Source organism: Schistocerca gregaria, chromosome 11 (assembly GCF_023897955.1).
Source record: "Schistocerca gregaria isolate iqSchGreg1 chromosome 11, iqSchGreg1.2, whole genome shotgun sequence".
Lineage (NCBI taxonomy): Eukaryota > Metazoa > Arthropoda > Insecta > Orthoptera > Acrididae > Schistocerca > Schistocerca gregaria.
In genome coordinates, this window is record NC_064930.1 from 142,640,967 (window position 1) to 143,217,682 (window position 576,716).

Sequence of the window (576,716 nt, forward strand, 5' to 3'; positions counted from 1 at the left end):
GATGCTGACCTACATAGGGCGAAATGATTACCACGATAAAATAAGGGAAATCGGAGCTCATACAGATAGATATAGGTGTTCATTCTTTCCACGCAGTATACAAGATTAGAATAATGAGAACTGTGAACTCTCTGCCAGGCACTTAAATGTGATTTGCAGAGCATCCATGTAGATGTACATGAAACAGTTTCTGCCCCTTTTGTTCTGTAACTTCCTCCCAATTCACATCTCCCACCCTCACTGCGCTCTGCTCTCTGCCGATGCCACTCTTCTCTTCCTGTCTGTGCTCCTCCCCTTTTCCACTCCTCGTTACGCCCACTCCCTCCCGACGCGGCGCCTGGCAGCCCTGTCCTGCCACCTCTAGTCCCTGCACGCTCCGTCAAGCAGTGCTGACTTCTCCCTTGCTCCCTCCCCCCCCCCCCCCCCACCTGTAGCCTACTATCCCTCCCACTTTCGTGCCCCACTCCAGATTTCTGCTCCTGTTTGGGCGAGTGGCCGGAGATAACAGTCGCACGTGCGTGAGTTGTGCTCGCTCGTGGGACTGTGTGGACATTTTTTCTTTCCTGAAGAAGGTTTCCGCTGAAGGCTCAAGTGTAACAGTCTTTTTGTTGTGCCTGTATGCAGCTCGACCTGTCATCTTTACGTCGAGTACAATCTGCCCTTTTCATAAGATCAGTGTTAGTGACTTGTTCATTTGAACTGTTACCGGTGACTGAGTCAAAAGAAACAGGCACGTGGTCTTCGGAACTGACTACATCGCTGCACAAATCACTAGAGTGACATATCCCTCTGGCATCAGAAAATGGTAGTGCGATCAGAGTCCCGTCGTCGTCTTCCGTCCACAAATGCTTATTCAGGCCAAAATAAGTGAGAAACACTTCACCGCAGTATCTACAAACGTGTAATGGTGGCTGTACACAATCAATGTGAACGAACACGTGCATTATGAGGCTGTATTTCGATGAAAACCTCTCTAGGCACGAACTACAGGTGAAGACAGAAAAGATATTGTCCACCATGCTCATATAAGCTGTGCTGCAGAAGGAATTATCCAGCTGTAAACCAATTCCTCGTGTTGGAGCACTACAACTGATGAAATGGATTGATTTTTCTTCATTCCTCACTAACTCACCACTGGACACGTTTTGAAGGTAGCTTTCTTCAAATGAAGGAATTTCAGTAGACCTGAAACATCAAGAAAATCAAACAAATAGAGATAAAGAGAAAAACTCAGTCCAGAGTTAGTTAGTTAATAATAATTTACTGCTGAAGAAACAGATTAGCATGAACATAAGAAATGATTTAGTTACTTCAACAAGCTACAGACATATGATTAAAATGGGATGGAAATTGGTAGGCGTGGAGTACACGTACAGTCAAGCAAACGATTACAGTTCCAGAATAACTGGACGATTTATTCAAGAGAAAGAGTTTCACACATTGAGCGAGTCAACGACACATTGGTCCACTGGCCTTTATTAAAGCAGTTATTTGGCTTGTCATCGATCGATAAGAGTTGCCGGATGTCCTCCTGTGGGATATTGAGCCAAATTCTGGCCAACCGATACGTCAGATCGTCTATCTCCCGGGCTGTTCAAAATGTTCTTAACTAGCGAGAGATCCGGCAAAGTTGCTGGCAGAGGTAGGATTTGGCCAGCACAAACACAAGCAGTAGAAACTCTCGGCGTGTGCAGGTGGCCCACTGTCTTCCTCAAATGTACGCCCAGGATGGCTCGCCATGAAGGGCAACAGAATGGGTAGTGGAATATCATCAGTGCACTGCTATACTGTAAGGGTTCTGTGGATGACAACCAAAGGGGTCCCGCTATGAAAACAACTGGGTGTCGAACTGTGTGGTAGGTGGCAGTCAGGTGGATATCCTACTGCTGTCCAGCGCGTCTCCAGACACATCACTAAACACAACTCTACTCTAGTGAATAAGATTCCAGTCCTAAGGATATCTGGATACACCCCAGACAGTGGTCGGACAGCAACCAGTCTTTCAACCACCGTACAGCCAGGCACCCAGAAGTGATGGTGTGGGGATACCATTTCTTTCCATAGCGAGACCCCTCTGGTTGTCATTTATCATACAGCAAAATAGTATGTTGACGACATTCTGTACCAGTTTTATTGCCCTTCTGCCAAGCTCATCCTCACATTACATTTTGGCAAGAAAATGCCTGCTATTACTTCTCTTTGTGCTTGCCAAACCCTACCTTGCCCAGCAAAGTCTTTCCCCAGCTGAATATGTTTGGAGCATTATGGGTAGAGCCCTCCAACCAGCTTGGGATTTCGACAGTCTAAGGTGCAAATTGACCAGAATTTGGCAAGATACCCCTCAGGAGAACACCCAACAATTCTGTAAATAAATGCCAAGCCAAATAACTGCTTGCATGAGAGCAAGAAGTGGTCAAACACATTACTGACTTGCTCATTTTGTGAAGATCTTTCTCTTGAACAAATCATCCAATTTTTCTGAAATTGTAATCATTTGCTTGTCTGTACACGTACACCACAGCTACCGATATCCATTCCATTCACAAATTTCTGTGAGGTATGAGTTCTTTTTTTTTTTTTTGGTGTTAGAGTGTATTATTGCAAGAGAGGTACTGGAACGAAATAAATTTAAATTTAGTACATAATAGTAGTTTAATTGGATAGACAAAACATCTACTCACTAAGCAGCAGCAGAACACACACATAAAAGAAGGTTTAATAGACAAGCTATAGGGGCCAGTGGCTCCTTCTTCAGTCAGAAGGGTTGAAGGGGAAGAAAGAGAGGTGACGGAAAAGGACTGGAGTGGTCTAGGAAAAGGGATAGATTTCGGGTAAGTCATCCAAAACCACAGATCAGAGGAGACATACCGGATGGGATGAGAAGGAAAGAGAGTGCATTTGGGCACAGAAGGTGTAAAGTTCTACATATGCCACTACTCTCTTGTAAGTGCAAAAACTCTTGTACAATCCTACTAGGGCACTGTTAATCCATCACTTTATTTCCACAGAAATGAATAACTAGGACCATCAAATGTCACTTTCTTTGATTGCATGTTGAGGTTTCCAAAAGCTTTCCACAGGCTATTTTTTAATAACTGTCTGTTTTCTAGACAAGATAAGAAAGCTTACAACTATCCAGCAATACCATAAGATATTGGCAGTAAACATACACCATCCTTCAAAAAAGTTCTGAGAATGATTTTATTCCCAAGTTATAAGCAAATTTTAATGCAGTTAATTACTATGGCTTCATGAACTAACAGCTGTAAACAAAACATTTGCAATCAGACTGTGAGTTGTTAGCATGCGGTGTTAAGCAGTGTATGTGCGGCTGTAGTCTGTCAAGGTGTTGTGTCACACTCTGTGCTGGAGGAACATCTCTAAATCGAGTGATCGAGACATTCTTGAGAATGTCCTGAAGAGGAGTAACCTATGTGTGAAGTCTGACCACCACACCTTGACTCTGTACAAAAATGGTGATGCATGGACATCTGTAAGATATAAACTGAATTGCAAAACACAGACAATTTGTTTCAGGGAAAAATCAGCATGGCAAGACTTGAAATTAGAAGAAAAAAACCACACACGTGTACGCACATGAATACAACTCACTCACACACACGACCACAGTCTCTGCCACCTGAAGCCACACACACACACACACACACACACACACACACACACACACACACACACACACACAAGGCTTGGCCTTTAAATATGTCTGCTTGTGTCTGTGTATGTGCGGATGGATATGTGTGTGTGTGTGTGTGTGTGTGTGTGTGTGTGTGTTTGCGCGCGAGTGTACACCTGTCCTTTTTTTCCCCTAAGGGAAGTCTTTCCGCTCCCGGGATTGGAATGACTCCTTACCCTCTCCCTTAAAACCCACATCCTTTCGTCTTTCCCTCTCCTTCTAGAAGAAGCAACCATCGGTTGCGAAAGCTAGTAATTCTGTGTGTGTGTTTGTGTGTTTTGTCATGTGTCTGTCTGCCGGCGCTTTCCCGCTTGGTAAGTCTATATATTAAAAACAAAGATTCCAAGACTTACCAAGCGGGAAAGCGCCGGCAGACAGGCACATGAACAAAACACACACACAGAATTACTAGCTTTCACAACCGATGGTTGCTTCTTCAGGAAGGAGAGGGAAAGACGAAAGGATGTGGGTTTTAAGGGAGAGGGTAAGGAGTCATTCCAATCCCGGGAGCGGAAAGACTTCCCTTAGGGGAAAAAAAGGACAGGTGTACACTCGCACACACATACACACACATATCCATCCGCACATACACAGACACAAGCAGACATATTTAAAGGCAAAGAGTAAGGGCAGAGATGTCAGTCGAGGCGGAAGTACAGTTTCATGAAATCCTCCCCACTCCACCAAGAGTGTCTTTCCGCCGTCCACCTAACCTTCGTAACCTCTTGGTTCATCCCTATGAAATCCCCAAACCACCTTCCCTACCCTCTGGCTCCTACCCTTGCAACCGCCCCCAGTGTAAAACCTGTCCTATGCACCCTCCCACCACCACCTACTCCAGTCCTGTAACCCGGAAGGTGTACACGATCAAAGTGAGAGCCACGTGTGAAAGCACCCACGTGATTTACCAACTGACCTGCCTGCACTGTGACACTTTCTATGTGGGAATGACCAGCAACAAACTGTCCATTCGCATGAATGAACACAGGCAGACAGTGTTTGTTGGTAATGAGGATCACCCTGTGGCTAAACATGCCTTGTTGCACGGCCAGCACATCTTGGCACAGTGTTACACCGTCCGAGTTATCTGGATACTTCCCACCAACACCAACCTATCCGAACTCCGGAGATGGGAACTCGCCCTTCAGTATATCCTCTCTTCTCGATACCCGCCAGGCCTCAACCTCCGCTAATTTCAAGTTGCCGCCGCTCATACCTCACCTGTCTTTCAACAACTTCTTTGCCTCTGTACTTCCGCCTCGACTGACATCTCTGCCCTTACTCTTTGCCTTTAAATATGTCTGCTTGTGTCTGTGTATGTGCGGATGGATATGTGTGTGTGTGCGAGTGTACACCTGTCCTTTTTTTCCCCTAAGGGAAGTCTTTCCGCTCCCGGGATTGGAATGACTCCTTACCCTCTCCCTTAAAACCCACATCCTTTCGTCTTTCCCTCTCCTTCCTGAAGAAGCAACCATCGGTTGCGAAAGCTAGTAATTCTGTGTGTGTGTGTTTGTGTGTTTTGTTCATGTGCCTGTCTGCACGCACACACACACACACACACACACACACACACACACACACAAACACACACACACACACACATATCCATCTGCACATACACAGACACAAGCAGGTGTGTGTGTGTGTGTGTGTGTGTGTGTGTGTGTGTGTGTGTGTTTTTGTCTAATTTCAAGTCTTGCCATGCTCCTTTTCTGGCAGGATTGAAGGGGAAGGAACAGGGATGAACGAAAAGGACTAGTGGGGATTATGTAGAAGGGCAGTATTTGTAAAAGTTGCCCAGAATTCCAGGTCAGGAGAGACTTACCAGATGGGATGTAAGGGAGAGCTACCAGAGAAATGACACGTTGTGTATCAGCTGTCAGGTGCACACTGTTTGACTTTTTACATCGACATGACCACCAACAAATTATCAGTTAGGATCAATCTGCATAGGTGGAGAATGTATAATGGCGACACACAATACCCTGTCACAGAACGTGCTCCACTACACGACATCGTGACCTCGGTGCCTGTTTCACGACACGTGCCATCTGGATTCTTCCCCCAGGCACCGGTTTCTCACAACTCCGCAGGGGAGAACTGACGCTACAACACATCCTCTGTTCTTGCCAATCTTCTGACATGAATTTACATTAATCTCTTCAGTCTCAGAACTTCTTCACGGTAACTATTCCTTTCTTCACTCCGATATAGTTTTCTACAACTTACATTTTCTGACCTGTCTATTTTTCGCTGTCCCAATCCCATCACTATCACATACAGTGCACTCAGCTTCTCACTCTTATTAACTCGTGCAAATCTCTGTGTTACAAGTTACCCTGGCTTCCACCTTTAAGTTCTCAGGTTTTCAAATCTCGTCTGGCGCAGTCCCCAACAATCAGTCTTTCCTTCTCATCCTGTCTGGTAAACCTCCCCCGCCTAGGAGTTCTGCGCAATTTTTCTGAATGTTCCACATTTCCTAAATCTCGCCAGTCATTTTCATTCACCTGTCTTCCTTCCCTTTCAACCATTCTGCCGGAAGGAAGTGCCATTGGCTCTGAAAGCTTGCAAACTGCCTACCTTTTGTACGTTTGTTCTCCTGCCGTGTCTTGTTGACTAGATTTGTTTATCCATCCAGTTACATTCAAGCCACTGTGAGACACGAGTTGAACAATGTCCAAAATGAGGACTTTTCTGACAGTGGCTCATGTTTGTATGAATGTTGTATATTGTGCTCAAGTGGGGGTGGAGGAGGGGGGGGGGGGGGGGGAGAAAGGGGGGAGGAACTACATAGAACACCACAACCTTAACTTTCTTTATTTTTTATTAATATTGGCCTGAAACTTTTTGGCAGGCATAAATAATTTGAATCACTCACAGATTAATAATAATGGGAGGTGACAGATGAAGTTCTGAGAACACGATGACCTCACCAGGTACTGACCTGTGCTCATCTCTGGCAAAGTGCAAGTTGGCAACAGAAACATCACCGGGCACTGCAGAGTTGGTCACCACCCCCGCATCCCTGTGAAATGGCTGCTCGTTGCACGGTCGCTGACAGTATTTGGCGTCCTTGAACGTGCCCTCGAACTGTGGGTCTGCAACCAAGAAACAAAATAATTTTATCAATTTACCTTCTATTAGGAATTTGGAATGCACTCAGTCACTGTGATTTGCCTTTCCAGATCCAGAGCAACAGTCAGCCGTACCCTTTCTAGCTTTATTAACCCTTTCCAGCCCAGTGATGCCACATGGCATCATCATATTTAACTTTTTCCCAAGGCCAAACTATTTGTCCAAAGATTATAAACAAGCATGCTGGGCTTTCTAAAGTTCATTGTTCATAGGTTGGGTAGCTTGAATTCGCTAAAACAGAGAGCACCAGGCTACAATGTCTTGACAAAGGTATTGTTGCATGGTGTCTACAGTACAGTCCACCCAGCTGGACTTTCAAAATATTATATCAAGGTAAAGGAAGCAAACTAATATAAAAGTTGCACTAATAAATTATTGTTGAAAGTGTAAATTAACTAGTAAACACTTTGAAAATAATGCTAGTTACGGTAATTTTCTGCTTGGAAGTCACAAACATGTGAGATTCTATTTGGCATCATTGGGCATTTGTTATGTTACCAAATGTAGTACATGCAATAACTTCGACTAAAGTTTGCCACAATGTGTAACTCTAATATTTTCAAGTTTCTTTTGAAGCTTTATTATACTAACTAATACTAATATGTTAAAATTTTTATTGATGTAATTTACCAGTTTTTTTTTTTTTTGCTGTTTTAGTAAAAAAATTCCTGGTTTGTTTACCAGATGATTCGCAATCATAAATCATTATCAGAAGAAGAAATATTGCTGCTTCTCGAAGGTGATTTATCTGATTTGGATCTTGATACGTCTCATGTGGAGGAAGAGATTGAAAATGCTCGGCAGCAGGACCCTACTACACTGGATATACAGTTTCTTCAAGGAATGGACCTTGATATGGTTGAAATTCTGGACCCTCAAGCCAATGATGAAGATGATGCTCCGTTAGCTTCAAGATTACTTGCTGAGCCAAACCTTGCACCAAGTCATTCAGCTCAGAAAATTCAGTGTGATACACACTGGGATATTTGGTAGAGAATGAAAAGACACTGAAGAAGTGGACACATCATGCAATGCAGTTTTTTCTGACCCTCCAGGAGATGAACTGACACCTATGCAGTATTTCAGAACAATGTGTAGTGATGACATTATCCAGAACCTAGTTGAGCAATCTAATCTATACTGCACACTGAAAACAGGTGCATCTTTAGATACAAATGTTTGTGAAATAGAAAAGTATATAGGGATAAACATCCTAACAGGTGTTGTGAAAATGCCTACTTACAGAATGTACTGGGCAGAGGCTACAAGATTTTCTCAATTAGCTGACTCTATGCGTAGAAATAGATTTGATAAGCTAAGAAATTATTAACATGTGAATGACAACACTAAAATGAAACAAAGAGAGGACCCTGATTATGACAAGCTGTTCAAGGTGAGACCATTTGTTGACAAAATCAAACAAGCACACACTATAACATTCACCATCATAAAACATAAAATCTTTTAAAACTTCCTGGCAGATTAAAACTGTGTGCCGGACGAAGACTCAAACTCGGGGTTCGCAGGAGAGCTACTGTAAAGTTTGGAAAGCAGGAGACGAGGTACTGGCAGAAGTAAAGCTGTGAGGACAGGGCGTGAGTCGTGCTTGGGTAGCTCAGTTGGTCGAGCACTTGCCAGAGAAAGGAAAAGGTGCCGAGTTCGAGTCTCGGTCCGGCACACAGTTTTAATCTGCCAGGAAGTTTCATATCAGCACACACTCTGCTGCAGACTGAAAATCTCATTCATAAAATCTTTTAGATTTATGAAACCTTTCTGTTTTTTTCTGCCAAACTGTAGTGTCACATTGTCTCATTACTTAGACAAGTTTCCTACAGTATTGAGCCTAGCTACAATGACTGCAGCAAATGTGTTTTCCCAATATTAAAATTTATCCCATTCAGTTGTAACCAGTTTTCCAAACTGTCTAATAGTTTTGTGACAGTTGAAGAAATTTGTTTGGGGTCACTGCCCTCAACAGGGGCAGAAGTATCATCAGTGAGTAAAACTCAGTGTGAATTTATGTTCAGGGGTAGATAATTTACTTTAAAAAAAAGAAGAAGAAGAAGAAGAAGAAGAAGAAGAAGAAAGAGAGAAAGAAAGAAAGAAAGAAAGAAAGAAAGGACTCAGAACTGAGCCTTGTGGAACACCTTCTGAAATAATCATCTATTCAGAGAAGGAATTTCCCTTACTTGATGGTATAACTACCCTTTGTTTTCTGTTCGTGAGGTATGACCTAAACCACTCTAAAGCCTTACTGTTGAAAAGAAGAATAGAAAAATACATTTCTCAAGGAAGAGGAATAATAAACTGGATAAACTATCAGTAGCTGCATTCATTTCTGAACATGTACAGTGCAGAGCTTTGTTCACCTGGGGTCTTGTGTTAAAAGGACAAATTCCATGTCAACTGAAATACAATAGCACATCGTAAGTGGTAATAAATGCTTCCACAACACAACATCTGTTTATTTTTCCTAATTGAAAGAAGTCCCAGTAAAAGTACAATAGTTTCTTTATTTTCCTTCAAAAAACCAAAAATCTGATTGATATTGCAGTGCCCGTGTTATTCTGAATCCCGATGCAAAGTTTCTACGGACACACACGCACATCCAAAGGAACAAGTACTGTGGCGACTACAGCCATTGTGAAATACACAAATGTATTTGCTATTCTGCATACGGACAACCGTCAGCTGTAGAATGGAATAACAACAATGAAAATTTGGCTCTCGTTGCACGAATCACCGGCAGACACAAACTTCCATATGTCTCTCCTGTAAGGGAATATACACAGTGGATGTACAAGTACAGGTCGTAGACACACCTTTAGTGATGTATGGAAGTTCGGGTCCGGCTCCGAGTCGTGTACGGAGAGCCAAACGGTACGCCAACTGCTCGCAATAAGTGGAAAATCCAGGTTCGATTCCCAGTTCGAGACAAATTTCCTTGTTGTCATTCCTTTCTAGATTTGGGTCCATCTGACTCCCTGGAGCTGGAACTAAACACCGAAATGGCCAAGACTCGAAGAGAGCTACTTTCCAATGGAAAAGCCTACTTCTCGGCATTACGCTGCCATAACCGACGACGTGTCGACGAGAGCTCAATTGAGAGACCGCAAGCAGTCGGCACCCGAGTCGGCCGACTCTTATCGGTAAGGGACTGCCCACAGTGATCTTGGGTTACCTCAAATAGCTGTTCTCCATGAAGAGATGTGGTGACCATCAATAACTCGTGACCAGATGTCGGCACAGTTTTGTGATGCAGCCAGTGACCTTCCGCTGATGCTTGTGAGGTACCTGGCACTCTGTAGCTTTCGGTGTGCCCCCTGCTGGTCTGAGGGCATACCTTAAAATCCCACGTGGCTGCTACGGACCGTCTTGGAATTGCTTTCTGTGACTCGTGCACTATAGCTGTCACATGTGTTACGGCTGAACTCCATATATTTAAGAAATTTCTGCACTCAAGGATTTAATACACAACTGAAATGTCAAATTCATAAAGTCATAATCAGCCCAGTTGTAGCCTACGGATGTGAAACATCAACGAGTGCTGAAGAGCAGCAGCTGAGGATATTTGCACATAGCATTCTGTGCAAGATATTCATGGCAACTCAGGATTGGGGATTTAGAACAAACACTGAGCTGGCTCACCTCGTATGAGAAGCTGACGTTGTAAGAACAGTAAAAAGTAGGAGAACAGCCTAATGTGGACATGTCCTTAGGATGGATACTGGACTAAGAACTAAAAAGGTTTCGGAATGGAGGCCCACTCGAAGAAGACAGAGAGGAAGGCCACAAAAGTGGCGGACAGATGACGCAGAAGAAGATACAAAATCTCTCGGAGTCAGAGGATAGCGGAGAACTGCGCCGGACGCGGCAGAATGGAGGAAACCTGTTGAAGAGGGTGAGACGCGTGCTTGTAATGCCCAAGTGTTGCACGTATGTCAGTTGACAACTTTTGATGGTTTTTCATCAAAACTGAGGAGGAAATTTAAAACCAGAATGTCAATCACCAATGACCGACCTAGCCTCAAAAAATCCTGGCATTAACACTATCGTTATTAGCAACTAAAAATTTAAATCACTGGTATTTTCGCATTTCACAATTTCTTGTGTCCCCAGTGACAAATGAGAAGCACTTCAGTTATTTTTTCAAACTGCATATAAGGACAGTATTGTCAATAGAATATCATTAATGAAATCAGAAACACATATGTTGCATGCCGCAGACATTACTCGATAAAACTTGACGCGTAGTTTGTCGAGGGTAGTTATTGTGATCCAAACCAAATGATTTTTATTTATTATCAAAAATCTCTAATGCAATAGCTGTGTAATTACTAATACTGTGAGTGAAGTAACAAAGTTAATCACATCTTTCAAGTATTATTAATTTTAATCAGCATAATTGATATACAGAGGGGTCACAAACATTGTGAGAAGTTGTAAGGGTGCTGCAGGGTAGGCTGTTCTGAGAAATAATTGTTAATAGGAAAATGCAATACACTGTGCCATTTCTCAGTTAATTGGCACTGAAGTTAGCCAATCAGGGAAATTCAAGTGGCCCATCACACGATATTAGTTGCAGTTGCTCCCATAGCATAGTTGATTACGCGCAAGACTGCTCGGACTTTAGCTCGGGTTCAATCTGTCCTACCGTCCTGTGTTCACATTATGCGTTGCTCCCTTGTTCTAAATTCAGATTGGAATGTATAATGCAGATACAGGCTGGACAGTGAAGGGGGAGGCGTGTTTATAGTGATAAGAAATGCCACAGTATCGAAGGAAATTGACGGAGATCTGAAATGTGAAATAATTTGGTTGAAGGTCACGGTTATAGCAGGTTCAGACATGGTAATTGGATATCTCAATAGGCCCCCGGGCTCAGCAGCTGTTGTGGCTGAGCACCTGAAGGATAATTTGCAAAATATTTCGAGTAGATTTCCCCACTACATTATAGTTCTGGGTGGAGATTTTAATTTGCCGGATATAGGTTGGGAGACTCAAACATTCATAACGGGTAACAGGGACAAAGAAGTGCTTTATCTGAAAACTACTTTGAGCATTTAAACAGGGAGCTGACTCATGCCGATAACATATTAGACCTTCTAGTGACAAACAGACCCGAACTATTTGAAACAGTTAATGCAGAACAGGGAATCGGCAATCATAAAGCGGTTACTGCATCGATGATTTCATCCGTAAATAGAAATATTAAAAAAGGTAGGAAGATTTTTCTGTTTAGCAAAAGTGACAAAAAGCAGATTACAGAGTACCTGACGGCTCAACACAAAAGTTTTGTCTCAAGTACAGATAGTGTAGAGGGTCAGTGGACAAAGTTCAAAACCATGGTACAATATGCGTTAGATGAGTATGTGCCAAGCAGGATCGTAAGAGATGGGAAACAGCCACCGTGGTACAACAACCGAGTTAGAAAACTGCTGCGGAAGCAAAGGGAACTTCACAGCAAACATAAACATAGCCAAAGCCTTGCAGACAAACAAAAATTACGCGAAGCGAAATGTAGTGTGAGAAGGGCTATGCGAGAGGCGTTCAATGAATTCGAAAGTAAAGTTCTATGTACTGACTTGGCAAAAAATCCTAAGAAATTTTGGTCCTATGTCAAAGCGGTAGGTGGATCAAAACAAAATGTCCAGACACTCTGTGACCAACATGGTACTGAAACAGAGGATGACAGACTAAAGGCCGAAATACTAAATGTCTTTTTCCAAAGCTGTTTCACAGAGGAAGGCTCCACTGTAGTTCCCTCTCTAGATTGTCACACAGATGACAAAATGGTAGATATCGAAATAGACGACACAGGGATAGAGAAACAATTAAAATCACTCAAACGAGGAAAGGCCGCTGTACCTGATGGGATACCAGTTCGATTTTACACAGAGTACGCAAAGGAACTTGCCCCCCTTCTTGCAGCGGTGTACTGTAGGTCTCTAGAAGAGCGTGATGTTCCAAAGGATTGGAAAAGGGCACAGGTCATCCCCGTTTTCAAGAAGGAACGTCGAACAGATGTGCAGAACTATAGACCTATATGTCTAACGTCTATCAGTTGTAGAATTTTGGAACACTTATTATGTTAGAGTATAATGACTTTTCTGGAGACTAGAAATCTACTCTGTAGGGTTGTGCGAAACCCAGCTCGTGCTATTCGTCCACGAGACTCAGAGTGTCATAGACATGGGTTCCCAGGTAGATGTCGTGTTTCTTGACTTCCGCAAGGCATTCGATAGAGTTCCCCACAGTCGTTTAATGAACAAGGTAAGAGGATATGGACTAACAGACCAATTGTGTGATTGGATTGAAGAGTTCCTAGATAACAGAACGCAGCATGTCATTCTGAATGGAGAGATGTCTGCGCAAGTAAGAGTAATTTCAGGTGTGCTGCAGGGGAGTGTCGTAGGACCGTTGCTATTCACAATATACGTAAATGACCTTGTGGATGACATCGGAAGTTCACTGAGGCTTTTTACGGATGATGCTGTGGTACATCGAGAGGTTCTAACAATGGAAAATTACACTGAAATGAAGGAGGATCTGCAGCGAATTGACGCACAGTGCAGGGAATGGCAATTGAATCTCAATGTTGACAAGTGTGTTGTGCTGCGAATACATAGAAAGAAAGATCCTTTATCATTTAGCTACAATATAGCAGGTCAGCAACTGGAAGCAGTTAATTCCACAAATTATCTGGGAGTACACATTAGGGGTGATTTAAAATGGAATGATCATATAAAGTTGGTCGATGGTAAAGCAATGCCAGACTGAGATTCATTGGAAGAGTCCTAAGGAAATGCAATCCGAAAACAAAGGAAGTAGGTTACAGTATGCTTGTTCGCCCACTGCTCGAATACTGCTCAGCAGTGTGGGATCTGTACCAGACTGGGTTGATAGAAGAGACAGAGAAGATCCAACAGAGGGCAGGGCGCTTCGTTACAGGATCATTCAGTAATTGCGAAAGCATTACGGAGATGATAGATAAACTCCAGTGGAAGACTCTGCAGGAGAGACGCTCAGTAGCTCGGTACGGGCTTTTGTTGAAGTTTCGAGAACATACCTTCACCGAAGAGTCAAGCAGTATATTGTCCCCTCCTACGTATATCTCGCGGAGAGTCCACCACACACCGTCCGGTGGCTTGCAGAGTATGGATGTAGATGTAGATGTAGAGTTTTAGGGAAGCAAACAGACAACACATTTGGCAACACTGCCTCTGGTGGGCTGCTCGAATTTCTGTTGCCTAAATTAAATGGTAATTAATTTGGAAATGGTGCCATGTATTTAATTTTTTTCTGATCTGTTATTTCTCAGAATAACTTACCCTGCAACACCTTTAAACAATTATCTGACTGTTGCTGAGCACCATGAGTATCTCTTCCAGAATTGAATTTATTTTTTATAGAGTAAGGAAAGTTTTTCTTTATACTGTAATGCTCTTAGATGATTTTTAATTACTTTATATGCAAGATTCATACAAAAATTATACCGGTTTTCAAAATATACTTTGCATACTTGCCTTCTTTCTATGGACTAAAACAACTAATTTTGAAATACTCACTGTCGTAATAAATAAACTGACCAGTCTATAATTATCATGCAAAATAACAATAATAATATTCATTTATACAGTAGAATATAACTAACTGACCTCTTCCACGTATCCTGTGAGTCACAGGCTGCTGCGCGCTGTATTGACTTGTTGATATTTTTTTAGTGAAGCCCAACAGTTGGCAGCATTCATATATGATAAAATGACTGGACATTCACAAATATGTACATAAGGATTCCACTGGGGAAAAGTATTTCTGTTGCAGCTACGAGATAGTAAAAGTAATATGCTATAAATTATAACTCGGCTACAACTGCAAATGTGGAAACATGTAAACATGAATTCCAACAATTGATTCCAACAACTGATAAAAAGTAACATAGCTACCAACTTACATACTAACATATGAAGCTAAACATGGCTTACTGGGGTACAGCTATAGTGTGATGACAAAGAAGTGCCTCCATTTGCTGCTGGAAAAACTCTCAATTTCGTACTTACTGAAACATGTTGTCCATGTAACACCATAAACATTGGCCTTCATAATAAATGAGAAAATTCTCCTTTACAAGTGAATGTGACACTGGTCCCTGACAGTTTCCAGCAAACAGGAGAAACCAAAGATCCTGAAGACTACAGTTGGCACATCAAATGAGTAGTATGTGTATGCCCGTATATATTTCTACACGGACCACGGATGATGTTCCAATGTCGTGTTACATTTAAACAAATGTCACTGCCCACTTCCCATTTACGAGAAGGAAATATGATCATGATCAAATAGTAAAGTAGTATTAAACAGGGATTAAGTCACCGAACGCATGCTATATGCGCTTGTTTTGTTTTACTTTCGTGCACAGTAGAACAGAGAGGTGTGAGATTTGAGTAATTAGCAAGTGCGATGGCAAGTAAATGTGCATAAGATGGCACCGGGTAAAAGTATACAAATTTCTGATCCCGCAGTTCTAACGAATTTTGACCGTAATAAGTGCAAAATATGTTCGAAAAGAATTATACGAGGTATTCTGTGTATTAACTGTAATTACTGGTATCACAAAAAATGCATCAAAGTTAACCTGAATTACTTTAACAGTGAAGAACAGTGGACATGCCACCAGTGCATCATACAAGCAACTGAATCCAAAGTAAACAATACACTAAAAATGCAGGATCACATAATTACGTCGTTGAAACAAGAAATAATGGACCTCAACCTGAAGCTTGAAAGCCTACTGGTGACGTATCATGAACTATTAGTGCACTGTAATGAACTTGAAGTGGCAGTAACCAACAAAACCACGAACAATGAACTCGTTATCCACACACCGAACGTAAATATCGGTAACAAAAACCGGCGTTTGACGGGACAACGTACTACGAGAAATGGTCAAGCCGTAAATCGTGCTCAGAATGCAATGCTCAGAAATCGTGTGTTGTCTAGCGCCACGTGTGATCGTAGCCCTGTAAAATCTGAATGTAAACAAACTGCAATGGAAATCAAAGCTAATGTGGGGGTACAGCTAGGTGATATGGATCCAGAAAGTGATTTTAAAAGTGTAACTACTGATAACTGACGGGTGCAAGATGCTAGCAAGGTCAATTTACAGTCTAACTTTGCTCAATATCTTACGCAAAAATTAACCCAAAGTAAACAATCCGCCACAAAGTGTATGAATAATCTGCCGACGAACATAATCTCTCAAGCACCAATATATGTGCAAGACAAAAAAGAAAGAAATTCCAGAACATTACATAGCAAGAAAATCTTGGAAAAAATGAAAGTACCAATATTAAGTGACGGTCATGGAAGAGACTGTGCCCAAATACTGCAAGACAAACTAGGGCCCTCATACCAGGTAAAAAGCATAGTAAAACCTGGCGCCCCACTAAAAGAAGTGATAAAAAACGCAGAATATTTGACAAGAAGCTTCGGTACAAGTGATACTTTGATTGTAATAGGGGGTTCTAACGACATAGACAAACCTCTCGATCTAATGTTGAAGCATGTGGTAGAACCATTGGAACCAATACGTGCTCTAAGTCACAAAATATCATTATCCATCCTGTACCCAGGAGATATGATGCTCAAAATTTAAATAGTAAAATTAATACTGCAAACCTCCACCTGATACAGGCTCTGAATTTACCTAAACATGCGTACAAAAAAAGAATTGCTGTGAACTTTAAAATAGAGAGACTAGCCAAAAACCACTTCACAACACGTGGCTTACACCTAAACAAATGTGGCAAGGAGATTATCTGCAATAGACTGGCCTTCCTGACAACTACGGGGGACAATAAGAAACCAAAAGTCAGAAACCATAAATAGACACTAATAAGCAATTGGATAAAGACAAACAAGATGGGAAATAAAAAGTGTAATAGTGGCCATACTGTGCAAACTACACTAGACAAATGGGTCACAAAGTCACAGAGACGAAACACAAACCCCTTGACCCCTCAAAAGGTCAGGAACCTGAAAGGATCAATAATGTGATGGTGAACATTATCGAGACATCCCTCCAAAGCGTCAATGTGATGCCTCAACAGTGTGAAGCGCATGTGGATACTTTTCATCCCACCTGGAAGATGAGATGGCTGCCAAGGACGGCCAACAGAACCAGTACAACTGCTCAGAAGTCAACATACCTGGAATACAGCACAATTTAAACTAAAGGTCAGTGACACAGTAAATATGACTTCGAGCCTCCTGAGTAAACCCCACTCAGACCTGAAAATCTATTATCACAATGTCCAATCCTTGAGCAACAAAACTGATGACTTAAGCATTTTGCTGACCAGTGAACTCAGTGATATCTCAGTAGTATGCCTAGCAGAGCATTGGCTCTGCACTGATGTGGTTAAGCTAATCTCACTACCCAACTTCAAATTGTGTGAACACTACTCCAGATCAAATGATGGACATGGTGGGGTTGCCATCTTCATCAAACAACACATTGAATATAGCCCACTTCCTACCCTAAAGGAAATAGGAACACATGAGATCTTTGAATGTGCAGCCATAAAGCTTACAGATCTAAATCTAATTGTAGCTACAATTTACCGCCCCCCCTCCATTAGTATTAATGATTTTCTGTTACAAATGGACTTGTTTCTATCCAAAATAAGTAAGAGGTTGTGATTATATGTGGTGACTTTAACATAGACTTTCCCACCCACAACAGAAACAGGGAAACATTGATTAACATTGCAAAAACTTATAATATGCATGACCTTGTAAACGAGCCCACTAGAATAACACCCACATCCAAGAGAGCTCTAGATCAAATTTTTGCAAATAGAAATAAACTTAACCCAACTCTAGAAGTATACAATGCAGGATTCAGCGACCACCTAGCTGTCATTCTAAAGGTCGATGTTAGCAAAGATACCTCAAACCCAGTCTCACCTAAAACTTTACGAAGGTTTTTCACCCAAGAGAGCTTGAACAAGCTAAATGCCCTCCTTAGTAAAGAAAAGTGGACAGAGATGTACACAGCCAATGATGTCAACATGAAATTCAACATATTTCTTGACAAAATGATCCACCACTTTGAAGAGGCCTTTCCGCAAAAACCAGTAAGAATAAATAATAATAATAATAATAATAATAGAAACAAGAGTTGGATTACACCAGCTATAAAAATCTCTTGCCAACGTAAAAGAATACTCCACATGTTATGTAAACAAAGCAGTGACTCCCCTCAACTAACAGAATACTATAAAAACTACACATGTATCCTAAGAAGAGTGACAAGACAAGTAAATAGGATGCAGAATGATGAGTACATTGACAAATCCAGCAATAAAGTAAAAGCAATGTGGAATATCATAAAAAGGGAAAGAGAGGAAATGAAAGCTTCACACACGAACATAGAAATCAAACCCAACAATGAATCTATATCTAATCCCGAAGTTGTGGTGAACTCATTCAACAATTTCTTTACAAGCATAGCTGAAAAGCTGGTCCAAAATAATCCTAACACAAATTGCCAACCAGCAAACCAAAAATATCACACAGGTGCAGAGTTAATTTTCATTACCAAAGTCACTGAAATTGATGTTGCAAAAGTCCTCAGAGAGTCAAAAAATTCATATTCAGCTGGAATTGAAGGTATCCCAGCAGCTGTGATTAAAAATTGTGAACACACAATTGCTGAACCATTAATTCACCTCTGTGACTGTTCTTTTCAGGCAGGTATCTTCCCTGAAGCTCTGAAATTTTGTAAACTAATTCCCGTCTTCAAAAAAGGTGATAATAAAGATATGAATAACTACAGGCCTATCTCAATCTCATCCTGCTTTTCTAAAGTTTTTGAAAAAATAATGTCCAAAAAAATGTTGGACATCATTTAAAAAAAAAAATTACTAAGTTTAGCTCAACATGGGTTCAGAAGCAACAAATCCACTGAAACTGCAGTATATGATTGCATAAATACACTTTTAGAACTGTTAGATAGAAAACAACCCATAACAGGCATATTTCTGGATCTGTCAAAGGCTTTTGACACTGTTGACCACAAAATATTACTGGAAAAATTAGAACACTACGGTATCAGAGGAATTGCAAACAACTGCATAGCTACATTCCTAACCAATCGGATGCAGAGAGTCAGCATGAAATATACTAATAGACAAAGCAACTCAATAACCGAAATACTATCAAGTAATAAAACTGTAAAGCAAGGTGTTCCACAATGTTGATGCGCACAAAACAATAATATTTGCTAATGACACAACTGTACTCCTTAAAGGGGTGAATACAGAGGCTGTGCAAAAAGCTGTGAACTTGGCTACTGATCAGCTGGGCAAAAATCAACACATTAACCATCAACACCGAAGAGACAGCTTCCATGAACTTCCACACAACACAAAATGCAAATTCCTCTCAGCCATCTGTCACTATAAATAACCAGTCAATAGATACCGACACTGTTTTCAAATTCCTAGGTCTGTGGGTTCAAGATAACCTGAAATGGAATACACATTCAGGAAAGCTAAATGCCAGGATTTGTACTGGCTGTTACGCACTGAGTGTACTGAAAACATGTGCTAGCCTGAAAACATTAACCAGCGCGTACTACAATTACATACGAGCCCACCTAAAATATGGTGTAACATTCTGGGGAAATTCTCCAACTGCTCTGAGCACGTTCAGAATCCAGGAGAGAGCAGTGAGGATAATTACTGGGAGCAAACCCAGAGACTCCTGCAAACCAATCTCCAGAAAGTTGCAAATCCTTACACTGCCTTGCCTCTACATTCTTGAGACTCTAAAATTCTTCAGAAAACACATAGTGCCAACTGACCCCAGAGTCGTAAAAAATAATGAAATACATAAAACACAACACCAGGAAAAACGCAAACCTGCATGTTATACGTACAAACACTCAACTGTGTAAAAAGGGAGTTTTCCACACGGGCTTCCGACTGTACAACAATCTTCCCACTAGTATTAAGTCCATCGAAGACAACATAAAATTTAGCAAAGCTGTGAAGTCATATTTGTTGTGTCACTGTTTTTACTCTGTAAAAGAATACATAGAACAGTAATCTTGCTGTTTGTGTTAAACTAAAAACATTGAGCAATATAATACATTAGGATACTATAGGCCTACGTTAATATATGTTAACAATGTTAAATGATATTTTCCGACATCTGCAACACATTGTGTACCATCAGATGACATGAAAGAAAAAAAAAAAGAAAAAGAAAAACACCTTCACCTGCTGTGGGCGGGGCCTCTTATGTTTTGATGTCACAGCCCAGTGGTATCTCGACTGTCAAGTTACAAAAGTAATGGTGATGTGTATACCCAGTGAAACAAATACAAGACAGATAATGATGAAATATTATGTCATTTCGTAATTAGAGTAAATATCGTTTTCCCTTCCACAATAGATGGGGCAAAGGAGAGGAGCTGACGTATTTCTAGGGCTACACGTGGTTCCACGGAGACACTGATTTGCAGGTCCTCCACATAAACAAGATAATTAACAGTGACTGAGTTACATTAAAGGTACATTAATGCACGAGAAGACAGGTGACAGCCCAAATGTGAATGTTCCGACTCAGCTCAAACATGTAAGAAAAGGGTACAAAAACATTTCACTAGCCATCAGCTACATTATGTAAGGGTATATAAGCAGACCACCAGCAGTCATTCCATTCGACAATGGCCAATGCGCACTCATTTGAAAGCTTGTGGTGTTTCAACAATTTGATTCCTGGAAGCCCCAGAAATTTTATATTTTTATCAGTGACGAGTTCCAGAAGACAGAACGAGGCGACGTCACATCTGGACGCCCCACCACTCACCGAGCACCCAGTAGTTGCCCTTCTCCTTTCTACCCTTCTGCAGCACTTTGACGAAGCACTTGTGGAGTGACAGGTTGTGGCGGATCGAGTTCTGCCACGCCTTCTTGCTGTGTTTGAAGTAAGGGAAGCGCCTCGTGATGTAGGCGTAGATCTCGGACAGCTTCGCCTTCCTGTCAGACAGACAACAGCGAATGGCTCAGAGTGCATCATCTGAAAGAGACACCGAGTTGGACTACTGGTGAAGGGCGATTCTTGCCACATTCGATACTGGTGTCTGACATGTCACTTTTAAATCGTATTTAAAAATACAAGGAAAAGACAGATTACATGTGGATTCTTGCAGAGAAGATAACAGTAACAAGCCATTTCTTATAATGTTATTTATTTGTATAAATAAGACTGTCACCGGTTTTGAACTGACAGGTTTATCATAAGAAAGCTTGTTCACATTAAAAATACATTTTTTACTGCTTTGTATCAGCTTTCACTTTTTAATCCCCCATATGATGAAATTTCCTCGGGCTTGTACACTGTACACTGTTGTAACATTTATTTATGTACATCTGTTCCTTATCACTGCAGTAATACTGTATAACAAACTGGCTGTGTTATTCATTTATCTTAATTTTAATCAGTTCTCTTTTAATATCAACAGTAAGCAATGGAATGTTTGTAGACTGTAAATTTCTACTGTCACATCAATGTACATAACAAAATATGTCTGAAACGGAAAGTCTTTGGTATTACCATGGTTGCAATATTGCCATCTTTGTATACATACTTCTAGGTGGCTAAACCTATAGGAGTGTGAGTGGTGCTTTAGATTATGTGTGTACATATACATAAAGAAAATGCTTCATATAGTGTTCGTCGGTGCACGATCAGAGGCAGTCAGTACTGGAACATAATGGCACAGAATTTTCGACACCACCACCACCACAAATTTCATCAGCTAGGGGATTAAAACGTGAAAGCTAATGTAAAGTAATGAAAAATGTGTCTTAAAAGAACAAGCTGTCTCATTATGAACCTGTTGCTTCGAATGCTGGAATGATGCTATTTATATAGATAAATAGCATTACAAAAGTGGTTGTTTGCGGTTATCTTCTCTGTAAGAGTAAGGCTGTATTTTGTACACAGCCACAAAGTCAGAATATCAGTTTTTGACAAAATAGTAAAAAAAAAAAAAAATATTTATTGCTACTCACTTTAAAAGTCACACAATGAGTTGCAGACAGACATAACAGAAAGACAGTTCCACATTAGCTTTTGGTCAAAACCTTCTTCAGGAGAAGAACCCCACATACATCCATTCGCACAAGCAAGCACACCACATGCACACATGACCACTATGTCCGGCATCTCTGGAAAAACTGCAGCTCTCACAGAGAACGGAAGCAGCAGTCTGGAGGGGGTGGGACAGTAGTGTACAGGGGGAGGAGAGAAATAAGTGCTGTCTGGTGGAGAGTGCAGGGACTAGAATGCCAACAGGAAGTTGTGGGGCAGGGAGGTGCGGATAAAAGGAGCGAAAAAGTGAGGGGTGGGGAAAGATGGGTGGGAGACGAGTATGGGGAGGAGGTGATAGGACAGGGAGGGTGGAAACCGTTGGATGGAGGGTGCGAGGACACTACGATATGACACGGTGGGGCCGCGATAATTACGGGAGCGGAGACTGAATTGTAAGAACAAATCCCAAATCCGCAGTTCAGAAAAGCTGGTGGTGGAGGGAAGGGTCCAGATGTTTCGGATAGTGAAGCAGCCATCGAATTCAAGTATATTGTGTTCAGCTTCATGTTGTGCCACAGGGAAGTCTACCTTGCTCTCGGCCGCAGTTCAGCGGTGGCTGTTCATCCTGGTAGACAGCTAGTCGGTAGTCGTACCAACACAAAGAGATGTGCAATGTACTTTTTGATCTGCATTCATACACTGGGGGTTTGTCAAACAACATTTTGAGTTCTGTTGGAAGCCTATTGAAAATGGTTACTGCCGAATAGTGCTCAACTTTTCGTACATAACTTAAGGGATTGTCATAGAAATGCGCAATTCTCCATTCAGTGTTCGACGAGTTGATATTATCGAAAAAAGTCCCGTGATGGGAGTATATACAGCACGTACAGAGGTGGCAGTGTTAGAATTCTTAGAATTCTCGACAAAGGTCTACACAAAGTTTGTGAATTGCCACTGCTAATTTGTGTGCCCGTCCTTTTCTGTTTGGGAATATTCTTGGTGAATGCACAGAGGTCCCCCAAACTATAACAAAATAAGAGATAATAGTGTGAGGCAAAGTAAAGAAGCCTTAGCATATCAGATGTTACGGAAGTGGAGATTATTTTTATAGTAAAAATAGCAGCGTTCGGTTTCTGCAAAAGATCTGGAATGTTGTACTTCCAAGAAAGCCATCCATTTACCCTGAGGTCTGAAAATTTAAAATGGTTGATTTCATGAACTGTTTGATCATCTGGGGACACAAAAGTTTTGTTTCTGCAAGAGTTCTCTGTCGGAAACAGTATGCTACGTGTTTCGTTATGTTGATACACATATGTTTTGTCTACCCCAAAGTAAATAGTTGGGCGAAGACAGATGTGGTGAGCTTGGTAGCCAGAGATATTTCCTAATTAGTCTGTCTCCCAGGACTTCATCTAAAAGTCATGGGAACTGAATTCGACAATGGAAGATCCAGAATGGAATATAACAGTATTATGAAAAAGAAAGTTGCCACTCACCATATAGCAGAGATGCTGAGTTGCACATAAGAAGACTGTCACAAATAAATATTTCACGTGTGTGTGTGTGTGTGTCGTCTATTTTTGATGACGGTCTTGTGGGCTGAAAGCTTTATTTGTGACAGTCTTCTTGTTGTGCCTATGTGCGACTCAGCATCTCTGTTGTATGGTTAGTGGCAACTTTCTTTTTCATAATATAGTCATAGCAACTGGTGTGCCATACGAGCATTGTCTTTTTGGAAATGTGAATGACGGGTCTCGTTTTCATTCAGCAGGACAATAAATGGATAAATTACCTGGGAACAGCAGTCAATGCAAGGGACACTAGTAGCAAAAATGATCGGCCCTATAATTAGTGCTCACATTATGGTAATCTACACTCTGATTTTCTCCATATAGAGTGCCATTTCCCTTAAGGCATATAGATTTTATTGTGACCAAATTCTTGCATTTATCGGATTAATGTAGGCAGATAGGTAAAACCGTGCCTTATCGGTGAAAAAGGTTCAATCTGAAACACTAACTCCGTACAGTTTAACAAATCGCTGAAACCACTCACAGTATGCTATTTTCTTTGCGGGGTCCAAGCAATGTAAATGTTGCACAGCAGAAATTTTACAGGGGATACATCCCCAGTTCTTTGGTTTCAGCCTTATGTGCTGTCGTACAAGAAACTTCAGCCTCTTGTAATGATCCCCTCACTGATTTTGTTGGGCTCCAGGAGGTGATACCCAAAATGCCATCAAAGTCCCATTCTGTTAAAATTTTGGGCCCCCCAGTTTGTGGTGCATCACAAACTGAACTTGTTGTCAGGAATTTGTGAATGAAACCACATACAGAGTCATGATGCGGTCACCTCAAAGCACGAAAACGCAAACTAAATTGCTGCCTCACAGGCTTCAAAAGTTTCCTCCTGCATGGGAAACATCTTCCACTAAAAACACTATCTCTGCAACAGTAAATGTTATCACTCTACTTACACAAGACCAAGTGTAACAACAATGACTCTGTACTATTGTACATATAAGTTACCCTTTTCATCTGATTTTACGATAAACTTGTGTAAAAGATGTTCTGACTTCCGTTCTTTTTTTTTTTTCATGCCATTATGCTAAGAAAACTATAAATAAGTTTCAATGTGAATATTAATGTTTATGACAAATGTCAAGTAATATTGTAATAGAACTGAAATGTAACAAATGTTGAAACTGTTGTAAGATGTTTAAAATTGTAACTGTGTATCTGGTCTATACATAGGCAATGTGTTAGGATATGTAGAATGCAAAACCTCAGGTGAATACCCGGTCTGTCAGGGAGCAGTAAAAGGTAGATGGCGGGCGAGCGCGGGAAAATGCGCGCAGGCACTGCACGGCACAACGGGCTCAGCAGCAGTTTGAGTTTGGCACTGGTTTGGGCAACACCTTCTGGAATGAAGTGGCTCTCCTGGAAGACGCAGCTTCATTGAGCCTCGAGTCTGCCGTTCCAACGCCCACACAGTGTGGCAAAATTCCGTAGGCACTAAATGGAAAAGTATTGCGATGCTAAGAAGAATTAAAGTGCCGATACATCAAGAGCCATAGCTGTGGTTGTACGTGTGCTCTGTGCCTCACCATCTTGCCGCCCCCCAACCGCCGCATCGATACCAACAGGTTGAAACTTTTAGTACTGTATACGTATGGTTCAGAGAGTGAACTGTGTTTGTTTGGTGCAATAATGACCTATATTTTACCAGAACTTTTCCGTCATTTAATTATCCTCACAACTAACCTAGACAGGGCCCTTTCCAAACGTTGTGCAATCTGAGTGTCCCGAAATGAAAATTAAAAATTGTGTTAATAATAATAATTATTTGCAGAACTAGCTATGTTAGAATGGTGTTTAAAGAAATGTTTTGTTAATGAACCAGTAAATGAACAGCAGAGGTCTAACGAAGTCGAAAGATAACTTTAGTATTGATATGGTAATGAAGGTTATTATTGATTTAAAGGCGTTTAAATGAGCAGTAAATAAGATGAAAAGAATAGTAACTTATATACTGGAAATCTTGAATGAATAATAAATTCAGTAATCATTTTTCTTAAATACAGCGATCACAACAGTTTCAGGGTCCCCCCCCCCCCCCCCATTCATTTAAATTCTGTAGTGTTCTAAATTGGTTTGACCAGCAAAAGTTAAAGTCAATATAAAAGTCAAAATAAATCAGTGTTTTGTCTTTATCAAAACTGACATTTTGTGTGCGACTTGAAAGTACAATTTCTAAGGTAACCTATGCCAGATTTTAATCAGATTAACAAACAGTATAAAGTTTTGTAGTAAACATTATAGTGTGGTGTTATGTATTCATGATTTTCCATATCAGTACAGAACGTGAAACTATCAATTCAATAGATTTTCTGGCTCTAAAATTCTACTATACTATGCAGTGTTACAACTTGTTGTTTTGCATGAATATATAAAAATTTGTACAGGGAAGAAACTCAGTTAATGCCTAATTAGGCTGGCAACCGTATTATTGCCACATTGGTAACATCTTCTGGTTTGCTCTTGTTCTGTCCTGACGTATGATTGCATTTCGAACTTACTTGACGTATCATTGTTATTACAGGGTGGATGTAAGACTGCTTTGCCACCATTCAGGTACACGCGGTCAATATCTATACGAAAATCCTTTCTCACAAGGTGAATCTCGCTCACTTACCACAGCACAGGCTTTAGCAAGTACTGTGTCACGGAGGTTACACTAGACAGTAACAAAACTAACAGCTGCTGTGCACATGAAACACGACTGCCCTTACTCCATCACTGCAGGGCCACAGAACGTGCAGTAAAGACTTGAATGTGCAGACAAAGACTTGAATGTGCTGTAAACCTGTAAGGCAAGACCCGTGATCCTCGCAGCTGAGTGGAGACTTTGCTGATACACGGTACTGTGGGTAGTGCTGAACTACGATAGCACATATCTAGGAAGATATAGTGTATTTTAGTGAAGACATTTAGCACTTTGTTCCAGTTCTACCAACCTGTGAGGTGACTGTGCTATGGCCATAGCAATGAGTGCCTTGTAGGAGAACGGCGGCCTCTTTTCGGCAGTGCTGTCCGAGTCAGTATTTCCCGTGTGCTGTTCCTCTCCCACTCCGGTGACAGCATCGCTCGCTGTGGTGCCACCACTGTTTATACCGGTGACGGTGTCGTCACCATTTGCAGTGCTGTCGGATCCGGAGGTCGAAGTAGCGGCCGTGCCTGCCGACACCATCTCATCCAGTGCCGGGGCGTAGCCCTCGCAGTTTCCGTCGTCAGTGCAGAACGATTTGGCGGCATCCTTGCCAGTGCCGTTAACACTGGAGACTGAAAGACTGGGTGTGGTCAGAGTGGTAGCGCTGTTTCAGAATAACAGAGATAGTATTCAATGGAATTGTAAGGTTCAGTAGATGCTGCCATGGAATATCTCAGCCCAGTCACTACAAATAACTACAATAATATAATATATAATAATAGTAGCTACAATAATAATGATCACCACAACACCAGCAGAAACAATGACAAGCATAAAATCATTAAATCAAACAATTCAAGCAGCTATGACAACGTGTCAACAAGGTCGATTAAACAGTGTAGTTCTGAGTTTAGTGACATTTTAAGTTATTTGTGTGACCTATTTTTTATTAGTGGAACATTTCCTGAATGGCTGAAATATGCTGAAGTTATGCCTTTGTGCAAGAAAGGAGATAAAGAAATACCATCATCAAACTTCTGTCCAGTTTCATTTTTGCCCACATTCTCAAGAATTTTAGAAAAGATAATCTACACTCATCCTCTTAAGGAAGGAAAAATTTTCTTTATGCGATAATGCTCTTAGGTGACATTTATTTTAATGACTTTAGATGTATTTTTAATGATTTATATAAATATTTCCACAATTATGCAAAGTAACAAAATAACGGTTACTGATCACCTACCGGGTGCTTAGCCTGGTGGCAGGCGGATAGGGACATGCTCACCAGATATGGTGGGTACCAGGAAAGTAAAATACCCCGGGTGGACCAAAACTGGTACAAAAGGGCATATCGGCTCCACATGTCAAAGGCGGTGCCCAACAATGTCAGATCCTGTCAACTGGCACATACCAGACAAAACTATAAATTACAAGTAAAATCACAGTTCGTTTACATAACAACAAAACTACCCTAGGTGGTAAAATCCACCCACCTAGTGAAAAGGTGGCAACCGGTTGTTCGGATTCTGGGGAGACTGGGCCTACACGATTTGTGAGTGAGTCGGAGCACTCTGGAAAACTTCCCAGACACAAAAACGAGAACAAAAATTATATTGGAACAATAAACATACAGACACTGGTACAACCAGGAAAATTACATACAGTAACAGAAGAATTAGAGACTGAAAATCCAAATCTTAGCAGTACAAGAGACAAGGTTCCCGGATGATCAAATCACTGATTGCAATAGCTTCAGAATCTTCAAATGCGGAACTGATAGGAAAATTGGCAGAGGGGAAAACATGCTCAGCACGGCCTTTATTGTTGAAAAATCTGCTGTTAAATCTATAAAGTCTGTAAGAACCATTAACGACAGACTAATGTTTCCTAGGTTTAAAAAGAAGAATAAAAACTACGCTCTAATTAATGTTCGTGCACCTTGCAACATGGAAAATAGGAAGAACCGAGAAGATGTAGATAAATTCTGGAAACAATTAGAATGACATAGAAGTACTTCTTGGAGATGTCAATGCACAGATTAGCAAAAGAAAAAGAAAATAAAATAAAAATTATAAAGACAGTTGGCCTACACCCAGTGCATGAGACTATTCCAACTCTGCCAACTGTTCAACATGAAAATCAGCTCAACGTCGTTCAAACAAGAAACCTAGTAAACAGAAAACATGGAGATCCCCTACAGGCCAACTTGCAGAATTTCAGATAGACCATGTAGCCATCTCTTATGACTTCCAAAAAGAGATCAGAGACATCCAATTTAAAAAAAAAATACGCAAATAATGACTCTGATCACCACCTCACCAGGGTTCGAGTATGGTTTACCCCAAGACAAAGAGCACCACAAATGCCACCAGTAATTCCAAAATTTGATCTACAAAAACCAACAGAATCAGAAACAATAGAAAAATGGTAAAATTCTCCTGCAAACAATTGGAAAAAATTCAAGACAAAAATCACAGAAATAGCCAAGAAACAAATACTGTTACTGAAGAAACCCAAACATCCTTGGTGGAAAATAGAATGTGAAAAGGCATTTGAACTATGCAGAAAATCCTTCACAAAATACACCTCAAATAAGAATTAGGATAGTTACCAAAACTTTTTAGAAACACAAAAGATTTTGAATAAAATTATCAGACAAGAGAAGAGAAAATATGTAATCCAGCAACTAGAGTCAGTAGAAACAGATTTTGAAAATTATAATACACATGGATTCTACAAGACCTTTGCAAACGAAATTAAAGGGTATAACCCTCAAAATGTTTGCTTCCAGAAACCAGATGGGAATTTAGCACTAAGTGATGAAGAAAATTGTGAAGTACTAGGCCGAATATTTTGAAAAACTACTAAACTGTCCTGAATTAACAGAAACCCTGCCAATATCCAACACCAAAGACCCCCTACAAATAGATTCTTCACTGCTAACAAAAGAAAAAATTAACAAACACAGAAAGAAACTCAAAAATAACAAAGCCTATGGGAGGATAGAATTGTAGCCGAATTTCTCAAAAGTCTAGGGCGTAATTCAAGAAAGAAGATAATAAGAATTATGCAAAATATATGAATCACTGAAGAAATCCCAGACGATTGGATTTGTGCCTTAATACACCCATTACATATAAAAGAGGACAAACATGATGTGAATAATTACAGAGTAATTTCTCTACTCCCTGTCACATATAAGATATTATCAGCTTGCATTCTTGAAGGAGCACAGCAAGTGCTGGAACCCAAAATCTCAGATTTCCAAACTCGTTGCAGGCCAAACAGATCATGCCCAGAGCAAATTTTAAACCTAAAATTAGTCACAAGAATAAGGAAGATGTGAGGTATGGCTACAAATATGTTTTTGTCGACTTCAAAAAGGCCTATCACTCAATCCACAGACCCACACTACTTAGGTTTCTTGGGGAAAAAAAAGGATCGGATCGGAAAATACAGCAAATCATTCAGCAGACATTAACAAATACAACATACAAAGTGAAATTTATGGGAAAACTTTCAAAACCATTCGAGACAAAAACTGGGGTAAGACAAGGTGATTGGTTATCGCCTTTGTTGTTCGATGTAGTTCTAGATAGAGTGATGGGAGAATGTGGAAGAATGGGAAAAGAAATTTGAAGAAGAAAATTGCTGGAAATCAATTTCACTAGAGAAAAAAACTACGATCCCCTACCTAGCCTTTGCAGACAATCTCACAATAATGGCAGATTCTTGTGAGATGGGTATAAAACAGAAACCCTAAACGATTGCGCAGATAAAGTCGGCCTGCAGACATCATTCAAAAAGACAGTGTTTACAACAACAAATTTAGAAATTTTCAAATTCAAACCAAATATGGAGAAATTAGCAGAGTATCACACTTTAAATATCTAGGAGAAATTATCTCTGAAAAATATGCACAACAGGAAAGAATACAAAAAGCTAATAAAGGTTTAGGATTAGTGCAAAACCTCTACAATAAAAATTGCTTATTTTTAAAAGCCAAAATTAGACATTACAAAACAGTGATTAAACCATCAATGTTATATGCCCGCGAAACCTTGGCACTATCTAAAGAAAGAAGAAAGCAAAATAATTAGGAAAATTTTGGAGCCAAGATGGACTGAGAATGGATATAGACTATAGAAAACATCCAAAATTTAAGAATATTCTAACATAGAGACAGCCACGAGGAAAAGACGCCTCAAATTCTATGGCCACATTATGAGGCTTCCCAAACACAGAATAACAAAAAAAATAGTGAAATACATAGATTGCCTCGCTAATGGAGGAGAATGGATCTAAAATGTTAAAAAAGACTTGGAAGTAGCCACAATCACCAAAGAAGAAATAGACTAAGGAACAATTTTAGAGTAAAAGTAGAAAAATGGGAGGTTAAACCAGAGACACAAGCCTGAAGGACCAGAACAAAATTGAGTGAAGAAAGAAGAGCCAAATCCTCACAAAGAATGGAAAACCTGGTGGGCAAATAAGAACCAGAAGAACGGAAAATGAACCATCTATACTTAGTGTCTTCAAATCTGGGAGCTTTGTGACTAATAATAATAGTAATATTCACTTATACAGTGCAGTATAACTAACCGACAACTTCCGTAAATTCTGGGGGTCACAAGTTGCTGCGCATTTCTGCATTCAGTTGTTGCTATTTTTACAGTGATCCTCACAAGGTGGGAGCACAATGAAAAGATTGAACATTCACAGATGCGTGCATCAGATTTCCGTGGAGGAAAATATTTCTGTTGCAGCTAACACACACTAAATATTACTATACATAATTACAACCAGGTCTGCATCTGTCAAACTAGTGGCAGTACAACATTCCACTGGCTGATCGAATCATGCAATATTCTGGTTTGTGAGAGGCTGCAATATAATGGTGGCATGAAGGCGAGCTGCATGGTTACTTTGGGGCAGGCACACTCATCGTCAAGATTCTGCTCGACCACATCTGACTGCCACATGGGACGATCGACTAATTGCACATAAAGCAAATCATAAACCCATGAAATCAGTGACAAGTAATAGACTCTGCCTACATTTTGTGCCATCGTGCACTGCTGGTTGAACACTAGGAGCAGCTGGAGCAAGGTATTACCATCCCACACACAGGCTGCTGTTTAACAACACAAACGGATGTGTGTGGAGTGGTACCTTAACTGCGAAGCAAGGACTGCTGACAAACAGCATCGCGCTGTGTTTAGAGACTGGTCACAGTTCTGAACTACACCAGATGACCATTATTGACAAATATGACTGCGAGCTGGCGAGACGTGCCATTCTTCCAACATTTTGGTGAGGAACAGCAGTGTTCCCTTCAGCACCACGGTGTGGTGAGCCAGCGGGTAGGACGTCAGGTCGAGGGCTGCAGTAATTGAGGGAAAATCGTGGCAAATCACGGAAATCCTGCATCCTCGTGTGTTAGCTCATATGCGAGAGTACCATGGTGACATTTTTCAACAGGACAACACTCATCTACAGAGGGCACGGGTCTCTACGAACTGGCCACGTAATTTTGAGATACCTCTCGGCCAGCTAGATTTCTAGATCTGTACCCGACTGAAGGTGTGTGAGAACAGTTAGGGTGTCTACCCCACCCCCCTGCCAGTGTCCAGTATATGAAGGAAAACGAACAACAGTTGTGGGCCACGCTGCCTCGGGAGAGGGTAAAACACCTTTAAGACACCCTTCCCAAGTGAATATGAGCGTGCTTTCGGGCCAGACAGACAGACACATCATAATGATAAGTGGGCTCGTGCTGCCAAGGTTTCTGTAAGTTTGACTCGATTTCGTAATTACCAAAATCCTCTCGAGCCATTAAGTTTTGTTTCATTTCCTCCTCCTGTTCTGAATGCTTCACTTTTCTTGTTAATCAGTGTAGCTGGCCCCTCAGTGAAAGGGTTGATAGCATTAGTATTAGTAGTAGAAGTAGCAGTAGCAGTAGTAATAGTAGGATTAGGAGTAGGAGTAGTGTACCAGGTATACCGGTATGAAATGAACATTTTTTTGTGAAAATGAAACACTAAGTTTGAATTGAAAAGTAAAAACATTTTATTCAATGTACTGATTATTGCTATCTATACATTTTGACCACCTTTCTGGCAATTTGTGGACACCACACCAATAGAAATGTTCGTCAGACACCCAATTTTCGACTTCTTTGTAAGGATCCAAGTGTTCCCCAGCCAATGTGTGTCCCATTGATGAAAACAAATGGTAGTCCGAAGGGACCGAGTCTGGTGAATACGGCGGGCGGGGTAGCAGCACCCAGCCGAGTGTTTTGATTTTATCCTCAACCAGTTTAGCTTTGTGTGCAGGTGCATTGTCGTATAAAAAAATTACTTTGCCATGTCTTCTGGCCCATCCTGGTCTTTTTTTGATCAATGCATAGTTCAAATTGATCATTTGTTGTCTGTAGCAATTAGTATTCACAGTTTCACCAGGTTTTGGAAGCTCGTGATACACCACACCTTTCTGATCCCACCAAACACAGAGCATTGTCTTCTTGTCGAATCGATCTGGTTTTGCAGTCGATGTTGACGGTTGTCCCAGATTAACCCATGATTTGTCCCTTTGAGGAGTCTTAAAATAAATCCATTTTTCATTGCCAGTAACAATTTGACGCAAAACTGATTTTCTTTCATGTCTTTGAAGCAAAATTTGACAAATGGTTTTTCGGTTTTCCATCTGTCTTTCATTCAATTCATGTGGCACCCATTTTCCACACTTTTGGATCTTTCCCATAGCTTTCAAACGGTCAGAAATTGTTTGTTGTCCAACATTCAGCATTGCTGCCATTTGCTTCTGACTCAAAGTGTCATCTTCATCCAATATTGCTTGCAATTTGGCGTCTTCAAACTTTTTTGGCGGTCTTCCACGTTCTTCATTTCTTACATCGGAATCATTATTTCTGAACCATTGAAACCACCTTTTGCACATTGCTTCTGATGGAGCACCATCACCGTATGCCTTGACAAGCATTCGATGTGACTCTGCACCACTTTTTTTTTCAAATGAAAACAAAAAATTAATACTTCCCGCAAATCATCACTTTCTGGTACAAAATTCGACATTGTTAACACAATGAATACATACGATTTTGTTTGTTCCGTGACTTGATGTATACTAAATATCTTTTACATGTGTCATACCAACCAAACAAAAAAAAGTTAAGGCTCGTTCACAACAAATCTTCCCTTCCGAGACATCTGTATCTTAACGCTCATTTCATACCGGTACACCTGGTAGTTAACCATTACTCATAAGCACATTTCTTCTCATCTACAATGTTTTCTATCTCTTCACTCCACCACGTGAATCTTTCTTATACTTTTCAGGTCCCATTTTTTCTCCAAACGCTTTAGTTTCAGTTTCATGTATGCTCACTTAAAGATTTTCACACATTTCATTTGACAGCTCATTTTTTATTTTGTCCAGTTTTGTAGTTAGTCTCAAACGAGTTAGGCGAGTATTACGGAAATGCTTTGTGACCTCCAACGAGAATACACACATAGAAGACACCATTTTCACGATGCACTGTTGCGGAAATTGTCAGAACTGGCATTTGAGCCTAACTGCAGAATGATTCTACCGCCACCAACAAACAATTTGCATAAGGACCACAAACATAAGAGAAATTAGGACTTGTACAGAGGATTTTGGACAGTCATTTCTTCCTCTCTCTTTCTGCGAATGGAACAGGAAAGGAGATGGCTACTAGTGATACACGGTACCCCCCCCCCCCCCCCCCACGCATTGTGCAATGGTTTGTGGAGTATATATGTAGATGCAGAGACTGCAGAAATTCACATGAAGGGTCAATGCTCTGATGACATAACCAACCAGTCAAGCCAATATATCAATGCAAATAATCAATTTAAAAAAAAAAAATAACATAATGGATAGATCGACAATTGACTCATAAAGAGGCAGCAGAAGAACAATACAAAAGGTACTGTAATCTGCAGGCTTTCAGAGGCAGTGGCTCCTTGTTCTGGCAGAAGGGTTGAAGGGGAAGGAAGAGGGGCAAAGGAAAAGGACTGGTAAGGTTTAAGTAAAAGGGCAGAATTCAGAAAACTTGCCCAGAATTGCAGGTCAGGGGAGACTTACCGAACGGGATGACAAGGGACAGCCAGCTGTGTAACGACACCAGCTGTCAGGTAACCCCGTTCGACCTTTTACATCAGCATACCACCACCCAGCTATCAGTGAGGATGAATGGGCATAGACAGAGAGTGTATAATGGCGGCACACAATACCCTGTCGCAGAACGTGCTCCACAACATGACAGCCATTACCTCGGTGCCTGTTTCACCACACGTGCCATCTGGATTCTTCCCCCAGGCACCGGTTTCTCACAACTCCGCACATGAGAACTAGCACTACAACACATCCTCTGTTCTTGCCACTCACCTGACATAAATTTACATTAACTTCTTCAGTCTCAGAACTTCTTCACAGTAACTATTCCTTTCTTCATTCCCTTTTAGTTTTCTACGACTTTCCTTTTCTGCCCTGTCTATTTTTTGCTGCCCCAATCCCATCACCATCACATACAGTGCACTTAGCTTCTCACTCTTATTAACTTGTGCAAATCTCTGTCTTGCAACTTACCCTGTCTTCCACCTTCAACTTCTCAGGTTTCCAAATCTCATGCGGTGCAATCCCTAACAGTCAGTCTTTCCTTCTTATCCTGTCTGGTAAATGTCTCCCGACTAGGAGTTCTGTGCGATTTATCTGAATGCTCCACATTTCCTAAATCTCGCCAATCATTTTCATTCACCCGTCTTCCTTCCATTTCAACCCTTCTGACAGAAGGAAGTGCCACTGACTCCAAAAGCTTGCAAACTGTACTACCTTTTGTACGTGTGGTCTCCTGCTGTGTCTTGTTGACTACATTTGTTTATCCATCCAATTACATTCGAGTCATTGTGAGACACGAGTTGAATGTCGTCTGAGAGGAGGACTTTTCTGACAGTGTCTCATGGCCGTATAAATGCTGTGTAGTGTGCTCAAGTGGGGGTGGAGGGGGGAGAGGGGGGAGGGGGGGACTACGTAGAACACGTGAAGCATTAAAGCCACCATCTCAACTAATCTCCCAGTTTTATTAATATGGGCCTGAAACTTTTTTGACTGGAGGGGTATAAAGAATTTGAATCATTCACAGATTAATAATAATAGGAGGTGACAGGTGAAGTTGTTGAGGACACGATGACCTCACGAGGTACTGACCTGTGCTCATCTCTGGCAAAATGCATGTCGGCAGCGGAAACGCCACCGGGCACTGCAGAGTTTGTCACCGCCCCCGCATCCCTGTGAAATGGCTGATTGTTGCACTGTCGCTGACAGTATTTGGCGTCCTTGAACGCTCCCTCAAACTGCGGGTCTGCAACGGGGGATAAAAAAAATAATTTTATCAAATTACCTTCCATTAGGAATGTGGACTGCACTCAGTGACTGTGATTTGCCTTTCCAGATGGAAAGCAGCAATCAGTCGTACCCTTTCTAGCTTTATTAAGGCAAATCCCAATTTCGGCTAGTAAATAGCCATTATCAATGCACTATGTCAGAGTTTTAATATATGCTCCAGTACATCAATCCCTGTTATTTGAGCTCCTGTAGAAGTTCATCCAAGACTCAATGAATGAAAATGACAGGAGGCTGAAAAACAGGGTTTGACGTACTAGGGCATGTAGTAACGCGCTGAAATAGTGCATTGATAATGGCTAGTTAATAGCCAATATCTGGATTTGCCTTAATAAAGCTACAAAGGGTACGACTGATTGTTGCTCTCGATCATTTTGAAAGTAATTCTACGATTAAGTGATCATCCGAGCACACACTAGGACATTCACCATCATAAAACATAAAATCTTTTAGGTTTATGAAACCTTTCTGTGTTTTCTGCCAAACTGTAGCGTCACACTGTCACAATATTTAGACAAGTTTCCTACTTGTCATCTCCAGTCAAAATACAATGAGATGGCGAAAGTCACGGGGTAGCAACATGCACGTATACAGATGGCAGCAGTACGCTTACACTAGGTATAAAAGAGCACTGCATTGGTGGAGCTGTCCTCTGTACTCAGCTGATTCACGTGAAAAGGTTTCCGACACGATTACTGCTGCTCGTCAGGAATTAACAGAATCTGAAGGCAGAATGGAGCTAAATGTGTCAGACATTTAATTTCAGAAATCATTAAGAAATTCAATATTCTGAAATCCACAGTGTTAAGAATCTGACAAGATGCCAAAGTTCAGGTATTACCTGTCACCCCGGGCAATGCAGTGGGTGACAGTGTTCACTTCACGACCGAGAGCAGTATACATTTGTCGGTGCTAACAGACAACCAACACGGCACGAAATAGCTGCAGAAATCGATTTGGGATATACGACAAACGTATTCATTAGAACAGTGCAACGAAATCTGGCATTAATGGGCTGTGGAAGCAGATGACTCGTGAGTGCCTTTGCTAACAGCACAAAATCCCCTGCCGCACCTTTCCTGGGCTCCTGACCACATTGGTTGGGGCCCGAGACAAATTCAGTACTGTGGCCTGACGAGATGAGTGACAGGGTGACACAGACTCCACAAACCTGTGGATTTGCGTACACAAAAGCCTGATTGCCTAAACTGAATGGTAATTAATTTGGAAATTGTGCCAAGTATTGAATTTTTTTATTATTTGTTATTTCTCAGAATAACTTACACTGCAACAGCTTTACACACTTATCTGACTGTTGCTGACCACCCTGACTAACTATTCCAGAGTGGAATTTTTGTTTCTCGAGTAAAAAAACTTTTTCTCTGCAATGCTCTTACATGATTTTTAGTCACTTTAGATGCAAGATTTATACAAAAATTGTGCCTGTTTAAAAACATGCTTTGTATTTTTGGCTTCTTTCTATGGACTAAAACAACTAATTTTGAAATACTCACTGTTGTAATAAAAAATGACCAGTCTATAATTATGATGCAAAATAACAATAATAATAATAATAATAATAATAATAATAATAATAATAATAGTAATCTGTACAGTAGAATATAACTAACTGACCTCTTCCACGTATTCTGCAATTCAAAAGCTGCTGTGCACTGTATCGACTTGTTGATATTTTTATAGTGAATCCCAACAGTTGGCAGCACTCGTATATGATAAAAAGATAGAACATTAACAAATATGTACATAAGGCTTTCACTGGGGAAAAATATTTCTATTGCAGCTAAGAGACAGTAAGGTTTAATGAACACAATTGTGGCCAGTGGGTCTGAATGGGATATGTGCACTTATTGATTTCCTACAAGATTTATTGTGCTTTTCCTTTCTGATAAAAACACATACAAGACTTACTGACTATTTCCTGCTGATGCAAGCATCTAATAAATTTATTCTTGTCATATTCCCGGATGGTCCTCTGCTTTGGGAATTTTTTGCAAATATTATTTCTTTTACATTGGCATTTACACTGTGGAGGTCTTGGATCCCAGAAACATGTGTGACTTGTATATTCTTCTATCAGCAACATTACATTCTCTTCAGAATGGTCTATTGCTTACACGACTCGCACCAAAAACAGAAGTGGGCAACACAGAGGAAAGATTTCTCCACTGCTAGGATGCAAACTTTCATAGACAGTTCTCTACAAGATAGACAACCAACGGAACAGGACCAGATACGAGCAAAGGCGAATGGGATGGGACTGAAGGCAGTCGGCTCACACTCGCCTACCATTTACACATTTTGCTGGTGTCTTCAGCAGTGTTTACCAGCGTTTACACAATCAATGTTGCAACTCCCCTGCTCGGATCTTCTTTGGCGTCTCCTGGTGTCCCCATGTGGCTGAACGTTGTCAGAAACCAGTGACACACGCGTTTGTAAAGGAGAGTCGTCCCTGACTAAATTGGAAGAAATGGAGTTGTAAAGAGAAGTCTTTCTGGCTTCTACAGGTGGGTCACTGTCATTGGATAGGTACTGATAACTGTGTAGTGTAACGTATCACTTTGATGAACTGATGTGCTGCACAAGGATTTTTCAAAACAACAAATGATGATTGCCATGATAATAAGTTTATTTTTGTAATGTATTAGATAATCTTCTGTTTGGACATACATTTTATGAGGGAGGTACGGAAAGTAACGCACAGTAATTTTTCTCTCCGTTGGTGTTGTAGCTGGAAAGTTGAAATTTCACAAAAATATAGTTTGAAGTTTGTGTTACAGAGAGTATGTACATATTTATTTATTTATTTTCTTTCTTCTTTTCCAGCTCTAGCGACAGAATCCTTAACTACAAAAGAAACACAGCACGGATGTTACTGTCCTGAACTTGTAAAGAGCAGTGAAATGTTGTTCGATATTTATGGGCCACAGGGCATAAACTGAGTGTTATTTACCGTTACATGCGGGGCATAGATGGGGACAATTGTATAGACTGTAGCAATGTCTGCAGATGTGTGTCTTCTTCTGGGAGGGCTGTGGCACCATAGCGATTCGCTACGCTCCGGGTGGCCGGTAACAGCTGCAACCCCACAGAACATTCGAGCCACCTAGGCAGCAGTTTTAAATGATCGGTACCTGCAGCTGCAAATGTTATCGCAGTAGTCCAATGTTTCCTACGGTCCAGTATACGATATTGTTCATGACGTGTCGAAATTTCGTAAAGTCAGTGCTCGCTGGGTACTTCAGAACCTGACAGACAACCACGAGGGCCAGCAAATGATGACAAGCTCGGATCACTTAAGCATTACATTGTAGAAGAGCTCAACATTCCGAAAGGAATCATGACTGGTGATGAGTCACGGGTGTACATAACAAAACATGTCCGAAACTGAGTAGTCCTCTATGGAACGGGAATACGCTGGTTCCTGAATGAGAAAAAAATTCAAAGTAGCTCTATCTGCTAGGAAAGTGCTCATAACTGTTCTGGGATACACACGGTGTGTTACTGTTGGACTTTGCTCAACACGGGATCATTGTTAATACTGCAGCCTACATTAAAACTTCAGTTAAGTTCTGTCACGCTCTCCGTGACAGATACCACAAAACTGACAGTGTCAAACGTCTTCGTGGCAATGCTCACCCCCTCGGTGCTGCTTCTGTTTGTGAGAAAATTTCCAAATCAGGGTTTGACAGGCTCCAGCATCCACCATAAAGAACCGACAGGCTTCCATCTGTTTGGTCCCATGAAGAAATGCATGGCCAGCCAACGTTTTGTGATCGATGTGGAAGTGAAACAAGCAGTCCGCAGGTGGCTACACTCCAACCAAGTACACTCCTGCGAACAGGGCATACGGAAACTGGCACCACAATGGGACAAATGTGCCGATGACGCTGGTGACTACGTGGAAAAGTGGGTAAAAGACTTAAGTTCATATGAGACTTTTTTTGCTTTATTATCTATTGAACTAGTTGGTAATAAAAATATTGGGCATTACTTTCTGATCTTCCCTCAATTCATGTGTACATATCACGAGATGGATGGACGCAATGTACTCGCAAACCAGGATGACAATAAACATTGTACCACATTCATGTTATTTCCTGGTCAGTCAGTTCGTTCTATGTTGTTGGTTCCTGCCTGGGAGATACGGTGTCCACCACAGAAGAACAGCAGCCACAGAAATGCCTATGATGCCTTGGGGTCAAGTGAACACTTGCTACATAGACACATTCAATTGAAATCTTTTAATGAAGAGAGAATGAATGAGATTTTCACTCTACAGCGGAGTTTATGCTGACATGAAACTTCCTGGCAGATTAAAAGTGTGTGCCGGGCCAAGACTCGAAATCGGGACCCTTGCCTTTCGCGGGCAAGTGCTCTGCCATCTGAGCTACCCGAGCATGGCTCATGCCCCGTCCTCACAGCTCTACTTCCTCCAGTAGCTCGCCTCCTACCTTCCAAACTTCACAGAAGCTCTCCTGCGAACCCTGCAGATGAGGTCGCTAAGTGTTTCTCGACGGGGTAATTATGACCACTCTGTGGCTACAAATTGAAACTCAGCTGCAACTGTGAATGTGGAAACATGTAAACATCAATTATAAAAATTGATTCCAACAACTGATAGAAAGTAACATATCTACTAACCAGCGTACTAACATACTATACCAAACAGGGGCTAATGGGGTACACCTTTAGTGTGAAGGCAACAAGGTGCTTCTGTTTTCTGCTGTAAAAACACACTAATTTTGCACTTAGTGAAACATATTGTCCATGTAACACCATAACCATTGGCCTTAAGAATAAATGTGAGAAAACTCCCTTTTACAGCTGAATGTGACGTTGGTCTTTCACATTTTCCAGGAAAGAGGAGAAACAAAGATGCTGACGACTAAAGCTGGCACATCAAATGAGTAGTATGTGTACGCCCCTATATATTGATACGTAGGGCACAGATGATGTTGCAGGGTAGTGTTACATTTAAACAAATGTCTTTGCCCACTTCCCATTTATGACGAGGAAATATGATCACGATAAAATAGTAAAGACGTATTAAACAGGGATTAAGTTAGCAAATGCATACTATACACAGTTGTTTTATTTCTCTTTTGTGCACAATAGAACAGAGAGGTGTGTGATTTGAATAATTGGCAAGTGCGACAGCAAGTAAACACCTTCATCTGCTGTGGGCGGAGCCTCTTATGTTTTGATGTCAGCTCAGTGGTGTCTAGACTGTCAATGAGCAGACAACCTTACCAATAACGTAAACAGCAATGAACAAAGGAAGATCTCAAATGAAATGTTAATTATTTCTGGTTGAGCCTCCATGGCGGATTTTGTATGTAATTTATATTGTATCCGTTATGAAGTAATGGTGATCAGTATACCCAGTGAAACAAATACAAGACAGACAATGATGAAATATGATGTCATTTCATAATTAGAGGAAATATAGTTTTCCCTCCCACAATTGATGGGGGCAAAGGATAGGTACTGAAGTCTTTCTAGGGCTTCACGTAGTTCCACGGAGACACTGATTTGCAGGTCCTTCACATAAACAAGATAATTAACAGTGACTGAGTTACATTAAAGGTACATTAATGCACGAGAAGATAGGTGACAGCCCAAATGTGAATGTTCCGACTCAGCTCAAACATGTAAGAAAAGGGTACAAAAACATTTCACTAGCCATCAGCTACATTATGTAAGGGTATATAAGCAGACCACCAGCAGTCATTCCATTTGACAATGGCCAATGCGCACTCATTTGAAAGCTTGTGGTGTTTCAACAATTTGATTCCTGAAAGCACCAGAAATTTTATATTTTTATCAGTGACGAGTTCCAGAAGACAGAACGAGGCGACGTCACATCTGGACGCCCCACCACTCACCGAGCACCCAGTAGTTGCCCTTCTCCTTTCTACCCTTCTGCAGCACTTTGACGAAGCACTTGTGGAGTGACAGGTTGTGGCGGATCGAGTTCTGCCAAACCTTCTTGTTGTGTTCGAAGTAAGGGAAGCGCCTCGTGATGTAGGCGTAGATCTCGGACAGCTTCGCCTTCCTGTCAGACAGACAACAGCGCACGGCTCAGAGCACATCATCTGAAAGAGACACCGAGTCTGAACTACTTGCAAAGGGCGATTCTTGCCACATTTGATATGGGCGTCTGACATGCCACTTTTAAATCATATTTAAAAATACAAGGAAAAGAAAGATTACATGCGGATTCTTGCAGAGAAGATAACAGTAACAAGCCATTTCTTATAATGTTATTTATTTGTATAAATAAGACTGTCACCGGTTTTGAACTGACAGGTTCATCATAAGAAAGCTTGTTCACATTAAAAATACATTTTTGATTACTTTGTATTAGCTTTCACTTTTTAATCCCCCATATGATGAAATTTCCTCGGACATGTCCACTGTACACTGTTGTAACATTTATTTATGTACATCTGTTCCTTATCACTGCAGTAATACTTTATAACAAACTGGCTGTGTTATTCATTTATCTTAATTTTAATCAGTTCTCTTTTAATATCACCAGTAAGCAATGGAAAGTTTGTAGACTGTAAATTTCTACTGTCACATCAATGTAAATATCAAAATATGTCTGAAACGGAAAGTCTTTGGTATTATCATGGTTGCGATATTGCCATCTTTGTATACATACTTCTATGTGGCCAAACCTATTGGCGTATGAGTGGTGCTTTAGATTATGTGTGTACATACACATAAAGAAAGTGCTTCATATAGTGTTAGTCGGTGCACGATCAGAGCCAGTCAGTACTGGAACATAATGGCACAGAATTTTCGACACCACCACCACCACAAATTTCATCAGCTAGGGGATTAAAACGTGAAAGCTAATGTAAAGTAATGAAAAATGTGTCTTAAAAGAACAAGCTGTCTCATTATGAACCTGTTGCTTCGAATGCTGTAATGATGCTATTTATATAGATAAATAGCATTACAAAAAGTGGTTGCGGTTATCTTCTCTGTAAGAGTAAGGCTGTATTTTGTACACAGCCACAAAGTCAGAATATCAGTTTTTGACAAAATAGTAAAAAAAAATATTTATTGCTACTCACTTTAAAAGTCACACAATGAGTTGCAGACAGACATGACAAAAAGACAGTTCCACATTAGCTTTTGGTCAAAACCTTCTTGAGGGGAGGAACGCCACATACATCCATTCGCACAAGCAAGCACACCACATGCACACATGACCACTATGTCCGGCATCTCTGGAAAAACTGCAGCTCTCACAGAGAACGGAAGCAGCAGTCTGGAGGGGGTGGGACAGTAGTGTACAGGGGGAGGAGAGAAATAAGTGGTGTCTGGTGGAGAGTGCAGGGACTAGAATGCCAACAGGAAGTTGTGGGGCAGGGAGGTGCGGATAAAAGGAGCGAAAAAGTGAGGGGTGGGGAAAGATGGGTGGGAGACGAGTATGGGGAGGAGGTGATAGGACAGGGAGGGTGGAAACCGTTGGATGGAGGGTGCGAGGACACTACAGTATCACAGGGTGGGGCCGCGATAATTATGGGAGCGGATAGTGTATTGTAAGAACAACTCCCAAATCCACAGTTCAGAAATGCTGGTGGTGGAGGGAAGGGTCCAGATGTTTCGGATAGTGAAGCAGCCATCGGCTTCAAGTATATTGTGTTCAGCTTCATGTTGCACCAAAGGGAAGTCTACCTTGCTCTCGGCCACAGTTCAGCAGTGGCTGTTCATCCTGGTACATGGCTGGTTTGTAAACACAAAAATATGTGAAATGATTGCACGGTAGAAGGGAAGAAATGTAGGAGAAGAAAGATTGGAGTAAGTTCAACAAACAATTTAGGAGATAAAAAAAACAAAAAACACCCTTGAACGAATACAGTTAAGACTTTGGCATTCACAGGTGATGTACATTAGTATGTTCTGTAGAAATGATTACCATTTGAACCACTTCAGTCCAGGGGTTCAAGATCAACATAGCTATCGCAGCGCAACAGCACCTACCAGTAAAAAACATGTGCAGCTCTCATTGTCACAATAAACAAAAGGTAATGGATCAGCGTGACTTGGGCAGACTTTCAGGATGTCTTGCAGACATGTGCGTGAAATGTACTGTCAAATCAAGAGTGTCTGAAACAGGTCACATTGTTGGCATAAGAGAATGTGATACATCCATCCAGAAAACTGTTGCACATAAGGGGGGAAAAGTGTTTCAGCAGTGCAATGTGTGTGTGTGTGTGTGTGCGCAGAATGGTTCATGGAAGGCCACAGAACATGACAAGATGGGTCAGACCGAACCACCCAGTCCAGTCCACCCCCTACCCCCTCACTGCTTCTGAGATCAATACGTCATCTAAATGGCACTGCAGGACAGATCGGCATCCTCCTCGGCTCTAGTGGAAGAGTGTAACACATTGTACACTATCAGGGGTGAAATACCATCATCATTCATTACGACACAGGTTACGTGCACTTTGGCCACTTCTCTGCCTACCTTTGATCAACATGCAGAAACACGCTACACAGCAGTGGTGTATGGAATGGCACTATTGGGGACAGGAATGGCATCAGATAGTGTTCTCGGCACATCCAGGTTCTGTCTGGAAATGACGGCCACATTTTGCTTCACCGGACGCAGGGGGAGAGGTATGACAGCGACTGCATTTGCAAAAGACATAAAGCACCATATCGAGGCCTTACGGTGTAAGGTGCTATAGGGTACTAACACAAATCACAGTGGGTGCGCGTCCAGTGCACTGTGGCCAATGTGAGCTTCGTGAATAATATCCTGCAAAACATCCCAGACCCCAGTTTTCAGCAAGGCAATGCTCGACCACGTGTTGCTGCACAAACATGTGCCTCCTCGGTGCCACAGAAAGTAAGCGTTTTCCTCTGGCCCCCCATATTCCTAGACTTTTCGCCAATCAAAAATGTATGGGACACAGTGAAACATTGATGTGCAGTGCTGTGTCCCACTCCCAACACCGCAGGTAAACTTTAGAGCCAGGTGACTGCAGCGTGGATGGCTATACCACACGACACCATTCACACATTATACACGTCAATGCCACCACATATGGAACGAGTTATCTGGGCCCATGTTGGTGCTTGAGCCTAGTAGGCAATAGGACAACATGCTGGCCTGAGGTGACTGAATTGATAATCATTTCTGCAGAACATACTATTGTAGGTGTTCTGTGAATACGAACGTCCTATCTCTAGTCGTGCAACGTGTTCTGTGTTTTTTTAACATGAGTGTACAGTTCATCAAACTGTCCCCTTAAACAATTCAGTTCCATTAAATATTTGGAACAATGAGTTTACCTTTGTAAGATGAAACCAGTTTACATTTCTGCATTCAGAGTTGATGAGATTTGGAATACATTCATTTCAGAGTGGTCCAACAGGGAGAGTTTTCAGCCGACTGAGACAAACAAGAATTTGGGGACTACAAAGTAGGTCACATGAAGTAATTCTGCTACCTCCGAATCAAAGTATCGCACGACGGATAAAGAATGACGGACATAAAAAAGCAGGCAAAAGGGTCATTCCTGACCAATGATAGTATCAAACGTAAGTTTTAATTTGAGGTAGAAATTTATGTGAATGCACATTTGAAACACAGCATGCATGGAAGTCAGTCATGAACAGTGAGGAAACTGGTACGGAAGAAGAGAACGGATGCATTTGAGAAGTGGAGCAACAGACAGATGCTGAAAATTAGGTGGACTGAGAGGATGAGAGATGAGGAGTTCCTGTGCAGAATCAGCGAGATACACTTGGAAAATGTTGACAAGAAGAAAGGACCGGACGATAAGTCGTATTAAGTGGAAAGGGGGTAACTCTGATGGTACTGGAGGCACTTGTGAATGGTTAGAACTAAATGGGAAGAAAGAAATTCAAATATTTCCATCAAACAATTGACAATGATGGGTGGACGTGATGCTCTGAAATGAAGAGGGTGGTACAGGAGAGGGACTAAAGAGGATCACATTTAACCAGTCAGACGACTGAACACAAAAAGGATCAACCCAAAATTATGGCTGATGATACAAACACCACTAACTTATATCTGCCATATGAGGATGATACACTGCACGTGCAAAGTTTCTCCACAGTGGGGAGCTCAACACATCTCACCTTGCAGAGTGTGTAAGATTGGTAGCACGTTTATACCTCTCTAAACTAGGGGCTGTGATTCACTGCCAGTGGCTGCAGTTATGTTGGGAGATTCAACATTATTACAATTAAAACAATAAAATTAATTAATTACATTGATTACAATTAAATACACTGTACGCACCAATATCACAGTAAGTGCTGCAAATGTTTTACTCTTTCTTGAAACCATAGTTTATCATGTTTAGATTTATTTGCGGATACCTTTATCAATGTTTCGTGTGTAACTGACTTCATACAATCAATTATCACTGTCTTCAGTTCACGTATTGTCTTTGGGTTAAATTGAGACTGAAACATTTCGCCCACTCCAGTGGAAATATTTGGACGGAGACAGATCTGGTGAGCACGGGAGCCAGAAATCTTTCAAAATTACTCTGTCTACAGGCACGTCATCTAAAACTCATAGGATCTAGTATGCCATGTGAGCAGTAGCATTGTCTTTTTGGAAAAATGAATCACTGGTTTCATTTTCATTCAGCAGGACAATAAATAGATATATTATCTGTGAACAGCAATCAATGGAAGGGACATTAGTATCAAAAATGATCGGCCTTATAATTAGTGCTCACATTATGGTAAGCCACACACTGATTTTCCCCACGTAGAGTGTATTTCTCTTAAGGCTTATGGATTTTACTGTAACCAAATTCGTCCATTTTTTGGAATTATGTAGCCATATAGGTGAAACCATGCCTTATCAGTGAAAACGGTTCAATCTGAAACACTAACTCCGTACAGTTTAACAAATATTCTTTGCACGGTTCAAGTAATGTAAATGTTGCGCAGCAGAAATTTTACACGGATAAATCCCCAGTTCTTTGGTTGCAGCCTTATGTGCTGTTGTACAAGAAACTTCAGCCTCTTGTAAGGATCCCCTCACTGATTATGTTGGACTCAACAACATGATGTCCAAAATGTTAAAATTTTGGGCCCACCAGTTCGTGGTGCATCACGAACTGAACTTGTTGTCGGGAATTTGTGAATGAAACCACATACAGTGTCACGATGCGGTCACCTCAAAGCAGGAAAATGCAAACTAAATTGCTGCCCCACAGGCTTCAAAAGTTTCCTCCTGCATGGGAAACATCTTCCACTAAAAACACTCTCTCTGTAATAGTAAACATTCTCACTACACTCAACTTATGCGAGACCTAGACAGTAACAAAACTAACAGCTGCTATGCACATGCAACATGACCGCCTCCACCCCACCAATACAGGGCCACGGAATGTGCAGTCGAGTCTCGAATGTGCTGGAAACCTTATGCTGCGTGGAGGCTTTGCTGATCTACGGTACCGTGGGTGTGCTGAACTACGGAATCACATATTAAGATAGATGAAGTGTATTTTAATGAAGTGATTTAGCACTACGTTGCAGTCCTACCAACCTGTGAGGTGACTGTGCTATGGCCATAGCAATGAGTGCCTTGTAGGAGAACGGCGGCTTCTTGTCGACACTGCTGGCCGACTCAGTGTCGCCCGTGTGCTGTTCCTCTCCCACTCCGCTGGCAGCACTGCTCGCTGTGGTGCCACCACTGTTTATAACAGTGCTGGCGCCGTCACTGTTGGTGGGGCCGTCAGTGCCAGAGGTCGAAGTAGCGGCCGTGCCCGCCGACACCGTCTCGTCCAGTGCCAGGGCGTAGCCCTCGATGTGGCCGCTGTCAGTGTGGAGCGAGTTGGCGGCATCCTTGCCAGTGCCGTCAACATTGGAGACTGACAGACTGGGTGTGGTCAGGGGGGCAGAGCTGTTTCAGAATAACAGAGATAGTGTTCAGCAGAGTTCTAAGGTTCAGAAGATGCTGCCCTGGAATATCTCAGGCCAGTCACTACAAATAACTACAATAATATAATATATAATAATAGTAGCTACAATAATAATGATCACCACAACTCCAGCAGAAACAATGACAAGCATAAAATCATTAAATCAAACAATTCAAGCAGCTATGACAACATGTCAACAAGGTTGATTAAACAGTGTAGCTCTGAGTTTAGTGACATTTTAAGTTATTTTTGTGACCTATTTTTTATTAGTGGAACATTTCCTGAATGGCTGAAATATGCTTAAGTTATGCCTTTGTACAAGAAAGGAGATAAAGAAATACCATCATCAAACTTCTGTCCAGTTTCATTTTTTCCGGCACTCTCCAGAATTTTAGAAAAGATAATATACAGTCATCTCTTCTTGACCACAAATTAAATATTACCAAGGTATATTTTGTGAACTGTCAAATAACAATATCCTTTTAAGCAAATTAGAATATTACAATGTCCCAGAAAAATTGCAAAATTGTTCAAATCCTGTATCTCTGACAGTAAACAAAGGGTATCAATAGGAAACAGACTTCTATTCAGCTGTCAGGCATCATCCAAATGGGAACCAATAATATGTGGTGTCCCCCAAGGTTCCATCTCAGGGCCCTTACATTTTCTTGCGTATATAAATGACATTTCATGATACTAGATGCCAATTTTTTTTTTTTTTTTTTTTTTTTTTTTTTTTTTTTTTTTTTTTTTTTTTTTTTTTTTGGAGATGATACAAACAGTGCAATAATAGTATAGAATAAGAAATACCGATTGATGAAATTTTTAAGGACATTAACAAATGGTTCCAAGCCAATTCAGTCACCAAACCTTGACAAAACATACCACATGCAGTTCAGAACTTCTATCAGGTTCCTGCCAGTATATGCCTGAAATGTGATGACAAGCAGATAGAAGATGTTGACAGTGTTAAATTCTTGGGATTAAAGCCTGATAAAAAATTTAATGGCTGAAGCGTGTTAAACAAATCTCTATTTGCTATGCGAATGTAGCTTTAAAAAAAAAACAGAGGGCTAGCATACCATGCTTTCTTTCATCCCATGTCATACAGGGTTATTTTCTGGGGCAACTCTTCAAGCCAGGCTAAGTTTTTTGAGCCCAAAAACATGCAACAGGAATTATTTGTGGTGTGAACTCAAGAATGTTCTGCAGAGGGCTGTTTAAGGAACTGGGGATACTAACTACTGCTTTCCAATACAGTGATATTTATTCCTTAATGAAATTATCCAAAAAAAAGTATATTTTTTTCAAACCAACAGCTCAGTTCATGGAATCAACACTAAAAATAAGAATAACTTTCACAAAAATTTAAAGTCACTTACCTGGGTTCATAAACGTGTCTAGTATTGAGCAATACACATTTTCAATAACATGGGAACAGTCATAAAAAGTTTAAGTACTAATAACACTCAGTCTGAGAAGAGAGTAAGGGATTTATCGATGGCCAACACATTCTACTCAATAGAGATATTTCTTAGCAGAACTGACTGATGTGTGTATGTTATTTTTAACATCACCGTAATATGAATGTTGCTTACAATATGATTTCTGTACAAATTTTGTGCACTAATGCGATCATCGAAAGTAAGTGCTGTAAAATGTTTTTAATTTTTTATTTTTTTTATTTGCTCATGCGTGACTACAATAGCCTAAAATTATCATATGCACCTAAGTGTAGTGAACATTAAATATTTGGTGACAAGTTTCATATACTTTTAAATGTTACAATGCCTAAGATTTTTTCTTTTCTTTTTTCTTTTTTACAATGGAAATTTCTTTCGGGGATCTGTGGAACGTACGTTAGCATATCTGTTCTTATTTTGTAAATAGTTAGTTATTGCATAGTCTGGTTTTCTGACGTTTTCCACATCCCAGAAGATCTCCTCACTACGGATCAGTTGGAACAAAAAGTAAATCTGATCTAAAGGTATAAGGGGCTCTATACTGGTTACAGGAAGATGTTCAAATGGAAGTATGAAGAATACTTGGAACTGAGGCCAAAATGAATGCGTTACTACAAGACTGTAAAATGACTGGGAAACTTCAGCAGGGGCAGGGGAAAATATGGTGTTCTCCCAAAATCATGGAGTGATTAAAAATTAGATTTTTTTCACCCACTGAGCAGAGTAATACATTACCTGACCAATTTGGGACCATATACCACATATCTGAAAAAAAAAAAAAACTGCAAGGCAAACGAATGAAACTTGCATTTGAAGCAGTGTGGGCACTCCGAAGTAAGACTCGACGGGTGATACGTCACTTTGAAGAAAGCGATGGGTTACTCCCTCCGTCTCTATCCGACGAAGGGCAGACGTGGCCTCGAGCATACGGTTTTGTTATTTACAAGTATGTGTTTGTTTTGTGCCACATATTGTGTGGGAAATTTTGTTTCCATTCTGCATGTCGTGAGAGCAAAAGCGCACGCAGCATATCTGCAAGGCCGGAGCAATGAGCACCTGGGTTCCTGCCGTACGGAGACACCCGATTGTGGGGACAGTTATTCCGTGAAAACGTCAACCCACTTCAGAGATCTGCTGTGTACCACAGCACCTTGACATGCAAAATAATGGTCACGATGCCACTTGCCAAGGGACACTCATAGCAGACGGACAGAGCAAAATGAAAAGGGCATATACGAGGGTTGGAACTTAAATAGTGACAACTATTTATTCACAACCCATACAAAAGAGTTACATATTTGCATCTGTTACTGTCCTCCAAAGTAGTCACCAGTGTTGTGTAGAACCCTTTGGCAGTGATGTGGAAGGCGTAGTATACCATTAGCACAGCCTGCTCTGTCGATGGTGCGAGTGGAACGGTCTAAAGTTATGGTGATTAAAGGAACAATCCTGACAATGCCTGTACCAATTTAGGGAAATCACGGAAAACCTAAATCTGCTTGGCCGGACACGGGTCCGAACTGTTGTCCTCCCGAATGTCTACTTTTGAGAGCCTGCCAATTCAGTTTCTTCAGAATCTGTGTAACACTCTCCCACGGATTAAACAAACCTGTGACAATTTGTGCTGCCCTTGTCTGTATATGTTCAATATCCCCCGTTAGTCGTACCTGGTACAACTCCTGCACATTTGAGCAATATTCTATACTGGGTTGCACAAGTGATTTGTAATCAGTCTCCTTTGTTGAATTATTGCACTTGCCCAGTATTCTACCAATAAACTGAATTCTACAACCTGCTTTACTCACGACTGAGCCTACGAAATGATTTCATTTTGTGTCCCAACGAAATGTTACTCCACGCTATTTGTACGAATTGGCCGGTTCCGACAGTGACTCATTGATATTGTAGTCGTAGGATACTATGTTTTTTCGTATTATGGAGCACACAATCTTTGCACTAGTTTGAAATCTTATCAATATATGACAGAACATTTATGCAGCTTCTCTCGGACAGTACTTCATTATAGATAACTGCATCATCTGCAGAAAGACTGAGGTTACTATTAATATGGTCTGCACGGTCATTAATAGACAGTATGAACAGTAAAGGTCCCAACACACTTGCCTGCTGTACACCCAAAGTTACTTCTACCCCGGCCGATGATTCTCGACCTGAGATAACACACTGTGTCCTCCCTACTGTGAAGTCTTCAATTCTGTCAAAAATTTGACCACTGCCCCATATCATCAATTTTTTACCATAAGGGTAGGTGTGCTACTGAGTCAAATGCTTTCTCAAAATTTCTTTGTTATAGTATTATGTTATTATGTATTTCACAGTATTGTTGCGATATTAGGACGCCCCCCGCCTTTTTTTTTTTTTTTTTTTTTTTTTTTTTTTTTTTTTTTTTTTTTTTTTTTTTTTTTTTTTTTTTGCAAATTTTCTGTGTACCACGCATAAACTTTTCATAATTCATGAAAATGTGAGTTGAAGGGCATATGGTAGTTTCCAGATAATAAGCATAAGCTCTAATAGTAAAGTCGCTTCTTCCACTGTTTTGGAGAGGCACCGTAGTGTCAGTCACCACGTCACGGTGAGGGAAACCGTCGGATGTGACTTCAGATCACTGCAGTGGATCTGTGACGGCCCAACATTGCATCATAGACATCCTGCATCCTCACACTTTACCTCTCGTGCCACAGTATCGGGATGCTGTTTTTCAACAGCACAATACTTCTACACACATGGCAAATGTCTGTATGAACTGCCTGCATGACGATGTACTACTGTGGCCAGCAAGAACCTCAGATCTGTTCCCAGAAGCAACACTGAGGATCAGTTACAGCGACTGAGGACCAGCTCGGCTCAGGGGAGGTACAATAGCTCCACGATACGATCCCCGAGTGAATCGGTACACACATCTGTGCCAGATGGCGGTCTCATACTGTCAAGTTCCTCACAAATTTGACTCAGTTTTTTATCGCCAAAATGATCTCACATACCCTCTCAACCCTTGTAGTTTTACATTTCTTCTTCCCTTCTGGGTTGTTCACTTATTGTGTCAGGCAATACAGTTGGGTAAAGGATTAGGGCTCAAAGGTAGTTTATCCTATAGAAAGACATTATCTCTATTTTTACATTTTTTATTCCTTTGTTGTAATATTCGGTTTTTCACAGTAATGTTACAGTATCAAGATTTTCTTTTTTTGTAATATTTGTAAGTAACATATCCTAACAATTAATATATTCACTCTTTATTGTATGTCAAATGCAAGTTGTATAAGGATTTGGAGTAATAGGCTGCAATTGTGAAGATCAAATGAATAAATAGATCTCCAGTAGTTTCAAAGGAAAATTCTATTTTCAAGTCAGAAGCTGAAGGCGCACTTGTTTTGGAAACAGTCAACTGTGGATATCGTAAAACAATTACCCGGGGGCATTTTTCTTTCACATACAGTTCTCCTCCCTATATTCTCTTAGTGTGCTTTCTTTTTGTTCCTGGGTCAAGATTCTAGCACATTTCCTCAGTTTTTGTTTAAGACCCATATAGTTTTTTTTTATTTTGGTTCTGAGTTATTCTGTTTTGAAAGCTGTCTCCAGTTATTTTCCTCTTTCCTAAGTCTTTATGAGTAATTGTGATTATTGTTATATTGGAAGAGTCTTTTAGTGGATACATTGCCATCCATTCTTTACACCTGTCCTCAGAAACTCAATAGTCTTCTCTGGATCTTGTGTGACAGTTCGGGGATTTATTTTAGACTCCTTTGTTCCTTCCTAATTTGTATTTGCCATTTTCATCTCTAGTGGGTTCCAGAGTTTTTTGAAGTATCCTTTCCTCTTTCTCTCTATTATTTGTACTTCTAATAAATTAAGTATGACTATGCATTGTGTGGCCTACAGCACTTTTACAGCTGTTTCATTTTGTCTAATTTTTACATTGAGGAAGAGTTTTTTCACTGAGAGTGTAAGTGAGGAGTCCATCTGCAATTGACGACTTCTGGAATAAGGCTTTGTTTGCTTCTCTCGTCAGTCCTTTGGTTCAACAGATTTTTTTTCTGAGACGTTTAAATATCAGAACTTTCCCAGAATATGTTTTCAATGATTTTGGGGCAGACACAACACTTGTCATTTATTTTGTATTGGATGTTGAGATTTGTTGGTCTGCTTTCTCTGATACGTGTTAAATCTTTTCCAAAGACTGCACGGTTATCTGCAAAGGCTACACATTTGATTGTTATTATTTATTTATACAGGGTGAACAAAATAAAACTGACTCGGAAAATATTTACAATACTGATAATGGAACTGACCCTCATTAAAGAGTAGGAGAAATGCCCATCACAAAAAATGTTCGAATTCGTGCATTCGAAGCACCGATCGACTGCCGTGGTGTGAAGTGTCGGGTGAGGAGAGGACAATCGGCAGAGGCAGTTCTATCTCCTGACCACATTGACTGCCTGATCTCTCAGTCTGATTTTTAACTATGGGGCAAACTGAAATGACAGGTGTACTCAAATAATACTCCAACATTGGAAGAACTAAACTGGAACACTAAAAACGTTACTACTTATACCTGTGAGGCAGAGCTGCTAATCATTTAATAAATCAGCACAGTACTGCAGTGACGTCAGAGCTGACCATTTCGAGGAACTTCTGTAGTGTTCATAAGCAACAGTCAATCCCACACGTTTTATGGCAAATACGCAGCCAGAAAAAAAGAGGACATCCTTTTAGAGGTTTCCAATTTGCTCAGAATTTATTGTTGCAACAGTGCATAGGGAGCACATGAAATTACTATGTTTACAGATCAGTGGCACAAGTAGTTCTGAGGATCAGGTATCGACCTATGCTGAAACACCCACAGTAATAGATGGTGTGCCCTCCATGTGCAGCAATGTAGGCACGGACGCTGGCATCCAGTCAGTTGTACAGATTGTGAACACTGTGCTGGGGTGTGTTCCACCACACCAGCTCAACACATTCACGTAGTACTGTAAGACTTATTGCTTGACGAGTTGCACGAATCACTTCTCATTTCGTTACATCCCACACGTGCACGACTGGAGAGAAGTCTGGAAATCGTGCTGGCCGTAGCAGTCGCTGTTTGTCTTATATAGAGTATGTGGTGTCACCGCCAGACACCACACTTGCTGGGTGGTAGCCTTTAAATCGGTCGCGGTCCGTTAATATACGTCGGACATGCGTGTCGCCACTATCAGTGATTGAAGACCGAGAGCCGCCACACGGCAGGTCTACTCTAGAGAGACTTCCTAGCACTCACCCCACTCGGACAGCCGACTTTGCTAGCGATGGTTCACTGACTACGTACGCTCTCATTTGCAGAGATGACAGTTTAGCATAGTCTTCAGCTACGTCATTTGCTACGACCTAGCAAGGCGCCATATTCAGTTACTATAATTCATATCTTCAAGAACGTATTCTGAACAGATAATATTGTGCATCACGTACCATCAAGAGTGACATTCATCATTAACAGATTAAAGTTAAGTATCAAACTAATTACATCCGCTTTCTGAATTCTCATTCCTTGTCATGTTCCAGACCTGACGTCAGTATAGTTCTTCCCTCTTCACGCCAGCCTGCGTGAGCTAGCACGTGTGCATTTTGGCCTCCACTCGTAACACGGTGTTGGCTCTTCTGCCACCACAAAAGAGTAGGTCGAGTTTCACGGGCAGCGTGCAGATGAAAATTATTCAGCTGGAACAACACATCACCTTCCCATTGCAACAGTAAAAAAAGACGGATCTAACAACATTTTGCAAGCACTTAGTGCCAGTTAGTGTCCCCTCCAAAAACATCAAAGATGAACGAGAGTTGTAGCTTATATGGTCTACGAGACGGCACTCAATAGGTCTACATTGTACGTGCAGACAACCATCACTTGTGTGCAGGTAGAATCTCCTCTCATCACTGAAGATCGTGGTACACCATTCCACCTTCCAAGTGACCATTTGGCGGTACCAGTCAAGCCGTGCCTGTCGATGCTGTGGTGTGAGAGGAAGTTGGGCCGGAGGTGTGGCCGCCCGTAGTTCCACTGCTAGTAACCGGTTCGCGACAGTTGGTGTTGACACGTCTGGGCTCGCAATCCCTATTATGTGTGCTGTGGCAGCTGTACGATGTACCACTAGTGCTCTTACTATATGAAGATCCTGGCAGGCGTCTGTGCTGCATCGGCACCCATAACGTCATCTACATCTACACGGATACTCTGCAAATCACATATAAGTGCCTGGCATCTTCACAATCCCCTATTATTCCAATCTCGTATAGTTTGCAGAAAGAATGAACGCCTATACCTCCGTGCGAGCTCTGATTTCCCTTATTTTATTGTGGTGATCGTTCCTCCCTATGTAGGTCAGTGTCATAATTATGCATTTGGAGGAAAAGTTGGTGATTGGAACTTCGTGAGAAGATTCCTTCGCAACGAAAAACGCCTTTCTTTTAATGATTTCCAGCCCAAATCCTGTATCATTTCTGTGACACTCTCTCCCATATTTCGTGACAATACAAAACGTGCTGCCTTTCTTTGAACTTTTTCGACGTACTCCGTCAGTCCTACCTGATAAGGATTCCACAGGTTTGAGAATGTTCGTGTGACCACTGGTACCAGAATTGTAGCAGAACTGACATAGCACGTCTAATCTGTGCGGCAATTCTCCAAAACGCCCATACTGCAACTCAGAATGGCAAATTTGACGAGTTTCAAACTCTCTCAGTTGGCTGTGGGAAGCACGAGCATTTCTCCGTGGCCCGGTTCTCTACTTGCTTCACACGTGTGTACCACACTTTGCCATCTGGCTGTGAGCATTCCCTATAAAAGGGTAGCGACATATGTCAGTGTAGTAACTGTGCTACCTGTTGGCAGACAATGCTAAACTATTATCAGTACATCTACTATCCCCCACGTGGCATATACCATCATCGGATCAAAATTGGTGGCGCCTTTCCAGGCGTACTAATTTTTTTCTGGCAGTGCTTTGCCTACGCTATACTAAGTTTTATCTTTTTGTGAATATTTTCATGGTGGCAGCCTGTTTGTTCGAGTGATTCAGAAACTAGTTAAAAAAAAAAAAAAAATGTTCATCAAAGTAGGGACTTAAAAATGTATAGTCGTAGGAAAGTCAACCAATAAATTGCTTCCACTCTAAGTGTATCTCACGAAGAGGCCACAAAAGTAAAAGCAGTGAGATTCAAGATCACAAGGGGACTTGCCAGCAATCGTTCGTCCCACACACTGTTCGTGACTGAAACATGAAATGCAGGGAGTGACAATCGTACACAAAACAGCCTCTGTCACACACTGCAACATGGCTTCTGGTACGTAGATGTAGATGTAGCTGTAGGTAGCTCAGTGTGGACCAGTCAGGTTTCTACCTCCTACACAGGTGAATGAAAAAATACTGTTTGATTACTTTTGTTTAGAAAACAGGTTAGTCCCATTGTTTCTACAGCACAGAATCCCCATCGGAGCCCAGCTTTTTTTTTCTATTACATACAGTATCATCAACACCTCCACCTACATTACACGAGCCACTATGTGGTGTAATACGTTTCCTTTAATTTACGTCTATGGTCACAATCTTTTCTGTTTAACAGATTACCAGTTTCGGTCTTTAATGACCATCATCAGATTTGTCTCATAAAATCAAAGTCCTAATGCACTGCAGCCAAAGTGGCATAGTCAGCTGTTAAATGCAGAATCAGCACCAGCATCGTCAAATACACATAAATCACGTCACATGCATGAGTCATGTCGCCACTAATCGAAATATCCATATCCAATACAACAAATATACAGAAGAAAACAGGAGAAAAAATTGAAAAACACATCCAACTGGCTGAGGAAGTCAAGGACATGTTTTACTGACAACATGACTTGTGCATGTGATGTGATGTGACATGATATATATGTATTTGATGACGCTGGTGCTGATTCCGCATTTAACAGCTGACTATGCCACTATGGCTGCAGTGCATTAGGACTTTGATTTTATGAGACAAATCTGATGATGGTCATTAAAGACCGAAACCGGTAATCTGTTAAACAGAAAAGATTGTGACCGTAGACGTTAATTAAAGGAAACTTATTAGATATACGGGTCACTGTGTTTTTTCGCGACGATGTTGCAGCTTGAGACACTGTATGGTGGGTCATAGTGGCTGCTTGTGCTACCACTACGTTTCATCCAATCCTCGTAATGTCGATATGATAGTTACCGTGAGCGAGAAAGGGAAAAACTTAAACACCAAAGTAGAGGAAGGCATCTATGAAATCTCTTCATAAGTTCTTACATTTGAAGGATACGGCCACTTGCTGGGTGAAAAAAATTTCATCAACTGACTGAAGCTTATCACAGGATGAGAGAGCTGATTATCAACACCAGCAAAGTCATGGTCCCCTTAATAACCAGGTGGAATAGAAGTTGCACTCATGGAGGTCACGAACAACTTTAAATAAACTGAATCTAATGTAAGTCACTAAAAAATTGATTTATTTTCCTAATCTCATTATTATTATTATTATTATTATTATTATCTTCTTTCCTTTCTCAGACGTTATGTCTGGTTAAAAATGGAAAGTGATGCGGACCGTGATCAAGCGTGACTTCCTTTTAACTGTGCGGTATATGTTACATTGCATTTAGGAACTTTCTGGTAATTGAACATGTATCAATAATTACAGATTTCTGTAGTTGTATATATACGTTTGGGTGTAGCTGTATTGTGATAATGTACTGGTGGATATTGTGTGATATGACTCCTGTAGTTGATAGTATAATTGGTATAATGTCAACTTTATCCTGATGCCACATGTCCTTGACTTCCTCAGCCAGTTGGATGTATTTTTCAATTTTTTTTCTCCTGTTTTCTTCTGTATATTTGTTGTATTGGGTATGGATATTTTGATTAGCTGTGTTAATTTATTCTTTTTACTGGTGAGTATGATGTCAGGTTTGTTGTGTGGTGTTGTTTTATCTGTTATAATGGTTCTGTTCCAGTATAATTTGTATTCATCATTCTCCAGTACATTTTGTGGTGCATACGTGTATGTGGGAACGTGTTGTTTTATTAGTTTATGTTGTATGGCAAGTTGTTGATGTATTATTTTTGCTACATTGTCATGTCTTCTGGTGTATTCTGTATTTGCTAGTATTGTACATCCGTTTGTGATGTGATTGTGATGTGATGTGATTCTATTTGTTATTTGCAAAGTCTGCATTTATCTGTTGTGGTATTGGGATCTTTAATAATATGCTTGCTGTAATATCTGGTGTTTATTGTTTGATCCTGTATTGCAATCACGAATCCTTCCGTCTCACAGTATATATTGCCTTTTCTTAGCCGTGTGTCGAATGCGTCTTGATCGATGTGTGGATGGATATGTGTGTGTGTGTGTGTGTGTGTGTGCGAGTGTACACCTGTCCTCTTTTCCCCCTAAGGTAAGTCTTTCCGCTCCTTGGATTGGAATGACTCCTTACCCTCTCCCTTAAAACCCACACCCTTTCGTCTTTCCCTCTCCTTCCCTCTTTCCTGAAGAAGCAACCGTTGGTTGCGAAAGTTAGAAATTCCGTGTGTGTGTGTTTTATTTATTGTGCCTGTCTACCGGCGCTTTCCCACTTGGTAAGTCTTGGAATCTTTGTTTTTAATATATTTTTCCCATGTGGAAGTTTCTTTCTATTTTATGTCCATAATGTAGGTTTTTTGTCGATAAATACCCTTCCTCCTTCCTATCTGCTTAATGTGAATCTGTCTGTTGCCGAATGTACATGATGTATTCAGTATTTGTGGCAGTGTGATCATGTAAGAGTATTGTGTGCTTCTAGTTCTGTGTTACTCCATTTCACTACTCCAAATGAATAGGTCAATATCGGTAGAGCATAAGTATTTATAGCTTTTGTCTTGTTTCTTGCTGTCAATTCTATTTTCAGTATTTTTGTTGCCTTTGTCTATATTTTTCTTTTAGTTCTTCTTTAATATTTGTGTTATCTATTCCTATTTTTTGCCTGTATCCTAGATATTTATAGGCATCTGTTTCTTCCATCACTTCTATGCAGTTATTATGATTATTATTATTATTATTACTATTATCGTTAATTCCCCATTAAGGAGGTGTTAAAACACAATCAATATTCACAATGACAATATGGCACATAAAATGGTACATTTCAAATTTATGGCACTTTTTTCTCTCTTTTTCTTTTGTCTTCCCAAAAACCTCTCATAAATTCACTGTGTTTCTTCTTCCTCTCTTCTGTCCACTTCTTTCCTGATTTCTTCTCTTTTGGTGTTTCTTCGAATTTGTGTTTGTTGATTTTTTTCTCTGTTTGATATTTCTTCTGTGGAGATGTTTACATTTTTGAGGTCTTCCATGGTTTCCTTTACCCAGTTAGTTTTCACCTTATTCGTCACCACTATGTTAAAAATCTTCTTGGTCAGCCTATTTTCATTCATCCTATGAATGTGGCCATAAAATTTTGCCCTTCTTTTTCTGATATTGTCTGTAATTGTCTCTGCCTGTTTGTACAATTCCTTTGTTGGTCTCTCTATCCAAATCCCCTGTCTCTGAACTGGCTCATAGATCTTTCTCAGAATTTTCCTCTCTTGCTTTTCCTTGATTTTAGTTCTTCCTCTGATTACTGTTGTTTCTGAGGCATACAAGGCCTCAGGTAAGACTACTGTTTTGTAATGTCTTAATTTGGCATTAATGGAAATATTTCTTTTATTGTAATGGTTCCATGTAAATCTGTATGCTTTTTGTAGTTTTGTAACCCTTTCTTCATTGGCTGTTGAATTCAGTCCTATTTTCCGTATAATCTCTCCCAGGTATTATTATTATTATTATTATTATTATTATTGTCTTCTGTTTGGTTTGATGTGGCCCTGCACAAGCTTCTCTTCAGGGCGAACCTCTTATTGTCACAGTAGCACTTCCAGCCCAATTACTTGCTGAATGTCTCTCAGTCTCTGCTTTCCCTTGCAGCGATGAATAAAATCTTCCACACTGGCTGTTAAAATACTTTTATTAAAAAGGCAGAGTTCGATTTTTGGGTGATCTGTATAAGAAATTGAAACCGTTAGAGAATTACAATGGTTTTAAAAACAGATCTACCATAAACTCCCATCTATCAATGAGAGCCAAGTACTTACAAGTTTATTCTTTTAAACAGTCATGGTGCAGTAAAGTAAAGAAAATAGTTCTGACTTATTTTGTCCCAAACAATAATGGCCTAAAATTCATTCATAGAGTAGACAAAATGTGAGATAACTTAAAATATATAGCCAGACAGGAAGAAGCTTTGAGGTCCGTTTTAGAGAATATAGGAACAACTTGGACTCGAGATCAACTTTAAGTGCCCATTCACGTGAAACAGATCATATGGTTACTAGCTTTCACTCAAATTTGCTTGTGCTGCACTGTGAAAATAAGTGTATTACACCCAACAACTCAGAGGAGGTTGAAAGTTATAGGTCACTAAAAAAGTTTCCCAAAACTACTCTTAACACCCAGACTAAGCTGTGCCCCAAGCCTGCTATTGAGTTTTAACTGTATAAGTAGATAACAATCAGCCCACCTAACTGTTACATCCCTACACGACACTGTTCTTCTTCATTCTGATTTTGTTTTCGTAAGACTTCATTTTATTTAGTTTTATAGTCATTTAATGTAACTGGCTTTTCAAAAAAAAAAAACACCATCTTTATGTGCCTTGCAATAATATGGATACACTAGATGCTTTGCTGGTTCTAAAAATAGTGCAATTTAGTATTCAAAAAGTTCATGTTATTAGGAAGGTTTTTTCCAGGGGCATATTAACTTGTGTTTTAACGTCTTTAACCATTTTTAAAAAAGAAGTTTGCAATGATAATGTAACTTGTAATGGCAATCCCCAGCTTTCTTGTCACAGACAGCACTAATTCAGTCTGAGGCTCGCACTAGCACCACCTCGCTTACGAGCCACAGGTACTGCTTATGCTGGTGCTGTGCACTCTTCTCTCATCTCTGTGACACAGTGAGGCATTAAAGATTCAATTATATCCCTCCGCCAGGGTTAACGTGTGCTAATGTGATGTTTTTAGTTAGTTCCCACAACTAGACAGGTGTCAAAAATTTAAATAATTTTATCTGATTTTCATCTAACTTATAGGTGGGGTGCAGTCCCAGTCATAAACAACTGCTTTTAGTGTGGTATCGGTTTAATATTGACAACGAATGATGTAACTTGGATCATAGCATTTACTTTGCTGCACTGTGACTGTTAAAAAAATAAACTTGTGAATACTCAGCTCTCACTGATATATGAACTTTTGTGGTATGACACATTTATTTTTAAAATCGTTGCAATTCTTTAACGTTTCAATTTCTTGTACAGATCACCTGAAGATTCATCCTTATTGATGCAAAACTAGTTACGACTTTTCAATAAAAGTGTGGAAGATTTTATCCGTCACGTACAACTTTAGCTGCGGTTCCCAGATCTCTAAAACAATATGTTCCCCTACATTTTTTACCCTTGTGCAGATTCGTCTAGCACCATAGGTGTTTTTGCATGATGTCTTAACACGAGTTCCATCAGTTAGTTGCTTCTCCATACCAGTGTTTTTCACACGTATTTCACTTCACCAGTTCTGTGAATAACTGCCTCATTTCTAATCTTATTGCTCACCTAATTTTTGACATCCTTCCCATTACAACCTCTCAAATACTTTGATTCTCATCTTCTCTGGATTTCCCCCAGTCCATAATTCGCTAACATGCAATGCTGATCTCTAAATGTACATTCGTGGCAATTTCTTCCTCAAATTGGGGTCTACATTTCATACTAGCAGACTTCCTTTTTCCGGGAATACCCTTTTTGGTGCCTTTTCATGGCCTTCCTTCAGATTTGGGCTCGAGAGTAGTTACAATGAGACAGTGTGTGGTGGAGATTCCGGGTACTTCACATTTACATCACTATGTCACGTTGCCTACACCACAAACAGGAGCAGGAATACAAATATTACATCATCCTAAGATTCGAAAATTTAGGAACCAGATTTCTTTCTTTCCTTCTTTCTTTCTTTAAGAGGAAGAAGAAAGCTGTAAGTCAGCTGTACATCAGACATCCATTTGTCTTTCCCAGAGACACCAGTGAGAATTGGAAAAAATTGCTGGAAGTATTTGACTGACTTGCTACTAATTTTATCTGGGCAGCAGAGCCCAGCAACAGTTTGAGAACAATTAGGAGAAGCTTGATCACTGGAACAGCTTCATGGTTGAAAAGAAGAAGAAGGCAACAATGAGCAATAAGTCCACGCAATAAAAAAACCAACTGAAGAACAGGACCAAACACCATGGGGAGACGACATTGCCTTATACACCAGATGTTTTCAGGCTATGACACATTGTAAGCCCAAATACAATGGCAGACATAAAAACTGTCCCCTCAAAAATTATTATGTAGAGAAATGAAAATACATTTGTCTAGGTAACATATTTAAGTGAGTAATATTCCAGAATCACAAGTTAATATAAGTGCGAAAAAAGCCATCAGAAATGTAAAATGCTGGTAGGTTAATAAGCAGTGTAACAATCACAATGTTGAATGCAAATGGGCAGGCATTGTGATGCACAGGTGCCGCATGTCAGTATGTGAGAGGGAGTTCCCTGCCTGTTGCACTTGGTTCGTCAATACAGGGACAATTAATGCTGCACATGAAACTTCCTGGCAGATTAAAACTGTGTGCCGGGCTGAGACTCGAACTCGGGACCTTTGCCTTTCGCGGGCAAGTGCTCTACCAACTAAGCTACCCAAGGTCCCGAGTGTGAGTCTCGGTCCGGCACACAGTTTTAATCTGCCAGGAAGTATCATATCAGTGCACACTAAGCTGCAGAGTGAAAATTTCATTCTAGAAATAACCCCCAGGCTGTGGCTAAGCCATGTCTCCGCAATATCCTTTCTTCCAGTAGTGCTAGTTCTACAAGTTTCACAGGAGAGCTTCTGTGAAGTTTGGAAGGTAGGAGACGAGGTACTGGCAGAAGTAAAGCTGTGAGGACAGGGTGTGAGTCGTGCTTGGGTTGCTCAGGTGGTAGAGCACTTGCCCGCGAAAGGCAAAGGTCCCGAGTTCGAGTCTCGGTCCAGTGCACAGTTTTAATCTGCCAGGAAGTTTCACATCAGTGCACACTCCGCTGCAGAGTGAAAATCTGATTCTGGAATGCTGCACTTGACTGACAGAGTTGTCATTCGATGACTTCCCGTATGTGCTCGATTGCAGAAAGATATGGTGATAGAGCAGGCTGAGGTAACTTGTAGATACTCTGCAGAGGATATCTTGTTACAACAGAGATGTGAGGGTGATCGTTATCCTGTTAGAAATCGCCAGCTGGAGTGCCGTTCATAATGGCAGCACAGCAGGTCGAATCACCAGGTTACCGTACAAATGTGCAGACAGGATATGTCGGATGACCACGAGAGTGCTCCTGCTGTTATACGACATCACACCTCCGACCGTAACTCCGTGTGTCGGTCCGGTGTGTCTAGCACACAGACAGGTCGGTGGCAGGTCCTAACGCGGCCTCCTGCTAACCAACACACAGCCACCACTGACACCGAGGCAGAACCAGCTCTCATTGGAAAAAACAACAGTCTTCCCCTCCAGCAAGCTCTAGCTCGACACCACTGAACTCACAAATGGCGGCAGTTCGGTGGCAGTGGAATGCACACTGGCTCAAAGCTGTCCTTGAAGTAACAGATTTGTAACAATTTGTAGTGTTGCTGGGGTGCCAACTGCTGCATAATTGCTACTGAAAATGCAGTATGGTGCACTAGAGCCATATGCTGAACATGACGGTCTTCCCTCTCACGAGTGAACCTCCCCATCGCACCCCCCTCAGATTTAGTTATAAGTTGGCACAGTGGATAGGCCTTGAAAACTGAACACAGATCAATAGAGAAAACGGGAAAAGTTGTGTGGAACTATGAAAAAAAATAAGCAAAATATACAAACTGATTAGTCCGTGTGCAAGATAGACAACGTCTAGGAGAGTGTGAGCTCAGGAGCACTGTGGTTAGCGTGAGCAGCTGCGTAATGAGAGGCCCTCGGTTCAAGTCTTCCCTCGAGTGAAAAGTTTAATTTTTTATTTTCAGACAGTTATTTTGCGAATCTGCACAGGTACATAGAGCAGTACTGATTATGTGATCGTGTGTAAATTATCAAAGTTCAGGCACTCACACATAATCAACTTCGCTCTCCAAAATTCCAGGACATGTACAGATTTGCTTGGACATATGCAGGATTTGACGGTCTACACACAGAAAAATTTGAGAACGTTAGAAACATATGTTTTGACAGAGCACAGGTAAAACTGCGTGACTGTGAAACTGTTGCATTCATTTGTTGCAGTTTATGTGACAAACTCTTATGTTTTCATCACTTTTTTGGGAGTGATTATCACATGCACAAAAAAACCTAAATCAGGCAAGGTAGAAGAATCTTTTTACCCTTTTGCCAAGTGTACAAGTTAGGTGGGTCGACAACATATTCCTGTCACGTGACGCACATGCCGTCACCAGTGTCATAGAATATATCAGACGTGTTTTCCTGTGGAGGAATCGGTTGACCTACGACCTTGCGATCAAATGTTTTCGGTTCCCATTGGAGAGGCACGTCCTTTCGTCTACTAATCGCACGGTTTTGCGGTGCGGTCGCAAAACACAGACACTAAACTTATTACAGTGAACAGAGACGTCAGTGAACGAACGGACAGATCATAACTTCGCGAAAATAAAGTAAGTAAACTTTTCACTCGAGGGAAGACTTGAACCGAGGACCTCTCGTTCCACAGCTGCTCACGCTAACCACAGGACGACGGCACTCCTGAGCTCACACTCTCCTGGACGTTGACTATCTTGCACACGGACTACTCGGTTTGTATATTTTGCTTATTTTTTTATAGTTCCACGAAACTTCTTCCTGTTTTCTCGATTGTTCTGTGTTCAGTTTTTCACGGCCTATCCACTGTGCCAACTTATAACTAAATCTGAGGGGGGTGCTATGGGGAGGTTCCCTCGTCAGTAGAGTCACGTGGCCCGTCCGGAGCCCGGTCTTCTTGCAGCCGTACATTCTCGTGTCGACAGCTTCCAGCAAATTATTACATACAGTGGCTACATTCGTGCCAAGTCTTTCTACAGTATTGCAGAACGGACGTCCAACTTCTCGTAGCCCTACTATACGACCTTGTTGAAACTCTGTGAGGTGTTGATAATTGCATCTTTGTCACCTCGAAGGCACTGTCGACTAACATCGAGTCGCCCTCTGTGATACCGAAGGTAACTAATGCTCACCACCATTACAGCGCGTTTTTAAAGCGAACCTCACAGCGCTGGTACTACCGCCACTCTTATGCGGCTGGTGTCAAATTATAGCAGGCACCGTCTTTAGGATGGAGAAACACATCTATCAACTTATATTCTGTCACTCGACTCCTCCTCGGTGTTGCGAGTCTTTTTGTCCGTTAGTGTATAACAGTAGCCGACAAAGTCACACACTTGGTGAAAGTAGTTGCACAAGACACGTACCGATCCCCTCTGGACCGAGCAACGTGGCACAGTGGTTAGCACACTGGACTCACATTCGGGAGGACGACAGTTCGATCCCGCATCCGGCCGACCCGATTTCGGTTTTCGTAATTTCCCTAAATCGCTCCAGGCAAATGCCGGGACGCTTCCTTTGAAAGAGTACGGCCGACTTCCTTCCCTGTCCTTTCCTAATCCGACGAGACCGATGACCTCGCTGTCTGATCTCCTTCCCCAATCAATCGACCCCAACCCCACCCTTCTGGTAAAGAATGCCACATCAATTAAGCAACTCATCAAATGTTGTCAGCATGTATAGGAAATTCTACAGAAAAAGGGTCAGAAATAGAAATATAACTGATTCCTGAATATGGTACCCAGGACAGTTGTGGAACAGCAGCATGTCCACAGCTGTCTCACACACCAGACAATGAGAGTCAAGATATAATATTTTATGGCCCCCAGAACTGTAAAAATGAGTAAATAGAAAATAATGATGAAAGGGGTCATGAGCAAAGAAACAGGCACTGGGAAAGTAATGGTAAAAGGTCTGATGGCAAGAATTTTGAAAACAGAAGGAACAGATTAGAAACTAAACTGTACCCCAGCCTGTCAGTTTGGGGTGAGACGAAATAGATACCAAAATCATGATAATAATTTTAGGAAAGGAAGAGGTAATTTTTAGAGATGGTGACACTGCAGAAATCTCAGCAGTTCACACCAGATAAATACAATAGAGTTTTGCATGGAATTTTGGGAAGCTATATTAAGAGAAATTAAAAAGGAATAAAACGGAAGTAGAGGGCTGAAGTTGATACTGATGACAAGGTCTTAAAACTTATTTCATGAATTTTCTAGCTGTAACAGAGTTTTTAATCAAGATAACTGTGATGAGTTTGGGATTGTGAGGTTAATTAATAGCAAAAACACAGAAAAGAGTGATAATCCTGTTTGTGTTGAGGTTGAATGTATTGAGACTGAAAATCATGTACCTGAGGGGGAAAAGATAGGGCAGATAGTGGTGGTGGTGGTGGTGGTAATGATGATCATCTGATGTTGAAAGTGATGATGATATTTTGCTTGGTGGGAAATTAGGTGGGGAAATTTGTGAGCTTAAAGAGGAAAGGTTGATGAAAGCTGACGGTAAGACTACAATTTTAGGTTTTGACGATGATTAGTGAAGAATAGGGAATGTGAGAGGTGTGGTAGGGAAGATGAGCAATCGATTTCGGTTTATTGGTAGAATCTTAGGAAAGAGTGGTTCACCTGTAAAGGAGACCGCATATAGGATGCTGGTGCAACCTATTCTCGAGTCCTGCTCAAATGTCTGGGATCCGCACCAGGTCGGATTGAAGGGAAACATTGAAGCAATTCAGAGGTGGACTGTTAGATTTGTTACTGGTAGGTTCAAACAAAATGTTTGGGAATCCCGGGGGGGAAGGCAACATTCTTTTCAAGAAACGCTATTGAGAAAATTTAGAGAACCGGCATCCGAAGCTGACTGCCGACCAATTCTTCTGCTACCAACATAAATTGCACGGAAGGACCACGAAGATAAGATACGAGAAATTAGGGCCCACACAGAGGCATATAGACAGTTGTTTTTCCCTCACTCTATTTGTGAGTGGAACAGGACAGGAAATGGCAAGTAGTGGTATAGGGTACCCACCACCACACACTGTACAGTGGTTAGTGGACTATGTATGTAGATGTACATGATGATCTACTTATACAAGTTAATGTCAGTGAAATAGAATCCATTTGTTCTGACATTAATAAGCAAAGTGAGTTGATTAGTGATGAGACTTTGAAAGCAGCTTGTGGTTACTTTGATAATGTTAGTAATGACAGTAAAAAACATGTTTTGGAGGGAATTTGGCAGTACATACATCTGAATTTTGAGCCTAAGGAAGACTCAGTAGATTACAATAAACTTTTGAATGCTTACAGGCTGTGGAAAATGGAGAATCTATAGAAAAAAGAAAAAGGTACAGGTTTGAGAGAGATAGAAGGGGATTTGTTATATGAAGATGAAAATATTGATAACTGTGATACACCGGGGAGTAATAATTGGAGAGGTAATTGCATGATTGACACTGTAAGTTCTGTTCATGGAATATCAAAAAGGTGAGATATAGAATAACAGATGAGGAGAATTTTGCTGAGTTTTCTAGTAACTACTGGAAAAAGCAGTAAAGTGATCACCTGACAAGTATTATTGTTTTTCAAAATAAATGATGTTTCTTTTGTGAAGGGATTTTTAATGATTGAGGATCTGAATAAAAGAGACGAGAGGAGTTTGCCTGACAGTGAGAAAATCCAAATCATTGCAAAAGTTTCTAAGCTTAAGTCTAGAGAGAGCTATTATCATTCTTTGATCTTGCAGGGTTCTACAGAAAACAGGTCAGACCTCAATCTTTAAATGCACCTTGCTTAAACAATCTATTGAAAATATGGGAGTTGTGTGAAGAGTATCAAATTGCCTTTTATGAGATAAAAGAACAACTTAGTAAGAGTGAAATTCTACATAGTACAGATCTTTCTTTGCCATTGTTTACTGACTGACAGCAATCATTCACATTCACATATTCACTTGTTTCAGGAAAATGTAGCAAACGGGGTTACAGAACACCATTCATTTGCATTCGCTAGCAGAACTTTACAGAGACTTAAGAAGAATTACATCGTCACAGAAATGGAACTTTTAGAAATAATGTGAGGCTTCAAAACTTCAGGAATTATTTACTTGGTCATAAAGTTAAAGTTTATTCAAACCAAAAAGCCCTGTGTTATATTCATGAATGTAAATTATACCATAGGAGGTCACCAGGTGGTCAGTTTATTTACAACAGGTTGCTTACACAGTAGAGTACACGAAAGGGAAATAGAATATTATTACCAATGCATCGTCTAGGTTACCAGTGGGAGCGGACAGGGTGGGGGTGATGAGTTACACCAAATAAAAGCTTATAAACAGTGACATTAAGAAGTTTTTGAGCTCCATATTTGACACTTCAGAAAATACACACCCAAATTTACATCTACCTCTACATCTATATTTTACAAACCACTGTGAGGAGCATGGAAGAGGGTACATCCCATTGTACCGATCATTATGGTTTCTTTCTGTTCCATTCACACATGGAGCACGGGAAGAATGACTGAATGAATGCCTCTGTCTGTGCAAAATTATTCTAATCTTATCCTCACAATGCCTATGTAATTGATACGTAAAGAGTTATTGTACACTCCTGGAAATGGAAAAAAGAACACATTGACACCGGTGTGTCAGACCCACCATACTTGCTCCGGACACTGCGAGAGGGCTGTACAAGCAATGATCACATGCACGGCACAGCGGACACACCAGGAACCGCAGTGTTGGCCGTCGAATGGCGCTAGATGCGCAGCATTTGTGCACCGCCGCCGTCAGTGTCAGCCAGTTTGCCGTGGCATACGGAGCTCCATCGCAGTCTTTAACACTGGTAGCATGCCGCGACAGCGTGGACGTGAACCGTATGTACAGTTGACGGACTTTGAGTGAGGGCGTATAGTGGGCATGTGGGAGGCCAGGTGGACGTACCGCCGAATTGCTCAACACGTGGGGCATGAGGTCTCCACAGTACATCGATGTTGTCGCCAGTGGTCGGCAGAAGGTGCACGTGCCCGTCGACCTGGGACCGGACCGCAGCGACGCACGGATGCACGCCAAGACTGTAGGATCCTACGCAGTGCCGTAGGGGACCGAACCGCCACTTCCCAGCAAATTAGGGACACTGTTGCTCCTGGGGTATCGGCGAGGACCATTCGCAACCGTCTCCATGAAGCTGGGCTACGGTCCCGCACACCGTTAGGCCGTCTTCCACTCACGCCCCAACATCGTGCAGCCCGCCTCCAGTGGTGTCGCGACAGGCGTGAATGGAGGGACGAATGGAGACGTGTCTTCTTCAGCGATGAGAGTCGCATCTGCCTTGGTGCCAATGATGGTCGTATGCATCTTTGGCGCCGTGCAGGTGAGCGCCACAATCAGGACTGCATACGACCGAGGCACACAGGGCCAACACTCGGCATCACGGTGTGGGGAGCAATCTCCTACACTGGCCGTACACCTCTGGTGATCGTCGAGGGGACACTGAATAGTGCACGGTACATCCAAACCGTCATCGAACCCATTGTTCTACCATTCCTAGACCGGCAAGGGAACTTGCTGTTCCAACAGCACAATGCACGTCCGCATGTATCCCGTGCCACCCAACGTGCTCTAGAAGGTATAAGTCAACTACCCTGGCCAGCAAGATCTCCGGATCTGTCCCCCATTGAGCATGTTTGGGACTGAATGAAGCGTCGTCTCACGCGGTCTGCACGTCCAGCACGAACGCTGGTCCAACTGAGGCGCCAGGTGGAAATGGCATGGCAAGCCGTTCCACAGGACTACATCCAGCATCTCTACGATCGTCTCCATGGGAGAATAGCAGCCTGCATTGCTGCGAAAGGTGGATATACACTGTACTAGTGCCGACATTGTGCATGCTCTGTTGCCTGTGTCTATGTGCCTGTGGTTCTGTCAGTGTGATCATGTGATGTATCTGACCCCAGGAATGTGTCAATAAAGTTTCCCCTTCCTGGGACAATGAATTCACGGTGTTCTTATTTCAATTTCCAGGAGTGTATATTCCTAAAGTAATCATTTAAACCTGGTTCTTGAAACTGTTAATAGACTTTCTCTGGGTAGTTTACTTTACCTTCAAGAGTACTCCAGTTCAGTTCCTTCAGTATCTCTGTGACACTCTCCCACAGATTAAACAAACCCGTGCCCATTCATGCTACCCTTCTCTATCCACACTCAATATTCCCTGTTAATCCTGTATCATACAGGTCCCGCACACTTGACCAATATTCAAGAACCAGTCACACAAGTGATTCGTAAGCAATCTCTTTTGTAGACTGACTGCACTTCCCCAGCCTTCTACCAATAAACCTTAGTCTACCACCTGCTATACCTACAGCTGAGACTATGTGATCATTCCACTTCATATCCCTACAAAATGTCACAGCCAGACATTTGTACGAATTGGCCAGTTCCAATAGTGACTCACTGATATTATAGTCATAGGATACTACATTTTTTCATTTTGTAATGTGCACAGTTTTAGATATTTCAACATTCAGAGCAAGTTGGCAATCTCTGCACCACTTTGAAATCTTATAACTGCATGGTCTGCCAAAAGCCTGGTTTTACTATTAATATTGTCTGCAAGATCATTAATATACAACACGAACAGCAAGTGTCCCAACACACTTTCCTGGGCAAACCTGAAGTTACTCCTCTTCCTGACCACGATTCTCCATCCAAGATAAAATGCTGTGGCCTTCCTACCAAAAATTCCTCAATCCAGTCACAAATTTTACTTGACGCCCAATACAATCGTACTTTTGACAATACGCGTAGGTGTGGTTCCGAGTCAAATGCTTTTAAAAAATCGAGAAATACAACATCTGCCCGATTGCCTTGATCCAAAGCTTTCAGTGCATCAAGCGAGAAAAGTGTGAGTTGGGTTTCACACAATCAATGTTTTCAAAATGCATACAGACTTATGTACCCAAAATCTAGGAAGCTTTATGGACTTAGCAATGACACAGTTGAAATAATAGACACATACAAACTGAATAAATGATTCAGATATACTAATTTGTTTACTTGAAATTTCACAACATACTACATTTTTTCAATCCCTTCAGGGGATTTTCACACATTTGTGCATCGTGCGTGTGGTGAACTTGAGGGCCCCAGCCAGGCATTTACTTCCACAGTAACACATTTCTGATGTGACATATTTTCTTGGGCCATCCTTTATCTCTAACTTACTAACCTCTGTACATACACTTGGCTATTTAATTAATACATTTTGATCTATGGCAGGCACATACTTGATAGAAGATGGAACTTTGATTGTGAAAATGTACATTTTCTCTCTCTCTCTCTCTCTCTCTCTCTCTCTCCCCCCCCCCCCCCCCCCCCCCCCCCACCCCACATACACATACTGCACTCATAAAATTTGTATTAGGAATAATTCTGCCATATTATGAGATGATTTGGCTTACACTGTATTATACACACATATATACATATCTTTTGTTTACCGAAAGTTTTTTTCCATTTGTGGACTAACTGTACTCTGTTGTGTGTCTGCAAACTACTTGATGCATCCATTAGAGACTTCAACACCTTTTTCCTTGATGGTACACTGTATTAGACCAGTAACCACGAACAGAGTCTTACTGCAATTGTCATGTGAAGCCTTGTGTTCCAAAATGAACTACATACACAGATAATTAAGTATTGTAACTACTTAAAGTTCAGCACCTATGGAGAGGATTCTACATACATACCTTGAGCACAAAGTTACTTACGAGTCGAAGTTTTATTTAGCTATGTTGAGCATGATGAGACACTGATGATAATGGGTATTGTTTATTACACTACACTACAGTACTCTCATTATGTGAAGGAGGAGGCGATGCTATGCATATTTGTTCAGAACGCTATTGCACTCAGCTCTTACACTGTCAAGGATGATAAAATTGAAAATATTTCAATATGTTTCAGGGAGTACGAATTATGGCTTATAGCATTAACACACAGGGGAACTACTGACGAAGTTGTGAATTACTCTGCTATAATTTGAGATCTGCAGTGTTGTGTGGAAGAGAAATTGTAACTGAACAACTGTGGAAATCTCTTAATAAGTCAGAACTGTAGCCGACTTCCTAATGGATTACAATGCAACACTGCTCACATTAACGTTTGGCTTAGTTTAAGCTGTAACAGACTATGCATTGTTTCATATTTCATTTATATAGATAGAGAAGGTAGATTCACGCTACTACCTGCCAATACAAGGATTCCAAATTTTTTGCACCATTATTGTGAAGGAATTGCTTCTTTTTTTGCAAGTTGCAGTATATGACTTAAACACACATGACAAATTGTAGTTATGTTATGTTAATTGTTTATTTTAACACTAGATCGCGTGTTAATGAAACTGATATAGACATTTGGACATTATTTTTATAACTATATATTCTGCACTTGCTAGTAACTTTGCTGAATTGATACACTTATAACCAGAAATGTGTACGGACATATCTGCCTTTATGAACTGCATTACTGGCTGTATATAGTATTGAGGAGGAGAGGTATCGATTATGCTGTGCTGAGAAACTTTTACATTAGGAGAATGGCACTATGATACACAACCAGATGTATAACACAGCAGTACTGACTCATTCTTAGATAAAGTTGACCACTCACATTACTGCCCTACTCTGTAATTGTCATTGCAAACTGATGATGCAGAAACATTGAGATAGGAAATGTAGGCTCTGTTTGTTCTACACCCACGCTGTCTAAAGTGTGTTTTGAGGAAGGGAGAGAAGGATAAGCTTACTTTTGGTTTATGTTCAGAGCTTGAGCTTTTATTGATTTTGTAACCAAGCAGCAACCACACTATTTTTTAGATGTAGTTTGCATCACTACATTTAGTAGTTGACAGAGTATCAAAAGATTTAAATGTAAGAGGTGTTAGATATGTATATATGTACTTGTACATGCTTGGCGTGTGGTACACATTAACACTAGTATGTCAATATACAGAGTTGTGCCTTGGGCTAGCAACATGAGATTTTTTGAATTCAGAATTATCATTTATATCTGCAGTGCATACTAACAACTGGTACGAACACTACCAATTTACTTACTTACCTTGTTTATAAAATTGACATTAGACTTTTATGTAATTATATCAAATGAGGGAACCTCTCTTTATTTTATGTTTACTTGTACACACTGGAATCATTCAAGATGAAACACATACACTACTGATGATTTGTTACATAACTGAGGGAGGGAGGGAGGGAGGGAGGGAGAGAGAGAGAGAGAGAGAGAGAGAGAGAGAGAGAGAGAGAGAGAGAGAGAGAGAGAGAGAATATTTTACTTGAACCTACTTGAAACATTCTGTAACAAGAAAAAAAAACTTAAAATGTTATGCTGTGAGACGAAAGATAATGTGTATTTGAAAATAAATGATCTGTGTTGGGTAAATATTGATAGCTGATTTATGTGCATTTAGCAATGAGAAGAAACTGATGGTTATTATAATGAGATTAGAGTAAACACAGACAAATCATATACTTTAAATTGATTACTTGTATAGGGACATCTTTGGGACTATCACAAAGTGTTACATTTGAAGTAAAAAACTGTGATGTAAGTTGTGCCTGTCTACTACAAAATTAACGTTAGGAAGTACACTATGTGATCGAAAGTATCCAGACACCTGGCTGAAAATGACACACAAGTTCATAATGCTGGAATTCAATATGGTATTGGCCCGCCGTTGGCGGGCATAGATTCAGTCAGGTGCTGGAAGGTTTCTTGGGGAATGGCAGCCCATTCTTCATGGAGTGCTGCACCAAGGAGAGGTATTGATGTCAGTTGGTGAGGACTGGCATGAAGTCGGCATTCCAAAACATCCCAAAGGTGTTCTATGGGATTCAGGTCAGGACTCTGTGCAGGCCAGTCTATTAAAGAGATGTTACTGTCGTGTAACCACTCCGCCATAGGCGGTGCATTATGAACAGGTGCTCGATCGTGTTGAAAGATGCAACTGCCATCCCTGAACCCTGAATTGCTGTTCAACAATGGGAAGCAAGAAGGTGCTTAAAATACCAATGTAGGCCTGTGCTGTGATAGTGCCATGGAAAACAACAAGGGGTGCAAGCCCCTTCCATGAAAACACCACCACACCATAACACCACAGCCTCCAAATTTTACTGTTGGCACTACACACGCTGGCAGATGACGTTTACTGGGCATTTGTCATACCCACACCCTACCATCGGATCGCCACACTGTGTACCATGATTCGTCACTCCACACAACGTTTTTCCACTGTTTACGCTTCTTACACCGAGCGAGGCGTCGTCTGGCACTTACCGGCATGATATATGACTTATGAGCAGCCGTTCAAACATGAAATCCAAGCTTTCTAACCTTCTGCCTAATTGTCATAGTACTTGCAGTGGATCCTGATGCAGTTTGGATTTCCTGTGCGACTGTCTGGATAGATGTCTGCCTGTTACACATTACAACCCTCTTCAACTGTCGGTGGTCTCTGTCAGCCAACAGATGAGGTGGGCATGCACACTTTTGTGCTGTACGTGTCGCTTCACGTTTCCACTTCACTATTACATCGGAAACACTGGACCTAGGTATGTTTAGGAGTTTGGACATCATGCATACAGACGTATGACACAAGTGATACCCAATCACCTGACAACATTTGAAGTTCGTGAGTTCCACGGAGCGCCCCATTCTTCTCTCTCACGATGTCTAATGACTACTGAGGTCGCGGGTATGGAGTATCTGGCAGTAGGTGGCAGAACAATGCACTTCATATGAAAAATGTATGTTTTTGGGGGTGTCCCTATACTTTCGATCACATAGTGTACGTTAGTTTTGTCTGCCTCATTCGAACACTATTGAAAAATGAGTTATGTTGTGAAGAAAGACTAATTTTGTAATTTGTAAGTTAAAGTTGAAAAAGTTTTGTTCTATACATAGTACTATGGTTTCACATGACAAACTGCTACTAGAGCTCTTCTTACTGTATTTATTATCATATGTACGAGTACTTAAGTTGTTGTACTTTTACTGTTGCTTCATGGGTTGCCTGCAAAAGTTTTGTCAACCCTGTGGTTGTACAACACTTTTCTTTTGAGGGCGGAGGGGGGTATTACTGAAATGTAACAGCTCATTGTTCATACAATTTTGAAGCCAATCTGTATTCCACAGTTAACTGTTATGTCATTAGGTAGAACCCATGTAAGTAATTTTGTCTTTTGAGATCTGTAATGTAATTTTCAACAACTTCCTGTCAAAGTACTCGCTAATATTACGGCCATCCATTGGTAGGAGCAAATATTGTCCATTTGTTCAGTTGCAACTAGCACCTTTCATTTATGAACAACAGAACAACAAAGCAGATGCCACGGAATGTACTGTAATTATAATGTTTCGAACCTGTAACAACTCTGTCATGCTTACTGTTCATAAGGTATTAGCTGACATAACATATAATTAGCTCACAGGTACTATAATTCATAAAACAAAAGCAGATCAATAATGTAACCAAAGGATTTATCACAGATACTGTATTATTTATTGAAATTCTGTCAAAAAAAAAAAAAAAAAAAAAAAAAAAAAAAAAAAAAAAAAAAAAAAACCAATATGCTCGTACTTGATACAGAAAACATGGTAGGAATACTTGGGATAATGCAGTTTGTGTAGTTAACAAAAATGTAATCAATATTGTTTATTTGTACCATTTCACTTATTTTTCTACGAAAACAAGAGCTATGTAATTGTCTTCAGATTACATTTGCTGCATTGCAATTGTAACCACTGGATGATAACTTTTTTTATAATCATCAACTGCTGCAATAGTAATCAGCAAATTTACTATACAAAACAATCTCTCAAATGTTTTGAAAATTATACCATAAGACCTGCAAGAAATCGTGTGTGTGAGGGGGGCCAGTACAATGTAAGATCTTGAGCAACCTATCAAACTATGTGATGTAATAAATTTTACACCTAAAACAATAACTGACTTTTGATGTCTTTTGAGAACCACTGTGTTCTCTGGCCATTCTTCACTTAAACTTCCAAAAAACATCAACTCCACCAAAGCAACGAAACGAAGCTAATTTTCAACGAACTGAGTAGCACTCAGCAAATTTCAGAAACATTTATTTCAGCTACCACTGGCGAAGTTAACACTATGTAATGATGTTTACTTCGAATTATTTTCTGCCGACATTTACTCCCAGCAAGGCAGTAACGCCGCCCCGGTGACTGCAGGTAACAGGTTCCGGAGCAGCTTTGAGGAACGAGTCGACCCGGTGCGCCTAGCAGGCACAGTATGAGGGGGAATTCAACCACAAGTCAGCTCGCCCACGTCCCGAGAATACAGCATGCCGTACAGGTGAACGAGAGAAAACTGGTATCGGCAACCACCGAATAAAACTATTTTTGAGACTGTCCGTCACACTGGTGCCAGTGATTACGGAATTGTGGATTTGAAGAAGTTGCAGCGAAAGTGGAATCTATTTATGCTGATCAAATGCTGCTGATGCCTGAGCAATCTAGCAGGTAACAGCTGTAGGGGAACCAACCTTCTGTAGTTTAGATGTACCCTAATAAATGAACAAAAATGGAAGTGTACCAATTTTATTCACACAGTCTGTAGAACAAATACCGGCATTAGTACAACACCTGAGGAAAGAGAGAAGCACTGAGAAGATACGGTCGGATGACAATGTCACGTAAAATATTTTGTCCATAAGGGGGGGCATTACGAGGGCTGCGACTGTCGATAAAACAGTTTCCGGTCAATTGTTTAGTTTGCCACTCCGCGTGGGTTTCGATAGTTCACACCGTCATCTTCAGACAGAGAATTTCTTATTTAAATGGCTGGTGTTGGTGAAGGGTAGTGACCAAGGGCAGTACAGATTGTTTTGCATCTTTTGCTAACGATAAAATTTGTTTATTTAGAAAAAGGCATTTTAGAGGTTAAAAAGCATGAACTTCTGGCAGTGAATTCCACTTGGGGGGATGGTGGAATTGTGAGGCTGATTAACTGACCCTCTTTTTTAGCAGGCAAGCTGCCCACCATAGATAATGGCGCAAATTGTGATTGTGATGGGGCAATCGGTTACTGTCACATGAGGTGTTGGCTTGAGAGAACATTCCACAAAGGTAGTGCAATTTCCTGGCCACCATGAGAGTCTGATCCTCCCCACGCGATATTTACCGTGGGGATGTAGAGGGGTGAGGTGTACTCAGATAATCGTAAGGCACTGGAAGAGCTGCAGCAGAACACTGAAAACACTACTGCCAATGGTCCCTCATGCAGACCTGCTACACGTGTCCCTCAGATGGACAAAACTGAGCGCACAGCTGCACTGACATGAACGGTGGCCATTTTTAGCATCTTATGTTGCGATCGTTAAGAAGGATCCGTGCCACGTCAGTCTTGCGGCAACTACTTTATGAGCGGTTTTTATTTCACCCTTACTGTATTTTCTGTGACAGTTTTACAAGGTTGTTGCAAGGTTTGAGGAGGACTGAAGGAAAAAGAAGTTCATCAACAAACAAAAAACACTGGACAGGACATTTAACTGCTGTCACCATATGATACAGTTCAGTCACATTAATGTAGCTACCGTCTGTGCCACACACACAGTAGATAGGAACACTAGCAGTGGAAAGTATACACGGTGTTACAAAAAGGTACAGTCAAACTTTCAGGAAACATTCCTCACACACAAATAAAGAAAAGATGTTATGTGGATATGTGTCCGGAAACGCTTAATTTCCATGTTAGGGCTCATTTTAGTTTTGTCAGTATGTACTGTATTTCCTTGATTCACTGACAATTGGCCCAAATGAAGGAAGGTAATGTTGACTTCGGTGCTTGTGTTGACATGCGACTCATTGCTCTACAGTACTAGCATCGAGCACATCAGTACGTAGCATCAACAGGTTAGTGTTCATCACGAACGTGGTTTTGCACTAAGTGCAATGTTTACAAATGCGGAGTTGGCAGATGCCCATTTGATGTACGGATTAGCACGGGGCAATAGCCGTGGCGCGGTACGTTTGTATCGAGACAGATTTCCAGAACGAAGGTGTCCCGACAGGAAGACGTTCGAAGCAATTGATCGGCGTCTTAGGGAGCACGGAACATTCCAGCCTGTGACTCGCGACTGGAGAAGACCTAGAACGACGAGGACACCTGCAATGGACGAGGCAATTCTTCGTGCAGTTGACGATAACCCTAATGTGAGCGTCAGAGAAGTTGCTGCTGTACAAGGTAACGCTGGCCATGTCACTGTACGGAGAGTGCTACGGGAGAACCAGTTGTTTCCGTACCGTGTACAGCGTGTGCAGGCACTATCAGCAGCTGATTGGCCTCCACGGGTACACTTCTGCGAATGGTGCATCCGACAATGTGTCAATCCTCATTTCAGTGCAAATGTTCTCTTTACGGATGAGGCTTCATTCCCACGTGATCAAATTGTGAATTTTCACAATCGACACGTGTGGGCTGATGAGAATCCGCACGCAATTGTGCAATCACATCATCGACACAGATTTTATGTGAACGTTTGGGCAGGCATTGTCGGTGATGTCTCGATTCGGCTCCACGTTCTTCCACCTGCGCTCAATGGAGCACATTATCACAATTTCATACGGGATACTCTACCTGTGCTGCTAGAACATGTGCCTTTACAAGTACGACACAACATGTGGGTGCACGATGGAGCTCCTGCACATTTCAGTCGAAGCGTTCGTACGCTTCTCGACAACAGATTCTGTGACGGACGGATTGGTAGAGGCGGACCAATTCCGTGGCCTCCACGCTCTCCTGACCTCAACCCTCTCGACTTTCATTTATGGGGGCATTTGAAAGCTCTCGTCTACGCAACCCCGGTACCAAATGTAGAGACTCTTCGTGCTCGTATTGTGGACGGCTGTGATACAATACGCCATTCTCCAGGGCTGCAACAGCGCATCAGGGGTTCCGTGCGATGGAGGGTGGATGCACGTATCCTCGCTAACGGAGGACATTTTGAACATTTCATGTAACAAAGTGTTTGAAGTCATGGTGGTACGTTCTGTTGCTGTGTGTTTCCATTCCACGATTAATGTGATTTGAAGAGAAGTAATAAAATGAGCTCTAACATGGAAAGTAAGCGTTCCCGGACACATGTCCACATAACATATTTTCTTTCTTTGTGTGTGAGGAATGTTTCCTGAAAGTTTGGCCGTACCTTTGTGTAACATCCTGTATAAAGCTCACTGGGGTCAGGAGAATGCGCAAAACAGTGTGGTTGTTGCCCTAATGCAGAAAAGGAGTGATTTATCTCGTGTCCAAAAGGGCACAATCACTGATTTTCAGGTAAAGCGTGGAACGTTTCTACCAAGCAGGGTAGCACTGTGGTTAGCGCACTGGACTCGCATTCGGGAGGATGACAGTCCAAACCTGTGTCCGACGGTTCCGATTTAGGTTTTCTGTGATTTCCCAACATTGCTTCAGGCAAATGCCAGGACGGTTCCTCCGACAAGGACACGGTCGCTTTCCTTACCTAATCCGAATTCGTACTCGGTCTCCAATGACCGCATTGTCGACAGGGAGCTAAACACTAATCTTCTCCTCATAATCTCCTCCTGGAACATTTCTGAAATGGCTAAGTTTATAAACTGTTCGCATACTGTCACGGTTAAAGTATACTGCGCATAGTGCAACGGTGCTGTCCGTTATGTATTATTAATTATTTATAATTAAAATTATTTTGGATAACATACAAAAAAATTACACAATTTTAACTGTGGAATTAAAAAAATTGTATCTGAAAGCAGTGGCTGAACCGGAATTATTGTAGTTCAGTAGTCTCAGAACATACAGTTTGTCCTTTAAAAATCTCATGGCAATGGCTACAGTGGTTCCTGAAACACAGGGAAGCCAAGTTGCTAAATTTAACATTGTCGGGATAGGGAGTTCCAACTCCCCTTAAAATCAGTGTATTTTGTCTATTCTTTTCACCTACAGCCCAAAACCCTTCACAGATTTCTTCTTTATCATTCAGGGCTGTTTTTACGAAACACTACTTTCCACAACATTCCTTACTGACTTCAAATTTCTTAGAACTGATGTTAGCAGTTTCAGACAAGACAACACCGTCCAGAATTTCTGTCCTTGCTCGCAACCTCTTTCTTCCATTTGCTTTGTCTGTATTTTACATTTCCCTCCACCTGTGTGGTTCCCATATTCACTGTATGTACCAGGTGTGTTTTCACAGTCACATGGCATTCTGTTTTAACAGTGTCCATAGATTCGAATGTGATGTTATTGAAAGCCAAATTCACATTAAGAGCACCCCATCATTAATACATAAATCTCAGCACAGTTCACAAGAAACACGGATTCGAGTGGTGTGGAAGTTAGTTGTCTACTGTCTACAGCATCTGTGGAACAACAATTTAGGCAGCGTAGCAGGCAAATGTTTCTAGAGAGCGTTGTGTCTATCAGGGGATAATTATATTTTGTCAGCAGAAGGGCCTGGTAGAACAGATTCAGCATTTGATGAAATTGGGGAAACGGCTTAACGGATTTACATCTGTTATTCCAGGGAGTGCCTCAGTTATGAGGGTAATTCCAAATGTAAGGTGTCTAAAGTGCACACAGGGGACTGCTTGTGTGGCTGTTTCCTCGCTTCCTCCACACACTACAGAAACCACCGGACGTCCGCTGGAGCTTTCGTTCTTGGCTCAACAGTCATCTACAATGGAGCTTCCGACATGACCAGCCATGACCAGCAGATGTGAAGCTTGTGCAGCTATTCGGTTTTTGAGTGTGGAAGATGTTAAACCGATCGACATTTGTTGACTGAAATGTATGGAGAGTTGTGTACAAATGTCAAAAGTGTCCACAAGTGGTGTAGAAGATTTGTGGATGGTTGAACTAAAATTCGTGACAAGGAAAGGAGGAGGCGGCCAACAGTTCTTAACGAGATAATCACAGAGATTGAACAGATCGTGGTTGGAGATTGACGGTTCACTCTTCGCGTGCTCTGCAATGTCGTTCTTGGGGTTTCTCAAAGCATCATTCATCAGACAGACTGAAATGTTGAAATTTTGGAAGGTGTGTGTGAGTGCGCAAGATGGGTCCCGAGAATGTTGACAGAAGACCACGAACGGCAGTGCATTGAAACTTCCCGAGAATTTATTCGATGTTGTGCAAATGACGAGGACAAGCTTTCAGAGCCGGCAGTCACAGGCAGTGAAACCTGGGCTTTCCACTTCATACCTGAGACCAAACAACAATCACACGAGTGGCAGCATTCTGATTCACCCGAGCCATGAAAATTCAAAAGTGGATATTGTTGGTTGACTTCGTGGTTTCTGGAACAACAAATGCTGACAGTTATTGTCAGATATTTAAAAAATTCAGATATGTGATTCAAAACAGAGGAAGAGAAATGTCGGGTAAGGGCAGAAGCCCTCTCCGTGGCTATGCCCGACCCCCCCCCCCCCCCCCCCAACCCTCCCCCATATTGCCCATTTAGTTGTGGATCTTCTGCAGCAGTTTGGATGCGACATCATGTCCTATCCTATGGACTTGGTGCCCAGTGACTACCACCTGTTTCCCAAGTTGAAAGAACACTTCAGTGACAATGATGAGGTGAAAGATGAAGTCCAAAACTTTTCCAGTGACATGGGCAGACAAAAACTGCTCGTAGCAGAGCAGGAGAGAAGTAAAAAGACAGGGTGCGTTGGTGGAATGAGGGCTTTATAGAATGGGAGCAGGGAAGGGGTTGGATGGGTCAGAAAAATGACTAACGAAGGTTGAGGCCAGGAGGGTTACGGCAATGAAGGATATATGGCAGGGAAAGTTCCCATCTGCACTGTTCACAAAAGCTGGTGTTGGTGGGAAGCATCCATATAGCATGGGCTGTGAAGCAGTCATTGAAATGAAGGATATCGTTTCGAGGAGCGTGCTCAGCAAAAGGCTGTTCCACTTGTTTCTCCGCCACAGTTTGTCGGTGGCCATTCGTGCAGACAGACAGCTTGTTGGAAGCATGTAGAATGTAGCACAGTGGCTCCAGCTTATCTTGTAGATCACATGATTGGTTTCACAGGTAGCCCTGCCTTTGATGGGACAGGTGATGTTAGTGACCGGACTGGAGTAGGTGATGGTAGGTGGACGTATGGGACAGGTCTTGCATCTAGGTCTGTTACAGGGGTATGAGCCACGAGGTAAGGGGTTGGGAGCTGCGGTCATGTAGGGATGGACATGTATACTGTGTAGGTTCGGTGGATGGTAGAATACCACAGTTGGAGGTGTGGGAAGGATAGTGGGCAGGACATTTCTCGTTTCAGGGCACGACGAGAGGTAGTTGAAACCCAGGCGGAGAAAGTATTTCAGTTGCTCCAGTCCTGGGTGGTACCGAGTTACGAGGAGAGTGCTCGTCTGTGGCCGGACAGTGAGACTTTGGGAGGTTGTGGGAGATTGGAAAGATAAGACACAGGAAATTTCTTTTTGCACAACAATGGGAGTATTATTATGGTCAGTGAAGGTCTCAGTGAAACTGTCGCTTTATTTCGAGAAGGACCACTCTGCACTGCATCTGCGACAACCGTAGGTGGCTTGACGGTATGGAAGGGACTTCTTGGTATGGGACAGGTGGCAGCTGTTGAAGTGGAGGTATTGCTGGTGGTTAGTAGGTTTGATATGGACAGAGGTATTGGTGTAGCCGTCTCTGAGTTGCAGGTCAACATCTAGGAAGGTGCTTTGTTGGGTTGAGTAGGACCAGGTGAAGCAAATGGGGGAGAAGGGTTGAGGTTCTGGAGGAATGAGGACAGAGTGCACTCACCATTGATCTAGATCGGAAAGATATCATTAATGAATCTGAACCAGGTGAGCGGTTTAAGATCCTTAGTGTTTAGGACGGATTCCTCTAGATGGTCCAGGAATTGATTGGCACAGGATGGTGTTATGAACTGCCCATAGCCATACTTCTGATTTGTTTGTAAGTACTGCCTTCATAGGAGAAGTAATTGTGGGTGAGGATATAGTTGGTCACGGCAACTAGGAAGAAGGTTGACAGTTTGGAATGTTTCGGGCACTGGGAAAGGTAGTGTTCAACAGCGGTAAGACCAAGGGCATTACGGATGATAGTGTAAAGGGATGTGGCATCAACAGTGACAAGAAGGGCACTGTGTGGGTAAAGGAACAACAACTGTGGGGAGTTGAGAAGGAAATGGTTGGAATCTTTTATACAGGAGGGTAGGTTCTGGGTAATAGGCTGAAGGCGTTGGTCTATAAGAGAAGATATACTCTCAGTAGGGGGCACAGCAATCGGCCACAGCGTCCTGGGTGGTCGGGTTCATGGACTTAAGGAAGTATGTAGAAGGCGGGAGTGCGGGGAGTAGTCGGGGTGAGAGAGGGATGGAATCCGGGGAGGGATTGTGGGATGGGCCTAAGGATTTGAGTAGTGACTGGAGATCCTGCTGGATTACTGGAACAGGGTCAATGTGGCAAGGTTTGTAGGTGGAGATATCTGCACCTGCCAGTGGAGTGATACAGCCTTTGTGTGCAGGTAGGACCATGAGGTAGGGATCAGTTTTTAGATGGTGGACTGCGGTGCTTTCTGCGGATGTAAGGCTAGTTTGCATGCTGAGGGATTTGGGGAATGATGGTGAGAATCTCCTCCCTTCTCTCCACCTCGTCCATGTGCACTCCCCAGCAGCACATCACTGCCCCCCCCCCCCCCTCAGCTATCCCTCCCCCTCCCTGCCCCAGCCTCCTCCTTACCGCCGTCCAGTTGCCACTTTCATGCCCTGTTGCTGTTGCTTGCAGTGTGGCTTCAGGTGTGTGTGTGTGTGTGTGTGTGTGTGTGTGTGTGTGTGTGTGTGCGCGCACGCGTGTGTGTGTGTTTTTTTTGTTTTGTTTTCGACAAAGGACTTGTTGGTTGAAATCTTGTGTTGCGACAGTCTTTTTGTTGTCCCTGTCTGCGACTCAGCAACTCTGCCATATGGTGAGTAGCAACTTTTCTTCTTATAATATTGTAGACAGAGGGATCTCCAAATATACTAGTGACTGAACGTATCACAAGGGAGTGTTATAGCACCATCAATTTTCACAATACAGATAAATGACCAAGTGGATAAAGGCAGAATGTCCAAGAAACTTCTCATTACACACCGAGGAGTCCAGAAACATGGTGATTAAAAATGTAATGACTACACAAAACCAACCACAGGTAAGGCAGATCCGAGACTTGAGATTTACTCAAAGAATCCTAGGAAATGTAGCCCACCCCCACAAAGGAGTTAGCTTACAAAATGCTCAACTGAACAATACTTCAATATCTACATCAATATCTACATCTACATCTAGATCCATACTCTGCAAGCCACCTGACGTTGTGTGGCGGAGGGTACCCTGAGTACCTCTAACGGTTGTCCCTTCTATTCCAATCTCGTATTGTTCGTGGAAAGAAGGATTGTTGGTATGCCTCTGTGTGGGCTCTAATCTCTCTGATTTTATCCTCGCAGTCTCTTCGCGAGATGTATGTAGGAGGGAGCAATATATTGCTTAACCCCTCGGTGAAGGTATGTTCTCGAAACTTTAACAAAAGCCCGTACCGAGCTGCTGAGCGTCTCTCTTGCAGAGTCTTCCACTAGAGTTTATACATCATCCCTGTAACGCTTTCAAGATTACTAAGTGATTCTGTAACGAAGTGCGTTTCTCTCCATAGGATCTTCTCTATCTCTTCTATCCACCCTATCTGTTACGGATGCCACAACGGTGAGCAGTGTTCAAGCAGTAGGCAAACAAGTGTAACTTACTTCCTTTGTTTTCGGACTGAATTTCCTTAGGATTCTTCCAATGAATCCCAGTCTGGCATCTGCTTTACCGACAATAAACTTTATATGATCATTCCATTTTAAATCGTTCCTAATATATTGGAGCTAAATGATAAAGGATCTTTCTTTCTATGTATTCGCGGCACATTACACTTGTCTACATTGAGATTCAATTGCCATTCCCTGCACCGTGCGTCAATTCGCTGCAGATCCTCCTGCATTTCAGTACAATTTTCCATTGTTACAACCTCTCGATAAACTACAGCATCTTCCGCAGAAAGACTCAGTGAACTTCCGATGTTGTCCACAAGGTCATTTATGTATATTGTGAATAGCAACGGTGCTACGACACTCCCCTGCGGCACACCTGAAATCACTCTTACTTCGGAAGACTTCTCTCCATTGAGAATGACATGCTGCGTTCTGTTGTCTAGGAACTGTTCAATCCAATCACACAACTGGTCCGATAGTCCACACGCTCTTACTTTGTTCATTAAACGACTGTGGGGAACTGCATCGAACACCTTGTGGAAGTCGAGAAACACGGCATCTACCTGGGAACCAGTGTCTATGGCCCTCTGAGTCTCGTGGACGAATAGCGCGAGCTGGGTTTCACACAACCGTCTTTTTCGAAACCCGTGCTGATTCCTACAGAGTAGATTTCAAGTCTCCAGAAAAGTCATTATATTCGAACAAAATACATGTTCCAAAATTCTACAACTGATCGACGTTAGAGATATAGGTCTATAGTTCTGCACATCTGTTCGACATCCCTTCTTGAAAACGAGGATGAACTGTTCCCTTTGGAACGCTACGCTCTTCTAGAGACCTACGGTACACCTCTGCAAGAAGGGGGGCAAGTTCCTTCGCGTACTCTGTGTAAAATAGAACTGGTATCCCATCAGGCCCAGCGGCCTTTCTTCTTTTGAGCAATTTTAATTGTTTATTTATGCCTCTGTCATCTATTTCGATATCTACCATTTTGTCATCTGTGTGACAATCTAGAGAAGGAACTACAGTGCAGTCTTCCTCTGTGAAACAGCTTTGGAAAAAGACGTTTAGTATTTTGGCCTTTAGTCTGTCATCCTCTGTTTCAGTACCATTTTGGTCACAGAGTGTCTGGACATCTTGTTTTGATCCACCTACCGCTTTGACATAAGACCAAAATTTCATAGGATTTTATTCCAAGTCAGTACACAGAATTTTACTTTCGAATTCATTGAACGCCTCTCGCATAGCCCTCCTCACACTACATTTCGCTTCGCGTAATTTTTGTTTGTCTGCAAGGCTTTGGCTATGTTTATGTTTGCTGTGAAGTTCCCTTTTGCATCCGCGGCAGTTTTCTAACTCGGTTGTTGTACCACGGTGGCTCTTTTCCATCTCTTAAGATCTTGCTTGGCACATACTCATCTAACGCATATTGCACGATGGTTTTGAACTTTCCACTGATCCTCAACACTATCTGTACTGGAGACAAAACTTTTGTTCTGCTCATCACTCTGAAATCTGTATCACATAGGATTGATAGAGGAAACTTACAAGATCCAAAAAATAGCACCACGTTCTGTGGCAAATTTGTACAGCAAGCATCACGATGGTGCTCAACAGAGTCCAGTGATGAACGCTAAGAAGAAGGCTTTGTGCATCACAGTGCAGTTTTCTACCAAAGTTCTGAAATTGTGTGTTCGTAGTAAAGTGAACTAATATATTAGTTCCTCTCTACTGAACTCCTAAAAGGGCGGTGAAGGTAAAATTAGAGAGCTTCTAGGTCACAAGGGTCCTTACCAGCAAATGTTCTTCCTACACACCATACGCGACCGAAACGTGAAATGTGGGACACGACTATTGTACACAAACTAGCCTCCAATAGACTCCACAATGTTGTTTGCAAAATGTGATACAGCAGGATAATATTTGTGAATGTAAAATGATAATGAATTTTTACACTGCTCTTCTTGCTTCTTGCTGTTAAAGATAAATGATTGAGGTTAAAGTTAACCACTGTTGCCTCCACTGGAGATACACTTCTGAGCCCCTACGTCCATTGGCATGAATAAAAGTTAAATAAAGCATGAAAAACACTGTCTGCAAGGCCTCCTAATGCATCATTAGACTTGAAAATATTGGCTACGACACTGTCCAGGGATCAACTGACGCATCCATCATATTAACCTAAAATGAAATCCGCCACAAGATAATAAATATGCAAGCAGGGATTTGTGGTGAAACAATGCTTACTTCTCACACCGATTTTTTCTTTTCAAAAACTGAGTTTATTGCATAAAAACAAATGGAATATCCTTTACACTTTTCACAATAGATTATTATTAACATATTCGTCAGTGCGAGAACCTAAGTAAGGTGACCGACATCACGTGTTTGCTCGACCTTTACAAAATCCACAAAAATTATTTAAGTTCTTCATCATACTTATAAGTTGAAGTACTGTGATCACAATTTAATGATATTTTAATTATAGGTGACAATAAAAATTAACTGCAGAACGGTTCATAAAAATTTATACAAAGTCGCCTAGTCCCAAGGATTGACACGTGTGACATATTTACATGTCCCAACCAACCTGCTGCTATGACGAAAACTTTTTTATCTCCACACAAGCTACAGATATTTCAGAGTTCCTAGCACACAAATGAAATTTTTACAAGCCCACAACCAAATTTCTAGAAAATATTTCTAACCCACACACAAGGTGATGTCCATCCAAACTCCGCTCCAAACCGATTGCCAAAATCCAAGTTCCCGTACGAAAATGGCCACCATTACTTACACCCTTGCACTGACACGATTAACATTCTCATATTCGCAACTTTGAAAAGCATACACAAACAACAACATTAATTATATAAACACATACATACATACATACATATTACACAGGAAATTGACACTAGTTTCACCAGCTTTTCAGTACTGCTCATAGTTCATGGGTAGCTTTAATGGTTATCTCTCAAATTTTGTTTTGTTAACATGGATGCTATGTTTCTTTGTTATATAATTAATAAATACAACCCAATTAGACCAATTACAGTCATACATATCTAATTACTCTATTTCCTAATGCTATAGCCACATTCACTATTTCATGTTTTAAAAGAAAATTCACTTTTTCATCAACAGTATGTGCGCGTAACTTGAAATACGTAATACTCACAGAAAATCTGTTACAACAGTTTGACAGTACTCACTGTGACCTAGCCACTGACACTATGTTTGTATGACTTGTCTAAAGTGTTAGTGGCCTATTAATTTTTAAAGGTCACTTTATATCCAAAACATTTAACATTTATATCTAAAAACAAAGTTGATGTGACTTACCACACAAAAGCGCTGGCAGGTCGATAGATACACAAACAAACGCAAACATACACACAAAATTCAAGATTTCGCAACCAACGATTGCTTCTTCAGGAAAGAGGGAAGGAGAGGGAAAGACGAAAGGATGTGGGTTTTAAGGGAGAGGGTAAGGAGTCATTCCAATCTTGGGAGCGGAAAGACTTCCCTTAAGGGGAAAAAAGGACAGGTATACACTCGTGCGCGCGCCCACACACACACACACACACACACACACACACACACACACACACACACAGACACAAGCAGACATTTTTGAAAACCCACATCCTTTCGTCTTTCCCTCTCCTTCCCTCTTTCCTGAAGCAGCAACTGTTGGTTGCGAAAGCTTGAATTTTGTGTGTATGTTTGTGTTTGTTTGTATCTATCGACCTGCCAGCACTTTTGTTTGGTAAGCCACATCAAGTCTAATTTTTGTGTTTAAAATCATGTGACTGGCTTTTCTGTCACTGGTTTGATTTAATTTTTTATTTAGAGTTTCCCTTATTTAATATTTCCTTTATACACGTAGTTCGGCCACAGCAACTACCCCCCGCTGTCCATTCAAATGATCGGGTTTTACCCGCCACACGGCCCGTGTCTCCATCTAGCCGAACAGCATTCGGCATTTCTCGCACTCTGAGCACTGCCCATCGTCACGTGCCAAATGTGCCGCTACCCCCTGACAGAGCTGCAGGGCTCGTCCGACTCGGCATTGCCCCTCCACAGTTGTCAAAACACGCTCTTTCTGCAGTCGTAACATTTGCCGATCGAGCTGCTAGCGGTACGACAGGACACGCGGTCGCGTCTCCCGTTAAAGTTTTTCGTAGCCGTTTCCAAAATGTACCGTCTCGGGAGTATAGCTGCAGATGTAACTACAGTTAACATAGTGGGGACTGGTCAGATTCCTACCTTCTACAAAGGGCGATGAAGAAATGTTTTCCGTTTACTGTTTGTTAGTAAATAATTTAGTTCCACAGTTTCTCGGGCACAGAATCCACACCTGACCTCAGTTTTTCATCTTTTTAAAGAATTTGAGTGGCTGTGGGCACCCATCCCACACATGTGGGCAGAGAAGCAGTCACCTGAAGATTTAAAAGAATTCCCGCGGCAGTGCATCGACGATGCAAGAACATCGAACAAAACTACACTCTGAACAGCTGTAGCAGCACTGAGACCAACCCCCATACAATTCATATTTGGCGGAATGATCAGTCTTCGTGAACTCGCAAGCAATATTAATCAAAATCTTAATGAGGGGGGGGGGGCTTCTGAATGACTGGCAGAAGTTCACCAGTGTTGTTTCCACAGATTTTTTCCTTGGAAATACTATAACTAATACTGCTATCAAAGCTTGTGTAGATAATGCAAATAATTTGGCTCATGCTCTATTAGAAGACTAATAATGCTGACTCCACTCAGATTTTAGACTGTCATATCCATCTAATGCTTTTAGAAATTGATGAAACTTTGGATGATTATCTGCTTAAAAGATATCAAGTGGTGTTAGACGAAGCTACAAAAAGGCACATAGTAATTGTATTTTTAATACAAGTTCTGAAACTATGGCTATCAAGAGGAGCTGACATGTTACTATTTTTTTTTCACACAACAATGTGTAAACAGAAAAACCAATATTGTATGTAACCACTGTTTAATAATAAAAGTAAGTAAAACAATTAGAAGATAAAGAAGACATGAGATGTCAATATACATAAATATTTTTCATTCAACAATGAGTAAAATGAAAAACCAATATTGTATGTAACCACTGTGTAATAATAAATGTATGTAAAACAACTAAACATAAATGAGTTACATGGACAGAATGACTTTCAAAACAGTTTATGTTGTTTCCACATCATCAGATGTATTTAAAATAGGTACAACGACTAATATTTCCTAAATACAGGCTGTTATATAAACAAAATATATGTGCTACGACATGAAGATCTTATGAAAAATAACCACAAACACTGTTAGATAGCTGCTGTAAAGTCACCATTTTTAATTACGTGTAAATTTTGCAAATTCTGTTCACTACTTATACGTAGATTCTACCATAGTTTCATTTTAAATCTGTAGCAAACACCTTTTTAACGAACATATTTTGATTAAACTGCAATGGATAGTTTTATTGTTAATTTCACTGTCATACAAAATATTTCCATGTCCACTTTTACTATGACAGACAACTTTTTGTATTCAAAAAACCAGTACTTTTACTCCTGAGTGTAACTGAAGAAGAACTTAAGGTACCACAAATTCATCATCAACAATAACTATAAAGGAAAGGTTTACCAAGTTATCGATGAATTACATATTTAAGGTCAGACCGGGCTTATTGTATGGGAATGAATCTTTAGTACTCCATCAGAAACACCATCAAAACCAAATGCGCTTTTATTTTTGAGAGAATGCATAAATATCTTAATTTCACAAGGGCAAGTTGGTGATATAACCACACAACTGAATTTTATGTCAGATGCTTTTTCAACATTTCTCTCTTTAAGTCTTTGCCCCAATACTTCCTACTATATTTAAGAAATAATTATTAAATACATCTGTTACCTGTCAATTACAGTCCTTGCAGTCAGTTTGACAGTGTTGTCGTATTGTTCTGTGGCTGGTTGTCCTGACTCATTTGTCTACATTCCATATAGCTATAAACCTGTTGTTGGAAGTATTGATTTCTGATACGTGCAAGTTCCTTGATTTTTTAACAAATTTTCTTAGTAATTTTTGTAGTGTGCAACTACTGCAGGATCCCTAATTGTTCTTGCCAGCAAATACATTTTCTCTTTCCTTTCACAGTGTACTTCAATCCCTCTAGTGGTCCTGTTTAATGACATTTCTGACTAGCTTATGCAGAAAGTTATTTTCAAATAGTAATACTAATTTATCACAGAATAGATTAAATTTTATGTTAGCATTTGGTTCATTATAAATTTAATCCCAGGTTCTCTTATAAACTATTCTTAAAAATATTTCTCCTGAAGTGATTAATCATTCTGACTGCTTTCTACTGAGCAGTATCCATACTGTAAGGCACTATCTCATTTATCCTAAATAACTTTGCATAAGATCAGAGGGAGCATTTGCTAGTACGTAAACAGTTATTTTATTTCTATGAGCTTCACAAAAGAAAACTTCATAAATCAGGGACCTACTGGCTTTGTCAACTGGTGATGGAAAGTTCATTACTGAGATCAAATTGTAGGATCCAAATAAGGTTTCGAGCTCATTTTTCCTATCAGAATAATTTACACTATTTTCACTAAAGTTACCACAAATGTCACTGCTTGCTGCTGTCTTTCAGATAGCTTAGTAAGGAATACAGATTCCTCCAACAGTTCAAAATTTCCCAGTGTGGATCTACACACACTTACAATTAAAGCTGAACTGTTTTTCATTATTAATTCACAAGCACACATTTCTACAAGCTGATCACTACAAAAAACCACTTGTCTCAATGTGTTAGAGCTTATGTTTTGTCTGAATATTCATAACAACTCCTCCTTTTCCCATATTACTTCTCCAGGGATAAGATGCTACAGTGTAATCTTTTACATGTCGCTCAGCTAAACATGTGATTATGTGGTACTCAGATAGGTATAGGATGCCCTTCTGGAGGTGGGTTGTCTTTTACAACCTTTAATTGGATATTTTTGGGGAAAGTCACTCCAAAATGACATGACACAAAGGGTTGCCATGAGTCTGATGTCGGTAGCATGTGGTCAAAGACATGCGTGGACTTGTCTTGCAATTATACAATTTAATCAGTAACCAATATGATGTATGAAGAAAGATGTACTTAGTACAAGAGAGGGTTGTATTTTTTTCTGTTGTTTGTCATTAATTCACTGTGTGACGAAATGTGATAAATATTACACAATGACAACTAATAAAAAAAAATGTTACAGCATACCTGAAAACTACACAATCATTACTTGTCAATAACATAGTACTCCTCTTTGACGTCAATGTAAGTAATGTCAACAGCTATGACTCAGAATGTTAGCAACATGTGCCTGAGGTGTTTGTGACAACTGCAATGCCCATATGAAGTGTCTGGCTGTTGCGAACAGTCCACATCGTCACATTTTCAGCAGTGATGTCAAATGCTGATTTAGCGAGCAGCACATATTTCTCATAGTCAAATCAAATAAAATATCCCATACTAATGATTTCTTGTGCACAGCACTTAATAAACAGCTCTCAGTTTACACTGCTGCTAAGAGGTAAGGACATGGGGGGTGAGGGGAGTTACTGTACAGTTTACTGAATTGGAAGCACAAAAATCTTGTACATTTTGTGGTTTGTATGGAAGTGGAAAGGATTATTGAACTGTATGACTTTAGAGCAACTACGTAACAGTGTTGATGGTTATTTTCAAAAGATCTGCAGTACTGTAGTCATTAATTTTGTCTACATAACAGCATGTATTTAGAAAAATTTTACTCATTGTATCTATTTTAAATACATGTCACAATGTGAAAACATCATAAATCGTTGAGAAAACAATCACGTTTATATAATTCAGTTATACTTTAAGTTGTTTGAGATACTATTATTATTTCATAGTGGTTACATACAATATTGTTTTTCAATTTATTCATTACTGTGTGTTGTGTGTGTGTGTGTGTGTGTGTGTGTGTGTGTGTGTGTGTGTGTGTGTGTGTGTCAGCTCCTCTTGATAGATTCAGCACTTGCATTAAAAACACAATTTTTTTTACTTGTTGTAGCTTCATCTAGCACAACTTAATATCTTTTAAGTAGATAATCATATAAAGTTTCACCAATTTCTAAAAGCATTAGATGGATATGGCAATCTAACATCTGAGTGGAGTCAGCATTATTAGTCTTCTAATAGAGCCTGAGCCAAACTATTTGCTTCATCCATACTAGCTTTGATAGCAGTATCAGTTATAGAGTTTCCAAGGAAAAAATCTGTGCCAACAATCCTTGTGTACTTTCGCCAGTCATTCAGAAGCCCCCCCCTCATTAAGATTTTGATTAATATTGCTTGCGAGTTCACGAAGACTGATCATTCCGCCAAATATGAATTGTATGGGGGTTGGTCTCAGTGCTGCTACAGCTGTTCAGAGTGTAGTTTTGTTCGATGTTCTTGCATCGTCGATGCACTGCCGCGGGAATTCTTTTAAATCTTCAGGTGACTGCTTCTCTGCCCACATGTGTGGGATGGGTGCCCACAGCCACTCAGATTCTTTAAAAAGATGAAAAACTGAGGTCAGGTGTGGATTCTGTGCCCGAGAAACTGTGGAACTAAATTATTTACTAACAAACAGTAAACGGAAAACATTTCTTCATCGCCCTTTGTAGAAGGTAGGAATCTGACCAGTCCCCACTATGTTAACTGTAGTTACATCTGCAGCTATACTCCCGAGACGGTACATTTTGGAAACGGCTACGAAAAACTTTAACGGGAGACGCGACCGCGTGTCCTGTCGTACCGCTAGCAGCTCGATCGGCAAATGTTACGACTGCAGAAAGAGCGTGTTTTGACAACTGTGGAGGGGCAATGCCGAGTCGGACGAGCCCTGCAGCTCTGTCAGTGAGTAGCGGCACATTTGGCACGTGACGATGGGCAGTGCTCAGAGTGCGAGAAATGCCGAATGCTGTTCGGCTAGATGGAGACACGGGCCGTGTGGCGGGAAAAACCCGATCATTTGAATGGACAGCTGGGGGTAGTTGCCGTGGCCGAACTACGTGTATAAAGAAAATATTAAATAAGGGAAACTCTAAATAAAAACTAAACCAAACCAGTGACAGAGAAGCCAGTCACATGATTTTAAACACAAAAATTAGATGTGTGTGCGTAGATGCGCCCTCATTTGAGATTTGGTTTACAAGTTATTAAATGTTAAATGTTTTGGATATAAAATGATCTTTAAAAATTGATAGCCCACTAACACTTTGTTGTTGTTGTGGTCTTCAGTCCTGAGACTGGTTTGATGCAGCTCTCCAAGCTACTCTATCCTGTGCAAGCTTCTTCATCTCCCAGTACCTACTGCAACCTACATCCTTCTGAATCTGCTTAGTGTATTCATCTCTTGGTCCCCCTTCTTCGATTTTTACCCTCCACACTGCCCTCCAATACTAAACTGGTGATCCCCTGATGCCTCAGAACATGTCCTACTAACCGGTCCCTTCTTCTTGTGAAGTTGTGCCACAAACTCCTCTTTTCCCAATCTTATTCAAAACCTCCTCATTACACTTTAAGCGAGTCATACAAACGTAGTGTCAGTAGATAGGTCTCAGTGAGTACTGTCGAACTGTTCTAATAGATTTTCTGCGAGTATTACGTATTTCAAATTACGCGCACATGCTGTGCGTGAAAAAGTGAATTTTCTTTTAAAACATGAAATAGTGAAAGTGGCTACAGCATTAGTAAATAGAGCATTTAGAGATGTAAGACTGTAACTGGTTAATATTTATTAGTGATACAATGACAAAAGATAGCATTCATATGAACAAAAACCTTATTTGTGAGAAAATCATTAAAGCTACAAGAAAACTTGTCCAAATTCCTGTGTTAGGTGTACATACATAAAATGAAATTTATTGTTTATGGATGCTTTTGACTGTCAGAAATATGAGAGTTTGACTCGCATCAGTTTGATGTGCAAGTGATAGTGTGCACGACTGATTTTGGCAGTCAAGAGCGACAAAAGATAGCATTCATATGAACAAAAACCTTATTTGTGAGAAAATCATTAAAGCTACAAGAAAACTTGTCCAAATTCCTGTGTTAGGTGTACATACATAAAATGAAATTTATTGTTTATGGATGCTTTTGACTGTCAGAAATATGAGAGTTTGACTCGCATCAGTTTGATGTGCAAGTGATAGTGCGCGCGACTGATTTTGGCAGTCAAGAGCGACTGTCTCTACAAAGAAAATATACGAAGAACACTGTATATTCGTAGCTGTAACTGTTCACCCTTTTCACCTGAAGGAAATTTATATTCCTGAGACAGTAGCTCCCACAAACTTTAACAAGAGGTGTGACCGTGAGCACGTGTCCAATTGTAACGCACTCATCTCAATCAGCAGCTTTTACGACATCCGAGAAAGTGTGTTTTACCAGCTGTGGAGGGCTCTGTCTGTAGGTGGTGGCATATTTGAGACGCGACAATTGGCAGAGCTCAAAGTATGAGAACTGACGACTGCAGGTCGGCCAGTCGGAAAAAATTCGTGCAAGGTATTGCAGTCGACATGAACACTTCCAGCACACGTTGCAAATATTCTGTCCATTCACCTCATGTATTCTACTGTTTGTGTATCCGTCACAGGCCATATAACACAGTCACAATGACACTCACCTCGACATCAAAGAGGCCGACTGTGTTGTCGGCAAGTAACAACTGCATACTTGTTGGGGATGTAATAACATTTTCTCTATTTATTACCATTGTGTAATGTGCACCACATTTCATCACAAACATTGTAAATTAACGACACACAACTGAAAAACAATAGAACACGCTCTTCTACTATGTACATCTTTCCCCATACGTCACCATAAGCCTGATTACGGATTAAACTGCATAATCGCAAGCAGCCCACGCACATCTCTGACTGCGTGCCACCAACAGTAGACCGTTACCAACCTTTGTGTGATGCTATTTTGGAGTCTCTATTCTCTGGAATATCCGATCAGAGGTCGTAAAAGGCAACTTTCCTTTATAAGGGTATTCTGTACCTTTCTGAACAGCGCATAACCACAGGGTTAGCTGAGTGACATATAAAAGATTACACTGTAACATCTGTCTCATGCAGAAGTAATACGGGAAAAGGAGGAATTGTTACATATATTAAAACTGACAGCAAATCCAGAAACAATGATACACATAGATTTTGTAGTGATTAGCGAACAGAAGTGTGTGCTTGTCAATTAATACTGAAAAATAGTTCACTTTTAATTGAAATTTTTTAAAATGAGGAATCGAAATTCATTGCTAAGCTATTCGTCAAACAGCAACAGGCAGTAAAAGTCTGTGATGGCTTCGGAGAAAAACTTCTAAAGGATTTTGACAGTAAAAATGAGGTGGAAACCTTATTTGGATCCTACAATTTGATCTCAATAATTAAGTTTACAACATAAGTGGACAAAGCCAATAGGATCCTAACTGATGACGTTTTCTTCCGTGATGCTCAAAGCATGAAAATAACTGTTTACCCAGTAATAAATGCTCTCTCTACTCATGATGCAGTTAGGTTAAGTTAAGATACTGCCTTACAGTGTGGATACTGCCCAGTGCAAAGCAGTCAGAATGATGAATTACTCCAGGACAAACGTTTTTAAGGACAGCTTACAAGAGGGAACCTGGGATGAAATTTATAATGAACCAAATGCTGGCATTAAATTTAATCTTATCCTACTGTAAGCTAATCAGAAAGGAAATCAAACAGTACTGCTAGAGGGATTAAAGTGTCATGAGAAAGGAAAAGGGAAACATACCTGTTGGGAAAAACAATTAGAGATCCTGCAGCAGTAGCACATTACAAAAATTGCTAAGAAAAGTTGTTAAAGAATCGAGGAAAACGTACATAATGTCAGAAATTGGCAATTTTGACAACAGACTTAAGGCCATATGGAACAAAGAGACAGGACAATAAGCTATGGAGTAGGGTAGCATCACTGATGAACTGAATGGATTATTAGGTGTCCATACTGATTACAATTTAAACTGGATTTTTGGAACTCTTCAAACATAGTTCAGCCACATACACACTTAGAATCAAGGCAAATCTTGGGGACAGACAAATCTGTAAATGTGACATAATTGCATAAAATATGCAAAATATGTCACTGGAATAACATTCTGGGATAACTCATCTTTAAGAAAGAAGGTCTTCACAGCTCAAAACCGCACTATAAGAATAACATCTGATGCTCACCCATGTTCATCTTGTAGACACCTATTTAAGGGGTTGAGCATAGTGACTACTGCTTCACAGTATGTTTATTCTCTCAGGCAATTTGTTGTAAATAATCCACTGCAGTCAAAACGTAACCACGGTGTACATCATTACAGTACCAGAAAGAAACGTTAAATTTATTACTCCACATTAAGGTTGCCTTTAGTAGAAAAAGGGGGGTGCTTAGTGCCACATTTGATATTTCTGATAACTTATCCACTAATATAAACAGAGACGAAAGTAAATTTTGAAAGCAGACTAAAACAGTTTTTCCCTGACAACTCTTCCTATTCTGTAGAAGAAATTCTATTATAGTAATGTGTAAAAGGTAGTGGGTAACAATTACTAACTCACTTGTGAATGTTAAAAAAAAATCTTATACTTGTTCAGCACGTAGCCGTTTTTACAAATTAATTTGCAGTGTGAAGTAAAATGACTCATTCCACACAATTACAATTTATTGTGCAAATGATCTGTCAAATATGAAACTAGCTAAAAGCAATGGCATTGTTGATGTATCAACTTAATTTTCACAGAAATGTTATACCACGGACTGTAAAATGTCACTTCTTTGTCTTCGTGTTGCAGTTTCCATTAGATTTCCACAGGTTGCTTTTTAATAACTTGTCTGCTCTAAAACAGAATTAAGGAAGCTTATGACTAACTAGTCACAGCATGAGATACTGGCTGGAAACGTACAAAATCCATCAAAAAAGTGCGGTAGCGTTCTCGCTTCCCACGCCCGGGTTCGATTCCTGGCGGGGTCAGGGATTTTCTCTGCCTCGTGATGACTGGGTGTTGTGTGCTGTGCTTAGGTTAGTTAGGTTTAAGTAGTCCTAAGTTCTAGGGGACTGATGACCATAGATGTTAACTCCCATAGCGCTCAGAGCCATTTAAACTTTTTTTTTTTTTTTTTTTTTTTTTTTTTTTTTTTTTTTTTTTTTTTTTTTTTTTTGAACCATCAAAGAAGTTCCAAGGCTGCTTTTTTTTCCCTGACATATAAAGCAAAATCAGGACAATAGCTACAGTGGTAGCTCTAACTAACAACTGCAAACAACCAATGTGAATTTGATTAGATGCTTGTGAGGATGCAGTGTTACACTGAGGATGTGCAGTCACGGTATACGAACACTGTTGTGTCAGAAATTGCAATGGAACATTATCTGCACATCATGTTTTTAAAACAATCACCAGAATGCTTTGCAGAAGAGAAAAAGAGTGTTCAAAGTTCATGCAGCACGCTTTAACTCCCCTGTGGGAGGGGACGGGGGCGACTGGGGCGGAAGGGTGTAAAATACAGGTTTGGAAACGGGGAGGGGAGACGATGGCAACAATAATGCCCTGACCCCTACAGCAACTTCAACTTCACTGAAATTGCAAACATGGACAATATGTCTCACGAGGGGGAGATTGGAAGGGGGGGGGGGGGGGGGGCTGTGGCTCACCAAGGTGACGAAATGGATTAGCAACGCGAATCTATTCCAAAACAGAAAGGTACAGAAATTCACAAGGAATTCAAGACTATGGTGATATAGCCAAACATTCAAGCAAATGTTACATACAAGTTGAACGCTATTCCAAAGGAGGACTTTTATGACAGTTTCACACAGAAGTACGAACATTCTGTGCATTATACTCTAGTAGAGTGAGGGGTGGGGAGCAGAGGAGGGGGAGAGGGGTGGGGGGAGAAGACTACGTAGGAAACCTGAGGCATAAAAACTGACATCTCAACTTTATTCTTTTTTTATTAATCCAGTCTCCATGCTCTTTGAAGCACTTGCGTATAAAGAACTTCAATAAAATGGAGGGTAATAACAATGTGAGGTGAGATCTGATATTTTTGACAATGTGGTCACTTGTCAAGGTGCTCAGCTGTTCTTGTACCTGGCACAGTGCGAGTCGGTGGTGCCCGACAGGTGGTCGCCGCCGCCGCCGCCGCCGCCGCCGCCCCCGTCTCCAGTATCGGTGGCGTCAGCAGTGTGGAGCACCTGGGAGCCGTGCCGAGGCCCGGTGGCAGTGCTCGGCAGCTGGCAGTGTTCCGACAGGCCGGAGTGCTGTTGCTGCTGTCGGGGCTGGTTAGTGCGGTTCCGGTGTCGAACGTGGTCCGCCACCTCGACCGCCGCCGACGGGCAACTGCCGAACGGCCAATTCGCGCGCTGACGGCGGCGGAATTTGCCGTTCTCGAACATGTCCTCGTACTGCGGGTCTGCAACCGACGGACGATAATTATTCGGTGGGCACGTCATCAAAGTACACACTGAGACACGCACTGCAACTGAACATGAAAAATAGTGTACACTGCTTTTGTGTGGGTATAGGGCGCACGACACAGTGGTCAATAGCGCCCAGACCGAGTTATGAATGCACTGCGAGGCACAACATTAAAACAGCAACTGAAAAGGACAACACTATAAAAGGCACATTAAAAGGCAAGGGATTAAAAGAAAACAGCATAATCAAAGGTCCCTAGACAGGTTTGTCAAGTGGATAAAACGAAGAACGCGAGCAGCAGCTCCTGGGTCATCCGATAAAATTTTATCCAGAGTACACGGCAGGCCGAGATCAGTGCACAGTGTATTAAAATCCGGACAGGACGTTAAAATGTGGCGGACCGTCAGCAATTGCCCACACGGGCAGAACGGCGCCTGCACAGCCGTCGGCAGATGGCAGCTTGGAACCGGCAGTGTCCAAATCGCAACCGGGCCAAAACGACCTCCTCCTGCCGAGACGGGCGCAAAGAGGTCGTCCGAGCCGTGGGGAGAGGTTTTGAGGCCCGAAGCTCATTTTCCGTAAGCGCAGACCGATCGGCGTGCCACAGCGATAAAATGCGCTGACAAATGACCCTGCTAAAATCGGACAAAGGCACATGACGAGAAGCTGTCCCAGGCTGGAGGACGGCAGCCTCGGCCACAGCATCTGCAGCTTCGTTCCCGGGGATACCGACACGGCCAGGAACCCACATAGAGGAAACCGGAGAACTGTCGTCTGCCAGTTGCCGAAGAGAGTGTCGGACCCGGGGCACGAAAGGGTGAACCGGATACGGATCACCGAGGCTCCGGAGGGCGCTCAGGGAATCAGAGCAGAGGACATTAGCAGAACATCGGTGGTGGCGGATGTAAAGAACAGCCTGACAGAGGGCAAATAGCTCACTGAAGAGTGTGCCGATACGAAACTTCCCAGCAGATTAAATCAGTGTGCCAGACTGAGACTCAAACTGGGACGTTTTGTCATTCCCGGGCAAGTGTTCCACTGACTGAGCCATCCGAGCACGGCACACGCCTCGTCGTGACTGCCCTAGTTCCACCCGTACCTCACATACTACCTCCCTTCGGAATTTCACAGACGTTTTCCTCCGTACATTACACTCCTGAAAGAATAGATTTTGTGGCGTCACAGCCTAGCCACAGCCCAGTTCGAGTCCCGGTTTGGCCCACAATTTTAATGTGGCAAATTTTCATATCAGTGCATACTCCACTGCAGAGTGAAAAGTTCATTCTGGAATTGTCCCCCAGGCTGTGACTAAGAAACAACTCCGCAATATCCTTCTTTTCGGGGATGCTAGTCTCGCAAGGTTCGCGTGAACTTTGGAAGGTAGGAGACGAGGTACTGGCAGAATTAAAGCTGTGCGGTCAGGTCGTGAGTCATGCTCGGGTAGCTCTGTCTACAGGACACTTGCCGACTAAAGGCAAACAGTCCCGAGTTCGAGTCTGAGTCTCGGTCTGGCACACAGTTTTAATCTGCCAGGAAGTTTCGATGAGCTAGTTGTTTGCCTCCGGAAAATGTGCCACATCCGATGGAGGGCAGAAATAGGTGGTGGAGGGCGTCCGTCACAAAGTCCCGGTCCTGTCTCTTTATTCCGCCCACTGCCTCTGCCGCTTTCGCACCCGAGCATTCCTAAACTGCGTTTGCCGATGCCACATCCTACGAAAAACTCAGTCAGAAACTACTGCCGAGGTTGACAAGATAGTATAGTGTATCGTTCAAATGTACAATGCCTGCTGAAAGCTAATATCTAAAATTATACAAAGGTCAATCAATAACAAGTATGCCAGAAAAGAAAACAAATAGTAATATTTTAAACTTTGATTTTATCAAACTTGACAATATGTTTTAAGTATTTTGTGCATAAAAATATGTTTTAAGTGTTTTGTGCATAAACGTTCCGTCTAGTGGAATAATTATCGTGAGAATTGCTGTACACTGTAGGTAACAGCATTTTAAAGACACGGTACCTTATCAAGTATTACGAACTTTTGATTTGAGCTGCTTCTCAAGAACATTATGGAAGTTACTATATGAAAGATATTTTTTGAATAATAAACAAAAGTTAATTTATCATACCTATGAGAAAATACGTCATTTGTAATGCACCGTTCTGCATTTTTATTGAGAACATAGTTGCAGATTACTAGAAAGTAATTTTGGTACTTCTTATTTAGTAGAACTAAGAAGAAAAGTTCTTATTCAAAAATCTAGGCAACACAGTCCAAGAAAAGATACAACAAATTGATTACAAAATGAAGTTTGAACAATTTTACCCTATTCGCAAAAGTAAAACTACTGCACAAGAAATTGGTAAGAAAATAAAAGAAACTTTACAGACACTTAAAGTATGTGGATCCTAAACATGACTCCTAGATCAACTGCAACGATTCTCATAACTTACGTCTAACCTTCTGAGATCAGTCACACCGTTTTATCATTGCCCAAACTGATTCCATAAAAGCACACAGTACAACTGCCACGTACTCTCACTTCCACTGCCTCTTTTGTGACCTAATTCCGGATCACACAAGTGGGGCACAGAACACTTGTCTCTTCAAAAACAAACATGTGCCCTTCACTGATGCTGCGCTCTACCACTGCAGACTCGAACAGGCAACCGTGATCTGCTGCATCAATGCGCTCTGGGATTCGCTCATTACATTCGAAGCGGAAATACGAGAAGATTACAATCTCGTGAATTGGAACACAGGATGTGGCATTAGCAGAAATACAACAGAAACACTCTGACATGTGAGTGGCGAGGACAGCTGACAGGATAGACAGCCAGACTGTCGGAACCCGTCAACCCTACAGGGGGGACTCCCAACACTACCTGCAGAAACATCTCTCCCTGAGGTACGCCTGTTGTGGGCAACTGGCTACACAGGAATGAACTGAACGTGAGGCCGACAGTTTGCCTGCACGTGACAAGTTGGAAACATTCCGAACAGTTGTGAGAACCTGACACCACGACCTACCTGGTAACTGGAGAAGATTTATCTACAAAAATTCAGCGATAAAACCTTCATTCCCATCCCGTACATTATTAGGACGCATAACGTTCAATGTCAATTTCTTCTTAAGCTCAGTTTACTCCAGAACAAATTGAAGAGAACTCTAGCAAATGAACGTATGCATACAATTCAGCAGTGTTCACTACTGTTCACTTGTATCTGCCAGTCTTCTAAACTAATATAGTGAGTAAACTAGTTCCGGAATTTGTATCTGAGATTACCAACAGGATGTGACTAATGAAAGAGACCCAATGAAGACAATTTGAACTGGTGTGTGTGTTGCACGCAAGAAAAGGGAGCAAAGGACAACATAAAAGACATCCCAACCGTGAATACGTACGGGCTAAGGCTCACGCACTCAGCTGTGCCCAGCCAACGAAAATGCACGAGACCTCTGTAAACAAACCATTCTATCTACTGAGACAAACACGAGATTTTTCCAGTGATGTTTCAAATTCTTCATGATATTTCCCTGATTTCCTCGACACATTTGAAATTCCCCGATTTCCAGAACTTGTGGTAGCCCTAGAGGAGCTCGCCAAGCACAGGACCTTTGCAGTCAAAGGAGATGGTCATCGTGTCCCTACAGGAACTTGTGTGAACAGTTTTGGATTTATTTGGCGGGAAAGATGCCAGATGTCTCCACTAGCAGCTTTGCCATTTGACCTCTGACTGTCAGATGGAATCATCCCGTTCCACGATACTGTCTGCCCCCACACTGACAACTGGACAAAGGCTACTCTTCACTGATTTGGTTCATACACACTGCAATATCCTCCGTACAGCCTGGACCTTTCACTGTGTGATTTTCACATCTTTGGTGACCTGAAGAAATACAAATGTGGAATTCTGTCAGAAGTGCAGGATTGGGTGCTCTCGTGAATCTGTCAACAGTCGAACACATTCTGTGGAAAGGGGAAGGATCATCTCTTCTCCCGCTGGGATACATGGCTTAACGTGTATGGTGATTACCTCTGAATCCGACCCTGCCATAATCTTGTTCTGCTGGGTGCTCAGTTTTCATTTGACTGTCTCTTATACCTTATTCATATTCTGTAGGAAATACTTTTCTTCTGTACTGAAAATAAGTGTGCAGAAGGATGAAAATTTAATTACAGGCATAGAAATATTGGAGTGCCAGCCTGATAGCATTCACTGAAGTTTCTCGTGGTATAAGAGCTTCCATTTCAGGAGGGCTGAGCAGAATAAGAGACATTTATGTGAGCAAAAATTTCCTGATAATCTTAGGTCAGAAACACAGGGACTACAGCCGTAAAACGACAGCCAATCAGTGAAGCCAAAATGTGCATATCAAACACTGAGTCAGCATATGCCCACATAACATATTACAACAGATACAAGAAAAGTCACAGCTAGCAGCTACAGTATGCAAGGGCACACCAGCATGCCATCGGCAATCATTACACTCGGCACTAGACAAAAGCCTGTGGCATTTTAACCATTCAATGTGGCTGGAAGCTTCAGAACATTTTATTTATTTATTTTTGTCAGAGATGAGTGTAGGAAAAGGCGAAGGAGGTGACGGTAAACTCACCAAGCGTCCAGTAGTAGCTGCTGCCGACGCCACTCTCCCGTGGCACTTTGACGAAGCACTCGTAGAGTGACAAGGTCCCACGGATCGTGTTTCTCCAGCCCTTCTTGTTGTGCTTGAAATAGGGGAAACGGCTTGTGATGTAGGCGTAGATCTCAGAAAGCGTTGCCCTCCTGCCAGAAAACAAAAGCACACAGCTCAGCCTGGACCGTGCAAAGGAGACCCCGAGTTGTAACTAGGAGCAATGGGCACTTTTCGGCTCCCTTAATACGACTGCCTGACAAGTCGTCTTAACACTTTTGATTGTGTGCAATTTCAGAAATATATAGTTCTTTTATAGTTTTTGGTGGTCTCAAGCTGACAAAAAGCTCTACTGTCCATTTTGGGTTGTCGTACTTTATTTGTTAATAAGACTGGGGACCACAGGTTTAAGACGTTCCGCTCCCTCGGGAGCAATACAACACACGACAAACTAAGCGAGGAGGGCATACAAAATGGATTCGCAAAGACAAAGAGGGCATTCTTGGGTAAGAGAAGCCTGCTAGCATCAAAAATTGGGCTTAATCTGAGGAAGAAACATCTGAGGATGTTCGTTTGGAGCACAGAATTTTACAGTAATGAATCACGGACTGTACGAAAACTAGAATAGAAGACAATCAAAACGTTTAGACGTGGTCAAATAGAGGATGCTGACAAATCAGATGGACTGATAAGGTAAGGAATCGGTGTTTTCCACAGAATTGGCAAAGAAAGGAACATATGGTAAGGACAGATAAGACGAAGGGACAGGATGACAGGACATTGTGTTAAGACATCAGAGCACAAGAGGGAGTTGTAGAGGGTGAAAACTGTAGCAGAAGACACACAGTACTCTGAGATGAGTAGACTGGCACAGGAGATGAATTCAGGATGGGCCAGCTAAAACCAGTCAGAAGACACAAGGAAAAAAGGGGGTGAGAGAGGAGAGAGGGGGCAAAGGGGGAGGGGGGGGGGGGAGACAAGAAAACAATTAAAGTCTGGCTGACCACATAAGCCACAGGTACTAGGCCACAGAACAAGTCAGTACATATATTACAGATAAGGTAATTTAGAAATAAAAAGTTAGTAACACATCAAAAAACTGTCAGAGAGTATAGGAATAAACAACAAATTACAGAGGACTAGTTCTCAACTACTGTGAGGAACTGTTGGACATAATGCAAGGAATGAGCCGCAAAGAAACCTTTCAAATTGGATTAGACAATAAGGGTTTACTGCCCAATCCACTGAGGGGACAAAAGTCATAGGATACATCCCAATATTGCATCAGACCGCCTTTCGCCCAGCGTACTGTAGCAACTCTACACGGCATGAGCTAAACAAGTCGTTTACTTAAGACATCCTCTAAAAAGTCAATGAGAAAGGGTGCCTAGTACAGAATAGAAAGAAATGTACAGGTTGAGTGGTTGGGAACATGTGACGACACGGGTCGTTGGTGGAAACTGCATTTGGTGGGGTGGTGAATGAAAAAAATTAACTGGGTAGGCCCAGATATGAGAACATAAGAGAGAAAGAAAGTAATGAAGAGTAGCAAATGTGAAAACTGTGTTAAATTTAACAACAAAGTTGGGGACCACAAAGCAGATGAAATGAAACAATTCATCTATCTTGGAAACAAAATAACATATGAGAGGCAAAAGAAAGAAGGCATAAAAGGCAGGCTAGCACAAGCAAGAAAGGTATTTCTGGCCAAAAGAAGTCTACCAGTATAAACTTTAATTTGAGGTAGAAACTTCTGAAAATGTACGTTTGGAGCACAGCAGGCACAGAAGTGATTCATGGACTGTTGTGAACCGGAACTGAAGTGAATGGAAACATTTGAGCTGTGGAGGTATAGAAGGATATCAAAAATGAGGTGGACTGATAAGAAGAGAAATGAAGTGTTCTATGAAGAATTGGCAAGGAGAGAAACGCGTGGAAAACATCTACGAGAAGAAGAGACAGGATTACAGGATGTGTGTTAATGTATCAGGGAATAACTTGCAGGGTACTGGAGGGAGCTTGCAGAGGGTGAACACTGTTCGGAAAGACACAGATAAGAATACATCCACAGATAACAGAGGACTCTGGGAAATTGTTGCTCCTCTAAGATGAAGAACACAGAAATATGTGAAAGCAAACTTATGGACGACGAAGGAACAATGCCAAGTCATACCTATCATGTGTGAAAGATGCCGCGGGTAGCACTAAACTGTAGTGGGACGTATTATGGATGGAGTAATACATTTTCGTGAAGGAGTTTACATTTCCCGGCAGCAGTGCTACCAACCTGTGTGGCGAATGCACTATGGCCATAGCACTGAGCTCCATGTAGCTGAACGGCGGCTTTGTGTCGGCGGCACACGTGGAGTGCTGCTCTCCGTCCAATCCACTGGCGGCAACGTCCGAGGCGGTTGCCCCGCTGTCGGTAGCGGTGCCACTGCTGCCGATGCCACCAGATGGGGAGGTCAGAGTAACGGGTTCTCCCGTCAACGTCACCGTGTCCGACGCTGGACGGTCATCCACACAGTGGCCACTGCTACGTTGGGGCGAGTCGGGGGCACTACCGCTAACCTCGGAGACCGACACACCGGCTGAACTCGGAGCGGCGGTGCTGTTTAAGTGGGAGAAATGCGGTGTTCTGACAACCTTACACAGTTTAGATGTACACTAATACATGAACATAAACATAAGTGTATAAATTTTCATCACAGAATTTGTAAAACCAACACTTGTGTTAGTATGCTGCCAGATAACAGAAGTTAAGTACCCAGATGACATGACTGAACATAAATGTAGCTTTGTATATGAACACACTGTTGGCAGGTATGTAAAAGATGTAGCCCCTTAACTTAAAACCCAGAGTTATCTCATTTTTATTGTTTTGACAGAAAATCCCGAGTATACTTGGGCAACCATTTATGTATTTGATTGCTAGAGAGCATCTGTTCCTACGTTTGTAGTGCGGCTGTTGCATTTTGGTTGCTGCTGTTGGCACTAGATATTGTCTGTACTGCGTGCAGCTTTGGATACAAGACAAGAAAACATGCACTTTCAGACTCTGTTCTACATTGTTGTTAAGGCATTGCTTTAAAAGAAAGATGGCTGAGTAATACAGAGTTTGACTTTGAATTTAGCTGCTCAGGAAGTGATGAAGAATGTGATGTTACTTCATAGGAGACTGTTAGTGACAACAGTTTGTCAGCTGAGTGACAAGTGCTCACCTGTAGTACGAGATAAATACATCCACTCTGCTTCAATCACCTCCTCTGAGATTCGTGTTCACAGGGAAACTTGAAACACGTAATTATTCTTGTAACAATATTATGAAAAGAAAGCTGCTACTCACCATATAGTCGCGAATAGGCGCAACAACAAGGCTGTCACAAATAAAGCTTTTGGCCAGCAAGGCCTTCATCAAGAATAGATGACAGACAGTCTCTCTCTCTCTCTCTCTCTCTCTCTCTCTCTCTCTCTCTCTGCGACTCAGCATCTCCGCTGTATGGTTATATTCTACTAATTATCCCTGCACAATTCTATGAGTGAATTACGTTTTCTACTTGACCGTCTATACACTCACAGAATCGATGCGAACAGTAGTACGTACTATTACTATTCCATGAGCGCATAATTCCTCTTTGTAATATTCTCTCTGGTGTGTGTTGAGAGGACTTCTAGGATTTTCTCCGTGCTGAATAGCCGCACTGAATAATTGTAATTTTTCTATCGAGATTACTGGAAGAAAGAGATTGGAAATATATTGTATGCTAATCAAGAGAATATATACTGAGCATTTACATCAGAGGTGTGTAACGAATTTCATTATATATGTATTCTCTAATTGGAAATTTGCACGGAGATGTCGTTTCGTCGGTAATCAGAAGGGAACGTCCGACGAATTGGAAACAAACCTGCAATTATTAGATCCAAGAGCTCCATTATTTCATCGGATAATTAAACTCTACCAAAGCAAACTTTCCACTCGACCTGAGGTATCCCCCACTGACTACGCAATGCAAGAGAACCAAGACATTTTATTTATTTACACAGGATTGCAGATTACTTCGAGCCATCGAGACTGCGGACAAGGAGAGTCATCGTCCGATTCCGATTAAACAAGTAAAGCTTAATTATAACTTTCTTGAGCGACTGTGATGACTGTGATATGGCTGCTTATGAATGAGATCATCAATAAAATGCTAATAACTAATTTCCTCCTCACCAGCAACCCGTATAAACACAATATTAATTAAAATTATATGGTGAAAAGCAACTTTCCTTTTCATAATATTGTTACATTCTCTTCTGGATTTTCCATTGTTTGACATGATTTGTCTTCACAGCTACACAGAAACCAAAAAATATCTTCCTGTTTCTGGATTTTTAATCAAAGCACGTAAAACTGTATTCATTATAGGATGGTTTTCATTAATAATAAAAAAAAAGATATTCTTTGGAACATAATTTGAAAAACTGTTGTTAAGTTAACAGGTTAGAGTTCCAATTGTCTGTGACAGGCAGCAAAGCCACTAGATTGCTGTAGTTTGCCTGGCAACTGAGTGATGATGTTAGGCAATTGTGGAAATACGACGGGCTGGTGTGAAATGGTCTTACCAGCACCTAACAGTTTGACAGCAGCCTCACTGTGGGTCCTCATTTGGCTGGCCAGACGAATCGCATAATATCCACACCTGTGAAGCAATTACATACGACAGTGACGCAATGTTGGCCTGCACGTTAACTTCAGTGCCAGTATATTCGTCGCCAATATTCCACATCCGATCGCCAGATGGGACAATTGCCGTACTGTCTACAGAACATATCGTAATCCCTTCACACGTCGGAGCCTGCCGTGTGTGGATGGCTAAAGGACCCCTCCTACATTTTTATCACCGTGCACCATCGGTGGGAGACTGGCAGCAACTGGAATAGAAAATTACTGTCTCACAAATATCCTGCTGTTAACAACATTACACAAATAGAATAATTTGGAGCAGAGTCCTAACTGGGAGGCACGGACTGCTGACGAACAGCACAGGATCGTCTCGAGCAACAAACCTCCATCCTCAACCGTCGCAGATTATCACCGTCAGTGAGTATGGTGGTGCCTCACAGATAGGTCCCGTTCTTCTATTACTTTTGAGCAGCACATAAGTGTTACGTCCAGTGTCACGGCGTATGAATCAATTACGTGAGTCTTCAGTCGGGACTGGTACAGTATGTTCACCGTAAGACTAAACATGATTTAAACAAACACAAACGCGATGATTGGGCAGAAACACAAATGCGATGATTGGTCAGAAGCCACAGCAGACGTATGCTGGTTTTGTTACACTCTTGGAAGTAGGTCCTACTTACGTATTAGATATCTTATTACTAAGTTAAGTTAAATGAAACATATTCTACCGTACTTACAGTCCTTAATGTTTTCCTTTCCTTAATCAGACTTTAGCTATGTGGTTTTTATTTCAAAAATCGTTTACAGCCACAGTCTCTGTATTGTTGTGCTCCAATTGTCGCGCTGTTTATGCGCAGTGTGAGAATAGTTGAGGCTGCTTGCTGCTCCGTAGCAAAATGTGTGTGGAACACGATTAAAAAATGCCGAGAAATAGGTGATTCTTCATGTAATTCATAAATTGACAGAAAAAATTGGCTTTCAAGTTTTCCAAAGTACTGTGTTTGAAACACCTGGGATACAAATACAGGTTGGATACATAGCAGAATATGCAGCAAACTAGATTAATAATCACCTGCAGTTCATGTATCGCTGGTTCAAGTCTCGCCTTGATCCTTTTTTTTTTCCCCCAAATATCTAAAAAATAACTCGTAATTGCAAAATTCTTCAACATTTTTTATGAATAATGTATGCCTTCTTGTTTCTGATTACACATTGCACGTGAAGTTTCTGTATTCATTTCGAATATAAAAATGGTTCAAATGGCTCTGAGCACTTCTGAGGTCATCAGTCACCTAGAACTTAGAAGCACTTAAACCTAACTAACCTAAGGACATCACACACATCCATGCCCTAGGCAGGATTCAAACCTGCGACCGTAGCGGTCACGCGGTTCCAGACTGAAGCGCCTAGAACTGCATGGCCACTCCGGGCGGCTTCGAATATAAATTAGACATTATCAGTATTCTATGAAATATTTTTAATAAAGGTTGCTTAAATTAACAATACATAATTTAATTTTTAGGTCAAAAATGAAACATCAAATACTCTTTTTTGGACTATGTAAACTGTTTTATACCACAGATGTAGTCACACACAAACAAGAGTGATAAGTGTCGTAGAAACGAAAAAACAATCCTGTCCACAGCATTGAGCAACCATACAAATGCTGCATTTTTACATTTGCCACATTACCATTACAATATGACCCAACAGAACTGGTCTGGAGCCATGTTAAGGATTTGTCACCAGAAATAAGCTTTTCATGTGTCATTGCCAAACACTGCTGGGAAATAGAATGGCACATCACAAAAAGAGGAGAAAATGCAGTGCCTGGGTGGCTTCGTGGATACTGTTGTGGATCAACTCATTATCAATGTATTATGCTTATCCATTATGGATATTTTAGTACCGTGACTGTATATTGAATGTAAATAAGTTATACACAACAGCAAGCAGTCACTTTTTTTGAATAATAATGTTTTATTACATGATCCGGTTTTCGAACCTTTTCAGGTTCATCTTCAGATGGTTTCGGGAGGATCCGGGAAGTTACATCATTACTGGTAGTAGCATAATGGTGGGTGCTGGTTTGCGACAGGATAGGCGGCTTTTTTCAGATCTGTCTGCCTCCATTTTGATGTCCAGAACACTTTCACACAAACTATAGTAGTTTACACTTTGACAGTGGCACTTTACCAGCATCCAGCATGCGCTTTACAACTGTGTAAACTAATGTAGTTTATGTGAAAGTGTTCTGGACATCAAAATGGAGGCAGACAGATCTGAAAAAAGCCGCCTATCCTGTCGCAAACCAGCACCCACCATTATGCTACTACCAGTAATGATGTAACTTCCCGGATCCTCCCGAAACCATCTGAAGATGAACCTGAAAAGGTTCGAAAACCGGATCATGTAATAAAGCATTATTATTCAAAAAAGGGACTGGTTGCAGTTGTGTATAACTTATTTAAATTATCAATGTAGCAGATGACAGTTTCAGAACTGAAATGTATTTAGATATTTGGACAATGTGGTTACAGATTAACAGTGATTAATATAAATTAAATTGGTATTTAGAAAACAGTCTAAATGGCATTTTATATTTATTTAGTGCCGACCAGTTTCAGCACATCGCAGGGGCCATCTTCAGGGTGAACATACCACTGGTCGAGTGCTGGTGGCATCACATCTACCAAGGTGTGGCAGGAGAATGTCCACACTGGTCGCAAATTGATATTTATACAGGAATCGACAGAAAATGTGAAGGTGTGAACTTTGGTGGCACATGTCAATATCTAGGCATAAAGTCTTTGTGAATTTATTCAGTGTACTCAGACAGTAACTATGCCTTGTGGATGGGGGTGTGAAAATGTATGCAAGTCAGCATCTGAGACAAGACATATACTTGGGCTCTGAGAATCCAGTTGGAGTAAGCAGCGAAATGCTCAACATTTGAGTAGGAGTGATGCTACTGTTCCAAGATGTTGACAGGAATGGGTGAACTGTGGGCAAACACAGTGTCATGAACGAAGCGGTCAACCTAGAGAGACAACAGAACATCAAGACAGAAGTAATCATCAGAGAGTCACCCAGGGTCCCAGATTCATCATCATCATCATCAATTTGACATGTAGCTGGTGCTTCAATGACCACAAGGATCATAAATAGGAGGCTCACACAAAGACAAGAGGACTAAGCTCAAGGCACTCCTTGCACAGACTACCATTGACCTCTCTACACCAACAAGATCTTTGCATTTGCGCTGGGCACATTTGGTCTGGAATCACACTGACTTGAATAGAATTGTCTTTGGTGATGATTCCTACTCCAAACTGAGCCCCAATGACCTGTGACGAAGTGTCTGGAGACACCCCAGACAGTAGCTGGATGTCAATCTGACTGTCGCCTGCCATATGGCTGTTTGTTTTCATAGCAGGAACACTTTTGTTGTCATCCGTGGCACTTTTACAGCACAGGTTTTCTGTGTCCCGATTCGTTGCCCTTCGTGGCAAGCCAGAGCAATCCTGGGCTTACATTTCAGCAAGATACTGCCCACCTTCACATGGTGACAGTTTTCACCGGTCGAGTTTGTGCTCGCCAAACCCTATTCCACCCAGCACAGCTGCCGGATCGCAACCGTATCGAGAACATTTAGAGCATTACGGGCAGTGCCCTCCAACTGGCTCAGGATTCTGATAATCTAATGTGTCGACCGGACAGAATTTGACACGATATCCCTCAGGAAGACATCCGACACTATTAATCAATCGATGCCGAGCTGAATAACTTGAAATTGATCTCATTTGTTTGCCTGCACCATGTGCATCATATTAAACAAATTTCACCCATTTGGATAATTCCTTCACGGTGCATCTTTCTTGTCTTAGAGCGTATGAACAGAAACTTACTAAAACTATTTACCCCTTAGCTCAGGATGTGTTTCGTTGGCAAGTACTAAATTCATTTCACTGAGGAGTCCATTTTCACTGTGCCAAAATTTATTTACCTCCTATCAAGAAAAGAAACCAATAACGATGAAGCCACATGCCATTGCCATTAGACTAAACAGAAAATGAAAAGGTTTTCTCTAACTCACGTCCAGAATGTTACTGAAATGAAATTAAAATTGTATAATACGCAATTCAACTGTATAGTGCACAACAAGGAATTTGCTATTCATTGAAGCTCTCCGACTGTGAAGACACTAACTTCTGTCAATGGTAGTACTGCCACTGAAGTCTGTGAGAGTGGTGAAATGTACCAAGTCTGATCACCTTGTGATGTTGCACTGCTTCATACAGTATATTGTAGTAGTTTTTTGGTTTTTTTTTATAATAATAATAATAATAATAATAATGGTGCACAACTTTCAGAAATTCATTCCAAGTCAGCTAGCTGATTTAAATGATAGCTTTCACAATTTTTGGAGTAATGTCTGTGACTTATGGTATAATGAAAATGGTATAGCTGATATATCGCTTAATTCATTATTTGTTCTCGGTGATTCTGGAAGTTAACTTTGCGCTAGAAGCATTTTCAGTTGAAATTATTGATACTTCATTGTATCTGAAGAAATGTAAAATAAAGAATGTATAAATTGAATAATACTTTTTTTGGCTGCTGTGATTTACCCTGAAGTCTGAAATCATATTTCTTTGGTAAAGCACTATCATAGATGGAAAAGTAACAATACAGGTAACATTTAAGATTTACCAGCTGGCAAGCACTCTACAAAATGATTGCAAATGACAATACTGGAAGTAAGTATGTAGTTACTTTTCTATTTCTTAACATTTGTGTGGCAAAGAGCAAGTCGTCACGCCAATATTATTAGATGTTTAAGACTCCTTCTTCCACAGTCAGTTGTGAGCGGACAGTGTGAAATAGTGGATGTATGACTGTATTGTGCTGAAGCTGGCGAAACACACAGCGAAGTGGGGCAAAAGCTATAAAGTGAATGTTCACGACATTCCTCAGAAAACATCTACGAGGTAAAATAGACAAAATGTTACATATATACAGCTAATATCAATGACGGAACAATGTGCATCTGGTAACAGTTATTCCAATTTCACACATGCATAGCTGAGATGGGTTTTGGGTCCAATGGCGGTCTGATCACAGACCCAAATCGATCGTTTCTAATAAATTAAAATATAACGTTACAGTTGCATATTGCATAATGCAGTCTTTAAAATTTTCCATCATGTTTAGAAGATAAAAGTGTACGGAAAGTTTGTCCTATTCACCTCGATTCCCAAACTGAAACCAATGATGCATGGATGCCTGTAGCAACTTGACTGAGATGCAAAATGCTGACAATCTTTAAAATACTGAAAAAAATCATCATAACGGTCAACATTGTGTTATCAATACAAACCTACCACAAAACAAAAAAGAGCAAAAATTTACTCGAGGGGTCAATGCTCTGAAGACATAATTGACATTCGAGCCAACATATGATACAAGAACAACATCACAAACAAGGACTTTTCACACAGGTCCATATGGTTGTACATTTGTTCTGCCCATTATAATTAAATGAGAAGGGGAGGGGGTGGGGGTTTACGACTATTTAGACCACCTGAAGTATTAAAACTGCCAGCATCATTTTTCATTTTTTATTAATCCTGGTCTTGAGGCTTTCTGGATTGGCCAGGTATAATGAAATTCAATCATTTGAAGATTACCAAAAATGTAACATAATATCCAAGATTTCTGATGATCTACATTACATGATTACTCTCAAATTCACAATTAAGTGCCTGGCAGAGGGTTCCTCGAACCACCTTTAAGTTACTTCTCTACCATTCCACCCGCGAACACGGCACAGGAAAAACGAACACTTAAATCTTTCTGTGCAAGCTCTAAATTCTCTTCTTTTATTACGATAATTATTTCTGCCTATTTACATGAGTGCTAACAAAATATTTTTATACGCTGAGGACAAATTTGGTGATTGAAATTTCACGAGAAGATCCTGTCGCATTCCTGTTTCATGTCAGTGGCACTCTCTCCCCTATTTCGGGACAATACAAAACGAGCTGCCTTTCTTTGAACTTTTTTGATGTCCTCCATCAATCCTATCTGATGTGGATTCCACACTGCACAGCAGTACTCCCCACAACATGATCTATGTGATCATTTTAATTTAATATTGTTATATTTCAATTCAATATTGTTACACTTCAATTTAGGTTATTCATAACTACAATCCCCAATAATTTATTTGAATATACACCCTTTAGATTTGTGTGATTTATCGTGTAACTGAAATTCAGCAGTTTATTTTTAGTGCTCATATGGATGGCTTCACACTTTCCATTATTTAGAATCAACTGCTGCTTTCTGCACCATTCAGATATCTTGCATAAATCATTTTGCAATTCGCTTTGATCATCTGATGGCTTTATATGATAGTAAATTACAGCATCATCTGCAAACAGTCTAAGATGTCTGCTCAGATTATCTCCTAAAACATTTACATAGATCAGGAACAACAAAGGGCCTCTGACACTTTCTCTGGGAATCCCAGATATTGCTTCTGTTTCACTATATGACTTTCCTTTCACTAATACAAACTGTGACCTTTCTGATAGGAAATTACAAAACAAGTCACACAACTGACATGATACTCCATAAGCACACAATTTGATAAGAAGCTGCTTGTGATGAGTGAGGAATGGTGTCAAAAGCCATCTGTGTAAAATAGGGGGGGGGGGGGGGGGGGGGGGATCAGTTTAAGGGGTGGTTTATTATCTTTTGGTTAAAAACATCGATTTTTTTAAAAATTGCATTTTTGGATCCATAAAAATGTTTAGAATCCATCCCTGACATGGTTTTTCCGAATACGCAACGGAAATGTTTGTTATTCGCAGTTGAACAGAAAAATGCGCCTGCCTAAAATCGGCCTTTTTCAAACACCAGCTTTCTTTTGGGAATTTCAACTGAGAAAAATTATTCTATGTGCTTGCCCATGACTTAAACTGATAAAAGTGATCAATTAGCTTATGACGTACTACTTCTTGGCAATGCAACGGCATTCCAATTCGGTGGAAAAGATGAAGAAGGCAATTTGGGCAACGTATTTCCACAAGTGTTCGACGGGTGACCACCCACAACACCAAAATTGTCGGGCTGGGGAAACTAGTTGGTGCAAGTGGCACATTGCAGAGGCTTCCGGACGTCTGGGCGAATATCATGACCAGCCAATCTCCAAAGAAGTTCAAAAAGTGATTCATCCGATCTACGAGGCCCTTTCAGAGGACGAGTTATTATACCGGTGCTTGGGGGGAAACACACAAAATTCAGATGAAAGTTTGAACGTGTGTGTTTGGAAGTTAGCCCCGAAGCATTTGCATTCTGGTGCAAAAACTGTGGAGACCTTCCTGGCAGTGAGCAGCTTCAGTGAAGCATATTCAGCAATTCTGAAGACCGTGACAATGATGGACGTCACCCTGGGACTCTATTCGACTCAGTTCGCCAAGCATTCGGATGACCACCGGATACAAGTGGCTGAAAACTGCTTGTCACCTGCTGTACGAGTGGCTCTGGAGCAGCGCAGGATGGCCCAGATCGAGCAGAACGCCCTCTGTGAGGAAGAGGATGGATTAGTTTATGGACCCGGAATAGCAGATTGAACACAAGTTGCACAATATTGCATTTATATGTAGTCAAAACTTCAAACGCGTTTTTCTCAAAATGACTTTTTTTTTTTTTATCGCATGGTATGGTAACTTCAAATCTAACTGAACTGATTGGCATGATTCTTTGCTTCTGACGAAGCTAACTAAATTGTCTAGGAGTTATACCACTTTTATTCCAATCCATCAACTATAAATATTTTTACTTGGCCGTCAAGTCGAAAAATCGATGAGAAAAACCCTATTTTTTTCAAATGGCTGCCATTTTGTTTCTGATTGTCCAAATAACTTAAGCGAGGTACAACTAGTAAAGAAACTTATATACTTTGCTAACGTCAATTCAATTTTGATTTCAGACGAGCCGGCTGACCCGTGACATACCACGCGTGGAGATCTACATCGAAATTTTGTTTCGTTCCGACGGCACTTCCGCCTTTGCTCTTCGAAATTTCCAGTCGAAACAATTCCAGATTTTAGAGGTAACATCAATACACATTTTGACCACATTTGAGATTGATATCTATAACACATCCCGAGAAAAAAATTCTCAAATAACATGCTTTTTTCGGGCCAGACACAGTAAATGCCCCCTTAACATCCCCTGTTGGTGGTACTCATTACTTTGTGGGAATAAGAGCTAGTTGTGCTTCACACGAAAGATATTTTCTGGGTCTTCTTGGCTATTTGTTAGTAAACTGTTTTCTTCAAACTGATTCGTAATGTACGAGCACAGTACGATCCAAAATCCTATGTCGGGTCACGTTACAACGTACTGCCCTGTGGCTGTACCTGGGACACTGCAGATTGTGAGAGGGTGGCACGGGATCATCACCGCCCGTGGTGACGGTGGCAGCCCGGAGTGCCAGCGGGCCGAGCGTCCACCCCTCACCGACAGCCGGCAGCTGGGAACGTGCCGAGAGGTCGCCGTGCCGCTGCCGGTACAGCCGCGCGTCAGGCGGCTGGCACGTGACGACGGCCGGGCCGTCGAGCTCCGCGAGGGCGGTCTTCGCCCCCGGGCCTCCGTAGCTCGACAGCAACATTCGGCAGTGGTTGCAGAAGTTGCCGTTCTTGAACGTGTCCTCGTACCGCGGATCTGCAATCGGTGAACGCAGTTTGTGAGCACACCCCGAAGGTAAAATCTCGCTGGCCGACGAAATATTTTCGGGTTACCCACCGAATCGTCACGTCGCACTGTCGTGACATTTAGACGAGTTTCCTAATAGTCGGCTCGAGACGGAGTTCCAGGTTCACAGCTGACAGTGGGAAGGTCGCTGGGCATCGGTCCACTGTTGCTGCCTAGTCTGCTGCTCCAACTGCTATTTTCTCATCTTATTGTTCCTATTGTGCTTTTGCTAAGGCCACTCACCCTGCAGACTTCAGCTGAAAACCGCTGTCCCAGCTGACAAGATTGTACTTTAGTCTTATGTCACTGCCTCAATGTCCCAGAATCCATACACACAGCACAGCACCTTTGTCTGTTCAAAAACCGACATGTGGCTCTTGTTGATGCTCTGCACTGCCACCACCAACTTGAACAGACAAAGGTGCTGTACTGCATAAATGATGTTCTCGGATTTGGTCGTCAAAGAGGCAGTGGAAAGACGGGCATCTGACTATCTTGCCAACCGGGATGGTCGATCCTATAGATTTCTGCAGGGAATGTGGTGTTAGGAGAAGGAAAAAAAAAGCATAACGAGTGCTCCGATGTGAAAGAGGTGGAGGCAGTAGGTGGAAAGCAGCAGTAATCAATGTGTAATCCATTTAAACAATGGAACATTGAGAATGGACTGTAACAAAGCTATGAAAAGGATAGTTGCTATTCACTATATAGCAGAGATGTTCAGTTGCAGACCGGCACAACAAAAAAATTTGTCACACGATAAGGTATTTGGCCAACAAGGCCTTTGTCAAACAAACACACACACACACACACACACACACACACACACACACACACACACACAAGTATGCACGCACGACCCCACACTCTGGCAGCTGGAGCCAGACTACAACGGGAGAGGCAACAAGTTGGGGTAAGAAAGAGGCTGAGGTGAGAAAGGGGAGGAATAATAGGTGAGGGACGGCGAAGTAATCCTGCAGAAGCAGGCAGAGGTGAGGTGGAGAGAGGGGAGGCCAGCTACACACAGTCGGGAGGTTAGACAGACGGCAGGGAGTAGCGGTAAAGGAGAGAAGTTAAAAGACTGGGTGTTGGGTGCACTGGTGGAATAGAGGGCTGTGTAGTGTTGTAATGGGAACAGGAAGGAGGCTGGATGGGTGAGGACAGTCACTAACAAAGGTTGAGGCCAGGAGGGTCACGGGAACATAGTATATATTGAAGGAAGAGTTCCCACCTGTGCAATTCAGAAAAGCTGGTGTTAGTGGGAAGGATCCCGATGGCACAGAATGTGAAGCAGTTCTTCAAATGAAGAATGTCGTGTTTGGCGGAGCGCTCAGCAACAGGGTGGTCCACTCGTTTCTCGGCCACAGTTTGTCGGTGGCTGTTCGTTCGAACAGACAGCTTGTCAGTTGTCATGCCTACATAGAATGCAGCACAGTGGTTGTGACGTAGCTTGTAGATCACATGACTGGTTTCACAGGTAGTCCTGCTTTTGATGGGATAGGTAATGTTTGTGATCGGACTGGAGTAGTTGGTGGTGGGAGGATGTATGGCACAGGTCTAGCATCTAGGTGTATTACAGGATATGAGCCGTAAGGCAGGGGTTGTGTACAGATGGACAAGGATATTGTGTAGGTTTAGTGGGCGGCACAATACTACTGTGGGGGGGGGGGGGGGCAGGGGGAGGGGGGGGGGGGGGGAAGGGGAGGAGGAGGATAGTATGCAGGACATTTCTCATTTCAGGGGATGATGAGAGGTAGTCAAAACTCAGGTGGAGAATGTAATTCAGTTGATCAGTCCTGCGTGGTACTAAGACATGAGGGGGAAGTTCCTCTGTGGCTGGACAGTGGGACTTTGGGAGGTGGTGTGTGACTGGAGAGATAAGCCAGAGGAGAACTGTTTTAGTACAATGTTAGGGGGTAATTACGGCCTGTAAGGGACTCAGTAAGACCTTTGATGAATTTTGAGAGGCACCACTCATCACTGCAGATGCGATGGCCGTGGGTGGCTAGGTTGCACGGAAGGGACTTGTTGGTAAGGAGCAGGTGGCAATTGTCAAAGTGAAGGTATTGCTGGTGGTCGGTAGGTTTGATATGGACAGAGGTACTGATGTAGCCATCTTAGAGGTGGAGTTAACATTGAGGAACGTGGCTTGTTGGGTTGGAAGCTAATAGTGGAGACGGTGTTGAGGTTCTGACGGAATGTCGGTAGGGTGTCATCACCCTCAATCCAGATCATGACAATGTCATCAATGAGCGTGAATCGGGTGAGGCGTTTAGGATTATGGGTGTTTAGGGAGGATTCCTCGAGATGGCCTATGAACAGGATGGCACAGGATGGTGCCATGCGGGTGCCCACAGCCATACCTCGGATTTGTTTGTTGACTGTAATTACCTCCCCCCTCCTCCAAAACTGTGGTACAAAATGGATCTCCCATGCCTTATCTTTCCACTCACATACCACCTCCAAAAGTCCCACCATCTCGCCAGAGATGAGCATTCCCCTCATGACTCAGTACAACTCAGGACTGGAGCAACAGGGTTTCAACTACCTCTCATCGTGCCCTGAAATGAGAAATATTCAATCCACAATCCCCCCCTTCTCCCCCACACACACAAATACACATTGGTATTCTGCCACCCACCAAATATACTCACCCATCCCCCTACACAACCCCTGACCTCAACCCCTCAATTCACGGCTCATATCCCTGTAACAGACCACTATGCAAGACCTGCCCCATACACCCTCCCACCAACACCTACTCCAATATGGTCATGAACATCACCTATCCCACCAAAGGCAGGGCCAGGTGAGAAACCAGTCACGTGATCTACAAGCTAAGCTGCAACCACTGTGTTGCGTTCTACGTGGGCATGACAACTGAGAAGCTGTCTGTCCATACGAATGGCTACTAACAAACTGTGACCTAGAAACAACTGGACCACCCTACTGTCGAGCACACCGCCCGACACAATGTTCCCAATTTCAATTACTGCTCCACTGGCTGTCCATTTGGATACTTGCCACTGTTGTTGTTGTTGCGGTCTTCAGTCCGGAGACTGGTTTGATGCAGCTCTCCATGCTACTCTATCCTGTGGAAGCTTCTTCATCTCCCAGTACCTACTTCAGCCTACATGATTCCGAATCTGCTTAGTGTAGTCATCTCTTGGTCTCCCTCTACGATTTTTACCCTCTATGCTGCCCTTCAATACTAAATTGGTGATCCCTTGATGCCTCAGAACATGTCCTACCAACTGATCCCTTCTTCTGGTCAACTTGTGCCACAAACTTCTCTTCTCCCCAATCCTATTCAATACTTCCTCATTAGTTATGTGATCTACCCATTTAATCTTCAGCATTCTTCTGTAGCGCCACATTTCACTATTTATCGTCCATGTTTCACTTCCATACATGGCTACACTCCATACAAATACTTTCAGAAACAACTTCCTGACACTTAAATCAATACTCGATGTTAACAAATTTCTCTTCTTCAGAAACGCTTTCCTTGCCATTGCCAGTCTACATTTTATATCCTCTCTACTTCGACCATCATAAGTTATTTTGCTCCCCAAATAGCAAAACTCCTTTACTACTTTAAGTGTCTCATTTCCTAATCTAATTCCCTCACCATCACCCGACTTAATTCGACTACATTCCATTATCGTCGTTTTGCTTTTGTTGATGTTCATCTTATATCCTCCTTTCAAGACACTACCCATTCTGTTCAACTGCTCTTCCAAGTCCTTTGCTGTCTCTGACAGACTTACGATGTCATCAGCGAACCTCAAAGTTTTTATTTCTTCTCCATGGATTTTAATACCTACTCCAAATTTTTCTTTTGTTTCCTTCACTGCTTGCTCAATATACAGATTGAATAACATTGGGGAGAGACTACAACCCTGTCTCACTCCCTTCCCAACCACTGCTTCCCTTTCGTGTCCCTCAACTCTTATAACTGCCATCTGGTTTCTGTACAAATTGTAAATAGCCTTTCGCTCTCTATATTTTACCCCTGCCACCTTTAGAATTTGAAAGAGAGTATTCCAGTCAACATTGTCAAAAGCTTTCTCTAAGTCTACAAATGCTAGAAACGTAGGTTTGCCCTTCCTTAATCTAGCTTCTCCAATAAGTCGTAGGGTCAGTATTGCCTCACGTGTTCCAACATTTCTAAGGAATCCAAACTGATCTTACCCCAAGGTTGGCTTCTACTAGTTTTCCCATTCGTCTGTAAAGAATTCGCGTTAGTATTTTGCAGCTGTGACTTATTAAACTGATAGTTCAGTAATTTTCACATCTGTCAACACCTGCTTTCTTTGGGATTGGAATTATTATATTCTTCTTGAAGTCTGAGGGTATTTTGCCTGTCTCATACATCTTGCTCACCAGATGGTAGAGTTTTGTCAGGACTGGCTCTCCCAAGGCCATCAGTAGTTCCAATGGAATGTTGACTACTCCGGGGGCCTTGTTTCGACTCAGGTCTTTCAGTGCTCTGTCAAACTCTTCACGCAGTGTCGTATCTCCCATTTCGTCTTCATCTACATCCTCTTCCATTTCCATAATATTGTCCTCAAGTACATCGCCCTTGTATAGACCCTCTATATACTCCTTCCACCTTTCTGCTTTCCCTTCTTTGCTTTTCCCTTCTAGCTCCCCCCATGATGCATGGACCTTGCCGTTTGTGGTGAGGCTTGCATGCCTCAGCGATACAGATAGCCGTACCATAGGTGCAACCACAACGGAGGGGTATCTGTTGAGAGGCCAGACAAACGTGTGGTTCCTGAAGAGGGGCAGCAGCCTTTTCAGTAGTTGCAGGGGCAACAGTCTGGATGATTGACTGATCTGGCCTTGCAACATTAACCAAAACGGCCTTGCTGTGCTGGTACTGCGAACGGCTGAAAGCAAGGGGAAACTACAGCCGTAATTTTTCCCGAGGACATGCAGCTTTACTGTATGATTAAATGATGATGGCATCCTCTTGGGTAAAATATTCCGGAGGTAAAATAGTCCCCCATTCGGATCTCCGGGCGGGGACTACTCAGGAGGATGTCCTTATCAGGAGGATGTCCTTATCAGGAGAAAGAAAACTGGCATTCTACGGATCGGAGCGTGGAATGTCAGATCCCTTAATCGGGCAGGTAGGTTAGAAAATTTAAAAAGGGAAATGGATAGGTTAAAGTTAGATATCGTGGGAATTAGTGAGGTTCGGTGGCAGGAGGAACAAGACTTCTGGTCAGGTGACTATAGGGTTATAAACACAAAATCAAATAGGGGTAATGCAGGAGTAGGTTTAATAATGAATAGGAAAATAGGAATGCGGGTAAGCTACTACAAACAGCATAGTGAACGCATTATTGTGGCCAAGATAGATACAAATCCCACACCTACTACAGTAGTACAAGTTTATATGCCAACTAGCTCTGCAGATGATGAAGAAATTGAAGAAATGTACGATGAAATAAAAGAAATTATTCAGATAGTGAAGGGAGACGAAAATTTAATAGTAATGGGTGACTGGAATTCGAGTGTAGGAAAAGGGAGAGAAGGAAACATAGTAGGTGAATATGGATTGGGGCTAAGAAACGAAAGAGGAAGCCGCCTAGTAGAATTTTGCACAGAGCACAACTTAATCATAGGTAACACTTGGTTTAACAATCATGAAAGATGGTTGTATTTTTGGAAGAATCCTGGAGATACTAAAAGGTATCAGAGAGATTATATAATGGTAAGACAGAGATTTAGGAATCAGGTTTTAAATTGTAGGCCATTTCCAGGGGCAGATGTGGACTCTGACCACAATCTGTTGGTTATCAACTGTAGATTAAAACTGAAGAAACTGCAAAAGGGTGGGAAATTAAGGAGATGGGACCTGGATAAACTGAAAGAACCAGAGGTTGTAAAGAGTTTCAGGGAGAGCATAAGGGAACAATTGACAGGAATAGGGGAAAGAAATACAGTAGAAGAAGAATGGGTACCTTTGAGGGATGAAGTTTGTGAAGGCAGCAGAGGATCAAGTAGGTAAAAAGACGAGGGCTAGTAGAAATCCTTGGGTAACAGAAGAAATATTGAATTTAATTGATGAAAGGAGAAAATATAAAAATGCAGTAAATGGAGCAGGCAAAAAGAAATACAAACGTCACAAAAATGAGATTGACAGAAAGTGCAAAATGGCCAAGCAGGGATGGCTAGAGGACAAATGTAAGGATGTAGAGGCTTATATCACTAGGGGTAAGATAGATACTGCCTACAGGAAAATTAAAGAGACCTTTGGAGATAAGAGAGCCACTTGTATGAACATCAAGAGCTCAGATGGAAACCTTGCCACTAACACCAGCTTTTCCGAATTGCACAGGTGGCAACTCTTCCCTCAATATATGCTGTGTTCCCGTAACCCTCCTGACGTCAACCTTCGTTAATCACTGTCCTTATCCATCTAGCCCCCTCCCTGTTCCCAACCCAACACTACAAGCCCTCTATTCCACCAACGCACGCAATCTTCTTACTTCTCTCCTTTTCCGCTATCCCCCAACCTTCATCTAACCTCCAGACTGCACGTACCTCCCCTACCCTCTTTCCATCTTGTCCCTAATGCTCTCACAGCAGCACTGTACCATGTGTTGTTGTTGTGGTCCTCTGTCCTGAGACTGGTTTGATGCAGCTCTCCATGCTACTCTATCCTGTGCAAGCTTTTTTATCTTCCAGTACCTACTGTAACCTAGATCCTTCTCAATCTGCTTTGTGTATTCATCTCTTGGTCTGCCTCTACGATTTTTACCCTCTACGCTGCCCTCCAATACTAAATTGGTGATCCCTTGATGCATCAGAACATGTCCTACCAACCGATCCCTTCTTCTAGTCAAGTTGTGCCACAAACTCCTCTTCTCCCCAATCCTATTCAATACCTCCTCATTAGTTATGCGATCTACCCATCTAATCTTCAGCATTCTTCTGTAGCACCACATTTCGAAAGCTTCTATTCTCTTCTTGCCCAAACTATTTATTGTCCATGTTTCACTTCCATACATGGCTACACTCCATACAAATACTTTCAGAAACGACTTCCTGACACTTAAATCTATACTCGATGTTAACAAATTTCTCTTCTTCAGAAAAGCTTTCCTTGCCGATGCCAGTCTACATTTTATATCCTCTCTACTTCGAACATCGTCAGTTATTTTGCTCCCCAAATATCAAAACTCCTTTACTGCTTTAAGTGTCTCATTTCCTAATCTAATTCCCTCAGCATCACCCGACTTAATTTGACTACATTCTATTATCCTCGTTTTGCTTTTGTCGATGTTCGTCTTATATCCTCCTTTCAAGAGACTGTCCATTCCGTTCAACTGCTCTTCCAAGTCCTTTGCTGTCTCTGACAGAATTACAATGTCATCAGCGAACCTTAAAGTTTTTATTACTTCTCCATGGATTTTAATACCTACTCCGAACTTTTATTTTGTTTCCTTTATGCTTGCTCAATATACAGATTGAATAACTGTACCATACCCCACCCTTATCCAGCTATCCCTCTTGCTCCCTGCCCCAGCCTCTTCCTTACACCCACCTGGTTGCCTCTCACATCATGCACTGCTGTTCGTAGACAGTGGACTCTCGCGCGAGCTGGCGTGTGTGTGTGTGTGTGTGTGTGTGTGTGTGTGTGTGTGTGTGTGTGTGTGTTTTTGGACAATGGCCTTATTGGCCGAAAGCTTACTTTGTGACAGCCTTTTTGTTGTGCCTACCTGCAACTGAGCATCTCCATATTATTTTCACGCAGCCACCTCACAACCGGCCACGAGACTCACCCAGCATCCAGTAGTTGGAGTATTTGCCGTTGCTGCCCACTGGCGCCACTTTCATGAAATACTTGCTGAACCACAGGTTGCTGGCGATTGCGTTGTGCCAGCCCTTCTTGCTGCACACGAAGTAGGGGAAGTGGTTTGTGACGAAGGCGTAGATCTCCGAGAGTGTCGCCCTCCTGCCAGAAAACAAAACCAAAACGGTTCAGTCTGAATCGTCCACAGGAGGCCCCGAGCTGGAACAGGGGGCAGGGGGGACGTTTTTTGGCAGCTTTCGACTGACAAGTCCCTCACTCGTCTCGACTTTGTACAACTGAAGAAGTTTATAGCTGTTTTACAGGTTCTGTTGCTTCGTAAACTGAAAAGGAGCACTGTTGTAAATATTGTATTGCCTTATTTTATTTATTAATACGATCGGGGACCACGAGGTTACAACATCCTGCTACCTTGAAATTGTACACAGAGGTGACAACAGTGACAAGATACCAATACACACGTATACAGAAGACGGTAGCGTTGTGTACACGAGGTATTAAAGGGCGGTACACAGGTGGAGCTGCAATTTGTACTCAAGTGTTTCTTATAAAAAGTTTCCCGATGTGACTGTGGCCGTACAGTGTGGAGGGGTAGTGGGAGCCAGACACACTGAAATCGTTACGGAGTTCAGTATTCCGGGATCCACAGTGCCGAGCGCATGCTGAGAATACTGAATTTCAGGCATTTCTTGAAAGGAGGATATAAGATGAACATCGACAAAAGCAAAACGAGGATAATGGAATGTAGTCAAATTAAGTCTGGTGATGCTGAGGGAATTAGATTAGGAAATGAGACACTTAAAATAGTAAAGGAATTTTGCTATTTGGGACCAAAATAACTGTTGATGGTCGAAGTAGAGAGGATATAAAATGTAGACTGGCGATGGCAAGGAAAGCATTTCTGAAGAAGAAAAATTTATTAACACCGAGTATAGATTTAAGTGTCAGGAAGTCATTTCTGAAAGTATTTGTATGGAGTGTAGCCATGTATGGAAGTGAAACATGGACGATAAATAGTTTGGACAAGAAGAGAATAGAAGCTTTTGAAATGTGGTGCTACAGAAGGATGCTGAAGATTAGATGGGTAGATCACACAACTAATGAGGAGGTATTGAATAGGATTGGGGAGAAGAGGAGTTTGTGGCACAACTTGACCAGAAGAAGGGATCGGTTGGTAGGACATGTTCTGAGGCGTCAAGGGCTCACCAATTTACTATTGGAGGGCAGCGTGGAGTGTAAAAATCGTAAAGGGAGACCTAGAGATGACTACACTAAGCAGATTCAGAAGGATGTAGGTTGCAGTAGGTACTGGGAGATGAAGGAGCTTGCACAGGATAGAGTAGCATGGAGAGCTGCATCAAACCAGTCTCAGGACTGAAGACCACAACAACAACAACAGCAACAACCTCTCACCATAGACAATGCAGTGGTGAATGGCTTTCACTTAATGAATGAGGGCAGTGGTGTTTGTGTATATTGTACACTGTGTGAAATAAATGCAGCAGCCAATGTGGGACGTATGACGAACGTATCCTTTAGGACAGAGGGGTGAAATTTGGCATTATCAGGCTGTGGCGACAGACGACCTAAGCGAGTGCCCTCGCCGACAGCATGACATCGCTTGCAGCATTTCTCCTCGGCTCGTGACCGTGTCGTCGGGACCCTAGACGACTGCAAAAGAATGGTCCGGTCAGGTGAGTACCAATTTAAGTTGGTAAGAGCTGCCGGTAGCGTTCCAGTTAGGCACAGACCCTACGGAGCCCTGGACCTGAGGGTTGTCGACGAGACACTGTGCGAGCTGCTGGTGGTTCCGTAATGTTGTGGGCTGTGTCTACACGCAATGGACTAGGTTGCCTGGTCCGACTTAGCTCTCAGACCACCTGTAGCCGTTCGTGGACTCCAAATTTTTACGGACGGCAATGCACTATGTCACCGGGCTGTAATCGTTCGCGACCGGTTTGAAGAACATTCTGGACAATTCGAGCGAACGATTTGGCCACCCGTCGATTCTGAAGTAACGTGTGACCCACAGTTATTTGGTCGTGGAACAGGTCAGTGCATATTTTACAGTATTATCAGAAAATTTACAGAGAAAGGAATTACAGAATTAATAAAAAATAAAAAATTGTTAAAGACTACAGGAATAAACTCAAATCAGAGAAAAGTTTTATACTACTGTGATGAACTCTTGTACAAAATATGAGTGCCATATGCCACAACAAAACCTGGATTTGTATATTTGGAGTTTACCACCCAATATTTTCAGTTCTGCTGGAAGCCTACTAAAAAGGAAACACGCTAAATAGTGCACACCGTGCTGTACAATGCTTAAGAAAGTTTTACCTAGGTGCACACCATTCGTCCATCCTTGTTCATTCTTCTGAATGAGTCAATATTGTCAACAACACACCCCACTGTGGAGTACATACGAACAGGGACAGTGGAGTTACAATTCTGAGAAAACACAACAACAGCCTACACAAAGTTTGCGAACTGACACTGCAGGTCTGTGTGACGGCCCTTTTCCAGGCTGAGAAAATTGTTTGTGAGTGCACGAGGTTGCCCCGAAATATCGAGATCGTACAAGATAACAGAGTGAAGCGAAGTAAAGAGACCTTCGGGCTTCGGCATCAAAGACAGTGAGGGTTATAATCAAGAGAGCAGAACTAATCTGGCGCAAACACCTAGTGTTTTGCGTAAATTAAGAGAGACAGCCTATTTTGGGAACATGAAGAGATGAATCAGGAAGGTACCCGACACCTGCAAAGAGTGCCAGAAGTAAAATCATCACACATCTCATTTAAGGTATCCCCATTCCAAATTATTCGAATACGACTTCATGAATTGACAGCAGAGGATATTTTTGGACTGCTACTGTGAACCACATGTAGATTCCACTATGTCTTTGTGGCTGTGGAATTATTCTTTAAATCCCTCTACTTTCATCCTGTCACTCTGCCCGACAGCAGAAACAGTCGTCAAAGCATTAACTAATCATTTTCTAATGGAAAAGTTCGTAGCGGGACTTTGAATTTCGCCACACTACACTCGTTCCCTCAGATATAAATTATACCGTCGCAGCTGTATGAGCGCTCGATGGCAGAAAAGGAAAGTACTAAAAATGTAACTTTTTTGTTTTCTATCTGTCTTTTGCCTCTAGAGAGCGAAGATTAATGCAGACGTAAAAAACTTATTAGCTAGTCTTGGTCAGATTAAGACGAAAAACAAGTTATTGATGTGCAGACGTATTGTGGAAATTTTGTATGAAATTCAGAGGATGGAATCAGCAACATAAAATACATTGCATTTAATCTCAAGACAATTTTGATTTGTACAAATTAGTGATTCCTGGACACTTGCAAGATTTCGGAACAGCGACTACTTTTCACACAGAAACGAAGTAGGAGATTTTTGAAGACCTGGTCGCCGCACGAAAGATGACATGTTAACATGGTAAAGGATGAACTCCTTTTTTTTCCCAAATAATTTTTGTGGTGGAAATTGGTCTGACTTTTGCTCAGAAACGCCACAAGGACCACCCCAACAATAGCTGTTTTTACTCACGATATGAAAGTAGCTAGGATGACTGCAGGTACTGGTAGATGGGAACAATGGCAGGAGGGTGTCCACAATGGGGAAATCAAAGAAAAACTGGGAATGAACTCTATAGATGTAGCAGTCAGGGCGAACAGGCTTACATGGTGGGGTCGTGTTACACGCATGGGAGAAGCAAGGTTATCCAAGAGACTCATGGGTTCAGCAGTAGAGGGTAGGAGGAGTCGGGGCAGACCAAGGAGAAGGTACCTGGATTCGGTTAAGAATGATTTTGAATAATAGGTTTAACATCAGAAGAGGCGCCAATGTTAGCACTGAATGGGGGATCATGGAGGAATTTTATAAGGGGGCTATGCTCCAGACTGAACGCTGAAAGGCATAATCAGTCTTAAATTATGATGATGATGATGATGATGATGATGATGATGATGATGATGATGACTCACGATTTCTTCCCACATTTTCAAACTTTTCTTTTCTTCTCTTTTTCTTTTTTATTAACCACTACAAGTTAAAACCATTTTTCTTTCTTAATATGCTAAACATGTTTTGTAATGAATAATTCACTGCTACCAAATACTAACTAATCAAAGGACTTTACTATTTTGTGGTTACAACTTCAAGCTGAAATGTACTATGTTGACTCAATGAATGACTATACCCACAAAATATAGAGAGACACTGCACTGAGCGATAATTACCACAATTATGACTATGAAGCAGAAATTAATGTTGTCTGAGGAGGGTGTTAAATGGAAATTAAGTAAGCGTTGTGGTAACTTGTATGAATATTTACCTACATTTTATTATTTATTTATACTTTAACTTTCTATGCAAAGACAAAAATGTAGTTAGGAGGGGAATCCATGCAGCGAAGGCAGTGAAAGTAATGAAATTTAGGAGAGTGGGGAAAATTACTTTAGAAACGCAAACCTGGTACCCGAATTATGAATTGTCATAATTAGACAAATATATGTCACTTTAAGTAAACTATAGACATTAATTTAGATAATTAAAGTAGCCCTAGAAACGAAATGAAAGTAACTGCTATGCTCAAGCATTTTACAAGGACATGCCACTGCTTATGTATATATTGGCATATGTAGGAGAAGCTTGCAATTTTAATTCCAATCGCAAACAATCTGTACATAAACTACTTAGTCATAAGATCATTTTTCTTTCTAGATATAATTACATCTGCACTGGACTATAAAACTGAGTATCTCATAGGAATGACTGATATTCATACCTGATAAATCTGTGCTGTATAAGCATGTACACACATATACAGGGTGTATAGAAAAGAATCACCCAATTAAAAAAAAAAAAAAAAATCATCTATTATGTTATTTGAGATACGTGCACGAACAATGTACTGTTGGAAAAAGCAAACTCTTGAGTTTTACACGGTTTCTGCTAGAATGGGTCACCGCCACACTGGCATCTGGAAGTGCAAGAAGTTTTAAACAAAAGGATTACTGAATGGTGCATTGGTCGCTCTGAACCAAATGATTCAAACTTACACTACTGGCCTCTAAGGTCACCAGATCTGACTGTATGTCATTATTTCTTGTGGGGGTTTATAAAAAGACTCTGTTTATATGCCTCTGTTACCAACAACAACGAATGAACTGAAACATTGCATAACAACAGCTATGGAAGCTGTAATTCATGACATGCTCACTGTAGTGTGGGAAAAATCTGAATGCTGCACTGACATATGCTGTGTATCTCAATGGGGGCGTATTGAACACACATGAAGAAAAAAAACTTCTTGAGTTTCCCATTCATCAAAAAACAAAATTCATTGTATATGTTTATTAGATTCAGAAATATAAACACATCTAATCTGATGATTCTTTTTGATAGAACCTGTATTTTTATCATTTTTCTCTTTTCCCTAAGAGCAAGTACAATTTGTATTTCACATTACACTGGCTCGCAATCATACAAGCAGCTGCATTTGCTAGTGTTACAATTGATTACCTCACTTGTAACTGATGAACTAAATTTGTTAGCCATTTGATTAGTTACTACACTTGTCACATATCTATCTGTATTGCTAACCTTCTGATTATTTATAATATTTGTCACTCATCAGCTACATTGGCAGCCTTAGTTTACACTGATCAGCCACATTGATAGCCATTCCCAATTACCCACTTTTTATCTGGTTTTCTAACCATCAATAATTTACACTTCTAGTCACTCAATTAAATTGCCTATTGAAAGATTATTTGTACTTTTTTTGCAAAATCAAACTGCAGTAGGAAAAGGCAGTTTGATTTGCAAAACAAGTATTTATATGCTTGTTGTGGAGGATGGCCACACAAACAAACTTGATTATTTGTATTTTATGTATGAATATTTACACAGATCTATGATGTTTCAAACACATATGTGGACTGTAATTGCCACATAAATATTACTATTCTACTGTTTCACTACCTTGTCATACGTATCACTGTGTTACGAACACACTTTGTACAAATTTTCTGAAGATTCATTTGCACTGATGCACGTACAGAAAGACTGCAAGACTGAGGAAAACATATATATTAAATATTATTATATGACAGAAACTCAGCCACGATTAATAAAGCTAGATTAATCCTTTCGTTTACTGGTGTTATTTGACATTTTACACCTGAGCACTAACTGCTTAATAAACATTGTTTTCAACTTATATACACTTGCGCTATGACTGGATTGTTTTGTAATGAGGGTCAAGATACAGAATGTACAGAAAAGGACTCCCTGATTTCAAAATTAAATATCTCGAAAACAAAGATCGATAGAGGAATGCAGTAAACGGTATGTTTGTTGTGAATGCTGTAAGACGTTTATACAGCAGTTTGAAATAATAGTTACAAAAGCTGCTAACAGATGGCGCTGTAATCGCCATACGTAATGCCTAGTATAAATAGTGATCCGAAGCCCAGAGCGATCAGTTCCACTATTGAAAAGTGAAAGGAGGTTAGCGTACCGAAGGAAGAGATTAAAACCATGTACTCCAATGAACAACGTGTTTTTCTGGTGCTAGAGTACCACAGGTTAGAAGAGAGTCCTATGGCAACAAGGCGAAGTTTTCAAGCACGATTTAATGTTCCAAAAGAACCCGATGCAAAAACCATTTGTACGCTCTTCGCAAAATTTCAACGAACAGGCAGCGTAACTGATTATCTAGTGGGGCATGTTGGCCGCATGCAAACCGCAGTTACGCCTGAAAATATCGCCACAGTTTCTGGAATTATTCAGCGAAATCCAATATCATCCGTCCGTAGAATTGCATCTGAGACTGGTTTGAAGCATTCCAGCATGCAGAAAATACTGAGAAAGAGCCTACACATGTTTCCATTCAAAATTCAAATGCACCAGGCCATACCCGTATGAGCTGTGCAACAAAGGGTTGCCTTCGCTAATCAGATGCTCACAATGATTGATAGTGAAGGATTTGATGTTGGCTGCATATGGTTTACAGATGAAGCACACTTCCACCTGAATGGATACGTGAATAAGCAGAACTGGTGATTTTGGGGTTCCGAAAAGCCATATTGGTGTGAAGCGAAACCCCTGTATTCTCCTAAAGTTGCTGTGTGGACTGCAGTATGCAGCAGAAGCATTATTGGCCCTTTTTCATTCGAGAAACGGTCACTGGTGCATGTTATGTTGCAATTTTGGAACAATTTGTCACCACACAGCAAGCGTTAGATGATCAACCAAGTACTGAATGGTTTATGCAAGATGGAGCCCGACCACATCGGACCGAACAAGTGTTTCGCTTTCTTGAGGAATACTTCGGAAATCCAGTCATTGCTTTGGAATATCCCAAATTTACTGGTGCAGGCACAGATTGGCCTCCATATTTGCCGGAGTTGACTCCCTGTGACATTTTTTTGTGGGGCACAGTGAAAGACACAGTCTACCCAAAGCATCCCGCCACACTGGACGAGCTTGAATCGGCAATCTCTGTGGCATGTGAATCAATTTCGGTTGAGACACTACGAAATGTGATGGCGAATGTCATTCTTCATTTGTGCCACCTCTTTAGTACCAATGGTGAACATTTTGAAAACATTGTGATGTGACTGTTTGAAAAGATTGTTTCCATACAATTATTTCACTTATGTATGCTGATATGAGCTGTACAGTGTACAGCGCCATCTGTTAGCAACTTTTGTAACTATTATGTCAAACTGGTGTATAAACTTCTTACAGCTTTCACAATAAACATACCGTTTACTGCATTCCTCTATCGGTCTTTGTTGTCGAGATATTTAATTTTGAAATCAGGGAGCCCTTTCCTGGACACGCTGTACATTTCAGGTACATCATGATGGCATGACCCATAAAATTAGATGGTCAGGTCAATGAAATGGTGACTTTCTGTATACATGCTATGGAAACAACTTTGAGACTGTGAGAGGAAAGACTAAGGAAAAAAAGAAAGTATCTGAAACATAAAAAGTATTATTTTGCCAATTTTCTCTATGAAATGATGTTAATGCTCATAAACAAACCTTTTATCTTGTTAAACACTTATGTACTACATAACAAAAGAGAGAAGTCTTTTTAAAGTTTGTAATACACTTCCTATTCCGCTCCACACATATCCTAATAGTGTTTTGAGTATAAATTTTATGTGCAATACTCGAGTGGATTGTGGGGAGGAGAGTGTTATGTAGTGTGACAGAATCAGATGACACAAACTGCATCTTATCATATCACACCATCCGGCAGCTGAATAGCCTGTACTTAAGTAGCAAAGAGCACTTTTCAGTACAAATACCTGTTATATCACGTGTTTATTAGTACCCTATTTCAATTCTAACTCACTTATATTTCGTGTTTAACTAGTTTTTCTATTACACAGTTAACATTTCTATGTAATAACTTTATTATAAAATATACTCCTTTCAGTCAATAAGGAAACATTTATAATACCAGATCTTAAAAGTTTCCGACAATAAAAATAATTTATTCTGTAAATTATATCTCGAATGAATATTCCATGTTATATTAAAATATTTCATACTGTAAACCAGCAATAATTCGAAAATTAGTTAGAAGGTATCACTGTCTGGAATAATGTAATTTTGTATGATTCATTTGTACAATTAGCTGAAAATTCTTTTGTAACAAGGAGACAATAAGTGAGCTGGGACAGCAGACGAAATCACGGTGGTCGCAACGAGCCAGTCAAAATAAGGATGATGAGAAAGAAACCTCGTCACTGACAACGTTAGGCAAAGCAATTATCCTGATACGATATCAGCTGACAAGTCAAACATCTGGAGAGAACCTTCAAAGCACCTTACGGCTGACCGAGCGACCACCAACTTATGCCTACCGAACATATAGCACACCACGGGTTTAGCCAAACTGTGGTGGCATAATTTGAGGACCGGGTAGTGAAGTTTCACAAAAGGATTTATCACATTTTAATGCCGCTACGAACCTTTCCGGCGAACGCAATATGGCCTTAGCAATGATCTCCACGTAGCAGGTCGGCTGCGTCGTGTCACCCGTGCCGTCGAGACGCCGCTCCTCACCCACCCGGTTGAAATCACTGCTCTCGGCGATACCCCCATTGTCGGCTGAGGCCAGAGCAGCAGTGTCGCCTGTCGATGACGCCGTGTCCGACGCTGTGGAGTCCTCACAGTGGCCGCCACCAGGGTGAGACGAATCGGGGACTGTCTGCCCGGTGCGGGCAGCCTCGAAGACCAAATGGCCGGTCGGTGTCAGGATGGCGGTGCTGTTTCAGTGGGACAGAGACAGTATTCAATGAGTAGAGATTCGTGGAGCTCTATAACAGTTAATGAGTACGAACAATACCTGGAACTCAGGCCGAAACAAAAACAGTTAATACAAAACGGGAGAAAGGTTTATTGAAAAAGGAAGAGACCTATATATGTGCTTCATCGATCTGGAAAAGGCATTTGACTGTGTGGTTTGGGACAAGCTGGCGACTATAATAAGGGAAAAGAGAGTGGCCTGGAAAACAAGAGGACTTATAAACTCATTTTATCTTAATCAAAAGATTCAGTTAAAGTGAGAGGAGAAAGTACAGACTGGATCAGACTAGAAAAAGCAGTAAGACAAAGATGTTGTCTATCACCTACTCTTTTCAACCTCTACTCGGAAAATATGATTGACCGATGCTCATTAGATGACAAAGGCGTAGAAATTGGAGGAAGAAGAGTAGGGTGTTTGACATTTGCTGATGACATGGTCCTTCTAGCCACAGGGGGAAAAGAATTACAGGATTTGGTGGACACCATTGCAACTAACGAAAAAAAATATGGAATGAAAATTAACTCAAATAAAACAAAAGTATTGGCACTAGGAGGAAATAAGGAAATAAAACTTATGCTGAATGGAGAAATACTAGAACAGGTGCAAAAATTTAAGTATGTTGGAAGCAGTATAGACTCCAACTGGAAGTGCACCACAGAAATTAAAACAAGGATAGCAAATGGCAAAAGAGGTGTTTTATAAGAAAGGGAGGATTTTCTGTAGCAGTCTGGACAGAGAACTCAGGAAGAGACTCATAAAATATTTTGTATGGAGTGTTCTTCTATATGGCGCCGAAACGTGCACTATGAGGAAAAAAGACAAGAGAAAGGCTGGAGGCTTTTGAGATCTGGACATGGTGGAAGATGGACAGAATAAGTTGGACGGACAGAGTAAAAAATGAAGAGATACTGAGAAGAGTGGGAGAGAAAAGACAGTTACTAGATGCAATAAAGAGAATAAAAATAAATTGGATTCAGCATATATTAAGAAAGAATGACGGACTGATAAAAACAGTTTTAGAAGGTTAAGGGAAAAGGAAGCGAGGAAGGAAGAGATTCCAAATACTGCACGAGATGATGGACGGTACTACATACAGCAGCCTTAAGAAGGAAGCAATAGATCGCAGAAAATGGAGAGGCTAAGGACCTGCTAATATAGCAGATAATTGATGATGATGATAAAACGGCATAACGAATGGGAAACATTGGCAGAACAGGGAGGGACTATGAGTGAGATTTTTTCACTCATCGAGGAGAATGATATAAGAAAAGTAATGAGACTGACATTACTGTGAGCGATCTGGCACTGCCGTGTTGTTCTACTGGTGCAGATCGGTGTGTTCACACCCTCCAAATGCTCAGTCCCAAGTTTCAGCCCCTCGCAGCCAACACATGATATTTGAGAGGGCTATCAGTGAAGTCGTGATGTCAGTGCGTGTTAAGAAGCTGGAAGAACGGAATTTAGAGCAATGTTACGCAATCGACTTTTGTGTTAGATCTGGGGAATCTGCAAGTGTGACCTGCGAAAAGTTGGAACGTGTCAACAGGGAACATTCCTCGTTAAAAGCAAAAGTTTTTCGCTGCCACAAATCATTTTCGGAAGGCCGAGAATGCGTTTAACCCATCAGTGCCGTGCGTTGCCATATGACAACGTTTGAAACACTTTTTTAAAATCATTGATTCCATGACATCAACGAAGCGAGAGTGTCAGTAGCACTGCATTCCGTTCCACAAGACTGTAAAGATCACTACAATGCAACAGTTTTAACAAGACATTAAAGTTCTGCGGCGTAAACAGTGTTGAAAGTTGTCGTTTGCTGAATGACAAAGAAAAATGGGGTATAAGTTTGAGTAAGTATGTTTTACACAATAACTTATATCATTTGGTTTTTTAGTATGGTTGTACTTTAAATACTCAAATATATATTCTTTGGAGGTTACTGCTTGCTGTGAAATATAGTACGTTCATTTAGGACGTTTGAACATTGGTGTTGCCATATGGCAACGCTAGGTGCTTGTACTCAGTAAAAGGGTGAATTTTTGTTGTAGAAGAGGTTTCTCGCTTGCTGAGGCGCTGGAGATTCTTTATAATGACGATACTGAAGGTGATGTGTTTGTTGATCCCCCAGATCCGAATGTAGACACAGATGAAGATTCAGGAAATGAACATGTTGGCAGGTAAGTATGCCTACCATTGGTTTGTAATTGTTTGTATACTGATGCCGACTCTATTATGATTTGCTATTTCATTTCTTATTTTTACAGATTATTGGACAACCTGTCCTCTCGTCAACTACGAGCTAATGCTGAAATAAGGATGCCAAATAACTAAAGGATCGGTGTTGGTTATGAGCACTGTAATCTACCGGCACCATCAATGCGTACTGCACAAGATCCAATTGTACCTGAAACAGCTACACAACATCCAAATATACCAGAGCCAACTGTATCTGAGGTAAGAAACCAAACTATTTCTCAGCTTGATTTCAAGAAAGAAGTAGCAACAGTGTACTTGCAACGACACCAAGCTTTACCAAAAGGAGCATCAACGACATGTTCCGACAGCTGCATATCAGATTCAATTAGGTTTGATAAGACTGACCACCTAGTCCAACACACAGAAGGAAAGAAGAAGAAAAGGTGTGCACACAAGGACTGTAAATCTATTGTGAGAACAATGTGTTCAAAGTGTAATGGGGGATTGTGTATTGACTGTTTTATTCCATTTTATTTAAAATAATGCTGAGTTCAAGGTTTGATTTTTGATTATTAATTGTACTGTGTTATAAAATATTAATTGTATGATGAAGACTGAATAATAAATTTGCACAAAACTTGTATATGTAATAAGAAATTTCAATAACCTACTTATTTTAGTTGAAGTTGTAATCCATATAAATTTAAGTGGTGAAAGCACCTAGCGTTGCCATATGGCAACATCAAATATTTCGCTAATAGCGGTAACGACTTTCATCGAAACAACTCTGTTGTGTAATTTATGCCTTTTACAAATGTAATAACCCAGTTTTTTAAAAAATATCACGAAAAAATTAATCCCGGCACTAATCGGTTAAGATGAACCTCACTCAGTGGGACCTCCAACTTCAAAAGCCAATGAAAATGTTGAATGTGTGTGCACTCTTGTGAGAACAGACCGATGTTTAAAATTAAGGATAACAGGTGACCCGTTAAACCAGGGTTCCCAAGTTTCTGAAAGTCAAAGTCCCTGATATCCAGACAAATTTTACCATTTTTCCCTGACAAATTTTAAGTTCTCAAGGGTAAGTTAAGACGTAAGTTGACAATCTGGCTGCAGCTACGGCACAAGAAACAATACCACAAACGAGAAAATATCTAAAAAAAAAAAAAAAAAATTTCCAGCAGATGGCATTTCCTGATGTTGGCAAAAGCTTAAGGAGACATTGTATGCGAAATTCGTTGAAATTTGACATTTTCTGTTTTCTACTCCATAATTTACTTTGGACTTTCCTGAACATTTTTTATATAATGCATTAAAATCAGACAATTGTGAGACCTTCAAATAATATTTTGAATGTTGACATGTGACTGTCAAATTTTGCGGCTATGCATATACTGTCGCAGTTGACCAGTCGTATCTTGGGAACTACACAGTTTAGAAGGCTGTGAATTGCTGTGTTTTGTGCCTACTACTACGTCTCAGAAGTTGGAATTAGAAATAAACCTAAAAACCAAGCTGGGTAATACAAAACTGTCTGATGCCTAGACAATAAAATGTGCTGGAAGACTAACAGACAAAGTAATCGATGAATTACAGGAATATTATGGGGAATCCATTAGAGAGAACTGTGACAATTTAGAGAAGATGAAAAGAGGTGTGTGAAGCACTTTCTTTCATTGAATATCAGCCGATGAAAAGCCTTGTCATGCTTTGTGTCCACCTCCACCAAACACTCGGTGTAAAGATCGACAAGCTGAATTTCCTGGCACCCTGCATGAATTTACAAGTAAACATTCGCTTCCTTTGGTAATAATGGAGGCAATCAAACTTATTTACAGAGATTTGGCAAATCCTGAGCTACTAAAGAAGTGTTTACCTTGGAAGACCCAGAATGTGAATGAGTCCTTCAATAATGTTGTGTGGTGTCGTGTGCTTAAAAATATATTTGTTGGCCTTATGATTCTAAAGTTAGCAATGTCTGATGCTGTAATAACTTTTAATGGTGGGAACTATGAAAGACTTAAGGTTCTGGAGAAGTTAGGGGTATGATTTGGACAGAACACAGCTAAAGGACTGCAGGAACTGTATGCACTTCGCGTACGTGAAGCAGAGTTAGCTGCTCAGCAAACGACAGAAGCGAGAAAGAAAAGGAGGAGGCAAGCACTGGGCTGTTGTCACACTGAAGAAGACACAGACTGTGGGCCAGGGCAATCCTAGTGCATCAAAGGCGCAGGAATGTACATCTGTATAAGAATTTGTAATAAAAAAGTTTTAAACCTCAGCATCTCTGAACTACACTTTTTGCCATAAATGACCCATTTCTAAAAAAGTACTGACGTTAGAGACAAATTTTCATAGCATGTCAACTGTGAGATTCAACACATACAGAACTAGAATAATTAAAAATACCCTGATTGGTTTTTTTATGTTCATTTATTTGCAAAATGTGGGTTTCGCGGGAGGGGTGCCAGAGATAAATCCCTGCAGTCATGCTATCCTCTGTGTCCTCGGTGGGTCAGATGGATAAAGTGTCTGCCAAGTAAGCAGGAGATCCATGGTTCGAGTCCCGGTCGGGGCACACATTTTCATCTGTCCCCGTTGACATATGTCAATGCCTGTAAGCAGCTAAGGGTGTTCATTGCATTGTAAAAATGAGATTTTCCAGTATTGTTGTTGTTATTGGTGGTGGTGGTGGTGTTTTTCTTTTTCTTTTTTTCAAATTTCCCTGATGGGTTTCAAATTCCCTGACATTCCCCGACTTCCAGAACCTGTTGCAACCCTGTAAACTCAAACATTTTCACCATACATGTAATTTTGACTCAAGATTCATACATGCAAATTGTTTTTTGCCAAAATGGTACTGAAAAACCTCACAGAAGGACAACTGAAGAAATGTGTGCATTGAGCTTTTCGAGAAGACTGCCAATGACCACGAACGGTTGCCTCGTGTCATCACAGGTGACGAATTCTGGATTTCTTAGTACAATCCCGAGGACATGGCAAAGTGAGGAGTGGCACACAGACATCACCTTGACAAAAAAAGAGGTTGAATTAGCAAATTTAGGATCAAAACAATGCTGATTTTTTGACAATAGGGTTACCGTGCATAAAGAATTTCTTCCTCCAGGACAGACCGGCCACCAAAAGATTTACAAATATGTCTTCGAAAGGCTCAGGAAAAGAGAGAATTGAATGAGACTGGATGTTGAAGACAAGTTGATGCCACATCACACAACCACTTCCTCGCGGAGGCATCCCTATGGCTCCGAAGTCATCCTACTCGCCTGAGCCGAGTCCTTGTGAATTTTTTTCTTTTCCCAAAATTGAAAAATATTTTAGAATGACATCATTTTGGGACTCTGGAGAAAGTTCAAAACGGTGTGACCAACATGTTAAAAGGCTCTGCCAGTCGAAGCATCTCAGCGCTGCTACCGAGAACGCAGACAATAACTCTGCCACTGTACAGCTGCTGTAGGGAACTATGATTTTATCCATACTGGACGAGAGGTCGTGGTTGTGAATGTCAATGTTAAAAAATATATCGGCTCAACCATCTGTTTATAGTGTAAAACACTAAGATTGACGCATTTCGGAAGTTAAGCTTCCATCATCAGAATAATAAAAAGTAAACAAACCTGTTACAACTCGCTAAAATGGAACATGCACCAGGCACAAAAAAATTGATAATCAGAACACACTGAATGAAGAGCTAACTGGTGATACAAATAACTTTTTCAAACATTTCACTGGTTTCTTTTAGTAACTACATTTTTAGCAATTGGCAGGATACCATCATTTCATGAGGTCCTTGGAACATGTATACATTATCTGTTTGTGTAGTCATCTCTGTGACTTCCTTGTTTACTTGCACGAGAGCTCAATCGCATTTCAAGTGTGGTGTTTGGCTACGTGGTGTGTGGTATCAACGAAGACACACGGGCGGTTTATGATGATAGAGGAGAGAGCCACGTGGTTAGATGTCGAACACCATAGGTGACACCATTTTAGAGTTTTTTATAGTTTGAGGACTATGTGGAGATGCACCTTGGAAGACACGGCCGCAACAAGGGAAGTAGCCACGATGTTTTACTTTTATTATCAATTTTATTGCGCCTGGTGCCTGTTCCATTTTAGTGAGTTTTAACAGGTTCTTTTACTTTTTATTATTCTGACGATGGAAGCCTGACTTCCGAAAAGCATCAATCTTAGTGTTTTACACTATAAACAAGTGGTTGAGCCGATATATTTTTTAACATTGTAGGGAACTACTCTTAAGGGGACAGTATTGGTGTTTGAGAAAAAAATATTAGCAGATTAAAAAAAATCAGTATCATTAATTTTCTCACACACCTCATACATTGGCCGAACAGTCAAGGACAGTATGTTACGTAGCCACAAAAAAACAGAAAACAGATGAATGACAGTTGTGCCTGGAGCAGTGTGAGCACACTGTGGGACTGTGTGCTCCACAGAGATGCAGCAGATAACTATCACCAGGCCCAAAGGAGTGCCGAGGGAAGAGTTGGTCCGGCGTGGCTGACGGTACTGCACCCGCAGTATGTAGGGAGACCGAGAAGGACTACACGAGGAATTCGACTGCACATCAGCACGCCAACATCCTGCAAAATGGAGTGCCATACGGGTGGACGACTGGCGACCAAGATCAGCAACAACTGAACAAAAGTGTTTTCGAAGCTGTCCGTTGCACAGGCGCAATTAATTACGGAAATGTAGCTTCACAGAAGTTACAGTGAATGGTGCAATAGGTTTCCACAGAAGAAACTCAGCTGAGGCCTGAGAAATTCTGCAGAATACAGTTGCTGACCAGGGTAGCAGCAGACACAACATTCTGCTGTTTTGATCTACATTAATACACCAATATAAACAGAGCTGTACCAATTTTACTCACAGAGACTGTAGTACTGACAGTAATGTTAGTACACTGCTCGATCAAAAAAGTTAAACACTGAGAAATCACAGTACGTGTACGCGTCTCCTGCAGGTAGTTAAATGATTCACAGATGTAATTCTTTCCGACAAATAGAATGGTTACCCGACTGCATTAGTGCTGTCAGTGCTCGGAGTTGTTACAAGGCGCGGTAGGATAAATAAGGGGTGTGAATAGCATCAGATGTCGAGTGATTGCATAGGTGATGTGGAGTCGTGTAAGGCATCATTATTAGCACCTGACAGAGCTTCGAAGGGCCTCACAGTGGGTTTGTATTTGGAAAGATAGCTGAATCGTGCAATATGACGGTGTAAAAAAGCTACACGATTTCAAATTGTTTACAAAACAACTCTGTCCCCCTTGAAATACTCTCCATTACAACTAATATATCTGCCCCACCGGTGCTTACACTGTTTGAAACATTTTTTGTAGCCATCTATAGAAATGGTTGACAGCTCCTCCTTTGTTTTTTTTTCTCGACTTCTCCAATGCTGTCAAATCGTCATCCTTCCATGTCATTTTTCATTCACGGAAATAACAAAAGATCGCAGGGAGCCAGGACAGGCAAGTTAGGGTGTGGAGCAGCTTCAAACTGTCATTTCAAAGCGTGAAATGTTTCAACTTGAAGTTTCTTTCAATTGTCAGTCAGAACCCGAGGAACAAACTTGGCAGCAACCCTTTTCATTCCAAAACCTTCCATTAAAATTCGCTGAACTGAGCTCCAAGATAGCTCACTAATATCTGACATTTGATGAATTGCCTGTTGATGGTCTGGAAGCACAAGCGCTCTAATCTTTTTCAATATTTTTGTCGATTCAGGCAGTCAACAGATGTCTGGAATGAGATTTGTCAAAAATCGACATGTCACCATTTTTAAATAGAGCAAACCACTCTTACACTCGAATTTTCCCATAATGTCATCATGGTAAGCCATTTTCAACATTAAAACAGTTTCAGCATAATTTTTACTGAGTAGAAAACAAAATTTCACAGCTCCACATTGTGCACTTAAACCTGCCATCTCAAGAAATGAAAAAAGAACAAAACAGCGTTGGCAGAAACAATCAATGCAGATGAACGGAGCAAGCCAGGTCGACAACACAGGCAGCACTGAACTGTCAATGATGATAATGGGTTTGTGGGGTGTTCAACTGCGTGGTCATCAGTGCCCGTACAAAGTCCCAATTTTTTAAACAGTCCAATCTTTTTTTTACACAGTCCAATCTTTTTTTTTACACAGTCCAATCTTTTTTTTACACAGTCCAATCTTTTTTTTACACAGTCCAATCTTTTTTTTACACAGTCCAATCTTTTTTTTACACAGTCCAATCTTTTTTTACACAGTCCAATCTTTTTTTACACAGTCCAATCTTTTTTTACACAGTCCAATCTTTTTTTTACACAGTCCAATCTTTTTTTTACACAGTCCAATCAAAACCCTGAGGGAAGTCACAGACCGAGTGGAGCTATCTATTAATAGATATCTGGGTTTGTATATTTCAACTGATATTTTGCAGTTGCTCACACACTGTCTTGAGGGAAAAATCTGTGCAAGTCACCCTCTGTGAATAAAATCGAGCTTTCTTGTTATTACATCAAAATCTAGTGTGTTACTGTTTGTGTGAGAATAATTTTATTAACTGGTAATCATGAAGTCAATACTAATGAACTTTATTTTATAGGATACGTTGTTGGCCCTGATAGCAATTTCTATTTTGAGAATCTGTGATAGAGGCATAGTTATATATTAAACAGGTACACCAAAGAATGAAACTAATCATAAGTGGTCTACAACAGTAACTGCTTTGGTTGCACTTAGTGACATTTTAAAGGATCCTAAGAAGGTTGGTATAAGATAGCTAATTACATGGAAGATATGAAAATTAGAGAGAAAAAGTGACTTAAGGCTTATTTGTAGCAAAATAAGATCATAGAGACTATTACTTACAGATATGTAACAGGGAAGGGGAAAAGCGGGAAGACAAATGACTCAGCTCCTGGGTGACTGCAAGGCAGCTTGCAAACATGGCAAACTGGAGGAGGAAGCAACGGATCACAAGAAATGGAGATAAGCTTGCTACGCAGAAAGTTAATTGTGGTTCTGGAATCTTTACCTTGACTGAATGTTTATTTTCTGAGCACAAAGTAAAGTTATATGGAAAATGAATCTCAAAATGAGGGCAGATAAGTGTTCAATGACCTCTTCACAACAATTGTCACTAGAATATAAGCACAAGTTTGAGTCGCAGACGTATGGGGAAGAAATGGGCCGCGTTCAGGAACCACCCCAGCAATCACCTCACTGTGACCTTGCAATCAGTGAGAATTTCTCTTAGACGATCTGGACAGATGTGGAAGAAAGCACGAAGGCTCCAACTCTGCCACATATGAGGGCTGCCAAGAAAGTAACGCACCGCATTTCTTTTCCTTCAACGATTCTTTATTGAACATAATGAGAATTACACGATGCTTTATCTACACACCCTATTTTTCCACGTAATCTCCATCCCATTCTACAGCCTTCCTCCAGCGTGAAACAAGGGCGTGTACACTCTGTCGGTACCAATCCTTCTACTGGAGATGGAGCCCGTGCTTCACTGAGTGAATCCCCTCCTCATCGTCCTCAAAAGGTCTTGCACGAATGGCATCCTTTAATGCCCAAACAAGTGGAACTCAGAGGGGGCCAGGTCAGGTGTAACAGCTGTGGACGGTTTCCCCAAACGCTGCAAATCGTGGAGCTCCACCGCACTGCCTTCTGACGACCTTACCCTCCGTGCCCAGCGACTAACTGCACTTCTGTGGACAGAAGATGTTCCACAGACTTTGCACAAGCGTTTGTGAATACACCCCACAGTCCAGAATGAGATTTTCACTCTGCAGTGGAGTGTGTGCCGATGTGAAACTTCCTGGTAGATTAAAACTGTGTGCCGGACCGAGTCTCGAACTCAGGACCTTTGCCTTTCGCGGGCAAGTGCTCTACCGACTGAGCTTCCAAAGCACGACTCACGCCCCGTCCCCACAGCTTTACTTCTGCCAGTACCTCGTCTCCTACCTTCCAAACTTTACAGAAGCTCTCCTGCGAAGGTTGCATTTGCCCGCGAAAGGTAAAGGTCCCAAGTTCGAGCCTCGGTCTGGTACACAGTTTTAATCTGCCAGGAACTTTCACACCCCACAGTTTCTTTCTACGCAATGAGAAATTCAACGACAGCACGTTGCTCGTAACGTCCATCACCTACAGATGCCATTTTGAAACTGTCCTACAGCTACGCTATCGGTCTCGAGTGACAGAAATTGGCGCGCTCATTGAGGAGACATCAAATAATACATACATAATGTTTCACATTCGTAGCACTGTTTTTGGCCGAGCAGAAAAAATGCGGTGCATTAATTTCTGGGCAACCATAGAAAAATAAAGGTGTCAATAAAATAATGAAACTCTTACTCTGTAATATCTGAAAAGGGTCCTTCGGTGGCTGCCTCCTGGAACAAAAGGAACTGGTTTCAGATAACAAATTCAGTGAGATTTTACAGCAAAAAAATAAAACTATACTTAAAGTTGTAGATTATTATTCTCCAAGATCCCTAGGTGGCACTAGGGATCAAAACAGAAAAGAATGTACAGTGGAATCTCATTAGTGCGTTCCTCACTACCACGTGTTCCCGCATAGTATGTCCATTTTCGGAAGCCTGAATTCCATCTGCATTAAACAATGTTAACACAACTTTTTTATACGTTTTCCCTCCCCACTAAGTGCGTTCAAATTTGGCGGTGCTTTTAGTGCTGGCAACTGTACACATCGTAAGTTACAGTAGAAATGACCAATTTGACGCGCAGAAGTACAATACAGTACTGTAGTTCGTATATGTTGGCAGTAGCTCAGACAACTTACGACATACTGAAAAGTGCCAATCGCAGATAGGTGCAATGTTGTTGTGGGCGAACATAAATGATAAACCACAGTCAATTCGGTGGCTGGTCTTTGTTTGCTAGTGTACCGTATAGTGGACTTCAGTGTTCGATTAACTCTCCTGCGAGATTTTTTTTTTTTCTTCTGTCGAACAGTGTACCGATACACCATGGATAATAAGATAGAGAGGTAGTAACTGGACACAAATCCATACACGAGGTGTGTTAAAAATAAAATTGACTCAAATTGAAATTAAATATTGATATGTAAGTCTTTTAGATCCAGTCCTAAAATATGGGTTCATATTCTGGAGCCTACAGGCTACGGTCTCACGTCAAATGACATTCCTGCATTCCGAGTGTGCAGCTTGGATATCACCAAAGTCAGTATATTTAAAATAGTTTTGCTTCTTGTATACTAATACACAATTTTGAATTTCTGCGTGTGATATTCCAAACATTTTCTCACAAAGGCATATTCACAATTATAATTTATTGATATAGCACGTCCGGATGTGTGACATTATGCGGTTGCATATTACCCCACACATGCTACCCTTAACTGTGCATTTTGACTGCTGAAAAAAAATTAAATCATTACCAAATTATGTATTTTTTGGCAATATGTTTTTCTGTTTATGACATTCCAAATCTGTGGTCCTTTCAAAAATGTATTAACAAGATTCCACTGTATATCGTAAACTGTTGAATTATGTAAACCACTCAGAATACAATACATCAACTGCTTATTATGTTAAGGGGGGTAGGACATCAAACAGGCCAACTTGGAGCAGGAGAGGCACCACAGGACATTTTAATTTACACGTCTATACTTTTACAAATAAATTCAGAAAACTTTGTCAGCATGACCAGGAAGGGTTCAGAATTCACACTTGTAGCAGTGGAAGTTCAAAAATACGAAAAAATAATATTTTTTAAATGTGAAATTTCACGATTTTTTTTTTTCCCGTTTGTTGTTATAGGTACACTTTTCTTCATAAGTAAGAGAGATTCCTCGATGAATTTTGCACAGCTTACGAACCATACTTACAGTTGTATGAAACTCTAGAATTTATTTAATCTGTGGAAAAATGAATGGGCTGTTACGTTTTAAACTTCATGTTTAGAGAAAACTCGAATTTTATAGTTAATTATCTGAATTTTTACCACAGTTTTTAACAGATTTGGGAAATTCTAGAGTTTCATACACCTGTAAGTATGGTTTGTAAGCTGTGCAAAATTCATCAAAGAATCTCTCTTACTTATGAAGAAAAGTGTACCTACAGCAACGAATGCAGCCAATACCAAGTGAAAAAATGATGAAATTTCACATGTAAAAAAAAAAAAAATTGTTCTGTTATGTTTCTGAACATACTCTGCTATGAGTGTGAATCCTGAATGCTTCCTGGTCATGCTGACCAAGTTTATGAATTTCTTTGTAAAAGTATAGACAGTGTAAATTAAAATGTCCTGTGGTGCCTCTCCTGCTCCAAGCTGGCCCGTTTCACGTCCTACCGCCCTTACCAGACTTCTTATCTCTTTTTAAACATTCTCAAAATGTCATGTCACATCACCACCACCACCACCACCACCACCACCACCAACAACAACAACAACAACAATTGTCATTTGCTAGTTGCCGACATTTCCTTAATGGAGAGGTGCACATTTCCATATCATTATCACTTCATTTGGTCTTTTTATTTCATTTTACAACATTCTTTGGCAATCCATACTACCCCATAGAGTGACATCATTCATGGTACAACTCTGACAAATACATGGAAAGTAAGACTCAAAGACACGGACGGACGGACGGACGGACGGACACGGACGTGGACGCACGCACGTACGTGCGCGCGCGCACACACACATGCACACACACCTCTGCAGCTTCAGCATGCTGGCTAAATACACAATGCAGGTAGACTAGGTGAGGGGTGAGTTTTGTCAGGTGAGGTGGGAGAAGAGTGAAAGAAAACGGGACAGAGAAAGGGAGGATAGGATCAGATCAGGGCAGCTGACAGCTCAGAGAAAGCCAACAAGTGTGAGAGACCAGAAAGCAGGAGAGATCCAGAAGGTGCACGGGACAGGAATGTGACACAGGACGAGTTTGTGCAGCACGTATCCCTTTTGACGTAAATTGGGAGGGGTTGATAGAAAAGACAAAGGGGAACTGTTGTGAAGAGAGTGTGGGTGCATGGGTTATAGGCGAAGCACAGGAATGTAGATTTGTTGCCATGATGCTTCCCCGTATATCACTCAGAAAAGATGGTGCTCCGGGGGAGGGGGATCCATCTGGCACAGGATGTGAAGCAGCCGTTCAAATTCAGCATGTTATGGTTAGCAGCATGTTCCACCACTGGACAACTCTGCCCTAGGCCACAGTTTGGCGGTGGCCATTCACTAGAGGGGACAGTTGGCCGGTGGTTGTGTAAAATTCTGTGCTGAAATTGCAGTAGTTCTGGTATATGACCCGGCTGCTTCCAAAGGTGAGAGAGACTCATGAGCTCAGATAAGCCTGTGATGGGATAGGAGGAGGTTCTGAGCGGTGGATTTCTCAGACAGGTATTGCACCTGGGTGTTCCACAGGGATATAATCCATGTGGCAATGGGTTGGCAACGGGTGTGGCTCAGGGATGGACCAGGATCGGGAAGGACTGCGAGGCAATGTCCCTCGTATCATTGCCCCTCGTATCCAGGCTCGATGATAGATAGCAGGAGTTCTCGCACGGTACACGGTTCAGTTGCTCCAGTCTGGGATGATACTGGGTGACGAGGAGGACTGTTCATTTGAGCTGATTGTTGGGAGTGCTGGGACATTTAGAGGCGTGTCAGGATACGGCACTGAAAATGTGTCCGAGGAGTAGAATTTGGAGAAAGTGCCTGTCTGTGAATGTATCGTCAAAGAACCTGAACCAGACACGGGGGCTGGGAGGCTAAAAGGGTTTCCTCTAAGTGGCCCACAAATTAACACTAAAGACGAAGCTTTAGCAGGTTATCTGGTATCTTCATTACTTATTGAAGGCACGAATATAGTGTGATTAATGAAAATTTGTGACAGGCTGGGACTCAAAAGCCCATTTCCTGCCTTTTACAATCAGTTGCCTCAAGCATTATGCTATCTGAGCACAGCTCCAGACCTGACGAAAACCACTGGTTTTAAATCTCACTTTATCTGCCCAGTAGTCAAATCCTCTGCAGACCGAGCAGGTCGTGTGGGCAGCTACCCCGCCATATGGACGTGCGTAAATGGCTGTCATCAAAACTGAGATATTTTCCCGGTGTGGCCTGGGCTGTTTACCGGCGAGTTCGACGTTGCCTCCACAGCATCTGGGGGCACGGACCTCACCGACAGGCAGCACGCCCGTCACAGTAGAGCGCGCTGTCGGCAGGGCTGTATTTTCCTACGCCAGGTCACATGGCCGCACAGCGGCTGCTAATATCCGTCTGCGCCTGCTGTTAAGGCCACCCCTAACCGTACATCAAGCCTCGAGTCGGCGGTACCGACAGTTCCGTCCAGCCGCATCGGCAGTACCTGTAGTTTCATCTCAGTGCTCCGCACCAGAAGACCCAGTCCAGTTCCTAGTTGTCTTCACCAGCTGTCATATGCCAAGCACCGGCCCATTAACATCTCAGGCCTTCGAGCCGCTGCTTACTACACCTCTGGGGATCGTTTTGGGACATCGAGGACAACATCGAAGGGGAGACATTTCTGTTGTATGCAGTTGTGTGGATATTGATCCGAGGACATTATAAGTGAGCTTCATTTTGTTAACAAACAGTTATATTTTAAAAGTGTTTTCGATCACTCCTCAGTATAAGGATGTTCCAAAATAGGGACACCAGAGTATCATATACAATACAGGACTCTGAGTTACTCTACCGTGTTGGAAATACAGAGTGTTTCAAAATGAATGTCCCAATTTCCAAATCCCACATTTGTTAATAAAAAAATACTTCCTACGTCGGATAAATTGCAAAATACTCACAAAATCTGAAATATTCTAGCTTTGCCATTACAAGTGCTCTGTGTGTCTACAGCAGCAGCAGCAGCACGAACAACATCTAGACCAGAGGTCTCCAAACTATGGCCCGTGAGGGCCGGCAAACCGGCCCACATTAGCTGGCCGGACATCCCCGGTATCCGGCCCCCCAAATATTTGAGGTGGTACCTATACTACCAACAATTGAGTTTCAAGGCCTATTGTGACCAATACACCGCAACATCAGCTCTGCTACTCGCTACAACACTACATAACTAAACTTATTGTTGCGCCACTTGAAATAACAATGCATTGACATACTCTATCTCTGTTACATCTTGCAGTAATAGTGTTGCTAAAAATTATTTTGATATTTCGTTAACTTTGCAGGACGCTTTCGTGAGGAATGTGCAGTGACATACTTTTTTGTTCTTGAAATTCGCCAGAATAAAATACGCCAGAATTTCGGGCAAATAAGTCCACGAATCAAAATTATGTAATTAAATAAAAATTGTAGTTCGTTTCAGTGCTAGCTATTCCCACAACCTTAGATTTTTGCGATTTCATCTCTCCTTTAGCCTTAGATTATGGTGATCATGGAGCGCTAGGGTGCTTTAATCCCACTAGCTAGATCTTGGCCCTTATGACTTCGTCGAGGAGTCAATGTGGCCCGCGGACTAAAAACTTTGGAGACACCTGATCTAGACAATAGCTACTTTTGTCATATATTTTACGCAATGTATCTGCTTTTAAAGAACTTAAAGTGGCTGTTACTCTGTTCTTCAAGAGGTAAAGGAGAGATGAATCAACATTTCTTTAAGAGAGAGAGAGAGAGAGAGAGAGAGAGAGAGAGAGAGAGAGAGAGACAGAGAAGAGAGAGAGAGAGAGAGAGAGAGAGAGAGAGAGAGAGAGAGAGAGAGAGAGAGAAGTATCACACGACGGGATGGGTCACACCTGGCGATCTTTGATGCTGAGAAAGCCGGACAGTGTCTCAGGAGTCCCGCGCACTCTATGCAACATTGAGGCAGCGAGTCATTGAGAAAATGATGTACAATGTTGTACCGGAGAGGTGGAGTTCTGTCCTGCTGGAAAATTATGTCATCAGAAAAGCCACTTCTGCAACAACTGGAGACAGCTCATTCCAGTCACTGAATTTTACTTCGAAAGGAAGGGACCTTACTACTTTCCGTGAGAAATGGCACAAAAATGTTCGCTTTACTTTACAGCTAACATGACATGTTGTTTCATTACTGAAAATTAATCATGGTAAAAATGTATTGTCTTCCATGTCCTCTAGCAGAGCATTGCTGAAGTCAATCCATTTCCCTTTATCACTAACCCAAAGAGCTCGCGTTAATTTCAGCCGTACGGTTTATAGTCTGTAAGGTTTATAGTCTGAACGACATCTTAACACTCTCCAGACTGTCGTACAGGGCACTGCCAGTTCTCTTCTCGCGTGGAGAGTAGACTTGTGTGGACGCTGCTCAAACGTTTGCCGAACTCTTTCCACCGTGTCACCAGAAGTGCGAGGCTGACCTGGACTCTTACGTTTGCACAAGCGTACAGTCTCTTCGAGTCAATGATACTGACGGTGAATGTCTTCGGATGCAGGCGGACGAATGCCAAAATATCGACAAAAAGCACGAGGGACCGAAATCACTAACTCACTCTTTGCAAACTGCACAACACAAAATGCCTTCTGTGGGACAGACACCATCTTACTTCTGACTGACTGCAAACAGAGAAGAAACACCGAGTGACATAACAGCGATTTTTTGAAACTCTAGGCCACAACCATTCAAACAATACACATTTCCTTCTTGCACATCCCTTTTTAGTAGTTATTACCATTCAAAATAAGGTCATTCCTTTTGAAACACCCAGTATATAAAATTAATTAAGTTCACTGATGGTGAATAAAGCTAATGGTGATGTAATCGACGAAGATGCGAGTACATTAAATCTAACTGATGTAACATTCAGAAAACACGGACAGTGTAATTTCGAGAGTCAGCTCTGGCAGCGTTCTCAGATAATCTGATGTTTACAGCAACCACTTGTGTAAAGCAGAAAAATCCCTGTTTGACACAAATCTTCACGCCTCACAACACTTTTATTACAACGGAGTTCCGCATTGTTAATCGATCCTCACTGGTATCACTTCATACTATTGTAACTTGATAGACTTTCCCCCTTATTACCCACACTCATTTCATATCAGTACAACTGTTTTGTGAAGGTCTGTTGATGAGTGACATGACAAAGAAATACGATGTTTCAGCATAAGACTGTTTAGCTCATAGAAAAACAGTGTGCAGATTTATGTCCAACATATTGAAAAATTATGTTTTCCTATTCACTGAAAGAATAATACCTCCTGCGTACTCATCTAAAAAATGAAGCCGTAAAGCAATCCACATGCTGTACGACAGGGACAGTACGGCTGAAACGTGCGCAGAGGGCACTTCCCCACTTCTGCAGAGTAGCACTGCTCACTCCACAACATAACAGATTACTTTCTTCAAGCTCTTCAGAAGTCTATGCCACTGATGCACCAACAGCAGGGTGAAACCTGAGCCAACATAATCCCATGAAATCTGGACCCTGTATCTACTTTCAATAACAGAAAGTCGGCTGATCACTGTTCAGTTTGCCTCACTAAATATATACAGTAAAACCTCATTCTTGGTTCAAGAATCATAAAAGAAGTTTGTATACATGGAAGAATCCGGGAGATACTGAAAGATATCAGATAGATTATATAATGGTAAGACAGAGATTTAGAAACCAGGTTTTAAATTGTAAGACATTACCAGCGGCAGATGTGGACTGACCACAATATATTGGTTATGAACTGTAGATTAAAACTGAAGAAACTGCAAAAAGGTGGTAATTTAAGGAGATGGGACCTGGATAAACTGAAAGAACCAGAGGTTGTACAGAGTTTCAGGGAGAGCGTAAGGGAACAATTGACAGGAATGGGGGAAAGAAATACAGCAGAAGAAGAATGGGTAGCTCTGAGGGATGAAGTAGTGAAGGCAGCAGAGGATCAAGTAGGTAAAAAGACGAGGGCTAGTAGAAATCCTTCGGTAACAGAAGAAAAATTGAATTTAATTGATGAAAGGAGAAAACATAAAAAATGCAGTAAATGAAGAAGGCAAAAAGGAATACAAACGTCTCAAAAATGAGATCAACAGGAAATGCAAAATGGCTAAGCACGGATGGCTAGATGACAAATGTAAGGATGTAGAGGCTTATCTCACTAGGCATAAGATAGATACTGGCTACAGGAAAATTAAAGAGACCTTTGGAGAAAAGAGAACCAATTGCATGAATATCAAGAGCTCAGATGGAAACCCAGTTCTAAGCAAATAAGGGAAAGCAGAAAGGTGGAAGGAGTATATAGAGGGTCTATGCAAGGGCGATGTACTTGAGGACAATATTATGGAAATGGAAGAGAATGTAGATGAAGATGAAGTGGGAGATACGATACTGCGTGAAGAGTTTGACAGAGCACTGAAAGACCTGAGTCGAAACAAGGTCCCCAGAGTAGACAACATTCCATTGGAACTACTGACGGCCTTTGGAGAACCAGTCCTGACAAGATGTATGAGACCAGCAAAATACCCTCAGACTTCAAGAAGAATATAATAATTCGAAACAAAAGAAAAATTCAGAGTAGGTATTAAAATCCATGGAAAATAAATAAAAACTTTGAAGTTTGCCGATGACATTGTAATTCTGCCAGAGACAGCAAAGGGCTTGGAAGAGCAGCTGAACGGAATGGACAGTGTCTTGAAAGGAGGACATAAGATGAACATCAACAAAAGCAAAACGAGGATAATGGAATGTAGTCGAATTAAGTTGGGTGATGCTGAGGGTATTAGATTAGGAAATGAGACGCTTAAAGTAGTAAAGGAGTTTTGCTATTTGGGGAGCAAAATAACTGATGATGGTCGAAGTAGAGAGGATATAAAATGTAGACTGGCAATGGCAAGAAAAGAGTTTCTGAAGAAGAGAAATTTGTTAACATCGAGTATAGAATTAAGTGTCACGAAGTCGTTTCTGAAAGTATTTGTATGAAGTGTAGCCATGTATGGAAGTGAAACATGGACGTTAAATAGTTTGGACAAGAAGGGAATAGAAGCTTTTGAAATGTGATGCTACAGAAGGAAGCTGAAGATTAGATAGGTAGATCACATAACTGTTGAGGAAGTATTAAATAGAATTGGAGAGAAGAGAAATTTGTGGCACAACTTGACTAGAAGAAGGGACCAGTTGGTAGGCAATGTTCTGAGGCATCAAGGGATCACCAATTTGGTATTGGAGGGAATGGTGGAGGATAATCGTAGAGGGAGACCAAGAGATGAATACACTAAGCAGATTCAGAAGGATGTAGACTGCAGTAGTTACTGGGAGATGAAGAGGCTTGCACAGGATAGAGTAGCATGGAGAGCTGCATCAAACCAGTCTCAGGACTGAAGACCACAACAACATCTTCTCACCATTCGTTCTTTTTGTAGTGTTCTTGACATTCATCAACCCTTCCCCAAACCATATTTCTCAGAGTTCTTTAAGGAAATCATCATATAATCACAGCAAGAAACAATGGCATTGCTCAAACTGAGTGTGTAATCTTCTATTTTACTGAGAATTCTTTCAGAAGCATTACAGGTTTTAGTGATAAATAAGTATTTCCACAAAAGGAACCCCATTCCTTAAATGTTTAACAGATTGAAGAGTTTCTGCAATATATGAGAGCAGTTTCTGTAAAACACTGACACCATCTTGATTGATTCCTGCTCTCTTTTAACAAGGAGAAAGCCATTCTGAGGAAGGTTGGTGAGTTTCGTTACTATCAGGCAGTCCGCTTTGGGCAGGTGCTCTAGTGGACTATCTCAAGCACAACTTTGTCGACTGGGTGCTATCACACAATACATGTATTAAATTGGGAATCTTCAGGACTTTAGAAATGAGGATCATCTTAGAGGTTGTTCACAAACCTCAGATTCGGTTCAACAGCCATCCAGCCCCTTGCAGTGTTGATCTTGTATGTACAAGCCTATACTATTTTAGTGTTTAAGAGAAAAAACACATTCCTTGCTAACACAGTATTCCACAGCTCCACATAGTTGCCATTGAGGCACGCCCAAAACTTAAAGTTGTTGAGGTTTAGTGGCTCCCAAAAGTTCACAGCTCCGAAGACCAAGTATTCGAAACATTTAATTGCCGAGCCTCTCCCATTTAATTGGCATGTTTGTCACTTTAAACTACCCTGGATGCAAGTGTATTACGAGATGCTATGCACACAGTAAACATTATCTCCACAACTACAATTCTACGAGGATTCTGGTACGAATGTGGAAACTTACCTTATTGTCAGTCGCATCTACTTCCAAATTGAAGTCTGGATCTTCTTTAATACAGACATTGCACCCTGAGACTTCTAATGGATCATCAAGAACCTGGAATAATGAAAAACATTCTTAACTGAAGCTACAAGCACACATTCCCTTATAGTATTAGACTCGGACTTCAAAGGATAAAGAAAGGAGCTATGGAGAAAAAAATATAAAGCCTGATTCACTTTTGAAAATGGGAAAATTTTGCATCTCCTATGAGCAGCCAGTTCCTTTGACTAAAACCTTTTTAATGCACTTAAGCCATCCTCAACTGGAATGTGGAAGGCAACTGGGTTTAGTGTAATACTGTTTATTAGTGAGAACGACCTAAGTTCCACTGAAGATGCTCATGCTGGTGAAAGATGATTCTGTCTTTTATACACATTTTATGTAGTGTGAAAAATCTATTGTGGGCACCCCAATCTGATCTGCACAGATGGTGGATACACAGTAACAAAACACAGTAGTGGCAAGGCGCGAAGTTGTGAGCACAGTTACACTTGCTGGAAATGGACAATTATTCCTAGACATTGGCCCTTGGAGGTGTCATGAACATCTCAGAGAAGACAGACATACTACAATGTAAACGATCGAGACAAATGTTGACTGTAAATCTTAGATCTTACAGTGAATTCAGTGTGGTCAGGCATACTGAATGATGTATTTGAAGTTATGCGTTGTTAATAATTGAATCTGTCATCACAACTGATGTAAACGGCTGAGAGAATGCAGCAGGTTATCGTTGAAGACATGTTCATCATTCAGTTCTTACCCTGGCTGGAGACAAAGCCGAGAAGTTTGCGCAGCTGTGGTATGGAGAATATAGACCGCGTGCAAATGAAAAGGTGACGGTATTTGAAGAGGTAGTGTAAAAGGTAACTTAGAGCCCATCAAACAGAGATCTGCCACGTAGTGTTCCCTACTCGTGGTGTTACTGAAAGTTGCCATGCATGCACACACAAAAAGGGGAACACCGTACAGGATATGAATTGGAACATGTTGTGTTATTTCACAATGGGACACTTGGTGATGTGAATTATTCACATGCATAACAAGCCAACAATTTTCTCAACGTACAGTGAACACTGAATGTCTAGATAGCATTCATTAATTTCTTTCAAAATTGACTGGTAATACTTCAGCTGCACATCAATGTGTGCTTGTTATATTTCTGAGACTTCATACAATGGAAAACACAGGGTGGAATAATGACAATATTATGAAGAGACAAGACTGCTAACCACCATATAGTTGAAACGATGGGTCTCAGGCAGACAACACAAAGACTGCTACACAATAAGCTATCAGCCAAAAAGCCTTCTGAATTAAGACTAAAAACACACACACATTATTATTATTATTTTCGATTATTCCCTTTTGAGAGAGCGACTGAACTTGAGTAGTCACGATTCCTTCTTCTTTCTTCGTTCTTCGCAAATTCTCTTCATACATTCACTGTGTTCTCTCTCGCGTTCTGCCGACCATCTCCTTCCCGTTCTTTTCGCCGTATGTTCTTGTTTAAGTGTGTGTTTCTGTATGATGTTTCTAAACTGTTCTCTATTGTACATGTTGTCTTGTGTGATCCTCAGTTCTTTATTGTCTTCTTCTGCTTCAGTGATCCACTTTGTCTTGTTTTTGCTCTTGTTTGCTATAAGGATTTGTCTTGTGAGCCTACTTTTATTCACCCTGCCGATATGTTCATAAAACTTCATCCTTCTCTTTCTAATGGTGTCTCTTATTGTGTCTACATCTTTGCAAATCTCTGTAGTTGGCCTCTTCATCCAAATTCCTTCCCGAAACACTGGTCCATATATTTTCCTCAGAATTTTTCTCTCCTGCTTTTCAGTCTCTCTGATATTCGTACGACCACGAATCACTGTAGTTTCTGCAGCATAAAGTGCTTCCGATAGGGCTACAGTGTCATAATGCCTCAGTTTCACAGAAGGAAAAAAAAAAGTACATGCGGCTGCGGAACCCTGCAGCAGATGTGGTCACCAAGGGACGTGGCATGCAACAATAAGTTGTGATGTCACGCGCGTCGCATGCCGCACGGCATGCCGGGAAGTCCGACTAGCGTGACAGCATGTGCAGGCACGGTTGGGCCGTTACGATAAGGACATTATAATGGCTGCCCGCACACAGCGTCTGGCCGCTTCAGCGGACAAAACCATTCCACAGTAAAACGAAGGGTAGCCAGGAGATTTTTAATTATCACGTCGAAAAAATATGTTACATTACCAATTTTTATTCCTTCACTGGTGCATGTCTGCAATCAAGTTACACATTGAAATCCCTGTGCTACAGTATTTATCTCCATGTACATCTATACGATTACTATGCAATCCACTTCCACACTAATTCTCTACCGAACCACTCTCTAACAGTGCGGGGGGAAAACGAACACCTGAATATTTTTGTGCGAGCTCTGATTTCTCTTATTTTCGTACGATGACCATTTCTCCCTACCATATACAGGCCAGCAGAATAAAATATTTTCAGATTTGGAGGAGAAAGTTGGAGAATCACATTTTGTGAAACGATCCAGTCAATGTAAACCGCCACCCCGACTTACGTATCGTATTGTGACACTCTCTCCCCCGTTTTGCAATAGTGCTAAACGAGCTGCCTGTCTTCAAACTTTTTAATACTTACTTTACTTTACATGTGGCAAGGGTCTTATCGACCATAGGCCTGCTCTATGAACCTCTCCCGCTTCTGCCTGTCCAATGCACTGTTTGTCCAGTTGCTGTTGCTGTTCATCCTAGTTGTGTCCTCCAGAGTATTATCCCACCATCTGATTCTGGGTCTCCCTCTTCCTCTATTCTTCCGTCTAATGTTCTGCTGAATGCCATTCTAGGTAGTCTATTCTCTGTCATTCTTGCTGTATGGCCTGCCCAATTCAACCTCCTCCTCTCGAACACTTCGACAATGTTACAGTGTTCGTACAGCCCTCTTAATTCTTCATTTCTTCCTATTCTCTATTCCGTGTTATTTTCGTCGTATACAGGTCCCAAAATTTTCCTCAGTACTTTTCTTTCGAATATTAACAGTTTTTCTTCATCTTTCTTCCTAAATATTAATGATTCACATCCATATAACATCACTACTTGATTGATATAAGCGGATTTTGAAGTTACTGCTACGTAATCTTTTTCTTAGGATTTTGATGAAACTAGACTTCCTAGGTACTTGAAGTGGTCAGCAGTGTTGAAATCGAATCCACCTACAGTCAGAGGTGCATCATTTCTGGTTTTCTTACTTATGGGCAGGTATTCTGTCTTTTATTCATTAACATGTGATCCTATTTTCTCAGCAATTTTATAGTAATTTTGCATCATTCTGATTAATTCTCTTTTGGAACTACTTATTAGTGCTACATCATCTGCATAGGCAACTCTTGTAATGTTCACATTCTGTAGCTGGATCCCTTGTGGACTAGTTTTAGAAAATTCTCTATCGATCTTCTCTAGGTCAAGGTTAAATAAAACAGGTGAAATGGCATCCCCATGTCTCAGTCCAGTGTAAGTCTTAAAATCTTCAGTTTCTCCTACCGGTGTCTTTATGTGTCCAAGTTTCATCTAGGTGGTGTAGTGGAGTAGGTGCTTGCGGGAAGAAGTGTGGGGCAGGTATTGCACCTAGGTCTATAGCACGGATACGAATTGTGAGGCAAGGAGTTTGATACTCCAGTAATTCACAACCTTTGATCATAGACATTCTTGTTGTTGTGGTCTTCAGTCCTGAGACTGGTTTGATGCAGCTCTCCATGCTACTCTATCCTGTGCAAGCTTCTTCGTCTCCCAGTACCTACTACAGCCTACATCCTTCCGAATCTGCTTAGTGTATTCATCTCTCACTCTCCCTCTACAATTTTTACCCTCCACGCTGCTCTCCAGTACTAAATTGGTGATCCCTTGATGCCTCAGAACATGTCTACATTCTTACAGAAGATATTTTTGAATGCATAATGAAATACTTAAGATCTCCACTTCTTATACACTTCCAGTAATGATAAACTATTAATCCACCCAGCTTACTGAATAAACAGACTTAATAGTTTTTCTGGCTTCACCATGTCAGGATTTAACGACCTAGCAACAAGAAGGTAACCGAGGTGGTAGAAGGGGAATCACTCACTGTACTTCTCCCAAACACAAATGTCAATGTTTTTCAAGCAGCAACTTGACCAAAGTCAAAATGAATAATGTCTTAAGAAAAATAAACTTGATTATCCCATCTTCCGCAAAGTGACAGGTAACACCTTAGCTTACCTGTTAATATTGTTTGCTTTACAATAAATGTAATCAGACTGATAATATTAACAATAAACACAAGACTCCACCATCCTCATCCAATTGCCATCAATATGGTATACAAGGTGGGGAGTGTCACAGACTGTTGTATTTAGGTGTGGCTGCATATATCAGCGTCTGTGGTTACATTAGAGAAAGAGCAGAAATATTAAAGCAAAAAATCGGTCTGTTAATGTTACATTGCTTTTTGTGCATCATCACTTCAAGGGGAGATTTTAATACTGACATCCCATAATATCTATTATTGTAATATCATCAATGATCAGATAATTTCCACAGTACTGATGTCCACTTATTTCACAAGAGACAAGCAAAGAATTAGGAGAACTTGGCATACAGCTGTTACATACCTCTTTCTTAACGATCTGTGGGTCACAAACGGAAAGTGGATCACCTTCCATTGGTGGATCATCAGTAAGTGCACCAATCTGTAACAAGCCAATGGGAAAAATTAAACAAAATTAATTGCAATCATTGTAATTCTAAAGGTAATGTACACGGTGATACCGCGAAACAGTGAAGTGAATAAATAATTAAGTATTGCTAAGGAAAAAAGTTTTTATGCCATTTAATAATTAAAGGATTGGATTGTTTGGGGGAAGAGACCAAACAGCGAGGTCATCAGTCTTATTGGATTAGGGTAGGAAGTCGGCCATGCCCTTTCAAAAGAACCATCCCAGCATTTGCCTGGAGCAATTTAGGGACATCATGGAAAACCTAAATCAGAATGGCCAGACGCGGGATTGAACCGTCATCCTCCCGAATGAGAGTCCAGTGTGCTACCACTGCGCCACCTCGCTCGGTTAATAATAAAAGATATGCCTTATAAGAATATATAAAGTAAATTTATTTGTTGGAGATGACATTTTACAGGTGAGCTCTATTTTTGTGCAAACATTCCTGTAGTCTCTAAGAGAAACTGAGCATGACTGAGTATTTTTGCAACTGCTTCTCAGATCTTTACTTTCAATTCTCCTGTTTTAGCACGTTGTCTACAATATGCTTTATTTTTAAGGTGACTTCACAAGAAGAAATTGCACAATGATGGTTTGTAGGAGCTGGAAAGCCATGGAATGTCACAGTTTCTTGAAATTATCCGATTGCCACACAATTGGCATACAACAGCCATCGATATATGTGCTTTTTGTAGCTTTGTTTTGTCTCACACAATCCAGCCATCTTCACAATTTGTGCAAATGTCCGTAGTTTCTGTGCACCAAAGGTTTAGAACAAAGTGACATATGCGACTGCAGTTGAAAAGCTATTCTTGTTCTTAATAATAATAATAATAATAATAATAATAATAGATATGGGAAGGGGAGGCTGGCAAAGCTTATATGTGACAGTGTAGTAGTGGGTGATGGGATCACTCATGGAGAAATTCCTGTAGTAGTTGGTGTTAGAGCTGCACCTTATTTAGACTAAAGTCAGCTGACAGGTATACCTGCTTAAAGGAAGTCCCTCTAAGAAATCACCTTGAGAGGAAATCACATTTCTAAGTAGAGAAGGGATTAGCATATTTCATCGAAATATAAACATAAAAGTTAATGAACTGCTAATATATGTTGACTCTGAAATTACTGGTATATTGGAGCACCACTTAAATAATTTGACAATTCAGAGGCTTCCTTTACCGGATACAGATTAGCTGGTTGTTTTGACAAGGAATTCCTTGCGGAGTGGAGGAGTGGCCACATACGTTAAAAAAAAATTAAAACCACCAGCCAGTATTCCATTTGAGTCCAAAAACGCATCATGGCACTGCACTGAACAGATATTTGAATGTTGTGCAGGCAGTTAGTAAAACTAAACTAATTGTTGTTTAAGGGTCCCCCAACTCTGCCTTCACAGCATTTCTGCTCAAGCTGTAGAGGTTACATGATTCACTTTATAGGAAGTATCAGAAATTAGTTATATGTGTTGACTTCAATATAAATTTTGTATATGATGGTGCAAGAAAAAGGATGTTGGTAGATTTCCTAAATGAATATGATCTGATGCAGACTTTGTATTTTCCAATTAGGGTGTAGGGGAACAGTAGCACAGCCACAGACAACGTTTTTTTTTTTTCTATTCTTTCTTACTAGATGGATATTCTGATAGTAAAAGGGTGAATGGCCTTTCAGACCATGATGCACAAATTTTAACACAAAAAGGCTTTTGTACTCAAACAAATGTCACATATAATTACAAACTATGTAGGAAAGTTAATCCAACAGTAATAGAGAGTTTTTTAAACCTTGTCAAGGAAACAGATTGGCAGGGTGTTTATAGTGCTGATAACATAGATGATAAATATAATGATTTCCTTAACACATTTCTCATGCACTCTGAGAGTTGCTTTCCATTGGAATATTCTAAATGGAGTACTAGCAGTAAAAGGCAGCCTTGGTGGCTGACTAGTGGGATAAGGATATCGTGTAAAACAAAGTGGGAATTATATCTAAATGTTAGAAGTAGTCACAATATAGCTACAGTAGCCCATTACAAAAAGAATGTAAGGTGCTTAAAAATGTTATTATGAAGGCAAAGAGTATGTGGAATGCAAACAGAATAGCAAATTCACAGGATAAAATTAAAACCACAGAGTCAGTTTGCAGGAAGTGTCTGCTCAGCACCACAAGCTCAACGACAAAGTCAATTCATAGTAAAAATATTTCTACGAGGGGGGACCCAAAAGAAACCGGACTCCGAGGGCGCTGCCACTCGTGGACATAGTGCAGGGTTCTCACGCTAGACGGTGTTAGTAGAGACCTTCATGAAACAGCTGAGCAGACGACATCAGTGTAGAACTGAACGTGCAAGTGTGCTATTGTGTTCCTCTGACTGTTGGCGTGTTACCTCTGCGATGTCGTTATGGCAACTTTAAAAGAACAAAGAGTGTGCGTGAAAGTTTGTTTCCTGCTTAAAAAAACTGCAATGGAGACACACCAAATGCTTCAGGAAGCTTTCCAGGAGGACACTATGAGCCGCACACAGGTTTTTGAGTGGTTTGGGCACTTTAAACATGGTGAGGTGTGTGTTTAAGACCGAGCTCGTTCTAGTCGCCCTTCAACATCACGGATTGAGGAGAACATTGAAAAGGTCCACCAAAAGATCGACGAGGATCGTCGCCAAACGATCGACCAAATTTCAGCAGAGACAGGAATCAGTTGGAGCTCGTGCCAGTGGATTTTGAGTGAGGATTTGCACACAAGATGTGTTGCTGCTAAATTTGTTCCGCGCCTTCTCACACGGGAGCAGAAAACCATCCGCACGAATGTGTGTCGGGACTTGAAAACAGAGATTGCACGTGATCCCACCTTCTTGAACAAAGTCATTACAGGGGATGAGAGTTGGTGTTACGGGTATGGCCCAGAAACCGAGCAAGCATCAAGCCAGTGGAGGACTCCCAACTCTGCCAGACCAAAAAAAGCAAGGCAAGTGAGGTCAAATGTGACGACGATGACCGTTGTCTTTTTTTATGTTCGTGGAATTGTGCATCGGGAATTTGTACCCCCTGGCCAGACTGTTAACTAGCACTTTTACTTGGATGTTTTAAGGGGTCTGCGAGAGGATGTGAGGACGAAACGCCCGGAAGTTTGGCGATCAGGTGACTGGTTTCTGCATCACGACAACACTCCAGCACACACGGCCTTTCGAATGACCCACTATTTGGCATCTCGGAGGTGGTCTGCCGTTCCCCACGCTCCGTATTCACCGGACCTAGCCCGATGCGACTTTTTCCAATTTCAATGAATGAAAAAAAAAAAAATGCTAAAAAGGGAGCGTTGTAACGATGTGGAGGTGGTAAAAACAGCTTTGCAAAGGGCACTGGACAATATCAAACCTGAAGAGTTCCAAACATGCTTCTAACAGTGGGAAAAGAGGCTTGATGAGTGCGTCGCATGTAATGGAGAGTATTTTGAAGGTGACTGAAGTAATGTTGTAAAAATGTTCATCAATAAATTTTTATGACAACAATCCGGTTTGTTTTCGGTCCCCCCTCGTATTACTGATGAATCAGTTATATGTATGCCATTTGACAATCATTTTCTGAGCATTGCTGGCGAATTAAACAAAAATTTAGTTTCTACACGTAATCATATAACTGTCTTAGCAAACACCGCTCCGAGCTTTATGTCCATAATACTCCTCTGTGATACAGACAAGGGGGAGATCGAGTCAATAATTAAATCGCTCAAGACTGAGGACTCGTGGATACAATGGAGTGCCTAGCAGAGTATTATAGTACCGTGCTGCACATGTTAGCCCTGTATTTAGAGGTATTTGTAGTTTTCCCTATAGGAATGGAATGATTGAAGTACTCAGTAGCAAAGCCGCTTTATAAAAAGGTAAAAAGGGATAAAGCAAACAATTTTAGACCTATTTCTATGCCATCACTGTTTGCTAAAGTTATTGAAAAGGCTGTGTAATTTAAGGATTACTGATCATTTTATATCACGTAATTTGCTAGCAAATGTACAGTTCGGCTCTAGAAGTCGTTTAACAACTGAAAATGCTACATTCTCTTTTCTCTGTGAGGTAATGGATGGGTTAAACAAAAGGTTTTCTACATTAGGCATATGTTTTGATTTAACTAAGGCGTTTGATTGTGTTGATCACAAAATATTGCTCCAGAAGTTGGACCATTACAGAATACGGGGAGTAGCTCACAATTGGTTCACCTCTTACTTCACCAACAGACAGCAAAAGGTCATTATTCACAGTGTTGAGAATGGCTGTAATGTGGGGTACAGTCAAGTGGGGGGTGCCCCAGTGTCCAGTGTTGGGGCTGCTCCTGTTCCTTATTTATATAAATGATGCCCTCTTTTATTACGGGTAACTCTAAAATATTTCTGATTGCTGGTGACACTATCTCGGAGGTAAAGGATGTTGTGTGCAACACTGGCTCGGTTTCAAATAGTGCAGTACATGACCTAAGTTCATGGCTTGTAGAAAATAAACTAACGCTAAATCACAGTGGGACTCAGTTTTTACAGTTTAACACACAATTCAAAAAAACGCGATGTTTTAATTCCACAGAATGGGCACGTGATTAGCGAAACTGAACAGTTCAAATTTCTGTGTGTTCAGATAGATAGTAAAATGTCATGGAAAGCACACATTCAGGGTCTTGTTCAGAGACTTAATGCTGCCATTTTGACTATTCGAGCTGTACCTGGAGCAAGTGATCGTTCGACACAAAAATTAGTCTACTTTTCTTATTTTCATTTGTCGTATGGTATTATATTCTGAGGTAACTCTTTCCATTCTAAAAGGATATTTTTGGCTAAGAAACGGGTGGTTTTGGCAATAAGCGGTGTTTAAGTTGGCAAACCTCCTGTCGATTCCCGTTCACTAGTCTGGGTGTTCCGACATTGGCCGCTCAATTTATGTATTCTTTTCTGTCGATTGTTGTTTACAATATCGGCTTATTCACAAGAATTAGCAGCTTTCACTGAGTTAATATTCGGCAGAAATCCTGCCTGCAATTGGGTTGTAGTTCTTTAACTCTTGTGCAGAAAGGTGTGCGGTACACAGCTACATCTATTTTCAATAAGCTACCACAAGAATTCAAAAATCTCAGCAGTAATCCATGCACTTTCAAATCGAAACTGAAGAGCTTCCTCATGGATCACTCCTTCTATTCTGTTGAAGAGTTTCTTGAAATATTAAGCTCATTCCTATGTTATATTATTGACTGTTCACTTAAACTTATGGCTTGACCTTTTTTTTGAGTTCATAAACATTTTATTTCCCCCTCCCCCATGAACCATGGACCATGGACCTTGCAGTTGGTGAGTAGGCTTGCGTGCCTCAGCGATACAGATAGCCGTACTGTAGGTACAACCACAACGGAGAGGTATATGTTGAGAGGCCAGACAAACACGTGGTTCCTGAAGAGGGGCAGCAGCCTTCTCAGTAGTTGCAAGGGCAACAGTCTGGATGATTGACTGATCTGGCCTTGTAACAATAACCAAAACGGCCTTGCTGTGCTGGTACTGCAAACGGCTTAAAGCAAGGGGAAACTACGGCCGTAATTTTTCCCCGAGGGTATGCAGTTTTACTTTATGGTTAAATGATGATGGCGTCCTCTTGGGTAAAATATTCCGGAAGTAAAATAGTCCCCCATTCGGATCTCCGGGCTCGGACTACTCGAGAGGATGTCGTTATCACGAGAAAGAAACCTGCCGTTCTACGGATCGGAGTGTGGAATGTCAGTACTCTTAATCGGGCCGGTAGGTTCGAAAATTTAAAAAGGGAAATGGATAGGTTAATGTTAGATATAGTCGGAATTAGTGAAGTTCGGTGGAAGGAGGAACAAGACTTCTGGTCAGGTGACTATAGGGTTCTAACACAAAATCAAATAGGGCTAATGCAGGAGTAGGTTTAATAATGAATAGGAAAATAGGAATGCGGGTAAGCTACTACAAACAGCATAGTGAACGCATTATTGTGGCCAAGATAGACACGAAGCCCACACCTACTACAGTAGTACAAGTTTTTATGCCAACTAGCTCTGCAGATGACGAAGAAATTGAAGAAATGTATGGTGAAATAAAAGAAATTATTCAGATAGTGAAGGGAGACGAAAATTTAATGCTCATGGGCACCTGGAATTCGAGTGTCGGAAAAGGGAGGGAAGGAAACATAGTAGTTGAATATGGATTGGCGCTAAGAAATGAAAGAGGAAGCCGCCTGGTAGAATTTTCCACAGAGCATAACTTAATCATAGCTAACCCTTGGTTCAAGAATCATAAAAGAAGGTTGTATACATGGAAGAACCCTGGAGATACTGACAGGTTTCAGATGGATTATATAATGGTAAGATAGAGAGGAGAGGAGGAGATTAGTGTTTTAACGTCCCATCGACAACGAGGTCATTAGAGATGGAGCGCGAGCTCGGGTGAGGAAAGGATGGGGAAGGAAATCAGCCGTGCCCTTTCAAAGGAGCCATCCTGGCATTTACCTGAAGCAATTTAGGGAAATCATGGCAAACCTAAATCAGGATGGCCGGAGACTGTATTGAACCGTCATCCTCCCGAATGCGAGTCCAGGGTGCTAACCACTGCGCCACCTCGCTCGGTGGTAAGACAGAGACTTAGGAACCAGGTTTTAAATTGGCAGACATTTCCAGGGGCAGATGTGGACTCTGACCACAATCTATTGGTTATGAACTGTAGATTAAAACTGAAGAAACTGCAAAAAGGTGGTAATTTAAGGAGATGGGACCTGGATAAACTGAAAGAACCAGAGGTTGTACAGAGTTTCAGGAAGAGCATAAGGGAACAAATGACAGGAATGGGGGAAAGAAATACAGTAGAAGAAGAATGGGTAGCTTTGAGGGATGTAGTAGTGAAGGCAGCAGAGGATAAAGTAGGTACAAAAACGAGGGCTGCTAGAAATCCTTGGGTAACAGAAGAAATATTGAATTTAATTGATGAAAGGAGAAAATATAAAGAATGCAGTAAATGAAGCAGGCAAAAAGGAATACAAACATCCCAAAAATGAGATCGACAGGAAATGCAAAATGGCTAAGCAGGGATGGCTAGAGGACAAATGTAAGGATTTAGAGGCTTATCTCACTAGGTGTAAGATAGATACTGGCTACAGGAAAATTAAAGAGACCTTTGGAGAAAAGAGAACCAATTGCATGAATATCAAGAGCTCAGATGGAAACCCAGTTCTAAGCAAATAAGGGAAAGCAGAAAGGTGGAAGGAGTATATAGAGGGTCTATACAAGGGCGATGTACTTGAGGACAATATTATGGAAATGGAAGAGAATGTAGATGAAGATGAAGTGGGAGATACGATACTGCGTGAAGAGTTTGACAGAGCACTGAAAGACCTGAGTCGAAACAAGGTCCCCAGAGTAGACAACATTCCATTGGAACTACTGACGGCCTTTGGAGAACCAGTCCTGACAAGATGTATGAGACCAGCAAAATACCCTCAGACTTCAAGAAGAATATAATAATTCGAAACAAAAGAAAAATTCAGAGTAGGTATTAAAATCCATGGAAAATAAATAAAAACTTTGAAGTTTGCCGATGACATTGTAATTCTGCCAGAGACAGCAAAGGGCTTGGAAGAGCAGCTGAACGGAATGGACAGTGTCTTGAAAGGAGGACATAAGATGAACATCAACAAAAGCAAAACGAGGATAATGGAATGTAGTCGAATTAAGTTGGGTGATGCTGAGGGTATTAGATTAGGAAATGAGACGCTTAAAGTAGTAAAGGAGTTTTGCTATTTGGGGAGCAAAATAACTGATGATGGTCGAAGTAGAGAGGATATAAAATGTAGACTGGCAATGGCAAGGAAAGAGTTTCTGAAGAAGAGAAATTTGTTAACATCGAGTATTGATTTAAGTGTCAGGAAGTTGTTTCTGAAAGTATTTGTATGGAATGTAGCAATGTATGGAAGTGAAACGTAGACAATAAATAGTTTAGACAAGAATAGAAGCTTTCGAAATGTGTTGCTACAGAAGAATGTTAAAGATTAGATGGGTAGATCACATAACGAATGAGGTGGTGTTGAATAGGATTGGGGAGAAGAGAAGTCTGTGGCACAACTTGACCAGAAGAAGGGATCGGTTGGTAGGACATGTTCTGAGGCATCAAGGGATCACAAATTTAGTATTGGAAGGCAGCGTGGAGGGTAAAAATCGTAGAGGGAGAGCAAGAGATGAATACACTAAGCAGATTCAGAAGGATGTAGGTTGCAGTAAGTACTGGGAGATGAAGAAGCTTGCACAGGACAGAGTAGCATGGAGAGCTGCATCAAACATGTCTCAGGACTGAAGACCACAACAACAACAAACATTTTATTTTTATGTGTTATTACTTTTATGTTGTAATTACATGTACTGGCACGTTTCATGACTTCAGAGATTTACTCTTCAATTTGGTCCTATGGAACTTGATGGAAATAATAAGAAAAAAGCACTATTATGCTATATGACGATACAGCACACCACAAGGCAATTTAATTCATGTGTAAAGGACATTAGTCTGGATGAGTAGGATTTTCTTGGGATGGGTAACGGATATTTTCTTTATTAATAAATCCATTAGATGGAAATAGGCTTGGTCAGACAGCATGTTAACAAACTCACTGCTATTTGTTATCTTTTCCCATATTAGTTCCAAAACCATTGTCGCATTATGTGATTGTTGGTACTTCTTTCCTGGGAATCTACAACCTGTAGTAATTGTAATGTTAAGTCCTTTACCAATAGTCGTCAAATACTCTAAGTGTGCTACTGTAAAGATGTTATGTGACAACGGATAGCATAGTTTGGGCTTCTTGTGCCACACCCCGAATTGCTTCGATATTGTCTGGAGTACGAATGGTTTGCACACGCCCCGGAGATTGCTTTCTCATTGCTGAACCTGTTCCTCAAAATATCCTCACATATTACACGCACGTGTTGACAGAGTGTAGTCGTGCCATCTTAAGCTGATGTGATGCAGAAATTCTTTACACGCAGCCTCCACAATGTCGATGTTTTTGTAAAAAGCTTTGATGGTTAAAGCACATTGCCCACCACTCGAAGTATCCCTGTCGACTAAGTGCAGGGTGTGTATGTGGACGAGGAAAAAAATTCCCGGATTTCCCAGTTAAAAATACACTTTCCTCCGGGTGAAAATACACTTTTTCCGTGTTAAGTGACAGTATCCTTTTCCTCGGAACTGTAAAACTTATCAGTTTATCGAGATTGCGGAGCACTTTTGTAAGCCAGTCACAGCTTGTGTCACGTGATGTCGCCTGCCGATACAGCGGATATTCGAAGCGTAGGACATTTCGTGCAGCCAGCCAATAGCATCATCACTGATAAGTAGCACGTACACACAAATAGGAAAACTTAATGGTTTAAATTAATATACATAGCGTTGCTACAAGAAAAGAAAAGCTTTCACACACAATATTGGTATCAACGACTAATAAGCTGCAAGAGAAGCTAAACTTTCACGTACAACGTTGATCTTCTTTGCGCATGTTACACTTTAAGACATTTTTAGCAACGACATCAATATCTGATCTTCTCGGCTCGAAATTTTTCTAAATGGTCATCCTTAAGGAGTTGATTGTTAAATAAGAGTCAAAAGCTCTGTGATTAAATAAATTCATTGCACATAGTTCATCTTGCGTAAAAGGAAATTTACTTTGAAAGTAACGTTTTTCAATCAATCATTCGCAATATTTTCCCGCGGCCTGTTGGAAAGAGGTTCATTTCAGCAGTTGGTAGAGAGCGCCAGGTATCAGGCGTCACAGTGCTTGCGCAGCTACGATGAGACAAGAAGTTTGTATGTTTGTCTTGGTGTACCAGTACTGTATTATTTGATTTTTGGTTCTTTATTGTGGCATTTGCCATACTTGCAAGACGACGAAAACATGCGCTTTTGAAATGCAGAGAACAGTTGAAACTTGCCAATAGTGCGGAATTAAACATTTCGTTACAAATACATTGACTGCATCAGCGGAAAAGATGAATAAAAACCACATTTCTTTACCAATCCGACAAAAATAACTTCACTGTTCTGCAAGGTGATTAATGCTCGGCTGAAATTGTCCCCCGGGGCACATACCCCGGTTCTGCTCACAGTGAATATGGCAGCTTGCACGCGACAGTAAAATTTTTCCGAGTAGCATCTTGCTGCTACTGCTTATACAGCTAACAGCCACACTTTTGTAGCCACAATCGGAAGAAGGTACTACACATGCGCCAGTCAACTGCGCATGCACATGGCCCTGCACGCAACTGCTCATACGAATCTAATGTAAACAGTTGTGACGTCACCCTCATTGGAGGCAATTTGTTGTTATAAAGCATTGCATAGTCTTCCTAAAGCCTTTGACACATTTTGCTGCTGGTAGATGCTTGTATGAGCACTGTGTTTTGTTATTGTACACGGGGCATTTCCTTTGCAATTTAAGTTTCATTTTAGTTTTTTTCTCTCGTTCATGTTTTATTGCTACAGTGTTATTTTGCAGTAGCGGGATACAGTAATATCCTTTGGTTGAATATTATTTCTTACCAGTCAAAATAACAAAAATTTAACTGAAAACAAAAACAGGAAATCCTGGGATTCTAAAAAATTCCCGGGTTTCTCCCAGTTTTCTCCCTGATGAAAAAATTCCCGGGTTTTTCCCGGATCTCCCGGGTCATATACACCCTGTAAATGGCAAGATGGCATGAACTGGTTTCCATTTCTTATTTGACACTAACAATCGCCCAGGCCTACATACACAAATGTCAGAATGTGCCATTTCATGAAACCACCCTGTGTATGCAGACACTACATTCATGACATGAAGATTGCCAATCTTTAAGAGAGGCTACCAATAATCACATGGAAAATTTTCTAAATATAGAAGTCTTATTTAGGCCTTTAAATGCAGTATTTCAGACATATTCAAACCCTGCATTAAGAAGATATATTTAACTTATCACATATTTATTTTTATATTTACATTAAAGTTAATTCATGATCATTTTGAATAAAGGTAACTTTGTCAGCCTGAGTGTCACTCACAATTCCGATGAATGTGATGGAGGAATTGGCAGTTGATGATCCACCTGCCACATCCATGTTTATTACTGACTGCTGTCTCCTGCATACATTCTTTCCTATCTCGTAGAAAGCATTGTACATCTCTTTCCTCTTTTTTTTCCACTCATGTAACTTGTTTCTGAAGTCAGATAACGAATCCTGTCGTCAAAGTAGTATTGAGACATGAGGGACTTCAATTTTTATCTACATCACTGCTGCTGATGGGAAGCAATGCAGAATTTTTTCAAGGGAGTCATATTTCAGTTTAATACTTTTACAACTATGATTTTAAATATTCCAGAGGTATTCCTCTGCCTCACAGAATGTGACAAATTGGTTAATTCTGCGTCTTGTCTCCAGGCAACAGTACAGCTGAGCAAAAACTAACACCAGTGCTGCGTAGTAGCATTTAGTGGTAGCAGATCGGGACCAACGTTCCTCTGATCTGTACCGACACAGCCGTGGAACAATGGCTTTGTGTTGTCAAAATGTCGACTACATATCGCAAACATTGGTAGTCCATTACTAGTCACCAACAACGTTACAAACAATGTTGCAGAACGTGCTTCAAACTCAGTGTAAACGCACATCTTGTGTGCCACAATGATGAATTCATTTCTAGGTATGTTTACTGCATACTCAGGAAGGAAATCGTTACAATCTATAAAACATTTTAGCAAGACAATATGATTACCAAAATGTAAACAATACCTTATTTGAATTATTTAAAAATATCATATTTTAAACGGTCTGTGTCTATAATTTTTAGTAGCTTACCGTAACCCTGTAATCCAGGTGATAAATCCATAACAATTACGGACAAACCGTAATAGTTGGCAGCAATGCAAAAATAAATAAATAAAAATGATTACTGATTATAACAGCACACACTGTGTGTGTGTGTGTGTGTGTGTGTGTGTGTGTGTGTGTGTGTGTGGGTGCGCGCACTCACCAAATTCTACAAATACTGGACTGCTCAGTTGTAATTCATTTTTACACTGTCCGCTACTGTGTGAAGAACAGAAACTAAAATTAGAGGTTTATCCTCGGATTCTAAAGACTTGCATGTAAAACTCATAAAGAAACTTTAATCTGTCTACACACTTTTTTTTTTCTTTTTTAAGTATGAAAACATGTCTGAGCAATGCATGAGCTTCTAAATAAAAATATTACTTTCTATGAAATGGAAATCTCACTTCCGACAACTGCAAACACTGTTAAAATTACAAACAGAAAGAAAGAATGAGCAGGTAACAGTATTATCCTGTGCTACCGTTTACATCACACAAAAAACACTGCTTAAGCATTACAGCCTTATAGAACTGGTATAACAAATCTGTCATTATCCACATTCAAGGTGTGCTAAATTCGCTGCCTGGCAAACAAAATAAACACAATGGCCCAGGGGAAACAAAATGAAACTTCATGGATCGACAGGGTATGCCATGTTATTCCAGCGATTACAAAATAGAGTCGAATTTAGGAGAAATTGGCAGTACGAGCCCTGTTATCAATGTGACATTGCAACCTCTCTGACCTGGGTACATGCCGCGATTCGGTTGAGAATGGAGTCATAAAATGGTTGCATCCTCTTCCGAGGTAAGTTGGTCCACCACTGTCGTAAGAGGCCTCCCAATATCCTGGATACTGACACAGGGACCAAGATGACATCAAATCTGGTCAACAAACACGTCCTATCAGGGAGGGGTAACAGTTCCAGTTGTCAATGCCCCAGGGTAAGTCTTCGAGAAGACACTCCGGACAGATCGACTTCCGTGCCGTCGACAATTGCGCCAGACCCCAGTCACTGCAGTGGCCCACAGACGCAGCCCTCCTGCGGACTCACTGCCAGGAACTGGCGCTAAACACCACCCTAGCCGAGTACGTCACATTCGGTGCGGCAGGGCCGTGCCCGGCACCTCCCGTGAGTTAGCTGGGAATCGTCACTCTTCACTCTGCCACCACTGGACTGAGAATGAGAGACCTCTGCCCTTTGCCCAACACTGGCAGGCAACACTGCACCATACAACTGCCTCTGCACTCTTCACCGACGATCCAGACTTCGACTCCGGACAACACCGGAACTGTGTCACGAGAACGACGTGACGTTCCGCATTAGAGAAGATGTGGTGGTCGCCCGTGACTGCAGCGTGGCCACACCCTGCCGGCTCAGCTCGTCTCGTGTACCGGAGACCCGGTGCAGTGTTCTGTCTCCCAAGCAACAAGTGCACACTGCCTGCTGTAGGCAACTACAGTGCCGGAATACTACGAGGGAACTCCAGACCACACCGGAGAGTGGAGCGCAATCAGAAGAATGTCTGATCTGTACGAATTAGTGAAGGACTGATAAAGAGTGGTCGTACCTGCATCTGGACTCACCTCTGTTGCTGTCCACATCCCCCATCTTCGACAGATGACCCGGCCCACACCCAGACAACCTACCTGTCACCTTTACAATACGGTTACACGAGAGGTAACACACGAGGATGCAGGATGTCTGTGATCTACAGGCTCCTCAAACTGTGAAACCAGGAGTAATAGCGCTCCGTGTGTCCAAAACAGTGTAAGGATGGGTCCTCTCTGCAGACTGCCACAGTGGTCATCAGGGATAGTGCAGAACCACAATTAATCACTCAACAAAATACAGCACAATTCATCAGCAGTCGATCGTTTACTATTGAGGCACCACTCCAGATGCAGCCATTTGTTTTGGTCTGTTAATGGCAGCCTACACTCGGTAAAATAATTCCCTGGTCCACTTTCCACCAGTGCCGGTTGACGCACAATGTTTCAGGGACTCCATTAACGGTCCTCACATGGCGGGCACATATGTGCTTGGTGCACAATATGCTGTTCCTCCCCTGTGATGGTCAGAAATGGTTGACTAGAACCTTAATAATGAGTATGTCTGACATCACATTCCCATGCAGTCCAACACTGACTATCACATCTGAATGCCCCACCAAATCCGGCCAATGCACGGTTCGAAGGCAAATGAAGGCCCACATGAAGCCCCTGTCAAAATCTGTCATTTGCCGATAACACCATCTCGCTCCAGTATGTGGCATCTGTGTCCTTCTCACCCCTCTTACACAGAAGTAACAAAGAGCAAGCAAAATCTCCTAATATCGTATCAGACCACCACCAGCAGGTGTTGTGCAGTAACTCGACATGGCGCAGTCTCGACAAGTCCTTTGAAGTGTCCCGCAGAAATATTCAGTCACATTGCCACCACACCTGTCCGTAATTGCAAATGTGTTGCCAGTGTAGAATTTTTTTGCACGAACTAACCTTTCAATTATGACCCGTAAAGGGCGATCGCATCGGCGAAATCGGTCGTCCGAACTCTCCCGAAAGTCCTGCGAACCGATCGCGAGCGACTGTGGCACGGTGACACGGCATATCGTCATCCGTAAAAAAGCCGTCGTTGGTTGGCTGCAAGAAGTCTGCGAGAAGCCAAACGAAACCATTTTCAGTTATTTCCACTCTTCGTCATTGTTTCTGTTTGATTTTGAGGAGAAGTTGGACTTGCAGTGCTGAATTATAAATAAACAGGAGTTAAGTTTTCCACAAATATCATCTTGTACGACCTAGTGATCTGCCCTCAAGTCACTGCAAAATACCCTTACTGAATCACTGCTCATGTTTCTTGTTATAAGCTATTTTCTTTATGCTGTCTGAACCTCACTGTTCAGCATTTTTATTGCTGACATTCGAACATTAGGGTCAGATAAACCACATTCACTCTTCACTGTTAAGTGTTTACAATGAGCAACTTACGTAAAGATTACTCTGCAGGGGAGAAAACTGTGAAAAATTAATAAATAAAAATACTTGTCTAATAACGACGACAACAACAACAACAACAACAACAACAACAACAACCATATGTCTCAGTACAATATCTACTGTCATTATTTTGATGCTGTTCCCTGACTCTACAATTTGCTGAAGGCTATTCAGTACCTATTAAATTGTCAGTTTTACAGAGGGGCAGCAATAACAGTGTGTATATGGGGGAGGGGAGCGGGATTTATCCCAGATTTTTTCCCAGATAAAAATTGACTTTTTCCTGGGTGAAAAATACACTTTCCTGGGTGAAAATATCCCTCGGAACTGTAAAACTTATGAGTTCCTTGAATTGTAGAAGTTTTATACACCACTTCCCAGCACTTTAGGAAACGAAACCTAGCAAAAAAATTATTCGTTTTGGAATGCTCTTTCATGTGCAGCAACAAGTACGCTGCATATTTTCGTATTACGGAAGTGTAAACACGAATTCCACCAAACACAGCACATTTGGTTCTGAAGCACTGAACTCCAGATTGTGACGTGCCTTTGTCAGCCAATCATAGCTCACATCACGTTATCTGCCCAGCAAATGAAATCAGATATTCAGAACACAGGACACCTGATGGAGTCAGCCAATAGCTACACCACTTAAGTAGAGCAGATACACAAATAGCAGAAGTTTATGGTTTAAATTAATATAGCTACAAGAAAAGCTAAGTCTTCACATACATATAATAGCACTTTTTTCTTCTTTTTTTGCAAGTGTTGCCCTTCAATATATAACAAACACAAACATGCCAGTAAAATTTTAAAAGCGCAAATTTCTTGTCTTCAGAGCCCGAAATTCTTCCAACAGAAGTGGCTGGTCATCAAAGTGTTAAGTTTTGAATGAGAGTCAATCGCTCTGTGATGTAAGAAATTCGTCACACTTTCTCACACGTAAAAAAAGGAAATTTACTTTGCAGCTAATGCTTCTCAAACAGCAATCATTCGGAATATTTTCCTGCGACCTGTTAGAAATGTAAACTTTTGTGATGTCATACTCACTGAAAGCACTTGTTCTTTGTCCCGAAGCCTTTGACACATTTTACTGTTGGCAAAAACTTACGTGTGCACTGTATTTTGTTGTAAGTTTTACACTGGTGTTTCTCTCTCTTTTATGTTTTACAGCCACAGTATTATTCTACTGTAGCAGGTTAAAGTAAAATTCTTTGTTAGAGTATCAATTCTTACCAGTTATAATTATAAAAAATTAGCTAGAAAGTACAACAATGAAAAATTCCCGGAATTCTAAAAAAATTCCCGTGTGTTTCCTGCTCGTCTCCCAGATCCAAACATTCATGGGTTTTTCCCAGTTGTCCCGGGGTGCATACACCCTGGATATTAAAGGGTCATTGCATGCGAAAGGCAAGACTCTGGGATTAAATCCTGCTCGTGCAAACAGTTTTTACCTGCCAGCACATTTTGGGTAAATTACAGCTTCAGCTACCCAGTTACCAAACAACAAATGCTTATCCACAGCAATGTAAGAAGAACAGAAAAGTGAAACTGCACTCACCTTTTGCTCGATGCTCAGGGGATCCTGTGCCGTATCAGGACCATCGGGCATCTCCCACTTGTGTAGAAACTGAAAAGGAGTAAATGGAGTTACTCTTGTTTGTGCATATACACACATAAGTCATACTCTGACCACCACTGAAATGTTTTGTCTATAATGTGCATCATGTTACACAATCTGTTCTATATAGTTCTTATAGAAGGCAGGATAATTCAAAGCACTAAACACAAAAATGTCTGCTTGTGTCTGTGTATGTGCGGATGGATATGTGTGTGTGTGTGCGAGTGTACACCTGTCCTTTTTTTCCCCTAGGGGAAGTCTTTCCGCTCCCGGGATTGGAATGACTCCTTACCCTCTCCCTTAAAACCCACATCCTTTCGTCTTTCCCTCTCCTTCCTGAAGAAGCAACCATCGGTTGTGAAAGCTAGTAATTCTGTGTGTGTGTTTTGTTCATGTGCCTGTCTGCCGGCGCTTTCCCACTTGGTAAGTCTTGGAATCTTTATTTTTAATATATTTTTCCCATGTGGAAGTTTCTTTCTGTTTTATTTACCTCTTTACAGTCAGGTTTATGTATTTCCTTTTTGCTGTACTGTGTTGTAATTGATGATGAAACATACTACTGTGAAAAACATTAAAGGAACTTTTTTCATTTTCCTTCTTCTTCCTCCAATTGACTGACCAATTACGAGGAACTACTAACTAGTTTTGAAAATTTCATCTCTTGCATCTTTGTCTCATCATAACAGAAAAAGGAGAAGACTAAGAGTACAAGTATCAATCTAGTACACAGCGGATTGATTCTGTCCTTACTTATCTTTCATCAGGTGTAGCAATGCGGCAATGCCTATTACGAGTGGTATTAGGTTTTGGTATGAGAGAACGAGTCAGTCTGATCCGAAACAGCATACAGACCACATAGCAGGAGAACGTTTTATACGAGGTGCGGCTAAAAATTTTATTTCAAAAATATACATATTTACTTGTCACCCTCAATACACTCTCATGCTTTATTCCTACAACCCTTCCTGTGAATTTTCCACTGTGAGCTCCTTGACGACACACATGACATTTTATTTCATTACTTCAGCACATTAAAATCTTGTTATGGAGATTTGAACTTGGGGGGAATAGATAAAAGCCATATGGTGCTGGGTCAGGTTAATAACGTGAGTGATCTAGGGACTCTGTACTTTGCTAGAAACCTCCGAGCAGACAATGAGGCAAGAGCCAGTGCGGTGTCTTGATGGAGAAACCACGACTTGTTCTTACACAATTTGGGTCTTTTTTCTTATTTTCTCAAGGAGTTCCCTTAGTCTTCAGAAAACCCCACAAAGATACACAAGCACATTAAAAAAGGGCAATTATCATCGCTTTGAGTCTTTACTCACTCATTCCAGATTTTTTGCTCACAGCGACGTTGGGTCCTTCAAATGTGTGATTTGAGACTTGGTTTCTGGATCATAAGTAAACATCCAAAATTCACCACATTATCACTTTTTTCCAGAAATTACGATAATTTTCAGTATTGCAAAATCGTTAAGGCTTTTGTGGCCACTTGTTGACACACTGCGTATTTGCTTCTTTCTTGGGTTTTTCAGCCGACGTCCGTCTGATGATTTTACTGATTTTTCGCCAGCATGAGCAGCTGGCCTTGTCAAAACTTCACCATTGCCAATGGTGAACTGGAGCCGAGTTCGTAGTCACAGACTGTATGTACCTGGCGGGCCAATGTCCAAAGGCTTCTCCGCGGTCATTTCCGGTGCAGTTCTCCTCTCGCTACCTGCGACGGTTGTTCGCTGCAGTACGGGAAGCCAGGATCCGTTTACCTCAAGGCTCTCCTTTTTATTGTTGAAGCTACTCCTGTGTTTGTGTATTTCTACAGCTTCTCCGAACAAGCAGGTGTGACAGTGCATTTCTACAGCCAGAACTTCCATGTCAGTGAATATTATTACGTAGTCGGTCTCACTCACTGCATGCTCTGCCATGGATGATTTCTCCACCTGTCCCAACCTGCAATGTCGCTATGTTCTTTAATCCTGGTGTCAATTGATTGTCCAGTCATTCCAACAAACTTTTCCGCTTGTGCATGGTAAGTAGTACATTCCTGATATTGCAAGTGGGTAAAAACAGTTAACAAACCAACAAGGAAGATCAAAGAATGTCTTAGATCAGCAAAGGATTAAAGGGACTCGCTTGCAATGTCGGGAATATACTGCTTAACATCCACATGTGGAAAGTTTATGTCGGAATGACTGGACGATCAATCAACATCAGGATGGAAGAACGTAAGCGATACTGCCGTTTGGGGCAGGTGGAGAAATTGGCCATGACAGAGCACGCAATGAGCGAGACCGACCAAGTAATAAAATTCACTGACAGGGAAGTTCTGGCTGTACAGAAGTGCTATCACACCCACTTGTTCAGAGAATCTGTAGAAATACTAAAACACGGGAACAGTTTCAACAAGAGGAAAGCCTTAAGGTAAACGGATCCTGGCTTCCTGTACTGCAACGAACGACCGTCACAGGTAGCAAGAGGAGAAAGGTACCGGAAATGACCGCGGAGAAGCCCTCGAACGTTGGCGTGCCAGGTACATACAGTCTGCGGCCGCGAGCTCGGCTCCAGTTCACCACCGACAATGGAGGATGAAGCTACAACAATGCCAGCCACACGTGCTGGCAAAACGTCAGTAAAATCATTAGATGAACGTCGGCCGAAGAACCTGAGACAGAAGCAAATAGGCAGTTTGTCATTTTCAGTACTCGTTCAGTAGTATTCAAAGTATGAGTACACACATTTTCACAATCTTCTTTTTGTTCAATCATAAGAGTTTTCAGCACCAGTCTCGCATACACATTCCTACAGTATCAGCAATCTACTGAACACTCAACAGTCAGTCATATCGAATCAGATTACCTACTTTTTTGATACTTTCATCCACTTTTGTCGATGAAGGGCATCCAGGGTGTGAGTCATCTGCAACATATTCTCAGTTATTTTGGAAACCTTGAATCACTCAAAAGCTCACGTATGTGATAAACAGTCTTCACCTTACAAATCTTTTAGTAGCAGGTATGTTTCATTAGCAGCTTTTCGAAGTTTCATGTGAAACTTTATGACAATTCGTTGCTCTATTATAACAATTTTCCAGCAAAACAAAATAACAGCTGTGACAAAGCAAGCTGGGACATTTTTACTTCCGCTCTTGTTTTGCCACCTGTCTCCTTAAAATTCATTCTTTTATTTTTAACTAATTACCACTAACATACGTGAATATAATCTGCATTTTCATACAAGGGAAAGGTCGGTCCTTAGTTTTACAGAATATAATACCAGATCTAATTTTGTGCTTAGTTTTATGTATGTATTTGATTTTCTACTTTATTTTGGCTATGCCTAGTTAGTATCTTGTTATAGGGTAAAATGAGTAATTGTTTCGTAATTTAAGTTCTACTGTTAACGAATAAACATACATAAATTCTGTATTAATTATAAGCATTTGGAAGAACAAGTAATAGCATTCTTAAAGGATCTATTTGGCTCTATTCGAAAACATGTCAGCACAGCCGGCTCTTAATTAATTCCAAAATAATTAACAGTTTTTTTCCAAAGTATTGTTTGTGTACTTATATTTGTTAATTTCATCATTTAAACAAATAATTAAGCATAAACCTTGTGGCAGAAGAAACTGTTAAAAGTAACAAATTTTCTGATGTATTCAGTTAATTTACTGAGTTAAGTTTTAATTGTAGTTTCTGTAAATTAACTTCGAACAGTATGTAGTTTCAGTACCTATTATTGTGAGGATATATAAAGACCCCAATTTTTGGTCCCGAGACAGTCAGTCCATGGTTGAGTTTCAGACGAAGAACCTGTACTGTTTATATCAACAACAATGCATCTGTGAAACAAGTGTAACTCAATTAGGCGGTGTGTAAAAACAATGACAGTGTCTGCTCCATACATACCTTTCTATTCTTCAATAACTGTGAATTTTGTGGTAAGGTCTTTACTGCTTGTAGATGTTCAATAGTAAACTAATGTAGCAGGAGGTTTGCCTGCAAACTATTAATGAGGCTTATGGAAAGTTAAACAATAGTGCACTGGCCATATATAGCTGTGTATTATTGGGGGGACTGAAGAGTGAAAGTAAACTAATGTGAAATGCAACTGCGCACCTGTCAACTACATCATTTAAAGTAGTCAGTGCTGTACTTTTGCACGCCATTTTTCAGCCAGTATCACAAGGCAGTATGACAACACTGCAGACAACAAACGAAGAAATAAAGAAGGCAAACCTTGACACAGCTCTTACGCAAACGAAGGCCACAGCCACACGGATATGTCTACAGATGCCAACTGAGGCTTCACAGCTATTTGTCTTTCACATTTGGTGCATGTGTAATTTGTGACTGAACGAGTCCAGTTATTTTATACACACATCTCATACATAACTGGGTGTAAAAGTGTATTAACTGAATATCAGGATTAACCCTGTGTTCAATGACATAATATTTGATAGTACAGTGGCTATATCTCATTCAAAGAGCGCTGGTTAACTCTGCAAAAACTGATGTGTATGTGTGATTGGAACTGTGATATGATTGTCGATTAAGTGACATACGAATATGTGACTTGAGGCAACAGAACAATAAATTTGGTGTTCATCTAAACTGTGAATGCTTCAACAAAAAACTTATCATTATTTCATTATTTTGGTGGGGGTCGATATACAAAAGTAGTAGGAGTTTCAAGACATGTGCTAGTTGGCACACGGTTAGGAATTTTAATAATAAGATGGTAGTACATTAGGTGTGAGCCTGTTCTCTGACGCTGTCATAAATTTTAAGTCTAATGCCAGTTAATGAAGGAATTAATCTAGAATTTGGCATTGTAATTTTGGGAAGGCACAGAAAATCTAAATACACGTGGATGAAAATTTCAATCTCTGTCCACACACATCTTAACCACTGCTCCACTCCACTCAATGCTCATATAAAGTAGATTCAGAAAAATCTGCATTTTTGTGCACACTGAAACAATTCCTGTGGCTCTACCACATATGATATGCTAGACACTTACGAATAATGGGTGCCACTTATGAGTAAAACAGCAAGAGGAGTGATTGATACCATATGAAGTACATTCCACTATGTTGTGCACACTAGTTTGCAGATAATATATCTACATGAAAAGACAGACGAATTTCAGTACTTACCGGAGTTTCTTCTTCAACAAACACGTACTCCATTTCCCGCTTTGGAGATCTGAGTTGGCCAGTTTCCACCTGAATGAAAGGAAATGAATAAGTACAGGCACAGCAAAAGCAACAAAGAAACTAGTCTACACAATATAAATGAATATGTTATGACAATTGAAAATCTGTGGCAGGGCCAGATTTCCTACTCATCTGTGAGCAGTTGCCTCCAGGCCTGACTCAAACTTGGACATACTTTCACACTTGCTCCTGTGATTTCACAACACTGCTAGCAGAGGTTCCCCTAGCACACAGTGTGCAGGGATAGATCAGACCAGCAGTGTTATGGGAAGAGAGTTTGTGCAAAGCTGTGGCTTGGTTACAGTCATGGACAACTTTTGGTGATCCACAGGTCTGATTCAATGTAACCGTTGATTTTGCACAAGATATAGTTGAAGTTTGTAGTGTGTCTCATAATTTTGTATGTGCAACAGAGGAATTCATTTTTGACACGACAGTTCGCTTAGAATTTCTTCTCCGGCTTTCTTTGCACGCACACGCACGCACACACACACACACACACACACACACACACACACACACACACACACACACACACACACCTGTATAATTTCATAATCATATATCGGTTTACAATAGATAATGTAAGATACCGTGGTTTCCTTTGTCAGCAACCACTTTAATCTGACCTGTGCCTATACTGTAACTGTTTCTTTCGTGATAGCAGTCTCTGAGGCAGCACCTGGGACTTTTCACTATGGATTCAGTAGTCTGGTCTTCATCTACCCTTCATGTTTAATGAAACCTGATTCAGGTTTAATGGAACCTGGCTTTGCAGATACTGCTTTAAAGTGGCTTGAGGACAGTTTAGAAAGCGATGTTTGATCAGATTGTGAAAATGGGATTGAAAGTGAACAGAATACAGTATAGGAACAGCATAAAAGTGAAGATGAATTTATTTTGCCACCTGTGAATTCCTTGAATGAAACAAGTAATCAAAGTGATGTAGACAGAAGTATGGAGACTTAATTCTTAGCTAGAGGTTCTGCTAGAATTACATTAGGTCAAAAGAAATACTGCTGCTTCTCAAGGCCTATTCCAACGATGGGCAATGGCGAGGAAGGAGAGGGGGGGGGGGGGGGGGGGTTATGGGCGCTCAACATCGAGGTCATCAGCATTGGGCAATGGCATTTTTTCGTATATCGGAAATAAGTGTGTCGGATGTGTTTGTTCTTCACAATTCCTACAAAGACAGTGCTCAGGTAAATCGTTTCAATCTTTGAAGACGCAAGTAAACTTGGTGGAAACACCACAGACAAAAAGCGCGTCAACATGTATCACATACCCCGTGAACTTCACACATCCTTCAGTGCATTTTCGGTGTAGCAGATCCGAGATTAGAAGTCGTCGTAGAACGATTGAAAATACGCAAAACCTGCTCCACCTGTGACCCAAGAAAGAATAGAATGACACCTTATATTTGCCACTGTTGCAAGGAGCCAATATGAAGCGAAACCTTAACAAACATTTCCAGTGCGTGCAAAGGAAACCAAACACCAAAAAAGTACTACCGTAATTTTCATTTTTTAATGTTTTGGAGCACTTTATGCTTTTATTATTTTATGTATAGTAAAAATATCAGAAAAAATAAAATGTAGATACCAAGGCATTTGAATTTTCAAAGCAGTAATATTATCATGTAGTATTATGTTCATTTTGTGTAGTTTTCTGTTTAAATGATTTTTTTCGTAAATATAAAATTTTAAAATGTATTTGAATATATATTTTTTGTGTGGTAATTTTTACATGAAATCTTAACTGTTCCCCTGAAATTTCTGAATGCAATTAAATATAGCGGCCACTGTAAGACTGCGCCTTGGACAGTGTGTGACCAAATAAGAATGCACAAAAGAGATGTATTTGGTGGGCACACTTTCTACGTATGCTTCTGTACATTACTTCAAAAGTATCATGAAAGTAGCGAATATAGAGAATAATTTGGGAATTATGGTAGCGAAAAACTTTTAAATTTTCTATAATACATCGAAGTAGACCCCAAAAAAGTCGCCAATCCCAAGCACGAATTTTAGTCGCTCTTTTGCTTCTCAAGTTCCCCATATTTAGCAGCTTTTCCCCTAAATTATCAACACCGATCGGCACCTTCGACGTCGTTATAATAACCAGTTTCCACTGTAGTAGCGTGGCTTTATTTTTTATAAGCAGATCAAAATCTCACAGTCTGTTGGGTATTTCAAAAATCTGAACAGTTCCTGTTACTTTGTGTTATATTTGAATTTAAAAAACTGCTGCGAGTATTTGTCAAAAATAACACAGATTGTAGAACAACTTTCATACATTTTGCTGCAGGTTTGACGTTTAGAACAGGTGGAAGAAGCTGAGGCTCTCTTGGGCGGTAACTGCAACGTAGAAAAATGAGTCAAGTGACGATTGGTTTCCTCAAGAATGAGGGAGTACACAATATTTCAGCTAACTGTTGTTTCTTCAGATCGTTGCCAGCGTAAGAGAGAAAGAATAAGTCGAGGATGCGCAAGAAAACGAAGAAACAGCCGTATCTGGTACGGCTCGGTTGTATTAAGTAAAACTAAAAAGAGGAGAAAAGGTGTCGATGACCCATGCACTAAATAGTTTGGTGCAAGTATTATGGATGCATACGATACATCGCTGTTTTAAGAACATTAGAAAGCGATGTTGGATTTAATTTCCCGTCGACATCCAAGTCATTAACTATCCGTTTGCCGCGCGGATGACACTCGTCATCCACATGACTTTCCCGCTCAATTTCGTCTGACAATGCTGGATTCAGTTTGCGCCATTTTCAGTGCCTTACTGTTAACTCTGCGGCTGTTAGCTCCAATCATTGTTGTCTTTCACTTACTAAAGATCCATTGTTTAAAGGCCGGTATTGCATTATCAAATTTCTTTGTCAAATATCTTTCTCAAAAATATTTTATGGTGTAATAGAGAACTTTGTCAAATGTCGTCCAATATTTGATCACATCCAGGGCCTCGCTGTAGATTTGATCAAAGAAGTCGCTTGTCTTCTGTTCACTACAATGTGACATGTTACCACATGGTGCGCTAGCATCGCTGCATTCTGTCGTCTGTAGTGTTTTTATAAACATTGCCGGTAAATACAATTGGTGTGTGCCGACAACTACAAAATTAAGAGAGATGTATGAAGCTGATGAGGTGCTTTACAAAGTGAGGCCCCCTGAATACAAAAATAGATTACGAAGACTGAAGACCTGACATAAGCTAACCTAACCCTCTCCTGTAGCAAGGAATCGGAGTGTTACAGTGAGCTTCACTTCTGCAGATGTAGCAGTTCTTAAGTGAATATTGTGCTTTGTGATATGAGGATACACTTCATTGAGCACATACAGAAATGTATGCTCATCCACTCTTAAGTAATTGATGTACGACTTGACGTCCTCCACTATAAACTCAACGTAACAAGTTTTGTTCAATGCTTTTATCGTGTCGTCGTAAGACCCACGGCTTCACCCAGGTATGTTTCCTCCTCCCCCCCCCCCCCCCCAGCCATCTTGAACTTTGAACTTTGACGAAAAATATGATGACAGTGTAATACCCCTTCTAGGACTACGTCAAAGATCTTTGTCAGAGATGTTTGACGGAATATTTGATCACATCTTTGATCAAATCTTTGACAAAAATTTGATAGTGTAATACCGGCCTAAGGCGCGTTTACACTGAGTTCGCAACATTGAAGTAATGGACTGCCGATGTTTCGCAACACAAAATCAGTGTTCCATGGCTGCATCGGTAGAGATCAAAGAAACATTGTTCGTGGCCTGGTACCACTAAATTCCGCTACGTAGCTCTAGTGTTCGTTTGCTCTGAGTGAGTGTTTTGGTGTTTGTTTTGCTGGAGTGTAGTGGTGCGTTTATGTCCCTTCATTTTTATTTAAGATGGAGTGGTCACGAGACAAAATTTTCCAATAGATATCGCTCTATGAGGCACAGGAGTGCCTCTGGAATGTACGTTGCGCAGGTTACAAAAATACTAAAATCAAACATGATTCATTACAAAAGTTGCTGCGGCGTTTGGCACCAGCAGCAGTGACGGAGGCAAAAAAATTAAATCTCTCTCGTCTCAGTACCGACGAGAGAAAAGTAAAACATCTGGATGTGGTATTGGCACTTTACAAAACGAAGCGGTTTGGATTGAAATATCTACGTTTCCTGGATGATACGGAACTACTTGAGATATGGCTGGTTTTGATAGTAGTCTCCTGATGCCAGAATACGAGTAACAGCAAGTCTTTAGTTCACAGGGATTGCTTTTCTGAAATTTGTGTCTTTCTTTGAAACAACTGGTCCTATAATATTCAACATTTCAAAATGTGACGCAAATTCAGCTCACAAAGCATGTCACTCCCGCCACGTCTTCTACAGTATGTTTTGGTCAACCAACGACGACTATATCGTTTTCTTCGTCTGTTTATTTCGTTAAATATTATTAATGCAGCACCAAATGTCATCAATTCTTCTTGCTCTTCACTTGACATGGGATATCTCTTGATGTGAATACACAAAGTAACCTTATCAGTTCACCGCAGCAGACTGTGCCAATACGTAGAAATGTTGGTCGCTAGTGTAAACGGGAATGCGCACAACGAACAAAGTTGCCAACATCATGAGGGAACAAGTTGCACAAAATGTTCCGAACAAAAACATGTTCTGAGTTCAATGTAAACGCGCCTTCATGAAACATTATTATACTCTGGAGGATACTTGTCACCCGCGCGAGCTCTGCTGCCACAATCTGAAACAAAGTAAGTCTGGATTACTTTATTGCTTTCTTAGATTCCATCGATCTTTGTTGTGCGTAAATTTAGACGTATTGAAACTGATTGCCGTTACGTTCCATGTTACCTAGTATTCTCTTTATTTTTAAATTGTAGAAGAAATGTCAAAGGCAAAAAACCCCAGACAGAGTTTAGTAGAGATCCTAAAGTATGGGGGGAATGGTTCAATGAGCTGAGTGATGGAGATGCTCACAGTGATAGCGCTGGCTCGGAGACTGAGGATTCTGGACATGAAAGCGGTCATGATTCAGTTACAGAACAAGAAGTGTCACAAAATGAATATGAATCACAGGAAGAAGTAACTCAAGAGGATGCATTTTTTAGGGAAAGATGGGATAACTTAACGGACGAAAAATAAATGTCGTACCAGTGTTAGAAGCAGATCTTGTAATTTTACAACGCATTTACCTGGACAAAAAAAATCAAGCTCGTATAAAAAAGACACAAATAGAAATTCTGAATTTGTTCTTGGATGAAAATATAAAAAGCATTTTCGCAAAAATCACTAATATATACATCAATTAAGTTCGTGGTAACTTCTCTAGGGAAAGGAACGCTAAAGAAACAGATGCGATAGAGATCACAGCTTTCATTGGTTTGTTGTATCTATGTGGACCTTTAGGATGTTCTAGGAAGAGTATATCGAAATTGTGGGATAACTTAAAGGGAAACGGACTTGAATAGTGTTATTTATGCTAGGTGAAAACCGATTCAGGTTTCTGTTGATATGTCATAAGTTTGATAACATCTGTGATAGAGGTTTGCGCAGAGAGAGATTGACAAGTTGGTTGCTATCAGAGAGGTATTTTAACTATTCACGAACAACTGCCAAAAATATTTTTCATCTAGTGAATATCTTACTGTTGACGAACAGCTTTTGGCATTTAGAGGAAACTGCCCGTTCAGGCAAAACATTCCTAGCAAACCAGCAAAGTATGGGTTAAAAGTGTTTGCTTTGGTTGATGTAAAAACAGCTTACACTTTGAATTTAGAACCGTAAGTCGGTAAGCAACCAGAGGGACCATGTAATGCCAGTAATTCAGCTGAAGATATTGTTCTTCGAATGGTCAAACTGTTTCAAACGTTAGAATATATTATACCAAACGTTAGAATATATTATACTGTGTACAAATATTAAATGTATTATATTTAGATTTAATAAAAACTCATAAAACCGGTCATAAAGAGCGTTCAAAGTATACGAATACACCGCTTGCTTTGTGAATGACACCAGTAATCTGTGCGAGTGAGACGATGTCACAAATTTTCGCGCTAGTGACAGAGGGTTAAGAGACGCAGCAAAAGCTCGGATTGCGTCAAGGATGGAGAAGGAAATCGGCTGTGCCCTTTCGAAGGAACCATTCATCTGATGCGATTTAGGGAAGCCATGAAAAACCTAAATCTGAATGCACGGACGGGGGTTGGAAACCATCGTTATCCCGAATACGAGTCCAGCGTGCTAACCACTGCACTATCTCGCTCGGCCAGAACATCAGAGTTTCTCGTTAGACATCGAGGTTAGCACCGATGTTTTGAATGGCGATGCATCGAAGACTAATGCCAGAAACATTGACATCGTTCAACAATGGATCATACATTCCATTCATTGACTGGTCCAGTCTCGTAATTTGGTTCAAATGGCTCTAGGAGACTGATGACCTCAGATGTTAAGTCCCATAGTGCTTAGACTTAGAACTACGTAAACCTAACTAACCCAAGGACATCACACACATCCGCCGAGGCAGGATTCGAACCTGCGACCGCAGCGGTCGCGCAGTTCCAGACTGTAGCGCCTAGAACCGCTCGGCCACCCCGGCCGGCAGTCTCGTAATTTGTGCAGTGCTACATTTATTGCTGTCCTCGCCATTTTTGTACTTTTGAATTAGTAGATATTTAAAATTTAAAGTTTACAATATAATTATTTACTTCAAATAGTCTCAACAGAATTATGCGCTGCAGTCACTGGGTATATGTGATTCTCCTTATCGATTGCCAAGACCGTGTATGCCCTAGAAATTTTATAATCATGGATAATAAATAGTTTTCCACTGTAGAAAGAAATGGATTCTGAAGTTAATAAAAGAGGTGTGTTTACTGTAAGAGGTGCCAAGACTAGAAACAATAAAAACTAGGATTGACGGTAACTATGGAGCACTGAGTGATCTGTTAAAACACACTTAACGAATGACGAATGACGGAAAGTCACGGTATATTGGTAACTTTTAGTTATGGACCGTCTGACAGCAACTGAATCAAACACAATTTTACTGCCATACGCGTTTCGCCTTTATTTTCTGCAAGGCATCATCAGTGGTCTGGAATATGTACATATGTTGGCTATTTAATTTACATTTTTGTCACTTTACTACTTAATTAGGAAATACCAACCACCAGAACTGTTTATAACCTATAGGCGCAGTGACAAAAACGTAAATTAAATAGCTAACATATATACATATTACAGGCCACTGATGATGCCTTGCAGAAAATAAAGGCGAAACGCGTATGGCACTAAAATTGTGTTTGATTCAGTTGCTGTCAGACGGTCTATAAGTAAAAATTATCTAGATACCGTGATATTACACGCAACTGAGGGAGACAGGACTACAAAAGTTGAAGATGTCAGTGCTGGAAACTGTTGCATTGCCGACGATATTTGGGCAGAAACAATGCAAAACAAATCAGCTGTGGACATTGATATTCACTATCTAGACAAGTCACAACTCATCACCGGAACATAAGGTATTTTTGAGTTGACAGAAACAGCGCTGTACATCACTGAAAAATTGACAGATTTTTCTCCGAGTGAAATTTTCAATTGAAAAAGTTTCAGCTATCATCAAAGTTATTGACAGCACTGTTACAAAGGTCAATCGGGACACTGCAACCTGGGAGGCCATGAAGTCACTTTTTCCAAAAAATGCAAAGGTGTATGTACCATCGTCGCCACATCTGACCCAAGCGAGAACTTTGGTTCTCGGAGGCAGGAGCAACCGTCCACCCCGGCAGGAAACAGACTTCTACGGACTGGATTATCCAAGCTTCTTTTTCCTATATTCTGTATCAGAGTTGTTATTATCAAAGAAATAAGTTTTTTGAATGATAAAAAAAAGAACTTTCTTTGCAAGATCTACTTTATTCAGTTTCGTAATCTGATTTAGACGAAGACAGTTAATGATAGCACCGGTCAGTATTATTGCACCCAATGTAAACTAACGTTGGGAAAGGTAGGTAGATGAAACTAGATTTACGAAGAAATAGATAACTATGTCTAGTTAGTTTGTGTTTCAAAATATCTCTGACCACATTTACATTCTTTTATTACACCACTTTAAACTAAAATCATTTCCGGTTGCTTGTTCTAAAATATATAGAAACATCGATGTATCGTTTTCTACAGCAATTTTATTAACGTCGCCGTTTTTCAAAGCGATCTTTATCAACATCGACGTTTTATGGTATGGACATCGATGTTTTGAGAGCGAAGCTCCAGCCCTAGCAGATATTCCGCAAAAGGAGTTGCGTGGGCGGCAACCAGAAGAGGGCGAGGACTTCGTGGTCTCCCCAAGGAGCGCAAAATGGACACTAAAATTAAAATATTGAGCGTCGTGCAAGGAGTTCAGTGCGAACCGCGATACGTTCAAAGAAATAGTAGTGCTCTTTCAGGACACTGGCCAGTTGGAAATAATCACTCTTCAGTGACATCCCAGCCTGTTTATGAGTTACGTGTCCAGCTGCAAGTGACACACATGGGCCAGAGACATCAGACACAGCTTTTTAAGAACTGTTCGAAATATTTCTAACATAAAATTTAATGTTATAGAGAGCAGTTATCAAATAAAAACTGATAACTACTTCTGTGTCTACGTTATAGTTACATCCAAAATTCTGAATATTACTGCAAACAACAAAAAATTAACTTCCAATTAGACAAGTAGTTTACCTTAATGTCAGGAACATTTTTTCTTCTGGCGAGATGGCTTTCCATAAAAAGGAATCATTTTTCTTCAGTTCATCGTCGAACGAACGTCCTGACATTCCAACGCAACTGTAAAATTTGTCCCTGTAATTTCTTAAATAATTGTCTAGTGTGTCCAGTAACACGTTTACATCGCGATCTGCAATTAATGGGTGTGCCAGGAACTTTGTTTCCTGCATAAGCACACACAGCACAGCTGCTAGCTCTCCTATGTCCATTTCGATACTGAGCGCAGACTGAAAAAATCCCCCTCGGGAGAGACTGGCGGCATATGACCCGCCACTACGTAGCGCCGCTAGCAAATACGCCACCAGAAGTGCAGTAGCGCTCTTTTAAGCACCCAGACCACCTGGGCCCGTGACGCGACAGCAGCGCTCCTAGCGTACGAAGTCTAAACTACAGCGTCTGTGTCGTTAATAGCACTACACACACGCACCAAACGACCGACCGACAATTTGGACGTGTGTTGGAGGTTGGGCCGGTAGTACACCATCAAATTTCTTTGTCAAAGATGTAGTCAAATATATTTGCCAAATATCTTTGACGTGTCGTCATATCTTTCGTCAACGTTCAAGATGACTGACAACAACTTATTAATCGCAGCACTTGCATATACCACAACTGCACTGTGTGCACATGCAGAAGAGAAGCGGGGGAAGGGGGGGGGGGGGGGTAAAAAAGAAAACGTACCTGGGTGAAGCCGTGGGTTTTACGACGACACGATAAAAGCATTCAACAAAACTTGTTACGTGAGCTTATAGTGGAGGACGTCAAGTCGTACATCAATTACTTAAGAATGGATGAGCATACATTTCTGTATGTGCTGAGGGATGTGTATCTTCAAATCACAAAGCACAATACTCACTTAAGAACTGCTTTACCTGCAGGAGACAGGCTCAGTGTGACACTCCGATTTCTCGCTACAGGAGAGGGTTACGTTAGGTCTCCAATCTCCTTAATCTATTTTTGTATTCGGGGGGCCTCACTTTGTACAGCACCTCATCAGCTTCATGCATCTCTATTAATTTTGTAGTTGTCGGTAGACACAATTGTATTTACTGGCAATGTTTATAAAAACGCTACAGATGACAGAACGCTGCAGCGATGCTAGCGCTCACGTGGTTACATGTCACACTGCAATGAACAGAAGACAAGAGACTTCTTTTATCATAACTACAGCGAGGCCCTAGATTTGATCAGATTTGTTTAACGACAGACGAGGTTTGACAAAGTTCCCTATTACACCATCAAATTTCTTTGACAAAGATATTGGACCGTAATGCGGGCCTTAGGCTGCCGCCACAGTGGCTCCGATATCGGTGGAATCCGCCGACGACCGACATCGGCTGGGGACGGCCGATCTTTTCCGGTCAGTACGCCACTAAGTGTGCGGTCACACTACAGCCGATCCTACTTCCCGAACGAAACGACTTCGGACGACAACCAGTGAAATTCAAATCAGTTTGTTTTCTTCGATCAAATCAACTGACGTTCTAGCACATGAAATACGGAGCGTGAGAAACTGGTAAGATAAGACCAAAACAGTGAGTTTGTGGCAACCTGGGGATGAAAATATCATAATCGGGAATATAGTTCGGAATCTATGGACTAAAATCGCAGGTTTATTCGAAACCTCAAACAGGCAATGTTTTTATTGGAAATTTCAGGCACAGATTCGCAATATCAGAGGGTGGCACACCTTATATCTACTGTACTCGATCATTTTTTGTTGTAGGTTGTCATTAGTTGTTTAGAAATTATTATTACTGCTTACTGGCGCATTTACTGGTGTATTTCCACTTTTAAGTGCTTCAGGTTTTCAGAGGGCCCTGTGCAGCACTTTATGCTTCTCTTTCATTAGTGTGCTAAGTGAGAGTCGCTGGAGGTTAACTGACATACGTCAGCACAACTTTAAATAAATACTGCGAAACAGAGTGCTTATAACTTACCTTGCAAGTTCACTACGCATGGGCGTACCCAGCGAAGGACAGAGGTGGGGGGGGGGGGCAGCTGCCCCCCCCCCCCCAGAAGATATTCGCAGTTTTTCACTAGTTTCTTTTTTTTAAAAGTAAGAAATGCTGCATGTTTTCTCGGATTGTACAAGTGCATTCTTGTATTTAAAATGTTTATTAAAAACAGTTTTTCACTGGTTTACTGTTTTATTTAATAAGAAGTGCTGTATGTTGTCTCGAGTCCTTGTTTCCTGAGACTAGTATTACCTGCCCTGCCCCCCAGTTTAGATCCTAAGTACGCCGTTGTCACTACGAATTAGCTACAATATGTGGCAGAACGATTCTCCCGTGATCTCTTATATTCGTAAAACTTGTCTGATTATTCCGATAACTGAGGACAGTGGGTATAGTGATCGCCCACTTTCTTTTCGAGGCGGGAAACGCCACTCACATGCATTAGGCGTCTCTTAATAGCAGAAGCCGCTATGCAGCTGTCGTATGCAAACACAGAGGCATCGTCGTATCTACACCACCCGACGTTAAAACCTAACCTATTTCATACATAGAATAGATTCTAACCTAACCACCTTGACCCTGCCAAAAACTGACGAAGAGATCACACACACTATGACCACGCTGTCGGCCGATCGTATCGGGCGACCTATCGCGATAGTGTCTGAAGACCATTGTCGGAGCTACTATGAACGCATAGGCTGAGCTACCAACAAACTTTCCTTGTCGGAACGTCAGGTGGTTAGAACTATCGCGAAGCCGATCTCGCCCCCCCCCCCCCCCCCCCCCTCTCCAACAACATTCCATTCCAGTAATTGTGCCGTATGTAGTTCTGTCGTGCCAACTGCGCGACAAAATTTCGTCTTTTGTCATTGAGAGCGAGATTAAACACTGCTCTCATCTACAGAACAGAATTAGAGACAGACGAAACATCGAGGACAGAGTTTCTGGAAAAATTTGAAGGCTGCAGATGTTTGTGGGACAAATCGTGCGAGAAATATACATTATATGATCAGAAGAATCCGAACTCCCACGAAAAACACACATTTTTCATATTAGGTGCATCGTGCTGCACCTACTGCCAGGTACTACGTGTCAGCGACCTCAGTAGTCATTAGACATCCTGAGAGAGCAGAACGGGGTGCTTCGCGGAACTCACGGACTTCGAACGTGGTCAGGTGATTGTATGTCACTAGTCTTAGGTGTGCAGGCGAGATTTCCATACTCCTAAACATCAAATGGTTCAAATGGCTCTGAGCACTATGGGACTTAACGTCTGAGGTCATCAGTCCCCTGAAACTTAGAACTTATTAAACCTAACTAATCTAAGGACATCACACACATCCATGCCCGCGGCAGGATTCGAACCTGCGATCGTAGATGTCGCGCAGTTCCAGACTGTAGCGCCTAGAACCGCTCGGCCATTCCGGCCGGCTCCTAAACATCCCTAGGCCCACTGTTACCGATGTGACAGTGAAGTGGAAACGTGAAGGGACACGTACAGCACAAAAGCGTACAAGCAGACCACTTTGTTGAGTGACAGAGATCGCCGACAGTTGAAAAGGGTCGCAATGTGTAATAGGCAGACATCTATCCAGACCACCACACAGGAATTCCAAACTGCATCAGGATCCACTGCAAGTGCTGCGACAGTTAAGCGGGAGGTTAAAAACGGATTTCATGCTCCAGCGGCTGCTCATAACCAACACATCACGCCCGTAAATGCCAAACGACGCCTCGCTTGGTGTAAGGAGCGTAAACATTGGACGATCGAACAGTGGAAAAACGTTGTGTGGAATGACGAATCACTGTACACGATGTGGCGATCCGATGGCAGGGTGTCTGTGTGGTGAATGCCCGGTGAACGTCATCTGCCAGTTTGTGTAGTGCCAACAGTGAAATTCGAAGGCGGTGGTGTTATGGTGTGGTCGTGTTTTTCATGGAGGGGGCTTGCACCCCTTGTTGTTTTGCATGGCACTATCACAGCACAGGCCTACACTGATGTTTTAAGCACCTCCTTGCTTCCCACTGTTGTAGAGCAATTCGAAGATGGCGATTGCATCTTCCGACACGATCGATCACCTGTTCATAGTGCACGGCCTGTGGCGGTGTGGTTACACGACAGTAACATCCCTGTAATGGACTGGCCTGCACAGAGTCCTGCCCTGAATCCTACAGAACAACTTTGGGATGTTTTGGGACGCCGATTTCGTGCCACGCCTCACCGACCGACATCGATACCTCTCGTCAGTGCAGCACTCTGTGAAGAATGGGCTGCCATTCCCTAACAAGGGAACCTCCCCATCGCAGCCCCATCAGATTTAGTCATAAGCTGGGACAGTGGATCGACCTTGAAATACTGGACACTGATCAATCGAGATAATAGGAAGAAGTTGTGTGGAACTATGAAAAAAATAAGCAAAATATACAAACTGAGTAGTCCATGAGCAAGATAGGCAACATCAAGGAGAGTGTGGGCTCGGCAGCGCCTTGGTCCCCTGGTTAGCGTGAGCAGCTGCAGATCGAGAGGTCCTGGGTTCAAGTCTTCCCTGGACGGAAAAGTTTACTTTCTTTATTTTCGCAAAGTTATGATCTGTCCGTTCGTCCACTGACGTATCTGTTCACTGCAATAAGTTTTGTGTCTGTGTTTGCGACCGCGCCGCAAAACCGCGCGATTAGTAGACGAAAAGAATACAACTATTGTATTTAATGCACTCTCGTCCAAAGTAGCTAACAGTCAACTGCCAGCCAGGGAGCCTCGTTTGAAGGAATACTCTCTCTTCCGTGCGCTGTAGTCGACTGACGACGTGTGTTTCGACGTTTGTTTAGGTGTAGCGTCCCATACTACGGCGCAGTTACCTCGCATCGGACGGACGGACAGATAATAATTGTCTGAAAATAAAAAAATAAACTTTTCACTCGAGGGAATATCACTTATAAACACACATGGGAGGTATTTTATTTTTTAAATACAGAGGGGTCCAAACAAATGTATCCGCTGTCTAGAAGTCCGTAACTTGCAAACTAATTGACGGAGCTGTCTCATCTTTGGTGAAAGTGTAGCTTAAAGCCCAACTTAAAGATATCACTGCAGGTGTTCGGAATGGTCACCATTAACAACCACACACAAACGATGCCGCCGAACTGCAGCAAGAAATACTGACTGCAACGTGTTCCGTTGGATATTTGCACGTGAGTGTACGACGGACTCTCTAAGTTCATCCAATGTGTGTGGCTTTTGTCGATAACGAGGTCCTTTAGTGTTACCCATATTCGGAAAATTGAAAAGTTTATAATGACATAAAAACCAGAAATCCCCTAAAGTGCAGACCCTCGGCCACTGCGCTGTCCGTGGTGAGAGCTTATGCCTGAAATTTGGTGCTCTCTGCACCCTCTTAACAGTGTGTAGCACAATATATTGAACTGAACAGAGGACAGTCCACTGGACCTGACGGGATACCAAGGGTTCCAAATGATTGGAAATGAGCACAGGTAGTTCCAGTTTTCCAGAAGGGTCGCCGAGCAGGTCAAAACGATAGGCATGTATCACTGACATCGATCTGTTGTAGAATTTTGGAACATGTTTTTCACTCGCGTATCACGTCATCTCTGGAAACCCAAAATCTACTCTGTAGGAATCAACATGGATTCCCTACACAGCGATTGTGTGAGACCCCACTCGCTTTATTTGTTCACGAGACCCAGAAAATATTAGATACAGGCTCGCAGGTAGATGTCATTTTCCTCGACTTCCGGAAGGCGTCGATACAGTTCCGCACTGTCGCCTGATAAACAAAGTAAGAGCCTACGGAATATCAGACCAGCTGTGTGGCTGGATTGAAGAGTTTTTAGCAAACAGAACATAGCATGTTGTTCTCATTGGAGAGACGTCTACGGACAAAGTAACCTCTCGCGTGCCACAGGGGAGTGTTATGGGACCATTGCTTTTCACAATATTTATAAATGACCTAGTAGATAGTGTCGGAAGTTCCATGCGGCTTTTCGCGGATGATGCTGTAGTATACAGAGAAGTTGCAGCATTAGAAAATTGTAGCGAAATGCAGGAAGATCTGCAGTGGATAGGCACTTGGTGTAGGGAGTGACAACTCACCCTCAACACAGACAAATGTAATGTATTGCGAATACATAGAAAGAAGGATCCTTTATTGTACGATTATATGATAGCGGAACAAACACTGGTAGCAGTTACTTCTGTAAAATATCTGGGAGTGTGCGTGCGGAACGATTTGAAGTGGAATGATTATATAAAATTGTCGGTAAGGCGGGTGCCAGGTTCAGATTCATGGGGAGAGTCCTTAGAAAATGTAGTCCATCAACAAAGGAGGTGGCTTACAAAAAACTCGTTCGACCTATACTTGAGTATTGCTGATTAGAGTGGGATCCGTACCAGGTCGGGTTGACGGAGGAGATGGAGAAGATCCAAAGAAGAGCGGCGCGTTTCGTCACATGGTTATTTGGTAAGCGTGACAGCGTTACGGAGATGCTTAGCAAACTCGAGTGTCAGACTCTGCAAGAGAGGCGATCTGCATCGCGGTGTAGTTCGCTGTCCAGGTTTCGAGAGGGCGCGTTTCTGGACAAGGTATCGAATATTTTGCTTCCCCCTATTTATATCTCCCTAGGAGATCACGAATGTAAAATTAGAGAGATTCGAGCGAGCACGGGGGCTTTCCGGCAGTCGTTCATCCCGCAAACCATACGCGACCGGAAGGGGATAGGGAGGTAATGACAGTGGCACGTAAAGTGCCCTCTGCCACACACCGTTGGGTTGACTGCGGAGTATAAATGTAGATGTAGTTTTCCGAAATGGAATGTGCCACGTGTGTGGCTCCAACTAGCATTCCGCGTTCAAAATGTGTTATTTCCGGTCTTGGGGCCACAAACCTTTTCACACCAATCACCTGAGTACAACCTTTTCACACCAATCACCTGAGTACAAACGGCAGCTCGCCAACGCACTGCCCTTTTACACCATGTGCACGCCATCTGCACGTGTAGATATAAATGTCCTGTCACAGCTGCAAAATACTAACTCGAATTCTTTACAGACGAATGGAAAAACTGTTAGAAGCCGACCTCGGGGAAGATCACTTTGGATTTCATAGAAATGTTGGAACACGTGAGGCAATGCTGACTCTACATCTTAGAATAAAGATCAAGGAAAGGCAAACCTACATTTTTAGCATTTGTAGACTTAGAGAAAGCTTTTGACAATGTTGACTGGAATACTCTCTTTCAAATTCTAAAGGTGGCAGGGGTAAAATACAGGGAGCGAAAGGCTACTTACAATTTGTACAGAAACCAGATGGCAGTTATAAGAGTCGATGGACATGAAAGGGCAGCAGTGGTTGGGAAGAGAGTGAGACAGGGTTGTAGCCTCCCCCGATGTTATTCAATCTCTATATTCCTAATTAGATTAGGAACTGAGATGCTTAAAGTAGTAAATGAGTTTTGCTATTTGGGGAGCAAAATAACTGATTATGGTCGAAGTAGAAAGGATATAAAATGTAGACTGGCAATGGCGAGGAAAGCGTTTCTGAAGAAGAGAAATTTTTTAACATCGAGTATTGATTTAAGTGTCAGGAAGTCCATTCAGAAAGTATGTGTATGGAGTGTAGCCATGTATGGAAGTGAAACGTGGACAACAAATAGTTTGGACAAGAAGAGAACAGAAACTTTCGAAATGTGGTGCTACAGAAGAATGCTGAAGATTAGATGGGTAGATCACATAACTAATGAGGAGGTATTGAATAGGATTGGGGAGGAGAGGAGCTTGTGGTACAACTTGACTACAAGAAGGGATCGGTTGATAGGACATGTTCTGAGGCATCAAGGGATCACGAATTTAGTACTGGAGGGCAGCGTGGAGAGTAAAAATCGTAGACTGAGACCAAGAGATGAATACACTGAGCATATTCAGAAGGATGTAGGCTGCAGTAGGTACTGGGAGATGAAGAATCTTGCACAGGATACAGTAGCATGGAGAGCTGCATCAAACCAGTCTCAGGACTGAAGACCACAACAACAACAACAACAACAACAACAACATGACTTGTCACCTCACTGTGTACTTTGGTCGTCGTGAATACCGTGAGTCAGTATTTCTAGCATCGACAATACGACACTATTCGGACGGTCGTTATATTCGCGTACTGATAGTAATATTGAACATACCAGGGGGGGAAAGCCCTTCCGTGTAACTTTCTGCTACTGTAAATAATGGGTAGTAATACTACGTCGCTGGCGTTGCAGGAAATGGCCGAAGCCGCTGGAACCCGAGGTAGCACAGCAGGCAACGCTCCCCGGGCGGACTACAGAGGACTCTCTCACACAAATTGAAGCCAATCATTGGCCCTATCCGGTGCGCAAGTCGGCACTTGCGCAACCGTGCCTTAGACTACGCAAGGGACACACTCTATCAAATAAATTAAATGAATTGGTTAATGGCGATGAAATCACTGCACCACATTTGAAACGTCCCTACTTTGACAGAATGACCGAGACTGACTGAACGCAAAATTTAGCCATTCCGGTTTAGTACGAGGGTCACCCCAAAAATAAGGTCTCCTATTTTATTTTAAGTTGTGGTGTCACAAGGCTTAGGCCTGTCCCACCCCTTATACGAAAAATTCTAAGAACAGTTATTATTATTAAGTTCTTTAAGTTTGTTTTCGGGTTTTCAGAAATACTGTGGGTAGAAAGTTTATTTATGTTGCAGATAATGTGGAAGACGTTGTCAGACGATCACCACGAAAGTTCAACGTAGCGGCAAGTGGGAGAGGAATAAAATGACTGCTGCAAACTTCCGCGAGGCGTGGTAGATCCCGGGCCGTGAGGGCGTCCAGCTTCCTAGGTCGTCATTGGACGACGTCAAAGGAAGAGATATTCTGCCTTCGCTTTGTAAACAGATCGATCGAGTCTCGAAAGGTTCATGTAAAACGTGTAGGCGGGTGACGCATTAGGTGGGACCCGATGCCTGTAATACTTCCACAGTTATTACAAAGGCGTTAAACGGCAAAACCAATAGTTCATCATTTATATAGATAAAAAGTAGTAAAGATATAGGAAAGGAACAGTTGCGGCGTCAGAACGAAACGTGATACATCGCTCAGCAATAACGAAGGACGTAAATTGCGGGCGTTACGTGGTGAAAAGAAATCAACTGATGAAACAGGAAGTCTGTAATTAAGCAAAAAGCCACGTAACACTGCAAAGTACATAGACCTGTTTATTTCTACAGTGGTTTACATCACTTTACAGCTTTGACATTTAGCTATTTTTCGACATAATCACATTTTTCTGTCGATGCATTTTTGTAGACACTGTGGCAGTTTTTGTATGCCCATGTCCTACCAGGTCGCCGCCATGCTGTTACGAACCTGTTCTTTCACCTCGTCGTTGGAGCTGAATCGCTGGGACCACAGTTAACGCTGACAGATACTGTGAGACTGGAAAAACTCAGGCGGACGATTCAGAACGGGAGAAGAGGAATGTTGAGCAAGGGCGTACACATTCTCCGTGACAACGCTCGCCCACACATCGGCTCTACAAACCGGTGCTCTCCTGCAACAGTTCCAGTAGGACATAATCACCCACCCACCCAATAGTCCAGACTTGGCGCCCAGTGACTATCACCTGTTCCCTAGGTTAAAAGAACATTTGGCCGGAAAGTGATTCAGCTTTGACGACGAGGTGAAAGAAGAGGTTCGTAACTTTCTGAACAGCATGGCGGCGAGCTGGTACGACATGGTGATACAAAAACTGCCACAGAGTCTACAAAAGGGCATCATCAGAAATAGTGACTATGTCGAAAAATAGCTAAATGTTCAAGCTGTAAACTTATATAAACTATTGTAGAAATAAACAGGTCTATGTATAACATTATGAATCACCTCGAAGGGAACGAGCTGCTGCTGCTGCTGTTGTTGTTGTTGTTGTTGTTGTTGTTGTTGTTGTTGTTGTCTTCAGTCCTGAGACTGGTTTGATGCAGCTCTCCATGCTACTCTATCCTGTGCAAGCTTCTTCATCTCGCAGTACCTACTGCAACCTACATCCTTCTGAATCTGCTTTGTGTATTTATCTCTTGGTCTCCCTCTACGATTTTTACCCTCCACGCTGCCCTCCAATGTGATCCCTTGATGCCTCAGAACATGCCCTACCAACCGATCCCTTCTTCTAGTCAAGTTGTGCCACAAACTTCTCTTCTCCCCAATCCTATTCAATACCTCCTCATTAGTTATGTGATCTACCCACCTAATCTTCAGCATTCTTCTGTAGCACCACATTTCGAATGCTTCTATTCTCTTCTTGTCCAAACTATTTATCGCCCATGATTCACTTCCATACATGGCTACACTCCATACAAATACTTTCAGAAACGACTTCCTCACACTTAAATCTATATTCAATGTTAACACATTTCTCTTCTTCAGAAACGCTTTCCTCGCCATTGCCAGTCTACATTTTATATCCTCTCTACTTCGACCATCATCAGTTATTTTGCTCCTCAAATAGCAAAACTCCTTTACTACTTTAAGTGTCTCACTTCCTAATCTAATTCCCTCAGCATCACCCGACTTAATTCGACTACATTTCATTATCCTCGTTTTGCTTTTGTTGATGATCATCTTATATCCTCCTTTCAACACACTATCCATTCCGTTCAACTGCTCTTCCAAGTCCTTTGCTGTCTCTGACAGAATTACGATGTCATCGGCGAACCTCAAAGTTTTTATTTCTTCTCCATGGACTTTAATACCTACTCCGAATTTTTCTTTTGTTTCCTTCACTGCTTGCTCAATATACAGATTAAATAACATCGGGGATAGACTACAACCCTGTCTCACTCCCTTCCCAACCACTGCTTCCCTTATTGACACGTAATCAGCACGGTTCCAGAAAACATTGTTCTTGTGCAACGCAGCTAGCTCTTTATTCGCACTAAGTAATGACCGCTATCGACAGGGGATCTCAAGTTGATCCCGTATTTCTGGATTTCCGGAAAGCTTTTGACACCGTTCCTCACAAGCGACTTCTAATCACGCTGCGGGCCTATGGGGTATCGTCTCAGTTGTGTGACTGGATTCGTGATTTCCTGTGAGGAAGATCGCAGTTCGTAGTAATAGACGGCAAATCATCGAGTAAAACTGAAGTGATATCAGGTGTTCCCCAGGGAAGCGTCCTGGGACCTCTGCTGTTCCTGATCTATATAAATGACCTGGGTGACAATCTGAGCAGTTCTCTTAGGTTGTTCGCAGATGATGCTGTAATTTACCGTCTAGTAAGGTCATCCGGAGACCAGTATCAGTTGCAAAGCGATTTAGAAAAGATTGCTGTACGGTGTGGCAGGTGGAAGTTGGCGCTAAATAACGAAAAGTGTGACGTGATCCACACGAGTTCCAAAAGAAATCCGTTGGAATTCGATTACTCGATAAGTAGTACAGTTCTCAAGGATGTCAATTCAATTAAGTACCTGGGTGTTAAAATCACGAAAAACTTCAGTTGGAAAGACCACATAGATAATATTGTGGGGAAGGCGAGCCGAACGTTGCGTTTCATTGGCAGGACACTTAGAAGATGCAACAAGTCCACTAAAGAGACAGCTTACACTACACTCGTTCGTCCTCTGTTAGAATATTGCTGCGCGGTGTGGGATCCTTACCAGGTGGGATTGACGGAGGGCATCGAAAGGGTGCAAAAAAGGGCAGCTCGTTTTGTATTATCACGTAATAGGGGAGAGAGTGTGGCAGATATGATACGCGAGTTGGGATGGAAGTAATTAACGCAAAGACGTTTTTCGTCGCGGCGAGATCTATTTACGACATTTCAGTCGTCAACTTTCTCTTCCGAATGCGAAAATATGTTGTTCAGCCCAACCTACATAGGTAGGAATGATTATCAAAATAAAATAAGAGAAATCAGAGCTCGAACATAAGGGTTTAGGTGTTCGTTTTTCCTGTGCGCTGTTCGGGAGTGGAATGGTAGAGAGATAGTATGATTGTGGTTCGATGAACCCTCTGCCAAGCACTTAAATGTGAATTGCAGAGTAATCATGTAGATGTAGATACTTATAAAAAAAATAGGAGACCTTACTTTTGGGATTGCCCTCGAAAAAAGAAAAATTGCATTTCAGTTACAATTATTCAAGGGCAGGAAGCTTAACATTCGTGTTTCTTATTCTTAAGGGTCGGTGCTCTGGTCTACTGCCGTACGCAGTCATTCCATTACTTGCAGAACGTCCTGAATTTTGTTATTTTGTGTGCATCCTGTGGGACTGGCAATTTCTGAATTGACGACTAGCAGTTTTTTTGTAGTTCTTGCATCTATTCGCATTTTCTTCGACATATGAGGTTTTGTATTTCGACATAAGTGTCAGCAAGGAGTGTGACTGAATGAAATTTAAAATGTTTATCTGACACTATAAACAGTCGTCAAGCCACAGTCACTAAAACAACCAAATCTTTAAAAGGTTACATTACTACGAGTGTTGGATATTAAATAGTGGCAACTATTTACTCACAACCGATACAAAAGACTTACATTCAGCCAGGCCGTGTCCGCTGCCACACGGCTCCTCTCAGCTTGCACGGCCATTGCGCTCCCATCATTCAAAAAAATTTTTAAAAAGATTTTTATATTGTAGGTACCGCTTTCACCAGATGACGGTATACTGGACGTGAATGGTGGGGAGTGGCTACAGGGCAATGTTCAACGTTACCGTGCTATAAATAGCGTATATTGCCTGAGGATGCACCGATAAGCGGTGCGAAACCGGTTGCAGATTTAATAAAAACTCATTGATACAGCCAGTGCGGAATTTTCTTTGGAATAATGTCGAAGTTTGGCTGGGGGTTGCCCGCCCTACAAAACGAAAGAGTTACATGTTTGCACCTGTTACTGTCCTTGCCGGCCGATGTGACCGAGCGGTTCTAGGCGCTTCAGTCTGGAGCCGCGCGATCGCTATGGTCGCAGGTTCGAATCCTGCCTCGGGCATGGATGTATGTGATGTCCTTAGGTTACTTAGGTTTAAGCAGTTCTAAGTTCTAGGCGACTGATGACCTCAGATGTTAAGTCCCATAGTGCTCAGAGCCATTTGAACCATTTTTAACTGTCCTTCAAAGTAGTCGCCACCGTTGTGTAGAACCCGTTGCCAGCGATATGGGAGGCGTGGGATACCGTTAGCCGAGACTATTCTGTTGATGGTGCTACTGTGATGTTATTGAAATACATGACGTTCCTCCACGGCAGACCGTCAATGCACGGTATTACTGCTCGTTTTTGGAGCATAACCTGCGACCAGCTCCGCGAAAAAAGCAGCGACTGTTTCCGTGCAACCCACCCACCATTTTGCACGACAATGCGCGGGCGCATACAGCGCAAGCCGTGGCTGCTCTGTTCGGTCGATGGGACTGGGAAGTACTGTGCCGTCCACCGCACTCCCCGGACCGGACTTAAGTCATGATGACTTTGATTTGATTCCGAAGATAAAGGGTCGGTGGGGTTGGCCGAGAGTTTCTAGGCGCTACAGTCTGGAACCGCGCGACCGCTGCGATCGCAGGTTCGAATCCTGCCACGGAGATGGATGTGTGTGGCGTCCTTAGGTTAGTTAGGTTTAGGTAGTTCTACGTTCTAGGGGACTGATGACCTCAGAAGTATCATAGTGCTGAGAACCATTTGCACCTTTTTTTTCTTTAAAGATGAAGGAACCACTTCGTGGCATTCGCTGAAGAACTGTTCCAGAGGTTTAACAGGCAGTAGACTATTCCATTTGCACCATCAACAGAACAGGCTCTGCTAACGGTATACTACGCCTTCCACATCGCTGGCAACGGGTTCAGCACAACGCTGGTGACTACTTTGAAGGACAGTAACAGGTGCAAACATGTAGCTCTTTTGTACCTTTTGTGAATAAATACGAGGGTTGGAACTATTTATTTGCAGCTCATACAAAATAGATTCGTGTTTCAAAGTTTTACTGACCGTCAAAGCAGTCACCAGCATTGTGAGTAACCCGGCGCCATCGACGTGGAAGTCGTAGGATACTCTTAGCAGTGACAGACCAGTTGTGTTGACAGTTCGAGTGGCGCGGTCTACTGCCCGACGAATTTGTAGCAGTTGTGAAGCGAATGACGTGAAGTGTCTCCTTCAATTTAGAAATCGAGTCGAACTCAGGGGCGAGGGCGTAAGTCACGGGAGTGCAGTTGGTGGTATAGCACTCAGCAGCCCCATCAGTCAAACAAATCAGTAACAGCTTGCACTGCACGTGCTTGAGCATTGTCCTGCAAAATCATGGTCAGGTCCTGCAGAAAGTGTCATCACTTCTGTCTCTATGCTGTTCATTTTTGAAACACAAACTACAACCAGCTGAGTGACTAAAGTGTTTACTTGGGAAGACCCAGAATGTGGATGAGTCCTTCAATAATGTTTTGTGGCGCCGTGTGCCTGAAACTGTATTTGTTGGCCTTATAATTCTTAAGTTAGCAGAGTCTGATGTCGTAATAACTTCTAATGGTGGTATCTATGAAAAACTAAAGGTTCTGGAGAAGTTAGGGGTAAGATTTGGACAGAACACAGCTAAAGGACGGCGGGATCTGGACGAGCTTCGTGTACGTGAAGCAGAGTTAGCTGCTCAGCAAACGACAGAAGAAGTGAGAAAGAAAAGGAGGAGGCAAGCACTGGGCTGTTGTGACACTGGAGAAGACACAGGCTGTGGGCCATGGCAAGTTCAGTGCATAAAAGATGCAGAAACGTAAGTCTGTGTAAAAATTTGTAATAAAAAGAGATTTAAACTTCAGTATCTCTTAACTACATTTTTTCAATAAATGACCCATTTTCTAAAATTATAACGATGGTAGAGACATGAAACTTGCACAGAATGCCAAGTGTGAGATTCAGCACATATGGAACTAGAATAATTAAAATATCCTGAGTTGTTTTGTTTCTATGTTCAGTTATTTACAAAATTCTGTAAAAAAATTGAGAGTTTGAAAATAAAAAGATACTTCCTACACAATAAAATTTTAGTAATAATTCTAGTTCAGTGTATTTAGAAAGGTGCATTCAATAATTTTGGAAAATTTTAAGTTGGTATCTTAAAAAGTTTCCTAGATAATGGGTCGCAAAATTCGATGATTTAACATTGGCGGCATAGGATATACAATGTCCACTCCAACAGCCCAACACATTAGCAGACCACTCTACCATTGCTTTTGTTATTTCTGCTGTGTGTACACAACAGCTGTTTCAAATACCAAAAATTACAGTGCTTACCTTAACGCGGCATCAGATGTGTAATTTTGAACCTTTTCTTGTTCTTGAATGTTTGCTCTAGTAGTACAACACATTTGACCTCTATAACTAACTTGTTTTGTTGATATACACTGAAGCGCCACAGAAACTGGTATCGGTATGCGTATTCAAATACAGAGAGATGTGAACAGGCAGAATACGGCACTGCGCTCGGCAACGCCTATGTAAGATAACAAGCGCCTAGTGCAGTTGTTAGATGGGTTACTGCTGCTACAATGGTAGCTTATCAAGATTTAAGTGCATTCAATGTGGTATTACAGTAGGCACACGAGCGATGGGGCACAGCATGTGGATGGAAGTGATCGGAAAGGATGCTTACGTACGTGTCACTTGTCAGAGTTGTATCTAGACCTGGGCATTGTAGCGTTTCTGGACGTGTGGGTTGTCGCATTGTCCTGCTGAAATTGTCAGAGTGGCTCCAGGAACACTCTTCCGAGTTTAAACACTTCAGCTGTCCACCAGACTCCTCAGACATCAACATATCTGGGATGCCTTGCGACGTGCTGTTCAGAAGAGATCTCCACTCCCTTGTACTCTTGCGGATTTATGGGCAGTCCTGCCGGGTTCGTGGTGTCAGTTCCCTGCAGCGCTCTTTCAGGCACTAGTTGAGTCCATGCCATGCGTGTTGCGGCACTTCAGTGTGCTCAGGGACCCTACACGATATTAGGCAGGTGTACCAGTTTCTTTGGCTCTTCAGTGTACTTCAAACAACCAAGAAGAGAAGGATGTGATGTGAAAAAGATGCTTTCGTAATGCATTTAATTCCACTTTTACTATATTTGTATCGGTAAAAAATGAAGCTGGAACGCCGAAACCTTGCGTTTTTGCTCACTGGTACTGCGTCTTGCTTGTTACACTGTCAGCTTTCATGCAGAACATTTTTAATGTTGACGTTTGCAAAAAGCTTACCTGTGTGTTCTTTGTTAACACATGAACGTGTGCAATGAGCAAAGAAGCAGGGCATGCTATTGTATCTTGTGCATGGCAACAAAGTTAACAACCCCAGTACTTCTTGAGAACTTTTCAATGTCAACAACGCTCACCAACAGCCATTTATTTTAAGATTTTTTACTTTATTCTGAGAGCAACCAGTTTCGGCAATTCATTTTGCCATCTTCAGGCCCCATACGCTTTTATCCAAATAAACGAACTTATCGTATAGCGCCATAAACCACTACATATCGTGAATTCCAATCATTATACAAATGCTTCATATGTAAATGTGACAGCAACATACGGCTGTTGGCGAAGGTTATTGACATTTAAAAGTACTGGGTGACACAGAATAACTGGAATGTTTGAAATGAGTAGTGGCAGCCGTGGGCAGGTGGCAGCACTGCGGGTTCGTGACAGTTAGCGAGTAAACAGTGCGCTATTTCAGTAATCATGGATCAGTGGAACAGACAACAGAGTGCGTTAGCCATAAAAATGTTTTATGAAACAATGATAGTTTGGTAGCGGCGCAGAGGGAGTTTCGACGTTTCTATAATTTAGGACGTGATGATGCCGTTTCATCGAAACACGTCACAAAATGTGAATTAATAACTCTGAAGAGACTGCGTCTGCCCTCAATAAGAAACCAACAGGATGACCAAGAAGTTTGCGTTCTCCAGCAAACATTGATGTAGTACGCGAGTCTGTCTTACGGAGCCCACAGCGTTCAATTCACAAGCAAGCAGCAGTGGTTAGAATGTCCCGGGAGTGTGTTTGCAGAATTCTTCGTCTCAATTTAAAATTTCATCCGTACAAACCAATTGAAGGACAACGATTAGCAGTTACAATAAGGATTCTGTCAGCAAATGATAACAAAAATAAACAATGATGATGAGTTTCTAAACAAGTTGTAGATGTCAGATGAGGCTCATTTTCATCTCACAGGTAAATGTAAATGTCGTGTGACTAGGGCCTCCCATTGGGTAGACCGTCCGCCACGTAGAAGTCCTTCAATTTGACGCCACTTTGGTGACTTGTGCGTCGACGGGGATGAAATGATGATGAATAGGACAACACAACTACCAGACCCTGAGCGGAGAAAGTCTCCTACGCAGCCGGTAATCGAACCCAACAAACAACCGTTACTGGACAAACAAATCCTAATGACCTTCATGAGCGCCCTTAACACGCTAGCAAAGTGACAGTACGGTGTGGTGTTTCATCACATGGGATTATTGGATCATATTTTTTATTTTATTTATTTATTTATTTATTGCGAATAAACAGGGTAACACAATACCTGTCAATGATCATTACATGGGGATGTTACGAACTTTCGTTACACCTGCATCGAACAACTTTCCAAACGTTCAGGCAGCCTGGTTTAAACAGGTCGGGGCGACACACACTGCACGGCAACCAATGGCATATGTGCAAGAATTGTTTGGCAACCGTGTGACCTCACGATTCGGTAACATTCCCAGCCCCCCCCCCCCCCCTCCCCTCTAGATTGCCAGATTTACCCGTTTGTGACTTTCTTGTGGGGCTACCTCAAGAGCAAAGTCTACACAACTCGACCGAGAACCCAGGATGAGTTAAAACAGAGAATTTGGGTTGCAATTCATAGCATCCCAGCTGAGATACTGCAGCTGTCATTGAGGTATCTCGCCATCAGATTTTATGAATCTATTGGTACAAGAGGATGCCAACTAAAAGACGTAGTTTTTTTAAAAAAAATGATAAATGCCATCAATGTTTTGTAAATGGTAAAGTTGTAAAGCTTCGATTACTATGAATGCAGTTTCTTTCCTTCATCTATTCTAGTTTTATTGGATTGAGGAAATGTTCCAGTTCTTCTGTGTCACGCTGTACTTACTAGCCGATGTCCCCTGGCAGTGATGGACCAACAGACAACTTCTTGAGGTCCACTGTTTGTGTTGCCTGCGGCGGCCGGCACAGTACATACACGTAATCTTATTCCACTCGCTCAAACAGACTAACTATTCAGTGCACAAGTTCTGGCCTCAATGTGTTCCGGAAGGGGTCCGCCACGTTTCGATTTCACTGGGTGTACCGGTATGAAATGAGCGTTAACATACAAATGTGTCGATACGGAACACTGTGAACAAGCCTTAATTGTTTTTTTGTTTGGTTGGTATGACATCTGTCAAAGATATTTGGTGTACATCAAGTCATGGAACAAACATCATCATATGTTTTCATTGTGTTAGAAAAGTCCGGAGTAGGTATTAAAATCCATGGAGAAGAAATAAAAACTTTGAGGTTCGTCGATGACATTGTAATTCTGTCAGAAACAGCAAAGGACTTGGAACAGCAGTTGAACGGAATGGACAGTGTCTTAAAAGGAGGGATGAACATCAACAAAAGCAAAATGAGGATAATGGAATGTAGTCGAATTAAGTCGGGTGATGCTGGGGGAATTAGATTAGGAAATGAGACACTTAAAGTAGTAAAGAAGTTCTGCTATTTGGGGAGCAAAATAGCTGATGATGGTCGAAGTAGAGAGGATATAAAATGTAGACTGGCAATGGCAAGGAAAGCGTTTCTGAAGAAGAGAAATTTCTTAACATCGAGTATAGATTTAAGTGTCAGGAAGTCATTTCTGAAAGTATTTGTATGGAGTGTAGGCATGTATGGAAGTGAAACATGGACGATAAATAGTTTGGACAAGAAGAGAATAGAAGCTTTTGAAATGTGGTGCTACAGAAGGATGCTGAAGATTAGATGGGTAGATCACAAAACTAATGAGGAGGTATTGAATAGAATAGGAGAGAAGAGAAATTTGTGGCACAACTTGACTAGGAGAAGGGATCGGTTGGTAGGACATGTTCTGAGGCATCAAGGGACCACCAATTTCGTATTGGAGGGCGGAGTGGAGGGTAAAAATCGTAGAGGGAGAGCAAGAGAAGAATATACTAAGCAGATTCAGAAGGATGTGGGTTGCAGTAGTTACTCGGAGATGAAGGGGCTTGCACAGGATAGAGTAGCATGGAGAGCTGCTCTATCATAAGCAACGTGCAAAAGATGGTTTCAATGGTTCAGAAATAATGATTTTAATGTAAGAAATGAAGAACGAGGAAGACCACAAAAAAAAATTAGAAGACGCCGAATTACAAGCAATATTGGATGAAGATGATATTTTTGAATCAGAAGCAAATGGCAGCAATGCTAAATGTTGCACAACAAACAATTTCTGACCGTTTGAAAGCTATGGGAAAGATCCAAAAGTGTGGAAAATGGGTGCCAAATGAATTGAATGAAAGAGATGGAAAACCAAAAAACCATTTGTCAAATTTTGCTTCAGAGACATGGAAGTAAATCAATTTTGCATCTAATTGTTACTGGCGATGAAAAATGGATTTATTTTAAGAATCCTGAACAGGAAGAATAGTGGGTTAATCTGGGACAACCATCAACATCAACTGAAAACCAGATCGATTCGGCAAGAAGACAATGCTATGTTTTTGGTGGGATCAGAAAGGTGTAGTGTTATCATGAGCTTCTAAAACCCAGTGAAACTGTGAATACTAATAGCTACAGACAACAAATGATCAATTTGAATCCACCTGCACACATCACAAAATTGGTTCAGGATACAATCAAAGCACTTGGCTGGGAGCTGCTGACCTCTCGTGGTGATTCCGAGAACTTTTCAAAGCATACTCATAATTTGCAAGATACACACTTTCTTCAAGTGGAAAGCACGTGCATATGTGTATTGCATTTGTCGCTTGGAATTGCAAGCAATGGAACGCCTTTCCATGTTACAACAGCATGAACCGCCACCGTTCGTGGATCGGACTATAAAAACAATGTTTAATCACACTGCATGCTGTAATTTGAGTGGTGGAGAGATGATAATTTCTGAAAATGTCTTCAAAGGAAACGGTTTAGCTCGTAGTTTGGACTCTTGTTCAAGTGGCAAGAGTAAGAATGAATTTTGGACATCTGAAAATGTAAAATCAACCTTTCTGAGACGAATGTCATATTTCTACAGACTACGATGCATCGGTAAAGGCCCTAGTGCTTGAGAAACTTTGTGTTCTCTTAGGAGTCTGCCGTGACCCCATCTAACGTTTCAAGATACAAAGATGCTCTTTAGGAAACAGTAAAAGTAATTGCGTAAGAATTAATGAAATCTGCAACAGTGGAAACGACTAAAGAAAATGATGGTAACGATGACATTTTGACAGCATTTGACGGATCGTGGCTGAAAAAGGGCCGTCGATCCAAAACTTCTTGTGCATCTACCACAAGTACTAATACCGGGAATGTGCAGTGTGCTTGATGTGTAAGTCATGTCAAACCACTGACATAGATGCACAAAACTTGGTACCAATAATGGAAAGAAACAATTGCAGGGACACACCTGTCACAAAACATATTAAGGATCCACTGTAGAAATGCATAAAGGCTCTGCTGTGAAGATCTTTCAGCTCTCTCAAGAACAATGTGGAGTTTTGCGATGTACTAAATTTATTACTGATGGTTATTCCAGTTCGTTCAAATCAATAACTGACAGCAGGTCCTATGATGACCTAACACTGCAGAGGTTAGAATGCGTCTGTCGTGCAGAAACAAATGGCACAAAACTTTGTAAACTGAGGCAGATCTTTACTAGCAAAAATCTTGAAGGTGGCAAGATTATTAGAGGCTGTCTGACTGATAAAACAATTAATCAGTTAAGTGAATATTACAGCCAAGCCGTTAAAAAGAATACAAACAACCTGGAAAGAATGGTAATTCCACAAGACGTCAAGTGACGAGAAGCCACACGTGTTCAATTGACAGGTGCAAACTGTATATACCCTTAGAAGCAACATCCCTGAAGCTGTTGCAGCACTAATAATACCAGTATATAGAGAACTAGTACAAACAGATCTTCTGAATAAATGCCTCAAAATCCAACGAGTCTTTCAACAATGTTGAACGAGTGAAGTTGCCCAAGAACGTATTTGTACACTTGAAAAGACTGAAGATTTGGCTCAGTGATGCTGTGATCATCTTCAATCATGGAAATGCAGGCAGAATAGAGGTTTCCAGGCAGTCTGGTCATAATATAGAAGCAATCCTAAAAGAACTGGACAGACCGTGAGTCTCCAAGACATAAATACAACAGAAGCATTAAGATGTCTCGGACACAAAAAGAGACTGCACATGTTTGATCATCATCAAGATAAAGATTACAAAGCTGGCGAGTTTTAGGCTGTCTCTTCATTCAATAGTGAATTTTCCTTTACTTCAGCTTTGAAGGGCAATTTCTGAGAAACTACTTTCTTTGCAAATTTTTCCCACTATCTCAGGAACATCTTCAGCTAAGGCTTTGAAATTTTTACCTCTTACTGGCAGCATTACTATGTTTATATTGATCTGCACTGGTCAAGATAGCATTATAAATATATATATATATATATATTTTAAAATGCTTAATGTTTGTGAGATCTTCCAAAAAATGCTTAATGTTTGTAAGTTCTTCATTTTTAACAAAGTTAGATACTGTATAGTACATCAGCGAATTTATAAGATGGCTCTATATCCTAGTGAAGATTTGTTTTATTCCTAAAATAGGCAGGATATAAATTAGTTAAGTTCAACATCATTGATACTCTCCTTCAAGTTTAAAAGTAGGACTCATTCGAAAGATGACAATGTCATCATCATTCAACAGTTCCAGTTTCCCGGGTACTGGTAATGAGCCTCCAAATACGCCTGTTCACAGAGAACGTCACCCACTGTCCATCCCCCGATCACTAGATCAGCCTTAATCGAGTCCATCCTTCGGGTTCGAGGCCTACCTCGAGGTCTTTTCCCGTCCACCTGTCTTTCCAAATATTTGTTTTGGCTGTTCTAGTTGACTCCATTCTCATCACATGCCCGTACCATCAAAGTCTCCATGTGCAAACTGGATCTAACAGGGATGTCTTTATTCTGGCTTCTTTCCTCATTCCTTAACTTGTCCATCTTGGTCTTCTGGATAGTGGATCTAAGAAATTTCATCTCTGATGCTTACAGCCAGGATGTTTCAATAACATAGGTGAATATTGGTATGAAATAGCTATTAAGCATCATCAGTTTGGCCAAATTTGGAATCAAGTCATCCTATAATAGTGACCTTACTTGTTGGTAGAATTCAGATCCTTTTTGCACTCGGTTGGTCATTTCCATTTCTGACCAAATTATCACTGGAGATTACACTCCCGAGGTAAGGAAGGAAATCTGTCCACACACACTGGGTGGTGGTCTCCTAATTTTACACTTCCTGGTTGTCCATCTCCGTTGACTGCCATCACCACTGTTTTGGTCTTGCTGATCACAATGTAACTTTTCAGAAATTAATTTCGTAAAATGAGATTATTATTTTTAATTTACCGTATTTACTCGAATCTAAGTCGCATTTTTCAGGTTTTTGTAATCCAAAAAACCACCTGCGGTTTAGAATCGAGTGCAAAGTAAGTGGAAGTTCTGAAAAATGTTGGTAGGTGCCGCCACAACTAACTTCTGCCGTCGAATATACGTAGTGCTACACAGGCATGCTTTGCAGGCACAAAGACAAATACTGGAGCCAAACCCTCTGTGTCAGTAAATAATTTTTTTTTTAAAAAGGTGGAAGACGAGCTTTTTTCTCTGCCTCGAGTTTCGACCACTGCATTTTCATACATTATCCAACGAAGTAAATACAAATTCCCTATTCTGCATCTTCAAATGTAGCAGCATTTCAATGTACTACGAAAATCCGACTGTCAAGACTGTGTGGGATGTTTTTCAATATGGCCAACTCTACGTCCTGAATTTTTTCCTACCTTTGAGAAGAGATGGTTGCTAATAGGAACTTCTATGAATTGTGAATTGCATGCAGTATTCTCTTCACCATAAGAATAATACAAATATAAAAATTTTGCCATGTATTCTTTCGTGTTTGCTGCTAACTCATTTAAATCCTGTCTGCCTAATAAACTACGAAACTAGAGTGAGACAACAGCAAACGCGGAAAAATATACGTATCGTCCCATGTTTATATTCGTATTGTTCTTGTGCCTAATAGTGGTACAGTCAAAAATGAAGTGCGGCAATTGACTAGATTTTTAAATCTAAGATGACTAATTTCAGTGCAGAATGTAATGTACTAATGAGGCGTCTGCAAAGATTTTCAAACGGAGAAAAGTTTTCGCTGAACTCTCGTTCAGAACATCTTCTATCATACGTTGTCTAATATTTGGTTCTTGTTGATCATTATCAAAGAAAGCAGCAGTGTGGGTAACAGCAAATAGCAGTCTCTTGCCATTTTTTTTTAAATTGTAAGCGACGGTAGCGCACACAAAAGCAAGCCATGCCGCGAATGGCGACAGGTCGTAAACACTCATTATCAGAATGCGACAAACAATGCATGACACAGTACAGTAATGTATTTTCAGCTTAGAGTGACATAACAAAGAGAACGGCACTTATCAGATCAAAGAAAAATAAGCAATCAATTCAAACCAGAAGAAGCACGTGAAAAAGGAAGGGTACCCGTACAAATAAGGACGGAGCGTCTGACACATAGCAGTGGCTACTTGGTAAAGCTTAACTGCTAAGCTTACGACTCGAACCAAACTACTGTAGCTGTATCTTCATCCATTCGACCTAAATTGTGTCTCATGTTACAATGGACATCTTTGTTTCGATTTGGAGGTGCGGTCTAAAACTTTTCTCTCCCCTTGAATTTCGAGTCTCAAATTCCAGGTGCGGCTTAGAATCGGGAAAATTTTTTTCCTTGATTTTGAGTCTCATTTTTCAGATACGGCTTAAATTCGAGTGCAGCTTAGATTCGAGTAAATACGGTATTATTTTATTCCACACTGCAAGAAAAAAATTTAGTAGGAGAGATCCGATGACGGCATATGCCACCTGGGGTGTAGTACATCTACTCATAATGGTTTAATCGCCGTTCACCAGCAGAAGAATAGGTGTGTAGCTACCAGAGCACCACCTGTGTCCACCCTTTTATAAGGAATGCTCACAGCCATAAGGATCAGTGCGGTGCAAATGTGTGATGCGAGTAAGCACCCATGACACAGAGACCAACTTGTGCATCCTACCACTAACAGAGAGAATTTGAAAGGGGTCAGATTGTGGCCTTCTGAGCATAGTGGTGGTCCTTTCGCAGAACTGCCACACAAGTAGGATGTGCCGTGTCAGTTGTGCAAAGATTCTGGTATCAGTGGTCACGTGAACATTCTACAGTAGTAGTTGAGGTTACGGACATCCACACAGCACAGACACCCACTACGATCGTCGTATTGTAAGGGCAGCACTGGCAGATCGTACAGCTACCACGGCACACGTAAAGTCCCGAGCGACTGGAAAAAAGTGCAGGTGACGCCTGTATATAAGAAGGGTAGAAGGACAGATCCTCAAAATTACAGACCAATATCCTTAACATCGGTTTGTTGCGGGATTCTCGAACATATTCTCAGTTCGAATATAATGAATTTCCTTGAGACAGAGAAGTTGCTGTCCATGCATCAGCACGGCTTTAGAAAGCATCGCTCCTGCGAAACGCAACTCGCCCTTTTTTCACATATCATCTTGCAAGCCGTTTATGAAGGGCATCAAACGGATGCCATATTCCTCGACTTCCGGAAAGCGTTTGACTCGGTGCCCCACTGCAGACTCCTAACTAAGGTACAAGCATATGGGATTGGTTCCCAAGTATGTGAGTGGCTCGAAGACTTCTCAAGTAATAGAACCCAGTACGTTGTCCTCGACGGTGAATGTTTGTCGGAGGTGAGGGTATCATCTGGAGTGCCCCAGGGAAGTGTGGTAGGATGGCTGTTGTTTTCTATCTACATAAATGATCTTGGACAGGGTGGATAGCAATGTGCGCCTGTTTGCTGATGATGCTGTGCTGTACGGGAAGGTGTCATCGTTGAGTGACTGTAGGAGGATACGAGATGACTTGGACAGGATTTGTGATTGGTGTAAAGAATGGCAGCTAACTCGAAATATAGATAAATGTAAATTAATGCAGATGAATAGGAAAAAGAATCCCGTAATGTTTGAATACTCCATTAGTAGGGTAGCGCCTGACACAGTCACGTCTATTAAATATTTGGCCGTAACATTGCAGAGCGATATGAAGTGGGGCCAGCATGTAATGGCAGTTGTGTTGAAGGTGGATAGTCGTCTTCGGTTCATTGGTAGAATTTTGGTATTATGTGGTTCATCTGTAAAGGAGACCGCTTATAAAACACTAATACGACCTATTTTCGAGTTGTGCTCGAGCGCTTGGGATCCCTATCAGGTCGGATTGAGGGAGGACACAGAAGCAATTCAGAGGCGAGCTGCTAGTTTTGTTACCGGTAGGTTTGATCATCACGCGAGTGTTACGAAAATGCTTCAGGAAATCGGGTGGGAGTCTCTAGAGGAAAGGAGACGTTCTTTTCGTGAATCACTACTAAGGAAATTAGAGAACCAGCATTTGAGGGTGACTGCAGTACAATTTTACTGCTGCCAACTTACATTTCGCGGAAAAACCACAAAGATAAAATAAGAGAGATTAGGGCTCGTACAGAGGCATATAGGCAGTCATTTTTCCCTCGTTCTGTTTGGGAGTGGAACAGGGAGGGAAGATGCTAGTTGTGGTATGAGGTACCCTCTGCCACGCACCGTATGGTGCATTGCAGAGTATGTATGTAGATGTAGAAGAGGGCTTGATAGACCAGACGTGTCAACACCAACTGCCACAAACAGGTTATCGGCAATGGGACTGAGGGCACACACACCTCTAGCCCGTCTTTCACTCACGCTCAGCATCGAAGTGCACGGCTCAACTGGTGCCATCAGAAGATCACTCGGAAGACATAATGGCGCGCCGTTATCTTCAGCTTGAAAGCACATTCTGCCTGCATGCAAGTGACGGTCATTTACATGTACGACAGATCTAATCAGTGCTGTCTCTCGGAGTGCAATTGTCCGATACACACTGGACAGCCTCACGGTCTAGAGTGTGATAAGCTACAACTCTCCTTCATTTTTGATGTTTCTGGACGGGATACTGACCAGCGCTCAGTACGTACATGATGTTAGACCCATTCGTGCAACAGGAAGGTAATGTGTTGTTTCAAACGGAACCAGCGAAAAGAAGAACTGGGATCCACTACCCTTCGGGCATTTTAATCTGATATGCTTTCCGTCTGTGCTTCCAAGGCAGATCGGAAACACCCAAAGTTCTAGAAATCCTTCTTCAGATTTCTTCCAAATGTCTGTCTTCCAAATATCTGTCGTAAGAGTAGGTAAGTACTTGGGTTGTAGAACAGTCCATATTGCCTCGCACACTTGTTTCACAATTTCTGAGACTGTTGAACGTCCTAACTGAAAAGAAAAAGCTATGGTCTGATGACTGTCCCGTGTAGTCAAGTATCTGGAAAAGATTAAAATAAATTATGGGGATAGAACGAATAGATCTGTTAATGACCAAAGATATGTTTGTTTAAATTCAATAACAATGTTGTGAATACAATGAAATGAAACAATCTGTTAAGTAGAAAGTTCTCTCTAGCGGGACATAAGGAACTAGATGTTACTATCGTTTGCTGTATTCGTAAACACTGCAGATAAATTTATCACTCCACTCGTAACTATGTTGTGGGATAGCACTTTCTTCCGCCGAACCTTTCATATGATACAGCAAAACTGAAATGGAATAAATTATATGACTTTTGTTTGAAGCACAAAGAGGCCACAAATGGTAAAACTTACCTCAAACAAATGGCTAGTCTGTGCCTTGTATCAATTGGCTTTCTCCAGTTCGCTGTGCACTTCTCGGTGCTACATTTTATCAGGCAATGCAGTTCCTCGAAACATTCTCGAGACACACAAAAATATTTGAAGAAGCTGACCTATCTTCGTCAGACTCTAGATCAACGACGATGGTATTCTCCTAAGCTTTCTCTCTTGTTATTAATGTCATGCACCCAACATCTCCTCTTCTCAATGCCATTTCGTATCACTAGTGCGAGCTACTCATTTCCTCGCACACAGGTAACGTGTCCCGCGTGAAGCTTCCAAATCGTCTAATGTCAAGACAATCGCGCTACATGTGCAAGCTTAACAATGGGGTTCGGCCGTTTCCACAGTGTTAACAGCTGACGCACCAAGAGTTGGTGCGGCCGTTACCTGTGTGGCGTCCCTGGCCCGGCCTCCGCTGCGCCGTCCGTCTCAACGGCAGGCCGGATTCTGTCTGGCCAGGCCTTAACCGCGTCACCAGGTGGAAAAGCAAACTACCACTTGATATCCCTGTAAAGGAAGAGCTAGCTCCAGGAAATGACTTGTCCTACCCTATTTGGTGATCGCTGAGTCGTTTTTGGGTGGGCGTTCCTCTTTGCAATACCAACTTGCAAAAATGGGGCATTCTTCCAGCTGACAGAGATACATCTTGCGAGTGCGGACAACAGGAGACACGGCCCACCTGCTAATTTGTCCTCAACTTCAACAACCCTGCACAACATAGGACCTGATCGAGGGAAACAACAAGGCCATCGGAGTTGCTACCTTCTGGAAATGCTGACTGGACATGGAAAAGAATGAATGAATGAATGAATGTCATCAGTGAGGGTTACACCTCAAGGAAGTACACAACACTGCTGCAGTTTTACCAGGTGAATAACATTATCTCTTTTGGATGCATGTGGGTCTTTCTATTGGAACCTGCTGCTGCTTGTTTTTGGCTCAACCATTCCTTTCTTTTCCTTATGTTAGCTTAAAGACAGCATTTTTCGTAACTACTAACAATACAAATGGATGGCGTTGTTTGTGGGTCAATTGATGATGAACAAACAAGAGACGTACATATGGTCACCCAGTGATTTTTGTGATTTTGGCTTACAGCACGTGGTTCCCACACAACCGATTTTTCAAGTCTTCCGCGCTGCACAGAAGTATCACACAAAGGTGGAACGATCACAGTTCATCATATTTACCACTTCTCAGGTACACTGACATGGATCACTGTGGATTAATGAGTTTAAATGATTTTCATCATATCTTGAAGGTCTTCCTGAACACGGGCAATCACTAATGTCAAAACAATCCTCCTTAAAATGAGAAAACTATTTTCTTGCCATGCTCTGTCCAGCAGCATTATCCCCAGACACGGCACACATTTCTGGCCGTGTCCATTGCTGTCACCCCTCTACTGAAATCAAAACAGAAAAATATGTCCGAAATGTTACAACTTCCCGAACTTGCCACTACCTTCTAGCATGCACAGCTCCACCCACTACATCTAACGACAAGATGACATTATGTGGATTCAAATAACCAGCCACATCCCACTCCAACGTGATATCAGCCCTGGCCTCAAAACGGCCCATCCAGTTACAGCAGTGCTCTGTGATTGAAAACCGTATTACATGATGAATCATGCTGTTTTCATTTTTTTCCCATTCTTATTATGCTTTGTTTCATTTAGGTGCTTTCACTGCTGCTGTTTAGCTTACTGATATCTCATCATTATTTTTTAGTTACTTTGTTTTGGGTGAACACTACGGCCACACTCAAAATTAATTTCTCAAAATTAATGTCTCAATTGTGAGGAATGCAGCTCTGAGTTTAAAAAGTAGAAAAGTTTTCAGAGTGACTTGAGAAGGTATCACAATTTCCTGCATTTTTTCAGTTTTGTAAATAAATTGTGGTAGACTGAAATGTCATACCACTATGCAGGAATTGAACTCCTACCTCACAGTTCAATGATGTGAAATTACAACTGGTTCACATTATTTTAAAATTTCTTGCACTTTCAGTATACAATTGGCACGAAAAAGAAAAGTAACGTGTTTGGTAAAGCATTTTAAAATAAGACAACAAAAAACTCACAGAATCAGTCTCAAATCAAACGCATTTCTGTCCGTGAAAGTTGAATAAGAACAGCTTGTACATTAATGAGTTTCATGCTACAGCACAAACTCTTGGCTACAATGTTTGTTCTGAAATATTTCTGAAAGATGGGTTCTCTGTACAGCCAACCGCTCCAATGCACACAGAGCACAATATTTCTTAGCCCGATTGATGTACGATGTGCAACAATAACGTAATGAGAGTGATTTTCTTTGCAAGATTTGCCAACCCTGCAGGCTTGCATAGGCACAATATCTTTTACCTCGGTCTATAAGCTGCTTCTAGTCTGAGCAGCACATCGATGCAACCCCTTAGTCGTGAGTTGTGCTGTAATAAGTTAACATGTGTTTGTGTCTCTCATCACGAAAATGGAATCGCCTAATATTGCGCTAAGGTATGCCATTTCTTTTTTCGTTAAACTGGGTGAAAACGTGACGACAACTTAAGGTAAGCTTCGTAAGGGTTTTGAGGGTGTGCAATCTAAAGGGAATTACTTTGAAGGTGACAACACTAAACTTGACCATAACAGTGAGCAACACCTTTTTTTCTTCCCCCGCATCGGCGCACATCGGCACGGCATGTCACGGACGGTAGTTGCCACTAGTAGAGTCCCGTCCACCAGAGGACACGCGAGAATTCGGACGCGACCTCTGCCGGCGTAACAAGAACAACAACAACAACAACAACAACTCAGGCAGCACGGGCCGTGCCCAGTCAGTTAACATCGGGCACGCCTACGACACAGTTCCGGTCTACACTAAGTGAAGTGCGACATAAACGTGAACAGTGTTACTACACAATTGGTGACGAGTAGGGTCGTTCTTTCACGTGTTGCATCGTTGTTCCCGTTTCGCAGCTTCTCCACGCTGTGGAGGATTTAGTGCGGGTTTTGGTTGAGCAACAAACGGAGCTCATGGCCACAATGAAACAAGTACTTCTGGCGTTGCTCTCCACGCAATCTGCTCCAGCACCGTTTCCTCCTCCCTTTCCCCCGTATGACGAGACGGCGGAGGAATGAGACGCATACGAACATCGCCTTCGGCAGCATTTCCAGGCATTTCACGTTGCCAATGCGGAGGTATGTCGTGCTCTCTTCTTGTCTCGGATATCTCCCTCGCTGTATCAAGTTTTTGCGGCAGCTAGCGCCATTACAGGAACTCTCGTCCTTGTCTTTTGACGCATTGTGTTCATTGCTGTCTTCATATTATCGCCGCCGCACGCATGTTGTGGTGGCTAGGGTCGAGTTCTATCAATGCGTGAAGCAGCCCCATCAGTCTTACCGGGCGTCGGCCGCTACCCTGCGCTGTCTTAGTCGCAAGTGTCATTTTGTCACGGAGCAGTCGCAAGAGTCGTGTGCCCACGTTATGGTGCGCGACGTCATTGTTCGTTCAGCCCCTGATAGGGAGATCCGGCTACGGGCGCTGCAGTTAGAAGAGCCTTCCCTTGAGGAATCCTGTCCATTGCTCAATCCTATGAAGTCTCTCACGCCGCAGGTCAACAGCTGGAAGCGGGGTGCGACGTCACGGCGATTCAGGGCGGCACATCCGCGTCCACTGCGTCCGGGGTGGACGACGTGTGAGCAGTACAATCCGGCCGTTACAGCCGCTCCCGCACGGCGCGTAAACATCATTCCGACCGCCGGCCCGTTGCCATCCTGTGCGTTGTGCTATATACATCACGATCGGTCGGAGTGCCCCCAGCGTTAGGCCATTTGTCGCAAATGTAATAAAAAAGGTCACATTGCTCAAGTTTCCCACTCAGCCTCAAAAGAATCGAAGGAAGCAGGTACAGAGGACACGGACATTGACATTCAGGAAGTTTCATCGGGCCAGGTTCCCGACGCATCGGCACGCAAACTCTTTATCGAAGTGTCAGTTCGGTCACTCCGATTACAACTGCAAGTAGATACGGGCGCGGCAGTTTCGTTGTTGAATGCACAAACTTATTCTGACCTTGGATCGCCCCCGTTGGCGCCAGTTTACCGGCGACTACGCAGTTATGGTAAGCGGTTCATTCCCCTACTGCATCAATTCACTACCGACATGACTTACAAATCAGTCAATCGGCCTATTACTTTTATTGTTGTCAGTAATGCGAGCTCCGCTAACCTTTTTGGCCTGGATGCCTTTCGAGCTTTCGGTTTTTCTATCGCTGACACCATACAGCTGGTCTCCGAAGACTTTCCCCATCAATTATTGGAATCTTTGATCTCAGACTTTCCAGATATCTTTGAGGAGGGCATGGGGCGTGTTTCAGATTTTGAGGCTCACTTAACATTGAAGGCATCGGCTCGCCCGTGTTTTCTAAGCGCGTGGCAGATCCCCTTGGCTCTCCGCCCTCAGGTAAAGGAAGAACTAGACCGGCTGACAGCCCTAGGGGTCGTTCTTCCCTTTCTTCTAGTGAGTGGGCTTCGCCCCTCGTTATTGTAAGGAAGCCCTCAGGAAAATTACATCTTTGTGGCGATTTCAAGGCCACCATTAATTCCCAATTGGTGGTGGACACCTATCCTTTGCCTCGTGCTGATGAATTGTTCTTCGCCGTGGCGGGAGGCCAATATTTTTCAAAAATTGATCGTTCAGAGGCTTATCATCAGATACCACTTGATGAGGACTCCAAACGGCTGGCGGTCGTCAACACCTCGTTTGGCCTTTACCAATACCAGCGGTTGGCCTTCGGAATATCCAGTGCCCCGGTGATATTCCAGCGTTATCTTCAGCACGTCATGTCGACATTCCCTCATTGTATTAATTACCTGGATGGCATAATTGTCACAGGCCGCAGCACGCAGGAACACTTGCATAACCTTTTCACCCTCTTTCTCAAATTCAGGTCTGTGGGCTTGCGTTGCAATCTGCGCAAGTCAAACTTCTTCCAACCGTCCATTGAGTATGTGGGCTACACCATCTCTCGGCACGGCGTCCAGCTACTAGGAAGTTTGGTCCGAGGTATCGTCGACCTTCCTCGGCCTACTTCACTGAAAGAGTTACAAGCTTTTTTAGACAAGATAGCCTATTACCACCGATTCATTCCCAGGGCTTCCACCATAGCCCGCCCCCTGCACTGGGTTCTGCGTAAGGGTGTTCCTTTTGATTGGTCACCTGCGTGCGAGTGAGCGTTCACCTCGTTGAAGGGCCTCCTCACGTCAGCCCCTTGTTTGGCTACCTTTGACCCCCATAAGCTGTTGGTCCTGGCTACAGATGCTTCGCAGTATGGGGTGGGGGCAGTCCTGGCCCATAGCAACGCAGACGGTTCCGAGCGACCCCTGGCGTTTGCGTCTAAAACTCTTAGTCGCGCGCAGGCCCATTACTCCCAGGTGGAAAAAGAGGCTTTGGCCATTGTCTACACTGTTACCAAGTTTCACCCTTTCTTGTATGGCACAAAGTTTCAGTTAATCACTGACCATAAGCCGTTAATATCGTTATTTGGCCCCACCTGTCAGATTCTGGATAGGGCGGCCCACAGACTCCAGCGCTGGGCCTTGTTCCTCTCTAAGTACCATTATGACATTCATTTTCGCCCTACCGGACAGCATGCCAACGCCAACACTCTTTCCCATCTTCCGGTGGGCCCGGATCCTACTTTCGATCAAGAGGAGATTATGTGTTTTCATTTTGATGTGGCATCCCGCCAAGCGGTTGATGGCTTCCCGATCACTAGTTTTCGAGTCGCCAGGGAAACGGCAGCTGACCCGGTTCTCCGGCAAGTAGTCCGCCTCATCCAGCAGGGATGATCATCCCACCCTCCAGGCCGGGCCTCGGACCCTCTTCGTAATTATTTTATTCTACGAGACCGCCTCTCGGTCTTAGAAGGAGTTCTCCTTCTGGCTACCGATGATACAGCTCCTCGGGTGGTTGTTCCTGCAAGTTTACGAAGGGAGATCCTCCCGTTATTACATGCAGGGCACTGGGGTGTTTCCCGTACTAAAACCTCGGCTCGCAGACACGTGTACTGGCCCGGTATTGACAGAGAAATTGAGCACTTGGTGGCCGCCTGTTTCCAGTGTGCAAGCCAACAAGCATCTCCCAGGGCAACGTTCTCTTCATGGCCGCCGGCAACCCAAGCATGGCTTTTGGCTCATTGTCATTGATGCTTATTCCCGATTCAGATATGTGGTTCGCTGCTCTTCTACCACTTCAGAAATTGCAATCCAGGCACTCGCAAAAATCTTTTCTGTGGAAGGTCTGCCAATCACCCTGGTCTCGGACAATGGACCGCAGCTTATTTCGCAGACCTTCCAGGATTTTTTTAGGCACTTCGGTATTCGGCACGTTTGCTCTCCCCCCTTCCATCCACAATCGAATGGGGAAGCCGAGCTCATGGTGCGCACACTTGAGACGCAGATGAGAAAGTATGTGCACGAATTTCCTGCGGAGGAGGCACTGTCGTTTTTCCTGACAGCATACCAGACCACACCACTGGGAGAACGCAGCCCCACAGAGCTCCTCCACGGGCACCAACCTAGGAGTCTGCTGCACCTCCTCCGGCCTGGTCCTCGCCAGTCTTCGCAAAATGGAGTACCTGGCTTTCCACTGGGTATGTCAGTCTGGGCACGTGGGTTTGGTCGCAATCCACGTTGGATACTGGCAATGGTCCTGCGCCGAAATGGCTGCCGGCTCTATACCTTGCAGGGAGGGGATCGGGTGATACGTAGTCACCAAAATCAGCTAAGTCCACATTGGGCCACCCACCCTCCGACATCTCGGATACCGGCTTCCCCATTGCCGGCACCCGTGTTGGTTTCTCAGGGGACGTTACCACCTCTCCCCGCTGTGACTCTGCCGCACTGCGACGGTTCTCAGCCTTGGCAGCCTCCAGTAACTCCAGCACCGGCATCGCCATCGTTAGCGATGCCCCAGCGAGAGCCGGTTTCTCAGGAGGCCAGTTCACCTGTGGTCGTCCCTTCCCCATCGTCCCCACCACTGGGTCTTCCCCCGCCCGAGGTGGAACAGGATCCGGATTTCAACGGCTTGTCGCCCATCCTATCCCGGGCTCCAGTGGTGGGACGTTGGGGGCCTCTTCGTGTGGGTCACTTCCAACCGTATTCGAAGGTTTCGGCTTGAGGGTTGGCAGATCCCCTCGACTCCAGCCTTCGAATGAATGTGGAGGTCATCGCTCCTGCCTGACGCTCCACCCTTCCGCCGCAGTGGATCACAGTGGCTCTTCACCCCCCCCCCCCCCCTCTCCCCGAAGGTTGAGGAGTGTGGTAGCCACCAGATAGATCGCGGCCGGCCGCCGCACATCAGCACGGCGCGTCACGGATGATAGTTGCCGCAAGTAGAGTCCCGTCCACCAGAGGGCACGTGAGAATTCGGACGCGACCTCTGCCGGCGTAACAACAACAACAACAACAACAACAACAACAGCAACAACTCAGGCAGTCAGTTAAAATCGGGCATGCCTAGGACACTGTCCCGCTCTACGCTAGGTGAAGTGTGACGTAAACGTGAACAGTTTTACTACAGTCTCATTACATTATGACATCTATTTCAGTGGCTTGTGACTTTCCCACAGTGTCAGACAAGCCCAATGTTGGAATTACAGTGTGTCTAATGACCCAAATTTAAGTTTCCAGTAAATTTTTAACTATACTTATGGCCAATTATAGAAATAATTCAGTGCTTATAAATGATAAATGACATTCAAAGTCCCTCACAAACTGCATGTTCTATTTGCACAAAAATTGTGTTTATGCGATTCTGATCAAACCAGGTTGAAAGTACATGGAAGAGCTAAAAAACATTCAAAAACAAATATCATTAGAAAAATGCCAAGAGAAAAATTAAACAATGTTACCACAATGATATATCAAACAATTCCTTTTGATCAGAGGGTTTAGAAACTGAATTTTGTCTAGGCAAACCATTTCATTGCTTCACGCACATAAATACAACTCACCATGAGAAATATTTACAGTGGCTCCCTGTTCCCTAGCGGTCAGTCACCACAAATGTTGAAAATATTAGTGAACCAGCAAATGCTGAACCAGTGAAGGCAGATCCAGATTTTGAAGTTACCATCACTTCTTCCTTCAATATCTGACAAATGTGCTAAATGACACAAAACAGGTGATTTTAAAAGAAAAGGCTCTGATTTGGGCTCCAAAGTATATCATTTAAATAACAGTCATTCCGGTTGCAAAACTGTCAATTTAGATGATTTGTCTCCTGCCCGAGAAATTCTAAACTACATAGCTTAGCAATGTAATGTATATTACAGGCACCTTTACGACACCAGTACAAAATCAGACTATCAGGTTGGTAAAACACACACACAATGATAAAATTTATTGTTTTCTTGCTGTAGACATTTTGATGCTTCAAGTGAGAAAAAATAAAATAAACAGTTACTGTTACAATGGTCCATTACTACCTACTCCAGTGTTTGTGTCAAGAGGTGAGGAAGTCCTCATTCCGAGGATCCCGATGATCCCAACCAGTATGCCGTTTGAGTTTAAAAAACTTTAATTTCTGATCTGTCTTGCATTCAAAATGACCATTAACAAATCACAAGGCCAATCCTTGAAAGTTTGTGGTTTAAATCTGGAATATCCACGTTTTTCACATGGTCAATTATATGTGGCATGTTCACGGGTCGGAAGACCATCTGCGTTGTTTATTCTTGCGCTTGATAATAAAACAAAAATTGTCGTGGTTCACAAGGTTCTTAACTGAAGTGTGGAGGCTATGCACCAAAAAACATAAAGAATAAAGAAACATTAAAATACTTATTTTTTATTTGTATTTCCTAATAAAAAATTGAACTTAACATCCAAAATCTGATTACTTACTGGCTTTAAGGAGGAACAGAGTTCGCCGGGTCAGCTAGTTAAATATATTTCACAAAGCAGTTCTTATCTGTAGCAATCAATTTGAAATAGTTCTAGGGGTCACAATCTATCTCGCAATCACGAAAAGAGTGATGCATTGAATAGAGTGGTATCACAGGTAGACACCCGTTTGAGATGACTAGGTAGGGAATTCATCATAACATTGTGGGAACAAGATGACAATATTAACTCAGCCGGTAATGTAGAAACTTTGAAGCAGTCGGGGAAAAGGTAATAATGTCATCTTTATTTGTAACCACAGATCAGCCCTAGTCAACCACCACTGTAAATACTGGGAAACCCGTCAGAAACTGGAAGCGGCAGATGTACTGCAGCGTATAAATGCCCACCAGCCACACAAACACGACACAACGTCTGACACAGGAGAGGCGAGCACTCACCGGTGGCAGATCGAAGGCTGACCTCTCTTCCAGCTCAGCAAGCCTGTCGGCACGGGACGACGGTGCCGGTGGGAGGCGCGTCCCCCGTCTGGCCGTCCCGCGGCCCCTGCCCCGACGTCGCCGCGCACTCATTTCCCGCAGTGCCGCCAACGCCTTCCGCTTCGTAGCCTCCTCCTCGTCGGGCGTCACAGTTGGGATGGCGGACACGACGCCTCCACTCCAACTGCCCTGCCGTGGGAAATCGAGCTGACCGTGCTCCACTCTGCTGTGTGCCGGTACTCCCCGTAGTTCACCAGAGCCGGTACCGCACTCTGAAAATATTACATCACATGTCTGAACAGTGTGCACTAAGAGACCTGAACAGACCCCGAGACAATCTTGAAAGATAGGTGCAGGAAAGACAAGCCTACATGTATTGCATTTGTAGACTTAGAGAATGCTTTTGTCAATGTTGACAGGAAAACTCTCTTAGAAATTCTGAAGATATCAGGGGTAAAATACAGGAAGCAAAAGACAATTTATAGCACACACGGAAGCCAGACGGCAGTTATAAGAGTCGCTGGGCGTGAAAGGGAGGCGGTTGTTGAAAAGGGAGTGAGACAGGGTTGTAGCCTATCCCCGAAGTTATTCACTCTGCGCACTGAATGAGCTGTAAATGAAACCGATAAAAAATTTGGAATAGGAATTAAAGTTCAGGAAGAAATAAACACTTTGATGTTTGCTGGTGACATTGTAATTCTGTCAGAGAAAGCAGATGACTTACAAGAGCAGATGAATGGAATGGGCAGTGTCCAGGAGGATATAAGATGAACACCACCAAAAGCAAACCAAAGATAATCGAATATAGTTCAATTGAATTAGGTGATGCTGAGGAAGTAAGGTTACAAAATGAGACAATGAAATTGGCAAATGAGTTTTGCCATTTGCGCGGCAGAATAACTGGTGGTGACCGAAGTAGAGAGGATATATAATGTACTCTGGCTATTACAAGAAAGGCATTTCTGAAGAAGATAAATTTGTTTGCATCAAATATAGATTTAAGTATTAGGAAGTCTCTTCTGAAAGTATTTGTTTGAAATGTAGCCATTTACAGAAGTGAAACCATGAAAAACAGTTTAGATGATGATGCTGCTGCTGCTGCTGCTGATGATGATGATGATGTCCGATACTCCGAGGAGAGTAGGGGACGATGCTGGAGACCTGCACCGCTGTACTAAGCAAGGTCCTAGTGGAGGTGGTTTGCCATTGCCTTCCTCCAACCGTAATGGGGATGGATAATGATGATGATGACGATGATAATGATGAAGAAGACACAACAACATCCAGTCACCTCAAGGCAGGAAAAAAATCCCTGACCGCGCTGGGAATCGAACCCGGGACACCGTGCGCAGGAAGCGAGAACGCAAGACCACGAGCTGCTGACAAATTTAGACAAGAAAAGAAAAGAAGATCAGATGGGTAGATCATGTAAGTAATGAGGAGGTAATGAACAGAATTAGGGAGACAACAAATTTGTGGCATAACTTACCAAAAAAAGGAATCAGTTGATAAGACATTCTGAGACGATAAGGGATCACCAATTTAGTACTGGAGGGAAGTTTGGGAGGCAAAAACTGTACAGCGAGACCAAGAGATGAATACAGTAGTAGCTTCAGAAGGATGTAGGTTGCAGTAATTATTGAGAGATGAAGAGGCTTGCACAGGATAGAGTGCATGTAGAGCTGCATCAAACCAGTCTTTGCACTGAAGAACACAACAACACTAAAAACAGACATTGGTGGATGGCAAGTTGCAGTGGATCCACTTGTTATAATTCCATTCCTAATTTTTTTCTGTTAACTATTCTACATGTAATGTATGTACCACAAATGCTTGAAATTGCTAAATTCTTAAGCGTATTTTATTGTGGTTAACTGCCGAAGCATTCGCAAAGAAGTGCCGAGTTTGAAGTGATCCTCAAAAGCAGTGAAGGTCTCTTAATACTTCATGCAGAATGCTGGTTGGAACGTGAAATTTGTAGCAGTGAGATTTTTGGGGAAAACTGAATGGGATATCAAAAGGATAGGCTAAAGGGAAATGCAGCTGGTGTATTTGTTGCAATTGACAAGAAACTCAAATCTGTCAACATAGAAATTGAAGCTGCATGCAACACTGATTGGGCTACACCCAGTATCTGGTGTGGGCATAAAACTGCAACTGGATCCTTCTGTTGCCCAACAGACTCATCTCCTGATGTAACTGAAAACTTCAGAGAAAACCTCAATTCATTTGTACGTAAGTTCCCCCAGTCTTACTGTAATCACTCATCCAACAATCTATCGGAAAAATTACAAATGAAATAACACAATTTTAGAGACTTTACTGGTCTCGTACAGATGCGATTTTATATACATAGACCGAAGCAGTGAGTGAAAATTTGTATCGAGGCTGGGAATGAAACCCCAGTCGACCACGCACTAGAGAGATATAGACATATATGAAGGCAGTAAGTGTTCTCGAGAGACCAGATACCTTTGATGACTGTGCAGGTTCTCCAGAATAAATGATAATTAATTGAAACCCTCAGCTGCAGACAGGTGGTGTCGATATACCTCGATGTGGACAACTGAAAATGTGTGCCCCGACCGGGACTCGAACCCGGGATCTGCTTACATTGCAGACGCTACATCCATCTGAGCCACCGAGGACACAGATGAATAGCGCAACTGCAGGGACAGTTGGGAATGTGGGTCTCACGGGAAGCGTGCAAGGGATAAGTCCCTGCAGTTGCGCTCTTCATCTGTGTCCTCGGTGGCTCTGATGGATGTAGCGTCTGCAATGTAAGCAGATCCCGGGTTCGAGTCCCGGTCGGGGCACACATTTTCAGTTGTCCCCATCGAGGTATATCGACAACACCTGTCTGCAACTGAGGGTTTCAATTAATTATCATTTGTTCTGGAGAACCTGCACAGTCATCAATGGTATCTGTTGTTTTGAGAAAAGTTACTATCTTCATATATAAATCAAACAATGGAAAATTCAGGATGGACTGTAACAATACGAGAGAAGGAAAGTTGCTACTCACCATACAGTGAGGATTCTGAGCCGCGATAGGTGCAATATCAAACCTACTAATCACCAGCAATACCTCCACTTCGACATCTGTCACACGTTTCATACCAAGAAGTCCCTTCCATACAGCCTACCAACCCACGGTCGTTGCATCTGCAGTGACGAGGAGTCCCTCTCTAAATATACCGAGGGTCTCATCAAAGCCTTCACTGACTGTAATATTCCACCCATCCTTGTACAAAAACAAATCTCCCGTGCCTTATCTTCCCAGTCTCCCACCACCTCCCAAAGCCCCACAGTCTGGCCACAGAGGAGCATTCCGCCCGTAACTCAGTACCGTCCGGAACTGGAGCAACTGAATTACATTCTCCGACAGGGTTCCGACTATCTCTCGTCGTGCCCTGAAATGAGAAATGTCCTACCTACTATCCTTCCCAGCACACCTACCACGGTGTTCTGCCGTCCACCGAATCTATACAATATACTCTTCCATTCTTACACAACCCCTGCTCCCAATCACTTACCTCATGGCTCATACCCCTGTAATAGACCTAGATGCAAGACCTGTCCCATACATCCTCCTACCACCACCTACTCCAGTCCAGTCACTAACATTACCAATCACATCAAAGGCAGGGCTACCTGTGAAACTAGTCATGTGATCTACAAGCTAAGCTGCCACCACTGTGCTGCATTCTATGCAGGCAGGACAACCAACAAACTGTGGCCAAAAAGCAAGTGGACCACCCTGTAGCTGAACACACTCCCAAACATGATTTCCCCTCATCTCTATGACTGCTTCACAGCTGTGCCATACGGACCCTTCCCACCACCACCAGCTTTTCTGCAGTACATCCTACGTTCCCGTAACCCTCCCGGCCTCGATCTCCGTCAGTCACTATCCTCACCCATCCAGATCCCTTCCTGTTCCCATTCCAGCACTCTACCACCTACATTCCACCACAGCAGCCGGTCTTTTAATTTTTTTGTTATTATTTTTCTCCTTTCCCCTACTTACCCCCTCCGCCCACCGCACCTTCTCTCCTACCCTCCGTCCAAACTGCAACACTTGACTGTCCGCCACCCCCACCATACTATCCCTCCCCCTCCCTGCCTCAGCCTCCTCCTCACCCCCGCCCAGTCGCCATTCCCATCGTGCACTTGTGCTGCTGCTCGCAGTGTAGTTTCAGCTCTCTGAGACTGCACATGTGTGTGTGTGCAAGTTGCGCTTGCGTGAGTGCGTGTGTGTGTGTGCGCGCGCGCGCATGTGTGTGTCTACTGCTGACAAAGGCCTCAATGGCCGAAAGCTATGATTGTGTGAATCTTTTTATTGTGCCTATCGCAGCTCGGCATCTCCGCTATATGGTGAGTAGCAACTTTCCTTCTCTCGTATTGTTATCTTCATATATAGATGAATGGCTATCCAGACACTGACCTTCGTCTGTGCGAATGCGCACAAGTTGCCCGAACTCTTACAGGAATCGTCATCTCAGTGTGCGCAAGAAATTAGTGGATGGGCAAATATCCATTAGGAACATTACGCACGTAGATTGTTGGCAGTTGGGAATTGTGCAAAGGATAAGTCCTTCCAGTCGCGGTATTCAAATGTGTCCTCCGTGGCACAGATGGATAGAGTGTCTGCCATGTAAGCAGGAGATCCCTGGTTTGATTCCCAGTCGGGGCACATATTTTCAGCTGTCCCCACCGAGGTATATCAACAACACCTGTCTGCAGCTGAGGGTTTCAATTAATTATCATCTATATAGACATATGTGTCCTGTATAACCATTCATAATGAGAGTGACCCTTCACAGTATACAGTCACTACAAAGAAACTTCTAAAGAAACAGAGAGCTGCATAACAGATGTAAAACGAGTAGCAGGACTACAGATACAGAGATGGTGAGTGAAATGTGTGTCGCTGTCAAGAGAGCAATGCATGTTGCCTTCAATGACTGACACAGCAAAATATTGTCAAATGATCTTCCATAAAACCCAAAGAAATTCTGGTTGTAATGATTGGCTGTTAGTGGCACCAAAGTTAGTGTCCAGTCTCTAGAGAATGAGACAGGGACTGAAATTAAGTGTAGCAAAGCAAAAGCTGAAAAGCTGAAATCTGTTTTCAAAAGTTCCTTTACAATGGAAAACCCAGGAGAACTCCCTCAATTAACTCTTTCTATCACTAGAAAGATCAGTGACTTAAGTGTAAGTATCAGAGGTGTAGAAAAACAGCTGCCATCATTGAAACTGAACAAATCTCCAGGACCAGACGGAATCACTGTCAGATTCTATACTGAATTTGCAGCTGAATTAGCCTCTCTTCTAACTACAATCTACCACAGATCCCTTGAACAAAAAGTCCTTGGAAAGAGACACAGGTCACACCCATCTACCAGAAGGATAGTAGAAGTGATCAACAGAACTAACATCCAATACCCCGGACATCAATTTGTAATAGAATTTTAGAAGATATTCTGAGCTCAAATATAATGAGGTATCTTGAACAGAATGACCTCCGCAATGTCAGTCGGCACGAATTCTGAAAACATTCACCACGTGAAACCCAACTTGCACTTTTCTCTGAAAGCTTTAGGTCAAAGCAGTCACAAAGATGCAGTTTTTTCAGTCTCTAGAAAGCAACTGTCTCATTACCACACCTAAACTTATTGTCAAAAGTGTGATCATATGGGGCATTAGGAGGAATTTGTGACTGGACTGTGGACTTCCTGGTAGGAAGGGCACCACATTTTATTTCGGATGGAGAGTCATTGTCAGATGAAGTAACTTCGAGTGTTCCTCAGGGAAGTGTATTGGGGACCTTGCTGCTCATGCTGAATACCAGGTACAGCAGTATGAAATGAGCGTTAAGATACAAATGTGTCGATAGGGAACATTTGTTGTGAACGAGCCTTAATTTTGTGTGTGTGTGTGTGTGTGTGTGTGTGTGTGTGTGTGTGACATCTGTCAAAGATATTTAGTTACATCAAGTCATGCAACAAACAACATCGTATGTTTTCACCGTTTTAACAATGTCAAATTTTGTACCAGAAAGTGATGATTTGCGGAAAGCATTAATTTTTTGTTTTCATTTGAAAAAAAAAGTGCTGCAGAGTTGCATCGAACGCTTGTCGAGGTAAATGGTGATCGTGCTCTATCAGAAGCAACGTGCAAAAGATGGTTTCAATGGTTCAGAAATAATGATTTTGATGTAAGAAATGAAGAATGTGGAAGACCACCAAAAAAGTTCAAAGACGCCGAATTGCAGGCAATATTGGATGAAGATGATACTTTGAGTCAGAAACAAATGGCTGCAATGCTAAATGTTGCACAACAAACAATTTCTGACCGTTTGAAAGCTATGGGAAAGATCCAAAAATGTGGAAAATGGGTGCCATATGAATTGAATGAAAGACAGATGGAAAACCGAAAAACCATTTGTCAAATTTAGCTTCAAAGACTTGAAAGAAAATCAATTTTGTATCGAATTGTTACTGGCGATGAAAAATGGATTTATTTTAAGAATCCAAAAAGGAAAAAATCATGTGTTAATCCGGGACAACAGTCAACATCGACTGCAAAACCAGATCGATTCGGCAAGAAGACAATGATCTGTGTTTCGTGGGATCAGAAAGGTGTGGTGTATCACAAGCTTCTAAAATCCGGTGAAACTGTGAATACTAATCGCTACAGACAACAAATGATCAATTTGAACTATACATTGATCGAAAAAAGACCAGAATAGGCGAGAAGACACGGCAAAGTAATTTTTTTACATGACAATGCAGCTGCTCACAAAGCAAAACTGGTTCAGGATAAAATCAAAACACTTGGCTGGGAGCTGCTAGTCCACCCGCCGTATTCACCAGACTTGGTCCCTTCCGACTACCATTTGTTTTCATCATTGGGACACGCATTGGCTGAGGAATGCTTCGATTCCTACGAAGAAGTCGAAAATTGGGTGTCTGATCGGTTTGCCTCAAAAGACGAACATTTCTATTGGCGTGGTGTCCACAAATTGCCAGAAAGGTGGTCAAATGTATAGAAAGCAATGGTCAGTACTTTGAATAAAATGTTTTTACTTTTCAATTGAAAACTAGTGTTTCATTTTCACAAAAAAAGGCTCATTTCATACCGGTACACTTGGTATTAATGACCATACACACAATATTGATAGGAACCCGAGACTTTTTGCAGATGATGCAGATATCTATGGTGAAATACTGTCTGAAAGAAGCTGCCTAAATATTCAGTATGATCTTGATATGATTTCAAAGTGGTCCAAACATTGGCAACTCGCATTAAATTTTCAAAAATGAAATATTGTGCACTTCACAACAAAAAAAAGTGGTATCCTATGAATATATCATCAATGAGTCACTGTTGGAATAAGCCAACTCTTACAAAAACCTGGATGTGACACTTTGTAGGGATATGAAATGAAATGATCATGTAGGTTCAGTCGTGGATAAAGCAGGTGGGAGAATACTGGGGAAGTGCAATCAGCCTACGAAGGAGATTACTTACAAATCACTTGTGCAACCCGTTCTAGAATCTTTCTTAAGAGTGTGGGACCCATACCAAATAGGACTTACAGGGAATATTGAATGTATATAGAGAATTGAGCACAAAATTATCTGAGAGATACTGGAGAAACTGAACTGGAACACTCTTTAAGATATACTCTCAAACGGGGTGATTTCGGATGGTTTTGTCATTAGTTTGATGCTAACTTTCGTATATATTGTTAGATTAAATTGATTTTTATGGAAGTGGTAGGGTATATGTGTAACAAATAAAATATCCCAGAACCAGAAAGTGTATGTGTAGGTATATTTATCTGAGGCAGTTAAATAAAGTGCCCGAAGTCACCCCATGGATTGGGGTGATTTTGGACACGTGTTCTTTAAATCTCTGTCCAAAGTTATAGTATATAGAGGGCGAATTCGGACAGTTACTGCTTTTCTTTTAAAATTCTACATGATTTTTATTTGATTTTTGTGCCATTTTACACATTTTAAGGCAGCCCTTTGTTACGAATAAGTGATATGTAATGATACAATGAATTTTATATATTACAGATAAGTTTTTATTTTGTAAGAATTTAAATAAACAGTCTCTTTGTTCACTTCTGCACGAGCTCATTTAATATTTTCGCTTAAGCGAATGGAAAGATCTTTTGACTGTCGTTCAAAGAATAAATGCACCCATTCTTCTCCTGGCAAATTATTACGAAATTTCTTTTCTTTTCGGCTAGATTTATTACAAGGTAGCTTTTAACTAAATATCTAATATCCAATTTAGTGAAGGGAAATCCCCAATGTGCAGCCCTCAAGATACCTTGCTTCAACATTTCATCTTTATTTAGCATTGGCTGTCCTCCCCCCCTTTTTTTTGTGTGTGTGCTTCCTGCACTTTATTTTGTAGGGTTGATTTAGGTATATCATACAAACCACACGCATTTCTGTACAATAATTTACCACTCTGAAAATAACGAACAACTTTATCTAAAAGTTCCAGGTCATAATTACAGCATACTGTAGCACCTCTCCTGCTCTTATACGTTCTTGGCATTGTCCAAATTCACCCCACACAGTACACAGTTTTACAAAAACCGTCGTTATTTTATAACCTTGGACAAGAAACTTGACAAACTTGTACAGAAATTGTCTCAATGCCGTTAGTTACTGAGCGCATCAACAATTTCGGTTACAATAACTTCCCGCTCGGCACAACAATAGAAAGTTTCCACTTTATGATAATGCACGGATCTTTACCACTGAGACTGTTCATCAATTATTCACCTAAGGAAACAATTGACGCAAAATAAAAGTTGTGGAAAGCGATAAATGCAATCTTGCGCTGGCACACGGATGTTAAAATAAGTAACTCTGTTTCTATGTGACAGCCAAATGGTCCAAATTCGCCCCGGTGTCCAGAATCACCCCGTCTGACGATACATAAACCATCCCGATAAAGTTTACTAACAAAGTTACAAGAACCAGCTCTAAATTATGACTTTAGGAATATACTAAAACTCCCTGAGTATTCCCCACACGGACCACGAGACTAATATTAGAATAATTACTGCACACACACACAGGGGCACTGAATCAATCATTCTTCCCACGCTTTATATGTGAATGGAACGGAAAGAAACCCTAGTAACTGATACAATCGGACGTACCGTCTGTCTTGCTCTTCACAGAGGTTTGCAGAGTACAGATGCAGATGTACATAAAAAATGAGAAAGTTTGTGTTATTTAAATACAAATTAACAATTTTCAAATTTTTTTCCTTTATTCGTTCTGCGAAACCTTACTACTCGTAAAATTTCACGATTGTAGGTCGACAGAAAGTGCCCTATACAGTTCCGACGAGTTAGTTTCCAAGCATCAAAATACGCACGATAAATGGCTGTATATTTTGATAGAAGGGACTTAGTTTTACTCTGCCAAAGGACTGTAGAAATCTGAACTCGATTTGTCGACCCATTGCTGAGAAAAAAGGTTATCAACAGTTGGACAAACAGAAAGATGGACAGACAACAAAGCGAGCCTGTACATGTCCCGTTTTTACAAGGTACAGAACAGTTGTTGTTGTTGTTGTTGTTGTTGTTGTTGTGGTAGTGGTGGTGGTGGTGGTGGTGGTGGTGGTCTTCAGTCCTGAGACTGGTTTGATGCAACTCTCCATGCTACTCTATCCTGTGCAAGCTCCATCATCTCCCAGTACCTACTGCAACCTACATCCCTCTGAATCTGCTTAGTGTATTCATCTCTTGGTCTCCCTCTACGATTTTTACCCTCCACACTGCCCTCCAATACGAAATTGGTGATCCCTCGATGCCTCAGAACATGTCCTACCAACCGATCCCTTCTTCTAGTCAAGTTGTGTCACAAACCCCAATTCTATTCAATACCTCCTCATTAGTTGTGTGATCTACCCATCTAATCTTCAGCATCCTTCTGTAGCACCACATTTCGAAAGCTTCTATTCTCTTCTTGTCCAAACTATTTATTGTCCATGTTTCACTTCCATACATGGCTACACTCCATACAAATACTTTCAGAAACGACTTCCTGACATTTGAATCTATACTTGATGTTAACAAATTTGTCTTTTTCAGAATCGCTTTCCTTGCCATTGCCAGTCTACATTTTATATCCTCTCTACTTCGGCCATCATCAGTTATTTTGCTCCCCAAATAGTAAAACTCCTTTACTACTTTAAGTGTCTCATTTCCTAATCTAATTCCCTCAGCATCACCCGACTTAATTCGACTACATTCCATTATCCTCGTTTTGCTTTTGTTGATGTTCATCTTATATCCTCCTTTTAAGACACTGTCCATTCCGTTCAACTGCTCTTTTAAGTCCTTTACTGTCTCTGACAGAATTACGATGTCATCGGCGAACCTCAAAGTTTTTATTCCAGTCAACATTGTCAAAAGCTTTCTCTAAGTAGAAGAGACTTAGAAGCTTAAAAGTTTTACTCTGCCAAAGGACCGTAGAAATCAGAACTCGATTTGTCGGCCCGTTCCTGAGAAAAAGTGTTGTTAACAGTCGGACAAACAAAGATGGACGGAAAACAAAGCGAGCCTGTACGTGTCCTGTTTTTACAAGGCACAGGGCAGTAAAAAGAGAAAATTGAAGGGTACATATTGAGTCGCGGGCCACCACAGGAAACTGTCGCTGTGAGGACGGAGCAGTTTAGGTGGCACCGGTTAACCTAAAAAACGAGGAGGATAACAGGAGTGACAGGAAGGGAGAGCTGCATCAAATCGACCTCTGGTGACACAAGCAACAAACCAAAAGGCAAGAAGGAGCGCAGGAGAGACACTCACCTCGATCCGAGTCTTCACTGCCGGACAGGCGGTCCGGGTTGTGACCGGGCTCCGCCTGCTTCGACTTCGAGGCCATGATCACGTTCAGGTGTGCGCTCACCATGTGCAGTTTGCGAGTGCTCTGCAGCTTGAACCTAAGACAGGTACAGTGAGTGCTGTTACTTTTTATTTGTTTGTTTAATTTGCACAGAGTTACCAAATTTATGGCTCCTGCAGATCGCTCAATTACTACTTAATATATTTATTACACTACAGTTTTTAAAGTACTGCTTCACACTGAAATGCAGCAGAAGGAGTATCATATAATACAACAGATTTCTGACTTAACATTCTATCAAAGAACATCTTAGTAAGGGACAATCACTGTTATTATTTATTATTTTTATTTTTATTTTTATTTTATTCCCTTTCTCAGGCGTTATGTCTGGTTAAAAGTGGAAAGTGACGTGGACCGTGACTTCCTTTTAACTGTACGGTATATGTTACATTGCATTTAGGAACTTTCGGGTAATTGAACATGTATCAATAATTACAGATTTCTGTAGTTGTATATATGCGTTTCGGTGTAGCTGTATTGCGTTAATGTACTGGTGGATATTGTGTGGTATGACTCCTGTAGTTGATAGTATAATTGGTATAATGTCAACTTTATCCTGCTGCCACATATCCTTGACTTCCTCAGCCAGTTGGATGTATTTTTCAATTTTTTTCTCCTGTTTTCTTCTGTATATTTGTTGTATTGGGTATGGATATTTCGATTAGTTGTGTTAATTTCTTCTTTTTATTGGTGAGTATGATGTCAGGTTTATTATGTGGTGGTGTTTTATCTGTTATAATGGTTTTGTTCCAGTACAATTTGTATTCATCATTCTCCAGTACATTTTATGGTGCATACTTAACATGGGAACGTGTTGTTTTATTAGTTTATGTTGTATGGCAAGTCGCTGATGTATTATTTTTGCTACATTGTCATGTCTTCTGGGGTATTCTGTATTTGCTAGTATTGTACATCCACTTGTGATGTGATCTACTGTTTCTATTTGCTGTTTGCAAAGTCTGCATTTATCTGTTGTGGTATTGGGATCTTTAATACTATGCTTGCTGTAATATCTGGTGTTTATTGTTTGATCCTGTATTGCAATCATGAATCCTTCCATCTCAGTGTATATATTGCCTTTTCTTAGCCATGTGTTGGATGCACTTTGATCGATGTGTGGCTGTGTTAGATGATATGGGTGCTTGCCATGTAGTGTTTTCTTTTTCCAATTTACTTTATTCATATCTGTTGATGTTATGTGATCTAAATGGTTGTAGAAGTGGTTATGAAATTGCAGTGGTGTAGCCGATGTATTTATATGAGTGAGTGCTTTGTGTATTTTGCTAGTTTCTGCTCGTTCTATAAAGAATTTTCTTAAATTGTCTACCTGTCCATAATGTAGGTTTCTTATGTCGATAAATTCCCTTCCTCCTTCCTTTCTGCTTAATGTGAATCTTTCTGTTGCTGAATGTATGTGATGTATTCTATATTTGTGGCATTGTGATCGTGTAAGTGTACTGAATGCTTCTAGTTCTGTGTTACTCCATTTCACTACTCCAAATGAGTAGGTCAATATTGGTATAGCATAATTATTTATAGCTTTTGTCTTGTTTCTTGCTGTCAATTCTGTCTTCAGTATTTTTGTTGGTCTTTGTCTATATTTTTTTCCTTTAGTTCTTCTTTAATATTTGTATTATCTATTCCTATTTTTTGCCTGTATCCTAGATATTTATAGGCATCTGTTTTTTCCACCGCTTCTATGCAGTCGCTGTGGTTATCCAATGTGTAATCATCTTGTTTAGTGTGTTTTTCCTTGACTATGCTATTTTTCTTACATTTGTCTGTTCCAGAAGCCATATTAAATCATTGCTGAATACTTCTGTTATCTTTAGTAATTGGCTGAGTTGTTGATTTGTTGCTGGCAGTAGTTTTAGATTATCCATGTATAGCAAATGTGTGATTTTGTAATAAATGTGTAATATTATATCCATAATTTGAATATAACAGAGGGAAACATTCCACGTGGGAAAAATATATCTAAAAACAAAGATGATGTGACTTACCAAACAGAAGCGCTGGCAGGTCGATAGACACACAAACAAACACAAACATACACACAAAATTCAAGTTTTCGCAACCGTTGGTTGTGTATGTATGGATGGATATGTGTGTGTGTGTGTGTGTGTGTGTGTGTGTGTGTGTGTGTGTGTGTGCGTGTGCGTGTGCGTGTGCGTGTGCGTGTGCGTGTGCGTGTGCGTGTGCGTGTGCGTGTGCGTGTGCGTGTGCGTGTGCGTGTGCGTGTGCGTGTGCGTGTGCGTGTGCGCGCGCGCTCGAGTATATACCTATCCTTTTTTCCCCCTAAGGTAAGTCTTTCCGCTCCCGGGATTGGAATGACTCCTTACCCTCTCCCTTAAAACCCACATCCTTTCGTCTTTCCCTCTCCTTCCTGAAGAAGCAACCATCGGTTGCGAAAGCTAGCAATTCTGTGTGTGTGTTTGTGTGTTTTGTTCATGTGCCTGTCTGCCGGCGCTTTCCCGCTTGGTAAGTCTTGGAATCTTTGTTTTTAATATATTTTTCCCATGTGGAAGTTTCTTTCTATTATATTATTTAGCATGTTGGATAGTGGGTTCAGAGCAAGGCAGAACCGGAAAGGACTTAATGAGTCTCCTTGGTATATTCCACGCTTAATCTTGGCTGTGATGTGATATTATTTGAATTTATTTCGATATTAAGTGTGGTTTTCCAATTTATCCATTACTATGTTTAGGAACTGTATTTAGGATCTAATTATTATTATTATTATTATTATTATTATTATTATTATTATTATTATTATCATTATTATTATTAAAATTATAATGAGCTTCTGATTTTCTGGGTGTGTATGTGACGAAGCAAGCTGGTATAATTTTAATTCCCCTCTTGTTTTGCCATCTGCCGCCGCCTTAAAATTCATTTTTGACTCATTACTGTTAACATACTTGGGTATAATCTGGATTTTCATCAAACAGAAAGGTTGGTTCTCAGTTTTAAAGAATATAACATTGCTCATTTTTATGTATGTAACTGATTTTATGATTTATTTTCACTATTCCTAGTTAGTATCTTCTGTTACAGGGTGAAATCAGTAATTGTTTTGTAACTTATTTTCTATTGTTGATGTACAAACAAATAGAATTTCTGTAGTAATTATAAACATTTGGAGGAACAACTAATAGTATTCTTAAAGGATCTAGTTGGATCTGTTCAAAAACATGTTAGCAAATTAATTCCAAAGTAATTTTCAGTTTCGTTAAAAGTATTGTTTGCATAACTATGTGTGTTAATCTCATCATTTAAACAAATAATTTGGCTTAACCCTTGTAGTAGAATAAACGGTTAGAAAGCCAATTTTTCGATGTATTTAGTTAATTCCACGAGTTAAGTTTTAATTGTAATTTTTGTACATTAAACAATGTGTAGTTTCAGTGCCTATTATTGTGAGGATATATAAAAGCCCAATTTCTGGGCTAGACACAGTCAGTCCATGGCCGAGTTTCAGACAAGAAACTGGTCTCTTTTAGAACAACAAAATTGCATCAACTTAACCGAGAAATTACTGTAACAAAAATAGGCCGTGTTTTAAAACAATGACAGAGTCTGCTAAATTTATTTGAATGACTTAACTGTGTGGTCGTAGCAGCATGTGGACATTTGTCTGCTTATCGAACGTCAAACAATAGTCCACTGGCCATATAACTGTGTATTATTGGGGGGTTGTAAACAGTGAAAGTAAAGAACTGTGAAACACAGTCGGCTACATCATTTAAAATAGTCAGTGTCGAATGTCAAACTCCATTTTTCAGCCGGTATAGCAACGCAATACGTCGACACAGAGGGCAATAGACGATGAAATAAAACAGGCGAACGTCACATGTACTGAGCAGTTCACAAATTATTTGTGCATAATTTGGCAACTTTTGGAAAAAGTTATATAAATAAATGATTTAGCAGACCGAGTGGACAGCAATCTGTGGTCGTCTGTTGATGAAGCTGTGGTATACAAGATGATGTTGAAGCTGGGACTGTTGGAGGATGTAAGATGATTCGGATGAAGTTTCAAGTTGCAAAGAATGGCAGGTAGCGCTAAATGTGAAAAACACATGTTAATGTGAGTTAGGGGGAAAAACAAACCCGTAATGTTCAGATACTGCATCAGTAGTGTACTGCTCGACACAGTCAAGTTGTGCAAATATCTGGCAGTAATGGTACAGAGTGGTACGAAATGGAACGAGCGTGTGAAAACTGTGATAGGGAAGGCGAACTGTCAACTGATTTATTGGGAAAATTTTAAAGAAGTGTGGTTCACCTGTAAAGGAGACCTCACACAGGATGCTAGTATGACCTATTCTCGTGTACTGCTCGAGTGTTTGGGATCTATACCGCGTCGCATTGAAGGAAGACGTGGAAGCAATTCAAAAGTGAGTTGCTAGATTTGGCCAGCTACGGTGGCCGAGCAGTTCTAGGCGCTTCAGTCCGGAACTGCGCTGCTGCTACGGTCGAAGGTTCGAATCCTGCCTCGGGCGTGGATGTGTGTGATGTACTTAGGTTAGTTAGGTTTATATAGTTCTAAGTTCTAGGGGACTGATGACCTCAGATGTTAGGTCCCATAGTGCTCAGAGCCATTTTGCTAGATCTGTTACCAGTACGTTCAAACGACACGTGTTACGGAGATGCTTCGGGAAATCAAATGGGAATCCCCAAAGTGAACGCAACATTCTTTTCGAGGAAAACTACTGAGAAAATTTAGAGAACCAGTATTTGAAGCTGGCTGCCGAACAATCCTACCGCCACCGACATACATTGCGTGTAAGGACCACGAAGGTAAAATGTCAAAAATTAGGGCTCATATTGAGGTACATAGATCGTCATTTCTCCCTCGCTCAATTTGTGAGTGGAACAGGAAAGGAAATGACTAGTTAGTGGTACGGGGTACCTTCTGCCACGTGCTGCATGGCTGCTTGCCGCTTGCAGGGTATGAATGTAGTTGTAGATGTAGAGGTAGAGGTAGAATGGAAAGTAGTATGTTAAAATTAGGAAGAATATTTTCATTTCGAATACACTACAGATCAAGTTTCACCACCAGAAGACAATGAACGCACCAGTTCCCATTCAGATATTCTAAAGTATTTTTCTGTTTCCCTCTTCATCTTCAGGTAAATGTGGCACTCGTCTTTGTAGCATGTGGAGTGTCAAATTTCAATTCACTTATTGGCGATGGCAAAAGAAACTGATTTAGGTTTTCTTCCGCGATGGTTCCCTGCAGTATTATTCGTGTCTTGATGAGAACTAGAAGCATATTGTCTAACATCACCAGGAGGAATACACTGCCGATCACTTTTTATCACTCGACAGTTCAATAATGTTGCAGCTTCTAAAATGTAGCATAAAAAACAGCGTCAACCTTTATCAAATTTCCTGTTGTTGCTAAGTCTCTGTCAGTTTGCGTGTCAGTTCTTGAAACATTATATGTCCATCTTCAGTTCATTCAGTATCTCTCATGAATTAAACAAACCTGTGAGGATTGCTGCTGTCCTCCTCTGCATACATTCAACATCTCCCGTTAGCCCTGTTTGCTACACGTCCCACACACTCGAGCAATATTCTAGAACCTGTCGCACAAGTCTTTTGTAAGCAATCTCCTTTCTAGACTGATTGCACTTCTTCCACATTCTACCATTAAGCGGGTATTACACAACAATCTGCCGTGAACGGTACTGGTCTAGCATGACAGCCGTCTAGGAAATTGCAGTGCATGCATCCACAACTACTTTTGAAATGGTGGGCTGTGCTATTCTGTGGCTAAAAGCAAGAATCTTAAAAGATTCCCTATTCGATAGGAAATGTAATGTTACAACCAGCCTGCAACATAACAGATTGTTTACTAGTTTTTATCAGTGGTCTAGGCAGGTATGATCACAAAACATATAAACATATGATTTAATTATTACTTTAGAGAATGAAAAATAGCCTCCCTCATGATTGTGTAGCACTTGCTAAATCCGTCTCCTATCATAAACAGCAGCTTCTCAAAACAGGCCACGTCCATCCTCACAAAGTTCCGAAATTCTTGCAGATCTTCAGGCCTCCATTTTTTCGTAAGCAGTGAATATAATCCCCTACCTTGGTTGCTTCTTTTCTCCCAGGGTCAAACTCAACAACGTGGACACGTCAGACAGTAGCAAAAAAGGAAGGAAGACTCAGTTTAACGTCCCGTCGCCATCGAGGTCGTAGGAGGCAGAGCGAGCGCAAGCTCGGATCGTGTCAGGGATGGGGAAGGAAATCGACTGGGCCCTTTCAAAGGAACCATTCCAGCATTTACCTGGAGCGGTTTACAGAACTCACTGGAAATCTAAAATGGGGTGGAAGGACAGGGGTTTGAACCGTCATCCTCCCGAATGCGAGTCCAGTATGCTAACCATCGCACCACCTCAATCTGTGGACAGTGACGAATCACAATGGTGTTGCAACCTGGAGATCACTATTGTCTGATGTGGGGGGTTGGAACGTGTGGTGATGCATTACCTGCCTCAGCTTGTGGCCTCGCCACGAGTTCTCCATTAGCAGCCTGCACAATTCTGATCCGGTAGGTGACAAGTGAGATTTCTTCCGACGAGTTATCCGGTTTCGACGCCACATTGCGGACCTCCGAATCGTGTGCCGGCTGCATCACTACGTCACACATCCGGAGAGCACGAGCGAAGACTCACAGCCTCGATTGGCGCGAGTGAAATTGGATTTGCGTCTGAGAAATCTGAAGTCAGTGACCCGGGATGGGGGGGGCGCCGGGGGGGGGTTGATTGTCCAGGATTTTTACAGAGCTGGTTAGGCTCGAGCCTGGAGGCCTTTGTGTGATACCTCTGGGAATAATAATTAGTGTAGTGTAATGTGGATTATTTGTGATAATGACCCACTGAGAATGCTCATGCCAGTGAAATGTGGTCGTGTCTTACGGATAGTTCATAAAATGGAAAAAAATCCACTGTGCACATCCCAACCTGTGATCTCTATAGATGTTGCGTATGCTGTATTGTAATAAAGCAGAGGCAACGTGTGGCACAGACATTTATACTTCTCTGATGCCCCCCAAACCTTTTGTGGACTCCTCAGAGAAAGCAGACATACTAGAATGTAAATACTTAAAACAAATTAAGATTGTAAGTCTCAGATCTTAATTCGAGTTCGATGTTATCGTATGTACTGATCGGTGTGTGTAAGATTATGAGTAACTGATATTTGGATCGTCTTCACAATGATTGTAAATAGTTTAAACCATACAGAAGGTTATAATTTAAGACTCGTTCGTCATTAAATATCTGGAAGCAGAGAAATACTGGAGATGAAGTCAAGAAGAATAAGTTCACACACGGGCACAGTACGGACTCACTGCACCACAAGAACAAAAACTGAAAGGTGAATGTTTTTGGAAGAACAACAATCAAAGATAATTTAGACTGCATAACACTGGCAGTTCCACCACACAATGTTCCCTGTTCGTGGTGTTGCAGCCGAGTCGCCGCAAACACAAGGGATGAAATGTGACACCGGTCAACAGAATGCGTATCTCTCAGAAGGAGAATGCGACACAGTCGAATTATTGGAGCAGTCAAAAGTGCCTGGTGATGCCCATCAGAGAAACAATTATCACTGTAATGAATCAACAGTGATTAGAAATGCCATCAAATGTTGCTTCATTTGGTGCAAATAAGTGTCCTAGTTCTCCGTTGTGTCACTGAAAGGTGAGTGTACCGAGGCCTGGAGTAAAGTGGCCTGATGCATTCAGAGTTTGTCGGCTCGAGGCTGAAGCTATTTCTGTAACAAGTCTATCTGTAGCTGCTGCCGTTGCATTAGCTGCTGCTGTTGCTCCAGCAGGTAAACAAATTTAGCATCCATCGAAAAATTTCCTTTCTCCTCATTTGCCAGTGCTGTTTCCACAAGTAACCGGATATTGGCACACGCATCAGAATCCGTGGGAGAAACAGCTGAAGTCCCCATGCTGAAGGGCTGTGTACGAAAGAAAATACAATACCGAGCGGTAGTCTAGCAAAACGAGGCTGACTGATGGTGAACAAGACACAGAGATTGATTGAGCCTGTAGTAACCTTTCAGCAGCATGGTGCACAGCAAAACTCTTCACCACAGCAATGTCGACAGGCCGAGAACAAGAGACAATCGAGTGCCAAGCGAGATCATTATCGAATAGGGTCATTATCGAATAGTCCGTAGTGGTTCGCTGACAGTAACAGACAATATTGGATGTGATTAAAGAACTTACTGATCATTCGCTGGGTAGCCGTTTTTGTACCAGCCACATGAAATGCTACTGGCCAATGTATTGACACGGTGACACTGGCGGCTTACTCGCTATGTGAGTGCGGCCCTGCAGTGAACTCTCTAACAGCCATCTAGGTCAATTTCCTCTGGCAGGCATTGAATCTCTGCGTAGTCCGATACCAGATTTTGGATTATCCTTCTTCGTCAGTTGCCTGTGTACTCTTTGGCCCATATTAAACCACATAATCTGAAGCTAATTGTATATATTTAAGCCTCAGGTGTATGTTGTGTTTGACAGGTGACTGAAATTTAAAACAAATAAATAAAAATGGTATCGAAAAGATTTTTGCGTTTAATGAGTTCCCACTGCAAAATCGAACAACATGGTAGCACATTAAATGAAAACAAACCACTGACAAATAGGCTTCCACCTCCCATCTTTAATTTTTTATTTTTGTAGAAAGTAGTTTCACTCTGTCCAGATGTTATAATCAGCTACAGCACTACACATATTTGCTTCATTCTTTGGACCACAAAAAATGAACCCATTTTGAACAATATATTGTTTAAATACATGTGATACATCACGAGGATTTAGTTCTTACAGAAATTAATAGCAAAAACAACTAAACAAGCAAAGCAAAAGCTAGAACAGATCCATTTCTCATTTTAGATTCTTTCACCATACATCTACCCACTTTTGAGTACAACCAGTGTTTCTTAATACTACAACTCGCAGCAACACAATATCGAAAACTTTTATTACTGGGTAAACAGTCCCTACGTGATTTGACAGCTGACATTTATAATTCACGCTCACGTCAGGAAATGCACCAATACAGGAATAGCAGCTTTTACATTATTGGTCAGAACGCAAGCAATTATGGCTGTCTCCGTAATTTTCGCACGAAGCCATATTTCCCGACAAAATACTCTTATTAGTCACTGTCATATATCTAGTCCCATAACAATACATAAAACTACATAAAATAACTACAATAAGGAGAATTAGTTCTAATGAGAGGAAGTAGTTTATATTTACCGGTGTTTCAACAATGACTACCAGGCAACTTTTAATTCACTGATTGTAATTTTATTTTAGTTAGCAGAAAGCAAATATGAACTAAACAAATAATTTATTTGAACAGTGTGTAATTCTCATACTTTTACTAGAGAAAGAAAGTTTCTAGGTCAGGGGATAGCGTTCAGCGAAATCTCTTAACTTTTTGCTGCATACGAAGCGTTGCGGTTTGGCAGCACGATGTCAGTGGGTTACGATGATGAGAGCAGGATACAGGCAGTTCCGCTGGTTAATCTTCTCCGGCGAAATGCAAATAAAGTTCCAGCACAGCTGTATCATTAACCCCGTGGTGATTAACACACCACAAGACGCCAGTATACGACCGTTGTTAACATGTCCTCTCTTTCAAAGTACATTACATAGACATTGCTCGTTTTTACACTTTGTGCACTGCCCGTGACGCTATCGTCCATAATTACACACTTCGTCACATTCATATAGCCTTAGCCACAAATACACAGTTCATAAAATTGTTCTTGTGTGTGAAGCACACCGTAAACAATGTCCACTCTGTTCTCGCATTTAAAACTTCAACAACGTCGTCAAGTCATTTATATTCCACAGTTAATTAAAGTATTCACTTTCACGGCTTGATAGAATGTAATAGCCAACAGTTCAACCACCCAAAACCAATAACAGCAAAGTTCATTCGCATAAAAGCTCTGTTCGTGTCGGCCACGACAAAGTATTGTCAGCGGCACTTTCACATTCCGGTTTATTTGCTCTTAAACTTCACTGGTAATGGCATTACATACCGCAGTGGTAAAGAGAATTAACGATCTGATAATTCAGCATCACTGCCCATACAATTACATATGCTTTTCATAAAACACAGTATTTTTCCGCGCACTCTTTTCAGACACACCATCCACTTTTTTTTCATATCACTCAATATAAGTTTTATTTGTCAAAAGGAAATTAGAATTTAACACAGTTCAGCCAAATTTGCTTAAACATGACAATTTGATGAATAATTGATATTCATTTCGTTGCACTATTTGGCAACAACACAGTGGACAATCATCACATTATAGCGCACCAGCCTGAACCGCCACTGTCGGCGGCCTTTTTCCCTGATACCACCAATTGTTTGGATTAAACTGATTCACATGATTGTCACGATCACTCCGAGACCCATAAGCATGGTAACCAGAAGGGTGACCTGGGCCGGTCATTTAATGATTTGAATTTAACTGGTTGGTGCTATTATCCCGAGCAGCTTTGTCCATTTTCCTAATCTCCTGCACTCCAATAATACGTCCTCATCCAAAAGTTGTAAAATAACTGGCGCCCAACGTGGGACAAATTGTCAGCTATCACACTGTTCGTGTCGGGCACAACAAAGTATTGTTAGCGGTACTTTCACAGTCTGGTTTATTTGCTCTTAAATTTGCTGGCGATGACATTACATTCCGCAGTGGTAAAGAGAATTAACAACTGATAGTTCGCTGTCCATACAATTACGTATGCTTTTCATAAAACACAGTACTATTTTTCCATGTACACTTCACAGACACACCATCCACCATACCCTCTACTACACAACAACCTTTCGACTATCGATATCACTATCGCTGTCCCCTGTCTATAGATGTTATATCGTTATCGTAAATTACACAACTCTTTATAAATGTTATTGACTGCATTTTTCACAATTAATAATATTCCAAAAGAGAACTTTACAAACTTTACCACAGGTACAAAGCAAAAAAACATTTATCCATTGGCAAACGAAATAATCACAATTACACCTTTTCATTTAAAAACCACAGTAGAATGTTATATAATCAGAATTAGAAATGCCCATATGAACAAAAGAAAAAGAATAGAAATCTAAAGAAAATCACGAAAAAAATAATAATTTATATGCGTAATTAGCAATGCCTTCAGACTCTGCACAGGAATTACTAGGCACATCCAGAAAATAAGATTCCACAATGTTATTTCCTTTAAAGTCGATGTATTTAGCTGGGACGATCGCACATGCATAACAGATCTCCGAGGTGACTATCTAGTGTCAGCCGGACGTGTCCAGCTCAGTGCCAGAAGTGCGGCAGCAGTGCCCCGAAATTCGTTCTCCCACCGCACGTGAGGTTCGGTCGATGATTAGGTTCCTCAATGCACAAACACAGCGCCCATCCAAATTTGTCGTCAGCTCTGTCAGATCTACGGGTAGAACACTGTGAGCAAACAGATGCTGTCACTTGTGTAGGCTTCTTTTTACCGAAGGTCATCAAAGTGGCCACGACGGAGAGTGTAGTGTGTGACCGTCCCTCACCAATGATCAACCGGTCGAACTGGTGGAGCAGCGCATTCTGGAGAACTGTCTCTTCACAATTACAGGGCTCAGCTGCCATTTTCTGCAAAAATATCGCGACCCTTGTTGCAAGAAATTTGTCGCTAGGCACCTGCTGCCCCAAGAAATTGGGTGCCAGGGACCCTATTCAAAATTGTTCATAGTGACGTCATTTTTGGTTCTTTATCTGAATTTCTTATTCCTTAAGCGTCTGAGACCTGTTACCAAATGGTCCTTCCACAGATTTTTCGACAACTGTACTGCGTGGTTTTCGATTTTGGTGTGGCCCTGTTGTTTGGTTAGCTGTGGTTTATTTACACCTATAATTTGTTATTTTAAACATATTGAGTGGTTTTAGCTTTGGATTTAGTGATTGTGTTACTAAAGAATCAGGTCGTGTCCATTGGAAAGTGAGTTCATAATAGACTATTTTCTTTTGTTAGAAATATGGTTAGGTTTGGTTGTTACTGTGAACTATTACAACATCCAAAAAAAAGTTTTTGGTCAATATTCTCTCAAAATACCTGTTATTTTATGGAATTATGAGTTTAAAGATCATTAAATATAAAGACATTGGCAATGCTTACTACATATATTACATGAGTGTTAGCTGCAATTAATAGTGACTTTGTACTTCTTTCCGCAAATGGTTTACCTATTAACTATCAAAAAGCATTTAAAACTTTTAAATAAGAATGCAAAAGAATTTTGTGAAGTCTGGTAGAGGAAATCTTCCAAAATTTCACGCACTTACAGCTTACGCCCACATCATTCGGCAACGAAGACAGTTTGTGTCTCTCACGAAAGAAACTACATAAAATAAAGTGCAACAGCATGCGAGTTGTTGTAGCGAAGTTGGTAAGGCGACAATCTGCCGTCGCAAAGGTCGTAGGTTCGAATACCGCTGGATGCGATAACATTTTTGTCTCCTCTTCGTGTTTGCAACACATTCTGAGACTTCATTAATCATAAAAGTTAAGCATTTCTCTGAAATATTCATTCTAATTTACATGTAAGAGCACGCTTTCTCTCTGATTGCACGACTTCCACATATTTAAGAAATGAAAGATGAAATAACTGTGCATGAAACAACTGACAGTAACATTTATACTTTTTCTTGTCACAAATAATTCACCTTTTTTTTTTTTTTTTTTTTTTTTTTCCATACTACATAGCGAATTCCGAGAGAGTGGTCAGACAGGAATCTAAGAGCACAAAGTTAATTACTGCGAATGAAACTAGCAGCAGTCATCTTTATACTCTAGCTTGCCACAGGTATTTATCTGTGATTGAATCCTTAACAACAGTAGACAGAGATGAAAGGTTCCTGCCACAATATTTTCAGAATATACCACCATATACGAAACATTTTTATTCATCTGATGCATATTAATAACTAACATGAACTTCTCTACCTGCACTCGCCACATGCTCTCGAAAAGGCAATTTTTTAAATTTTGGTTTTATGAACCAAATTGTTTATGTATAATATGGGGAAGTAGGCTGCTTCATCATTTGGATCTCTAGGAGCAAGCTACAACCACATTCTATACATCTTCTTATCCTTCGACACTATCTTAAACAATTTTTTGGGTTCGTGGAGATGAGTTCTGTCTATGGAAGTAACTGAAAGCAGTTTATTGCCACAACGTGTTTCACTTCTTTTATTTGTGAAGCATCATCACAAATTAAGGAAGCGAAACGCATATGGCAATAAACAAACTGCCTTCAACTAGTTGCATAGATGGAATGTACCTCCACGAATTTTGAAGCAACTAAGGAATGACGAATTTTTCGGGTGTTTCTATAGATGTATTTGTACAATGTGGTACTACACTCCATTACTAACCCATATTCCAAAACGTAATATCCAAAACGAGACGTCAATGTGAATGGGAATAAAATGACATAATGTGACATTTACGACAGTTTCCGGAACACAGTCAATATTCTATCATAATGATGCATTAATGGAAGCCTGTGGTCAGCGAAATTTGAACAGTATTATGTACTCAAACCACACTTTTTGTTACTGTGAAGAATAGCGTGCCTGTGTCCGCTGCTAGCCACTGTGGCACTGCAGCGCATATGCGTGGATCTGAGGCAGATTGCTTTTCATTGGTTGGTGCAATGAGAAGTGACAACAGCATTTCGTTTTGGTACGACTGTTCGACATCGCTTTTGAAATGATTACTGAATAATGTCGGGCCTCTCTTTCGAAAACAAGAGCGTTCGGTGCGCTAGCGTTCCGAACCAATCGGCGACATGGTGGAAAGATACACAAGAGTGCCCCAGGTGGGAGCCAAAAAACCTGACACCCGAGCACAAAACCAAACGCTTTGGAGTGGCACTCACATTTCTGCAGTGATATCACTGTGACAGCGACGCGTTCCTCCACAGGATAGTCACAGGCAACGAGACGTATATTTCTTACCAGACCTCAGAAACTGAGCAGCAGTCGACGCATTGGCGTCACAGCGGCTCTCGGGTCGAGACAAAATTCAAACTGACTGTGCCATTGCAGAAAGTGACGTGCACGATGTTCTGGAACAGGAAAAGTCTGATCATTGACTTGCTGCCCTGACACGAAAGAGTGAATGCTAATCATTACTGCGAAACTGTGTGGCAACTGCGACTCGTCATTCAGGACGAGAGGAACGGTTTGCTTACTGCAGGTGTGGCGCTGCCCCGTGACGCTCGGCCCCGTACGGCTTAGCGCACGGTGACTGTTTCGCAGAAGTTCGGCTGGGAGCTGTCCGTTCGTCCGGCATACAGTCCCGATCTTGCTCCCAGCGATTTCAATCTTTTCTTGCACGTCGAGAAATCTTGTCCCCCGGTCAGAGTTTTGACAGTGACAGAGTGCTGAAGACAACTCTCACACGCCGGTTTTCACAGCTGGCAGGTTTCTACGACACAAGAATGCGAAAGTTGATCCCACAATACAAAAAGTGTCTCAATTCTTTTGCTGACTGTTAGATATGGAAGTCTGTATCTGGCCACGAGTCACGCATATAGAACCAAAGCAGTTAAGGCAGCGACTTGTGTGCACTGGGAAATAGGATTTGAGTCCTGGTACGACACAATTTTTCATTGTTGTCATTCTCTTATGCAGCTGACGGTTGTTTGTATTCGAAACTGTGGATACTTTTCGTGTAACTGTTATTTACTTGGTTTGCTATCCCAGTTACCTCTGTTTCTGTACCAAAATGCACAACCCAGGAGAGAGACTAAAGCAACGACCCCCTGACCGATGAGAAAGTGGTGCGACATTGTGGGAACAGTCCTGCCTCTCTTCCACCACTGTAACAGTTCTGGTACTAAATGTAGCACTTCTGCTACTAAATGTAACTGCGTTTTCTCTTTTGATGCAAGTCCATTGTCAGGATGAGCATTCTAAAGCATTATGTCAGGGTGAAAATACTAGATAAATTAATTTTTCTCTCTTAACAACATGTGGGCAGGGTGGGTACTTCCTTGGCTCGGGTATGAGGTAGAATGAAACAGCTTTTTTACATAAGATAACCTTTATTGCAAGTTTCGTGCCACTGTTTTCTTACACAATGTTCTGGCTCGGAGAACGCAGCTGTGTCATTTGCGTAGCCTTCTGCTGCGTTTGATTACGCGTGGCAGTGTGTATCTCGTGACACCGTCTCGCCCAGCTGACTGGAGACGCACAGCGCGAGGTGGCCCGTTTAATTATTGAGAACGAAGTCGTGAATCGGACGGTGATACCTCGGATGTGGCGTCCCAGTGTTTCTCTTCTCTATGCGGCTGCATGTGTCAGTATTGTGCGTCGACCAGCGGAGCGGCGCGGAGGGGGTAAGGCCAGTGTCCCGGACTCGAACAACGGACTCCAGCTTGCCAGTCCTCGGCTGTCAGATCTTCATCACCAGCGCACAGGTGACTGCTGATGTGAGGCCTTCTCCTTCCCGTCCTCGCGAGTCACCCGGGTACCTAAAAATCAGATTTCAAATACCTTTTAACTTCTGTCTTCTGGCACCGAGGCTGCTGCTTGCTATTCCATTACAGTGGTGGACTTGGTGTGTGTGTGTGCATGATGTAGTCTCTTCTTGCACGACGGTCTTCAGCACTGAAACTGACTGAAAACTACTGCTACTCTTCTCTTCTTCCTTCGTCTCTCGTCTTCGTCTCTCGGGCCCACTGCGTCTCACTTATTTAGTCACTTCAGTTTACGGTCACCTGTCACGTTGAAAAGCTTCTCGAAGAATATTCTTAACGTCGGTCACTGGCTCTTGGAATGTAGGCGAGGGCCTTTGCTCACACGCGACAACTGAGAATCACGTGAGCCGGTCGGGCGATGCCCTGACGGCTGAATCGACAGCGCCCGCATATGTGGAACTTGCTGACTTCACGGTCATTGTCTCTTCTGCTCTGCTGTTCTGCCCGCTGTTTGCCAGTATGTATCTCTCTAAACTAAACCAAGTTTTTCATTTATATTCTAATTTCTACTTCACTTTGATTTCACTAATCTTTTACTTAAGTACCACTCAACACCACATTAAGTGAGCTTATACACTAGGATTGATCAATTCTCTGCTGGTAACTCATCTATACTGCTGTGTTAACACTGATAACTTTCAACTAACACGGCTGGAAAAACAAACTAGAGACAGAACGTCCCGAACGCAAGCACATAGGTTAACAGTAAAGCGGCCAATACTACAGGGTGATTCAAAAAGAATACCACAACTTTAAAAATGTGTATTTAATGAAAGAAACATAATATAACCTTCTGTTATACATCATTACAAAGAGTATTTAAAAAGGTTTTTTTTTTTTTTTTCACTCAAAAACAAGTTCAGAGATGTTCAATATGGCCCCCTCCAGACACTCGAGCAATATCAACCCGATACTCCAACTCGTTCCACACTCTCTGTAGCATATCAGACGTAACAGTTTGGATACCTGCTGTTATTTCTCGTTTCAAATCATCAATGGTGGCTGGGAGAGGTGGCCGAAACACCATATCCTTAACATACCCCCATAAGAAAAAATCGCAGGGGGTAAGATCAGGGCTTCTTGGAGGCCAGTGATGAAGTGCTCTGTCACGGGCTGCCTGGCGGCCGATCCATCACCTCGGGTAGTTGACGTTAAGGTAGTTACGGACAGATAACTGCCAATGTGGTGGCGCTCCATCCTGCTGAAATATGAATTGTTGTGCTTCTTGTTCAAGCTGAGGGAACAGCCAATTCTCTAACATCTCCAGATACTGTAGTCCAGTTACAGTAGCACCTTCGAAGAAAAAGGGACCAAAAACTTTATTGGCTGAAATGGCACAGAAAACGTTCACCTTAGGCGAGTCACGTTCATACTGAGTTGTTTCCTGCGGATTCTCAGTGCCCCATATACAGACATTGTGACGGTTGACTTTCCCGTTAGTGTGGAAAGTTGCTTCATCACTAAACACAATCTTTGAAATGAAAGATTCACCTGTTTCCATTTGAGCAAGGATAAAATCACAGAAATCGATTCTTTTAATCTTATCAGCTGCAGACAGTGCTTGAACCAATTTCAGACGATAAGGTTTCATAACTAACCTTTTTCGTAGGACTCTCCATACAGCTGATTGTGGAATTTGCAGCTCTCTGCTAGCTCTGCGAGTCGATTTTCCTGGGCTGCAAACAAATGCTTGCTAGATGCGTGCTACATTTTCATCACTCGTTCTCGGCCGTCCAGAACTTTTCCCTTTGCACAAACACCCATTCTCTGTAAACTGTTTATACCAACATTTAATACACCAACTATCAGGAGGTTTAACACCATACTTCGTTCGAAATGCACGCTGAACAACTGTCGTCGATTCACTTCTGCCGTACTCAATAACACAAAAAGCTTTCTGTTGAGCGGTCGCCATCTTAGCATCAACTGACACTGATGCCTAGTCAACAGCGCCTCAAGTGAACAAATGTACAGCTAAATGAAACTTTATAGCTCCCTTAATTCGCCGACAGATAGTGCTTAGCTCTGCCTTTTGTCGTTGCAGAGTTTTAAATTCCTAAAGTTGTGGTATTCTTTTTGAATCACCCTGTATAGTTAACCAGAAGTAATGCGAGTGAACAGAACGAGTCTGTTTACGAACATGATGCACAGACTGTACAGTTGACTTTTGCACTCTCGTGCAGATACGCTCGGTGCAATAAATGTGCGAAGATAAACTGTGTAAAAACCAGAAGACATGCATTTTCTCTGTAATGAGCCGCTGTAGATTGAGGTTCCCTTAAAGGAAAAGGCTTCAGTGTACAGTTCAGGCTCAAATATAGTTCTGACTGGCATCAGATGCAGGCGGAAAGCAGTAGCCCGATTAAACTTCCTTGACCGTGGACACTACAATGAAGTTGCCATCCTCCAATCAGAGCACACAATGTCAAGCCCGAACTGTCTGCCATCGCCAGATCGCCACAACAAATAGTCAGGTCACTTCCAATTTCACGGGGTTTTTAGACCTCGAATCCTACGTATAGCCCTTATTTCACATTTCATCATACTTGATAACCACACCAGAAACAACATACTCAAAATGATAGTAGCGAAATGTGCACATTTTGTAAACAGCACTTGCCAAATGCTTTGCACAAGATGTGATTCGGTGTCACATATTCAGTCATTACCACCAAAGAGATTCGCCCACAGATAAACTTCATATGGTGTCGAATGACGCCAAACTTTTTTAAGTCAACAAATCATCATTGCAACTGTTTGTATCCATACATACTATAAAATTGTGTGTGTGTGTGTGTGTGTGTGTGTGTGTGTGTGTGAGTGTGTGTGTGTGTTTTCTCCACACCACCTCCTAAACAACTAAGCCAATTTCAACGAAACTTGGTACACACAGCCCTTACTGCCAGGCATCAATCACTGTGGGGGTAAGAACCACCTACCTATCATACATTATGTGATCAGAAGTATCTGGACACCCCAAAAAACATACTTTTTCATATTAGGTGCATTGTGCTGCCACCTACTGCCAGGTGCTCCATATCAGCGACCTCAGTAGTCATTAGACATCGTGAGAGAGCAGAATGGGGTGCTCTGCGGAACTCACGGACTTCGAACGTTGTCAGGTGATTGGGTGTCACTTGTGTCATACGTCTGTACACAAGATTTCCACACTCCTAAACATCGCTAGGTCCACTGTTTTCGATGTGATGGTGAAGTGGAAACGTGAAGGGACACGTACAGCACAAAAACGTACAGGCCAACCTCGTCTGTTGACCGACAGAAACTGCAGACATTTGAAGAGGGTCGTAATATGTAATAGGCAGTCATCTATGCAGACCATCACACAGGAATTCCAAACTGTATCAGGATCCACTGCAAGTACTATGGCAGTTGGGCGGGAGGTGAGGAAACTTGGATTTCACGGTCGAGCGGCTGCTCATAAGCCGCACATCGCACCTCCCTTGGTGTAAGGAACGTAAACTCTGGACGATTGAACAGTAGAAAAATGTTGTGTGGAGTGACGAATTATGGTACACGATGTGGCAATACAATGGCAGGGCAGTGTGTGGGTTTGGTGAATGCCCAGTAAATGTCATCTGCTAGTGTGTGTAGTGCCAACAACAGTAAAATTCAGGGGTGGTGGTGTTTTTCATGGAGGGTCTTGCACCCCTTGTTGTTTTGCATGGCACTTTCACAGCACATGCCTACATTTATGTTTAAGCACCTTCTTGCTTCCCACTGTTGAAGAGAAATTCAGGCATGGCGACTGCATCTTTCAACACGATCAAGCACTTTTTCATACATAATGCACGGACTGGTTACACGACAGTAACATTCCTTTAAAGGACTGGCCTGGACAGAGTCCTGACCTGACTCCAATAGAACACCTTTGGGATGTTTTGGAACACCGAATTCATGCCAGGCCACACCAACCGGCATCGATACATCTCCTCAGTGCAGCACTCTGAAGAATGGGCTGCCATTCCCCAAAAAACCTTTCAGGCAGGTGTCTGTCTGCCTTTGATCTCACCGTGTAGATCAAATATATGTCCAACACTGAAATGTGTGAAAAACTACAACACGCATAAAATTTATTATTTCTTTCATGCTAACTTTATTTGCAACTTAGTTCGCAGACAGTATTCACCTGTCACGGAATGTACCTACAAAATTGTATCACTGTAGGGCACACAGGTCACAAGATAAGACATCAAACACTGAGATCCATAAAGAACTGCAGCTCCATGTGGGCAAGTATTAACACATTTCTTCTTTACTAATGACATTCACAGCAAAACAACTTAAGGGAATCCTTGATATCCATCAGTATTTTTGACACCTTTTAACTGTGTAGTGCAAACAGTTGAATGCAGAAACGATAGGCGTCTACAGACCTATGAAGAGGGGCGTTGCTACGGAGACGTTTACAAAACAGCATTGTAGACACATGAAGCCCCTGTACTTATATATTTGTACATTACGCATATTTCTTTGCATGACTGTTTCATAATTTCAAAGATGTTTTCACAAATACATGGAAAGAAAGTTGTTCAATACTCCACTACAAACACAGTTAATTTTTTGTTTATTTCTAATGGAAAATTGTCAAAATGAATTACCAAGTAATGCCAGGTTTGTCAGCTAGTAGAGGTATAAATATAACATCATAACATCACAACATGTAGAGATTATGAGAAGGAAAGTTGCTACTCACCATATAGTGGAGATGCTGAGTCGCAGATAGGAAGGAAACAAAAGAGAGAGAGAGAGAGAGAGAGAGAGAGAGAGAGGAGAAGAAGAAGAAGAAGTAGAAGAAGAAAGATTTTCACACTTAAGGCTTTAGGCCAATCGCCTCTGTCAATAATAGACATACGCTCACGCAACTCACACACATGACTGCAGTCTCAAAGAGAGAGAGAGACAGAGAGAGAGAGAGAGAGAGAGAGAATATAAATAAAATAAATATTTTTTGTATTTATTTAATTTTATTTTATTTCTTTCTCCGTATTTCTCTGTATGTCTCCTTTTCTGCTACCTCCCCCTCCTCCCCCCTCCCTACACCTCTCCCCTATCCGCCACCACCCCCACCATACTATCCCTCCCCCTCCCTGTCCCAGCCTTGTCCTTTCCCTCACCCAGTCGCCACTCCCATCATGCACTGGTGCTGCTGCTCGCAGTGTGGTTTTAGTTGCTTGAGACTGCAGTTGTGTGGGTGTGTTTTGACAAAGGCCATTGGCTGAAAGCTTCTTCGAGTGTGAAAATCTTTTTGTTGTATGTATCTGCGACTCAGCATCTCTGCTACATGGTGCATAACTATTCAGTCAGATCTTGATAAGATTTGGAACTGGTGCAATGATTGTAAATTGCTTTAAATGTTTGGAAACATTAATCTGTGCACTTCAAAAAATGAAGAAACATAGTATCCTATGACTATAACATCAATGAATCCCTGTTGGAATCAGCCATCTTGTACAAATATCAGGGTCTAACACTTTGTAGGGATGTTAAACAGATGGTCACACAGGCTCAACTGTCGGTAAAGTAGGTGGTAGACTTTGGTTGGTCGTTAGAATACTGGGGAATGTACATCAGTCTACAAAGGAGATTGCTTACAAATCATCCACGCGACCAGTTCTAGAATATTGCACGAGTGTGTGGGACCCTTGCCACATAGGTCTAACAGGAAATATTGAGAAGACCACAGGTTTGTTTGGTCAGTGGGAGAGGGCCACAGACATATTGGAGGAAGACGCTTTAAGACAGACGTAAACTACCATAAGAAAGTCTACTAACAAAATTTCAAGAACTGGCTTTAAATGATGATTCCAGGGATATACTAAAACCCCCTACGTACCTCTCATAGAGGGATCACGAGGATACGATTAGAATAATTACAGCATTCTCAGAGGCATTCAAACAATCATTCTTCCTGCACTCTGTACGTGAATGGAATGGGAAGAAACCATAATAATTGGTACAATGGGACGTACCCTCTGCCACTCACTTCACAGGGGTATACAGAGTATAGATGGAGATGTAGACGGTGGTTAGGTTAGGAACGAATGTACATTCAGGGCTACAAGACACGTCATCGGGCACGTAAAATCAACTGCAGCCAGAAAATCTTGCATTCGCACTGTACCCGAAGACAGCCACATCAAACACTGCTCCGCGTTACATAAAGAGCATTTCAAGACTTGTGAAATGAACCTCCGTGTTTGCGTGTCACCTTTAACCCCACTCACCAGCGGTGGCAGTAGAAGCAGGCGTAGTGGTGCAAGTGCGACTTGCGCGCGGTGCCCTCGGTCGTCCCCACCCGCTTCGAACTCAGCTCCCGCATCACCTGCTTGGCCAGTTCCGTGTCGTACACGGGTCGCGGGCGGCGTGCCGCCGGCGGAGCGGACGCCGAGGTGGGTGCGGGTCGGAGTGCCGTCTGCTCCTGCGGCCGGTTCGTCGGCGGTCGACCGAGGCGGGGAGAACCACTGCAACCACGATTCCACTCACGGCTCCTTCCTATAGCTCACACTTATGCAGAAAATACCAATACATCTACGTTCAGTTCCTATTTACCAAGTTACACTCAATGTGAATATCTCATCTAAACAGAGTTTTTAACTTGAGAACCATTTCTTCGTGAATCTAGCACATTCTCTTACTAAATTAATGAATACTTTCGTATTAGTCAGACAGTGCCACAGTTACTTCAACAGGATGTGCACATCGACAAGAAAAATATTATTACCAGCTTTTTCCCTGGATTCCCCAGTTAAAAACAAACTTTTTCCTGGGTTAAAATACACTGTACCCTAGGTGAAAGCACATTTCCTCTGTGTTAAGTGAAAATGTACATTACTCAGTCCTTTGAATGGTAAAGGTATTATACACCGGCACAGAAGTTCCCAGCTCTTTAGGAAATAAAACTGAGCAAAAACCAATGCACTTTGGAAATAATACCTTTGATGTGGGGCAACATCTACAATGCATATTTTCGTATTGCAAAAGTATAAGCAGAAATACCGTCAAATTCACCACGGTGGCTTCCAAAGCACTGAAATTGAGATTACGGTGCACTTTTGTCAGCCGTTCGTAGATAACGTAGGTGATCTCTCGAGCCAATGACAGCACACATTGAACAGGGAATGTGATGTAGTCAGCCAAGTAGCACAAACAGGAAATGTTAATGGCGTAAATTAACATACATACATACATACAATAAAGCTAAAAGAAAAGTTACTTCAACAGGATGTGCACATCGACAAGAAAAATATTATTACCAGCTTTTTCCCTGGATTCCCCAGTTAAAAACAAACTTTTTCCTGGGTTAAAATACACTGTACCCTAGGTGAAAGCACATTTCCTCTGTGTTAAGTGAAAATGTACATTACTCAGTCCTTTGAATGGTAAAGGTATTATACACCGGCACAGAAGTTCCCAGCTCTTTAGGAAATAAAACTGAGCAAAAACCAATGCACTTTGGAAATATACCTTTGATGTGGGGCAACATCTACAATGCATATTTTCGTATTGCAAAAGTATAAGCAGAAATACCGTCAAATTCACCACGGTGGCTTCCAAAGCACTGAAATTGAGATTACGGTGCACTTTTGTCAGCCGTTCGTAGATAACGTAGGTGATCTCTCGAGCCAATGACAGCACACATTGAACAGGGAATGTGATGTAGTCAGCCAAGTAGCACAAACAGGAAATGTTAATGGCGTAAATTAACATACATACATACATACAATAAAGCTAAAAGAAAAGCTCAGCTTTCACATGTGACACTAGTTATCAAAAAAATTTTGCTGCTGTTTTCTGACGGTCTGTTTAGGCAGGATTCCTGACAAGCACAATTATAAATTTCATTGTTGCCCACTGCACATTTCACGGACTCCATCAATCACTTCAGCTTTTCCATAGAAAAGTTAATTACGTGTGAAACTGTTTACAAACTCACCTTACATTTTTTTAATGGATAAGTATACTTTTCATCACCTTAACTGCATTATTTGTAATATATGAAACAACTAAAAAAAATATAAAAACCTGATCTTGACACTGTCTTTTTAAGCACTGTTACCCTTAAAGATATATCAAATACAAATGTGCCTGTAAAATTTTAAATAATAGCGTAACTGGCTGGACTTTTAGGCCCAAAATTTTCCTCTTTGGCTGGCCCTCGAAGTGTTAAGTTTTAAATGAGAGTAAAATGCTCTGCAATTTAAAAAATTCATTGCACATTCTCACGTGTAACATAATTCATCTCGTGTAATAGGAAATTTACTTTGAAAGTAACACTTCTCAAACCACCATTCGCAATATTTTCCTGCGAGTTCTTGGGAATGTGAACAGTTGTGATGTCAGGCACATCAAAAGCAGTTCGTTGTTACAATGTATTACACAGTCTTCACCCTCAATCCGTTGAAACATTTCAATGTCAGCAGACACTAGTGTGTGCACTGTGTTTTGTCATTGCAAATGGCGAATTTTCTTTTCAACTAATGTTTTATTTTAGTGTTATTCTAGTGCTTTTGTTTCATTGCTGCAATATTATTCTGCAGTAGTGGGCTAAAGTAAAATTCTTTGTTAGACTATCAGTTCTCACCAGTCAAAAGTATAAAAAATTAGCTGGATACTGAAACAATGAAAAAATATTGGAATTAAAAAAAAATCCGAATCTTCTCCAGATGAAAAAATTCCCACACTTTTCCCAGGTTTACCGTGATGTATACACCCTGTTCAAAGCAGTATCACAGTAGTACTGCAGGTCACACGCATTGCAATATGAAGGGATTTTCCGAAAAGAGGAGAAGAGTGCCGACAAAATGCTACACAGTGTAGCTTCGGTCTATGTCAGGTTGGCAAAAATAATTTGGCTGCAAATTGGCACAGCTATTGAGTGCTTGCGTGAAGAAACTGTCAGCTGCAGCTACTGACTAGCTTGAGTGGCGATTTTGGTCGTATACTATATACTCGAGCTGAAGAAGCTATCCTCTCATATCTTGGAATATAATATTATTAAAAGTGCGAGGTTGTGCACTTCTCTGATAGAAGGGAAAGCAGAATGCATACCAAAAGCAGAATTCTTAAAACTGAAAACGTTGACACACAGTCACATAACTCACTTTGTCTTCGATAAATTTATTACTGCGTTAGAATCACTAATGTTCACATTACCGAGTTCGGTGTATTATTGCACAGACAGATATGCAATGAAAAATGTTTTGTGCAATGCTAAAGAAAATAACTGTGTTCACTGATGCTGACAACGATCAGCATAATTTTCTAAAACAGAAGTATCTTTCACTGCCCAGTAAGATTGCATTGCTGAGAGAAATGCGCTGTTACTTATGCAAGAACAGCCGACTTGTGTACGGAGCTACTTCTTCAGCTACAGATGAAACTTAATACTGCTACAACAGCTACTAATGGCAATAGAATATGAAACTGAAGTGATTCTGTTGTAATAAATAGCTATTGTCAATTAAAAATTTAATCTGCTCGAAATACTTATCCAATGCATAAAAAACAACACATATGAGGTGTGATAAAACAGTAAAGGGAATTTTTTAATTTCACCAGCTTTATATATCTGGTTTTCAATTTATTTATTTTTTTATCTTGTTCATACACATGTTCCTGATGTACGTTTGCAATCTTGTTCATACACATGTTCCTGATGTACGTTTGCAGTTTTATCTGCTTCGAATTTCTATTGTCGGCAGTCTAAAATGTTACACGCATTTTTTATTGCTAGGTGAATTTTTACATTTGAGAAAGATAATTTACAATAAATTTTGCTTGAAAAATAGAATAAAGCGCAGGACCACATTCGAAATGTTGACTGTGGCTTTTGGTGAATCTACTATGAGTAAGACACCAATTTACAAGTTTCAAAAAAGATCAAGAAGATTTTGAAGACTTAGATCGCCCTCGATGCCCTAGCACAGCAATTAGTGACGACAGTGGAAAAAGTGAAGAAGAAGAGGAGTGGAGATGTTTGTACGGGTGCACGACAGCAAACTGTGTAAGTAACCGCACAGAAGCGCAGAACGAAGTATTGTGTCAATATTAAAATGTTAATTACACAGGTTGAAAGTGGTATAAGGAGCTAAAACAACAGAGCAGATGGATGTGGCTGGCTGACCGCAAGAAGAAAAAAGGAGGAGCCACTGACTCGGCAACACTCTAAAACCTCTGGCCTAAAAGTTTAGGCCACAGTCCAGACACATCACAAAACTTTAAAACCTTAGTCACACTCATATCATCAGCTAAAATATTTGCTTCTGCCCCTGCATCACAGTATAAAATGCACTCTGTTAAAATATGGTGGACAGAGAAGTGCACACCAAAAGCATCACAAAACGGGGGATCCTCTTGCCAGAGTACTAAACTGTGTGAGAGGGCAGTGCCCAATTCTAAGACAGGTGAAAGTCACTTCATTCTGCCTGAGCAACTTGCAGGAGGAATGCCACAGCCAGGTTGTCGACTTCGCCAACCGCAGCTCATTGGCTTTCACCGCCAGCCACTCATCATCCCACAACTGCATGCTCTTACGATGTAGTGAAGAAATGACAGCCTTCAAGGGAATAGGACACTGTACCACATGCTGTCCCAATCTTTTCATTTCCTCATATCCCTACACGACCTGGCATCCAGCGGAATGACACCCGCTTATCTTGCCACTGGAGCGTGTACAGTTGGTGCATCAGCCGGACCAACTCCTCAACTAGACACTGGTTCTGTAACAATTGTAAGGCACTATGGGAATCTGAGCAGATGAGAAGCCATTTGCCCCAAATACGAGGTGAAATCCATAATTTTCGGGACTGATGCTGTCATTTGGAAAGTAGGAGTAGTAGATCTTCGCACTGCTAGGTGGTGAGAGCTGCATATTTGACGAATCAGTGTGCGGAGTGGCAATCAGCTGGGAGGACGAGTTGCATGTCCACAGTGGTTTCCGTAATACTCTGGTGTGTGGCAATTTTACGATGGATCTGGGAACAGAACAGCACGTGTGTATCAAATTCTGTGCGAAATCTCAGAAAAGTGCTACGGAGAACCTTGCAATGATTCAACAAGTGTTTGGGGGACAGAGCACGAGCCGTACGCGTGTGAGTGGTACACTCGGTTCAGGGCCGGCCGTACAGATGTCTAAGACGATGCTCGAATTGGAAGGCCCATTAGCCGCACAACACCAGACACTGTTGCCGAACTTCAACAATTGGTTCCTGTGGATTGACGTCGAACCATACGAGACCTTGCAGATGAAGTAGGTATTGGTTACGGGACATGTCAACGAATGTTGACTGACTAATTAGGCACGCATCGTGTCGCCGTAAAATTTGTGCCGAGGATCTCGACTGCTGATCAGAAGGCACAGTGTGCTGAAGTGTGCACAGACCTTCGTCAGACCGCATCTGATGGGCCGACCTACTTGTCACGGGTTATCACCGGTGACGAGAGCTACTGTGATGTTTTGTGACGGCTCTGTGAAAATGAGCGGTGACAAAGGCCCGAATTTTGACGTCAAGGGAACTGGCTGCCGAGTCACGACAATGTGCCCTGTCACACATCCTAGCTCACCGGGACCTTTTTGGCAAAAAAAACCTCACGGTGTTGTACCCCACCCACCGTACTCGCCATATTTGGCACCTTGCGACTTTGCACTATTCCCAAAACTGAAACTCGAGTCGACAGGCCGTCGGTTCGACACTCTAGAGAGGATTCGAGAAGCATTGCTGGCGGTGATAAACACCCTCAAAGAACAGGACTTCAAGAAAACGTTTGACCGGTGTGTACGTGCGGACGGGAACTACGGGGTGTAAAGTTAGTTCGCCTCCACGTGGTGCACCCTGGGTAACGCTAAATGAACTGACACAACTGGCGGCAGAGCGAACGAAGAATTCCTGCCCCACATCACAGTGAAACAGAACGACAGACAAAGCGCTATGCGAGATACATACAACGGTCCCTCTAGGGACCAACTGATTAAGGATCTCGGACCATGCATCTGAATCTGCCATTTCAACATTGAGGGTGTAAGCAGAGCAAAATGTCAAGTATTGCAGAAAATTTTACACGATAACGACATTGACCTGGTAGCCATACAGGAAACTCGTGCTGAAAATAGAGTCCAACTTGAAGCTAGAGGACGGATACTGGGATATGATCTACTTGGAGCCACGTATGATAGACACTATGGTGTTGCAACATGTACGTATGGGGACGTTGAGGATGCCTGCCTAGTTGAAGCCTCCATTGCAAATGATATCCATGAAGTTGTCATCAAAATAGCAGAAGTTACAGTAACTAACATCTATAAACCTCCTGCTAATGCATGGGCTGCCGAAGTGATAAAGATCTACCCACACCCAAGCGTATACGTTGGGGACTATAATAGTCATTACAAAATGTGGAAATACAGTACGAATGATAGCAATGGAGACATGCTGGTCGATTGGTCCGAGGAACAAAATGCATATCTGGTCTTTGATGCCAAGGACCGAGGGACATTCAGATCAGCCACATGGAACTGCGACTATAACCCGGATCTGTGCTTTGTTTCGAGGGATACAAATGATAAACCACTGACAGCCTCTAGAAGAGTCCTGACAGACTTCCCTCATAGCCAGCACTGCCCTGTGCTTACTAATATCGGTATATCCATCCCGATAATAAGGTCTTACCCTCGACCAAGGTGTAATTTTACAAAAGCTGACTGGACAAAATTCTCCGAACAACTTGATTATACCTTGAGCTGGATGCCTCCAATGAGCAAGAGCTATGAGAGGTTTGTGGAAGCAGTCATTAGCTCCGCAAAAACAGCGATCCCAAGAGGGTACCGCAAAAAATACATTCCCGGTTGGACTGGGATATGACCTGTACACGGAGTTCCTCAAGAACGGGGACTGGGAAATAGCAGATGAACTATTACATAACATCGACTTGTTTAGACTGCAAAAATGGGAGAATACTGCTGAAAATATAGACTTTTCAAAGTCAAGCTGACAAGCCTGGTCCCTACTGTGTAAACTTGGAGGCGCAAATCCATCTGAACATAGAAAGGACGAAATATCTCCAACAAGTTTGCATCCCGCATAGTTTCTGCATCTAGAGCCCCACGAGATAGAAAGCACACAACAAAAGTGAAGAAGGACCTAAAAACACTAAAAAGGACCCATGCAATGGACTCAGAATATTCATCAGATATTCGTATCGAGGAGGTTACCAATGCCCTGAAGAAGGTTAAACTAGGCAAAGCTCCGGGTTTCGATGGTATCCACCCTGAGTTCCTCATACATGTCGGGGCCTACACAAAACAATGGCTGGCTAAGTTCTTTACGGACATTCTCCAAGTGGGTAACATTCGTCCCTCAAACGAGCAAAGATCATCGCAGTCTTGAAACCTGGTAAACAAGGCGATAGACCACAGAGCTACCGCTCCATTGCCCTTCTCAGTATGGTCTATAAATTACTAGAAAGACTGCTCCTCAATAGAATAGGCCAAACTATACTAAAAAAAAATCCCTATCGAACAAGCAGGATTCCGTCCCTATCGCTGCTGTACAGATCAAGTCCTATCACTGACAACATATATAGAGGTGGGGTTGCAGAAGAAACATAAAGTAGCTGCAGCATTCATAGAACTAACAGCAACCTATGACACAGTTTGGAAACATGGACTCATGTACAAATTAATCTGTGCTGTCCCCTGCAAGAAGATAACCAACCTCATTGACGATATGTTGTCAAACAGAACCTTCCAAGTAATAATGGGGAATGAGAGAAGTAAACAGATGAAACTCAATAATATACTCCCACAAGGCTCTGCCCTTGCGCCCCTTCTTTTCAGCCTTTACATCGCTGACATGCCTGCAACCAAATCGCACAAATTTGGTTATGCTGACGACTGGGTTCTGGCAACAGCCCACAGAAATATAGAAACTGCCGAAGATATCCTAACGAGTGACTTAGGGGTTCTCAGCGAGTACTTTAGAAAATGGAGACTACAACCTAGTGTTACAAAGACTGAAGTATATGCCTTCCATTTGAGCAACAAAATGGCCAACAGGGAACTACATGTATATCTAGACGAGAAAATACTAAATCACAACAAACACCCAAAGTACCTTGGGGTTACCCTAGAAAGGACACTAACATTCAAAGAATACCTGACGAAATCTGCAGTGAAACTTAAAACACGCAACAACATATTGCAGAAGCTCTGTGGCACCACTTGGGGCTCCACAGAATCTACCTGAAGAACATCCGCACTTGGCTCGGTGTATCCAGTGGCAGAATAGTGTGGCTCAACAGCAAACACACACACACACACACACACACACACACACACACACACACACACACACACACACGCACGCGTGGTAGGTAGCCAACTAAATGCAACAATGTGCATTATATCAGGCACAATCAGGTCAACTCCTACAGTGTAGCTGCCCGTTCTCAGTAACATAGCCCCTCCTAACCAGCGCCGAGAACACGCTCTCGTTAGAGAATTTCAAAAAATCGTGACCAATCCTCAATTACAAATCTGTGAAGATACTCACAACATCTGAGGAAACCGACTCCAGTCTAGACATCCTCCACTGAAGACCACACAGGCGCTGCACCAAACCAACTTTAAAGTAAATGACCGATGGAAAGAGGAATGGGAGAGCAGAACAGCACTAAACTGCCACAGTATGCCATGCATCTTTAGTAAACCGAAAGGATTTGATTGCCCTCGCAAAGTCTGGCTAATTCTTAATCGCATCAGAACTGACTGTGGGAGATGTGCCGACTCCTTACACAGTCGGAGCTGAGAGACAGACGGTCAAACACGTCGTGCAGGAATGCCCACTAAGGGCATACGAGGGTGACCCACAGGATTTCCTAATGATGACCCAAGAGGCAATCGACTATATATTATCTAAGCTGGATGTACGTTTGTGATTGCTCTTCTGCGAGTTTAAATTTACAATTGGCGGTGTCCTAATATACAAACTGTTATTTATTGTTCTGTTTATACATATGTGATTTTTTTAATCGTGTTTTACTGTGATATTATGAGCCATACGCTAAATAAATAAATATATGGGAACTACTTCGAGACTGATGGTGCCCATTTGTCCAAAGGTCAGGTTTCAACAGATGGCAGCACCAGTCCCGAAAATTTTGGATAGCAACTCGTATGACCCATCTGCTCCAGTAGCTTCAGAATCACATGGAGCTCCACTGAGAAAACATTATACTCATCAGGAAGGCGAATCTCAGTGACACCGTCGGGGAATTCCCTTGTTTGGAGCCATCAGTGTACACCACAGTGTAACTGTGACACACATCTAAAAAAAGATTGAGATGTAAAATCTAGTCAAGTCTAAAGTAAGTTTGGGCCTCCACAGAAGCCAAAGAGAAAATCTGCTCAAACTACAATGTAAAACATGAAGATCAGCAACATCCATCTCTGTAGGCAATGCTGTGCACTAATCCCAAATGGCTTCATTACCTGTCACCGGTTACAAAAAAAAAGTCTTTCCAGTGGAGGCTGAGCAATGATACTATATGTGGGTGTATATGGTGTGGAAAATGTTTTATATTCCTGGAAAGGCTTAAGTCACAGTTTTTTCGCGTCCTTCAGATGTGAAAACCATATAAGCTTAGAGTCAAATATGAAGCCGAGAAACCACACTGTGTTTTTAAAAGTAAGGACAGAGTCCCTCATCCTCAACTCAGGAAAATTTAAGATGGAACGAGAACAGTTAGAAAGAACACATACAGACTTCTCTGTGGGAAACTTGAAAGAACTCTTCTGCGTCCATTCATCCAAATGTCAAAGAGGTAGTTGCAACTGACGTGTTGTCGTCGCAAGGCTCGAAGAGCAAAACATGGAGAAGTCGTCCACAAACAAAGAACACTGGAGAGGACTGTTCACAATGAACGTAATGCTATTAATAGCTACGCCAAAGACAGTCACATTTAAAATGCTATCTCGAGGGACGCCATTCTCCTGCTCAATGCGATCAGACGGGACTCCACCAGCTCGATATCTAAAATATCGTGGCGGGAGGAAGGGCTGAATGAAAATGGGAACACAAACACGAAAACCCCATTCGTGAAGCTGCTCGAGGATAAGATGCCTCCAACTAGAATTGTAGGCCTTCTCAATGTCAAAAAATATACCTGGAGGTGATACTGGCACAGGAAAGCCTATTGAATAGCTGCCTCCAGTAAGGTCAGGTTATTGAAGGGGGAGTGATACTTCCTGAATTATGGAAGTGACTAACGAGGCATCTGGAGTCTAAGATCAAGACAAGGCAGCAGTTTACCATCTGCTACAAAGTTTTTCCCTCACAGCTAATGAGGGCAACACTACGGTAACTACTCGGGGATGTGCGATCTTTCCCAGGTTTTAAGAGAGGAATTAAAATTGCCTCACGCCACGAGTCGGGAAAGTGACCCGACGCACTAATGGAGCTGAAAAGTGTGAGAAGGATGTCTCTGTTTAGCCTCGTGAGGTGCTGCAGCACACTATAAAGGATTCTGTCGTAACCAGGGGACGTGTCACGAGCCGTAGACAATGCAGAATCCAGCTCCCGCATGGAAAACGGGCAGCTGTGATCTTCATCAGCGGTCACTGGCAGTTGCAGTAACTGTGGCAAAATAGGCCGCTGTAGTCCGGGCAGTGCCATGTGGATTGGTTTGGAGAGTGCTGTTCCCCATTACAGAAGCCACGGGGCACCTCCCTCCTCTCCCAGAAATTCTCCTGATGTCTCCCATACAACAGAAAAGTTCGTGGAACAATGATTCTCTGTAGTTGGCCGACACAAACCTACGCAGGGCTGCACACCTAGTCCTGACCACCGAGGGACACGTTGCCTCTTCTGTTGTCCCATCGCCTGTGGAATGGATGCTGCAGCAGCACGGTGCAATACAATCCACTTGTGCCTGGACACTGGCACAGTGTTCAATCTGGGCCAACTGGCTATAAAGTGTCCAGTCTGCTCTACCGAGCACCCGTCACAGCGGTTTCCTTTCGGGTTCCACTCCATCTGGCAATTGAATCCAGATCGGGAAGTGATCACTTCTGTGCAAATCCCGACCACTTTCCATCGAGCAGTATGAGCAAGAGGTGGAGAGCAAGGTGAGAGATAAATGGCAGAGAACAACCCAGCTGCTGTACAGAAATGTGTGCCGTGTCCCGTATTCAGCAAGCATGCACACGACGACATGAGAAGCTTCTGAATTGCTCAACCCCTGGGGCATGTAGTTGCAGAGCTCCAAAGCACACTGTGTGCATTAAAATCACCGCAGAGGTTGAAGGGGCGGGGGAACTGTGTAATAAGGTCTGTTACAGTCTCTTCATCGAGCACATCACGTGCGGGCAAGTAAACGGAACAAATCGTCAAAGGATGACGCACGTGCACTGACACGGCAACTGCTCATAAAGTCGTCGTAGGGAGAGAAGTGAGGAATGGTAGTCGGCACTGACAAAAGTACCTTTGCCTCTGGAAAATTGTGAAATCACCATTAAGGAAGGTTGCTGATGGCGGCGAATCCTTTTGCTCACGTCAAGGAACTTTTTTGGATGTTTCGGGCACGAAATGAGTAGCAGCAAGATTTGTTCCGAAACTGTTGAATCTCAGCTCAAAACAAATTCAGACAGACATCAGCCAGGAATCGCTGAACGAATTCGACAATGATCCAAAACTTCTAAAGAATGTTGCAATAGGTGATGACACAAGTGTATACTGGACCGACATCCAAGCAGACACCCAATTAGCCAAATGGAAATTGCCTGAAGAGTCAGGATCGAAAAAAATTCGACACGTTCGATCACGTGTGAAGGTACTTCTCACTTTTTTTCCTTTGACTTCAATGGGATAGTGTATGAAGAGTTCCTGCCTTATGGTCATATGGTCAATAAGGAATACTCCTCGGAAGATACGCACTGCCTGCATAAAGCAATCCGAAGAAAACTACCACAATTGTGGCAAAACCACTCGTGGAAATTGCATCACAATAATGCTCCTGCTCACACCTGAAAGCTCATCCACGTTTTCTTTCTTTCTTTCTTTCTTTCTTTCTTTCTTTCTTTTTTTTTTTTTTTGCCTCCCCCCCCCCCATATTTGCTGGACATGGCTCCCTGTGTCTTCTCTTTATTTCTAAGGGTGGAGGGAACCGTAAAAGGACGTCGTTTTGCCACCACTGACGAGGTAAACTAGAACCACTGCAGGAGCTGAACACTGTAACAAAAAGTGAGTTCCAGAAGTGCTTCCAAGCTTGGAACAAGTGCTGGCTACCACGTATTATATCTGATGGGGATTACTTTGAAGGGGACAAAGCTGAATTCGATGAACAAATGAAGATTCTTTGAACAAAAACTCCCACAACTTTTTTGTCACAGCTCATTCTACTGTAACATACAAATTTGCACAACTTTAATCGTGTTGCTGATTGTGTCGGCACCAGAGAAGTGTGTACACACGGTGATTGACGCACTGCTCCACCTACCATGAGCCGCGTCCCCTCTCCAGCCGATTGACGAGACCTCGGTCCAACAGCCCACCAAAAGCAGTCGAGATGTGCGTCTTCAGTCCATCAGAGTCATTGCTGCAGCCCAGCGGAGCCATCGGTGTGGTGGAACTGGTGATCGGCACGCTGCAACACGGTCAGACTTACTTTGCTGTGAGGTATTATGGAAAAATTCACGTAACAACCTTACTCCCTTCAAAATACTCTCCATTACAGGTAGGGATACGGAAATTTGCAAAAGCGGAAATTTTTAAATACCTTGCTACATGGTTCAACAGGCAAAATAATTTAAAACAGGAAATAAACCAAAGTATTGTGAACAGGAGTAAAACTTATTTCAGTCTAAATCAGATAATGTCATCCAAAAATTTGTCAATTAAGACCAAACAAAGCATACAGTGCCGTGATAACGCCAGATTGTTGTATGGGACAGAAACCTTCAGCACAATTAAGTGTGACAAAAACTTGTTGATCTGCAAAAGAAAAATTATGAGCAGGATCTCTGGACCTTTCCAGGATGGGAGCTCACGGAGACGTAGAAAAAACCAAGAATTGTACGAGGTGATGAGGCAACCGAACATCGTTCAAGAACTGAAAGCACTGAGAATGAGCTCGGCAGGCCACATTGCTAGGAGACCAGACACCTCTCCGGCAAAAGCTGTACTGATGGTAGCCGTCCAATCTGAAGATGGGAGGACGAGCTACAGAAAGACCTCTGCCAATAAGGAGTCCGTGACAACTGGATCCAAAGCGCAGAAGATCACCGTCTACAGAGTAGCACTGTGAGGTCAGCGTACGATCTACAGGGTCCTCGATCGACGATCCGATTGATAACGGCTGACACATTTGTCCCACTGGAGCCACCACTGTTCATAACATTTCTTGCAGTAATCTTTATAAATGGCCGACAGCTCCTCCCACGACTTCTTCAATGTTAGCAAATTGTGTCCTTCCGTGCCCTTTTTCACACGTGGATATAAGAAATTGGTCTATGAGCCAGGTCAGGCAAGTAAGGTGCACGGAGTAGTGTAACCACGCCGTTTTTAGCCAAAAACTGTACAACAGATGGCTGTGTGTGCAGGTGCATTGCCACGGGGAAGAACCAGTCTGTCTGCCACAAATCTTCTGTCAAAATTGGCTGATCTGAGCTCCGAGGTGACCCACTAATCTCTGACAACTGATCAATTGTCTGCTGAAAGTTTGTCAACAGAAGCTCTCAAATTTTTCTAGCCCTACTGCCGGATGTCCAGAATGAAGCTTGTCGTCAACCGACATGCCGCCATTTTAAAATCGAGGAAACCACTCGTACACTCCAGTTTTTCCCATAGTGTCATTTTGGTAAGCTGTTTTAACATTAAAACAGTTTCAGCTGCATTTTTACTGAGCAGAAAACAAAATTTCACAGTTGCATGATGTTCATTTAAGCTTGCCACCATAAAAAAATGAAACAAGAACGAAAGAGCACAAGCAGAAACAATCACAAACAGGTCTCCAATGCAGGTGGCACTGAACTGGTAAGGAGCTGCACTGAACATGCCTAGCAGCAGAAATGCGTACCGCACAAGCTCTGACCACGGCAATGTTATTCCTCCTCCTCCTCTTTGGGTACCCCTTCATATATACATCAGAAAAAGGTGAATGGGAAGTAGAGGAAAGAGTTGCAGAGCTGAAGATGATAAAAGAACAACAGAGGGCAGTGAAACAGACAAAAGCCATACAAAATTTGAAACTTCCTGTCACATTAAAACCGAGACTCGAACACAGGACCGTTTCCTTTTGCAGGCACATGGTCTACCGACTGAGCTCCCCAAGCACAGCTCACGATCCGTCCTCACTTCACCCCCGTCAGGCACCTTGTCTCCTACCTTCCAAACTTCACAGAAGCTCTCTTGTGAAACTTGCGAGACTAGCACTCCTGGAAGGCTGTGGCTAGTGGTGTGGGCCGGGCAAATGGTCAGTGAGAAGGACATTTATAAACGGGCAACTGCCCAGGAATTTGCCCAAAGGAGCGTTAAATGCCAAAAATCAGGGCATTTATTAAAAAAGTACTTTTTGAAAGTTTTCACTGCTAATATTAGAAGCTAGTAAATGTTTAAATGTAAGCATATGTATGCCATTTATTGCCTTTATTACTTGAAAGAAAAGATAAGCAAGTTATTTTCACTAGCCTTGCAACTTACTATACCAAGGGAGAACATGTGTTACTGACACCTGCCTGTCATTTACAATGTCATCCTTATTTTTTACCAGTCCCATCTCTCTCTCTCTCTCTCTCTCTCTCTCTCTCTCACACACACACACACACACACACACACACACACACACACACACACTCACTTAGCAGATTTAGCAGCTGTGTAGTGATAAGCCGCTATAAAAAACCATTGTCCTTAGGTCACCGCGTTGTAATGTAACATAAGCTTTACAATGCATGTCAAGTGTCTAACAAAATTGTTACTGAATGTATTAAACAGCTGGCATGTGTTTCTTGATGATAAATGTATTCTTAAATTTGAAACTGTTTACAGCAAAAAAATGAAAGTAAATTCTTTATCATTAGGTGCAGTGACATGTGAGAAAGTATAGTTTTCTATTCTTCTCCTTTCTTTGTCTCGTTTCCTATGACGGCACTGCTGTGAAGAGGAAATTAGTACACTAACGTAAAAAAAGATTTAATAACAAAGAATCAATTTTGAAGACACTGGAATCATTCAATTTCGATACTAGTCAATTGCTAGAGAATCGGTGATTGTTTGACTCTTTGAATTGGCATGTGACTCGTCTCTAGTTAAAATCATTATGGACAAACATTTTTACTCTGTTTTTTGCAGTAGTATAGTACAAGCTGAAGATGAACAGATAGAGAAAGTGTATGAGGATATTGAAAGGGTAATGCAGTATGTAAAGGGGGACAAAAATCTAATAGTCATGGGCGACTGGAATGCAGTTGTAGGGGAAGGAGTAGAAGAAAAAGTTACAGGAGAATATGGGCTTGGGGCAAGGAATGAAAGAGGAGAAAGACTAATTGAGTTCTGTAACAAGTTTCAGCTAGTAATAGCGAATACCCTGTTCAAGAATCACAAGAGGAGGTGGTATACTTGGAAAATTCCGGGAGATACGGGAAGATTTCAATTAGATTACATAATGGTCAGACAGAGATTCTGAAATCAGATACTGGATTGTAAGGCATACCCAGGAGCAGATATAGACTCAGATCACAATATAGTAGTGATGAAGAGTAGGCTGAAGTTCAAGACATTAGTCAGGAAGAATCAATACGCTAAGAAGTGGGATACGGAAGTTCTAAGGAATGACGAGATACGTTTGAAGTTCTCTAACGCTATAGATACAGCAATAAGGAATAGTGCAGTAGGCAGCACAGTTGAAGAGGAATGGATGTCTCTAAAAAGGGCCATCACAGATGTTGGGAAGGAAAACATAGGTACAAAGAAGGTAGCTGCGAAGAAACCATGGGTAACAGAAGAAATACTTCAGTTGATTGATGAAAGGAGGAAGTACAAACATGTTCCGGGAAAATCAGGAATACAGAAATACAAGTCGCTGAGGAATGAAATAAATGGGAAGTGCAGGGAAGCTAAGACGAAATGGTGCAGGAAAAATGTGAAGACATCGAAAAAGATATGATTGTCGGAAGGACAGACTCAGCATACAGGAAAGTCAAAACAACCTGTGGTGACATTAAAAGCAACGGTGGTAACATTAAGAGTGCAACGGGAATTCCACTGTTACATGTAGAGGAGAGAGCAGATAGGTGGAAAGAATACATTGAAAGCCACTATGAGGGTGAAGATTTGTTTGATGTGATAGAAGAAAAAACAGGAGTCGATTTAGAAGAGATTGGGGATCCAGTATTAGAATCGGAATTTGGAGGACTTACGGTCAAATAAGGCACAAGGGATAGATAACATTCCATCAGAATTCCTAAAATCATTAGGGGACGTGGCAACAAAACGACTATTTACGTTGGTGTGTAGAATATATGAGTCTGGCGACATACCATCTGACTTTCGGAAAAGCATCATCCACACAATTCCTAAGACAGCAAGAGCTGACAAGTGCGAGAATTATCACACAATCAGCTTAACAGCTCATGCATCGAAGCTGCTTACAAGAATAATATACAGAAGAATGGAAAAGAAAATTGATAATGCGCTAGGTGACGATCAGTTTGGCTTTAGGAAAAGTAAAGGCACGAGAGAGGCAATTCTGATGTTACGGCTAATAATGGAAGCAAGGCTAAAGAAAAAATCAAGACACGTTCACAGAATTTGTCGACCTCGAAAAAGCGTTCGACAATATAAAATGGTGCAAGCTGTTCGAGATTCTGGAAAAAGTAGGGGTAAGCTATAGGGAGAGACAATATGTACAACAACCAAGAGCGAATAATAAGAGTGGACGATCAAGAACGAAGTGCTCGCATTAAGAAGGGAGTAAGACAAGGCTGTAGCCTTTAGCCCGTACTCTTCAATCTGTACATCGAGGAAGCAATGATGGAAATAAAAGAAAGGTTCAGGAGTGGAATTAAAATACAAGGTGAAAGGATATCAATGATACGATTCGCTGATGACATTGCTATCCTGAGTGAAAGTGAAGAAGAATTAAATGATCTGCTGAACGGAATGAACAGTCTAATGAGTACACAGTATGGTTGAGAGTAAATCGGAGAAAGACGAAGGTAATGAGAAGTAGTAGAAATGAGAACAGCGAGAAACCTATTATCAAGATTGATGGTCACAAAGTCAATGAAGTTTAGGAATCCTGCTACCTAGGCAGTAAAAAAACCAATGACTTCGGAGCAAGGAGGACATCAAAAACAGACTCGCTATGGCAAAAAAGGCATTTCTGGCCAAGAGAAGTCTACTAATATCAAATACCGGCCTTAATTTGAGGAAGAAATTTCTGAGGATGTACGTCTGGAGTACAGCATTGTATGGTAGTGAAACATGGACTGTGGGAAACCGGAACACAAGAGAATCGAAGCATTTGAGATGTGGTGCTATAGACGAATGTTGAAAATTAGGTAGACTGATAAGGTAAGGAATGAGGTGGTTCTACGCAGAATCGGAGAGGAAAGGAATATGTGGAAAACACTGATAAGGAGAAGGGACAGGATGATAGGACATCTGCTAAGACATGAGAGAATGACTTCCATAGTACTAGAGGGAACTGCAGAGGGCAAAAACTGTAGAGGAAGACAGAGATTGGAATACGTCAAGCAAATAATTGAGGACGTAGGTTGCAAGTGCTACTCTGAGATGAAGAGGTTAGCACAGGAAAGGAATTCGTGGTGGGCCGCATCAAACCAGTCAGTAGACTGGTAAGCAGTACAAGTAAAAATACTACCTACAGGCTACCTACTCCATACAAATTATACTTCATGTCAAGAACTACTTTTAAACCTGAGTTTCTTTTACTACCCCAAGAACTGACCTCACTAAAGATGTAAAAGTTATGTTTACGGTCCAATTCATTTCCCCTAATAATTCTTCCCTAGCTCTCAAGCAGCTTTTTCAACTCAGTTACACAACCACTACAGAAGAAGTGTCGAGGAACACCTTTTCCAACACAAAATATCAGTTTAAATTTTGTTTTTATCCCCCGCTTATCAATTAAAATGCACAAATTCCTGGGTATTTCTGAACTTTGGGCATCCGCCCCTCTTATAAATGCCCGAGCATTTTAAAACAATAGTTGTGGCTAAGCCACGTCTCTGCAATATTGTTTCTGCCAGGAGTGCTAGTTCTGCAAGTTCCACAGGGGAGCTTCAGTGAAGTTCGGAAGGCGGGAGACAAGGTAGTGGCGGAAGTAAAGCTGTGAGAGAGGTTGCAAGTTATGCTCGGGTAGCTCAACTGGTAGCACTTGTACTTTTCGAAAGATCTTTTACGTGTGGCGACATGTACACTGCATGTTTACATATTAAAAATGTGTAAACACACAGCACAGCAGCTTCTGAAACACCGAAATTGAGATTGTGAAGGGCTTTTGTCAGCCAATCGTAGCTCACATCGCGTGTTCTTGTCACCCAATTTCAGAAGATATTCAGAACACAGGACATGTGACATAGACAGCCAATAGCAACACCACTGTTATGCAACATGAACAAACAAATAGGAAAAGTTGAAGGTTTAAATTAAAACACACACACGCACACAGTACAGCTATAAGAAAAGCTAAGCTTTCACATATAATACTGGTCTTTTTTAGTGCACATTACCCTTAAAATATAAACATTTACATAAATGGCTTCCCCCCTCCCCCCCTGAAGTTTCTCCAGGTGGCTGGTCCTCATCCTCAAAGTTTTGAATGAGAGTTAAATGCCCCCAATTTAAGAAACTCAGCAAATTCTCACACGTAATGTAATTCATCTTGTGTAAAAGGAAATTTACTTTGAAAGTAACTTTCTCAAACCACCATTTGCTACATTTTCCCATTAGAAATGTAAACAGTTGTGACATTGTGCTCATCAGAAACAGTTTGTCATATGAAGCACTGCGTAGCCTTCGTCCTAAAGCCTATGACACACCTTGCAACCAGCTGACATTGTGTATGCACTGTATTTTGTTGATGAAAATGGTGCATTTTCTTTGGAACTGAAGTTTTATTTTCATGTTATTTTTCTTGTATATGTTTTATGGCTGCAGTATTACTCTGCAGTAATGGGCTAAAGTAAGATTCTTTGTTAGAATATCAGTTCTTATCAGTCAAAACCAGAAAAATTTAACTGAAAGCTAAACAATGAAAAATTCCCATATCTCTAAGGAATTCTCAGAATTTTCTTGGATGAAAAAATTCCCGTCTTTTTCCCCAGGGCACAGACACCCTGAATATCGGGTGACCACCCAAACCATTTTCTTAGGGACAGTCCCGATTGTTGTGTCTGTCCTGAATTTTTTCAAAGGTAATTCGGGACACCCGTTTGTTCCAAAATTAACAATCGTGACCCAATTTGTCCCAAATTAGACATCCATTTCACCTGTATCGGTATATTTTATTATTAGTTTTAGTTTCGGTGGGAAATCGTTTGACAAGAGGGTACAACAAATTGTCGAAACCATTATCAAACTGTTTCTACTGTGCAAACACGTGTCGGCCGCAGCTCGATCAGCTAACGGGCAATCAGAGACCACGGCAACTGGGAAAAAGTCGCACTCGAACGCATTCGTGCGGTCAAAACCATTCTAACTGTAACTCGAACAGAAGAAGGAAGAAATCTACATATTTTCTGATAGCCGTGGAAGAGGCGGAGGTGGTTTTATGGCAAAATTGCAGACGAAATACAAAGTAACTCGAACAGACGAACAGTAATATACGCTCTCGTTGACTTTGGCGTCGCCAATGCAGTTTATGCCGGTCTCTAGAATACTACCATTTCTCATCTGTGTGTGCCATATTATATCAGACTGAATTTTGTGTTACGTCGTGTAATGGTATATTACATTGCCCTGATCACACACATTCATCTTAGAAGGTATTAATAAAATGTAAATGTGCTTTTCTTTGTAACAAATTTAATTGATATTTTGTATTTATTACATTTAATTGAAACCTTCTTCTCATATAATAAATAAATAAATATAGCCTATTTAGCAAAATTTTTAATGTGTCCCAGATTTGGGCCTAGGAAATATGTTAATGTTCCGAATTTGAGTCAAGAAAATATCGTCACCTTACTGAATAGGCACCAAATAATTTTGAACCATCATCTATCAACACCTCAGTTCACTGTTACCATGTAGAGTGCAGCCATCCTTTTTTCAACATTTCCAGCCACATGCCACCCTTCAGTCTCCTGCCTGGTCTGATGCGACCCACCACTGCTTCCTCTCCTGTGCCAACCACCTAATCTCCGCCTCTCCCTACAGATCCCTCTTGTACCGTGGAAGTTACTCTCCGATATGTCAGTACACGTTCTGTCAACCTGTCCCTTTTCTGGTCAACATTTTCCACCCTCCTTTCCTCCCCTGAGATAATCTCCTCACTTCCATTCTTATCAATTCACTTAACTTTCATCATCATTCAGTAATACCATATACAAACACATCGATTCTCTTCTGTTCCATTTTTCCCCACTGCCCACAACTCATTTACCAGGCGGTTACAATTAAACTCACAGTGTTTAGAGTGCTGCAGTGTGGGCTGTATAAATTGCAGGATGCTGAAACATGATAGGTACCAGAATAAGATTTTCGCTCTGAAGCGGAGTGTGTGCTGATATAAAACTTCCTGGCATATTAAAACTGTGTGTCAGACCGAGACTCGAACTCGGGACCTTTGCCTTTCGCAGGCAAGTGCTCTACCATCTGAGCTACCCGAGCACGACTCTCACCCCATCCTCACAGCTTTACTTCTGCCAGTACCTCGTCTCCTACCTTGCAAACTTTACAGAAGCTCTCCTGCAAACCTTGCAGAACTAGCACTCCTGATGGAAGTTTCATATAGCACAAACTCTGCTGTTGAGTGAAAATCTCATTCTGGAAACATCCCCCAGGCTGTGGCTAAGCCATGTCTCCGCAATATCCTTTCTTTCAGGAGTGCTAGTTCTGCATGGTTCGCAGGAGAGCTTCTGTAAAGTTTGAAAGGTAGGAGACGAGGTACTCAAATGTTTACACTAGTATCTGTACTAGACTCCGAATGTTACAAAATGAAGCCCCAAGATAGGCTACAACACCGAGGCTTTGCCCTTCATTTTTTGGCACGCATACGGCCATTCTACTCTGCCGTACGTTGTGCAGGAACGTCCACTGCACTCTGCTTATGCGACTGTGTGGTGTGCTTTCACAAGATCCTTCGTTTCTCAGTCCATTTTCCTTTGAGGAGATGACACCTCTTTGACCTGTTAGGTGTAGTCACACCTGCAAGATATAAGGACCTCTTCATGCAACACACGATTCTAACTTTGCAAGAACACAACAGGCTGAGCACCATTATTTCTTGCAGGTTGGGGAGACACCACCCTTCGCTCCCCAGGTGGAAGACGTACTTCAAGAAACCTTCAGTAATGACAACATCGTCGCTAGTGTAACGCCCCAACGACCACCTTAAAGTCAGTTAACAAAGAACATGAAGTAGGGAAAGTTGTCTTGGCAGTTACGACATCTTTGCTGATGAGTTAACATGAAAGAGCTTTGTCAACAACTACATTGCACCACTGAGCATATTTGTTAGCGAAAGAGAAGGAAGAAACATCATATTTCAGCAAGGTACAAATATCCATGTGCAAATGTGAAATTAATATCTCAAAAGTTAAGTCCAAAGTAATGTCATCAGAGATAACCTTAATGTGGAAGAGAGTTGTAAGTGCAACAAAGAAATTCAATGTGCCTACAATGCTCTTCCGCGAAGAAGTCGCTTGCTAGAACTCATCCAGTGCAGACGTACGAGAGCAGTTCTGATCTGAATTATTGAGATTGCGAATCGTGACGAGATTGTTTTCGAGTTTAGAAGTGTTTGTTGCGTGACGGGATTCATGGCTTAAGAAACTGATTTTATGGACTGAGACAGGAACAGATAGACTCATTTAACCGTGCACTACGGGTTAATTGAAATCTAATAACGGAATTAGTGAACTTTGGACTTGACTTTAAATTAGTTGGACCTTAAGGAGAAGTGGACATTCTATGAAAGAATACACGCAATTAGTCTTGAGTAGGACCCAAGTGCACATAATCATGAAGATAAAACAATTACGCTAAAGTGTTGAGATGTTGTAATTGCCAAAAAAACTATAACTCAATCGGACTGACTTAACTAAACTATTCTGTGAGCCTGTGGTGCGGGAGTTTTAAGTATTTAGTGACAAAATAGCAATAAACTGTTCGTAACCAGTTAAATACCCAGTGTGGACTACATCATTAAATAGTTTGATAAATGACTAAATCAATGACTATTCATGAAAGACTATTTCATTGAAGAGCAAATATTCACATCATTAGTTGAGAAGTGAACTTTTAAAATATTATCATATTATGACGCAATCTTACAAAGACTGAATCAAAGATTATCTCTGGATCTCGCTGCATACCAGCATAACAATTCCATTGCAACGAGACAACGGCGTAAGAAAAAACTGTTAACTAAAATATTTCCTCGCAATCAGTGGTGTGTGCTATGCAAACAAGAGAAGAATTAATAACTACTGCAAATCTGGGCAATTAACAATACAATATTAATAATAAAAAGCATCAATTATACGAGTTCGCATAAGTGGAGACACTGTGGACTTGTAATTGAGATACGACGACTATGTGAGGAACGCCTTTTCAGAAGTTTTTCAGGTGTTTTCTCCCGTTAACCTACAGGGACTGATGTTATATCGCATCGTGTCTCTACTCTGCCGTGAGAGCTGTGGCAGTAGCAGCTCTACAGTGTCGACTACATCAGCACGCGGTTGGAGTCCGGGGGCACGCGCCACACTAGGCAGTTTCAACAGGGTGTGTGGCCTTCCACATCCTCCAACCGAAATCCGTGCAACTTCTGGTTGTGGAGATATCTGAAAGATGGTCTCCATTGGAGATGTATCCAGACTGCTCCTGATCTGAAGGATAGCATACGAGGACATACTGCTCTGTTCACACTAGATAACCTGCAAGCAACTGTCAAACGTGGTGTATTACGGATGCAGAAATGTGCCAAGTCGGGAGACCATATTGAACAAGTTTTAATTTGTGAACATATCCAAATGAATGTACCAGAACCACCATTATGCATTTGATCATTCCTCCCCTATTCCTGCACCCACACTACAGTCTCACTGCTTACAGCGCCATATTTGCACCTGGTGGCACAAAGTGGAACTTTTATTTGTTTTTTCAACATAATTCGCGAGCTCACCAGTTAATGAACATACCAACGACGTTTCAATGTACTGAATTGTACAGAGCCCCTGCTGCAGCATTTTGAATGCCACCAGTTTGATTATAACCAAAAGGTACATACGATGCTGTGTTCCAGATATACGAGGGTTGTCGGAAAAGTTCTCAGCCTCACCACAAAATCACAGCACTATCTGTGTGATTTCTCCCCCTCCACATGTCAGTGGACTCCATGTAAAACTGCAAGTCATTCCTGGCAGCAGCTGACTGTGCGCAACCTATTTAAACAGTTGTGGTGTTTGTGGTGTTGGCCATGGGAAAAAATGCAGTTATTAAACTCTACATAAAAGGAGGTTTAACACCAACCACAATTAATTTGCAGCTTGGTAGCTCTTCACCTTCATACAATGTAGGCTTTCACAGGCGGTGTTGTCTTCAGTTGAAACTTCAGGGCGGAAATTTTATACATCGACCACGGCCTCTCAGCCCGGAAGTTACAACTGAAGTCTTCACCTTCAATTTCCACTGTGAAGAATTGAGTGTCTGCGTTTAAGTGTGATTGTGAAAGCATCTGAGACGATACACGCAAAGGATGTTCAAATTGTGCAAGCACATTGGAACTCGACAAAGTGCGTAAGTGAAGATGGTATCTCTTCTAACGGAGATGTCCCAAAGAAATGATACCATTGATGACCACGCAGCTCTCTTAGAATGAAATGATGATTTAAATCAAGACACTAAGCTCTTGACAGGTGTCGATATACATCAACGGGGACAGTTGAAAATGTGTGCCCCGACCAGGACTCGAACCCGGGATCTCCCGCTTACACGGCAGACGCTCTAACCATCTGAACCGCCAAAGGCACAGAGAATAGAGCGACTGCAGGGATTTATCCCTTGCACGCTCCCCGTGAGACCCACATTCCCAATGGGCAGAGGCACTACGAATGTAGTGTGTGGACATTAAGTCGGGAATGTGGGTCTCACGGGGAGTGTGCAAGGGATAAATCCCTGCATTCGCTCTATCCTCTGTGCCCTCGGCGGCTCGGATGGTTAGAGCGTCCACCGTGTAAGCAGAAGATCCCGGGTTCGAGTCCCGGTTGGGGCACACATTTTCAACTGTCTTCATTGATGTAAATGAACGCCTGTTGACAGCTTAGGGTCTTGATTTAATTATCATTTCAAAGAGCATAAGATTTTGGAAAATCACTGTATAACAGTCCACAAAATTACTAATGCTCTAGGTGCATCAAAAGAATAAATTGGTCACACCTTGCACTAGGAACTGAAAACGAGAAAGCTCCGTGCAAGATTGGTGCCATGGGTGCTCACTGCAGATCACAAACACATTCAAATGGCACTTTCCAAAAAGTGCTTGGTGCATTTTAAGAAAAACAGAAGCAACTTTTTGTGCCAATATGTGACGTACATCAAATTTAGATTCACCACTACAGAGCCAACTCCAAACAGCAGTCTACGCATTGGACGGAAGCTGGTTCTGCAGCTCCAAAGAATGCGAGGACAGTGCCAGCAGCTGGAAAGATCACGGTGTCTGCGTTTTGGGATGCAAAAGGAATTCTGTCGACTGACTAACTCGAGATAGGTAAAACCGTAACTGCAAAATACTACTCTCAACTTTTAACAGAACTCAGCTGAAGCGTTTGTGGAAACAGAGCCAGCTTAAAGAAGAAATAATGTCATCTCGCATCAGGACCTGCAAATGCCCAAGAAAGTGTCTCGGCAAAGGGGACATTCTGGATTTCCAGTACGCAAATCTGGAACATCCGCCCCATTCCCCAGATTTGGCTCCCCCTCAGACTTCCAACTATTCTCAACACTGGAGAAATTCCTCTCCAGTTGGTACTTTCCGTCCGACAGAGAAGCCACTGCAGCTGTAGATGGACACTTTGCACCACTTCCGGAGGAACACTACACAGAGGGGAAATGGCAGTCTGACACTGCCGGGTCAAATGTATCAATATAAGAGCAGATTATGTTAAAAAATGAAACTTCTTTGAAAGCATGAAGTGTCATTTTCACAATTGGGCTGGGAACTTTTCGGACCACCTTCATAAATCCTCAAATTATGGGCTACATTTAGTATTAGCAGACCCCTATTAGTGAGGAACTCTTTCTTTGCCTGTGCTCATCTCATTTATGTCGTCCTTACTACATCTGCTGCAAATTATTTTGCTTCCAAGACGTACCATTCCTTCTAGTTACTACTTCGTGGGCCCAGTTTTGAAGTTAAGTTTGTCACTAATCTCATTTCCGGCTCTACTCAGTACTACTGTCCTTCCTCGATTCTCTCTTTGTCTGTATCCCGTGCTCATCCCAGTGGACAGCGGCATCGAGACTCTACATCTACATCTACATCTACATCCATGCTCAGCAAGCCACCTGACAGTGTGTGGTGGAGGGTACCTTGAGTACCTCTGTCAGTTCTCCCTTCTATTCCAGTCTCGCATTATTCATGGAAAGAAGGATTGTCGGTATGCCTCTGTGTGGGCTCTAATCTCTCTGATTTTGTCCGCACGGTCTCTTCACGAGATATACGTAGGAGGGAGGAATATACTGCTCGACTCTTCGGTGAAGGTGTGTTCTCGAAACTTCAACAAAAGCCCGTGCCGAGCTACTGAGCGTCTCTCCTGCAGAGTCTTCCCCTGGAGTTTATCTATCATCTCCGTAACGCTTTTGCGATTACTAAATTATCCTGTAACAAAGCGCGCTGCTCTCCGTTGGATCTTCCCTATCTCTTCTATCGACCCTATCTGGTACAGATCCCACACTGCTGAGCAGTATTCAGGCAGTGGGCGAACAAGCGTACTGTAAATTACTTCCTTTGTTTTCGGATTGCATTTCCTTAGGATTCTTCCAAGAAATCTCAGTCTGTCATCTGCTTTACCGATGATCAACTTTATATGATCAATCCATTTTAAATCACTCCTAATGCGTACTCCCAAATAATTTATGGAATTAGCTGCTTCCAGTTGCTCACCTGCTATATTGTAGCTAAATGATATGGAGTCTTTCTTTCTATGTATTTGCAGCACATTACACTTGCCTTCATTGACATTCAATTGCCATTCCCTGCACCGTGCGTCAATCCGTTGCAGATCTTCGTGCATTTCAGTACAAATTTCCATAGTTACAACCTCTCGATGTACTACAGCATCATTCGCAAAAAGCCTCAGTGAACTTCCGTTGTCATCCACAAGGTCGTTTATGTATACTGTGAATAGCAACAGACCTACGACACTCCGCTGCGGCACACCTGAAATAACTCTTACTTTGGAAGACTTCTCTCCATTGAGAATGACATGCTGCGATCTGTTATCTAGGAACTCTTCAATCCAAACACACAATTGGTCTGATAGTCCATATGCTCTTACTTTGTTCATTAAACGACTGTGGAGAACTGTATCGAACGCCTTGCAGAAGTCAAGAAACACGGCATCTACCTGGGAACCCGTGTTTATGGCCCTCCGAGTCTCGTGGACGAACAGAGCAAGCAGGGTTTCACACTATAGTCTTTTTCGAAATCCCACCCCAACAGAGTAGATTTCTAGTCTCCAGAACAGTAATTATACTCTAACATAATACGTGTTCCAAAATTCTGCAACTGCTCGACGTTAGAGATACAGGTCTACAGTTCTGCACATCTGTTTGACATCCCTTCTTGAACCTGTCCCCTTTTCCAATCCTTTAGAACGCTACGCTCTTCGAGAGACTCGACATAACACTTCGAGATTCTGTCAAACCTGGGCAGGTGTCCTTTCGCGATGTGTGCAGCCAGCGCGGTGTTCCCCGACAGCAGCACGTTGCAGTGAGGGCAGGTCACCTGCTTTCGCATCGAGTAGATGGCAGACATTTTCAGCGCCGGGGCTGCAGCGTCTGCACCGAAAGAGCTGCCGCCGCACTAGATGTCACCTGCCACCCGACGTAACCGCCAGGATGCTCGGTGGTCAGAGACCTCGACGACTGGGGCTTCGACTGTGTACAGAAACAGAGAAATTAAAGTGAGAAACACTGATTCTACGTCCTAAGAAATTGTAATGGAAGTGACAAATGCATGGACCAACCAGTGTAATATTATCACCACCACCTACGTGAAATGAGACAGGCGAAATACCCTCAGACATCAAGAACAATATAATAATTCCAATCCCAAAGGAAGCAGGTGTTGACAGATGTAAAAATTACCGAACAATCAGTTTAATAAGACACGGATGCAAAATACTAATGCGAACTCTCTACAGACGAATGGGAAAACTGGTAGAAGCCGACCTCGGGGAAGATCAGTTTGGATTCCGTAGAAATGTTGGAACACGTGAGGCAATACTGACCCTACGACTTCTCTTAGAGAATAGATTAAGGAAACACAAACCTACGTTTCTAGCATTTGTAGACTTAGAGAAAGCTTTTGACAATGTTGACTGGAATACTCTTTCAAATTCTGAAGGTGGCAGGGGTAAAATACAGGGAGCGAAAAGCTATTTACAACTTGTACAGAAACCAGATGGCAGTCATAAGAGTCGAGGGGCATGAAAGTGAAGCAGTGGTTGGGAAGGAAGTAAGACATGGTTGTAGCCTCTCCCCGATGCTATTCAATCTGTATATTGAGCAAGCAGTAAACGAAACAAAAGAAAAGTTCGGAGTAGGTATTAAAATCCACAGATAAGAAATAAAAACTTTGAGGTTCACCGATGACATTGTAATTCCGTCAGAGACAGCAAAGGACCTGAAAGAGCAGTTGAACGGAATGGACAGAGTCTTGAAAGGAGGATATAAGATGAATCATCAACAAAAGCAAAACGAGGATAATGGAATGTAGTCGAATTAAGTCGGGGGCTGCTGAGGGAATTAGATTAGGAAATGAGACACTTAAAGTAGTAAATGAGTTTTGCTATTTGGGGAGCAAAATAACTGATGATGGTCGAAGTAGAGAGGATATAAAATGTAGACTGGCAATGGCAAGGAAAGCGTTTCTGAAGAAGAGAAATTTGTTAACATCGAGTATTGATTTAAGTGTCAGGAAGTTGTTTCTGAAAGTATTTGTATGGAGTGTAGCCATGTATGGAAGTGAAACGTGGATGATAAATAGTTTGGACAAGAAGAAAATAAAAGCTTTCGAAATGTGATGGTACAGAAGAATGCTGAAGATTAGATGGGTAGATCACATAACTAATGAGGAAGTATTGAACAGAATTGGGGAGAAGAGGAGCTTGTGGCACAACTTGACTAGAAGAAGGGATCAGTTGGTAGGACATGTTCTGAGGCATCAAGGGATCACAAATTTAGCATTGGAGGGTAAAAATCGTAGAGGGAGACCAAGAGATGAATACACGAAGCAAATTCAGAAGGATGTCGGTTGCAGTAGGTACTGGGAGATGAAGAAGCTTGCGCAGGATAGAGTAGCATGGAGAGCTGCATCATGCCAGTCTTAGGACTGAAGACCACAACAACAACGTGGAATGTCAACATGCAATAACCACTCACAGACAGGAGGGGGCATCAGTAGCAGTGAAGGCTATATAAAGCACATCAGGGGAGACAGAAAACAGTGCAGTCATCATAATCTGGAAATGGAGTGATTTATCTGACTTCCAAAAGGGCACAATAATTGGCTTTTGGGCCAATGACGGAAGCATTTCTGAAACTGCTAAGTTTGTAAACTGTCTGTGTGATGGCTCGGGTCAATTGCACCGTGCATTGCAAAATGGTGCTATCCCAAACAGTGCCGAGCCAACTGGGGTGCAACACGGGCTGCAGATTCATTTTCTTTAGGGTGCTCAACTACTAGGTTATTAGCACTCAGTCACAAACATTAATGCACTAATAACGTAGATAAAACACAAAGGGGCAACACCAGAAAGTACTTACAAAGACACAGATAAACAAAATAAAAGAGTTAGATATTTTTGGACAAGTCCGTCAAAGTAATAAAATTAAGGTCACGAGTAGCTGCTCGAGCGTCATCAGCGAAAAGTTCCTGTAAGGTCGACGGCAGACACAGGACGACACGAGAGTGAATAAAACGGGGACAGGACAATAAGACGTGGCGCACCGTCAATGGATGACCACAGGGGCACTGCGGGCCAGACAACAGGTAGGGATGGCTAAATCGGCAATAACCAACTCGCAACATATGTCTGCTTGTGTCTGTGTATGTGCGGATGGATATGTGTGTGTATGTGTGTGCGAGTGTACACCTGTCCTTTTTTTCCCCTAAGGGAAGTCTTTCCGCTCCCGGGATTGGAATGACTCCTTACCCTCTCCCTTAAAACCCACATCCTTTCGTCTTTCCCTCTCCTTCCTGAAGAAGCAACCATCGGTTGCGAAAGCTAGTAATTCTGTGTGTGTGTTTGTGTGTTTTGTTAATGTGCCTGTCTGCCGGCGCTTTCCCGCTTGGTAAGTCTTGGAATCTTTGTTTTTAATAAATTCAATATTTCTTTTGTTACCCAAGGATTTCTACTAGCCCTCGTCTTTTTACCTACTTGATCCTCTGCTGCCTTCACTACTTCATCCCTCAAAGCTACCCATTCTTCTTCTACTGTATTTCTTTCCCCCATTCCTGTCAAGTGTTCCCTTATGCTCTCCCTGAAACTATGTACAACCTCTGGTTTAGTCAGTTTATCCAGGTCCCACCTTCTTAAATTCTCAACTTTTTGCAATTTCTTCAGTTTTAATCTACAGGTCATAACCAATAGATTGTGGTCAGAGTCCACATCTGCCCCTGGAAATGTCCTACAATTTAAAACCTGGTTCCTAAATCTCTATCTTACCATTATATAATCTATCTGAACTCTGCCAGTATCTCCAGGCTTCTTCCATGTATACAACCTTCTTTTATGATTCTTGAACCAAGTGTTAGCAATGATTAAGTTGTGCTCTGTGCAAAATTCTACCAGGCAGCTTCCTCTATCATTTCTTAGCCCCAATCCATATTCACAGATTACGTTTCCTTCTCACCCCTGACCATTCAATTTTCGTCTCCCTTCACTATATGAATAATTTCTTTTATTTCATCACACATTTCTTCAATTTCTTCATCTGCAGAGCTAGTTGGCATATAAACTTATACTACTACTGTAGTAGGTGTGGGCTTCGTATCTATCTTGGCCACAATAATGCGTTCACTATGCTGTTTGTAGTAGCTTACCCGCATTCCTATTTTCCTATTCATTATTAAACCTACTCCTGCATTACCCCTATTTGATTTTGTGTTTATAACCCTGTAGTCACCTGACCAGAAGTCTTGTTCCTCCTGCCACCAAACTTCACTAATTCCCACTATATCTAAATTTAACCTATCCATTTCCCTTTTTAAATTTTCTAACCTACCTGCCTGATTAAGGGATCTGACATTCCACGCTCCGATCCGTAGAACGCCAGTTTTCTTTCTCCTGATAACAACATCCTCTTGAGTAGTCCCCGCCCAGAGATCCGAATGGGGGACTATTTTATCTCCAGAATATTTTACCCAAGAGAACGCCATCATCATTTAATCATACAGTAAAGCTGCATGCCCTCAGGAAAAATTACGGCCATAGTTTCCCCTTGCTTTCAGCCGCTCGCAGTACCAACACAGCAAGGCCATTTTGGTTATTGTTACAAGGCCAGATCAGTCAATCATCCAGACTGTTGCCCTTGCAACTACTGAAAAGGCTCCTGCCGCTCTTCAAGAACTACACGTTTGTCTGGCCTCTCAACAGATACCCCTCCATTATGGTTGCACCTACGGTACGGCTATCTGTATCACTGAGGCACGCAAGCCTGCCCACCAACGTCAAGGTCCATGGGGGAGAAACTGTAACTAATAAACCAAAAGTACTGGAGACCTGGCAGATGTTTTGCATTAAAGCTCCCTCTTAGTGTGGCTACATTTAGTTGCCTTCCTTTCACTTACAAATTTAAGACAAAAATACGAAATTCAAGTCAATCTTTCCACTTCTTTTTTTTTCCCTTCCTAATTTGGAGTCACAGAATGCTATATTCTCCGTCACATTACCAGATACTACTGATGTAATTATAAACAGTACCTTCTCCTCTTCAACTATCTTTATTACGTAAATATTTATTACTAAAAATGTAAAAAATTGCATTTTTATGAGTTTTTACGAATTTTTTTGCTCAAAAAACCCCATCCTAAAACTTTATAGAGATTTACACAAAATATTGTTTGGTTAATATGTAAGTAGTCGGTGGAAAAACAGTGGGAAATATTTTTTAGTGTAAAGTGTTAAAATTTTCCAACATTCAACATATTTTCCTTCATTGAATTTCTAGTGCAAAATAAGAATGTTGACAACACTGTTTCCAACACTCTTCCATTAAAAACAAGTGAGAGTTTGCATATAAACCATTGTGCACCAAGTTTTGCGTTCAGTTTGAACTTTTTATTAGATGTCAGTGAGGAAATACAGCTGTGAAAGAGTGAGATGGGTGGATTACTGGTGGCAAAAAAAATTATATATATATATAAAAAGGTGGTGTTTAAGAAAAGTTGAAAACACTTCACAGTTGTTGGAAATCCATCAGAGGTATTGCAGAAACATATTGGTCCTCACGTAAAGGTATTGGCATCACATCTGTTGCGCAGGAATTGCTACACTCACTGCAAGAAGAAATTTAGTGACAACACACCTGAACAATCACCATCACCCGATTGTGAAACTGAAGTAGACTGTGCAGATATTTATATTCCTGGGTGCGAAGCTGCTGTTGCGTTGAGTGTTAGCATTTCTGTGGTAGCCCCTACTTTAATCTCCCCCCCCCCCCCCCCCTTTTCCAGGAAAGGCATGGCCGGAACTGGGATGGGTGACCATCTGGGCCGCCATGTGCTGTTGCCATTATTCGGGGTGCACTCAGCCTCGTGACGCCAATTGAGGAGCTACTCAACTGTCAGTAGCGGCTCCGGTCAAAGAAAACCATCACAATGACCAGGATAGTGGTGTGCTGACCACATGCCCCTCCTATCCACATCCTCACTTGAGGATGACACTGCGGTCGGGTGGTCGCGATAGGCCACTTGCGGCCTGAAGACCGAGTGTTGAATGCCCAGGAAAGGTAAGAAACACAAGAAGAAAACAGTATGTAAAAAGATAAGTGGAAGAATTTGAAACGAGTTTTACACAAGCAACATATTCAAAACTTTGTGAAGTGTATAATGTAGACGCACTTGGCACAGAACCTGAAGATAATATGTGCACAAAACATGATGTGTGGTTTAAAAATCTAAATACTGCTTTCTCAGTAGCCACCTACACTGAGAAGGTACAGTTACTAACACTGATATCAGGTAGCTACTCTAAGCAGCAGTTGTAGAAAGACACACCCACTTTCTCCCACTATTTGATTAGGTATTTGGGCATGCCCATATCCTTACTGTGGGCATCAGTGCAAGATGATATGCTTACTGTTGCTCTGGAATATTATCTAAGTGATGAGAAAGACTGCAGCAGGCAAAGTCCTAACCAAGGTGATGTTATTTCATTAGTGAAAATGTCGAAAAAGTTAAAACCATAAAAAAGATACAGGACAAGATCAATACGAGGAGCAAATCTCCTAATATCTACGAATTTAAAAACTGGTCTCTCAAAATTCTACTCTTTATGACCGAAACGGGTAAAATGCCAGGGGATAACTGAAGCGTCCGATTCCACCCCTCTTATTTGGCCAATGACGTCACCGATATGGCAGAAACGATCATTCACAACTCTCATACCACTCCTATGACATCAGGTAAACAGGACGAGAAACACGAAAATAGATCGAAAAACCACCTAACAGATATTCCTCCAAAAATATAATGAAACTAATGGGACAAGCGGTGGAAATTGGGAGCTTTTGGGTGGGGACAAACATAAACACACGCCACTATACCAAATGACTAAAAACACTAAAATAACAAGACCCCACAACCTTCCCAAATTCCGCTACACACAGAATCCATTGAAACAACCAATAGCACACTATAAAACTCAAAATTTTCACCACCACCACACTTAATCCTACCTATTTAAAAAACTAGAAAATCAAAATTGGAATCGAACACTTCCCTTGACCTGTTATCATTACGACATCTCCATATATAGCCATCCCGGGTCCGAGACACCGGAACTTTAGCAAGCCTCATTTCTTCACGACACACCAAACACTTCACAAATTCAGTTAACAGGCCGAATAGCTGAAGAAATTTTATTAGAGACAATGCACTGTCCCCCTCCGGAAACCTTAACTGTTGACCTTGTCAGTCATATCCATACCTACCAACGTCGACATAACAAAACCAAAATTGTTAACTCACAGAAAAATATTCCGCTGAAAGTACAGCCACCACCGATACCACACAAGTGCAATGCTACCATTAAAATGAACCCCATACGTCACATAACACGATATCCATCAACACACCACCAGAGAGAACCATCGACCGCAACAACACGCCACCTATGAACACGCCACACACGCAAACTAAACCAAAAACATCACTTAACACACAACACACAAATACACCACCAGAGAGCACCACCAATCATATCAAAATGACACGAACACGACACTCCCACGAACTAAACTCCGCACCGTCGTGACGTTACACACCACAACAGCCTTAAGTCACGGGTCAACGCCGACAGGTGGAATCGGACGCTTCCTTTGACCCAATGCCGCCCAGTGAAGGAAGTATGCACATGTATTTACTACACACATTTGAAACTTATTTGTTCTGCCACAAGCAGTGTCACAGGAAAGAAGGACACAGAGATGGGCCTAATGCTTTTGTGTATATGTCAAGAACCACAAGATAAACGTTGGCTGTAGGGGTGTGCAATGTGTCCCAGTGCTGAAGTAACGACTGTTGAAGCATTGTACCTTCAGGATATGGACAATGAAGGAACTTATGCATTGTGTGAGGGAGGAGAGTTGGTGCAGAAGGCAGTAGAGTCAAAGAAGTTTCTTTGAGAGGTTAGGCATTGGATCATGACAGGAATAGCTCGCCATCATGTCTGTAGGATTCAGAGACAGGCCACAGCAGAAGTAAAATCAGCCACATCCCAGAATACTGACACAGTAGTTCCTCATCTGAACTTTGCTGAGAACTGTTCTGTTACTTTGCACAACAAAATTCAAAGTTACCACCAGCATACATCACATATCAATATTCAATATTCACAGTTTCGCTATTGTCAGTGGCGATCTCATTCGTGACAGTGCACACGCATCACGCATGCTATGCTGTCAGCACGATAATTAATGACACAGCATCTAGAAGCCATGCATTTCCTAAACATATGTATGTGACTGATGGTGCAGTATCTCATTTTAAAGCTTTATCAGCTTGTTCAACACCATAGTACAGGAATTAAGACAAAAAATGGATATTTTCAGCGACATATGGAAAAAGTGCATGTGATGGGGTAGTAGGTCTCTGTAAACATCTTGCAGCTCGATTTATTCTCCAGCATGAAGCTGTTGATGCTATAAGAGATACTATTCAATTTGCACACATCACATCAACATCAGTAACAAACATGAAACTCTTAATTCTAAATGAAAGTACCTTGACGGAATTCCATTTAAAAAAAGACAGAAGAATGGTCTCCTACGAAGCTCATGGTCGCCATTCAATCAAGTTGCTACTGGATTGCATCCTGGAGTGGCACATACATTGCAAGAACAGTTCTCCAGAAAATGTGTGTGAAATGCAGAGACCATGGCACACATTAGTAGACTTTGTAGTGAGCCACTTCATTTCTTGTGTGTACAACAATCAGTGGTGGGTGGGACAGATAATAAGGGTGTGTCATGAGCAGCAAGCTATAACTGTCCCATTTCTGACATCTCGTGCTCCTGCTGATTCTTTCAAACGATCATTATCAAAAGATCGGTGTGCAGTTCCCATATCCCAAGTAGTGCTCTTGTTGGGTCATCCTCATCTGTGTGCAAATTCAGCTCAGCTGTACAAGTTTTTTAAAAAAAAGAGTATGCGAAGAAAAAGAACTCTTTAACAGTGCATTGCTGATTGTTACATTGTAGACAATCTTAATTAATAGAAATCCGTGATGAAGTAAAATTATGACAGAAGGCAATATTAATTTCTGAATAATACCATAAAAAAAATGGATATAAATATCCCGTATCTTGTTTTTGTTATCAAATACTTTCGAACAAAATGATGATTTTTTTCCCCCCTCTCACTTGTAATGTTGTAAAGTAATTATTTTGATTCTGAAATAACAGACATTTACTTATATACTTACTGATAACTGATTTTAAGTGTCCAAGACTTTTTGACCTTCAGAGTAGAGCTAGGTCTACCTAAAAATTTTCTCACACTTTGTGTAGGTAAGCACTGTATTAAGAAATATGACCATTAAAGTGTACCATGAATTGTTTAGAGCATTTAGGATGGGGTTTTTGGAGAAAATAACTTCTAAATAACCAAAAAAATTCAGAATATTTCGTCTTTATGTACAAATATTTTGACAGTTTAAGAATTTCATGTATTCATTTCATATCTGACAGTTAGCAAACCAAAAAAATAATCACAAAATCTACGGGAATCAGATACTTCCCTTGACCTATAAAGGTAAATGGCAGCTGAATATACCAAAACAACAACGCCTACAGCAAAAACTATGGAAATTGGGATCAGACATTTCCCTTGACCACAGCTGACAGTACCAAAACATCTATATGTACAACCACGAAAAACAAAACCACACCACCTCAAAAATTAAAAATTTATACATCCCTATGCAAATTAAAACACATTCAATACACAAAACATTACAACGTGAGAAAAAAATAGAGACCCCCCCCCACACACACACAGTAATGACGGGGCACACCAAGACACCCTTACGTCATGGGTCAAAGCAGACAGATGGAATCTGAGGCTTTCGTTGACTTAGCAGTCGTTCCACTTTATCATTTCTGAAGACAGTTAGCATCCTGTGATTATTCGTATCTTCAAAATATAATTTTGAAATTCACAAAAAGTTACAAATTCTCAGGGTTACAAAAATGCTCAGAAGTATGTATGTATTTATTAATCCTGACACATAGCAATGAGAACGAAGTATTTATTGAAATTAATTCAGATCTCTTATCACTTTTGGTTTCCTTACTGCAATTTTCCCTTTTGTTATGGCATTTTCAGAAAGAATCTGGTTTAGAGAGGTTTGTAGCATTTTAACAAATCATCAGAAAATCAAAATATTGTATTTTTGGAGGTGTATCATGTGGAGCTTCAACATATATTTTTCTCAGGAAACTTTGAAATAGTGATGTCACACATTCACTCTTGACGCGTATCATCTGACATGAAATCGCCCAGGGATGCTTTATATGTAAATGGAATACTCAAAGATGCCAAATGAATAATTGTGCATCCAACCCTGAAAATACTGCAGCAAATGCAGTCACATTATGCGTGAATCTTTTGTGACATTATAGACAAATTTTGTATTTAGAAATTAACAACCTGGTATGACAATGATCAGTATGACATAGAATTGCGCTATCAATGCAAATGAACTCCAACAGATTAAAACAGACCTAAGCTGCAACATACAAACTAAATTCATGCTCAGAAGGACAAATAAAATATGTAGTCCTCTATTTTTTGCTCATAAGTTTGAAGATACAAATGAAAAATTGACCACAGCAACCGTTGTAGTTAGATGCAATGCATAACATCATACAGAAAAAAAGCATGGAAAAATTAATGTACATATCTCTCAAAAATTTTACTTGATGCTACATTTCACTTTACCACCATGCCAGTCATGTAAATGTAACCCAGTTGTTACATCAGTAAGACAAATTCTGCACTATAAAGGTTTGGCAATACCCTTTGAAAATAGTTGCTAACAAACAGTTTAAGTACTAGTTTGCAAATGCACATCATAGAAGAGTAACTACAGTCTGAAATGACATAAATCATTCAACATTCATAACATTATAAAATGTGACAATGACTATTTCTAACAGCTGGAAATCTAATGCCACCACGTAACTTTTACACTGACAAATAGTAAACCTACAAAATAAATTAAAAGGAAATACAGTTCAAACAATTAAATTTATATCTGCATAATCTTATCAGTCAGTATGAAAACATGCTCTAGTAACGACAACTCTTGAATGGCAGTGTCTATTATGTATGTCACTGAGCGTTGCTTGGTACCAATCTCTGGCAACAGGTGGATATATTTTGTGTTGGTCCGAAGTAATCCGACTTCTACCAATTCCTTCATTCCTAGATATGGGCCATGTAGTGCTGTGCGCACACTATTGGGTGACTCATTGGAAATACATTAAAAAGACAAAGACCTGGGAGGCATCATTGTTAAATCACACTTTTCGGTAAAACTTAATAATTTTAATATGGACAATTCCTGGAAAATTGTCCCAAATGTTTAGTACGTTAGGCAGTTATCAACAAATCGTATCAAATGTATGTAATTACAAGACCTCTTCCTATGGGAGAACAACTTGCAAAGAATTTGCTTGTAAACAAAGTAGATTAACTTTTTTTTTGGTATGTCACTGAGCGTGTGTGCTAGTGAAAGTTACTTATCTAGTACCTAATCGTTAGCATTACTTTGTATTTTTAGTTATATGGCCTGTGCAGTAAAAAATATCGAAAATTTGAATCTAACGACGACACAGCAATGAACCATCAAGATGCAAATAGACTCTTAAGGCACTCGTTTGATGATTTTGGAATAATGAATAATGCTTGAGAGGCAGATGAAAGGCGTCAATTACTTCAAAACATGGACAATTCCTCCAATCTGTACGTAGGTTCTTTGCTCTGAGAGTTATAGGAGCTAAATTAGTTCTGTATCACGTCAGAAAAGCTGTTTATATTCACGTCAGACGTTATGATGTGGAATGTCCTAACTGAACAAAACATTGCTGAGAGAATTATACACAGCGACAGGTCGGATGGAAGCTACATTACACAAGTTCTCACATGTACAACGAGATTATGGCTATGACATACAGACTATACTCACCGTACGCTAAATAGGCAGCCTGTGACACAAATCCTGAAGATGCAGAGTTGACTTATCTTCTTGCATAATCAGTCTCAACCAGCGTCCACATAATCTTCGAAAAAACCGGTGCGTTGTTCCAAGCTTCGTACAACAATTTACAATCTACAGTTGGTGCAAGTATTATCTACTCACGGCGTGACGAATAAATTACATACGAAAAAAAAAAAAAAAAAATGAACGGAGCTTACGATACCAACTCAAGGGTTAACACATAGAAGTAAACAAATACGCCATCTTGCTCATCGGTTGTCGCTGCGTTGTACGCTGATACGTTGGCAACCATGTTGGCAACAGGGTGCGTGTGAACAGTTGCCGGACGAAGCAATAATGTCACTCCAATCATTCAATCAGTGCGATCACTTTAAATTAAGCACACGACGACGACACGGTCAGTTCTCGGCGTCGGCAACGTCTTGGGTACTGCAAACCACATCTGCTGGGAATAACTGTTATTACGCTCTAAGCATAAACAAAATTATTGAAACTGCTTGCTGGTGTTCTCTGCAATTCACAAATTTGAACGAAAGCTTTTTGCATGCACTTTCTAATGTTAACTTAAAATACTCCTCATTATGAGAGATTCCTTGTACTACAAAGTCATGTACTTTTCGCAGTGGAATATTTGACACGATGAATCTCTTCCACCAATAAATTCCATTAGAAGACGTATACTGCAGATTTGCCTGGACTTCGGACGTGATGAAAACTTGGATGTTAAAATGATATTTCCCAACACACAGATGAATCCTTTTAACAGGAGATGCATTTTTTCGAAAGATGTTCACACATAAGTGGTTTTCTACTAACAACAACTGTTAGACACTGCATCATTACATTTGGCTAAATTGCGACTCCCTTGTAGGCTTTGCATCCGCACACAATATATACATATCTTAACAATGTACGGTCTTTGGTTTGTTTGTCCAATCACATTCACTGTTGTATAATGTAAAACTAATGATTACTACAAATTGTTTATACGATTTTAAAGACAATAAATGATGAATCATTCGGAATACATTTCTAAATATCGTTCTTTTGACTTTTACGTGTAAACTTAATTATGAAGTTAAATACGAATACCTATCAAAAAAAAAACATTAATTGCATCTTGATTTCACGCGCGATTTCATTCCCGGCATTAACTGAGGTACAGCACAATATTCCGAAACGGAATTTCAGATTAAAATTTTGTATGATAATTTCGTAGTATCAAAATGACTGAAAATCAATAGTCTTTACTTCAGAATATTGGAGAATCGTTAATGAAAAAGTTAATTGCAACTGATCTAATTGGTTTTTCGTTATTGACATGATACACGAAGTGCTCAAGTCACGTTAAGCACACCAGATGATTGACAAGTGTTCGAAAAGTTTGTTTTTAGGCAAATTGAAATTTACAAATTTTGTTAATTAATCAGTGGTTTAATTACAAATAGATATTTCTCCTAACACTACTGTGGGAATTTAATAGTGCAATGACGAGGATTAAATTACAAATCTCGCTGAAACTAAAGACAGTATGTTAATTCACAATATTAGGTTTTCTAATTAAAACTTTCTATTAATTAGGCTTAAATGATATGAAATAATGTTGATGATGTTGATTCGGTATATAAGTGAACCATAATCTGCTTACAGAAATTAACAAAAACCATAGTTTGTAACTTTTCCCATTATGTATTGTGGATAGGTAGTACACAATCTGCTAAGCTTTTAGTGGTATCGAAGCATTCATTAACTACCCTATAACTAGTCTTCTTCAAAAACTTCCTACCGCATAAATTCTTCAACTTTTTTTTTTTTTTTTTTTTTTTTTTTTTTTTTTTTTTTTGCCATAAGATCACTTTAATATTGTGCCAGACATTCACTGATACGTTATTTCATCTGTAGACCAATACAAATTGCATGGACATTATTAACTGTTGGTATAATGTTTTACTATTAATTTAGCTGTTCTTTTAAGTGGTCTTACAGTATATTATCTATAATAGTGGTGTATAGTGTTGCTTAAATCTATGTTACTTAAATGTATGTTACTTAAATGTATGAATTCATGAATAGTGAGTGCCTACGTATAGTTATTCTAAATATTCATTTTCAGTGTAATAGCCTTTACTTAGTAAATATGTTGGTAAAGGTATGGAGATCATTTACACCTTTAATTTCTTTTTGCAGCCTGCTGTACAGTTTTAGGACATTTTATTGCAACTTATTCTGTGTTTTTTACTTGTTTCTCCTGTTCAGGTATAATTAATGACTGAATCACATTTGTTGTCATGTATTGAGATGTTTGCAGTACACAGACGAATATCTTTTCGTATGTACATTGAAGATTAAAAATGTATTTATATATGCACAGTCAGAACTTCTAGGTTTTTGAATAAATTAGTATGATGGGCCCTATTGCTACTATTTGTTTTGTCCGTATAGCCCTTTCATCTGAACACAGTCAAAATGTTGCTAGTGATGGTTGTCCAAAACATAATTCCCTATCTAAGGATTAAATGTACATACCTAAAATAGGTCACTAGGTAATGGCCTTGCCGCAGTGGCTACACCGGTTCCCGTGAGATCACCGAAGTTAAGCGCTGTCGGGTGTTGCCGGCACTTGATGGGTCACTATCCAGTCGCCATGCGCTGTTGCCATTTTTTGGGGTGCATTCAGCCTTGTGATGCCAATTGAGGAGCTACTCGACCGAATAGTAGCGGCTCCGGTCAAAGAAAACCATCAAAACGACCGGGAGAGCGGTGTGCTGACCACACACCCCTCCTATCCGCATCCTCACCTGAGAATGAAACGGCGGCCGGATGGTCCCGATGGACCAGTTGTGGCCCGAAGACAGAGTGCTTTTAAAATAGGTCACTATGAGACATGAAATATTTCAGACTGGTCCAAGTGCTCTCAAAGAATAACATGCTGCAGTTAGTCTCTTTGCTAAAGCTACAACATGCTCTGTGCCATTTCAGCTGACAGTCTACCATCAACCCCAATAATTTGCTATCCATTACATATTTTAGTTGGTCATCATTAATTTTTAATCTAGGACCATTTTATTTTTTATTCAACTGGGAGTACATATAATTAGTCTTATTTATGTTTAGAGTTACTTTAGTTTTCAGTGACCAGCTGTGGAGCACTGTATTAGCCTTTTCCGTCAGCTGTGTTTGACTTTTAGCTGTGATCACTGTGTTGCTGTCATCAGTAAATAGTACTTTCTCTCCATACCTGACACCCAATGAGAAATCATTAACACAAATAAGAAAAATTACTGGACGTATACACTCCCCTTTGGGATGCCTATATTAATTTAATTTGGAACTGATAGGTGTTTTAATACAATGCTTTTGAAATATCTATGTGTGAGAAATTATATGTAAATCACGTAACTTGACACCTTTTTCATCTTCTCCTTTATCTTCTCTTCAGATATTAGGCAAGAACTGCCTATTACGCTACCCATCTCTGTCGTGGTCTTGCTCTGTCTCTTCTCCCGTGTCACTTATAATTTCTTGCCCTTAAGGTAAGTCTCTAACTCTCCAATCTTTGTAGGTGTTTGTTCCATTTTCTTCTGTAATCTCGAATTTTATTATTGAGGCTAAAGACTTGCAGTTCTTCTCTAATATCCTGTTTTATGCATCACAACAATAATATTACACTGATTAAAGACAATGGTACTGGTACGTAAATATCTTTCAGAAATAGTGAATATGTTTGACTTCCACAGAAATAACTAAAATCTTTGAGTGTGAAGTAAAAGTTTCGTAATGTTTTACTACATACTTGGTGCCAATTTTACACACCATTTTAATACCATGTTCCTATTGGCTGGAGAGGATAGGAAGGGGTTTTTATTACTTCTATGTATTTGCCTGGAGAGGGAATGGGATGGAGGCATCCTCCAGCTTCGTAACTCTTTACGGGTAGGCAGCATTGGTATGTGGCAGATTCTGGCTCGTTCTGTAGCCTCTTCTCTACAGCTCCAGTTGGCAGGAAGCCTTAGAATTGAGCGGTTGTGTTGTTACAGAATAAAGTATGGAACACTGTGCAGATAGTCAGTCAATGCGATTTAAGCAATGTGCAGTCATTGAATTCTTGACAGCAGATGGTGTCACCCCAAAGCAGATTCATAAGAGAATGAAAGCAGTTTATGGTGATTGTGCAGATGTGAGTACTGTGCATCGTTGGGCGAGTAAGTTTAAAGATGTTGAGGCGGTAACAACTGATATCCGTGACAAACAAAGAGTTGGACGTCCAGTGACAGCAGCCACCGAGTTTGAGAAGCAAAATGTTGACACATTGATTCAGGGAGGTCGTCGTGTCACTCAGAGAGAAACTGCAAGCACAATCGGCGTTTCACAAGAACGTGTGTGCCACATTATTGCTTTGCTTGGCTATCGGAAGATCTGTGCACGATGGGTACCCTGGATACTGACTCCTTAAATGAATGCGCTCAGACTTGAAATTTGCCAGGAACTCCTCTTGCATTGCGAGAATGAAGGTGACGCCTTTCTCCATTCAATCATGGGACATCATTATGCTTCTGATGAAGACGTTGAGACACTGGTTGCAAAAACAGAGTGTCGACTTCTTCCATGATGGCTTCCAGAAAACTTGTTCATCGTTGGCAGAAATGTATCCAATTGTCTGGTGATTATGTGGAAAAGTGAATATTGGTAACTAAAAATCATTTTCTAAGGATTATTTCTGCATATATTCTCATCCAAACCCAATTAACGAAGATGGAGGCATTACTTTCCATTCAACCCTCATACATAATTATTGCTGACGTCACAGAAATAATTGAACTTGACACCATTTTTTACATCTCATTTTAACACTTTGATGTGACTGGTGCGAAATAAGAGATGAAGACAAGGGAAATAATGTACAATTTCTCTAGTTCCACCATCTTGGCTTTTTTTTTAAATTTCCCACCAAGTTTCTCATCTGCAACACGTTCGTTTTTTTTTTTTTTTAATTTCCCACTTTCTTTTATATATCACCATCCGCCATGTCTGATTTTTAAATTTCCCATCACGCAGGACCATTCGCATGCTTTGAACTTCCCGCCAAATTCTGTACTTTGCACTACTTGTCATCTCGGATTTTTAAATTTCCCATGATTCCAGAGCCACGACTGTGACGCGAACTAGTGGCAGAAACTGGGATTATGCACTGGACAGTTGTATCTATGCTACCAATGTTATCAAGTACAATTCAGAAAAGAGCAACTGGAGCAAAAATGATGATATGCTTTATTAATGTAGTCTTACGACTGATTTCTTTCCCTGCCATAGTAACAAAACGATACCCCTACCAAAGATGACAGAACTGTAGTAAAACATGTTTGGTAAAAAAACAAAATTGTGTTCTAGCATGAAAATGGACTTACATGGTTGATCTGTTCTGTCACACTATAGATGTGAGAGTTAATTCAAGCAGCGAATGCGACTGCATTTGATTTGTTGTTTCTATGAACATGTTTGAGATGCAGATTAGAAACATGCATAAACCAAGTGCCATCTTCAGTTACACTGTAAGCTACGAATATTTGATGTCGCCCTTGTAATGGAACAAAGCCAGTGTTATATCATGAGTTCAGTAATATTTGTCAACATAAGCATTTCTTCTCTAGCTAATTCATACTGTACTATTTATGCTGTGGCCGACATTGTCCATATCAAGGGCCACATGATGACGTCTTGGGGAGGCAGACATCCTGCCTGGGGTGGGGAAATTGGTCTAATAGTTACAGTTGTTTGAGACATTTACTTCATCAGTTAATCTATCCCTTTTGTTGTTGCCACTCCTTGCACCGAGTGCCTATCCGCTGCAGATCTTCCTGCATTTCGCTGCAATTTTCTAATGCTGCAACTTCTCTGTATACTACAGCATCATCTGCGAAAAGCCGCACGGAACTTCCGACACTACCTACTAGGTCATTTATATATATTGTGAAAAACAATGGTCCCATAACACTCCCCTGTGGCACGCCAGAGGTTACTTTAACATCTGTAGACGTCTCTCCATTGAGAACAACATGGGGGTTCGAATGTCAGTTTCTCATCAGTGACGAAGGGAGGAACTGACAAATGGTGCAGTGAATAAAAACAAACAGTGAAGTGTGAGTAGTCAAAGTGATAATGTAAACAGGAAATAAAATATGAAATGTGTGTGAAGTGTACTTAGAGTTTTTGTTAATAAGTATTGTAAATATTTAGAAAATATTTTCAATAATTTTCTTACCTCTCAACTACCACACAATCTCGTATCAACTCCCTTAGCAAATGCCGGGTGCCCCAGCTAGTTACAAAAAATTTAATAAAAGTAAAATTCTGTGTGTCTTAATTACTTGAAACTGTTTTGTTCAATAAAACCATTATTATGGCTGAATAGTTATTCGCATGTGCTTCGAGAAGCAGATTTTACTTTCATTTCTGACTTTTATTTCTTTACAAGGAACATATGTAACATTACTTACAAAGGCAAAACGAAAAAAAGTAGGGCAGAAATGTAAATTTATATTTTAAATTGGGCTACTCCCGTAGTTCACGTGCCTAATCTTGGCGCTCTTTGGGGAGCTCTTGACAGAGAGTTAAAAGTTTTATTTAGAGATGAAACTTCTGGTACTGTTGCTATGGCCAGTTATTTTTTTTTCACGCAGTTGTTCGTATTCAGAACTAAAATATCGCTGTCGTTTTTAACCAGCCCCACTCTGCAGTAGCATGAGCCACGCTGGCAGTGTGAGCGGATGTGACGCCTTACATACGTAGCGCGCCCTGCATTATCGGCCTGTATCAGCCGCATCCGCTTCGTTAACGTGCCCTCGCGCCTATACGACGATTGAAAGTACTTGGCTGCGGGCGTCCGTCGCACGCCGCTGCAACGTCGCCACAGCTGCTGTCGGCTGCCATTCGGTTTTAAGCTACACACAAACACAGCCGTCTTTCTCAAGGCAGGGGCGGATGTTTAAAACATCAATATTCATCATCATCATCAGTTATATGCTATATTAGCAGCTCCTTTGCCTCTCCATTTTCTGCGATCCATTGCTTCCTTCTTAAGCCTGCTGTATGTCGTACCGTCCATCATGTCGTCCAGTATCTGGAATCTCTTCCTTCCTCGCTTTCTTTTCCCTTATACATAACCTTCTAAAACTGTTTTTATCTGTCCGTCATTCTTTCTTAATATATGCCCAATCTAATTTCTTTTTCTTCTTTTTATTAGATCCAGTAACTATCTTTTCTCTACCAGTCTTCTCAGTACCTCTTCATTTTTTACTCTGTCCATTCGACTTATTCTTTCCATCTTCTGCCATGTCCAGAACTCAAAAGCCTCCAGCCTTTCTCTGTCTTTTTTCCTCATAGTCCACGTTTCGGCGCCATGTAGAAGAGCACTCCATACAAGACATTTTATGAGTCTCTTCCTGAGTTCTCTGTCCAGACTGCTGCAGAAAATAAAACGCCTCTTTTGCCGTTGTTATCCTTGTTTTAGTGTCCGTGGTCCACTTCCAGTCGGTGTATATACTGCTTCCAACATACTTAAAATTTTGCACCTGTTCTAGTGTTTCTCCATTCAGCGTAATTTTTATTTCCTTGTTTCCTCCTAGTGCCAATACTTTTACTTGTGTTAATTTTCATTCCCTATTTTTTCCGTTAGTTGCAATGGTGTCCACCAAATCCTGTAATTCTTTTTCCCCTGTGGCTAGAAGGACCACATCATCAGCAAACCTCAAACACCCTACTCTTCTTCCTCCATTTCTACTCCCTTGTCATCTAATGAGCATCGGTCAATCATATTTTCCAAGTAGAGGTTGAAAAGAGTAGGTGATAAACATCATCCTTGTCTTACTCCTTTTCCTAGTCTGATCAAGTCTGTACTTTCTCCTCGCACTTTAACTGAAACTTTTTGATTAAGATATAATGAGTTCACAAGTGTTCTGGTTTTCCAGTCCACTATCTTTTCCCTCATTATAGTCGCCACCTTGTGACAAACCACACTGTCAAATGCGTTTTCTAGATCGATGAAGCACATATATAGGTCTCTTCCTTTTTCAATAAACCTTTCTCCCAAGATTTGTAGGAGCCCTATTGCATCTCTGGTGCCTGTATTCCGTCTGAACCCAAACTGCTCCTCGCCAAGATTCTCCTCCATTACTTTTCCAGGTCTTATATTAATTATTCTTAACATCACTTTGGCTGCATGTGAAATGAGGCTGATTGTCCTGTGCTCGCTGCGTTTCTTGGCTCCTTGTTTTTTCGGTAATGGAATCATTACTGTTGTCAGAGAGTCCTCAGACCATTCACCACTGTCATATATTTTATTACATAACCTCAATATTTCTCGTATTCCATCGTGGTTCAAGCATTTTTGTATTTCTCCGGTATTGTATTTATACCGACCGCTTTGCCATTTTTCATTGCAGCTATGGCAGACCTTACTTCTTCCATTATGATGGTTGGTGCTTTCTCGTCATCACATACACTGTTGTGTCATTCAGGTTCCAGAGTTTCTGGTTTGCTATTTGTGTCATATCGCTCTTTTACATATTCTTCCCATCTCTGGAGGACACCGTCACGATCTTTGCACACTACCTCTTCACCTTTATTCACCTTTACTCAAAATTTCCATAGTAGCACTTCCTGCTCTGTTTTGTTCCCATGTCGTAGTCTTTACTCTGTTGTATATATCGAGCGAGGTGGCACAGTGGTTAGACACTGGACTCGCATTCGGGAGGACGACGGTTCAATCCCGCGTCCGGCCATCCAGATTTAGGTTTTCCGTGATTTTCCTAAATCGCTGCAGGCAAATTCCGGGATGGTTCCTTTGAAAGGGCACGGCCGACTTCCTTCCCCGTCCTTTCCTAATCCAATGAGACCGATGACCTCGCTGTCTGGTCTCCTTCCCCGAAACAACCAAACAAATCTGTTGTATAGTAAATCGTATCTTCCCTTCCTGTCCACTTCTTCCATTTCATCACATTCCTCTTTTAGCCATTTTTTTCCTAGCCTGCTCTGTTTCTCTTCGCAGTTCATTATGTAATCTTCGGTACAGCTTTCTTGCATCTTCAGTGCTCTTGTTTTCCATCAATATTATTGCACCAATTTTTATAACAGACGTCGCCACAACCGACACACAAACATCAGTTTCTTTGGCCCATCCCTACAGGTGAAAAGTCTCGGGACTGAAACACGTCTTACATGAGTTGTGCCCATGAAATATTATACGTACCCTAAATACTCCAGGTAACAAGAGTGCATTTTCCATTCAATACCACTACAGTGATGTCTGTGATTTTTGTGCCGAGTCTACGTTACTTTTACAGTGCTTTAATATTTCTTGATCCAGGCACTCAGGGTTAAGGAGAGTACACATTCCGCCTCACAGTCGTTAATTTCCCCCATTCCAGCACTGTGCTGTCACCAAATGTGTTCGGTTTGCACCTCAGAGCTATCATTGTTATGGTAGAAATGACACACAGAAGGAACAAAGCCGCGCGGGATTAGCCGAGCGGTCTCAGGCGCTGCAGTCATGGACTGTGCAGCTGGTCCCGGCGGAGGTTCGAGTCCTCCCTCGGGCGTGGGTGTGTGTGTTTGTCCTTAGGATAATATAGGTTAAGTAGTGTGTAAGTTTAGGGACTGATGACCTTGGCAGTTAAGTCCCATAAGATTTCACACACATTTGAACATTTTCAAGGAACAAACTTTCGTGAATATGCAGTACGGATGCATTCATGTTCAAATCTGGTGCTCATGTTAGAACTAAATTAAAGCCCATTGTAAGGCATTTACTGTTAGACTGCAAAGCTGTGTAGTAGCTGGAACGGACGATTAATTTCTACATCTACATCTACATCCGTACTCCGCAAGCCACCTGACGGTGTGTGGCGGAGGGTACCCTGAGTACCTCTATCGGTTCTCCCTTCTATTCCAGTCTCGTATTGTACGTGGAAAGAAGGATTGTCGGTATGCTTCTGTGTGGGCTCTAATCTCTCTGATTTTATCCTCATGGTCTCTTCGCGAGATATACGTAGGAGGGAGCAATATACTGCTTGACTCTTCGGTGAAGGTATGTTCTCGAAACTTCAACAAAAGCCCGTACCGAGCTACTGAGCGTCTCTCCTGCAGAGTCTTCCACTGGAGTTTATCTATCATCTCCGTAACGCTTTCGCAATTACTAAATGATCCTGTAACGAAGCGCGCTGCTCTCCGTTGGATCTTCTCTATCTCTTCTATCAACCCTACCTGGTGCGGATCCCACACTGCTGAGCAGTATTCAAGCATTGGGCGAACAAGCGTACTGTAACCTACTTCCTTTGTTGTCGGATTGCATTTCCTTAGGATTCTTCCAATGAATCTCAGTCTGGCATCTGCTTTACCGACGATCAACTTTATATGATCATTCCATTTTAAATCACTCCTAATGCGTACTCCCAGATAATTTATGGAATTAACTGCTTCCAGTTGCTGACCTGCTATTTTGTAGCTAAATGATAAGGGACCTATCTTTCTATGTATTCGCATCACATTACACTTCGCTACATTGAGATTCAATTGCCATTCCGTGCACCATGCGTCAATTCGCTGCAGATCCTCCTGCATTTCAGTACAATTTTCCATTGTTGCAACCTCTCGATACACCACAGCATCATCTGCAAAAAGCCTCAGTGAACTTCCGATGTCATCCACCAGGTCATTTATGTATATTGTGAATAGCAACGGTCCTATGACACTCCCCTGCGGCACACCTGAAATCACTCTTACTTCGGAAGACTTCTCTCCATTGAGAATGACGTGCTGCGTTCTGTTATCTAGGAACTCCTCAATCCAATCACACAATTGATCTGATAGTCCGTATGCTCTTACTTTGTTCATTAAACGACTATGGGGAACTGTGTCAAACGCCTTGCGGAAGTCAAGAAACACGGCATCTACCTGTGAACCCGTGTCTAAGGCCCTCTGAGTCTCGTGGACGAATAGCGCGAGCTGGGTTTCACACGATCGTCTTTTTCGAAACCCATGCTGATTCCTACAGAGTAGATTTCTAGTCTCCAGAAAAGACATTATACTCGAACATAATACGTGTTCCAAAATTCTACAACTGATCGACGTTAGAGATATAGGTCTATAGTTCTGCACATCTGTTCGACGTCCCTTCTTGAGAACGGGGATGACCTGTGCCCTTTTCCAATCCTTTGGAACGCTTCGCTCTTCTAGAGACCTACGGTACACCGCTGCAAGAAGGGGGGCAAGTTCCTTCGCGTACTCTGTGTAAAATCGAACTGGTATCCCATCAGGACCAGCGGCCTTTCCTCTTTTGAGCGATTTTAATTGTTTCTCTATCCCTCTGTCGTCTACTTCGATATCTACCATTTTGTCAACTGTGCGACAATCTAGAGAAGGAAGCACAGTGCAGTCTTCCTCTGTGAAACAGCTTTGGAAGAAGACATTTAGTAATTCGGCCTTTAGTCTGTCATCCTCTGTTTCAGTACCATTTTGGTCACAGAGTGTCTGGACATTTTGTTTTGATCCACCTACCGCTTTGACATAGGACCAAAATTTCTTAGGAATTTCTGCCAAGTCAGTACATAGAACGTTACTTTCGAATTCATTGAAAGCCTCTCGCATAGCCCTCCTCACACTACATTTCGCTTCGCGTAATTTTTGTTTGTCTGCAAGGCTTTGGCTATGTTTATGTTTGCTGTGAAGTTCCCTTTGCTTCCGCAGCAGTTTTCTAACTCGGTTGTTGTACCACGGTGGCTCTTTTCCATCTCTTACGATCTTGCTTGGCACATACTCATCTAACGCATATTGTACCATGGTTTTGAACTTTGTCCACTGATCCTCAACACTATCTGCACTTGAGACAAAACTTTTGTGTTGAGCCGTCAGGTACTCTGTAATCTGCTTTTTGTCACTTTTGCTAAACAGAAAAATCTTCCTACCTTTTTTAATATTTCTATTTACGGCTGAAATCATCGACGCAGTAACCGCTTTATGATCGCTGATTCCCTGTTCTGCATTAACTGATTCAAATAGTTCGGGTCTGTTTGTCACCAGAAGGTCTAATATATTATCGCCACGAGTCGGTTTTCTGTTTAACTGCTCAAGGTAGTTTTCAGATAAAGCACTTAAAAATATTTCACTGGATTCTTTGTCCCTGCCACCCGTTATGAACGTTTGAGTCTCCCAGTCTATATCCGGCAAATTAAAATCTCCACCCAGAACTATAACATGGTGGGGAAGTCTACTCGAAATATTTTCCAAATTATTCTTCAGGTGCTGAGCCACAACAGCTGCTGAGCCCGGGGGCCTATAGAGACATCCAATTACCATGTCTGAGCCTGCTTTAACCGTGACCTTCACCCAAATCATTTCACAATTCGAATCTCCGTCAATTTCCTTCGATACTATTGCACTTCTTATCGCTATAAACACGCCTCCCCCTTCACTGTCCAGCCTATCTCTGCGGTATACATTCCAATCAGAGTTTAGGATTTCATTACTGTTTACGTCTGGTTTCAGCCAACTTTCTGTTCCTAGTACTATATGGGTGTTGTGACCGTTTATTAATGAGAGCAGTTCTGGGACCTTTCTATAGACGCTTCTGCAGTTTACTATTAGCACATTAATATTGTTATTCCTTGTTGCATTTTGCCTACTCCTGCCTTGCCGCGTCTCAGGAGGCGTCTTGTCGGGCCTAGGGAGGGAATTCTCTAACCTAAAAAAACCCCATGTGCACTCCACACGTACTCCGCTACCCTCGTAGCCGCTTCCGGCGTGTAGTGTACGCCTGACCTATTCAGGGGGACCCTACATTTCTCCACCCGATAGCGGAGGTCGAGAAATTTGCACCCCAGCTCTCCGCAGAATCGTCTGAGCCTCTGGTTTAAGCCTTCCACTCGGCTCCAAACCAGAGGACCGCGATCGGTTCTGGGAACGATACTACAAATAGTTAGCTCTGATTCCACCCCGCGAGCGAGGCTTTCCGCCTTCACCAACTCCGCCAACCGCCTGTACGAACTGAGGATGACCTCTGAACCCAGACGGCAGGAGTCATTGGTGCCGACACGAGCAACAATTTGCAGTCGGGTGCACCCAGTGCTCTCTATCGCCGCCGGTAGGGCCTCCTCCACATCTCGGATGAGACCCCCCGGCAAGCAGACAGAGTGAACACTGGCCTTCTTCCCCGACCTTTCCGCTATTTCCCTAAGGGGCTCCATCACCCGCCTAACGTTGGAGCTCCCAATAACTAATAAACCCCTCCCCCCGTGTGCCTGCTCGGACCTTGCTGAAGGAGCAGCCACATGTCCACTCACAGGCAGAGCGGGCGATGCCACACGGCCAGCCTCCACATTGACCCTCCGCGAACGCCGCTGAACCCGCCACTCCCCTTGGGGAGAGGGTGGCCCAACCGCGCCCGGTACCCGCGAAGATGTCTCGACAGCAGGGACAGTGGGTGAAGCATCTAACACCTGGGGTGCACCATGCGACGCACCAGACTCCCCACTGCCGCTACACTCCGAGGCAGCAGCCTGAAGACGGCTGACCGCGGCCATCAACACGCTCAGCTGTTCGCGAAGAGTGGCCAGCTCCTCCTGCGTCCGTACAAAGCAGCCACACTTCCTAGCCATCCTAAGAAATCAATTTACTATAGAGTGTTAATCAGCTTTTACCTAGACTGCTAATTCACTAAAGGCGGTTGATTATTGACTAAACTGTGATTGCTAACCACTTCTTGTAGAAACAAGGAAAATAGCACTACCTGTCTCTGGACGGTATTGAAAACAAACACTAGCACTACGAGCACTATGGCTGACTAAAGGGACTCTCTGACTGTATTCGAAACACACACGAGATCTATGGAACACTTAATAGCACTCTACTATTAAAGCTTCCTAAAAGCAAAAACACGCAGAAGAAGAAGTGACAAGTAAGAAAAATACAGATAATACTTAAATTAAGGTAGCTCGCTGCACAGCAGACGTGAAGCAGACGGCGGTTAGGGCGACACTGACACTACTGGCACTATGGCTGACTAAAGGGACTCTCTGACTGTATTCAAAACAAACACGAGATCTATGGAACACTTAATGGCACTCTACTATTAAAGCTTCCTAAAAGCAAAAACACGCAGAAGAAGAAGTGACAAGTAAGAAAAATACAGATAATACTTAAATTAAGGTAGCTCGCTGCACAGCAGACGTGAAGCAGACGGCGGTTAGGGCGACACTGCTGAGGAGAACTTAACTGCTTGTGAGTCAAGATAAGACAGACGATAAAAAATATCATTTTCGATATTCAATTGCTAATATCGATTAATCGATACGTCCTTAATTTACACACATATCAAAAAAGTTTTGCATCACCCCAGTTCCTAGAACTCCTGAAGACAGACGTTGACTCTGGATATTGTATCACAGTCACTGTCCCTTTGAGTGTTCAGAGATGTCACTAAACTAGCCCAAAGATATAAACAACCATGCATGAGCAGTGCCTATTAGACGGAGGGGGTCCGACAGCCGATCAGTTACAGTCATTCCACCAGCAAGGAGGTACACGGCTCGTGTTGTCTGGAGTTCAACCGTGCCTAGACGGTCAACACCGCGGTTCGATCGCGTCCGCATTGTTACTTTGTGGCAGGAAGGGCTCTCAACAAGGGAAGTGTCCAGGCGTCTCGGAGTGAACCAAAGCGATGTTGTTCGGACATGGGGGAGATACAGAGAGACAGGAACTGTCGGTGACATGCCTCGCTCAGGCCGCCCTAGGGCTACTACTGCAGTGGATGACCGATACCTAAAGATTATGGCTCGTAGGAACCCTGACAGCAACGCCACCGTGTCAAATAATGCTTTCCGTGCAGCCACAGGACGTCGTGTTACGACTCAAAACTGTGCGCAATAGGCTGCACGATGCGCAACTTCCCTCCCGACGTCCACGGCGAGGTCCACCTTTGCAACCACGACACCGTGCAGAGCTGTACAGATGGGCCCAGCCACATGCCGAATGGACCGCTCAGGACTGGCTTCACGTTCTCTTCGCCGATGAGTGTCGCATAGGCCTTCGACCAGACAATCGTCAGACGTGTTGGAGGCAACCTGGTCAGGCTGAACGCGTTAGACACACTGTCCAGCGAGTGCAGACAGTTGAAGGTTCCCTGGTGTTTTGGGGTGGCATTATGTGGGGCCGACGTACGCCGCTGGTGGTCACGGAAGGCGCCGTAACGGCTGTACGTGAATCCTATCCTCCGACCGATAGTGCAACCATATCAGCAGCACATTAGCGAGGCATTCGTCTTTGTGGATGACAATTCGCGCCCCTTTTGTGCACATCTTGTGAATGACTTCCTTCAGGATAACGACATCTCTCGACTAGAATGGCCAGCATGTTCTCCAGACATGAACCCTATCGAACACCCCTGGGATAGATTGAAAAGGGCTGTTTATGGACGACGTGACCCACCAACCACTCTGACGGATCAACGCCGAATTGCCATTGAGGAATGGAATAATCTGGACCAACAGTGCCTTGATGAACTTGTGGATAATGTGCCACGACGAATACAGGCGTGTATCAATGTAAGAGGACCTGCTACTGGGTATTAGAGGTACCGGTGTGTACAGCAACCTGGACCACCACCTCTGAAGGTATCACTGTATGATGGTACAACATGCAATGTGTGATATTCAAGAGCAATGAAAAGGGCGGAAATGCGGCTTATGTTGATCTCTATTCCAATTTTCCATACAGACTCTGGAACTCTCAGAACAGAGGTGTTGCAAAACCTTTTTTGATGTGTGTATATAGCATGTATAGTTTTTAACATGGATATCATTAGCGATACTGCTGTCGAACCGAGACAGCGTTTTATGCATGGTGATAATAACATAGTCGTTGCGATCATTTTCTTAATGGCTGGTCGATTATAAAACCATTATGTCTCTCTTCCTAAGATGCGCTGGTACTACTCGCAAGAAAAACAAACGGAGCGCGTCCATCCACTCCGAAATTTTCACTCGATACTGTTTGGTGTCACCAACGAAGTATCATACTAAGTTGGGGGTGCGTGATAAATTCGTTGTGAACATATAAAGTATATGTTGGGGTGTAAAGATACTGTGACGAGTGTTCCAACATATGCAAAGAAAATGACTATGTACGATCACAAGGGAGGTGTGGATTTGACGTGGGAAATTGCTATTTCAGCACACCTATAGCCGTAAGGGGGATGAAAGATTTTACATGGAAAATTATGTCTAGTCATTAGCGGTCGCTCGGCTCCAGACTGTAGCGCCTAGAACCGCTCGGCCACTCCGGCCGGCTCACATCCATTGAGCCAGTGCAAGATGATATTGAGGTCACTAATACGTCCAGTCCACTGTTTCTTTAAATTCTGAAAAGAAAAGAACCTCATTTTCTTAGTAGAGGAAAAATAATGAAAAAAAAACAAGAAAATAAAAAAAGAACAAGAAGAGAAATGTACCTTCAAAAAGTGATCATAGACGCTTACTTTACAGGCGTGGATTACGTTAACACATGCTGGAGCTCAGGAGAAAAGTACCGTGACACAAAGTACACTCATGCTCATAAATTAAGGATTACTTCAGAATGTGGTGCCATGTAACGTGGAACTACACAAAACTGGTGCTAATAGCATAGGCGCTTAGAGAACACACACGACAGAGATCTATAAATCTACTGTATTTGCGATAGGTTGAGAAAACCATCCGGAACACATGTACTACAAAACGCCACTGTTTCGCGCGCATGTACCCCGACATGAATGTGGGATATGATCACCGTGCACACGTACACAGGCTGCACAACAGGTTGTCATATTAAAACTGTGTGCCGGACCGAGACTCGAATTCAGGACCTTTGCCTTTCGCGGGCAAGTGCTCTACCAACTGAGCTACGCAAGCACGACTCACGCCCCGTCCTCACAGCTTTACTTCTCCCAGTACCTCGCCTCTATACCTTCCAAACTTTACAGAAGTTCTCCTGCGAACCTAGCAGAACTAGCACTCCTGAAAGACATGGCTTAGCCACAGCCTGGGGGATGTTTCTGGAATGAGATTTTCACTCTACAGCGGAGTGTGTGCTGATATGAAACTTCCTGGCAGATCAAAACTGTGTGCCGGACCGAGACCCGAACTCTGGTACGCAGGAGAGCTTCTGTAAAGTCTGGAAGGTAGGAGACGAGGTACTGGCAGAAATAAAGCTGTGAGGACGGGGCGTGAGTCGTGCTTCGGTAGCTTAGTTGGTAGAGCACTTACCCGCAAAAGGCAAAGGTCCCGAGTTGGAGTCTCGGTCCGGCACACACTTTTAATCTGCCAGGAAGTTTCATATCAGCGCACACTCCGCTGTAGAGTGAAAATTTCATTCTAGGTTGTCAATCTCTGGATCGGGTGGTTGAACAGCTGCTGGGGTATAGCCTCCCATTCTTGCACCAGTGCCTGTCGGAACTCCTGAAGTGTCGCAGAGGTTTGAAAACGTGCAGCGATACGTCGACCGAGAGCATCACAGACGTGCTCGATGGGGTTTAGGTCTGGAGAACAGGCAGCCACTCCATTCGTCTGATATCTTCTGTTTCGAGGTACTCCTCCACGATGGCAGCTCGGTGGGTCCGTGTTTTATCATCCATCAGGAGGAAGGTGGGACCCATTGAACCACTGAAAAGGCGGACATACTGGTGCAAAACGACGTCCCGATATACCTGACCTGTTACAGTTCCTCTGTCAAAGACATTCAGGGGTGTACGTGCACCAATCATAATCCCACCCCACACCATCAAACCACAACCCTTTCAAGTATATTAAGGTGTCAGTATCTGATTCCTGGTTCACGCTAGATGAAAACCTGGCGAGAATCACTGTTCAGACTACACCTGGACTCGTCCGTGAACACGATGTGGGACCACTCTTCCAATGACAATGTACTGTGTTCTTGACACCAGGCTTTACGGGCTCTCCTGTGACCAGGGGTCAATGGAATGCACCTTGCAGGTCTCCGGGTGAATAAACCATGTCAGTTCAGTCGTCTGAAAGCAACTGTTCCAGTGGCTGCGGTAAGGTCCCGAGCGAGGCTACCTGCAGTACTCCGTGGCCGTCTGCGGGCACTGATGGTGAGATATCGGTCTCCTTGTGGTGCTGTACACTGTGGACGTCCCGTACTGTAGCGCCTGGACACGTTCCCTGTCTGCTGGAGTCGTTGCCATAATCTTGGGATCACACTTTGTGGCAGACGGAGGGCCCGTGCTACGACCTGCTGTGTTCGGCCAGCCTCCAGCCGCCTCGTATTCTACCCCTCATGACGTCATCAGTATGTGTTCCTTGAGCCATTCTCAACACACAGTCACCATTAGCACGTCTGAAAACGTCTGCACACTTACTCGCTGCACCGTACTCTGACATGCACCAACACACCTCTGCGTGTGTGGACTGCTGCCAGCGCCACCGTGCGACGACCGCAGGTCAAATGCACAGCACGGTCATACCCCGAGGTGATTTAAACCCACTAACCGCCCACCAGAGCGTTGTTTCACCATATGTCAGCATTATCCTTCATTTATTAGCATGAGTGTATCTAAGAAATAAAAAAGCCATTAATCTAGAAGAAGTAGGAAAAATTGCACTCGACGAAAATGGGTACACTGTAAGGCATGAGGCCTACAGTTGTAGCGACTTTATTGTCAAAGGGCACTGAAGCGAGACCTACTACCCTGGCATGAGTGCAGTCCCCCTACAGAAAACCATTAGTTCCGAGCAACGTCTGTGCTTGCCTAGAGCTGAAAAGCAGTCATCAGTGTTCGCGCAGGTTTCACTTGTAGTCCGCGCCACTATGGGAGGGTTAAAAAACAATTCTTATGTAAAATTTGCATTGCGCGGAAATAATGTGTTGTTACATGGTTGTTATTGTGGTCCACAGTCCAGAGGCTGGTTAGATGCAGCTCTCCATGCTACTCTATCCTGTGTAAGCTTCTTCATCTCCCAGTACCTACTGCAACCTACATCCTTCTGAATCTGCTTAGTGTATTCATCTCTTGGTCTTCCTCTACCATTTTTACCCTCCACGCTGCCCTCCAATGCTAAATTTGTGATGCCTTGATGCCTCAGGACACGAACTACCAACCGATCCCTTCTTCTAGTCAAGTTGTGCCACAAATTTCTCTTCTCTCCAATTCTATTCAATACCTCCTCATTAGCTATGTGCTCTACCCATATAATCTTCAGCATTATTCTGTAGCACCACATTTCAAAAGCTTCGATTCTCTTTTTGTCTGAACTATTTATCGTCCACATTTCACTTCTATACATGACTACACTCCATACAAATACTTTCAGAAACGACTTCCTGACACTTAAATCTGCACTAGATGTTAATAAATTTCTCTTCTTCAGAAACGCTTTCCTTGCCATTTCCAGTCTACATTTTATATCCCCTCTACTTCGACCATCATCAGTTATTTTGCTCCCCAAATAGCAAAACTCCTTTACTACTTTAAGTGTCTCATTTCCTAATCTAATTCCCTCAGCATCACCCGACTTAATTCGACTACATTCCATTACCCTCGTTTTGCTTTTGTTGATGTTCATCTTATACCCTCCTTTCAAGACATGGTCCATTCCGTTCAGCTGCTCTTCCAAGTCCTTTGCTGCCTCTGACAGAATTACACTGTCATTGGCGAACCTTAAAGATTTTATTTCTTCTCCATGGATTTTAATTCCTACTCTGAATTCTTCTTTTGTTTCCTTTACAGCTTGCTCAATATACATATTGAATAGTACCGGGGAGAGGCTACAACCCTGTCTCACTCCATTCCCAACTACTGCTTCCCTTTCATGTCCCTCAATTCTAATAACTGCCATCTGGTTTCTGTGCAAATTGTAAATGGCCTTTCGCTTCCTGTATTTATAACATGGATTAATTTGCTTGCAGCCCTTGAAAACGGGCAAATTAATACCGAAAATATTTTCCGCCCTCAGTTTCCTTCCTTTAGCACTGACCATTCCTAACGCCCATAACCTGGCACGATCGTCGAGTACAAAATGATTTTTGAGCAGCGTTTCAAAAACTGAGAAACGACAGGAGATTACTGGTGATTTTCTTTTCTAGTATTCAGCCATTTATCACTTTTCCAGAAGAGAAGTCACCAATGGATGGACTAACTTGCCTGCTAGCTGATAATAAATCGTTTTGCTGGTGTTTTAGTTCCCTGTCTGTAGTTTTATACGTGTAATAACGGACAAAAAAATTGCAGCGGAAGACTTTTTCGTTCCTTTTCTTTATTTATGCGAACATCTTTCATAAGAAGTCTTTACATTAAATTACATTCTTATATACTACATTTGATTTTTGGTTGCGAGGTGCATACATGAGGGTGAGTCAAAGGAAATCCTTAAATATTATTTATTGTGCAGAAGTGGTACAAAGCTGCATCACTTTTCAACATAATCTCCCCCACGCTCAATGCAAGTTCTCCAGCACTTAAAAAGTGCATAAATTCCTTTAGAAAAAAAATTCTTTTGGTAGTCCGCACAGCCACTTATGCACCGCGTGGCGTACCTCTTCATCGTAACGGAACTTCTTTGATCCCATTCCATCTTTGAGTTGTCCAAACATATGGAAATCACTTGGGGCAATGTCTGGTGAGTATGGTGGATGAGCAAGACACTCAAAATGCAGGTCTGTGATTGCTGTGACTGTTGTACGGGCAGTGTGGGGCCTTGCATTGTCTTGTTGGAAAAGGACACCTGCTGACAGCAAGCCACGTCGCTCTGATTTGATTGCAGGCCGCAGATGATTTTTTAGGAGGTCTGTGTGTGATGCACTGGTGACAGTGGTCCCTCTAGGCACGTAATGCTCCAAAATGTCGCCTTTTTCGTCCCAAAAGAGAGAGAGCATAACCTTCTCTGGTGATGGTTCTGTTCGAAACTTCTTTGGTTTTGGTGATGAGATATGGCGCCATTCCTTGCTCGATCTCTTCGTTTCCGGTTGGTGGAAGTGAACCCAGGTTGCGTCTCCAGTAAAAATTCTTGCAAGGAAGCCATCACCTTCTCGTTCAAAGCGCCGAAGAAGTTCTTCACAAGCACCGACACGTCGTTCTCTCATTTCGGGAGTCAGCTGCCGTGGCACCCATCTTGCGGACACTTCGTGAAACTGGAGCACATCGTGCACAGTGTGGTGTGCTGACCCACGATTAATCTGTAAAGACGCTGAAAAGTCATTCAGTGTCACTCGGCGGTTTTCCTCCACTACGGCTTCAATTGCTGCAATGTTCTGTGGAGTCACAACTCGTTGTGCCTGGTCTGGACGAGGAGCATCTTCCACTGGAGTCACACCATTTGCGAACTTCCTACTCCACTCGTAGACTTGCTGCTGTGACAAACGTGCATCACCACACTGAACCTTCATTCGTCGATGAATTTCAGTAGCTTTCACACCTTGACTATGCAAAAACCAAAGAACAGAACGCTGTTCTTCCCTGGAACAATTTGCAATTGGGGCGGCCATCTTTATACTGATACTGCAACGGTATGTGTGCATCTGCACTACGCTGCCACCTACAGGCCATTCTGCGCGCTGTTTGTAGCTTGCTTACCAACTTCAAGGATAATGGCGAGAAATTCCGATTTGTTATTACAAATTTAAGGTTTTCTTTTGCCTCATCCTCGTATATATACTACTGGCCATTAAAATTGCTACACCAAGAATAAATGCAGATGATAAATGGGTATTCATTGGACTAACATATTATACTCGAACTGACATGTGATTACATTTTCACGCAATTTGGGTCCATAGATCCTGAGAAATCAGTACCCAGAACAACCACCTCTGGCCGTAATAACAGCCTCGATATTCCTGGGCATTGAGTCAAACAGAGCTTGGATGGCGTGTACAGGTACAGCTGCCCGTGCAGCTTCAACACGATACCACAGTTCATCGAGAGTAGTGACTGGCGTATTGTGACAAGCCAGTTGCTCGGCCACCATTGACCAGACGTTTTCAATTGGTGAGGGATCTGGACAATGTGCGCCCAGGGCAGCAGTCGAACATTTACTGTATCCAGAAAGGTCCGTACAGGACCTTCAACATGCGGTCGTGCATTATCCTGCGAAATATATGGTTTTGCAGGGATCGAATGAAGGGTAGAGCTACGGGTCGTAACACATCTAAAATGTAACGTACACTGTTCAAAGTGCCGTCGATACGAAGAAGAGGTGACCGAGACGTGTAACCAATGGCACCCCATACCATCACGTCGGGTGATACGCCAGTATGGCGATGACGAATACACGCTTCCATTGTGCGTTCACAGCGATAGCGCCAAACACGGATGTAACCGTCATGATACTGTAAACAGAACCTGGATTCATCCGAAAAAATAACGTTTTGCCATTCGTGCACCCAGGTTCGTCGTCGAGTACACCATCGCAGGCACTCCTGTCTGTGATGCAGCGTCAAGGGTAACCGCAGCCATGGTCTCCGAGTTGATAGTCCGTGCTGCTGGAAATGTCGTCGAACTGTTGGTGCAGATGGTTGTTGTCTCGCAAACGTCCCCATCTGTTGACTCAGGGAGCGAGACGTGGCTGCACGATCCGTTACAGCCGTGCGGATAAGATGCCTGTCATCTCGACTGCTAGTGATACGAGGCCGTCGGGATCCAGCACGGCGTTCCGTATGACCCTCCTGAACCCACCGATTCCAAATTCTGCTAACAGTCATTGGATATCGACCGACGCGAGCAGCAATGTCGCGATACGATAAACCGCAATTGCGATAGGCTACAATCCGACGTTTATCAAAGTCGGAAACGTGATGGTACGCATTTCTCCTCCTTACATGAGGCATCACAACCTTTCACCAGGCAATGACGGTCAACTGCTGTTTGCCTATGAGAAATCGGTTGGAAACTTTCCTCATGTCAACATATTGTAGGTGTCGCCACCGGCGCCAACCTCGTGTGAATGCTCTGAAGAGCTAATCATTTGCGTATCACAGCATCTTCTTCGTGTCGGTTAAATTTTGCGCCCGTAGCACTTCATCTTCGTAGCGTAGCAATTTTAATGGCCAGCAGTGTAATTCCCATCATGCCACGGGGCCAATCGTGCAGTTTGAACGACCTAACGGAAATCGTTCAGAAGTTATGACGACTTTATTTCATACAGTTCAATAATTGTCTCTCTGTGTTCATCAAGAAATACTGTTGAATGAATTAAAACGAGAGGTGTTTGCTTTCTTTTTATTAGGGTGCATTTCGTTAGTTCGACATTAAATTCGTGAATGTCTCGATTGCTTCACCTGGATTTTGCCGTTGTGTTTTCAAACGGATTAAATTATGACAGCCTATTTATCTCCTATTCTGCGATGTGTACAGTTACTGAATTGCCCATTAGCAACTTACTTGGTAAATCATTACTGCCCCTCAAAAACAAAAACAAAAAAATACTCGTTTCGAACGCAGTGGCTTATTGGGAAATTCCGAGCAAGTTCGAACGCGAGTATCAAACACCCATACCTTATAAAAATACAGACGCTGATATTCCACTGCTGTAACATCACGGCTGTTGGGCTTCATTGGAGGGTACTAACATTTGCCACACACCACCACTGCTTACTGAAGGGATGTGCTAAACTGCGATTTTCCGATATCAGTGATTCCTGTGAATGCTACTTTTCGGTAACTGCAGTTTCTGACTGCGATTTGTAGCAGTTAATGAATTCACAACTTGTACCCCTCCGCTATTTCTGCTATTTCTGTGTTTTTTTATACTCCTGTGATTTCTAAGACTTACGCGATGTTTGTGGCTTCTGCGATTTCTGTGCTTTCTGCGCTTTACGCGATTTCTGCGATTTATCACCGTAGATGTTACACTGTCATTAGTCACAAGTGAGAAGTGAAGTGTGTCAATGGAACCAGAAATATGCTCTGGCCTGTATAGGCAATTATTTGTGAGGGCCTAATGTAACGTTTCAGTAACCCAACTGACAAAACGTTACCTGAAATGGTATTATATATAATATTTCCAACGGTTGTTCCCCAGTTGTTACATGGTATACGAAAGATACACTTGCCCACAGACAAAATTTCGTCTCAACGAATCAGTCAGTATTAAGTATGTTTTACCTATGTTCTTCCTTTGGCTTCAGCTTAAAATAATGTAACAAGTGTGAAAATATTGATAGCGAAATGTTGAGAATAAAAACACAAATTACCACACATTACCAAAGGAGTTCATGTTTAGAATCGGATTCTAACCACGTTGTTTTCGTTCACCAGTTTCTGAGCCACATTAGCAGTCACTCGATATACCGGTAATTCTAAATATCAGTGACAGCAGAACTCGAAAACTTGCCACAGCGTCTTTATACCGTCTTCGCCAGAAATAAGGTAAGTTTCTAAGTTTCTGGATGAACATGGCGGCATTCATTTATGGAAAATGTGAAACCTCCCCTAACTCAAGTGCTTTCATTAGCAAAAGTATTAGCGGTTGTATAATGTGAATTATATTGGTGGTAATTAGTGGCAATATAAATGTTTAAAGTCCTTGTGACTTTCCAGATGCAGTTCCCATTTCGATTACCGGCTGCTCTATGTACCCATCCACATCTACAAGGGATAGTTGTGAAGATTCAAAACGACTCTTCAAAAATTCGCGACGTAAAACAGCCATAACTGATAACAATGAGTATTGGTACAGTGTGTCATTGAAGAACATTACGTGATTTGAAAGAGATGATATCTAAGTGTGAAGTGCGCTCTGAGAGAATAATGAAAATTCTAGTGGCGCCTCTCATCTCATATCCCAAAATTTTCTGCCGTATATTTAATGGTGAACACTTGGTAGAGTGAGATACTGATCCGGCTATCCGTCCCATCTTGAATGTCGCATGTGCTTACAGACTGACCTATAGTGCAGCCAAAGGTCAGGGTTAGGGTGAAGAGGTTGCGTGTTCTACGATTGATGGTGTGCCAGCGAAAACACTGGAAAGCACTGATCTTACACTTACAAGTAGACAGTGGGAATACTACTAATGCAATATTTTAAAATACAGACTAATGTTTAACTGGATATTGTACTGCCGCAAAAAATATCCTTCTCGTGAATACAGCTGTTTAACATATGGTAAAAGTTGCACAGCAGACACCAGATTGCATTTTTTGTAGTTTATGTACGATATATGTGTGTAATACGCATCAAATAACTCGTCAGAGACTTATCCGCTAGCTGCTTTTGAAATTACCCTGCAGTTTTATGATGAAGAGTAATGCTCGGTTTACACTAGCAAGTTATTGCAGCAATACGTGCGCGGAGGAACTTACTGCGCGATTTGCGAGTGTAAACATATCGCCAAGTCGACTTGCGACCGAAGCAATTTATTGCGGAAGTGACTTGCTGCACGTTTTCCGTTTCCAGTGTAAACACCACGCAGGAAGTATCTGCAAGTAACTTGCAGCTCTTAGGATTTATTTCTATTTCCTGCAAGTAGGAAGCGCAAGTTGTAGTAAGTATGTCGTCTGCATAATACTCATATTTAATATTTTACTTAATGTGGTGACTTAATTTTACGCAACCATCTTACGTATTATATGCAAACGAATTTCAGAAATGGAGGAGAAACGGTAATGGATGAAGCAGGATACAGAACATTTTATTGAAGCCGTGGAGAGCTACCCCAAATATGGAACGGGCATAACCGAGACTTTAAGGATACAGTGAAGAAGATGAGCGCATGAAATGAAATCTCGTCGATATTCGACACATCTGTGAAAGAAGTACAGAGAAAGTAGGATAACTTGAAGACACGAGCCCTTTGCGACCTGCATCCACTCGCCTGTTGTTTTTGGAGTCTAGAAAAAGACGATGTGTAACTATTACATGTTCTATTTAATTATCTTGTCACTTTCCGTTTTATGAGCATTAGAAAAAGAAACAATTTTATAAGCATATCATTCTGTAAAATGCAGTTTATTTCAATAAAATTTTAATTTCATTATTGTGTTTTCACATACCTTGAAACAATTTTCCTTTTCCAAGACGATAAAAATGGCTCTACATACATCAGGTACGATCAGAGAAATCGTGCTGACCGGAATATGAAACAAGCACATTAAGGGCTCGTATGAGTCTCCTACAAAGAAAATATTTAAAAAAACTTTACGTTCCTTTGCTGAAATAGCAGTACGGAAGTTTGTGTCTCGTTTTGATATGACGGGCGCTATTAACCACTATTTGTCATCAACAAATACTCCAGATGATTTGAGGACATTCTGCTCTCGATACTAAGTTCTAGCAAAAGATTATTATAGGCACCATTTTGCGATCTTCTCATTATCTACTCTCTAACCAAAATATTTTTCTTTTTCACGTTTTGCGTTACAAGAGCCGCCGCATGTCTCACCCGCCTACTTGTCATTTTACACTTCGGCTGACACTCGTAGTGGTACTGAAGGCATATGTAAACAGTATCAGCAAGTTGTTGACGCAAGTTTCTTGCCAAATAATTTGCGGAAGAATCTTGCTTAATTCTTGCGCTGCTGTGTAAAGACAGTTGCAGGCGCCTAGCAATAACTTGCAGCAAAAACTTCTGCAAGCGACTTGCCAGTGCAAACCCAGCTTAAGTTTAAACATGTGACGAAAATTCCAGAATGCGCTATAGACTTTCACATTACTCAGCTACACCAACTCTCAATCGAGTATAAAAATTTTCTCAGAGCAAATTAGCTTTTTGGTTCATTTCTTCGACCCTGAGCATGTGATACATCCATATCGCGCTGCTAGCGACTTGTCACTGTATCGCAGCCAGACAATGGGTTCACAGGAAGAAGTACAAAATGCTGCCAACAGAAGGCTCGGCTCACGGTCATGGATGTTAAAGCCTACTTGGGACTCCTAGTTGTGACTAAAAAAGCAATCAGACCTGTGGACTCTTAGCTCGAGATCTGTAACAGGTGCACTACTCGATATCCACTTACACTCCTCTGTTTGATACAGTTCTTACAAAGCGCGGTTCATATCGGTCCGCCAGACAACTATAATCCATGGATTATGCGATGTTGTCTTAAATAAAAAGCATGTTGCCAAGTTAGTTTCCTGGTGCGAAATACCTTCATCACAAATAATCAACAGAGATGAGCACTTCTAGCTGTTTTATTAACAAACTAGAAATAAGTATTTGATGTAGAAGAAATTTGTTATTTCCAACATTTTCTTGCTAAACTTCTTGATAAGAAATCAAATAAACGGCTTGTTGTGCAGTGTTGCGTCGAGAGATGTCAGCTCGAACGCTGCTGCTGCGTGAAAGAAAGAAGCGTTGTGTACGAGTATGAACGAAAGTCAGGAAGAGCAAACTGGCAGATTACAAGACAAGCTCGATTGTTTGCAATAAATGCAAGTTTGATGTGTTATCGTAATTTATGAGAGTTAAGATTCACCTAACAAAGACATGCGGTATATTAACTTGAACAAATCTGCGATAAGGATTACTGCGCAACGCTGACGTGAATTTCTTGGCGTGTCACTATACTTATGTATTTAGAGTAGGCCTAATTGGAAAGTATTAAAATATGTCATCTACTAACAGAGCTAACCAAACGGATTCTCGTTTTAGTTTGTAGTGTGCACATCTGAAGCACGCTGTTTTCATCTGTTTTAGTGTGTCATTACAAGAAACAAGGAATTAAAAAGAGACAATACGCCTATATAATGGAAATAGCTGGTCTACAGACGATTTTTTGATTTATCGGTATCTTCTATCTGTTTCTACACTGGCGCAGACAATCTCAACTACAAAAACTAGATACAATCTGTGTGTGTACACATTATCATCATGTATGAAACGTAATGATATAAGTGCGAAGGAAGGAATCTTCACTTTTTTTAATAACTTACTTTCGAGAAGTTACGTAAGTAGTATGTGATAGAGGTGAAACTGTCATATTGCATTACACAGTCATGTAATGCACCGCAAATTGGAATTAACTTTGCCCTATTTTTACCTGTTGTTTGATATGTGTCAAGAAAATAAAAGATACTGACAGAGAGAAAATTCCGAATACCTTTTTCTAGTATTGGCAAAGACTTGTATTACTAAATAAGTAAGTTGTTAAATAAAAAGCATCACATCTGTTGTAGTGGTATAAAAAAAAGTGGATCAGTCTTTCTTGCACATAGGATAGCTTTGACCCACCCAGTCATTTCTGCATGATAAATTGGCACTAGGGTGTTGGGACAAAGTAAACTCAATGAATATGTCTAGATTAAATATTCAGGAGCATAAGGAACAAATAAAACACCAATTTTCGAAGGTAAGTGCATGGAATAATGAACTTTAGTCAGAAAATGATACAGCATATATGTAAGTGTTGCACATTTCTTTTTCAATTAGATGATAATTGTTTGGAAATGGGATAGATCATATGTTAAGGGTAGTGTAATTTATAGACATGAGCCTTATTACACAAATCACTGAAACTCGGGTACTTGAAAATAGACACATTTTGTTTGTTGTTTTCGACTGATAATTGTTATCAAATCGTCCCAAGGGCAAAGCAGTTCATCTTTTCGATGTGACCATTTGCATTAAGACTTTGTCTTCCACTTTAGCACCCTCATCACTCACCTCAACCATAATGCTGGAATATCGTTGTTTGCTGTATCAAACTGTACCACGTCGGCCAACTGTTAATTTATCTTTCAATATTTTGTGGTGATGCACATCATGGTGCACATCGGATAAACTTTCAGAATCACTGTCATCTTCTAACACCACTTAATCTTCATTTTGCGGTTACCCCATGTTTCACAGTAATGTACACCATTTTACAAAAATGTTAAATAAATTACTTAAATCGAATTTCACACAAATGACGATTTCTCGTCTTATTACCTAATTCTTATACAATACAAAATTACACTCGCCATATTTTTAGCTCAACTGATGAGAACTGTTCAGGCGGAAGTCATTGGGGTGTAATAGCAGTTAAAATACTTATGATGAACCTTAAGTCCAGTGCTGCCAACACAATATTACTTTCCGGAACTCACAAGACTCTAGATCATTTTTCACACACTCTAAATGCATAATGCCTTGTTTACTACTTGCTAGTGACGTAATTATAGCAGAAACCACATTTAAAACTTTCTCCAAGAAGTGGGCCAAAATTACCCACCAAGGGCCAAGTTAAGCTCAGCTTATGATACATTGTGTATTAAGTTATCGTTATCAGTAAGGTGTACAATGGTTTTTTCTTCTACAGATAAAGATATTCATTACTTCTAAATATTGTTGTAATGGACAATAAAAATTGTTGCACCTTTAATGATACCAGTCATCAGATTAGCTAATACTAATTTTTATTCCCAACCACTATCATTTTGCTCCAGACCAATTTGAAACCAAGAGAGCTGGTGGGTTAGAAACCCAGTGCAGAACTAACCATTTCTTGTCACTGAAATCACCAGTAATGTGTAGGGGCCTCTGGTGAGAGCACACATGTTTCAAATATGTTGTGAGGAGACAGGTAACACGGAAAAATAATTTCTACAGCTTCAGTAACATTTAAATCCTGCTGCTTAATCATGAATGTCTGATACACTTCAGTAACAGTTCAGATTCGATGATTTAATCAATGGAATGTACGACATTTTGGGCCATCAGGCTGCTGGTCATAATGAATCAGTACACTGTGTGTAGGTACCGCTGTTAGCGAAAATTAACCAAAAAGTAATACGGATTGAGTGTCAAGTTTGTACGATTCTCCTGTGGGCCATTTGGGGAAGTACACCTTTCGTGGTGCACCTTATATCCGTTGTGTGGTTAGACCCCCTGCACCTTTGATTGTTATGGCTCTGGAATCCACCCACAATACAGCCCTTTGGCCGATGATACCTTAAGGTATACATCATCTACTTCTGTCACCCACTGTCCTCTTTTGCATCCATAACAATATTGGATTTCTCCACACCCAAACTCCAGCACAGTACCCAGTATTCCGTGGTTGGGCCGTCAGATACCTTATCGGTCATAGCCCCCTTACAACACAGGAATCCCACTGCTGATGCCTGAGCTGCGAACTGCCCACATACGCCACGGGTAGATCCCCGTCTCCTTGGGGCATCAGGACTCCCGGCAATGCCCGTGGGGAGGGCCTCTGATCGGAGTGGGTGGCGTCGGGGCGGATGAACCTCAATGAGGCAGACCAAGTCATCTCTTGCTGGTGACCGAATGGCGATAGCAGTCTCTAAGAAGGGGGAGGTAGATGATGACAGATATTACCTTAAATCGTTCGCCTCCCTTGCTACAACATGGGAGGAATGTAGGTCTGTGCAAAAGAGAGTGTCTTATTTACCAAGATACTTAGTCTGCAGCAGAACAGATGGGAGACTCCTTTCTGGTTATAAAGTCTCTCTTTTTTGTTAAACATTCTGGATGATAAGTTTGGGGGAGTGGCTGCACTGTCCAAAATGAGAAATAAATTACTCTTGATTCAGATAGCTTACAGAGCCCGGGCCTCGGGCATTGCTCGCCTGTGACAAGCTGGGCGATATTCCTGTTTGTGACAAGAGGCTCAACGTGGGCCAGGGAACTAGTTTCTATCGCAACCTTGTCTTGCAGTTCGACGACAAGCTACACTCCAATTTAGAACGGCAGGGTGTTCACTTCATCTAGCGCGTCTATAGGGGATCAAAAGATAATAGGATTTCCACCGGTGTCTTCATTTTGACCTTTGAGGGTGATACATTACCTGGCAAGGTCAAGGTGATCATATACTGATGTGACGTAAATCATATGCCCTCCCCCTATGCAGTGCTTGAAGTGCTGGTAATTGTGGCACATGTCTTCCTGCTGCAATTCCAGCAACACATTTAGAGACTGCACTGCATCCAAATATTGTATGTGCACCTCCTCCCACCTGTGTCAGTTGTGGAGAGGACCACTCCCTCATCTCACTGGACTGCACGGTACTCGAAAAGGAGTGGAAAACTATGGAGTACAAGACCACTGGACCAGCAGACTGCCAAGAGGCTAAACGGAAATATGATCGGTTGCAGCCCATTCGCTTGACATCTTCGTACGCTGTACCTACATCAATGTCACCCTCACTGGCGACCGTAGTTCCCACGTCTCTGCCTCTTACAGTCGCCTCTCGGGACCGCACGATTACATCCGGCCCCTTGGTGGTTGGGGCACCTCTCCTTCCATTGCTCCAAAAGCACCTACTTTGGGGGCAATACCCCCCTCCCACCTTAAACGCAAGGGACATCGGTCCCCTCCCTCCAGCCAAAGAAGCAACAGCCTCCTCCAGATCCTCTCGCAAGGAAGGGGTCCCTTTGTTGGACTCTCACCCCCAAGGTCACACTGAACAGTGCAAAAGTGGACAGTCGCTATTGGCTGAAAGAGCAACAACTTGTTGGACAAATTGCTTCGGCCTCTTCCTCCGTTCCTGGGGCTACTTCAGAGAAGTCCTCCCAGCGAGCCCCTAAAGAGAAGCAGTAGAGAAGGCATATGTAGAAGAAGTCTGCTAAGAAATAGGAAACTCCAGTGTCCCCAACACCATCACTCCCCACCAGTTCTGCGTCTGAGGACAACGTGGAGATTTCAGCGTCACCCGAGGACCTGGATCTCGCCGATGCCTCAGCTGCAGTAGAAATGGATACAAATACTAAACTGGTGGCAGAAGATGACCTTGAGGCACGGATTGCCCCCTTTGGTACCTTTGTGCCATCCCTGACTACAGGAAGCGTCATCCTCCAGTGGAAGTGCCATGGTATTCTCCTCCACCTGATTGTGTTATGACAACTTTCTAGCGTTGCAGGTGTTTTTTTGCATTGCGCTTCAGGAAACTTAGTTTCCAGCAATTCAGATCCATGGTCTTCATGGCTATCTGAGATCAGGCCTATTACAAAATCGCACTGACTGTAAAAGGATAAGGGATGGAGTCTGTATCTATGTCCATACTGCTGTATATAGTGCATCTGTGCCCCTTTATAAACATCTTTAGAAGCTACAGCAGTCAGTTTGAGGACAATGCAGAACATTACCAACTGCAGCATCTACGTTTCTTCAGATGAGAATTACCACACCCGGCATTGACTGCACTAATTTCCCAACTACCCTCACCTTTTCTACTTGTGGGTGATTTTAATGCCCATAACCCTTTGTTGGGCGGAACGAAGATTACTGGCCATGAGAAAGATGTCGAGAATTTACTAACCCAACTCAAACTTTGCCTCCTAGATACAGGTACCTCCACTTATTTCAGTGTGGCACATACTTGGCCATTGATCTCTCCATTTGCAGTCCTAGCCTTCTACCACCTGTCGACTGGAGATGTGTGTGGTAGTGACCAGCTTCCGTTCTTTCTACCTCCGCTCCAGCGCTACCACCTGGACGCTTGCCCAGACGGGCTCTTACCGTGGCCGACTGAGACGCTACGATTGTCGAATCTCCATTGTGTGGCAACACCGATGAAGTGATCCAGACCATCACTGCTACCATTGTTGCTGCAGCTGAATTGGCAATCCCTTGTTCCTCATGATACCCCGGCGGAAGTCACTGCTCGGTGGTCGTTGGAAACTGCTGCTTCCATTAGAGATCGTAGGCAGCCCTCCAACATCATATGCACCACACACCCCCTCGTTCCCTTCAAATAGCCTCATGCCCATGACCGTCAACTCATCAAATGACTGAAGCATGAGTGGTGGGAACGATACATCTCCACCATTCGAACACAAACTTCTCCATTCCAGGTTTTGACAAGGCTCAGAGGCCTTAACGGGTGTCAGACTCCTGCAGGTATACCTGGAATTTTCATACACAGTACTGTATATGCCGATCCGTACGTAATTGAGCGTTATACTCGCACCTCTGCATCTGAGAATTACCGCCCCACCTTTCGTCTCCTAAAACAGTGGCTGCAATGACAACACCTATCTTTTGCTCATGCCATCCTGAGCTGTATGATGTTCATGTTGTCTTCAGTCCCTCAACTGAGTGGGAATTTCTCACTGCCCTTGCCGATTGTCCTGACACACCGCGTGGACCAGACCACATCCATTCCTAAATGCATCTGTCCGTGGAATACCAGCGCCACCACCTTGCCATCTTCAACTGCATCTGGAGCGATGGCGAATTCCCTTCGCAGTGGCAAGAAAGTACCACTGCTCTGGTGCTGATACCTGGTAAGAATCCACTAGACATGGGTAGCTATCGTCCTGTCAGTCTCACCACAAAACTGTGCGAGCCGCTCAAATGTGTGGTGAGCCAGTGGTTGTGTTGGCTCTCTGAGTCCCGGGGCCTCCTGGCTCCTCACCATGGCGTTTTTCGCCACAGTCGATCCAGCACTGACCGAACGTGGTCTGCCTGGAGTCTGCCATCCAAACAGCCTTCTTCCTGCATCAACACCTTACTGCTGGCTTTTTCCACCTGACGAAAGCCTACGATACCACTTGGCGACGCCACATCCCTGATACTCTGCTTGAGTGGGGATTCCAGGGTCTGATCCCGATTTTTACACAAAACTTTTTGTCGCTTCATACTACAACGTTTGAGTCGGTGCTTCGACAGCTTTCCCCACATCCAAGAGAATGGGATCCCACAAGGGATTCGTACTCAGTGTCCCCCTCTTTTTTATTCCCATTAATGGTCTTGCAGTAGCAGTGGGCCCCTCAGTATCCCCTTCTTACATGCTGCCGATTTTTGTGTTTCTTTCTGCTCCTCTTCTATTGATGTGCCTGAATGTTGACTGCAGTGAGTGATACAAAAGGTTCAGTCATGGGCCCTCACACACGGCTTTCTGTTTTTCAGCCAAAAAGACTTGCATCATGCACATCTGTCGTCATCATACTGTCAACCCAAATCTGGAACTTTACCTCGATGACCAGCTACTTAATGTGGTGGAGCCTTACCGCTTTTTGGGACTGGTCTTTGACACTCACATAACTTGGCTTCCTCATCTTCGTCAGCTTAAGGAAAAGTGCTGGTGGTATCTTAATAATATTAAATGCTTGAGCCACACTGACTGGGGTGCTGATCGCCATACAATGCTGCAGCTTGTAACAAAACCTATTAAAGGCTTTACTTTAGCGAAGTATGCGATACCCACCAAATTCAACCAGTTTAACGAGTATTTATGATTAAAGAAAAGTTATTTTTTATGTTAACAGTGATTTCATAACATGTCTCCATAAACAGTCAACCCATTAAATTATACTGAATAACTGACCCACACAAAAGTTAATATCACTTGGTCACTGATACAGCAAATGTCATCATGTAAAAACACTAAGTTCGTCTTAAAGAATTAATATGAAGAACGAAAAATAGTGGCCAACTTATGTATTTTGGATCTCCTTAAATAAAAATCACCCAGTGAAACCTATTTGTTCACTAGGACCGTTTTCACTCAGTATTCACGTAAGCACTCCTATTTTAGACGAAAACCAATGTAATTCTTAATAATTCATGTTATTTACTTATTTATGCAAATTAGAGAAGTCAATTGACATACTTCTAAAAAACGGCCTTTTTTAACAAAGAATTATTCTGTCAAGCCAACAAATCTGTCTGTCATTTTAATAACCTGCTAAATTATGTCACTATAAATTAATAACTTTTCTGCACAAATTACGATAACAGATGTACATGTGACTTATAAACTATATCTCTTTTTAGTAGTTCTTTGACAAGGTTATAAATACAAGCAGCAAGAAGGGTCGGGAGGTAAGTATATGTGTGTTATTGTTCTAGGTGGATAAACATTGCAAAGAGCATATAAAAGAAGTGCCACTTTGCGTTGTGTCATTGTCTTTGGTGGGCAGTGGAATTAAGATGGCCAACAGAGTAATAAATATTTGATGTTTAAATATTTGTTGGTTTTGCTCATTATTTATCATCAAAAGCACATCAAAAACACGGGACCTCATCTTTTTACCCCTAGACAACCAGATTTAGAGCCAGCATTAGCATCGACACAGAGCAGCGATCCAGCAAGCAGCAACGATTATCACAATGCATTTTAATGGCGCCAACCTAACATCAAGTGCTAACAAGCTTCGAAAATGGGAGTGAAATAGTGCGATTATAGCAATATCTACGACTAGGCGACCATTATAAGCTGTGCAAAGCCCTTGTGCAGTACCATCTTGACAGTGGGATCCTGGTGTATGGTTCGGTGCCACGCTAGCATTGCGGTTGCTGGGCCGTATACTGCACTGTGGAGTTCGGCCCAGTGATCAGCCTCCTCGTGGATGCTGGCATTCCTCCATTGGGAATCTGGTGACAACAACTGCTTACAAATTATACCACCCACATTCATAGTTTCCCTCACCATCCAAATTACCGTCCCCTTCCCCTAACACAGCAATCCGTCTCCCACAATGGCTGCCCAGATTAGAGATTCCAAATGCAGTTCATGACCGGTCACTTCTTACTGAACTTGACACTTTCCCTCTACTACCTTTCCTGTGGGTCCACTCACATAAATCTCTGTGGTCCATGCCACGGCCACAGCTCGTCTGGACCTATCACAAGTCCCAAAACACTCAGTTCCACCTGAGCCCCTCCAACGGTAATTTTTCTCTATTGAGTTGCAGCGCTCAGAAATAGTCTACACTGATGGCTCAATGGTAGACGGTCACATTGGCTTCACTTGCGTTCACATCGGACATACTGAACACTGCTCCTTGCCGTATGGCTGCTGTGTTTTCAGTGAACTGTTGGTAGCCATATATCGCATTCTTGAGCACACATGCACAACATTTCGGTAATAATCCAGAAGATAAAAAAACTCGTTAATTATACAACGCAGTAAACAAGTAATCATTGTAAAAGTAAACCGGTGTGGTTTTTTAACCAGGTTGAGTGATTTGTGTTTAACTCATAGAATAGATTATTTCTTATTAGATATGAAATGCAGTACTGTAATTTTAATGCTATTCATGGTGTATCCAAATGCATGTCATTTCATATTGGAGTACATGATCTCTTCTAAGCCCTATTGACCACTATTGCTGCTCTTCATTGCATTTTTGCTGTTTGTAAATTTTAAGATCTTTTATTGCACTATGACTCAGTTAGTTCAGTGGCATTGTAAGTCAATAAAGATAAGTTTGCTGAGGGCCCTATACTCCTCCACAATCCTCCTACCTATTCTGGAGTATATTCATTGATGCTTCTTCCTACCACAACTTACTCATTGATTGTACATAATATTACGTGAAATACATATTATATACAGTTGTGATAATTTAATAACATCTTTCTGCACTATGAACAAATTTCACTTTCACCTTATTATGTGTTTTTGTAACACATGATAGACCTACATTAAGTCGCCCTTCCATATTTTAAGTTTGCCAATGCTAGAGATTGCTGGCTCCCATGTACATAAGGTGAGATCATTTTTACTGCTCCCACTGTATCCTTCTTGTCCTCCTTCCCTTCCCTTCAAACCCCATCAACACTTGTTCATACCACATGTATTAATGATGAACTTTTGTTTGAATGTGATCTTTTGCACCTTTATGATTCTTAGTTTTCATAAAGGAAAAAAACCTTTACCATTGTTTTCAGTTGCTTTATGGTTTTATAGTAGATTTTGTTAACAACAGTACATCAAAATTTGACACAAGATCCCAGTGCCCCTACAATCGCGCTTCCTGGTGGTATGTTACGATAGCTAATTTTGTAATGGAAAGGCCCCAGTGATACAATATATAGTACTTGACATTATATTCTAAAAGAATACTTCTATGTGATATCTAAACTTGTTTGTTGATGAACCCAAATGTCAGACATAATTTGTGCGTGTATGCCAACTGTAATTTTTTTTGATAGATATACTGAAGATGGGCATTGAAACTTGCAGCAAATTAAAACCGTGTGCCAGACCGAGACTCGAACTCGGGACCTTTGCCTTTTGCAGGCAAGTGCTCTACCATTTGAGCTATCCTGCAAGGAGAGCTTCTGTTAAGCTTGGAAGGTAGATGACAAGTTTCTGGCAGAATTGAAGTTGTGAGGACGGGGTGTGAGTCGTACTTGGGTAGCTCAGATGGTAGAGGACTTGCTTCCAGAGGCAAAGGTCCTGAGTTCGAGACCCCGTCCGGCACACAGTTTTAATCAGCCAGGAAGTTTCATATCAGCGGACACTCAGCTGTAGAGTGAAAATCTCATTCAAGATAGGCATTACCTAAAACGCTTTAACAAGAAAATTTAAATTACAATTGGACATCGTTAATAACGACTCAAAATGGTAATAGGAACATGCTCTGTTACTCATATAATCATTGTGGCTCTCTTGCGTGACTTCAGTTTGAAAATTTAACCAGACAGGGTTTAGAAACTGCAATAACTTGTCAGTCTTATCAGTATAATTAAATTTCTTCCATATCCAAAGAGCTGCTGTTTTCCAGTTACAATTTTTAGCTGTCATATTTAGCTGTACCTACACCAGTGTTGGTGATAAAAATTTTTACATTCCACCCCATTTCCTTGTGGGATTATGAAAGAAAGGAATAGTTAAAAATACTCTTAACTGGGAAATAACGGTACTTCTTTGTTGGAGAACCCATCTTTATTTGATCTGTTTTATGATCTTGTCATCGTTTCGGCTTTTACCATTTTTAAAAACTGAATCCTTTTACAATTTTTTGCTATCTTTCGTGTATTTAAAAATACATAGCAGATGATTCATACAAGCCACTGAAATACTAAGAAGCGTTTAGTCTAGGGTGTCCATTTCATTTTCATTGAAAAAGGGGACATTTAAAATAAATTAGAGAAAAACCTAGGACAATTAAGAAAAAAAATGATACAGATGATCCCAAATCACTTTCTGCATTTCTTCTGCCACACTATCACCATACTTTTCACTAATATGTACTTTATCAAGAAGTGCATTTTTGTTTGAAATTGTACCATAAAAGTCAATACACGAGACACCATTAAAGTGTGTTTTGACAATGAGCAAGGCCCTCACTGTTTCAACTTCCATTCTGTTTTTTTCGTCTGACCATAAACAGTTCACCAACGAAAACACACGTTCCACAGCAGCATTTGACCCAGGAATTGCCAGGCAAAACTCCACCAAATGAAGCATGTTTTTCATGTTAATGTTTTTACTTTTGAAATAAGCAAATATTTTACACCATGTTGCACTAACACTTTCTTTGTCTCCTTCTTCACTTTTTATGAAGCTGTGTGCACATGAAAATTCATTTGTCTTCATCAACAGGAAAATTTGGTACAATACTTTTAACAAAAACACAACAGTTCTGAATATCCTTCCACTATAGCTGCTCCTTTTCAGTATTAACCCAGTCAAATGTTTTAAAAAGTGTGAGAAATGATAAACACCATTCTTTAATATACTCAGTGCAAGAGTCATAGAAGATGTCAGCATAAATATGAAATTGTTCTACAGTAATTCCACCCTCTTCTTCCAGCTTCCTTAGAGTCTCATGTACAAAGGATGTGAGAAATCTATCAGATTTTCTACATTGTAATTTGCCCAATAATTTGTATATTTCTTGATAAACTTCCACTATTGTGATTTCTTGTTTCTCAATCCATTTAATTGTTGTGGAGAAAGATTTTAGCTAGCTAACAAAAAATGTAGAAGACCAATAGACACAGGGTTATCAAAGAATTGTTTAAGGATAACAGGACACTTATCAAGGGAAATGAAATACGATTTCAAAGCAGGAAATATCTCTACAATTCTTTCCAATGCTGGTAGCAGAGATAGCCACCTTGTCTTGCTGTGCCCATGTACAGTTTTGTATTCAGTTTCAGTAAACTTTCAGAATGACTTCAGAGATTCATCCCTTACTGTATATATGTGGAAATGGTGGTAGATTTTGTTTACTATTAATTGGTAGTAGTTGAGTAGGCAATCTAAGCCAGTTTGTAAGGAATTGAGCACCACACGTGCTGGATAGCCAACACCTACTATATTTTTCACTGCGTTCTGTTGCAGTTTATAGAACAAATTGTTTTTCCTTTCCTCTGCTTACCACCAAAATTGGTGTTAGTGTTGTCTGCAGAAACTGAAATCATCTTTCCCTCAAGCTCATATTTCTTTAAAACCTCCAGCACATATTTCTGAAATAAATCTGAAGTTTCTCCAGTTAAATTAACCAGTTCGAACAATTTCACCGTGCTGCCATTTTCAGGGTGAAAATATCTTATAAGGAGAAGAACCAACTTCAAATCCAGATGATGCGATGTATCAGTCGTTACAGAAATGAATCGAGCACTTTTCAGTTCATTTAAAACCTGCTAAGCTGCATATGGTGCAATAACATTTGAAATGATTGCATTATATTTTGTGTGCCCACATGTGAATTTAGGATTGAAAAGTTTTTTAACAATTGCTGTAGTACAGTCCATTGAGTTAAAGCCACAGTTATGCTTTGCACTGTGGTATGCAAACGTAGCTTCTTGTGCTTCCAAATCCCTATCCATTTCTGTTACTGATTTTAAGTTTACATAGTAGTCACTCACGCATTTATTTGCTCTTTTCGTTTGATCACTCATGCGATGTTTCTTCATCTTAATGTGATTCACAATGTCAGAACTTCCACCATGACCAATAGCTTATTTTGATCTGCACAACGTAAATTCTACAGTTTCGTCACTACCAGTGATGAAAGGAAACTCGCTTTTTATATTGCTGTTAAAATTACACCTTCGTTTTGGCATAATGAAACATTGATTGCACTGTGCAAAACATTAACAGTGTGGTGACGAAAGCCAGAGAGCAAGTATCAGTGGTGTAGAGTATCTCTGGAATGAAAGGACAGATTCAGTGGATCGCTTTAGAAGATAAGAATCTTCGTTGTTATTCGTAACCTATAGTGCATTTAAAATTAACTTGCGATTTTTGACAGTGCGGTACATGTTTCGGGTATGCTAAAAGTCATCACACATTTCCTAGCGTTAATAATTGCGCAGTTAATAGCAAGTCAAACAACTAGTAGCGTAAAATACTCTAGCCAAGCGGAATCATAAAAAATGGACATATGAGCGTCCCCAAGGGACAGCGGGACATTTTGGTAAAAAACGAGACTGTCCCGGGAAAAACGGGACGAATGGACACCCTAGTTTAGTGACAGCATTCCCAGAAATTCTGTGGAATGGGTTAATACTGCGGTTAAGATCACATTACAGAGAGCTCTCAAAACAATCACTTACACTCTACTGTTGCAGTTTATCACTGTATTTGGTGAGATGCAAGGACCTTTATACGATTCTGCCACCCAGAACATTTTTATTGAAAATGTATGTACAATATTATGCCAGTGTTTATTTAGGCAAATATATTATTGACTTAGCCTGAAAGTTCACTGGTTTCTAGAATACATGAGATTTGGAAATGTATTCAAATTATTAGACAAAATTTATTTCCTGTATTTGGTTTTCAAGTGGATCTTTACTTCAATTATACTTACTCTTTACTTTCATTTGGTTCTTTTATTTCACTGCCCCAGTTCACTTCCTTGTATTTTATTGTTTGGACAAATACCTGCCAAGTCGTCAGGCCTAACATATTTAACCTGTAAATAGTACGATGGGGTATTTTGGACTGCAGGGAATTTTGTTTTCTGTTTGTAACACTGTGGTACTGCAATCTCAGAGCCTTTCAGCCCTTCTGCTCTGAGTTGTCGAACAGATTGGTCATGTTTCCATCAGGAAAGTTTGTGACTACACCAATTTTTGTTTTATTTAGGATGAGACTGACACCGTCCTACTGCTTAAAAGACTTCTGTCCCACACTGAAGTGATGTTACATTCTCATAATTAAATGAAAGTAAGTGAACAGGTATGTTAATGTTGGGTGTTACATGAATTTATGAGGACCTGGAAGCTCACTGTTAGTTATGTTTCTACATACTAGAACTATTCTATGTGTGTGTCCATGTAGCATGAAATTGGTTACGGGTGGTGACAGACACATCACCAATATTATACATTTAAAACTGGCAAAAGACCAAAACTGGCCAGTAATGCAATAAAGGCATCTTGCATAATAAAACAGACAATCTACAGAAGCTTTTCAAAATGGTTTCGCCGTTTAGAAATGTGACAGTAGATAACTGGTTCTCTACAATAATTACACTCCTGGAAATTGAAATAAGAACACCGTGAATTCATTGTCCCAGGAAGGGGAAACTTTATTGACACATTCCTGGGGTCAGATACATCACATGATCACACTGACAGAACCACAGGCACATAGCCACAGGCAACAGAGCATGCACAATGTCGGCACTAGTACAGTGTATATCCACCTTTCGCAGCAATGCAGGCTGCTATTCTCCCATGGAGACGAACGTAGAGATGCTGGATGTAGTCCTGTGGAACGGCTTGCCATGCCATTTCCACCTGGCGCCTCAGTTGGACCAGCGTTCGTGCTGGACGTGCAGAACGCGTGAGACGACGCTGCATCCAGTCCCAAACATGCTCAATGGGGGACAGATCCGGAGATCTTGCTGGCCAGGGTAGTTGACTTACACCTTCTAGAGCACGTTGGGTGGCACGGGATACATGCGGATGTGCATTGTCCTGTTGGAACAGCAAGTTCCCTTGCCGGTCTAGGAATGGTAGAACGATGGGTTCGATGACGGTTTGGATGTACCGTGCACTATTCAGTGTCCCCTCGACGATCACCAGAGGTGTACGGCCAGTGTAGGAGATCGCTCCCCACACCATGATGCCGGGTGTTGGCCCTGTGTGCCTCGGTCGTATGCAGTCCTGATTGTGGCGCTCACCTGCACGGCGCCAAACACGCATACGACCATCATTGGCACTAAGGCAGAAGCGACTCTCATCGCTGAAGACGACACGTCTCCATTCGTCCCTCCATTCACGCCTGCCGCGACACCACTGGAGGCGGGCTGCACGATGTTGTGGCGTGAGCGGAAGACGGCCTAACGGTGTGCGGGACCGTAGCCCAGCTTCATGGAGACGGTTGCGAATGGTCCTCGCCGATACCCCAGGAGCAACAGTGTCCCTAATTTTCTGGGAAGTGGCGGTGCGGTCCCCTACGGCACTGCGTAGGATCCTACGGTCTTGGCGTGCATCCGTGCGTCGCTGCGGTCCGGTCCCAGGTCGACGGGCACGTGCACCTTCCGCCGACCACTGGCGACAACATCGATGTACTGTGGAGACCTCACGCCCCACGTGTTGAGCAATTCGGCGGTACGTCCACCCGGCCTCCCGCATGCCCACTATACGCCCTCGCTCAAAGTCCGTCAACTGCACATACGGTTCACGTCCACGCTGTCGCGGCATGCTACCAGTGTTAAAGACTGCGATGGAGCTCCGTATGCCACGGCAAACTGGCTGACACTGACGGCGGCGGTGCACAAATGCTGCGCAGCTAGCGCCATTCGACGGCCAACACCGCGGTTCCTGGTGTGTCCGCTGTGCCGTGCGTGTGATCATTGCTTGTACAGCCCTCTCGCAGTGTCCGGAGCAAGTATGGTGGGTCTGACACACCGGTGTCAATGTGTTCTTTTTTCTATTTCCAGAAGTGTATATTATTATTATTATGACAAGAACTTAAATCATCATCATCTAATACAAGGATCATTTTTCTGAATTCGTCAGTTCATTACAAATGCCCACACATATAGACATTTTGTACAACAAACTGTGATATAATAAGGCACAGTTCTACAAGTAATTTACTTATAGGTGATGCTTCATTTGAAGGAAGAGAGCATTTCACTTTAGCAACTAAGATCTGTAATATAAGGAAAAAATACATTACTTAACGAAAAGACACTTCACACCAGAGCCTTCTGTCTTTTTCTTTAAAAAAGAACACATTGTGAATTAATGAATATATGTGTGTGTTTTTCATTTTCTGAATAAGGCTTTGGCAGAAAGGTGGTGTTTAGAGTCTTTTTGTCTGTCTGCAACTGAATGTATCATCTTTATGGTAAACAGCAATCTGTCTTTCCCTTATATTGTAGATATTCCGACCTGGTGTTTCCATTGTTTGATTTCAACTGAGATCTATTTTAGATTAGTTATTTAATATATAAATTGAAACTAAAACTGGATGAAAACAGCATTCATACAAAATGATGCTAAATGTATATAATGAAGACTACACGAAATTGCCTTTATTCTGTGCAAAACAGAGATACTCGTCTACTGGCTAATGTGGGTTAACAATCAATATTTTTTCTAGTTTGGCTTTAAATTTTGTAGTGGGGAGTGATCTGACTGAACTGACAAACCCCAATCCTGCATATGGTAGGATTCTCTGATGAAGTGCAGTTTAGTATCTTATGAAATAAAACCGATCTATGTTTCTGCTATAGTGTTTGTTCAGGTCAGAGTTTACATTTAGATTAACTGCTCGAGGCAACACAATTATAGCCTGGTCAGCCAGAATATTATGATCACTGACCTGTTGTCAATATAAACCTGTCCGGGCAACAGCAGCGTCACCTAGTGAGGTATGACTGCTAGATTAGAGATTAGATTAGATTAATACTAGTTCCATGGATCATGAAAACGATATTTTGTAATGATGTGGACTGAGTCACATTTTCCAATACATGACATAATTAAGTTAATTTAACAACATAATTAAATTAATATAACAACTTTTTTATTTTTTGTTTTTTTTAATTTCTTTTTAATTTCTTTTTTATTTTTTGTTTGTTTCTTTTCTTAATTTATATCTAAAAATTCCTCTATGGAGTAGAAGGAGTTGTCATTCAGAAATTCTTTTAATTTCTTCTTAAATACTTGTTGGTTATCTGTCAGACGTTTGATACTATTTGGTAAGTGACCAAAGACATTAGTGGCAGTATAATTCACCCCTTTCTGTGCCAAAGTTAGATTTAATCTTGAATAGTAAAGATCATCCTTTCTCCTAGTATTGTAGTTATGCAACAGTGCTATTACTTTTGAATTGGGTTTGGTTGTTAATAACAAACTTCATAAGAGAGTATATATACTGTGAAGCTACTGTGAATATCCCTAGATCCTAAAATAAATGTCTGCAGGATGATCTTGGGTGGACTCCAGCTATTATTCTGATTACAAGCTTTTGTGCAATAAATACTTTATTCCTCAGTGACGAATTACCCCAAAATACGATGCTGTATGCAAGCAATGAGTGAAAATAGGCGTAGTAAGCTAATTTACTAAGATGTTTATCACCAAAATTTGCAATGACCATTATTGCATTAGTAGCTGAACTCAAACATTTCAGCAGATCATCAATGAGTTTCTTCCAATTTAATCTCTCATCAGTGGACACGCCTAAAAATTTTTAATATTCTACCTTAGCTATAAGCTTCTGATTAAGGCCTATATTTATTAATGGCGCCATACCATTTACTGTACATAACTGTATGTACTGTGTCTTATCAAAATTATGTGAGAGTCGGTTTACAAGGAACCACTTAGTAATTTTCTGAAAGACATTACTGGCATTTCATCAGTTAATTCTTGTTTGTCAGGTGTGATTACTATACTTGTATCATCAGCGAAGAGAACTAACTTTGCCTCTTCATGAATATAGAATGGCAAGTCATTAATATATATTAAGAACAACAAAGGACCCAAGACCGAAACTTGTGGAACCCCATTCTTGATAGTACCCCAGTTTGAGGAATGTGCTAATCTTTGCATATTATGAGAACTGCTTATTTCAACTTTCTGCACTCTTCCAGTTAGGTAAGAACTAAACCATTTGTGCACTGTCCCACTCACGCCACAATACTTGAGCTTGTCTAGCAGAATTTCATGATTTACACAATCAAAAGCCTTTGAGAGATCACAAAAAATCCCAATGGGTGGTGTTCGGTTATTCAGATCAGTCAAAATTTGATTGGTGAAAGCATATATGGCATTTTCTGTTGAAAAACCTTTCTGGAAACCAAACTGACATTTTGTTAGTACTTCATTTAGTCAATCACAAGCACAATGCACTGTAGTATCAGTGGGTGTGCTGTCCATGTGTAGAATGAGGAAAGCATATGACCTGTTTGATTTTGACTGAAGGCAGATTGTGATGTCCCGGAGGCTCAATACGAGTATTTCAGAAACTGCACGACTTGTTGGATGTACGAGGGCAAAATACAGAGAGCAAAAGGCTATTTACAATTTGTACAGAAACCAGATGGCAGTTATAAGAGTTGTGGGACATGAAAGGGAAGCAGTGGTTGGGAAGGGAGTGAGACAGGGTTGTAGCCTCTCCCCGATGTTATTCAATCTGTAAAGGAAAAAAATTCGGAGTAGGCATTAAAATCCATGGAGAAGAAATAAAAACTTTGAGGTTCGCCGATGACATTGTAATTCTGTCAGAGACAGCAAAGGACTTGGAAGAGCAGTTCAACGGAATGGACAGTGTCTTGAGAGGAGTATATTAGAGGAACATCAACAAAAGAAAAACGAGGATAATGGAATGTAGTAGAATTAAGTTGGGTGATGCTGAGGGAATTACATTAGGAAATGAGACACTTAAAGTAGTAGATGAGTTTTGCTATTTGGGGAGCAAAATAACTGATGATGGTCGAGGTAGAGAGGATATAAAATGTAGACTGGCAATACAAAGGAAGGCGTCTCTGAAGAAGAGTAACATCGAGTATAGATTTTTAAGTGTCAGGAAGTCGTTTTTGAAAGTATTTGAATGGAGTTTAGCCATGTATGGAAGTGAAACATGGACGATAAATAATTTGGACAAGAAGAGAATAGAATCTTTTGAAATGTGGTGCTACAGAAGAATGCTGAAGATTAGATGGGTAGATCACTTAACTAATGAGGAGGTATTGAATAGTATTGGGGAGAAGAGAAGTTTGTGGCACAACTTGACTAGAAGAAGGGATCGGTTGATAGGACATGTTCTGAGACATCGAGGGGTCATCAATTTAGTATTGGAGGGCAGTGTGGAGGGTAAAAATCGTAGAGGGAGACCAAGAGATGAATACACTAAGCAGATTCAGAAGGATGTAGGTTGCAGTACACACTGGGAGATGAAGAAGCTTGCACAGGATAGAGAAGCATGGAGAGCTGCATCAAACCAGTCTGTGGACTGAAGACCACAGCAACAAACAACCTTCCTCTTCTGTGTGGATGCACATATATTACCTGATCTCTTACGGGACTTGGTAGGAATGTCTTCCATGAGTAATGAGTATGTTGGGTAGGGACACTATGAACGTAATGTGTGGACATTATGATGAGAATCTGGGTCTTAGGAGAGGCGTGCGCGAGATATTACCTGCGTCACGCTATCCTCTGTGTCCTCGGTGGCTCAGCTGGATGGAGCGTGTGCCATGTAAGCAGGAAATCCCAGGTTCGTGTCCCGGTCGAGGCACACATTTTCACCTGTCCCTGTTGATATATATCAAAGCCCGTCAGCAGCTGAACGTATTAATATATAATTTTAATTTCGTTCTAGACAGCTGCAGGTCGTTCTTTCGGACATGTCAGAGAGAACTGACACCATATCTATATAAGTATTTATTTACAACAGTTTCCTCTAGATATACTTACAAAAGATTTACATACAAAAGATCAAACCAAACTGAACATATCTAGACTAACACTTAGTTAGTGTGTTACTCTTGATATGTTCAGTTTGGTTTGGGAGTTTGTATGTGACATAATCTTGAAGAAAGAAAATTGAAACAAGCAGAAATAGCGGTAGTTATAAGTATAGCTTTATCAGTAAAAGAAAAGATTTCCGTATTTTTACATACCAGGGAGCGCTTTTTGAAATTTTCTGACCTAAAACGTTATTTTAATGCTTTTTTATCAGATATGTTAGCACAGAATATCGTCACAAATCGAGCACTGGAGATAACACCAAAAGCAGTTGCTTGTTTTGGCATAATGGAGCCAGCAACTGTGCCAGCATTGCTTTGTCATCCCACAGCAATAAAAAAAGAAGATTAGTGTTTGACAATATTATAAAAACGATAGTACCTGCTCATCATACAGCAGGGATGCTGAGTCGCAGATGGGCATAACAAAAAGACTGTCAGACAAAGCTTTCAGCCAAACAGGCCTTCATTACAATTAAACGACAGCTCTAGCGCGCGCTCACACACACACACACACACACACAACTGCAACTCAGACACAAACGACCACAGTCTCTGCTCTGGGAAGACTGTGAGCAGCATGAGCTTCTGCCCGCCAGAGACTCTGCACGAGTGTGTGAATCATTCACCCATGCCTTACAAAAATACAGACTCTACCATTCCATTCCTGCAACATCAACACTCAACTGGCTTAGTTGGAGAATACTGCATCTTCTTCCCCTGATGCTGGAGTCATCTGTCGCCCTCCAAAAGTCGATTTGTGTTTTAAAGTGGAGACATGGTCTTTTGTTTATTTATTTATTGTGATTTCATTCTTCTGCCCCATATGGGCAGGAGAGGGCTGGCAGAAGCAGAAACACAATCCGCCACTCTTCAGCCGAGTGACATGACATTGAAATAAAAAGAGGAAAGTATACATAAAAAAGGGGAAAAAGAGGGACATAAAAACTTAATACATGGAGATAATGGGGGTTAACACGCCAAAGTTCTGTGTGGGACATTTATATACACTCCTTGAAATTGAAATAAGAACACCGTGGATTCATTGTCCCAGGAAGGGGAAACTTTATTGACACATTCCTGGGGTCAGATACATCACATGATCACACTGTCAGAACCATAGGCACATAGACACAGGCAACAGAGCATGCACAATGTCGGCACTAGTACAGTGTATATCCACCTTTCTCAGCAATGCAGGCTGCTATTCTCCCATGCAGACGATCGTAGAGATGCTGGATGTAGTCCTGTGGAACGGCTTGCCATGCCATTTCCACCTGGCGCCTCAGTTGGACCAGCGTTCGTGTTGGACGTGCAGACCGCGTGAGACGACGCTTCATCCAGTCCCAAACATGCCCAATGGGGGACAGATCCGGAGATCTTCCTGGCCAGGGTAGTTGACTTACACCTTCTAGAGCACGTTGGGTGGCACGGGATACATGCGGATGTGCATTGTCCTGTTGGAACAGCAAGTTCCCTTGTCGGTCTAGGAATGGTAGAACGATGGGTTCGATGACGGTTTGGATGTACCGTGCACTATTCAGTGTCCCCTCGACGATCACCAGAGGTGTACGGCCAGTGTAGGAGATCGCTCCCCCCACCGTGATGCCGGGTGTTGGCCCTGTGTGCCTCGGTCGTATGCAGTCCTGATTGTGGCGCTCACCTGCACGGCGCCAAACACGTATACGACCATCATTGGCACCGAGGCAGAAGCGACTCTCATCGCTGAAGACGACACGTCTCCATTCGTCCCTCCATTCACGCCTGTCGCGACACCACTGGAGGCGGGCTGCACGATGTTGGGGCGTGAGCGGAAGACGGCCTAACGGTGTGCGGGACCGTAGCCCAGCTTCATGGAGACGGTTGCGAATGGTCCTCGTCGATACCCCAGGCGCAACAGTGTCCCTAACTTGCTGGGAAGTGGTGGTGCGATCCCCTACGGCACTGCGTAGGATCCTACGGTCTTGGCGTGCATCCGTGCGTCGCTGCGGTCCGGTCCCAGGTCGACGGGCACGTGCACCTTCCGCCGACCACTGGCGACAACATCGATGTACTGTGAAGACCTCACGCCCCACGTGTTGAGCAATTCGGCGGTGCGTCCACCCGGCCTCCCGCATGCCCACTATATGCCCTCGCTCAAAGTCCGTCAACTGCACATACGGTTCACGTCCACGCTGTCGCGGCATGCTACCAGTGTTAAAGACTGCGATGGAGCTCCGTATGCCACGGCAAACTGGCTGACACTGACGGCGGCAGTGCACAAATGCTGCGCAGCTAGCGCCATTCGACGGCCAACACCGCGGTTCCTGGTGTGTCCGCTGTGCCGTGCGTGTGATCATTGCTTGTACAGCCCTCTCGCAGTGTCCGGAGCAAGTATTGTGGGTCTGACACACCGGTGTCAATGTGTTCTTTTTTCCATTTCCAGGAGTGTATAAAAAAAAATGAAGTAACATAGTTGGAGAGTCATGGAGCACAAATACTAAAATAAAGTTAAAGCCAGTGCGGTGGCTGATAGGACATGCAATACGCCCATTGACAATCACAGTTTTTCCCTTTATTGAATTTTTAAGTATGATTAGTATCACATACCCCCTCCTCCTCCTTCTTCTTCTGCTTCCTTTGAGTCTAGATTAATCAAGCGCGAATCTTACTAATCCACGCTCTACAAAAATTTCTAATATAAAAAGCACTACTAATGTACATACGCTGCATAAAGGAAGTTGCCTTTCATAAAAAGCATGTTGCCAAGATAATTTCCGGGTACGAAGCATCTTCTTCACAAATAATCAACAGAGATGAGCATTTACAGCTATTTTGTTAACAAACTTGAAATAAATATAAGATGTGGAAGATGTTTGTTATTTCCAACATTTTATTGCTAAACTCCTTTATGAGAAATCAAATAAACGGCTCGTGGTGCAGTTTTGCGTGTTGTGGCCGAGAGATGTCAGCTCGAACGCTGCTGCTGCTGCGTGAAGGAAGGAAGTATTGTGTACGTGTAGTCGTGTATGAAGTAGAGTTGTGGCGATTCGTGAATGAGTCGTTCATTTAAACGGCTCTAAATAAAGAATCGTAAGAATCGAATTGTGATACGGACGAATCGTCGTTTAAAAGAATGCGTGTTTCCGAGTCGTGACGATTCCAAGTTCCAACGATTCATCGATTCTCAGTACGCTATGCTTCGCAGGCAACTTCCGAATCATGCCGAGTCGAGCCGAATGATTACGACCGCCAGATGGCAGTCAAGTTGAGGATGCGCGTGATCAAAGGAAGCTCGAAACGAACACACGAAGATCGTGGATCACAATATTACTCGTGAAAACCAAGCTGACACTTGGCGGTGGCTGACGGGAACAAACGTAAAGGCGTCTCCCATTTACTAACGCTACCATCTGCCACCGCGCCGACGTCAGCTCAGTTTGCGCGAGTAATACACGAACTAGTGACGACAGAAACGATATACAGCGAGTACACAGCTACCAATATACACGATTAAAATCAAGAAATCCAAGTATGATGAATAAATACGTACCTCTTATTTGTTGCAGGTGCAATGTAAAACACACACACCTTCTTTACACACGAGCAATAGCACTTGGATTATGTATTATATTTCGCGTATCTCGAAAACGACTCTAACGATTTGAATGAAATTTTGTATTTAGAATGGTTTTTGGTTTTTGAGTTCACCTATATAGCTCCATTCTTTCGTAAAAAGTCAATTTTACAATACATATATCCTACATAGTTCCATTCGTAAAAACGCAATTTTATATTATAATAATAATGGCGTGTGACGAGGGCCCCCCGTGGGGCAGACCGCTCGCTTGGTGCAAGTCTTTCGATTCGACGCCACTTCGGCGACTTGCGCGTCGATGGGGATGAAATGATGACGATGATTAGGACAACACAACACCCAGTCTCTGAGCGGAGAAAATCTCCCACCCAGCCGGGAATCGAACCAGGGCCCTTAGGATTGCCAGTCCGTCGCGCTGACCATCAGCTACCGGGGGCGGACTTTATATTACAAAAACGCTATTTCACATGTTTTTATAACGCCATCTCGTAAAACTTTGTTAGTACGTATTGAATGTAGTTAAGGTTTTGGTTTTTATGTTTATTTGTATATAGGTGTCTTTCCTTACGCGATTTTACACAAAAGAATTCTTTAAATAAAAACGCGAATTTCGTATTTCTTGGGAACTGCTTTAACAGTTTGGATAAAATTTTATATTTAGAAACGGATTTTGATTTTTAAGTTTATTTATATTGGTGTGTTTCCTGAAAAAACTCGATTTTACACAGTAAATAATTTATATCGCAATTTCGTAAATCTTTGTTACTATTCGATGTTACAGTAGAGGTGTATCAAAATTTTGTGAGCTGGCAGTATAACATTACCCGAATACGAACACGTTGGACTTACCGTACATCCAATAGTAACAATCATCCTAGATATGTTTTAGGTTAGACATGGTTTCCTCCGATCGCTGGTATCTCGGGAAAGGAAATTTGTATTTAGTTAACTGTTTGCTTTGAACTTTATTTGAATAAGTAGCTTCTCCCAAAAAATACGATTTTTCAAAAAGAAACAGAGCTAAGCTCGCTGGCCGCGGTGGTCTCGCGGTTCTAGGCGCGCAGTCCGGAACCGTGCGACTGCTACGGTCGCAGGTTCGAATCCTGCCTCGGGCATGGATGTGTGTGATGTCCTTAGGTTAGTTAGGTTTAAGTAGTTCTAAGTTCTAGGGGACTAATGACCACAGCAGTTGAGTCACATAGTGCTCAGAGCCATTTTTTGAGCTAAGCTCGGTCTTCTACATATTATGGTAACAACAAGAGTAATATGCACATTACAGCATTAGATTACTAATTACTTGCATAACTGTATCAAAGTTTCTTGTCTGAACACGGTTCAAAGCAAGTATTGTCACTAACATACAGTTCAGGCTCAGTTCGCGAAAAAGTTCTACACACACACACACACACACACACACACACACACACACCGTTTATAAATTATAGTTCAAAAACATTATCTTTCTTAATTTCCTCTATGTTATACGTCGTCGTCTGTGAGAGTATTTCCAGCCCTTGAAAAAACACTCTCACAGGAAGCTGAGCTTCCCACCACACACAAGCTAGCTGGTACAGTCTCCGGTAGTATATCTTATGTTAACTCCTCCATCTAAAAGGGTCTGCCTCTCTTCCTAAAGGCTGAATGTCGATATACTTGTCGAATTGTGTTATTGTAGACGTCATGGGTGTAACAGTTTGACTAGAAGAACGTTGAACACTGGAGTCAAAATCTTCCCAAAATAAATCTTCCTCCGTGTCTGCTGATTGTTCCTGTTCTTTGCCTCATCATCGCTGGATGCTCTTAATACTGCAGCTTTTTGTATAACAGACTGTTTTGCTTTGTTGTACGAATTTGTTGACAGAAACGCTTGCTTTTTAAATCTGGGATCAAGCAAGGTAGCTTCGGCCAACATCGCTCTATCTCCAATATCTTTGAAACGTCTGTCAAGTTCGTTCTTGATCTTTCTAATAACAGATAATACCTGTCTAGGTTTGTTGACGGTATCGTATTTCTCAAAATGTTTTCTGAGGCACCGAGAAAATCGAATTAGTTTAGATACAGTTACTTGTTTCTCAGAATTCACATCCTCAGTGATATGTAAAAATGGCTTTAAAATTTTGCACATTTCTTCTAGCATTTCAAAGTCTTCCTTAGTAATTACTATTGCAGGATTCATTATTGCTAAAGTTGCAACAATAACATCCCTGCTCTTCACTACACTTTCAAACATTGCCAGGGTTGAATTCCACCTTGTTTGAATGTCTTGTTTCACAGTTTGCTCTGGAAGGCCCATTTGTTTTTGTACTTCCTTTAATTTTGAAAGTGCAAGGGGACTTTGTTTAAAATATTCCACTGCTGTTTTTACTTTTGTTGGCAGCTCTTTTATTTCAGCTATTGCATTTTGCACAACCAGATTTAGGGTGTGAACGAAACATGGAATACTTTGCCACTGCAAATATCTCGCAGCTGAAATCGTATTAGCGACATTGTCAGTCACAATTGCGACAATTTTATTGTCGATTTCCCTCTCTTGACAAACTCTCCTTATTTCGTGGGAGATATTTTCGGCAGTGTGTTTTTCACTGAACGCAAAACAATCAAGTAACGTGCTGCGTAATTTAGAGGTTTCATCTAAATGGCTCACAGTTATTGCGACATAATTTTCACCAGCAGCCGAAGTCCAACTGTCTGTAGTAACACAATACGCAACAGTTTGAGACATGTTTGCTTTTACTCTCTCTTTCATACTATTGTACGTTGAATCCAACAGTGCGTTCGAGAGAGTCTTTCTCGAAGGTAATACATAATTTATATTTAGATTGTGTATCACTTCTCTAAATTCTGGCTGTTTAACTATTCTGAGTGGGGATAACTGCTTCACAATTAATTTCAGAACAATTCCGTCCAAAATTTTGACCTTCGACACTGGTAGGGGTCTCGTGACGAAATCATTAATTGTGCTCTGTCCTGATCTTCTGTTTTTGTTGGTGGTTGAATAGGTTCTTTGGACGACGTCGAGGGTATAGAATACGATGTTGAGGGCACTATGGCAGGCGTTGAAAATAATAATGTTCTTGTTTCAGTAACACTCTCCACTTCTAACCAACTGAGGACCTTCGGGTGTGAGAACAGCAGTAGGATGCTGTGTTCTTAAGTGTCTTGCTACATTAGAAGTCGTTCCAGCTTCGAAGGAATAAATACTAGAACATATTTCGCATTTAGCACGACCAGGGTTAATTTCTGGAAAATATTTCCATATAACACTTTTTTTTCGCTTATCGCGATCCATTTTAGTGACAAATACTAACACTTTAACATGCACATATACAAAGAAGACGACAATCACTTCTGTTTACGACGTCGCAAGTAACTCAAGAGATGGAAGTATATAAACATACCTGTTTTCTGCCCTTTTCGGAAGAGCCTAAAAATGTAGAAAAATAAAGAACACGTAACTTATATTCACTTAGTCCTTAGGCAATCACTTTCTTTTTCAACGAATTATAGTTTGTTTACAGTAGTTTCCAAATATTTGAAACACTTCTAAAATCATGTATAATTTATTTGATCCAAGCCTAGAATAACTGTCGATTGTTATGAACTCAGTAAAGTTGTAACACCTTGCCATTAAATCATTACGCGTTTACGGAGTCACCAACCACTCGGCTTTTTCCGGACATGTTCGACTGTTTTGTTCCTTTTTTAATGTTCGGATGAGTTTTTGTTTTTTTAGGAATATCCTGCTTCGTGGAAACAAAGATGTAGTTAATCATGCAAAGAAGTTAAGTATAGCGTAATTGAACTGAGGTATAGATTGCTCTTGGCTGTACGTTTTTCACGAGATTCGCTACCAATGGTGTGACTGGATAAATCTTTCATTCATAGGCGAGGTTAAGATATCGCTATTTGAGATACTGTAATTGTCTAGCACTGTCTCGTTCACGCTCTTAAGGCCGTATTACACGATACGCCTATCGCGTTCACCTACGCACCAGGGAACTGCAGACCGGTTCACGTTGCTCGATCAGACAACACTCGGGTGACGGACCTTACGCGAATACGTGCATCCATACTAGATGACAATACCATGCGAAACTCTTACGGAACCATCTGATTTCTTGTGAGGCCATTCATTTTAATTAAATTTTCCGACAGCTTAAAGTTCATATTTATTAAGTAGTCGTCGTCGTTGTTGTTGTTGTTGTCTTCAGTCCTGAGACTGGTTTGATGCAGCTCTCCATGCTACTCTATCCCGTGCAAGCTTCTTCATCTCCCAGTACCTACTGCAACCCACATCCTTCTGAATCTGTTCAGTGTATCCATCTCTTGGTCGCCCTCCACGATTTTTACCCTCCACACTGCCCTCCAATACTAAATTGGTGATCCCTTGATGCCTCAGAACATGTCCTACCAACCGATCCCTTCTTCTGGTCAAGTTGTGCCACAAACTTCTCTTCTCCCCAATCCTATTCAATACCTCCTCATTAGTTACGTGCTCTATCCACCTTATCTTCAGTATTCTTCTGTAGCACTACATTTCAAAAGCTATTCTCTTCTTGTCCAAACTATTTATCGTCCATGTTTCACTTCCACACATGGCTACACTCCATAAAAATGCTTCCAGAAACGACTTCCTGATACATAAATCTATACTCGATGTTAACAAATTTCTTTTCTTCAGAAACGCTTTCCTTGCCATTGACAGTCTACATTTTATATCCTCTCTACTTCGACCATCATCAGTTATTTTGCTCCCCAAATAATAAAACTAATTCCCTCAGCATCACCCGATTTAATTCGACTACATTCCATTATCCTCGTTTTCCTTTCGTTGATGTTCATCTTATATCCTCATTTGAAGGCACTGTCCAATCCGTTCAACTGCTCTTCCAAGTCCTTTGCTGTGTCTGACAGAATTACAATGTCATCTCCAGACCTCAAAGTTTTTATTTCTTGTCGATGGATTTTTTAATACCTACTCCGAATTTTTCTTTTGTTTACTTCACTGCTTGCTCAATATACAGATTGAATAACATCGGGGAGAGGCTACAACCCTTTCTCACTCCCTTCCCAACCACTGCTTCCCTTTCATGCCCCTCGACTCTTATAACTGCCATCTGGTTTCTGTACAAATCGTAAATAGCCTTTCGCTCCCTGAATTTTACCCCTGCCACCTTCAGAATTTGAAAGAGAGTATTCCAGTCAACATTGTCAAAAGCTTTCTCCAAGTCTACAAATGCTAGAAACGTAGGTTTGCCTTTCCTTAATCTTTCTTCTAAGATAAGTCGTAGAGTCAGTATTTTCTTATTGTCATTTTTTATTGAGTAATTGTTCTCTCATATAGCTATCACCGAATTATGCTACAGTATTAGTGTTCTCACTTATGGTCGCAACTATTCGTATCATTTTATGGCATTTAAGTTGCACAAGCATATATTTATCTAAATTTACATTTATACAGCATTTCGCCCATGGGGGACGCATTGTTATTCGAGCTGCTGGCCTGTAACCCTAAAGATTAGGGCAGGATGACGACGACGAAAAGTCAGACGTTGTTGGGTAAAACCATGACTGGGAAGTAGAGACGAAGGCAGACGTGATGTGGCTCATGTCATACTATCAATGAAGAAGTTAAGTCCACACAGTTTATTCATTCGTTTCGTGATCGGACCATCTCACCGACTTCTGTCAGTTTCTCTTTCCTGGCGTACTAAAATAAAGCAAAGTACGCAATCAAATCAAGCGTGACCTTTCTTCAATTTTAAGACATTACCCATACAAATCGAAAATGACACTTGCAAAGTCATATGCACGATTACTCAGAAATAAACGATTGGTGCCGTATCTTATCACGATACAGTGGATCGTGATAGGAATACAAACACCTTTCCTCGAAATGTGGCTGAATTAAGACGATTAATGCTTGTTCGATTCATTCTACACTCCTGGAAATGGAAAAAAGAACACATTGACACCGGTGTGTCAGACCCACAATACTTGCTCCGGACACTGCGAGAGGGCTGTACAAGCAATGATCACACGCACGGCACAGCGGACACACCAGGAACCGCGGTGTTGGCCGTCGAATGGCGCTAGCTGCACAGCATTTGTGCACTGCCGCCGTCAGTGTCAGCCAGTTTGCCGTGGCATACGGAGCTCCATCGCAGTCTTTAACACTGGTAGCGTGCCGCGACAGCGTGGACGTGAACCGTATGTGCAGTTGACGGACTTTGAGCGAGGGCGTATAGTGGGCATGCGGGAGGCCGGGTGGACGTACCGCCGAATTGCTCAACACGTGGGGCGTGAGGTCTCCACAGTACATCGATGTTGTCGCCAGTGGTCGGCGGAAGGTGCACGTGCCCGTCGACCTGAGACCGGACCGCAGCGACGCACGGATGCACGCCAAGACCGTAGGATCCTACGCAGTGCCGTAGGGGACCGCACCGCCACTTCCCAGCAAATTAGGGACACTGTTGCTCCTGGGGTATCGGCGAGGACCATTCGCAACCGTCTCCATGAAGCTGGGCTACGGTCCCGCACACCGTTAGGCCGTCTTCCGCTCACGCCCCAACATCGTGCAGCCCGCCTCCAGTGGTGTCGCGACAGGAGTGAATGGAGGGACGAATGGAGACGTGTCGTCTTCAGCGATGAGAGTCGCTTCTGCCTCGGTGCCAATGATGGTCGTATACGTGTTTGGCGCCGTGCAGGTGAGCGCCACAATCAGGACTGCATACGACCGAGGCACACAGGGCCAACTCCCGGCATCATTGTGTGGGGAGCGATCTCCTACACTGGCCGTACACCTCTGGTGATCGTCGAGGGGACACTGAATAGTGCACGGTATATCCAAACCGTCATCGAACCCATCGTTCTACCATTCCTAGACCGACAAGGGAACTTGCTGTTCCAACAGGGCAATGCACGTCCGCATGTATCCCGTGCCATCCAACGTGCTCTAGAAGGTGTAAGTCAACTACCCTGGCCAGGAAGATCTCCGGATCTGTCCCCCATTGAGCACGTTTGGGACTGGATGAAGCGTCGTCTCACGCGGTCTGCACGTCCAGCACGAACGCTGGTCCAACTGAGGCGCCAGCTGGAAATGGCATGGCAAGCCGTTCCACAGAACTACATCCAGCATCTCTACGATCGTCTCCATGGGAGAATAGCAGCCTGCATTGCTGAGAAAGGTGGATATACACTGTACTAGTGCCGACATTGTGCATGCTCTGTTGCCTGTGACTATGTGTCTGTGGTTCTGTCAGTGTGATCATGTGATGTATCTGACCCCAGGAATGTGTCAATAAAGTTTCCCCTTCCTGGGACAATGAATTCACGGTGTTCTTATTTCAATTTCCAGGAGTGTATTTCTAGAATACGAAGTAATCAAAGTACAAAGAATCTGTTTCGAAAAGAGCTTGAGTAAAGAAAGTCTGCTGGGAAAAAAAAATGTTTAGTCGCTGTATTTATGAAAATTTGAAGAATGGACAAAATCTTCAATATAAAATCTTGAAGTTGGGATCTGGTCACAGCAGTTAATAGCAACCATAAACAAATAAGCAGAAAGCTGACTGTAGTACCCGCTGTGCGCATGCGCGAGTTACGCCTATATAGCGCACATACGTGGATTCGTATCATCCCACGTGTTTCTGTGCTCTTTCCAATTTCACAGCACCTTATATTTCATAATAAAGGAGCTGTCAGCCCTCACACACTGCAAATTTAGCTTAACTTTTGTTTCGACGTAATACAAAGCACAGGTATTTTGTTTTTAATACTTGCTACTGCCACTGCTATTTATGTGAGAAGACGACATACTTCCAAAGTGTAGGATACAACCGTACACAGCGACATTACTTCACTGCTACTTTGTTAATTCTGTTAGTTACACCAGTGCTGCCACTAAATGGCTGTCGCACTAGACCAATATTACAGAGCCTATATAGACTCAACATAGGTTCTCTAATCAATAACTTTCTTGGCGGATCGCCATGTAATACCGTCTTTAAACAAAAGCTTTTTAATTAATAATTTCAAGTTAGAGTTTTCGAATGTTATCGTGTTCAGATTCATATTAAATTTTAGTGTAGTTGTTGTTGTTGTGGTCTTCAGTCCAAAGCCTGGTTTGATGCAGCTCTCCATGCTACTCTATCCTGTGCAAGATTCTTCATCTCCCAGTACCTACTCCAGCCTACATCCTTCTGAATCTGCTTAGTGTATTCATCTCTCGGTCTCCCTCTAGGATTTTTACCCTCCACGCTGCCCTCCAATGCTAAACTTGTGATCCCTTGATGCCTCAGGACATGTCCTACCAACCGATCCCTTCTTCTGGTCAAGTTGTGCCACAAACTTCTCTTCTCCCCAATTCTATTCAACACCTCCTCATTAGTTATGTGGTCTATTCTATTTCAGAAGCTTCTATTCTCTTCTTGTACAAACTATTTATCGTCCACGTTTCACTTCCATACATGGCTACACTCCATAAAAATACTTTCAGAAACGACTCCCTGATACATAAATCTATACTCGATGTTAACAAATTTCTCTTCTTCAGAAACGCTTTCCTTGCCATTGCCAGTCTACATTTTATATCCTCTCTACTTCGACCGTCATCAGTTATTTTGCTCCCCAAATAGCAAAACTTCTTTACTACTTTAAGTGTTTCATTTCCTAATCTAATAACCTCAGCATCACCCGACTTAATTCGACTACATTCCATTATCCTCGTTTTCCTTTCGTTGATGTTCATCTTATACCCTCCTTTAAAGACACTGTCCATTCCGTTCAACTGCTCTTCCAAGTCCCTTGCTGTCTCTTACAGAATTACAATGTCATATCCGGACCTCAAAGTTTTTATTTCTTCTCCATGAATTTTAATACCTACTCCGAATTTTTCTTTTGTTTCCTTTACTGCTTGCTCAATATACAGATTGAATAACATCGGGGAGAGGATACAATCCTGCCTCACTCCTTTCCCAACCACTGCTTCCCTTTCATGCCCCTCGACTCTTATGACTGCCATCTGGTTTCTGTACAAATTGTAAATAGCCTTTCGCTCCCTGTACTTTACCCCTGCCACCTTCAGAATTTGAAAGAGAGTATTCCAGTCAACATTGTCAAAATCTTTCTCTAAGTCTACAAATGCCAGAAACGTAGGTTTGCCTTTTCTTAATCTTTCTTCTAAGATAAGTCGTAAGGTCAGTATTGCCTCACGTGTTCCAACATTTCGACGGAATCCAAACTGATCCTCCCCGAGGTCCGCATCTACCAGTTTTTCCATTCGTCTATAAAGAATTCGCGTTAGTATTTTGCAGCTGTGACTTATTAAACTGATAGTTCGGTAATTTTCACATCTGTCAACACCTGCTTTCTTTGGGATTGGAATTATTATATTCTTCTTGAACGCTGAGGGTATTTCGCCTGTCTCATACATCTTGCTCACCAGCTGGTAGAGTTTTGTCATGACTGGCTCTCCCAAGGCCGTCAGTAGTTCTAACGGAATGTTGTATACTCCCGGGGCCTTGTTTCGACTCAGGTCTTTCAGTGCTCTGTCAAACTCTTCACGCAGTAACTTATCTCCCATTTCGTCTTCATTTACATCCTCTTCCCTTTCAATAATATTGTCCTCAAGTACATCGCCCTTGTATAAACCCTCTATATACTCCTTCCACCTTTCTGCTTTCCCTTCTTTGCTTAGAAACATATGGCACAAGCTTCTTGACTCTGGCAGTACATTATGGGTGTTCACAAGTTTTTAGATTCAGATAAATTTGAGAGAGTGAAATTAATACCACCTCCTATATAACAGTTACACTTATCAAACAAGTTGGTGCAACTACAGCCACTACCAATAATAACAACAATAGCAGTAGTAGTAATATGTATAACTTATCTTACAAAAGAAGGAGTTGTTTTTGTTGGATTTTCTCGTTATCTACCTAATTAAGTACAGTTTAGGGCAATAACGAAATAATGTGTAAGCTTTCGCAACTCTGACAAATTGCCTATTGGCTTCTGTCTCGGGTTCTTCGGCCGACATTCATCTAATGATTCTAGTGACGTTTCGCCAGCACGGGTGTCAAAGCCTCACCCTCCATTGCCGGTGGTGAACTGGAGCCGAGTTCGCGGCCGCAGACTGTATGTACCTGGCGCGCCAACGTCCGAGGGCTTCTTCGCGGTCATTTCCGATCGTTCGCTGCAGTACGGGAAGCCAAGATCCGCTTACCTTAAAGCTTTCCTCTTTCTTGTTCAAACTGTTCGCGTGTTTTTGAATTTCTACAGCTTCTCTGAACAAGCGCGTGTGATAGTGCTTCTCTACAGCCAGAACTTCCGTGTCGGCGAATTTTATTACGTGGTCGGTCTCACTCAGTGCGTGCTTTGCCACGGGCGATTTCTCCACCTGCCCCAACCTGCAATGTCGCTTATGCCCTTTGATCCTGGTGTTAACGGATCGCCCAGTCATTCCGACATAAAGTTTCCCGCGTGTGCATGGTATACAGTATATTCCCGACTTTGCAAGTGGGTCCGATTTCTCCTTCGCCGATCTAAGACACTTTTTGATCTTCCTTGTCGGTTTGAAAATTGTATTTACGCCACGTTTGTGCAATATACGGCCATTTGTACAAAGAAGAGGAAAGCCTCAAGGTAAACGGATCCTGGCTTCCCGTACCGTAGCGAACGACCGTCGCAGGTAGCGAGAGGAGAAGCCCTCGGACGTTGGCGCGCCAGGTACATACAGTCTGCGGCCGCGAACTCGGCTCCAGTTCACCACCGGCAATGGAGGGTGAGGCTTCGACAATGCCAGCCACTCGTGCTGGCGAAACGTCAGTGAAATCATCAGGTGAACGTCGGCCGAAGAACCCGAGACAGAAGCCAATAGGCAGTTTGTCAGAGTTGCGAAAGCTTACACATTATTTCGTTATTGCCCTAAACTGTACTTAATTAGGTAGATAACGAGAAAATTCAACAAAAACAATTCCTTCTTTTGTAAGATAAGTTATACATATTACTACTACTACTAATATTATTATTGTTATTATTATTTTCGATTATTCCCATTTAAGAGAGCGTTTGAACTTGAATTCCTTTATGATGATTGTTTATGTTTCTTCTGAGCCCAAATTTTCTTCATGTGTTCACTGTGTTGTTTCTTTCGCTCCACTGTCCATTTACATCCTGGTCTCTTCTGTGTTGTGGTGTCAAATTTATGTTTTTTGATGATGTTCCTGAATTCAGTTCTATTTTCTCATTGGTTTACTATTATGTGTGCTTGTCTGAGGTCCTCTTCAACTTCTTTTATCCATTTTGTTTTTCCCCTACCTGAGTTGATGACTTTAAGAATGCGCTTTGAAATTCTGTTTTCATTCATCCTGTGGATATGTCAGTAGGACTGCATTCTTCTTTTCCTTATTGTATCAGTAATCTTGTCTGGGTATTTATATAATTCTGATGTCGGTCTCTTCTTCCACATTCCTTGCTCTTGTATCAGGCCAAAAATTTTCCTGAGAATTTTTATTTCTTGTTTCTCTACTTCTTTGATTTTAGTTTGCCCACCTATTTGTGTTGTTTCAGATGCATACAGTGCCTCCGGAAGTACAACCGTGTTGTAGTGCCTCAATTTTGCGTTAATGGATGTGGACTTTTTGTTATAATAGTTCCACGTGAGTTTATATGCTTTCTGTAGTTTTTTTTAATCTTTCCTCATTGGGCTTTAGGTTGATCCCTGATGGCTGGATGATTTCTCCCAGGTACTTAAAATGTGGAACTTGTACGATTTTCCTGTGGGTTGTCACAATAGGCAATTTGTCTTGTGGTACTCTTTCTATGTATTGGGTTTTCTCATATGAGATTTGCAGGCCAGTTATTATTATTATTATTATTATCATTATATTATTTATTACTTTTGTTGTTGTTATTGGCAGTGGCTGTAGTTGTACCAACTTGTTGATAACTGTAACTGTTATATGGGAGATGCTATTAATTTCACTCTCTCAAACTTATCTGAATCTAAAAATTTGTGAACACCCACAATGTAATGCCCCGGTCAAGAAGCTTCTGCTATATGTTTGGTTACTGGCTTCAAAATATACTCATTGCACGCTGCTGTAGAGTAAACACTTAATTTTCACCTTATGTGCACTACTCCCATGTGACTGTTTTGAATGAATGTATGCCAGCAGTCCAGTCTGCCGTTGAACATAGTCAGAGAGATTTCCGAGTGCACAGCAGAGTGAACTGAGTTTTGTGGTGAACTTAAACATATAGTGGTGCAGGTTTTCTAAATATAATGTTAGGGGATATGTGCAAAGCTTTAAACGTGTCAGAAGAAGAACAAAAAGCGTCTTCAACATTGCACTGAGGATACAAATCGCAGTCACATTTGCCACTTCTCGAGCACGCTGACGTATATCGTTGTGGATTAATGCGTTTAAACAGTCTTCGTCAGGCCCCAGAGGTCTTCCAGAATGTGCAAAGTCACGAATGCCAAAATGACCCTCCTTAAAATGAGAAAATCATTTTCTTGCAATACTCTGTCCAATGGCACAAATGTTTCTGGCTGCTGCTGACCCCTCAGTACTGAATCCAAACACTAGAATATGTCAGAAATGTTCCAGTTTCTCCGGTTCACACTCCATTTTCTAGCATCCGTAGCTCCACTCACTATCTCCAAATGACAATTTGTTAATGCAAATAGCAACAGTGAACTACAAATAAGAAATTACAATCAATAAATAAGCTCATAGCAACTGGAATACCGACATGCAACGTAACAATGCTACAAGTTTACTCATCAACCAAAAAGAAACAATTTATTCTGCGGCACTGTTTAGACTGCAGGGTGGGTGCCCAGCTGAGAATGCTATTTGTACATTCATCCAACAAATATTACAAGCCTCAAATGATAAAGTATCGTCAGTATTTTTTGTGACCTTTGCGTGCCATTTGATTGTGTAAATTATGTTACACTATAAGAAAACTAAACTTTTATGGAACTGATGGCCTTACACACAGCTGATCTGAATCACATTTAACAAACAGAATGCAACAGGTTGTGCTGAATAACAAATGATGTTAGGAGAGTATTACATTTCACTGACTGGTGAGAAATCAAAATAACAGACCCAAGAGATTTGATTTTGGTTTCACTCCTATTCTTTGGGTATGTGAATGACCTTCAACATTAAACTTCAACAAGAACTGAGATGTTTTGCAGATAATACTAAGATTATAATAAATTCTGTTAAAGAGAAAGCAACAGACCTGAATGCTTTTCCAAGAAATATTTAAAGTAGTCATTGGAAATGGACTTCGCCTAATTTTGGAAAAAACACACTACATTCGATTCTGTATAACAAATAGTCGTACCGACGACTGATGGATTACGTGAGCAGAAGTCAGTAAGTAGGGCAGAATGGTTCAAATTTTTGGTGTGTACGTACTGATGAAAACTTGAACATACTAGTGATCTTTTCAAAACAATTAAGTTCAATAATGCTTGCTCTTTATGTAATTGCTAGTCTTGAAACAGAGGAGTTAGCCTCCTGGCACATTGTGCGTGATTCAATTCAGTAATGTCTTACGGAAGAATTTTGTGGGGTTACTCATCACTTAGAAAGAAAGTGAGCATAAGAGTAATATGTGTTGTTTACATGTCGTCGTCACACAGGAACCTCTTCAAGGAGTTGGGTATTTGAACTGCACTGTCGCAAGACGTACGTCGGTAGCAAAAAAATCTGTCACAATTTGAGAAGAATAGCGATGTGCACACCTACGACACCAGAAGAAAAAAATGACCACAATTACCCAGTGTTAAAGTCGTTAGTGGCTCAGAAAGGAGTTCAATATGCTGCGATATAAATGTTTCACCATTTGCCCGATAATCTTGTAAAATTTATGACATTCAGCAACACAAGTTTTAAATCTAGCATAAAATCATTTCACCTAGATGACCCGTTCAATGGACGAATATCTGTTTAAAAACTGGTTGCGATTTTTCATTTTTCTTTTTTAGGTAACCACTTTTTGTTTTTAAGCATAATTGCATAAGTAAGGGTTCTTTATAATGTGTCCATTAACATTAACACTAAGTGTGTATACATATCCTGTAAACCGAATCATTCCACATCGTTTTGCTAAAACAATCATTCGAATTACCCATGAAACAAGTAACTAACAAACTAACCTTTAAAGTCTGCCATAACAGAATATAATCGAAAGACCTATGACAAACCGTGAAAGAAATTGTGGTCATACATAAACACCGTCTCTCAGGGGTACCAATGTTCGTGTCCGGACTCTCGTGGCAAAGCAAAAGCAGAAATGGTGAACTCCGTTTACAAATGTTCCTTTACTGAGGAAGGTACAGAAGTACTGTGTCAGTGACACTGAGAAGCAGCTAAAATAAAATAAGATTGAAGGACTCAGTGAGATATCCGTCACATTTTATACAAAATTATCAGCCGAGTTACCTCACAGTTTAACTCGTTAACGTGCTGCAGGTCCCTCGAACAAAAAACGGTGCCCAACGATTGGACGAAAGCACAGGTCCCACAAAACTCATAGACAACCATCTGTTGTAGAAACCAAAAGCTTATTCTGATCACAAACCCAATGAGGTGCCTCACACAGAATGACCTTCTCCATGCCGACCGACACAGATTCCGACAGCACTGAAGTGTGAAACTGAACTCTAGCTTTTCTACTACGAAATCCTGACAGTTGGGGATCGAGTGAGCACCTCTACATCTCCATCCACATACATACTCCGCAAGCCACTCTACACAGCACGACACAGGGCATCACATACCGCTACTAGTCGTTTCCTTTCTTGCTCCTCTTACAAATAGAGCAAGGGAAAAGTGACTGACTAAAAGCCTGTATACGGGCCCTAATTTCTCACATCTTATCTTTGTCGTCCTTACGCGAGATGTACATTGGCGGCAGTACAACTGTTCTGCAGTCTGCTTCAGATACAGGTTCTGTAAATTTCTGCAACAGTGCCTCACAAAAACAACTTCACCTTCCATTCAGGGATTCCAATTTTTAGTTCATGAAGCATCTCTGAAAATGCGTGCTATCTACCAGTAACAAATTTAGCAGCACACCTGTAATTTATCTAGTAGGTATTCCACGTTCCGTACACAGGCTCCTTTATAGACATGCTACTCTTTCCCAAAACTCTTCCCATAAACTGAAGTCGAGCACTTTCCTTCCCTACTACCAACCTGATGTCCTCGTTCCATTTCGTATCACTTTGCATTACGGCGAGATATTTAATCGGTGTGACCGAGTCGAGAACCGGCCTGCAAATGCTGTGTTCAAGCATTACGAGATCGTTCTCCCTAATCTGCATTAACGTATGTTTTTCTACATTTCCTGCTATCACCATACCACCTAGAAATTTTGTCTAAGTCATCTCGTACCTTCCTACAGTCACCCGACAATGACACCTTCCCGTACACCACCGCATTACCGGCAGACGACCACAGACTGCTGCCCACCAGACCATTTGTGTATATAGAAGGTAACTTAGTCGGAGCACTCCCGACGATACCCCAGTCTCTGACGAACTCTCATCTTCGAGGACAACGTGCCGGGTTCTGCCGCTTAAGAAGCCTTCGAGCCACTCGTGTAACTGATAACCTTTTCGGTACACTTGTACCTCCGTTAACAGTCAGCGGTGTGGCTTTGTGGTAATCTAGAAATATGGAATCTGCCTGTTGCCCTTCATCCAGAGTTAGCAGTACATTGTGTGAAAAAAGGGCAAACTGAGTTTTTCACAAGCAGTGCTTTCTAGTACTGTGCTGACCTGTGGACATAAGTTTCTCAGTCTCAAGGAAATTTATTATATTTGGACTCTGAATGTGTTCAAGAGTTCTGCAGCGAACTGACGTTAATCAGTATTGGTCTATAATTATGCAGGCCGGTTCTTTTGCCTTTCTTCTATACAGGAGTCACCTGCACTCTTTTCCAGTCATTTGGGACTTTGTGCTGGGTGATTAGCAATAAATGTGGATTGAGGAACGAGTCATTGCGATAGAGCACTTTCTATAAAGTGAACTGGAATACTACCTGGACCTCATCACTCACATACTTTCAACTTTTTCAGTCGCTTCTCTACACCGATGCCTATTAAGGTGTCCTCCAAACGGGCATCTGAGTGTTTGTATGATCCTCCTGGAAGAAATCATTCTTAAATGTGAAATTCAGAACTTCAACTCTCCTTTTGCTGTCATCTGTTGCCACCCCAGACTGGTCAATGAATGAACGGAGTGAAGCCCTAACCTGCTCAGTGGTTTTACGTGTAACCAGAATTTACTCAGGTTTATGGCAAGATCGTTTGCTAAGGTACGACTGCAGAAGTTGTACGGTTTGCGCATCGATCTTCTTCCATGCATGCGAATTTCTACTAACTCTCGCCTGTCGGCATTTGTGAGATCTTTCACGAAGCGAGAGTGCGACAATCTCATTTCCTCAGAATTTTCTGAACTTTATTATTATTATTATTATTCAGATGGGTACAGTTTTCTTATCTTCAGAAAACCACTTGTCTCGCTCAACCTTAATGTTTATTGAATAAAATATGACTGTTTAAGGGGTACTGATAAAAGTTGTAACAGTCCACTGCATATTTCTCGGTAGAGAAGACACGGCACATTATCGAGAGGGAAGGATCACCATCAGAAGTAGATGCAACTTTAGATGTGTCCACGGAAGAATATTAGAATCTTTGCTGTTCCGGTTGTATATTAACGGTACCTCAGATTTTCTGCAGATAATGCAGTTATCTGTAATTATGTACTATTTGCACAAGATCTGGTATGTAGGACGTCATCAACTGAGATGCTTGATAATTAATTTAGAGACACTCACTTCAGTTGCACTAATTTTTTATTCAAACCATGTCTGGTTTCAAGATTTTAAAATCCCATCTTCATGTCTATGAAATTATAACGTACAAAGAAGAGGATGGAAGAAATATAATGCAACATATCATTTGGTTCGTTGGTTTGAAGACAAAGGGACCAAACTACAGGGACATCAGTCCTTAACATATCAGCAGAAACCAAAAGAGCGGACAAGGTGACTTACTTATCATATTTGGTAACATGTAACATGTGGTCAGGCCAGCCAGTGCGAGAGCTCTGTATCATTGCACATCGCTGGAGCTAGAAAAAGTGGAGGGCCTAATAATCAAATGACCTAAAAATATAGCATCTGGGCAGGTGGGACGAAGGAAGCAGAAACAGTGAATGAACACTACACTTACATTTTCCACTGTCGTGCAGCTGCAAAGTATAAACACCAACCACGACTGACTGGAGGGACACGCCAGAGGTCTGGAGGTGCATGTGTCAACCACTTATGAGAAAGCAGACTGACGTTGTCAGCAATGTTATAGAAAATCTGGGCATTTCGGAGGAAGAAACTAGTGTTTAACATTCCGTTGACAACAAGGTCGTTAGAGACTAGACACAAGCTCGGATTAGGGAAATCAGCTGTGCCCTTTCAAAGGAACCATCTCGGAATTGGACTGAAACAATTTAGGGAAATCACAGAAAACCTAGATCGGGGTAGCCGGAGACGGGTTTGAACCGTCGTCCTCCCGAATGCGAGTCCACTGTGTTAACCACTGCGCCACTCCGCTCGGTTTTATTTAGGAATATAGCAGAATATGAACGAGCCGAGATATGCAAATAGGCTAAAAAACTCTCAAAACATGATAACGTGACTTTTTCAGGCATCGAGGCAATGGTATATAGGTAAAACGAATGAACAGGGGACAAAAACAGTAACAACGGAGATAAAAATTAATAACATGGACTATGCTATATAAATCGCCACATATAAGATACATTACTTACTCGAGTGACGAAAAATAAAATGCAGGCACAGTAGTGTAAGCAGTGAAACAACAAATACAAATTATCAGGCTGCAGGCCATACATTACACAAAGAAATGACGACACGGTAAGATGACTATGAGGGGAAACTACTAAATGAATGGGAGTAAAATAAGACTGAACCTCACAGAACTGCAAAAATATGTGCCGTAATTGGCACCGAGGCCGGCAAGCGACATATATAAAAATGTGTGAGTATAAAAACAGTCACAAAAAAATCTAAACTTTAAGTATAGCTACACTAGGAGCAAAACGAGTTAACACGGTTAGGCCGAGTGTCCTTCAGAGACTGCTGTCTGAAAATAGTTGCACAAGTACGCCATCAGATCATAAACAAAGACTGGCAGCTTGCTGTAAGTATCCAAAAATATAAATTGTGCCCTTCACAAATTTGCATATCTTGTGAGTACATCAATGAGCCACAAACAGAAAGTCAACCCATAAAGTAACTGGGTGTAACATTTTGTAGGAATATAAAATGGAATCATCACATAGATTCGACCATAGGTAAGGCAAGTGTGAGTGTTCAGTTTATTGGCACAATAATGGAAGTTACAAACAGTCTACAGAGGGGACTGCTTATAAATAACTCGTGCAAACCATCCTAGAATACTGCTGAAGTGTACGTTACCCATACGAAGTAGGATTAACTCGGGGTGCTGAAAGTAAACGAAGAAGGGCGGCACGAATGGTCCCTCATTCGTTTGACTAGTTGGGGAGCGTCGTGGAAATATTGAGAAACCTGAATCGGTAGATGAGTTACTACCCAAAAGGCTACTTGCGAAGTTGGAGGAACAGTCTTAAGGGAGGATTGTAGAGAGATTCTCCAGCCCCTCCACAAGGCTCACACAGAAACTGTGATGTCAATATCAGATTGATTCCAACACTTACAAAAGGTACGCAACTAGTTACTCTCGCTTCAGTCCCTACACTACTGCAGCGGGAAGAATCCTGACATGTAGTACCTTGCGTAAATACCCTCTGCATTGCTCATCAATGCAATGGTTTGCATGGTACATAGGTGGATGTCAACATTAAGACTGCATATGGAATTTCACTGTTGAATACAAACAAGGCAAGAGAGAGGTAGAATGAATACACGAGGGCCTCTATGAGAGGAACTGTGTGTTGAGAAATGGGTGTCGATCTGGATGACATAGGAGACCTATATTAGAGCCAGAGATTGGAAGAGTTGTGATCAAACAGAGGAGGAGATGTAAACAACATTCCATCAGAATTTCTGAAATAATTAGGGTAACTGCTAAATAAACCCACACTATCCTGAAGATGGCAAGTCCATAAAAACAGAAAACTGCCACAATCACCTTAACAAGTCATGCATACAAACTTAGGATAGGTAAATGTACGAGAGAGGCAGTTCTTCCATACAGCACTTGAGAACGGGGGAGACACACAAAATATGGGGCACCTCCATTGGATCTGTCGGCAAATAAAAAGTGTACGACATTGTGAAATGACACGAGATTCTCAGAATAAATTGGTATGAGCGAAAGAGAGGTAACACAAAATGTATACAAGATCCAAGTGCAAACAATAAAAGAATGAGACTGAAGGAGGAAGAACTCAAATTAGGAAAAGAATAAGACAAGGATGCAATCCTTTGCCCCACAGTGTAATCAATACACTGAAGAAACAATGAGAGCATCAACAGGAAGATTCAGGTGTGCAATTAAAGCTCCGTCGAAAGGACACCGACGATAAGATTTGCCGGTGTCATTGCTATCCTCGCTGAAATGGAGGAAGAATTAACAAACCTGTCGAGTTGAATTAACTGTCTAACAAGCACAGAGTAAAACGAATTGTAGCAAATCGAGGAAGAGCGAAAGTGATGAGGAATAGTACAAATCGGCACTTAACAGACGAAGTAAAGGAAATTTGCTGACTTTGAAACAAAAATTACCCACAACAAAGCTAGGGTGATACAGGATGCAGACTAGCACAGGCACAGGGCTCATTCCTCACTAAAAGAAGTCTTCTAATATCAAATGTAAGCCATACTTGCTCGAAGAAAGTTCTGAGAATTTACGTTTGGAGCACAGCAAGGTATTGTATTGTCAATCGTGGTGTGTGGGGAAACTGGAAAACAAGACAACTGAAGCATTTGTGCTGCAAAAAAAAAAAAATAAATAAAAATAGGACGAGTGAAGTGAGGAAGGGGATATGTGGCAAAGACTGACTAGGAGAAGAGGCAGCATGAGGGGACAACTGTGAAGACAAAGGAACAAACTTCCACATTATTTGAGGGAGTTGTAGAAGCCAAAAACTGCAGGAGGAGAGAGAGAGATCGGAATATAATGGGTAAACAACTGGTGACATTGGATTAAGCGCTCCTACGAGGAGAGGGGTTGACACCACAGGGGGGGGTCTCAATTGGTCATATCTAACAAACTGGAGGAGGTGGTTCATGAAGAGAGAATCCAAGTTTAACAACATTTAGCCACTAGTCACACCCCTCTTACTGCCTCACAACACACGGGTCCCCTTAAAGTAAGATCCGTGTGACCTCTCACTGCCCATTCCCAGCTCCCCAAACAAACCCTATTGCTTCTGTGAAGAGGAGAACTTTCAGTCATTCCAAAATGTAGAATAAACATTTTCAACGTTTCTGATGGTAACACTAGGAACTACACCTTGCTAATGCCAAGTACTGCCCACCCATTTAGTCTCGCTTTAACGTTAACTTTTTTTAAATTTAATTTTTTGTTTGACACAATATTGCAGATTTGGCTGTTATTACTATTTAGAATTGGCTGTGGCAGGGTCGCCTACACTAGGATCCTCTCCGTCTCCCCCCCTTCTTGTCAAGTGCGAACACTTTATTTTATATTGCTTTGAAGTGGTTTGGTTGCCATGCCTTGACATACTGAAGTTTTCACATTTATTGATATTGTACTCTCTAGCTACATTTATGTAGTATTCTTATTTACAGAATCAATTTGACTACTTTAAGAGGTATTTTCAATTACGACTATTTATTCCAGCCTGTCAGCTGAACTAGTACTTTTTATTATGCTATTGCTTTGCTTTGCGTAAATACCTGATGCCTAAATACATTTCAAACATAATTGCCAAATGGCATGTTCAGTTTCAATAAAATTTTCAATTCATTTTTGGAGCAAACATTCACCATTCATCAGTTGCTGAGATAATAACAATGTTGCATTATGTAATCAGCTCTGGGATTATCAGAATAAGGTTTTCTTTGTATTTCTGAAAGCAATAAAGCACACAGATACTTTATAATTATATATTTATTCATAACACTTGCAGGAACACAAGAGAGGTGGCTTTTATCATTAAAAAACAGAACTGGAAGATGCACTAACACTCTTTATTAATTTACACATATGTATATATATAGGCTCCGTCATTTATTTCAAATTTTCAATATTATATATATGTTTTCCTTTTATATGTATGTATTTATATATATGTACATAATGTACTGAAATTCCATCAGTGAATAATAGTATAAATTGTACTAAATCTTTTTACTCTATAACATATACCTAAATATACATCATATAGACATCTTTTACATAGAGGAATTTGGCTTCATTTGAGAATGCTGTTCAGCACAAAGGACGACTACAAAAAGCACCCCAGAACCCTGCAGATTCCGCCCCCAGCCAGAAAGTGGTGCCACCAATTCGGATCAATTTCACTTTCCACATTAATCAGACTCGACGTAAAAGGGGCCACGTGACACAATTTTTCAACAGCTGGCAACAGAGTATTCTGGCACGTACCTTGCTGCCACACATCATTCTAGTACCAATGCAAAGCCACTACACGAGTTGAAAAATCTGGCAGGCGGGGACGGAAACCGCCGGCTTCCTGCGACCCCGGGCAACTGACGTGTGCGGCGGACAAATTTGAGGCAGAGTCGATTACCTAAAGTGCAAACCGGAGCAGCACACGATCTCTCTCGGGCCTCCCACGTAATTTATCAGTGTTAAGAACAGCCACAGAGACCCGCAGTTTCACTATATTCTGTCGAACGGCAGTACGAAATTTTTTCAGGCAATTCAATATATCGTGTAGTAAACGACTGGAGATAAGGTAGGAAAGATTGTGCACACGTCTCAGTGCCCAGAGAAACACATGCAAGGAACAGAATAAAGTAAAAAATATAACAATACCAAAACAATACACTCGAACACAAACCGATACGGTACGAAACAAAAGAACCGTCCTGTAACATGCAAACAACGCACAACCCTAAAAAAACTAAGAGATCACGTAACTGGACATTTTCAATTTGTGGAATATTCAGAGAGACACACATCACACACTCAGACACACTTCACGAGCAATAAATCGATCGCAATACCAGTTTCTGCTATTATAATGTGTACACGAAATTGCTTCCACCTGAAGCTGGGAAAAAAAGGCACTATATTGGCAGTTTCGATAGCAGGTCCACACATTCTGCTCTCATCTTCCACATACAAGGTAAAAAACCAGTCACTATATCTGCACCACTCTCACATTTCACTTCTGAAATACCTCTCCAAAAGTCCAAAATTTCTTGAACCGCACTGAACTGTCACCGTCAACTGAACCTGAGCAACTGTGAACAACATAACAAATTGACACTAAAATGTAACAAGCGCTAAGATCGCACGGCACACTTGTGAACACAAATTTCACCTACCTTTACTGTCAGTTACAATAGACACTTTGAGTGGATGCAGTAATTTATGTTACATTAACCCTTTTGGAAAAATTAATTTAATTCGGTTGCAGAGATGCACAGGGAAGAAGTGGCATACTTTAAACTGACACGAAATAGAGGGGTGTGAAATTTGCCATGCACAAACAGGTCCCGTCGAGAACCTATAAAGTTACTAAAAGAGATACGAGAGTATTTACGAGCACACGATGACTACAACAAAAAAACTGGCAGTGGTTCGAGTATGTCTCCGCAATAGGTATCCCGACCGTCCACACTATACGAGCAGCGAGTACTGCCGAGGTCTACCGTGTCACCGACGCAATGCGAGCTGGTCAAAAGTTATTGTACTGTTACTCGGTCACACGCAGACTGAGGGTCACGAGAGAATTTAGTACACAAATTGAGAGCAGATCCACATACTCTCATTGTCTCTCCCCACCCATAACACAATATCGTACTATCACAAAAGGACTACGGCGTTTCAACATCTGACAGAAATGTCACCACTTCGAAGCACTGAGTGTCTCGAGAGCGACGTCGACAGCATCTGGCGTCAACTGGGGCTGCAGCAGGGAAGCCAGTTTACACTGCCATAGATTTGACAAGAGGATGCAGGAGGGATACGCCCAGTGGCCGCTTATCAGACGGGCGGCTCCACACCGCCGGACGCAGTGCCGTCCTCCGAACTGTCGGCTCCAGCCGCTGCCGAAACTGACACGTGGCGGGCCTTGGCCCGGAACACCGAGATGAGCAGATCCGACTTGGCACGGCGTCGGCGCCTCCTGGCCGCGGCACCCACGGGGCCGGCCACTGCTCCTTTCACGTCGCAGGAGCTCTGGCTGGAGTCGTCGGGCGTTGTCGCCCTGCACGGCACCTTGGCCGGCGGGAGGGCCGGGCCTTCGCCCTCGTCGTCGTCGCTGCTCGCCGAGATGGCGACCGGTGCGGGCGGGGCTGCTCCGGTGACGGCGAGAGCCGTGTGCGCGGGTCTCCTCCCGCCGCCGCCTCCGCGCCCCCTCCCGCGCCGCCTCGCCGAGCCAGCTCCGCCTCTCCCGGGGCCCCCCCTCCCGGCTCCCCGCCTCGGCCGCCTACCTCCCCTGGGCGCGGCGGAGACGCGGGCGACCGGAGTGGCCCGGGGCTCGCCGTCACTGTCTGACTCGTCCAGTACGTCACTGAGGTCCGAAGGGAAGTCCGCGCACGACTTGCGCCGCCTCTCACGTCGCTGGGGTCTCCCGGTGGAGGGCTGGTCACCCTCGACCGCATCCCCTCCCGCCGTCTCCGATCGGGGAACCGCCTCCTCTTTTGAGAGCTCCGACGTAGCGGTCTGCTCGACAGTTTTCGCACCGTTCTCCTTCTCCTAAAAGGGAATACGTATGTGTGTTAACCCAAAATGTTTCTCTGTAAGGAGAAAATGTAGTGTACCGATTTACGAAAGCTTCAAATAGTGTCGAGTAGCATATCTGCGACAAGTGAATTATTATTCAATTTTTTTAAAATTTACTTATAGTCTATTGTCAAATTTGTCTATATTTATGAATGTCTTCAGATCTGTGGAAACAAATACGAAACCCGATAAGCTTAATGTTACGTAATTAATCTGAAACAAAAGTACGATAAATATAACGGTGGATACAACACTCACTGCAGTTGCAGAACAGCCTTTCAGTTTTGTGAGTTGTACACAACCTCTGTACATCAATAATGTACATAAATTATATTGTCTGGAATCACAAAAGAGTGTGTGCAACCACGTTAGGACGTGTTGTCCTCTATTCGTGGTGCGTGAATAAAAAGTCATTGTTATAAAACAATACAGTTGCAAAGATAAAATAAAATTATGGTCAGTGTACAAAGATGGCGAGGAAATATTACAGAGGTGGGAAAACTATTTAAAAGATCTATATAAGACATCACCACCACCAACAACTCTGTTACCCAAATTCTTCAATGATGTGGACAATGTGCAAGGGCCACCAATCACACTGGAAAATTAAAAGAGTGCATTTGCTGCTCATTTTATAAACCTAGAAAAGGCATTTGACAGTGGGGCATGGGAAAAGACAGAGAATTGGAAATGCAAGTGAATTACAAACTCAGTATACTTAAATCAAGTGACAGTGAAAGTGAGAGGAGACTGAATTATGAAAAGTAGTAAGACAAGGCTGCCCAATAGATGATACTGGCATAAGAATCTGAAGTGAAGAATACAACATTTAGATATTTGCCAACTACGTAATGCTTTATAGCAACAAATGAAAAATATTGGACGAAGTAGTGGAGGTTATTGAAGGCAAAGCAAATAGCTGTGGAATGAAAATCAATACATCATACAAATCAGTAATGACATTACAAGTAAATTAAAGGGTAAAGATAATGCTGATCGGAGAACATTAGAAAATGAGAAATGCCTTAAACCTCTAGGAAGCAGACTAGATTGTGACAAAGTCCAGCACAGAAATCAAAACCAAGATAGCAATGCCAAAAGACGTGTCTTATAAGAAAAATCAAGTTTTCTGCAGATGATGAGGATGATGATGATGATGATGCTGATGACGAAGTCCTGTACTCCTTCACAGTGCGTGGGGGAACGATGCGGGAGACCCGCACCGCCGTACTAGGCGAGGTCCTGCAGAAATGTCGACAAAAGTTTTAAGAAAAATCAGACAAAATCTTTCATACAGATTAGCCTCCTCCAGTATGGTGCTGAAACATGAACAATGAGACAGAAATGTAGAGCAAAGGCTGGAGGCAGAGGATGGAAAAAGTAAGTTGGATGGACAGTGTGAGAAATGAGTAGCTACTGAGAAGAGTGGGGAGCATAGACAGTAGCTGAGTGCAATAAATAAAAAGAAACTGGGTAGCACATATTTTCTTAAAAAGAGAGGGGAGTGACTTTCAGATTCTGATGGACGTATTGAGTAACAGCATTAAAAATAAGTAGGCCTAACGCAAACCAGAAATGGAGACAAAGACAACCTAAAGTCATGAAAAACCAATGAAGATAACCACAAACTCAAAACACGTGGAAGTAGTCTTAAACATACACCTTTCTGCTAACAAAGTTTTCAACATCTTCTGTAAGAGTGTGGTTATATCAAATTTTAGGACCAATGCCTTTGTGCCCAAACAAGCTTATTGTAACTAGCATGAGAAATATACAATTATGGTAGAAAACTTTAGCATCCATAAGAATGGGGTGAGGAGTTTGACTGAGCTAACAATGTAAAAATAATCAGCAACTAAATGTATGCAATGATATTCGGGACTGACGATGTGATATGTGACGGCCCTGATGGCAACTGTTTTGTAGCAGTCAGTGTGCAGAGTGGTGACACATTTCAACCAAACCACAAACTGGAAAAACGCTCGGGGGTAAGACACGCCCAGCTCCTAGTTGTAAACGTGGCGACAGGTAGATGTTTGTGTGTGAAGCTAACTGAAAGTGACTTATTAGAATTCTGTTTTTAAAACTATATGATATAGAATGTTGAGACTGGAATGATTAGTATGTGGAAAATCTGCTACTTTGATATATGGATACAATCAGTTCTTATTATGGAGAAACAGTCACCATTCTAAAAGTCCTTTCAAAATCAAAGGAACATGTGACAAAAGGGAGCAGTACACAAGGAGAAAAGGACAACACCCGACTGGAATAAAAGTGAAGCAAACAAAATCGAGAAACAGCGAGTGAACCGTCAACCCCTCGCACACCAACAGGCTGCTAGCGAGCGAGGCTGGCAGAACGCGGCACCGGTGTAGTGCTACGTGCCTCGGCCAGCTCGGCTGTAGAGGTAGCACCCGCGGGGGTGTCCGGAGTGGCGACGACGGCCCCCCCCACCCCCGCCGGCCGCCTCTGCAGCTCTGGTCGCTCGGCCAGCGTCTCCTCGTCGGCGAACTCGTACACGTCGAGCCGCGCCGGCGACGGACCGGGCGACGCTTCGTCACCCCCGCTGCCGGCTCCCGCTTTCTTTCCGCGCTTTCTCTCCAGGGAGGCGAATCTCGGGCCCGGGCCGCTCGCCTTGCGGACCTGAGGAGAAATGCGCACACTTAAACCCATGTAGTGAACACGGTGAACTGACTGGCATACTCGACAACTGCGTGTCGCACAAAACTGTCGAGGTTGCAGGCAGACAGATTATACACGGTGCATATAAAAAAATGAGGGTCGAATTATTATGGAAGGTCAGATTTACTTCCTTTTCATTTTTGTACTTAGTCACAACTAGGCTCCCAACTCTTCTGGTTCCTTAATTTATGTTTTATACCTCACCAGATTTAAAATACCACTTTTCGTGTAACATTCGCTTTAGAAACCTACTAAATGATTGAAGGGTTAAGGCCGCATCAAAACGCGTACAGTCACCATTTGTCTAAGGCTGCTATGTGTAAATTGATGCGCACTTAAACTGACGACAGCCTGCTACGGTATACCGGGTCGTTCCACCTCTTTCTCGCAATCACACGAAATGTGTTCGTGTAAAAATATTGTTTAAGTTAACACGTAGAGAATTTTCCACTGTGTCTGCTTTTATTTTGATTTGTGCAGACAATGTGAGAAGCACGAACACTGCTTATTTTAAATGTCATTAATAACAGCCACTTATAACAACACATAATACCCAAATCCACAACTCAGCAGGATTACATATCTTGTGGGCATTTGCTCTTTGATGTTACAGGTACACAGTTTCATATGTTTACTAGTGCGGTTTTTTAATTTTATGTACAATTAACTAGAACTTGGTGTGATGTTTGTTTGTTAGGTTTCTAAAATGAAAGCTACACTAGTGAAATGCACTCAACTATCTCACTGCATCAGTGTTGCCACCTTCACTTCAATCAAACACAATACGGCTCCGTCTCGAAAACATACACAAATCTGTAACTGTCGAAATAACTCACTACGCTAGTGTGCCACAACTGCTCCACATCTGCTATACTGCCGAAGGGCTGACATCCAGACGAGGCTGTCGATCAAAGAAATTAAGTTTCACGTTATTTTAAGCTATAGTGACAGCCAATTGCATAGATATTCAGGACGTCCAAACGACTTTTGAAGTCCCACACTACTTGCGGTTCTCTGCACAAGCAAATCGCGTTACGATACACTGACCAAACCGAGTTGAAAGGGGTGCCAGGGCTAAAAATATACAAAAACAAATCACTATAAGAATGCCAAAATAAAAATCAACCAATGTTGTTACGATGTGCACCTAATACTTACTTTTGATCAGAGAATTATGAAACAAACTGAATTTTGGCTAGACAAAGTACTGCACAGAATTTCAGTTATGATGAACGAAGAAGTTTTCAGTTTTCATATTGTGCCACCAATTTGGAATAAATTGAGCAGTCTCCAGACTGTGACAACTAGGGAAGTTGTCTCAACACTGCGAGAACAAAATGACGACATTAACTCAGCTAATAATGTAGAACCGTGGAAAGAATTGGGAAAAAAAGTAATAGTGCCATACTTTTCGGTAGGCACAGTTTCACCTCAGTCAACAATTGTCATAAATACTGGGAAACACAATAGAAATTACACGCAGTAGACGTACTGCGCTGCACAAGTGTCTGCGAACTACACAGAAGCAACGGAAGGTTTAGCACTCACCAGTGGCAGGCTGAAGGCTGCCCCCTTCTCCAGCTTGACGGCACCCTCCGTGCCAGACGCCGGAGCCAGTGGGAACCGCATGCCCCACTTGGCCTGCGAGGCTCCGCGACCCCCGCCCCGCCGGCTCTGCGCACCCAGTTCACGCAGTGCCGCCATCGCCTGCCGCTTTATAGTCTCCCCGTCGGGTGGCGACACGGGCGCGGCCCGGCCCGACGCGGCGCCTCCCCTGCCGCGGCCATTACGGCCCCTGCCCTGTGCGGGCGACGACTCCTGTGGTGGGGGCTCGGGCCGGCTGTGCTCCGCTTTGCGGTGCGCCAGTACTTCCTGTGGCGTGCTGAAGTTGATGCCGCAATCTGCAAAAGAGCACAGCGCGAACGGTGACGGTCGTGAATAGTTCTAACATAAATACAGTCGGAAATGTGTGAATAGATCTGAATCGATCCCGAGAGGTACAGTTGGATCGCATCTGTACAGGTCAGTGTAGTGTGGTGTGGTGTGGTTACGTATTGCAATCAAATCAATTGAAAAATGTCGGGGCAAGACACGCCCAGCACTAACGTGTTTTTTTTTTTTTTACACCACACTCCTAAAATAATTTGTCTTTCCTTCGCCGTTTTCTATTCTACACATAATGCATGTACCACAAATACTTTAAAGTGGTAAATTATTATCCAAGCTTTATTTCATTAGACTTCATTACTCAGTTCTTATTTTTCAGACTACTTTTGATAAAAATACTGGTTTTTAAGGTTGCATTTTCTTTCGTGAACTACTCTAAATTTACAATTCATTAAAATGGTGTGTTGTTCATAAGTTGACACTGCCAATAACTCTATTTCAAGACTGACAAACATATTCCTGTTTCAAATAAATATGTTTCACATTTTGCTAAATCTAAATATTTCATATGTTATACTTATCAAAAATTATTGTGGAATGTGCATATAGCATACGTGGCCAGACGCCCCCTTTCAGGGAGTTCAGCTACCTGACACATGTCTCTTTTTTCACACAACTTTCGCAGTTTGATGATGACGAGGGCGACAGTCCCCGAGAGAAGAAAATTTTCGACCCGGTCAGGAATCGAACCCAGGGCTCTCACATGGGGCATTCAGCTGCACTGAGCACTCAGCTACGGAGGTTGGCAAAATTATTGTATTCTACAATGTCTGAATCCTAAAATATAACTCTGTCCAAATTTAACTGCAACAATTTTGCAGCCCCAGTTTTCTGTTTTCAAAAATATATAAGTTCAAAATAAAGTCTGTGGTGCAAGTCCGTGGCTGGGCTACTGGCCTTACCGCAGGAAGACTACAGCATTTTTTCACTGAACCAATAGGAAGGGGACAGTGACGCAGCAGCCAGGCAAAGGAGACGACACTCGACTGGTAGCACACTGACCGAACCTGGAACCAACCCAGAGAGACTGGGACTAAACCCAGGACCTCCAGGGTGAACTCTACAACTACAACCACTAGATCACAATGGCCACTGCACAAATATATACTTTTATTAAAATAACACATTACTCTGTGAAACATTCAAATTAGAAAATCTAATAATTGTTGGCAGGCTTTGGACATCTCAGTGTGTATGTAATACTTTTGGATTTTTAAATTCTGTAACTTCTGTTATTACATCCATTTTTACGCAGACCCTGCACTCAAAGCCACATGTAGCCAGCATCTGTTTATCATACTGTAAGTCAGGTGTCAATCAGTCACATTGTTCTTACTCAATCTGTAGCACACATTTCATTCAGTGGAAAGCTATTATTCAGTTTGCCAGTTTTGAATACTTGAACCGTTGAATTGTTGAGCCTTGTAAAATTGTAGTTGAGCTGTGTAATACTAGTAATCAAAATTACTACTTACAACCAGATCACTATACGTGTAAAGTTCGAGAAATCTAAATGACCTAAACAAGTAATGTTTGAAAGAACCTACTACTCAAATGAATAATATTGGTGAAGATGAAACACCCAAGGAACTTGAGAGGCAAAAGAACATGTCAGTAACTTCACAAACCCTCTAAATTTCAAAGGAACTTAAATTTACCTTATTCATTAGCATGTCCAACTCGTGACTGCAGTTCCAATATTTTCCTTTTTACTGTGTCTGCAAATGCCTGACACTCGGTGAAGTCATGTAAGTAGTTCCTGTTATATAATCGCAAATACTGGGCAATTCAAAAATTCTTTTTTTCAACTTTAGTGAAAGGTTCCTTGCAAGGAAAAAGTTCATATTGAAATATGTCCAAAAGCTTTTGAATTTTTAATTATTACAGAAAATTTACACCCAACATCTTTCTCCAAATACAACAAACTTCAGTGCACTCAAAGGACATCTTGACACATTCTATCCACTGTATCCTAGGGGGCAGTGTGTAGCACTCATTCACAGAAGGCTCTGATGCACTGTATCTATATCACTAACCGGTTAACCCGATTCTTGGCGCCCTGACACAGTTGCAGGTTACCTGTCCACCTGTTTACAAGGGCAACAAAAATATGATTTGCAGTACTTCATATAATTATGGAGTGAATTTAAAAATCTAAAATGCAGTACAATCCATCATTAAAGTTAGAAACTGTGTACACATCTCAAGCAAGCGTAACTCACTGCGTGCAAATATCCAGACTTTATTCGTCCATAAATTGAGACAGATCATATAGTGACTTTTGACAAATTTTACACACAATTTCAAACCTTCGTGAAACTTTTTCTCACTGATACCCCTACAAAATGATTAAAAATAAAAAGTTTACGGCTTACTATGTTTTTGCAGTTCGTGCAGTAAAAATTCGGCATGTGGGTTGCCATTTTAATTTAGTACTTCCTCACATTTAGCTATATTCATATCACACTACGGAGACAATATCCACACACACTACTGAATGCACCTGCAAAATTACACCACCGTACGATACAGGGATCAGGATAAGCGACATCACGTCGAGATGCACCAAAAACAAACTTTTTCTTTAAACGAAGCACAAAGTGCCTAGCCTATACTAATCAAGTGTTTGATAATAAACATTTAGCAACTTTTACCCAATGTTAATTACACACTCGAGATCAAATACTGAACACAATGACTCAGTTGTAGAGCAATCTGAAGTCTGAAGCTGTTTTATACACGGGAGTTCAATTCTTTAAATATACAGGGTTTACCGATCGTATCCTAGAGGCGACGTGGGCCGCAGATACTTGTTTCAATTTGTCAGCTGTCACTCTCTCTCGAATCTCTGCCCAACAAATAAGAAGAAAGGTGTGGTTTATGTGCGACGGGTCTCACTGACCTCGATGCCCTGGTAGGTTGATAGCGAGAGGGGGACCAGTTCCACATGGCCTGAACCTTCTCCCAATTTTAATCCTTCAGATTCTTATCTCTGGAATCAGCACATACAATCGGTTCATATGGAAAGAGTAAAAGTCGACAATTAGGCAGCAAAATCCACAAACATTCAAACTTTTCTCAGTAGTGACATAAATCTAGCGGCTAGCTGTAGCTGGTATGAAAGTGCTGCAAATGCCCACCAGCCTGCCGTGGCTCAAAAACAATTAAGAGAGCTTTTAAAAATGCAATTGGTGGCACTACCTACAGTGAGCATCCCTCTCTTCACGGCATGCTCTACAGATGGCATTTCTGAAAGTGCCGCTGCAGCCACATGTGGACATTGTGCGATAATGTGACTGTGTTCTTACACTAGGAACACAGTGGCAGCTCTGAAGCTACTTAAGTCTCTGAACCGATGTGTTTATCTACTGCAACATGCCAGTTAGTCGTATGTAAGAGTTTCCTTTATCATTCTTTTCTGCAGCAAGTACTTTGCATGCTGGGAAAAAAAAAGAGTGGTTAAGTTGTTGGAATGTAACAACAATTTATTTCCTATCCAAGAGACTATGCGACCCCCCTCCCCCCTTCACCTCTCTCTCTCTCTGCCCACTATTGGACTGCATGCTTCTGCCTCAGGATTTTTACTTGGTATTTTTAAACCTATTTTCTGACATTTTGCCAACACAAGCAACTGACATTGTGAAACATTTGCCAACCACTGCTTGTGACCCCCTGACAGTTTCAGGCTATTGTGCTGGTGAAATGCGATGAAAATAATTGAACAAATGCCGGTCAGGGAATATTACGATACAGAATTCGAGAAGCAATATGACACCGAGTGACCGCAAATTCCTCGACAACTTTCAACAGAAGTAATGTCCGTCTAGAGATATGGCAACTGTTGATAAGCTGTAACTGATCATATGTTACAGTCACAGATGTCACACATTAGAACATATTACCAGTTTTGGCCATTAGGTCCCCGGCCAAGAGATATATATAAAGATTCCAAGACTTACCAAGCGGGAAAGTGCCGGTAGACAGGCACAATAAAATAACACACAAACACACACACAAAATTCCGAGCTTTCGCAAACGGCGGTTGCTTCGTCAGGAAAGAGGGAAGGAGAAGGAATGATGAAAGGATGTGGGTTTTAAGGGAGAGGGTAAGGAATCATTCCAATCCCGGGAGCGGAAAGACTTACCTTAGAGGGAAAAAAGGATAGGTATATACTCGCGCACACCCGCACACGCACACACACGCACACACACGCACACACACACACACACACACACACATCCTGTTTTCCCCGTAAGGTATGTCTTTCCGCTCCCGGGATTGGAATGATTCCTTACCTTCTCCCTTAAAACCCACATCCTTTCATCTTTCCTTCTCCTTCCCTCTTTCATGACGAAGCAACAGCCGGTTTGTGTGTGTGTGTGTGTGTGTGTGTGTGTGTGTGTGTGTGTGTGTGTGTGTGTGTGTGTGTTTATTATACCCACAACTACTTCACTTTTGAAGGCCAGAGATACCAACAATTAAGGGGAACAGCCATGGGTACCAGGATGGCCCCCTCGTATGCTAACCTATTTATGGGTCGCTTAGAGGAAGCCTTCTTGGTTACCCAAGCCTGCCAACCCAAAGTTTGGTACAGATTTATTGAGGACATCTTCATGATCTGGACTCACAGTGAAGAACAACTCCAGAATTTCCTCTCCAACCTCAACTCCTTTGGTTCCATCAGATTCACCTGGTCCTACTCCAAATCCCATGCCACTTTCCTAGATGTTGACCTCCATCTGTCCAATGGCCAGCTGCACACATCCATCCACATCAAACCCAGCAACAAGCAACAGTACCTCCATTAAGACAGCTGCCACCCATTCCATATCAAACGGTCCCTTCCCTACAGCCTAGGCCTTCGTGGCAAACGAATCTGCTCCAGTCCTGAATCCCTGAACTATTACACCAACAACCTGAAAACAGCTTTCGCATTCCGCAACTACCCTCCCAACCTGGTACAGAAGCAAATAACCAGAGCCACTTCCTCATCCCCTCAAACCCAGAACCTCTCACAGAAGAACCCCAAAAGTGCCCACTTGTGACAGGATACTTCCCGGGACTGGATCAGACACTGAATGTGGCTCTCCAGCAGGGATACGACTTCCTAAAATCCTGCCCCGAAATGAGATCCATCCTTCATGAAATCCTCCCCACTCCACCAAGAGTGTCTTTCCGCCGTCCACCTAACCTTCGTAACCTCTTGGTTCATCCCTATGAAATCCCCAAACCACCTTCCCTACCCTCTGGCTCCTACCCTTGCAACCGCCCCCGGTGTAAAACCTGTCCTATGCACCCTCCCACCACCACCTACTCCAGTCCTGTAACCCGGAAGGTGTACACGATCAAAGGCAGAGCCACATGTGAAAGCACCCACGTGATTTACCAACTGACCTTCCTACATTGTGACGCTTTCTATGTGGGAATGACCAGCAACAAACTGTCCATTCACAGGAATGGACACAGGCAGACAGTGTTTGTTGCTAATGAGGATCACCCTGTGGCTAAACATGCCTTGGTGCACGGCCAGCACATCTCGGCACAGTGTTACACCGTCCGGGTTATCTGGATACTTCCCACCAACACCAACCTATCCCAACTCTGAGGATGGGAACTTGCCCTTCAATATATCCTCTCTTCTCGTTATCCACCAGGCCTCAATCTCCGCTAATTTCAAGTTGCCGCCACTCATACCTCACCTGTCATTCATCATCATCTTTGCCTCCACACTTCCGCCTCTACTTACATCACTGCCCATACTCTTTGCCTTTAAATATGTCTGCTTGTGTCTGTGTATGTATGGATGGATATGTGTGTGTGCACGTGTGTGTGTGTGTGTGTGTGTGTGTGTGTGCGTGCGCGTGCGAGTGTACACCTGTCCTTTTTTTCCCCTAAGGGAAGTCTTTCCGCTCCCGGGTTTGGATGACTCCTTACCCTCTCCCTTAAAACCCACATCCTTTCGTCTTTCCCTCTCCTTCCCTCTTTCCTGAAGAAGCAACCGCCGGTTGCGAAAGCTAGAAATTCTGTGTGTGTGTTTTATTTATTGTGCCTATCTACCGGCGCTTTCCCGCTTGGTAAGTCTTGGAATATTTGTTGTTAATATATTTTTCCCATGTGGAAGTTTATATATATAAAATAGAAAGAAACTTCCACATGGGAAAAGTATATTAAAAAGATTTGTTTTTAATATATATATATATAATCTTAACTTATAAAACTATTCATTTACTTTGGGGAAAAATGTGCAGTTAGTGGCTACATTAATTTCAATATGTACTGACATGTGAGCACACACCTGAACACAGGAAATCACCATCACCTCCCATGTCTCCACCAGGTGTCTCAGATGTCCAGTTGGTGGGGCTCGGTTCACGCCAACCTGCACAATGGTTTCAAATTTAGCTGTGCCACCAGTAAACGATGTTTGTGAACATGTTTTGTTCCGCTGTTACGAGTAACTGACCTAGACACTAGAAGGTCGGCTCACTATTTACCTGTGACAACACTAGCAACCTTTAATCAATTTCAAAAAATTTTGAGAACTTCAATCTCACATACAAGAGTGATCTGGGAAGGGTGGAGGGGGGAGGGGGGGGGGGGGTTGGCTACTTTAACTTAGCACGGCCATGTTATGCTGGTAGAACAGTAGCCTTATCCAGAAGTGGTAGAGGAATCACACGAAATCCGATGGTGTCAGTGGACAAGGAAGTAGCTGCAACTACTAACTGAGTGTAGTGGAGTTATATAATGCCTAATACACACAATAAAAATGAGATAGCAGTAGGCGTAAGTACAATGTCACTGTTAGTCAGCTTTTTGTGTGATGTGTAATATCACACACACCTCCTACTCATCAAAGAGAGACATCACTAGCTTAATTTGACAACAATGGTGGAGAAGAAATTTCATACAGGCTGCTTGTAATAATTGCTCCGACATTTGCTGGAAGTGTTCTGGAAACCACTGAGAGTTTTATTCTTTCAAGTATCAGTATAGCATTACACTGCTGCTAGAACTGCATTCTTTGTTATCATTCCACATAGGGGACTGTTTGAAGACAATGAAAGAGACAACTGTAGGTGAAGAACAAGAAGAGACACACAGGAAAACGAAGATAAGCTTCTCTGAATCAAGATTAGAATACGATTGACGAAACTGCTTCACGACACAATAGTAGTAGTGTAGTATAGCACTACTGAATTAATATGCTTTAATATGCTTGTTTGACAGAACATTTAAGCACAGAAGACCAAACTTTTTGAAGGTTTAGACTTTTTAGTAGACTTTCTTGGAAATTTGCAACACTTCTGGATTTTCAATTTTTTTTAAAGAAAAAAAGCAACAATAGGAAGGAAGGTTACAGTTTAATAAGCTGTCCACGACAGGGTAGTCAGGAGATTAAGCAAGGGAGCAATGAAATAAGCTACAGTCTTTTTTATAACAAATCTGGGGTACACGTAGGTATTAACTAATTTTTGAACAATTCACTTTCTAAGTGCAGATTACATTTGATAAAATTGTGCCACCATATACAGTGCTCTGCATCAGTAATTTGCTGAATACTAGAGTGACAAAATTATTAGTATCTCAACAGAGGTACATGCTAGTTAGGATAAATGGACTGTCACCCTGGGGAAGAAACAGAAACTGGGCAATAATTATGATTAATTAGAGGTCCTGAGACAGATAAAGCTGACAATCTGCCCTAAATATATTTGGCAATAGTTAAAAATATCCAAAACAACACAGCAGCAAAAGCAGACTTACAACTGAATGAAAGATAGATAAACTGTACACATCAGATAGCAAAACACACACAATGGCAGTTGATGGGAAAAATAAAAGTATGTCTAAAATTTCAATAAATGTAGTTTTTCAAAATCTGCAGCACAGTAGGTCCTGTGTGAAGATGAAACTGATTTTCACCGTAAGACAGTGAAAAAATCTTGGAAATGGGAAATGGAGGAAGAAAAGCACTTCAAATTTTACAAAACATTGACACTCAGTTGTAATATATGGAAGTGCAACTTTGGGTTGGGGGGAGAGCGGGTAGGGGAGAGGAGAGGGGGAGAGGGGGGGGGGGGGGTGAGAGAGAGAGAGAGAGAGAGAGAGAGAGAGAGAGAGAGAGAGAGAGAGAGAGAGAGAGAAAATCAAGGTGCCAAAGAGCAGAAATGAAGATTCTCAGACACGTAGCTCCAAGTACAAAAATAAGAGCAGAATTAGGACTTTTGTCACTAATGGCAAGATAGAAAGGAACAGAAGAAAATGAAAATATTGTACCAAGAGGATGGACATTACTACATAAAATACTATTCAAATTCTAATCAACAGTACAAAGCAAAACAGGAAGAGACAAAACAAAATGGAAGGAGCTTATATATCTCAACTACAGCAAAATGTGTGACACGTGCAGAGAAAGAAGGTAACTGTAACCACAATTTTGTGCAGCATTAAAAACTGATTATGTTGTGCAGTGAAATTACCAACTGACATGTCTCCACAGGACTAAGACATGTTTACCAGGGCGGTGGGGATAGTGTTTTTCTTGAAGGACATGATACTACAGTTAAACTTTCTCTAAAACCCAATATAGTTATTGCAAGTCTGGAGAACGGAAGACCACATAGATCAGTCTAGTATTGTACACACACAAAAATATTCTCAGGAGTACTTTACCGAAGAATAGTATGGAAGAAAAAATGGAAAGGAATTATGAGAAGCAACTAGACTAATAAAACAGTACAACTTTGCTAACTAGAGAAGTTGCGGTTAGTCTAATTTTAATGCTGCAGCTAAAATTACAAGGTTTGTATAAAAAGTAATGCGACTGTGCTCGTGAATCAAAATTTACTGTCGATATCGTTAGAGGCACTTAGTACCCTTCAATGTATGACCCTTGAGAGTCGATAAACTACTGCGTGCAAGATTTCCATGCTTCGACCACTGCCACGGTGGCCTTCAAAGCCCTCGTCGTAGCAGCTTGCACCTCCTCCAAGGCCCCGTGACTCTGTGCTTTCAGGAAAGTTTTTAGTTTGGAGAACAAAAAAAATAGTCTGGTAGGGGGACATCGGGACTGTAGGGAGGCTGGGGAATCTTCAGAATACCTTTCTCAGCCAGGTAGCTGGCCACTGTGATGCAGGTGTAACTCGGCATGTTGTCATTGGTGATGGCTGGCCTCACACGGTGGACCCTGGCTTTGTCTCTCGAGCATTTCACAATAAAAATCACTGTTGACAGTTTGGCCACAGGGACCAAACTCATGACGAATCATGCCCCTGACATCGATAAACACAATCGACACAGCTTGTAACAGTAAGAGTCAAGATAGATGTAACGGAACTTAAATAGCGTATTTGTCTCTATTGGTCGAGAGATCGATCTTTCGGTCCCGTCTGTATATTTATATATGATATTGCCTGAATAAACGCTGGGCAAGTGTAAAGCTATTGTTAAAAACACACGCCGCGCGATTTGTTACGATTTGGTCTGTCATAACAACAACAACATGCTTTTGAATGCAATTAAAATATAACGGTGATACCTGTTTAGCGTTATTGGAAATAATATGTAGTAAATTAATCAGTAAGGTAGCCGATCCTATAAGAAGAGGTAAAATTGGGCATATTAAGGTGTTATGCTTTATATCGACAAAGCAGATGATACGGCGTCATTTGTTTTTTTCATATACTCTTAGAAATAAACAAGCAAAAAAGTGCTAATTGTGTGTTGTGAAAAAATATAGGGGGCGAGTTTTAAATAACTATCGTATACGATCAGAGTAACAAAAGGACATTTAGTTTCACGAAAGTGCGGATAGCGAAGTGTGGTCATTAAACTGAGTACACCTACAGAGCTCTCAATTCCGAGATAAATCTATACTCATCTCACGAGGGATGCGATATTGAGACTTGGTGGCGTAACGTTGTTCGATCATTTGCTGCACGCTGCACCAAGACCGACAACTTTGTGATGTGTCCACTCGACACACGACGCTGCCTAGACGAGAGCCCGCAGGCGACTGGCACCAATCCCCACGGGCGAGCTTGAGCTGCCAAGTAAAGTTGCGTCAGCAAAAAAAACAGTCTCATTACTTTTTATACAAGCCCTGTACATAGCAAATTTCTGGGGGAGGAGGGGAACAATGAAATAAGCCTGAATTTGTAGATTTGTAAAAGGTGTTTAATAGTGTGAAATGTAGCAATTTTTTGCATTTGTGTAGATACGGCGCAATGAGGAAATCTTTAGATTATCTCAGTTTGGGAATTGTCTGTCATTCACAGAAAGCCAGCATGATACACTGACAGTTACAATAAACATGCGTAGAAAAATGAAACTAAGCTAACAGTGTGCACAGCAGATGGGCATGTCAGTAAAGTATGACAAGAAAATCTTGAGCAAGTGGATGAATTTTGCTCTCTCAGAAACAGAATTAATAATAAAGGAGACGTAACAAAGATGTAGTGAGGATGGCACAAACCACGATGACATTTTGTAAAACTAAAAGCTGCTAAAATCTAAATAAAAATGTAAATCTTAAGACCAGAAAAAGAATTCACGTCATGAAAAGCTAGTTAATAGATCACTTCCAGTGTACTGTTGATTTGTCATTTCCATTTTTTGCACAACATTTTGACAGCTGACACAGTCACCTTTTCAGATGCTGTGAGTTAGCTGTTACGTATACTTGCTACCCAAGTCCAGTCACTCCGAACTGTTGCCAGTCCAGCACCACTGTTTACTGCCGATTGCAAGTTCGATTCTTAATCCCCTCTATTTTCTTCATTCTTTTGTTTTTCCGAGTGTCCACTGATATTCCGTAAGACACACATTCTCTTAGGATTTTCCAGCTCTCACGGGTGTGAAGGCAAACAGGAGCTCAATAAAGTGAGCGCCAGACTTCGAGCTTTGTTTAAATTTAGTCCTCTGTGTCAGTTTATTAGGTCTTCCAACATATTTATTTCATTAGACTCTGTAACTGCACTGTCTCAGAAAATGGCATTTGCACCACCCCCACTAGTCTCATTGTATTTAATTTCACAATTCTATTCGAGGTAATACTAGGTAACAGCTGATTTGCTCTGTTGTTTTAGTCTGGCATGTCACTGATATTCCTCGATCTCTGTGACACTACTCCAATAGTCTACCCCAGGTAAGACACACCACGTTCACATGGAATGCGCTACACACCTAGCTTTCAGAGATCAAGATAACCTTTAACATTACACAGATGCCTTCTTATCATAGCCAAAGGGAGCGAAATATAATGTATTCCAAAATTTTGTACATGGCTGCACGTTCAGAGACCGTGAATAGTTACAATTAAAAGAAAACAGCCTTCAGTCACTAATTTTTAACGAATTTAACCGAGTTTTGACACTGATAGGAGTGTCTTCCACAGAATCTATAACATGGTCACAGAATTATGACTAAATACGTTTTTAGTCATAATTCTGTGACCACGATATAGACCATTCTTTGGTTTAAATTCTGAGGAAGACACTCCTAGCAGTGTTGAAACCTGGTTAAATTCATTAAAAATTAGTGACCGAGGGCTGTTTTATTTTAATTGATACTGTATTCTACGTTTCTGTAGAATTCTACAGATCCTCCTGCACACACTACCGGCATACAACTCAACCTTTTACTCAGGCACTGCCAGTTTTGATGATCCAAGTACACATTCCTACGTAAAACTATTCTATCACAAAAGGCATACTAGAACTCTTTATTCCTCATGTGTGCATGTTTATTTCTCAACATAGTCACCCAACTGACCAACAAATTTCTCCCAATGACAATGACAGACCAGTTTGTCGATACTGTCATTGTAACCTGTTAAGAATCTGTTTACAGAGCCACAACCTCACCTCTGCTTACACAGCACCATCACTATCAATATGAATTCCTCAAATGTGTTCATTAAGTTTTGGAAGCAGGTGTAAATCGAATGGGGCAAGTCAGGTCCACATGGAGGACGATCAACAACAGTCAACCCTAGGTGTCAGATTGTTGCAGATGTCACAGTGCTCGTGAACTGTTGGGTGACGTCACATTCGAGAATAGGGTGCTCCACAGGTGGACGAACTCTTCGAATTCACGCTTTCAGTTTTCTGAGTCTTGTAGTATCCCACAGGGTTTATTACAGCGCCTTCAGGCACGAATTCCAAACGCACCACACCTGGAACAAACTGGAAGACCGTGAGCACGACTTTACCAGCTGACGGCACAATCTCGAACTGTTTGTGTGTCTGTGATCCTCCGTCACATCCACTGAGGTTAGCACTGCCGTTTCATCCGTTACGAGTTCGAACACCCCAATGTCGCATATTACCGATGTTGATATGACCGTCACTACATAGTTTTCATTCTCCGACGGCTTTCGAACGAAGGCACAATTTCTGCAGTCAGAAATGCTATTAGAAGACGTTGTTTGTCACGCACTAACACCGTTACGGTACACACCACCACGTTACAATTCAGAGCCCTCTAGTGACAGAGTTCAACTCGCATCAGTGAAGCGGAAAAGTGAACAGAGTAATATGCATGATACATTCCAAATCTCGGTGAATACGACGGATTAAAAAATTTGGAACCTTTACTTTTCAGCATGCCCTCGTAAATAAAGAACACAACTCACAAGGTCTGAGGAAGATGACAACCGGGTGAGTCAGTCAAAATATTGTGCATAAAATGGAACAACAAATCAGCTGAACAACATTAATCGTCCGCACTGAGAAAACACGAGAAAAGAAAAGCTCTATATGGAGGACAACTGCATTTTGGGGTGAAATATGGACAATGGCAAAGATAGAAATGAAAATATTACATTTCTTTGAAATTTCGTGTCACAGGAGATTGGGTGTGGGGTGGGATCGACAAGTAAGGAATGAAAATGTCCGGCAGTGAGTAAATGAGAAAAAATGTGAGGCACATATTAGGACACTATTAGTCACTGAAAACTGTGGACGAAATGGCAGGGACAGATCGTCGGCGATTTAGGAGGCAGTAGTTTTCCTGAAATGAAGAGAATAACAGACGGAAGTGACAGGAGGCTGAGCTGCATCTAACTTGCTTTTAGAGTTGATTGTAGAAGCAATAAAACAAAAACCTAAAAGCAGCACAGCAAAGACACTCACTGTGGTCAGAGTCTTCACCACCAGATGCATCGTCCGGATCATTCTCAGGCTCTGCCTGCTTCGACTTGGAGCAGATCATCTCGTTCTTGTGTGTGCGCACCATGTGTCTGTTGCGAGTGCTCTGCTGCTCGAACCTAAGGCACATACACCAAATGCTGTTACTATCTATTTATTTATTTAGTATGCAGCCATCAAATTTATGGCTCCTGCAAAACATAAGAAATTATAGGTACACAGAAATTATCGTTAAAAATAAATGGAACATTAAAAAATCGTGCCAGCTTATTACTACCTCAAGTATGTACAATATGACAGTTTATATACAGTCGCTTCAAACTGATTCGCAACACAGGCACTATCACACAATACATCACATTTGTGACTCTTGAAGAGAAAGAAAATTTTTTGTACACAAACTTAGCATACTGCCATAGTGAAACACAGTGAATGCCTGTAATTTGTTTGAGGAGGATCTTAGTGTTTAACGTCCCGTCGACAACGAGGTCATCAGAGACGGAGCGCAAGCTCGGGTGAGGGAAGGATGGTGAAGGAAATCAGCCATGCCCTTTCAAAGGAACCATCCCAGCATTTGCCTGAAGCGATTTAGGGAAATCACGGAAAACCTAAATCAGGATGACCGGAGACGGGATTGAACCGTCGTCCTCCCGAATGATAGTCCAGTGTGAAGTTTGTTTGAACTATAGCACTCTTCCAATGATCCCTGTGTGGATAGTCCAGTTTGTGGACTATTCAAATACAATTATGAAATGTTTGGAAAAAATGGAAAGCCTTATTTATTATAATTAGACAAATTACTTTCATTTCAAATACACTATTATCCACGTGCCTCGTGTTTTGCCGATGGAAGACAATACGGGATCCAATTCCCAATCTTAGGTATCACCAAAACATTTTCCCATTTCACCTTCAAGTAAGTGTGGGAACTCTACCCTTGCAGCACTTCTGCAGCTCATTTCCAATATCAGATTTCTCGTTGTTGCCATAGTTATCGACAGTTTACATGTGCTAGAAAGATGACAGATGAACACAAACACACTGTTCTAATGACTGAGAACAAATTAGAAGTTATTAATAGTAAGCAAGGGGAGAATCTACAGCACAAGTATTGAGGGTGTGGGAAGGCACACAACAGCAATCAACGAACCGATGTGTTGGAATGCACTGATCTATTAACAAAGTATCAGAGACAGAATCTGTTTCATTTTACTGATATTTTGACCCTCCAGAAAATGTGAAACAAAGTCAGGGAAAAGAACATCCTCAGGAAATAAGGTCATGATAAGCTATCCGAAGGACTCTCAGTCTATGGTGCAATAATACTGTGGTCAACTAATATATCCAGTACGCTTTCATTGCTCGTAAGAACATGTATTATGGATTATATGTGCAGTCTTGAGCCTTTTTTAACACAGATAACCTGACACTAGCCGTATTTATTTAAGCTGAGGCTGAAATTTAAAACAAACAAACAAAAATTCTGTCAATCTTAGCGAGTTTGCTAGTTCGTAAAATCAAAACAAACCACTCGTAAATAGCTTTCAATCTACCATTTTAGTTTTTGTTTTTGCTGAAGGCAGTTTCACACTGACTTGGTATGTCACAGCTCTAATTTGATTCATTCTTGGGGCCACAAAAATGCAATTAATTTAAGCAGACATAAGGAATATACTGTGAACGCAAGCACTACAATAGGGTTATTTATAGCCTATCTGTGTATTTCCAGTTGTTACCCTTCCCTGCAATGGCAATATAATGTTGAACTGTATGTGATGCATCACAGAAGTTTTGTCTAAACACAAACAACTCAAAGAGAACAAGAAAGTCTCAAATAAAAGTAAAATTACTTCACTCTTTGCCAAAATATGCAAAATTACTTAAATACACTACTAGTCCTAATTTGACCAGAACAGCAGTACTGATAAATTCTTTGTTTGGTCTTCAGTCTGAAGATTACAGCTACAGCAATCTGGGTCCACTTTAATACACATGCTATGGACGAGCCTCGGCCTTCCCCCCCCGCCCCCCCCCCCCACCCCCCCCTCCCCACTTTCCCCTCAGCCTTGACCCCTCATGATGTGTGTCCTATCAACTGATCCCCTCTTTTAGTCTGTTTCTATAGTCAAGCTCTTTCCTCTCCAGTTTGGTACCTGTCTGACAGTTATCTGCTCTGTCCACTGAATTTTCAGCATAATTCAGTAGAACTGTGTCTCAAATCTTGCATTCACTTTTTGTCTGGGTTTTACTGCCAAACACTCCAGATGACTACCTTCAGAAAAGATTTCAAAACGCCTAAATTTGTTCCTGGAGTTAATAAATTTCTCTTTTTCAAAAACACGTTTCTTGCTATTGCCATCTGCATTTTATATTCACACCAATTCGACCATTATTTTGCTGCCCGTACAGCATAATGCAGCAACTATTTTTACAGGCTTATTTCCTAATTTATTTCTTTCTATTGCTCTTGTTTTACTTTTGTTGATGTTCATCTCGTAACCTTTTTTCATGAATTGTCCATTCCATTAAAGTGATCTTCCAGCTCCTTTGCCCCATCTGACAGAATTACAGTCTCAAACAATGCTCAAAGCTTCCATTTCTTCTCTCTGATATTTAATTTGCTTTCCGAATTTCTTCTCAATTTGCTTTACTGCTTGTTAAATGAATGTTTAGAAATAGGAAAAAACCAATACATAGCTTGTGGAATTGTTCCTTCCAGAAAGAAGCACAGGACGGAGAATCCTTACCGACGGGGGCATCTGCATCGAGCTGGGGCCTGGGCGAGCTGCACCTTCTTCGTGACCCTCCCTGACCTCTCCCTAAGAAAGGAACTAATAGTTTAGACAAGGGTCAATCCTATCATCATCATCATCATCATCATCATCATCATCGTCGTCAGTTTCCAGTCTGGCCGGGTCTTTATGGAACATAGGCCTCTCCATCATCTTCCGTCTTGCCACCATCTCTCTGTCTTCACCTCAGTCCAGTCTTCTCCTTTCTTCTGGACGCATTCCTGTATTCCTTTCAGCCATCTGTCTCTCGGTCTCTTTCCTTCCAGTTTCATCTCTTGTATCCTCCTGGGTATCCTCTTCTCCTCCATTCTCGTAACGTATCTGTACTGTCTCAGCCTCCATTTCTCTATCTCCTCCTGTAATGGTTCCACCTTAAGTAACTCTCTGATCTGCTCATTTCATAACCTATCTTTGACACTCCAATATTGTTTCTCAAGAATTTCATCTCACTAGCTTGTAATTTGCTTATCTCTCTTCCTTTCATAACCCAGGTTTCTGATGCATGTCAGGATCGCTACACAGTATGACCGGTATGTAACCTTTACTGATTTGGGGTACATCCTTGCACAATATCAGGCTTCTGACACTCTTCCGAAATGCTTCTGCTTTTCTCCCCTGCTCGTTTATTTCTCTGCTGTTTCCTCCATCTTCCTGTATCGGGCTTTCTAGGCACTTTGAACTCTCCAGTCTCCTCAGTCGTTCCCCACCAATTGTTATTCCAGTTGTTCCTCTTTCCTCCTTTCTTGTGATAATCATCTCACTCTTACTTATACTAAACTTCATCCCATATTCTTATACTGTTCGTTCCCACACGTCCAACTGCTCTTGTACTTCCTTCTCCTTATTCCACCAAATCAGACCATCTGCAAACACCACTGCTTTCATCTTCCTTTCACCAATTACTTATGTTGCTGTATTCATTATATCACCCAGCACTACAATGAATAGTAATGGTAAAAGAGCACTTCTTGCCTCAAGCCATTCCTCTGTTCAATCCAAGCTGATCTCTCTCCTCCCACTTTCACACGGCTCACATGCCCATGGTACATTTCCCTTATCCTCCAAATAATGTTTTGCTACTCCTCTGTTCTCCAGGGCTTTCCACACTTTGCTTCTACATACACTATCGTACTCTTTTTCAATGTCCAGGAAGGTGATTAGTAGATCTGTTCCACATTCATAGTGCTGCTCCTGCAGTTGTCTTACAGCAAAAATTAGATCCACCGTAGACCTTCCTATTCTGAAGCCATGTTACTCTCCTCTCATTCTTCCTTCTAATTTTGACCGAATTCATGCTTCCAAAATTTTCTCAAAAATCTTTGCACAATGACTCATCAGTGTTATCCCCCCGAAAGCTCTTGCACCCTTTTGTATTTCCCTTCTTAAAGATCGGGACAATTATTCCCTTCTTCCAGTCTTCTGGGATCATCATCTGTCTCCACACAATTTTCATTACTCGACATAGCCATTGTATTCCCACCTCTTCTGCTGCTCTCACCATCTCTACACTTAGCTCATCCAGACCTGGTGACTTACCTCCCTTCACCTTGCCCAATGCCTCTTCCACTTCTCCCCATGTAAGGTCTTTTTTTATTTGTTGTTCCTCCTCGACAAGGTCTCCATTCAGGTTCAGAAGTTCTTCGAAATACTCCTTCCACATATTCTTGAGTGGTCAATCCTAACTACACTGACAAAATTTTGAAGGTGGTTCAGGCATATTTTCTGAGTATTTTGTCATACAAAACCCAAACTCTCTGATCACTTGTTACAGAGTAACAATGTAATTGTGATTTTCTCAGTTTCTTACACCAGTTACCTTTGTTTCTATATTGACAAGTAAAACAGAAAACAGGGAGTAATTTAACAACACTCGAATACAGGCAAAACTAATGCAATGTGGTCGCTGTCGCACGGAAACAACTCAGCATAGTGTCTGTGTGCCACTCTTCCACTGCATTTAGTGAAGCCACACACAGGTTGCGTACTGCTCAACTATCCACTGCTAAACCTGTTCACAATACTGCCGTGCATTGCTGGTAACGCAGAACTAAGGGGTCTTCCATTAATTATATGATCTCAAAATGGTGTGGACTGGTCTGGCAAAATATCACCAAATCTCATTTAAAATGGGGAGGGGTGGGGAGAACAAGAAAATCTCATGAACACTAAGTCAGAAAATATGCATTATAACAACAGATAACATGTCATATAATTAATCCCGAGCATAAACATTATTAAAGTGCTCACCAATCTTTGTGGCCTCTCCGAACTGAACGATTTACACGTGTGCACACTTGGGATTACCCGATTTGAAACAAGTGCAGTGCCAAGTGTTACATTTCATTGGGTGAGTTTTCTGCTGTGTCAGTTGCAATCACTGCATGTCAGTCAGTGAGTCAGTTGTGATATTCTTCAGTGCATATAGAAGTGATGTTATTGTGTTCAACACAAATTTGCATCGGAACTTTTACAAGGGGTATGTTGAGCAACATGCCAGCAAGTAGAAACACATACGAACTGAAAGTCAACTGCCTGTGAACGACAGATAAACTGAAGTTCTCTGACAATAATTCTCTAAGTGTTCATATAACTAAAGATACTGAAAAGCCAGATAATAATATGGTTCAAAGGAAGAGACAAACAATGCTGTCTTTAATCTGTAAAGTCATTCAAGGATCAGTGACATTTAATTTATATAATACCCCAATAAAAGTTTTTTTTTTAGGGCTACATCAAAACAGTTAATAATATTTTTGTGAAGCCATTATGTCCATCCGTTTGTCTGTCTGTCCATCCATCAGTCTAGATATGATTCAGGCTTGGAATGTTTAAAATAAAGGGTTTTCAATCACTTGTTAAAAACACTCTGTAATACAATTTCTAAATAAAATTTGTTTTTATTAGTATTTTAATCACTATTTAGAACAAAAAAATATAATTTTTCGCATTTTTACCAGACTATGGGGTAAACCCGATATGATGGTGGGAGGGGGTGATACGGCAGGGGAAGAGGGCTGGAGTCGCGCACACCGCATCTCACAAATGGGGAGCGGGAATCCAAATTTGAAGAAATCCCCTCACATCATTAATGGACATCCCCTAAACCTGCCAGGAAAGGAAATCCAAGACGGAACGGAGCAGCACCGAATGCACGTTCGAGATAAGGAGTCAGGTGGGCATTACTGTTGTCGGCAGCAAGAAATGTAAGTGAACGGAACATATCTGTTCCCGAACAAGTCAAACAGTGCGTACCTTTGACATTTGCACTCTTGTGCCGATACTTTTGGGGCAATACAGGTACAAAGCTAGGAAGAGGTAAGAAAACAAACAAAATGAAACTACTCTACAATAAGGTTTTCAGAAAATACCCCTGCAACAACCGGGTTCAAGCTTCAGGCTCATTCTTCAGTATCCACTGCTTTCAGATGCACTTAACAGCTACGAATCTCACACACGACCGGCAGAACTTCTGAGTCGACTGACGGCCCGCCCACTCACCGGCTCTCACAATAGAAGCAGACGTAGGGATGCGAGTCGGACATGCCGACAGCACTCGAGGTCGCTCGCAGCAGCGCCAGTCCCGCGGGGCGCGGCTTGGAAATCTGCCGTCGCATCTCCTTGGCCAGCTCCGTGTTGTATACGGGGGCCGGTCGGCCGGTCGTCGTCGACGACCCGGACGCGGACGACGTCGCGGGGCGGCGTGCCGTCAGCTTCTGCAGCAGGCTCAGCGTCGGCTGGTTGAGGCTGGGGAGGTGGGCAGAGCCACTGCAATCACCACTTCACTGAAAGCTCTCCGCCGTCGCTCACATTTACCAAAAAATACAAGTCTCTTTTCACTAAAATGGATAGTTATTTTACAAAGTAGTTCCCTTTTAGGGATGTAAACTATTTCCAACGTCTCTGCTATTTTTCCATCACAAAATAAAAATAAAAAAAATAAATAAATAAAATAAAAAAACCAACAACAACAACTTGGAACTGACAAGTACTCTGGAAGGGAAAGGTGCAAAAAAGTAAGGCCTGACTCAATGATAACTACCAAACCTGAACAAAATTTTTGAGCTGCAAACCATTTCTTTGCGAATACTGGCACACACTTGTGACAAAGGAAAGCTCCCTTATATGCCAAACAGGCGAGTGTCGACTTCGGTTTATTTCCACAGCAGTCTTGCTGTGCACTGCGTAACAAATGTGTTGTGACACGATTCTATTTCCTGAGAAGAGGGTTGTGGGGAGAAAAACATCTGTACTATAGCTTGAAGTCTAGGGGTTAGGTTGGCAGGCCATAAACTGGGTGGGAATTGGCAAAGATAATATTCACTATTAGCCTCAGCACATGTAAATGATTGCCATAACTACAGAATAGTGATAGTAGCTATTTTGGTTGCATATTATGTGCCACAAAATTACTTTTATTAATATATGAATACTACGATCTCCCGAATAGCCCCGGACCAAAGACTTCACTAAAAATTTCAGCTGACACCTAAGAATATACCATTAAAAGTGGGAAGATATTAAAAATTATGGAAAGTTTTGCTCGGAGCCTGGCAATGTAAGGATCAGAAACCTGCATGACGATAATAAAGAAGTGACTGGAGGCACTTGAGATGTGATGTCTGTGCCAAATACTTCTCTTGACCATGACAAGCAGAAGGTGAATGAAGAAATACTGAACTACACAGGAAGCAGTGTACTTTGATCACAATATCAGTGGAGGAAGAAGGGGAGGGAGGGGGGAGGGAGGGAGGGGGCGAGGGAGGGGGCGAGGGAGGGGGGAGGGAGGGGGGAGGGAGGGGGGAGGGAGGGGGGAGGGAGGGGGGAGGGAGGGGGGAGGGAGGGGGTAGGGAGGGGGAGGGAGGGGGGAGGGAGGGGGAGGGAGGGGGGAGGGAGGGGTGAGGGAGGGGTGAGGGAGGGGTGAGGGAGGGGGGAGGGAGGGGTGAGGGAGGGGGAGGGGGGAGGGAGGGGGAGGGGGAGAGAGAGAGTGTTTGGACTCGTCACTTACATAATTACTCTCTCTGGTACACTGATCTAAAAGAAGGGCAAATAGAAGGAAGGCCAATAGCAGAACTCTTAGAACCATAAGGATAGACATATTGTCAGTTAATTCTTTTATTTTATTAAAGTCAAAATTGCCAATATTCATTACCATGGTATCAGCTCTGACACATTATCGCCATTGACAGACATTGTATGATACAAGAATGAAATTTTCACTCTACAGCGGAGTGTGCGCTGATATGAAACTTCCAGGCAGATTAAAACTGTGTGCCAGACCGAGACTTGAACTCAGGAACTTTGCCTTTCCAGGCAAGTGCTCTACCAACTGAGCCACCAAAGCACGGCTCACGCCCCGTCCTCACATGTTTACTTCTGCCAGTACCTCGCCTCCTACCTTCCAAACTTTACAGAAGCTCTCCTGCGAAAGGCAAAGGTCCCAAAGTTCGAGTCTCGGTCAGGCACGCAGTTTTAATCTGCCAGGAAGTTTCATTGTAAGATACACACAAAAAGTGCTTCTACCAAAAGCTAAAGAAAATACATGTACATACTACTGTCAACAATGAGAAACACAATTTTACTAAATTATAACTACATTTTACTGCAAAAATGATCATACTGAATACTGAAATTTACTTATATTTTAGCAAAAATGACTGACATACATTTATACGGTACTTTGTAAATTTAACTCTGCATGAAACATTTTAATTTTTGTATCAATATCAAACTGGCCGTGTTAATTAGCAATCCTGACTGACCCCCTTTAGCAAATGCTGGGAGGTACCACCCATCTTGGGGCATATAATGACTATCAGTGAAGATCACTGTTAGAATTATCGTGCTACCCAACCAATAAGGCTGAGAAGAAGAAGAAGATTGGGAACATCTTGTGAAACTTTGGAGCAATACCCGCTGTTTTCTAGATACAGTATGCATTCCATTTATTATTGGCACACACAAATTTGGCACAATTACGCCAAATTTTTCCTACAAACCAGTGTGTTCCTCATCTGTCGCTATCTCCACTATCCGACAGTGCTGGTAAAATTTAACTCGCACACATTCCAACCACTTACGAAGAGTGTCCTGTAAAACTGAATGTCACCGACAGACTGTAGCTGTGTGTTGCTGGGTGTTTAAGAGTGCTAGTCATATTGAAAAGCAAGAATCTTTGAGAGAGAACAATTTTCAGCATTACTATTAACAATTCTATAGTAGACAGTCATCGGGAGGAGGAGCGGGGAGGGGGGTTTGCTTAAAATATTTATCCAACAGTTAAACACACACTGCACACCTACATTTACATGGATTTACGACGAATGCTGGAGGGTACCCCATACCATTAGCAGTCATTTCGTTTCCTGTTCCATTCGTAAATGGTACAAGGAGAAAATGGCTGTCTACACGCCTCTGTAGGAGCCCTCCTTTTTCGTACCTTATCTTTGTGTTTTTTTCCGGTCAGTGCATGTCGGAGGCAATAGAATCATTCTGCAGTCAGCTTATGTAAATTTTCTCAACAGTGTTTCTCAAGAAGAACATCTCCTTCCCTCCAGAGACTCCCTTTTGAGTTCCCGAACCACCTCCGTAACACTTCTGTTTCAAAATTAACACTAACAAATCTAGCAGTCCACCTCTGAATTGTTGCGATGTCTTCCTTAACCCTGACCTCGTACAGATCCCAAACACTAGCGCATCACTCGAGAACAGATCACACTTGTGTCCTACGTGTGGTCTCGTTTACAGATGAACCGCACTTTCCCAAAATTCTCCCAATAAACCAAAGTCAACCATTCACCTTCCCTACTGCAATCCTCACACGCGTTTAAATGACGTGACTGTGTCGAGCAGGACACTACTAATGCCATATCCAAACATCACGGATTTGTTTTTCCTGCTCGCATGCACGAACTTACATTTTTCTACATTTAGAGCTACCCCGACATTCCTCCCACCGACCGAAAATTTTGTCCGAGTCGTCTCGTTATCCTCTCACAGTTACTCAACTTCAACACCTTACCACACACCACAGCAGATAGCCGGCCACGCTGCCCGCCAAATCCTTTACCTACGTAGACAATAACAGCAGTCCTACCGCCCTTCCCCAGGACGCTCCCGACAGTACCTCCATCTCTGACGAACATTAGCCATCGAGGACAATGTACCGGGTTCTGTATTTTAAGAAGTCTTCGAGCCACTCGCAGATCTGTACATCTATTCTGTATGCTCTTAACTTCTGTAACAGCCTGCAATGGCATCTACTTAAAACACAAATTTACACGACCTGAACTAGACACGCTGACTATTTGTACACCAGGGAAGAATGTGCGTACGAAGTGATGCACTGCTCCACCTACCCTGGGCTGAGTCCTCTCTCCAATAGGTTGTTGAGGGCTCGGTCCAGCAGACCGCCAAGAGCCGTCGAGATGTGCGTCTTCAGCCCTTCCGCCTCGTCGCTGCAGCCCAGCGGCGTCGTCGAAGTGGCGGAACCGGTGGTCGTCATGCTGCAACATTGCCAGAATGGCACTGTAGGAAGACGCTAGAGGACAATTCTGCATCAGACGTGCCAGAAGAAACTGAACAAGAAATAGAGGAAAGAATAGCAGGTCTGTGATAGTTAAGAGAACAACAAAGTGCAGTGCAACATGGAAATAAATAAATAAAAAAATAAAATAATAATAATAATTGTACAAAGATTATGAAAACGTCTTCACCCCCCCCCCCCCCACCGAAACATTTACCATTCCTTATTTTGAGTCATTTCTGCCCGTCACACTGACTGTCACAATTTCCTCTCCTGCGGCAACCTCTTTCTCTCAGAGCAACACTTGCACGCAACATTCTCAGTTACTTATTGGATGTATTCCAATATTTATGATCCCTTACAGTTTTCACCATTTACAGCTCCTCTACTATAACGTAAATTATTTCCTAACGTATTATAAGTGGCAATCAAAAAGTTGAGATTTGACGACAATGCTTCGATATACGCAACATAGTGCGAGTTCAGTGTGGGTATATAAACACCGACATGTAGGCGAGACATTAATGTGGGATGTGTGTCTTTCTGACGTGTGCAATAAATGTAAAAACTTGAACTATGGCAAGATTGTTACCAAACGTGTCCAACGCCCAGTTATCCTTTTCTCGGCTGCCGGAGGACAACCACTGGCAGACAGCCGTCAAGAAAATGGAGAATGTACAGGACAGCAGGTCTGTCCAAAACCACCACCGTGGAATGCCGCGGCGAGGGGTACTGCCGCTTCACAGTAATGCACATCCCCGTATCGCAAATGTCATAATGCACGTGCTGTGCCAACTCGAGTGGGAAACGACTGGGAACCCACCGTACAGTCCTGATCTCTCCCAACGCATTTACGGCACCTCCGGTCCCTTAAAGAAGGCTCTGACAGGTCAACAATTCCTGTGAGAAAGGAACGTACAGCAGAAGTTACGGACTTACTCATGCAGCTGAAACGGTGCACCGATGGGAAGATCGCCCCACAGCTCGCAGCACTTTTTCCCGATCGGCTTACCAATTCTCGAACATACAGCCTTCGAAAGGCAGCTTTTTGATCGCCCCTTATAACACACACCCTACCACCCTGTCCCATCTGCTACACAATGTTTTGCACAAATTCCTTTCTTCCCTAGGCAGGAGCCCTCATTTCTAATTTTATTGTTCCATTTAATTTTCAGCATTCTTTTGTGACACCATATTTGAAACACTTCTATTCTATTCTGTTCCAGGTTTCCCAATGTTCACAATTACTTCCACACATGCTCAGTTAAGGCCTACATTCAATACTAGCACCTGTTAGTGAGGAACGTCCTCTTTGCTCGTGCTAGTCTGCTTATCATTTCCTGCACCTGTCATTCATTATCTTACTTCCGAAATACCACCCCTCCTTCAGACGCTATTTTGCGGGCCCAATTTTTAAATTAAGTTTATTGTTAATCTCACTACCGATTCTACCCATTAATTTTGTCCTCCTCCGTCCATATTCTGTGCTACATTCCAGAGGACAGCAGCCACACAACTCGAGCTCACCTGGCCGGGTGTTCCTCCGCGACGTGTGCAGCCAATGCGTCCTTCCCCGCCAGCAGCTCGCGGCAGTGTGGGCAGGCCAGCCTGCGCGGTGAGTCGGCGGACGTGCCCAGTGCCGACGCCGCGGCGGCCGCGCCGGACTCTGACGAGCCGCTGCCGGCGCCCGCCACTCCAGTGCCGGAAGTCACCGGCCAGCCGATGGACCCACCGGGACGCTTCGAGACCGAAGACCCTGCTACTGACGCCCTCGACTCTGTACGGCAGGAGGCAAATCGTACTGAGGACAATTTCCCTTCCTCGGAAACTAAGTGAAATTTCTAATACACAACTAATTATTCATTAATTTGCAGTCTACTCATTTCCATCACCGACAATTTTCCGAAAATAGTCTGTAAAGTAGTTCACATGTAGTCAGCTAAACAATTTAATTTCTTATATTTGTGGAAATTTTAAGTTCAAATTTCAAAGTCAAACAACAGCTCCAATGGTGGAAACAGCTCCAATGGTGGAAACAGCTCCAATGGTGGAAACAGCTCCAATGGTGTAAACAGCTCCAATGGTTGAGCAGCAAAGGAGGCAATAATGGCAACTGTTCAATACGTTGAAAACTCGATAAGGCCATTGCAGAGACAACTGTGTTGTCACGTATTGCAGGCCTACTACTTTTGTACACACTTTTTCTATTTGCTTTGGACATGCTGGTGTGCACAATTAATTTGCTGCAGAGAGAAACAAAACTCTTCAATGAAGAAGAACTGCAACAATGACGTCACCGAGCAGAAACTTTGTCTGTAACTAACTATGGCAACAGACACCTGAAGTGGCAGAGAACGTGGCAACAGAGGACAGAACAGGGAGTGCTGCCGAATGCATTCAACCACTGCTTGTTACTATGGTAATTGTCTTGTAAACTACTGACTGTCAATAATTTTGTTACCCTGATCCAAGTATAATTCAAATATCTTTGTGACTAGTCAAACTGGCCAAACATGACACAATAAGGTCCTCCAACCCTCCATATGTGCTCTGTAGATGTCATTACTGAGAAGAACCTTCAGGGTGCAGGCAGTCATACTGTACATAACAAAACACTTTAACTACTGACTGTAATAACTATAAATTATGACTATGCTGCTTAGTACTAATTGTTCTTTGACAAGCTGCCTCCAATACGAAGGCTGTTTTCAGCACTGCAGTGGACTTTCTACTACAGTCCACTTAAAATTACTTTATAGCTGACATTTCACACTTGGAGCTGGTTTCTTCCAATCCACGTCACGCCTGAACTTTTTGCCACTGCCAAACTGGTCAGTTCAGTTCCAATTCCTTGTCCGGCTTTCTTTCTTTATGTGCTGAATCCTAGGTCTGGTCCTTTTATTTAATATTTCATCACACATGTAACTCGAAAAGAATGGCAAAAGAAAAGGAACGAGGATTCTATGACTATATGTTTGACAAAGAGAACGAAGTTCTGGTTGTGAAATGGAATGACAACAAACCAGGATGTGTAGCGACAAGTTACAGTACAAATACTCCTCTGAGTTCTACTAAAAGATACTCACGGGTAAAGAAAACAGGAAATATCTGTTACAATGCCACATCTCATTGAAAAATACAATGCTCATATGGGAGGCGTAGATCTACTGGACAAGAAGATATCACTTTATAGGACGAGGATAAGGTCAAAGAAATGGTGGTGGCCATTATTCACACAGATGATAGATATCTGAGTAGTAAACAGATGGTGTGCATACCAAATTGCTAAATCTAATGAGAAGCTCTCACTTTTGGATGTCCAACGAAGAATAGTGATGTTTTACCTATCAAAGAAAACAGGATCAATACCAAAACGCAGAGGACCACAAGGAAGTAAATTAATGTGAGGACGGTTGAGGACACATGTATGACTAGATCCAGGAAATCATTTCATTGTGCCAAGCAAAACACAGCAGAAATGTGCTTACTGAATAGACATTCAATAATATTAAAACATTCTTTATTTATTTTTTGTGTTGCTTCTTACAATATCATGCATGGAGAATAAGGTTGTGACTTTGGATAGCGCATTTGGCCAATATCCCAAAAATGAGATGGTCTGTAGTTTTTGTTCTAGTAACCTGAACTTTTTCAAAACAAGTTTTTATTCAGTTAATCACTCAATGTAACATATTTATGTATAAAAGTTAGCAAATAATGATCCGACAAAGTTTTTGCCAGTAATGGGTTAAGCATGTCATTGTAGGCAATATGCAATAAATGAGAACTTTTATTGCAACATACAACTGCCAAAGATTGAATACCAGCAGTGATGAAAGTAACGTGATGATGTCTTCGAATGTGTGTGTGTGTGTGTGTGTGTGTGTGTGTGTGTGTGTGTGTGTGTGTCCACACATTTACTGTAAACAAACGATCATTCGAAACAAAAAACTCTAGTAAATATGGGCTGAGCACATCTTCACAGCTGAAAAACACATTTTCTACTGAAGAACTGCTCACGGCTCTTAAGGAACGCATTTTAGAGGCCATGTTTAATACAACTTTTTTTGCTTTGAATAAATGTTCAATCGTATCTCCGAATACTTGTCATTCCTCCTGGGACACCATGAATAACGTGTCCCTTTTGCTGGAGAAGTTGGTAGCAAGGCTCTGCCTTGTTCAAAGGCTGTTGCAGTGGGAGGTGTGTTGGAAAAACAAGCCCCTCCTATTTCTTGCAGGGCAGGCAGCATACTGGAATCGAGACTGCTTTCAAAGTGCCTACTACACGTGCCTCTGTGTACTGTATTGTTTCCTAGCCAGGACTGGCACCAGGTGGAAAGATTCTGCACAAGTTGAAAGTCATCTGACTTCCAATTCCTCCACTCCCAGAAAATGGTCAAGTTAAATTTTGTGTATAGTAATGGGTGATACAATGGACATGTGTTCATAATGCAAAGATCTTGGGGGAGGGGGGGGGGGGGGGAGGTGCCTTAATTTACAAAAGTGCAATTTCAAGAACTGGGGTACTGCAAAGATGGGGGCAAACTGTGCTGAACAAGTAATAAAGAAGAAATAGTGTTGAATGTATGCAAGAACCACCATTCTTCTTAACAACAAAGTAGCAATGACCATAGAGAACAGTGTGTAAACAAACAATAAGCATTTCACTGTGTGTAAGCAATTCATTCAAAAAATAAGCTTACTGTAAATTATATTCCAGTAACTTTACTCTCCTATTGTGATTTCTAATTAGCAGTGGGGAAGGGAAGGAGAATTCTTAATTTAATGATGATAAAGTATGCCAATATACTTCTGCACCACATCCTTGCTTCAATTGGAACAACAACAAAATGCCAATGGCAGAATACTTTACGCATTGGGGCATTTAATTTAAAATGTGCCATTTCTACTATTATGGACGTCGCCCTTTGCTTTAAAAGTTAGAGCGGCTAAATTTTATGCGTCACAATTGAAATGAATATCCAGTTTTTATGGCCTCACATCACAGCAGAAAACCGGGCTTCCCGGCTTGGCTGATGTCATGTTTCGTAAATCAACACGTTGTGATGTAGGCCCTGTCACCCGAACGAAATATTACGGAGAGATTTGTCGGTGGGAACATGTCCGTGCAGACTGGAACAATTTACGAAAAATGTTTCCTATTGCATAAAAAAACTCATGTTGAAAATGCGCAGTTTATCGGACGGAAGCGGCCTCGTAATCGGTTCTCACACGTACTTGGAGATTATCGCTACGGCAGAATGATTGCACTCACCGCGCGCTAAGTAAACAGCATACGACAACGACTCTGAAGAAGCAGGGCTGACTTCGTGTTATCTTCTTGCATAATCAATCTCAACTCAGCATGCACATAATCTTCAGAGGACCCGATATCTTGTTCCATGTTTAGTTCAACACACTCTTTTGTTAGCACTTTTCACACGAGTTCTTATCACGAAGAATTTACGTACTGGGAGAAAACGCCCATTACACGACTCGTGTTTCGATACTTGTTGCCCCGGCCTGTAAGCACTGTGCAACAAGTGTTCGCTGGGCGCAGATACAACCTTGTTGCGCCCGTTCCTTCTTCCTATTTCTTCTCTTTTTTTCCCCTCTTCTTCTTACCGAAGCCTCACCCGTTACCAAGGAGCACGCGTCACGCCCAGCAAAACTTATGACCGAAGAAGTGTCTTCCACATTGGCTACGACAGACCATAACCAACAGTATCTGCGTATGGGCCTATGGGGTGACGAATAAATTAATAGACGGACAAAAAAAAGTTCACAGCTGTTGGCAGCTCACGATACCAACACAAACACTGAACTGTACGCCATGTTGACCTTCGGCGGTCGCTGACTTGTACGCTGCTACGTTGGCAACGAAATTCTTGTAAACAGCTGCCGGACGAGCTGCAATCTAGCTGCATACATTCCATAACGTTGAAACAATTGAGTGGCGCCAATACCAACGTTTCGGAGCAATACGAACCCATTAACACTCGAGATAAAATATTGTATTAGTCTTCAAAAGTATTAAATGAAAATATGATTTACCTTCAAAAGGATCAAATGATAAATGATTTGTACACGTGGGCAAGTAGCAAGGACGGAAGACAAAATGGCAATTAACAATGCTGAAAAATATAATCACAATCCCAACCCGGCACGGCGGTGAAGATTCACGGGCTAGCTGATTTCGTCTTTGCTCTACAAACATTAGTATATAGCCTTCGCTCTTCTTAGTGGGTTACGTGGTTACAGTACGTAGACTTAAAACCTGTACAATGTGACGTTAAATAGTTTTTGGTGACATAACGCGTTTTAATTTTAGTCCAGACATTTACTTGTTTCAGCAGCACAGTCCCATAATATAATTTGCAATATACCATGCTTAAAATTTTTTAAAATGGCACGAGGAGACTACACGAAAATTAATAACCTGAAAATTTAATAAGTTCTAGTTACACCTTTTTCAACCACAGAATAGCAAAATACCACTGAGTAGTGGCACACCTGCCGACTTGTAAAATTCGCAATGACTTGTCTGGCGTAAATAATATGCAAAAGGACAAAGTTGTACCAAGCAAGTGAAAGGTACTTTGACAGGGCAGAATGTTATGTCTGCTGATCCCTCCTTCCATGTGATTACCAGGCAGTAATCAAATGTCAGTACTAAAATAAAGGCAGAACAGTAACAACTGGCCTATCGATATTTGTTATTAGGTCATTGGAAACGAGAGTTCATTCAAAAACAATTAACAGTGACATAGAGAACGAGTGATTAAGGCAACCTACTCAAATAATAAAGAGTCACAATGACATAAATGCATCACTCAGTATTTGGATTGGTCCTCAACTGTGTTCTCTTTGTGAAATAAGCAACTGATCAGCTCCTAGAAGAAGTAATCGTCTTTTACATATTGTACTACTGCCTAATTTCTATGCTTGGAACGAAAAACTGGAGAAATGTTTTGACTGATGCAAGATTCAATTCATCAATTTTTATTTTACTCACACACGTTTCAGCTCTATGTGCTGTGTATTTTTATGATTATTGTTGTTGTTATGTGCATTTTGTTTTTGTGACATGGAAACACTTTGTGGAGGTTCCTATGATCGATAGATTGATTTTTCAAGCTACACATGGACTTCATACAGTAAGTTACACATGCCAAGACCGTTACACAAGAAGAGTGACGCAGTGTGAGAGGAGAGTTTCTGTTGCAGATTTTCTGCAGAGAGTTCTATTTTGATACAGATAGAGTGAGCAAGTGCAATTCTGTTTGCGATTGAAATGGCGTGACTAATGGATAAAGTTACACCACTGTCTGTGAATTTCATCGAGATTGACAATTACTTAACCAGCTGATGTGACTGACAGACAGACTGGAAACATTCTTCAAAGCTGAAGTACACGGAACAAAGGACAAGGTTACGCAGGTGTGGGTGGTAGTAATGGAGAAGGAAGGCCACTGGCATTGACCAGTCCACAGTTTCCCGTCAGATGAGGAACCAATTAGCAGCAGATGCAGATACTCTGAGAACACATTCACACAATGGTTGTCAAATACCTCCATCACCACACAGTGGATTTCTCAATAGTAACTGACAATTGGTGAAACGTTCCGACTGTCATTTACTGTCTATGTTGAAAAATAGTGCCCTCTATAAGTGTCACTTTGACGTGTAGTGCAGCATTCAATAAAAGCTCCTTGGCCTGTTACGGTTATGTGGAACTTGCTTTATGAAGTCCCCTCACATTTCTATACAAACAGGAGTGATAAGTTGAGATACTGTATATGAAAGACCTTAAGTTGCTTGCTCACTTCCTTCTGTATATTCCTGCTAATCTCAGGAACTGCTCTATGGATTTTGAAAGGGTTGTAACTAATAGATACACTGATTCGTGAGGAAGGTTTTTGTGTATAAATCATAAATATTTCCTGGACACTGTCTGAATTATGACGAATTGACGTCCCACACTGTTACGAAAATGATGCTATTACCATCTAGCATTACAGGTGCCACAACTCTTACGGGAACAGCAGTGACTGACGATTAGAAAAGCTCGACCGAATTCTGTACTGGGCCTCGTGGTCTAGCAGTAAAGTGCTCGTCTGTAAACACAGTGTGACATCGAATTCCGGCCGCACCTTTTCGTTTATCCGGTCGGGCAACCAGTCACAATCATGCGAGTTGCCTACGTGATGTCCGACTACAATTGTTTCACAACAACTGCGTAGCAAGAAAACGTGCAGATACAAAATCTGTCCTCCCCCTCCCAAGAAAAAGACTGCTTCAGGATGAAAAACATTTTTCACCAGTGCAGCAGATGATTCAACTTTCATTTTCTGCTTTCCTCGAATAAACATAAGTGTGAACACGGTTCTTTGTATGGCAGGGAGACAAGTCTGTCATAAAAGGTTCGTGACAAAGAATTGCAACAATGTGTCTCAACAATGAGCCAGGCTACATATTTACATCAAGTGTGCTTGTTATTCCCCCCACCCTACTTTCTTTGTGGTGTTCTCACACTCACCATTCTAGCTTGTAATTGCATTCATAAAACTGTCATGTGCTATGTGTTGTAATGGAACCAATATCTGAAGATTCGTCTGAACAAGTCTACCCAATCTGTTAATGTCGAAGTGTGTTTCTTGTAGCAAATCACGATGGAAAAGGTGATTTGCATCTCAGTTTGGTATAGCAATACACTTAAAAACACATAAAATACTGAAAAACACACACACACACACACACACACACACACACACACACACACACACAAACTGTTGGAAAATGAATGTACTAATCAAGAAATGTTGCCGAGAAACTTACTGCATTTTCTGCTGTTTATAACAATTGAAAAAATTTAGAAAACCGATATTGAATGATTCTACTGCCACCAATGTATGTTTCATGTAAGGACCATAAAGATGAGACGTAAGAGATTATGGCTTGTATGGAGGTCATGGACAGTCGTTTTTTTCCTTGCTCCGTATGCAACTAGAACAGGAAAGGAAATCTGTAGGATTGGTTCCCTCTACTGGCTTTCGTATGTCTGTGGATCTAAGATTTGTGTTGTGTACAGTAGGTTTGGGTGTGGTTCTTTATCAACTGCTTTATAAGACAGAAGTTCCTGCTGCAAGGAAGGAAAGAAAGGATGAACGCCGAGAATGCAAAGAAGTGTTCTTTCTCCTGAATGAGTCCTGTGAGGAATGTTTCGCCCAAATCATCATCTATGTTCACTGCTCACAATGGGAACAGATGCAATTCATTTACTCCGACTTGGATATCACTGTGTATGTAATTATGAAGGAAATAGAACATATCTTTATGCCCTTTTGTGCACTGCTCCCTCACGGTAAATCTCATTTTTCTCCCAGTAAGTCCCTGTCTCTTTTTGCAATTTACATCATTTTCTTCCATTGCTAAGCAATAGTCTATCTTACTCAACAACAAACAGCAATAATCCTCCCATTCATTACTTGCAAGATAAGAAAGGAAGAAAGTAACCAAGCAAGGCAGTTGTCTCGAGTACTGTCACTGGTATACACAGAAATAACCTGAGTTACAGGGTGAGACCCTTTCACCATGTAGTTACAAAACAGATGTATCTATTTCTTCACTTTATGAGCACAGATCCATCATCCTTTCATCACAGAGTTAGTCATGAGATATATTATTCTTTCAATAAGTCATTTTCCCCTGTGTTGTAACTGAGGTACTTCCAGTATGTATTGCTTCGTTTATTCTGATAATTAAAAAGAAAAATTTGAGGGTCATCTACTATGCACTTTAAATCCAGAAACAATAATCTGTGCCACTGAAGTGAAGCTCTGTCGTAAGTACGATGAAATTCCGAATTTGTTGTACTTTGTGAACAGATTGTGGACAACAAATAGAATTTGACTTGACATTTCAATTTCAAATTGCACATAAAAGCGTATCTAAAGAAAAACTACACGTGAACTATTCATAAAAGTCTAATTTCTCGTAAAAAGTTAATTTGAGAGTATTAACAGTTTGAGAATTAAATTAGAGTACGTGAAATCCAACAGGAAGTTAGCCTGTAGTAAAATTAACATTCTACACACAATGTTTAGTATGAAGGTGACCACTCACCATGAAGCTGAAGCATCAAGAATTAGGCAAACATACAGAACACTGAATATGTTGCTGCATTTTCACACAATGTGCTAGCATCAGAACCGTAGTGACGTAGAAGGATGGACAGTGAGTGCGAAGAAAGAAAGGTAAAATCAACATAGCAACTAAGGACGGATGGCATTAGATAACAAGATAGAGGGAGCCATATATCAATACTGATACAATACGGGACAAGTCATGGTAGCAAAAAACAACAAAAAGAATAAAGGCGAACATTACACAGAGTGAAATCATATGTAATCTTTTCACTACTTTTGTTCCAGCCATGTCTTCCCAGCACCATCTCAAAATCACATTGTGCACTGTATGGAGCACCTTCATAGGACATATATTAACAACAGGAATAATTTCGATGAAATAATTGGTAGCATTAATACCACTCTTTCCTTCAGCAAGTAGAAATCAATACGTAAAAGTTTCCTGTAACTGTGGCTGAAATGACAGTTTTATCTGTTGAGTGACAGTTGTTTTACAGCATGATGCGGCAGTACATCCACATGGCTTTTACAGTAAATGTGTCCAGCTAACATTGTGTTGCTGAGTTGAGAACCAACAGTAAGGATGAACTAGAACAGCTAGATATCTCAAATAAAAAACCTGAGAAACATGGCATGCAATGCAGTGTGGAGAAAAGAAAGATATGGTGGTCAGCAAAGGAGGAGATGCACGACATTTACTTTAAGGAACAGGATACTGAAACTGTGGACAACTTAAAATATTTTGGTGGAGTGATAATGAAACATACAAGAATGGAGGCAGAAATTAGTGTAAGAGTACAACACTGCAATGGGATTTACGAGTTTCAGGGGGGGCTTAGTCCGGAGAAGGAAGGTGACAGCTAAGTGTAAGGAAGTGCCACACAGAACACACTTTACATCCATACTGACACATGCAGCAAAGACCTGGAGAAGAGAGGAGAGTAGAAACCAAGCTAAAGCTAGTGAAATGAAATTACTCAGAATTATCTTTTCAGATGGGTCTGAAACATGCATTACAAGGGGTTACCACCCCCCCCCCCCCCCCCACACACACACACACAAAATCACAGAATTATTTTTTTAAAGATATATATTTTCAAATTGTTGCAAACCAACCTTATCCCCTTCAAAATATTGTCAATTACAATGCTTCCATCATTAAAAACATTTTTCGTGGTCGTCTTTAAAAATGGCTGACAGCTCATCCCTCGTTTTTTCTTGAATATTTCAATGTTGCCAAACTGGTGTCCTTTCATGCCCCTTATTCATGCGTGCAAATAAGAAAAAGTCGTATGGAGCCAGGTCAAGTGAGTAAGGTATGTGGAGTAGTGGAACCGTGCCATTTTTAGCCAAAAACTGTCTAACAGAGGTGGCTGTGTGTCCAGGTACATCGTCATGGTGGAAGAACCAGTCTCCTGTCTGCCACATATCGGATCTTTTTCGACTAACAATGTTGCGCACAATCATCTTAAGACTTCCAAATAAAAGGTTTGATTGACAGTCTGACCTGGTGGGGGGACTCGGAATGAACCACGCCCTTGGCATTGCAAAAGCAAATCAGCGTTGTTTTGATGTTTTATTTGACTTGACAACATGTTTTTGAACGGGACAATGATAACGCCTTCCATCGGCTTGGCTGTTGCTTTGTTTCTGGGCCGTAACCATAGTGCCATGACTTATCACGCCTTTGACAGAAAATCTGGATCAGTTTCAAGGTGGTATTTCAAAGCATGACAAGTTTGAACCTGATGTTCCTTTTGATCGTCAGTCAGAATCCATCTAACCTTCAGCATTCTTCTGTAGCACCGCATTTCAAAAGCTTCTGCTCTCTTCTTGTGTAAACTGTTTATTATCCGTGTTTCATTTCCGTAAACGGCTACAGTCTTTACAAATACTTTCAGAAAGGGCTTCCTGACACTTTATACTTAATGTTAACAAATTTCTCTTCTTCAGAAACGCTTTCCTTGCCATTGCCAGTTTACATTTTATATCCTCCGTACTTTCACCATCATCAGTTATTTTATTTCTCAAACAGCAAAACTCCTTTACTACTATAAGTGTCTCATTTCCTTATCTAATTCCCTCAGCAACGCCTGATTTAATTTGACTACATTCCATTATCCTCATTTTGCTTTTGTTGATGTTCAAATGATATCTGGTTTCAAGACCCTGTCAATTCCATTCAACTGCTCTTCCAGGTCCTTTGCTGTCTCTGACATAATTACAATGTCATCGGCGAATCTCAAAGTTTTTATTTCTTCTCCACAGGTTTTAATTCCCCTTCCAAATTTTTCTTTTGTTTCATTTACATATTGAATAACATAGGGGATAGCATACAAACCTGTCTCACTCCCTTCCCAACCACTGCTTCCCTTTTGTGTCGCCTTGACTCTCATAGCTGCCCTCTGGTTTCTGTAAAAATTCTAAATAGCCTTTTGCTCCACGTATTTTACCCCTGCCAGCTTTAGAATTTGAAATAGAGAAAGCTTTTGACATTGTTGATTGGAATACTCTATGTCAAAAAGGAAAGAAAGAAAGAAAGAAAGAAAGAAAAACATTCCCATGAGCGGAGCTTGTGTAGTACACACTGCCACTAAACGCGTATAGCACTACTCATTACCAGTTGGGTGCCGTCTGCATTGTTGACCCAGCTTAATCTGTTCATCTGCTGTGACGTTTTAGCTATTGCTGTTTTGTTTTTTATGATGGCCAGTTTAAGTAGCAGCAATCCTTTTCATTCCCAAATCTACAATTAAAACTCACGGAACCGAGTTCCTAGATAACCCATTAATCTTTGGCAGTTGATCAACTGTCTGTTGAAGGTCTGTGACCATAATCTCTTGAATTTTTCATTATTCTCATCAATTTGGGCAGTTGGATGTCCAGAACGAGATTTGTCGCCAATCGACATGTCACCAGTTTTACATCTATAAAACTAGAGATAAAACATAGGGAGCGAAAGGCTATTTACAATTTGTACAGAAACCAGATGGCAGTTATGACAGTTGAGGGGCACGAAAGGGAAGCAGTGATTGAGAGACAGGTCGGTAGCCTATCCCCAATGTTACTCAATCTGTATACTTTGGAAGCAGTAAAGGGAATAAAAGAAAAATTTGGAAGAGGAATTAAAATCTGTGGAGAAGAAATAAAATCTTTGAGGTTTGCCGATGACACTGTAATTCTTTGGAATGGACAGTGTCTTGAAAGCAGACACCAACAGAAGCAAAACGAGGTTAATGGAATGTAGTCGAATTAAATCAGGTGATGCTCAGGTAATTAGATTAGGAAATGAGGCGCTTAAAGTATCAGAAGAGTTTTGCTATTTGGGAAGTAAAATAACCGACAATAGTCGAAGTAAGGAGGATATAAAATGTTGACTGTCACTGGCAAGAAAAGCATTTCTGAAGAGGAGGAATTTGTTGTCAGTAAGTATAACGAGTCAGGAAGTCCTTTCTGTCAGTATTTGTAAGGAGTGTAGGCATGTACGGAAATGAAATATGGACAATAGACAGTTTATACAAGAAGAGAAAAGAAGTTTTTGAAATGTGGTGCTACAGAAGAATGCTGACGATTAGATGGGTAGATCACTTACTAATGAGGAGGTATTGAATACGATTGGGGAGAAGAGAAATTTGTGGCACAACCTGACTAGAAGAGGAGAGTGGTTGGTAGAATACATTCTGAGCCATCAAGGGATCACCAACTTAGTATTGGAGGAAAGTGTGTGTGTGGAGGGGGGGGGGGGGGGGGGGTTAAAATCTTAGAGGGAGGCCAAAAGATGAATACATTAAGCAAATTGAGAATGATATAGGTTGCAGCAGTACCCTGAGGTGAAGAGGCTTGCACAGGATAGAGTAGCATAGAGAGCTGCAGCAAACCAGTCTCTGGACTCCCCCCGCAATATGTCACTAAATGACATATTAAATATTTTCCAATTTTCTACTGCTGATCAGCCCATTATTTACATAACTGCAAGTCTCATTTTGGAATTTTCCCATTTTCAATTTACCTTGCAGTATAAGATATACAGTTTTTTAAATATAATTATAAAATGTAAATTAGATGGCTTACATCTATTTTGCAGATATTTAAGTTTTTACATGTCACTAAACAGTGTTTAGGAGACCGTGTCTCAGTTTCTGTGCTGTAGAAGTATGTTATTGCTTTACGGATGGCGTGCACCTTTTTTATCTGCAATTATGGAACTCTGACAGCACAATCCACTCCACAGACAGATATATGTTTACAATGAATTTACATTTCACATTTGGGCAATTTCAGTGTTAGTAGTTACATACACAGATCATATTATACTATGCTTTCATGAAATGTGTAAAGATATAATTTGTCTCGAGAGATCTACTGGTTGCTTTAATTATTTTGTGATATCGTGAGATGCTGAAACTTAACCTCTCTCTTTTAGGTTGTCAACAAAGTTTTCTAAATATTGCTTGTGGTTTTAGTTATGTTTGTTCTTTAAGAATTTTGTCTGGAAATGTGACTGTGTGGAAAACAAGGAGACACCTGAATGAGAAATGAAGATGTAAGGAAGGAAAACTGAGTAGAAAAATTGAATGATAGAACTGAAAAGTGTGGGTTAAAATGGTTTGGACCTATACAGAGAATGGAGGGTAGAAAAATACCAAAATGAATCACAGATGCCAAGTTTGAGGGCACGAGGGAGACCCCATGCAAGGTAGATTGATCTGATCGAGACCAGTTTGAGGAGGGCCATTACAAAACAGTTATAAAAGAATGGTGGAAAGACAGGGGAGGGTCGAGAAATACCATAAAATGTCCCATCCTGCCTGACGCTATATAAAGAGAAACGAAGATGACGAGGACTCCAGCTGCAAAAGTACAGGGACTTATATTTAGTATCGAAGATTATTCTGCATAAGAATCACTGTACTAATGAAAATCAAAATGACAGCGTAGTCTTTCGGCTTTCTCAGCAAGCTTAACAATTTGACACATTTGGTTTTGCATCTGAGTTATCATTTTCTTTATACAAGTTTTGACAACTTTCCTGGTTGTCATCTTCATGTGTGGAATGCAAATTTTGTTGCTCACTGCTTTGACTCCAACCAAACTGAACAAAACACACTGTACACTGCCACACAGATTGTTTGCATCACTGTCAAACAACAGTCAGTCTCTCTGACATTTACGACCAACTGAAATGGTAAGTCAAACAGTAAAAAATGTTACAGGCTAGGAAAGCGTTGGAAGACTACACCCTTCATCAAAAATGCATTAACAGCCAAATCTATAAGAGTAAAGAAAATCAGCATGTTTCCCAATATGATTGGAGCAAACCTAGTGCCAGGTTCCACACCCTGTTCTTCATTAAATTATCCCTCAGTCCAATCTCCGCTGCCTCCTATTACACTGTCCCAGGAGTTCAGAGTCAGCACCGTGACAAAGGTGACTTCATATTTTGTTTCATACTCACAGCTTGAGACATAGCCCCAACTTGCTACAATTCCATCCCTCCAATTATTTTCAACACGAAAAAGCCTATTTGTTTGTCGGTTCAACTTTCTTGTGTGGCGTTAATGCCGTCGGACTCGAATCACTAATAACTGCGAGATCAACAGTGTGTAAAAAATTGTTGAGCTCACTATGATAGATTACATCTGTACAAGGTTGTCAGCCAATATTTGTTTTTCCCGAGACGTCACTGTACCACGGCAAGCGCATGCGAGTAACTGTGACAAATTAGCTTTATGTTCAGTTATAAATTGGTGTAGTGTGGAAACACAATTGGCTAGAACATTGAGTCAGGTGTCATTGTGATGATCTTGCAGAGCAGTACTAAGACCTCAAGTGAGACACTAAAATAGTTCACCAGAATATTAGTGAAAATCAGTATTAAATTGAAAATTACAAAATAATGAAAGATGGCATCTTCATACGATTCATAAATATGCTCAGAATTATAGAAAACATGAGTCAAAGGAAAGTTCACATGGAAAGGAATCGAAAAAGCCTGAAAAATCCCCTGCCAAGGGAATGCAAGAGCACCAGCACCTTCGAAAGGAGAGAGGGGGGGAGGGGAGAGGGGGGAGGGGGCACAAAGCTGTCTCACGTACCTGACCCATTGGGCTCAGAGAGGCTAGCAATGTCTACGGATCATGTGCAGGCGTCACTGCAAGGCAGTGCAGGAAACAGTGATAATACAGACATACATGTGACAGTGCCACACGAATATGTATCTCGACCGACAAATGTCATCACATTGCCAACTGACTTTAAATATCACGAATTTGCGGACATACGAGTGCAAAACGTTTGTTAAGATTTTATACTGACTTTAAATACCTACAGCATGGACCCAAACCACACACAGAAATTTCTTCTCTTTTCAGTTTTCCACTACACATAAGGCATATACCACAAATACTTAAAATTGCTAAAGTCTTATCCTCGCAGTATTTCACAACACCTTATCATTCGCGGTACAGCTTACAGACTCCCAATGCCAACACTGTCGACTATTCACAAAGAAACCTCGTATTTAAAGAAACATTCTAAATTCACAATTTACTAATATTGTGTTATTCCAATTCCTAATATTCATGTGTTTCAAGATTGGCTTTGCTTATTTGAAAGCACTCATTCTCCTTTTCAGACGCACATTTCACTTTTTCCAAAAGCTTTATACTTAAAAAGGTTACTAGTAACGTAAAATAACATACCTGCCTGGATAGTCACGCACGTCGGCACACCACTTCGAGGATTCGAGGAGGTGTGCCAGTCCCGGATCAAACCCACCCTGCAGATTAAAGACAAGGGCCACTGTGCTGACCACCACAGCTATCGCATCCGACTAGGTGAACACTGGATCGGTACCCCCCCGTCCCACCTCAGTTACACGATTCACAAACATTCCGAAAAACATTCTCATACTTCCACACAGACAACACTAGGTGCAGAGGGGTGAGGTACACAAATCTTGACCCCAGGTGGAAGAGGTGGTGGCAGGAAGGGCATCCGGCCACCCCCTACTACTAACATCTACAAACCCAGATTAACACAACAACCCCGTAAAGATACGGGTTAAGGCCAGGTACAAAAAAAGAAAAAAAAAGGAAAGAATCAAAATTCTTATATTCCACAATGATGTTACAATGCAATTTTGTCAAAATTCCACTGTTGACGGTGTAGTGTAACATGCAGTTCTATGGGGTAACATTTTGCATTTTTGTCTCTTAGGCTGACAAAAGATGTCTGTGCAGGTGAAAACTTAGTCTTAGATAGCTGTTAAGTGTTGCGACGTCCTACTGTGCACACTCTTGTTTGGGAATGGGCTGGTGAAATGAAAGTCACACCAATTTTGGACATCGCTAACGCGCGGCGGCAAGTAATCCTCTCAGACTGCTGTAGTGGAGCACTTCTTCCGGTGCCTCAGTTTGAAGCTGCTCTGGTGGCCAAAGACGGAACAGCCAGGTGCAAGAATGTAACACGTAAAAAACAAGAAACATCATTATTTGAAAGAGCTTGACAGCTGTTCTCAGAGCAAGCCACATATGTTGTAATTTGTCAATTAAGCTATGAAGTTAGATCTGATCACCCGCTACTGTAACCGACACTGTACAGAGGTAACACTGTGCATAAAATACAAAAGAGTTGACCCTAATTTGTTTACGTTATTTGGTGGCTCGCACAGATTAAAGCTCTCCTCCAGCAATCACACACGTCTACAAGGAGAAGAAGACCAACAACACGGTGCTGACACTGCACAGCACGATCACAAAAGTAATTAACTGCAAGCGCGCCAACCGGAATTTCTTTACAACGTAAAGTGAACGTACCTGCTTCCAGTCATAGAACACGCTCGACGTGCACCACAACACGAGGTAATACCACGCAACACCTCTACAGTGTATTTGGAAATCACACCACACTGAACTAAGGGTGTAGATTATGTCGGAAACTCGAAACGAAGTTGTGGATCTGTTTTTTTCTGTAGACATGAGATTTTTCTTTTAATTCGTTCTACTGTTACGTAACATGTAACAGTTAGTTTCAGTGGATGAAAGCTACTGAATGTAATGTGTAGTGTTCAGATGTTCAATTTGTTTTTTGCAAATGTGTGTTTCGATAAGGCAATAAATACACAATTTAGTGCAGGAAGCATTTCCTGAAAAATTTCCAGAAACAGCTGTACGTTGTCGCATTTTGTAGACTTATTGAGAAGGGGTTACGCGAATACCAAAACTGTTTCCATACAGAGTGACAGGAGTACAAGAATTGAACAATGTAGATTATGAAAAGTGAATCTGTTACTGCAAATGGTTTACATCTTTTACTGAGGGGAATACCATAGATATTCGTGGTGTCACCTCTTATACAGATGAGACCGCATTCCACACCTCTAGTCGTGTTGACACACAAAACACGATTACGGTCAACAGAGAATCGTTTTGCTGTGCTCGGAACACCATTGCACGACCAGAAAATTAGTGTGTGCGTAGCAATATGCATACAGTGCATTAGTGAGCAAAATTTGTGAAGAAATTGTGAACAGTGAACATTACCATTTAATGATCTGTGATTTCATCGCCCAGCTAGAGGAAGATGAAATCTACTAGTCACAGTTTCGACAAGTTGCAAAACTGCAGGCACAGCTAACGACAATATGCCGTCTCCTGAAAGAGTTTTCTGGGGAATGTGTCATCTCGGAAAAACTATTGCCCTTAACTTTCAGACCTTGCTCCACCAGACTTATTTCTTTGGTGAGCAGCAAAATCTGTCATGTTTTGCAATCACCCGTGAACTTCAAAACTGAAATAACCACATATGGGAGAAGCACCACAATCACATCTGTAAAATGGGTTTTCCGATTAAATTAAGTCATTTTGGACTTGTGTAGCTGCCTGTGGTCATCATTTCTAACACTTAACTACACGACAACTTTCCAGAAGCCCTGTAGTTTTGTATACATGATTTTTCTTATTGCAATCTTACTAAAATAACATGTTAGTTTATGAAATAGCGAAATTATAAAATTAAGCTTTCCAGAAAATTTTGGTGGGCCTTGGAAATTACTGTGCACATTAAAACTTCTGTCTCATAAAATAATGTCTTTCATATACATCAATTTAAGGAGATACACACAGCTTATGATTACATCAGCTCACTTCACTGCCTATTGTATCTTTCTATCTTTTACTTTTTCTGTCTGCTATGATAATATCTACAATTTAATAGCTTTGTATTTTAACACTTCGCAATTTCTGAACTACACGTGCCCTTACATAGTCACCGCGCACAAAGCTGCAGCGTCAGCATAGTTATTACTTTACAAGTTGGACAGCTACCACGTTAAATTGTGCTACTAGTGAAATTTTGGGGAACCACTGATTCTCTCTCTCTCTCTCTCTCTCTCTCTCTCTCTCTCTCTCTCCCCAGAGGCACTTTTGGTATATTTTTGTGAAGGATATTTACCTTATTTGTAACATTTTTTAGGTTTGGCACAACATTTTGGTAGGTTTTAAATATCTGTGATATTGTTTTGTCCTTTGACGACATCGGTAAACAATTGCTAGCATGCCGTGCAGTGTCTTCCGGTCACAGTCAGGCCGGAGGAAAAGCAGCAACTGACAAAATGTGCAAATGTCAAATCAAAACATTTTCAGCCGTCTAAATTTCCAGTTTTATTTTATATGTGCAACCAGTTTCAGTGTTACATTGCACCACCTTCAGGCACCCTGGCCGACATGTAGGAAGAATCGCATCTCTTACAAAGTCGAAATAGGGGCCAGCGTGCAGTTACCGGTATCTGTAGATTTCTTCTTAACACAGCAATCCCTTCAATCGACACTCGATTTCAAGTGTACGGGAGATGGAATTCTTCCTACACGATGGTCAGGAGGCTCAAAGACTGCTCAACCTGACGCTAAAACTCGCTAAAACTGGTTGCACAAATAAAATATAACTGCAAATTTAGATGGTTGAAGGCGTTTTGTTTTGACATTTACACGGAACAGCCGAGGTCCCACAACCACTTAGAATAAAGGTAGACTTACACAGAAAAAGTTTTCAATTGACACCTGACAAATATGAGGGAAGTCTTCGAAATACAACGGCCGGAAAACATGACATTCACTCACTCCCCAACCCGGATATTTGTAAATTGAGAAAGCAATATATGAGACAAGTAAGAAAAGCAACCTTTTAATAGTGACGTCCAGCTCTACACGATCACGTCAATTAAATATGTAGACAGTGTCGCAAAGTGACTCAAAATGGTACGAGTGCAATAGGTAGATTTTAGGAAAGGCAAGTTGTCGACTCGGGTTTACTGGAAGAATATTGGGAAAATGTAGATCACCTATTACGGAAACAGTGTGCATAACACTCGTGCAAACTCACTGTTGACTACTGCTCTAGTGTTCGGGACTGTCAACTGGCCGGATTAAACAATATATCGTAGGAATTCAGAGAGGTATGCCACTAGATTTTTTACCGGTAGGTTCGATCGACACGACAATGTTACGGAGGCGCTTTACGAACTAAAACGGGAATCCCCGGAGGGAAGACGACTTCCTTTTTTGCGAAATACCAAGAAAAATTTCGAGAATTAGAACACACAGCCGGCTGCAGAAAGATTCTAATAGAGCCACTGCAAGGACGAAATAAGAGGAATTGAGGCTCACAAAGAGGCATCACACCACTCCATTTGCGAGTGGAACGGGTAAGGGAACGGACGATTAGCTGAGGTAGAAGGTACCCTCCAACCTGGAGTGTACAGCAGACCGGAGAGTACTCAAGTAGACAGAAATGCACTCACTCTTGAGCGGGGGCGGGCCGACGCGGCCGTCGTGTGCCACGCGCACGTGCTGCTGCAGGGCCGACACCCCTAGGAAGAAGCGGTGGCAGGACGGGCACACCATCTCCTTCGCCTCGTACGCCGCCAGCAGGTTCTCCACACTGCTGCCGGCCCCGCGCGATGGCCGCATTCCGTACTGCCTCTGCGACAGGGGAACAGCGGCTCGGTGATACTGTGGCTCGGAGAAAACCTGCCGTGGGTTAGCAAAATAGTGCGGAATTTTGTGAAACAAAAATTTAAAAATCTACTCCTTTTCCAGGTGGCAAAAGATAACAGAACAAACACTACATTTACCGTACACCAGTAAAACGTAGGGAACAAAAGTTACCTATAACTTAGCAGAAACTCGGCGTGGAATGGAAATAGTAATCGGAAAGGGTGTAAGGCAGGATTGTAGCCTGTAGCCGTGTTACTCAATTATTACAATGAGAAAAAAGTGGAGGAAGCCGAGGAGAAATTTGGAAAAGGAATTTAAGTTCAGAGAGAAGAAATAAAAACTTTGCACTTTACCAAAGACGTTTTAATTCTGTCAGAGGTAGCAAACGACTCGCAACACGAGTGGGGAGGTCGGAATAGAGTTTCGAGAAGGTGTCGTACGACGAATACCGAAAGAAGTAGAATGGGGCAGAATGTAGTGGAATTAAATCGGCTGACACTGAGGCAAACCGACTGGGAGATGACACACTAAAAATACACAATTTCTGCTATTTCGGCAGTAGAGTAACTGATTACGGTAGAAGTGGAGAAGATATAACAATTGGAATGGCAACAGTAAGAAAGGCATTTCCAAAAAAGAGAAATTTGTTAATGTCTACAATAAATTTAAGTGCTAGGAAATACTTTCTGAAAGTATTTGTATCGAGTGTACTCTCGTATAAAATTGAAGTGTGGATAATAAGTAGTTCAGGCGAGAATAGGAATAGAAGCTTTTGAAATGTGGTGCTGCAGCAGAATGCAACAGATTAGATGGATAGTTAAATTAGGTACCGAATTGATGGGGGGAAAAAACTGTGGCACAACTTGCCGAAATTAGGAATCGGTCGATAGAACACGTCTCGAGTTGTCAGTTTGTATATGTGGAGGGTGAGGTGAGGGACAGTAAAGATTGTAGAGGGAGACCGAGGCTCGACTACAGTGAGCAGGTTCGTACGGGTGTGTGGTGCCACAGTTATGTGGAGGTGGGGAGGCTCACTCAGGACTGACCGGTGACAGAGCTGCAACTATTCCCACCTTAACCGAGCCGACGACAGGTGCCACGGTCGTGGCACCTCCGACACCACCGCGGCGGGCGGAAGTGTCCGGGACGGCCTTCTCGATGCCCGTCGGTGCCTCGCCGCCCGCCCCCGCCAGCACGGCCGCACCGTCGCCGCCTCTGCGGGTGACGTCTGCGGGCGACGCCTCCGGGGCGGTCCGCTGGTGGTCCAGGTCCACGATGTCTGCCTCCTCCTCCTCTTCCTGAAGCAGAGACTGCAGTTTCTAACTATCTGAAAGTTATCTCTGGCACCTGAGCAATGAAACTGGAATACTTGTTTAATAGAACATATTTAATGAATCTTTGCCAATACTAATTTTGAGATACAGTATGATCCCGATTATCTGGGCTAATTTGGACCCGAGACGGCACGAATAACGTGAAATCGTAGAAAATCTGAAACAGCTTTTTACTGTAATTATAAAACATTTGAACAAAATTATACTTAAAATACTTTGTATTTTCTATAACTTGGCTTCAATTCATTTTCCGGAAGCGATTGCCCAACTTTTTTTTGTTTCTCTTTTTAATTCTTTTTTCCCCGACACTGACAGTCTTTTCCCGAGTGTCAAATGGTCAGTACAGCCAAATGAATTTTCTCTCACATCTGCTAGTAATAGATTGACGAATTTCAGTGCCTCAGTATGCACAATAACAGGTTCCCCGACCGCTTTGCCTTAACTCTCTTCCTCTACTGAATACATTTTGTTTGCTATATCTGCCTCGTCCTCTTCAAACGCACTTCATTCACTGTATCTGGATCGCGAAGCTACTCGAATCCCACCGGTATTGCTGTTTCGCCAAGTGAGGATGTTTTCGTCATTTGTGTCTTCACTAACGGAAATTTGTATTCGGAATGAAAAGATTCATTCTAATTACAACATAATATCTCAGGTTTTATTATTTCATTCTTTCAAAATTCCATAACTATGCACCGACAATCTGCAAGTTTGATAATCTGCACCCGAGTAATCAGGAATTTGTTGTAATTACTATTTGTTTATTCAGTTTTGTGACAAATGGGTGGAATCGAAGCAACAAAGCTCTGTCACATCAAGTTACATTTATGGAGCAAATGAAGAATAAGAAGTTTTGATTTTAGTTCTGACCAATCCTTTTTATTGCCTTTCTACGTAATATAATGCCATGTCTCTATCCTCCCCTCCCCCCCCCCCCCCCCCTCGCCCTACTCACAAAAATCACATTAGAAAGGACAGTATCTCATAATATTCCTAAAAACATGTACCACACACCTGTGGATGATACAGAAGTGGAAGAGGGACATTTTGTTTAAGAATAATCAGCATGCACAGTGCTAAGCAACACTCAAAAATAAGAAAATGCTTCACACTCTCAATCCGTGAAGCAGACCTGTAGTTTTACATTTTTACATTAAGCTCAGAATTACTATTCTGTCGAATCACTGAAGTCTTAGTCTTGTTTTCGTAGTGTTACAAAAGTAAAACTCAAAATTTTAAAGCTGCAACAAACTACTGCCTGTACAATGGCAGTCTTTTCGGCCTTACGAGGGGACGGTATAGTCTTCCTCGTACTGACTGGATTTCTATGACACGATGCGCACAGCACAACTAGACTTCAACATATATAAACAGGAAGACTCCATCATCAAACGTTTTCGAGAAATTCTAGTTTCAAAATTTTATGCGTCCTTATAAACTTTGTGTGGTTGCTGGTGTTCAAGAAGTCCACAGGTTGGTGAGTAAGTGCTTTGTTTTAAAAATGTGAGATCTCAGAATCAGATCTCTCTGACAGTACATCCTTTTTTTTCCATTTTCAGATAATCTTCACAACAGAGTTAGTATAACTGCGCAAATTATCAATATCACTTAATATTTAATTATTTTCATAATCTTTACCTTCAAAACTCCGATTTTGGAAGCAATTCCGCGTACTTCCTGCATATTTGTTCCAACTCATCACAAGTCCATTTTTCTGGTATACATCCAGGTACTCTATAACTCATTGAATGAACCTTTTTTCCAATATTCTTACAGGTAATTTTGACCCACCAGAAACAGTTGCATATGCACAAGTGACTATCGGTTGATGGAGGGAGAAAGGGAACAGCACCCACAAACTAACAGAATACTTTATTTGATGTTTGTGACTCAGTTACTCGAGACAGTTCCAAAATGTTTGATTGTACGAATAAATGTAGTGATATATCTGGTACTTCCACAGAATGAGAAAGTTAACCTGACTGTGAAATGAAACGCTTTACAATGAAGTTTCAAAATTTTGATTAAATAAAGCACTCGTGTACAGTGAACAGCTCTTTCTGTGGAACAATTTTATTGCTACAAATGCAGAAATATGGTTACAATGGGAAACTACTTCCAAAATTTTAAAGTCCGACTTTTCACGGAAATGATCTTAAAAATAAGAAATGAAATACTAAGTGTTAAACACAATAAATCTGTTGTTAGAATTACGTGGGAATGAAAGAAAAGTACCGGCAGTAAGATTCAATTCTGAGACCACAGGCTTGTGAAATTACCACTTACGCATTTTTCTGCACACACTCTGTGAGCATCTGTGACTTCACAAAGTATACTATAAGAATGCTTTAAAATGTCAAACTCTATTTTCTCAAAAATCGTTGAGGTTGCATACTCCTTTTTACACATGTAAAGCCCTAGTTCATTCTACACATTCTGTCACTATAATTAAAAACTGATAATGAGGAGTTCTTATGGCTCCCGTTAGTGACAAAGAGTAAATTTTTATATTTTAGTATATTTACGATATTAACGTTTCAATATAACAATGGAAGATTCGGGATGGAATAATGACAACATTAAGAAAAGTATAAATTACTACTTACCATGTAGCGGAGATGTCGAGCCACAGACAGCCACAATAAAAAAGACTACTAAATACACAAACTTTCGGCCAGTAGGCCACCTTCCAAAATAGACAACATACAAACACGCATTCACCAAAACACAGCTCAAATACACGTGACCAATGTCTCTAGCTGTCGGGGCCAGACTGTGACCCACTGCGCACAACGGGAGAAGCTGCCTGGGTGGTGGGCGTAAGGTGGAGGCTGGAGTGAGGAGGGGGAGCTGGGTACAGGTGGGGGACAGTGAAGTGTTGCTTGTGGGGCGTACAGGGACAAAGTGGGGAGACTGTAGGGCAGCTAGGTGCAATCGGGAGGTAGGACAAAGGGTGGCAGCGGGCGTGGGCGGTGTGGGGTGGAGCGAGGATGGGGTGGGGGAACTGGAAAAGGAAGAGAAGTCGACGGACTGTGGGTGCACTTGTGGAGTAGAAGATTGTGGACTGGGAACAGGGAAGGGGATAGGTGGGTGAAGGACGACGACTAACGAAGGTCAAGGCTAGGAGGGTTACGGGAACGTAGAATATATTGCAGGGAGAGTTAGCACCCGCGCTCTTCAGAAAAGCTGGTGTTGGTAGGAAGGATCGGTACGGCACGTGCTGCGAAGAAGTCATTAAAATGAAGAACGTCACGTCGGGCGGTGTGCTCGGCAACCGAGTGGTCCGGCAGTTTCTCGGCCACATTTTGTCAGTGGCCATTCACTCGAGCAGACAGCTCGTCGGTTGTATTGCCCGTGTAGAATGGTGCATACCGGTCGCAGCACAGCTCGTATACCCCACGACTTGTTTCGCAGGTACCTCTGCCTTCGATGGGATGGATGATGTTTGTGACAGGACTAGAGTATGTGGTGATGGGAGAATAAATGGGACAGGTTTCGCATCTAGGTCTATTGCAGGGATACGAACCACGAGGCAAGGGATTAGGAGCAGGGACGGAACGGATACTGTGTACGTTTGGAGGGCTCCAGAATACCACTGTGGGAGGGGTGTGGAGGATAGTGGGTAGGACGTTTCTCATTTCTAGCACGACGAGAGGTAGTCATACCACCCACTCCGTACTGACAAGTCCCTTCCACACACCCTAGCCAATCGTGACGATTGCGTATGTAGTGACAATAAGTTCCTCTTTAAATATACGACGAGTCTCACCGAGGCATACACAGACTGTAATTCCACGCTAATTTTGTACAGAAGCAGATCTCCTGTGCCTTATCTCTCCAGCCACCCAACTTCTCCCAAAATCCCATTGTCCAGCCAAAAAGGAGATTTCCCCTCGTGACACAGTACCACCGAGGACTGGAGCAACCGAATCACATTCTCCGGCACAGTTTCAACTGCTTCTCGTCAAGCCCGAAATGAGGAATATCGTAATTAATATCCTCCCCCACCACTCCCTCAGAGTGATATTCCACCACCCACCGAACGTACACAGTATTCTCGTCCAGCCCTACTCCACCCTTGCTCTCAACCCCTCGCCTCTTGGCTCTTATCGCTGTAGTACACTTAGATGCAAGACTGGTCCCATACATCCTCCCACTATCACTTACTCTAGTCCAGTCACAAACATCACCTGTTCCATCACAGGCACGGCTACTTGTGAAACCAGTCATGCGATCTGCAAGCTAAGACGCAACCACTGTGCTTTTTTACAGGGGCACGACAGCCTATAAGCTGTCTGTCCACACAATTGGGCACCAACAAACTGAGGCCGAGAAACGGCCGGACCGTCCAGTTGCCGAGCACACTGCCCGATGCAACGTTCCTCCTTTCGGTGACTACTTCACAGCCTGTGCCATCTGGATCCTTCCTACCGACACTAGCTTTTCTGAATTGCGCAGGTAGGAACTCTCCCTGCAATACATCCGAAGTTCCCGTAACCCTCCTCGGCCTCGACCTTTGTTAGTCATAGACCTTTATTCACCTATCTCCTTTCCTGTTTCCATTGCACCAGTACACAGCCCTCTATTCCGTCAATGCACCCATTGTCTAGTTTTCCACCCCTCCCCTCAACCGCCCACCTTCTGGTTAACCCACACGCTGCACCTAGCTGCCCTACCCTGCTACCCCTCCCTCTCCCCCTTTTCCCTCCCCAGTCTCTCCTTACCACTCAGACTGCTATTCCCATCACGCACAGTTGGTCACAGTTTGGCCTCAGCAGACAGAGACATTGGTGTGTGTGTGTGTGTGTGTGTGTGTGTGTGTGTGTGTGTGTGTGTGAATGCATCTGCATGAATGTGTGCTTGTAAGTTTTGTATTCAGAAGAAGGCCTTCTGGCTGATATCTTACGTGTTTAGTAGACTTTTGTTATGCCTGCCTGCAACTCGAGATCCCGACTATACGGTGAGTAGCACTCTATCCTTTTCATAATATTGTCAAGTTTCGATATACTTATACAGACGTATTTTTTTCCATTTATGGCAATACAATAAAATATTTTTCAAATCAGGCAGACCCTAAGGGTACCGAGCGAATTTATGTTCTACCCGATACCCAGCAACAACCAGAAGTCGGGACCTGCATCATAATTTGCTTAGAAATATAATAATGCAACATTGGTTAATTGTAAATCAATTCTGTAATGCAATGAATAGAAAAATTAAGAATGACTCTCTCTAATGAAAGATATGTTCATGCTAAAGAGTCTGTTACATAAATTATTTGTAAACGGACAAACGAAGTGATATTGAGACATGTCTGAAAAACATTTTAGAACTGACTGTTTTACTTTACTAGATAAACTTCCTAATGTATTTATTCTACAAAACTGAAATTACGCAACACTGAACTTAGAGTTAAAGCAAGAGAAAAAGAGATTTGGTTACAAAACTTTAAGGAACCGAAAACCAATAATTCATAGGAAATAGTGGCCACAGCTTTGATTGACTTATTATAAAATATTTCTGCAAAATGAAAAGGTGTAGCTGGAACATTCCAGAGATACTGACAACAGCCAATCCCCTAAACACACACACACACACACACACACACACACACACACACACACACAGGACAGTCACATTACCTCTTCCTCGGGCGCGGACACTGAAGCTGACGCCTCGGCCTTGATGGGCACCCAAATGGGCCCCGCACCACCCAGCTGCTGCAGGATGGCCATCTCCTCGTCCGTGGCACCCATCGCATTCTGCAGCTCCCGCAACCCCGCGGGGTCTGCCACGGGGTACGGCAGTGCGACAGTGGAGGCGTCCGGGGGCACAGTACCCGCGTCTGTGCCAACACCCGCCGCGTCGTCTGCATTACGGCTGCCCAGGATCTGCAGCGACTGTCCGACACGAGCTACCGTCAGGAACGAAGCTTACATGTACGTTTATTGCTCAATGAAGTGAAATTTAGCCCCAGCCAAGTGGAAACTCACTCGGACACACGACTAGCTACTGGCTTCGACCACTTCGAGTCGGTGCAGTGCACACCCGAAATCTGACTGCGGGAAGTACCTCCGAGGACAACCACGAGGATTTGCTGCCACTGCCACAAAATTAACTGATAACGAGGAGGAGGGAGAAGTGGCTGTGCCGAGGGAGTCAGTGGACAGTGTGGAAAATATGGCAGGAAGGCTTCCCTTTGAGTGTCTAAAAGCGTAGTGCACAAAGATACATTGAACTTTTCGATACACCTCATGCAACTCTGGACACAACCGTGCACACTCTGTTAATTTGCATTATCTGGTCTATTTAATAGACTAAGGAGAGCCTCCGTACCTGTTTGCTGTGCACTTTTGCAAACCATTTCTGACATTCTGTCTCATAAAATAAATCTGAAGAAATTAATGTTACCAACGTATGAAATTCATGTTACCACCATAACTTACTTTTAGTGAATACTTTATTGACAACTAGCTTTGGTAAAAAGAACCATTCTCAGTTTGACTTAAAAGTACATTATAATAAAAATACAGGTCAACATGTAAAATGTCGTACCCAAGGTAACAGTTGTTTTGTCAATAACATTTACATCAAAACTGTCACTATTGCAGTCACGAATTCTCCACAGCACATACTGACATAATTCTGACAAAGTTCTTTGCTGTTCATTTGCAAATCTTAAAATGGCTGATTTATGCCTTGAAACTGACAGACCTGTGTTGGTATGTGATGTAAAGAACATTTTATAGCAGATGTAAATTTTCTTGACAAATACAGCTGTTAATTCAGATACATAGTGTAGCAGGACTTTGAATTTCGCCGCGCTACACACGTTTCCTCAGATAAAAATTATACCGTCGCAGCGGTATGAGCGCTAGACGGCAGAGAGTAACTCTTTTTTGTTTTCTATCCGTTTCATTATTGTCTCTTGATAGCAAAAGATTAAAGCAGACGTGATCTGATTAAGACAAGAAAACTTATTAATAAGTAGACATTGTGGAAGTTGTTATGAAATTCGGAGGATGGAGATAAGCAACTAAAATAAATTGCATTTAATATCAAGACGGTTTTGGATATATTAGAAATTCCTGGACAATGAAACTTATTGCAAGATTTCGGAGCAGACTTTTCATGCAGAAATGAAGGAGATTTTTGAAGACCTGGACGCTGCACGAAAGAAGGCATGTTAACCTGGTAAAGGATGAACTCTTATCTACGCCATTTCCCCCTGTAAGTTACATTTTGTTACTCTCTGTTCTTTTTCAATAATTTTTGTAGTGGAAATTGGTTTAACTTTTGCTCAAAAACACCACAAGAACCGCCCCAACAATAGCTTTACCGAATCACGAAGTCCAATAGCTTTTCTGTAATACGAAGTCCGATTTGCTTTTCATTCTTTCCCTTTTTCAATGTCATTTATGATTTTAAAACCACTTTTTATTCACCATTTCTTCCCACCATTTTCAACTTTTTCTCTTCTTCTCTTTTTCTTTTTTATTAACCACTACAAGTGTTTTACGTGTTAACTACTCTACCGAGATGTTTTTATTATAACATGTTTCGATGGAGACTTCAAAATGCCTGCCCAGACAGCTGTGTGCGTTAAAGCACTGCTTGTGGAATGGAGAGGAGTGCCAGCCCTGGTGTCAAATCCGTCTGGTGGATTAATGAAGAGGGTAGGTGTGTTGGTCAGCATTTAGGCATTTTCCCACATCCCACTAGCTGGATACCGGGCTGGTAGCCGTACATCTCAGTTACACAAATATCCAGAAAACTTTCATTTCCTTTCATACGAATAACACTACACATAGACAGTTGGAGGCATACAAATCGCATCCCAGAGTGACACCAGGAAGGAAATTCAGCCACCCCTTAAACTAACCATGACCAAATCTACAAGTTACCATGCTGACTCTGCACCAATGTGGGATAAATGCACAGGATATAGAGGAGGAGGAGGAGGAGGAGGAGGAGGAGGTTGACATCAAAACGAAACTTCGACCAAAACAATCATCAATAAAGCATTATTCCTTAGCAGCAGCTTATAATGGTAACACAAACTTATTGAAGGTTATTAGAGCTGTGAAGCATGTTTTACAAAAAAATGTCAAAAAATAAATGAAAAGCAGTGCAAACAGTGGATGTTAATCACAACTGTTAGGTTACCAACAGCAAGTACTACCCGTAACTGAGTGCACTAACAAACTGTTGAGATAGCAGAACGATACAATGACATCCGAGCCGAATTTCTGATTGTTACCATGGTGGCTATCTCGTAAACTTGATTCAGACAAAAAAGTCAGTGTGTCAAACAGGATGAGTAAATAATTACAGTAAATGAGTAAACACGATGAGAGTTACAACAATATTATAACAAATAATCACATTTATACACATACTCTTAGGCACTGCTATGTGACATACGTTTTTGACATGTAGCCATAAAAATTAAATGCTACTAGTAGCAAACAAGCAATAAAACAGCAATAAAATGTAATTGCTCGTCTGTGCTACATTACTACACTGCCTGACAAAGAAAGTGCAGCACGTAAGGGTGGAGGAGGAATGAAAATGGAACTTCTCCGGTTGTGAGGGTTTAAAGAGTTACTTCAGTGATTACAAAACCGAGTCAAATTTACAGAGAACTTTGCAGTACGATCTGCTACGATGCTGCACCTTTTCTACTCGGCTGCACACACCAGACAGCTAAGAAAGGCACCGTAAACTCGTTTTACCCTTTTACGAGGCAAAGTGCTTCAAACTGTCATGAACAGTTCGCGATATCCTGCATACTGACACGGGGACAAAGTCGACTGTCGAGCTTGTCGCACACAGTTTCTATCGGAGACAGATCTGCGGATTCTGTCTGTCACGGGAGAAGTTCGACATCACGCGGACAGTTCACAGACACAGAGGTCGAGCATTAGCCTGTGGACAAATTTCACCTCAATACTTTCAACGAGAATGAAAGTTGTCCGTGACAATGTCGTGCTGTCAAAAGTTCCGTCAATCACTACCATCCTTTGCCAGAAGTCTTATCCTACAACTCCTCACACCGCGACGGCCAGAATAACACCACTGTACCTCTGCTAAGCATCGGAAATACCGGACCTCTCCAGAGGTTGCCGTCCCATTCACCGACAGTGGTCATCGGTGCAGAACTGTGATCGATCGCCAAACGCTTCGTGACACTATTCGTCAGCAGTCCATGCTTCCCGACCATGTCACCACCCCAAACCGTCCGTTTGTGCCGTGGTGTCGACAACAGCTTACGCAAGGGACAGCAATTCCTGACTGCTGCACGACTCCGACCGTCGGCACAATATTGCACGATTCGTTCAGCCGGCCAAATGGAAAATCACAGAAAGACCTCCTTCAAACTCTGTAACGCACAAGTAAAGACATCTCACACTTGTTTGCAGCATTTCCACGTCCTTAGTAATGATCACTTAACATCTCACTTTGTTGACAATGATGATGATGCTGATGATGATGATATGACAATGATTTATGGTTGAGGGCAGTAACTGCAAGGTCATTAGCACCCTTGGATTAATAATATACCAAAGTGTGTGGTGAAAGTCTACGAAAAAAGGCCAGTAAAATGGAAAACCAAATTTTATCGTCCCCACAAGAATCACAACAAAGCGGCCCCAGACAAAGACAAAGGGTGGTTGTATTCCTTCATATTGGTGGCTACCGAGAAGCTCACCATCTACTCCTCGTCTAGTAGTCTGCAAAAGCAGAAGGCACACAAATTGGTAGTGGAGCTAAATTGTACAGTTTGACCCACATTCATCAGTATTATATTTGCAGTGCATATCAGATCATTTACAGATGAATGGGTTAACTAATAGAAGCCGACCTCGGGGAAGATCAGTTTGGATTCCGTAGAAATGTTGGAACACGTGAGGCAATACTGACCCTACGACTTATCAAATTCTGAAGGTGGCAGGGGTAAAGTACAGAGAGCGAAATGCTATTTACAATTTGTACAGAAACCAGATGGCAGTTATACGAGTCGAGGGACACGAAAGGGAAGCAGTGGTTGGGAAGGGAGTGAGACATGGTTGTAGCCTCTCTCCGATGTTATTCAATCTGTATATTGAGCAAGCAATAAAAGAAACAAAAGTAAAGTTCGGAGTAGGTATTAAAATCCATGGAGAAGAAATAAAAACTTTGAGGTTCACCGATGTCATGGTAATTCTGTCAGAGACACCAAAGGACTTGGAAGAGCAGTTGAATGGAATGGACAGTGTCTTGAAAGGAGGGTATAAGATGAACATCAACAAAAGCAAAATGAGGATAATGGAATGTAGTCGAATTAAGTTGGGTGATGCTGAGGGAATTAGATTAGGAAATGAGACAAAGTAGTAAAGGAGTTTTGCTATTTGGGGAGCAAAATAACTGATGACGGTCGAAGTAGAAAGGACATAAAATGTAGACTGGCAATGGTGAGGAAAGTGTTTCTGAAGAAGAGAAATTTGTTAACATCGAGTATAGATTTAAGTGTCAGGAAGTCGTTTCTCAAAGTATTTGTATAGAGTGTAGCCAAGAATGGAAGTGGAACGTGGACGATAAATAGCTTAGATAAAAAGAGAATAGAAGCTTTCGAAATGTGCTGCTACAGAAGAATGCTGAAAATTAGATGGGTTGATCACATAACTAATGATGAGGAATTGAATAGAATTGGGGAGAAGAGGAGCTTGTGGCACAACCTGACTAGAAGAAGGGATCGGTTGGTAGGACATGTTCTGAGGCATCGAGGGATCACCAATTTAGTATTGGAGCGAAGCGTGGAGGGTAAAAATCGTAGAGGGAGACCAAGAGATGAATACACTAAGCAGATTCAGAAGGATGTAGGTTGCAGTAGGTACTGGGAGATGATGAAGCTTGCAGAGGATAGAGTAGCATGGAGAGCTGCATCAAACCAGTCTCAGGACTGAAGACCACAACAACAACAACAACAACAACAACAACATCAGATCCTCAGGTATCTGACCTGTATGGCAAGTGCTGTGAAAACACAGCATGCATTGAAGTCCCACAAAAGGAGAAAGGGACAACAGGGAAGTTCATCAAGCAGACGAGCCACTGTTGGGAGGCTCACAGGGCAGAAGGTACAAACAGCATACCGTGACAGCAGCACGGGCCACTATTCAAACAGCAACCACTTGTAGTGTTGTCTTTGAGGGCACGGGGTGAGGGGTGGAAAGTGTGCTTGACCAACACTGCTACCACACCTTTCGCCCTGTCACCTGTAGGGGCGTGTTTTTTGTAGAGGTGACAATCTCTGAGTACAGGCGCATCGCTCTGTTTAAAATGAGTCTCTTGCAGACAGAGGCAACAGGGTCGAACCCGTACAAGAAGTCTCAATTCCTCCAGACGAGTCCCGTATCTACACACATTCACTGGGATACGGGAGCCATTTCGTCAGCGTGGTCTCTCTTTACGCACATCCTCTGCAAAAACAGGGTAGTCTCGGCTCCAGTCTGGGTGGCTCCCAGAGCAGTTAATGCAGACTACCAGAGACGAACAGTCCCAACTTCGAGGACTGTCTTTCCACATTTCCCACAGGTTACTTCACCTCCACAACTCGGCATCGTACGGCATTTGGAAGCACCACACAGTCAGGTCAGAGGAAACTTGCCGCGGTGTGTTCAGGCAGTGTCAGAGAATAGGAGGTCACAATGAAGGTGGCGGTCTTACCAATGTTTCTCCATTATTCTTACTTGTCTTTGCTCTACATCCTGTAAACCACGTGAAGCCCATTCCCGTTTTAAGTTCGACACCGTCTGTGTCCACAATGTCACGGCACATGACCGCACCCTCACTGCAGTTAAGGGAGTTGTGCAACTCTACAATTAGGTCACAGTCACCCAATTTTACTTCTCAAGTAGTTCCACCTGCTCTGCCGTCGTTGGTCTCTATCGGCAAAGAACCGTTTCACAACCGCTTTATAGACTTCACACTACTGTCAAGTCCTTCTGAGCCTTTACGGATACAGAAGTGGGTACACTTTTTCAAATGTTCCCTCTTCCCTCTTAATCACCAGAAAAACATTTAGATTTATGACTCCTCGAGCCCTGGTATCGTAGTCCAACTGATTCCGATAATCAGGAGAGTTAGCCTCCGTGAATTGTTAAAGACGATTGGGTGCGAGTACTCCCACGCAGAAGACCGTTGCACCGGGAGAAGGGGACAATTTCGAGGGTACCGTGTCGCTCCCACGAACGGCTAGGGAAACAAAGGTCCACTCAGACAGAGCCCCACATGCCTGAAAAAACTTTATACCACTGAAGTGTGGCAAGTTCCCCAGAGGTCGGTTGCTAACAACTGTTCCTCCTCAACAGCCGTGCACCTCGTCGGCACGAAGTGTACCTCGAGATTGACGGATTTTAAGAGGTTTTCACCATTCTCACAGTCTGGCCGGTCAAGCCGAGATCCTCCATTCCCACACAGTGCCACACAGTATCCCACTATCGGGCAGCAGAGTGGTTGCTAAAGCACACCCGGAGCTTGCGGTGACAGGGGACCGGTGGCACTTAGCGGTCTCCAGCCTGGCAAACGAATGCCGAGCCCCTGAAGGGACCTCAAACTTTTAATACACCTCGTATACCCTACCAGGCCAGGTTACGACACAGAACACGAATGACACTAAAGCACTCTGTGACAGGTAGAATGACCACCACAGAATTGCAGCTCTAGTAATTAACTTTACAACCGGTGGTGTGTGTGAATACATAGTTATACTGACATTCGACTGTCTTCTGGATGCTTCAATTTTCTTGTCGTGCCGTATAAAATAGTCGAATAACTGCAAAAACAGTTCACAGAAAGGGATTCTGTTATTTCAGATTTTTTCAACGCGAAAGTGGTCGTCTCGACTTCTACTTCGTTCTGAGGATTCGAAAAACAAGAGTGACACATTTCGCTGTGGTGCTGCAGTAGATGCGACTAGAGTAACGTAAGTGGCCCGGCTCTCCACACCGTTTTCCACTGCCGAAACTGTAGGGCGAGCTCAGAGCGGGCTACTCGTAGAGGAAAGGCTCGCTCACCTGGCTGAAGGAGTCCATGAAGGAGTCGAGGCCGGTGCCGCTCTCGCGCTCCCAGGCGGGCTGCAGCGGCCGCCCCCACGCGTCCCGGGCGGCAGCTCCGCCCCACGCCACCTCCGCTCCCCTCTCCCAGCAGCCCGCCTGCTCTGTCGGCTGGTGCGGCAGCGGAGGAGTGACCGACGCCCACGGAGCGGAGTCCGCGTCCGGCCACGGACCCGACGGTGGCGGCACTGGAACAGCCGCGACACTGCGCGTCACATCCTACAGGCCGGTACGAGAGACACTTCCAACAAACACTGGTAATCTTTTTCCAAAAATGTCGCTACCGGAGTCTACGAATTGCAATTTTCGTTACCTCCGATACATTCCTGACCCGATGCAACCCTCTAAGTTTGTCCCCGATGCCACTCCTGTGAGAAGTGCCCGAGAGTGTTCTTTGCTGTGCAGTTCAAAATTGCACCTAAATCTTTCACTGTCCACTGTTTCATTATCAAAACAACAGCTCTCAATCCTCTGACTGTGACTTACACGTTTAGACACGTCCTCCAGGTTTTATTTCAGCTCTACTACAAAAAATGGGGCCCGGTCGGTGACCGTGAGTGCTAACGATTAGTGTAACATGACTTAGGCGTGCGGGGTGCTATCCCAATTGAACCTTATAGTAGAAGTTTTGAGTCATATGTCATAGCTTTTCACAGTCCTGGCTGCTAAGTTCCACTAAGAAGCCCCGGAACCCAGTGTGAACACACTCTAAATGCGTGTAATTACCTTTCTTTTAAAAAGAGAGAGAGACAGGGGGGGGGGGGGGGGGGGGGAGTTTGAGTACTTCCAATTGACATCTTGACATCACCTGACTGGGTGTGGGCTGTCTGATAGTGTGACATGCAGCACTGCGATTAACGACATGCTCAAATTTGATTGCCATCTCTTTAGGGTCCTAACAAGTGTACCTTATCCTTCTCGTAATTGCCAACTATCCCAGCTACCTGTGCAGGATCTGACAGTAAATGCTCCAAAAGCTTCGTCTTCAATTCGTCAGAGGTCACAAAAAGATTTTTGTTCAGGCAAAAATAAAATTTAATTGTGTAGTTCTGAGCATGAATAATTAATGGTTTACTTGTGGGTGTTCTGTGGAGTAGCAGTTTCCGTTTTATGCACCAGTCTGTTCGGAGTCCAGGTAGTGAGTACCCTTTATAAGGACACAACTCGCAGCACCTGAAGAAAACTGGGCCTCTTATCCAAATATTCTGAAGGAAAACATGATCGGCAATTCGGCCGAATGTTGTGAAGTGCACCATTACTCCCACGTCTACTATTATGCACTGTACCACACACGAAACTGGCTTGCAGGTGTAAATAACAACAAAATAAAATATTAATTGAATTCAAAGTACTATCATCATTACGGCACGTAAGTAGTCTGATATTCTAAGCATACATAAATAGCTGCCACAGCAGGGAGACGATCGTCGAGAGGCAGGTCAACGAACAATGATACGTCGTGTGTTACGTAAGGTATATTTCGTTTGATGTATTCTTACGTCTGCTATATTAATACGAACCAAGTTAAATTTTTAGCCAAAGACTTCAGTGGTGATAGATGGACAAATATAACACAAAGTTGTTCTTTAGAGTTCTTCAGTGGTAATAAGATACAATGAAAAAGTCTTTGAAGGAATATAAATAATTTAATGAGTAAAAGTAACAACTGATGTGCAGAGTTGTGGTTACATGTATAAACTGAACAGAGATATCTTTTGAGCCCTCCAAATGTTGTTGAGAACAAAGCACTTCAACTATTTATTGAGTTTTTACCTTTAATCCTTCAGTTATCAATAAGCCAATAGCAAATTTATGGGTTTGCTGGCCTAGATATGTACACTCACTGGGGCACCAATTCTTACTTATATCAGACTTAATAACAATTATGGGGGATCTACATTCTTACCTTCAGTGACAATCCCCAAAGTAATTGAATGAAGGATTCAACAAGATTTCTACATAAAACAATTTGCAAAACACAGAAGTCTCAATGAAGGAGCGTATCTTTACACGCGGCTTTCCCTTCATAACAGTCCATCCTACCACCTTTTTACGTACATCCATATTATCTCGAACCACCCCGACAGCATCTTTTATCGATCGTACAGGGACATCTCCAGTAGTCTACACTAATTGCTGACAGATACGTGGCCACTTTCATTGTGGTCAGAAACGTCCACGGACGGCGTCACACACTTACCTGTCGTCGCGGGGGAGTCGTAGCCCCTCTGGCTCCAGGCGACGGCCTGCGGCCAGTCCGGCGGGTGCCACGACACAGGGCCGTCCGCTGCCGTCGCCGCCGGCGGGGGCTGCGGCACCGGGGGCACCGCCGGGGGTGCCGGGCTGTCCTCGCCACCTCCGGTCCCGGTCGTGGTGGCGGGCGACGGCCACACCGATCCCGTGTCCGAAGGAACCGCCTCTGCGTCGCGCACCTGTAAAGTGCGACCGCGGCTCACAGCTCCGCACTGTCGACAACTCGTCCGGCGAGGAGCTTTACGGAGTGACACTCTTTTGTTTCTTCGTAATTGTACGATTTCCCGCCCGGAAATGAATTTCCAAAAGCTGTACACTGTCCTCCTCAAAAAAAAAGAGAGGGAGAGAGAAGGAGATTCAGGACTTCCGAATGCTGTCCAGTATCAAAAATTTTAAGCTTCCGAACAGAAATATTCAGAATGTGTGCATACTGCTCGTATTGTAATTACAAAGTTGTTCGTATAACTTTTTATTTTACTTTTATGTGAATCACATATGCAAGAAACAACACAGAGACAGGTGAGTGGAGAAGATGAGCTGCATTCTGGAAGATACCCACTATGGGTTAAGGATGTCCCTCAAAACAGCAAAAAGGTTACATATCGGGTGACAATATTACAAAAAGGACAGGTTGCCACTCAGCATATAGTGGAGATGTTGAGTCACAGAAAGGCACAACAAAAAGATTGTCCAACAAATAATCTTTTGGCCAAAAGGTCTCCTCCAAAATTAGGTGTGCACAAGCAAACACACAATGACCGCCGTCTCTAGCTGCTTCGGCATCGTATGTGCGTGAACGAATGGAGAAGAAAGGGAAGGGAGGAAACCCGAAAAACAGATGGCCGGAACAAGTAAAGGACTGTTTACGAAAGAAAGGACAAGACTAAATCATCGGGGAGACGGAGAGACAGTCGGAAGGCGACGGAGGGGTTCGTGTTCCAGACAGGCCCGGCCTGTGACTGAAAGTTGTACAAAACGGACAATCACTCGTATCGTATGTATAAACAGATGTTAATTAACAAATACTGAAATATAATTCTCTAGCAAAACTAACATTTTTGTAATTGCTTTCGACTGGCTCACAATTTCTCAATAAAATCACTTAAGTTACCAATTGCATATTCACGATACATTGAAATTCAATACATCAGTAAGCAATTTTTTTTATTCTAAGAAATTACGAATAAATACAGTACTAAGATACTTCCCCCTGAGACAGAATCTGTGTACCCAATCAGTCTGCATCTCGTGTTACCTCGCATATTATTTATCGACGTAATTTTTTTTCCATTTAACAATAACGAATTCTGCATTTTAGTACAAGATTTCAATTTATTATGAATATTTACATTTTCATGTGATAAGTAACTAAAAATAAAATTTGTTATTTTATTTAAAACAAATACTATTCAGCATTTTTCAATTAACATCTCAATTCGAATGAGAATACAGAATGCAAATTAAAGTAAAGAAGTTGGTTGTAGCGAGAATCATAGTCCTTTAGGAAAGTGATGTACGGACAAAGACCTTCAAACCCTCTAAGTATAGAGAGACTACTCTGAAAAAAGAGTCACCGGAACTGTGCAACCAGTGTCTGAATTATACAATACGTTTTACAAGGCAGAAACTTGTGTTTCCACAAGGCAGTATGCCTTCTTTGTGTAGAAAAAATTTTAAGCTGTACTACAGTTGGGAGTCCACACTGAGCTGTAGTCCCCCTACTAGCTGGGGACAGCAACAGCCCCCACCGCATCTGGCAGAAAAGTGTCTAGTGGAGCACGTCAGGGACAGCCTTACCTACTCTGCCTTTTCCCACGTCTCCACAGGATCAGGTATACTTCAGTTTTGGCAATTTTACCGGTGGCGGGTGGCCAGGTATCCTTCCCGATGCCACCACTTCACCCAGTGACAGAACAGTATACCCCATCTGTCTAGGTCTAGCGCGAGTTCGCATTCGAGTATGAGAACGATTTTCAAAATGTTAGTGTAGTGCGTTTCGGAGGTGGGTCGTGGGAACCAGCCCAGTATTTAATGGGGGAATACATCTAAACACCACACCCAGGCTGGCTGTCACAACTGCACCTGTTTCTGTTTTACAGAAACCACAACTGTCTTTTGTATCTCCTTAAAACTAGCAGAATTATGATAAATTTCCCAGGATTATTTTCCACACGTAATAATATTGAGTGCTGACATTTTGGAGAATCAGACCTAGGTTTTTATTTATTTTTTTTTATTTTATTTATTTATTTATTTATTTATTTTTTACACACATCGTAACCGAATCATACATACAGTGCTTCTAATGGGTATCTTCAAGTGCTAGTCAAAAGCTGAGGACCTACATAATGGACAAAATCACATTACAACATCGAGGGCCGAGTTATAAGGGTGCGTGTCAGAAGATGTATAGTCGGAAGTGAGGGGTCAATAAACCGTAGTCAGTGAAATCAGTAACCGCTCTGACATTTTGTAAGTTAAGTCTAGACAATAACTGATCCACTAAACAATGAACCTCGCACAGGCACTGATCAGTTAGACAAATTTTGACAATATTGAGGGGGTTCGCAAGTGTGCAGTGCTCGAAGCCGACTACCTGCACAAACTGTACTAATGTCTTAATTATCAGTGAAAAAATGATAAAACACCGCAGTACTTTGCTACTCCGTGTGTACTTCTAGACTACAGCCAATTGTTCCAAAACTACATTTTGAAAATAGCCAACGAATTTGCAAATGCAAATACAACAGAAAACTAAAAACAGTCAGTTGTTTTATTATTTGAAGTAATACAGCTCAAAATTAGAAAAAAAAGTGCCAACTGTCAATGAAAATAAGAGACAGTGAGGCAGAATTTTTGATTATTATTTATTTTTTTGTTTTCTTTTGTTTTTCAGTAATCTTCACTACAGCTTACAAATTTTAGATTTTTAACAGTGCCTATACAACATCTGACTCAGAGAAATTTTCAATCTCCTTTCAACTACAAAAACTGATCAGGTGCTCACAAAACAATGACCAACTAGTTATTAGAAGTTCATCTATTACTGATACACAGGTAACACGTTTTATTATTATTGCCTTCCTTAGGTGACACAATAAGCTAATTGCTAAATTGTGAAATAAAGGCTATTTCCAAACAAAATAGCAGAGCACCCGGGGAAAAGATCTCCTCTGAGAAATTTTATTGCTATTATTGAATTAAGGTAACCCAGAAAATGTTTTCATTCCACGGCAGATTCAAACTGTATGCAGCAGTGGGACTCTAAAGTGGGACCTCTGCTTTCTTTATAGGCAAGTGCTCTACCCACCCAGCTATCCGAGGAAGCTTTGCTTCTGGCAGTATCTCTCTCACACCTTCCAAACTGAGAGGTGGGTCACAAGCTGTGCTCTGATAGCTCATTTGCAGAGCATTTTTCAGCAAAAAGCTAATGTCCCCCAGTTCGAGTCCTCGATCGGCACAGTTTTAACGCACCACGAAATTTCGACCACAATATTTTTTCCATCAGAGTATACTAAAACTGTCCAAGGCAAATTCTGCGATAAATCTCTTTTGTAGGCCAGATGAGAAATTCCAGAGTAAAAATAAATCAAATGCGGTAGCTTTTATGCTGTCATGTGTCTGCTCAAATGGCTCACCATTTTCACAGCACCTAACATTGCTAGGTCGAGTCTAAAACCAAGTGTTAGACTATTCATCTTTTCATCAAAGAGAACATTATTTCACTACTCTATTCATAGCCTAAAAAAGTATGTTGACAATGCACATTCCTGCCGAGAAGGACACAAATATTACACATCGCTTATATAGATAGCATTATTTTCCATGGAGAGTGAGGTAAACTTGCAGGCAGAAAGCCTTTCAAAACGCCGTATCAGAGAAGCACAAAATCTTCCATATTCTACTTGTCACTAGTCCATAATTCTTTCTCAGCCTCCAGAAATATTTTATCACTGAATTCGTCTCATATACATCCTATATGTGGCACACTATTTATCAAGGTGAAAAGTGATTACAAATATCGTTAAGAATCAAAATACTCGCCACAAAGAAGTTCAGTGCCTTGCTGTCCAATTTCAGTCTGCATGTAAGACATCATTCGGTTGAAAGACATGGCCAGCAAATCAGAGTATTCTGCTAAATAATTACAGCAAAGTAGCTTTGTAACTTCTCTTCATACTGGCCTACACAGTCTATACAACATTATTTAATATCACCATTTGGCTGTAGTTATTAGACAAAACTCAATGTCTCACAACCAGCTTATTTTGGGACTCTAAGGCCATTTCCAAGTGATCAATAGGTAGAGGTAACTAGTAAAAACGTGTCGTCTACTGGCACGTATTTTGAATTTGATTCTGTAGTAAACAGTGCATTTTCACACTCTGTCCCTTGCATATAGATGTAATCTGTATCGACTGTTTGAAAATGCCGAAGGAGGCTGGATCCAAATGGTGTGTGGAAGTATAGATATTTGTTCAACAATTACAGTCTAATAAGGGAAAAATTACTTCCCTTCATTAACATTGTCACCATTTTACTTTCACAATACACACTGTTTACAGCATGAGACTGACACCGGTTTGAAAGGTATTCTTTAGGTACACCTAGTGTGGAATTTATTGCACAATTTACACCGCAGAAGGTGGAAACGGAGTGGCAGGCCGCACAGACATCAAGATGAGGGGCAAGCACCTGTTGTGGCAACCGCTCCTTTGCAACCTATCCCTCTTTCCTGCTTGAGGAAGGAACACACAGTTTCAGAAGATAGGAAATTTTTTTTTTCTTTCCCACTTTCAAATGTGTCTATCAGCAGTACTTTCCCTTACAGTTTCTCCCACTAAATTTTCCTCATGAGACAATTATTACCAGCTTTCACTAAAATTAGACAAAGCCTGCTAAAATTTAAAGGAAAGACCACCATAGTTTAACAACGCCCCACTGTGTGGGTCTCAGCTATCGTAAACTCATTTATAGCTCCAATTGACAGCTGTCGTTACAAGCAGGCAACACTGTCAATCTCCGAGCATTTTCGCTCATTTCGGCAGATATTTTCAACTTTGTTATTACAACATTTACAAGGAATTGTCCAGAACTGATACTGCTTATTATGCATTTCACACAAAGCCCGATATCAACAGAAAATGACCATTTGTTTCTTGTAACATATACCCCCCCTCTCTCCCCAGAGGAACAGAATGTGTCTTTCACATATTTGAACTGCAGTGGCAAGGGCAAATTTGTACGAAGGCTGGGAATCTTACACAGGCCTCCTGTCTACTACGCAGGCGGGTGCATCAGCCACCGAGCCACATCAGCACAGTGGTTCGCACAACTGCACGGATCACCGTGGCCCGCCCGACTCCTCAATCCAAATTCTCACTGCTACCCCAGTTGTGCAAACATTTTGCCCCCGACAAAAAATGGATAGACGTCTTCCACCGACTCGAGAGTGTCACACAGAATATGTGAAAAATGTTATTTACGAGGGGGTGACTGGAATCTACATACTAAACCGAACATCTGCTGAAACACAAAAATGCACCTAAGAACACCTACAAAGAACACCCAGTAATAACAGATCTTTTTAACCTCGTTCCAGTTTAGTAACAGACTCGAGCCAGCTATAGTAGTACCTGCACACAGCTACAACAGACTCGTCTCTTGACTGCAAACTTTGCAGCCCTACAGGCATTACGACCGTAGGTCTGCACACAGTCACACACAATGTTATGGTACCGAGTCGCGTGGCGCAGAGAACAACCGACCTTGAAAGACGCAGTGGTATCGTCACTGGTGCTGAGCGGCGGGTCGTCCGCAGAGCTCGCCACGCTGTCCGCGCGGGTGGCGCCCGCGGTCGTGATTTCTGTCGCCGTTGCGGAGTCTGCGAGGGGCGTGGCCGGGTCCTTGACGGCGTCGTCGCCCTTGGCTCGCAGGATCTCGCACAGGCTCATATGGATCGACACGCGGCGCTCCCATCCGGATTCCTAGCAACAGCACCCCAGTCAGCTCCACAGCCCCGGTACTCGAGTACACCAGGCTAACTTCTACATCTACACCTACGTGTATACTACGCCAGCCACCGTACGGTGCACGCCGGAAGGTACTAGTCGTTTCCTTTCCCGCACAACTCACAAATCGGACGAGATAAAAACGACTGTCCCCACGCCTCTGTACGAGGCCCAATTTATCTCGTCCAGCCTTCACGGTCTTTACGAAAAATGTGCACTGGTGGCATAGAATTTTTCTGCGGTCAGCTGCAAATGCCTTTTCTCCAAATTCTCTCGACAGTGTTTCGTGTAAATAACGTCACATTTCCTCCGAGGATTCGATTTCACGAAACGTCTCCGTGATATTCGAGTGTCGATCAAACCTATCGGTAAAAAATATCTAGCAGCACGCCTCGGCAATACTCTGACTTTATCCTTTTGTAGTGTCCTCGCGACGATCCCAAACACATCTCCGTGCAGCAGTCTGACGAGATAATGCGGACCCACACAGTACACCACATCTACACCCTGTAAAGTACCGTTCCCTTAGAGATGGATATATGTAAATCCCAAACGACAGAAATTTCTCGAATTCCTTGCCAAATCCCGGAGAAAAGTATTAGGTATTTAAAGTTATTTTCTACTATTGTTATCAATATATCTGTAATATTCCAACAAGCAAATTTCGCAATTAGTGCACACTAGTGGATTGAATAAAATCCTCTCTGTTTTTAAACAGTGTCAGGTGCATAAAATGTTGCCCAGTTTGCAGCATCATCATATTGTAATACTGACTAAGTTTCAGTCACTGCTGTAAGTCGTCATTTACAACCAAGCTAGTGCTACACGGTTTGTTTCATCCTACTGATATAAATGTGTGGACATAAGAAGGTGAGTGACGTGGCTATGTGCAGTGTATTGTTTGACATTCTGGCCAATAATGTCATTCTGCTGCACGTGTACAGTGTGCACTTCAGACTCCACGTACGACCTTCTGAGTTTGGTTTCACATTAGTTCAAGTACTGTGAAGGTATTTAGCCACTGTGCTGTCGATTAGGGGTGGCATAAAGCAAGATCACCACCAAATCACTCGATTGGATGGCAGAAGAGAGTTGCAGCAAGGACAGACATCTCGTATCGATTGTAGTTTCCGCTTTAATTCCTACTGGTTGTGTGTATGATGAAGAAGGGGGCAAGCTGTACAGTGACCTAGTACGGCCTGGGGATGAGAGGGGTGGGCCATTGCCGAGGGAGCCAAATGCATTACACCCACTACCCCACAGTCTTTCCAGAGCTGTCCGCCTACGGGGCAGCTACTGCTCACGGCTGAAACAGCACGAGGCTACATAACCCAAGCACGAGGCTACATAACCCACCACAATCCCTGCTCGCATGTGTGTGCAGAGGGACGAGGAGGGGGGCAAGCAAGAATGCGTGCATTTGTTGGGGATTAAGTTGGAAGCAGCCCATTTTCAGAAAGTGTCTGAAGGTTTATGCAGATCGGAGTCCTCTGCTGTCGGCGATTAGGGCTGCTGACTGGCAGTGTGCCTAATGGATGAAGTCGATTGCTCTGTGGGGCCACGAGTGAAGGGCGCGGAGCACACGCGACCTCCACAATGTCAACGGAATCGTCGTCGAAATGATACTCGTGGCTCCGATTTTATTGTAAAAATTGTCTAGTCTTTTGTGAGTAGCACTCACGGAAACATCTAGCTTTAATATTAAGCCTATGTAGTCTACAATGAGAAGTTACACAGTCTATCAATATGGAGAAGTGGTGCAGTCTACCAATGAGGGGAAGTTAGGATTATACGTTATAGAAAATACACAGAGTTCAATTTCTCTTTCAGCACCACCGACGCAGTGGATTGTAGTCCACAGCTGAAATGCCGGTTCACAGTTCAAGGACACTGCACGGCATCGATATTGTACGGTGACCGTGGAAAACTTGAGAGAATTGGAAAATCTAGTAAAATACAGGAGCTGCAGGTCGACTAATGGACAGTTTCAACGGCCCGTTCCTGTCACCTCCACTAGAAAAGCGAGACGTGAAACATTTCCGTGTGTTATTTCTGTTCTGTGTCCTGTGTACTTTCTCTTAAAGCAGTGAAGAAAGTATTTTTGCAGAGTGTTGTGTTTTCATTTATTGTTTTTGCCTTCAACTAGAACCTTTCATACGTAATAGTTTTCTTCTAATGTTAATTTACGGTGTCAGTTGTTGCCGTGTTTCAGAATACGTAGATCAGTTACGATAGATTTGTGGGGTGGTAGTTTCCATTTATTATGGGTTCTGTGGTGTCATTATTCACAGTTCTCAAGTGTACTGTGAACCTTGTTCAGAAATTCCTGAAAGCTTGTCACACATACTGTGACTGATAGGAGCTGCACGTGAGTTCACGTATTCCTGTTGTATGAAATTTGTCTGGAGTTTCATTGCCTGACCTTAGTTTTTCTACTGTACACTACTGGGAACCCTCGTTTCTTCACAATACTTCCAAATCCACATACTATTTTATTATTATTATATGTTAGTGCATACCATCCTTCTTTTTTTCATACACAGTATGGTCTTCCTTACTGTTTGTGTGTTTACACCGGTGTTATCAGACGCTTTAGGTGAGCACTTGCGTAGGTGGTGACCACCTTGACCTTTCATTTTTATCTTCTTGTTGAGTGTGTTTATGGTGTCTGTTTTGTATCCATTTTCAAGAGGAATTTGTTTGATTATCTATATTTCAAGTGTGTGCTTTTGGGGTTTGAGGGGTGCTCTGTTTAGCCTTTGGAACATGTGTGGTAAACTGTCACATTTATGAGCAGTTGGGTGTGTTATCCATAACAGAGCTGGTGAAGGTGGAAAACTTAATGTTGGAAACGGGGACTGCTACAGAAGAAAAGTTCGGAACCCTGGGTCAGGGGAGACATGCCGGACAGAGTCAGAAGGAAAGACTAATTGTTGAAGACTGCAGCAGATGAGATTTGAAAACTTGTAAGTTTAAAGGTGGAAGGCAGGGTAATAAGCAATACTGACATTGCTAGCAAAACATTGTGCAAGAGTGAACAAGACTGGGATGCTCCGTGCATTGTAAGTGGTACACAGGTGGAGTGGGACAAAAATAGACACCTCCACCTGTCCGCCACACGTAGCACTCTGCATTCCACTCTCATTAACTCTTGCATAAATTACCCTATCTTCCACCTTTAAGCTCACACGTTTTCAAATCTCGTCTGGTGAAGTTCCCCACAATCCGTCTTCCCTCCTCGTCCTGTCCTGTAAGTCTCCCCAGACTCGGTGTTCTGAGTGACTTTTCCGTAAGTCTTCCGATTTCCCTACCAATCATTTTCCTTCGTCCCTCTTCCTTCCCCTTCGACACTTCCGCCAGGATGACGAGCCACTGGCTCTGAGAGCTTGCACACTTTCTTAACTTTCAAATGTTTTTTCCTGTTCGTGAGTAGATTTTTTTTATCTATCCACTTATATTATACTTATTATTACTGTATACTTAATTGCACTGAAGAATTTAAAATTTCACAGACCTAATAATTTTTTAACCCGCTAATAAATTTATCCTGGGACACACTCGTACTGCCGTAAAGCTCCAGCTTTACAGATTAGAGAAATGTATATGTATCTCTCCACATGTTTAAGAATTTGATGCACAATCTTACTTTATATGTCCATTTTTTTTATTTTCATTGTTTATTTAAAAATGTCATAATGAATAATGTTAAAGTTTTGTTAAAAAAATTGGCACCTCATTAATATATATTTAAAAAGTAATAAGAGCAGGGTGTCTCAAAAGAGAGTTTATTTTTTAGGAGCTTTCTGTGCATGTGCTGCATATCAGAGGAGTGTGGGGGATACGATCGTCACTTTAGGAATTCAGTCAATGTGGAGCACTTCCCAGGAGCGAATTCTGTGTGTGAGAAGTTTACAAAAATTAAGATCTGGCGACTGCAGCATGGAGGAAATTTTGCAGTGATTGAGGACTGCATAATACAAATGAGGCTCCGAGTGCTCCCCTTATCTGAAACGTATCAAAACATTCGAGGAGACAGGTTCGACACTAACCGAACCGACATTCCTGTGACCAGGGTCACCGAGAAAGGTCGAATATGTGGAAATTGTAAATTGGTCTGTAAGTGATGATCCTAATCTCTCCACTCTTAAGAACGCAAGTTCTTTAAATATGCATAGATTGTCACTGCACAGAATTCTGCAAAACTATCTTAAACTGAAACCTTACAAAATGCCTTTGGTGGAAGAATTAAGGCCTCAGGATCTAGACACAGGCCACAGTTCATTAATAATGCGACTGAGTACCCTTCATTTAACAATATCTTATTTTCTGACGAGGCTCATTTTCACCCGAATGTTCTTGTCAAAAAGCAAAATTGCCGCTACTGGACTGCAACATATTCTCAACAGAAGTACAAAAACCCCCGTCACTTGCCAAAAGTCACTGTACGTGATGCAGTATCAGCTCGATTGAGGAATAATCTGCTCATACTTTCTCGAGGACGAGAGCGGTCGTCCAGTTACAGTGAATTCGGAACATTGTGTGATAATGTTAAATGACTTTTTGGTGCCAGAGTTGCAAATTCTTCCTGGTTATAACGAAAGAATACTAGTCAGGAAGACGGAGCCACAGCACACACGTCCAACGCGTCTATGCTGCGAGTCTGTGAAATTTTTCCTGGCAAATTTATGTCCATGAGACATGACACACATTGGCTACCAAGCAATACAGATTTGAGCCCAATGGATTTTTTTCTTATGGGACATGTCAAATCTAAGGTGTATGTCAATAGCCTGACTTCTCTAGTGCAACTGAAACAAAACATCCATAGTGAAGTGGCAGCTATCCCAGTATCTATATGCCAAGCTGTCTTCAGTAGTAAATAAAGATTTTGTTGGGAGACTTCAACCTCAATTTCATTGTGACACATGAACTTTCTTTTGAGATACCCTGTATTCCAGTGAAAACAAAACATTTGGTGATTATTTAATATTATGACCTAAAATTATGTGACCATAAACAACACGTCTACTTAAAAAAACACTGAAGTTGGCTTAAACAGAAAGTATACCTGTGAAACTGACCCAACAACTAACAATGCCAGAATAACAAACCAAGACAGAACCAAACCCACTAACACAAAACTACTCAATTGCCCACAGAACTCTCCTACTGAGATACAACCAGAGTACAGAAAGGGTGCAACCATTGATATAAATAATTACAGGCCTCGAATGCTTGTTAATGGAAAGAACAATTCCAGACAAATGAAATATTTCCTCTGAAAATAAAAACTAAAAAACAGCCTGCAGCACAGACCCCGTAAGGAAAATCCACAATGAAAGCAGTGGCAAGGTTTTCCCAAGACTTGCTAAACAGACTGTATAGAGAAAACAAACTAGTTGGACTTTTCTACATTTGTTAAAGGCTTTCGATTCTGTGAATAGTGCAGTACCAAATCATCAAAATTACAGTGTGCTATGTTATGTTGTAAAAATGAAGACAGGGCCATAATGGTAAAATTGAAATACGAGACTGGAGTATCCCACAGAAGCATTCTTGGACTTTTCATTTCTCGTATAAAGTAATGAAATAACACAGCCACAAAATTCAGAGCTAGTAAACAATGCTGACGATACATCGTTTGTTAGTTGGGACTGTACAGAACAGCTAGCACTGTGAAACAATAAATATAACTTCGTTCAGCCCTTATAATATCTAATCGTGAATAAACTTACACTGAATAAAGAAGAGATGGTTATGGTGAAGTTTTGGTTAAATTATAGCAAAGTTGAAGTGGACACAAATATTGAATCATTGCTACAGCTCAAACATCAGATAAATTTTTAGTCACTGTGATTGGTGAACATCTTACGTGGAGAGAGCATGAGCACGAGTGAAAAGATTAGTTGCAACATTACCATGCTCAAATGTCTCAAACGTAATAGTGCTTCCTGTCTTTAATCCACTCGCTTTTGCAATACGGGGTAGAAATTTGTGGTGAGGCACCCGCCGTCTACACAGATAGGATATTTAGGTTTCAGTGTTGTAGGCACTACTTCATCAAGTATAATTCATCAACTGCATACTCATTTTAAGTCCTTAAACTAATTCCGTTTGTGAAAAACAATGAAGAAGTAAGTGTAATGAATAAAGATAATTACAATACATTAACAAGACACAATTATTGTACGATACTGAGCAATAAAACAGCTACGATTACAGTCGACTTGGAGGGTGGGCTACTTTAACCGACTTCTTGAATCGAGTCATGGAGGGGTGCACTTGGGCTCACTGTTTTCACCTGCAATAGCTGTTTAGTTAAAATGCAATGTGGACTGTGCAACAACATGTGCTTGTCATAGAGAGGGTATTTAAAAATGCAGATTCTATAAACATCACTGATAGGAAGTTTCATGTTCCACATAATGCTGCAATTCCAATAACCCCCAATACATTTCTGATACAAGTAACAAACATTCGTGAAAACTGTTCTGCATTGGAGGGAAGGGACAGGAAAGGTGTGAGTGTGAGGGGAAGAGGAAGGGGAGGGGGGGAATCGACTGAAGTCGGCTCAAAGACAGCCTCGCACCTTAGAATACTGAAGTTGTGCAATGCGCATTAAGCAGTTCGACAGAGCCCCAACCGATCTGCAAGACAACACATTCCGTATATTGGATCACAGTCTATACTTTTCTCCTTACAAAATTGCAACTGTTCAGGAGTTGAGATCTCAATATTTTGTGAGGAGATGTTTTGCTGAAGTAAAGAGAGAGATGTTGGAAGATGAAAAAGAGATTGTGATTTTAATGTGAGATGAGGCTAATTTTTTCCTGACGGCAAAGTTAACACACAAAACTGTCGTCCTGCGACGGCACCCACTGCATTGTTACACGAGTTACATTGTGCATCGGATTAGGGATATACGACGTCACAGCACCTCATCTCTTTGAGGTATCGTAGTGCCATATTTCTCAGAAGAAAATGGGGGAGCTGTCACTGTGAACTCCGAGCATTTTCCGAACACGTCGGACAAATTTCTCGTCCCGGCACTTTGGTGCTGTGGCACAAATAGTCTGAAAGTTTGGTTTTTGCCAAGGTGGTGCGACAGCTCACACTTGGAATATATGTATTGCTGAAGTAAGGAAGTTCTTCTGGGGGTGGTGGCATCTAACAGAGGAAATGTTAACTGGCTGCTTAACTCTCCCGATCTTAGGCCACATTACATTTTCCGTTGGGCTTTCTCAAGAACGAGGTGTACATCAATAAGCCGTGTACTGGACTTCAATTAAAGAATACCATTTGGCGAGAGATACGAAGGGTTTGACAGACATTTGACTCCTAGAACAGGAGTGTGGGTGGGAACGGAATGGAAGAAAAACACAATTTGTAATCAACAAAACTGGTGTTGAGCCCATAGTATTTGTGCAGCAGGAACTGGCACTAAGAACATAGCAAATAATCGATTTTTGTAGTAACTACCATTAAAAGGTATAGGTTAAAGATTTTATTTTGTAATCTAAGTGTGCTGTACTTATTCTTTCAAAAATGTGTAATAAACTAGGCTCAGGTATACTACAGACCCATTTCAATCCTTTTCCCCATTTACAGTAAGACTGGGATAGATCAGTTACCGAGTGGTAGCTAGTTTACAACGAAACGTACAGGTTTTAAATTAAAGACCTTTCTTTACTCCTCGGTCTCGAGAATGCCATGACGACATTTATGCAATTATCCAATACCCTTCTCAATTCCAATAAGAAAGTTTGAAAAATGGTACTCTACCACTGCACTGACACTGTACAATTGCCCCTCACCTGGTTGCGGAGGATTTCCCCCTCGGACTCCTCCGCGACGTCTGCGAGTGAGCTATCTGCAGACGTGGCATTCGCCGCCGTCGCGGGCAGTCGTTCCGCAGTCGGTGCCAGCTGCGCCACTCCTCCTCCGACTCCGACACCGGATGCTGCGACCTGCGGCCGCTCGTCCGCCTCCACCTCCGAACGCGGGGACGTAGCCCCAGTCTGCAGCTTCCCGCCTCCACTCGGCCCCGGGTTCTGCTCCACACCCACCATCGGCAGGCGCGCCATGGCACGCGCCACGTGCCTGTTCGAGCGGGCGTGCTTTGCCAAATTGTAAGCCGTTGTGAAGTGCCGGTCGCAGGCCGCGCAGTAGAACTTCGACGATCCGGTACTGCTCCGTCGCTTCGGCACCCCTGTACGTGTATCGGAGAATTCCGAGATACATTTTTTGTCGAGTACTACTGAAACTGTACGAAATAAAGGAACGAGATTTTGAAAAACTGATAAAGCACAAAGTCTGCTGTGTGTTCAACATTCGAGATTTTTGTTATCTATCGAAGCTGAGATCAAAAAAACAAAGTGGTTGACAGGTTGTTGTTTGCACGAGAGCTACTGTAGCAACAATAATCACATAGTGGGCTCGGTCAGTGCTTCAGTTCTGTTAGCGTCTGCTCACTGTCATTTCAGTCCGGCAGCTCGGAAGGCAACTCCCGCAGACAACTGTGGGCAACAATTGCAGCTGATAATTCAAGTGCTCCAATTCTTCTTTATCTTTCTGTGGATGTGCTAGTTTTACATAACAGATTGTCTATAGCTCACTACAGAGCAGCACTGACTACATTTCTTTTAACAATAAATTTTACCATAGTCAGACACTGAAACAGAATAATTAGTGGCTCAGGTGGTTTCAGCAGATCAGTCATTTAAAATATCACTGCAAAAAGTGAGGACGCTCCATAACAAGTATCCATCAAAAGACATTACACTAATAATCTAAATGTATATTTCACAAAAATACAGAAAATTTAAAAGTAATACTGTGAAGAATTTTTGACCTAAGATCGAGTCAAAATGTTCTGCATCTCGCCAGCAGTGCGAGGCTGATAGCAGTAGCACAGCTTAACTGTTACAGGATCGTGACTGAATACTGTAGACTGCTTCAGCCACAGACACATTTTATGCCAGCCGACAGCAGTAAAATTTGTCGTCACCTGAAGCTTGTGGCGAAAGTGCACAGAAAAGGGAAATGGCCATTATGATCCTCCAAAATGTAATCACTACTGCACCCTAACAGGGAATGTATCTAACGTGAAATATGTAGAATTAATTTCCTGTATTTCCATCAATGATCACAAAACTTTTTAGTGCTTTCACTACCGATTTCAGTCAGCAATGACCACCTTCGTCTCTGTTTCATAACATGGCCTACTATAATAGTGATATTGTCACAAAACATACAATACTGTGCACACAGGTATCCCGCCCTAAACTGGCGCAATTACTTTTTCCAATGCCCAACTGTTCCCCAGTGTCCATCAATTTGTTATTCTGGTCTAGATAAGATGGTCTAAAATTGGAACTACATAATATTTTAACAAATTGTAGCAAAACACAATATGGATTTTCATATGTATGGGAACGTAACTCACTGACCACCAAATAAAGGAATGTAGAGCAGTAAAATGGCAGGTAAGTAAGGCAGATAATTCCTTAGCTGTGATTGATAAACTGTGTTGGTATTTCCAGGTCCAATGTAAAATCTTTATTCAAAAGCCAAGCAGTTTCCTATACTTTCCACATGTCAGTCCACTGCCCGGTGCCACTTTATTAGGTGAGTAGCAATCTATCCACATAGGCGATAACTCACCAAATATAGTAACGACTGAACTATGCGGGAGTACCCACCCAGAGCAAACCTTCTTTGGTACGACCTACTGCATTAAACTGGCTGTACGAAAATCAGATGCAGTACAGAGATTCACTGCACGAAGCAATAGGTAATGGAATTCACCCACAATGGAAACAGCTCAAAAAAACTCTCATTTGTTCGATTCTCACATTTTTTCATCAATCTGGGACTCTTGATAGATACAGAAGATACAAAGACTAATAGCATGTAAATAAGCATAAGGGCATAATAGAGATGTTTGTCAAACTACAGTAATTTGCCCTACAAGAGGTGCTCTGTGGATCAGAGAGAAGTTTGCTATTGAAATTCCAGAAGTGTATTTTCCAATCTTGATCTCACGAGATCTATTACTTAATCTCACACTCGTCTCATCCCACAAAAGACCTCTCTTGAAAAAATCCAAGAAATTACAGCTCATACTGCAGCTTGTCCCCCGTGCAGCATTTATGAACGGAACAGAAAAAGGGGCGTAAGCGGGAAGGCAGTGTAGAGGTGGCAGAAGTACGCTCTCCCACACACAGTACCAAAAACACAGAAAAATGTCCAGTAAACATGGAGGTACAATAACTTTTTCATCTTTGCTACTGTGAAACTCGCCTCTCCTACTGAAGAAGTCCTCGTAGCTCTTACAGCACACAATTTCGAGTCCGTGTTAAGTGATTCTTTTTTTTTTTTTTTTTTTCTCTCTCCCTTGTTTTGGTCCATGCTACTTCCTCTCACAGTATGGAAAGCAAAGAGCTTGCAATAGAAGAGGTCTACTGTGAGAGATGGCGTAACAATTTTCACTTATAACTTTCGACTCTTGTTTCCGCACCAGGTATCCTTCTCTTAAATTTATACGTTTACCCCTCTCCACAGTCCCTGAAATTTTTATCATCGACACGTAATGATCTGGTATATGTCACATTTCCCTCAATGGCACTTTACAGATCTCGAAGAACGTACCATAACTTTATGTGGTTTGTAATACTTTTGTAGACGTTGCAAGATTGCGGTATAACAAAAACAGAAATCTCTCTGCAGACACTTCACAATCATTTTGGTCTTTTACTTATTTATCATACACAGACCATATGTCAGAGGTTGGAAATTTCTAGGAAGCATTAACAATTCATTTCGTAATGTAAAATGAATGAGTAGAAGAGGCAGCAGATGCAAGAATTACGTCTGACTGCACATTAATAACTTGAACAGAGACAAACCCAGGAACAATTCTCAACTCATTTCACTGAAACACAGGCCAGAGAACAGAAAAACACAAAAAGAGCACATCTCTGTCAACCACTCAGAGCAAAACATAAGGCAAGATGCACGATCTGATATAAAGCTTTTTCTTGAGCAGATTGTATCACTGTTGCAGAATGTTAAATCAACAGAAATTTGTTAAGTGTAGAATGCATAGGAGATAGGCATTCTAACTGCACTTCCACTAACATTTTCTAATTAAATTTGTCACAGATAATCAATCACAATAAAACCTGAACGGTTATATCGACAGATACGAGGCAAACACAACACGCGTCACAATTTTCAAAATTTTCCTGGCATAAAGTGTATTCTGTAAAGTTTCGGGATCCCGGCCAGATAACGTCAACTTCTCGTAGCAATATTTCTGCCGACAGCCATTCAACTATCTTCAGGTGATAATTTTGTGCTGGAGATTGTTAGTTGACATCTCTAACTTCACACTGAAAATTGGCTCAGAGAGACACGTACAAAGGCAGGCACTACACGAGCGACCTCCGCCACATTCCCCCCCATCTCGACAATATATCGTCAAAATTAAGTAGGATCTGGAGGAAACATTATGTCAAAAGCAACCTTCTGTGCACCTACAACTACTTTAGCTCTTCTCGGCACGGCAAAGGTAAATCTGGGATTGTGGAGTTCTGGAATCTACACAGTATCTCTCAGCATGGCAAAGCTTACAACGGTAAGATAACTCACACAGTGCCTGAAAGACGTGTCAAACATAATCGCCGTACTCGCCTTTCACAGACCCGCAAGTCAGCCACAGTCGAGCGCTGCATCTTCACAGGACATTCCACGGACTGTTCTGCCACGGAAATGGTGTCGACGAGATCCTTCTCGGATTCAGTTATTAAGGAATTATTGGAAATACGTTTGGTGGAAGCACTCATTAGTTACGATGGTGGCTTTCAACTGGATAAGGCCAGGTACCCAGCAATTTCTTAAATTTTTACAGAAGAGAACTTTTTATGACTAATGACACATCTAGCAACAGCTGACTTTATTAATTTTGACATCAGAATTTTAGATCCACAAGCGTGCATTCTGACAGAGTGTACACATGTCATATCACCGTTACATGTGTGCCTGCCCGTTACAGTCGGAGCAATATTTGAAGAGAACACAAAACTCAACAGAGGTGGCTCGTCTAGCAGCTGCCTTTGCACGTATGTGTCTGTGGAAATTTCTGGTATAAAGTTAGTGAGGTGAAATGAAATGAGTAACAAATTGTAATACTTCAATTTCTGATTGGATTTATTACTTTTATACTTCAAGGGAACCATCGCATTCCACGGGCTGATACCTATCACGAAAACATTCAAAGTGTCAGTATACAGGGCACCACCAAATTGCAAATTGGCGGTAATGGCACAGCAGACCCCCACATAGCAAGGAATTTTCTCAAAATCTGGAGCATAAAATTTATTACAAATCAGGGCACGTATATTTATTGCACGGCTATTACTTGTCACTTTCCTTTGATGTGCAGTAAGAATACGGCACTTCCGTAATCACTGAATGTAATTCTTCACAGAGTTGACACAATGGCACACACTTTGCCCGAATTACTTTTAATGAACACTCAGTATCCGATTTCATTAACAAACAAACCAACCCATAAGAAGTGACTGTTATGCCCACCCCACATACATTAACACAGATACTCCGCACGCCACCGTACAGCAATTGCGGTACTCTGAACCACTACTAGCCATTTCCTTTCCTGTTCTGCTTGCAAACAGAGCAGGAGGAAAACGATCACATCGGAGGCTCTGTACGAGCCCTAGTTTCTTGTATCTTATCTTCGCTGTCTTTGTGCGCAATGTATGTTGGCAACAGTAGAATCGTTCTGCAGTCAGCTTCCAATGCTGGTTCCCTAAATTTTCTCAATAGTGTTCCTGAAAAAGAACATCACCTTCTCTCCAGGGATTCCCATTTGAATTCCTGAGACACCTCCACAATACTCTGACGTCGTTCAAACCCGTCAGTAACAAATCTAGTAGCCCACGTCTGAACTGCTTTGATGTCTTCCTTTAACCCGATCTGGCACAGGTCCCAAACACACTAGTAGTATTTGAGAATAGGTCACACCAATGTCCTATACGTGGTCTCCTTTACAAATGAACCATACTTTCCTAAAATTCTGCCAAAGTTAACCATTCGCCTCCTCTACCACAGTACTCTCACGCCCGTTCCATTTCGTATCGCTTTCCAACGTTACACCGAGATATTTAAACTACGTGACTGTGTCGAGCAGGCTGCTACTAGTGCTGTACATGAACATTACAGGCTTGTTTTTCCTATTCATACAAAATAACATTTTTCTACATTTAGCACTAGCTGACATTCGTCACACTAGCACGCAATTTTGTCTAAGTCATCTTGTATCCTTCTACAGTCACTCAACTTCAACATCTTACTGTACACCGCAGCCTCGTCAACCGGAAAGTGCAGACTGCTGCCCACTCTATCCGTAAAATCATTTACGTATATCAAGAACCACAGCGATTCTATCGCACTTCCTTTGGGGTAGTACAGTAATGCTCCATTTTTACATAAGGGTTTCCTTTGTGAGTCAAGATGGCGTCCAGTGCACATGTGAACAATATTAGTGCTCCTAAAATTACAGTTATGTTGTAAAAAGTGGTGCCTGCGAAAAGTGTAAAGGTGAAATCGAGAAGATAAATGAACGCTTAATAAGTCTCCAGAATGTTATAAGCACTTTGACACGAGAACTCACTAATCTCAAAAACGAAAACCGCGAGTTACAAGCAACGGCATCAAGCAAAATACCAGGTAAAAATGTAATACGGAAAACTACTAATGATTTGAAGCTCCTGTACACAAACCGTCACAGTGCAATAGTGGAAAATAATGCCTATAACGGCCAAAAGTGTGTTAATAATTCAAACACAGTTCCAAGTGAAAATACTGATCAAAAGTGTGTAAACCATTCAAACATTTTCCCTGCTTCTCAAGAACTGCCTACCAAAGCGCGTAAAAAAGTAACCTTCTCTCAACAAAATTCATCAAACAAAACCGGTCTCGTATGCACAAATAGGTTCAGTGTTTTATCAGAAGACAGCAGCAACTTCGTAAACATCGAAAATAAACATTACATCCAACAGGAAAATCAAATTAAAATTGCAAACGGTAAAATCAAAACCACCGGGAATCGTAGGCAGCAGGCAAAAAAAATGCAATGTGCTTTTTCTAGCTGACAATCACGGGAGAAAGCTAGCTAGTATTTTACAAGAAGTGAATACGGATCTGTGTGCAACTGACATCGTGAAACCCGGAGCGAAGACCAAAAACGTTATTGAAGGTGTCTCAGAACACGGGAATACACTGAAGAACAGTGACATTGTTGTTTGTGTGACTGGTGCCAACGACGTAGCTCATAACGAAGCCGGAAAGTTCATAACAGGTTTGAGGGATTTTTTAAACGTAAATATGATGAAAAACACTGTTGTTGTGACGATACCTCATAGACACGATCTCGTGTATAATGCGTGTGTGAATAAAGAAATTCGTAAAACCAATGCTAGAATAAAACAATTATGCTCTACTTACGCAAAATGCAATGTAGCAGATATTAACAGACTGGCGAAAAATCTGCACACTGAACATGGTGAGCATCTGAATTACCAGGGTAAAAAATTACTCTGTCACGAGATAAGCAAAATTATAAACGAAATTCACTAACGCAACTGTCTAGTTTTAAAAGACACTATTTCTATGGACACTTATGGACCTCCTTTTTTAGGCAATACAACGTTACATGGGAAGGAAGGGTAGAAACCACGATAAGGGAAAAATGCAGAAAAGTAATTAATTCAGATAACTGTGTTGTTTTAGATCAATCGGTGAAAATAAATGAACATACAAGACCTTGTGACATCAAAATACCTTTCTGTGCAGATAAAAATGTTCTCCTTTTACATATAAATGTACAATCACTTCGTGGTAAAATCAATGAACTGCAGTAATGGCTTGATAAAATTAACTGCAGTATATTGTGTATCAATGAACACTGGATGAAAGAGTCTGAAATAGGCTTGTGTGTTCCTCCAGGATATTTGCTAGTTACTAGCTGTTGCAGAAGAAGCATTTCACATGGTGGAGTGTCAATCTATGTTAAAAGCAAACTAGATTTAGATTATTCAGTAATAGACCTTAGCAAAATGTGCCTTGAAGGCATATTTGAAGTAGCTGGTATGGTAATGCACACACAAAAAATTGTAATTGTGTCAGTGTATCGAACTCCAAGATCTGATGAAATAATATTTATAGAAAAAATTAACACACTAATTTTGCAGTTGTCCAAATATAAACAACATAAAATTATAATTGTAGGGGATATTAACATAGATATAAGGGCAAAGAAGAAAAATGTTATCTATATGGTTAATTCTCTGAAATCACTGAACTATTACTGTCTTAATGAAAAGCCCACCAGACAATATGCATGTCTTGATAACATAATTAGTAATGTATATAAAGATACTCTTGAATGTGATGTAATAGAATTAGGAATATCAGATCATGCAGGTCTATGGCTTCGAATAGAAAATACAAAACTCAACCCTAAAGAAAGACAAGTAACATACAGACTTCTAGGAGAATCCAATGTAAATAACATGAGTAATGAATTACAGGAAATTGATTGGTCTCATAAAATTAATAATAATAAAACAACTGACAAATGCTTTACTATTTTCCTCACAGAAATTAAGCACATTGTAGAAAAGGCGTGCCCCACTGTAACAAAAAGACAACATCCTAATAACACACATAAGCAGTGGCCTACTAACAAGTGGTACACTCCAAAACTTAACAAACTTAGGATACTACTCCTAATTCTGAAGGATAAGTCTGGAAAAAGTGATCAAGACAAGGCAAATTACATAAATGAGAAAACTTTACAAATTAGAAATAAAAGGGGCTAAGTGCAATGCAAATGATGAATATATTTTGAATTCCAAAAATAAATGTTAAGCAGCTTGAAAAGTCATAAAACAGGAAATTAATAACATCAATAAAGAAAACAACATCCCTATAGACTGCGATACACTCAGTGATTATTTTGTAAATAGTGCCACCACCACTCCACTCAATAATTCTACCACAGATGCAGAAACACTACTCATTCATACAAAACAGACTAGTGAGAAATTTACTTGGACCCCTATCACCCTAAATGACATTTGCAAATCGATAAACAAACTAAGCAATTCCAAAACAGAAGACTATTATTATGGACTCAGTAATTTCATCATAAAGCGTATAGCAAAGGAAATCAAAATGCCACTTCTCTCACTGTCAAACAGAGTACTAGATGAAGGAATTTTTCCAGAATGTCTTAAGCTCACAGTTACACTACCTATGTATAAAAAAGGTGATAAAAACCTCCCAAACAACTACAGACCCATATCAATAGTACCAATCATATCCAAAATAATAGAAAATTGTATGCATATGCAGCTATACAGCTATTTTGAAAGCAACAAACTACTAAATGAACAGCAATTTGGATTCAGGTCTCACCTATCAACTGTAAAAGCAACTGAAGCTTTGGTGAACAACGTATATGAAGCATATGAAAAGAGGCTGCATATATCTGGAACACTTATTGATTTAAGCAAAGCATTTGATTCAGTGTCTCATGACATAATCATTAAAAAATTAGAATACTATGGTGTTGAAGATATACCACTCACCTTATTCAAATCTTATTTAAGCAATAGGTTACAGCTTGTATATGCAAATAAACAAAGATCAGCAATACTCCCTATAAAAAGAGGAATACCCCAAGGCTCGGTTCTTGGGCCTTTCCTGTTCATTGTCTATATTAACGATTTCTCAAATTATATTCCATGTAAGAATATACTGTACGCTGACGATGTAACACTAATAACCTCAGGTGACAATTTACAATCTGTGCTGGATAACAACAGAGAAATAATGCAAATGACTAGTCACTGGTGTCAGGCCAATCAACTGTGCATAAACAATACAAAAACAGAAGAAATAATTTTTAACCTAAAAGCTACAAAAAGTAAAAATAAAGCAGTGAAACTACTTCGATTGCACATAGACCAAAAACTCTCCTGGGAAGAACACACCAATCACCTGTGTATCAAACTAGCCCATGTACTTTTTTTACTGTACAAATTGAGAAACAGTGTGAGCAAACAGCTATTACTCCAGTCATATTTTGCTTTCTTCCATTCCCATCTGGAGTATGGAATTTTGCTCTGGGTTAATTCCTCGGGGGCTAAATGTATTTTCAGATGGCAAAAGAAGACCATCAGATGTATACTAGGATTAGCACCCAGAGATTCCTGCAGAAACCACTTTAAATATCTCAATGTAATGACAGTACCTAGCATGTACATATATAACTGTTTAATGTATGCTAAAGAAAATATGGACAAATTTAGCGCGAGATGTGATGTACACACACACAATACTAGAAATAGTCGCTTGTTGGATTTTCCTTTCTCGAGGCTAGCTGCTGTACATAATAACTATAAACATTTGGGCATAAAATTTTTCAATAAGTTACCATACTCAGCTCGTACAGCCCCATTTAATAAATTCAAGAGTGTATTGCAAAATTGGTTAAAATGCAGTGAATTCTATACAATTGAAGAATTCCTAGGAAATACTAATTATAATATAAGCTTTTGATAAGTGATAAATGTTTTCAATTCTTAAATAAGCTAAATAATTCTGTGTATATAAGTGTTTATTGACCTAACTGTACTCCATTGTAAACTTTGACGAAGCCAATTGTATGAAAAATACTGAAAGGCGAATAAAAATATTCTATTCTATATTCTATTCTATTCTATTTGTGGCTGTTGCGTATGCAGTCTGATGCTGTACCATTATCTAGTGTATGTCTTGTCAGACTTGTTACTGAAATCTTGGAGACAAACGTGTCAATCTGTACTGGACAGTGTAGAGTCAGTCAGGTGACTCAATTGGCTGATAGTTATTTCCATAATTTTCTCCCCTTGAAACTAGAGATGTTAGACGTGTTGTTTATTCTGTACTTATAATGAAATCAGGTTGAATTCTGGAATTATAGTGGAGGTTTGAAGTTTAAACAGTCTTGCTGTTTGCCACAATTCATCAAACCTACACCTGTCTTTGGTGCTGACGTATTTGGTAATATGACACTGCTCGATTGTTTGTTTCACCTCAAGAGAATACATCAGGTGTTTGACACACTGCTCATAGTGCTCCGAATGTTTTAGTGGCAGATATCGATCCAGGGAACAAATTGATTCTCTCGAAGTATGAAAGTAAAAATCCAATCGCAAAACTGAAATACTACAGTTTATATGTTTCTCATATTCAATGGCTGTTAATTATATCAAATTTATAATGATAAAATCTATTTTTAATAAAATTTGAAACACTTATTTCTTTTATCTGTACTGATGGCATATGGCATTCTAAAGGTACCGAGGCTCACTGACTAAGTTACACTTTACAACCACTGTCCACTGCTAAACTGAGGGCATTTTTGGAACAATTTACTGTTTCTTGCCAATGGATATTTGGAACATTTTGTTTCTCATCAGATTACAATTATAAAACGAACCGTTAATTCGTTATAAATATCGAACAGTGGCTGTGTTTCTCGGCAGATATTATGTGGCGTCCTGTAAACTGGCTTTAAATTTAAAGCTGCTAACTGTCTACTTAACTAAAACATCGGCCCACCTGAATTAGAAGTGCCAGCTTCCGGTGTGGTCACCTTCTTCTTGGATCCTTTCCGCTTCCTCTGCTTGTCGTCACCATCGCTATCGCCCGACTCGTCACTGTCATCACTGCTCGCTCTCGGCGGGAACGGCAGCGCTGCCTGGCCGCTACCCGGCACACGGCCGGTTCCAGCCTCCGCAGGAAGCTCCTGGCTATTGTCCGTCTCGCTCGTCACGTCGGAAGACGTGTACATCTCCTCGTACGACAGGTTGCAGCGAGTCGATCGCTTCTCCCTCACAGTTAACGAGCGAAAACTCCTGTCGTCCGTATGCGGCGCTTTCGGGAGGGTCGGGGACGTGGGGCATTCTTTGGGGGATACGTACAGTTTGTTCGTCAAATCCGGTGTCACCTTGTGCTCTGTCTCACAATTATCCTCAACCTTTTTGTCTCCGAGAGATATCTTCAGTTTGTCTGCATTCGGAATTGCTGCCTGCGATTCTGCTTTGACACTTTTCACAGCAGGCACTACATCTCGTGCACTCGGCAGAATCTCCAACTTAGTGATCGGCACGACTCCAGATTTTGCCTTGACTCTCCTCACCTTCTTCTTCGGTTCGGGGCTCTTTCCGGGAGAACTGCAGGCTCGCTTCAGAGGTGTAGCAGGCAATTGCTCTTCGGCTCCCTCCGTCACCTTTTGCAGCTCACTTATCTTATCCACTGTCAACTCGCTTGTCGCCTTCTCCGATTTGACGTCTCGGTCGACCACTTCTCTGTTACTGCTTTTTACATCCTCACCTTCGGTAACACAATTCGTCTTTGAGATGTCAGCCCTGGCTTTCCTCCTCCCGCGCTGATCGGTGACCGAAGAAGACGTGGTGCGGGTAGCCGTGGAGTTCCGCCCGTCGGCTGCGACACTTTCTGTCGGAGCGACGGCGGGACGTACGGCTTTCACGGGAGTGTCGGCTTCTGCATCCCCTTGCCCGGAACCGGTCTTATCCTGCTTGTTCTTGTCCCCAGATGGTTCAGGTCGGTCAGTAACCCCGAAAAGTGCACTGTCGACGGCAAGCAACGACAACTCGTCCTCGACATTGGCTCCGATTAGAGCCTCCAATTGTCCGTCTATCAGGAAGTGGTTGCGCACTTCCTTCAAAGCGACCTCTTTCGCCAGTCGGCGTGGCCTAGGGGCAGATATTGTGCGTGCCAGAGCCTCGTCCGCATCTTCCGTGTTCTGTGAGGCACGTCCGTCTTTCCTGCGCTTCTGAGGGCTCTTAGACTGCTTCTTCTTAGGAGACTTGGTAGTCTCCTGGCGATCTGTCTCTGCATCCGGTTCCGATCGGGGTTCGACACGTGCCGTCTCTGCGACGGTTTCTCCTTCCCCTGCTGCTGCAGCCGAATCAAACACAGTCTCTCCACTCCGATCCAAACGTTCGTCACTATCGAGAACTCGAGAATCGGCACACTCCACGTCTAGCACTTCCGGTAGGCGTACGGGTGGCATCTCCTCTACAGTGTCTTCTGTCACCTCGACCTTCTGAATTAATTCACCAGACTCTGCAACCACCTTAGGCATTTCACTAACAGAGGTAGTATTATCCGAAGCAAAATTTTGAAGCAAGTTTTCCTTCTTCTTGTGCTTTTTACGTTCCTTTTTCTTCTGCGATTTAACTGCACCGGCGGGGGGATCGGCAATATCGGCAATCGGTAACGTAATCTTTATCGAGATGGGTGGCACGACATGCTTCTGCTTTTCACCACATTCCGAGTGTCGCCTCGATCTCTTCTCGTGTTTATTCTTCCTGTCGATGTCCAGTATTTCCTTCTCTGCCACAGCCGGTGCCGGAGACAACACAGGTATTTCACTGAAAGGTTCCCCCTCTTTAACAGGCACCACCTCCTCGGCATGAGGTGCAGCTATCAAATCCAGTGTCGGCGGACCCAGTTTCTCGTCTAAATTGCAGACTTCTCCTCTATCGTCAGGCCGAGGCGGTGTCGGTTCTGCAGGCAGCAGAGGCAAGACTTGTTCACCATTCAGTCCGTCTACAGTGCACGGCTGTAGTACAGGTGGGCCCGACGGAGTGGCTGGTCCGAACCGGGCGACGGGAACGTCTCCGTCCATAGCGGGAGTCGTCTGCGGTAAGCTGCCGAGGCACACGGACAGTGAGAGTGGGAGATCGTCTTCGGCATCCGACAGGACCTCTGGCGGAGCTCGCGGCTCGACTGACGGCCGTACCTGCTCGACCTCCGAGAGCTGCTTCCTGTGGAAGTCTTTCTTCGGAGTGACCAGTGGTGACGGCTCCCTTACCGTGTTGTTCCCTTCCACTTCAGAGAGGATTTCTATGATCTCGTCCTCCGTCAGCTCGCCGGCACTGGAAGTCTGCTGTAGCTGTTGCTGTAGCAACGGTGGCGGAGGCGACGCTAACGTCAGACCTGCTCCGATCCCGACGGGTCCTCCCAATCCCGTAACGTCCTGCTGACCCGCCGAGTCTCCGAGGGGAAATATTCCGAACTCTCCGCCAAATCCCGCGACCTGCTCCGAAGTTACAGCTTCGGCAGTTTCTCGGCGGTCTCCTTTACGGGCACTACCTTCCAGAACCTGCAACATGTCCTCGAGTTCTTCACGGACACGTTTTTCTTCGTGGCGCCTCAGGCTACTGTCGGCATCGTCACCCGAGACTAGTATCTCGACGGGGATGGATACGACTCCACTGTCTGACAAAATAGTGTCTACTGTCACTTGCCGGTCACACTTTTCCGTAGGTGCTTCATCTACATCGATCTGTTCCACTCTCTCTTCGGATTGTACCCTACCTATTTCTTCGACAGTGGTATCTACTTCCTGCCGTCTGTCGTATTTATTTGACGGGTCTTCTGATTCGGCACTGTTAGCTACCGCACTGTTCGGCTCGACCTTCTCTCCCTCTTTCCTGTGGTGGCGGTGGTGATGGCGGTGGCGATGCCGGTGGTGTTTGTGGTGTTCCCTCCTGTGACCTTTCAGTGAAGTCGGGCTCTGATTGTGGGAACCTCGTTCTGCAGCACACTTGTGCTTTTTGTGATGCCGGTGGTGCTCTCTGAAACTCTTTTCGACCCGGTGGGATCTTTTAGGTGGCCCTTGAGCCTCTGCCACTTCCACACGCTCGCGAGACACGTATTCGGATTTATTGTCGCATACGGAGTGCTTCTTGCCGACTACCGTCTGAGTTTCGTCACGGTGGCGTTTCCGTGGTGGACTCAGTACCTCGTCGGGAACCGACGATACGTCTTTATCTTCGTTCGGATATTCTCGAGCTGCACCCTTTGACTGCGTATCAAGATTCTGGTAATTCTTTCCAACTTGGGTTCTGGGTTTATCTGCTGGAATACTACCTGGAAAGGTGGTGTCAAATTCTAATTTAGTTTGGCTGACAGAATCGTCGTCTCGGAACTTATACCGCGAAGAAAATTTGTGATTTAAACCTTCGACATCACCTGCCACTCTATCGTCAATACGATTAGCTGTGGATCTCGAAATTGTGCTTACGATATCAGTCGACGGGCCGTACTTTGCAGAGATGCGTACACTGTTTTCCTCACGGCGACACTCTTTTTTGTCAAATTTATTTCTGATACCGTCTACAACTTTCGATGTGTGGTCCTTCAGCCTGTCTTTTCTGTGCGATTTCTTTGAATGCTTGTGCGTATCTCTCCGTCCGTTGACTCTCGACGGGAAGCCCAGAGCGTCACTGTAAGATTTTTTCTGCTGCTCTGTGGAGTATACATCGGCACGTACAGGGCTGTCGGGGTTTCTTACAGTCCCGAGGTTACCACTCGTGCCAATCGAATCGATCTCCGAACTAGTAAAATCGCCATCCTGGCACTTCCTCTTGTCCAAATTAGTGTCCAGGTAACTCGGAGAATTTGGGTCTGTGCCAGAGATTCTGTCGCAAGAAGTGAGAAAGCCATTTTCGTCAGCCCTACTAGCAGCATCCAGAAGAAGTTGCAACGGGTGGACAGTTTCATGTCGATAATTTTGTACGGGACTTCTTCTCTGGCCTTTTCCAGTTTCTTGTTTGGTGCTGCAAGTGACCGAAGCTCCCACATCTGCCGCCAATGGCGTACCTTCGTCTCTCGGGGCCTTCCCGTGTTCCCTCCGGTATTCTTTCCTCGACTGGTTGAACAGATCTCCTCTGCCGAAGGAACTGAGGCTGTGCATCCTGGTGGACGATTTGTACACATACTCTTCCAGAAAGGTGTCCCCCTCGTCTGCCCTGTGTTCTTTCAGTCTAGGATTAACTATATCATATTTACTACAAGAATCCGAGAGTACTTCGTCTGTGGGTGACTCCGAGTGGTGTTTACGGTTGTCCTTCTTCCTTGGAATTGGAATCGTCTTCTTGTTTCCCTTATTCGGCAATTCGAGGGTGGACAGTGCAAATGCAGTTGGACTGTTTTCAGTCTCGGCATCCTTAGTGTCACCTAGTGCCTCCCGTGGTCCTCCGGCCCTAGGCGCATCAAACTCTGACTGTACCGGACTAAACGCTTCACAGGAAGGTTCCCCAGGTGGCGTGCTCGGTCCGTGATTACTCCTGTAGGATTTTATTTTGGGAATGTGGAAGTCATTTCTTTTATCAGACTCGGCAGTACACTGACTTTCCGAGTGATCCGGCTCTGTGGGAACTGACCACTCTCGAGCCTCGTGTTGTGTTCTGTATTTGTCGTGCTTGTGGTGGTTCTTTTTGCCACTCCTGTGATGGTTTCTAGCACTGGTCAACCTCTGTAATATCTCTGCTTGTAATCTGTCCGAGTCCTCTACCTCCGACACATTTTCTACCCTGTCATCTTTTGACTCCTTGCCACTTTTTTTCTCCCGGTGGTGGTGGCGGTGACGATGCCTCCTGTCCACAGCATCGACACGAAATTCTGAGAATTTCTCAGGTGATGCCAACGAAAGGAGCAGCCCACTGAGAGCAGTTTTTTCGTCTTCATCATTGTCTCCTAAACAAGTACGATTCTGTTCGACTTCGACAGGTTCAGCAGGACGCACTGCAACTCTGTCATCCGCCTCCTCGGAGCCGACTGTGTGGCCGAGTACAGGTGTCGATGTGAGTCCTTCTCCGATGTCCCCTCGCAGTACGGTACTCTCTCCCGTTGCCGGACACGCATCTGACGGCATATCGTCCTGCTCCAGTTTTCCGACCTTTTCGTCAGTATGCGAATCTCCATCTGTAACAATTCTGAGCAAACTGTCCAAACTGCATCTGGCCTGATCCATTTCAGTGGGCCCTTCCTTTGTCGGCACTGTGGGAAGTACTATTCTGTTGAGCATTTCGTCTAGCTTGGAGAGCTCGACTGTAGGGTCATTCGTCGGCTCGACTGCAATGTTCTCTTCCACACTGCCGACCGCCAATTTTCTGCTGTCTGCCCCTGAGCCACTGAAATACAGAGGCACTTTGACAGTAGGCTGCTGAGATTCCTGCAGTTTGGAACGGGTGATTTCACCATCGTCCAAAATTTCTGACACTGTAGAACTGAGATTCGTTACAGCAAACTCTGTGTCTGTCTTCACTTCTGGAACTTGCATCTCCTCTACGGCATCCTTGACGTGGCACAGGCCACTGTGACCAGATTCTGTCGGTGGTGGTACTATTCCGACCTCACACACCTTTTCCTCACCCTGTAGATGCTGGCTCCCCTCGGGCTCTTTATTCTCTCTCTCATTCACAGTATCATTACTTTCATTGTCTTCCGCCTGCAATATAGCAGTAACTCGCCCTGCCGCATCCTCTTCACCGACAGTGGATGGTACCCCTTCATCGACAACTTCTACGGTCGAATTCTGACAATCGGCAGGTATTACTCTGTCACCCTCACTTCTTCCTATACGTTCCATGGACAGTGCATCTGTTTCTGTACCCTTTATCTCCACTGTCGGCTGCAAAATGAATTCCTCTTTGCTGCACTCACGTTTGGTTTTGCTTCCTTTCCCATCTTTGGTCTGCTTTGAGAAATTCTGCACCTCCAGCTCTGTGCTAGGACTCTGTACTCTTCTGACATTCCCACACACTGAAATATTAGGTATAACATCTAGTATCTTTGGGATCCCCTCAGATTTTGACACTGTCTCTTGCAGGCATGTATTTCCAACTACACACTCTGCAGGATGGTTGCTCATACCAGCTATATTTTCCTGACCTTCACATTTCACCAGACTTGTTTCTGTGGCAAACGTGCCTCCCGTCACAGGCAGATCAATTTCTGGGGTCACCGAATAATTGGCCCTTTCTAAGATACAGGAAGAATCGTCTCCCTTTATTGTGACTGTGCTGTCTGTGCTCTCCGCAGCCGCCAGCACTCTGCTCCTCTCTCTGTTTCTCTTCCTGCGCTTCCCCTTTTGTGGCCTCTCGTCAGTGACAGGATCCGATTCCTTTCTCACGAACTCCTCAGTCGGAAGTATCTCTCCGGTCGCAGAGCGTACTATCGACGGCGAGAGCTCACTCGTATCGGATACTTCATTCGTCACCTTCGCGAACCGAGTGTCTGCTGCGAAGTCACTACTCTCGTCTGGCACCTCGTAAAGCTTGGAAAAGGCTCCGAGTGTGTCGTCAGTTGTGAGAATAGACTGCTCTCGGTCCTGTAGCTCCCGTGCCTCGTCACTCAATTTGAAATCTGCGTCCTCGTTTTGCCTTTCACTCTGCTCACAAAAGACGGTCTCACATTCAGTCAATGCAGCTCCGTGACTATCGGTCTGCAATGCTTCTCCGGTAATCTTTCCCAATATATTGTCATCCCCTCTCTGCTCGAACATATTAGGTGCTTCGGTATTCTGCAGATGCCGAACATTCTCCTCTCCGAGCTCCAGACTCGCTACACCGTACGGACTGCTAGGTGGTGTCGTGGTCCCATGACCGACATTGATTTCGACTTCCCCTGACATCTGCTTACAAACGGGCCGCAGATCTCCATTCTCCCAAATTTTACTGCTGCACTCGACTTCGAACGAACATCCACCTTTCCCCGAGGCTGCCACTTTTCCCGGCACGGCAGCATCTTGTGTCCAAATCTCGGCAACGTCACCCACTCTGTTGTCAGAACTAACATCTGTTCCCTCTCGAGCAACAGTTGTGTGTTTAGGACGTAAGTTAACAGCCTTACTGTCAAAAGAAGCTAATGGACTTACTGCAGTTATCGTTTTGTCATCTCTTTCAGTGTCTAATTTCTGAATCTCTGGCAAATCACTCTCCTGTGACCCGAGTAGTTTGTCAAGTGCCTCAACAACTGGTCGCGGTGACAGCTGTGTGTCATCTTTATTTTCTCTATTTTTCTCGTCCGTATGACTCCCTGTACTATAGTCTCTAACACTGTTAGGTAACATCTCCACACCCACCAAAAGTTTGCAGGTATCAAACTCCTTACTAATGTGGCCAACAGCAAGAGGCGCCACATCCCGATTCACAACGTCGACACAAGGATTCGCAACCGCAGGCTTCCCTACAAAGGCACCTGCCGGGTCACTAAATGGAGGTTCCTTCATTAGTATGTTCTCGTAGCCCCAATCTGGATTTCCTATAGGAAAGTCCTCCACACAGAATGTTTTTGTGTCTTTCTCCGGTACACCTCTTGTCACATCATCAGAATGTGTAGGACAGAGGACTCCCACTTCATCGGTAGTATCTCCCAATTTTTCAGTGAACAGATGTCCACAGGAGTTACCGTCAGACTGTCTCATCACTCTGCACTGTACCGCAGGAGAACTGGCAGGTCCAGAAGCGACTTCTACTTTTGAAAACATATTTCCGTCCGTACTGCCACCATCACTCGGAGCCTCGCTGGTGTCAGCTGTAGCAAACAGTTTCTCCCTAGCACTGTTCCTCCGCTTGCGTTGCTTCCGACGTTGAGACAGCTTTACAGCTTTCTCTTCCTGCTGCAATTTATCGGGACTTTTATCACTGTCAGAATTGGTCCGGGAAACTTCCTCTAGGTAGTCCCTCGGGTCAGAAATGTCCATCTCTGCAGAGCACGTCGTGAGAATCTTTTCTCGTTTTGTAACATTAACCAGTGCTTCTGAATCACTGAGAGTAGCATCTATACAAATGTTCTTTAGCTGTTCTGCTGCTGGCAACTGTTCTTGTAACTGAGATATTTGCTCTCCTCTACTGCTCATCACTTCATTGACTGCTTCTCCTTCCTCCTCTCCTCTTTTCTCATCCTCATAAATCTCATCTCTTCCTCTGTCCAAAACGTCAGGACAACTCTCGTGGGAAGTACTTTCGACAGCTGCACACTCTGAGTGGTATACAAACTGCTCGTCATTTTTCTCTGATGTCCTCTCCTCTTCGTCACCGTATTGCCCTTCACCTTTTGCCGGTGGCTCGACTTCCTTCTCAGGCAGACCTCCAGCTATGTTTACGTTAACCTCCGATACTTCCTCCTCACCGTGTGGCAGTAAGCCACCTATTAAAATGTCCTCCGCATTTTCCTCTCCACTGCCCACTGTCGTGTCTCCGCACTCGGGAATACTGATCGAGAAATCTGGCTCCAGTCTGTCTGTAATTGGCAGCCGTGCCGCCGCTTCGGGTCCATCCACAGTTGGCACTCCATCTACATTCACCTCCGGCCGCACACTACGGTCACACGTGTTCGACGAATGTACGGGCACCGGTAAGTCCGAAAAAAGAAATTCCGGGTCGGGCAGAGTTTCTGACGGGGCGTTAAAGCAAGCAGTCAAATCTTCAGTATCTAGAGGCGTGTTCCCAAACTTGTCAGAGTCCATTTTAGGACTGGTGTGCAAGGGAGGCAGTAAATTCTGAATTTCCTCAGGAGTAAGATCGACAACACTCTGATCGTCCGAAATTTGAAGGGTGTCTGCCGGCTCCACACATTCGAAGCTGCCGTGTGACAAAACTGCAACTTCGCCAGAGTTTTGCTCTGCGGTTGCCTGTGCGAGACTAGTACGGACCAGTTCGGCAGTTACTTCTGGCACATTCGCATACTCTGCACCGGCCTCAGGTGTGTCCACACGTCTTGATGTCACTTCGTCCGACAGACGAACTACAGCAGACATCTCGATACCGGTCCCCTCTTCGAACTCGCTCGAACTGTCGTAAGACGCAGGTCGCCCCCCATTTCCTGCCAATCCGAGTCGAGCATTCTCATTCACTAATATTGACAACTCTGCATTCTCGTCCTCCGGACATGTACTATCGATCGGCACATCTTTTTTTGCCACCTTAAAGGGTTGGATATCTGCAACTGAGTTGGCTTCGACTCCCCCTTTAGTACAAATAGCAGCAGCAACAGTACCAGTGATCAAACAATCGTCCTTATCCTCTTCAGAAGCCCTCTTCCTTTTGCTCGACAAGTATTCTGAAGATGTGTATCGCACTTCTTTAGCCTCTGAGGGTATTTGAAACTCCCGAATGACGTCAGTGGATACAAAGTCCGCAACTTCTTTCGAGCTTTTCTCGACACTACAGACAGTTGCAACCTCCTCGTGGTCTCCTGCCGAGTCCACTGTTATTCCCCCAGATTCTGTGGCACACTTTTCAAACGTAGGCATTTCCACTTTGGTCAGGCTGGAAGTGTGACACGCCTCCTCAGCAGCTGCGGCACACTCCTCCCCTGAACGCGGCAACCTCCCTCGAGTGACATCGGGAGTGCAGCTGACCACCGTACTGACATTCAGCTGGCCTTCCACGTTTTCTTGACGCACCTCAGTCGGCTCTTCGTAATCGACCTTCCGAGACTCCTTTACAGTCCTGAGCAGTGAGGACAGAGGCACATCTTCTTCCCCCTCAGAGGTGCCCGAACCCGACCCCTCCCAGCCCTGACTAGCCAGTCTGGCATGTTCTGCCTTCCTGGCATTCACAATTTTCTTGCTCGAATTTTTTAATGGTTCAGGATCTAAAAACAGAAAAATAGTATACAGAAATAGTTATACAATGTTGAGAAAATACAAGTACAAGAATCCATTACAACACACAATTTTCATAATCTAAACAACATACAAGGCATTTAACTTCAATTACTGCAAACAGGATGAATATTCGATGTAATACATTTGTCGGTTGTAAAGAGAAACAGTAGTGATGAAGGAAAAATAATCAGTCTGGAGCTGACAGAAACACAAGTTAATGAAGAATAGTGAACAAGTTCGAAGTTACTAAAAATTCCACCACCAGTAGGAAGTGAGCAACAATGTACTCAAAAGAGATATGGCAGAATTTATTGTATTTCCTTCTTCAGTTCTTAAAATAACTATAAAAATAACAGGAAAGTCATTCTCAATAATAAAGCAGTAACCAAAAAATAGCTCAATGACCATCAATTCCATAATCTGCCTTTTTACCTGCAACAGAAATTACTTCCACATACTGCATTGCGAAAAAACAGGCACACTATATTACTTTATTACGTATTTCAGCCGAGGGTCACACAATTCTTTTTTTTTTTGGGGGGGGGGGGGGGGGGATAGACTAAGCAATGATGAGTTAGCAGTAAGTCAAAACTGGTTATATCATTTGTGTTACCTGGGGGGGGGGGGGGGGGGGGGGTGAAATATATAATAATAATAATAATAATAATCATTGGTGCCAGTATGGCACTAAGAGAAAGCAGGCATGGTCATTTACTAGGTATCTATGCTATGTAGCAAAATTTACAATGTTTGAGTTAGTAGTGTAATACAATTTCTGAATGCAAAAAATGTCCACCCTATCAAAATTTACAGATAGATAACCAAAGTTCATGGAAATATAATTAATGAACAGTTCAAAGTAGTGCATCATGTTTAATGGTGACTGACTGAATATTTGTGACAAAGAATCATAGGGCCACTTTCAGTTGTGGCTGATGAACTCCAATTGAGGATAGAAAGAAAATTTCAACAGGATGGATGTCAAACAACCACTGGACTGTGGTGCTGTGCTTTACTGACATTTTACAATCAGCTCTTAACAAAATTGCTAGTAGTAATTTGAGCTATAGAAAATGGTGTTCCAGGAGAGTCCCTCAACTTTTGAGAGATGAACACATGAGACAATGAATGGGAGCTGGATTGACATTTGCTGATTTAGTACAACAAGAATTGCGAGGGATTTCTAAAACCTGTTGTTACTTGTGACAAGACCCTGATTTCACACAAACGCACAGAACGAAACTACCAGTCAACAAAATAAAAATGGTTCAAATGGCTCTGAGCACTATAGGACTTAACATCTGAGGTCATCAGTCCCCTAGAACTGAGAACTACTTAAACCTGTCTAACCTAAGGACATCACACACAACCATGCCCGAGGCAGGATTCGAACCTGCGACCGCAGCGGCCTCTCAGCTCCAGACTGCAGCGCCTAGAACCGCTCGGCCACCCCTGCCGGCGCCAGTCAACAGAACATGTTACTGACAGGTTGAAGAAATTGGTGGCAAATGAGTACACAGAAAGCGTAGCAATTTCAACGGCGGTTACATAGTGAAATAGCTAAGATATCAAAATACATTGTCGAATAACCTTTAAAAAAGAAGGGTAGCTGCACTCCAGTAGCATACAGTTCTTGAGTCACCTAGTGGAAAAAGTGCCACACCACAAATGCACCCACTGCCGTCTGCTTGTAGCCAGTGGATGGCGGGAACACTGCCAATTGCAATGCATCAGAATTCCAAATGCTCATACAAAGCCTACTGCAAATCGAGCAGACTTTATCGAGTAAAGAGGTTAATGTATGTTCACTAGTTACCTGTCGCTGCGACAGAAGTAATACACACATCAAAAAAAGTTTTGCAACACCTCGGTTCCGAGAGTTCTGGAACCAGCACAGAAAATTGGAATAGAGAACAACATAAACATCATTTCTGTCCTTTTTATTGCTAATGAAAATGACACATTGCATGTCGTACCACCATACAGCGAGACCTTCAGAGGAGGTAGTCCAGATTGCTGTACACACCAGTACCTCTAATACCCAATAACACATCCTCTTGCATTGATATGGGCCTGTATTCGACATGGCACACTATCCACAAAAATTCATCAAGGCACTGTCAGTCCAGATTGTCCCACTCTTCAACAGCGATTCGGCACAGATCCCTAAGAATGGTTGGTGTGTGACACTGTCCATAAACAGCACCTTTCAATCTACCCCAGGCATGTTGCAAAGGGTTCATGTCTGGAGCACATGCTGGCCACTCTGGCTGAGCGATGTCCTGAAGGAAGTCATCCAGAAGATGTGCACGATGGGAGCGAGAATTGTCCACAAAGAGTAATGCCTTTCCAATATGCTGCCGATAAGGTGGCACTATCCATCGGAGGATGGCACTGACGTATCGTACAGCCGTTACGGCGCCTTCCATGGCCACCAGCAACGTACGTCGGCCCCACATAATGCCACCCCAAAATTGCAGGGAACCTCCACCTTGCTGCACTCACTGGGCAGTGTGTCTAAGGCGTTCAGCCTGATCAGGTTGCATCCAGACACGTCTCCAACGATTGTCCTGTTGGAGGCATATGTGACACTCGTCAGTGAAGAGAATGTGATGCCAATCCTGAGCAGTCCATTCGGCATGTAGCTGGGCCCATCTGTACATCACCGCACGGTGTCGTGGTTGCAAAGGTGGACTCACCGTGGACGTCGGGAGTGAAGTTGCGCATCGTGCAGCCTGTTGCGCACAGTTTTAGTCGTATCACAACGTCCTGTGGCTGCACGAAAAACATTATTTGACACGGTGGGGTCACTGTCGGGGTTCCTCCGAGCCATAATCCGTAGGTAGCAGTCATCCACTGCAGTAGTAGCCCTCGGAGGGCCCGAGAGAGGCACGTCATTGACAGTTCCTGTCGCTCTGCATCTCTTCCATGTGCAAACATCGCTTCGGTTCACTCCGAGACGCCTGGACACTTCCCTTCCTGGGAACCATTCCTGGCATAAAGTAACAGTGCGGACACAACCAAACTGCGGTATTGGCCATCTAGGCAGTCTAATAGGCGCTACTCATGAATGGTCGTTTACACCTTTGGGCGGATTTAGTGACATCACTGAACAGTCAAAGGGACTGTGTCTGTGATACAATATCCACAGTCAATGTCTATCTTCAGGAATTCTGGGAACCGGGATTATGCAAAACATTTTTTGATGATGATATCATGAGCAAACAAAATGTGCTTCTTTTAAAACATTAGGAAGAGTTTCCGTAAGTCTCCGTTGCATTATTTTTTTACCTGCAGTGACGGCCGGTGCATCGGAATTTGTCTGCAGAGAGATACTCGCCGCAGCCCAATGCTGACGCTCCTGTTTTTTGTTTTTCCTTTTAGGTGAGGCCACTGCTGTCTGTTCTGGCGGTTCGATGACCTGTAATGAATGTCATGAGAACACCACCATCGACAAAAAAATGCAATTAGCTATTCGCATGCACTACATCTTAATACCACAGAGGGGATGACGACTATTCGTTGCAGGAATTTAATTTAGATAATGTCACTTCTCTCTGCCAAAGGCTTCTATGTAGACAAAAAAAAAAAAACTTATTTCATTAAACTCACCTTTCCATGGGATGCCAAATGCCTGTACAACTCCCTCCCTCCCTCTCTCTCTCTCTCTCTCTCTCTCTCTCTGAACAGAAGTGACTCCCTGCAAACTGGAGGGACTGAGCAGGGCAAGGAGGGGAGGAGGTACTCAGCTGACTACAAGACTCCTCCATTTGATCATAAGACTGATGACAAAGCTACGCTGCTTCTCTATATATACTATCTGATCAAAAATATCCGGACACCCTTATGTAATGTGGAACTGACCACTAAATGTCACAAGAGCCGGACCCACCACTATAAAAGGAGACGAGGAGTACCAGGTTGTCAGTAGAAAGCCGAACGGGAGATCAGTGACTTCCAATAAATAAATGTAAATGTTCAGAGACGATAACTGTTAGTATCGGCACGACAGTGCACCCTGTCGTAAAGCGACATCTCTGAAGTGATCATCAGCGGTAATGTTCCCAAAACAGGCCGGCCTTCCCAGTCTCGACCCAAATGCGGAAAGTCACCTTCGGGACGAGTCGGAATGTCGCCTATCGTTCCGAACTCCTCTTACTTCTCCGTTTTCGGCTTACGGGGAAGAGAGACTGTTGCTCCTCCCCACACGTCTCACCAAAAGTGTCGTCAGTAGAGTGCGAGCTACCGTTACGGCAGAGCCGGACACACTAATAGGTGTCCAGTAGAGGTAAGAAATGGAGCAAGTTTGAGTCTAATGTCGTGAAGGGGGGATAACGTATTTTACAGATCGAGGTGTCGCCATTAAGTTAGTGCTGTACCACCCTCCTTCCTACGTGCAGTAGCCCTACTGAAGCGTGCACGAGTGTACGGTCAGTTGCGATCAGTACAAAAGTCGAGTGCACAATCTCGGCACCGTAAAGTGGTACTCTAAGCGAAAAGACCTGCTGTCGGGATCTAAACCTACGTCTATATTCTGCAAACCACCACGAGGTTCACAGCAGAGGGAACCACTGTACCAATTATTACGGTTTCTTCCTGTTCCGTTCACGAACTAAGAGTGGTGTGAACAATTGTTCGAATTCGTCTGCGCGTGTAGTAATTATTCTAATCTCTTCCTCACAATCCTTACCTGAGTAACACATAAGGGGTTTTAGTTTTTTTTTTTTAAGAGCCATTACTTAAAGCCGGTCCTCGAAACTTTGTTAATAGACTTTCCTGCAGTAGCTTACGTCTACCTCAGAGGGTCTTCCAGTTCAGTTCCTTCCGTATCTCTGTGACACTCTCCCACAGGTTAAACAAACCTGTGACTCTTTCTGTTGCCCTCCTCTGTACACGTTCAATATAGTGTCTTCGTCACCACTGTAGAGTCTCGTATCATAGGAAACACGGGAGAGGATGTTTCAGGTGGCCGGTATCCTCTCCCTAGAACACAAATGCACATGAGTATTTACACGGTTCTTTATTTTCTTGAACAGACAGCTACTACTAAACTTTAACAGATTCCACATATTGTGGCCTCCTCAGGGAACACTGCCATAACGTAGCACTCTCCGTGTGGGCTAGGAGGTTTGTGTTCTCTGGATCAGGAGGGCTATACCGGCGGTAGCTTAGCTGCCAGAAGGGTCACATAAGCCGGACAGGCCAAAAGGGAGGAGTCAGACAAAGTGTGTCCCACAACGACCTATCGCTCCTACTTTACCATCCCAAACCTGTCCTCACCATGTCCTTTTCCCATCATATGTATAAGACCCCAACTGCAGTGACAGTGGAGAAAGAGTCTTTCGGAACAGTGAAGCTGGCGGAAGAGGCACCTTTTCTCCTTTGGTACAAAAAGAGTACAAGTAGCGACTGTACCCCAGAGGGGCAGCTACAGATTGCATCTGACTCCTAGTGAGTGGCTGAGTCTTAGGCTGGGCAACCCACTGCCTATGTGGAAAGAAACGGGGAAACTTCCCAAGCAGTATATGGTATGTCTCTCCACGTGAAAGATTCCGGAATTAGAACTTCCCCTCATGCGGATCTCCGGGAGGGGAACACATTGAGAGTAGACGTCTTTGAGAGGAAGAAAGGGACAGTGAAGGAAGGAAAGATAAGGGTTTTTAACATGGAATGTGAGGACACTACTACAAGCAGGAAAGCCAGAGAATGTAAAACAGGAGATGAAAGGAAACAGATTAGATGCCCTTGATTTGTGTGAAATGAGATGGGGAGAGAATGGGGAGATAGAAGGTGGAGATTATAAGCTCTCTTACTCAGGGGAAATCAAGAGTGGTGAAAATGGAGTAGGAATATTGATAGAAAAAAAACTGAAAAATAAGGTAATTGAGGTACAATATATTAATGGAAGACTGATGATGACATGACTGAAGGGTAGTTCAAGAGATATGGTGCTAATACAGGTATATATGCCAACCAGCCAGCATAGAGATAAGGAAGTGGAAGAATATTATGAGAAATTACAAGAACTGACCGAGAAAGAAAATAGAATTGCCTGCATTATCATGATGGGGGACTGGAAGGCAGTGGTGGGTGAAGGAAAAGATGAAGACACAGTAGGAAAATTTGGATTAGGAATAAGAAATGAGAGAGGTGATTGACTAATTAGTTCTGTAAAGAAAATTCATTAGCAGTGGGTAACATTATTTGAACAGCACAGAGGGAGACGTTACACATGGATTTCAAATTTGAATAGGGAAAGATATCAGTTGGCCTACATCCTAATACAAAAAACGTTTAGGATCTGTTTGACGAATGCCAAAGTTTATCCAGGAGCGGATATAAATTCAGACCACAACCTAGGAATGGGATAAATACAAGTGAAGTTGAAAAAAGTCTGGAAAGGTAAAGCAAAAGAAAGACTACACATAGAAAGACTCAAAGAGGTAGGAAAGGCATCGGATTTGGAAAACAGATTTATGGAAAAATGGGAAAGACGTAGTGTCAATGAAAGTGTTAATGACAAATAGATAAAGATGAGGGAAGGACTCATGGACTCTGGCAAAGAAGTACTAGGAACTAAATTATCCCAAAGTACCAGGAAAGAATGGATAACAGAAAACATGTTGAAAAAGATGGAAGAGCAGAGACAGTGGAAAAATGTAGAAACTGAAGGAGGCAAAAAGAGGTACAGGAAACTGAATAATGACTTAAAAAGAGAAATTGAAGAAGCAAGGGAAAATGATTGAAACAGAGATGCAACAAAATAGAGAAAATGGAGAAATAGAGAAAGTATGAAATGATGTATAGAGTGGCTAATGAGATTGTTTTTGAATGTAAAGGAGAAAAGGAATATCATGGAAATAGAAAGAGCGGATGATACTCTAGCAGAAGAACCACAGAAGGTTTTGAACAGATGGCAAGAATATATTGAATGTCTGTATAATGGGGATGAAATACAAAGTGAAATTAAGGTTGAACAGGAGCAAGACATTCCGGAAGATGGAAAGGGATTCTCAATCTTGGAAGCAGAAGTAGAAAAGGTGCTGAAGGATATGGAGAACAGCAAAGCATGTGGAATTGATTTGCCAGCAGAACTGTTGAGTCTGGGAAACAAGCCAAGAAAAGAAATAGTCTACCTCTGTAATGAGATACATGACAAAGGGGAATGGCCTGAGGACTTCCTTGCAACAGTTATGATACCAATAGAGAAAAAGAGAAACATTTAAAAAATCTGAAGAGTATAGGACCAACAGTCTAATGTCTCATGCAGCTAGAGTGTTGCTGAGAGTGTTCAATAGAAGGCTATATGCCAAGCTGGACAGAGGGATCGCAGAGGAACAGTTCCGATTTAGAAGAGGAAAAGGAACAAGAGATGCTAATGGCGTGTTAAGATCTATAGGGGAAAGACATGTGGAAAGAGGTAGAGAAATCTTTGCTTTTTTATAGATTTAGAAAAGGCTTTTGACAAGCTGATGGATATTTTGAAGAGGAAAGGAGTAGATTTCAACGAGAGATGACTGATATAGAATCTATATTTACACCAGAAAGTAACGATAAAGAATGGAAATGAAATGTCAGAAGGAAGCAACATTGGACGTGGTGTTAGACAAGGTTGTTGCCTTTCCCCACTGTCGTTTAACTGGAAGAGATTATTGCGAAAGGCTTAGATGGGAAAAGAGGAATATGTATTAGTCGAAAGACAATAGAACATGTATGATTTGCTGATGACACGGTATTAGTGGCAGAAAGTGAGTGGACATTAAATAACGTGCTGAAAGATCTGAATGAAGCTTGTGTGGAATACGGGATGCAAATAAACACAGTAAAAACAAAAGAGTACGGTCATCAGTGCAAGACGCAGACTATCCAATATTAAAATAGGACAGGCTACCATTAGCCAAGTAAGTGCATTTAAATATCTTGGGAGCACAATAACTGCAGACCTAAGATGTCACTGGAAGGTGAAAACTCCAACTGCCATAGCGAAGGAGGTATTTGACAGAAAGAGGAGACTCTTATGTGGCAAATTAGATAAAGTTCTAAGGGAAAGGCTTAGCAAATGTTTTCTCTGGAGTGTGGCACTGAATGGGGCAGAAACATGGATGCTAAGATGAGAGGATGAAAAAAAAGGTTAGAAGCATTTGATATGTGAATGTGGAGGAGGATGGAGAGAATAAGCTGGATGGAAAGAGTGAGTAATGAGAGAGTATTGGCAAGGGTTGGTGAGAGATGTCTGCTGAAAGTTGTAAGAGAAAGAAAAAAGAACTGGTTGGGACATTCATTGAGAAGGGATTGCTTGCAGAAGGCTGAGGTGAAGAAGGAGATACAAGACTATAGATGACATAAAGGGAAGAGGAAATTATGCACGCTTGAAGAGGATGGCAAAAGATCGGACAGCCTGGAGAACTACCATGTGACAACCTGCCTTTCGGCAGAATACTGATGATGATGATGATGATGATATGTTGTGGTATGAGCTCCTCATTAATAGGCCACATTAGCCTCTCTGCTGGTGAAGTACAAGTCCCACTATAAACACTACTCTGGTCACTACATACTGCCATAGCCTGAGCCCGCTCTGCGAGCAAGACTGAGCGACTGAGCTAGTGACCGAAAACCTCTGGACAGCAGTAGCGAACTAAATACTAGCTGTCGAGAGGGTGCTGGCGGCGTGTCGCTTGTCGGTGCACCTTTGGCCTCTCTTCTGACAGGTGTGCTCGAACCGTCACATGTCGATCTTTGCAATACATATCTGCCGACACCAGCAGATTCGAAGTCTCCCGTTAGTCTTATACGGTACGGGTCCCACACAGTTTGGCAATATTCTACAACCAGTCACACGATTTATTTGTAAGCAATCTCTTTTGTAGACTGATTGCACTTCCCCAGTATTCTACCAATAAACCAAAGTCTACCACCTGAATTACCAACTAATGAACCTATATGTGCACTCCATTTCATATCTCTACAAAGGGTTGCACCCAGGTATTTGTACGAGTTGGCCAATTCCAACAGTCACTCACTGATATTATAGTCGTACAATATAACTTTTTTTCATTTTGTGAAATGCACAATTTTAAATTTCTGAACATTTAGAGCAAGTTGCCAATATCTGCACAAATGTTGAAATCTTATCAAGATATGACTGAATATTTATGCAGCTTCTCTCAGATAGTACTACATTATAGATAACTGCATCATCTGCAAAAAGCCCGATTTTACTATTAATATTGTCTGCAAGATCTTTAATACACAACATGAACAGCAAGGGTCCCAACACCCTTCCCTGGGGCACACCTGAAGTTACTTCTACACCTGATGATGATCTACATTTGAGATAATGTGCTGTGTCCTCCCTGCCAAAAAGTTCTCAATACAGTCACAAACTCCACTTTCTGTATGATCATACTTTTGACAATAAGGATAGGTGCAGTAACGAGTCAAATGCTTTTCGAAATCAGATAGTTTTTAACAAAGTTGTGTTTTATGAGACTGTTGAGGATGTAAGATGAAAAGTAAGTGATACAATGTATAGAATTGCAAATGGTTCCATCAGAGGAAGAATTGTCTCTGGAGTAAGATCCACAATACAGTCCACACTTCAGACAAAATACGTACAAATTTTGTCCGAGGCAAACAAAGTGGTCGCATTCGTGTTTGTTCCACCTCACCACGAGAAAACGTACGTGCTCTGTCAAACGAAAACTGGGCACAGTACAACGTCACTGCCACGTTCCTACACTATTTACATATTCTTTTGGCCGTGGCAATTTGCGTGTACCAACTAACTGCAGCTGCACTTCACGGAATGAAAAAAATGTGGTATTCAGTAACTACAATATCAGTGAGTCACAGTCGGAATTGACCAATTCATACAAATATCTGAGTGTAACACTCTGTAAGGATATGAAATGGAATGATCACGTAGGCTCAGTCATGGGTACAGCGGGTGACAGGCTTTGGTTTACTGGTAGAATACTGGAGAAGTGCAATTACTCTACCAAAAAGATTTCTTACAAATCACTCGTGCGATGCATTCGAGAATACAGCTGAAGTGTGTGGGACCCGCACCAAATAGAACTAATAGGGGATAGTGAACGTGTACAGAGAGGGGCGTAACACGTTTGTTTGATCTGTGGGAGAGTGTCACAGAGAAACTGAAGAAATTCAACTGGCAGACTACTGAAGATAAGACAAACCATCCGGAGAGTGGCTACCAACACAGTTTCAAGAAATGGCTTTAAATCCACGACTAGGAATATACTACAAACTCCTACATACCGCTCAGATAGGGACTGCGACAACAAAATTAAACGATTACAGCACGTACAGTGGCATTTAAACAATTATTCGTGACGTCTCCACACATGAATGCAACGGGATGAAACCGTAATAACTGGTACTTTGTGGTGGTTTGCAGAGTGTAGATGTAGAAGTAGCGTTGCCTCAAGACAAATATACAGTTTTAGCTGTAATATTTGTCTTAGTGTACTACATTTTCAATATAAATTATACCTTTTAGCAGATTATGAGAACATTTTAAATTTTTACATTCAGCCAATAATTACACAAAGTACTGAAAATGAAATTTATGTCGCCCTCGGAAGCCAATAGATAGGCAACCTAAAAATGGGACCAGGTAACGTGTCCCATGTTCTGGCACAGTCGTTTAGTAATACACGTACCGAAATAGTATAGATGCTGAGTCACAGATAGGCAGACTCTCACAATTAAAGCTTTTGGCTATTAAGGCCTTCGTGCGAGAAGCCAGCAGACGGAGTTCGGTAGGGGAATCTTCGAGATTCCCCGTTTGCCCTACGGGTAAAACTGTGCAGTATCCAGATACGTCGGGCAGTCCGACGTCACAGAGGACAGCTGTCGGGGTCCCGCGGTGAAGGGATGGCACGCTCCACTCGACGGCATCCGAACTGTCACGAGGGAGGATCTCCGCACCGAGCACTTAGTACGTCGTAACCCATAACACGTCTGCGCCTGCTGTCTGAGGAGGAGGAAAGTACTCCTTGCGAGATGCTGTGTCGTCTTACACTGTCGGCTGGAGATTAGTAGTAGCTGGACTACAAAATTACTGTCCACCGTGTAGGCTGCCATTAACGACACGATACGGAGGGCCACTTTCGGAGTGCTGCCGAGATCGGGAAGCAGGGACTGCTGACGAATGCCATCGTACCGTGTTCAGTGATGAACGACGGTTCTGCACTATCCCAGGTGACTACCGTTAACAAGTATTGTGGTGACCTGGTGAGAAGTCCAATTCTTCCATCGTTTCAGAGAGAGCCAGTGGTGTTACTCCAAACTTCGAGGCACAGGGAACCGTCGAGTAAAACTTCGGGCCACAGTCGGTAGCGACTGACGAGAGCCCGACAGTACGTGACATGTCTGCCGCGTTCTCGTTTCTTACCTCTCATCTGACAGGATCACAGTGCCCATTTTCGACAGGACAGTGCTCGTCCAAATACGTCTCTACAAACTGCGTGTGTGATGTCGAGGTACTCCCCGTGACCAGTAAGATCACCAGGTCTGTCCTCTACGGAACCTGTGGGATCAGAACTCCGTCCCAGTGCCAGTATCCACAATATGAGGATCAGTTACAACAGTTGTGCACCTGACGTCCTGGACAGAGCATACGACAGCTTTACGGCACACTTCTCAACTGAATCTGTACACACATCCATGTCAGACTGTGTGCAACATCATGAGAGCATGCGAGAGCGAGAGCGAGAGCGAGAGCGAGAGCGAGAGATCTCTAAAATAAATGTTGGGTAATAGCAGTGAGAAATGTCATTCAGCTTAAAATACCGTCATCAAAGAGGGTACAGTACCGATGCAGAACATACACAACACTGTTTCATTTATAATCATACCCTGCAAACTGTAACATGTATTTTTCTTTTTAATAGCTACGAAATACCATAACTTAAGTACAAGGTCCCAATTTAAAAAAAGGATTAGTACCATTATGAAGTTGCAGGAAATGACAGTTCAAGCTAACATTCATTCCTTCCGACAATGTGACCACTGAAAATCTGGTTCAATATCTGGACCAATTAGGAAAAAATCTGAGGTTGATATCCTGTGTGTCTGTACCGATATTCAGTCAAAACTTTTCCTTTCACTGTCTAAATCAATAACTGTATTAGGTAAAGAAAAATTTAATAAGCAGCTACTAAAGTCAATATGTCCAAATTCAGCACTTAAGGGGGAAAAAAGTGAGTGGTGAGGCGAGGTTAGCAGGTACAAAATATTTACAAAATTCATTTAGGTTGTATGAATAGTATACACATGTCAGGTGAGAGCAGAGCAATGCCACCTTAATGATGATGAAATCATCTCTTTTTCACTAGAATATTGCTCTGACCTGACATTTCTACATTACTAGTACAACCCAATAATTGTGTGTCTTGTTTTGTACACATTAACCTTAGTCCAACTCTCATTGTCTCACAGTGTAACAAAAACTGCCCTTTTTATCTAATATTTAGTTGGACTCAGAATGGAACTATACTGCTAAAAAACCACTGTTCAAAATAAACATCATTAGTAGTTACGTTACGAAATTTCCTCCCTTCCACCCACATGAAATTAGGACAGCAGCCCCTGGCCCAGCACATTCCTTTGCACTGTGGAAAAGTCGGTAAGTCGATGTGCGCGATTACGTCAACAATACGAAGACTAACTGATACTTACGGGATCGAGATTGCTGCCGTCCCTGTCGGCATTCTTAAGACAGTCAGAACTGACGTTTCCGTCTGGTGGTGGTTCTTCATCTGCTGCCTTTTCCACTGAGCCGTCTGCAGCCTCCACCTCTTTACGTTCAGTCAGACCCGGAGCTGCCTCCGTCACATCTGCCAAACTTCTCCAACTGTCACCCTCCGAAGCTACTACAATCGTTGCAGATGAAACTGACTGTGTTACCACACTGTCACTGACACCGATACTATCTCCCTTCGAACTACCGGGCAAATCGTCTTTGCGTGTTACCACTCCGTCGGAATCACCGACACTGTCCACCTTTGGTCTCCCGGGCAAATCCTCTTCGCCAATTTCTGCTGGTGTTATCGCTTCATTGAAGTCACCGACACCGTCCGACTTTGACGTATCGGACAAATCCCGTTCACTACTCTCTTCTACCGTTTCACTTTCTTCTGTCGAGCCTAGCTCTTTGGTGCCACTGTCCTTATCTTCTGAGGACGACAGTGACTCGTCAGAGGCCACTCCCTGTGAAACGTCCACCCTCACATCCGTGGCAACAGAGCTAACTGTGTCGCCCAACATTTTACCGGTAACTGCACTGGAAGAAATTGTCAAGCAAATTCTACCTCCAGCTTCCACTCTGTAAGCTACACTCAGTGCCTTCTCCGCATCCTCCGATGTCACACTGCACGGCTGGTAATCTGATTTTCTTTCATTTTCTTGTAAATTACACACTTCAGGAGACACTGCGCGTTCACCGGTGAGGAGTCGGGCGAGAGGCATCTCGTCGGCATCTTCCGAAACTCTGCTATCTGGACGCTCGGCGCTAACCTCGTAGGTTTCTGGGGCCTCGTCGTTTACTTCCTTCACGTGCGTACTCTGAACCTGTTCCCCTTCTGTCGTTATACCCGTAGAACTTGCCTTTGATACTTCGACGCTTTCCGGCACAAAAATATTGGCATCCTCTCCGTCTAGACCACAGTCACCGGAACTGCTAACCTTTCCGTCTTCCGTATTTTTTACTTCTGCCGCACTTTCGCCGTCTTTCGCAATGTCGGCAACTACGGTGCAAATCCCAGCGTCAGAGTCTCCGACGGCGAGTCGGACTTCATCCGCCGAATTGCTTACGTCGTTTACTCTGCCAGTAGGGCCACTCACGACCTGTAGGGGCCCTCCTACGTCAGAACACAAGACGGGTGCCAGAGTCACCCGGCACGGGCTCGTGCAGTGCCGTTGGATGTGTTTCCAGAAAGAGGAATTCGACGTGAAGTCACGACCGCACTGCCGGCAGACCTTCCGTCTATCGTCACAGAGGTTCCTCCCATCAGCCTCAGACCGAGTTGTACCCTGGCCGGTGCCGGTTCGTACAGTTTTCCCGCCACCCGAACTCCCGTGCACATTCTCACTATCGTCAACTGTCGCAGATGGTCGAACCTCTGCACCCATCATTGCAACCTTCATGGCGGCCAAGATGAGGCCCTTCTCGGAGTGCACCTCGTCTGCAGAAACTGGGCTCCCATTAGGGATCACTGTGCTTAGAGTGCTCACCTCCAACTTCCCGTGCTCTTTCACGCCACTCTCACTATCGGAGAAACTGACTTCTAATGACCGTGTCCGAGGTTCGAGAAGTTCCTCATTTTCAGTATCGGCACACATTGCAGCATCAGCCACTGTGGCCCCACACTCTGGTACGGGCACCTCTACAGAAGTAGATCTCCTGGTCTTTCTAGCACTGGATGCATTTCTCCTTTTTTTAGAAGTACTCGGCATCGATTTTGCAGCAATATTTATAGCTTCTCCTGTCACATCTCTGTTTTCCTTTCCACTGTCCGTAAGAGATAGCATTGAGTCAGATGTTGCAGATATCTTAACGGAGGCAGATTTGTGCCCAGAATTTTCTGGCAGTGTCCCCACATCTTCCTTAACAGAGTCAATTCCATTCGGTGTCCTTTCATTTGTGGAATGTTCTGTCGTATCTTCCTTCACGGAATGTATTACCTCACTGTCGATAGCATCCGCCACTAATTGTGATGTTGGGACAGGCATTGTAACGGAATAGTTCCTTTTCCGTTTAGAAGTTTTTGGCTTACTCGGGACTATTTTCTCACTGAAATCAACAGCTGGACTTTCTGGGAAAACCTGTGAATTTTGTTCTAGCAAATCACTGACAACAGGTGCACCAGTGTCAGATCTCTCAGTCAAATTTTCAGTGGAAGAGGTTTTCTTCTGTTTGGAAGTCTTGAAGGTATCTGGCACGCTTTTAGCTATTGCACCGATTGAACTGTCTACCACTTTCACCATATCGTCTGTCAGTGCAGTTTGTGATTCCGAGGCTTTTGAGGCAGAGGCAGTTCTCCTGCGTTTCAATTTTGACTTGCTCGGGGACTTACCACTACCGTCAGCAATCAAATCCGTCACGTCTGCCACTGTGACAACTCGCTCCACACTGACAGAGGTGGATGTGCGAGGTTCCAGTTTCTCGACAACAGCAGCAGCAGATGCACTCCGTTTCTGTTTTGTTTTGGTCTTGTTCTGCTGCTTCTTTCTGTTGTTCTCAGAAATTTCTTTATGGCCAGTTTCAGTTACGTTACACTCCACGACACCACCTGTAGCAGATAATGGTGTATCAATTTCTGCAGTGAGGTCTGTAAGAGATGAAGTCCTCTTCCGTTGCACAATTTTCACCTCGGCTGTCAGTGCTTTCTGAACAGTGTCGCAAAATATCAAAGTAGATTTTTCGTCACCGTCGATACCCTCTAGAGTGGTTTTTACTGGATCCCGTTTTATGGGAGAATTTGTCACAGAGGTAGTCTTTTTTTGGTTCAGAGCTTCTGACTCTGTTGGGGAGGCTTTAACAATGGCATCAGTCACCACCTCATCTTTCTCTTTTCTTTCGCTGTCACCAGCTGCGCTATCCAGAGGGTACGGCAGCAAAACTGATTGATTGCCGAGCTCTGCAGTTGCAACAACCGAGCTGTCCAGAAGACTCTTCTGTCGCCCTGTCTTCTTCTTCTTTGACAACTTCACACCCTTCAGTTTTGGAGTTGTCACACTACTTTCTGCAGTTACAGAAACTTCACCTAATGTCGTAGGCACACTACTATCGAGTAGCAGTTTTTGGTTTTTACTTTCCAAAACTTTCAAATCGGCGTTACTGTCCATTTCAGGTAACAAAATACTTACCGAGTCAACAGATAGTCTCCAATCTGTACTGCCTTCTGGACTGTCACCTTTACTCAGACGTCCTATTTTCTGCCTCGTCCTGTCACTGATCTTCGATAACTTTTGTTCTGCCTCTCCTTTTCCTCCCAGATGATGTTCACGTTCACTTTCGGAAAGAACGATAGGCTCATATCTGGCGAGATCGTCAGGCACTACATCACCGTCCAATATTTCTGGCTCCCGTTTCTTCGTGGGAGTAAGGTCCACATCCGCTTCTCCAACTGTGTTACCTTTTGTTTCCTCTTCTTTTGCAGATTTTGTCTTTGGAGTGCTCTTACGCTTTTTGGGAGGAGATTTTGCACCTGCCAGAGGTGCCGGCGCGTCTCCGCCCGAAGCTGCAGGTTCACTGCCCTCTTGACAGCCTGCCGAGTCGCTATTTCCTGAAATTTCACTCACCCCGGGTCCTTCTGCTGATGGTGTTTGCACTTTGCTTTTAACTTTCTTCGCCCCACTCGCCTTTCCAGATGCTGGAGTGTCGGGAGTTTTGCATGTTGGAGTACTGGACTGAACAGCTTCGGCTTTCTGATTTGCAGGTGATTCTTGTACATTCTTTTTAGAAACCTTTTTGATGCTCTTCGGTTTGAATCTAATAATAGGCATTGCACGAAGCCTGTGAGTGACAGTGAACATTCTCGTACCGTCCGGATTTCTTTCAGATCTCGTTCTACTGATAAGCTCCCCTTCCTCAGAGTCGTCATCTTCGCTATCGGAGTCATCGTCATCACTTTCACTACTATCGTCATCGTCGGCATCGGCATCGTCGTCATCATCGTCATTCACTGTATCCTCATCTACAGACAGCACAATATTTTCTGAAGGTAAGCTTTCTACATCTGCCGGAATATCAACTTTAGCGTTCTCTATCTTCTCGAGTAACTGAGGTTTCTTGGATTTTGAGTTATTCTTCACACATTTGACAACAACAGCCACACGAGTTTCCGTATCCGATACACTTACATTTTCTTTTTTCGACACCAGTGACTTCGGTCGGGAGGACTCCTTCTTCCGACTGCTTCCACCGTGTTTAGTCGCAGGAGCGATTACGCGTGAGCTCACTTCGACATCCGACACAGATTCTGCAAGAGATTTCACCACTTTAGTTTCCCCTAGAGGCTTCTTCGACTTCGAAACTTTCCTGACGGGCGACTGCTTCTCGGCAGTAACGAGCCGGGTGAGATCTTCAACTGTCACATCGTCCACAGGTTCAGTTTTAATGCACTGCAAAGCCTCGAGTTCCACACCTTGCCGAGTTTTAACATTGCCGCTGTCACACTCTGACCCTTCTGGAGCTGAACTCATTCTGCTACTATTGCTAGTGGAGACTGTCGTTGAAGTTACTTTGCCTTTGGACAGAGTCCTACTCTTCTTCCTGTTTGGCGAAGATTCCATTTTGGGAACAGTCTTCACATCAGCTCCTCCTTCCTCAGGAGTGAGAGTCACATTGTCAGGTGCTCTGCCACTACTTCTGCTCCTGTTCCCCTTAGTGGATTTCACATCTTCACTCTTCACGTCAGGTGCAACCACACTAATTGCAGGCAGGCCATCGTTCGGTTCACCGTGGCCTTTCTTATTTATGACGGTCACATTGTCAGATGCTCTGCCACTACTTTTGTTCCTGCTCCCCTTAGTTGGTTTTCCATCTTCACTCTTCACAACAACAGGTGCAACCACGCTACTTACAGGTGGCACATCATTCGATTCACTGTGTCCTTTCTTATTTGATTTCCCTTTCTGCACCTTTTGCTTCGATGCCTGCACGAGCGGCTCGGTATCTCTGTCAGAAGCTGCGTATTCAGTCTTTTTGTCAGTCTTATGGATTTCTGGATCTACAGTCTCAACAACACTTCCTCTGATCATCGGCTCAGTACCCTTAGTTGCGGGCACCGCATTTCCAGCTTGCAGGATGTCAGTACTGTGCGAACCGCATTCGGGTACTCCAGTCTGCTGTTTTGCCCTGCTCCGTGTCTGGTGCAGCTTCATTTCATTCTCCTCCTCACTCTCCGACTCCGGAGCCAGTCTGCCTTTTGGAGGCACCGATTTTTTCACCTTCGCAGGGGAAGAAGGTGGTGTCCCAACAGAGTGTGTGGCAGCATCTCGTCGGCCCAAATCGAGCGAGAGACGTGACGCGCGGGATCTCAGCACCGGGACGTGTGGCAAGCCGGCGGTCGATTTCTGTGGGCGCGGGTCCGGCACCGGGGCCGACTTCGGACGGTTCCCACGCCGAGGGCTCGGCGACTGCGTCCGCGGAACTTCCGAATCGGCAGGTGTGGACTTCGGCGCCGACATCTTGACGGGCGTCCTCAATTTTGGCAGTTGTACGGGACTCGCCGGCCTCGGCGTCTGCGCCCTGGTGGTGACGAGCTGGGCATTCGAAATGGGCGTCTTCGGCCTCGGAGTCTGTGGACGTGACGTGCCAGTTTGTGGTGTTAACAGTTCTGGGATGGCCGGAGGAGGGAGAGGTGGCGGTCCCGGGAAACTCCTGTTCCTGGTGGTCGGCCCCTGCTGGTTGGAGTCCAACAGCGGTAGTGGTACCTTCTCGGAGCTAGCTTTCTGCAGTGCCTGTCGTGTGTTCCTGCTCGGTGTCTCCGGACGCTCGGGAGGTGGCAGTGAGCTGAAAAGAAATACACTGTCTTCAGTAAATGGAGCTCGGCACTGTAAAGTAATTACAAGTAATTAATCATTAAAAAAACAACTCTCTGCTTCAGTTGCAGAATTGAGAGAGACTATCCACCGATTCACACTTCAAGTCCTCGAATCATAAGGTCTTCGTTACAAATTAATAAGAGTCACTGAGCAAACTTTAACCGACGTAAGTTCCGAGGTTAACTTCTGGGAAGAATTTTCAGAATCCTTCACAATAAAAACTGGTCTTTAGGCAATTGGTTATCCTTCCTCTGCTTCTCAATGCAGCCCTCAATCACATCCTGAAGATTTAGAAAAAAGAAAACCCACCCAAAAACAGAAGTGGAGCAGAACCCTAAATAAGAACAAACTTTCCTGGGGTTTGTTCTTTCAGCTCATGACATGGAAAGATTCATGGTCAAATCACCAGAGGGGAGGGGGGAGGTGATGAATATTTCATATAATTATTGCCCAAATTTAAAATGTTGTCCATCTATTCATTACAAGTATAACACTATAAGAAAAGTATTAAAAGTAAGAAACTACGTACATATCTCACACACAAATTACTGAGACTTCATTCATCCAGTATTCGAGAAAGACAACACTGAGCAACAATGCGACAAACTTTATGCGTATTTCAGACCATTTCGAAACTTACATGCTAATGACAAAATATTTTAACACGTTAACTCATCTGAAAAGTAATAAGATGTGTGAAGCTGTTTTATACATGGTAGTTCAATTACTTAAAGAATCAGCTGTTAACTGGCTTTCTACTAAAAGATTTGCTCATCCAACCCATGAAAAGAACAGAGTTTTGATCCTTGGGAGGTACTGTTTATAGACATGCTGGAAAGAAGAAAAAAGTAATATTAGCCTTTGGAAGTATTAGTTGTTTGCTCAGGAGCAGAGCCAGTAGGGATAGATTAGAAAGAAAAGGGAACCCATTAAAACCCCCGAGGGAGGGAGCCACCTGTAGTGAGGACAATGGTGAAATGGGACATGTCAGAAACAGCAGCATATCCTGACCCTCCTAGTGGACTCTATTAGGTTGCTTGTTAGCTTGTACGTTGAAAGGGAAATAAGGGTTGTGAAGGAATGCATACATTTTTATGTTAAAACAGTTTGCTTCCAGAGGTTCTGCCGAGTTGCTGTATATTTCATTTTATGTACAATATTTTGATGACCAACACAGGGTGCTGCGAGTTTTGCTGTTACGCGTAATTGCTGCACAAACTCCAACCACAATGTGAACTATCACTGGTCTCGCGTCATTATCTGTATTACTAACCAATTATCCCTGAAACCGGAAACTCGTACCGATTCCAGGTTGCCCGTCTATTAGGTTCGACAGGCAAGAGAAATTGTATTTTCAATATTTTGTGTAATTTTTGACCTATTTTGAAATACTGTCATAATCTACACATTAAGAGGTATAATCTTACATTAAAACTATCATCGTAAGACATGTATAACAATTACAAACTGTGTATTTGTCTCAAGGACGTGTAACTGGTGGTGCGCAAATACCGAGACTTTATTCATCCTCTACTTGAGATTGAGAACACTTGGGGACTTCCGATAAATTTTGCAATAATTTCAAACCTTTCAAAAACTTCTTTTCACTGACACCTCCCACAAATAAATAAAAGGAAAGAAGTTTATCGCTCACAGCGTTTTTGCTGTTCATTTTTGCATCTGGCACAACTTAATTTATTACTTCTTTACTACTAACTCTAATCACAACACTGTAGTATGTGAGCAGCATCTGTATGTACCACTTAATGTACCTGCAAAGTTACATCATCGTACAACAAACAGTTCAGGAGATGTTAAGAAACATGAAAAATGAGCTTTTGTCTAAAATTGGTCACAAATTCCCCAGTATATATCCATACAGTGTTTCATAATGAGATCACTTAGTGACTTCCAACAAATTTGCACATTATTTCAAACCTTTTCTACAGTTGTCCTCACGTATGTGCTTAAAGTCAAATATTTAACACATGACTCATTTGTGAAGCAATCAGACGTTTAAAGCTCTTTTATACACGGGAGTGTGATTCTTCGAAGAAATGACTTACAGCCGATAGTAAATTTCCATATCCAGTGATGTAAAGAAGGAATAAGTAAATAAATAAATATGTATGCCGGCCCATAAACTTGGTGTCTATACAACTTTACTCACCTATTGTATTTCTTTACAATCTTTAAGGCAGCATTCGGCAACAGTCGATTTAATTGATGGTGCCGTATTTTGTGCAAATGCAAGGTCCGCAGGAGAGCTTCTGTAACATTTGGAAGGTAGGAGACGAGGTACAGGTGGAAGGAAAGCTGTGAGGATGGGGCGCAAGTCGTGCTTGGGTAGCTCAGTTGGTAGAGCACTTGCCCGCGAAAGGCAAAGGTCCCGAGTTCGAGTCTCGGTCCGGCACACAATTTTAACCTGCCAGGAAGTTTCATATCAGCACACACTCCGCTGCAGAGTGAAAATCTCATTCTGGAAAGGCAATGTAAGCAAATTGTATGCCAAATTTGCAAAAAATAAAAAACCCTTTTTCAATCTATAAATAATACAATGCAGAAAAATTACGCATACCAGAGTAAGGATGGTCACTGAAGATACTCTACAAATAATGTATAAATGCATCTGGAGAAAAACATTCAGATTGCAGCTAACTTAAAATGAAAGAAACACTAATAATTGATTTTCTCAACCACAAGCTGACAAACCCGGCTTCGCCCGAGTATTCATTTTGCCAATTTTGTATTAGAAATGGAAACAAAAATTGAACTGTGTTTGTAGCAAAATATTGAAAAAAACCTTTTCCCATGCACTCGTAAAAATGCCTTTGAAATTATGGAACAGTTTATTATATGAATAAAGTACAAATGTGCAAAAACAGCTGTTTTGCCTACCTACAATGTGAGTTTGTGAACACCTCTAAGGCAATGCCTCTTCATAGCTCTAAAGACAGCTACTGTTGTTGCCTACAGATATTTGCACTTTGCAGTTCATAGCTGTCCGAAACATTGTCAGGTGTCAGCGATTTCCTTAAGTCAACTGTAATAGTGTCTCAGTAGTAAGGAATAGACGTATTAAAGCTTCATGCAGTATGCAGCACTTTTTCAAGCATCTCAATGTTTGTGACATCACATCTGTCGAACTGTGTGTCGTACAATGGTTTATTTGTGTAGGTACATTTAGTGGCATCTGAGGATATTGTCTGCAAAATACACTGCGAATAGAGTTAGAAGCAAAGAAGTAACGAATTTAAACGTTGTGCACAGTTCGGCAGTTTTTCACGCACCACAGAATTTACGACGGTGTAGCTCTTGATCTATCTCCCATGTGACGGTGTGATTCTGTAGGTACATTCGGCGGCATATGTGGACACTGTCCGCAAAATGTGTTGTGAACGGAATTAGTAACAAAGAAGTAATAAATTTAATCATTGCGCATAATGCGGCATTTTTTCACGCATCTCACTGTTCGTAAGGTCATATCTCCTGAACTGCGATAGGTAAGTGGTTCTTACCCCAACAGCAAATGTTACCTGGCAGTAAGAGATGTGTGGAACCTGTTTGGTCAAAATTGGTCCAGTGGGTTAGGAAGAGACATGGAACACACACACACACACACACACACACACACACACACACACACACACACACACACACACACATTTTTATATTATGTATGGACTCCACAGCAACACTACCGAACTGCTGTGGAGTGCAAGTACTTGCAGAAGATGGTCCAGTGGGTTAGGAAGAGACATGGAGAAACACACACACACACACACACACACACACACACACACACACACACACACACACACACATTTTTATATTATGTATGGACTCCACAGCAACACTACCGAACTGCTGTGGAGTGCAAGTACTTGCAGAAGATGGGGACACACAGCAGAAGAGCCGCGCTGCCAGCCGACACACAGAGAGGGGAGCCTACCTCCTACGGCGGTGGACGTCGGGTGCTCCGACGTCCTGCAGTAGCAGGCTGCGGCTGCGCCGCCCGGCAGGCGTCGTACTCCTCGCGAGGGGCGACCCGGACCGAGCCGCCTCCCACGGGGCAGACGCCGGAGGCTGCTGCCCTCTCGTCACGTTCGCAGGTCGCCGCCGCTCTTCTTTCGTGGCGGGCTGCGGCGGCGGCGGCGATGGCAACGGTACCGACGGCGGAGTCTGGATGCCGACCCGCAGACCGTACGAGCACGACGCGTTGGTCACGATGCGGCGGTTCAGGTGCTTGTAGCGGTTCAGGTGAGCTTGCTGCACATTTCACAATGCGTGTACCTCAGTTCAATAAACAGTACATATAAAGGGTATTTCACAGACATAACACCAGCTCGGATTGGGGACGGAGGAAAAGACAGACGTGTCTCAAACACAGATGTGGCTGAACAGACATGGGTTCGAACAGGCACCCTCGAGCGTACGAGTCGAGTCTCTCGGCACTGCCGCAAATCGCTCGGCAGTTCAGTGACAAAAACTACATAGTATAACATTAAAGTGCACTCTTGCTATTTGAAATCACTTCTCTTTATTCAATTTACTTAAACACTCAATTGTGTTCTTTGAAAATTTTTATACCACATCAATCAATTTTTAGACCTCAAATACCTTCATCGAGCATCTGCAATAAGACTGTATTACTCGGCAAGTTCGTGGGAGCCAACTCGGTCACGTAAAAAATGTACAGTCACAATCTGATTCAAAGCAGTGCACCTCATTACCTTACAGTGCGAGCGCCTAAAGTAATAGCGTGAAATACCTTCACGGGAAGCTGCGACAACTCTCTTTTATGTTTTCATTTTTACTGACAGTCAGAACGATAAAGGTGTGATAGTGGAGGCAAATAAGTCAACTGAAGGTGCCACCAAATGTTGACAAGCAACAGTTAAGTCAGTCAATTTGCATGTGCAAATTACAATACAGGTAACGCCGTGCCAAGTGAATCATGATTCCGAAGTAACGACAGCAGACTAGGTCAGCACTATTCACAGACTCCAAGCTTTTCTTTACACGACACATCTCCTGTGACAATAATGAACTGTCCATGTCACGAGGCCACAATTGTGCTACAGCAACCTACAACGATATCTCGGTCACCAAATTCACCCGATCCGATAACACACCGGGAACAGTATCGGTTGCCAGCTCTGCACTCACAAAGCCGTGATCTACGGGAATTGTGTGACCTGTCCATAGATGTCCGACATCAGATGTCTACAGAAACCTACCAAGGACCTGTCGAATCTGTGCCACACACGATCACTTTTGTACTGACATCGAAAGGTGGACCAGAATGACTTATCAGATAGTCGTAATGTTCTGGCTCGTCAGTGTAAACGGGAAAGAAATATCGAAAGCTGACCCACTTGCCTATAAGTAAAGCACACATTACACATTGTAACACTGCTTTCGTGTTCCTGGAATTAAAGTTTTCCCACATTTATGACATATTTTTATTGGTGCCGTGGAATTTCCGATGTCCGTAATATTAATATGCATGCTTTTTTGCACTAATGTATTCGTGACTTTCCTGCAAGAAAAATTTGATGTAATAGATGTAAAATGGTGCTAGTGTGCCGCTTATCTTCAAATAGTGTTCACAAACATTACTCTGTTCAGCTTCTGTGACACCGGGGCACTCAATTCGGCACATCTGAACCGGTAAAAGTCTGAACAATTCACGCTTTGTCTTCTGCCACTGCCGAGATCAACTCAGCACGGTGGCTGACAGGAGTAAATAGGTTTGTTTGAATAAAGATATCGTGACCTATCGCAACCATTTTCAAACGGGCTTTACTGCACACGTGCAGCTTCATGACGATTGTGACACCTTTGAGTTGCTCAAACACATATTTCGCTGAAAATTCCTGACAGATTAAAACTGTGAGCCAGACCGGGACTCAAACTCAAGATCTTCATCTTTCACAGGCAGCTGCTCTACCGACTGAGCTACCCAAGCACAACTCAGAAACTGCCCTGACAGGGATTCTGCCAAGGTCGCAACGTGCGAGACGAGTTACTGGCGGAAATGATGCTGTGAGGACACGTCACGAGTCGTACTTCGGTGGTTCGGTCGGTAGAGCAGCTGCCCGTGAAAGATGAAGATCCCGAGTTTGAGTCCCGGTCTGGCATACAGTTTTAATCAGTCAGGAAGTTTCACATCAGCGTACACGCTGATGCAGAGTGGAAATTTCATTTGGGACAAATTCTGTTGTGCGGCTACTTGTAGCACTAGCACCTTTGACCTCTTTGTGTTGCTCAATGTTTCTAGTTTAAGTAATGAAACACTGCACCAGTTTCATATTTTTTCCATGCTTATCGTGTGTTTTAAGAATCTATTCTCTTTCTTAATTGCAAATATTTAGGCAAGTATTTTTTGTATTGTTTCACCGATAGTGAGTGTGTGTGTGTGTGTGTGTGTGTGTGTGTGGTTTTCTGCATAATACGGAGGTACAATATATCTTATAACCCCAAAAAGACAACTACAGTGCAAGACAGGTAGGAAACCACCACACAAAATACTTACTTAAATATTAGCATTTGACAATGAGAATAAAATGTCACAAAGAATTGTGCTAGCAAGGAGAGGTCCCCAGTGGTGCAGAAAACTTTTTGAAACCCAATATATAGTAGTGTACGTTAAGATCCCAGGTATCACATTCTGCAGCCATTCATCCTTGTGTGAGTGACGAATATAAATTTTGGAATTTTGCATGCTGCTCAATAACATAAGAAAAGTTGTGTTACATGCACTACTTGCGTGGTACAGTGGATAGAATAATTAGCTACACATGCACGTGGTTATGGGTTCGAATGTCATCAAGTGCAGTAATTTTTTCTTCTTTTAAAATCTGTTCTGTAATGACTTATCATTTTTATTCAATTAATTGATTTAAATGTAATTTTTTTTTTTTATTTCCATTTCTTTGTCACATCATTTTAATCACCATATGAATTTTTTCATTTGTTCTATTTTGCTCTTTAGTAAATTTCCTCTATACAACAATTTCTCTATATAACAATTTCCTGTATGTATTTGTAACTCTCGTATTTTTGGATCCCTAACCAATTATTTCCCTCTTAATAGCGTTTAAGCCACTGGTGTAGACAATTTGTTTTCCGTTCTGTTGATTTTAACAGGCTCCAAAAGGCCGTGCTCAGTGTGGGTCACACGTCAGCGTCAGGCCCCGAATACCTTGAGATGTGACATAAATCTTGCTTCTCATTTGTCTCGTTGGGGACCTTTTTTGTTTTTCGTGTGAGCAAGTGGTGAACATCTGCACAATGTGTTTAACACTGTGCCCCTACACCAGAGGTGTGTACGTTCGAAAACACACACTGGTTCACGTCGACCAATTACACATTTCTACCTCCCTGTGCAAATACACAAACAATACTGAAGCATGGGTGACTAGCAAAATATTTTAAATTTTCTCAGAGAACTTGATGCCAAAATGGGAGTGCTGCAAGACAAGTATCGTTGTTTGTGGATAGATGGGTGGCACGTCCCCCAGATACTTCATTTCCGAGAAATGTAAAAGCTGTTTTCCTGCCACCCAGTTGCACCAACCAGCTGCAATCTATGGACTTGGGGATAATATGTGTCCTGAAGGTTAAATACAATACAGCTCCGGTAATGAAGGCCTTGGATGCTATAGATGCAAGAAAGCCAATATTACTCGCAGCTAAAGCTTAATACACTCCTGGAAATGGAAAAAAGAACACATTGACACCGGTGTGTCAGACCCACCATACTTGCTCCGGACACTGCGAGAGGGCTGTACAAGCAATGATCACACGCACGGCACAGCGGACACACCAGGAACCGCGGTGTTGGCCGTCGAATGGCGCTAGCTGCGCAGCATTTGTGCACCGCCGCCGTCAGTGTCAGCCAGTTTGCCGTGGCATACGGAGCTCCATCGCAGTCTTTAACACTGGTAGCATGCCGCGACAGCGTGGACGTGAACCGTATGTGCAGTTGACGGACTTTGAGCGAGGGCGTATAGTGGGCATGCGGGACGCCGGGTGCACGTACCGCCGAATTGCTCAACACGTGGGGCGTGAGGTCTCCACAGTACATCGATGTTGTCGCCAGTGGTCGGCGGAAGGTGCACGTGCCCGTCGACCTGGGAGCGGACCGCAGCGACGCACGGATGCACGCCAAGACCATAGGATCCTACGCAGTGCCGTAGGGGACCGCACCGCCACTTCCCAGCAAATTAGGGACACTGTTGCTCCTGCGGTATTGGCGAGGATCATTTGCAACCGTCTCCATGAAGCTGGGCTACGGTCCTGCACACCGTTAGGCCGTCTTCCGCTCACACCCCAACATCGTGCAGCCCGCCTCCAGTGGTGTCGCAACAGACGTGAATGGAGGGACGAATGGAGACGTGTCGTCTTCAGCGATGAGAGTCGCTTCTGCCTCGGTGCCAATGATGGTCGTATGCGTGTTTGGCGCCCTGCAGGTGAGCGCCACAATCAGGACTGCATATGACCGAGACACACAGGGCCAACACCCGGCATCACGGTGTGGGGAGCGATCTCCTACACTGGCCGTACACCTCTGGTGATCGTCGAGGGGACACTGAACAGTGCACGGTACATCCAAACCGTCATCGAACCCATCGTTCTACCATTCCTAGACCGGCAAGGGAACTTGCTGTTCCAACAGGGCAATGCACGTCCGCATGTATCCCGTGCCATCCAACGTGCTCTAGAAGGTGTAAGTCAACTACCCTGGCCAGCAAGATCTCCGGATCTGTCCCCCATTGAGCATGTTTGGGACTGGATGAAGCGTCGTCTCACGCGGTCTGCACGTCCAGCACGAACACTGGTCCAACTGAGGCACCAGGTGGAAATGGCATGGCAAGCCGTTCCACAAGACTACATCCAGCATCTCTACGATCGTCTCCATGGAAGAATAGCAGCCTGCATTGCTGCTAAAGGTGGATATACACTGTACTAGTGCTGGCATTGTGCATGCTCTGTTGCCTGTGTCTATGTGCCAAAGGTTCTGTCAGTGTGATCATGTGATGCATCTGACCCCAGGAATGTGTCAATAAAGTTTCCCCTTCCTGGGACAATGAATTCACGGTGTTCTTATTTCAATTTCCAGGAGTGTATTTTACAAGCTATGAATTTGATGATGTATTCATGGAGAAAAGTGGTTGCTGAAATTATCAGAAACTGTGTCAAGAAAGCAGGACACTGTGAGATCAAGATGGTTGCCCCAGTGGAAGAAGTTGGATGTGAATTGTAGGAGTACGCAATAATTATGTCACTTATGAGGAGTTTGAGACCATAGATGATCATGTGGCGATTACAGGAGTGCTGAGTGTTGAGGAATTGACTGCTGAGAGAAGAACTGAAAATGGAAGCGAAAATAAAAGTTACAGTGAGGTGGAAGATGAGCCTGTGCCCTCATATACAAAGGCAGCCAAAGGATTTGAAACATTCAGGTTTATGACGACGCACAAACTTGAGGACACAACAATAGCACAACTTTCTCATTTGGAACAAGAAATGGTTCTGATACAATCCAGAAGAAACAGGAAGCACATATGTTTGGTTGACTACTTCAAGAAATCCTAGGTATGTGATGTTCACATTGTGCCAATTCATGGATTTTTGCAAAAATTTGACTGAAGTTGTATTTTACAAGTTCATTATTAAAGTAATTGTTTGCAGCTAAGTCTTTTTTAACTTTTATCATTTACTGTGGTTTTCTGTAGTGTATCCTCAGTAAAATTTGACTGCACTTTTATAATTATCAATTGGAAGGCTTCCTCTTCATAATGTTTCCCTCCGTACAGTGTTCAGAACTTAAAAAACATAACATAGAGGTTTCACAGTATACCCGATTTCAAAAAGTCGATCCCACCTCTGCGGACCTCTCCCTATAGGTATGAAAAAATGTGTAACTTGTGCACTGTTCCATTATTTAAATAATGGCACAGTTGCAGCTTTCCAAAAACATGAACTATGAGTGAAATTTAGTCGAACACAAGGAATTCCCAGCCAGTTACCAGTTCCAGTTACGTCACTGCCTGAACATAGTACAAAATTTTGAGAACTTTCATTAGATAATAAACAACTCCCGGGTAAATGTTTTGATGCCTATTATGTGTGTATGTCATACATAAAATGCAAAATGGGTACTGTATGTGTAAATTATAGCATTGAAAAGGTTATTTTACATTTTCCTCATTTAATACCAATTTTTTAAAAATACTTTGAAAAGTATAAGAATGTTTCTACTGTACAACATATCCACAAAAAACCAAATAGCACAGAGTGGTGTAACCAAAATACTTTACTAAGGACAAAAATCACACAAAAAGAGCAAACTGTTAGGAGAGATAATGGAAAACATTACATTCTTACTACATTTCAAGAACACAATTCTGCTCAAGATGGCTTCTTAACTGCCTAGATATGTATGTAACATGACAGAGATAAATGTCACAATTATCAGTTAGAACATAATAGCACTAAAAGTAGTTTGTTGTATGTTTACATTGGAGCAGGAAGCTGCAGCATCTACTTCTGCCTGTTAATGGATAACTTGTCTTATTCCACATACCTCACAGCTCTTCTTCAAGATGGGATTTACAGAATACAATGTGCAATTGAATAAAAATAACGAACGAAAATTTTGAACAAAACCTTCACAGCACTCTGCTTCAACACATCAAAATATGTACGTTATGTCAGATATATAATCCCGATTAGTTTACAAGTAGGAAGACCTAAAATGTCGCATCCAATATCCGAGATCCAATGCACTGAGAACAGCTTTCTGCTTTGAGACAAACAGGACAGTACCGAAAACAAAATTTTGAGAAGTTGAGAGAGAGGTCTTGTGGGTACACTGCACCTCTCCAAACCTGTAGCACAGAACTCACCATCAAAATGTTGGTACGGGTCCTCGTCCTGATGTCATCAAACTGTATCATCCTCCGAGTGGATCTCTTCGCAGGGAGGTTGGCGAGCATGCGACGAATCGTATCGCCTGAAAGAAATAGTCAACATATAATTTTTAAAGTAATTAGCCCTCCGATATAAAACTATCTATATCACTAACCAGAACCAGTTGCAAGTTTTCTATCCAGTTTCCACAGACAACAAAAATCTGATTTTTCAATATTTTGTGTAATTATGAACCGAATGTAAAAATTTGAAGTAGTATCATAATCTACTCATTAAGAGGTATAGTTGTACATTAAAAGTTCAATATATTAAGACAAGCATTACAATTACAAACTGTGTGTGTCTCTTGAGGCAGCATCACTGATGGCATGCATATGCCCAGACTTTATTCTTCTAGTATTTGAGAATGAGAGCGCTCTTACCAGCAACTTACAAAAAAAAAAAAAAAAAAAAAAAAAAAAAAAAAAAAAAAAAAAAAAGAAAAAAAAAAAAACACATACACAAAATTTCAAACGCTTTCAAAATTTTTTCCTGCTGACACTTCCACACAAAATCAGCAAAGGAAAAAAGTTTATCACTTACTACATTTTTGCTATTCGTGGAGTAAAATGACAGCATCAGACACGACATTTTGATTTATCACTTCTTCGTCAATAACTCTTGGCAGACAGTGTCTGCATACATCATTGAATGTACCTGCAAAATTCACACAGTTCAGGAGACAAGGTGTTTTAAACATTAAGATATCTCAAAACCTTCTTTTATTTACAATGCAGTGCAAATTACAACGACTCTATTTGTCTGGTGTTACGTAATGAGAACACTAAGGGACCCCCCAAGAAAATTTAGTTTCAGATCTTTTTAAATATTTTCCCCACTTACAAGCTGAATGTCAAATACCCAACACATTCACTCATTTCCAAAACAAACAGACATTTGAAGCTAGTTTAAACATGGGAGAGATTCTTTAATGAATCGAGGTTTCCCGGTTTTCACTGAATAAGTGAAAGACAACTGGGGTGGTTTCATTTCAAATTGTCCTAAAATGCAAACCTCAATTAGTGGTCTCTCTGTTTTTGTTCAGTCTATCTATGGCCCACACTTATTTCCTCCATTTTCACACGTTTCACTTCTTTGCCCCTTCTGTCATCGATACTCGTATTGAGACGTCAAAATAGTAAACGGAACACCTTACTTCTATTCCTACTAAAGCCATCTTCACACACGGACTGAAAGTTTACTTGGGCATTATAATGTTCCATTGTGAAAATATCGCTTCGATTAACTTTGCACTCGTGCACCGAGTTACAAAATGATGATAGCTGCTGTAATGTGACTAATTTCTTATTTTTTGGTGCAATAATAATTTGAATGTTTTTGTAATATACTTGTGTATTAAGACTTCTTTGTTCTATAATGTTACATGTGAAAACCTAATGTCACACATAGTGGACTGTGGTTAGGAAACTACAATTGCTTATGACAATATAAAATAAAACAAATATTTGTGTCAGTCACTGCCACAGGTAAATGTTTCCAGTAACTGCCACAGATAATTATTTCAATCTATCTTTCATTTACACATGGAAAACTTATGAGATAATGACACTTTGCAAAAGCTCAGGTGTAAACAAATGAGAGTAAGTCGCCAGGCTAAGTTACACAGTCAACACACCATCTCCTACCAATAGGAAAAACTTGACAGTAGTAGCAATAGCAACACAGAGCAGCCAACGCATCTCCAGAAAATAAAAAATGAATTGGTTACATGAAGCAGAAAAGAATATTTGGTGAGGCAAAAGAGACACGAAACTGTTTACAAGCCATGGGTGTGTGTGTGTGGGGGGGGGGGGGGGGGGGGGCAAAATTTAGTCTGCCTGTTATCTGGATGTGTGTAAGGGGTCTACAGGCAATCAAGTTAATTGTTGGATGTCTCTACCGTAACAGTTTTAGAATCGTTACAAGAAAGTCTATGCTCAGTAGTGCAGAAATACACAGATCCTGTATTTAAGTTGGAGGCTACTTTAATCTGCCAAGTAAAGACTGGGACAGCAATGGATTCACTGCTGGTGGTACAGACACAGACAGACTTGTGAAGTATTTTTAAATATGTTTTCCAAAACTGTCTTAAGCATCTATTTCAACATCCCACATGCAACGGAGATATTTCAAGACCTTGTAGCTAGCTACAAACAGGCCGAAGCTCGTCAATGGTGTCAACATAGACACAAGGAGTAGTGGTCGTGGTGATCCTGTGACAACGGTTACTTAAATTAACAAATCCATCAAAAACGTCAAGAGAGTATTTTTGCTAGAAAGAGCAGATAAGCAGTTGTTAGCATGCCACTTAGACAATGTATTGACATAATTTAGTTTCAGCATGACGAACGTGGAGAAATTAAAGGCAATGTTTAGAAGGATCGTAAATTGTGCTGTGGGGAAGAATGCACCGAGTGAGCAGATTATGGACAGAAAAGATCTACCGTGGTTTAGTAACAATACTCAGAAAATGCTGAGGAAGCAGATGCTGTTGTACTCTCAGTTTGAAAAAGAACACACAAAGGATAACAAGCAAAAATTATTAGACATTCGTGAGTCTATAAAAAGATGAAAGTGTGAAGCGTACAACATCTTCCACAGTCAAACCTTAGCAAAAGATATTGCTGAGGACACATGAAAAGTCTGGTTCTGCATAAAAACACTAATCGGATCTACGGTTTCTATCCTGTCACCTGTCTATAAGTTTGGTGTCGCAATAGATGGCAGCAAAATGAAAGTTGAATTTTCAAATTTCTCGTTTAAAAAACCATTCACACAGGAAGATCGTTTGATCAGTGCACAAACTCCTGTATTGAAGATACAGTAATAGGTGTCCCTGGCATAGAGACGCAGATGAAAGAGTTTTTTTTTTTTTGGGGGGGGGGGGGGGGGGGGGGGAGGGGGGGGGGGGGGGAAGTGTCACGATGCGCAGGTGGAATCACAATTCAGTTTTGCAGAGAATATTTTACGGAACTGGCCCCTCAGTTAGCTCACATTTATTGTGAATCTCTCAGCACAAAACCCAAGTGACTGGAACGAAGTGAAGATGGCTCCTGTATATCAGACAAGTAAAAAAACAGTCCCACAAAATTAAAAATGAATACCCTTAATACTGGTCTGCTGCAGAATTCTAGGCATATTCTCAGTTGAATATAGTAAATTTCTTACAGACTGTAAAGCTTACATCCACGAATCAGCACGATTTTAGAAAACATCACTTGTGCAAAACTCAGCTTGTCTTTTTCTCGCGTGACACCCAGCAAACCGTGGATAAGGGGCAACAGGTAGATTCAATATTCCTACATTTCTGGAAAGCATCTGACACAGTGCCCCATTGCAGATTGTTACAGAATAGGTTCCCAGATACACGAGTAATACTTCTTAAATAATGGAACCCAGTACATTTTTCTCAACAGCAAATGTTCATCGAGACAAGGGTATTATCAGCAGTTTCCAGGGCAATTGTTTTAGACCCTCTATTATTCAGTATGTACAAAAGTCAGCTGACAGAAAGAGAGAGCAGTAATACAGACAAATTTTGATAACATAAACCAATACAGTGCAAGATCACCATTTATGATGTGGGCCGAAATGAGCACGAAGCCTGATGTGCCATTTTTGTGGTTTTTGTATTAGAACTTGTGAGCAATGAAAATGTTCTAGTTCAAGGCACATTCACATCACAGACATATCTCAATCCCTCCTTTTTTGTGCTGCTGCATGTAGTAAAACAGCAGAAAATGGTAAAGTACGTCTGAAGTCTTGTCACATTTTGTTTGGAAAGGTGTAATTTGGGAATGCAAACAACTCAGCCCCATCCCCCCACCTCCCCCCCCCCCCCCCCCAAAAAAAATCACACACTGAAATTTTTGTTTCAGATTAACTTGGAAGAAATTGAAGCAAACAATTTTAATATATAAACTTTCTTGTTATCCCTGTTATGTAGAGACAATATCAATATGGGGAGACATTGTCAATATGGGGATATATGTTTGATCCCTAACTCGGACATAAAATTATTGTGAACACTGTTGCTAGCTAAAATCTGCTGATCATTCTTCCACACTGTTTCACATTTATGCTTGTTCTTATGACATCTATCTTTTGGTGCAGTTGTGATGTGGTGGTGGTGTGTGTGTGTGTGTGAGTGTGAGTGTGTGTGTGTTGTGTTTTACTCGCACAGATTGTACATTTGTCATTTGACTTCTGCAATACTCACCATCGCCAGCCTTGCGGTGCAGGTGTCGGTGGTGCTGGTGTTGTAGGTGTCGGTTGTGTCGGTTGCGATGGTGGTGTCCGCTCAAGAAGTGCCGTCCGCTACCAGAGTGCGAGCTCCCGCGGTGGCCCACGCCCGCCCCCGACTGTGTGGGAGTCGCAGGCGCGCTCCGCCGGTACCCACCACGGCCGGCCCCGCCTCCGCCACGACGCCTCCTGCTGCCGAACGTGCGCCACTTGCGTCGTCTCCGCCCACCGTTACCTCCACCATTGGCTCCCGTCCCACCCGGACTCGAGAGCCACATGGTGTCCCCACCACACTCCAAGATGTGCCTGCAGGGAATTCAGCCACGGGCACTTTTGTAGTGCAATGTCACTAATGTCACACATTCATTCTCGGGTAGCCAATTTTGACAGTTCTGACAGACATAATTTGATACAGCCTACACCTACACCTACACCACACGACTACTCGGAAACCCACACTGAAGTTTCAGGCAGAGGGTTCACTGAATTGTGGGAAAAATGGACACTTAAACCTTTCTGTGTGAGCTCCTATTTTTCTCATTTTGTTACAATGACCATTCCTCCCTATGTAGGTGGATGCCAATTAAATATTTTCACATTCTGAGGAGAGAACTGGTGATTAAAATTTCAAGAAAAGATGTTGCCGCAATGAAAAACATGTTCCTAAGGACTGCTACCCAAATTCACGTGTGATACCTGTGACACTCTCTCCTCTATTTTGCGATAATACACTAGGAGCTGCCCTCCACCAAACGTTTTCAATTTTCATTTCCGTTAGACATCACTCAGGGGTTCAACGTATTCGTACACCTCTATATTGCTCTCTATCTTCCACCCGCTGTCACATTTCTTCCTACGTTCCACCATCTTTGTGATAAATTGGTATATACTGAACTCCAGTGTGATGAGTAGACCTTTCTGAACCAGTGTGTCTCGGCAGAGTAAACTACTGTGGCAGATTTAGGCAGTTCCACTAATGTTTCTCTTATTATGTAGAGTTCAAAAATAGTCCTATATTATTTCCAAGTTAACAATGCAATTCACGATGTTTTCCAAAACACTTTCACAGAGGTACTTAAATTCTGGAATCAGTTTGGGGCAGTGTTCCCCCCCCCCCCCCCCCCCCCCTCCCCTGCACATTTCTTCAGAGTTTAATTCTTGGTGTGTGCTGTGTCAAGTGGAGTGTACAGCTAAGTAATTAGCAAATACCGAGCAGTCGATCTCAACTTCTTTCCTTTTGCATTTTCCTAACTTTATGCCATCATCCGTCATAGCCAGCTCCGTGCACCATTCATTTGTGGCTTTAACCAAGTTGAACAACATAGGTGACGAATATTCTATTTTTACATTGCATGTTTGCAAATCTTATTAACTACTTGGATCCAGATTATTGTTAATTTCAGTTTCCAGAGACACTTTAGGATCTGTTTCACTAGTTTGTCACCATTCTTCCTGTATAATTGTCCAGAAAAATACTCTTTTCTGACTTTCTGTAAAATTTTTCTTCAACTCAATGTGTTTCATCAGTGATTCTTAATTTCCAAGTTTCTTCACTTCCTATGGGACCTAAAATTTTTCTCTAATATTTGTAATTTCTCTGATTTATAACTCAATGCTACGCTTTTACTTGCATAGAAGTGATCTGATTCCCTTACTGTGTTGTAATGCATTATGTTGCCATTTCTTAACACACACCTTTTATTGTACATATTTCTTGTTATTATTTTTATTATTTTGTTTCGTCATATTATTATTATTATTATTATTATTTCTTTTCTTTCTCAGACATTATGTCTGGTCAAAAGTAGAAAGTGACGCGGACCTTGATCAAGCGTGACTTCCTTTTAACTGTACGGTATATGTTATATTGCATTTAGGAACTTTCGGGTAATTGAACATGTATCAATAATTACGGATTTCTGTAGTTGTATATAAAAGTTTGGATGTAGCTGTATTGCATTGATGTACTGGTGGATATTGTGTGGTATGACTCCTGTAGTTGATAGTATAATTGGTATAATGTCAACTTTAACCTGATGCCACATATCCTTGACTTCCTCAGCCAGTTGGATGTATTTTTCAATTTATTCTCCTGTTTCCTTTTGTATATTTGTTGCATTGGGTATGGATATTTCGTTTAGTTGTGTTTATTTCTTCTTTTTATTGGTGAGTATGCTGTCAGGTTTGTTATGTGGTGTTGTTTTATCTGTTATAATGGTTCTTTTCGGTATAATTTGTTTTCATCATTCTCCAGTACATGTTGTGGTGCATACTTGTCTGTGGGAACATGTTGTTTTATAAGTTTATGTTGTAAGGCAAGCTGTTGCTGTATTATTTTTGCTACATTGTCATGTCTTCTGGGGTATTCTGTATTTGCTAGTATTGTACATCCGCTTGTGATGTGATCTACTGTTTCTATTTGTTGTTTGCAAAGTCTGCATTTATCTGTTGTGGTATTGGGATCTTTAATAATATGCTTGCTGTAATATCTGGTGTTTATGGTTTGATCCTGTATTGCAATCACGAATCCTTCTGTCTCACTGTGTGTATTGACTTTTCTTAGCCGTGTGTCGGATGCGTCTTGATCGATGTGTGGCTGTGTTAGATGATACGGGTGCTTGCTGTGTAGTGTTTTCTTTTTCAAATTTACTTTCTTCGTATCTGTTGATGTTATGTGATCTAAAGGGTTGTAGAAGTGGTTACGAAATTGCAGTGGTGTAGCCAATGTATTTATATGAGTGATTGCTTTGTGTTTTTTGCTAGTTTCTGCTCGTTCTAGAAAGAATTTTCTTAAATTGTCTACCTTTCCATAATGCAGGTTTTTTATGTCGATAAATCCCCTTCCTCCTTCCTTTCTGCTTAATGTGAATCTTTCTGTTGCTGAATGTATGTGATGTATTCTATATTAGTGGCATTGTGATCGTGTAAGTGTATTGAGTGCTTCTAGCTCTGTGTTACTCCATTTCACTACTCCAAATGAGTAGGTCAATATTGGTATAGCATAAGTATTTATAGCTTTTGTTTTGTTTCTTGCTGTCAATTCTGTTTTCAGTATTTTTGTTAGTCTTTGTCTATATTTTTCTTTTAGTTCTTCTTTAATATTTGTATTATCTATTCCTATTTTTTGTCTGTATCCTAGATATTTATAGGCATCTGTTTTTCCATCGCTTCTATGCAGTCGCTGTGGTTATCCAATATGTAATCATCTTGTTTAGTGTGTTTTCCCTTGACTATGCTATTTTTCTTACATTTGTCTGTTCCAAAAGCCATATTTATATAATTGCTGAATACTTCTGTTATCTTTAGTAATCGGTTGAGTTGTTGATTTGTTGCTGCCAGTAGTTTTAGATCATCCATGTACAGCAAATGTGTGATTTTGTGTGGGTATGTTCCAGTAAGATTGTATCCATAATTTATATTAAAAACAAAGATTCCAAGACTTAATTCTGTGTGTGTATTTGTGTGTTTTGTTCATGTGCCTGTCTGCCGGCGCTTTCCCGCTTGGTAAGTCTTGGAATCTTTGTTTTTAATATATTTTTCCCATGTGGAAGTTTCTTTCTGTTTTATTTGTATCCATAATTTGTATTATTTAGCATGTTGGATAGTGGGTTCAGAGCAAGGCAGAACCAGAAAGGACTTAATGAGTCTCCCTGGTATATTCCACACTTAATCTGTATTGGCTGTGATGTGGTATTATTTGAATTTGTTTGGATATTAAGTGTGGTTTTCCAATTTTTCATTACTATGTTTAGGAACTGTATCAATTTAGGATCTACTTTGTATATTTCCAATATTTGTAGTAACCATGAGTGGGGTACACTATCAAAAGCTTTTCGGTAATCAATGTATGCGTAGTGTAGCGACCTTTGTTTAGTTTTAGCTTGATATGTTACCTCTGCATCTATTATAAGTTGCTCTTTACATCCTTGTGCTCCTTTGCAACAGCCTTTTTGTTCTTCATTTATAATTTTGTTCTGTGTTGTATGTGTCATTAATTTCTGTGTAATGACTGAAGTTAATATTTTGTATATTGTTGGTAGGCATGTTATGGGGCAGTATTTAGCTGGGTTTGCTGTGTCTGCTTGATCTTTAGGTTTCATATAAGTTATTCCATGTGTAAGTGTATCAGGGAATGTGTATGGGTCTGCAATGTAACTGTTAAATAATTTAGTTACATATGAATGTGTTGAGGTGAACTTCTTTAGCCAGAAATTTGCTATTTTATCTTTTCCAGGGGCTTTCCAATTGTGAGTATAATTAATTGCTTTGGTGACGTCATGTTGCAAAATTATCACTTCAGGCATTTGTGGTATCATCTTGTATGTGTCTGTTTCTGCTTCTATCCAACGTGCATGCCTGTTATGTTGTACCGGGTTTGACCATATGTTGCTCCAGAAGTGTTCCATGTCTGTTATGTTTGGTGGATTGTCTATTTTAATGTGTGTGTTATCTATTGTCTGGTAAAATTTCTTTTGGTTTGTGTTGAATGTTTGGTTTTGTTTCCTTCTATTTTCACTTTTTTTGTATCTTGTAAGTCGTTTGGCCAATGCTTGTAATTTCTGCTTCTTTTCATCTAATTGCTCTATCGCTTCTTGTTGTGAGATTTTACCTAACCTTTTTTGTTTTTTTTCTGACATTTGATGTCTTATAAATTGTGATAGCTGTCCAATGTCTTATCTAAGTTTTTCTATTCTGATCTGTAGCCTGTGTTGCCATGCTGGTTTTGTGGGTTTCTTCTGTGTGTTGGTTGGTTCTGATCTCTGCCTAGTGCGTATATTTAGTGTAGTGAGTGCTCCTATATAAACCAGTAGTTGTAGCTCTTCCATAGTGGTGTTTACATTTATTTTGTTGTGTATGATTGTGTTGATAGTTTTTATTGTTGTTTCGACTTGTGGGCTATTTGGCAATCTATGCAAGAATGGTCTAATGTCTGTATTTGTGTCTTTGTATTCTATATATGTCAGCTGAAATTTTTCTTCTATACCTAACATGTGTGTCACTTCGTGTTCTATTTGTACTTGTTCTGGTGGCAGTCTTAAGATTTCGTTTTCCTCTGATTGTTTAATTGATGTGTGTTGTTCTTTGTTTGTTCGCCCTGGGATATTTGAGTCCATTACTGTATTTTCTTCTTCTTCTGATTGCACATTATTTTGTTCCAGTATTTGTTGTACTTGTTGTTTGATGTTTTCTAATTCTGACTGGAGTATCCTGTTATTTTTTATTATTACACGGATCTGATCAGCTAGTCGTTGTTCTGTTAAAAATTTTAATTCTGGGTATCTGGTAATAAATGTTGTGTATACTTGTGATCTGTATCCAGTAGTGTTGGTTCCTAGGTTTGTTGCTTGGTAATAACAGAACATAATGTGTCAATTAACTTCATCTGACCATCTCATCCTCTCCTTGTTTTCCTTCTAGGGTGGTTGCAGGAAGCATATCCTGCAAAACACCTCTATTTGGATTTAAATCAGTTTCCAGTTGGCTGGCAGTGTCGTTACCATTATGGGCGGGCATAGTGTTCAAGCGTCGTACCCGACCATGACTGACGGCGCTTGTCCGAGGCTTCCTTAGTTGTGTCCTGAACCAACTAATCACACTAAAAGGGGGGTTAGCCCTATTAGTGGTTTGTTCTTTTTGTCGCCTTTTACGACTGGCAAAACATACCAAAGGCCTATTCTTCTTCTTCTTCTTCTTCTTCTTCTTCTTCTATTATTATTATTATTATTATTATTATTATTATTATTATTATTATTATTATTATTATTATTATTCTGAAATGTCTTTTATATTATTCTAATTCTGTTATAGCTTCAGTTTTCTTCACTGGAGGTGAAATTTGCTGTCGGCACATGAATATTCACTACACTTGTCTTCTCTATCTTGATGACGACAGCAACTACAAAACCTTAGATATGGAGAATGGCTGTTATGGTTACTCTTCTTTACACCACAAATTGATTCAAAATTTCATATTTTGTTCTCCAATGCACCAATACAGACAGACACATCCGATTTCATCAGAATCTTGCTGGCCATATATCCATAACTGTGAAGTAGAGTCTCCAGCACACTGTCACAGACACGGTGCGAAAGGACCACCAGAGCAGCAATGTGAAACGTGTGCACACAAATGGATTTTTGAACTGTGGAAGTCCTTCAAAGAGTTTTGTCAATTGAGTACATAACATCTGAACAAAAATTTGTGTTTAAAATAGCACAATAATACCATGTTCTGTTTCAATCCATGCTTTTAGTAACTTTTTTTAAAAAATATAGTTTACAACCTTAGACACTCCAGTCTATGCCACCATCATAATAAAGAGAACAAATGGGAAGCAACATTATACAAAACATTATAATTTAACATACAAATCAATTGGAACATCAAATGACATCAACACACAGTATCAGTTCACCACACTTTAAGCAACTTCCAGTCAGCTCTCGTTGCCGAGATTAATACCGTACCTGTGGTGTCAAAACCCTGGACTTGGAGCTCAAAAGAGTGCTCCACCCTAAACCCCTCGATTAAAACACTATGACAATTTCTTAAAACTAGCCACAGACACTGCCTCCAACCTTCCTTCTCCATCTAATGCCTTTGTCATGAGTAAGGCATCGAACAGTACCAGCTGAAGCTGTGATGTGGAACAAGTAGCTACATACATAGAAGAAAACCTGGTTAGAATTTCTCAAACAGCACCACACTATGTAGACTGATAACTCGTAAATAGCCTCAAAAAGGCTATTCAATCTGTACTCTGAACAGACAATAAAATAAATCAAGAAGAAAATGAGAAAATTGAATAAAATTCTGGGAAGAGAAATAAAAACTCCAGGGGTAGGCCAATAATTCTCTCAGCAGCAGGCAAGGAATCTACACTACTATTCGGGAACCGGGAACCAATTGTTGGCTGCCTACTTAAGGGCTTCCAGAGACACAAAACTCTGATTTCCAATATTGCACGTAATTACTAACTGCATTTTTACTCATTAAAACATATATCCTTGCGTTCTAAAAGTTTAACACAGTAAGACAAGTATTACGGTTAGAAACACTGAATATCTGCGTGTCTCGAAGCAGCGAACGGACGTGGTGCAAATAACCAGACATTAATCGTCCAGTATTTGAAAACTAAAGGACTTGGTGATTTCAGAGACTTATTTTCAAACTTTTTCTAAACTAGTTCTCACTTAAATGCTAACACATTAACTCATTTCTGCAGTAACCAGACTTCTGAATCTTCTTTATACAGGGGAGTTCAATTCTCAGAGATTTATTGATACGAAAGGAAGATGAATGCAGTGGACAGTGTATTTTTAACAAGTAAAAGGCTAACTGAATTTGGTGGGAATAAATAAGACAATGTTGGAGGAATCAGATTAGAAAATACTACTACTATTACTGCTACTACTAACACTATTAGCATTTCTCAAAGTAACAGCGAGTTACAGTTATTAGGCACCTGTGGAACTCCGGATGTGCAAAGAAGCTCGTGCGGCCGCACTTTGTGCAGCGCGGCTCCGGCGGTGTGCCCGCACTAGTTCCCTTCTTCTCTGCTGCCTCCTTGTGGACATCGGCTCTCGTCCTCACTCCCTCTTCCGGCTTGTCGAGCCCTGCACCGCTGACCCTCAGGTCGTACGCGCAGTGTGCACCGAGGTGGCGTCTGCACAGGTCGTACGCGGTCAGCCCTGCCGATGACGGTCCGTCTGCCATTTCACTCTGCCCCTCCAGCTCGAAGTGGGTGCAGATGACATTTGGGTGTGCTGCAACCTGCAACCAACAGAATTATATTCACTTTAGGAATACGTGCAAGTGAACACATTGTGGGAAATTGAGAGATGACAGACCCACAGTGCACCACCACCACCACCACCACCACCACCACCACCACCACCACCTTCAAAGCCTTGGACCTAGTCTGCTGGAAACACCAGCCTCTCCATCACCATCTGTTTACCAATTTTCCTCATCCTCAACTGCACTACAGTTTCTTTTCTCTGTCTCTAACACTTCCTTCATTCCTTTCAGTCCTCCATCCCTAGGTTTTCCTGTCCTCCTCTTTCCCCGAAACCTCACTTTCATCACCACTTTCGGTATCCTCTCAAACTCCACTGCAAGCTTGATCTTTCCAGTCATCTGGTAGGAAGACACATTCTTCTTTCTATTACTGTTAATAGAAGAGAGAATAAAGGAAATTATAAACATACTTCACAAGACTACGTCTCGATTTTTGTCGGACGTCATACGGTTATACAACACGACGTCCAAAATTCATGAACTTTGAAATTACTAAAGAAGCAAAATTAGTTAGCACGAAACTTTCACTCTGCAGTGGAGTGGGCACTGACATGAAACTACTCGGAAGATTAAAACCGTGTGCCAGACCGCGACTCGAACTCGGAACCTCTGCCTTTCTCAGTCGGTAGAGCACTTGCCCGCTAAAGGCAGAGGTCTCGAGTTCGAGTCTCGGTCTGGCACACAGTTTTAATCTGTCAGATAGATTCAAAATTAGCTAGTAGTGATTTACACAAAAATTATTTTACACAAACACACAGTCCCAGCGGAAATCTGCACAGTGACGAATATATTTGTGGGAAGGATTTGCATTGCGACCAGTCGTCTATCAGAAACATTCGCAGTATACACCTTGAACCACCTTCTGGTATTCCAATTTTTTTGGTCAAAATCCTAGAAACTGCACTTCAAAAAAAATTTCAGGTACTAGACTGCATAATTCGTTGAGGCAGGCCCCCCAAACTCGATGTACAATTTATTAGGTCCTAAAAAGTAATAAATCGATATTTTCCAATTTCCTTCTTCTCAGAGCACTTTACCACATCCAGCTGTTAACTCCCTATGACACTTGTGAAAGTTTGAGAGACCCCACACATAACTCTCCACCATCTTCCACCAATTATTGAAATTCAATAGGTTTAATATGTTTTGTGTTAAAGAAAGCAAATAGAACAGTGTCAACTTTGCATCAGGCAGTGGCAGCAAGTAATCAAGTCTAATTTTGTCTTCACACTCCTTATAAGAGTGATACGTAGGGGGCTGAGATACATATCTAGATTCTACACTTAATACTGGTTCTCAAATCTTCGAAAGTAGGCCTTTGCAACACAACTGCCACAATCTGTCAGTGTCTCCCACTTCAGTTGTTTCAACATCTCTGCGATGCTGTGCTACGGATCAAGTATACCTGTCACCATTTAAAAATGTTTGATATCTTTTTCTATTCCCCTTTTGTATTGACCCCACACCACTGAGTAATATTCTAAGACAGGAGGCATAAGTGATTTGTAAGCAGTCTCTTTTATAAACTGATTACATTTTCCCAGTATTATACCAATAAACTGAAGACTGCCAATCACCTTAACTTCCCACCTGTCAAGTGGAGGAGGAGGAGAACGAAAGCTTTATTCCCCAATTTCAATCTCAGACAGCATTCTTATACAATGTATAATTCTCAACAAAAGTCCCAGAAATCAAGTCACCTGCAGAAACAAAACAAAACTCTCCAAAATACACCAACACGACTGCCGTTCAAAGGAGAAACACGGCGTACTACTCACGTGGTGTTCCTCGAGCTCGCAGAGGTCTGGGAAGGTGCGCGAGCAGGCGATGCATACGTAACTGCGGGGCCGCACCCATTCCCCACTCAGCACCAGCCCACGCCCGTCCTCTGGCGACAGCGTGGAAGCTGCCGTCTCCTCTGCCACCACCCGCTCCGAGACGCTCCGCCGCAGAACCCGCATGTCGCCGCCCCCACACGCCTTTTCGGTAGGTGTCGGAGGGGCGGATGTGGACAGTGGGTGGGCAGCTCTCTCACCCACAGGAGCAGTGTCTTCGTTTACCGTACGAGTGGCCTGTATGCAGACATTTGAGTGTAGGTTTACCAATACTTTAAATCATTGCAATTCTGGTACTGTTCACAGATATTGCAATACCTTGAGGCATCCATAAAACAGAAGTAAACTTACAATGTCACAAACAATTGCAGCCAAAAATGTGGTCTCTTCAACCTGAGCGACAATACTGAAAATAACAATATAGATTGCTACCCACCACACAAACAAGGCGTTGAGAAGCATTCCAGCACATTGAGAGTAGATTGTCATACAGAGCGATTCACAAAGATACGCAAATATTTTAATATGTTATTCTACAAGTAACACTAAAGAAAAACGTTCATATAAACACAGGTCCGCAAATGTTTACTTAAAGAGTGACTGCTAATAAAAGGTTTTGCTTGAAATTTAGCAACTTTGCTAATATGAAGACACTGAAAAACTGTAAGAGGTTAAAGTAAAGCACGATTTCCTTTTCCTTTGTTGTTATTGGTCTGGTGAATCTAATAAAATATGTCTCGGACATGTTCCTGCAGTAGTTTTCCAGAACATCCAGAGAAGCAAAGAAGTAATTTCGTAAACGTACGTACGTGTGTGTGTGTGTGTGTGTGTGTGTGTGTGTGTGTGTGTGTGTGTGTGTGTGTGTCATCTGAAGGATGACTGACTGAAAGCTTACCTCTATTGCTAAACGACTAACCTGGTACAGGTTGCATAGTATCAGTTGCCTATCTTAAAGCTTCCAAAGGCAACAAAAATTTTATTTTCAATATTTAAACAGAATTACTGACTGAATTTAAACACCTAAAATACTGTTGTAACTACCAATTATGAGGTATAATCTTACATCATAGGTTCAACACAGTGACACAAGTCTTACAGTCAGAAACCGTATATATGTCCCAAGCCAGTGTCACTCACAGCACCGAAACTGTCCATGACGTATTCATCCAGGATTTGAGAATGATACACCCAACCAACTTTATACATTACTTCATAATTTTTCTAAACTTTTTTGCTCATATGCTTGATTTTAAATAGTTAACGTATTAACTCTTTTGTGAAGTAATCTGATGTCTGAAGCTGTTTCACACATGGGACTTTAATTCTGTAAACAATGACAGCTGAGCTATTTGTAGGTAATATCTAACAGTACATTTTCAATGTATGCCGTTCAATATCTCATCTATATGGGAAGGAGAATTTTTAGTATTTCAGTTGCTGTTTCTCCATCCTAGATTTTACATGGTTTAATATCAAATACAACAGAGATTTCTATTTTTATTTTGTTACTTTGCTTTTGTGTTATAATACAGTGTTTAAAATTGTTTACACCCCCTCTTACTCCTGCAACTTACATGTTCACATGTATCATCAAAATTATGTTATATTTTGTAATTCAGAATATTAGCAAATTAATACATTTTGTACTCTAATACACTACAACTTCAATATATTTAACTAGGGTTCCGTACTTCAATCAGTGAAAACAGAACCCATTATAGAATCACTTTGTTGCCTATCTGTCAAGAAGCCTTTTCCTCAGAAACAGATTGACATATCATGTTGAAATATATGTCACATACTAAGGTCTAAGGTTGCTTCGCAACGTAAAAAATAAGCTTCTATGTGAATGCAACCTCATGATATGGCCATTTATGCCATATATTTTGATGCTCTCATATTAACTCATCAAAACCTATACAGCACTTACCACTGACACAAAAAATGTGAAATTTGCCAAGCAGCAAGGTTTCACAGTATAACTAAAGTAAAAAATCAAAAAACTGTTGATCTGTAATTTTATTGCATAAAAATTTCTTTTTGCCATTAAAACTCACATTGCACTGTTCATACGTCGAAAGCGTAACAGAACAATATTACTGCACGCAGACATAAAGTGTAAGTTCTAGTCAGTCATGATTTAGTAAATAAATAATTCTTTTTAATAAATCTGTTTTCTCTTATATATGAGCTGAAGTCCCCTGCTCACTTCCTTTTGTATGTCTGAGGAATACTGTACAGATTTTGATAGTGTCTTGGAATTCACAGGGCTGGTATCTTGCCAGTATCAATATCAATAACAGGCAAAAATCATAGATTCTCTATTTCCAGGATGAATGAACCATCTACACACATAACTAAGTTTGTACAGAAGCCCACAGAGTGTGAGTCCTATTCGCACTTGCCCCCTTCCCCCCCCCCCCCCCCCCCCCACCTCCTCCAATATAATGATTGGAGACCCCCCCCACCCCCCTCCCGAATGCAACAGAAGCAAATACTCATGTCATTTGGTGTAACCCGAGCAACATACATAATGCATCTGCCAGGAAAGCCTGAAGATCATACACTGAAAATGACAAAATATGCTAATAATAATGGGAATTACTTCCTGATCACTGTATATGGGTATACATCCATTAGGAGGAAAGTAACTACTTTGGAGGGGAAAAAATAAATAAATAAAATAAAATAAAAGAAGTGGATTTCCTTCTGCTCTTACATTACTCAGATGATGTTATTGTCAATACTTCAGATAAAGTATGTAACTTCACGCAAAGCACAATCAGCTGTCTATACACAAGAAAACTTGGAGCCAATTTACTGTCAGCCATCATCATTAACTGGAAGTTACATCCCAGAGTCCATACCTGACAAATTATAGAAGTGGCTGCTCTTGTAACATAGTTTCGAATATTTTGGGATTTTCAATTCTCGACCGATATCTACTGGCGACCTGCAACTTTTGCATCAGAATATAAAGCTCCCCAGCAAAATTTGGAATAAACAAACTCTCTGAGCATTATTTGCACAACTAACAGTACATGAAATTAAGACCACTTACAACCCCTACTTGAAAAACTCTACATTGCGAGCAATAAATTTGCAATCCACCATCTCTGTCAGGCAAATTACACCGGTTCCAGCATACCGAGGGTTCCACAGAGAGACTGCACCCCGCAGCATTCCGCACGAGATTGAGCCCCGCGTGGAAGTCAACATCGGTCGCGATGCGGTCGCGTGCCGCACAGCTCCGTGCGAGCCGACCCGCGAGTGGCACGTCGTCCGGAGAAGGTGATCGCGGCGGCGACGGTGCGGGCGGCCTCTCCATGCTGCGCCCCATCGCTAGCTGTGTCGAGATGTCCAGCCGAGACAGGTAGAAAGAGGTCGGCGCTTTCCGAACGGTGGGTAGCGCCAGCACGGCAGTGTCGATCTTTCCCGCATTTGCACCTATACGAAGTATACAAAGTATGTGAAGATTACAGAATAATTTGTTTCAAAAGCCACACTGCAGTCGGAACGTGCTCGGTTGTACTCAAAGATCTGAAATAAAAAATGAGGAATACATGGAGGAGAAATCAATCTGGGAACACAGAAAGAAAAAGAACAATGACATTAGATGTTTGAAGAATGCACCAAATTGCCAGATATATATAGAGTGTTTAAAAAATTGTGCCATATTCTTGCACATATTTGTCAAACAAAGAAAAAACTAGAATGAAATTTTCACTCTACAGCAGAGTGTGCACCGATATCAAACTTCCTGGCACATTAAAACTGTGTGCCTGACCGAGACTCGAACTTGAGTCTCGGTCTCGAGTTCGAGTCTCGGTCTGGCACACAGTTTCAATCTGCCAGGAAGTTTCACAGAAAAAACTGCTATAAACGGCTGCCCACAAACACATACCAGAGTTGCCAGAAGATTCCCCAATGGAAATTCCTTGATTTTCAGATATATTTAAGCATTTTACACAGATAAATTTTGAGATCGATTGATTAATTGAGAATGTTTATCGGGCCAAATGGTGAGATCATCAGTACCGCAATTCCAAAGTTACTCACAGAAGAAAGAGGGTCAGCTAAAAGTGGATGGATCCAATCAGGGGAGTAGACTACAAAACAGAGAAGTTAGAACACACACACAGAAAAAGGCATAAAAGGATAGACCAAATCTAAAAACTGGAAATAAAGAATGATCTTTCCACAGGGGCATAGTCGTGGGGTCCCAGACTGAGGAAATTGGAAGAGAGGCCCCAATCAAAACCACCCTGCCTCTGCTCCAGAAGTAAAGCAAAACCTTATATCTGGAAATAACCACTTTCACATAGGAAACTGAGTACCAGTTCAACTATCCGTGAATTGACTGCTGATATTAAAATTAAGGGACTATACTTAGCACAAAGGGGACATCCTACCAACATGTGGGATATCGTCAGTCTGGCTCTACAACCATATTGTGGCAGGAGGACCCAATGGGTGAGCCAGGTACGATCAAAGCACAGGTGGCATAAAGCAGTGGACTACTCCCGAGAGGGGTGAAATGAAGAGCACCAACGTGCAGCCGTCTCCTCGACTGTGCGGAGTTTATTATCGAGAGCAGTAGCACGCCACATGTCAATCGACATTTGGCCCGAGACAGATTTGATGTAGATCTGCATATCCACAGCTGGAGTCACGAATGGGACTGGAATGTGAGTATCAGCTTATCTAGCCGAACAGTCAGCCCATTGATTCCCTAGGATACCCAAATGACTCGGGACTCGGCAAAAGACATCTGAGCCGGCGGCAAGGCCAAGGAGGGAGAGAAGGTCACGTACAGTGGAAGACGAAGGATGACGGGAGTAGCAGGCTGCTCGATGAGCCGGTACGTGTTAAAATGCTGTGGACGGAAGCCCGAGTAACAAAATTGAGGGCCGTGGTAATGGCTAGCAGCTCTGCTGTGAACACACTACATAATTCTGGCAATAAACGGTGCTCCAAGCCAGCAGGAGATGTGAAAGTGTATCCCACTTTACCTATCGTCTTAGCAGCACCCTGAAACTCCGCAAGGATGGAATGTAGAAGATGCTGGAAGACCATAGGGATGACAGAGACCTTAGGACTCTGCAATAGGTCGGTCCTAATCTGTGCTCTAGGCACCAGCATAGGTGGAGGTTAGAGGAAACACACGGGGTGCATTTCAGTGAGTGGAGACGGAGATCCCAAGAGAGGAAAGTGAGACGCATTCCAACCGGCAATCCCACCCGTGGGAAGTGATCCAGAAGGAGACATCCCTTACTTGCTACAAGGACAGGGAACACAGGATCGTCTGGAAATCTGCGAACGGTGATTGTGTAAGAAAGCTTTCATTGGCTTCGTCATTATTTGTACAGGGGGAATCCCCACTTGTGTGAGGAGACAGTCAATAGGATTAGTGTGAAAAGCACCACTAGCCAGATGCACCCCACAATGGTGAACAGGATCAAGTAGGAGCCACTGAGCCATAAACATGACTTCCATAATATGGTCTGGACAAGATCAGAGCACTGTAAAGATGGAGAAGAGTGGCACGCTCTGCACCCCAGAATGTATGGACCGGGAGGTGGAGATGATGATGTTTGGTTTGTGGGGCGTTCAACTGTGCGGTTATCAGCACCCGCACAAATTCCCAACCTTTGGCCAGTCCAGTCTCGCCACTTACACGAATGATGAGGACAACACAAACACCCAGTCATCTCGAGGCAGGTGAAAATTCCCGACTTCACCTGGAATCGAACCCGGGACCCCGTGCCCGGGAAGTGAGAACGCGACCCCGAGACCATAATCTCAACACGAGGTAGAGAGCATTAAGCTTCTGCACGCACGTAGTCTTCAGGCAGCAAATATGGGACAGCCACGTCAGCTTTTCGTCGAAAAAAGGCTCGCAAAATGGGACTGTCCTGTAACATCTAGGAGTTGCTCCCCTAAATTGAGTTCTGGATCAGAGTGCACTACAAATTGATGACAAAAATGCAAAACTACTGTTTCGGAGGGAGAAAATTGGAAACCACGGGAAACAGCCCACACAGAGTTCCACCAGATGGCCCCTCGGAGTTGGCACTCGCCTGATGCTACTCAATGGGAGCTGCGCCAGATGCAAAAATCGTCGACATACGATGCCGGGGTAACCTGATGGCCAACAGAGGTTACGAGCCCAGTGATGGCTATGAGGAAGAGTGTGACAATACAGAACCCTGTGGTACACCGTTCTCCTGAATCTGAGGGGTCCTGAGTGAAGTCCAACTGTATCCCAGAAGACCCGGTGGGATAAAAACCGCAAATCAGAAGGGGGCCACAGAAGCCCAAGTCACGAAGGGTAACTAAAACGAGATGGCGCCAAGCCGTGTCGTACGCCTTATTTACGTCAAAGAAGACTGTGACGAGGTGCCGACAGCTAGCAAAAGTTAGTCGGATCGCAGTTTCAAATCTGAGTAAATCGTCAGCTGGAGAGCGTCCTGCCAGAAGCCACAGTGATACGGGGACAAAAGTCCCCGAGATCTGAGTACCCGACATAATTGGAAGCTAACCGTCCTCTTGAGCAGTTTACAAAGTACGCTCATCAGGCTAATTGGGCAGTAGCTGTCGAGAGACATTCGGTTCTTCCCAGGCTTAAGGACAGGGATAACTATACTGTCTCGCCACCGTGAGGGGAAGGCACCCGTGAGCCAAATGTTGAACACTCTGGGTAGAAACTGCCTCTGTGTGATTTCCAAGTGTCCGATCATCTGGTTGTGGATGGGATCTGGGCCTGGAGCCGTGTCATGTAAAGAGCTAAGAGCCTGCAAGAATTCCCATTCAATGAAAGGTTCATTATAGGGTTCAGCATGGTGAGGGTTGAAACAGAAGGGGTGGGTGTGGGTGTGGGGTGGGGGGAGGGAGTCTGTTCAACTCTGCATTTCTGCCAGAGAAAGAATGCAGGATAGGAAGAGGATGCAGATGCTGTCACAAGATGTGTCGCGAGATGTTCTGCGAGGACCAATGGATCAGTAGACAGAACACTGGAGGATAAGCCCCTGGACAGTTGACTGTCACTGGCGGCCCAGAAGGCTACAGAGCTCGGATCAAACCTGTGACAAAGAGCAATATGTCCTCAGGGACTTTTTACTCCGCTTAATAAGGTAACGAGCCTTAGCATGGAGACTCTTAAAAGTGAGGTGGTCATTTAAATTGTTGCAGCACCCGTCAGCTGTCCTGGACAGCGACCGATACGTCCTCGGTCCACCACAGTATCAGTCGATGGCGAGGGGGACCTGTAGATAAGGAGATAGCAGTGCCGGCAGCACGAAGAATAGTGGCAGAAATATTCTGCGTGATCACATCGATGCAGTTCGAGAGACAGGAGTCGAGGTGCTGCACAGAAGATGTATATAAAGGCCAACTGGCCCTGCAGAATGCCCAACTTGGGGGCCTGTCTGCCTGGTGGCACTTGGGGAATGACAGAACCACTGGAAAGTGGTCACTGTCACAAAGATCATCACGGTGTGACCAATGTAAGCAAGCCAGGAGAACATGGGAGGAGATTGTGAGATCGAGAGCAGTGAAGGTTCCACGAGCGGCACTGAAGTGGGTAGGGGATCAGTCATTGAGGGGACACAAATCAAAGTCTGTAGTAAGCTGTTCATGTAGAAGACCCCTTACCCTACAAAGTGGCACTCCCGCACAGGGAGTGGTGTGCATTGAAATCCCCAAGGAGGAGATACGGAGGCAGGAGTTGTCTCAGGAAGCCTCATCCTTTGACTCGGGCTGCTGCTTCTCCTTCAGAGGGAGGGAGGAGGAGCGGCTCCTGGAGGAGAAGGAACGGGAGCACCGACGGTGAGGAAATGAAACGGGGGCAGGATGGGGGTAAATGGGGAGGGGTGAGCAGGGAAAGGTGTAACTGGGACATAGGCAGAGGAGAGATTTACAGGGTGAAGTCTGTCAAATTTCTTCGGGGCTTCAAAGTAGCTGAGACAGTCGAAGGTCTTTATTTCCCGAATTCATTTTCCATTACATTCGTTGGACACTCCTGTGAGTGGGGAGAATGGAGACCAGAGCAGTTTACACAGTTAGTCGAAGGAGTGCAACAGCTCCCCACAAGAAGAGGGCGGCCCCAGTCACTATAGGTGAGAGTGGCACAGTGTTCCGAGGACACGTGGCTGAAATTGAGGCAACAAAAGCAGTGCGTGGGAGGTGGAATGTACAGTTTCACATTGCATCCATATACCATTATTTCGACCTTCTCGGGCAGGGTATCCTCCTCGAATGCCATGATGAAAGTGCCAGGGTCTACACGACGGTCCTCAGGGTCTTTCCGGACACGGCAGATGAAATGAACGCCACGTCATTCCAGATTAGTCATAAGTTCATCATCGAACTTGAGGAAAGGTCCGTAAGGAAAATTACTGAATGACTTGTGAGGAACAGTAACTACGGGGTCGTCTCTTAAATGCTTAAATGGTCGCAGGCATAGAGGGGCGGGGGGGGGGGGGGGGGGGGGGGGGGCTGGCTGACTGGCAGAAGCTGTCTTTACAAGGATACAGCCAGATGTGTTGATTAATGACTCAACTTCACCAAACTTCTCCTCAGCACGTTCCACAAGAAAAAGGTAGTGACAAGTCTCTTGTCTGCAGAAACAGGAACTGAGACAGAACAACGTTAAGGAACAGACACGACTGCAATAGAGCAGCCAGAGAGGTAAACACATTTCACATACCAAACATCCACTGTGAATCTACCCTCTCCTTGTGGGCGCCACCCAACCACAGTAATGGCTACATGACAGGACGGTTGTCGCAGGGAGTTCCGATGCCCGAAAAGATGGACAACCCATCCTAGGCTTGCACAAGCCATTCACAGCACAGGTGACAGCAAAGTGATAGCTGTGGTATCAGGGGGCTGAGCCAGATGGGTACATAAAAGCCCCACCGTGTGGACCGGCTACCGAGCTGGTGACCTAGCAAGGAGGCGAAAGGGCTTTGATTGGGAAGAAGGGAGGGGGAATGCGGGGGGGACGCTGGGGGGGGGGGGAGGGGTGTTCTTCCCCATCTGGCTTGCACTACAGATTTCAAATTTAGAGATGGAGACCAAATGCCTGAGCACGACCAAAAAAGAAAAGCCAGAAAGGAGGAGGAAAAGCAACCAACCAAAACCATAAGACAAAGGAAAGTCATGAGGATAACCAGGCCGACATAAAGAAGATCACCAAGAGAAGGAACGGAAGAAGAACAGGGAAGTGGAAGGGGAGGGGGAAGGGGAAGGGGAAGGGGAAGGGGAAGCAGCCCAGAAAAGAATAAAGGCTGCAGTAGCTGAGGGATCAATGCACGCCACTCACGTGCTCGCCAAAGAGCTGTTGGCCCCCTGGGGGGACAAATTTTGAGATCTCAGGGGTAAGAAAAGAAGTATGTTGACAAAAAAATTCTGTATTTCTAGACATATGTATTTCTTCTGTATTTCTAGACATATGAACAAAGATGTTAAATACTAACATCAACATCTTTTGCAATGAACTGTTTTTAGCAAGTCAAATGTTACTATGTTTCATTAAGACCACAGATTTTCTTTTTTTTCAATAAAACAAAACACATTTCGTGACAAAAATACATGTTACATTGGAATCACAAGACAGATTTAAAATACCTCTACTGATTTCAGAAATAACCTCAGAAAAAACTAGGCCTCTTGAAAGAAGTGTAAAAGGCAAGGAAGAGCTGCGTAAACCAACACTACAGGTGAGGACCAATAAAATGTTGTTTGTACTATGTTTGTTATTGTCGGTTATTGCCCACTGAGTTATGTCTATTATTTTACAGGCATTGGGTGGTTTTTCTTTCACAAAATATGTGACTATATAGTGTACAAACTGCCAGTGACTGCCACTATTATCTTCCTCTTATCAACTGTACTTTCTAATATATAAACTACTTGCAAAGTGCCAAAATGTACTAGAATAAATAAAAGTCTATAAAATGCCGCACTGTACAATGTTCTTCCAGTGAGACAGTCTCAATTCCTGAAATCCATTCCCCACAGCCTGTGGCCAGCCGAGGAGCACCACAGTCCCAAGTCTGTGGATAAACCATGAAAATCTGGCACATACCACCACACACACACACACACACACACACACACACACACACACACACACACACACACACACACACACCCCTGACGTCCAGGCAGATCAGTGAGACCAGATCCAACGGGCAGGGCCTGCACATTAGTGGGAAATGATGGACTTCAGATCCATCAGACACACCCTCGAAAATGGCCAGCGGTTTTGGCCCGTCATGGAAGTCCACTGGTACGACCAGCTATTTACATGTCACAGACACCTTGTTGATGAAATAAAACCGCAGTGATCAACCCTTACAACAGATAACTTGCACGAATACTCTGAAAACCAATACTAATAAGGATAGGTAGCAACTCACCGTAAAGATTGTCACTGAGCTGCAGACAGGCACATAGAAAAGGCAATGAAACTCTCACAACTAAATTTTTGGCCAAAGCCTTTGTCAGAAAACGAGAGTGCACACACATTCACACAGTCACTCAGACACAACTCGTACACACAGGACAGCTGTCTACGGTCTCTGAGAATCGTATCAAAACAAACCTCTCCTCACGCCTCCCTTCCTCTCGTCGGCAGCTGCTAGGCTAGAAGTGACTGCAAGCTGAGGGGAGTGGCAGAAAGGGAAGAAGCAATAAGAATGAGGGAGGAGGGAAGCAGCTCACGTACTCGGCTGCACCCAGCCGTCAACGATGCACGACATCTCAGTAAACAAACCATTTCATCCACTGAGACAAAAGCTAGATTTTTCCAATGTTTTTTTCAAATTTCCCTGGTATTTCCCTGACACGTATGAAATTCCCTCTCAACCACAACCCAAGGTGCCCTCAGAATTTGTCACATGTACGGAATTAGCAGTGTCAGAAATAAAGGAAAGGTTCAATTAAGGTTGAAAGGATATCAATGATATGATTCACTCATGACACTGCTACTCCCAATGAAAGTGAAGAAGAATTACACAACCTTTTGACTGGAATGTACTGTCTGATGAGCAAATAATATGGGTCGAGAATAAACTGAAGAAAGACAAAATTGTGATCCTGACAAAGTAAAGGAAGCCTGCTACCGTGGAAGCAAAGAGGACATAAAAAGCAGAACAGAAGGGGCAAAGAGGCCAATCCTGACCAAAAGAAGTCTCGTAGTACCAAACATTGGCCTTCATTTGTGGAAAAAAAATTTGAGGATGTACATTTGGATCACACCATTTTATGGTAGTGAATTGCGGACTGTGGGAAGAATGGACAAGAAGAGAATAGAGCCTTTTGAGATGTGATACTACAGCAGGACACTGAAAATTAGGTGAACTGATAAGACAATAAATAATGAGTTTCTTTGCTGAAAGGGTCAAGATAACAGGATGTGTTACGACATAAGGGAGTAACTTCCATGGAACTAGTGGGAGCTGTAGAAAGGAAAGACAGAGATTGGAATACATCCATCAAATAACTGAGAATTTTGGGTACAAGTGATAGAGATGAAGAAGTTGGCACAGGAGATGAATTTGTGATGGGTCACATCGAACCAGTCAGATGACTGATCAGGGGGGAATGGAGGGGGGGGGGGGGGGAGGAGGAGCAGTAAACATCAGCAGTGGGGGTGAGGGGGAGGGGATGTGTACAGGGGTGGAGGGGGGGACACTCCTGCAACATGTGCACACTGTGCTTCGGTGTGTAATACACTAATGCACATCTCCACAGATAAAGCAGAAAGAAATTAAGGCTAGGTGAAGAATTAGGTCACACTACTTGACCTCCGTGACAGACACTAAAAGTCTGTGTCAGGTGCTGCCATACAAAGTGCAGAAAATGAGTTGGTGTGCCTTCGTGCACAAACCACACCTGTCAGTTTTCTGCAACTGAGCAGCTGTAACAGATACCGGTACGTACTACTCGGCGGCACCGCAAATTGGCTCCTCACGTCATCTGACACCTCTGGTCCGAAGACGGTCTTACAGACTGAAACCAGTTGCCAGAATTACAAATAAATACATTATTGCAATTTGCACTGTTTTTTATTAAAATTCTCGCTCTGCGGTGCCGCCAGAATACATGACGCCACCCTCGACCCCGGATAAGGACCCAACATCAAAATGAAAATTATTTTTGTTCTTTGTATTGTGACTTTGAACAGCACAGTTAAGTTTAAACTGAATTTTACTATCAGCAACAAAAACAAAATGTGTTAAGGAGTAAATGTATTGAAAAGTGAAAGTAGGAAAGTTGACATTCTTAACGAGGATTTGTAGTGTGTACCGTTATCTACTTTACAGGATACCCTTACTAATCATTTCTGCCGAATACTTTTTAAATGTCAGTTTTAAAATACTGCAGCAAATAAGCAGAAAATAATAAAATAAACTGAATTTGTGCATTAAATTTAACAAATAGAGGCGAAAGCATGTAACTTTGTGTTCCTTTCGTCAGCTTAAGGAGCTAGAATGCAAAATTTGATACAGTAGCACTTACCGCATGGAAAAACAGTCAAGGAAACTGATGGAAATTGAAAAACTGTAACAGAACTTCGGCTACATCATGCAACGGAGATTCTGTCATTCTCACCCGAGTTTGCAGACTCCGGACACCCTTCGCCACCGGCAGAGCCCACATCCGCAGTGGATTCCCGACGTTCGTCGGCAGCCGTCTTTACACACTTGACGTCTCTGTCAGCAGCCGAGCATTCCAGCTTGCCGTCCAGGTGGTGCAGCAGGTTGTAGCGGATGTTGTCCGACACTCTGCTGAAGAACGCCAGTTCCACCTCGACAGCTCGTGCCGAAGACTGTTCCGTCATCGACCTGTGTACCATTGTAGAAAAGAAGTGCGTAAAGGGTAAGATGTAAATAAAATAAGTTCTTCACATTAGTTTCATTGTATTCATTTAGATAGTCTTACTGTATTTTCTAATGTTCAAAAACATTGTGGGCTGTTGCATTTATAGTACCATATCGAATTGTTACTTTGAAATTTATTTTTCTTAACTAGACCATTTTCAATACGATAACAATCAGAACATCTACAAGTGTATAAAGTACTGCACGTATGCTTCCAAAATCAGTCTGACTGTTAATGTGCTAATGACCCTCCCTGGCTTCATGCGGGTAGCGCTAAGTACCTATTGCCAGACAGCTTCTCTGGCATAATGGTAATAAATTGTGAGTATACACACAAATCTTCCTCATGAATAAGCCTATCTATTAGTGGAACAGTATCAGAATCCCTACAGTAATTCCTGAGATTACCCTTAACACACAAACAGAAAATGGCAGTGAGAGACTTTAATTTATACAATATATAGATATTTATATAAGGAAATTTGACTTGTATGTGGAAATAAATTCCTGTTTTCACAGGACACAAATTTGTCTTAAATACAATTCCACATAGGTCATCAAATTACGTTTTGTTAATGTTAGATACCACATCTGTCTTTGAAAGCTGCCTCGTAAAGCAAAATAAAAGCTGAAGTAAGGTCTCCAAGTGGTTACAATAAATTGAAGTTTAAGATTTTCAAAATGGTTTAGACGAAGTATAAAGGAAAGAATAAAGCCTCTAAATGTGCTCATTTTGAAGCTTTACAGGTATATTTCCAGTGCAAACAATTCATTTGTAGTTGAAACCATTAGTGTACAAACCCTATGTAAGAGCTATATTCTGTTGATATTTGTGAAAAAGAGTACAGCTGCTCTTGCAGAATGTAAATGATGACCCAAATACATGAATGAAAGAATTTAGGAACCTGAAAGTGATGATATCCAATGCTAAATACACACACTACACATCAGAGATACGTACATAACGATCAATAGTGTTCACGGATATCGCGTGTTGTTCACGTGCTCATGGACTGTGTCTCTCTTATCACTGTCATCATCTTATATTCCTTCACACATTTACTCAGATCATCATCCATCTGTTTTCCACAGCAGATGTACTCTTCTTTCACATCTCGCAATAGCACATTTTCTGTTACTTGGCAAATAAATTGTTTGTACGGGAAATGGACCTATAATGTCCAAAAATAAATATATGTAACAGCTGCATTTTATTTTGTATTTTATAATTTGGTAATAGTACAGCGGTGAAGAAGGCTATAAGAATATGTGATGAAAAGAGTTCAAAGTTATCCAATTTCTGTCCTCGCTCATACCTTCCACTGCCGTACCTGGTGGTAGTGGTGAAGACGGAGACGGGAAGCTTCTTGATCTTCTTCTGCTTCTGGCAGGAGGCGCCCGGCACCGACGACGAGGAACCTGCCGTCTGGTAGTCAGAGTCCCCGGCACTCGAGGACACGGCCTGTGACACAAGTGAGAACTGTGCCAAAAACTATTATCGGGCATAACTGGGCTACAAAACTACACATTCCTTTCACCGATGTGGGCACTGATAAGAATTTTGTGGGTAAACCGTCACTCCACATATAATATTACTGCTATACAAATGTTCATTTAGGGCACAAATAATTCTGAAACTAATTTTTTAGGGACAAAAGTACTTTAGACTTTCACCCACTTACTAGGGTCATTCAAAACATAATGACCCACATCCTCACCCCCCCACAACCAAACATTCTTGTTTGGTGAAAGCTGTTGTCCTGCACCCTTTGCCACATTCTCACTGCACAAATTACACTCACACTCTCACTCTCTGCAAAGCGTGTTCCGTGATGTAAGGAATTTAAGTGGTCAAAACAGATGGTAAGTCCACAGGGCACCAGGTCAGATTACAGGGTGGGTGAGGCAGCGACGTCTGACTCGACTCAGTAATGTGTTCCCTAGTCCCGAATCCTTCGTGCAAGTGTTCACCGTTGTGTAGAAGTGAGATTTCTTTCCTTTGGATTCCTGTGAGACTGAACACGTCAGAAATTGGTCTCGAGTTTCTTCAGAATCTTCACACATGTCTCTGAACCGATGGCTGACCCCTTTGGCAACATTCCCACAAGAATGATGCTATCACTATCACACAAAGAGTGTCATCACAACTTTTTGTTTAGGATGTTGTGACAGAATGGTCTCTCCATTGGTCTCCAACAGTTAAGATGAAATGGCTTTTCTTTCAATCTTGTGATCCCATCCACACCTTTAAATATCCAGTCACTGTTGTAGAGTCAACTGTAGAGTTGTGATGCACACTGGGGGGCAGTGGCTGTGACAAGGACGTCCCGAACACTGCCAATGGCAAAACTCAGCTTCTGCACTTCCTGATGCTGTAACTCGCTTTACTCATCACCCGACAGTACTCTCGTCAACTACGTTCTTCCCGTACACTGCACACAAGAACATTACAGACGTTCACCAGAGTGTCTTTTCCCACAACCGAGAATTCAGTTACAGCCCCGTAATGCCGTTGTTAATTTTGAGCATTACTCTCCGAGCAGCAGCTCCGTTGCAACCGTATGTGGGTCAAGTGGGCAGGTGCCGATACGTAATTAGTCACACGAGTGCATTCGTAAACCACGCAGCAGCCGGACCGAGCCGTGTTACCCTGGTGGCACTGCAGAATGGCAATGCAACTTCAAACCGGGCTGCAGAGTATTTCCACACCATCAGGACACGACAGTGCGGATCTGCACGTACCTGGAAGCAATGTACTGACACGACAAGTGTCCAATTAATCACTACAAATATCCTATAAGTCTAGCACACTTACGCACAGTCTGACAGCACCTCCTGCAATATCGGATCGACGCAAGTCTACACCTCGCAAGGGGGCACCCGGAGGCCGGCGCCAGTCCACAAAGCTGTCTCGACTGGACCAGTTCACAATTCTAAGTCCCCATCTGTGGCATAGAACGAGACGACAGATGAGGCGACCCCAGGCTTGAGACAGGGCAGTACTGCTGCCAGCAGTTTGGACCGAGATGAGCTTCTAATCCGTTAGTGGTAGACCCAAGAGAATTTGACAGACGATAATATCACTGGCACTGCTCATTTGGCCACACAGACCTAACTCGGGCAAGTGCTGCCGAGTGGACAACAGTGCCAGAAAAGTAGGACACGAACGTCAAACGGCCAGCCCACTGACTCGACCTTCCGATGTCGACGGCACCACTGGCAGGTGTACACCTGCAGGGGGTGTATCCGGTGGCATTGCAGCATTTCGACACAGTAGCTCGAGACTAAATAAATGACAATATATTTTGCAGCTGAGTTTCCCTAGCCACTGCCTCCACAACCCGCAAGTCCACCTACCTTTACGCCGTAGTGGCTCCACTCACCCTGGGTCACCACAGCACATTGCTCATAATGACTAATTTGCATAGATGTCATTTTGATAATAGATGTCATTTTGATAATAGATGTCATTTTGATAATAGATGTCATTTTGATAATAGATGTCATTTTGATGATTCACTAATGCTCTGCAATCTGTTATAATGTTTTGAAACTTCACACACATAAAGAAGAATCATCAAATTTGAAGCACCAAAAAGGACGGATGGACAGACAGACAGACAGAGACAGTGTCTCTCCTATGGGTCATCAGGTGCACATTTTCTCTGGTGTTTCGACAGGTACTTGCAATTTTGTTTTTTAATGTGTAGCTGGAGCCAGCCAGCCAAATACTGCTCATCAACACTTTCATGTGACCCCCAGAGCTGACAAGGTGTCAAATCATTTTCCATTACAAGCAAAATGATTTTTAAAGTGGAATTTTACATGACTATGAAAATTGTGTTTCATTAATTTGTATTAACAGCAACATAAAACATTGCAATAGTACTGCCCAGGCCCACGCTGACTCACTACTGACTGGGAACAGACAAATTCTAGCACACAAAATGCTCTCTCCCTGCAGTTCACCACCATTTTTAGCAACACCACTGTCGGAATTTGTCTCAACTACTTTGCGAGCAATACAGTCGGCATTTGTCTCAACTACTTTGCCAACAACACAGTCGAGAAAACTTTGAGTGTGTCTTTCACATTCGGTATCATTTGTTACATAATGTTTAGCCATATACGTATAACAATTTTTTATATTAAAAACAAAGATTCCAAGACTTACCAAGCGGGAAAGCGCCGGTAGACAGGCACAATAAATAAAACACACAAACACACACACAGAATTTCTAGCTTTCGCAACCGACGGTTGCTTCTTCAGGAAAGAGGGAAGGAGAGGGAAAGAGACGAAAGGATGTGGGGTTTAAGGGAGAGGGTAAGGAGTCATTCCAATCCCGGGAGCGGAAAGACTTACCTTAGGGGGAAAAAAGGACAATGTCTGCTTGTGTCTGTGTATGTGCGGATGAATGTGTGTGTGAGCGCGCGCGCTAGTGTACACCTGTCCTTTTTTCCCCCTAAGGTAAGTCTTTCCGCTACCAGGATTGGAATGACTCCTTACCCTCTCCCTTAAACCCCACATCCTTTCGTCTTTCCCTCTCCTTCCCTCTTTCCTGAAGAAGCTACTGTCGGTTGCGAAAGCTAGAAATTCTGTGTGTGTGTGTGTGTGTGTGTGTGTGTGTGTGTGTGTGTGTGTTTATTTATTGTGCCTGTCTACCAGCACTTTTCCGCTTGGAATCTTTGTTTTTAATATATTTTTCCCATGTGGAAGTTTCTTTCTATTTTATTTACATTAACATTTTTTTTAAATGTTTAATGGACTTTGTAATAACTCTGTAGAAGACCATACCTTGTGCTCAACATGTAAATACATACTTACTTATACTGGCCACACAAACTGCAGCCGGTCCTTGGCCTGACTCAGCCCAGCCTTCCCCATCTGCATCTTCATCTCTCAGATCCAGTATCTGCAAGTCTCCCACGACATTATCCTTCTATCTCATTCTCGGCCATCCCAATGGTCTCTCTCGTTCAGCTTTTCCGTCCATCCCAGCCTTTATTACCGTATTCTCCCCTCTCCTCCTCACACATCCCTCCCATCTTAGTCTCTTAATTTTCACACTCACTACGACGTCAGGCAGTGTGTATACCTGTCTGAGTCCTGTGGTTTTCCTTATCCTCCACTCTTCATTTTCTTTCACTGGTCCATATATTTTTCTCAGTACTTTATTTTCAAAAGTGATGAGTTTTTTCTTTTTCTTAGTCATGGTCCATGTCTCACTTGCATAGCACACTATTGGCTCGTGATGGTCTCACATGTTCTTATTTTTGTCTACCTAGATAGTAACTTCAATCTTATGATGATGTGCATAGCTCCTAGACATATTCACCCAGCTCGAATTCTTGTTACTATCTTGTTCTGTAAGGTTTTGCTGGCCGATGTTACTCAACATGTAAAGGTGTCGTATATTCCCAGCAAATGAAATCAAATGGAGAAGAGGTAAGCTTCCATATGTAGGACAAGAAAAGTTCAAAATGTGTGCATATTTAGTTCTATTTTGTGATTTGATCCGTTTTGGTTCCCCTTGTTGCAATTTGATACCAGCTTCTCTCAACTTTGAGAACGTCGAGCATCGAAATTCTCCTCACTGCCACCCGAGTTGCTCCAGAGTGTGATGAAGGCTGCCTGGCACTTTATTGCAAATAGCAGAGTAACCGTGTAGATGTAGATTTAGATGAAGACACCAAAGATGATCCTGATCTCACGGAACAGTCAAATCTGGAATTGATCTCCAAATCTCTGTCACACAAATGCCTCCCAGCAGCCTGGATTACAGTAATAGTTAACAACTCGCAGGTCAGACCAAGGCGTGGCAAGTTAAACATTGAAATATATCTTTAAGTCTCTAGAATTCAAAATAATAGGTGTGGTCAATGTCTTTGTTCTTAATACAGAAGCTCCCATCTGGGCATTTATGATACCACCTCTTCCGACAGGTTCTTTCATGTGATATATCTCGATGATGCCAAAGGGTTGGGGGAGGGTGAAATTAGCTAACTGCTAATAAAACTAAATATTTATTTGAAATAAAAATATTCTGAGGCAAGGAAAGACTTTCTTTTTTCAAGAAATATAATGCAGCTGCATACCCACACAGTCAAAAAAATTGAGAACAGTCAGCAAAAAATGAGAACTTCTGAAGTTTCATATCAAGTTCTATGACAATACAGCGATCAAAACTATTTTATGTTCTTCGCTTTTTGATATCTCAAAACTTTCACAGTTACCAACATCTGTGGCCAAGTGTACTTTCTCCCTATCTGCAGATGTTGAAAGCCAAAATGAACAACACAGTAAACCAAAGATTAACTGACAAACATCTGAACATCTGTTCAGTCTACTTCACAAAGAAAACACTTCACATTATTGCTTTTGATCTATTACGGGCATCATCTCATGTAATGTTATGTTGTAATCACAGAGTGAATCACCAAAAACACGAACAGAACTTTTCACAAAATACACCAAACAAATTAGCATGCACTAAAGTGAGAGGAGTTTGAGAGAGAGGTTGAGGACCTTAAGGGTACAGCTACAGCATCTATTAAACAAGTTAGACCAACTGTAATCTCGAATCCCACAATTTGTTAACATCGGAAGTCGATAGTGATCAGTCTGTGATTTTACAAGTTCTCACATTAAGCTGTGTCAGTGCGTCGTGCACAAATGATGCTCGACCGTACCGTATCGGAAGTGGTGGGTTGAGGTGGTAACACAATGTCCGTCAACTAGAAGAATGACCAGGAGACACTGACAACTTAGAACATCCACAAATGATACCAAGTAGTAACTGGAAAACACGAAAAAATACACTTTTTACATCGCTCAATTTGATAATTATTTATTTTTGAGACTTGGGTTTCAGGACGATGTGCATAATGGTACTGTTTATATCTCTACAATTATGCACAACAACATCTTTATTAGTTATGTTAGTGATAGGCAATAAGTTAATAATCGAAAAGAGAGCCACAAAAATAAATAACTCATGAATCGACAGGGGAAAAAAGTGAGCCTTCCACAATCGTGGGTTGCACAGTATCAATTGGGGAACAAACAAAACTTATTACTGAAAGTACTTGTTGCTGCTTCCAAGTCTCGTACGTTCAGTCATTTAACTCTGGCAGTCATTTACAAGAGCTCAGATCGAGCACATTTGCACACTTTATGTGCTTTTGTGAAACCAACTGAACACCTGAGCTATACCAAATCAGAAGTGTTGACAATTTTAAAACAAATTTTAAATATTTATACTATACACGAATGCTGATGTCAGTTGCCAGCATATAAACAATGTGAAGGTTCAACGATACCGTACCAAAAAAAGAACGAGTCGCTATTCTGCAGATACCAAATAATGTCGATACGAGCAGAATGGCGAGGCGGATAATATTTCGTTAAGAGCAATGAGCAGCACCAATTGAGCAGCACCAATTCCAATATAAGTGCGAGAAGCCAGTGACATACAGCTGCACAGCTCAAATTTTATGTACAAACTAATTAGACTGGGAATTATTGGAAATTTACCAACAACTTCAAAAAAGACATGCAAACCATTTTGTTCAGTGGACATATTAAATTTTATGACACACAGACTGCTAGGAGACTACTGTAAGAAAGAAAGTAAAATGAATTAAATTCAGACTATTGTACAACAGAAACTGGCATACAAAAGTAAAACAGGGAATTCGGAACTGAAAAGATATTATAACGACAACAAAATGCAGCTCGGTGCCTGTCTCGCAAGGCCCCTGAAGCAAGCCCAAACAAAACTAAGTCCTCAGCAGCAAAATTCCACCTCAACTGCACATCATTTACTGTACCACAGCAGATTTCAAATCTACGAGTCTGCTCGGTATCTTAAGGTAGCACTCAAGTGAAAAATAGATGAAATAGGGTCAAAACGATATCTAGAACCAAAACATTCATATTTGGTGTATAATGAAACACTGATTACTTAATATCAGTTGATTATGGGAAATACAGTGAAACAACCTCACATACAAAAAATTACAGACAGACTACTGCTCACGTTAGCAACTGTCGTGATGCGTTTCACAATGAAAGCACGGTGCGAAATTAAGCCCAAAGATATTTAATAAAAAACAGTCGTAAAATCTATATATTTCAGTATTAAAAACATTGTTATCCATTGGGAAAGGTCAAAATCAATCAGAAAGTATTCATACGCCTGCAAGGCAATAATTCTTCCCAATGTAGAGTAGATGCATAAACATACTGTTTACTAGAACTGCTTGTAATTTTTCATAATGCAGATCCTTTCAATGTATTCTCTATAGCTGAAAGGCTTCTAATACTGCATATTTCTTGAGTTATGTTACTGCATGATTTTTTAAATGAAGTATGCCGATGTTATTTTTATATACTAGATATTGTAACGATCTTATTTCTGTAATACTTTGCTCTTGTCCTTTCTTGTCATCATCATCATCATCATCATCATCATCATCGTCGTCGTCACTACCACCGCCACCACCACCCATTAATCCTCTCCGGTTGCCCAAGTGTGGTGCGAGAGAAGTTTCCACATTTTGCACTTCTTCCCCACTGACTTTGTGGCATTCCCTCTCCCTTCGAGACCAGCTGCACTCAAGTGAACCACAGTTTTGTTGCCTCACCTCCAGTCTCTTGCCTTATTGTTCCTTTTTGAGACATTTTCTCATTGTTCATCGTCCATCCTGTCTGCTTGTAGAAACTGTTCTTGTTTCATATAGTTGTTGTTTACTTGTTTCTAGATACATCTTTTCATTCCTCCACTTCTCTCTCTCTCTCTCTCTCTCTCTCTCTCTCTCTCTCTCTCTCTCTCTCTCTCATGATCACCCATCTGAGTGTTAGCCCAGCCCGACAGCACTTAACTTCAGGGATCTGACGGGAACTGGTTACCAATGCAGCAAGGCCATTGGCACAAATATAACTACAACGACAAAAATAAACTGTAAACAAGAAGAACAAAATATTGCACAGAACTTGATAAATACGCCTTACATATTACAGAAATGGAAACAAAGGAATTGCTGCATTCCTGTGTTTCCATACTTGTATTGAGTGAGGTATATCTGTTCAAGTTTTGAAGTACTAAGTGTACTGATGTTCTCATTTTTATTTTATTTTTGTCATTGCAGTTGTATTTATGACTCGTGTTCCAATTACAATGTATGGCTACCAGATGATGGTAGTACAATAAAAGAACCCAAAGCTGTACCGCATTACGAAGTTTGCGAAACATATTGCCACTGTTCACAACTGCCTAAAGAAAGTAATCGGCAATAACTGGAGGAAAAATATTCTAGTAAACACGGGTCTGCAAATGAGCCATTCGCGAAATAACAGAGAATATGCACTGCTGAGCCACCGTATCCATCACTGAATTCAGTACAAAATATTGCTGTAGTAGAAATGTACTTGAAATATAGACCATTCCATCCAGTCATTCACAATGACGCAGTTGAAGCACTGGAGCAACAAATTGTATTGTCCAGATTTCAAAAGCAAAGGGTACATTATTCACACTGATACAGTTGAGGAACCACAGCAGCAAACTGTCTTTTCTGGGTTTACGAGGTGACCCAGCAAGCATATTAAGGGATTTGCATCTCACTGTAGACAAATGTGGAGTATTGCAACAAAACTGAAGATGACAAATGGAACACTCGGGTGTGAGCTTATAGCAAATTGCAAAGGCCTCCTTAAGTTAGGCCTCGAGAGAGTCAAGCCCAGCTACACGGGAACTCGATCATAAGGTTTACATTTCAACTAAATTTGTACTAAGGTAACGATTCGAGAAGAAGAAGGTGGCAGTATTTAAACACATGCAATTATCATGCTAATGGCTCATGTGTAGATCCGTATTTGTTGGAACATTTTTGTCTTTTATTGGATTCTTCTGCAGTTTCAGTTTTTTCTGTTAATTACGATTACAAACTGCACAGTTGTCAGTAAAATTGCACTATATTGGATTTCCTCATTTCATCGGGAGATTCTGCAGTGACAGTGAGCTCTTCAGATACCCTACAGAAGCCTCGTCATTCGGAAATCGGTTGCGGTACAACTAGAGAGGTGCAGTCGAGGCAGACTTTTACGTCAGCAGCGGCAACCGACCCACGGCGGTGTGGGAAATGCGAATGAGTGCTCGGCAACCGGAAGCAGTGCGACAAGCAGACAGAGGCTCCGAGCTGTCGACAATAGCCGTGCAGCAATCACCGTGGCAACAGGGCTCTGGCTGCGGCTCGTGGCCGAGCTGCCGCCGGCGGACGACAGGCGCGCCGTCGCCGCGCCGCCGCCCCCCGGAGAGCTCGACTGCGGCGGCGCCGCGCCCTCCCCGCCGGGCCGCGGCAGCTCCGCGCCCGGGTGCGCCACCCGCACATGGCGCGTCAGGTTCGGCGCTGTGGAGAACGTCTTGGCACAGGCGGCGCACGTGTTGGCGGGCACCGCCGGCGGGATCCTCGGGACCTGTACGCAACATTCTCTTACACCACCGTACCCGGCGGTGACACCTTCGAGCGGGCCGGGCCGGGCCGGGCCGGCACCTCCCTGTAACGCTACAGCAATATTCGCCTCGAGGAGTTTCTCTCTGTGCAACTCACTACACGTGTCTGTGCTTGCTCGGGAAACAAATAGGTATCGGGGAGTCTTCTTTGAGCAAAACCCAGTTCATTTTTCTCTGTACACATTTTGGTGACGTTACAGCACTGTCTGCACGCTTTCGTTTATTCTACCGTAAAACGTAAGTAAATGTAGGTAAAACGTAGATTGGTAATTGATACTGCAGTCATCAGATTCAGAAAATTGTCTCAACAAAAGCATACACAATATCAGCACAGTCTGCTGTCACTATTACAGACTGTTTTGCACGACACTGCTCACAGAATCTGTCAACGGCAAGCGATAAGGACTGTTTACATTACTCCACATATTGAGAATTGAAAAATTAGTCCTAAATGAAAACTACTAATATTTTCTCCCTTTATTATGCTTCTTTACTATTATTTGATTGCTAGTACTTCTGCCAAACAGCTACATTAATTAATCTGATTGGGTTAGTGTTAACAAAACTAACCTAAGTACATCTATTTTGACGCGTTACGCAAAATGTCAATTTGAAAGCGGCTTCGTAGTAAAAATCACAGTAATGAAAGCAAAATAAGGGATTTTTTCCATCGCACATCAACTAGTGTAACAATGTTGTAATTCAGGTGTGTTAACTATATTTTATGGTGTGCACTGATCTGCTGAGCCCATTTTATGCACAACATTCTGATTATTGACCCAGCTGCGTTCTCCCAAAGCCAGAAGCTGTATCATGTGTATTTGCTGCCGGAACTCTCGCCAAACTGTGAAGTAATGTCGTAGTCGCACCATTATTTACTTCCGTGTTGTCCTCCCTGGAACCGCAATGCCCCATTTTTCAGGGCCCACACTGATACTCTGCTGAATGCACATTCTTTCGACATTTTCCAGTTCCGGTAGATGTGGCCGCTGGCGAAATCTTAATAAACCAAGTGCCAGACCCTGAGCCTCATTTACATTGTAGTCTCTGTCCTGAGAAAACGAGTAATCACATCTTAACTATAGGTTTTTCATGTCTGTTCTAAGGTTTTGCAAATCTCTAAAAATGTGCCTCCCAAACATAAAATGAAACTTTTAATTCATCTTTAATTTGAATATTTTTGAAATAACATGCAGTAATTATTGCTTTAATTGAAAAGGAGGTACATTCTTAGCACAAACATGAAAAACATAAGTAAACATAATTAACATGGAAATCTTTAGTTTGACAGAAGCAGCAACAGATAAACAGCAGTAATTACACCAAGACTTCAGCAAATAAAGTTCCACATCATAAAACACTAAGACCATTGCCCAAGAGTGGCACACTGCCAGAATAGAGTGCACATTCCACAACACAGTTCTGCTGTGTACGGGTAATGTGCGACTGAAACGGTGCGGTGATTCGGAATGTACTCCGATGTACGCGAGATGGTACAACTGTTACAGGCAAAATATTTGAACTGTGCATGAGATTCACTCTGAAATTCTGGTGGTATTTGAACCAAATGCAATGTTGTATCCAACAGTAGTGAAATAGCGTGAACAATTTGACCAAGGAACACAGATGTGGGGTGATGCTCACTGGGAAATCCAGATCTCCTAACATTCAGTTTCCACACTTTCAGCAATCTGCAATAATGTCTGGGCAGACATAGATTCTCGAACGACAAGGACATTCACACGGCAGTTCTCAAACGGCTACAAGTCTGAGGAGCAGGTTTCTATTGTCGAGGAACTGAAGGTTTAGTACAACATTCTGTCCACTGTTTACAAAGACTTGGTTCCTAAGTTGAAAAATAACATCACATATCTGTGTCAGTCTGAGGTGCAGTGCAGTATTTGCTAGAAGTTACTTGACCTGCCATAATAAAGTGCAATTTTCTGTTTGACGCTCATTCTTCAGGTCAATGTTTTGAAATCGTCCTTTCCTCACATATTCTGCAGACAAGCTCCAAATTTTCAACATATTTCTATACTATCACATCTCAAACGCTTCAATTTTGTCCTTCTCCCATATACACTCAGTCCTCAATTTACTTCTGAAGAATTACATGAATGGTGTGCAAAACTATGACAATTTTAAACAAGGTCCCTGTGTACTGTACAAGACAATCAGCAATGTGAACAGTAAAATGTGATGTTAAGGTTTCTGAGTGGGAGTGCAAGCCAGTAAGACTTCCGCCTCTTGCCTGGGACAGTAGTAGTGGTTCGAAACAGCATCTAATGATCCAGACATACGGCTTTCCTAAGTTGCTCAAACTGAATGCCGGGACGGCCCCTTTGAAAAGGACACAGGTGATTTTCCTTCCCATACTTCCTCAACATGGGTTCGTGTCCCACTTTCAGTTATTGGCCTCGTCGTCAATGCGACAAACTACCGTTATCAAATCCTTTCCTTTTCCTTCTTCAAAAAAGGTGTCCATAATCCCCATCTACATACATTTTCATACAACATTAGTTATGTTTAACAGAGAAGTTAAGACAAATTCCAGAATAATGATATACTATTTCCAATACATGTAGAGCTCTGTTTTGCTCCAGTTGGATTCATTGAAATACAGCTACAGGGTGTGTGTGTGTGTGTGTGTGTGTGTGTGTGTGTGTGTGTGTGTGTGTGTGTGTGTGAGAGAGAGAGAGAGATAGAGAGAGAGAGAGAGAGAGAGAGAGAGAGAGAGAGAGAGAGAGAGAGAGAGAGAGAGAGAGGGGGGGGGGGGGGGGGGGGGGGGAGAGTGCTTGTGTGAGAGTATTGTTGTCTATGTCTGATGATGACTCAGTCCAATAGCTGAACGACATCTAGCAGTTGTTTTCATTGTGTGCGTGTATGCCGTTAAGACACCTCCATGTGGTGAGTAGCATCTAACCTTTCATACTGTTGTTATTCCATCCATGATTTCCCACTGTTTGATTATACTATAAGGAAGAATCAGAAATAAACAAAATGTTCTTCCTAATCACAATTTATACAGAGAAGATTGTGATGACAGACATACAGATAATGCCGTCTCCTGTGCCTGCACACTAAAGACAGTCTGTTCCCTCCTTCACTCCCTCGCTGAAACGGGATGTTTGCAGCATATCTCCAAGAACATGCTAATGACCTGTAAAATGGAGGTTGTCCGTACATATCACTCCCTCATTACATAAAACTGGGAGGGACTGTTAGTAACTTCAAAAATAAAGACAACGCCTACGTTTTGTCCGCTTCCTTCCGGCTTGAAAGTAAAAAATCATACCGCCTGTTGTGAAACTAATTATTGCACAAATTTTATCTACTAACATCACATATGTGATAGTATTACAAATTTTCAGAGGCAAAACCAGCAAATTTTGATAAATGTGTACAGTCTATGGAAAGCAGAGTCAGAGGGTAGACAAAAGCATATAGTCATCTGTCTACACTTAATATCTTTCAAAAACTGTGCTGTTTGTGCCAGTTCATCGCTCACCTCTGACAGTTCTGAACAAGATTACCACTGGATGAGAAACACACCTCACACTGTATCCCTTCAGTTGTCCACTGACCATGAGGCTCTACACTCTCGGGCACAGAGTATGGTGGGACATCACAGAAACACCTGCCATATGGAGATCATTCAAAGTCCAAGGGAAGCAGAACACCACTCATGCCACTGACACTTATCACTGTTATCATTGCTCCAGAAGTCGTGTCATTTCTGAAATCTTCATGCTACACACCATTATACGTTGAAACTGTAGCTTACACTCCTCTGCAGAGAGAAAATAAAATGAATTGGCTGTAATTTCAGAATGTGTTGTTATCCTGCCGTACCATTTATATGACACGTGGCAACACAAATTACTAGAATACAGTGCACCCACCAAAGAGAAAGAGTCATTTGAACCTGTGCTCAGCATGAAAATGTTACAGACCCACAGCACTTGTGCCGGATCCCCACGGCACAGGTCAGCTACGGCCACAGCACTACACTCACATCACGCGAAGAGTGCACGCTCGAGACAAATCTTATTTATAAAAACTGCAGGAGGGAGACGAGCGACAGAAGTTCAGCACGATTCTAGATGTTTAACCACATTGTCAGTTCCGGTATACACCCTAAATGAAATCGACAACTTGATTGAAAACACAGAGGCACACAATTAATTGATCACATTGAGAAAACCTGATATTTCCTTCTAAGAGGTCACCTTTAGGAAATATCCACGTGAAGAAAGAAAATGGAAAAATTTCTAGGTGCCAAATTTCATATTTGTGAGGAGAATGAAAAACGATGTGTACAAAGGACGTTCAAACAGTTTTGCACAGTCGTCTCTATTTTTTTTTTTTTCCTTTTTCTTTTTCTTTTCAGGATGAGAATAAAATTGTTTGTCAACGTACTTGGAACATTTAGCTATAGGTTGGCATATAAAAGTGAAGTACGTTCTTTTATTTACAGGTAAGCCATAACGGACCATGAAGTAGATGTCAGGTACGACAACGGTCGGTGACGGAGTTTCTCTTCGAGACCGGTGATGACGGCCACATCGATTCCCCGTTTATGGGGAGGACACAGTGGATCGCAGTAGTATCCGGCGGTGGTTGCAGAGGTTTCAAGACGGTGATTTCTCTCTACTCGACAATCAACAGTGTGGTAGACCGTCGACGGCAGTGAGTGATGTGAATAAGGAGACCGTCTGTCAAATCATCCAAAATGACAGATGTGTCATGACACGACAGCTTGCTGACATGCCTCTTTTGTCATTGGGTAGTGTGGTATCACTGGTACAGTCACTAGGGTACAGAAAAATCTGTGCAGATTGGGTGCCTAGACAACTGACAAGAGAAATGAAAACGATGAGGAAGAATGTGTGTGAGGGTCTCACAAAGACCTTTACTGAAGAGTGGAAAGAGTGTTTTGACGGCATCATTACCCGGGATGAAACAACTGAGAGCAAAACCTAACCTGTGGAGTGGCATAATCCAGTTCCCCTCGGAAGAAGAAACCGAGACTTTCACAAACAGCAGGCTGAAAGATGATGGCCTCCTTCTTCTGGGATCACTGTGGTGTCATTTTCATTGACATTTTGGAACCTGGCCCCACAATTACTTGGGACTTTTACTGTTTGTCATCGGACAAGCTACAACGTGCCATCGAGAGCCACAGACCACAGCTTCAGGTTCAACTTATCAGACTACACAGTGACAATGCCAAACCCCACACAGCCCTTTTATGACGTAGTAGAAAATCAGGAAAATGGGTAGGAAAATTGTTCCTTACCCTCCCTACAGTCCAGACTCGGCCCCATCCGATTTTTACCCCTTTGGTCGTCTGAAGGCCCACCTGCGCAGTAAAAAATTTGATAGCGAGAAAGACCCTATTTCCTATGTCAAGCGGTGGTGTAAAAGTCAATCCCCAGAATTTTACCAAATTGCATTTAAATCACAGAAAAAATGTCGGGCCCGAAGTGTCACACCTGATGGAGGCTACATTGAGTAGGCTCAATGTATGTTCCAAGTATGTTCGCAAAAAACTTTCATTCTCCTCCTGCAAAAAATAAAAAAATTAGAGATGACTGTGTAAAACTTTTTGAACGCCAAAAAATTGAAAAGGTATTCCGATATTGTGGAATTATGCTGCTCACTGCATCACCTCAGAAAGTGAAACAAACTACACAATAAATAGTTTATTAAGAATGTTCTAAGTGAAAACAAGGACTTTTTGTTCAAAGTGCCTTTAACACCGAGGCACTGTGTTCTAGTTGTGGCAATACAAGTACAGCAATAAATTTTTAACCACACGAACTGTACATAGCAAAAACCGTTTATCACATCTTTAAATTTCGCTTCAGAGGGAACCGCTGCTCAGCACAAAGATTGTACTCCACCTTCTACAACAAACACTCAAAACACTTTCCCCACAATACCACAACTGACACACGACAAGAATACTGAGAGCATGACGGCACTTAAAACACATTTTGCAGCTGCAGCAACTTCCCTCGAGTTCGTTACACACTCCGAGTGGCCAGAGGGAAAGTAGAGTCCGAGTGGAACTCACCTTGGCAGCAGCCCTGGCCTCCGCTCGGAACGAGCGCGGCCTCCTGCCGTGCTTCTCGACGCCGTGTGCCTCCAACTCGTCTCGCGTCGGGAAGCGCGTGGCGCAGGGTGCGCACACGTGGTAGCGGTCCGCGTGCCGCCTCCGGTAGTGCCTCACCAGCGCCGCCAGCTCCTTGAAGACGGTGCCGCCCCCGGCGCAGTACGGGCATTGGTGGGGCCGTGGCTGCCGGGGCCGGGCCTCCTTCTTCGCGACCGGGGCGGCAGTCGCGTCCGGCGCCTCCGCCACGGCCCCAGGTTTTGTCTCGCCCGCGGCGGCTTCTTTACTTGCGGGAACTTCTTTACTTATCGCGACCTCCTTCCCCGCGACGGGTTCTTTACCCGCAGCGGCACCTTTACTCGCGACAGCTCCTTTACTCGCGTTCGCTTCGGACGCGGCGGGCGTAGCTGCCGCCGACAGCTTCTGACGGACGGCATTCTCACGGGCGATGTGCACCCTCCTCTGGTGGCGCCGGCACAGCGGCCCCGTTACGAACCTGGAGGCAGGACACGTCCGTTATTTATCTTATCCATTAAGGACACCGAATCTGCAAATCGACCGAGACAGACGCGTTAACAACTGTCTCGACCCCTACAGGTACTTGCTAACACACAGTGCTTTTCCGAAACTAAGTGGTGATATGGCATACGTGCATTCCAGAATATTAACTACTAGCTAGTTGCCGAATGTGATTTTTAAATTTAAAACCTGAGAACACATTCTGGTATTATATATGAACAATGATGATAATTTAGCGAAGTATCAACAAATCTCCAATTCTTTGAAAATTTTGCAGGTACATTCAGTAAAATACGTGCACATTGTCTGCAAAATAAGTTGTGAACAGAGTTTGTAGTAATGAAGTAAAATGTCATGTTGGAGTTTATCTGCAGGAACAGTATTATGTTTATTTACGTTTTTTGCATTTATCATTTTGTGGTGGTGTCAGCAAATAAGATTCTCCAAACTGCTTGAAATTACACTTAAAGTTTTTTGGCATCAGTAAGTGCTCTCAATTTCAAATACTGGACAACTGTGGTCTCGGTAGTACGTGTGCCGTGATTTACACTGCCTAGAGACATACGCACAGTTTCTAACTGTAATGCCCGACTTATCGTGATAAACTTTTAAAAACAGATTATACCTCTAAATGAGCAGATCGTGAAGCATTTTAAAGTTTTAAATTAATTCAGTAATTGTACAAAATACTGAGAATCAAATTTATGTTGGCTGTTAGAATGCAACCTGGAACTGGGACCATGAACCGGGTTAGCCATTTATTAGTAAAGACAGTTCATTCGAGGTAAGCCGATACCGTATTTTTAATTGAAAAGTGCCTTCTATAAATTCTGAATTATTTTATGCAACCGTAATGCAGCCAGAACTACTGGGAAAGGTGTGCCACTAACCTCTTATCACAATAGAGACACAGAAATCTGGGTACGATCTCCACTTTGGGTTGAACCGCGACGTCCGCACCACTGGGGATTGTCGCAGCACTCGACAGGTCTCCCTGCACTTCCGCACCTGTGCGCGCTCCGTTCGTATCTGGCTTGGAGTTCGTTCCCTTCCCTGCATCTGTCGGTGGTGCAGCAGTCGGCTGTGGGTGGTCGAGCAGGTGCGGCCGCAAGCCAGTCAGTCTGTCGTCGAACCAGTCGCCACACGTGTGGCAGCGGTACATCCCGGGGCACTCCACATTGCCCGGGGCCTGCAACAGATTCACACATCCTAACATTTACCATTCAATAGCAGGTGAAACTTCACTATTTCAACAAATTTCACTATTCACATTGAAAGCTGTCGTAAATAACTGGCCAGTTTTCCTGATATTTCTCGTCCAATTTTATATCGGAGAGAAAATGGAAGTTTTATTTAACTTCCATATTTTTTAACAAATGGGAATGTTAATTTACAAATACTGAACCACAATATAATAAAAAAAGAAAGGTCACTGGTCATACAAAAACAAATTAAGGCCACTATTAAACTACTATATTTCTTTGACAAAGAAATATGATCAAATATACGTCAAATTTCTTTGATAAAGGTAAGAGAGTGTTCACAGCTGTCATTCTCTCAAAACTCCCCACCCCTCCCAGACCACCAACACACACACACACACACACACACACACACACACACACACACACACACACACACACACACACACACACAAATAAAACAGGGACAAACCTTAAAATACTGTAGAACAGAATGTGCCCATTGCTAAGCACTTCAAATAGTATACATACGGATCGAAGGATGTCACACATTTGTTCATAAAGGTAGAAGTGTGACAAACAGCCAAAAAATTCCAACAGCGGATGATACAAGAAGTGCACAGTACATTTGGAAGCTTTACTGTCAAAATTTTACTAGAAGTTGAGAAACAAAATAACTGGAGAAATGTGCAGTTTTTATTAAAATTGCAATGCACTTTGAGCCCTGCACACTCATCTTCAGGTGCTCATCACTATTATGATGTAATTGTTTGTGTGAAGCAGATGTTAAATGCCAGAAGATAGGACTTTGATGTTAAAAACGCATCATGTAAAAAACAAAAAACCACCCAGTTTTTAATGAATGCAGACACTGCCTTGGTATCAGCCATCCTATAGAATGTAACACAGAGATTCTGGACTGTACTTCCAGGTGTTGGAATACTGGATAGTAAGGAAGCAGCTGAGATTGAATTAGCAAGTGACCTTACAAATAAAAATGGAGGTTTTTGCTTCAGTTATACCAAAAATCCCACTCTCCCTGGTCAGACAACAGAGGGACAGAGTTCAGACTACTTGCTCACCCACTGGTAATTAATTTCACTACCAATGACTTCCTACATAGGTCGTTTTTGCGGTGATACTAGTGTTCGTTTTGTTTGTTTGTCTGAGGGTTTAAATTTCCCTTCTCACACTCTTATCTCAAAAATGACGGGAACTTCACATGTCGAAATACTGGCAGCTGTCGAAGATGTCAACGAGCTACATTCCCTAAGTTGTTTGTACATTTTATACGCCAGGAAAAACTCTAGTGATACTGGAGCACCACTCGTTACACAACAGCTACACAGAATACAGATGTGGATATAGAACTATATCTGAAGTATTTTGCATATTGTTTTGAAAATACCACTTTTCAGTATGTCAAGGAGAGTGCAGGAGTTTGTTTTTTTCAAACTAACAGTGCTACAAGCTACAGAATCACTGACACAGGTGGGAATTCGGCAGCAACATCTTCGATACGAATACATTTACGAAATGGATCAGATTTCCACAGCAGAGTGCTCTGCTACTCAAAAAGGGATACAAGAAATGGACTGTGCAAAGCCTACAGTGGGGGAATTATACTGGGATTCACTTTTAAGTAATTTTGGAATCCGGCACGCAATAGCAGCAGTAACAGAAAAAGCCGTTCACAAACACACTTTTTCGGCACTGACCTTGGCGTAGGAGAGCGGCGCCCCGGCCTTGGAAGGGTTGGCGATGCCGCAGTTGGCGACGTCGCGCTCCGACAGGTAGCAGACGCTGACGTGGCAGCGCAGGTAGTGGCGCTTCAGGCTGAACGAGCGCTTGTACACCGTCGAACACACCTCGCACAGGAATCCCTTCGGTGTGCGGTGCGTTGGCTCCATGCGGAACTGGAACCTGCACACACCGCAGACAGCTACAGCACTGACGTGGTCAACTCCGTACTGGATGAGGATATCTCGCACCAGAAAGCCTCCCCATTTTACCCCCTAACAAATACAGCTCCGAGATGTAAAACACGTAAAATAAACCACCTCATCACACAGTAGAATGCAGATCACGAATGCCCAAATGCCTTCCTCTGCTGAGACTATGAGTGTCTAGAGTGGAGACACAAAATGAGATGATTTCTGTCTGATACCCCTACGAAAAGACCCACGGTCATCTTCTGCTGTCCTTCCAAGTTCCCCAGTCCTCCTTCCTGTTTTCCTGTCCCTCTACCCCTGTGCCCAACTCATCCAATAAAGTGCCCACCCAAATGTGCACCAGCCGCCAAACTGAAGTCCTGGCACTGTGTGTCAAGCCAACACAATTTAGGAGCACAAAGGAAGGGGGGGGGGGAGAGAGAGAGAGAGAGAGAGAGAGAGAGAGAGAGAGAGAGAGAGAGAGAGAGAGAGAGAGAGAGACACAGAGAGAGAGAGAGAGAGAGAGAGAGAGAGAGAGAGAGAGTGTGTGTGTGTGTGTGTGTGTGTGTGTGTGTGTGTGTGTGTGTGTGTGTGCGCGCACGCAGGTGCACACATGCAGGTGCGAACACACTCCAGCTCGCCAACCTTGGAAAAGCAAACATTAGAAACTATAGAATATTAGTATAAAGATGTCAAGAAAACATCTTGGACTGAAAGAAAATCACTAATGAGGACTAACAGAAATTGAAAAGAAAAGAACATTGATAACTTGGTACAGGGACCAAAAACTAAATCAACTGCACCCCTAGTTCCACACAAAAGCTTCAGAAGAAACATCTTGGAAGGAAATACCACTGGCCAGAAATTAGGTGGCAGGCCCAGAACATCCACATTAAAAGTGCTATCAGTGGAATTAACTAAAACCCACTCTGTACTTTTCTCATTGTTTCAATTTAACAAAACCCCACAAAACTTCAGAAGTGTTGCACAGCAAACGTAAAGCAGCTCTGGCTTACTTTTTCAGCTCCGACTTGTCTGCATCTGCTGCCTGCACCACTGCAGCCGCGTCGAACTGCGGCACCTTCTCGAGCGGCACGCTGCAGCGCAGGCTGTCCCCCTCCTTGCGGACGTCCATTTCGCTGTCGCCCCCGCTCGCCCGTCTCGCCGCTCTCGGCAGTCAGCGTACTCTCCTCGCCGGCAGACGTCGGCACTGCCGTCTCCACCGGGCTGTCACGCGGGGACCGCTCCGCATCCTCGCGGGGCCTCGGCGACTGTGAGGCCGCGTTCTCTCCCTCGGGAACGGCGTCGGGAACTTCCGCACCTGACGCAAGTAACAGTACGGTCAGAAAGTGGTGTGTCGTCGCAAATAAAAAATGCGTTAGGTGAGCGGTTGCAATTCCAAAAAAATAGTTCTTACAAATGTTTGAAAAGAAAGTTTTCGATGTCTACAACGAGTGTCACTCTGCACATTATGGAATCTCTGCCCCCGCGATCACAGTTATTTTCATTTGGCTATTGTAGTTGTATACACATTAGAAAATACTGACTTAACAGTTATAAAATTAAAGACAAAATAATCTACTTATATTGGCTGTGCAACAGAGTCAAAAATAAAATATTGCTGATGAAGACTGAAAATACACTAGATCGCGTGTTAAAGAATAAATGAAATTTGAGCAAAATGAATAATAGAAGTACCGATTGCAATAACGTGGCAAAAACATAATGAGATGAAAAAGAAGAAATGAAATTGAAGTAAATACATAAAATGATTAACACCTATGGAAAAGTTCCAAATGGAAGAAGAATGAAAGAAGAAACAATGAAAGCAAATAAACAGGCAAAAGATTAGAAATAACAAAATTATATTTGAACTGATTAACAGAATAAAAATAATGACGAGTCGCTTCATTATAGAGGAAAAAATAATTCAATCATTGCGTGGCACCCAACAGGACACAATCACACAACCATCATACCAGCCAAATAACTGAACTGCTGAACTACAGTGACATTTTACAAATTAGCAATAGTTTCAAGACTCTCGGTCATCTAGGGGGTTACAACAAATTCATTTTTGTCAATTACTTCTAAAATATGACCCACCTGAGTGAATGGCTACAGGGGTGTGATTCTCGAGGCCTTAACTTACACCACTGTATATACGGCTTTGAAAATTCAATTCCTAAATCGGTGTGGCAGGCAACACAGAAACCTCACCTCGCACACATCACCCCCCCCCCGTCCGTGAACTGCGACCGAGGAATAAGAATATTGATTAATTAAAAATAAATAAATAAATAAAAAATGGGGGAGGAGGTTCTAGGTGCAAGTGCCACTGTTCAGGACCGATACAATGTTGAACAAATGTGAACACTTCACGTAATATCTAATCGACACTAGGCTTCGTGCAGTGTACCTATTGTGTCTACGCAGCCCGTCCCTTACAACAGCATTTTACTAAGAACTTTATAATACTAGCATACTGGTAGCCACTAAAACTGAACAGTCTGGCATACCTGTGGAATCCTCCTCAGCGACGCCTCGCACCACCTCCTCGGCATTACTCTGTGCCGCTCCCTCCTCGGTCTCAGTCTCAGTTTCTTGCTCCCGATCTTCCTTCTCGGACAGCATTACACTGACAGGCTCTTCCTCAGGTACTGCACCTGCGCCCTCAGCACCAGCGGCCGGTGACGGTGAGAGGGGCATCGGGTCTTCCATTTCTGCTTCCACCGGTCCGTCCTCTGCCTCTGCCGGTCCCTCCTCCAGTTCCGATGGTCGCTCTTTTGGTTCCGTCGGCTCCTCTTCCGGTTCCACTTGCCGATCTTCCGGATCTGTTGGCCTATCTTCCGGTTCCGTAGGTTGCTCCTCTGTCTCTGCGGGTTCCTCCGCCTCCATTGCCGTGTCTTCTGTCGGTGACTGGTGCGAACTCTGACCACTGGTAGACTGTCTCACCTGCTCAGAAAAATGTACAGTTACAAGTTATGCTGACAGAAACCTCGTTCTCTATAAACGACTTTAGGAAATGGGGAATTGTTAGGAACAGTGCAGTTGTGCCGTATTTCTGCGTATAGAGCAGTCTATCAGTTCTGCTATCTGAGCAGCAAAATAACTGACAATGGCTGAAGCAGAGGGGATATATAATTCAGACTTGCAATATGTAGAAATAAGAAAATGAAAAATTTGTTAATACCGAGAATAAACTGATGTGTTTGCATTTCTTTTCCGAACATATTTTTACGGTGTGTAGCCCCGAAAAATAAATAAAACTTGTACGATCAACAGTTCCGACAAAAAGAGAATAAATGCCTTCGACGCGTGGTGGTACAGAAGAATGCCTCAGGTTAGGAGCATAGATCGGATAACTGACGAGGATGTACCGAATCGAGTTTGAAGGAAAAAATAAATTTGTAACTCGACTCGATTAAAAGAAGAGGTCAGTCGACAGGACACATCCCGAGTCTAATGATACACCCACTCTTACATTTCATTAGACTTTCTAATATAAGAATGATTTTGTGAATGTAATTACTTTTGCTCTAAAAATGAATGTTGCAGATTCTTGCCGTCTTTGGCTCGGATACAGTAACAATTGTGGAATTTATTTATTGTATGTTGTGAAACAGTTTTATAGCTTTAGACAATTTATCATCACATCTGTGTGGTTTTCCCTTCAGCTACAATTGCGGTTGGTAATTTGGTACATTAAATAACAGAAACATTCACAGATTCGGCTGAAAATATAGTGAACAAATCCATGCTTTGTTGGGTAGATATACAATGTCTTTCTGCAAAACTTCAGGTCTTCTGGTATTTAATACCAATTTTTTATTCTACAAGGAAAATGACATTCAGTAAAGGTCTGTAGATCACAAAAGAATCATAAATAAACTGTCCTGTGAAGTACCGTTTTGTACCTCGCAGGATCCTTAGGAAACTAAATAATGAAAATGTGATGTCATTTTTCAGTTACTGTCGATTTTCGTGGCAATGCAGACACTCCCTACTATAAAAGCTAAATTACAAATCAATCTAAACATTAGAATTCGCGCTCAGTCAGTACCGTATTCATAAGTGTATGTTGCTCGCTGCCTGGGTTGCTTCTATCCCTGTGGGCAACAAAAGGAGGACAGTGTCACAACTGTAATTTTAGACTTTCCCTTAGTAGCCTGTATGCTCTTTTTGTATGTACTGTACCCAAGTTCTGCCACACAGTGACCATCAGGTCAAACCTAACTGCAGAGTATTAAAACAACAATTTTAGGCAAGCCGATGCGGTATTTTTCGACAAAACTGTCTTCCATGCAAGCTGTGTCAAACAATTTTAAGAATCAATTTGCTATTGATTTATTTTTATGTAATGATGAAACAGCCCTCACTTTTCTAAAACTTCTCAAACTACTACAAACAAAAGTAGGTCTCTCACGGTTTCTTTGACAGACTGTCAGCCACATACCCCTCTATCACCAGCCTGTGCAAGTGTGTAGATCCTCCGAGCAGCAAGCGGATCTGTGGAGGAAGGCGCACACTCGGCCCAGTGTTGCTGTGGCACCCCTACTGAGATACCCCTGCCATCGGGTACGGGGGGGGGGGGGGGGGGGGGGGGGGGGGGGGGGGGGGGGGGGGGGGGGGGGGGGGGGGGGGGGGGGGGGGGGCAGCCGTGGGGGTGCATACTGCTCACTTCATTACTCTCAGGCCTTCTCTCTCTCTCTCTCTCTCTCTCTCTCTCTCTCTCTCTCTCTCTCTCTCTCTCTCTCTCTCTTCCCACTGCAGACAGATGAGTTGTATCTGTACTGCAGCTGTATTACAGGAAACAGAACTACTACAGGAAACAGAAATGCATAGAACAGCTGAGGCAAGAATGAGGTAAACAGTACAGAAGCACCCCCCAAAGCAGTCTGCAGCTGGTGTTAGTCACACAATTGCATTTGCCACAGTAAGCAGAGAAAAACAAGCAAACACAGCTGTAGCAATTACACGTTCTCCCAACTATCAGTTGTGGAAGATCCAGATTGTGGATTATCAGTACACAGTAAGGTGATTTCTGACAAAAAAAAGAAACACAGTGACTGACTTCAACCTGAATCTAAATAAACCTAAATAAATAAAATAGAAAGAAACTTCCACATGGGAAAAATATATTAAAACAAAGATTCCAAGACTTACCAAGCGAGAAAGCGTCGGTAGACAGGCACAATAAAAAAAACACACAAACGCACACACAGAATTTCTAGCTTTCGCAACCAACGGTTGCTTCTTCAGGAAAGAGGGAAGGAGAGGGAAAGACGAAAGGATGTGGGGTTTAAGGGAGAGGGTAAGGAGTCATTCCAATCCTGGGAGCGGAAAGACTTACCGTAGGGGGAAAAAAAGACAGGTGTACACTTGCGCGCGCACACACACACATATCCATCTGCACATACACAGACACAAGCAGACATTGTCCTTTTTCCCCCTAAGGTAAGTCTTTCCGCTCCCAGGATGGAATGACTCCTTACCCTCTCCCTTAAAACCCACAGCCTTTCATCTTTCCCTCTCCTTCCCCCTTTCCTGAAGAAGCAACCGTTGGTTGTGAAAGCTAGAAATTCTGTGTGTGTGTTTGTGTGTTTTATTTATTGTGCCTGTCTACCAGCATTTTCCCACTTAGTAAGTCTTGGAATCTTTGTTTTTAATATATTTAAACCTAAATAAATCTACGCATCATGCTACACTGACTGATCACAGGCGACACAGCCCCAAGAGGATGATATTTTTAATCTCTAGCTAAACCGTAATATTATATCAAGTCTTGTACGCATGTGAATGTTAACAAGCTGCAAATTTGTTTCATGTACAGTGGTTCTTCTATTATGCTTTTCTTAGTACATTGCAATGCATTATTGTGGAGGTTTGACAATGGCACATATGCCGAGTTTGGAACAGCACAACAAAAACACAGTCAAAAGTGAAAAACAATGTCATTTAACGGAAAGACAGACACATTCTCAGAGGATTAAAGACAAAGACAACCTCTCTCACTCACAATGTTGTACAGAATGCCCGTGACGACGTCACGCCCCACGCCCAGCTCCGGAGCTTCTGCATCAGTCTCAACGTCCGGTTCTGACTCTGATTCCGCGTCCGGGGCCGGGGGTGACGGGGAAGCTCCCGCCACGTCGTTTAGGATATCGGGCAGCACCAGGCCGGCAGCGCACTGCGGCCTCGTCACACGAGTCCCCGTTGCATAGTAGATGGAGGCGGGAAGGCGCCCACCGTAGCAGAATGGCACCGTGGCGTCTCGCGCCGGCCGGGGGCTCGCCGGCACCACTTGGTCCGCGTCATCCGGCGGGGCTGTCCGTGGCGCCGGCCGGAACGGTGGCCGCAGCAGTACGTCGTCCGCGTCACCTGCAGCAAAGCGACCGTTTCCCATGAATACCCATATGGGACTGAGTGACTGGACCACAGGTTTCCAATCCCCCCCACCCTGAGAGTACCAAGCCCTTAAGGAGACCACACTATGGTTCAGGTCGAAAAAAATTGATTTTCATCATATTTCGATAGATTAAGGTTTTATTTAAGTACTCTGAAAAGGATTTTGTTGAATTTTTTTTCTTTCTTTCTTTTTTCTTTCTTTCTTCGAGCATTTTCCTACCACGAGTGTTTATGTGCCACACTCACCTTTCTGTCACCCACTTTTCTGCATATTTTAGACCTTTATATCCCCTACATTGCATGTTAGTTTCTCCTCCCCCCCCCCCTTCCCCGAGTGTGTTGGCTATCCTTGGAATGCAACAGTCGGTATTCTTTTATTTCTGCTGTTTGTAAACAACACACACTCAAACACACGGTTAGTTTTGTTCAAGTGTGATTGGGAATAGTTGTTATACTTAAGTTTGCAGTCCTTGTTTTATTGTGTTTATTGAAGATGACAAAACGTAAAGGCATTTTCAAGAAATGACAATTTAGAAGAAACAAGTTTAGAAAGCTTTCTGTACAAGAGGTTATGTCGGTTGGCAATGATGTTTCTAATTGTAATTTTTCAACAAGTGCATCATAAAAGAAGCTCTCACCATTTCAAGAGAGTTACAACAAATTTACTGTAAGTGACAAGGGGTGCAGTAACATCATTATAAATTTGAGATTATTATCAGATTTAATTTCTAAATTTTTACAATGTAGACAGTGTGATGAGTCACAGAGTGTGAAAAATTGTGAGAGTGCCAGTGGGAGAAAAGGCCTAGCAATTGTTTTGGATTTAATTTGCACTAAATTCTCAGCTGTGATGTCATTTGAGTTCTTCAAAACCAGACGCAAGTGGACCTTATGAAATCAATACTAGATTAGCTTATGCCTTATGATCCATTGGCAAGGGCATGGCTGTAGGCAGAACATTTTGTTCAGTGATGAACTTACATCAACCACCAGATAAATTTGAAAAACTGACTGCAATGTTAGAGAAAGCTGTATGTGAGGTCAGTGAGGAAAGCATGAAACTGGCTGCTAGGGAAGCATTGGAAGAAAATGATGGATGTTCGGATATTGCAGTTGTACTTTATGGAAGTTGGCATAAAATAGAACATACTTCTCTGAATGGAGTAGTGACTGGCACGAGTGTAGACACTGGTAAAGTGTTAGACTTGGAGATAATGTCTAAATATTGCAAATATTGTAAAGTCAATAAACATAAAGGACACAACTGTGTGGATAATTTGACAGGAACAAGTGGTGGTATGGAAGTTCATGGAGTACAACAAATATCGCTCCGTAGAAACAAGTGGTGTACGGTACATCAAATATTTGGGCGATGGTGACAGTAAGGCATACAACAATGTGTTGAACTATAAGCCATATGAAGATGCCATTATTAGCAAAATAGAATGTGCAGGCCATGTTCAAAAACGTTTGGGAACGAGGCTGAGAAAACTGTTGATATGAGAGGGAAAAAATTAGAAGATGGAAAATTGTTGACCAGACAGGGTCGGTTAACTAAAACTGAAATAGAAAACTTGCAGGTGTACTATGGGCAGGCAATTAGGAGGAATAAAGAAAATCTGGAGGCAATGAAGAGAGATGTTTGGGCCATATTCTTCTGTAAGTCCTCTACTGACGATAAGCCATGTCATGGATTGTGTCCATCACGAGAAAATTCGTGGTGTAAATACAATAGGGCTCAGTCAACTGGAGAAATTTATTCTCACCATCATTCTTTTCCTGCTGACCTTCTAAGGAAATGTCTCCATGGGGAGACACAGAACCCAAATGAATGTTTGAACAACATAATTTGAAACTGCCTTCCTGAAACTGTTTTTGTAGGCATGCATACAATGAAACTAGGAGTTCATGATGATGTTATTACATTCAATTGTGGTAATATTGGAACGTGTTGGGTACTGAAAAAGCTGAGAATCAATCCTGGTGAAAATATGATCACCGGGCTGCAACATTGCGACAAAATTAGGATAGCCGATGCAGACAGGACTGCATCTAATATGGCCAAGAAAGTAAGACAAACATCCAGGAAGGTGAAAAAGAAGCTGAAAGATCTGCTAGAGGCCTAAGGAGGGCCATCATATGCAGCAGGACAGTTTTAATTAACTGTAAGAACAAATTTCAAAAGTTTTTTTTGTTTATAGCCAATTTCCCGCAAACTAAAATTTTCAGTACATATGCTCCATTAGATCAGAAATAATCATTGATAAATGAATGAAATTTTAAGAGACTTTGCATAGCATAAAAAGCCACCTCTGGTACTACTTTCATTAGTATTCCCCCATTAGGAAGTTTACAAAAAATCAGCAGAAAAAACCTAATATATTTTACAGAATGAGATTTTCACTCTGCAGCAGAGTGAGCACTGATATGAAACATACTGACAGATTAAAACTGTGTGCCGGACCGAGACTTGCAATCGGAACCTTTGCCATTCGCGGGCAAGAGCACTTGCCCGAGTTTGAGTCTCGGTCCAGCACACAATTTTAATCTGCCAAGAAGTTTCATATTTTTTGTTAATAAGTTAAAAAAAAGTATTTCTTAAAAACTATAAAATGGATGAAGTAGATTTTAGATTTAGAATGGGATGAAGTAGTGAAGGCAGCAGAGGCTCAAGTAGATAAAAAGACGAGGGCTAACAGAAGAAATATTGAATTTAATTCATGAAAGGAGAAAATATAAAAATGCAGTAAATGAAGCAGGCAAAAAGGAATAAAACGTCTCAAAAATGAGATCGACAGGAAGTGCAAAATGGCCAAGCAGGGATTGCTAGAGGACAAATTTAAGGATGTAGAGGCTTATCTCACTAAGGGTAAGACAGATACTGCCTACGGGAAAATTAAAGAGACCTTTGGAGAAAAGAGAACCACTTGTGTGAATATCAAGAGCTCAGATGGAAACCCAGTTCTAAGCAAAGAGGGGAAAGCAGAAAGGTGGAAGGAGTATATAGAGGGTCTACACAAGGGCGATGTATTTGAGGACAATATTATGGAAATGGAAGAGGATGTAGATGAAGACGAAATGGGTGATGCGATACAGCGTGAAGAGTTTGACAGAGCACTGAAAGACCTGAGTCGAAACAAGGCTCTGGGAGTAGACAACATTCCATCAGAACTACTGACGGCCTTGGGAGAGCCAGTCCTGACAAAACTCTACCAACTGCTGAGCAAGATGTATGAGACAGGCGAAATACCTTCAGACTTCAAGAAGAATATAATAATTCCAATCCCACAGAAAGCAGGTGTTGACAGATGTGAAAATTACCGAACTATCAGTTTAATAAGTCATGGCTGCAAAATACTAACACCAAATCTTTACAGACGAATGGAAAAACTAGTAGAAGCCGACCTCGGGGAAGATCAGTTTGGATTCCGTAGAAATGTTTGAACACGTGAGGCAATACTGACCCTACGACTTATCTTGGAAGCTAGATTACGGAAAGGCAAACCTACGTTTCTAGCATTTGTAGACATAGAGAAAGCTTTTGACAATATTGACTGGAATACTCTCTTTCAGATTCTGAAGGTGGCAGGGGTAAAATACAGGGAGCGAAAGGCTATTTACAATTTGTACAGAAACCAGATGGCAGTTATAAGAGTTGAGGGACACGAAAGGGAAGCAGTGGTTGGGAAAGGAGTGAGACAGGGTTGTAGCCTCTCCCCCAATGTTATTCAATCTGTAAATTGAGCAAGCAGTGAAGGAAACGAAAGAAAAATTCGGAGTAGGTATCAAAATCCATGGAGAAAAAATAAAAACCTCGATGTTCGCCAATGACATTGTAATCCTGTCAGAGACAGCAAAGGACTTGGAAGAGCAGTTGAACGGAATGGACAGTGTCTTGAAAGGAGGATATAAGATGAACATCAACAAAAGCAAAACGAGGATAATGGAATGTAGTCGAATTAAGTCGGGTGGTGCTGAAGGAATTAGATTAGGAAATGAGACACTTAACGTAGTAAAGGAGTTTTGATATTTGGGGAGCAAAATAACTGATGATGGTCGATGTAGAGAGCATATAAAATGTAGACTGGCAATGGCAAGAAAAGCGTTTCTGAAGAAGACAAATTTGTTAACATCGAGTATAGATTTAGGTGTCAGGAAGTCTTTCCTGAAAGTATTTGTATGGAGTGTAGACATGTATGGAAGTGAAACATGGACGATAAATAGTTTACATAAGAAGAGAACAGATGCTTCCGAAATGTGGTGCTACAGAAGAATGGTGAACAGTAGATGGGTAGATCACGTAAGTAATGAAGAGGTACTGAATAGAATTGGGGAGGAGAGGAGTTTGTGGCACAATTTGACTAGAAGAAGCGATCGGTTGTTAGGACATGCTTTGAGGCATTAAGGGATCACAAATTTAGCATTAGAGGGCAGCATGGAGGGTAAAAATCATAGAGGGAGACCAAGAGATGAATACACTAAGCAGATTCAGAAGGATGTAGGCTGCAGTAGGTACTGGAAGATGAAGAAGCTTGCACAGGATAGAGTAGCATGGAGAGCTGCATCAAACGTCTCAGGACTTAAGACAACAACAACAACAACAACATACAGTAAAAATATTAAGTTCCAGCACCAAATATTTTTTTCATAAATGGGTCAAATACTTGCCTAAATTAACATGGGTTACATAGGCAGGGCGTGGTCCCCTTAAAAGCTTCTCAAGAAAAGCAGTATGAGACCAGACAGTTCCTCTGCATATTCAGCAAAGTTAGAATGGTACATAGAAGTGCGAGTTAAGACAAGTGTTAAAGGAGTAACATAACATACATAACAAGGTAAAAGGGGTTCGGTGGAAGGCAGCCGAAGAAAATTCGGGATTTTTGCTTCTGGTCTCTCAGATCCTTTCCCCCAGTTGACACTGCGGCAAGGGCTGTCAATACTTACTGTTCATTATTAACTGAGGCTGATGACCCAAGGAGGCTCTCTGTATATCTACTGGTGTGGTGGTCTTCTGTCCAGAGGTGCTTCAATGCAGCTCTCCACGATACCCAATCCTATCCAAGGTTCTTCACCTCCAAATAAATACTATTATCTACATCCACTTGAACCTACTTGCTGTATTCATCCTTTTGTCTCCCTATATAATTTTTACCCCCACCCTTCCAACCACACTTCTCTACATTACAAGACTGACAATGCCTTGACACTTCCGAATATGTCCCATCAACCGTTCCCTTAGTTTGGTCAAGTTGTGCCATAGATTTCTTTTCCTCAGATTGTGATTCACTGCTTCCTTATTTGGTATGTGATCTACCCATTACATTTTCAACATTCTTTTGTAGCACCACATTTCAAAAGCTTCTCTTACTTTACTGTCTGAACTGATTACTGTGTAATCACCACTTCCATACTCAGAAGAGACTTCTTAACACTTAAATATACATTAAATGTTAACAAAATCCTCTTACAGAAGTGCTTTCTTGCCTATTGCCACTCTGAATTTTATAGGCTCTTTACTTCGGCCGTCATTAGTTGGCTATGGTAAAGTAATATGCAAATATTGTTGAATCACTGTTAACTAAAACAACTGTTGCTTGAACTCAAATGCTGAAGTCACAACACAGAAGATGAACGGTTACTGACAGTCTGGAGAACACAATGGTCTAAGGTAAGTCAAGGGCTATTGCTTATACATTATCTTCGCAACATATTCCCACCAGCTATGGCTTTGTCCAATAGAAATGTGTAGCACAATGACCAAAGCTAAGGGTATAAAATTTAATTGCATTATATTTGCCGTGTCTCTTAGTAGACTTAATATTACCATGATCAGAAAAGTTGCATTTTTAAATCCCTAATGCTCCTGATACTGTTTGGACTTTACACAAATATCTCATGGGATGCGACGATCTACAACAGTTTACAACACAAGTTCACTAGTTTAGATGCATTTCTAATACAAGTTACCAATTTATGTTTTTATGCACAGTTGAATACAAAAAGTAATGTATCAGATGATGACCAGTAAGTGGAGAGAAAATGCATGTGGTAATGACTGACTACAAACTCACCACATGTTGCATTGTTAACCACAACTCTTCCCCCCCCCACCCTCCCCCCCCCCCCCAAAAAAAAAAATAATCCAGTAACATATTTTATGAAGGAGGGAGACTGTAACAAATATATCAAAATATAATTTATCTAGACTGAATATTTCAGTGATCATCTAAATTTTTGCCATTTTGAAACATCCCCAAAAATTAAAAGTATGTAACAGACAAGGTTTCAAACATAGCACCTTGCTTTATACAGACAATGCTGTAATCAACTCAGCTATCTGTTCACAAATCACAATACATCCTGATGCCCTCACTTTTCAATGCCAAGGGAGATACTGACAGAAATGAGTACCTGAGTTCAGATCGCAAGAGAGAGAGTACAGCTACAATGTACTGGTTGAATAAGTAACATAAAGATAACACTGACTGACATATATAGAGACTGGCACAGATGGAATAAGACTCCTCAACAACGAGCTGTTGTACTGAAGAGGAAGTGATACTGGACACTTACTTTGTGATAAGTCGTTGTCCAAGCAATGGGCCCCACGGAGAGAATCTGCCGCTCTGAACGACAAGTTTGGGACACCTTCGGGGGCCGCAAAAGGTTGTCTGAAGATATCTGCAACATACGAGAGCAAAATATGCAGTTTTGCTTTACCTGAGCTGCCATTATTTTACTACTGAAACATTTTAGTTTTACATCAGTAAAACCGTGTCTCTCTAAGAATTGAACTACCACATACAAAACAGCTTCAAATATCTGATTATTTTTACAAATGAGTTAATTTGTTGAATATTTGACATTAACCACATGCTCTGAGCAGCCAGAAAGTAACGATTGCCGACCTACTACACATATAATCCCATCCAGGTGACAGCAGTGTCCCCAGGCAAAGAATGACTGCTTGTCAGACACGTGCACGATGCGCGTAATGTCGGCGAGTGTGCTGTCTGCATATAGAACAGGGAAGGCTTGCAATCTCCACGAGTTTGGCTGAGGGCAGATTGTGACGGCCTGGAGACTCGGCACGACTCGTCGGGTGTTCGGGTTGCTGTGATGAATGCCCTTGACACTTGGCGAAACTGAGGTGAAACCACATCCAGACATTGTGAAGTTGGGCAGCCACCCCTCATTACATATCGGACGTCTTATATTGGGTAGACTGGTAACACAGGACAGGCAGCAAACTGTGGTGGAACTAAGATTAGACTTTAATGCTGGGCAGAGTACGGGTGTGTTTGAACACACTGTGCAATGAACAGTTCTAATGACGAGCCACCGCATCTGCTGACCTGTGCGTGTGCCAGTGTTAACACCACGAAATTGACAACTAAGACTGAAATAGGCACGAAACTGTCGGCACTGGATGTTAGAGCAGTGGCAGAGCGTTGCACGGTATGATGCATCCTCATACCTCCTCCATCGTCGTGCCAATGAGAGGGTGTGAATCCCTCGTAATCTCCAGGGGAACAGCTGTTCAACACCTGTACTGTGGGGTAGAGAGAAGCTGATGGCAGCTCCATAATGCTATGGTAAACATTCACGTGGGCATCCACAGGTCCAGCAGAGCTCCTGCAAGCCACCACAATGCCCAAGGAGTATCGTATACCGGTAGCAGACTTGCACACACCTTCGTGACGATCACGTTTCCCGACAGACGTGGCAATTTTCCAACAAGATAATGCACTGTATCACAAGGGCAGGAGTGTGACGAGAAACACAGTGCCGAATTCCAATTGGCATACTGACTCCCCAACTCGCCAGATCTGAACTGCGTCGAACACACCTGGGATGTGCCCAAATGTGGCATCAGAAATCACCCCCCCCCCCCCCCTCTCCCTGGAATTTATGAGAAATACGTCAGTTGTAGGTGCAGCAGCCTACCCAGAGCTTGCTGCTTCTACGTCACAACACATCGCTGACCGTGCCAAAGGTGGGACATACCAGCTATTAGGTAGGTGATCATGATATTCTGGCTCATCAATGTAAGTAACAATAAGATTCCAAAAATGTTTACAATTATGCTTAAAGTTTGTTGTAAGTCACTAATTGCTCTCAATATGAAACACTCGATCAAAATCATCTTGGTAATTTGTGCTCCGTCTTAAGTAAAATATAGTTTTTCATGTACATCAATGTTTATGACACAAACTTCCTGTTCAACTGTTTATCATACAATTATACAGTTTTGCTGGCACATTCCGTCATATAAGTGGATAACTTCCACAAACAGTGTTGCAAAAAGAGATAGTAGTAAAGAAGTAATAAATTCAGACATCGTACCCGACACTTAACTGCACGAACAGTGAAAATGCAGTAAGCGATAAGATTGTTACCTCTTAGTATTTTTTTTTTAGGGGGATGCCAGCGAGAAATGGTTTTGAAAAAGTTTGAAATTCGATGTAATGTTCATTGGAAGTCATTAAGTGCTCTTATTTTCAAATACTCGTCGAATATAATTGGGTAATTTGGGCACCGCAAGTTATGCTACCTCAAAGATGTATCACAGTTCCTAACTGAAATATATGTCATTATATTAAAACTCTACTTAATAAGTAGATTGTGCATATTACATTTTTAAATTTGGTGAATAACAGTATAAAATGCGAAAATCAAATTTTTGATCCTTCTGGAAGCCATCAGATAGGCAACGTGCAATTAGAACTATGAACTGGGTTATCTGTTTAGATATATGCAGCATCTGTGTTACCTTCGATGGATAACACCACTCAGTCTTGTGATTCTGCTTATTATAAGTACTGTCAATTACATTTGAAGCCAGTTATCAATAACAATTTATGGAATCAGAGCAGTTTATAATCTTTTAACAAATTCTAATATGGCCCCAGTAGCATCATTCAACATTTCAAGTGGAACTTTATAAAAAAATTTAAAAAAATAACACACATATTGTCAATCTCTGTATTCTTACATAGTTATCAGAAATAAGCAGTAAGAATACTATGTGAAGTAGGTAACTGTACACCTCACAGAAGCCTTTTTAAGGCTCTTAAAATTCTTAGAGTGACTTCCCAATATATTTACCTGTTAATGACTTTTGATGCTGACTTTTCAAATGAACTGTAATCTACAGAATCACAATGCAAGACATAAAAATAATTTCATGTAGATTTTTCCTCCTTGACCAGCTTTCAGAAAGGAGTTTTGTACTGTGTTAGGAAAATATACAACAAGCTCCATTGAAACAGAGAGCAATAAACTGGGAATTTAAAAGAAAATGATAAACATACCTTATGGGCCATCCTGCAAATTATTTGAATATCTAGATTCAAGGACTGAAAATTACTGTTCGATACATGGCAAGGAGCAGTGGTCACTGTAAATCTGAATGCATTAACATTCGTAAATAATATAATACGAGGAGAAATGCTCTGTACTACATATCACCCAGACTCAATGTGCAGAGAAAATGATACTGTACTCAGCCATAAAAAAATCTCTATCCCATTTACAAATGATGTGAAGCATCTAAAAGACAACTATAATTAATGCCAAACATAAACTGAAATCTTATCTATTTGACAACTGTTGTTTCAGCAGATGCTTTCAGTTTCAGTTTTGTAAGGCATGCCTAGAGTTATCCCACACAAATATTGTTCATCACATGTTTTATGCAATTCCCAATGTCAACTAAACAAGTGTTTGTTTCCACTTACAAACAAAATTAGAATTTTTTTGTTACCATTAGATACAGTGGTCAGAAATTAGTCAGGGGGGCTATCTGTTTTATTGAAATACATTAACCGGGACTATAAAACACAAAGAATAAACTGCACTCCAGCACAGTCTTTCACAAACTTGCTTTGCCTTTTCCCCAGTAAAGTCAATACAACAAAGCAGAATGTCACACATCAAATACATTACGAAACAAATGTCTCAGTACAAAGAAACACACACTCGAAATGGGAATCGTTTCCCAAAATGCGTTGTGTAAAACATAAATAAAAGAAAACTGTTAACTGAAAGTTATTTATGAACAAACTCTTTCTTTTGTAGCACCACATTTCAAAAGCTTCTATTTTCTTCTCACCTAAATTGTTTGTCATCCACGTTTCACTTCTATACATGACTACATTCTGGACAAATACTTTCAGAAAAAGACTTCCTTACACTCTCAATACAATTTTGTTCTTCCCAGTCCTTTGCTGCCTCTAACAGAATCAGCAAACCTCAAAGCTTTTATTTCTTATCGCTGGTTTACTAACAAGTCACAATCAGTAATGGTACCATTTTTGTCACGCAAGGTTGAAAAATTTAGTAAAAAATCTTTACAATACTTTCATTCCATTTCCATAAGGTATCATACATATCCTTTCCTGCCTTTGCTTCCTGACCGAGTGTTTTATGGCGGTTTATCATCAGATCGTCTCTACCCTCCTCTTTCTAGACAAAGTGACTGTTTGGAAACATTGAACAGCTCGAGACATAATGTTTGCTTCTTAACTTGTGGATCTGTGAGCCCTGTTTCGGTTGTCTTCAGAAACAACTACATGTCCAAACTATTTTCAAAATACTGGGCTGTTTCTTCCTTTTATGCAGGGTGTCCCAGGACGAAGTCAGTACTCAGAGACGGGGCAAACGATTACTCGAGGTGAAAAAGTCGAGTAAACATGGGCTCCAAAACGCACGCCTAGAGCTATCGACACTTCATCTTCACCACTGTGGAACACATCTCTTTTACTGAAGCAGTGCTCGTAGCTCCTAAGGTAAGCATTTTAGAGGCAATAGTTGCTAGACAATTTCTTCTAGTTTTTCCCATACTATCTTCTCCCAAAATGTGGAAAACGAAGAGCCTGCAGTAGAAAAGATTTATTTCATCTTGCTGAACATCAAGTCCTTAAGCTTATGAATATACCACAATCAATGATAATTTTTATCAGGTTGTAAGCCCCGATTTCCATCTTTTTGTTAATAGTCGTCTTGTCTCGATCTCTCGGCTATACGAGCACACCACCGTGCACAGTTTAAATGTTCATTGTCATTGATGTTACCTCCCATTACTATCAACTGTTTCAGGATTGACCATTAATGGAATGAAGACAATAGAGGATCACAGCTTACTCTGACTGAGATGTCAAGTGAAGTCAAATGAACATTTTATTTAACTGCAATGTAATGAATGAATTACATGGAATGTTATTGTCTTACAGTGCTTATGTTTATTTCACAAATAATCAAAAATTCTGAATTTAAATGCTTCTGTGAAAGAACATGAGTTGTACATCGGGATGATCTTCAGTCAGGTCTTAAACTCCACCTCATCACCTAAATGACTTAAGATGCTCTTTTGTAGGTTGTAGAATACGCGTGTACCCATGTATTTGACTCCTTTCTGCATCAACGTTGAACCTGACGTTTTTATAGAGTGTGCGCTTGATCCCAGTATTACATTCATGATTTTCAGCATTTTTTAAGAAAAGAAAAATAATGACAAAGGGTATTAAGCGAGGACATTCATTCATGAAATTGATCAAAAGGTCAATTTTCATTTTTTTTCTCTCCTTAGGTTCACAAAGTTTGAATAATGAACTCATATCGGAAGTGCCTGAAAAATAATTAAATTGTGATGTGACCTTCCTGCTGCAGCCAATTTTTTGTAAGAACACATCAACACTAGCTCAGTGAACAATGATTCTGTCACTTACTTTCAAGCAAACTTGCATGTCATACATCTAGAAGGCTGTGGTACATACTCTCTAGTTTTATAGATCATCTGTAAGTCTGTTCCACATCTTAAAAACAATGACAAACCAGCTGCTTTGTGCAAGAAGAAGCAATTCTTCTTTTTCCTTGTGCTACTCACAAACATTTACGCAAGTGTTTGATTCTTTCACCATTAAATAATGCCACTGTCACAGAGAGTGTATAGAAAACTGCATAAACTGAGTTTGCAGAAGCGATTAAATGAAAGACGCGAGACACAGAAGAAATCGGCATTTGTCACCTGTGCCGCATCAGCTGGGGTAAGTATGTACAGGCTCTGGAGGGAGAACCCCTAAATTCAAAAGGAGAGACTTCCAAATTTTATCCTGGATGCTGTCAAGTCCACTTACAGGTTTCTGACCGATCCTGAACTTCATGGCAAAACACACAATCCAAATAAGTCTCTGAATTCACTCGTATGGAAACAATGCCCTAAAACCACATTTTCGTCTGCTTCAGTTGTAAAGAGTTGCAACATTTGATGCAGTTCTTGTAATGATAGGAACAGAGGAAGAACGAAAGAATTAGAGAGAATGGGCTTTAAGACAAGAAATTTTACCGAAGGTACCTTGAGAAAAATAGATTTACTGTTGAAGACCCGATAAAGGAAAGAAGGCAGGAAACCAGAAGAGAAGACTTGGATTGAGAGAGGACCCTGAGTACAAATCTGGCTCTACTAAAGGAAAGACATATGAAAAAAAATGTGAGGTTGAACTTTAAATTTTGTGCAGGCCTAGTTATTTCTGTGAATCCAATAAATGTTGTCTCAAGAGTAAATTTTGAAACTCTGAGTACAAGCTGAGATATTGGGCAAAGTGCTTGGAATTGTGCATGAATTTTGTATTAGGGCCTATACTTACAATAAACTATAACTAGGCTATAACTAAAAATTCTATTTGATATATTCAAAAACCTCATGCGACAATGTTAATATGTGGAAAGAAATTAAACAGAAAATTATGGAGAAATCTCTTGAATTGTTTCTGAGAAAAAGGTACATATATTATTTTTTGAAAACAAAATTTTTAAATTCCATAAAAAAACGTTACACACATATTTAGTCCAAGGAACTTAACAGTAAATGTATTAATTTCATGTAAAATAATGTACAGAATTTCAGTGCCATATCTTCAAAATTGTGGATTTGTGCTTCTTTTAAATAGTGTGTGTTTTTCAAGAAAATCCTCACTTAACGAGTGTGTGTAGCTCAAGCAGTTCTTGCAATACAAAGTTTTTTGAAGAGGTCTGGCACTAGGAGAAAATATTTTCCTTGCAATGAACTTCTGTATTCCGAAAATACTATACCATCAAAGTAGAGTTTCCTCAAAATGTTTGCAAACAATGTTCATGGAATTTAGATAAACAGTGGCAATGTAATGTGTAAACTACCATCTGTTAGACAACAACAAAAAATTACAGATTAGTTTCGGGCTAATTTAAAAGATAGTCGTGTAACAGTCAGCATGTTGACGTATTTTGAAGTACCAAGTGTACTTCGATTGAAAATTACCTATAACGTCCCACATAACAAGAGATTAAAATTATGATTCATGTAACATGCAAATGAGTATCGTGAAAGTAATGGTAACATTACATTTACCTACAGTTAAGTACCGAAATGAAAGCTGTGATAAACCCAAAAAAATAAATGCAAATTAGCATTTGATGAAAGTTAACGTTAGTAATAGACGACTGTCAGCTAAAGAATAAATATACTTTCTGTAGTCTGCTTATTCAGGAAATTGATGAAGCTATTTAAAAGGTTTCCATATAGCGAGGTAACTTTTATCTTACTGTCGCAAGCTATGTTGTTCGGCGATATTTAAAACGGTTAATTTTATATTACTGCAATAGCAGCAGTTGTCGGGCACGCACATGGTTATTTTGCGCTTACTCGCGCGACTCACGTCCTGCTATTCGTCCTTGTCCAGCCACACGTCAGTCCTGTTTTCACACGGCTGGTTGCAGTTCTCTGGTCCTCTTTTTTAATTTTTTTTTACATTTTATCAAAATTATTGTAGCACACGACATTTACATCTGTATCTTGTGTGTACAGTGTATCCACGTGTTGCCAACTTACGCATTTTCGAACGTCTTTTGTTTCACCGTGGATTCGCATTTCTGTTCTTTCCGCTTGCTTGTTTCTTGCTATCAAGGGTGCGAGTATATTTGTTTACTTTATGCAGTGGAAACGTTTAAATGTACATTATTGACATTTTAATAAAATGTCTCTGTGTGATAATCATTATTTTGTTGCTGGAAAAGTGGCGAACGTGTTACACGCAACTTGTTTAGGGGCGTCAATCGTCTGCTAGTCTTTCCTCAGACTGAAGAGCAAAATCGCTGTTGCTTGTGTGGTTGTTAAAATCGTGTTCCCTTTAGCTAGAGCAAAAGGAATTAAAATCCACTTAGAAATAAAATCTTTGAGGTTCGCCGGTGACAATTTCAGTGACACACACGGCAAACTACTTCGACGACTGAATCGAAACTGTCCTTAAGATTTTGTAAGATGAACAGGAAGCTCAGGAAAGAAATGGAGCTTCGTCGAATTAAATCTGGCTCTACACTGAGGGAACGAGGGTTGGAAGTGAGACATAAAAGTCAATAAGACTATTTTAGGTACTTAGCAACAAAATAACTTACGAAGACAAAAGTAATGAGGGCATAAAATGCAGACTAGCATTTTCAGAAAAGTTTCCTGCAGAGGTAGACACTTTATCAAACACAACAGATTCGTGAAGTTTGCAATGGAGCAAACAATTGGGGTCATAGAGGGAGACCAAGGTTTGAATATAGCAAGCAGTTTCGGGTGGATGCACACGCTGATGTAGGTGTAATTTTGCCGAGACGGCGAACTATGCAGGGTAGATTAGTGTGGAGAGACGGTCGTTTCATCAAAATGTTTGCTATACTTTGTATTTTGTTTGTTGTATTCACTTTGTCACAACTTCTCCTTCCATTCCTCAGATGGGCAATAAAGAAAAAACACGCATACTATGCAGACAGTTTCATTAACTCCATCAGTGCAATAATTTTTTTCGACATATGGCTATTCAAACGAAGGTTTCGGCTGAAGCTGTTACGCAACGAAATTAGATTGTCAACAAATGCCTACTTTTTCCTACTTCGCGACTATTTTCGTAATGCAGGTAGTCAAATTATTCCGAACAATACTTTACCAGTGCTAAAAATCGTTCTTGTGTAACTCGATTCATATCAATAGCAGACACTATAATGTCTACCTCAGTAAAAGAATTATAGAGTAACGATGTAGCAAACATTTATTTATTCAGCAGCTTTGGGTGCACATTATGTGGATCAAATTCTAGTACATATTTGCAAAGAGCTAACGGCAACCTCAACTTTCACGGGAAAGCTCCCACTGTCTATTTCAAGAGTTATTCCTGTAAGGATGTACTATGCTGACAAATCATCGATCATTTCGATCTCAGCACAGACGGCAGGGAATTTTCGATTCAAAACATTAACGCTCCTTGTAATTGAAATTAAATGAAAACATTGGAAAACGTCATAACAAGCAACATACAAATACAACGCGCGCGCGCGCGCGCGTGTGTGTGCGTGTGTGTCAGACTACGACCAAAAGCAATTCTACAAAGACTTCAAGGTGTTAACATTAGTACGGAAAGGTGTCGCATAGAAGTCCCATGTGAATTCAACAGCCTACCAGAGCATACTATATGGCTTGCGGGTAATATGTTGGAATTTTATGACTGAATTAAGGAGTGTTGGTTCGGTAAATCCACCAGCTCTACTGAAGAGCATCTGCACAAAACTGTTTAAATTTAATGTTTCATCTTAATTTACAATCAACTTTAGCATTGTAATGCAGTATTATGTCTTACTGTCAATTCATTAGACAGCATCTTTGTAGTGTCATTATGAATTTCGTACAGAAAACGGTTCGTTTTAACGGATAACGTTATTGACAATCGTACTAAGTAGTCTGCTACTTTTGCCATCATCGATATTTCAGCTTCCAATCTTAATTTTTTTCTTTTTTATGCAATTGTTCGATTATTATCGTCATTACCCAGTAACTTGAATTGCACGTATGAGCGGGCAGCTTGCTGTATAGACAGAAATACAATAGCATTTCTGACTGTTGATAACCGTTGTTCCTGGTGGTGCCGGCACGGTAACCCGGCGTGTTTGGCCAAAAGCACCTCATGTAAATAAAAAGTGAACTTTTCAGCAGTGGAACATAGTGTACGTCAAGGAGTGACAAGCAAAGACGAAAGGAGTGGTAGACGGGGCGCCTGAAAAGCGAGAGGTCCCAGTGGGGCCACGGAAACTTTCAATCTGCCTTCAACTTGTGACAAACAAACAGCAATATAAACAGGCATATTACGCTCGTTTCCAGTTTGCAGCCTGATACGGAGTAACATTCTGGGGGAATGCACCTTGTCGTCTAAGTGTATTCAAAACCTAAAAACGAGCTATCACAGTCATACGCAACACGAAGGGACAAGAGTCATCGTAATCTTAGATATGCGTGATCATCTGCAGATGATACTTTTCTGATAGGACGACGTCCTGTCATATGAGATAATTGTTATTGCAGTTTCGAGTTATGTATATCCTAAGACAGAACGTCCACCTATCAGAAAAGTTCATCTGTAGAAGATCACAATTATACAATCAACTTCCTAACATCATCATGTTAATGAAGGGAAAGAAGCTTTTTTTTTAAGAAAAAAAGGGCTGACGTCAGTCTGATGGGCAACGGTTTCTATTCCGTAAATAAATCATTGCCGAATCACGTGGAATTTTTTAACGTAAAATCACCAGGCATATAATTACGGTCAAATGTGTCCAATTTACAAGCGTAATCACTTGTAAATGCTAATTATGTTGCGTGTAATCGCTAACCCCTCTATAATTTCTGTTGACATGTCCTATATCTGTAAAGAATGTCATAGGACCAAAAATAAATAATCTAACCATCTGTCAATGAAGTCAGACAAACTGTAGGGCCCATTTCCACAATTGGTTGACAGGGTGGGTAGGTACGAGTAATTCACTGGTGCTCAACCGATGAGCAACAAGCAATTATTACTGATTTTACTTTATTTTTTGTAACCGTACACACCATTCTGCTATAAGGGGCGCGCACCAATGTACATGTGATGCAACGCGAAGCTAAATAGGATTCAGAAAACAGGTTGCAACCATTGAATTTCTCTACAGAAAAATGGGTTACATTACGTCCTTCAACGAAGGAACAGAACGGTAAAACTTAGCTCAAGACCGAAAGCGAGTTCAAAGCATAGATATATAAATACAAAATATGATTATAACTGTATAAAATGTTAACAGAAATTATAATACTTATCATAGAGCACACAATAAATTACTTTTTTGCGAGAATTTCGCAACTATTGGCAACAGGTTAAACTGGCTAAACAAGTAAAATGGCGGAACAAATGGCAAAATTATTCCCAATCATGTAATCGTGACGTTGCTGTATGGTAATAAGAAAGTTTCAGAATCGTGATTTCTGGTTGTATAGGAAAAAAGCCACACTGTCACCTTTCAACCTAACTCAGGTCTAGGGTTACGATATAAATCACCTAGTTACCACAACCAACATACGAAGAAAACAGAGGAAAATAACCGTTTGCCTTCGAATGTCTCCACGCATCTCGTCAAAAGGGTACAGGTAACATACTATTTGTGCTATGAGTTAAAAACTTACCCCCGACCCGACAACAGAACTGATGTCGAGAGCCACAATAAAATATATTAGATTTGAAGTTCATTATCAGCTGTACCTTACCTTGTATTTGATTCGCCCGCCCCGTGGTAAGAGCAACATGGCTGCCACAATTGTTTACGGCTGTGCCATATCTCGCAAAAATTAAGGCGTTCACAAAAACACAAAAGGAATCGTATAATACAAATGTTGCTAATATAGCAATTACGACACTCGGCTGATGCCTTACCTCCCTTCTTAATATACGCGCTTTTGAACTCCCATCCCTTTTAGTATTACAGTATTAAATCGGCAAAACTCTGGAGAGTTCGTGGGGCTAGTGTTTTGTTTCCACTCGCTGCCAACTGCCGCGAAAAAGCTGCATGGTAACGCATAAACCGCCTCTGGTCAATGGTGTGTTTCGCTTATTTATTGTATCACTAAATGTACCCAGTCTCTCTCCATTTTCCGCATAGTTTTTGTATTTTTATATTAACACAATAGCAATATCCTGTCGAATACATCGGGAGCCATGTTTTATATATTACTCTACGTTCCATAACTTTGAATATTCGATTTAAAGGGATCAGTGGATACTAATCCAAGGGCCTCGGCACACGAAGCGACTCAAACCTCGTTGACAACGCGCGTTGGTTACTCGCTGTTTGCGAATCATCATCTGTGTAGTGCCCGCCCCCGGTAGCTGAATGGTCAGCGTGAGGGTTCGATTCCCGGCTGGGTCGGAGATTTTCTCTGCTCAGGGGCTGGGTGTTGTGTTGTCCTAATCATCCCCATCGACGCGCAGGTCGCCGAAGTGGCGTCAAATCGAAAGACCTGTACCAGGCGAACGGTCTACCCGACGGGAGGCCCTAGCCACACGACATTTCATTTCACCTGTGTAGTTAAATAGGGCTTCACAGTGGCGCGACTGCAGAGTGACGCGCCACGAAATCGTTTGCAACGTGTTACCAACCAGATGCCAGCGACTATGCGTTCGAGCTGCCAAGCGATCTAAATCGCGTCGGGTCTTCCCTCTAACACACCTGTGAATTCGTGTAAACACGAGCTTTGTATGGGAGGTCGAAAAAACATCCCATTTTGTGCAACTACAGGCCCCAAGGCTACTGCAGGAGTAATTTAACAGGCACCATAAAGGGAATAGTGAGGGCGATCAATATTACGAGTTAGTTCTCCAAGCAACTGGCCTGCAAATCAGCTGGTAACTAAGCACATCTCAAAAGTTAAATTCGAATACGATTTACTAATCACAGTAATAATTATATATTTTTGTTGCAATGTTATTTACTAAGCTGCTTCTTGCGACGTTTATTATTGATATAATTTTCAATATTTCTTAACTGTGTGTGCACAAAAACTGTACTTTTTACTTTCCTCATGTTCTTATTACAGGCAAACTCTTATGTTCTTACTACGCTTTGTACTGAAATGAGAAAACACTGTAGCACTGTTTATTGATTCTACCATGAATCACGCATCTTTCTGTTGCAGCTGCCCGGCCCTGCTGGCTATCTTTCTCTGGATGTACGAAGCAATCCAGAATTTTCTTAATTTCCGTATTCATGTGTAACAACAGAGCATTACATCTTCCTCTGAGCTTGAATCTGTACGCGGAATGGCGAGTGTAATCAAAAGATACCCGTGTCAACGAACACTACGCTCGCACACGGAAACTGTAGAGACATTTCTGAAGCGCTAAGTGCGGAACTACTTTGCCAGCCAACCGCAACCAGTTGCCAATTTATATAACCAGCACTTTGCGTTTCCTTCCAGTCGGAAGGCGTGAGTGTAGTAGCAATTAACCTGATCATCTAATCTGTTACGTTTTAAAATGCCAACGTGCTGGGAACAAGTATTCTCCTATGCACAGCTAGTTAACACAGTCTGCTGTATACATTGGTTTGTGTTCTCGTATTCATGCTCTTGTCTTTTCATTTAACCAAAGATATATGATACAATAACTGGAAATGCTATTAGCGTTTAATCTAACACTTGCTATAAAGTGTTATTATATGAATTCACAAGGGACTTGAGTATAGCAGTATCACAGATTTGTCCTGACCTTTTCAATCAAGATATCCACTCACGGTTTCGATACTTCATTCTGTTTGGAAGTTAAATAATTCGTGCGACTGTTTCACTAACAACTCAGGATCATCGGATGGACCCCAGTGAATCACGACAATACCTATGAACTTGAAACGAATACTACTTGCACAGCAGCACACGCATCACTGCAGAATCGGAGGTTGTTTTTTGTATTACGGGTCGCGGACATATTGCACGTGCGGTCCATCGGAGTGCCTTGCAATTCCATGCGACCAGCGACCGATCGCTTCGATTTACTCGCACGCGTGCCATCTACGAAGCGATCGATCCGTCACTCGTGTGTGCGGTCCTTTACGATCGATCGTCGAACGGCGACAACAGCATCGCCAGAAGTAGAGGTGGGTAAACTGAAACACGTAACTGTTTCGAAGCAAATGAAACAGTACAATGTACTGTTTCGATACTCTGTTTCCTAACAGTTTGTGTTTTATCTAATAAACCTACACATTTTATCATCTTGAATGTCTACTGTATAAGTATGTCCATATAAACACAAATGAGGTGCGAGAGCGCTAATCATATCGCAGAAAGTATGAAACTATCACTTAGGCGTCTTGGCAGTTTCGTGTTTCCTGCAGCAAATGCGCTCCTTTCGTGTCTTGACTTTCATACTTTTCAATTGGCTGAGGACAGCCATAGCCTAAGACACAAGAACCACCACGAACGGAACTGGAGGTGGGAGCAAACTGCAGAAACAACGGATATGCTACTGGGATTCCCACATTCCGTTAGTATGGGTAATATACCCATCCTGCTAATTTCGATGCACACAAAGGGAATCATTGTGGATAATAGGCACAGTGACTATAGTCTCACAAATAATTCGAATGAATAACAAAATGTAACAGAAAAAAATTTAGTCTTTCAAGGTGTTTCGAATCGTCACTATAAATTCACCATGCTTGCCAGCCCTTCCCGTTCACCATTACACTATCAGCGATATGTCAAACAGGTTGCTTGCAATTATACCTACAGAAAATTTATGTATATGTCTAATAACTGTTACTCTACGCCTTTTTTTATTGGAAATGTTGAAGGCTTACTTGCGTTTCTTAATATGATTACTGTACATGAACAGAGAAGCGTATGTTATAAAAATGTGTAATTTAACTGAATAATTTTCACATATTTATTATTTTGAGTGTGAATAGTGTGCGTTGTTTTATTGTTCGGTTAGTGTTTATAAAGCAGATGCCATTTCGGAACTGGACAGTCAGCTAGAAAGGAAGCTTTATTTTCGGATATTTTAAGCTTCATGCTACTGCTTGTCAGAAAGATTTCGACACTCTTGAAGGTGTTTCACGAAGTGGTATGTTGTGTTTCAGTACCTGCGCCGAGCCCGAATCTCGTACGACACAGACCGGAATGAAACACCACTGTTTCGATACAATTAGTACGTTCCAAGCACGGGTGGACTGAAACAGCTTTATTTTGAAACAACGATACAGTTTCTGTGTCTGGCTCGAGATCGAATCTGGTGCGGTTATCCGAGACAGGGGCGGAATGAAACACCACTGTTTCGAAACAGTGAACCACAGCCGTTCC

General features: G+C 42.0%; 3 protein-coding genes and 1 long non-coding RNA gene across 17 annotated transcripts; 1 reads left to right on the plus strand and 3 right to left on the minus strand.

Moving 5' to 3' along the window:
* Positions 1-464: 464 nt before the first annotated feature.
* LOC126295260 (uncharacterized) lies at positions 465-298,512 on the minus strand. 8 transcript variants are annotated; one of them, XM_049987666.1, is made up of 24 exons: positions 297,851-298,512; positions 286,583-286,814; positions 271,969-272,115; positions 259,704-259,940; positions 237,772-237,905; positions 226,881-227,191; positions 181,706-181,774; positions 176,488-176,556; positions 159,948-160,025; positions 155,258-155,350; positions 145,435-145,472; positions 134,508-134,804; positions 125,466-125,638; positions 117,336-117,639; positions 106,516-106,839; positions 104,211-104,380; positions 99,261-99,582; positions 47,172-47,528; positions 41,494-41,663; positions 35,393-35,546; positions 26,451-26,807; positions 20,708-20,877; positions 6,639-6,792; positions 465-1,185 (listed from the first exon to the last, which is right to left on the minus strand). In XM_049987666.1, exons 2-24 carry the CDS (start codon positions 286,690-286,692, stop codon positions 588-590), a joined length of 4,836 nt encoding a protein of 1,611 aa, XP_049843623.1. In that variant the 5' UTR covers positions 286,693-286,814; positions 297,851-298,512; the 3' UTR covers positions 465-587. The 8 variants fall into 8 exon arrangements, with proteins under 8 accessions (XP_049843623.1, XP_049843624.1, XP_049843625.1 ...); XM_049987667.1 differs by lacking the exon at positions 26,451-26,807; XM_049987668.1 differs by lacking the exons at positions 26,451-26,807; positions 35,393-35,546 and having other exon boundaries at positions 20,708-20,807; positions 41,594-41,663.
* On the plus strand, positions 298,221-298,908 carry LOC126295262 (uncharacterized). Its single transcript, XR_007552425.1, has 2 exons — positions 298,221-298,309; positions 298,507-298,908. It is a non-coding gene; the product is annotated as an uncharacterized LOC126295262 (long non-coding RNA).
* Positions 298,909-369,206: 70,298 nt separating this feature from the next.
* On the minus strand, positions 369,207-550,357 carry LOC126295258 (uncharacterized). Of its 7 annotated transcripts, none has more exons than XM_049987660.1 (31): positions 550,150-550,357; positions 548,921-549,125; positions 546,891-547,189; positions 545,446-545,977; positions 539,081-539,329; positions 530,184-530,314; positions 528,584-528,816; positions 519,111-519,409; positions 515,906-516,199; positions 513,793-514,100; positions 506,304-506,632; positions 502,021-502,127; positions 495,057-495,373; positions 485,234-491,072; positions 475,820-475,949; positions 462,661-472,515; positions 451,782-452,176; positions 443,725-443,943; positions 437,904-438,135; positions 435,665-435,891; positions 428,249-428,506; positions 422,346-422,570; positions 421,077-421,257; positions 401,658-401,907; positions 399,964-400,110; positions 396,107-396,373; positions 389,802-389,935; positions 382,961-383,044; positions 376,266-376,618; positions 374,421-374,678; positions 369,207-372,005 (listed from the first exon to the last, which is right to left on the minus strand). In XM_049987660.1, exons 1-31 carry the CDS (start codon positions 550,266-550,268, stop codon positions 371,292-371,294), a joined length of 23,190 nt encoding a protein of 7,729 aa, XP_049843617.1. In that variant the 5' UTR covers positions 550,269-550,357; the 3' UTR covers positions 369,207-371,291. The 7 variants fall into 7 exon arrangements, with proteins under 7 accessions (XP_049843617.1, XP_049843618.1, XP_049843616.1 ...); XM_049987661.1 differs by having other exon boundaries at positions 396,107-396,352; positions 530,169-530,314; XM_049987659.1 differs by having other exon boundaries at positions 530,169-530,314.
* A 1,245-nt stretch (positions 550,358-551,602) lies between these two features.
* On the minus strand, positions 551,603-555,539 carry LOC126295066 (protein TsetseEP-like). Its single transcript, XM_049987312.1, has 2 exons — positions 555,153-555,539; positions 551,603-552,088 (listed from the first exon to the last, which is right to left on the minus strand). Exons 1-2 carry the CDS (start codon positions 555,537-555,539, stop codon positions 551,603-551,605), a joined length of 873 nt encoding a protein of 290 aa, XP_049843269.1.
* Positions 555,540-576,716: the final 21,177 nt, after the last annotated feature.

What these genes read in the sequence shown, in the direction of transcription:
- LOC126295260 (XM_049987666.1), bottom strand. Translation starts at nt 286,692, where the DNA reads ATGTCTGCCATCTACTCGATGCGAAAGCAGGTGACCTGCCCTCACTGC. An exon ending in CAGCCTTCGATCTGCCACCG is followed by an intron (nt 181,775 to 226,880) that starts GTGAGTGCTCGC and finishes CCTTTCATTCAG; the next exon opens with GTGGAAACTGGCCAACTCAG. An exon ending in ATAGCACAGTCACCTCACAG is followed by an intron (nt 41,664 to 47,171) that starts GTTGGTAGGACT and finishes TCTGTCTGACAG; the next exon opens with GAAGGCGAAGCTGTCCGAGA.
- LOC126295258 (XM_049987659.1), bottom strand. Translation starts at nt 550,268, where the DNA reads ATGGACGTCCGCAAGGAGGGGGACAGCCTGCGCTGCAGCGTGCCGCTC. An exon ending in AGGCCAGGGCTGCTGCCAAG is followed by an intron (nt 539,330 to 545,445) that starts GTGAGTTCCACT and finishes TGTTGCGTACAG; the next exon opens with GTCCCGAGGATCCCGCCGGC. An exon ending in CGGCCCGCCCCCGCTCAAGA is followed by an intron (nt 401,908 to 421,076) that starts GTGAGTGCATTT and finishes CCTGCCGTACAG; the next exon opens with AGTCGAGGGCGTCAGTAGCA.
- LOC126295066 (XM_049987312.1), bottom strand. Translation starts at nt 555,539, where the DNA reads ATGGGAAACGGTCGCTTTGCTGCAGGTGACGCGGACGACGTACTGCTG. An exon ending in CGGGCATTCTGTACAACATT is followed by an intron (nt 552,089 to 555,152) that starts GTGAGTGAGAGA and finishes TTTTCTGAGCAG; the next exon opens with GTGAGACAGTCTACCAGTGG.